Raw genomic sequence first — 465,329 nt, 5'->3', positions numbered from 1 at the left:
CTTTTATCCACTAACACTGATGACATGTTCTATTGAGGATAAATTCAAATCAGCTCATGAATGTGAAGCTTCTGGTTTTATGCAATTTCATTTATTTTAAATAGAATCTTTTCCCATTGCATTTGCTATCAGTTAATCATTTCTTCCCTATCAAACAGATACATTTCCCAGCAAACCCCAACTAAATAACAGGATAGAAATCATGTTAATCATTTGAAAACAGAACAATTGTCTACAGCTAATTAATGATGAATAAAGAGCAATTATTACTTCAAAGCAGAATGTCACTGCCTTGGGCAGTGAAGCCCATGAGATCAATTGTGGCAAAGAATAGCAATTTCCTTAAGGCTGTTTTCTGAGTTCTATAAACCATGAAGGAGAAAGGCAAATGCTCACCAGCACCCCGGTCCCCTTTTCCCAATAATACAAAGGGCTTCAGTAAATAGTTCTCGTCAGTTAAGTTAGGTGTAGGAAATTTTGGAAACTGATAAGGGAACTGAGTAAATCAGTACAAGAGAAAATCTGCAGATTCTGTAAATCCAAGCAACACACACAAAATGCTGGGGGATCTCAGCAGGCCAGGCAGCATCTATGGAAAAGAGTACAATCGACGTTTTGGGCCGAGACCCTTCATCAGCACTCAGAACTTACAGTTACTGAATCTTGTTTCCATAGATAATATTGGGAATTTTCTTTTCTTGTATCACCCTACCCCATGCTTAACCCATTATTTCTCCTCATTCTTTCATTTTCATTCTTTTTAGGTGCTCTGTACATTTCGCAAATTTTACTTATCTCTTCTCTGTTGCTTATTATCTCTTATTTTCCTATAGTATTTTGTTTTATTCTTACTGAAGTTCTATAGACTCGTAGAAAAATACAGCACAAACAGGCCATTCAGCCCATCTGGTCTGTGCCTACTCCCATCGACCTGAACCAGGACCATAGCCCTCCATACTCTTATCACCCAGAACTATGGTACTGTCTTCCTCTCAGTCTTTTTGGGTCTTTTCTGGACCGTGTTAGAACTTAGATTTCATGCTTTTGATTTGATGCACTAAACACATGAATATGTGCTGCTTATTGGCATAGATTTCCAGACAGATCCCTTGCAATATTTTAAGAGATTGAGGGAAAACATTACAAACAGTACATTGAATCATGGACTACAGTAGAAAATGTGCAATCTAGGTGCTGCTTGAGAAGGTTGAAAAGCTTCTACACGACAGTTGTGAAGACTGTCTGACAGTAAGTCTATTCTCCATGGCAACCATGGACCCACTGCATCAGAGGCTACTTTGGAGCTGAGGGAGGTGGTATGGTGATCTCCTTTGTGTGTTGGTGCATCTCAGGAGATGGTCTTTTCTGTCCGAAGCTGCGACTGGCTCCACACTACTTCAGGGTGTAGGATGATGAGGGGGGCAAAGGTCACTGGGTGCCGTCCCGAGATTTACTTAAAAAGACAGTGAATGGTGAAGGGACATACAGTGCTGAGGTTTTCATGATTGTGAGCATTGAAAACAGAGCCAAAAGAGCAATGTTGCAGCACAGACAATTTAGTTGAAGACTTGTTGCTCATCTCTGCAAGGTGTACCTGTTTTTTTATGAATGACCAGTAAAGGTTGTATATTACATGCAAGTGCTTCAATTTCCACCAGTAATGGAAGAATTGTACAGTGCAAGACTTGTGATATCACAGGTGATCAATCTATGCCAGAGAATGAGAGCGTTGCGAGGGGCTGAGCAATGTACCATTTAATTTTTTTTTACATCTACGTGGGCCAACCATTGCTCTGAGAAGGAAATTTTTATATGGCCTGAAAACAGCATGGCACATTGTATAAAATAAACTCCCAGCTGTGGGGCAATAGAGTCTATAAAATGGAAGCATTTCAGTTACTGGGTAGCCATGCACCTATGCAGCTTAGAGGGGACAGTGAGGGTCAGTTACACATGGAGATGCCCAGGCTACTTTTGATGGATAAGATTGCGACAGAAATTAGCACTGGTGAAGTCCAAAGTCTACAAAATTGTTTATACTTGTAATTTGCAAATGAAAGTCAAGCACAAATGAATACAATTTCTGGTGACTTCTCCAAAAGCAATCCCAAAGACATTCAGTGGCGGGATGACCACAGGTAGATAAATGGAAGCACAATGAAAATGTTGATGCATTGCTTTGCATGAAGAAGTTTCGAAAAGCCTGAAATGCTTGATGTTCAAAACAAACAAGTGTATTTTATTACACTGTAATGCTGAACAGTTGAAAAATACTAAAACACTTTCTCAACTGACATATTGCAGAACTAAATGCTTCTGTTCCAGGTTTTGCGGAATTCTATGGACTGATTGTGTTGGTATTATTTACTTTAGAAGGACTCTTGCCCATTGTGGTTCTTTGTAAGCCTTCGTAATTGGTTTTGCCTTACTTCTGAAGAACTTCCTATACAAACATTTCACTTGTTACTTCTTCTTTTATGTACTGCCTTCTTAATAGTGTTTCACTTCTATTTCCTTTTGGAAAGCAATGTGCTCCGACACATGAGTAAATAATCTTAATTTATTAAAACCAAAGTTTTTCATCTTTTTTAACTTGCTGCTTTTGAAAGAAAAATGTCAAGCACAAAATGACTCAAAAATGACTACTTATGCTGCATTCTTCCTCATTCTTCTGGGTAGTAGCTGTGTCCCTTGACAGAATATCACCTTGAATTAAAAGTAAATAGTTTGAATCAAAGTAGTGTCATTTTGACACTGTTACAGATCGGAACTCACGCATCCGATCTGACATGATTGTTTGGCTTGTCAAAAGAATCATGAAATTTTCAAAGTCCATTCTTCTGTCTTTGTCTTCATCAAGATTAGACATTATTTCTTTGTATTTTGTCTTCAGCTCTTGTCCCTGGGGAAAGAAATACAATCAGGCAATTTATAGTTATAGTTATTTGGATTTTCTGTTTGCAGTTTTATTTTGTGACATTCGCTTTAAACACCATCAACTCGGAACATATAGCACATTTAAGAAGTCTGAGGAACTAGGTTTGTGATGGCTGGGGCTGACTCTTATTCTTGTTCCAGGCACCAAGGAGACTGGTTCCTTGGCTATTATTGCAAGTCCAAGTGGCACCACATTGTTTGACACTGGTCAACTGATGAATCCGCTAAAGATGGGCAGATCTCAGCTACAATTTAAAGTGCATTTTGTATAATGTAATAATTCTGCTTCGATAAATCAGCATTGCTTTGCTTTTAAGATTTCACCGAAATAAGTTACATTGACCATACAAAAGAGATGAACATTATTTGGTCTGTGCGCATGTTAATATTCCACCTGAGCTACCTACTTCATCTAGTCTACCTCATCCAAAACTTTCAGGATAATACTTGTTTGTGCTTTTTTAAACCTGTATGTATGAGTGAATTATTCATCTCCTCTATACTTTACTCTCCAAGAGGACCACAACCTTGTGGTGGTTTGAAGGCTTGCATGCCTCAATGATCTGGAGACCTATGTTGGCTGGAGCCAGGCCTTTATGCTATGGTCTTGGTAGGGTCACCCATGCCAACCAGATCAAAGGGTAAAGGCCAGATTAAGAGTGTTCCACATGTCTTCCAGGTTCATGTGTTGAGTTCAGGGCTAACAACCCTAACTGGTAAAACAAAATTGCTGTGGAAATAGCAATGAAAAATCCTTCTACATCTGAGTGCGATAGTATTCCTGAGTCTCCACCTGGGACTTGCATGACTGACAGTTGTGAAAATCCTGAGGGAGGAAGCCATAAACACTGCCACTTCTCCGTGGATTGTCACCTTGTTGTGGTGGAGAAGCTTGTGTGGTCCTGTGATCCCGAGAGCAATGCCATATGGAGCTATGCTCCTGGTAGGGTCACCCTTGGCGGTAAGGTCGAGGGTGAGGTCCCTGACAAAGAACAACCCCAATGGTGGAACAGGTGGACGAAGTTACTTCGAACCCAATGGCTGTGAAGGCGGATGAAGGCTGCAGCAAATCCATCAGCTCCAATCGTGTGGTTTCCATGCCATTGGAATCAGTTGGTTGACTTGTGAAGTATTGTTTGCTTCTTGGAGTGCAACATCAAGTACACGTTAAACAAATACACGCACAGGCGTCTTCATTCTGTGGGCCACTTCTTCAGAATGAAGACCATCATCCTTGACCTCGAGGGATAGCCACGACGAAACACTGCCAGAGATGGAGGACCTTCATTTCCAGTGGCGTAACAGGTAATAATAATAATAATAATAATAATGATAATAATTACAATAATCTATACTTTGAACCATTTATTGCCAGCAACTACTATGTGGTAAAGTCTGAACTGGAACATTAATTATAGCAAATGAAAATCTAGGTGAAGGCTAGTGAAATTTGTCTTTTGAAGTTCATTCAGCAATCTGTCTGAACTTATGAAAGTGAATATGACAAACATCACCTTAGGTTATTTTATATCAATGAATGCACAGTGATTGTTGTGCTCAGACCATCCACTTCTCATTCAGCATTGTGCTGTAAAGTCACTTACATCATATTATTAATGAGTAAAAGCAACTTAAGGCTGTAGTGACTTCTTAAAGGGGAAGCACACTGCACGCAGGAGATTGTGGAACATGGTCTGGAGTGTCACATGGTCCTCCAAAAGTTTTGGATTCCTTCCTCTTCTGAAACAACTGTGCAGGTTGAGAGGATAATCAGCCATAGTAAATTGTCCCTAGTGTATAAGTGTGTTAGAACCTGGGGGAGACGATGACAATTTGGGAGAATAACGTGGAATTAATGAATGCTTTGTGTAAATTGGTGGTTGATGGTTGGCATGAGCTCAGGAGGCTGAAGGGCATGCTTTTGTGTTTTAATTCTCTCTGACTCTATGACTGTATTCTCCAAGGAGATTTGCAATCTTCTCCACCAAAAGTGTACACTTTCCCTGAATCACACTGCATCTATTGTAGGTGCACTGGGAACAGAGACTAAGGGAATGCATGGAACAGACAATAGATTTCAACCGGATCAGAACTCGATGTCCTCCTCAGCTGTGTGATTTGTCATTCAAATCTTCCATCTAAATTTCTAGATGAGGGTTACCGAAATTTGTCTTTTAAAATCCATTCAACTATATGCTTGAATTTATAAATTGAATACAGCAAACATCACCTTAGGTTCTACAATACCAATGGAGATATTTAAGACCAGAAGACACAGGAGCAGAATTAGGCCATTTGTCCCATTAAGTCTGCTCTGCCATTTCATCATGGCTGATCCGTTTCCCTCTCCATCCCATTCTTTTTCCCTTCTCCCTGTAACCTTTCATGCCCTGACAAATCAAGGACCTATCAACCTCTGCCTTAAATGCATCCAATGACCTGGCCTCCACAATCACCCATGGCAATGAATTCCACAGAATTACTGCCCTCAAGCTGAAGAAATTCCTCCTCATCTCTGTTCCAAACGGACATTCCATTACTCTGAGATTGTGCCCTCTGGTTCTAGACTCACCTACTATTGGAAACATCCTCTCCACACCCACTCTGTAATATGTGAATAAATTGAATAGGGCACTGGGAATATGAAGCAAACAGTTCACAGATGTCAGTGTTGTCACTCATGTGATTGCTGTATGCATTTAGCTCTGTTCAACCTGTTCATTGGTCTGGCATCTCAAGGGAAGCCTCATTTATTATACCGACTGGCACAGGTAATGCTAGTGCAACATCAAACCAAGCCATTCTCCTGTGGGAGGAAAATTATGGCTGTAGCAGGTTCTGAAACTCAGTCTGAGCAAGAGTGGTAAATATGAAAACGAATAATTCTCAAGGTTTTTGGATGTGGTCCTTTGATGCTCTCGCTTGCATTGATGTTTTTGTGGCTGGCTATGCAACCATAGGAAATGCCTCCTATGCTCTTATTTTACAATGGCTAGGGTTAAAATAGTAGAATTCAGTTTAAAAATATAGGCTTATAGCTCCTCTGTCATTAAGGATAGGATACAAGTACAGTAACTGGTGTTCTATGCTCAATACTGGAGAGAAGGGCTCCCAGAAATGTGGAAGCCTCCCAGCTGAGGCTTTATAAGGTATTGGTCAGACTGCAATCGGAATATTGTGAGAAGTTTTGGGCCCCTAATCAAAGAAATGACATGCCAGCATTGAAGTGTGTCCAGAGCACACGAGGATGATTCCATGAAGGAAAGGGTTAATAGTTGGAGCATTTGATGGTTCTGGGTCTGTACTCACTGGATTTTAGAAGAATAAGGGGGCCGGGGGGGGATCTCATTAAAACTTATTGAATATTGAAAGACCTAGTATGGATCTCTGATGTAATAGGGATTTGCATTAAGGAGGATACGACAAGACGAGCGCCCTCTTTTTAAAATTTTTCAGGTATTCCCTTTCCCAAGGGTAATTAGGATAATCCATCAACATTTCCATGATGAATTTCCTTCTTGAATCTGATCTTGCAATTGTGTCCTCCAGGAAACAGAGTCCACCTCTGTATTCATGCCACTGCTGTTAGTAAACTGCCCTTCCGTGGAATGGAAATTGACACTAGTGATTAATGATCAGTAATGACGGTAAACTCTCTCCTACACAGGTACTGCTGGAAACATTTTACAAGGCAAACCAGACTCTAGGCATCTCCGTCAATTTGTGTGAAATTTTTCTCTGCAGCAGTAAGGGAAGGCGATGCAAAAGCTAAGGGCCATTTCCTTCCATCACTCATAACATGTGACGTGACTGCACCTATAACATAAGCCGAGGCCTCATACGCAGGCTTCACTGGTTGATGTGGTGACAACGTGTGAGTACAGTGTCTAACATCACCTTTGTCTTTTGGAAAGCAACCCCATACTGCTTTGTCCATTGCCATTTCTTCCCGGTCTGCTGTAATGAGTTCAAGGGGTGGAGCACAGTAGCCAGGTTTGGCAGGAACCTGTAACAATGTAACCCAAATAACAATGAATGCCTGGACACCTTGCAGCACCTGGCCTATTGCTTTCTGCCAGACTGCGGGTGAAGGTGCTACTCCAAAAATAAGCATATTATAGTGATAAGGCCCTTTGTGGGTGCTTATGGCAAGAAATACTTTGAATTCTTTTTCTATCTCCATCTGTACCTGCATCCATTTTGTGGAAGTGTTTTCCTCCAGAAAGGTTTGTGAAGATTTCCTCTATCCTGGGCTGTGGATATTGATCTGCTTTTAGTAATGGGTTGATGGTGACCTTAAAATCACCACAGATCCTGACAGTCCCATTCTTCATGGCTACTGGGACCACTGGCATTGCTCATGGGCTCCACTCAACCTCAGAAAGAATTCCTTCAATGTCCATACTCATTGGCTGCTTTTTCATGGATGGTATAAGGAACCAGATGGGCTTTGTAAAACTTGAGTGTGGCATTTTCATTTGGTGCTATTTTACTCTTGACAACTCGCGCAGAATGCTGGAAGAACTCAGCAAGTCAGGCAGCATCTATGGACCTCCTGTACCTAATAAAATGGCCACAGAGTGTATGCTCATGGTCTTTTGTTGGTGTAGCCTATACACTTCAAGGTTCAGTGTATTGTGTGTTCAGAGATGCTTTTCTGCACACCACTGTTGTAACATGTGGTTATTAGAATTACTGTCACCTTCCTGTCAGCTTGAACCAGTCTGGCCATTCTCCTCTGACCTCTTTCATTAACAAGGCATTTTCACCCACAGAACTGCAATTCACTCGGTGTTGTTTTGTTTTTCGCATCATTCTCTGTAATCTCTAGAGATAGCTGTGTGTGAAAATCCCAGGAGATCAGCAGTTTCTGAGATAAACCTCCCTGTCTAGCGGCAACACAGTCAAGATCACTTAGGTCACATTTCTTCCTCATTCTGATGTTTGATCTGAATAACAAATGAACCTCTTGACCATATCTGCATGTTTTTATGCACTGAGTTGCTATCACATGATTGGCTGATTAGATAGAGCAGGTGTACGGGTGTACTAAAATGGCCACTGAATGTATATTTTAAAGGGGCTAATCAAATAATCAATTATTTGTTGTGACTGAATATAAGTAATTATAGTATGGATAATAACTGATTTCTGCAAAGGTTTTAATGAAGTACTTGAAAAATTATAATTGGATTCATTCCTGATTTTCAATCATGTAAATGCATTGAAAACCTCTGAACTGAAAGACAATTGTGAATGCTTATCGTTCCCAACAAACCTGAAGGTCAATAACAACACTAAATGTTCCTCATTCCCCTATTTCTGAAATAACATCTAAAAATAGGTTAATTATGTAGTACCTTTCACAGCATCAGGTCATCACAAATTACTTTGCTGTACATAAAGTGTATTTTTAGGTGTAGTCACCATTGTAATGCTGGGATTGAAGCTAACAATTTGCACAAGGCAAGCTCCCACAAGCTGCCATTGTTTAAGTCAAAATTTCCATGAAAGGATATATGGCTGTGTTTTCCATGTCATTTCGGATCTCCCCCTCCCCCTCCCACTTTCAAATCTCTTACTAGCTCTTCCTTCAGGTAGTCCTGACGAAGGGTCTGGGCCCGAAACGTAGACTGTACCTCTTCCTAGAGATGCTGCCTGGCCTGCTGCGTTCACCAGCAACTTTGATGTGAGCTGCCATTGTTGTAACTTTGATTGAGGGAATGCATTGGCCAAGGTACAGCAGAAATTCTCCTGCCTGCTGTTCAAAGTAGTGCCAAGAGATCTCTTACATTCACTTGAGAATGAAAATCTGAGTATGATATTTCATCCAAAAATTGCCAAGTTGGCGCTGGTGAACCACAGCGACGTGTTGAGGGTTGCTAATAAAACTTTAAATACACTTCTGAATTACTCTCACTGCAATCTGCAGCTTGTAATTTCCCTGTAAGCAACATGCTTCTGAATCAACTCAATGAACTAACGATTTTACAGTCTTCTGAAGGACTAGGTGGACTTAACTCTCAAGCACGCAGGTATATGGCACCTTTAAGCGTAAGAAGTACATCACTACGGACAAAAGAGAGGGAGGTCTAGAAATGTTCAGCTTAGTTCAGTTCACTCCAGTTTAGTGCTGCGTCATGTGTTGAGCCCGTCCATGTTGAACTTCCCCAATCAAAATCGGGCAAAATAGGAATAAAAAAAGAAACCAGAAACATATGTAACATGAACCACAGAATCCTCTAAAATGAGTCCAGTCCACGGCCATGCTGATCGAACTGTGTCCAACACCCAAGAGTCCTGTACCTTCCTCCAGCAGCACTGAGCAAGAGGGAGAGAGGAAGACCAGGCAAGTACACGAAGATGGTGACGAGCAACCATTCACCTCCCGCCCTCATCCTCGTTGCTTTCAATCTTGCCTTATACTTTAATCAGTGAGTTTGGCGAGTAATGGAGCTGATCATGGGTTTGTGCTCCACCATTATGCAACACACTCAGTTCTCAACCACGTTGAATTCCCCAGGAGACACCAGATCACTCAAAATCAGAAAATCAAAATGTAAATTACAAGGTCCAATTGCATGCAGTTTAGTAGTAGAATCATATTCAAAAGAAGAAGGAGAAGAAGAAGTAGCTTCTTGAACTAATTGCAGGATGTCGCAGATGGTCGCGTTGGTTGCTGGCATCAAAGCATCGATATGTCAATGTGTTTAGTGCTGTGATTAGTCAAACAAGAAACAGCCTATTCTGACACCTTTCAAATTGTTGTTGGGGATTTAAATCAGGCTGGTACCTAGTGAAGTACTAAACACCTGTGCTGATCAACTGGCTGGAGTGTTCACTGAGATCCGGAATCTCTTGCTTCAGCAGTGTGAGGTACCTACCTGCTTTACGCAGGTTTCAATTATCCTGTGCCATGGTAACCTGCCTCAATGACTATTGTCCAGTAGCACATGTTGTACATCCACTGTGATGAAGTGCTTGAGAAGCTGGTGATGAAACAGATCAACTCCTACCTAAGAAGCGAGTCCTGATGAAGGGTCTCGGCCCGATACAGCGACTGTTTACTCTTTTCCATAGATGTTGCCTGGCCTGCTGAGTTCCTCCAGCACTTTGTGTGTGTTACGTGGATCCACTCCATTTTGCCTATTGCCAATACAGGTCAACAGATGCCATTTCATTGGCTCTTCACTCAATCCTGGAACATCTGGACAGCAAAGATGCATACGTCAGGATGCTCTTCCTTGACTACAGCTCTGCATTCAATACTATAGTCCTCTTGAATCCAATCAATAAGCATCAAGTCCCAGGCCTCAATATCTCCTTGTACAATTGGACCCTTGATTTCCTCACTTGCAGACTCCAGTCAGTTTGGATTAGCAACGACATCTCCTCTACAATCTCCCTCAGCACTTTAATCTACTTCACTTATACATATGACTGCGAGGCTAATTGCACCTCCAATGCCATATTTAACTTTGCTGACGACACCACTGTCATTGGCTGAATCAACGGTGGTGAAGAATCAGCACGTAGGAGAGAGATTAAAAATCCGGCTGAGTGGTGCTGCAACAACATCCTCTTATTCAATGTCAGCAAGCCCAAGGAGATGATTATTGACCACAGGAGGAGGAAACTTGAGGTCCATGAGCCAGTCCTTATCAAGGGATCAGAGTTGGAGAGGGTCAGCAACTTTAAATTCCCCAGTGTTATCATTTTGGAGGACCTTCCTGGGCACAGCATGTAAGTGCCATTATGAAGAAAACATGACATTGACTCCAATTTTGCAAAGATTTGGCATGCTATCTGAAACTTTCTGAAAACCTCCTATAGGTGTGTGATGGAGAGTATATTGACTGGTTGCATCATAGCCTTGTATGGAAGCACCAACGCCTTGTACAGGATATCCTACAAAAATTAGTGTACGTTGTCTAGTCCATCATGGGTAAAGCCCTCCCCAATATTGAGTGCCTCTATACGGTGTGCTGTTGCAGGAAAGCAGCATCCAAGATTCACCATCCAGGCTATGCTCTCTTCTCTCTGCTGTCAACAGAGCACACACGAAATGCCTTAGGAACTCAGCCTACCAGGCAGCAACTATGGAAAAGATTAAACCATCAAAGTTTTGGGCCAAGACCTTTCATCAGGACTGAAGAGAAAAGATGAGAAGTCTGAGTAAGAAGGTGGGGGAAGGGAGGAACAAATACAAGATAGTAGGTGATAGGTGAAATGGAAAAAGGGGGAGGGGTGAAGTAAAGAGCTGGGATGTTGATTGGTGAAAGAGACAAAGGGCCAGAGAAGGGGGAATCTGATAGGAGAGGGCAGGAGGCCTTGGAAGAAAGGGAAGGGGAGGAGCACCAGAGGGAGGTGATGGACAGGAAAGGAGATAAGGTGAGAGAGGGAAATTGGAATGGGGGATGGTGAAGTGGGGGGGGGCACAATTAACAGAAGATCAAGAAATTGATGTTCATGCCATCAGGTTGAAGGCTACCAAAAGGTATAGGGGTCTGAGGACCTGCACCATCAGGTTCTGGAACAGTTATTACCTCTCATCCATGAGGCTCTTGAACCAGAGAGTATAGCTTCACTTGCATGCTGAACTGTTCCCACAACCTGTGGACTCACTTTCATGGATTCTTTATCTCATGTTCTTAGTATTTATTGCTTACTTATTCATTGCTATTATTATTATTATTATTTCTCTTTTTGTTTTTGCACAGTTTGTTTTTTTTTGCACAGTGATTGTTGTTTGTGCTGTTGGGTGCAGTTTTTCATTGATTCTGTTGAGTTTCTTGTATGTTCTGTGACTTGTAAGAAAATTAATCTCAGGGATGCATAGTATATGGTGACATATGCATACTTTAATAATACATTTACTTTGAACCTTAAAAAGTGAACAACATCTCGGTAATGCAGGGAAATATCTATACTGAATTCCGTGCTTAAATCGCCAGGCTGTCAAATAGGACTTGAAACTGTGACTTGGAGGCAAAAGCCACAGCTGTCACTGAGCACTTCAGAAAAGATTGAAACTTGAGCTGTTTGCAGACAATAATCACGTTAGAGGGCATGAGGGTGAAACTCCCCAGGGGGTTTCAGGATTAGTCTCTGAATAATTGATTCTAAATTGCAATTTTTAAAATAAGATTATTCAGATTTTATGGGTGGCTTTAACCTTCTGGGTAATAGAATATTTTATGATTTACCTTATTTATTCCTGAATATTTTACGATTTACCTTATTTATTCCTGCTTCAAATTAGTGAATACGAGGATCTTGCATATAAGGATTTCAGGCATGGCATTCATTAAAATTCTTAGTGGTGAATTTTATGATCATTAATTTTTTTTGAAAGATGCATAATGCATATTTACTGTATATGTTTGAGTTCTCTGAGCAGAGCAGGGTCAATGGGCTGAATAGCCTAATCTGTTCCTATGTCTGTTGCAGTTTTCATTCCATCCTGTAGCCAAACAATATTCACTCTGTGACTGTAGCACAAATACTTAATGATCTCATGAAAAACAAACAATTCTTTGAGGCCTCACTGGTATGGAGGACCAGCTCTGATTGAGCAGAGCTTCTTTCCAGGAATGAAGAGTAGCACATGCTATTATGAAGAGTGTAGAGGAGCAGAATCTGTTTTAACATTCTTCACGATGATATGAGAATGCACATTTTCTCAGCACACTGGAGGAAGCAAAATTATAATATTTATTTCAAATATCTTCATACACCATGCATAGATGGTATCTCTTCATGTGGAAATAAAAAGGGAGCTTGAAAGGTTAATACTTCCAAGGACCCCTTGGTTCAAGTGTTGGGAGAGCGTCATTTATCTTTGGTTGGCAGCTGTGAGATTATTGCTGGGAGTGATGTTTGTACTTCTGCATTCTACACACAGGTGTCCCCCTCTTTTCGAACGTTCACTTTACGAAACCTCACTGTTACGAAAGACCTACATTAGTTCCCTGTTTTCGCTAACAGAAGGTGTTTTCACTGTTACGAAAAAAAGCAGCGTGTGAAAAAAAAAATCAGCGTGTGCCCCGAGCAGCTGCTCTCCCCCAGATTCGGAACGGTATTCTAGCCGGCATTGCTTAAACACGTGCCTGTGAGCAGCCGTTTGCAAGATGAGTTCTAAGGTATCGGAAAAGCCTCAAAGAGCTCATAAGGGTGTTACACCTAGCATAAAGCTAGACATAATTAAGTGTTTCGATCGTGGTGAACGAAGTAAGGACAAAGTGAGTTTGGCTTGTGGAAGTTGACGAAGATGATGTTGAAGAGGTTTTGGCATCCCGTGACCAAGAGCTGATGCAATTGGAAGAGGAAAGGATAACAATCGAACCGAATGCAGTACCGAACGGACCAAAAGTGAAGTTGTCCAGGAACTGAACGTGAAGCAACTACATGGGATTTTCGCTGCAATGATAAAGTACGACTTTAATTTTGAAAGGGTACGTTGGTTTAGGGATACAGTATTTGCAAGATGGTTTGAATGCTTACAAAGAACTGTATGATCTAAAAATGCACGAGGCTAAGCAGTCAAGCAAGCCTTCCACATCAGCCACAGCAGACGACGAACCTCGACCTTTGACATCGAGGCAGGCAGTCATAGAAGATGACCTGCCTGCCCTAATCGATGATGAGATGACATCCCAGTGTCCCACCACCCCAACCCCCAGGCCGCGGACAGATATCGATTCGTGGAGAATGCAGCGGTAGCTGGGAGGCACACAGCACATCTTTAAGAAAAAAACTGAAATAAACATGCTAATTAATTAGGTACCGCCGGGCATGTAAATTGCAGCCCAGGTCAGAGGCGACGCAATCGGCAATCGTCTCTGATCTGGGCCGACAATTACGTGCCGGGCAGCACCTAATTAATTAGCATGTTTATTTCGGCTTTTTTCTTAAAGATGTGCTGTGTGCCTCCTGGCTACCACTGCATGCTTCGCGGATCGGTATCGGTTCGCTGCCTGGAGGGTGGGGGCCACTGCACCACCCAGACTCCGACGACTCAGCCTAACACACCATCATCAGTGTGCTCTGCGCTGTCTTCCCGATTCCCGTAAGTGATACTACACTGAACATACATTATTTCTACTTTATATCGGCTGTATATTTTTATGTGTTACTTGGTATGATTTGGCAGCTTCATAGCTTAAAGGTTACTGGAGAGAGTATTTTGCCAAGAGTGCTTGCATGAGATTTTCTGCCGAGAGCGCTTGCGTGAGATTTTCGCTACGGGAACAGTGCAGGCAATCCTTGTAGAGAAGTATTTCTAATTTATATAGGCTGTGTATTTACCATATCATTCCTGTTTTCACTATATGTTACCGTTACTTTAGGTTTTATGTGTTTTTTGGCATGATTTGGTAGGTTATTTTTGGGTCTGCGAACACTCACAAAATTTTCCCATATAAATAAATGGTAATTGCTTCTTCGCTTTACGACATTCCAGCTTACGGATGTTTCATAGGAACACTCTACCTTCGGATGGCGGGGGAACCTGTATTCAATAATATCTTTAGTGGAAGCATTTTATAATAAGGCTGTAAGAACATAAGGCACAGGAGCAGAATTCAACCATTCAACCCATCGAGTCTGCTCCGCCATCCCATCATGGCTGATCCTGGATCCCACTCAACCCCATTCACCTGCCTTCTCGGCACATCCTTGGATGCCCTGGCCAATCAGGAAACAATTAGCTTTTGCCTTAAGTATACCCATGGACTTGGCCTTCACTGCAGTCTGTGGCAGAGTATTCCACAGATTCACTACCCTCTTAAAAATATCTCCTTACTTCTGTTCTAAAAGGTCACCCCTCAGTTTTGAGGCTGTTTCCCCTAGTTCTGGATACCCACACCATAGAAAACATCCTCTCTACATCCACTCTATCTAGCCCTTTCAACATTTGGTGGGTTTCATTTCATTTAAAAATCTTGTTATTCATTATTATTGAAAATCAACAAAAATACATTAAAGTAATCAAGTCAACATATCAATATGTACAATAAGAATTAAATTATCAAATAACTGATTAACAAAGCTAAACAATATATCAATAATAATAAGAAAAAACAAAATATTAAAACTATTTTGTTTTTGGAAAAAATAAAGGAGGAAAAAAGAACCCCTACTAACTAAAACAAAAAAAAACCCCACTAACAAAAAAAACCGGAAAAAAAACCCATTGGGAGCACAACCCCGGAGCTATACGCCATACAAGCTTCCATAAAAGGAAAACATCAATCCGCCAACCAAGTCCATTTACACAAGAATCAGAAGGGAACCATCTTAATTAACTCAAATCAAACGATAGTAGCGGGCAAAAGAACCCCACCTTTTCTCAAAGTCAAATCGAGGATCAAAAGTTCGACTTCTGATTTTCTCCAAACTAAGATATAACGCCACCTGAGAGAACTATTGTATCAAAGTGGGAACAGAGGCATCTTTCCATTTCAATAAAATAGCCCTTCTGGCCAATAATGCAATTACATGTTGGTCTGATATAGAAATACCGCGAATATACTGAGGGATTATACCGAACAAAACTGTCAATTTATTAGGTTGTAAATTAATTTTTAAAGCTTTAGAAATTGTAGAGAAAATAGATTTCCAAAACTGTTTCAATACAGAACATGACCAAAACATATGTATCAATGTAGCTGTCTCAGTTTTACATCTATCACACTGACTATCAACATTAGGAAATATTTTAGACAGTCTCTCCTTTGTCAAATAGTACCGATGTACAATTTTAAATTGAATTAGAAAGTGACTGGCACAAATCGAAGAATAGTTAACCAACTTCAAAATTCGCAATCAATCCTCTGTTATCAAGATCATGTTAAGCTCTCTTTCCCAATCTTGCTTAATCTTAAGTAAAGTTTTTCCCCTTCCATTGCTGGATTCAGAAAGCTGCTTTCCACTTCGTGAAGATTGTGACATAATGACAACTATTCCCCTCTAAGATCTGACAAATAAAAGTTAAAAATTCAAAGTTTAAACTGGAGAAAAGGAGGAATTAAAGGCAGCCACAAAATTCGTGTGTTACTCCATTGAGCTGCAGGCGGAAGTCCCCTTGGTGGGTTTCAATGAGATCCTGCCCTCGCATTCTTCTAAATTCCAGTGAGTACAGGCCCAAAGCTACCAAATGCACCCCATATGTTAAAAACCCTTCATTCCTGGAATCATCCTTGTGAACCTCCTCTGGATTCTCTCCAATGACAACACATCCTTTCTGAGATATGGAGACCAAAACTGTTGTCAATACTCCAAGAGTGGCCTGACTAGTGTCTTATAAAGGCTCAGCCTGCTTTTATAATCTATTCCCCTTGTAATAATTGCCAAAATCGCAGTTGCCTTTACCACTGACTCAACCTGTAAATTAGCCTTCTGGGTGTCTTGCATGAGGACTCCTAAGTCAGGCATGATAATGAATAAGTAACTTATAAAATTAATTTAGTTTCTGATTGCTTCCCATGACTTTCCTCGACAATTACCAAAATATTGTAGATCAGTATTGGTAATCCTTCATTGGATGTAAGATTCCACGATATTATTTTCAGAGAAAATGAGTACATTTCAAACACAGCATGGTAAATAATGAGAAAGGCAGTGCATAAATACCGGTTGCTTAGCCTTCCTATTTTATGCACATCTTCAATCCTCTTCAAAGGCTCCAGCTTACACCTTGCTTTGAAGAAAGTTTAGTACTGAGTTCCCCATAAGAATAACTTGAACCAAGCAGTTACTTATGTCATTATCTAGTAGAGTTTCCATCTCCCAGCTCCAGGGACCTGAGTTCAATACTGATATTTGGTGTTCTCAGTGTCCAGTATGCTTGTTCTCTCTGTGGCTACAATAGTTCCCTCCATGTTCTCGGCTTTCCCTGCACATCCCAAATATTTGCAGGCTTGTGGATGAAGTGCCCACTGTAAATTGTTCATACCATGATACCATAAGGTATAGGAGCAGAATTAGGCCATTTGGCCCATTGAGTCTGCTCCGCCACTTCATCATGGCTCATTCAATTTTCCTCTCAGCCCCAATCTCCTGACTTCTCCTGTATCCCTACATGCCCAGACCAATCAAGATTTTATCCACCTCTGCCTTAAATAAACATAAAGCATTGGCCTCCACAGCTGCCTGTGGCAAGAATTGCACAGATTCACCATTCTCTGGCTAAAGAAATTCCTCCTCATCTCCATTCTAAAAGGACACCTTCTATTCTGAGACTGTGTCCTCTGGTCTTAGACTCTCCCACCATAGGAAACATCCTCTTCACATCAACTCTCTCAAGGCCTTTCACCATTTGATAGGTTTCAATGAAGTCACCTCTTATTCTTCTGAATTCAGAACGAGAGCCATCAAGTGCTCTTCATATGACAAGCCTTTCAATCCAGGAATCATTTTTGTGAACCTCCTTCGAACCTTCTCCAGGTTTAGCACATCCTTTCTAAGATAAGGGGCCCAAAAGTGCTCACAATACTCCAAGTGAGGGCTCACCAGTGTTCTATAAAGTCTCAACATTCATCCTTGCTTTTGTATTCTAGTCCTCTTGAAATGAATGCTAATATCACATTTGCCTTCCTTTCCACAGAATCAACCTGCAAATTAACCTTTAGGGAATCTTGCACAAAGACTCCCAAGTCCCTTTGCACCTCAGGTTTTTGTATTTTCTCTCCCTTTAAAAATAGTCAACCCTTTCATTTCTTCTACCATGACCATACACATTCCAACACTGTATTCCATCTACCATTTCCTTGCCCATTCCCCTAATCTCTCTAAGTCTTTCTGTAGATTCTCTACTTCCTCAAATCTACCTGCCTCTCCATCTATCCTCATATTGTCTTCAAACTTTGGAAAAAAGCCATCAATTTGATCAAACAAATTATTGACAAATAATATAAAAAGAATCAGTCCCAACACAGATGCCTGGGTAACAAATCTAGACACAGGCAGCTAACCAGAAAAGGTTCCCTTTATTCCCACTCTTTGCCACCTGCCGATCAGCCACTGCTTTACTCCTGTAGAATCTTTCCTGTAATACCTTGGGCTCACAGCTTTTAAGCTGCCTCATGTGTGCAACCTTGTCAAAGGCCTTTTAAAAATCCAAGAACACAACATCAACCAATTCTCCTTTGTCTATCCTGCTTATTATTTCCTCAAAGAATTCCAACAGATTTGTCAGGCATATTTTCCCTTGAGGAATCCATGCTGTCTATGGCCTATTTTACCAAGTGCCTCCAAGTACCCTGAGACCTCATTCTTAATAATCCGCTCCAACATCTTCCCAACTACTGAGGTCAGACTAACTGGCCTAGAGTTTCCTTTTTCCTGCCTCTCTCCCTTCTTGATTGGTTGCTCTTCAATGCAGGGAAACTGCTGCAAAACTCTGCCTTTAAAATCTCAATCACTGTCCTGATTAAAAGGTAGCTCGCTTAAGCAATTCCTGCCATGGTTTGTCCAATTGTTCGCAGGGTATGAGTGAATGGTAAAATCTTAGGGCAGTTGATGGGAATGTGAGGAGAAAAAAATAGGATTAGTTAAAATAGGGTTGGCACAGGACTGCAAGATGCTGTGACCTTAAATCCAAATAGATAAACAGCTGAATAAATCACGAAGCACAATTCTGGTCAAGTTACCTGACATTGGTTCTCTCTCAAGTACACTACAGAAAATTAAGCCGTACATTACTATAACAAGATGTCAAGTTAAACAGAGGTGTTACTTCCACTGCTCCCAAAAGTAAATTGCTTCACTAAATAATGTTGTGCACTATTGTAGTTAAAGAATCCAGTACCAACCAGAATGTTACCCAATCATACTTATCTTGTTCACATATCCTTGTATTTAACTGATTACCACATTGGGACAGCATGGTAGCGAAGTGGTTAACCCAACGCTTTACAGTACCAGCAACCCAGGTTCAATTCTTGCTGCTGATTGTAAGGAGTTTGTACGTTCTCCCCGTGACCACATGGGTTTCCTCCGGGTGCTCCAGTTTCCTCCCACAGTTCAAAGACATAACGGTTGGCAGGTTAATTGGTCATTGTAAATTGTCCAGTGATTAAGCTAGGGTTAAATCAGGCTTTGCTGGGTGGTACGTTTCGAAGTGTCAGGGGACCCATTCCACGCTGTACCTCAATGAATAAATAAATACTATATGAATATGAGGATCCAGAGAAAAGACTTCCAGTAATAACATTCAAAAACCAGATTTACAAGTAAACACCTTCTTCAAAACATAATAATTTTATACATGGAATAATTCATGTTATATTAACGTTTTCTTACCTTTATGAAACTCTAAAACTGAGTTGAAATTAAATCCTTAGCCTCGGCTTTACTGAGTTTTCCATCTGGACAGGCGTGATTATTAAAAATTATAGCTATACAGGTTTCTCTAGTCCTGTGCTCCTCCTTAGCGCTGCAAGTAGTCAAGAACAGACACTTTTGAAACATTTTTATACTCTGTTATCGACATTAAATTAGTTACTGAATACAGGGACTCCCCAGTTATGAATGACCTAAATTATGGAAACCTGACTTTATGCAAATTCTCCCATACATTTTAACAATTTTTCTATAGTACCAGCAATAATAATAATAAAATATTCCCAGATTTCATTAATGACTGGATACAGTATATATTTCATTAGTTTAAATCTGGTTGGTTGTGGGGTGAATATATGATGAACTGGAAGAACTACAACAAGTGCATGTAGAGTAATGTGTTTATGGACATTTGGTGTGCTACGTATGTGCATAGAAAACAGACATTTTGTACTTATGGAGAAATCAGCTTTCAGACACTTGTCAGGAAGGGCGCCCTTATATAATCAGGGGAGTCCCTGCATGCTCTTTACTAATATGTTTACTCACAGTGTCCTTGCTAGTTGTTATGAGCTGCATGAGGACAATGGATATTCTATTCTGTTATTACACTAGTTTAGGTAACTTCTGATACATGAGTAGCTTATGACATGAAAATTATGTTGAAGATAATGAAGCAAGGTTTTTTTTCCCTAAAAGTATACAATAGTTTACACTATTTAATTTCATTTCCAAAATTTTCATTTAGCTTTTCCGACACTTGTTTTAGTAAGAGTAATAATACACATCATTTATATATTGATTGAACTGTTCTAAGCCTTGCCCTAGTTGCATCATTAGGCATAGCCATGTTGTGTGTTCGTACAGTGAACCTGATTGGTCAAGGGAGTCATGTGATATACCCACTTAGCAACAGAGTTACAGATATTCATTCTGTAGTGTTTGCAGCAGCAGCAGCACAAAGTCTTATCATGTAAATAATTTGTTCTAACTTGCAAATAAACCATTACCAATGCCTATATGTAAATGTATTTTCTATATATGCTGCACCTTAATTAATTTATGAAGAAATGGCATTATAATTTACCTCAGATACTTCACATTATTCCATTATAATTTATCATAACTTTATTCAGCTCTTGTATTTGATTCAATTGATATTTTTAGCTTCATGTGACCAGATTATGGCTATTCAATTCTTAATATTTAGTAATCTACATTGATTAACTTGTGTAAAGATGTAGCAGTTACAGTGGACAATTACTCCGTGGTAATTAGAACTGATATGGAAGCACATAAAATCTAAGCTGTCTTCTTATTTAAACAATGTTGATGTGCAGTCACTGTCATTGCTTCTTTATGGATTTAATTTTGACCTGGGTGCAGCGCTGGAGCTCATGCTGACCTGGGGCATATTCAGCAATGTAAGTATTCAGCGTAATTACAAGGGCTAAATTAGTTTCATCAGGCTGTCAGCATTGCATTAGGGACCTTGGAGGAAGTGGGGAAAGCAGAGATGTATTCAAGGCAGGTGCACTGGGATGAGATAGCTGTTAGCGTTGTCAAGTCAAGGAGCTACACCTCAATTATGAATAGCTGAGAGGATGTTGTGTACATGGTCAATAACAGTGATGTATGTGCAAATGTAATGTCACATCAAATGCATCAGCAGCCTCAGGTATTGCTGAATGCATCATTTCCTATGATTCACTCACTCAGAACCCCAATCAGCCATAATGGAGAGGAGAGTTGGTGGGACTCCTGATGAATGGAGAATTAGGACTGTACTTATTGACAGTACATCAAGTGAGTTTGTCATGGATCATCAGAGAGTTATCTGTGTTATTTTCTCCTTCCTCTTGCTCCTCCTCCTCCAACGGTCATTCTAAGCCTTTAAACTCTTGCTTGTAGGGAGTTGTGGAGCATACAGAATCATATAGCACATGTCTATACTGACAATCGAGTTAATCCCACTTGTCAGCATTGGGCCCTTAGCCTAATATTCTTTGCCAATTCAAGAGCTCATTCAGATGCTCTCTATATCTTGTGGGAGTACCTGCCTCTACCTCCCTTTTCAGGCAGTGCATACCAGTTTGCAACTACCCTCTGAATGAAAGAAAAAAAACATTCCTCAAGTTTGTTCTAAACCTCTTTCTCCTTGCCTCAAAAGCATGCTCACTTATGCCCTCTTCCATTGGGGGAGAAGTTACTATCTACCCTCTCTGTGCCTTTTATAATATCATGCAGCTCTGTTATGTCTCTCCTCATGAATGAGCCATTCTATCTCAGTCAACATCAGGGTGAATCTCCTCTGCACTCTCTCCTGTACAATCACATTCTTCCTATAGTCTGGTGACCCGAACTGCACACAACATTCCAGCTGGAGTCTACCCAGTTTGTACCAGCACCTCCCTGCTCTGGCTAATGCACATCCGCTCAGCAATCAACCGATGACGGAGCCCTGGTGATGATGAGGCTATGTCTCAAATACCACACCTCATTTCTGAACACTGCAAGCCTTCTTGGGGCTTTGTAGTGGCAGTGGAATAATTGTGGTGTGCGTTAACAGTCTGGTTACTTTGTGTGGCAGCGGGCATGTGTGCTGCCATATGGATGGGCTGTACCCTGGACTCCAGCCATATCACCTTGGCACCTGCTTTGCTTTGTTATAGTCACCCAAATGCAGCTGGCTTTGTACATTGCTGCAAAATGAAAGACTTGTGGCTGCGGCTAGTGTTTAGACAGTAATCTGCAGGATGAGATAAAGGCAGCAAAACAGTGGAGTCACACAGTGGATCAGGCAATGGCTGCAGAAAGAGAAACAGGGTTTTCAGGTTCAAGATCCTTCATCAGAACTGGGGCACAGACCAAGATGCACCTAGATTTTATAAGCCAGCTATTGAAAGCAGGTATCCTGAGTGCCTTTTTTAACCAGCCGCTACACTTCTGCTCCATCTTCAGGGATCTTTAGTTTTGTATATACGAGACCTTTTGTTCCTTGATACTCCCTAGAGCCTAGATCCTATAATTTATACTTTAGTTGTACCCTCACTACATCACTCAAAATGCTTTAACTCTTGAACTCAAGACAAAATTTCTCAGATCTAGATGTACTACTGTCTGCAGTCCTTAACAAGTGTTAAAAAATCTAAAAATACTAAAGACTTGAAAAAAACACTCAATAAAAATTAATCACCTATCTTAAGAATGTGTTGATGCCTTTAAAAAGTGTCATTGGGGTCCAAGCTCATAGACAGCATGGTCTAGAAAGCTCACCAATGTTTCTACTCCTTCAGCAGTTTAAAGAAACTCGGCATATCTCTGTTAACCCTTACCAATTTTTACTGATGCCTCATAGAAATCATCCTCTCTGAATTCATCGCGGCTTGGTATGGCAACTGCTGTGCCTGAGACCACAAAAAACTACAGGGTAGTGGACACGGCTCACCACGTCACAGAAACCAGCCTCTCCTCCATAGCCTCCGTCTACACTTTTTGCTGCCTCAGTAAAACAACCAGCTTAATAAGACCATAAAACATAGTAGAAATACTCACTGATTTGGCCTCTAAAGCTGCCTATGGCAATGAATTTCACAGATTCACTACTCTCTGGCTAAAGAAATTCCTGCTCATCTCTGTTCTAAATGGACTTCACTCTACAGATGCTGGAAATCCGAGCAACACGCGCAAAATGCTGGAGGAACTCAGCAGGCCAGGCAGCATCTATGGAAAACAGTAAAGTCATCATTTTGGGTCTCAGCCTGAAACGTCGACTGTATTTTTTTCCATAGATGATGCCTGGCCTGCTGAGTTCCTCCAGCACTTTGTGTGTGTTGCTCCAATTTGAATGAATAGTATTAGCTGCTTTGTTCAATTGTAATTTGGTAGTGCTGTCATTAGATCATCTTTGGATGTTTATTCACTTTATCATTTGCTTATGTTACATATTTGCAGTAGATGACAGCATCGCACACCAGTGCCCTTTCCAAAACTGAAACCATGCAGCTATGTACCACACACTATAAATGCACGTGTGCACGCCAGATATCAAATTGGAACATTCAAAGGGTCCCACGCAGCTGAACTCAGTGGCTATAATTTAGAATCAATTTCTGACTGAAAAGATACTGCAATACAATTGATTTAAGAAAAACATACTATTTACTGTAACCATATATATCATCATATTAGTTAAAGGTGAAAGAGCATCATTTCCTTGTAAACATGACTCATGTTAAAATTGCACTTAATTCAAGAGACTTAGAAAAGGCATAAATGAAGCAGAAGCACTTTATCCTGTCTCTGTTATTGCTTTTGTTTGCTTCAGAATGTCAGAACCATGCCTCAAGGCAGCACATTTTTAGAAATCCTTATTCTACTGCAGTACACATACAATTTTTCTTGGCTTAATGTCAAAGATCATGGGCTTGTCACTAATATATCCCTGCAAAAGCAATGTATAATTTTGGGATATTGTCTGATGCAGTGCAACTATTGATTACTGACAATATACCCCTTCAGGATCTCTGGGGGTTTGATACAAAAGTGCTGACCTTAGTTAATGACATTATTTGTGAGCTATGGTCTTACATAACAAATCAGATATGGTGTTCTTATTATATACCATTATTATAGATTAATGAAGTAAAGACGGGAAGTTAATAAAAAGCCAATGAAGTGCTTAAAATAATTATTTTCTGTGATCTTCAGTCCATGATGTTTAATAGTTGTGGTGCATTTAGGGGCAGATATTAATTCATGAGTGAATAATATTCATTTAGAATTTTGTATGATGCAGGTTTCTTCAAGTGTATTTTTAAAGGTTAGAGAACGTAAAGAAATTAAGCCAAATTCTAGACTGTTTCACGCAACATGTACTCACCCTTCACAGGAGCAAGCTGCTTCTCAACTGTTGTTCTGCAAATGCAAACATTGAAGAGGTCTGAGTTTTAGTGCCAGCCAGATGCCACTTTGTGCTGTTTAAGTAAAATGAATGCAATTTGATAATGCAGTTCAGTGTTTTGATGAGTGCATGTGCCCAAAACGTCGACTGTACTCTTTTCCATAGATGCTTCCTGGCCTGCCGAGTTCCTCCAGCATTTTGTGTGTGTTGCTTGGAGTTCCAGCATCTGCAGATTTTCTCTTGTTTCCAACCATCTTCTCCTTGGTTATATTGATTCCATATAATTTTATGTACCTGAATTAAGACTTCCCTCACCCTCCTCTATTCCCCGCCCCATATGATCTTTCCCCGAAGTTGCAAGTCCCTATTTCTGCCAAGTAATAGCTCTCAAATCTCTCCCACATATTCTCCAGTGCAATCCCACTTTTCTTATATGGGTTTCCCCCGCCATCTGAAGGTAGAGCATTCCTTTGAAATGGTTCGTAAGCCGGAATGTAGTAAAGTGAAGAAGCAATTACCATTTATTAATACAGGAAAAATCTGTGAGTGTTCGCAGACCCAAAATATAACCTACCAAATCATGCCAAATAACAAACCTAAAATAACAGTAACATATAGTAAAAGCAGGAATGATATGATAAATACACAGCCTATATAAAGTAGAAATAATGTATGTACAGTGTAGTATCACTTACCAGAATCGGGAAGACCGCACCGAGCACACTGATGATGGTGTGTTAGGCTGAGTCATTGGAGGTTGGGATGGTGCAGTGGTCCCCAACCTCCAGGCCGCAGACTGATACCGATCCGCGAAGCATGCAGCAGTACAGCGGTAGCGGGGACGCACCCAGCGCATCTTTAAGAAAAAAGCCGAAATAAACAAGCTAATTAATTACGTGCCGCCTGACACCTAATTAATTAGCTTGTTTATTTCGGCTTTTTTCTTAAAGATGTGCTGGGTGCGTCCCGGCTACTGCTGCCCTGCTATATTCTTCACGGATCGGTATCAGTTTGCGGCCCGGAGGTTGGGGTGGTGGGACACTGGGGTGTCATCTCATCGTCGCCTGTTTCCATCAGGGCAGGCAGGTCATCTTCTTCTATGCCTGCCTGTCTCGATGTCGAAGGTCGAGGTTCGTCGTCTGCTGTGGCTGATGTGGACGGCTTGAAAAATGATAGTATGCTTGACTGCTTAGCCTTATGCATTTTTCTACAATACAGTTCTTTGTAAGGACTCAAACCATCCTGCAAACATGCCCTAAACCGACATACCCTTTCAAAATTAAAGTCATACTTTTCTGCAATCATTGCAGCGAAAATCTCACGCAGTTGCTTCATGATCAGTTCCGGGACGACTTCACTTTTGGTCCGTTTGGTACTGCATTCGGTTTCGATTGTTATCCTTTCCTCTTCCAGTTGCATCAGCTCTTCATCTATCAGTTCTTGGTCATGGGATGCCAAAACCTCTTCAACATCATCTTCGTCAACTTCCACAAGCCAAACTCACTTTGTCCTTACTTCGTTCACCACGATCGAAACGCTTAATTATGTCTAGTTTTACACTAAGTGTAACACCCCTTTAGGCTTTTCCGATACCTTAGAACTCATCTTGCAAACGGATGCTCAAAATAAATCGACATAAAGCACAGATGCTCACAGGCACATGTTTAAGCAATGCCGGCTAGAATGCAGTTCCAGGGGAAGAGCTTGGTTGCTTGGGGGGCGCGCTGCCTTCTTTCGTAACAGTGAAAATACCTTCTGTTAGCGAAAACAGTTACTAATGTAGGTCTTTCATAACAGCAAGGTTTCGTAAAGTGAACACTCGAAAGGCAGGGGACACCTGCAGTGGCCAGAAGAGTACTAGAGATTTCATATCACTCCTCCTAAATGCAGTTCTTGCACAACCACCTTGCTCTAAAAAGTTAATGAAAGAAGGTATTCTGCATGACCTTTTAACTGCTCTATTAATCTCTTCTGCTATCTTCCAACATCTATGGACATTCAGTTCGAAGTTCCTTTTTGCCTCCGTCCCATTAACAACCTGTTATTCACTCTATGTTCCTTTTCCTTTTACACCTCTTCAAAACCTCTCTAACACTTCTCTAGATTAAATTTAATCTGCCAGTGCTCTACTCAGTTGACAAGAACAGTAATATCTTCCGTTGATCTAAAACTTTCCTCTTCACTATCAACCACATAGATAGCTTTTGAGCTATCTTCAATGTCTTTATCATGCCCTTATATCTGTTCTCTTGCTCTGCCATTGGGCTAAACATTGACCCCAGTGGTATTACTTGATCTTGGTGAACTGATTAACTCGATACACCTTGTATCTGGTTAGCTTTATACTATCCAGAGCTACAGGGTTGAGCAAGCATCATTGATACGAATAGGGATAGTAACATTAACTTGGGAGTTTTATTTTTTTAATTTCACTATGCCACCGAGTGAGTACTTTGAAGAAGGCTGGATTATTTCCTCTCTGTCTTGACCAATTTTAATAAGAAACAGATTTTCTAAGCATTATCATATCTGGGATCTCACAGTGCATATTTTGGCAGCTTGACTTCCAATATATAACTCTGAAAGATACCTTGCACACTAAAAGGATCATATTTTCCTTTTTTTCTTTTAAAGTTCTTTTTTACATTGTGAACTTTATTCCATGAATCTGGTGTTTACAAACCCACTCCCATGGTGAAAACTTGGCTCATTTTTGTCAGAGGCAGGCTCAGAGATCCACATGAGAGCCAAGGGAGAGAATGCTTCCAATCGATATATCTAAAATCCATTTCTCTGCTAAATACAGTCATAGGCCCAATAGCTAGGCTTCTCTCTTTGTCATCCCACTATTTCTTTAGCCAGAGGGGGATGTATTCGTGAAATTCATCGCTACAGATGACTATAGAGGCCAAGTCATTGGGTATATTAAAGTCAAAGGTTACAGGAAGGAGACAGAAGAATAGGGTTGAGAAAGGGAAAATGAATCGGCCATGATCAAATAGTGGAGTAAACTTGACGGGCTGAATGGCCTAATCTACTCCTATACTTTATGATGTTTTGGTCTTCTAACCTGTTCATTGTATGGTGACATTTTAATTTGTTTATTTGAGCTAGCTTCCACAGCACAGAGTGATGAATCCAAAGACTCAAACCTGTTTTCAAGCTCAAAGATGCAGGAAAAGCTGTTTTTGAATCTATCATTAAAGGCGTCAGCTTCAGCAGTGTTGCATCTGATTCCTGTATTTAAATTTAAAATTGCAATAGCAATGAATTGGGGCAGCTTTATTCACTTTTGCTGTTTTTAACAAGCCTACAAAACAGATGGATGTGTTTCATTCAAACCATTCATGTATACTTCATTTTGTCAATGACATTATCATGAGGAAAGTCACAAATCTATCCTCTTTCCCCAAAAATGCAAAGTATTCATAAATTACAGTGTGGCTATTAATAAAGACGGACATTCAAATCCAATCACAATATATTAAATAATATATAAACTAACACAAGCATGGAAGTAGAGGTATATATTCAATTCAGGATATCATTATTAAACAGTAAAATGCATTCACGGCAGTTTACCTCTACTTAGTTTTTGAGAATAAAGTAGGCTCTACTTTAAAAAGTTTTATTTTGTTAGCTATATAAACTATGAAAAAATTATGCAAATAAGAAAAATCTGAAATCATACCATTTTAGCATTTTGATTGCAGTTCTCGCTGTTCTGGTCTATAGATTGCAATTCAATTCTTTTATAGTTCCTCAGACTTTACTACAGTGTTTGGTTCTAAGGGCCATAGCTCACAAAATTTCATGTTGCAATGGTCTTATCTACACACTACTTCAATAAATTATTCCAAGACTTTCCCTAAGAAATGAAATGTTTGCACAGTGGTTTGCAGATTTACTTTGAAAGCTGACAGATCATGATTAATGTCCAGGACATTGTTGCTGTGAAGTAATGCACGGTGGTGTTGATTGTCACTGCATGGGAGAAACACATCAATATTGTCATGCCAGGTCAACGAATGAGAAAATCCCATTCACTGTGAGACTGCCAGTATAATTACATCCATCATCATATCTGGGGTAATGTCTTTCATTCAATGATAAGTATTGAAGTGCAATTTCATCCAGTTTCGGGAGCATTAAGGAGCCTCCTAGTTTTACAAAAATGGGTCTTAAATGGAAGTGCTAGCTTAGTCAATGTTTAGTGTATAGTATCACCTTGGTAAAGGACTTTAAGCCTTTCCTGTTTTAAGACACCAGACAAATTTAAGTTATGGTACTTGGCAATTAGGACAAAATCTATTGTATATGATAAATCCAAACTTTCAATCAGACAGGTCTTTCAGACAGAACAGCAAGTTACAAACTTGTGATAATAAGTAGTATATTGTAAAATATAATATTGGTCCAGATACTGTAAGTTTTGTGACACTGAAAACATTCATTGCTGAACAATATAAAACTATTAGATTCCCAGGAGACTGTACAAAGCAAATAATAACAAAGCACATAAAATATTATTCAGTGCTGAGCTGCTGATGGGGACAATATTCCTCTTTAGGAATTCAATGCAACTCTGATTATATTTTACCCCTGTTCCCTGCTCCTATTCAGTCTGCAATACGTGGGGCATGATAGATCCTGCCTTGCATCTCTAACAGTTGATTTCTTCCAGTGTTAACTGGGAAAAGTATGGCACTTCTTGTCTGACTCTCCCTGACAACTCTAGCCTTGAATGGCAGCATTTAATTGAAACTCACCTATCAAAATCTCATTGGCTGTATATATCCGTGGGCAAATGCAAACATGTTTGAGGTCATCCTTAAAGGGATCAATGTCTTTTTTCATTGCAAGCAGCCAGATTGGAACTGTAGTCATGTGTATTTTATACATGAGTTCTTGTGAGATGTTTGTGTATTCTTGCACTTTCCCAGGCTAAGCTTCTATTTCTCCTTGTTTTTCTTTCCTCTTTGACGTAAGTAGATATCAGAAAGATGATTAATTGTTCTTTCCTTCCTTGCTTAGTTGAGGGCTGGCAATGAATCTAATGCCATTTTGCTGGCAGCATTGAATGGACTGTAAGCCCAATACTGGGAGCACCTAAGGCCTCACCATTTATCCACTTGCAACTCTCCCAGCTGTTCAAAACGAGGCATGCCCTAGTTTCCAGGGCAATGTGTTCAAAAGCCCAATTTAAAATAGTCTTGTTTGAGCAGTTAAGCAAATACAATCTCCTAAGAAAGAGTAATAAATGATCAAACATTGTACTTACAAAAGATTAAAAGTCCTGAACATAATTTGTCTTGTTTACTATCCATTCAGCTTTTTATCTTTACATAAAAGCCTTTTTGGGCTTGTTGAATGACAAACGTCGGAGCCATTGACCATTGTAACTGACACATTGGTACATGCATCTTGGCATCTCTCTCTAAAAATGGTTTTAGTGAAATGTTGATGCTTTTTATTGCAAGCAAACAGATTAGAACCAGTCATGTGACTTCCATTGTTAATAATGAATAAAGAATCAATTCCAGTTATGTATTTCTTCAAGCTACTAATATTGTTATGAGTCTACATAAAAAATGACAGATTTAGACTTCAGATATTAAATTTGATAGTGTACATTGTTTTTTAGCTCTAATTGTGCCAATATACCGAACTTACATCACGAATCATGAGGACACAGCTTCTGCATGACATGTAGGTTACATGAAGAGCATGTGTACACCGTGGATATGTGGAATGTGATAGTTGGTGATGCGAAACCTGAGGTAAAACTGACTTGATATCTGGCCTGCCAGACTGAGCCATGATGATCTGACTGTTGTGCTTAGCTGCATCCATTATTTCAATGACTGGCTGGCTTGTTGGTGGTTGAACATTTGTTGGTGGTCAGGACATTTGACAGAGCTTAACTGCATGTGATGAAGGTAATGCCTGCTGCTTGCACACAAGCGGCTGAGGCTGGCAGTTATCCGCAGTCTTCAATGATGCCACTTGCTGGCTAAAGTGGGGACATTCTGCCCATCCTCTATCCTCCATCTCCAGAGACTGGGCTGAGCTACACAAACAAAGGAGGGATGGGTGCTGAAAGGCTCTAATTTTCTCAAATTGGGTGAGAATTTGGAATTACCCTCTGCTGGTGTGTTGTTGTTGGCACCAGGTAAATAGCAACTTATCCAGCGAGAACCAGGAGTAAGTTAGTGAATGTTGTGATATCTATTTTCTTACACTTCCCATAGCTTAAGAGCAGACAGTCTGGACTAACAAAAACTTAAAATGCTGTTGTGACACTTGGAGTATGTGCTTGAATGGAGGGTGTTGATTTTCTGATTGTTAAACACTATTGTTAAGGTTATTAAACGCAAACAACAGGAATTCTGCAGATGCTGGCCTGCTGCGTTCACCAGCAACTTTGATGTGTGTTGTTAAGGTTATTGATCGCATGACACAGGTACATTTATTAAGTTTTTCTGCATCCAGGTTGAAATGCTTACCTCTTATGCTTCTTCTCTCGTTTGCCTTGATGTGTATCTGTCAAACTTGTTGAGCTCATAGAGAACATTTTCTTCTGTTTCATCTGATCAACTCTGGCTTTAAATGCAGTATTGAAAAATTAGCAATTCCATTTCTTCCTGGGTGGAGCCATTTTGTTGGACCAGCTGCAAAAACCTTGCTGAAGGTTTCAAGTTCAAGTTTATTGTCATTCAACTGTACATGTGATACGTACCACAAAATGAGACAACATTCCTCTGACCAAGATGCACAACACAGTACATGTAACTCATGCATATAACACATAAAGTAATATTACCACAAATAAATTAACAACTAATAAAATGTATTGTTGCATGAATGAAGTCATCAGTGAAAAGTATTGGTAGATATGAAGAAGCCTCTTCATTCGACAAAATACAACAGGTATCATATTGAGACCCTATGAAGATTGGTAACTAAATCTCTGCTTTAACTTAAATCCCTCCTCATCTATTTTCCCCAATATCTTTTCAACTCTATAGTATTCGATTAATTAGCTACCTTCAGCAGCCAGCCTTCATTACAGTGTACCGTCACCATCACACTTTAGCATGCTATTCTCGGGTCTCTGTCACACTTTATGTGTCTTCTGCCTTTGCTTTTCCCATGGGTGTGTTCCCACCAACTATGGTCAGGTCTGGTGTGGCCGGCTGGTGTTCATATCTTAGGTTCTCTGTAATTACACGGTTATTGGGTACATTTGATCCGCCACTCTGTCGGTGGGGGCAACAAGAAGGAGAGTCATACAGCTTAACTTGAATCCTGTGTTTCCACCGACTTCCTTGCTGAGTCTTCGCACAAACACAAGCGCCACCTATTAAAAGTACCATCTGTGGTCCTAACCATCTGGGAGCAAACCCTGAACTTTCAGGCATCAACCTCACCATGCGTTGGTCACCTGGCTGTGGGAGGACTATCTCCTTTCCTTCCGGGTCTCTCTGATCAGCAATGTGCTGTTGTTCTTTTGCCTGGTCCTTCAACACTTTCGGTTGGTTACAAAGGTCTTTCACATAATGTGTCATTCTATCTCTGTAAATCCCAGGCTCACCGCAACCCGTAATTACCCCATAAGGAAGTCGTATTGCTCACCCCCATCAATAATTCGTGGTGGCTGAGATACAGTGTGTGCTTTGTAGTTGCTCACAATCTCTTCAGCTTTCCTGGTAATACATCAACCCATGTCTTTCCCATCTCAGTTACAGCTTTGTCCAAGTCATTCTTCATTGTTTGGTTCATCCTTTCTACCATTCCTGAACTCTGAGGGTGGTAGGGTATGTGGAACCATTGTCGAATCCCTAACAGTCAGCACAGTTCCTTCATCACTTTCCCCTGTGAAATGTGCTCCCTGATCTGAGTCCTCCACCTGGACTGGGGTTCCCCACCTTGGGAAGATTTCCTTCACTCCCTTTCTCCTTCTCTTCTGCCTCCACCTCTTCATATATAATTTCACTAAACGGGCTTCAGTCGTTTCTTCCTGCACACTTGCAATTTCAATTGCCTCTTGTTCCTTGGCTGCCTTCTTCACACTCATGTCTACCCATTCATTTCCTTTCAGCTTCTTCCTCTTTCCTTTCTTTGAACTACACACCCCTTTCATATGCCCCTCCTTCACAACCATACTACAGACACACAAATAATAAATTTAAATCAGCATTGTCTATCCATTGTTCAAAGTTGCATTTTAGATTTAATCTTCAATGCATATTCAAATTGAAGGTTAACAACAGGAATTCTGCAGATGCTGGAAATTCAAGCAACTTTTATGTCAGATTGAAGGTTGTCCACTGAAGTCAATATTTGCTTTGTGTCCAAACCCCCAAAAACGCTGTAACAGGTGCACATACAACACCAGTTAAAAAGTAAACAGTATAATGCTATTGGCAGTTGATGAGGCTTGGGTGATGGCAGTGAGTTTAGCAGTCTTACAGCATGTGGGAAGAAGCTCTTTCCCATCCTAACAGTTCTTGTCCTCTGTTATGGTACCTCCTCCCTAGGGGGTCAGATCTGTTGGATGGATCTTTGACAATGCTAAGAGCCCAATCTACACAGTAGTCCTGATAAATATCTCTAATGGGTGGAAGAAAGACCCCATGATCCTCTCAGCTGTCCTCACAATCCTTTTTAGGGACTTGTAGTCAGATGCTTTGTAATTCCCTTACCAGATGGTGATGCAGATGGTCAGGACACACTCAATGGTGTTGTGTATTTAATATTTTAGAAATATTCTTTTACAGATATTGGTTGATAAAGCATTCTTCTTTGTTTAAATAATTCATAACGAGTTATATGTATAAATATGTGAATTGCATACATTATTACACTACCATGTGATACATGTACACCTTGTTTAAAGTAAACACAAAATTAGACTCGCATTTTGAACTCAGGTGTCTTTCTTTGAATTAGTTTAATGTTTTGAAGTCACAAAACATAACATTGGTGATGAGGCATTTTTTAAAGTGAAACTGTAATGGCTACCGATCCATTCAAGCACAGTGTGACGTTCAAGTTAAAAAAAAGCGCAGTGTGGAACAATAAAAAAGAGCAGCACGTGTTCTTCGGAAGGGAAGACACAACTGAGTTTTTAAGAAAAGACAGAAAGCAAAACAGTTCACAAATGAATACCAGGTGATAGTAATCATATAAAAAAAAGAACCAAGTGGGCTGGCTATGTTGGAAAAATTGACACATTTAATTACACAAGAGATAACTGGAATATGTATATTGAGCTAATTCAATGATATTTTGAAGCAAATGAAATAGCCACTGAGAAACGGCTACCAATTTTGCTGAGTTCATTGAGTTTAAATGCGTACTGTTTGCTTTGAAGTTTAACTGCTCCAAACAAACCAGCAGCAGTGAAATTTGCTGATACTGTCAAAGTATTGCAGGAACATTTAGACCTGAAACCATTGTTGATTGAAGAATGCTTTAAAGTTTAAAGTTCAAATTTCAAAGCACAATTTATAATCGGAGTACATATACTACAGGTTACCACACACAACTCTGTTTCATAAGGTTTCAGAAGCTGAATCAAAAAGGAAGGGAAGTCCATTTCTGCTTATGTAGCTGAATTGAAGAAGTTGTCTGATCATTGTCAGATCAGTAAAAGACTTAATGATGCACCGGGAGATTGTTTAGTTTGTCCAATCTTACAAGAAAGCATTCAAAAACAGCTCATAACTGAAGCACAACTTACATTTAAAAGAGAAGTTGAAATTGCTGTATCAATGGAAACAGCAGACAGAGACGCAATTGAGTTGCTGTCAGAAGTGAAAGTGGGTGTGAACAAAATTGTAGCATCTAAGCAGAAACTAGCCCGGCCAAATTAATTGTGTTACTGTTGTGGCAGGGGCTCTCATGCAGCAGACCAAAGCAGACTTAAATGCAAAACTTGCAGAAAATACAACAAGTACAAAGAACATACAAAGGACACATACAAAGAGCATGTCTGGTAGACAACAATAAAGGGATTACACAGGGAAGAGAAAAATCTAAAAAAAATCAAGTTACAGTTTCAAAAAGGGTACTAATCTGCATTCTATTGATGAAAAATCTGATAATGATGAGCAAGACATAGGACTGTGTAGCCTTGAGGTTTAAAGTGTGAAAATTAACAGTAGGCAAACAATATGGCTTCCACCAGAAGTGAATGGCAGATTGATTAAAATGGAATTAGACACTGGTTCAGCTGTTTTAGTCATTCTGCAAAATGAGTTTGAATGGTATTTCAAAGCGACTGAACTAAAGCCTGCAGATATTTAGAACTTAAGACCTCATACTGGAGAGAAGATAACTCCTGTGGGAATGACATTCATAACTGAAATGCAACAACCAACAAGACACGTTGAGCTTGTATGTGGTAAAAACAGAAAGGTGTTATTGGCTGAGACAGCTACAACTTGACTGGAGATCCATCCACCATTTGCATGCCATATCCCCTGCTATGAAGCCACCTGAAAGCGAATTAAGAAAGGCACTGGATGACGCCAAAACTGTCTCCACGCTGTACATCATTAACCATTGTCCAACAGAGGGTAAGCATTTGTTGGTGCCAACCTCTGTGTCTCTGTTTGGAAAGCATATTGGACCAAGGAAGGACCATGCTGCTCAGAAAAGTCACGAAAGTGACAAAAGCAGTGGTCCGACTACAATAGTTTTATAGGCCACATATCTGAGAAAGCTTCTGATATATTATTCAGACAGTTACTTGCAAAATGTGGCTTGATTCCAAGCTGGAAAAGGATTCAAAGAGCTTCAGGAAAGTTGCAAACATTTGGCTTTTGTGAATATAAAGAACCAAAATCTATTCTACATACTGCATGAACTTCAAGTGGGAAGCAAAAAGCTGCTTTTAAGAGTACTGTAAGTGCAAAGATCAAAGCCCAGCTGGAAGAATGGAAGGCCAAAAAGAAAGGAGCCAATAGAGATATGAATGCAGAGGATTTGTTAGATGATGTTGTAGATAGGGAAATGAAGAGGAGATATTAGATTGTAAAGGGAGCAACAGAAAGATTAATAAAAGAATAGTGAACTAAATGCACCTTCCCAAGATCAAGATGTACAAACCAGAAAAAGAAAAAGGAAGGAGAAGCAAGGTGTCCAGAGCTGTCAGAATCACCTCCAGCATGTCGAAATCAATCCCTACAACCACCATGGGGGATGCCCCAGAAGCAGAACCTGAGATTGTTTCACTGCCACATGTGTCACCTGCCAAGCAGAGTGATCCCTGTTGTCAGGAAAGATGTTATCCTACAAGAGGAAGAAATCCTCCACAGTGATTAAATCTTTAGGCCTGAATGGGACAATTTTAAAATTTAAGGTTCAACGATCAAGGTTCAAGGTATATTTTATTGTCAAAGTATGCATGTACAATACAACTCTGATATTTGTCTTCTCCAGATAGCCATGAAATACACATGAAGGAGTAAAAGGAACAAAACTTACAGACCCCAGAATCCCCTACCCCTCCCTGCAGAAAACGAACAATGACAATAGAAATCCCCAACACCCTCCTCCAGGGAAAGAAAATGCAGCAATACAATCCCCGATCCCCTCCCATGCAGAAAGATAAACACTGCTGTGGATGTCTGCATATAGTAATTGTATTATATAGTATATTTTGTATATTGTTGAAATGCGTTCTGTATTGAGTTGGAGTTTATAGCTAAATGTATTTAATATTTCAGAAATATTTGTGTAATTTTGTATGTATATTGGTTGATTAATCGTTGATTGAAATAATTCATTACAAGTTATATGTATAAATAAGTGGATTGCGAATGTCATCACACTGCCACATGATATGTGCTCGCTTTGCTTAAAGGAACCATGAAGTTAGACCCACATTTTAAACTCCCATGTGTTCTTTTGAACTAGTTTAATGTTTTGATGTTACAAAATGTAACAGATGGTACTCCGGTAAAAATCTGTTAAATTGGACGGGTGGGGGTGAAGTCTCTCTTGCCTCAAACTCCTCACGAAGTGGAGACGCTGCTGTGCTTTCTTGACCGAAGAGGTGGTGTTGAGGGACCAGGTGATATCACCTGTTATGTACACCCTCAGAAACTTGTGCTCCTCACTCTCTCCATGGAAGACACATGTCTGTGCCATGAGGAGCGGTCAGCCTGTGCATTCCTAAAGTGCACAATCAACTCTTCGGTCCTGACAAAATTGAGACTCAGGTTGTTGTGCTTGCATAATCCTACCAGCAGCTCTACCTCCCCTCTGTATGCCGTCTTGTCATCATTGCTGATGAATCCAACCACCGTGGTGTCACCAGAGAACTTGATGATTTGGTTTGAGCTGGATCAGCAGTGTAAACAACAGTGGGCTGAGCAGGCAGTTCTAGGATGCACTGGTGCTCAGCGTAATTAGAGCTAAAGATGTTTCTGCTAACACGGATTGACTGTGGCCTTTCTGTTGTGATGTATTGGGTTCACTTACCACAAAGATCTAAACTTAAACGAAGGCCTTAAGTCCTATCAGATATAAATAGCCACGAGCACTCTCACTAAAGTGAGATTATACTGTAACTACCCAATCTTCAAAGACTAATTTACTTCCCTGTTTATTATCCATGGCAAGTTTAACTGCCAACAACCACTATTCAAATGGTGGGTTCCCTCTCCCTACCAAGGCAAAGATACAAAGTAGTTTAAAACACAGTTCAATTATGTATAGTGATGCTCATTTAAATTCACAAAACACTGATAAAACACATCTGAAACTCTCAGAGGATTTCTATCTTATCTTGAATCATTGAATCATTATCTTGAATCTTGAAACATTATAAACCATTTCCAAATTAAAAACCATTTCTATAACTCAAACAATTTGCTAATCCTAAAGCATTACACTTTTGTTAAACACAAAAGATAAAGCATGATGCATAAAGGACAAAGAATTTTCAAAATTCATATGAACTAAAAATACGCTGTCACAATGGTGGGGCATTGGGAGCAAGGGTGGACCCAAATACAAGACACATCTTGTGAGGTTAATTAAATGGAGTTTATTGTTTGATACCAGGAGAGCAAAGCAGAAGCAGGAATAGCGAACTGGACAAGGACTCAGGACGACGACTAGGCTGGGACAAGGGTCTGGGTTAGGACTCGGAATAGGATCCCAGAACTAGAGGCGACATGAAGAGGCTACGGTACGGACTCCGAGCCAGGGACAGGGCAAGGACCCAGTACCTGGGTCTTGCCTTGGGCTCGGTCCCCAGAACCAGGCATGGATATGACATGGGCTAGGGAGAGGAGGAACATGGAAAAACAGAGCCTCGGTCTCAGGAGAGCAGGTACATGGAACCATGGACACATACACGGAACACGGAGTCGGGACCCCTCCTTGGATACAGGACATAGGGCCGGGACTCACACACAGAACAGAGAGCCAGGACCCCTCCTTGGGTACAGGACATAGAGTCGGGACTCATGATCCCCCCCCCCCGCCCACCGGGGCAATGGCAAGACGGCTTGACTTATCCCACGGAGGCAAGGACAAGACAAGACAAGACATGACCCCCTGTGGGGCAACAGCAAGATGGCAAGACTTACCCCACGGAGGCGAGGACCAGACAAGACAAGACATGACCCCTCATGGGGCAACAGCAAGATGACCTGACTTACGCCATGGAGGCAAAGACAAGACAAGACCAACACGAAAGAACACCAGACAATACCTATCTAGCTCCGGCGATAGCCAGGACTTGACTTGGAGCCTCCACGTAGTGGCGAGCTCTCGACTTGGCCCGGGAACAGTAGACAGCGGTTCTTGATTCCCTCCAGCAGGTTAACTGATGGACCCACCTCGGGGAGGAAACTTTACAGGCTCGCTTTGGCTAGGTAACGGAGAGGGTTGCTCCGGTGAAGAAAGGCGAATTACCGGCACTCGCTTCGGGCGGAGACTAGGCTTGTTCCGGCCAGATGACATTGGCACGCCGTACCTTTGGTGACTTTGCAGATGCTCTCGCGCCAAACGGCTGAAAGCCAGAGACTATAAACTACCGGTTCAGTTGAGAGTAAATTGCCTCCAATCACCAAAGCCGAGGGACACGGGAAAGCAGGGAACCAAAGGGAAACAGGGAGTCAACGGTCCGGATCGTAACATAAACAAAGTAAATTGAAAGGGACCCCGATCCGGACCATGACATATGCACTAAAGATGCAGCCAAACAAATTATCTGTTGCAGATACCAAAGCCAGAGGAATGGGTTCTAATTCTTCCATGTTTCTTGATGCTGCTTACCTCATTCCAAATGCATCCTGAACTGAATTTAATACCCTTTCCAGCCACTTGAATGACTTCACAAGCATGTGACATTTCCTCAGATATTCTTTTAACTCAGATGGTCTAAAAGCATTTTTTGGAGACATAGATCTTAGCTAGCTACCATCAATACTATAACGCTAAATTTTGAGTACACAAACCTTTCCAATTATAAACATATCAGTTTTTGACATTCTAGATGATATTATCCATCTGGTTCTGCAAGCTACCTTGAACTAAGCAATGTAAGGGTCAGCTTGTCTGTTTGTAAAAACTCAAATTAAACAACCCATTGTCTTATACTCTACTCTTGAGCAATAATAAAGCAGATAGAGGTGACATTTTACAGACAGAGGCTCTTCAAAACACAAAGCCTATTTGCAAAGCGGTTCTATGAAGATTGCTTTACATTCACATTTTAAGAACTGAAGACTGATTCCTGTTTATGACCAGAAGTTTAACAAGCTGTTAGTTGGAAGATTACTTACAATTGTTTCATCTTACCAAATGCTGTGTTTAGAAAGCAAGGCTGGAAAAAAAAAAGACAAGGAATGAATATCTATCACACTGTTAAGAAATCGAGGATCCAGATACAGAGAGAGGGGTTGAGACCCAATGAGGACAGTTCGCCCACCAGCTTCTGAGGGATGATCATATTGAACGCTGAGTTGAAGGCAACAAACATGGCATGTGAGGCACAATTTTCTATGTGGGACAGGATGGAGTGGAGTGCAGAGGCTATGGCATCATTAATTGATCAATTTAAGTGAAAAGCCAGCCGGAAAGGGTCCAATATAGCAGGAAAATGGGTTTTAGTGCAATGCATAATCAGCCGTTCAAAGCTCTTCATTACTGTTGAGGGCTGCGCCACTGGACGGTAGTTGTTGAGGCAGCTTACTGTTGCCCTCTTGGGCACTGTGATGATGGTAGCCATACATGCTGCAGCCTTAATGTAGCAGTCTTTTATTTTGTTCAGGCTTCCAGCAGTGCAATCCACTGAAACTGACCGGTTACTTATGCAATTGGACTATGTGGTAATTTGTTAATGCAATCAACACTGGGGTTAGCTCCTGCTGGTTACGGAAACTGTGGGAACAAGAATTTCAGTTGCAGCTTACACTGAATAAAATAGGTGAAGGTTAGCAATACATTGTGGCTCCAAATTACCTTATCAATGATATCTAATGTAGCCTTGGAGTCAAAACCAACATAATAATCATGTTTATTATGCTGCTGATTATTAAAGACCATCTGGAAGGACACTGGAAATAAATTGGTTCAAGTAGGTGATAACAAGTCAGCCCATTTGACACTCATCTCTTTTTCTTTCTTATTGGCAATGTTAAAAGTTAAGATATAAGATATTTCTGAAAGTTTTGTAAAGGAAATTTTAATATCTTAGTAAATAGTATATACTGGAGGTCAGTTTCTGGAACGTATTGGCAATTAAATTTTCATTATAAACTTTCATTATTAACAATGAATTATTTGTTGGAAGGTTTAGTCTGAAAATATTTTTGGCCTTCATATAATGGTAAGGTTCTGATAAGCATAAATATCCACCAGCAAGATTATTAGAATAATCTTAATTGTTCATGTAAAAGTGAAATAATTCAACATAGTTTAAAAGCCATTGCTCACTAAAGCCAATTATTTGTGATAATTTATGGAAGATTGTATTAGAATTTCATTGCTCATCTTTATACTGAACTCATTTATAATAAATCAAATCATACTGGATTATTTAGCAGATTCTGTGCAGATTGCATTCCTTGGGGATGTGCCCACACTCTAATGCCATTCTCACTACTGTACTGATGTTTTTTTCCGCTTCTACTGTACTATTGTATAGTTCTTCATAAGCTTTGATCATTAGGTGAAAATTCTAAAATAGAATGATGTTGTTCAACTTGCAGATCAAAGTCACTTGGCTTAGGTCAGACATTTTTGTATCTGATCTACAGTGCTAATACTGGCGTGGGTTTGCTGATGATTCTTCACCAGCTCTTTGGGGACATTTTGCTGAAGGCTGATTTTTTTGGAGTATGGACCTCTTAATTTACCCTGTCCCTTTCTTATTTTCAAAATCTCTGGGAAAGGGAAGAGATAGGTCTGATGTTTGTGGAACAAAGGTTTAAGTTGTTCACAAGGGCAAGTGGCACTAATGGAAATTTAATAGTCTGTTCAGTTACACTAAAGGCAGAGAAACAAATCAGATAAGAACTGGCTGTGACATGCAATATCTTTCAGTCAGTAATATAAAAGAGGGAAGCTGCATCCTGCAGTGAGATGTTGTCGAAACCCCCCCCACCCCACTCAACTCCTGAGTATGAATCTAAGAGATGACAAAAAACAGTGAGAGGAGTAGGAAGAGAAAATCAGGAACCACAGTTGTGTAGCGATTAGTGTGAGGCCATTACAACTTGAGATGTCTAAGTTTGGAGTTCTATTCTGGCATCCTTTGTAAGGAGTTTGCACGTCCTCCCTGTGGAACATTATGATTTCCTCTGGGTACTCTGGCTTCCTCTCACAGTCAAAGACATATAGGTTAGTAGGTTAATTTTTCATTGTAACTTGCCCTGAGATTAGGCTGGGGTTAAATTGGTGGGCTGCTGGCGGTGTGGCTAGAAGGGCCAGAAGGGCCTACTCCGTGCTGTATCTCTAGGGTCACCTCTCCTTCCTGAGGAGATGAGATACCTTGGAGTACACAGGCCTCTCCTTCACTTGTTCTGCCAGTCTGTTGTCACCAGTACAATCTTTTATGCAGAGTTGTGCTGGGGCTATGGCATCAACATGGGTGATGCCAAAAGACTCAGTAAACTAATAAGAAAATTTGGCTCTGTAATTGGAGTCAAACTGGACACACTGGAGGCTGTGGCAGAACAAAGGACCCTAGGGAAAATCCTGGAAATTTTGGACAATGTTTCTCACCCTCTGCATGCCACCTTGGCTGAGCAGAGGAGCATTTTTAGTAATAGACTAAGACAACTGCATTGCTCCAAAGAGCATTATATGAGGCTCTACCCTCGGCCACTAGGCTCTATAATGAGTCAACCTATAGCTGGGGAAGCGATAACCCCCTCCTGTTAGTCTATTTTTTATTCCTGCTTACTTCTCTCTTAATATGTGTAAATTGTATTTCTGTGCACTTGTAATGCTACTGTGACACTGTAATTTCCTTTGGGATCAATAAAGCATCCATCCATCTATCTAAATGAATTAATAAAACAGTTGGCCATGGTTGCCAGCAATGAGGCATCATGGGGGAGAGAATTCTAACTCCTGTGCATCAGGGTCCAGTGAATAGTCAACGTCACCTCACACAATATGTTCAACTGTTGCCTCACCATAAAAAAAAATACATGTGCCTCATATCAGTTCTGTCAGTTGGGCTCTGTGAATCTTCACTCATTGAATCATTTAAAGAAAGGAGAATTAGATGATATAGGAACATGAAGTCATCGAGTCACACACACACACACACACACACACACACACACACACACACAGAAACAAGCCTTTTGATCCACCATGTCCATGAAGACCATCTATAACGAAATCTATTCACCAACACCTGGTCTGTCTTCTTCTTTATTCTTCCAGATGCTCCTTAAATGTTGTGAGAGTCTCCCTTTCCACCACCCACTCAAGCAGTGTATTCTATATTCTCACCACCTTCCAGGTGAAAACAAACTGAAATTCCATCTGAACTTCTTCCTCTTTGCTCTAATCCTATGTCCCCAACTTTTGCATAACTCTGTTGTGGGAAAAATATTTCCAACTCCCTACCGTTTCTATGCCCCTCACTATTTTGTAAACTCTTATCAGGCTCTCCCTCAGCTTCCACTGCTCTAAGGGAAACAAAGCCAACAATACAAACTCACCCCATAACTAAAAACCTCCATGCCAGGCAACATCCTGGTGAATCTCCTTTGCAACTACTGTATATCCTTGCTGTTGTGTGACAAGCAGTTGCAATCTTTTAGCAGCTAAGAAGTGTTAATAAACCTATGCTCTTAACCTTTTGCTCTTACACTCCATGCCATCAGCTAATGAAAACAAATAGCACATATCCCTTCCTCATCACCATTTACATCTTCAGGGAGTCTTGGACTTTTGTACCAAGGCCTTTCCTTCCTAAGCACTCCCTAAGGCCCTATAATTTATTGTGTGGGCAAGTTGGATTAGGATTATTACAGAGGACAGTATCTCTTTTGAATTTGGGATTTCTATCATCTAGAAGGCCGCAGGCAATTACCTTGCAGAAACATCACCAAGCGTAGGTGCTTTTCTAGATCTTGCACATCTGGACACATTGTTCTTGCTGGGTGTTAATCCTGGAGTTTGCTACCCAACAATATTGTGGAAGTACTGTACCTTCAGCGGAAGCACTGCGTCAGTTCAAGGCAGTGGGTCACCACCATGTGCATAAGAGTGGTTAAATATGGGGAACAAATTCTGACCTTTACATTGACCTTCACATTCTTTGAATGAATAATCGAAGAATTAACAAGAAAAACAATATACCAACATGACCAAGTCAGGTTTCCATTTTGTGATTTAATTACTGTTTGAGTATGACATCTTGGTTAAGGCTAGTAAACACTACACAACTGTCCTCAATTGAGCCATCATCTTCTTTCCTTTATCCTCCTCTTAGTCTGCAACTCTTCTTTTTTCTTTACCTCCACATCTTCATCTTTTCTTCTTCTTCTTCCTTTTGCACCTCTTTTTTCCCCTCTTCCCCCTTCTCTTCCTCTCAACAGTAATCCACCATTCACCTGTCTCTGAACTAATCAAGTGTCAGTATCTGAGTGGTGATTATGATGTTAGGACTGTCTTGCTGTGGAGAGACCATGGCTAACTGAAGGGAAGAAAAGCACAGGCAAAGATTACAGTGATTAGAAAGACTGGGGACAAATTAGTGCTTGTACTTATACTGTCTGCAGCCTTCAAACAGTAGAAGGAACAGCAGGATTAACAACCAACAACTCATCGTCAACATGAATTATTGGAGTTCTTTTAAGCATTGTGTGAAGCAAATGATGTATTAATATGAAATATAATTTGATGATATATTTACTGACCTTGTACATAAGTGTAGCTTCATTAAATTGGAACTCTTGTGTCCATTTGCTTAGATCTTGTCTTGTTGAATTCACCTCAGCCTATTCCTTCTACCACTACCACTTCACCTAATTACCCGAGACTTTCTGGCATCTAAGTTAGAGTCATAGTGGACATTGATCAATATCACATTCTAGTATCAAGGAACACGTACCAATCCTCATAGAAGGATCAGAAGTGGAGAGGGTGAGCAGTTTCAAGTTCTTGGGTGTCAAGATCTCTGAGGATCTAACCTGGTCCCAACATATAGATGTAGTTATAAAGAAAGCAAGACATCTATAGTTGTACTGTGGAGAGCATTCTGACAGGCTGCATCACTGTCTGGTATGGAGGGGCACAGGACTGAAAGAAGCTGCAGAAGGTTGTTAATCTAGTCAGCTCCATCTTGGGCACTAGCCTACAAAGTACCCTGGACACCTTCAGGGAGTGGTGTCTCAGAAAGGTAGCGTCCATTATTAAGGACCTCCAGCACCCAGGGCATGCCCTTTTCTCACTGTCACCATCAGGCAGGAGGTATAGAAGCCGAAGGCACATACTCAGTGATTCAGGAACAACTTCTTCCCCTCTGCCATCCAATTCCTAAATGGACATTGAACCCTTGGACACTACCTCACTTATTTTTAATATACAGTATTTCTGATTTTTGCACATTTTTAAATCTATTCAATATACATATACTGTAATTTATTTATTATTATTACTTTTATTTTATTTATTATTTTTTTCTCTCTTCTATTTATGTATTGCATTGAACTGCTGCTTCTCAGTTAACAAATTTCACGTCACATGCCAGTGAAAATAAACCTGATTCTGATTCTGATATTGAAGGTCCCCAAACTCACCTCTTCCAGTAAGTTGTCTAAAATGATTTCCACTACTCAATCCTGCTGCAGTGCTCATTTAAAAAATGCAGGCAAGCAGCTTGAATTTGCCACAATCATGTGCATACTAACAGAGATATGCACAGTAGCATTAGGCACCCTACTTAGTTCTGGCTGGTAGCTGGAACTTTGTTGATGAAATCTTGCATAACATCAGCCTGTGAAATCCATGGGACCAGTCATACATTATAATTCCATCATTCATTTTTCAATACCCCTCTTTTCTTACCATGACTTCCATCCATTCACGCCCTTGTTCCCATTTCCCTTTTCTGCAGGTTCACCATCAGGAAAATTGCAGGAGCAAAACAATTTCCTTGTGTGAAACCATTGCACAAGCACTCTAACTCATTTAAAGCTGCTACCATTTTCAGGTGCAGATTCACACCAGTGAATAATGTTCAGAACACAGTTACATACCTGCAACACCATTCTTTATTTAAGTTGTGTAAAGATGAGCTGGTTATCTACCGGACTTGCCACAATCCAAGCAATCCTCAATGTTCAGCTCAGAGGCTTACAGCAATGTGATTCATGATCCATATGAAGTATTGGGAGAAGGATTTATAGGAAAGCGGGGGATCCAGATTGGGTTTAGAAGTCATACAATGATAGCAAATATACAGTGTAGAAAGAGGCCACTTAGTCCATCATGCCTGCCAAACAGCTACTTAGCCTGATCTCACCTGCTGGCACTACGGCTATAATTATGCAGGTCACTGTACTTCATGCAAACATCCTAGTATTACACATTCTCATTATTTGTACATTATGAGACAATATCATGGGACTGATTACATCTCTGGTAATGTACTACATATATCCTTGTAATTCAATCTGAAGGATAACCAGTAACATCAGTACAATATTAAATGTTATGAATTCAATGTCAAAGGTATGGACATCATCAACATGCACTTAACACAAAATCATACTTAAGATTTCATCACTTCATTATTTTATTTTCTTGGAACATTGTAATAGCTTATTATATTGAGAGGTTTACAATCAAAACAGTTTATGAGAGCTGGAATACCTCTGGCTCTCATTAAAAATCACATAAGTTATCTCACATGGGATTTGGTGGAAAGGTCATGAGAAGCTGAGTTGTTTTGCTGCAGAAGAGCTGTAAAAGTATCTACCAAGATTTGAAACTTAGAACAATTTATTGTATTAATAAACCACTGAAGCAATGTAAAAATACTTTATTTTCATGCCCAATGTATTTCCTTACAAAAATAAACTGAAAAAAGTAAATCATAATATCAAAGTAATCATTTTTCAACAAATTTCATCAGAGTGTGAAACAAGAATCATAATTCCACTTTTCTACAATAAGCCATAATATATTTATGAACTAGTCAACCGAAATGGATGGGAATTTGCATCAGAGCCTTATAGAAATGGATTCTATTAAAACTTGGTGTCACCTCATCAGCAGCTTAATGAAGGTTGAAATTATCAGTTAGAATGAGCAATCAGCAAAACAGCTCAATTCAAGGAAAAAGGAAAGATATCATTGTGTTAAGAATATTGCATTTACAGGTACTTTATGGGATTCGCTGGCTGACAAGAATGACCTATCTTTGCCAGAGACGGAGTTTACAAATGAGATCCTTAATCCTGTTGGTTTGTTAAATAATGAGTGTATGGGGATGAGTGGGATCCAGGATCAGCCGTGATGGAATGGCAGGGCACTCGATGGCCTGAATGGCCTAATTCTGCTCCAATGTCTTATGGTCTTATGGTCTAAGTACCTGTAAGTGCATCTTCTGGTAAAAATTATATAACCGTCAATTTGATACTGGATAGTTTCAAAGACTTGTATTGCTCAGCAACATGGTCATGGTTAGAAAAAGATGCTACAAATATTATGCACGCAGCATGACGAAGAAGCATGATAATATTTCACAACATTGTCTACAAAACATAAATTCTAAATGTGCCCTCAACTATCAATTAGATTGGCAAAGTTTGCAAGGGCCATAGGCAATAAAAGTGTCATTAAATCTGACATAACACAGGTCAAAATGATTTCCATATCTGAATAATTTACTCTATTTACTGCATTGATCATAGCAAGAATTTGGCATATTATCAATTCCAAATAATCTACATGATTTATTAATTTTAGATAATGGCTGTGATGCTTTGGGATAAGGTAACATCAATATGAAACAGTTTTATTGAAAAGCAGTGTTTAATTATCCTGAGTCCACTGTTGCACACTGCAATCAGATATCACCATGAAAGGATAATTTCACTCTGCAGTTGATAGTAACTGCCATTATGGAAGGAATAATTTACCACATAGTAACACAAAAATAAAGGGATGAAAGCAGAATTTCCATCCTATGATACATGGGACTTTGCTACTTTGAGGTTTTTTAACCATGTTTTAAAACATGTAATTAGAATACGGGTTGTGTTTCTTCTGTTAGTGACTGAGGAAGCACATTATTATCATTTGTGATTGACGTGAGATCATTTAAGAGTCAACTGAGTAGTGTGGGACTGGGTTAGAAACATAACACTAGTGTTGCGGGAGAAAGCGATTAGATTCTTACAATCACCTGCAGCTCAGCCACAAAATTCTTGAGCTCAGTATCACAAATTTTGTATTTGAATTAATGACACTAGTTGGGGTATCTAACGCAAGCTCACAAGTGCTTGTTCAGCAGTGATCAAAATGGCGATTTGAGACCAGCTGTCTTGAGATCTCATTATTTGTTTTGTAAATAAGAATATAGAATCTTTGCCCTAACTGCTAATTAAATTAATTATGCCAAAAAATAACTAGCTGCAACCACCCTACTGTATTGTTAATATACTGTACTTTAAATAGTAGTGTGTTCATTAGTTAAATCCAATTATTTCAATGGCAAAACCAATAAAGGCAAATGAATTTGAATCAGAATCAGGCTTAATATCTCTGGCACTAATTGTGAAATTTGTTGTTTTATGGCAGCAGTACAGTGAAATACAAAATATTGACCCCACTTTGAGCATTTATGACTGAGGAAATGTGAAACTGCAACGGGTTGCAGAAGGTGGGAACACAGATGCAGGCAGCAGGACAATGCAGGTGGGCAATTAGCATCAATGCCTCATATGGGCCATCCTGCAATTCCATTGAAACACCTACAGAGGGCAGCCATCTGTATAAACATTCTGACAGTCTCCATCAGCAGTCAGGCCAGGCCAATTAGCAGCTTGGCAATTTCAATAGTGCCAGTGAGATACTGGATACTGGCATAGAGCTCTTGGGATTGAGTATACTATTACAGACCTGCAATCTTCCCTCCAACAATTACTAAGATTTCTGAGGGGCTTTCAGCTGGGAAATGCAACTGGGATTATGAAGCGCTAATCAATGCATTTAGGGCATTTGTGCTCCAACCACTACCAGTCCATCAGTTTTCTGCCTGTAGCCAGACCAGGCTTCAGATGCTGATGATGAGAGTGTAAGGCCTGAGCCTAGATGTGCCTGAAGTCTCCTCCAGGGAGGCTCAGCGGGCTGCCGCAGGGCATGGAGCAGCTGTTGGAAGAGAGCCTTGTGAGAGTACTTGGACAGGCAAAGGAAGCTAGCAGCTGTCAGTGGGAGTCAACATCTGACGTGATTGGTTACAGAAAAATGGTTTGGAGCTTCGATTTGGTTTGGTCTTTGATTCTGTGGTTGCATCATCGTGTCTGCTGAAGAAAGACAGGAATTGGCACCGTGTAGAGAACTGGGAAATTATTTATTGAAAAGGTAGTCAGAGGAGCCAGTTTCAGACTTCTTGGCCAGAAAGAATCTCCTCACATTGTCTGATCCCTTCCACCTCTCCTTCCATTCAGCTTAATGGTAGACCACATCTTTAACACTGTGACCAAAACAGGTTGTATTAAATGCAATATTTAATTTAATACTGCAGAAAAATGTGTAAGAAAATACTATTAAAAGTCAAAGTATATTAAATCTTTTTGTCTAAATGCATGATTCATGCTGTAGTTGTTACACTTTGTTGTGACAGTAACCACAGGAAACCTACTTACACTGAACTTGATGTAAGAGCTAGATTCCATTAGGAATGATACAATCATTTCCATGACAAAAATATTTATGTTTAAACTTTCTAGTTAATACAATCTAAATATTGGCATTAAGTGTATCTTAGTAGGTCAGATTTCTTCTTAGAAAGGTCAGATCACATTTAAATTTGATAATTCCAGATTTATGATTTTAGTTGTTCTATTCTTGTGTGCTTTGTTGGGAATCCTATTTAATCATTAACAATGAAGAACATTATTTTTTTGTAATCTGTCCCAAAAAACTACTGGCTCTCCAGCAATTAAAAAAAAGTGATCAATGCCGTGTTATGATGAGAAACCAAGTTAGCTTCCAAAGTTCAAGGAATGATACAGGAATCAGGAATATCATACCAGGGAATTATGGAGTTATTGCTGTGTGGGAAGGTGCCACTCTGCCTATCAAGTACCTGCTGGCTCCTGGTGGAATAATTAGTCTGATTCTTTTGCTCTTACCCACAAGTGTTTATCCTATTAATTCTGCTTTTTTTCCCCCAAATATTACACTTGCTGAGGTTCGAATCATAACTATCATAACTATCTTCTGCATAAATACTTAATCTCCCACATAGAAAAAAAGTCAAGTATTTTTACAATGTGAGAGATTTTAAAAGTATCAGTGTTTTCTTTTTTTTAATTTTATTTTTATTTGGATAAGGAATTCACAAATATCATGTACTTTTTTCACACATATAACCTTTTCCATTTTTTTATATGTATAAAACTACAATTATTTATACATTCTTAAGTACACAAGGACCTTCTGTGTCCTTGTAATTAATACAGACAATGATGAAGACAAATGATAAATTAGTCTTTTCTGTAAGATAAGTTGGGTTTAGGAACACAGACATCTTGGTCCAATGATACATAACATTCCTGACAGCATATCTAGAAAATTGTCTACTAGTCTGATCTCTCCACTTGAGGAAGGGTATACTGTATAGAGATAGAAGAATTGGAATAAAGGTTCACCAGATTCATTAATATCTTATATATTTCAATCCCTCTGTAAAATCACCAAGAGACAAGTAGAATCAATTAGAAAAACAGAGGGACCTATCCAGGTAAAAAAAAAACTCCTTCTTTTTGCAAATATTAATATTCTAAGACATTGGAGTTGACGTCTAGACCATCTTCATTGAAAACGGCATTGTAGTGGTCACTCCTGACATATCCAAAGGATAGTGGTTGGGATTGGGAAAAAGCAAAGAACATATGGAGGGATATAATTCATTGGGAGGCGGGGTCTAATAATGTTCTGTTACAGGGACCCAGTGCTGATGAGCTCTGAAGAAGGGTCTTATGTTACTATGATCCTTCCCAGTGTGCAATGTGGGTGGTTCACCTGGAAGCAGAGGTGACAGTGGTGAGCTGGTTGCATGCGCTCATTTTGAGCAGAAACCGTTACTGAAGTGTCCTGTAAATAATAAATATGTGCTAGCATTTTTACCCATGCTGTTTGTCTTTATTAAGAACAAATATAACATGCTGTCAGAAGTTGGCATGAGGTCCAAACAGGGAGCGTAAATGAATATCGTTACCGACTAAGAAAGAGATGCTACTTCTGACAGGAAGAAAAAAGAAAAAAAATTGTGGTCAGTGGCCAGAGTGGTGACACACCACAATGTTCCAGAGGTTCACCAAGCGATTAAGGTGTGAGATGCCGAAAATCCCCATAATAGATAACCCAAGTCTTCCCTCACCTATGCAGTTTACTGATAACAGGAAACACTTCAAACAGCAAATCATTACTTAGTTTGCAGTGAGCAGAGCTGGTGGGGCTGATGGACATTTGAAAGCGACTATCTTTCTACATGTAATTGGTGAAGATGCTTTGGACATCCCTAACAGTTTTCAAATTGATGGGACAGACTTTAGATTGGACACACTGAAGACAAAATTTGTTGAGTATTTTGGCCCAAGTAAAAACAACACATTTTAAAGATATGTTAGTTTCTTGTGACCAGAAACAAGATGTTGACCAATATTTAGCTGAGCTTCACACAGTGAGTAAGTCCTATGAGCTTGGAGATCTGAGAGACTCACGAGTTAGAGACAAAATAGTTTGTGGAATCCCAGATAATGGACATAGAGAAAGCCTGCTCCATGAAAAAGATTTAATGCTGCAAAAAGCTGTGGCTATGCGTAGGGCAGTGGAGACCACATGATCACAAGCTAAGGAAATGCACGGGGCAGGAACAACAGTTCATGCTATGAAAACAAAGGAACAGAGCACAAGACATTTCCCAAAGCAACAGCAAAGCAAGGAGATAGGTTCAAACAGCAAATGCAGTAATTATGGAGTTTGGCATGTCCAAAAAATTGTGTCCTGCTTATGGAAAGTCCTGCAATAAGTGTGGGAAGAAGTATCTTTTTGCAAAGCAGGGTCTACCAAGAGAAAGGTACATGCTGTTGCTGAGGAAATGGAGGAAGCCTTTGTAGATACAGACTACTGGTGCTGGTAAAACTGAATGAATGTTCCAGTGACTGTGAATGAGACAGTCATTCCATTCAAGTTTGACACTGATGCCCAGGTGAATCTGTTGTCCGTGGATGATTACAAGACTCTCCAAGTAAAGAGCAAGATTTACCCAGTTAAGTTAAAAGTGACAGGCTATACTGGAGAGAACAATCCAGTAAAAGGGGGTGGTATAGTGATCTTCAAGCACAAGGGGAAGCACCTAAATGCACAGCTATTGATTATAGATAAGACAGTACAGCCGATATTAGTTCTGAGCAATGTTCCCTTTAATTTGTAATGACCAGAGTGTGAAAAAAATCTTGTGCTGTGCAGTTTGTTGCTCAGTGACAACAATATGCGCACATTGAATTTTATATAGAGAGGTATTCATTTTAATAGCTAGCAAAGCACTGTCAATTAGAACTTTGATCTCCTCTGGGTTTGATCATTTTTGCTCTCATTCATCTGCACTCCTCACAGAACATATGCAGCAGGCCTGTAGCGGATAATGAAGGTGTTTTTTGCCAGAGCTTTTACATACTGTCCATATGTGATTCGCTTGCTAAATGATGCCTTAAAAGGTCGAGTTTCCAAATACCGCCCCACTTCTTCCCACTTGAAACTTCTCCAGCAACTTTTGCATTGAGACAATACAGTTTCTGTATTGGACATAAATGTTTCTCATGGCTGCACATTTCTGACCTCATGAGCTTTTAGTGTAGCAGCAGCTTTGCTTCTTTATTTGGAGTTTCACATAGTGAACCAATAATTTCTTCAATGAAAACAGTATAAATAAGCCAATTCTAAAATCTGCAGACAAATCATTGCAAGCTCCACATTGTCAACACCATAAAAGGAAATGTAATTGTGTACCATCATGGCATATACTTAACATGCCAACGAGGTAGAGGGTGACAACCTTTTGTGCACAGCTTAAATTCCTTTGTGCACTAGTAGCAAAAGCTGTATGCGTGCACACACACAATTTAGAGGGAACATTGGCTCTGAGTGCATGTGAAAAGCTGGGTCTGGTGGAAAGAGTGCTTCTAATGGCTTCACAAACCAAAGAGGAGCACACAACACTCAAGGAAGAGTACGCAGATATCTTTGAGAGGCTTGGATATTTACCTGATGCAACTCGAGAAACTTGTAACAACATTCATGAGAAATCCAAAGAGGCTATGCAAGAGAAGCACAAAAATGCCACCTTCCATAGGCATCCGTACCATCTACACCAGCATCATGATGAAGAAGTCACCAGTCTTGCTTCCACAACATGCAGCTTTGGATCAAGATCTGCCTCTCATCGACTTCCAGTTAAAGAGTGGAAATCAAAAATATCTCCACCATCCTCTCTGAAGTTGAAGAGGAAGAACTAAAAGGAAGATGGGTTGACTACAATGACCCCAAGGTCAGAACAACAGCACCAGGTCAACACAAACCAAAAAGAGGAGTTGCTATCTATGATATGCTTCCAACAGAAGGAGCTCTGCGAATTGAGACAGAATCAGTTGGAACTTGTGCACAGACTCACTGATCACATGGATGCATTCCAAGGCTCCATTATGAGGCATGTGGAGTGAATTATGGTCAGTCAGCAAGAACAAGAACAAAGGTGGACAGATAGGAACGTAGTAGAAAGATGTAAAAGAAAGGAACATGTAGATCAGAGTTCTCAGAACGACATTAGTATCAACAATACATCAGTGGAGACAAATAGCAGACCAAAAAGGATCATCAAATCACTTGAGAACCTGATTGAGAGCTGATGAGTGAATAAGGGACGGTATTTGCTCATTACAATTGAAGTTAATGCAAATATCTTTGTTGGAAAGGATTATTATTTCTTGAAAGTTTTTGAGGATATAGTATTGTATTTGTTTTCTTTAAAGGAGGAAGATGTGTCACTATGTGTGTACATAATAAAGAACTGCAGATCCCAATGTGCAATGCGGGCTGTTCACCTGGAACTGGAAGTGACATTAGTGAGCTGGTTGCACATGCTCATGTTGAGCAAAAGCCATTACTGGGATATCCTGTAAATAACAAATATGTTCCAGCATTTTTACCCATGTTGCTTGTCTCTATTAAGAACAAACATAGCAGATCTTTGACCTGAACTGTTAACTGTTTCTACAGATGCTGCTTAACCTACTGAATGTTTCCATCATTTTCTTTTTTTTATTGGAGATTTCCAACATTTGTTGTTTTATTTATTCAGAGATCGAATACCAAACAGGCTGCATTGCCCAGCAACCCACCTATTTAACACTAGCCTAATCACAGGCTAATTTACAATGACCAATTAACTCACTAAATAGTATGCCTTTGGACTGTGGGAGGAAACCGGAGCACCCTCGCACTCACAGGGAGAACGTACAAACTCCTTACAATCAGCACCGGAATTGAACTCCAAACTCCGGAATGCCTGAGCTGTAAAAACATTGCATTAACCACTATGCTACCATGTGCCTTAGTTTTGCTTTAAGTTCACTCTTCACCATAGGCCACCATATTCTGAACACAATTTTCAATTATTTTTCATAGCAGCCAGTGCAAATAACAAGCCAAATACTTTCATTGGAATGCAGTATTGCACTTTAATTTGATATTTTAAAATGGAAATCACAATGTACTGTACTTGTAACAAAGGAATCATATCCAGATACAATGAATATCAAACAATAATATTGTTGCTATACATCGATATTAAGCATTAGACAACTACACAGTTCAGCTTTTTTAAAGAACTGTATCCAAAGGTTTTGATGAGAGCAACACAAAAATTGTCATTTCAATTTAAATTTTTGTATGAAGCTGTAAATTAATGTTTAAAAATCAGCCAAATACTTGTATATTATTGGATTTTTAAAATGTGATTAAAACTAATAATGCAACAATGAAAATTCTGATTTACTTTAGGCGACTTTGGTCTGGGTAGAGTACAACACTCTCCTTTAGAAGAAGGTTCAATATTCTGCTGATGATAAAATAATTAATTTGATATAAAATCAAAACATTAGAATCATGGAAAACCTAAAACACAGGAGGCTGTTCAAACCAATGTGGAGGAACCAGTTGCAAAACGAAATTCTAATCTGAACCCACCTTCTAAACCTTAACCTGTCACCCTGTAGATTTCTGCCTGTATCATTTTTGCAGATGGTGAGAGTGGTAAGCTATATATATATATATATATATATATATATATATATGTATATATATATGTTGTAACTGGGTTAACTGTCTGGACACACCCCTCTGCTGACTGCCCCTGTGGCTCCTCCCACAGTACCCTGAATAAAGGTGATTTCGCCCTGCTCCTCCCTCTCAGTCCAGGGGCAGACACTCAGCATGCTGGAAGTCATATTTTACTGCAAATAAAAGCCTTTCAGTATTTACCCTACCTCAGTCTTTTGGAGTAATTGAAGGTGCATCAGTGAGTGCCACACCCTTCCCTGGCTTTGGAAATGTTTTCCTCGTTATTCCTCTGATCCTTTTGCTCATGCTTCAAGTCCACGCATCCTGATTTTAAGTGCTGTACATAAGGACATTGGTCTTTCTATTTACCATATGTAAGCCTTGCTGTACTTCGCTCTAGAGAGTAGAGTTACTCTTTAAGTCCTTAAGTTTAATGTGTAACAAATTACTGAACGTGTGAGCTGATATGACTGCAAAAAGTGATATAAAGTATCTAGTACCTGACTGAACAGGACAAGAAAGATGCATCTTCTAACTCTGGAGACTTATGACTGAAATGGAAATTAATGCAATTGAATTCAACTAAAGTCAGGTACAAAAAAAAATGCTAAATTATCTTGAAAACAATCAAAACCTGAATAAATTACAGAGGAATGGGAATAGAGGTGATGGGGATGATGGTGAGACTAATTAATACCTTACTGTTAAAAGGGGGCTTAGATTATAGTGGAGATGAAGTGACTTCTGTCAGTATGTTTAGCTTGCATAAATGCAATGCTCTGACCTACAATGCATTTCAAATGTGTACATCTTTCCCCCAGTGTTAACTTTGAAGCATCACATCTCAGTTTGAAATATTTTTGTTTCAAATGTAAATTTGCCCCTCATTTAAAGTTGCTGTAGCATCTTCGTGTAAATAATTTCGAGCACCATTAGTAACTCCACTATTGTTTTGACAGCAAACATGGCCCATTAGAATCTGGCAAGAAACACACTATGTGGGTTGTTATGACATATAGATTATTAAGACTGCACTGTGTAAATCATGCAACTGGTTTCAGAGATATATCTACTGGTTTACATTGCCTGGTCAATAGTTTTGGTCACATATGCTAGAAATTACTTTGAATATATTAACACACATACTTTTCAATCATTAGCACAATACCACAGAGTTAAATGTTAGAAAGACTGGAAGGAACAATAGTTGCTTTGTGCTTTAATATCCGTAGCTAATGCCAAAAGATCTAGCGTAATATATTAGCTGTTTTACACACATATAAATCCAATATTTCTACAACCACTGTTTCATTAGTGTGCGAACATAGTGACACAACATTGCAGGCAGCTACATGACTGACTGTACCATGGATTAACTGGGAGAAATAGCTGTGGCAAGTTGCAAGCTGGTTGTACTTCTATTCATAAAAATTAAGCATTTTCCTTAATAAAGATCTTTCAATACTTTAGGATTGTCTGATGCAGTTTCTTTAACCACTGCAGTGAAGTAGAAGATATTATAAATACACACTTGCATGCTGAAAATAATCACATATACAAATCTTTACGGATAAATAATCAAAATATCTTTTACATTCAAACATATAAAGACTTTTGAACAAAATGCATTCATTAAAAGCAGACTTACAAAGGTAAATTTCATTCTAGTGTAAACATATTTGTTCTACTGACATCACGTAAGGTGCTCTTAAGTATCATCACATCAAAGTAGGCCACAGAGTGGAAAAGGTACAGTAACTCCATGCATAACCTATTTTGAAATACAATGCAGTATTTTAACAGTCAGCAAGGGACACTTACTTCTCACCCAAGTGCAAAAGGATTAAGTCAGTTTTATCTCTGTCTGCTTAGGGAGAATCTACTACAGACTGCAGGAACAAACAGTGTACAAGCAAATCACACTTTGTGCATTTCAACTATTTAACAGATTTTACCATTTCAGTACAACATGAAAAAAAGACAATCACCACAGAGGTATTTTGTAAAGCAGAATTTACTTATGGTAACCATCAATACTTTAATCACCACATTTGAACACGTGGACACCATTATTAACAAACATTTGAAATTACTGCCACTTTCTACTGATATTTCTCATTACCAATATTACAGCAATACTCAATGCCATTTTGTCAATCAACTCTAACTGAAAACGTTGTACTATGAAGATCTCAGACAAGAACACATAAAAGTTACACCTGGAGCAGGTTACATTTGATTGGTAAAAGAAGTTGGAGGATGCTGGCTGTAGCCACCCTGACTGTATCCTCCAATCTGGCCATAGGAGGCTTGTTGGCCAAAACCTGCCTGCTGTCCATAGCTCTGTTGGTTGTATCCACCAGTTTGACCATAGCTTTCTTGATCGCCTGACCCTTGGTTGTAAGATTGGTTGAATCCACTTGAGGCTGGCTGCTTTTCCATGGTGCTTTGAGCGTGCCGCTGACTAGATGTGTGCCAACCAGTCTCCTTGAACACAAACCAAATATTGCCAGCCCACAGAATAAAGTTAAGAAATCCAAACACCTGTGGAAACAATAAAGCATTCAGTTTCTATATGTTTCAGTTTCCATTATGAATATTTTTTGTATCATAATTATCATAGTTGTGAATACAGTTGAAGTAAGTGGGAGGAACAAAGTGGAACATTTTAGAGCTGATGGGGAAGAGCTGCCACTATGTTTGTGATGCAAACAAAACTACAATTATGAAGTAACGGTGACGAACCTGTAAGAAAGTTGTTTTAAAGTGCTCTGGTACTACCTCACTCTGCTAGTCCTGATGAAATCCTCAAAGTGTCAGCGCTGTAAAGGTGAAAGTGGTGAATCTGTAATTTGATAATCAAGCTTATGCTGATTGATGGTGAATTTATTAAGAACTTCAAGCACAGCATGAAGAATTTAAATAGCAGTGTAATTTGGCTTTGAGTGCTGAGGGTAAATAAGCATCAGAGCACTCTTTTGAATTAGTGGTGGAGAGGAGGTCACTAAACAAACCGTTATTCATTATGGACAATCTGGCACATCCTCTCCATGAATAAGCAGAGAAGAACCTTTTCAGAAAGACTCATTCAGCTCCACTGTCACAAGGATCGTTGGAGAAAATCTTTCCTACCAAATGCAATAGGCATATACAACAGTTCATCTCTGTGCGACAGGAGAGCACACATCATAATGCAGTAGTCTCTGCTTTATAATTTTGTACATTATTGTTGCACATTGGTACACTGTGTTTATATTATTACTATTTTAACATGATTATTATTGTGCATTTATTATTTGTTAAGCACACTGCTAAGTGTGTTTTCAAATGTCGCTGCTGTAACAAAAGAATTTCCCACTCGGGATCAATATAGTATTATTATTATTTGTTCTCCCTTCAGTATTTGGTTCCATTACAATGACTTGAATGTTGGGAAGAAATTGCAATGGACAGCCATCACTGCATCATTCATTTTGTATTAGTGTCCAAAAAACTTAAAAAATTCATGTCACCAAAATTTACCCAAACTACAGAATTATGCAACTGCGTTTCAAAACATACTTACATAGAAATAATTCCTCTTTTTTATTATTAATTTAATAAATACTAAATCTTTCTTAGCATTCTAAAACATATTGCTGGGGGAGAAAAAGTCCATAAAGCATAAATAATTATTTGGAGAACCAACCAGTCATCGTTCACAGTGTACATTCGTGATTTCAAGTGAGTCTGAAGAGCCCCACCACCTGTAATTGCTATTATTATGCCATCAACAAAATCAGACCTTGCAAGACAACCAAAAAATGCAGATCAGCAGGAAAACAGTTATGTCTTTAGAAATTACTCCTGGTATGTACATACTGTAGGTGTTATGTGACCTTTAAAACAATTTATCATACTATTTAACAAGTTGAAGTGACAAATATAATTTTAGCTCTCAGCATAATTATCTTTAGGAACTGAACCAACAAGTAATTACTTATTATCATTTTCACCACATCCCAACATTGCATTCTAGTTGTCTTGTTATTCTGTCAAAAATGCAAGCTTAATTTTGGGCACCAAACGTAGAGGCATGGAAATTGTTGAAATGAATGCTTTTTAGAGAAAAATATATACTGTATTCTGTTACTGGTCATCTTTATTCCTTAGCAAAAGAAACATAATTCACAAATCCCATGCTCAGGAGTCTAGCTTTGTCATGTTAAGTAAACCTAGAAATGAATGCTCTATGCTAAGAAGGATTAATTTTATATACATTAATGAATGGAATTAAAACAAAAATATACAGCATTGAGAACGTTATGACCTATTTTTTTTTAAATTCCAAGGATAAGGTCCTGAGATTTTTCTATGAAAATATTGGTGTTCCTTTCCTTGATTTTTTTTTCCTGAGCAAGATATAAATTCGGTTACAGGTTGCTTTGATGGGTCCTGGACCTGAGAGCGTATTGAAGCAGCAGGGCCCAGCACTAACAACAAGGAACAACCTGTTGATTGGCTGATTTAAGCACCGGGCCAGATTGAAAAGGTCAGGGTGTTGGGGCTGGAGGTCAGGGTGCTCATGAGATTTACGAGTCTCTGTGCTGATCTGAGGCTGGGGCCTGCAACTAACGGGCTTCTGGATTGGCTATGACTGGCTTCATGGCTGTGGACTCACTTCTGTGGACTGCCTGAGTCACAAACATGAGAAAATCTGAAGATGCTGGAAAACCAGGCAACACACACAAAATACTGGAGGAACTCAGCTGGCCAAGCAGCATCTATGGAAATGAATAAACAGTTGATGTTTTGGGCCAAGATGTCCAGTCTTTATTAATTTCCATCTGCCCAAGTCAGATGTACATCTTATTAACTGATTAGCAGTTGAAGAAGAGCATAAATTTCTTCCATGTAAGTATTGAGAAGACCAGTATTCTTGTGTGTTTGCTTGGAACTTGGTTCCCTAGCTATCAACTCCATCTGATTCCTTGTTTGCAGCCTGATGCTCTTACAAAGCCTGAAAGGTGTTTCTGATCTGATCCTTCACTGAGACCATCTCCACATTATCATGTCTGAACCACTGCTTCAGTTTATGACCTTCAGCCATAACTGCCTACCCTTGGGGTTGTCTGCTCCTCCAGCTAGCCTAAATTTCAACTGTTTATAATCCTCAGCACCCCCTAACTGGTGTAAATCCTTTTCTCCTATCACCCCAGTTCCTGGGGATCAACTTGAGCCCTGGTCTAGCTACTGCTCAGTTTAAAATTCTCATCTTTGTTTTCCAAACCATCATGATTATTTCTGTGGCCACCCAAGTAAAATCTGCCAGTAATTTGTTTATAAAGCAGCTTTGCCTTCAGCTCCAGACCTGACTACTGAAGGTAAAGTAAAAAATACTGTCTCCATTAACACGGCAGCATTTGGCAGTAAGGCTTCAAAGTGCCTTGGTGGAACCGAAGAAGGGGCTAACACTCCAATAACAGAGTCATACTTTGTATTAAATAACTTGGTTTGTCAGATGGAGGTAACTCACCCCAGCCCAGGAACGAAATTGAAGGAGGTGCTTGGAGCAGTACCTATCCCATCCACCTTCACTGTGTTCATCAGTACCTTCCCTTACTATGTCAGAAGTGGGGATGTTCACCAACGAACAGATCATTTTCAGCTTTATTTTCAAATTCCATCCACTTCTCCATCACTTTAAGCGGCCTGTTTATGTTATCCAAGTCTTTTTTTATGCCAATGTTAATACCTCCTCATATAGCTATCATCAGATCTTGATTTGATGGAGTGCCTTAGAATGCAATATCATGTCAATTGTGCTTCATAAGTGCATTTGTCTGGAGGTGTTACCACTACAGCCAATCAAGACCACTAGGGTTTGTGGAAGCAGGAGGAGCCTGGATGCTTACTGCCCAAGGATTTTCTGCATCAATCCCCACCCACCCACTCCCATTTGCAAATCTCTGTCAAACCCACTCCTCATACGGCATATTTGATTGCCTTTATGCAAGAAGCTGCCCCTTAACTCCAGCAGGGCAGAAAGGAGACTTAGCACTTGTAAGAGCCTGCAGGCTTCCCACACGAAATATCATTCCCCTTGTGCATCTCAGTGGGCCCATCCTGTTCCTTTGACTTCCATAAATTGATACCATAAGTGGTAAAGGAAAGCAGATTTCACACAATTGCACAATGGATCTGAAGTCTATTTCTTACTGAGTGCAAATTCATATAGTCTCCTGTCTTCTTCTTTCTCTGCTTCCTCAACTTGTCATTTTTCCATCAGATTTTCCTTGTGTTCTCTTTCCATTTTCCAGCTTATTATTAATATTGCCTATCATTGCAAACCAATAATGTTATTTATTCCAAAAAATATATAAATTGTACATGATGGGACATTGCAACAGGAAAGAGCTGTTTTTGATTGACTGATATTGAGTTTGTTAGTTTTTTTTGCACAGTAAAGGGATTTCTCAGGTTATTGTACTGGAATTTGAAATATATATTTTGTTGGAGAATATATCAATTTTGACAGCAATTAAAAATCAATTTAACTATAATTTGCAATAATAGACTTTGGGAGCTGTATGAATTTAAAATAATACAATCTGAAATAAAGGCAATGCAGTTGCTGTGCATTAGCTTCTCCCAAAGCCCTTTAAACAAATTCATGTGAATAGTCTTCCTGCTGAACAATGATATCAACAGTATTTAAATGCAGCAAAGACGTGCCTCACAATCACATTAATTCAATATTCTGATCTGTTCTCAGCTTCTGAGCTTGTAAAATATTAGCTCTGTTAATGAGTAGAGAACACAGTGTTATTATTCTAATATCATCCCATAAGATAGTGCTGTTTGAATTTAAGTGAATAAAGTGGTTTCTAATAATTTTTGAAACTGCAGCAGTTTGTGATGTTATGCACTCAGGGTTTCTTGAAATTGCATCTAAGGTTTTCACCAAGACAAATATTTCTCTTTCAAGAAAGCAGTTGTTTGATCAGACTAAACTATCAAGACACAGTGCTTGACGTTTCTGCTCTTGATGGAAGGAGGACTGTGATGGATACTGTATCTACCTACTCTTCAAGGACTAGCTGTCCAGTCTCTGCAACACGGTCCAGCTGCCAATATCCAATGCTTGAGTGGTGAGCTCCCCCTCCCTACCACACAGGAGATATTTCCATCTAACGACATAGTATCTGTAGATACCTATATCGGACAGGACTTAAAAATATTCTTTTGAGTTAAGGGCTTTGTAGACAGTCAGCCCAACACCATCACAGGTGGCAGATTGTTAAACAGCAAGTAAAGTTAGGAAAATTTTACTGATCAGTGTCAGCACTTCAGGAATAAGGAGACAATAGCACACTTCTCACTAGGAAAGGGCATTGGGTGAGTATCCATGACCAGGAAGATTATTGAACTGAACTCACTTGGTCCTTGCTCAAGCAATGCCTTCCCACTGACGATCATGATATTGCTGGTACAACGGGACATCTTTGAACACTATCCTAGAACAAGTCTTGCAGAATTTGGAGTCTTTTCAGTTTATGAACAATCTTATCAGATGAGAAATTATTAATGATTAATTGTAGCTCCATGTTGTAAAAATGTTTTCCATTTAAATGCATTATCCATCCACTTGGGAGTTTATTGTTCTTCTCTTTCCTGACAGCAAACATAAATGCAAGTCCTGTAGATCTTTGACAGACTTCTATAGATACACTGGAGAATATCCTAACTTGTTGCATCACAGTCTGGTATGGAAGCACCAATGCCGTGGAACATAAAAGCTACAGTAAGTGGTGGATACACCCCGTTCTATCAGAGACGTATTTCTGCCCAGCACTGAGTACATTTACGTGGAGTGCTGCCACAAGAAAGCAGCACCCATCAAAGAACCTCACCATACAGGCCGCGCCCCCTTCTCATTACTACTGTAGGGAAGGAGGTACAGAAGCCTTGGGTCCCACCCACCAGGTTAAGGAACAGTTATTATCCTACAACCATCAATCTCCTGAATTGGTCTGGAAACTTCATTCACGTTTACTCTGAAATAATATTATGATCTACAGACTCACTTTCAAGGGCTCTTTACAACTCATGTTATCCGCATTATTTTTATTTGCAATTTGTCTTCTTTTGCACAGCAGTTTGTCAGTATTTGCCTGTTTATGTATAGTTTTTCTTAAAATTGTATTGTATTTAGGTTTTCCTGTAAATGCCTGCAAGAAAATGAATCTCAACGTTGTGTATGGATATGGGAAGTTTTGAGGGGAGGGGACTTCAATCAGATCTACTTCCCGGGTAAAAAAAAAAGCAGCAGTGTGTCGCTACAGCGAAAAAGAGCTTTCACCAGCGGCCAATAAGGACATCGGAAGTTTTCAGTACCTCCCAGTTGAACTCTGTCTTTTTGTGAGTTTCCCCCTAGCTGTCAGGGCAAAATTGCAGTCAACAGAATGAATTGCAACATAAAAGGTGGACAAAATCAAAAAGGGTGAGTACAGGACAGTAAGTGGTGCTCAGTATACAGAATAAGGCAGATGAATTTGCAGCACAGATGCAGACTGGCAGTTATGATGTTGTAGGCTTCATTGATTCATGGCCGAAAGAAGATTATCGCTGGGAGTTTAATGTCCAAGGATACACATTGTATTGAAAGGCCAGGCAGGAAGGAAGAGGGGCAGTGTTACTCTGTTGGTAAAAAATGAAATCAAATCATTAGAAAGAGGTGACATAGGGTCAGAAGGTGTTGAAGGTGGATAGAGCTAAGGAACTGCAAAAGTAAAGAGACCATGATGGAGTTGTATACAGATCATCAAACAGTAGAAAGAACAAGGCCTATAAATTAAAAAAGCAGATAGAAAATCCATACCAAAAGGGCAATGTTAGAATAGTCATGGGGGATTTCAATATGCAAGTAAATTGGGAAAATCAAGTTGGAGCTGGATTCCAAAAGGGGGAATTTCTAGAGTGCCTGCAAGATGGCTTTTTAGAGCAGCTTGTGGTTGAGCCCAGTAAGGGATCAGCTATTCTGGATTGGGAGTTGTGCAATGAATCAGAATTGTTCAGAGAGCTTAAGGTAAAAAAAAACCCTTAGGGGCAAGATATCATAAGATGATTGAACTCACACTGAAATCTGAGAAGGAGAAGCTGAAGTCTTCTTATCAGTATTACAGTGGAGTAAAGGGAATTACAGAGGCATAAGCGAGGAGCTGGCCAGAACTGATTGGAAAAGAACACTGGCAGGGATGACGGCAGAACAGTAATGGCTGGGATTTCTGGAAGCAACTTAGAAGGCAGAGGATATACATCCCAAAGAGGAAGAAGTTTCTAAAGGCATGATGATACATATGTGGCTAACAACAGAAGTCCAAGCCAACATAAAAACCAAAGAGAGGGCATATAATAGAGCAAAAAAAAGTGGGAAGTTAGGGGCTTTTAAAAACCAACAGAAGGCAACTAGAGAAGTCATTAAGAAGTAAGCTAGCCCATAATGTTAAAGATGATACCAAAAGTTTCTTCAGATGAAGAGTAAAAGAGAGGCGAGAGTCGATATTGGACAGTTTGAAAATGATGCTGGAGAGGTAGTAATGCGAGTCAATAAAATGGCAGAGGAACTAAATAAGTATTTTGCATCAGTCCTCATTGTGGAAGACACTAGCAGTACGATGGAAGTTACAGGTGTCAAGTGTGTGAAGTTACCATAACCAGAAAAAATTTCTTGGTAAACTGAAAGGTCTGAAGGTAGATTAGTCACCTGGACCATATGGTGTACATGCCAGGGTTCTGAAAAAGGTGGCTGAAGAGTTTGTGAGACGTAAGTAATGACCTTTCAAGAATCACTAGATTCTGGAATGGCTCCAGAAGACTGGAAATAAGTGTCACTCCACTCATCAAAAAGGGAGAGAGGCAGAAGAAAGGATACTGTAGGCCAGTTAGACTGACTTCAGTGGTTGGGAAGATGTCGGAGTCGATGATTGAGGATGAGGTCTCAGGGTACTTGGAGGCACATGATAAAATAGACCATACTCAGCATGGTTTCCTCAAGGCATTTGTCTTGCCAGACAAACCTGCTGGAATTCTTTGAAGAAATAACAAGCAGAATAGACAAAAGATAATTGGTTGATGCTGTGTTCTTGGATTTTCAGAAAGCCTTTGACAAGGTGCCACACATGAGGCTGCTTGACAAGTTATGACCCCATGCTGTTACAGGATAGAATCTAACATGGATAAACCAGTGACTGATTGGCAGGAGGAAAAGTGGGGGAATAAAGAGAGTCTTTTCTGGTTGCCTGCCAGTGACTAGTGGTGTTCCACAGATGTCTCTGTGGGACCGATTCTTTTTGCATTAGATGTCAATGATTTAGACGATGGAATTGATGACCTTGTTGCAAAGTTTGCGAATGATATGAAGATACGTGGATGGGCAGGTGGTTTTGAGGAAGTAGAGAGGCTACAGAAGGACTTAGACAGATTAGGAGAATGGACAAAGAACTGGCAGATGGAGTACACAGTCGGGAAGTGCCTGGTCATGTACTTTGGTGGAGAATTGAAAGGGTTGACTATTTTCTAAATGGAGAGGAAATACAAAAAAACTGTGGTGCAAAAGGTTTTGGGAGTTCTTGTGCAGGGTTACCCAAAAGTTAATTTGCAGGTTGAGTCTGTGGTGAGGAAGACAAATGAAATGTTAACATTAATCTCAAGAGGATTAGAATATAAAAGCAAGACTGTAAAGCTGGGATTTTATAAAGCACTGATGAGACCTCTCTTGGAATATTGTGAGCAGATTTGGGCCCCTTATCCTAGAAAGAATGTGAAGAAACTCGAGAAGGTTCAAAGGAGGTTCACAAAAATGATTCCAGGATTGAATGGCTTGTCATATGAAGGGCCTTTGGCTCTCTGCCTGTATTCACCAGAATTCTGAAGAATGAGGGGTGACTCCATTGAAACCTATCTAAAGGTGAAAGGCTTTGATAGAGTTGATGTGGCGATGATGCTTTCTATGGTGGGAGAGTCTAAGACCAGAGGACACAGTCTCAGAATAGAGAGGTGTCTATTTAGAATGGAGAGGAGGAGGAATTTCTTTAGTCAAGGAGTGGTGAATCTGAATTTCTTTGTCACAGGCAGCTGTGGAGGCCAAATCTTTATGTATACTTAAGGCAGAGGTTGATAGGTTCTTGATTGGTCAAGGAATGAAGGGATATGGGGAGAAGGCACGAGATTGGGGCTGAGAGGAAAATTGGATTAGCCATGATGCAATGACAGAGCAGAGTCGAAGGTCCAAATAGCCCAATTCTGCTCTTGTATCTTATGGTCATATATGATAATAAATTTACTTTGAAGTTTTGAACTTTCAAATTCTTGACATTTGCTGCCAGAGTTTTGACAGTACAGTTCTCTGCAAAACCACAAACTGTTGTGCAAAATTAACAGCTATTTACATTCTTGTTCTGCTTCTCCTATGGTACACCAGAGATTAGGAGATTACAGGAATAGGTATTCACTTTGCTGTCTGAACATTAAAGACCATTATGTTCCCTCATTAAAGCAGCCTCCTCTTTACATTAAAAACGTTAATAACATTGTTCTACTCACAACAGACGTGTTTAACCCTGACATTGCAGGGTCTCTAACAGGTAAGCATTTATTGCCTTGCTGTTTGCAAGCTGACATTAGCAAAAGCACTTCATCAGGATCCGTAGCAACCTTGACGTCAGAGAGTCCTTTTGCCCAAGCCGATGATCCCACAAGCCACAAGAATGAGAAGACCACAGTCACAATAAAATCCTGTAAGAGATTTTTAAAAAAGTCACATGTAAGTTGCAGTTTTGTTGTAAAGAGACACAATATTTGCACATTGAGGTTCCTTGTATAAAAATCTGTTCATACTAAAGGTGCAAATTCACCTTGCCCCCAGCCAAGGCTATAGCAAACAGTTCAATGAATAACCTCCTTCAGTCATTTGACTCTTGATTATCCTGTATCTTTTTTTTTGTCCATTGGCTAAGGTGAATGTGGAAGGTTGAAATTACACCAAGAAAGCTGTGACTGCAGAACATGTAGATCCGAAAGAGGAAGAAGGTTGGAGCTGGTTGGAGAATACTGAAACAGCACTGACAATCAGTGAGAGAAAACTTAATTCGCTATTCAAGCCTTTAATATAGTGAGAGAACACACATCATGTTTCTCAGAGAACTAAGAGGTTTCACCTTCATTGCCAAATTTCACCCAGCATTCATTTTCACTTGGTAAATCTCTGATCCTTCCCATTACCTGTACTTCTTCATTTCAAAGGGATAGGCTTGTGACCAATATTATTTTAAGGCTTTGGATACCAAAAACAAGCTTAGCTATAATTTCTTCTCTGCTTCCTGAAAGGGCTCGATTTCATGCTGTCAATCTGATAGCATGTATTCTGATGATGTCATTTACCATACCAGTGTTCTTAATTCCCCACAAAGATTCTCAGATTCTACAGCTGAAAAGAACCTCAAACATCTCTACCCTGTTTTCTGCACAGTCCTCTCCCTCAATCTTCTCAAAATAAGGTGAAGATAGTTTCCTCTAGTCACTACACTCCTCCATTTTGCACATTCAGCAGTTCATTGCTGTCATTTCAGACACTTTCATAGTGATGCCACCACCACTCAGGCCTTCCCCTCCCCTTTTTGCATTCTGAATGGATACTTCCCTCCTGAATATTTTGGCTCACTCTGTCATCTCCAAAACCAGTGGCATCTTCCCAAGTGACCACAGAAGAAGAAACACTACCTTTTTACCTCTTCCTTTCTCACATTTCAAGGCTCCAAGCAATTTCAGCAGGCCCAACAGTGATGAACTTGTACTTATTATCAGTGTACTGCACTCAGTGTGTCTCCTTGCCTTTGGGAAAACTAAATGCAGAACTCCACCATTCAGCCTGCAACATTGACCCTCAGCTTCTGGTGTCCTATCACTTTAATTCCCTATTACACTCCAACTTCAACTTCTCTGCTTTCAGCCTTTTATACTGTCCCACTGAAGTTCAAATTATATCATGTTCAGACTCAGCAATGTAAGAGTCCTCAAGGCTCAAAACTGAACTCAACAGTTCCAGATAATCAGCTGTCCCAAAATATATCTCATATTTTATCTGCTTTTCATTATGAAACTTCTGATTTCTTCCTCTGTCTCCCACTTACATCTTTTATCATGCACATTTTTTTTGTAATTCTTTAGCATGTACTAGTTGGTGCCATCACAACTTTGCTTAAAAACAATCAGTCTTAGACTTCATCCTTTCACAAGCCTTCCCTTTTGTTTCCTCTGCTCTCCCCACCCCTACATTCATACTGAGAACTTTTATTTCCAACTGATTCCAGCACTGAGGAAATTGAAATGCTAAATCTGGTTCTTTCTCCTCAGATATAGTCTGATCTGATGAATGTTGGTACTGTGTTTTATTTTATTTGAGCTTTCTTGTTTCCTCAATTTTTCACTTTTGAACCACGCTTGCAGATGATGACACCATATTTGTAGCTATTTTTGGAAGAAAATGACAATGGATCTAAGTATCCATAAACTTTCACTCTAACTTTTTTGTGGAATGTGTAAAGAGCTAAATCTGGAGATTAAAGACTTCACTGAGTAAATAACTTTAAAATTGCACCCATACTTCAATTGTAACTTGTCAGAAAGTGAGAAGAAATACCTTTATTTTAATCACAAACAAAAATTGTTTAGGCTATGAAAGATCAACAGTAAACTAGCAGAATGAATCAGTATTCTCATTCATCATTCAGGTGCCTTGCCGTTCGGCGTGGGTGATCATGTCTCTCCATCCATCACGGTCCCTGACCCTGCGAATTGTAGTTGTTGCCTCTCCTGTTTCTAACCATGATGTTATTCGATCTACCATTTTCATTCTCTGTCTGCCTCTGCTTCTTTTTCCTTCCAGCTTTCCAGTTGTAACTAAGTGTTCTAATGTCTCTCTTCACATGATGTGTCCAAAGAATTTTGATTGCTGTTTTCTGATTTTTTTTTAAAGTAATGTACGTTTAGTTTTCGTTCTCTGTAGAACTTCTTTGTCGGTTATCCTGTCCGTATATGATATGCATAGCATTCTTCTGAGGAACCACATCTATGCTGCGTTAATTCTTTTTTCCACTGCATTTGTGACGGTCCATGACTCGCAGCCGTACATCAACATAGGAAGAATGTAGCAGCTGAGAGTTCTAAGGCTCTTTTCTTGTTCGTTAGGATGTTTCTCATTTCTGTAAATGCTGTTCTTGCCATTGCTATTCTTGATTTTATGTCTGTTTCGCATTTGCCATCAGATATTACCCATGATCCAAGGTACTTGAAGTTGTGAACTTGTTTCAGGATTTCATTTCCCAATACGATCCTACAGTTTGGGATATCAGGTTACTTTGATATTACCATTACTTCAGTTTTCTTTTTGTTTAAGGTTAGGCCAAATTTTTCGCTCTCTGTGTTAATGGTAGATACTAGTTTCTGTAAATTTACTTCACTGTTCGTTATCAGTACTGTATCATCCGCATAGCAGAGGTTGTTGATATTGTATCCTCCTATACTTATTCCAGGTAGGTCTTGTATGGTTCTCATGATGTTTTCACTGTACAGGGAGAACAGGTCTGGTGATAGAAGACAACCCTGTCTGACTCCTCGCTTTATTGGCTGATATTCACCAATCTCGTTGTCTATCCGTATGGCTGCACTTTGTTGCCAGTAGAGATTCCTGATTATTCTTAGATCTTTTCCGTCGATATTAATATCTTTAAGCATTTTCATGATGACTTGGTGTTTCACTGTATCAAAGGCTTTTGTGTAGTCAATGAAACAGAAGTATAGGTTTTGTTGTACTTCTATTGACCTTTCGATAATATTCCTGAGAATATAAGTGGCGTTTGATTTGCCCTTGCCTTCGACAAAGCCGCACTGTTCTTCACTGATCTCTGGTTTAATTTTGTTTCTTATTCTGAGCATGACGATTCTAAGTAGAATTTTTGTGAGGTGGCTCATTAAGCTAATTGTTCTGTGTTGTCCACACTCTGTTGCACCTGGTTTCTTTGGCAGTGCAATGAATACTGTCTTTAAAAGATCTTCTGGCTCTGTTAATTACTGCATATTTCCAACTCTTCTTTCCTTTTCAAAGTTTTTGAATAGGCTTTCTAAAACCATGAATCAACTTTCCCATAGCTCTACATTGAACCCTTTCCAACAGAGTTCTACTTCTGCCACAGCACTAAATGATCAGTATCCTTGTGATAAATTATTTCTTATTAGCCTTTGTGACATGCCTGCAGCATCTTTCTCATTGACACTTATTTAGGTGGCACTGCAGTGATACAAGTCTGAAACAAAAATGGAAAATGGTAAAAACACTTAGCGAGTCAGACAGCACCTTTGAAAAAAGAGACAGTTAATATTTCAGGTTGAAGTTCTGACAAATGGACTCCAACTAGAATTGTTAACTCTGTTCCTCTTTCCACAGATGCTGCTTGCCCTATTATGTATTTCTGGTATTTTTTGTGTTTATTTCTTTTCCTGGTTTATTTTAATCTGTTCATTTTAGGCAGAGAATCACCTCAAATTGTCCCTCTTTCTGGTGCTGTGCCTTTACCTTTATTTACTTGTCCTTGGTTTCTGCCAACTTTTCATTCTCTCCACTGATATCTTTTCACTTTTCACGTGGCTGCTGTTGCCTTCCAGCACTCTTTCTCCACCTTCAAACCCTCAGTCACATACCAACATACCATGTAGTTTGCTTGCCATCCAGAAATCTCTTCCAATTAAGCACTGATAAGACAAATCCTGTGTCTTTGGTGCCTTCCACAAGCTTCAAACTGCATAGGCTACCCAATTCTTCTCCCTGGGCACTCCTTGATGATAACTCAGAGCACTTGACAGATATGTTCCAAGATAAACTTCCTACCCCACATCTCTGCACCACCAAGGCTGCCGTATTCCACACCTGCCTTCTAACATTGCCTTCCTTGGTCCATTTACAACAAGGATCCATCCATGTTTATCCTTTCTTTTGGCTCTTTTGCTTTGACTAGTCCTCTATATTGCAAATCTCCCCAAACAGGAGCCCAATCTTAGCTTAGCTGACTGCTCCATAATATACTTAAAAGTTCACTCACCTATCATTTCTGTTCTCATTGAATTGTACTGGCTTCTGACACAGAAACACCAGAAGATTCTCATATCTTTTCAAATCTTTCTTCGGCTTCTGTACTTCCTTTTATGTATAATCCTCACTGGCTCTACAAATCCCCTAATTCTGTATTCCTAATGCCTTCTGCTGGCTGGAGCCCAGGCTCTGGAATTCATTCTGCCTTCTACTTTTTTCTTCCCCGTTAGGATGTTACTTACATCCTTCCTCTTTGGTGAGGATTTTGGTCACCATTTTTAATTTCCTTAGTGGATCAATGTCAAAATTGATCTGGTAATGCAGCAGTGATGTGCAACAAGACTTTTTTGCCTCATTAAAATTGCATATATACAGTAAGTGCATGGTATAGTTAAAACACCTCAGTTAGCAGATGTGACAATGATGCTGCTAAAATATCACTGCATTTTCAGAGCAAGTGCCATTATCCATCAAATCAATACATATAAAGCTGCTGAGTAATTTAAGAATAGTGATAAATCATATAGATATTGTATATTGATTGTAGTCACTCAGTCAATGTTACTGGTCATTTATACTTACCTCCTGGTTCTTCTCCCAGCTATTAATCCAAATATGTTTTGATGGGAAAATGAATACAATGCAGACTTCTATGTTTAAAAAAGCTTGATAATTACAGCCGCTAATAGTTAAACATGACCATACGCTTAGTCGTAAGGCTAGGTTTATTAATTAGTTCTACACATCAAAATAGGAAAACAAATAAATATAACTCATTTACCTTTTTATTAGACTATAAAAGGAAAACAAAACATCTATGTAACTGAAGGAGAGTTCACTAACAATGTTCACAACTTACCTAGTCAGTATTATTAACGAACTGTTATCCATGTGCTGAATTACTGCCTTCAGAAAAAGACAGCATTATAAAGGCATTGACATTGATAAACAAACAAGAGAAAATCTGCAGATGCTGGAAATCCAAGAAACACATTAAAAATGCTGGAGGAACTCAGCAGACCAGACAGCATCTATGGAAAAGAGTACAGTTGGCATTTCAGCCCGAGACCCTTTATCAGGACTGGAGAAAAATAGATGAAGAGTCAGAGTTAGAAGGTGGGGGGAGGAGGGGAGGAAGAAACACAAGGTGATAGGTGAAACCGGGAGGGGGGAAGGTGAAGTAAAGAGCTGGGAAGTTGATTGGTGAAAGAGGTACTGGGCTGGAGAAACGGGAATATGATAGGAGACGACAGAAGGCCATGGAAGAAACAAAAGGGGTATTCAAGAAATCAGTGTTTAATGGGGAATGGTATCTGACGTGTCCAGTACATGGCACCCTCTACTGTTGCAATGAGGCCACACTCAGGTTGAAGGAGGAACACCTTATATTCCATCTGGCTAGCCTCCAAACTGATGGCATGAACATTGATTTCTCGAACTTCTGGTAATGCCCTCTCCCTCCTTCACCATTCCCCATTCCCATTACCTTCTCTCAGCTTATCGCTTACCTGCCTATCACCTCCCTCTGTGCTCTTCCCCCTTTTCTTTCCTCCATGGCCTTCCGTCCTCTCCTATCAGATTCCTCTTTCTCCAGCCCTACATCACTTTCATCAATCAACTTCCCAGCTCTTTACTTCACCCCTCCCCCTCCCAGTTTCCCCTATCACCTTGTGTTTCTTCCTCCCCTCCCCTCCCCACCTTCTAACTCCGACTCCTCATCTTTTTTTTCTAGTCTTGATGAAGGGTCTCGGCCCAAGACATTGACTGTACTCTTTTCCATAGATGCTAACTGGCCTGCTAAGTTCCTCCAGCATTTTATGTGTGTGACATTGATAAACAGTGACTTTTTACCTATGAAAGATTAATTTATACACATAATATTTCAACACAATCAAACATCATGAAGAATTATCTAACATCGGTTACAGTTGACCAGAATTGGTTTCTAATCAATTTTCTGGATTTAAGTGTACAAATTAAATTCAGTTATATGTAGATGTCGGTCACATAATTTTTCATGAGCCCAAGAACAGAAGGAGATTGAGGGTGGCTGGTAGAAATGGTTTGTTGTCATTTCCTTTTCTTTAATCGCTTTTAATTCTTGAAGATACTGAAATTCTTTTCACTCATATTGACATTACGGGCATTATTGAATTGGAGGAATTACTTTGTTTGGCAGTGAACTCAAGTAACATGCACAGCAGAACAGATAAAACCATTGAACATCCAGAACTAATGACAATATTTACTGAGCAGCACATATAGTGTGCTGGAGGAACTCAGTAAGTCAGGCAGCATCAATGGAAATGAATAAACAGTCAATAGTTTGGTCTTGGCCTGAAACATTGACTATTTATTAATTTCCATATGCTCCCTGACTTGCTGAGTTCCACCAGTATTTTGTGTGTGTTGCTCTGGACTTGCAGCATCTGCAGGATCTCTTGTGTTTGCTGCATTTACTGATACAAGTTCAGCTCCCATGCACAGTAGTATCAATACCTCCCACCACCCACACCGCTCCCATTCAAACATCAAGTTTAAAAAAATTCTCTGATCTAACTGGGAACTAACAATATGCCAGCAGAATAAGGCGAGCAAAATTTTAAAAAATTATCATTACCAATAAATATTAAGATCTTCTAAAGATTAAGGACATATACCCTTAACATTAGAAATTCATGATAGGAATTCAGCTTATTTCTCCACAATACCACACTGCACTTCTTGAGAAAGCATGAGGATAGGTTGACTGGTAGGCACAAAAGTAGAGGTTTAGGGGACGGTTTATCAAAGAGTTTGAGGTTTAGCTGGGCTGTTGGCTCAGCCTATTGTATGTCAAATACTTTAGAAAGGATTCACAGCAAACTAGATAGAAAATAAACATGAGATTTTGTTTGGTTTAAAATATTGCTATCAACTAGGAAGAATAGTCACTTGCTTGCCCATTTTAAATGCTTTCTTTATCTGTCTCTAACTTCACTCCCACATCTTCCACTGCTCCAATAACCCTAGAATCAGATTTTGGATTAAATTTGAAAATCCATCCCCAGCACCTGCTCCACAGCCCTTAGTCCAAAGTTACCAAAGTGATGCTACTATGACAGTTGAATAATATTTCAACTATTATGTCTGTAGATGACTAAGTGGAGGTAGCCAATGTTTAGTCTGATTGACATCGAACACAAAATAGTCACCCTTTTCACACAAGAGAATTATCATCATTTGTCAGTGCTTGTTAATCTACTTTAGATCTGTCTAGTAGATTGCAGAATGTTGCTTCAACAGTGAATTATTGAATTAGGTAGATTTTTACAACATTGAAAAGTCTACCCCGCTTTAACTAACAGTTACTAAAAATGCAACTCTATCAGCAACATTAATTTCAAGGCACTTACTCAATCATATATGGGAGTGGCATTCTGCAATCTTGTAGGCAGATCATAAAGTATTACTAACAGAAGGTACTACTGTCCATCAGAAAAGGATAATTGATTTATAACCAACGTCAATCAGTAACTTGACTAAACATTGACTACATCTACCTAGTCATCCACAGATATATTATATGGAATATTATTCAGCTTCTGATACTGTCAATTTTCATCCATGAGATTCCTGGATCTCAGGCAGCGGAGAAATTTCTAGGGATGATTTTGAATTTTTGTTGAAATTTTAATCCCAGATGTGTAGAGTGAGATGTGTGATGAGCATAAGGTCAGTGTTATGGCTTGGCTGGCAAAATCAGAAAATCTTTGGCAGCATCCCCAAAGTCTGGCAACTGTGCGAAACAATGAGGCATTGCTAATGGCATATGAAGGGTTTATCAAAAATGGAACCATATATGAAGAGGTTCTCAATGGAAAAAGTTAAAAACAACTATCAAGGGAGAATCAATCTATGAAGTGCTCAAAGTGTATATTGAAGGTAAAAGTATTCCAATTAGGAACATGATTTCTGGTGCAACAGAGGGAGCACCATATATGACGGGTCACCATGCTGGATTAGTGGCATTTATGAAAAAAGAAATTTCAAGTCTGTTTGCAATCCATTGCGTAATTCATTGTCAACATCTTGCAGCCAGAAACTTCAGCCAGTAACTTTTTTCAAGCATGACTCTTGAAATATCTGCTATCAACAAAATTAAAGCTCATCCATTAAATAGCAGAATATTTCGCCAGTTATGCCAAGATAACGATGAAGAGTTTGAACACTTGCTTCTTCACATTGAAGTATGTTGGCTGTCAAAAGGCTGCTGCTTGAAACATTTCTTTGATCTTTTTGGCATTGTGGTTGAATTTTTGCTCAATGTTGACAAGAGCTTAGGAAACCAGATTGAAAGAGCTTCAGAAACCAGCAAGGCAGGTGTTTGGGGTTGAGTGGGACCTGAGATCAACCATGATGGAATGGTAGTGCAGAACTGATGGGCTAATTGGCCTAGTTCTCTTCCTATGTCTTATGGTCTTATGGTCTAACTTCTACATGGAGATGTGGCATACCTAGCCATTCTGTATGACAAAATGAACATTCTAAATATGAAGCTGCAGGGTGAGAATTTTAATTTATTGATTTCAGTTGTAGATTTGGATTTGTATTGAGTAATTCAAAATATATCAACAAAAAAACCCCATCCTTCTTGCTGTCAGTCAGTTTTACCCATGATAATTGAGATAATTGGCATTTTAGTTATTGTGTGCTTATCCATTACAGCTGGGTTTAATAGACTGTACAATGCAGATGAGTGGTAATTACAGTTCATGATGTATGTGGTAAATATCCCTCTGACAAATAGCATTGTTTATTGGGTTGTCAGTAACTTCAAAGTATCAGCCTTTTTCTTAAAGTCTTATGCATCATTACTTGTGAAATGACACAGTAGGAATGTGCTATGGTGATCCACAGTGATTCTACCATCTGCAAAACCAACTCATAAGATCCTGAATCTTCTTGATTTACCATCACTTGTTTTTCCGATTTGTTTGTACTATGACTACTGACCAGGTACGTCCTCTCACAGAAAGCAAGACAAATCCAATCTAGCTAATTAATGGACAATCAGTCTTTCTCAATGATCAGCAAAATGATGGAAGCCTTCTTTAACTCAGTCACTATTAATCTATTCAGAAATGCCTAGTTTGGAGTTTGCTCTGGTCACTCAACCCCTGACCTCAAAGATTTTGTCCAAACATGGACCAACAGGTGAAATTCCACAGGGGTGGTGAGAGTGATTGTTTTGACATCAAAGCAGCATTTGACAGGACATGGACAGAATTTGTTACCCTGTCTTTTTATACCTTTTTAACTACTGCCACGAAATTTTGGCTAATTAGGGCAGCCGCTTAATTGGGTCAAATTTACTGGCCATGAGTACGTGTGTACGACCCATAGCTCAGTGATGGGGTGAGTGAAGTTATCCCCTCTGGTTGAAGACCCAGATGGATGAGGGGTAATAACTGTTCCTGAACATGGTGGTGTGAGTCCTGAGGCTCCTGTACCTTCTTCCTGATGGCAGCAGTGAGAAGGGTGAATGGTCTAGGGGGTGGGGGTCCTTGATGATGGATGCTGCATTCCAGTGAAAGCACTCCGTGTAGATGTGCCTAATGGTGGGGAGGGCTTTTCCAATGATGGAGTGGGCCATATGCACTACTTTTTGTAGGATTGTCCATTCTAGGGCATACCTGGCAAGCAGTCAATATATTCTGCACCACACATCTATAGAAGTTTGTCAAAGTTTTAGATGCCACGCTGAATCTTCCCAAACTTTTAAGGAAGCAGAGGTGCTTCCCTGCTTTTTACACAATTGCAGTTATGTGCTGGGCCAAGGACAGAGCTTCGGAAATGATAACACAGAAGAATTTAAAGTTGCTGACTCTCTCCACCTCTAAGGACTGGCTCATGGATATCCTGCTTCCGCCCGCTGAAGTCAATAATTAGCTCCTTGGTCTTGCTGATATTGAGTGAGAGGTTGTTGTGGCACCACTCAGCCAGATTTTCAATCCCCCTCCTATATGCTGATTCATCACCACCTTTGATCGGCCAATGGCAGTGGTGTAGTCAGCAAACTTAAATATAGCGTTAGAGCTGTGCTTAGCCTCACAGTCATAAGAAATAAAGAGGAGATGTTGTGAAACCAAACTGACTAGGATCTGCAAGTGAGGAAATCAAGGATCCAATTTTACAAGGAGGTATTGAGACCAAGGTCTTGATGCTTACCAATTAATTTTAAGGGGATGATAGCATTCAATGCTGAGCTGTATTTGATATAGAGCATCATGATGCATGCAGCTTTGCTGTCCAGATGTTTCAGGGTTGAGTGAAGAACCAGTGAAATGGTATCTGCTGTGGACCTGTTGTGCCGATAGCAAAATGGAATGGATCCAAGTCACTTCTCAGGCAGCATTTGATCTGTTTCATCACCAACCACTCAAAGCACTTCATCACAGTGGATCTACCTGACTTTCAAGAAGCACTTCATATTGTGCAATATTTTGACTTCCTTGAAACCATTTCTTTATAAACATTTGTGTTAATTTACACCATTAATTTGTTTACATTTCTAAAGAAGTTTTTATGAGTGTGATAAAAATTCTCATCGTGTTTACCTGTCTGGACACTTACTGATAGTAAGCAGTTCTTATTATATTCACTGTACCTTCTTGACAGACTCTACTTATCCTTACCCAGGTCAAACAGTTTTCTTTTGCTCTGGAATTACTGTCGGATTTCTATTGGACTTAAATGGATTTCTAATAACTAGTTTATTTCTAAGTAAACTACATAAACTCTGAACATTGCCTATATCATCACCAATCTACCACTTCACACTACTAATAAACCTCCTCTCTAGTATAAAGACTATGGAGGGTCCTAGATACGTGGTTTACCAGGATATTAGTTCCAGGACCATTTAAGAAGAGCTAGTTCCATCAAAATTATTTTATTTCCTTAGAATGGATGTCAATACACCCTGAGGTGAGGTTGCTTTCTACACTGGTCTTTGAGTCACACTTTTAAGTCTGTTATATATACTGCAATGCCAATTTGTTAAAAAGCAACAGAAACAATACAATGGTTATTACCTTTGAATTTCTGGTTTTCAGTTTGATCCCCAACTTCTCAAACTCCCTTAGCAGAACTTTATTCTTTGTAGTACAGTGCAATTGATCATGACAACCTTTCCCTCAATTGAATACAAGGAGAACATATCTCATATTTACTAGGCAGAATATTTACTGCCTGAAGCTCCTTTAGCAAATAAACCCTAATCTCAAGTCTACTTGCCTCAACATTCATCCGCTGCTGTGCTTGATCACTAACTTTGAAACTGTTCTTAACCCAAAGGGTATGATCGCCTCCTGGATCAAACTTTTCAGATCATTTGACTCGTTTCTGAAGTACTACTTTATCTGCAGCTAAGATTCCAGTCCAGAGATCCTGAACCAAAAGATTTGCAAGAGGGGTTAAGTTGGAAAAGTGAATTACCATTAATTTTTATATTAAGAATGCATAGAATGGTACAGGGATGAATAATTTCAGTCAAGATGAGAGACTGATGTTCTTCATGGAATTTTGAGGATGAAGAAAAGATTTGATTGACATTGTTTGCGATTGGTTTAATAAGGCAATTCATTAAAGTAGTTGGTTATTTACTGCAGCACAAGTATGAGCCGCGTGACACACCCAGAAGATGATGACATTCAAGTACACATCAATGCCAATCCCATTTACCAGACCCTAGTTTGAGGCCTTCTATGTCTTGGCAATTCATGTATTTGTCTAGATATTTTTAGATGTGATGTGTCGTTATCTCCACCACTCTCTAGGGTTGGAGCTATGCAGCACAAAAGTGGGCAGTTAGCACATCTTTTCTATGCTGACCTTTTTTACCTACGTTCAATAAACCCATTTGTCTGCATAAGACCACATCCTTCTATGTTTTACCTCTTAAACATAGTAGTTGTGTCTGGTGCTACTATCTCCTCTCTCAGCACACTTAGCATCTAAACCAATCCTTGTGTAAAAATAAAAATCCCTCAGATCCCTTTTAAGCATCTTCTGCTCATCTTAAATTTGCGACTGCCTGTTTTTGAAACCACTAGCACTACAGGAAAAGAGATTCTGACCATCTACAGTATGCCTCTCATAATCTGTTGTCAGGTTATCCCTTTGTCTTCTTTGCTCCAGGAAAAACACGCCCAGCCTATCCAATCTCTTCCAATAACTAGTGTCCTCCAATCTAGGCAACATATTGGTGAATCTCCTCTGCATTCTTTGCAGTGTAACCACATCCTTCCAAATACGTGGAGACCACAACTATCTCAGCAGCATTTTGTGAAGTTACAACATAACATCCCAATGCTTCAATCTATGATGAGAAGACTTCTTCCCTATCTTATTGACTATGTTGCCACGTTCCAGGAACTACAGACTTGGGTTCATAGGTATCTCTATTTGTCAACATTCCTTAGCATCCAGCTATTTACTGTATACATATCCTATCCCTGCTTGACTTCCCGAAGTGCATGACTTTGCACTTGTTAAAATTAATTATATATGCCAAGTATCTGCCCAGTGTTTTATCTGATCTATATCCTTCTGTAGTCTTAGACAATTTTCCTTGACATCACAATATGACCATCTTCCACGACATTCAAAACCTACTAATCATATATCACATATTTACTTGCAAGTTGTTAACATATATTACAAACAGCAAAAGTCCCCACATCAATACCTGCACTACAGCATTAATCACACACTTCTAGTTAGAAAAACATACTTCCACCGCTACCCTCTGCTTGTTATCACAAGTCAAGTTTGGACCCATTTAGTAAGCTCACTTTCTATTTCTTCTGCCTCAATCTTCTGGTCTAAGTGGCAATGCAGGACTTTGTCAAATGCCTTACTAAAGTCTACATACACAGTACCTCCTGCCTGGTCTTCACCAATCTCCTTTGTAAACTTCTCAAAAAATCTGAATCAGATTAGTGAGGCAGGATTTCCTTTAGACAACTCCATGCTGATGATCCCTAGTTAACTTCTGCATTCTCTGCCTTTCCAAATACACATAAATCTTTTTCTTCAGAATTTTCTCCAATACTGATGCAAGGCTCCCCAGCTCACAGTTATGTGGTATTCTTTGCTTTCTAAATTCCATTCATCCTCTGGGAAAAAATATTCTAAATTATATCTTTTCAGAATTACTTTAAACCTATGCCCTCTGGTTATAGCATCTTTGTTATGGGGCGATGTTTACTACCATGCCCTTAAAATTTTGTGCACCTCTATCAGGTTCCTTTTCAGCCTTCTTAACTGAGGTAAAAATATACCAAGCCTATCTAGTCTCTACTCCTAATTGAATTGCTTCAATACTGACAATATCCTGGTGAATCTTTTCTTCATTCTCTCAGTAGTGGCACTTTTTCAATACTCTATCAACTGAAACTGCACACAATTTTCCAGATTCAGCTTTAGAAATGGTTAAAAAGGGGCACTGTAATGTCCCAACTCTAATATTTCATATTCCAGCTAATGAAGGGGAACACCCATATCTTTATTTACCAGCCTATCCTTCCGTGCTGCCACATTCCGGGGTCTTTGGATCTGTCCACCCAAGTCCTTTGCTCCTCAGGACTGCCTTGGGCCCCGCCATTCATTGTAAATGTGCTACCCTTATTTGACCTTCAAGTATGCATCATTTCGTACATACCAAGATTGAATTCTATCTTCCATTGCTATGCCCAATTTACCAGCTGAGTAAGATCTTTATGTAAACTGATATGGTGTCTTGATAGTAGGAGGTAGGGGATTGTGATGGAGGGTTGATTTTCAGATAGGAGGCCTGTGATCTGTGAGGTGCTAGGTCCTCTATTGCTTGTTGATTATGTTGGATGAGAATGTTGGTGGCAGTGTTATAAAGTTTACACATGACACTAAAATTGGTGGTATAGGGGACAATGAAGAAGGTTTCTTGCACAGAATGCTGGAGGAACTCAACAGTTCAGGCAACAGCTACTCTGAAGAAGGGTCATGGCCCAAAACATCAACTGCTTGTTCATTTCCATAGATGCTGCCTGACCTGCTGTGATTCTCTGGCATTTTGCGTGTGTTGCTTTGGATTTCCAGCATCTGTGGAATTTATTATGTTTATAGTGAAGACGGTTATCTAAGATTACAATGAGATGTTAATCGACTGAGCCAATGGGCCAAGGAATGGCAGATTTAGTTTAATTCTGATAACTGTGAGGTATTGCTGTTTGGTAAGACCAACCAGGTAGAACTTACACAGTAAATGGTATTGCTTTAGAATGAGTAATGTAGGGATGCAGGTACCTCGTTCCTTCAATGGCACAAAAAAAACCCCAGAGCAGTGATCAGTCAAATGTCAGGACATCATGTTACAGCTGTACAAAATGCTGGTAAGGCCATACCTGGGAGCATCACGTACAGTTCTGGTTGCCCTTCTACAGAAAAGATGTCATTAAACTGGGAAGAGTGTGTAAAAGATATACAAGGGCTTGGTTTACAGGGAGAGGCTGGATAGGCTAGGACTTTCTTCCTTGGTGTGTGGATGGCTGAAAGGGGATCTTACAAAGCTCTAATAAATCATGAGGAACATGAACAAAATCAGTAGGCAAAATCTTTTGGGAAGGCCAAAACTAGAGGGTTTGGTTTGAAGTGAGAGGAGAGAATTTTGAAAGAGACCCAAGGAACAACTTTTTAATCCAAAGAGTGGGTGATGTGGATATAACGAGCTGCCAGGGGGAATTGTAGAGGTATGCACAATTACAACAATTGAGCAGTTACCTGGATGGGAAAAGCTTGGAGGAGTTTGGGGCCAATGCAGGCAAAGGGGACTAGTCTAGTTAAGCCATGTGGTTGGCATGGATGAGTTTGGCCAGAGGGCCTTTTCCCATATCATATACCTCTATGACTATGATCCTACAACATGATGCCACCAGTTTCTGTGGATATTACAAGGACAAGGGGAAACAGACTTAAGGTGATGTGAAAAAGTTAAGTTAGGGAATGCAAGTAAAGCTTACTTATGCAGAGAGCAGTTGTGATCAGGAGCACACTGACTACAAGAATGGTAGAAACAGAATGAGTCAGGTCCTTCAAGAATGAATGGACTAATACCTGGATAAAGAAACTTACAATGCTAAAGGTGGAAGGCAAATGACCAGAGTGCTTTACAAAGAACTTGTACACTAAGATCCCTTTGTTATTCAAGACTCTTCAGGGCCATTCTGGGCACAACAGGGCTGAATAGAGTCTTGCTGTGCTGTTATGATGTATGATTCTATAGTTTCCAACAACTCTCACACGTTGTGACTACAACAAACCTTACCGATTTTCTGTATCTAATTTGTTGAGTTTTAAGTGGTTTTCAAATTTAATTTGTTTTTGAATAATTGGTTGATTTTCTAAAACTTAAATTGATCTGTATTATTTTTATGCATCTTTTAGTCTGTTGTAAGCATTCAAAAGCACACACTAAAATGAGGTAAGCATGCAACAAAATCTTGTGGTTACTGCTAAGCCTTAAATAAAGCACAGTTGGAGGCACAGTAAGAGTACCTCTTTCAGCTTCTCAACCCTAACAGCAAATTGCCCAACCCTGCAAATGTTAACAATGAGCTGTTTTTCCAGCCCTCCCATTTAAACAGGTCCTTGCAATAAAGCTAACTCCACAGAGCATTGAGAGCAATTATGCAAATTCGCTATCTAAGGAAACTATCTGCAGTCAGCTCACTACATTTCTGGCAAGCTTTGTGCTAACTGTATTTCTCAGGGACCAGGAAATGTACCATTTTGTTCTATTATTAGTAAGAATAATGAAGTAACCTTCCCGTTGTTATGGTCCAAAAAGGAAGCTTAGCCTTTTAGAAGCACATTTTGGGAAGACAAGTGACATGTCCTAAAATATTGCATCCTGAGCAAGTGAAGACGGATTTTAAAGCATAGCGTTAGCTTGTGATGTAGCAGAAAGGCAAGGTTTGTTTAATAACTTAACATCTATAAGTATGCATAAGCATATTTTGATATAAAAATCATGTGTTGAATTCAACAGCCAACAGCAGAACTATTTTTCTCATTTGGATATTAAACTGGCTTTCATTGCACAGATAAAGTAATAAATTTACAACTTAAAATGTATTAAATTTTTCTCCTGATCCCTTGTACAAGACCTTTTTTCTTTGTAATGTGCTGCAGGTAGTACACTGATGGCATACCCATTGTAAGCAAAACTTATTGGGAGGTAGCATTGACTTGGAATGATCAGCAGGAAAGAAGCTCATGGCAGCTTGCAAACAATGTAAGACTTGGCCAAACCATACTGAGAAAACTAATTATGCAGGATAGTAACATTTTCTGTCAATAGTTAAATATTTGGTCTTATCCAATATCGAACCTCCACCAGGCCTGAACCCCAGGAGAAATCTACATTACTCTAACTTAGTGGTCACCAACCTTTTTAAGCCCAGGATCACCTACCTCGACCTCAGTGAAAGCCAAGATCTACCTACTAAATCGTTTAGAGAAAAAAAACAGCTCAGATTGAACTTCCAATTTGAGGCCTTTTATTTGGGCGAATTGTCTTTGAACTACACAAAATACTTTTGTCGAACTTTCAAATTAATTCAAACAAGAAAACACTGTAACTAGCATATCAAACAGGCCATAGCTGTCTTTCTTTAAGAATATTACAATACTTCACACCTTTAATTCTAAGTTTCATTATTTAATTTTATTTCAACACCAAAAATAAATGAATAAAAATTGACTGTTGCACTCAGTGTGATGACTGGGGCTGAATACTTTCTGCTAGTTCCCTGAAATTTGGCTCATAACTACAGACAGCCAGTCTGAGAGTCTGTGAGGTGTAGGGCTGCCAACTGTCCTGTATTTCCTCCGCTAAGGTAGAGTGTTCCTATTAAACCTTTCATGCCGAAATGCTTTACGCCGAAGCAATTATCATTAATTTATATGGAAAAAATTTTGAGCGTTCCCAGACCCAAAAAATAATCTACCAAATCATACCAAATAACACATAAAACCTAAAATAACACTAACATACAGTAAAAGCAGGAATGATATGATAAATACACAGCCTATATAAAGTAGAAATAATGAAAATTAAGCCAAAACCGATTCGTAGGGTAAAAAAAATCGGCACATCACGCATGCGCACACAGGTGCCCGTGCAAGGCTTCATGGTCATGGTAGTCTTTCTTGGGGTAAACACAAACATCCTAGGATTTGACTGCTACTTTTGTCCCTTGTTTGGGAGTGAGAAAGTTGGCAACCCTAGTGATGTGTCTGTCAGTAATTCAGCTCCTGTACTTAGATTTAATAATTTTCATCTGTGAAAATGCAATTTCACACAGATAAGTTGACCCGAAGTAGGCACTGACTTTTATTGCTATAAAACCAACGCGCACACCGCGCATTGCTCGGCCCCATCAGTAGTAATTGCCACCAGTTTATGAATGGGGATGTCATTTTCACAGACATATTTTTTAAACTCATTGTAAATATCCTCACCTCTCGTTCTTTCCTTTAATTGCAAAAGAGTGAGGAAGTCCTCCTTTGTTGTAAAATCCTGGAAAGCCATTCTGACAAATACAACAAGCTGAGCTGTTTGCATTACATCCAGGGATTCATCGAACTGTGGTGAAAAATATTCACAGAGTGACAAGTCGATCCACGTCCTCTGACAGTGATTCTACCCTCCTTGTCACTGTTGCAGGACCAAGCAGTATATTATGTATTGCGGTTGTGATGCTGATTTTGTTTTTAAAGTCATTAAAAGTAGTCTCTGTGGTAATGACCATTGCTTCCTTGAATAAATTGCCATCTGTAAAAGGCTTGTGTTTAGCCAAAAGGTGACTTACACGAAATGATGCTTCAATAGCAGCCTTATTTTGAGCAGCATGTTTTGTGAAAAACGATTGCTGGGCCTTCAACCCCGGTTCCAGCTCCTCAACTTTCCTGGCACGAATTGCGCTTTTGGGGGGTAGGTGTCTTTAAATTCCTGGTGGTTGGTGTTGCGGTGCCGCTCCAGATTCCCTCTTTTAGTCAGTGCTTGTGTTTGGTGGCACAACATACATACACACTTGTCTTTCACCAAGGTAAATAGAAATTCCTCTTCCCATTCTGGATGGAATTTGTATGTTTTTGCCTTCTTTCGTGGAGCCTCCGCCAGGCTATCAGGGTATCACGAGCGAGTGCCCATTGCGTCGCCTCTGATCTGAGCCGACATTCACCTAATTAATTAGCTTGTTTATTTCAGCTTTTTTTCTTAAAAATGTGCTGTGTGCATCCCGACTACCGCTGCATCCCTGTATGCTTCGCAGCCCGGAGGTTGGGGGCACTGCTGTATATTGATGTTTGCGACAGTCTGTACTGTTACCTAATCTAATTAGTCACTTTGATGCAGCACAGGCTACGCTGAAAACGCGGTGCATGGCGGGGGAACTACACACGTGCACACTGGGCAGAAAGAACGGAACTAAACCCCCACAACCCGGAAACAATCTCTCTTTACAAACAGCTTTTTAGTGAAAATATTGCTATATTACCATTATCCTAATTAGTATTACTTACTTTTATAATGCTCACATTACAACAGTATTTGTGTATTTATTTTTGATTTTTCTTCGGGATCTACTGGGAAAGTCTCAAAGATAGACCGGTCGATCGCGATCGACGAGTTAGCGACCCCTACTCTAACTCTTGTCCCTGGTGTACCTCCCTTTGTATTCCTATGGAGGGCAAGAATCATCATTCAGAGCTTTGCAATTCCATCCTCAAGCCTTTTTTGTTTTTTTAAGACTTGTTCGTTGACCATGCATTCTTGTTTGACTTCCATATATTGTGTTGGGAAGATTTTAAATTACAGTAACCATATAAATACTAATTATAGTTGTTTCAAGTTCAGCATTTCACATAGTACCTTTTCCTCAGTGAATTACCTAAAATAGCAATACTTTAGATAAAACTTTAACAATATTAGAATTGTTCTTATTAATTTTGAATCATTATATCCCATTAATCTTTTGAGTCCAAGAAGGTAGATCTTCTAAAATTTACTTTTTTTAATTAGATGTTAAGCCAAATTGTATCAATTTTACATACTTCCTGGCAGCATCAGTGTAACCCTTGAACTAAGCATTTTGGGATAGATTTTCATCTAACCAGCTAGATGAGTTATCTAACTTTTATATCCCTTGATGTCCACGAAAATTAAATTTCTTTGGATTCTATAGAACACAGAAAAGTACAGTATAGGAACAGGGTCTTTTAATCCACCATATTTGCTTCAACCTTAATTAGATCAATCCCACCCATCTGCTGACACGTGGACCATAAGAGCTTTGACCAGCAGAAGATGGGAGAAGAGGGGATTTCAATCAGGTTCACTGCCCGAGGATAAAAGGCAGCAGAGGGTTGTGGCAGCGAATAAAAGTTTTGACCAGCGACCAAACGGCATTTGGAATTGATTAGTAAGAGTACATTAAAGGAATATAGGAGCAAACGCAGCAGCCGTCATCTAAGCGGACATAGACAGAGTCGGTGGCCATTGTCTGAGTGGACAAAGTCAGAGTGGTGATCTTAAGGCTTTAGCTCTTCGAGGCTTCCGCGAGGAGAGGCTTCAGTCAGAGAAAGCAAAGGAAAGAAAAGCTCAAGTTTTTCTTCCCCCTTTTCTTCTTTATATCTGTTCAGCTAGGACAGTAGAGATGCCAGGCAGGATAGTGAATTGCTTCTCTTGTGGGATGTGGGAATGCAGGGAGACCTCTGGTGTCCCTGACGACAACAACTGTGAGAAATGCATCCTGCTGCAGCTTCCAACAAACTACTTTAAGGAGTTGGAGTTGGAACTGGATGAACTCCTGATCATTTGGGAGGCTGAAGGGGTGATAGATAGGACATACAGAGAGGTAGTTACACCCAAGGTGGAGGACACAGGATACTGGGTGACAGGAAGGGGAAAGGGCTAAAGGTGCCAGTGCAGAGTACCCCTGTGACCAACCCCCTCAACAACTGGTATATCATTTTGGATACTGTTGGAGGGTTAACCTAACAGAGGAAAGTCACAGTGGTCAGAGCTCTGGCATTGAGTCTGCTTAGAGGCATACTGTGGTGATAGGGGATTCATTAGTGGGACGGACTGGTGGTTCTGTGGCGAGAACAAGATTCCCAGATGGTATGTTGCCTCCCGGATGCCAGGGTCCAGGATATCTCAGATCGATCCTCAGTATTCTTAAGTAGGAGGGTGAACAGCCAGAAATCATGGTCCATAGATAGATATATCAATACTTTATTGATCCCAAAGGAAGTTACTGTGTCATTAGTAGCATTACAAGTGTTCGGATATACAAATATTCAAATATTAGAAAAGAAGTAAGAAAGAATAAAAAATAAGTTACCTCAAACAGTCTAATAGGAGGGGGTCATCACTTTCCAGGCTGTAGGTTGACTCATTATAGAGCCTAATGGCTGAGGGCAAGAAGGACCTTATATAGCGCTCTTTGGAGCAGCACAGTTGTGTTAATCTACTACTGAAAGTGTTTCTCTGTTCAGCCACGGTAGCATGCAGAGGGTGGGAAACATTGTCCAGAATTGCCAGGATTTTCCGTAAGGTCCTTCGTACTACCACAGCCGCCACTGTGTCCAGTTTGACTCTTATAACAGAGCCAGCCTTTCTAATCAGTTTATTGAGCCTGTTGGCATCACCCGTGTTGATGCCATTGCCCCAGCACACCACTGTATAGAAGATTGTACTGGTGACAACAGACTGGTAGAGCATGTGAAAGAGAGGCCCGCCTACTCCAAAGGATCTCACTTTCATCTGGAAGTAGAGGGGACTCTGGCTCCTCTTGTATTCAGCCTCTGTGTTGGTGCTCCACTCAAGTCTGTCATCCAGGTGCACACCCAGGTACTTTAGGTCCTCACTACATCCATGTCCTCACCATCAATAGTAACAGGGAGCAGTGCAGGCTTAAATTCCATCACTATCTCCTTTGTCTCACTGATGTTCAGCTGCAGATGATTCAGCTTACACCATTTCACAAAGTCCCCCACCAGGGCCCTGTATTCATCCTCCTGTCCTCCCTTTAGACACCCAACTATTGCTAAGTCATCAGGGAATTTATGTCGATGACACGACTTACTGTTGTACCTAAAATCAGAGATATACAGGGTAAACAGGAAAGGAACAAATATATTCCCCTGTGGGGCTTCAGTGCTGCTTATAGCCATGTCTGACACATATCTCTGAAGCTGCACAAGCTGTAGTCTGAGCGTCAGGTAGTCCATTATCTAGGGTACAATGGAAGTACCAGCCTGCACTGAACAGAGCTTCTCCCCCAGCAGTGAGGGCTGTATGATATTGAAGGCACTTGAGAAATCAAAAATCATGACCCTCACAGTGCGGCTCTGCTTATCCAAATGGGAGTAGGCTCTGTTCAGCAGGTAGATGACAGCATTGTTGACTACAATGTGCTCCTGTAGGCAAACTGCAGGAGATCGAAGGCTGATCTGACCAGGACTTGGAGTTGAGTAGGACCAGGCTCTCTAAGGTCAGGGGCCACTTCAAGACTTCCGGTTGGCTCTTCAGGGACCACACATGATGTTTGCCACACAGTCGGGGCCCCTTCCAGGCTGAGACTCAGATTGAAAATGTGCCAGAGAACTCCACACAGCTGCTCAGAACACTCTTTCAGGACCTTGGGGTTCACACCATCTGGTCCCAATGCTTTGCCGTGTCTGAGTTTCCTCAGAGTCCTTCACGGCCGCTCAGTAGTGAGGGTGAGTCCATGATGACTGGAGAGCTGGTGGAAGGTGGGTCTGGGGAAAATGAAGATTGGAACAATAGCAGTTGGTATGTGGAAGTGTGGATGGTAGTTGCACAGCAAAGAGAGGATGTAGACAGCGGTAGCCTGTGTTGTTCATCCATGTGTTGAACTGGAGGGGGGAGGAGGGGAGTTGTAGGTGCTGAGGGATTGTGAACAGGAGTTGTTGGCCTGGTGTGCTGAAGGATTGTGAATTGGAGGGCAATTGTCAAACCTACTGAAGAATTGGTTTAACTCATTAACTCATTTACGGCTACGTTCTGAGGCTGATTGAAGTCAGTGATGTTCTTCATGGCTCTCCACACCTCCCGTGTGCTACTCTGCCCAAACTTGTTCTCCTGCTCTCCCCTGTTTTCCTCTTTAGCCACCTTGATCTTCCTCTTTAGCTCCACTGGCACGTGTTTTAAGCCCTCCCTGTCTCCTGATCTAAAGGCTCTCTTTTTATGGTTGGGAAGAGCCTTTAGATCACTGGTGACCCATGGTTTGTTGTTAAGGAAGCAGCGAACAGACCTTGATGGTATTACAGTGTCCAGACAGAAGTTGATGTAGCCAGTGATGCAATCAGTAATTGCATAAAATGTCCTCCTCATATTGTTCACAAAGCACATTTCAGTCAGTAACCTCAAAGCAGCCCTTCAAGGCCTTCGATGGCCTCTGGAGGCCATTTCTTTACTATCTTAATGGTAGCTAACTGTTGCTGTACTTTGGACTTATACAAGGGCATGAGGTGAACCAGGTTGATCTTCCAAGTGGGGGAGACAGCTGTGGAGCTGTGTGCATCTTCAACATTTGCATACAAGAGATCCAAGGTTTTACTTTGGCATTTGATAAACTGATCAAAGGTGGGTAGGGTTGCTGAGAGAGAAATATGGCTGAAGTCCCCTGATACTGCAATGAATGCATTGGGGTGTTGAGTCTGGAGTCTCACGATGGTAGTGTGTATGACATCACACGCAGCATCGGGACTGCATTGGGAAGGCGGAATGTAGACAATGAGCAATATGGCGTGGCCGAGCTTACGCAGTAGATAAAATGGACACAAGCTTACAGCAAGCAGTTCGATGTCCGGACTGCAGAATCGTTCTTTCACAGAAATGTGACCAGGATTACACCACCTATTGTTCACAAGCACAACAAGCCCTTCTCCTTTCCTGTTACCGCACTGTAGATGAACTCTGTTCGTATCGTTGAAAACCCATTGACAGCAGCGTTGGGATCTGGGATTTGCTCAAATAACCATGTCTCAGTGAAACACGTAACACTGCATTCCCAATATTCATTCTGTATCCTCATGAGTACTGCTAGTTCCTCCATTTTATCTGCCAGCAATCTTGAGTTCTCCATAATAATAGATGCCATTGTACGATGTAGGTACCAGTGACGTGGGTAGGCCGAGTGATGAGGTTCTGCATAAGGAGTTCAGAGAATTAGGTGCTAAGTTAAAAGGCAGGACCTGCAGGGTTGTGATTTCAGGATTGCCACCTGTACCACCTGCTAGTGAGACCAGAACTAGGAAGATTATACAGTTTAATATGTGCCTAAGGAGTTGGTGTAGGAGGGGGGCATAAGATTTTTGGATCATTTGCCTCTCTTCCGGGGAAGGTGGGACCTGTATTGAAGGGACAGTTCGCACCTGAACTGGAGGGGGACTAATATCCTAGTGGGAAGGTTGGCTAATGCTGCATGGTGGGGTTTAAACTAGAGTTGCAGGGGGATGGGAACCAGAATGCCAGAACAGTTAGTGGAGAGGTTGTGGAGACAGATGTTGGTAAGACGTCAGACAAGGTTAGGAATCAAAAAGCTGAGCATAGTGCGACTAGTGTCCTGAGCTGCCTGTATTTCAATGTAAGAGGCATCGTAGGAGCGGATAAGAGTGCTGAAGATGAGGTAGCTGGTTTACAAACAGAGGCAATGTGTAGTGAGGTGAGGCTGTTAACAGGGCAAAATTGCAGTCACCAGAATGAGATGTGAGGTAAAAGGCAGACAAAAATCGAAAAGGGTGAATACAGAACTGAAGGTGTTGTATTTGAATGTGCGCATTATTTGGAATAAGGTATATGAACTTGCAGGAGAGGTGCAGATTGGCAGGCATGATGTTGTAGGCACCACTAAATCATGGCTGGAAGATTATAGCTGGGAGGTTAATGTTCAAGGATACACATTGTATCAAAAAGATAGACTGGAAGGCAGAGGAAGCAGCATCGCTCTGTTGGAAAAAATAAAATCAAATTGATAGAAAGCAATGACACGGGGTCAGAAGCTGTTGAATCATTGTGGACAGAGCTAAAGAACTGCAAGGGTAAAAAGACCCTGATGGGAATTGTGTACAAACCCCCAAACAGTAGTAAGGATATGTGGCCTACAAAGTACAACAGGAGATAGAAAATGCACGCCAAAAGATACAAAAGGTACAATGTTACAATAGTCATGGGGGACTTCAATATGTGGATAAATTGGGAAAATCAGGTTGGTGCTGCGTTACAGGAGGGGAATTTCTAGAATGCCTGCGAGATGGGTTTTTAGACCAGCTCATAGTTTAGCTATTCTGGATTTGGTGCTATGCAACGAACCAGAATTGATTAGAGAGCTTAAGGTAAAAGAACTCTCAGGAGAGAGTGATCATAATCTGTTCAAATTCACACTGAAATCTGAGAGGGAGAAGTTAAAGTCAGATATATCAGTATTACAGTGGAGTAAAGCGAATTACAGAGGCATGAGAGAGGAATTGGCCAGAATTGATTGGAAAAGAACACTGGCAGGGCAGCAATCATTGGAATTTCCAGAAGTAATTTAGAAGGCACGGATATATACATCACAAAGAGGAAAAAGTATTCTAAAGTAAAAACGACACAACCATGGCTAACAAGAGAAATCAAAGCCAACGTAAAAGCCAAAGAGAGGGCATATAATAGAGAAAAAAATTAGTGGGAAGTTAGGGGATTGGGAAGCTTTTAAAAACCAACAGAAGGCAATTAAAAAAGTCATAAAAAAGGTGAAGAAGGAATATGAACGTAAGCTCGGCAATAATATTAAAGAAGATCCCAAAAGTTTCTTCAGATATGTAAAGTGTAAAAGAGAAGTGAGATTGGATATTGGACCACTGGAAACCGATGTAGTAGAGGTAGTAATGGGGGACAGCGGAATGGCGGATGAACTGAATAAGTATTTTGATACAGTCTTCACTGTGCAAGACACTAGCAGTATGATGGAAGTTCCAGGTGTTAAGTGGCATGAAGTGTGTGAAGTTACCATAACTAGAGAGAAGGTTCTTGGGAAATTGAAAGGTCTGAAGATAAATAAGTCACCTTGAACCAGATGGTGTACACCTCAGAGTTCTGAAAGAGGTGGCTGAAGAGATTGTGGAGGCATTAGTAATGATCTTTGAAGAATCACTAAATTATGGATTGGTTCTGGAAGACTGGATAATTTAAAATATCACTCCACTCTTCAAGAAGGGAAAGAGGCACAGAGAGTCTGACCTTAGTGGTTGGGAAGATGTTAGAGTCAATAATTAAGGATGAGGTCTCAGGATACTAGGAAGCACATGATAAAATAGCCATAGTCAGCATGGTTTCCTCAAGGGAAAGTCTTGCCTGACGTATCTATTGGAATTCTTTGAACAAATAACAAGCAGAATAGACAAAGGAGAATTGGTTGATGTTGTGTTCTTAGGATTTTAAAAGGCCTTTGACAAGGTGTCACACATGAGGCTGCTTAGCAAGCTATGAGCCCATGGTATTACAGGAGAGATTCTAGCATGGATAAAGCAGTGGCTGATTGGCAGGTGGCAAAGAGTGTGAATAAAGGGGGCCTTTTCTGGTTGTCTGCCAGTGACTAGTGGTTTTCCACCGGGTCAGTGTTGAGACCAGTTCTTTTCACATTATATGTCAATGATTTGGATGATGGAATTGATGGCTTTGTTGCAAAGTTTGCAGATTATATGAAGATAGGTGGAGGGGCAGGTAGTTTTGAGGAAGTAGAGAAGCTACACAAGGACTGAGAAAGATTAGGAGAATGGGCAAAGAAATGGCAGATGGAATACAGTATTGGGAAGTGTATGCACATGCACTTTTGAAGAAGAAATGAAATGATTGGTCATTTTCTAAATTGAGAGAAAGTACAAAAAAACTGAGTTGTCAAGGGACCTGAGAGTCCTTGTGCTGGATTCCCTAAAAGGTAATTTGCAGGTTGAGTCTGTGGTGAGGAAGGCTCATTTCCAGAGGATGAGAATATAAAAGCAAGGATGTAATGTTGAGACTTTATAAAGCACTGGAGAGCCCTCTCTTGGAGTATTGTGAGCAGGTTTGGGCCCCCATCATAGAAAGGATGTGCTGAAACTGGAGAGGGTTCAAAGGAGGTTCACGATGATTCCAGGATTGAATGGCTTGTCATATGAAGAGTATTTGATGGCTCTGGGCCTTTGATCACTGGAATTCAGAAAAATGAGGGATGACCTCATTGAAACCTATTGAATTGTGAAGGGCCTTGAGAGAGTGGATGTGGAGAGGATGTTTCCTGTTGTGGGAGAGTCTAAGACCAGAGGACACAGCCCCAGAATAGAGGGGTGTCCTTTTAGAATGGAGATAAGGAAGAATTTCTTTAGCCAGAGAGTGGTGAATCAGTGGAATTCTTCGCCACAGGCTGCTGTGGAGGCCAAGTCTGTATGTATATTTAAGGCAGAGGTTAATAGGTTCTTGTTTGGTCAGGGCATGAAGGGACACAAGGAGATGGCAGGAGATTGTGCTGAGCGGAAAATTGGATCAACCATGATGAAATGGCGGAGCAGACTCGATGGGCAAATGTCCCAATTCTGCTCCTATATCTTGTGGCTTTACATCCTTTTCTTCCCTGTCCATTCAACATGCCTGTTTAAATGCCTCTTAAGCATTACTATTGCATCTGCTTCTACACTTCCAGACACTAATTATGTTTGTTCTTGATAAAAGACAAACTTGCCTGGGTAAATATGCTAGAACTGTTTAGTTACAGATTTACAGAACTGCTTCTGCTTGATCACATTTTACGTGGGACACTCTAGTCTACCAACAGAGTGTGTGTGTCCCCGTTCACCAATGTCACTTCCAGTTCCAGGTGAACTGCCTGCATTGCACACTGGGAACTGAAGTTCTTTATTATATACAGACATAACAACACAACACCTACCAACTGCCTGTGTAAAAAAAATCATGATTTGCAAACCTCCTTTAAACATCCCGCTCTCACCTTAAACTTTTGCCCTCTAGTGTTTGACATTTTCTCCCTGAGAAAAAGACATGGACTATCAGACATATCTCTGCTTCCCTTAATTTTATATACTTCTATCCAGTTGTTCCCTGGCCTCCGACATTCCAGAGAAAACTTTCTAAGCTTGTCCTTGTCGCTACTACACTCCCTTCCAGACCCCAACCTGGTAAACCTCCCGTCCCTATCCAAAGCCCCATACCATGAAAAACTTGTCTTGAATACTGCCTTTCAGGTCAATTCATTACACAGTGCACTAACGTAGGACAAGGTATAACAATAGCAATGCAGAATAAAGTCTAACTGCTACAGAGAAAGTGCAGTGCAGGTAAATTCAAGATCATAACGCTATTTTGCGACAAACAGAACTGCACACAATACTTCAAATTTGGCCTCGTCAAAATTTTATACAGCTGTAACAAGGCTTTCCAACTTTTATACTCAATGCCTGACCGGTGAAGGCAAGCATGCCATGTGGCTTTTTTACAACATGTATTGCCACTTCCAGGGAAATATGGGCTTGTACCCTCAGATCCCTTTGTGCATCAGTGCTCCTAAGGGTCCTGTCATTGTATTCTTTCCTCTTGCAAATCACCTCCTAAAAATGCAACATCTTTACCCAAATTTCCAACTGATCAATATCCTGCTGTATATTTTTGACAACCTTCTCACTATCTGTAACTATAGAAACTTTCATGACATCGGCCAAATTTCTAATCAGATCACCTACATTTTTCATCCAAGTTATTACTATCCACTTTACAAACAATGTAGGTCCCAACACTAACCCGCGCGGAACACTACTGATCATGGCTCTCCACTGAGAAAAACACCTCTACCCTCTGTCTTCTACGAGCAGGCCAATCTTGAACCTAATTTACCAACTCACTATGCATCCCATGTGATCGTTTTGACAAACCTACTGTAAATGACCTTGTCAAATGCTTTACTGAAGTCCATATGCACAACACCAACCATCATCAATATTCCTCAAAACTCAAACAAATTTGTGAAACTGGATCTCCTCCACATAAATCAATGATGACTATCCCAAAATAATCCATGCTTTTCCAAATCTAAGTAAATCCTGGCCTTAATAATTTTCTTCAATAGCTTCCCTCTAATGCACCACCAATCCAAAGGTCCAAAGATTCTGCTTTATATCCTAGTGCAAGTTGAGATTGTATCCATTTGCTGCTTGTTCAGGGAGTGAGGTCTTTTATAGAGATAGTGAACTATTCAAAGCAAAGGCATAAACATGGCCTGGAAACTAAATCTGGAGTGAAATAACTAGTTTTATTTTTAAAGCTAACTTATCAGATTATATAAAGCCTAATGGGACTCTACATAGTGAATGTGTAGCCTTACATTAAATCTACACCATCCTGTCTATTTCCCACTTCACTCTGTATAAATTGCACTCTCAATAAACTCCAATACATGCATCATAAATGTCATACCCCAGGACTAAACTACTCTGCAGTACTCATTTATATTGAATGAGGCAGAATCCAAAAAGCATGCAATAAATGAAGGGGAAATATCTTTCTGGAAGGATGCTTTTAACTTATACATTTCTTCTTGGCTTGAAATGAATCGAATTCAAAGTTGAAGCTGAGTCTATTGTCAACTTGAATCCAAAATTCAACATACATTTATTATCCAAGTACTTATGTGTTACCACACACAACCTTGAGATTCATTATTGTGCAGGCAGTTACAAGAAAGATAAAGAAATACAATAGAATCTTTGAAAAACAATACATAAAGACTGAAAAACAACAGATGTGCAAAAGACAAACTTAAAAAAGACAAACTGAAAACAAAAATAATAACACTGAGAACATGAGTTGTAAAGACCATAAGACATAGGAGCAAAATTAGGCCATTTGGCCCATCCAGCCTGCACTGCCAATCGATCAGGGCTGATTTATTATCTCTCTCAGCCCCATTCAGCTGCTATCTCCCCATAACCTTTGACACCCTTACTAATCAAGAGCCTATTAATCTCTGCTTCAAATATACCCAATGACTTGGCCTCCGTAGCCATCTGTGGCAATGAATTCCACAGGTTCACCACCATATGGCTAAAAAAAGGTCCTTTGTATTTATTTTCTAAAGGGACATCCATGTGATCTGAGGCTGTTCACTCTGGTACTAGACTTACCCATTATTGGAAACATCCTCTCTATGTCCACTTATCTAGGTCTGTCAATATTCAATAGGTTTCAATATGATACCCCCTTCATTCTTCTAAACTCCAGCAAGTACACGTCTGGAGCCATCAAACACTGTGTCATGTGTTAACTTTTTTATTCTCAATATCATGCTCATGAGATGAGATTTTTGTAGAGTCCCTTAGAAGTGAGTCTGTAGGTCAGAGTTGTGGTGAAGGAAGTTATCCATGTTGATTCAGGAGTTTAATGGTTGTAGGATAATAACTGATTCTGAACCTAGTGGTGTGCGACCTTAGGTTTCCGAACATCCTGCTCAATGGTAGCAGCAAGAAGAGAGCTTTGCTTGGAGTGTGGGGATCTTTGATGATGGATGTTGCATTTTTGTGGCAGCACTCAATGCAAATGTATTCAGTGGTGTGCACTGTTTTGCCTATGATGAACTGGGCCGTATTCACCACATTTTAAGTCTTTTCCATTTCTGGGCATTGGTTTTTCCCTACCAGACTGTGATGCAACAAGTCAGGGTACACTCCACTCTGCAAATACAGATATTTGTCAAAGTTTCTGGTGGCATGCCAAATCTACGCAAAATTCTAAGAAAGTAGAGGCACTGAAAATGCCTTCTTTGTGATGGCACTTAAATGCTGGTCCCAGAAAAGATCCTCTGATATGATAAACACCAAGGAATTTAAAGCTACTGACCCTGCCCACCTCTGGTCCCCGAATGAGCACTGGCTCATGAACCTCCGTCTTCTTCCTGCTGGAAATAATCAGCTTTTTGGTTTTGCTGACATTGAGTGAGAGGTTGTTGTGGCACCACTCAGCCAGATTTTCAATCTCCCTCCTATATGCCAATTTGTTACCAAGTTTGATTCAGCCAGTAACCGTGGTGTCATCTGCAAACTTAAATATGGCACTGGAGCTGTACTTAGCCTCACAACCATAGGTATAAAGTGAGTAAACCAGGGGACTAAGCACACAGACCTGTGGTGCATCTGTGTTGATGGTGAGTGTGGAGACGATATTGTTGCCAGTCCATACTAACTGGGGTCTGCCAGTGAATAAATCGAGGAACCAATTGCAGAAGGAGCTATAGAGGCCTAGAGCTTAGCTTAGGGAGCTTTGAGGTGATGATAGTATCCAATGCTGAGCTGTAATCTGTGAAGAGTATCCTGATGTAGGTATCCATCTCCACTGTCCAGCTGTTTCAGAGTTGATTGAAGAGTCAATGACATGGCATTTGCTGTTGACCTGTTATGATGATGGGCAATTTGGAGCAGATCCAAGATACTCCTCAGGCAGGAGTTGATATGCTTCATGATCAGCCTCTCAAAGCACTTCATCACATTGGATGGATGTGTTACTGGGCAGCAGTCTGTGAGATATATTACCATGTTCTTCTTGGGCACCAGTATGATTGAAGCCTGCTTGAACTGGATGGGTACCTCAGACTGATGAAGCGAGAGGATGAAGATGTCCATAAACACTATAATCAGTTGATTAGCACAGGTCTTCAATACTCAACATGTATGTCATATGGGCCAGATGTTTTCTGTGGATTCATCCTCCTTAAGGATGCTTTCATGTCAGCCACAGAGGCTGAGATTAAAGGGTGATTGGGGGCTGTGGGAGTTTGTGAAGGAGGCTCCATGTTTTACCACATACAAACCATATGTGGCTTGTTGGTTGGTGGTTTCACTGTTATAAATGCCATTCCTACAGGAGTTATCTTTTCTCCAGTATAAGCTTTTAGTTGGATATCTGCAGGCTTCAGTTCAGTATCTTTGAAAAGCCATTCAAACTTATTTTGTGGAATGACTGAAACAGTTGAGGCAGTGTCCAGTACCATTTTAATTAATTTGCCTTTCACTTTTGGTGTAAGCCATATTGCTTGCCTATTGTTAGTGCCAAGGTGATCCAGTCTTGTGTCACTCTCAACATTATCAGATTTTTCATCAACGGCATGAAGATTTCTTTTTGAAACTGCAACTTGACTATTTATCTTTTTCTCTTCCCTGTGCAAGCCATTTATTTTTGTCTGCCCAAGATGTTCTTTGTATATATCTTACTTTGTTGCATTTTCTGCAAGGTTCACCTTTAAACTTGCATTGGTCTGGTGTAGGTGAACCTCTAGCCCAATGGTAACACAATTTGTTCAGCCTGGCAGGTTTCTGTTTAGGCATTGCAATTTTGTTCACGCTCACTTCCATTCCTGACTGCAACTCAGTTGTGTCTCTGGCTGCTGTTTCCATTGATACAGCAATTTCAACTGCTCTTTTATATGTGAGTTGTGCTTCAGTTGGGTGCTGTTTTTGAATGCTTTCTTGTACGATTCCATGAATGAAACAAGCTTCGGTGAATCATTAAACTGGCAATGCTAAGACAATCTTTTCAATTCAGTGACATACACTGAAATAGATTCCCATTCTTTTTTATTCCAATGATAAAACCTAAATGTTCTGTAATCAATAGCGGTTTTGGTTCTAAATGTTCCTGCATTACTTTCAAGATATCAGCAAAACTCATTTCAGCTGGTTTGGTTGGAGCAGGCAAACTTCTAAGCAAACTATATACCTTTCCACCCAATGCACTCAGCAAATCTCATACTCACTTTACACTGGCTATTTCATTTGCTTCAAGATACTGCTCAATTCATTCAGTATACAATATCAATTTATCTCTTGTGCAATTGAATACACCTTTCCTTTTGTAGCCAGCCACTTCTGTTTTATAAAAAAATATTTATGCTTACTCACTGTTTATGAACCCGTGAATTTCTTCCATTTTCTGCCTCTTATTTTAACTGTCTCTGTCCCTTCCCAAAAGCTGTGCTTTTCTTTTAAAACTTGAACATCCCGCTACACTTCAACAGGTAGCTAGTTGTCTTGAGTTTGTTTAAAACTCCCTCGTCTCCACTGCTATGTTTATGTAACTCCAAAAATAATTGAAAGAAAGTCACGGGGAGCCTGGAGGTAAATGTGTGTACTCTATGATTCGTTTTTACTTTAGTGAGGCATGCACTTATGACATGGTGCTGTAATGATGGATACCATTCACCTATATTTACATACCATCCATAATGAATTATGTAAAGAAACAAAGAATGCTTAATCAAACAATATATTTACAATATTACCGAAATATTGAATGCATATCAGGGAATGTTGTTGGGGAGACCACACTTGGAATACTGTGAGCAGTTCTGGTTACCTAACTATTGGAAGAATGCTATTAAGCTGGAATTAATGCAGATAGGTTGGATATTTTTTCCCCTGGTGCAAAGGTGATTCGGGAGTAAATAGATTGAGGGGCATAGTAAAGGTGGATAGTCACAGATTTTTTCCCAGGATAGAGGAGTCTAAAACTAGGGGACATATCCATGCAGAGGATAGGTATTCTATGGAAGGACCTGCCAGAGGAAGAAGTAGAAGCAGGTACGATTACAATATTTAAATTACTTGCATATATGTACATAGATAGTAAAGCCTACAGGAATATGGGTCGAACTCAGGCAAATGGAATCTAGGCTGGTATGAAAGAGATGGGCCGAAGGGCCTGTTTCTATAATTCTATGTCTTTGACTCTACAATGAACAAAGATGATACACTGCTTGAGCAATTTTGCAGTACAGTACAGAATTTGCTATAATTATAGGGATATTACATATTTAAGATACAAAAAAAATTAAAATAGGAGATAAAAGATTGATAGGTAAAAAGCATAATAGTGACCCAAGCTGATGCATTGCTAAAAGAAAGCCAAATGTACAGTGTGCTTTTGCTAGAGAACTATTAAGGGATCAAGAAGTACAGACAATGAGAGTTTTACAAGGCTTTAAAAATTCTTCAAGAAAGTTGTAAATAGTTTTCTAAGTGCTTTTATGATAGGAGTTGGTATGTAACATCAGAGGACGCTTAAAATTTTCAATGAACTCCACATCATTTGAAATGTCTTTTATTTATAATGTGTTAATCATATTGAACTATAAAAATAATGAAAGAGATAGGATTGTTTTAATGTATAAAAATTATGGGGATCAATAGTGAGACAACAAAATTGCTATGAAATGGTATGACAGAATTAATTAATAGCAATCAGTTGAAGAAAAGGAAACAGTCATCAATGGACCAGCTAGTAATTTGACTGATTCGATGGGGATAATACACTTTTTTTTAAGATCTTATTATAACGCTAAAATAAGTGCATTCAAATTGTTGAATGCCATATAAAGCATTCGTTAGGAATTTTCTCACCAATAAACTTTGCTGTTAAACCTCTAGAAAGTCCCATTAATTAACTTGGACCACGTTTTTCCTAAATATTCATCTCCAAACTCAACTTGTCACATTCTTGCTTCTGAAGGAGAAGATGTGGGTTGAATTTCCACTCAGATGCAAGTGAAATAACCTTGGCTAACACACTACGGCAATATTGAGGAAGTGTTGCATTACTGAAGATGTCTATTTTACATCCAACTCCAAACTAATGCCTGCTTTCTCTGGTGGGCGAAAGCTGTCCAGAAGTTTGACTTCGAAGAAGAGTGGGTGAGTTGATCCACCTTCCTATTCCGGCTTCTTTCCTCTTCCTTTCTAGACCTGATGAAGGGTCTCGGCCTGAAACAACAATTGTCTATTTATTTCTATGGAGGCCGCCTGAACTGCTGAGTTCCTTCAGAATTTTGTGTCCATCGGGCTGCTCAATGTTCATTTTTCAGTCACTGTTACTAAACTTATCATGACAAAATCATGTTCCTGTTTTGGATATTCTTTGTGACAACTTCTCCCCATCTCCCTTCTCAACTTTTTGGCCATACTTTGGTCACCTACTCATTTGTCACTTATCTAGGGAGGGCCCGTAGCTCAATTTTCAACTTGCCTTTGTCTGTGTCTAAATGTTGATGTCCACAGCTTCAGGGCACAGAGGAAATGAATCTCACAAAGGAAAAACAATATTGTGCTTGCCTTGAAACTCATCTTTCAAACAAAGGGACTTACATGCAAATTAGTTATTCGCTCTCAGATGTACTTCAGCACTATTACCAAAACTGCTTATTTCTCCTTTGTTATGTAATCCCCAATTCTTTGCGTTGCCTCCCTTAGATTGATTTTTTTTCCTTCCTATTTGTACGGCTCATGTGATTTCTACAAACACCATATTTCTTTGTTTTCTAACACTGACTTTTCTTGTTTCCCTTTCCCTCTTGACTGCATTTTCTTTCTTCTGCATGTTTCTTATTCTCCCTGTAAAGCTTGTATACTGAATCTTTCATGACAAAGAACTCCTGCTGTTTTAATAACGTTCTTCAGTGGCTAATATTTGGGTGATCTACTTGGACAGCCCAGTGACAAAGCTGAGTAATTTGCCCAACAGTAGAATATATGAACCAGCTGGCACCTTCACTGAAGCAAATACAGAAACGCATTCAGACAACCATAACTGCCTAAGGTTTATGAAGCATAAAGCTACACAATAGAATGTCTCCTTCAGTTACATTGTGAATTTTAGTGCAAAATAATAAAAACTGATTTTGTTTACACAAATTAATTATATCCGTGCCCTTTATTAGACAGTCCTTGAAGTTCAAAGGAGAAGATGACAATATTTACACTACCTCCAGAGAAGGATGAATATCTGAAGCGTTTAATGAAATAAACCTCTTCCTTTGCATTTTGTTCAGTTTACTACACAATTTCTCAGAAGAAATGCAGCTTCTTTTCTCTTGGCCTAATTTATCCTGTCCACTTCATCAGCCTTCTGTGGCAAATTATTATGCAACTCTGTTACCTTCTTAGCAAGAAAATTCTATTGGATTCTTCTTTTCATTCCTATTACACTTTACTGTTTCCTTGAAACTGGATCTATTCCTACTGGACGATATTTCCTCAGTTAGCTTTGTTAACCTCCATTTTAACTAGACCAATGTGAGGATGCTGTTATAAAGAGATCAAGTGCAACTACTCTAACTGGATAGCAAACCATTCTACAAACCTCACATAATTCAATTCACACCCTTTTTCCTCAGTAGTAACAGCTCCAACTCCTGAAGTTCCTACAACTGCTACAATGTTCTGTCTTTGGAATTTTTTTTTTCTTTGTCATTATTTTGCTCCGTTTCATCTTATTTCAGATTCTTAGAATTATTTTCTCTTTAACATCACCTGCTCTCGTCCCTTCCTTATTTAGTGGCAAGTTATAACTTTCTCATTTGGGATATATGACCAATCTTATTCTGATCTGCATTTGTATCTTGAGATTCTTACTGTTAAATATGATTTTTTGATCTTTAGTATGTCTTTGTACGTTATCTTCTGTGAAGTTAATAAGCAGAAGCCAGTAATTTTTTCCCTATTCTTTTCTCCTCCCACCTCCCACCCCCCCCAAATGAAAACTAACCCATTGGGTGAAAAGTCTAAGGAGTACAGTGACAAAGTCAAAGTAGTCAGTCAAAAGAAGTTTATTGTCAAAGTGTGTATATGCTGAGATTCATTCTCCTGCAAGCATTCACTGTAGAACAAGGAAATACAATACAGTCAAAGAAAAACTACATGCAAAGACTGACAAGGTAGTTTTGTGAGCTGCCTGCAAAATATTGCTGCGTATCGCCAGCGCCACCTTGCCTTTCTAGATGTGCCATGTGATGCTACATGATGGAAGCAATGCAAATGTTCAGAAAATGAGGACAAGTTGATCTCACAGTTACTGTTTTCAGTGCTCAGGAAACAATTGGGAATGCATGATATAAAAAAAACTACCATTGCTTTCAATACATATTATATATCCGTATGATGACTTGGCATGATAACCCCGACAGGTGTGAGGTGGTTCATTTTGGTAGGTCAAATATGATGGCAGAATATAGTATTAATGGCAAGACTCTTGGCAGTGTGAAGGATCAGAGGGATCTTGGGGTCTGAGTCCATAGGACACTCAAAGCTGCTGCGCAGGTTGACTCCGTGGTTAAGAAAGCATACGGTGTATTGGCCTTCATCAATCATGGGATTGAGTTTAGGAGCCTAGAGGTAATGTTGCAGCTATATAGGACCCTGGTCAGACCCCACTTGGAGTACTGTGCTCAGTTCTGGTCGCCTCACTATAGGAAGGATGTGGAAACCATAGAAAAGGGTGCAGAGGAGACTTACAAGGGTGTTGCCCAGATTGGGGAGCATGCCTTATGAGAATAGGTTGAGTGAACTCGGCCTTTTTTCCTTGGAGCGACGGAGGACGAGAGGTGACCTGATAGAGGTGTATAAGATGATGACAGGCATTGATCATGTGGATAGCCAGAGGTTTTTTCCCAGGGCTGGAATGGCTATCATGAGAGGGCACAGTTTTAAGGTGCATGGAAGTATGTACAGAGGAGATGTCAGAGGTAAGTTTTTTATGCAGAGAGTGGTGAGTGCGTGGAATGGGCTGCCGGAGATGGTGGTGGAGGTGGATACGATAGGGTCTTTTAAGAGACTCCTGGACAGGTACATGGAGCTCAGAAAAATAGAGGGCTATGAGTAACCCTGGGTAATTTCTAAGGTAAGGACATGTTCGGTACAGCTTTGTGGGTCAAAGGGCCTGTATTGTGCTGTAGGTTTTCTATATTTCTATGATTTCAAACCGCATTGATTATAAGACACCAGTAAGAGTAAGAAGGCTGCTAACAATTTTCAGGGCAATTAATGCATTGCCCATTCTTCACAGAAAAATGTGAGAGGATGTATTTTGGGAGGAAGAAAAAGGAGAAGCTAAATAATGCAACTTCAAGGAACAAGCTGCAAGACAACAGAAGCTGACAAGCCTCGAAGGCTGTTAGAGTAGCAAAAGGGATCATGAGCTTAGAAAAGGATAAGAATACAAAAAAGAGTAAGTTACATTAAACACTTGTTAGACCTCAGCTGGAATATCTTGTCCATTTCTGTGTCTCATGTTTTAGAAATGAAGTGAAGCTTTGGAGAGAGTGCTGGAAAGATCTGCTTGAATGGTACCATGGATATGAGACTAGTTTCACAGAGTGGAGAGACTGCAGTTCCCCTTGCAGCAAAGGAGATTACAGTGAGATTCAAGAGATGTTAACAAAGTCATGAATGCTTTCAATACAACGACAAGAAACTGCTTCAGTTTGTGGAACTTAGAGCACATGGATTTAAGGTGATTAGCTAAAGAATCACAACATGAAGGCATTTTTAAAAAAAATACATTCAGTTATTGTGATTTACAATTCATTCTCACAAAGGGTGATGTAACCCAATTCAAAACAAAATTGAATAAGTCATTAAAGTGAAGTAAGTGGTAGGTTGAGACAAAAAAAATCAATCCAGGAGCTGAATTGAAGTACAGTTCTACAAAGAAGCAGTCTAAAAATAATAATCTGAAAAGATTTTGTCTGAGCCATGTAATTCTATGGTGGTAAGTACCATGCTTCATTTTAGAGGCCAGTTGGATGAGTGCTTTCAGAAGAGTGACTCATGAAAGTAATCAAGCCTTATTCTGATCAAGACTAATACAGTCAAACTCTTCAATTCTTGTGTGAAATATATGTTGAATCACCTTTCAAAATATAGCATTGCCATGCTTTGTTTCACAAAATATTCATCACATAGAAGTTTTTAACTGGAAAATGTCTTAGTATGAACTAATCACAGGATTTTAATTAAATATCTTGTCATCTTTGGACAATAATTATTTTCCTTGAACCACAGGATCAGTTATGGACATGAGGTAAATGAATTGGAGTTAGATGATAATTATAGATTAAGGATTAAAGATCGGCTTGATTTGTCACATGTACATCATAATATGAAAAAGAGTGAAATGAGTTATTGCATCAACTGCCAACACAGTTTGAGGGTGTGCTGGATTCAGCCCGCAAGTGTTGCCATGTGTCCTGTGTCAACATAGCATGCCCACAGCTTACTATCGGAGCCCATGTGTCTTTGGAATATGGGAGGAAACCGGAGCACCAGGAGGAAACCCACAGGGTTATGGGGAGAGCATACAAACTGTCCTGATTGTGGTTTTAACTCTTTGCCTTCAAGGTTCAAACCATTATGGTTTTGCAGTGAATTAAAATCAAGAGATGTGTATTGGGTACTAAGGAGACTATCTACTTTAAGCTCAGTGTTGTGTTCAGGGGATTCAAAGGTAGGGGGAAATGGAAGAGTGTGGTCTAAATCTACCTCTAATTTGCAATCTCAGACTGGGAGACATCTGCTTCAAGCAAACTCAGCCTTTCTATTATCTTTTCAGAACCAGCTCTTTAACAATTTTCACCCCATACATTTTCTAAGCAACCTCCCTTTTCACCGACACTTTTACAACGTCCTTTTTCCTTTGTAAGTACATGTGCAAAGTGCTGCATTGCCCTTAATCTACCATACCCATTCCCTTTCTACTCACTTATTTTTGATATGACTATGGAAGACTTTCATGTTCCCTTCCATGATGGTTACCAATCTAATCTCACATTCTCACCTTGCACTTCTTATTTCCTTTGACTTCACCTCTGGGCTTTCTAATTTCAGCCTGGGCTCATTGTGCTTCTCCTACTCTCGTTTCTGCCATCAACAGGATTCTGGCTTTGGTTGCATCACCTTTTGCCCTCTCAGGAATGTGACATGAAAAGGTAACAATATTGCACCTGAATCATCTTCTTTTCCACAGGGTCTTACACTGATTATTATTTTTGCCTAACAATTTTAAATTTAAGTTCACAATCCACATCTCTTCTGATCTAAGGTCTTCCTCCAGTTAAGGAGTTCTTCTCTGGGTTGCTTCTTGCCCTTTTCCATTCCTAAACTGGATCTTGTGATAGAATGATACATGGTCCACTTGGTGGCTTCTTTCTACAGAACCAGATCCAGCAATGCCAACTTGGCCAAGACCAAAGTGATGCAAGGATACATTCATCTTTCTATCTAAGTATGCTGGTTCGTTGTAGAAATGGATATAATAACACTCACTGTTATACTATCCTTTCCAATGTTAGGATACAAGAGATCCACCTTATAGTAAGATCCACCAGTATCACCACTCTATAATTCATGTACCTCTCTTTCTCTTTTAGCTATTCTGTAGCCAACAGGATACCTACAGCTAGGGTAATGACATACCTACTTCTTCTTAACACAAACAAGTATATTCTCCTTCTCTAGATCTAGAATCTATTCCTTATCAGCACAGCCATCAACAACACTCCTTTTTCACTTACTTCCTTATTTTTCCAGAAATTATATGAATATTGAGTACAAAGATGAGAAAATCTGTTGGTAATTGCCCCCTCCCTTCCACCATTCTCCCTTTCTCATTTCCTTCTCTCACCTTACCTCTTTACCTGTCCATCGCCTCCCTCTGGCGCTCCCCCCCTTCACTTTTTTCTATGATCTTCTACACTCACCTATCATATTCCCCCTCTCCAGCCCTTTAGCTCTTTCACCTATCAACTTCCCAGCTCTTTACTTCACCCCTCCCCCTTCCTGGTTTCACCTATCACCTTGTACTTCTTGCTCTAACTTCTCATCTTTTCTTTCCAATCCTGATGAAGGCTCTCAGCCCAACACTCGACTGTTTACTCTTTTCCATAGATACTGCCTGGCCTGCTGAGTTCCTCCAGCATTTTGCGTGTTGCATGAATATTTAGTACCTTTGTTAAGCCATTTCTTTTAATAGCATGCCATCACAATCCCATGTGAGATTTAGAGTCTTAGACTCATATAGTTATACATAGGCAAAAGGCCATTCAGCCAAATCAACCCACACTGACAGTGGACACACTTCTGGCTATATGATGATGTTGTGGCTGAGATGTTTGAGAGGTTCAAGTTCATAGAAGCAAACGTTACCAATAGCCTTTCCTAGTCCAATCACGTAGATGCCATGGCCAAGAAAAAGCACACTAGCACCTCTACTTCCTCAGGAACCTAAAGGAATTTGGCCCCCTTGACCCTCACCAAGATGCATCATAGAAACCATCGTATCCAGGTTCATGCAACACACATCAAAGTTGCTGGTGAACGCAGCAGGCCAGGCAGCATCTGTAGGAAGCGGTGCAGTCGACGTTTCAGGCCGAGACCCTTCGTCAGGACTAACTGAAGGAAGAGTGAGTAAGGGATTTGAAAGTTGGAGGGGGAGGGGGAGATCCAAAATGATAGGAGAAGACAGGAGGGGGAGGGATAGAGCCAAGTATCCAGGTTCATCATCACTTGGTACAGCAACTTCTTGGCGGAGACCGCAAGAGACTGCAAGGAATTGTGGACACAGCTTACCACATCATAGAATCTCCATGGGCTCTGACTAGACTTTGGTAAGGTAGTCAACATAATCAAAGACTCCTGCTGCTCAGGACATTCTTTGTTCTGCCCCCTCCCATCAGGAAGAAGGTACAAAAGCCTATACTCATTTACTCCTTGGCTCAGGCATCTTCCATCCTACTGTTACAGGACTTTTGAGAGGATCTCTTGTACAATACGATGGACTGACCTCACCATCTACCTCACCATAGCTTTGAAACCAATTGTCTGCTTGCACTGCATTTTCTCTCTAACTAACATTTTATTCAGCACTCTGCTAGTGTTTTTTCCTTGTACTACCTCAGCATATTGATGCAATGAAATTATCTTTCGGGATGGTATGCAATATTTAATGTTTTTCACTTTATCCCTGTACGTGTGACAATAATAAATCAATTTAGCAATTTATCAGTGGCCTCTCTTCTGTATAATTCCCATCTCCTACCATTTGCCCATACCTTTCCAAGCCTAGCTGATTTCAGTGCTCGTCTAGACACTCAAGCATTGTCAACAGTTCAGCTTCACCCACTCTCCCAGGCAGTGCAGTCCAGGTATTTACCACTTAGCAGGTGAGTAGAGTCACCTAAATCCCCTTTAAACCTCCCCCCTTATGCTAAACCTGTATTCTCCAGTTTTATACACCTCAGATACAGGGAACGGTTTCCTGTGGTCTACCCTATATATATTGTACACCTCATAATGTTGTATCCTTCAATCACATCTCCTCTTAATGTCTTCTGCTCAGGTCTAGTTTCTCTTGTTTCTCCAAATGTTTTTACCGCACAAGCTATTAACGCTCATGTACTCTAAACCTATTTTTGACCTTTTTGCCACCTCTCTTAGGTTGCTGTCACCAACACTGTCTTGTTTCTTACTTTAATGCAGGGGATCCCAACCCGTTTTATTCCATGGAGCCCTACTATTCACTGAGGGGGTCCCAACCAGGTTGGGAGATTGCATTTAAAGTTTAATGCAATCTCAACTTCTCAGTCCCTTGTGTATATTTTTCTAATGCAAATGTCCTCCCTGCTACCACATTAAATGCCTCCTGAACGCTCGCCTCAATGGGCACACTGATCCCTGTCCTTTTGAGATCTAACCCATCCATCTTTAAACCTCTATAGATGTACCGTGGAGAGCATCCTGACAGGCTGCATCACTCTCTAGTATTGGGGTGGGGGGGGGGGAGGCTACTGCACAGGACCGAAAGAGGCTGCAGAGGGTTGTAAATCTAGTCAGCTCCACCTTGGGTACTAGCCTACAAAGTACTCAGGACATCTTAGGGAGCAGTATTTCAGAAAGGCAGTGTCCATTATTAAGGACCTCCAACACTCAGGGCATGCACTTTTCTCACTGTTACCATCAGGTAGGAGGTATAGAAGTCTGAAGACACACACTCAGCAATTCAGGAACAGCTTCTTCTCCTATGCCATCCGATTTCGAACAATTTTGAGCGAGGCTGGAGGCGATATCAGATGCACAGCAACTCTGGCAGGATTTGCAAGACATTACTTCCTACAAAGCGCAACCCAATAGCATGAATGGCAGCGATGCTTCACTACCAGATGAACTCAACGCCTTCTATGCACACTTTGAAAGGGAGAATACACTACAGCTGTGAAGATCCCTGCTGCACCTGATGAGCCTGTGATCTCCGTCTCAGAGGCCGACGTCAGACTGTCTTTAAAGAGCCTGAACCCTCGCAAGGCAGAAGGTCCCCATGGAGTAACTGGTATAACTCTGAAAACTCATGCCAACCAACTAGCGGGAGTATTCAAGGACATTTTCAACCTCTCACTGCTACGGGTAGAAGTTCACACTTGCTTTAAAAAGGTAACAATTATACCTGTGCTAAAGAAGAGTAATGTGGGCTGCCTTAACGACTATTGCCTGGTAGCACTCACATCGACAGTGATGAAATGCTTTGAGAGGTTGGTCATGACTAGACTGAACTCCTGCCTCAGCAAGGACCTGGACCCATTGCAATTTGCCTATAGTCACAATAAATCAATGGCAGATGCAATCTCCATGGCTCTTCACACGGCTTTAGACCACCTAGACAACACAAGCACTTACGTCAGGATGCTGTTCATTGACTATAGCTCAGCAATTAATACCATCATTCCCACAATCCTAATTGAGAAGTTGCAGAACCTGGGCCTCTGTACCTCCCTCTGTAATTGGATCCTCGACTTCCTAACCAGAAGACCACAGTCTGTGCGGATTGGTGATAACATATCCTCTTCGCTGACGATCAACACTGGTGCACCTCAGGGGTGTGTGCTTAGCCCACTGCTCTACTCTCTGTATACATATGACTGTGTAGCTAGGCATAGATCAAGCACCATATACAAATTTGCTGATGATACAACCATCGCTGGTAGAATCTCAGGTGGTGACGAGCAGGCATACCGGAGTGAGATATGCCAACTAGTGGAATGGTGCCGCAGCAACAACCTGGCATTTAACGTCAGTAAGACAAAATAGCTGATTGTGAACTTCAGGAAGGGTAAGACGAAGGAACATGTACCAATCCTCATAGAGGGAACAGAAGTGGAGAGAGTGAGCAGCTTCAAGTTCCTGGGTGTCAAGATCTCTGAGGATCTAACTGGTCCCAGCACATTGATATAGTCATAAAGAAGCCAAGACAATGGCTATACTTTATTAGGAGTTTGAAGAGATTTGGCATGTTAACAAATACGTTCAAAAACTTCTATAGTTGTACCGTGGAGAGCATTCTGACAGGCTGCATCACTGTCTGGTTTGGAGGGGCTACTGCGCAGGACCAAAAGAAGCTGCAGAAGGCGGTAAATCTAGTCAACTCCATCTTAGGCACTACCCTACAAAGTATCCAGCACATCTTTAGGAAGCGGTGTCTCAGAAAGGCAGCATCCATTATTAAAGACCTCCAGCACCCAGGACATGCACTTTTCTCACTGTTACCATCAGGTAGGAGATACAGAAACCTGAAGGCACACACTCAGTGATTCAGGAACAGCTTCTTCCCCTCTGCCATCTGATTCCTAAATGGACTTTGATGCTTTGGACACTACCTCACCTTTTTTAAAATATACAGTATTTCTGTTTTTGCACATTTTTTTAAATAATCTATTTTGATTTACTTGTTTATTTATTATGTTTTATTTTATTTATTACTTTTCTTCTCTCTGCTAGATTACGTATTGCATTGAACTGCTGCTGCCAAGTTAACAAATTTCACGTCACATGCCGGTGATAATAAACCTGATTCTGATTCTTAAATGGACATTGAATCTTTGGACACTACCTCACTTTTTTTAAACTATACAATTTTTCTGTTTTTTGCATGTTTTTAAAAATCTATTCAATATATGTATACTGTAATTGATTTACTTATATATCATTTTTATTTTTTTTTCTATATTATGTATTACATTGAACTGCTGCAGCTAAGTTAACAAATTTCACGTCACATGCCAATGATAATAAAGCTGATGCTGATTCTCAGTCTGATTCTGAACGGGTATCCCTGGTACCAGCACAGGTTTCCGTGCCACTCTCTTTTTGCTTCAAGCAATGCATGAACTTAACTTCCTTATCCTCCTGTTTTGGCTCTCCCTGACCCATTGGGAGGGTGGGAGAGGTTATACGATATCTAGGCAAATAGAACAAAAGTACAAATCAATATCAATCCAAATAAATGATGGAATAACCAAATGGAAAGATTTACTCATTTTCCTTTGTCATTAATTCTTCAATAACTTTGAAAACTGATGCCAACCTGATGAATCATGAAATGGGAAATGTAGAGTATTATCATTGACAAAAGATGAAAGCTACCACATCCCATTTCCTCCTGACATGGTGTTAATGTTCTGATAAACACAATTTCTGTTGTAAATTATTAAGATTCTTTGGTTGGTCCTTAATGCTGACTAATGCTTACACACTTTTTAGTGATGTCAATAAGATGCATTAACTCTTCCAAGCAATTGGCTGCCCTGCATAGCAGGGAAAAGGCAAAAAATATTAAAAATTCACTGAATTTTGCAAAGAAGATGAATAATTATAGGACACAAGATGACAGCTGATTGAAATAAGCTCTGCACCCACTTTATATTCTGCAACATTATCTTTTTTATAATTACAACACTTACTGTAGTTTAAGGCAACTGATAAGGAGAGAGAATACCACTCAGAGTTCCCAGTGACAGCAAGTGTAGGCTTGCTCTATATAATTATTTTAATGTCTGTCAGATAATCAAATTATATGTTAATTCTGTGCAATTTAAGTGACACAGATTTGAAGAGAGTGCAACGCTCTGCGTAGAGTCAATGTGAATTTCTTTCAGATGATTCCAAGGTGCTTGCAAACTGTGGCTATACTTTGAGATCATCTCGCTCAGAGACACAGGCAACAGTAAGGTGTGGCTATGTTCCTGCAGCTGGCTATAATCACAGCAATTCCATGCCTGCACTATGAAAGGAGAAGTGGAATAATTTCTGAATCTGTCAAGTTAAAATGGAAATGAAGATCCAAGCATAGGGGACCATAGTGGATAATTTTGAAGTGTCCTGCACTTTCTCTGTCCAGAAGCAGAAGACAGTCTGGCCAAAGGTGAACCCAGAGATAAGACCATAAGATATAGGAGAAGTAGGCCATTTGGCCCATTGAGTCTGCTCTGCCATTCAATCATGGGCTGATCCAATTCTTCCCGTCATCCCCACTCCCTTGCCTTCTCCCCATACCCTTTGATGCCCTGGCTAATCAAGAACCTATCTATCTCTGCATTAAATACACCCAATGACTTGGCCTCCACAGCCACTTGTGGCAACAAATTACACAGATTTACCACCCTCTGACTAAAGTAATTTCTCCGCATCTCTGTTCTAAATGGACGTCCTTCAATCCTGAAGTTGTGCCCTCTTGTCCTAGAATCCTCTACCATGGGAAATGACTTTGCTATATCTAATCTGTTCAGGTCTTTTAACATTCAGAATGTTTCTATGAGATCCCCCCTCATTCTCCTGAACTCCAGGGAATACAGCCCAAGAACTGCCAGATGTTCCTCATATGGTAACCCTTTCATTCCTGGAATCATTCATGTTAATCTTCTCTGAACCCTCTCCAATGTCAGTATATCCTTTCGAAAATAAGGAGCCCAAAACTGCACACAATACTCCAAGTGTGGTTTCAAGAGTGCCTTATAGAGCCTCAACATCACATCCCTGCTCTTATATTCTATACCTCTAGAAACATTGCATTCACCTTCTTCACAACCGAATCAACCTGGAGGTTAACCTTTAGGGTATCTTGCACAAGGTCTCCCAAGTTTCTTTGCATCTCTACATTTTGAATTCTCTCCCCATCTAAACAATAGTCTGCCCATTTATTTCCTCCACCAAAGTGCATGACCATACACTTTCCAACATTGGATGAAGATTTGGAATTCTCTATTCTGTACAGCAGTGCAGATACACATTGAATTCACTCAATCACTGAGGTGGATAGATTTTTTGATTTTGAGGGAATCAAGAGCTATAGATTCAGTGCAGGAAATTGGTGTTAAGGTAGAAGATTAGCCATGATCTTGATGAATGATGGAGCAGGAGTGAAGGGCTAAAGAGACTATTTCTGCTCTTATTTCTTATGTTCTTCACTCAGTCAAGAGTTTGGCAGGATCATTAAGAGGACAAGTTGTGGCCACAATAATGAGATGAGTGGCATGAGGATGTCAGGTTAGATGCACTGGCCCAACATTTCTTTGTTGAAATTATTTTGTCACCTAGTCTGCTAAAATCTAGGGTAAAGCCTCTTAATATTTATTTTCTAGTCAGCACTGCAGGTAAGGACTGTACCTTCGATGTCTGTATCTGCAAAAACATTTCTTTTACCTACTCTTAGGATGCTAATAAACTCCAAAACTTTAGGCATTAGTGTAAGACAGGTGTTCCCAGCCCAGGGTCCATGGACCCCTTGCTTAAAGGTATTGGTCCATTATGTAAAAAAAAGGTTGGGAACCCCTGGTGTAAGACATCTTTTGTATAATAATGACTGAGAGGTAAAGATGTTATCCTGAGGTGGAAATTCCCAGAGTCAGAAATAGATGCCACTTCATCTTAGCTGTGGGATCTAACTTCACTACACATAAAAATGAACCCCTCCTACAGATTTCAGACAAAACCTATAACTTGAATGGTGATCTGAAAGCAAAATAAGAACTACCTGATGACATCTATTGTGTTATAAGCTGTTCAGGCAATCAGGTACAAATAAAAAGGGACATCACATAGGCAGGGAGGAAGCCTGGTCAACAACATGGAGAACCCTGCTTAATGAAAGAGAACCAAGCCTTTGCTTTGGATTTGGAAAGTCAGAAGACCAAATGAACAGGAGAATGGAATAACCAGGATGAACTGATCACTTGCTTCGGTAGGCTCAAATAGACATTTTGCTCACATACAAGTTTTGTTCATGATTACAGGACTGTAATTACTAGGTCTAATAAACCTGAACTCTGAATGTTTGACTCAAATGCACAAAAACAAAAAGGGAAAAAAAAACTTCTTGGTCGTTTGATTTGAACAAAGCAGAACTGTCCCAAGTCTTACCTTCTTATCTTTACCTATAGAACCTAATTCCTGATTTTAGATATGTTGAAAAAAATCTGTCTTCAGTTTAAATGACTTGAATGAGCTAGCTTCCACAACCCTCTGAGGACTCCAGAGATGCACTATCCTCTAAGAGAAGAAATTTCTGTGTTTCAGTTTTAAATGACTCCCTCTTATTTGTACCTGTTTCTTCTAATTTGAGACTGTCTCATGAGGAAGTATTTCCATATCTAAAGATCACCCATCATTCTTCTAAACTTCACAAAATACAGACCCAATTTCTAAAAGCTCTCATGATAAGCCAATCTTCTCATCCGAGGTATTAGCCTAGTGTATATCTTTGGAACTGCTCCATATCCCTTTTTTTAAAATGCATGGTCTCACCAAACACTGTATAATCATAACAATACTTCCCTTTTTCTAAACTCCAGTCTCTTTGCAGTACTTTGACTTATCTATTTTTGTGCCTACCTGCCTGTTAACTTTTTGTGAATCACATACAGGAACACCAAATCCCTACGTACTTAACTCATCTGCTATTTCTCTCCATTTAGATTCCACTTATTGATGCGCATAACCTCATCAGCTTCCAACTTTAAACTTAACTTGCTGAGTTTTTGCCAACTCACCCAAGAGAAACAAAAGTTTGCTGTGAAGTTTCTGAGGGCCTCAGTCCTCTTTGGGTCCAATAGCAAAGTGCCAACATCTTGCCTTGCCCTGTACTTAAAGCTGGGTGATCTGCCTGCTGAACCTAAGTCAGGTCAGGGACAGTGACTTCATTCATTTCAATGTAGAGCAATAGCCATGAGGGACGGAGGGAAGTATACACTAAGGTTTATATCTTTTTTTTTTAAGTAATTGAGTTTATTTAAAGTTTTTAATTGATTTTACATGATTATAAATAGGCTTTTGAATGTATCTCAGTGTCAGATTCATTCACAAATTTTCAAAATAATTTTGACAGCGTTGATAGCCAGAGGTTCTGATTTATTATTTCAAATAGATTGGATAAGGACGTCAACTGACAGAGTGTGGGTGACTTTGAAGCTTTAAAGCCAAGAATACAAGTTTTAGTGAACAACTTTACTCTCCAAGTAAACAACTTTTTCTTGCTCTGGAGTTACAAATACTGAAAGTGGTCAGATAATGCAATTACAGCACGCCAGCAATCAGGTTGTCACGAATCTGCCTGATGAGCCACTGGTCATCACCTGATCATCACATGGCAGCTGGTAGAACCTATAGGCTGATTTATACTTGTGTGTCAACTCCACACTTTAGCCTACGCAAGTGGCCTATGCGCGTTGTGAGCATTTATACTTGTGCGTTGGTGTGTCTGTGTCACTCTGCAATTCAGGCACGTCGCGCATGCACACACATCTGCCCATGCAAGGCTTCATGGTCATGGTAATCTTTCTCGGGGTAAACAAGCTTAAAGCGAGCATCTTTTTTCATCAAAGGGAAATGTGTCCTCCATAATTTCGGAGGTCTGTAAAGCTTTATGGAAAGCATTGCAGCCAGAGTTCTTTCCCTGCCCTTCAGTCGCCCAATGGGAAGCTATTGCAGTATAGGAGGAAATGCAATGTTACCAAGTGGACCAATCACAGTTGTAGCGGTCTGCGTTGCTGCAACGCGTAGTTACATTTTGGGAGAGGTGCGCATCAGGCTACGGTGTAGGGATCCGTGTAGGCTCTGCGTAGGGTTCGCAGCGACGCCGTACCTACAGCATCAAGTTGACGCACAAGTATAAATCAGCCTCGACCCTTAACATTTCACAAAGACAGAAACCATGTATGAAAGAGCATACATATGGTCTCATTAAGTCTGAACTTAATGAGACCCTGACCCCAACAAATTACGGATCTCTTACCTACTCCCTCTAGATACACATATCCAAATGCTGAATCAACTTTCTTGAATAAACGAGACAATAAGGAGCTGCTTGACACAAGCAAGCTACAATGCAATGTACAGAACTTGTAAATGATCATAAATGCGGTAGCATCTACAGGTAAAAGCATAATGATTACACAGGGAACAGAGGATAGTTCCATGCAAATAAAGCCCAGTCACTTTTAACAGCATTGATTCTCAGTATGTTTGATGCAGGAATAACAGAAAAATATATTTTTTAAAACCACAATAGTCTTATAGATAGCCACTTCTATCCAAAGGATTGATTCAACTTTTCTCTAGATCTTCTCTGGATGCCTTTATATATAGATAAATAGTAGCAAAAGTTCTCATTCAATTATATATGGTCAATGTGCAATGTAGAAACACTAGCATGGTGAACCAAAGTTCAATGGCGGGGCTTAATCTGCCCTTGTTATCATTTTGTGCATTTAGCCACGCAACAGAGTAAAATGTCTGTTTCGCGGCATTTTATCTGGACATCCAACCGTCTGCATTGCTGATAGTTTCTGTGTGCAGTATCATGAAAGAGGGGAAATCATTGCGATAATCAAGGATGCTACACAACTTGGATCCCTCCTGCTTCTGAGAGGAACTGTGATCATCAGAAATTCTCCACCAGCAATATCAAGTAACTTCTACTCCAAACCACATTATCTGTGAAGAAAACAAGGCATTTTCAGCCTTTACCATCAGTAGGTGGTAGCAGGAGGTCCAAGTTCATCTACTGGTGCTTTCTTTGATAAAAAGATTACAAACTAGAATATTTTAACATCCTAATAGGCTATTACATTATTCCATATAATAATATCTTAATTAACATTCCATAATACTCTTAGAATTAATTCTCATTTTTAAAAAATAAAATGCATTGATGATTGATCGGTATTTATTGTTGGGGCTTCATGTGATGTCAGAAATTCTTAAAATTTGACATAGGTTTACTATACACAACCTAGAAAATATACAGAGCTATTTAATAATACAGCAAAATATTACTTACAATCAGAGGACCACGGTTGTTTTCACGATATTTATTTTGGAAGAAAATATACACCACTGTAGCTGCCAACGAATAGAGAAACGCAAAGACTGCAATGGTGACAAAGAACTCAGCAGATGAGGAGTAGTCACCTATCAGAAACAGACGCTCCTGCCTTTTGCCTTCACAGGTGGGTGCATCGAAATACACTTGGTGTAACCTGAAAATACATATCATAGTATGACTGAATTACTCTTAGCATTTTTATTAGAATGAATATTGTTTATATGATATTTCATTTACTAAAATATACTTAAGTTAAACCAGAGTGGATAACACAATTTGACATTATTTTGGCCACAATATTATTTGTTGTGTATCTCTCTCCTTGGTTACAGCTAGATTTACAGCAAACAAGTGTACTTTACAGCAAAGTCTATTTAAGCATTTTGTTTTTAAAAAAGAGGTTCTACACATTGCAGTGTACAAAACTTGCAGATGGTCGTCTATAGGCAAAACCACCATAATGACTTCAGCCAAACACTGTGAGCAGAGGACAGTTACATACAAATTATATGCAAAAGATAAATCGCAGTCACTTTTAACAGCATGGGTCCTTGGCATGACTTATGCAGGAATGACACAAATATCTTTTTCCCAGCAATAGTTTTATCATAATAGCTAGCTAGCTTCTCACAGTGCCTTTAATCCCATAGTTGAGAATTGCCAAATTGTCCATTAAGCCTGGCTCTAAATTTAAATTCACTAATAAAACTTTAAACATCACATATCATCTTCTGAGCATGAAATTGTTGAATTCTTTGGAGGTCAAGTTGGAAATCACTTGTCTAGGGTTTGTAGATTTAATGTTACCAAAGGCTACAATTGTGGGAACCTGGAGCAACAAGCAATCTCCTTGTGGACCTCAGCAGGTCATGCAGCATTTGTGGGAGGAAAGGAATTCTTAACATTTTGAGTTGGTACGATCCAACCTGAAAAATCAACAATTCCTTTCCTCCTGCAGATGCTGCATGACCTGCTGAGCTCCGCGAGGAGATTGCTTGTTGCTTTGTGGTTTTGATCTTTCCTGCTACTGAATGGACTGGTCTCTAAATGAGTCCCAAGTTATGGAGGGAGGAGATCATGGCTGACCTTGCTTAAGATTTAAGTCATGCATACCGCCAGGTTCAAGGAAAGCTTCTGCCTTGCTGTTATGTGACATGTTCCTTGTATGATAAGATGGACATTACACTTCATAATCTAACCTGTTATGATCTTAGACCACAAAGCCGTAAGATACAGGAGCAGAATTAGGCCATTTGGCCCATCGAGTCTGCTCTGGCATTCCACCATGGCTGATCCGTTTTCTCTCAGCCCCAATCTCCTACCTTCTCCCTGTATCCCTTCATGCCCTGATCAATCAAAAATCCTTTTAGAATGGAGCCAAGATCTTGGCCTCCACAGCTGCCTATGGCAACGAATTCCACGGATTCACCAATCTCAGGCTTAAGAAATTCCTCCTCATTGCCATTCTAAAAGGACACTCTTCTATTCTGAGGCTGTGTCCTCTGGTCCTAGAGTCTCCCACCATAGGAAACATTCTATCCACATCCATGCTATCGAGGCCTTTCAACACTCGATAGGTTTCAATTCGGTCAGCTCTCATTTTTCTGAACTCCAGTGTACACAGGCCCAGAGCCATCAAGCACTCTTCATATGACACACCGTTCAATCCTGGAATCATTTTGGTGAACCTCCTTTGAACCTTCTCCCAGATCTTGTACTTTACTATCTACCTCCTGCATTTTCTCCATAGCTGTGCACTTTAATCTGCATTCTGTTACTGTTTTACCTTGTACTACCTCAGTGCACTATGTCATAGCTTGATCTGTATGAAGAGTATGCAAGAAAAGCTTTTCACTGTACCTTGGTACAGGTTATAATAATAATTCAATAGACCTGCTCCTATAAAGGACTTCATCACTAAAATGAACTTAGATGTGACAAAAGCCCAGCACATACCAACAGACTGAAAGTTTTTCCATTTTTTTATTTAAAAGTACAGATTTTGCAACACTTTTTTCATAACTTCTTGTAATGATTTGGTCATTGAAACTTGCAAAATGGAAAAGTTTCTCAATTATGGTTGTATATTGATGTTATTCTTTTTAAAATCCAAACAACAAAACTTCGAAGCAAATGTTATTATCAGAGTACACATATGTTACCATATACAACCTTGAGAGTCCTTTTTCCTGCGGGCATACTCAACAGATCTATAGAATTGTAACTTTGACAGGATTAATGAAAGATCAGGCAAAGTCTAGAGTATAACAAACTGTGCAAATGCAAATATGAGTAAAAAATAATAAATAATGAGAACATGAAATAACAAGCTAAAGATTCCTTAAAGTAAGATCATTGGTTGTGGGAACATCTCAATAAATGAGTGTAGTTACCCACTTTTGTTAAAGAGCCTGTTGGTTGGGGGTAGTAACTGTTCTTGAACCTGGTGGTGCAAGTCCTTAGGCTCTTGTAGTGTACCTTCTATCTGATGGCAGCAGTGAGAAAAGAACATGGCCAGGGTGGTGGATAACTTTGATGATGGATGCTGCTTTCTACGGCAGTGTTTCATGTAGCTGTGCTCAATGTTTGGGAGGGTTTTACCCATGATATATTGGGCAGAATCCACTACCTTTTGTCAGATTTTCCGTTCGAAGGCATTGGTGTTCCTATACCAGGCTGTGATGCAGCCAGTCAACACATTCACCACTGTGCATCTTTAGAAGTTTGCCAAAGTTTTTGATGTCATGCTGAATCTCTACAGACTCCTAAGGAAGCAGAGGTGCTGTGGTGCTTCTTTGCAATTACATTAAAAAATAAAGGGTCCAGGACAGGTCCTCTGAGATAGTAACACCCTGGAAGTTAAAGTTACTGACTCTCTTCACCTCTGCTCCTCTGATGAGGTCTGGCTTATAAACTTCTGATTTCCCATTCTTGAAGTTTACAATCAGTTCCCTGGTCTTGCTGACATTGAGTGAGAGGTTGTTGTTATGACACCACTCAGCCAAATTTTCAATCTCCCTCCTGTATGCTGATTCATCACCACCTTTGATACGGCCCACAACAGTGGTGTCATCAGCAAACTTGAATACAGTCATTGGTGTAAAGTGAGTAGAGCAGGGGCTATGCACACAGCCCTGTGGTGCACCTGTGGTGATGGTGATTGTGGAGGAGATATTTTTGACAAGATGTCAGCATAGGTAGAAAAGTGACAAGAAATAATTATGGGATATAAAAATGATCCTATTTAAAACAAGATAATACTGTAAAATTGTGTTTTTGCAGTGCTTTGGGAAAGGTTAGGATTTAGGATATCCTATAAAGGAAACCTACTATACAAACGTGGCCTTTTTTAACATAAGTGCTAAGCAATGTCCATCTCTTTTAAAGGTCCATCCAATTTCCTTTAGCATTCAATGGTATTATCATTGCATAATCTTGCACCATCCCTCAGGCTCCCCATTGAACAAAAACACAATACAATCAGTAACATAAATCCTATAAATTTCTGTGGGAAACAGCTCATCCTGTCACCAGCCAAAGACTTTCAGACCATATGCAAAATGGAAGCAAGGAATGGGAATGAGGGGATAATCTCCATTTGCCTGGGAGAGTGCAGTACTTAAAAACCTCAACACCATCAAAGCAAAGCAATTTACTTGATTAGATCATCCAGCATATTGACTATTCTTTCCCCCTGCTACCACAGTCTATGGCTGCAGTGTTTACAATCTACAAAATGTAACTGCACTCGCTCACCAAGTTTTCTTTGGCAGCTTCTCCAAGTACCAGGATCATTATTAACCAGAAATCCAACAACAGCAAGGTTATGGGGACACTACCACATGTGAGTTCCCCATAAAAGATCTTTAGCATCCTGTCATTGAATTAAAGTTCAATTTTGCTGGATTAAAGTTCTCAAACTTCCCACTTAAGTTTAGGTACTTATCCAGAAGGAGAGCAATTAATCAATAATGTGTCTAACTGCCAGCTTGTCTAGGGCAACTAATTTAATGCCGGCATTGGCCAATGAAGCCCTCACTCAATTCATGGATTTCAAAAACTGCAGTTCCTCATTGTGAAAGTCCCACAATTTAATTCAATACCATTTGTCAGCCTATTAGTCCAATTGACAAAGTGAAGATAATCAGCTTCACTTAGTGGTAACCTAAGCAGTGCAACTTTTAGATGCTGTCTGAGTTTCATCCCATAAAAATAAAAGAAAGTATCCTGTTCTTTGAAAATCTATTAAAATCATGTATTTTGATTGTATGTTTCAGATTCCATCTCTGAATGTTACAGAAATATTCTGTTAAGTCTGGACAAAAATAGATAAATCAACTAGCAGTATTATTTATGACGTGTTTACACACAGACATCATCATTTGCTTTGTATTTATATTGACCCAGTGTGGAGAGGTTGCAGACATTTCACTCATGGAAAGCAGGATCCCAAATTCAATCTTGGTGATAGTTTGCACGTAGGTTTAGCACCAGCTCTGCAGGATCTATCAGAGCTAAGTGGAAGGCATTTCATTTGGGTTTGATAAGGACAATCACACAGCTCTGGTGTTGTCAGGCCAATGTAGCTGAAAAATCTATTGCCCACCCATCAAGTGGAAAACCTTTTTTCCTAGTTTGTCTTGGTCATCAAGTTATTGAATTATTTTATCTTAAAATAGAAACATAGAAAACCTACAGCACAATACAGGCCCTTCAGCCCACAAAGTTGTGCCGAAAATGTCCCTACCTTAGAAATTACTAGGATTAGCTATAGCCCTCTATTTTTCTAAGCTCCATGTATCTATCCAAAAGTCTCTTAAAAGACCCTATTGTATCCGCCTCCACCACTGTTTCCAGCAGCCCATTCCACGCACTCACCACTCTCTGAGTAAAAAACTTACCCCTGACATCTCCTCTGTACCTACTCCCCAGCACCTTAAACCTGTGTCCTCTTGTGGCAACCATTTCAGCTCTGGGAAAAAGCCTCTGACTATCGACACGATCAATGACTCTCATCATCTTATGCACCTCTATCAGGTCACCTCTCATCCACCGTCGCTCCAAGGAGAAAAGGCCAAGTTCACTCAACCTATTTTCATAAGGCATGCTCCCCAATCCAGACAACATCCTTGTAAATCTCCTCTGCAATAGTTCTATGGCTTCCACATCCTTCCTGTAGTGAGGTGACCAGAACTGAGCACAGTACTCCAAGTGGGGTCTGACCAGGGTCCTATATAGCTGCAACATTACCTCTCGGCTCCTAAATACAATTCCATGCTTGATGAAGGCCTTCTTAACCACAGAGTCAACCTGCGCAGCTGCTTTGAGTGTCCTATGGACTCGGATCCCAAGATCTCTCTGATCCTCCACACTGCCAAGAGTCTTACCATTAATACTATATTCTGCCATCATATTTGACCTACCAAAATGAACCATTTCACACTTATCTGGGTTGAACTCCGTCTGCCACTTCTCAGCCCAGTTTTGCATCCTATCAATGTCCCGCTGTAACCTCTGACAGCCCTCCACACTATCCACAACACCTCCAACCTTTGTGTCATCAGAAAACTTACTAACCCATCCCTCAACTTCCTCATCCAGGTCATTTATAAAAATCACGAAGAGTAGGGGTCCCAGAACAGATCCCTGAGGCACTCCACTGGCGACTGACCTCAATGCAGAATATGACCCGTCTACAACCACTCATTGCCTTCTGTGGGCAAGTTCTGGATCCACAAAGCAATGTCCCCTTCGATCCCATACCTTCTTACTTTCTCAATAAGCCTGGCATGGGGTACTTTATCAAAATGTCTTGCTGAAATCCATATACACTACATTTACTGCTCTTCCTTCATCAATGTGTTTGGTCACATCCTCAAAAAATTCAATCAGGCTCGTAAGGCACGACCTGCCCTTGACAAAGCCATGCTGACTATTCTTAATCATATTATACCTCTCCAAATGTTCATAAATCCTGCCTCTCAGGATCTCCTCCATCAACTTACCAACCACTGAGGTAAGACTTACTGGTCTATAGTTTCCTGGGCTATCTCTACTCCCTTTCCTGAATAAAGTAACAACATCCGCAACCCTCCAATCCTCCGGAACCTCTCCCGTCCCCATTGATGATGCAAAGATCATTGCCAGAGGCTCAGCAATCTCCTCCCTCACCTCCGACAGTAGCCTGGGGTACATCTCATCTGGTCCCGGTGATTTATCTAACTTGAAGCTTTCCAAAATCTCCAATACATCCTCTTTCTTAATCTCTACATGCTCAAGCTTTTCAGTCTGCTGCAAGTCACCACTACAATCACCAAGATCCTTTTCCATAGTGAATACTGAAGTAAGGTATTCATTAAGTACCTCTGCTATTTCCTCTGGTTCCATACATACTTTCCCACTGTCACACTTGAAAGGTCCTATTCTTTCACGTTTTATCCTCTTGCTCTTCACATACTTGTAGAATGCCTTTGGTTTTCCTTAATCCTGCCCACCAAGGCCTTCTCATGGCCCCTTCTGGCTCTCCTAATTTCCTTCTTAAGCTCCTTTCTATTAGCCTTATAATCTTCTAGATCTCTAACATTACCTAGCTCTCTAAACCTTTTGTAAGCTTTTCTTTTCTTCTTGACTAGATTTATTACAACCTTTGTACACCACAGTTCCTGTACCCTACCATAACTTCCCTGTCTCATCTCCACACAAATATCCCCTGAACATTTGCCACATTACTTCTGTACTTTTCCGCAAGAACATCTGTTTCCAATTTTAGCTTCCAATTTCCTGCCTGATAGCCTCAAAATTCCCCTTACTCCAATTATACGACTTGTCTGTTCCTATCTCCCTCCAATGCTATTGTAAAGGAGGTAGAATTATGATCACTATTTCCAAAATGCTCTCCCACTGAGAGATCTGACACCTGACCAGGTTCGTTTCCCAATACCAGATCAAGTACAGCCTCTCCTCTTGTAGGCTTATCTACATATTGTGTCAAGAAACCTTCCTGAACACACCTAACAAACTCCACCCCATCCAAACACCTTGCTCTAGGGAGACGCCAATCGATATTTGGGAAATTAAAATCTCCCATCACGACAACTCTATTATTATTACAGCTTTCCAGGATCTGTTTCCCTATCTGCTCCTCAATATCCCTGTTACTATTGGGTGGCCTATAAAGAACACCCAGTAAAGTTATTGATCCCTTCCTTTTCCTAACCTCCATCCACAGAGACTCCGTAGACAATCCCTCCATGTCGTCCACCTTTTCTGCAGCCATGACACTATCTCTGATCAGCAGTGCGATGCCCCCACCTCTTTTGCCTTCCTCCCTGTTCTTTCTGAAACATCTACAACCCAGCACTTGAAGTAGTCATTCCTGTCCCTGAGCCATCCAAGTCTCTGTAATGGCCACCACATCGTATCTCCAAGTACTGATCCACGCTCTAAGCTCATCCACTTTGTTCACAACACTCCTTGCATTAAAATAGACGCATCTCAAACCTTCGGTCTGAGCGCGTCCCTTCTCTATCACCTGCCTATCCTCCCTCTCACACTGTCTACAAGCCTTCTCTATTTGTGAGCCACCCTCCTCGTCCCCAGTCTCTTCAGTTCGGTTCCCACCCCCCAACAATTCTAGTTTAAACTCTCCCCAGTAGCCTTAGCAAACCTCCCCGCCGGGATGTTGGTACCCCTGGTATTCGAGTGCAACCTGTCCTTTTTGCACAGGTCACACCTGCCCCAAAATAGTTTAATGTAAAATAATGTACAGAATGAATAAAGAAAAAGAAATTAAGCTACAGGATTAAGTGAGATAAGAGAGAAAGGAAGCATTTAAGAGTTTAATTTTTTATCCCCTGTGATGATTAAATTCTTCATAAGACTCCTCATTTGTAAAGTTAATTTTCAAAGCCAGGTAGATCGATTAGGATTGAGGCATACTAAGCCATTTAATAATCACTTGTGCTTGGATGGAAAAACCCAAGCAATTTCCAGCAAATGTAGTTGGTATCTATCACTTAGTTATTCTACCCTTAGGGTGTGCAATCTGTTTCATACTAAATCCCTCTACAAGCAATTGTTGTGAGAGTTTCTGGAGGGGTTGGGTAATTCAGGCTTGAAAGTGGTCAATTTCCACGTTTAACTGAACATCTAGGATGTCAGATATCACTGCTCAATTTACTTATTGATAAGAGCGGATTCTGAAAGATCTATTTCTTACATTATTTATTTCTTTGTTGTTTATTGTAGAGACACTGCACAGTAACAGGCTCTTCCTGTGCCACCCAATTACACCCATGTGACCAATTAACCTATCAACTGGTACGTCTTTGGAATGTGGGAGGAAACTAGAGCACCTGGAGGAAACCTACACGGTCACCGGGAGAATGTACAAACTGCTTACAGGAAGCAACGGAAATTACTTCTACTGAAAGAACTCTAATCACCACTGTAGTTATTTATTTAAAATCTCACACTCTTTGTAGATTTCTTACCACGACTACAATCTTTTTAACTGTTAATCTGATTACTACATTACTTGAACTAATTTTAATAGTGAAATTATTTCTCTGTTCTGGAGAGAAAATTAATAATAAAATTTTATAAGAAGGTCACAATAACTGAAGATAATAATCACATGGTAACGTACAAAATATGGCTGGAATTGGCTGGAAATTTATTGAATAACAGTAAATCCTCTCTCATCATCATCAGGGACCTGACCAACCCCTTCTAAATGAGGCAAGAATTCCCATGCATCTCCTCCTACATTGACATCCTTTGCGTCGGAGAAAACAAGTGCAAACCTCTTTGCTGAGCATTTGCACTCCATCTGCCATGGCCAGCTGGAACTCTTGGTTGCAAACCATTTTAATTCCATCTCCCATTTCCTCAATGACATGTTTGCCCATGGCCTCCAACACTGACTGTTTGAGCACCTCATATTCTGCCTGGGTAGTCTGTGACCTAAAGCATGAGCACTCTACATTCCAATTTCAGGCAATCCACTTTCCCTCTGCCCTTTCTTCCCTCTCCTCGCAATCTACCCAATTCCTCCTATGTGCACGGTGGAGGGGGGAGGGTACAGGGGGCATTTGTTATTGTTTCAGATCAAGATGCTCTTATTTGAGTTGTTACTTACCTCAAGGAGATCGGTGATTTTTTTTGTGAGAATGATGTAATGGTCTTTTGGAGGTCACCTGAAGTGAGGTCACGTGATGACATTTTCACCTCGGGTATAAAAGGAGACCCCTGGGGCGACGCAGTTAGTTTTTCCAGTTAGAATGTCAGCTAGATACACTGCTCCGCTGCGTATTTGACGTATGACGCAGTTTTGATTTAAAACGGAGTTTTACGTTCTATTGTAAGGTACAAAAGTGTTGGGCCGGCATTTAACCAATTGCTGCTAGGTTTGTTGATGTATCTTTTCAGTAATATTGGAGAGTGAAGAGGGGAACCTGAAGGAGTTGTTCTGCAGTTTTGGAGAGGATGAACCATTATTGAATTCGTTCAAGAAAGAGTGATCTGCATGAGATAGCCTCTGCTAAAAGCAGCAGAAAAGGCTGTGCAGCATCGAGTATCCAGAGGGAAAGGTCAGTGCCTTTAAACCGTTTTATTTCCGTCATCATGAATCCTGCGGACAAGGCAGGATCTGGCTGGGATTGGCAGTGATGTTGTGTCTTCGAGGAATTCTTTACTTCAGGAAAATCTCTCCTAATCGATTGTATAAATCTCTTGGACTTTCAAATTTACCATTCTAAGAACCGTGTTTGAATTTACCACTTTAAGAACTGTTTTTGTATTTATCGCTTTAAGAACTAGTACCGAGTGGCGGTTTGTTAAGTGGTGGCGTAGCAGTTTACTTCCGGTTAAGATTTTTGTTTGTTTATTTTTTCTATATTGAGCAGAGTTTAATAAATGTTTGATTGTTTTTATAAAACCTAACTCGATTGATATTCAATGTTGCCGATCACGTGACAGAGTCTTGATATTTTGTGGATGGGGGAATCTGTGAAGAGTAAACAATTCCTAGAGGGTGGTAAAAATTTGAAACGATCATTCAGAAATAGCAAAATCCTGCTAGACCAGAGGTTCCCAAACTGGGGTCCATGGACCCCTTGCTTAATGGTATTGGTCCATGGCATAAAAAAGGATGGGAACCCTTGCGTTAAATCATTTTTTAATTTTTATTTTGAGATTAATAAATTTTGGCAACCAAAGCTATTAAATGAGAGAGAATGGGTTTAGATCAGATTTGGTATCATTAAGTAGTACAACTGGCTGGAAGGGGTAAGAAAAGAATATAATTTAAGCATAGAATATTCTTTCCAGTCTTCAACTCTCTTATTTTTGTTTGAATAATTTTAGGCTGAGCAGAAGTTGGCTGTGAAAGAATGTAGAGGAGTTTAAAAAGGATATTGTACGTCCAAAAACCTCTCTGGTGCTATAGTACAGTAGTGAACCCACTTTCCACTTCTTCCAATCAGCCGAGGGTTTCAGCAGTACTGGAAATTCTACTGATTGTGGTCGCCGCCACTCAGATGATTATCATGATCTCCATGCCAACATCAGACCTGCCCAAGTTTAACTAGTCTTATTAGGTCCATTTACTTGTAGTTCATTTGCCACAATTATTTCCCAAGCCAACATGGCAAGAGTGGACACAGATGATATGATGACACGATCACATGCCCTTCTGCCTCCAACAGTCACCAAACACAGCCCTCAGTCTAATGTAACTGAACAGAAAGAATTCAGGCACAGGCCCATGCAGTAGCATCAGCGTCTGTCTCTAGCAGGCTCATCTCAAAACCTGAGTTCAGATGAAAAGACAAGGGCGATGGTAGAAGAAGATACATTAGGGACATTTAAGGAACTCTTAGATTGGCACATAGATGATAGTAAAATTGAGGGTTATATAGGAAGGAAGGGTTAGATTGATCTTAGAGTAGGTTAAAAGGTTGGCAAAACATTGTGGATCAAAGCTTCATACTGTGCTCTAATCTTTTATGTTCTCTAAGACCTTAAGACCATAAGAATATAGGGGCAGAATTAGGCCATTCGTCCCATCAAGTCTGCTCCGCCATTCAATAATGGCTAATTTATTATCCCTCTCAAACCCATTCTCCTGCCTTCTTCCCATAACCTATGAACTCCTAACTAATCAAGAACCTATAAATATAAATATAAATATATCTGCTTTAAATATACCCAATGACTTGAACTCCACATCCATCTGTGGCAATGAATTCCACAGATTCATTACCTTCTGGCTAAAGAAATTCCTCATCCCTGTTACAAAGGGACATCCTTGTATTCTGAGGCCCTCTGTTCTTAGACTCCACACTATTGGAAACATCCACTAAATGGCCTTTCAATATTCGATAGGTTTCAATGAGATCCCCCCCCCACCCCCGGCCCATTCTTCTAAACTCCGGTGAGTAAAAGTCCAGAGCCATCAAACACTTCTCACATGTTAACCCTTTCCTTCCTGGGGTCATTTTTGTGAACATCCTCTGGACCTTCTGCAACACTAGCACATCTCAAGGGTCCCAAAACTGCTCACAATACTCCAAGTGCAGTCTGACCAATGCCCTATAATTTTCAACACGTTAACTCTCTTTTCCAACTGCGCATGCTGTGCATCCAGAGTGAGTACTTGCAAAATTTTCTGCTTTTATTCCAGCTGAATATTGTGCTGTCAGATGCTGAGAATTATCAAAGTCAGAAGAACTTTCTTTTCAGTTCACCAGTCAGCTCCCTTAGTTACTCAAGATGCTCTCTTCAACAGGACTAGCTGGGAGTAAAGAGCTTTTAATTACAGAATGGCAGCAATGGGGAAACACTCTGGCAAGATGCACTGTACAACAATCTAAAATTATTCTGCAATTAGGGTAATTCTGCATGTAACTTCATTTTTGCAACGATCTGCAGAAAAACAGGAAATGGGCTGAAAACAGGGAAACAAGGAGGCCAAATATCGATCGCTAAAACACCTGACCAGATTCTATGGTCAACAGTCCATGGGACATAGTGGGACAAATATCTGCACTTAATGTTGTAGCTCCATGCCCATTCATGCTTTGTTACCAGTTGGTAGCACACCCCACCAGGACCTCTTTATAATAAAGTCCATTACCAGTTTCTGAAGCATTCTGAAGCATTAGCCAATGAAAAAATACATAGAGCCTTAGTTTGAATTATTGTGATGAAAAACTAAATTCTGATTTCTAGAGGTTATGAGCTTCATGAGATCAAAGGAGATTGGATATGGAAAAAAACAAGTTGAAGTTTGTTTCAAACACATCAGACTAACCTTTTCAGTATACAGATCTGCTTTTATTTTTACTTTTACAGTTCAGCAGATGTTCAGAAGAAGACATTGTCTGTAAATTGGAGATACCATTATAATTATTTTTCTGTTTCTATTGTGAAAAATATTTTGGAGGGTAATTTTGCTCATCAGGCTTGAAGTGTCAATAGTGCTGACAGAATGAATTTCCAGTACACACGTATAGTTAAAACATCAGATTCTTGTAAGTCAGAATTTATATAGGTAAATTACAAATTCAAACTTCTGCTTAAGGCACAGTGTTCTGAATTCATAATACTAGCCCAAAGACACCTATTTGCAACTTAGTAAGTCATGGGTGTTTTTATCTATAAATTTCAGCCTAAAATTAACAAACTAATAACTAATAATAAATAATAAATAAAATAATTAACTAGGAATGAGTTAACATTTTCCATCTTTGTGGGTGCACCTTAAAGTAGTTAGTTCCTCGATGTTCAATACAACAAGCTCATTAAAAACCTTCTATAGTAGTTTGCTTGTTTCACTTTCTTTAAATCATACTCCTATTTCTTCAGTAATTCAAATAAAGCTAATTATTATCCAGTTCTGTGTGTTTTGGTCTGATTATTTTTCCACATGTACCTCACATTTCTTTGCAACATAGGAGACCATTCAGTCCATTGAATCTATGACATATCTCAGAGTATTCCCATTATCCCAGTTATTTCCCTGTAACCTATTCCCTCCTATATGCCAATCAACTCGCAACATCACCTCACCCTTCTCCCACCCACCAATTATTTTGTCATCCACGTACACAACGTACATCAGCCAATTAACCTGCCATCATGACATTGGGATGTAGGAGTAAAATGAACCCTCCAGACAAAATCCATGCAGCCCAAGGGAAAACGTATAAACTCCACCTGAGTTCAGGATCAAACCCACACTCCTGGAGCTATGCAATAACAAGGACTAGTGCCATCCACTAATGAGCAGGAATTGAGACAAATATTTCAGTATCAATCTCCATCTACAAAGTTTAATACTTAATTCTGAACAACTCTTCTGTCACAGGGCCAATGTTTGGACATTAGTACCAAACACAAGATCATATAAGGAACTAAAATGGATCATAAAGAAACTTGGTGATGAACTTAAGTTTTTGTTAAATCTAGTTCTTTAACAAGAATGGCAGAGCATATATTATATATAGACTTTCAGCCCATGATGTTGTGCTGACCTTTTAACCTACTCTAAATCAATCTAACCCTTCCCTCCACTTTTTCTATCATTCATGTGCCTATCTAACAGCCTCTTAAATGTTCCTAATGTATCTGCCTCTACCACCACTCCTGGTGTGGCATTCCACGCACTCACCACTCTCTGTGTAAAAAACTTGCCTTTGACATTCTCCCTATACTTCCCCCTAAGCAGTTTAAAATCATGCTTTCTTGTATTAGCTATTTCTGTCCTGGGAAAAGGTCTCTCGTATTAAGTAATCTATTCTGTGCAATAATCTTTATACTGAAATCTTTATACAGAAAATGGATAATTAGAAATGCATTTTTAACCCACAATGGGCTTTGGACAAGTTATAAACAAACCCTGAACTCACTTCTCTAACTGAGGGCAGTGGTGTCATTCAAATAAATGGGTCCAAACAAGATGCATCGCATGAGAAAATCAACATGAGAAAATCTGCAGATGTTGGAAATCCAAAACAGCACACACAAAACACTGGAGGAACTCAGCAGGTCAGGCAGTATCAATGGAAAAAAGGAAAGAGTTTGGGTTGAGACTCTTCTTCAGGACAAGATACACAGCTACATGGCCACATATGAGAGCACCCCACTGTATAGCTCAGCATCTTATGAAATGCCCCGGACATGATAGCGAGTTCAAGAGCAGAGGGAGAGGTCAAACTTGTGTACATCTGATCTCCTCTCTGGGTTCCCAGCTTCTATTTTGAAGCACCCATGGTTGGACATCGGGAACACATTGATATCACACCTCAGGTAGCTAACAGCTTTCTACGAATATCAGTGCCATTGTTCCACCCCATTGACTAGGACATCTATATATTCTTGCAATGTCAGTGGTAATGGTTATTTGTTCATAAATTTATTTAACGGAAATTTTAAAATAACAAAGAAACAAATAAGCAGCATTTGCTTTTTTATTCATTCTGTATCTATATCTATTCTGTAGAACATTTAGCATTGGAAGCCAAAATTAAACAAGTAATGCATCTGCCTGCTGTGAAACTGATGGCATGACCATCTTGTCTTCATACTTTTTGTTCCAAGAATTGGACCAGAGAAATAACACTCATTATACAAATTTACAATGCTTTTTCATGCCCAGTGCCATATAAAATAGTCCCTCAGGGTTGTTTCTCTCTGTGTTTCATGTCTTTTTGTTTTTAAAAAGGCAAGTTATAATGATCCAGAGAAATAAAAGTCTGAAAACTAAAGCTAAGTTATAAAAAATGTTGCTTTACCACTGACATCTTTGGAAATATTTGGAACAATTCAAAGAATGTTGCTTAATTTATATTATCTTTCTTTTTCCAACTTTTTTTTCTGTGTTTTTGGCAATAATTGCATGAACTGGCTGAAATTAGTTCTGAGCATTCAGGGGAAATAGAAGGTATCAGGTGTGATTATTAAACCTGTTCTACTTAAGTCTATAAAGAATGTATCAGTCTTGCTTTGGTTTTACATTTGTCAAGGATAAATTTTACAAAGTATGTGCAAGTATTTGCAGAACAGGGGTGAAAATGCAGAATGATGACTTGTATTACTGCAAGGCATTTTGTCTTTCTTACATGGTGGATCAGGAAACTATCTGTAAATAGATGCTGTCCGATTTGCAGCCTACTGAAATAACTAGGATGAATATTAAGTGATTTCTATAATGACTGGACAAAATAATCCCCCAAATTATATCCTGAGCAATTGAGCTGAAGATAACCCAAAATGTATGCTTACCTATTTCCCCCTCAGATACACAGTACATGCATAAACTGACACAGTGTTAAAAATCTGTTTCTATTTCAAATTTCTCTATTTCATTTCTAGCTATTAATTATTACATTCATATACTAATCATTTAAATACATATTTTAATTTCACTATTTTTGCCTTAGAACAGTACACTATAAGACAAAAATTACCTAAGTTACAAAACATATATATAGTGCTAAAGAAGAATAATAAAGTACTGTTCATGGGTTCATGGACCATTCAGAGATCTGACGGTGGAGAGGAGGAAGCTGTACCTTAATCACTGAGTGTGGGCTTTAGGGTTCTGGACCTTCTGCCTGATGGTAGTAATGAGAAGAGGTCATGTACCAGGTGGTGAGGGTCCTTAATGATGGAACTCACCTTCCTGAGGCACCAGCTCTTGAAGATGTCCACGATGGTGAGGAGAATTGTGCCTGTGATGGAGCTGACCGAGCCTAAAGCCATCTGCAGTCTCTTTTGATCCTGCACATTGGAGCTTTCATACCAGGCAGAGATGCAAACAGTCAGAATGCTCTCTACTAAACGCATCTGGAGAAATTTGCAAGAGTCGTTTGGTGACATATCAAATCTCCTCAAATTCCTAATGAAGTACGGCTGCTGGTGTGCCTTCTTTTTGACTGCATCAATGTGCTGGGCCTGTGTTAGATCCCCTGAAAAGCAGATGAGCAGAAACTTGAAGCTGCTCACCCTTTCCAACACTGACCCATCAATGAGGACTTGAGTGTGTTCTCCTGACTTTCCCTTCCTGAAGTCCACAATCAATTCCTGAGTCTTGTTGAAGTTGAGTGCAAGGTTTGTTATTGTGACACCATCCAACCAACCAATCTAGATCACTCCTGTGCACATCTCATTGGCATCTGAGATTCTGCAAACAACAGTGATGATACCTGTGAATATGTAGATGGTGTTTGAGCCATGCCTAGCTACACAGTCATGAGTGTAGAAAGAGTAAAGCAGTAGATGATGATTGTCAGTGAGGAGTAGATGTTACTATTAATCTGCACTGACTGTGGTCTCCCAATAAGGAAGTCAAGGATCCAGTTGCAGAGGGAGGTACAGAGGCTCAGGTTCTGAAGCTTGTTGAGGGGATGATGGCAAAGCCAAGCTGTAATCGACGTATGTTTTGCTGTTGTCTGTGTGTTCCAGGGAGAATCAGTGAAATTGCATTTGCTGCAAACCTGTTGCATGGCAGGCAGATTGCAGCTGGTCCAGGTGCTTGCTCAGGTAGGAGTTAGTTTTAGGCATGACCAACCTCTCAAAGCACCTCATAACAGTAGGTGTGAGTGCGACCAGGTGATAGTCATTGAGGTAGATCATGCTACTCTTCTTGTCTTCACTGCATTAAAAATAGCTCACATTCTTTATACTCACAAGTATAAAATATAAAGTACAAAGTACATTCTAAGAGGATGCAATTTTCTGCTAAATATAGACTGAATAGCCCAGTCACATATTATTGTTTTAAGCTAATGTTATAATCCAATGATGACAGGACCCAAAACAGTGGGCTCTGATTAATTGGGACATGTCAGAACAAGTACATTTTGGCCCAATTAGCTGAAGTTAATTGGAAATAGTTAAAAAGTTATAAAAAAGACAAACTACCATTTAACTGAGTAACGATTTACATACTTAAATGAAATACAGAACAAATTAGAACATGACCAATACCTCAAGGAAACTATAACATTGTGTATTTACTCCTAATTTTTATCAATGAAGGAATAAATCCAGTGTACCTGTACACTGCTGTGTTCTTTTGATTGACTGTAGATGAATAAAATCAATGCAGACACCTAGTGCAGGTAACGGACAGCCTTCCTAAAAAGCTCTCGGCGATTGCACCCTCCAAATCTTCATTATCATTGTAACATTCATGATGATGGTTGATGCCTTCAAATTCTTCATAGTTTCTAATTTGTTGAATTAGTGAAATCATTTCATTTTCATATCTGACAGTTTTTGGCATCTCCAAGCCCGAATGCCTGAAATGGTGGTGAGTAAAATAATTGCAAATTGTTTTGCTGCTTATTACTCAGCAATTATCAGTGACAAAAATCACTGCTTCTGAATTGAATTGAATTGTCTTTATTACCTACATCCTTCATATACATGAGGAGTAAAAATCTTTGCATTACGTCTCTGTCTAAATGTGCATGTAAAATTTATAATAATTTATACTAAATAGTATGTACAACAGGACAGTCAATATGACATGCAAAGGCAGTTGTGTCAGCATGAATTAAGCAGTCAGGTGGCCTGGTGGAAGAAGCTGTCCCGGAGCTTGTTGGTCCTGGCTTTTATGCTGCAGTACCGTTTCCCAGATGGTATCAGCTGGAGCAGTTTGTGGTTGGGGTGACTTGGGTCTCCAATGATCTTTCGGGCCCTTTTTGCACACCTGTCTTTGTAAATGTCCTGAGCAGTGGGAAGTTCACATCTACAGATGCACTGAGCTGTCGGCACCACTCTTTGCAGAGTTCTGCGATTGAGGGATGTACAGTTCCCATACCAGGCAGGGATGCAGCCAGTCAGGATGCTCTCAATTGTGCCTCTATAGAAAGTTCTTAGGATTTGGGGGCCTAAGCCAAACTTCTTCAAACCTCTGAGGTGAAAGAGGTGCTGTTGTGCCTTTTTCACCACACAACTGGTGTGTACAGACCACGTGAGGTCCTTGGTGATGTGGATGCCAAGGAACTTAGAGCTGTTCACCCTCTCAACCCCAGAACCATTGATGTCAATATGGGCTGGTCTGTCTCCATTCCTCCTGTAGGCCACAACCAGCTCCTTTGTATTGAACACAAATGCATGCAACTGTTGCTGTTTAAAAACTGTTCGCATTAAGTACGGTGTAGTGCCTTACAGCAACACAAGTGCACGCGATTGATGCTAGTTAAAAACCGTTCAGCAACAGTCTCCTGTTTCAGTTAGGCGGCATAGTGTCCCAAATAAAGGAAGGGGATCTTGGCGATTTTATTGATTAGTTTTTGTTCTTTAAGTGTTGTCCCAAATAAGCAGATGCCTCGTTTAACTGATGGCTTCAGGTTGTAGTGAAACTAAGTAAGACTGATGTCTAAAAAGTTATCCACGGTCAGTAGTACTGAAAATGTTCACCATATCATACTCAGCCTCCACAATTCATTCCATTGATCTAACTTCCCGTGACTCCTTTGCAGAAACTATCAATGTAGCTTGAACGCAAAAGCGCACAGTTAAAGCTAGGAAACAGTTGTAAGGAAAGTAATTCTAAAGATGATTTTTTGAGAGCAAATTCTTATTGGCATTATTAGTACTTGAAGGTCTCTAATATTGATTGGTTCAAATGCAGTGGATTTACACAGCAATTCTGCATAACATGGTGTTTCTCATTGGCTAGGGGATTAGATACAGAAGATATACAGTAAATACATAGTGCTTGAAGGTGGCATTCAAAAATAATCTTTGGGAAAAGTAAGCATTTAAGTAGCAAGACAGATGATAATCTGCTTTAAATTTGATTCTCTGCACTGTTCAACAATGGCATTTGTGTTACGGTGGTGGTTGGGACTGATGTGGGTCCCTTTAAGCCCTACCATTGATGGAGACTGATTACCACAAATAGTCAAGATCTCCATTCTCATTACATCATGCAACTACCAAGATATTCGAAACTGATTAAGATTGATTGTGGTCTTTTTCTGCTTATTTTTCTGTAATTTACACAACCATGCAATTATGCTTTAGGCCATCAGATTGTCTCTGCTGTTCAGAAAGAAGAAAATGCATTTGCAATGGCCACATATTATCTGCCCTCCCCTTAAAGCAGTAGAGCTTGAAATTGCATTGTGTTCACTTGACAAGCTCTGGAATAACAGCAGATTTTTAAAATCCCTTATTGATAATTAACACTGTATGAACAACTGATTTGCTTATACTTGACACATGTTATTTACACAATATTAGACCATTGAATCATTTTCACAATACATTAAAAACTGAGACGTTAGTTGCATAAAACTGCTTTTGATCATTATAAAACTGAAAACATGACTTTATCTGGAGTGAAAGGCAATGACAACCATTTCCACTCAAGTTCACCCTGTTATGGCTGAAACAATTTCCATCTCTGTTGTGAGTGGTGTTACATAAATCCCGATGCAATTTTCCTTCTGGGCATAGCAGGGAAACTTATTATAATTATCCTAACCCATTCCTGTAAGGATGTATCTGCACTCTACAATGTTGGATCAGGACCACATTGGTTAAAAACCATTCTTATCTTTGATCCTTCAGGCCTTTGCCCAACACACTATTCATGCAAATGTTGGCAGCATTGCAGATAATGAAAAGGTTGTGTAAGGTTCTGGAAAGTTGGGTGACACAACAGTAAATGAACTTAATCCTGATGTATGTGAGATGATGCATTTTGGGAGGGCAAATGAGGATATGACATACATTCTAAATGGTAGGGCTTTAAGGTGTGAAAATAAACTGAGGGACCATGGCAATATTGGAGACTAAACATAGTGACAAGTGTGAAAATGTATTATTCCTGACAAAGCTCAGGCCAGAGTTACAGAACACAATGACAAGTGTTCTTGCACCACGCAAGCTGAAAGATGTGCCTTCATTGGAAAATTACTACAAAGTCAATTGAAATAGCCGAAAGCTGTAACTTTGTGACAGGAGCCAGAAACAGGGTGAAAGAGTAAATACAGAGACCTGGATCATGCTGCTCCTGCCCAAGGCCCACAGCTGCTCTCAGAGCTACTAACTTCAAGGTCATGCCACTGCAGAATGGTGGCTACAACTCAGGGAGCACAACTGAAGCTCCACTCACAAACAACCCAGTAAAGGTTGTCAGAAGACCCTGTCATTGTATCCAGTTCTCTAATGAACAGAGACATTTATATACCATTACAAAAATGTTATAGAAAAGCTTAGAAAGTAGACAATAAATCCACTTAAAATGTAAATAGAATGTTGGTTTTAAAAATAAGATTAATTAAAATAAGTTTAAAAATTCAAATGCAAATGCTCCTAAGATCAGCTTATTATGGAATGCCTGGCTGGGTGAAGACCATAAAACCATAAGATATAGGAGCAGAATTAGGCTATTTGGCCCATTGAGTATGCTCTGCCATTTTATCATGGCTGATCCATTATTCCTCTCAGCCCCATTCTCCTGCCTTCTCCCCGTATCCCTTCATGCCTTGACCAATTAAGAATCTATCAACCTTAAATATTTGGAAAGACGTGGTTTTCACAGCTGCCTGTGGCAACAAATTCCACAGATTCACCACTCTCCTCATCTCCATTCTAAAAGGATGCTCTTCTATTCTGAGGCTGTGTTCTCTGGTCCTAGACTCTCTCACCATTGGAAACATCCTCTCCACATCCTTTCAATCAAGACCTTTCACCATTTAATAGATTTCAATTAAGCCAGTGCAATGCAATGTGACCTTTTGTTTTATTTAAAAAATACCTTTGCATTGTCCTTTTGATTTCTTCTAGGGTTGTGTTTTTCTTGATGGTTTCAAGCGAAACATGATCGCAGAAGAAAACTGCATGTAAAATTAGTGTATCAATGGAAAGACATTAAAGTATATTTGAGAACTTCATCAAACACAATCCTCTTGTACAGAAGCAATACACAATTAGTGAGCCATGGCAAAACTCGCTCCTATAAAACAGAATCTGAAACACGATGATGAGACCATAGTTCAGTTGTTTTATATCATTCCGTTGGCAATCTGGTCACATTCTGTCAGTTTCGACCAGCCAAGTTATTTCACTAGTCAAATGAAATTTCACATTTCAACAGCTTGCCGATCCAAAGCAAGCAACAACCAAAACAATAATCAACAGTAATTTGAAACAATGGGGGAAGAGAAGATTTCAGTGGAAAGTTGTGCAGACAAAAATGAACTGGGATAGTACAATATCTATCCACAAATAAAAATGGTAGAAAAAGATTACTTTTAGGAAAAATTATTCGATAAATAATTAGTACAATGATGTGAAAATTGAAAAAGCTGCAGAATTTTTGACACAAAGATATTTGAGCAATTTTCAGCATTGAGAAAATGCTATATCAAATGGAAAAATTGTTGATGTTAGGGGATTAGGGAATCTGGGTAACTGGTAAATGTACTTAGTAAGTATATTTAAAACAGAAATTTAGAGCTTTATGATTTAGGGGAATCAAAAGATATATTGTTGGTGTGGGACATTGGGACTGATGTAAAATCTCAGCCACAATCTTATTTAATGATGTAGAAACATAAACCTGCTCTTTCTTCCATTTCTTGTATTCTAACGTTCACAACAGACATTAACTACAGATATTAACAATGTTGCAAACAATCAAAACAGCCCAACTTCAATGGGTAAGAACCAAATGAGATCATTCAAGGAGGTATGGAAGAATGTTTTTCACACTGATTCCTTCAAGGAAAGATATGATGACTTGTCAGAGCAAATAACCTTAGACCTGCCCAGAGTAGAATGCATGCACTTGCGTCAGATCCGATGCAAAGCCAGTCCATTGCAATCTCAATCTCAGTCCTGAGTGCCTTAAAGATTAACGCTGAGAAGGAACTAGATGGACTTGAACAAAACAGTGTTGTTGTGAAAACTGGCCAGACTGAGTGTGCATACCAGTAGTGTCTGTGATAAGGCAAAACAAAACAGTGTAGCTATGTGAGCTTACAAGGTCAGACTAAATTCTTGCATCTTGCACTCTCATCAGGAGTGTCCATAATTACACAAATCAAAAAGAAAGTACTTGGAAAAGTGCTTTATCAACACTTCTAGAGATTATGGAGCAAATCCTTGATACTAACTACAGGGGCATTAAGAATACAAAGATGTCTATTACAGTATAACTGTACAATCAAGTACAATTCCAGACAGAATGCTACAGTCGATACTTATGCTTGAAACTCTGGCATTGGACATCATTTCCAGGTGGTCACTAGGAGCTTCTCTATAACTATGACTGAAAAGGCAAGACCCAGAAAAATCTGGGTCGGTGATCAATAACTGGTGGTACAGTGCTAGCCAGAGTGCACCAGAACGCGTCAGGCACATCTTTAAAAAAAAAGCCAAAATAAACAAGCTAATTAATTACGTGCCGCCCAGGGTGATTTGAGTATCTCAGAAACCGCTGATCTCCTGGGATTTTTACACACAACAGACTCTGGAGTTTACAAAGAATGGTGACGAAAACAAAAACACATCCAGCCAGTGGATTTAACAAGATCTATTCGCTCACAGAACAGCCACTCGCTGGATGTTTTTTTGTTTTTGGCACCATTCTTTGTAAACGCCAGAGTCTGTTGTGCGTAAAAATCCCAGGAGATCAGCATTTTCTGAGATACTCAAATCACCCTGGGCAGCGCCTAATTAATTAGCTTGTTTATTTCGGCTTTTTTCTTAAAGATGTGTCGGATGCGCCCCGGCTAGCACTGCACCCATGTCAATAACTGAAAGCACGAACAAAATTTGACTAGTTTACCATTAACCATAGTGGTGAGCAATCCTCAAAGGAACCGCTGGCAGTCGTTCTTGTTTTTTATTACTTTGTAGGCAGGCGGAGCTAAGATATAGAAATAAAATGAGCAAAATAATGGTGGAACCTGTCAAGACTGATTCGAGGCTACTTTATCTTCTCATTCAAATAGGGATGGAACTGTCTTCCAAGGATAGGTACACTGGGTGGTGTTGCACACTTAAATTATTTCAAATGTTGCAGTTGACTCCACAAACCGATTGGACACAATTGGTTTTGAGGAGGTAAGTAAACAATGTGCCCTTGAGAGAAGGGGAGAACAATAAAAACTATAGTATTTAAGTTTTGGTCTAAATATGCCAACCAATCCAACTTCAAAGCAGGAGGCAAAAGAATTATTTTAGATTATACAACTGAGTAGTGACCCCCTTTTCTTTCTTTTACCAGATTAATTAAAATTATTAACTGTATTAAAATATAACATATTTGATGCAAATTTTGTAGTTCTGTGGAAGAGAGTACTTAGAGATTTCTGTGCACAATTCCAAACCCTCTGGCAGATTCCTCATATTTCATAAATTTACCAGATATTTGCTAGCTAACAATAGGAAATAGAAGCAGATGTTTGTACTTATCACTTTTCTTTGACTCCTGTAGAAAATTGATCAATCTGCAGTTGAAATTCTGGTGGAAGATTCATTGTTCCAGAACCCTTAAGGTTAAGCACAACTAAAAGTTTGAAGACATTAGCTCTATCATTGTGTTAAGGAGTTCGGACACAAGTCAAAATTGCTAAGTCAGCATAGCTTGTGTTTCACATTTGCCTTCTTCAACCTCTAAAAGTATGAATTGCCTAAGAGCCCCCATCTGAAAATACTCACAGTTCACTGTGTAGAAGCAAGAAGGAAGCAGAAATTTGCAGAAATTGTCCACAAATTGCTCACTGAATCTTCCTATCTGATCCTTCAAGTTGATGCATTATATAATTCAGTCCATAGCAATGTCCATTTTGTAGGAACAGGTGAACTAGCCATAAATGCAAAGTATATACAATTTGTAGAGTTTTTCTGTCACTCCCAAAACATATAATTGAAAATACATTTCAATATGGCAATTACGTCCTCAAACACTACTCCCTACCAATTAGTACAAGGGTTACACGTTGTCTGCAGGGTGGACACAATTTTGTCATATTCTATTTTTTGAATATTGGGTATTATAAATAAGAAGATTAAATTTTGCTTGCTAATTACTGAGTGTGTTTTAGATGGTTTGATGATGTGAAAAATAATGACATATATGGATCTGTTTTGAATTTTACAGAATTTTAAAAGCATATTGTCAGGAACGGGTGGGGAATCAGAAAGTGCATCTTATGCTCACTTTAGTTCGTTTAGAAAAAAGATCTCAAATCTTTAAATTAAGATTTTAAATTCAGTTTTGTTGACAGTTGTAAAATTCAAATACATAATCTACTTCTGAAAAACTTTGAGGCACTGGTTTTATTTACAAAGAGGCATTTCTAAAAAGGGACAGAAATCATGGGGTTTGAGGCATGATAGAGAAGCTTAATGAGAGACAGAGATAAGCAGACAGAGAAATTAATACTCCTCTACAGATTACAGTAAATCAAACAGGCTGGGGGGGGGTATTGGAGTGTATGTGAGGGGGGGGGGCATCAGGCAGCGAGAACTGTTACTCTTTTCTACCTGACCACAACTCTGACTTTGTCCTAAAGTGAGGATGATGGCAGCACTCACCACCTGCCAATTATCAATTTGGTTGGGGACTGGGATATGGAAAACCAACTGATTTCTTATCTTCCAATATTATCTGATGGCCTACCACAAACAATTCTGTAATGAGGAAGCACAGATCTCTCTATAGTTGCTCCCAAATTTGCTGAGTATTTGCAGGACTTTCTGTTTTCAGTAAGGTGCATGTAGTAGTGGTGAGCTTCATCAATGCTAGATCAGGCGTTCCCAACCCTTTTATGCCATGGACCCCATTATCCAAGCAGTCTGTGGACCCCAGGTTTGGAAACACCGTGCTAGACAAAGAGAAAGAATCAACCATGCTTTCCCAATATTTGTGAAGATACCAGAAACGTAGCTCAGAATCAGGTTCATGTCATGAAATTGTTGTCTTTGCAACAACAGTACAATGCAATACATAACAATAGAGACAAAAACATAAATTACAGTAAGTATATACAGGATGTATTAAACAGTTAATTTATTAGTGCAAAAATCAAAATTAAAAAAAAGTTGTGAGGTAGTGTTCATGAGTTTAATGTCCATTCAGTAATTGGATGGCAGGGGGAAGAGGCTGTTCTTGATCCATTGAATGTGTGTCTTTAGGCTTCTGTACCTCTTTCTTGATGGTAGCAATGAGAACAAGGCATGTCCTGTGTGATGGATGCTGCCTTTTTGAGGCACTGGTCATTGACAATGTCCTGGATACTATGGAAGCTAGTGCCCATGCTGAGGCTGACTAAGTGTACAACTTTCTACAGCTTATTTCAATCCTGTGCAGTAGCCCCCACCCCCATACTAGACCATGATGTGGCCAGTTAGAATGCTCTCCACAGTACATCTGTAGAAATTTGCGAGTGTCTTGGCTGAAGTCTAGCGTGCATCTTTCCTTTTGAGGCTGTCCATATCTATTCTAATACTACACTTAATACATTGTTAAACAACCATTTCAGTTGTTCCTCTTCATTTTGTCAGCAGGTATCCCTTTGGATGTCTAGCTTCAGCCTTTAATAATAATCAGAAAGCAGACCATGTTGGTAGTTTGGGACAAAGTTAATTCCAGCTCTGAGAACCCTGATGCCCAAAGGAAAATTGAGATCGCTGTGGTCTCTTCATTTTAATTTGATTAATAAGCAGAGAATGAAATAAGCAAGTTGAATTTGGAAGGCAGGGGAACTTTCTGTGAAGAACATGGATATGAGATGCAGGTAAGAAGGAAAAGACAGTGAGGCTCAGAAGATGCGACTGAGGGGATGATGAAATTAATGACCTTTTACAGAGTAAAAGAAAGAGAAAGGTGAAGTTGATGGGATGAAGTCAAAGAGCAGGTAAGCAAGTGATTAGACTGAATGATTAGTAAGAGCTGTGGTAGGTGGGAGCATTGAGAAGGAAAACAGGGAGGGCACATCATGGGAATGAGGACTAAAGGGGAGAGGTGGAAAGTTATCATGAAAATGTAACCTGCAATCCCAGCACATCACCAATAAATTCCCACTGGAATAGAAAGGAGCAAAATAAAGACATGAGAAAAAGATAGCAGGTTAACTATGCTGGTCAAATATGATGGCAGAATATGGTATTAATAGTAAGACTCTTGGCAGTGTGGAGGATCAGAGGGATCTTGGGGTCTGAGTCCATAAGACACTCAAGGCTGCTACGCAGGTTGACTCTGGTTAAGAAGACATATGGTGCATTGGCCTTCATCAATCGTGGGACTGAGTTTAAGATCTGAGAGGTAATGTTGCAGCTATATAGGACCCTGGTCAGACCCCACTTGGAGTACTGTGCTCAATTCTGGTCACCTCACTATAGGAAGGGCGTGAAAAGCATAGAAAGGGTGCAGAGGAGATTTACAAGGATGTTGCCTGGAATGGGGAGCATGCCTTATGAGAATAGGTTGAGTGAACATGACCTTTTCTCCTTGGAGCGACGGAGGATGAGAAGTGACTTGATAGAGGTGCACAAGATAGTGAGAGGCATTGATCATGTGGATAATCAGAGGCTTTTCCCTAGGGCTAAAACGGCTAGCACGAGAGGGCATAGTTTTAAGGTCCTTGGAAGTAGGTACAGAGGAGATGTCAAGGGTAAGTTTCTTATGCAGAGAGTGGTGAGTGCGTGGAATGGGCTGTTGGCGGCAGTGGTGGAGGCAGAAACAATAGACAATAGACAATAGGTGCAGGAGTAGGCCATTCAGCTCTTCGAGCCATCACCGCCATTCACTGTGATCATGGCTGATCATCCACAATCAGTACCCTTTTCCTGCCTTCTCCCCATATCCCTTGAATCTGCTATCTTTAAGAACTCTATCTAACTCTTTCTTGAAAGAATCCAGAGAATTGGCCTCCACTGCCTTCTGAGGCAGAGCATTCCACAGAACCACAACCCTCTGTGTGACGAAGTTTTTCCTCAACTCTGTTCTAAATGGTCTACCCCTTATTCTTAAACTGTGGCCTCTGGTTCTGGACTCCTCCAACATCGGGAACATGTTTCCTGCCTCTAGTCTGTCCAATCCCTTAATAATCTTATATGTTTCAATCAGATCCCCTCTCATCCTTCTAAAAGATAGGGTCTTTTAAGAGACTCCTGGATGGCTACGTGGAGCTTAGAAAAATAGAGGGCTATGGGTAAAGCCTAGGTAGTTCTAAGGTAGGGACATGTTCGGCACAGCTTTGTGAGCCGAAAGGCTTGTATTGTGCTGTAGGTTTTCTATGTTTCTATGTAAGTAGATGGCCAAAAACCAGAGAAACAGAGAGAAAAGACAGACATTAAAAAGGCACTCGAAAAAGATGAAAGAGAATCATTTTTCCACCTATAGTGGATAAAGCATAATGGAAACTACATTAATATTTAAAACAATGTACCACATGTAGGGCAGGAGTAGAATGATTTTACAAAATTAAATGAAAGATCCAAGTAAATTGCGATGTGTTTGATGTTAATCACATTCAGGAAATTGTCATGTAGTGTGAACTGTTAACTAGTAATTAACTATTGTTATTTCTATTTTTACCATGGTTAATTGTCATGTCTCTGGGCTGTGACATCTCACAAACAGCACAAGAATGAATATTTCTCCAATTTTCACCAAACAGTGACAGAAGCAGACGTTAACCCAAATGCAGACTGACAGCTCCTTGGATCTGGTGACCAGCATGGTACTGAAAAATGGAAAAATGATAGAAATTTTTAAACTAAGATGTGAACAACATCTATCAGCCATAAACAAACTTAAAGGCGCTGTTTGAGGCATCACGGTAGCGCAGCAGTTAGTAATCCTATTACAGCTCGAGGCGTCGGATTTGGGATTCAATCCTGGTGTCTTCTGTAAGGAGTCTTGTACACACTCCTTGTGGAATGCATGGGTTTTCACTGGGTACTTCTGTCTCCTCCCACAGTCCAACGATGCACCGGTTAGTAGGTTAATTGTTGTAAATTGCCCCGTGATTAGGGTATGGTTAGATTGTGGGGTTGCTGAGCGGCGCAGGTCAAAGGGCCAGAATGGTCTAGTCCATGCTGCATCTCGAAATAAAATAAAATAAATAAAAACTGGACTGAGGCAAAAATGAACAATCCTTTTCATTGTATTATGTAGTAACTGTAGATCAAATAGAGGACCAGTTAAATAAAACACATTCTAATTCGAGACAAATGCAGATAAACAGGTAACATTTCAATCCTCCCTGGTTCAATAACTGCCCAACTATCACTGTGTATTTAGTGAATAAGTTCATATTTTGTATCTACATGTAGATACATCTATAAAAAAAGGAGGTTGGTGATCAGGAGCATCATTGTCAAAATGAAGTGTAAAATCAATTTTGAGGGAAACCTACTCCTATATTTCTTATCTCAAACACGAGGAAATCTGCAGATGCTGGAATTTCAAGCAACACACATAAAAGTTGCTGGTGAACGCAGCAGGACAAAGGACGAAGGACGAAGGGTCTCAGCCCGAAACGTCGACTGTACCTCTTCCTAGAGATGCTGCCTGGCCTGCTGCGTTCACCAGCAACTTTTATGTGTGTTCCTACATTTCTTAGGTCTGTCCCTAGACTTCTCCAATGTATTCCTCTTCAGCCACACATTTTTGGTAAAGGAATTCGTTCAAATTTTTGCTTCCCATAGCCTCCATGCTATGGAATTCCATCATGCCATTATCATAAGTCTGTAAAACCATAAGATATAGAAGCAGAATTAGGCCACTTGGCCCATCGAGTCTGCTCTGCCATTTCATCATGGCTGATCCAATTTTCCTCTCAGCCCCAATCTCCTGCCCTCTCTTGGTATCCCTTCATGCCCTGACCAAACAAGAATCTATCAACTTCTGCCTTAAATCTATATAAAGACTTGACCTCCACAGCTTGCCTGTAGCAAAAAAGTTCCATGGATTCGCCACTTTCTGGCTAAAGAAATTCACACTTCATCTCACACTCCACTGAGCTACATTAGCACCCAATCTTATTTGGAAATTCTCACCCAACTGTAATACCCCAAGCACATTGACCAGCTACATGTTCCATAGTTGACCAACTCTGGCCATTTATTCATCCCTAGTTTCCTTTCCTCACTAATCAGTATGGGACTGACAATTCCTTAAGCCTTAAATTCTGAAATCCTTTCTCTTACCTCCCTGCCTATCCTTCTTCTTTAAGACAATTTTTAAAGCCTACTCTTTGAGTGAAGTTTCAGTTTGAGAATGCCATACAATCTAATCTGCTGCATTTAGCATTTCACAACATTAAATGTCCTACATAAAATCAGATCGTTACATTTGTACAGAATAGAAATGAAGAATAACTGACATGCCTAAAACCAATTATGCTCAGTGCAATCCCCACTAAATATTATGATCCATCTCTATTTATTGATCTTCATTTTCTCCTTGCACAATAGATGAGCTGAAATGTTCAGCTGTCTGTGAAGCATACGCAGTATGAATAGTTTGTTATGATTATAATCGGCATGTAAATGCCGTGTAAAGATGATAAAACTTAGATAATTAGGAACACTCTTGATCAACATGAATTATGTTGCAAAATCATGCATAGAAAATTCTTTATAACCCAAGAATTTAAGCAACACTATGAAAACAAGAATTACAGTTGCCATGGTTACAACCACCAGAAAACAAATCCACCATAAAATCAGCATGTATAATTTTTTAAGAAAATATTTTATAATACTGATTTAGGGAACAAGTTCACAAATAAATGGCGTGATGCATTTGAAAGCTAATAGTCTCCTTTTGTTGACATACTGTTGGGTTGATAATAACTAACCAATTCAGCAGAAGGTGCCTTAAAATAAGATTTGTAACTTGCCACTGCATTGTTGATTCTGATTAGTCAATTGCAACTTTCACAAGGTATATTAATATGCAGCTGCCAATTTCTGCTTTGAAGGACACTTTTGATATGAAATTAGAATCGTATGATCCACTTTGGATTCTAATAGCCATTTTAGTGTAGATCTGCATGGATTAAAGTTTCTAAGTAGTTTCACTGGAGGTATGGAAGCACATGAAAGCATGTTTTGAAAAAGAGATCAAAGAAGGGGACTATTCGGCTGTTCCATTTTACACATAGTACACACTGTAGTCCTTCTCCCATGATACACAAAACTTTCTTAACATCCACCCGGTGAGTTAACAAAACCCATCCAAAACCACATCATAGGTAAAAAAGCAATGTCAGAATGTTAAAGTTGAAATTTCACTCCATAGAAAGAAGACATCACAAAAAGGCATCCAGAATTCGAACTAATTTTATGTACTGTTTAGTGTAAGTAATTTATGACAATTTTTTTTACATTGTCAGCATCATACAAATACAGACATGCAGTTGGTGCTATTAAAGTGTTGTATGTTATAAATAATGCAAGGCATTAATCTGGCATCTGTGCTTGATGAAATGAGCTATAGTTTTGCAAACCATATTCTGAATATATAATGTCCATTTTAAAGAATATCTGAATTATTAATAGCATTATAATGCTGTTATTGGATTGTTTATATTGATCTAAATATTTTGAACACAGGAAAAAAATCATATTCCTTGCCAAAGCTGTAAATCCACCTTTCAATGCAATGAAAATTTGGCCCAATAATCTGTTTTACTGACTGCCATATAAACAATGAAGACAAAAGTTAATCTAGCTAATGATTCAGTAAAGTTCCTTTCCTGGCTGTGAGTTTGAGTTCAGAAACTACTATTGGCATTTGCCTTTTCTGGTTAAGAGGGAAACTCAACCAGTGTTCAACAGTGTTTAAAAGGTTGCAGCCCCATTTTCTACAAGGAACAACAAAGCAGCAAGAGGCCGAAAGAGCTCACAGGTCCTTGGGCAAATGGAAAACCATCACCTGTTTTCAATATTTCACCTGCATTTTGAGAAGCACATGCATTTTGGAAAACAATATGCAAATTCAGCTGTGTTATTACCCTCCTTGTTGGAGCCATTTGACTAATGTGACTAGTGTTGCTGTGTAGGCTTCAGTTATAAAGGAAAGCAAAGCGATGTTGAGTGTGACAGGTTGCTGCGTTGTTGTATTTCATGGTATTCAGCTATTAATTAATGGTTATATTCCACAGAGGAACAGTAAACTCCTGAGAAAATAATGATGTTAAAAGTCAAACTCAGATCTCCTTCGATCATATTTGATGAGTAATTATAAAGACTTTTTCTGTTATATCTCACCCCCATCTTGATCTTGCTGTGTATCCATTATGCCCCACTTCATAATAAAAAAAATAGGATTTCCACTTGGAAAATTACTTTCTAATTCAAAGTAATTCTTTTAGTATTGGAGAATATTAACTGAATGAGTGCTGAACAAATAATATCATTATGGTTTAGTCCAGAAACAACCTCTGCAGCTGCACACCAAATACCCCCTCAACATCACATCTGCCTTATGTGTGGTGGTGATAATAACTTGGGTTAGCCTTGGGCATACAGATGCAAAAAATTTCAGGGAGACTTACTTCCAAGCTCGACCTAACATAAGAAATTGGGCTCAAGCAGGTCTTAAAGTTGGAGTGGTGGTTTTTTTGGCAGATAATTTGAGTGTAGTTATTTCTGAGGATACTAATAATGAGTGTACTAATAATTAGAAGAATCTAGCATCAGTGATGGAAACATAGAAAAATAAGAGCAGATGTAGGCCATTTGGCCTTCTGAGCAGTCATCACACAATCATGAATGTATTGTTTGCAAGTCAGCAATATATTACCACTCTCTCCTCATATATCCTTTATATGTCTTGGAATTTATCTTTAAAAGTCAATGGTCTGGCCTCTAGTGCCTTGTGATAGCAAATTCCACACGTTCACCACCTCTGTATGAAGAAATTTCTCCTCTACTCAGTTCTAAATCTGTTGATCTGAGATAGTGAAACTTCACTTTAGACATCCTAGCCAAGAGCTAAAATCCTTCCTGCATCCAATCTATCTGGTCCTGTCAGAATATATTAGTTTAATTAAGATTACCTCTCTTTCTTCTAAACCATAATGAAAATAATCTCAACCTAGATTAGTCAACTAAATCTCTTGTCATGCAGCAATCACACTATCAAAGAAATCAGTCTGATAGCATTATAATTATAAAAGTAACATAATTTCCATTCATTTTCACATGTAATTATTTAACCGTTTCACTCTATGGTCCTGATCTTCCTTCATTCTAATGAGTGCTAAAAAAAACTCATCCAAAATCCATCCCTCCCCAAAAGACAAATACTTCTTATCCCCTTCAATTACAAACCAATGTTGTCTTCCTGCAGTATTCCTTTCAGTAACCTCAATCTGAACCTAGACTAGGATACTCAGTATTTACAAATAACCTAACTGAGAAAATCATGTGAGTTTTAGCAGCATATTTTCATTCATTCATTCAGGATTAGTGACAAATCTCACATAATGAATGCCAGAAAAGAGCAGGTAATTCTCTGTTAAATTAAAAGGCTTTTTACAAAGGCCACCAAGTGGATTTTAAATTTTATGAGTGAAGTTTATCAAATGTAACTCCTGTGTTTGAGTGTAGTTACAGTAACATCACTTCTGTCGCACCATCACAGATAACCTGAAAATGGCAGCTGTCTTTGAAAACAATGGAAATAATCAAATAGTGCATTTAAAAGTATGTTTATTAAATCACATTAATGATGGCATTAACTCCACACCTTTGTTGCAATGGATCATTTGTTTATTTTAGAATTTGCAATAACAACTTCAATATGAAGGAGGGGGATTTAAATGATAAGGAATACCAGTAACCAGTTGAATCAGACTAGCTTGTCAACTTGATAAGTTTTGAACTCCATTAGGCTCCAATACATTTAATTATACTCCAAGTCAAAATGCCTTATATGTTTCATTAATTTGGATTATAGTGGGCTAGATTTTATGGTACTGCATGTGTATTCATTGAAACTTATTATCTATTCTTCAAAAATTTTATAGATACCCCTGCTGTGTTTGCGTCCACACCACCCACCACTCGCTGAGTAAAATACTTATCCCACACAATTTACCCCTTTGAACCTACCCTTATCACCTTAAAAACACATTTGAATAATCTATTGGCTAAAGGGGGTGGTGGGGTGGGGTTACACCTCTACCAAGGGAGGTTTTAGGTGTTCCTTCCTTCCATTAGCCTTCAGTTCACCCTTGCTTGGACAAAGTGTAGCACATGCTTAATCCCCCTCCCCCAAATCAGGGCCACATGAAGCCATGGGAGCAGGTGGGGGATGGTGGTATGAGCAGCTGGTGTGTATTCCTAAATCCAATTCCTAAATGGACATTGAACCCACGAACACTACATCACATTTTTTTTATTACTTCTGTTTTTGAACTATTTTTACTTTAACTATTTAATATACATGTACTGTATTTACTTACTGTAATTGATTTACTTATTTTTTTCCTATATTATCATGTATTGCATGGTACTGCTGCTGCTAAGTTAACAAATTTCATGACATATGCTGGTGATTTTAAACCTGATTCTGATATCAAAAGTTATGGTTATGCGATCACTGATGGCAGGCGGACAGTCCCTGAAGAGTACTGATAATGGCTCGGACCACCGGTCTTGTAAAGACACTGCCTGGAAGAAGGCAGTGGTAAACCACTTCTGTAGGAGAATTTGCCAAGCACAATCATGGTCGTGAGACCGTGATAGCCTACGTCATATGACACAGCACATAATGATGACAATGATGCTTGGCGAAAGTCATGGATACCTCAAGAAATAGTGTTTTTTAGTCTGTTAGTCATACTATATCTATAATTTGTGGTTGGTTTGGACCCTGGGGTGCTGAATTTAACACCTATGACATTCCCTCTGCAAACACTCTCCATCACTATATCAAAACAAATTCAGTGAAAGAAACACTGAGGCCTGAACGTTTCAGTTTTAGTTTTGGTTCACTTGGGAATATTACTTTAGCTTCAGCAAAATCAGGTGTTTTTGGGTATTTACATCTTTCACTCAGGGGGTGGATGCATCAATTTTTAGCCCACATAAATTGAAAATTGTAATAACACCAATTACAGATTAGCCTCAGGCTTCCAACAAAATCTTCATTTCCTTTCATGTAATGACAAACTCCTTTTAGTTTCTGGCCATTTTTCACCAGTGTCATGTCAAGCACATTTTACAAACAAGTGGTTTACATCATTAGTTTGTATATACATATTAATGGCTACACACACACACACACACACACACACACACACATACACACATATATATTTCATCAGGATATATTAATGAAACCATAACTTCTACAGGCTTGATATATATTGTTGATACAGAGTGTATTGGCGGAAAAAAGGATGTTCAGGCTTCTTTTTCCCTATTGGCATAGGATTCTTCATTGTCATTTTTATAACAATGTTTTTTGACCAGTCAGCGTTGTTGCCTCTGAACTGAGTCCCTGAACCTGGAGGATTGGTGGACTACTCTTAGTCTTGTCTCTACCCTTTGACCTGTTTGGCATGGGTGACCCTACCAAGAGTCAAAGCACAAGGCCCTGATTCCAGCCAACACAGCTTTTCAGGTCATTGAGGCATGAACGTTTCCAAACCCTATGCAAGGACGTGGTCCTCTCGAAGGAAAAATAATATCTGTAACACCATTTACTGCTGGTGTACCAAGTTTCCTTAAGATACAAAGTAAATGAAATTCCTATCCACAATTACTTAGATAATGCAAGTATCTTTTGATCTATTATTTGTTGTTGAGGTAGTTAAGATGTAAGTATTTTACATATTTGTTTACAACTGCCTTCTTAAGAAATTCCTTAAGGTTTGTAACTGTTCATCAAATAATAAAAAAACATGCAGGGATGACTTCCAAGTTGGGAAAATGACATTTAAAATTCAAGCCATTGAGTTATTGCTTTGTGGATAGTTTAATGTTGATGTTTTATTCAGTGATTCAGCACCTTCCTGATTAAGTCTAAAACCTCATCAGCACACATAACCCAAAGCTCAGTGACTTTGGGTCTTCAGTATAATTTAAACTGTACTCTCTGCTTCGTGTAAGCTGATAGGCATTATGCAGGGGCTCACTAGGTAGATTTAAAGATCTTCTACGTAGAATTAGTGAGTCTGAGGTACTATATCTCAGGTTCTAACTTTTGCCACCTGCTAAGGCTCCTGAGACTTGCCACCTTCCAGCCTGTTGGGTGACATTGGATGTTTTGGGTGACAGTCAGCCAGCTGCAACATGGACCAGATCTAACAATCAAGCCACAATTAGATCAGCTTTTGCTGCTTGCCAGCAAGAATTAAGACCTTTAATATTTTCTCATTTACCTTTAATGATGAATTGTAATCATATGGCATAGGAAGCAGCAATTGGCCCATCTTGCCTGTGACCACTGGTACCACACACTGACTTGTTTCCCAGAGCCCCCTGTAGCCGATTTACTTCTCAAGTATACATGCTATTCCTTTTTGAGAGTTAACTTGCATTCACACTTGAAGTTGTGCATACCCAAAAGCTTGCTGGATTTTGTTTTTGATTCTGCAGAATTGTGTATTGAATATTCCCCCTAGGAAGGTCACCCAGTCTGACCGATCCTGCCTACACTGTCAGAGATCAAACTCTTGAGTATCTGTTTAAAACTTGCTGCAAGCACCAGTCTGCCAAAAACAAAACAAGTGACACCAATACATTACAACTGGTAGTGACCTTATGTGTCATTCATAAATTTGCCACTTAGTTTGCAGAACATTTTGAAAATCCCACAGCAGAATATGGATCAGAATTTTGTGATCGATTTCCTGCACAATCCTGCATGAGCAGTGTGCTTCTCCATGGTCCTTGAACATTTTCTTTCTTGATGTCACCTAATACACAATGCTTTGAAGTTCCATGAGCTTACTTCCCCAGGCTCCAAATAAAAACAGCCTCCCAGATTGTCTCATTTCTTTAGACATGCTGTGTTCAAACACAAAAGAGCAGCTTGGAAACCCAGCTCCCAGTATTGGTTGGAAAAGTGGAATATGGCCTTGAGTTTTTGGATGTTGAAAGGAACAATCTAGAAGAATCGTGAATTTTAAACAGCTATTTTGCTATTTCATAATTGAAAGTATTATTATACTTTTTTTTACCTTTTGTAAATATTACTTACAAAATAATGTTTCGTATTATTGGAGAATGTGAGCTGAATATTATCTTTCAATGCACAGGAACAGGGAAGCATACCCGTGACAGGAGATTTGATTTATTTGGCAGCATAGTCCTTGGAGCAGATTTAACTTAGTCATTCCATTAACATATTGGGCAGCATCAAACAGCAGGGAGAAGTCCACAGCTAACAGGATTACAAAGCTGGAGATAACCATGGAAATCAGCAGTTGGAATGTCAACCCCATTTCTGCACTCAAGATCATAAGCAACTTATTGACCTCGTTACATGTTGAAGAATGGGCACATTGCCACATTCACATTGATTTCATTTAGCGTGTTACCTCACTTACCTTCTTAAGTCCACAGAAAGACCCAGACTCAACGTCTTTCAGAGCAGCTTCTTCTCCTCCACCACTGGATTTCTAAACACTTCATGAACTCATGAACTGCACCTCAATGTTTATCTTCTACACTATTTATTTCTTCTGTAACTCATAGTCATTTTTATGTCTTGTACTTTACTGCTGCCACTAAATGACAAATTTCACGACATGTAGTACGTCAGTGATAGTAAATCTAATTATGAAGCTGAACCTGAAACACATCACTTTTTGCACCAGCTCTGAATGCAGATGTATCTCTCTGTATACACGTAGTGCCCTCCCAATCTTCCCAGTCGCCACCGACACTCAGCGGCGCTCTGTCATTCCTTTTCCTCATCATCACCAATTGCAGAAGTTAGTACAGAATACTGTGAACACTTGAGAAAGGACAGAATTCTCAGTCTCAATACACACAACATTTGCTTATCTGAACTGAAGAATGATCATGCATGTCATGAAAATTGTGAAAAAAAATCTTCCCTTGAAAATTTTAATCCATGCCTTTACTATTTCACCTGATCTGCAGGTTGTACTGCAAAAGGAGAACAACTCCTCCCCAGACAAATGCCTTCCACAGAACTACTCAGACACAGAATGTGTTTGCAGTTAATGCCTCACCCCTCATTAGTCAGCCACAGGTGCAGAGACAAGGGCCACAATCTACAGACATCAGGATATCAGGATCCTCCAATCTCTGCCCAGGTGGGAGCAGATGTCAATCTGGGGATGAAACAGAAATTGTGTGCAGCTCTGTTAGGATTCCCAGCCCCAGAAAGTCCTCTTGCAGGGAGATTAAAGGAATGCATATTGAGCATAAGATTCATGTCACAAACATTTGCAATGATGCCATTGACCCTAAGAAGAATTCCACATGCAAGCATCAAATGTAGCAATCCAACTAATGTAGCTACTGTAGGTCTTTACTAAGGGCTTACAGATTATGAGTGTCACTTTTCAAAAAGTTGAAAGATACCCGAGCATTGGCTGCTCCATGCCTCACTTCCATATTAAAAAAATGCAGTGCCTCACAGAGGGAAATGTCAGAAGACCACAAGAGCACATAGGGTTCTGCTAAAAAGAATCAGAATCATATTTATGATGTGAATTTGTTTTGAAGAGCATTATGTTACTAACTAGCAGTGGAGTGTTGTGCTTCTGCTCGTCTGTATGGTTGAGAATGAGACAACTTGTACATTGAGTTTGTCTCCATGCTGTTCTCATAATGCACTTACCCATTGCACCCATGTGCCTTCAACCTTCAGGCCTTGTTCTGATGACCTTTTTACAGTTTGTGCTGCCAAAGGTTATTTAAATAATTTCTGATCTTTAAGAGGTTAAAATCATGTAAATAGCAAAAATATAAAAATAATACAAATAATGCAAATTAAATATGAATGTCATACCTTTACTTAAATTCACATTTAATTTGCATTTTTATTAGTTTTAGTCTTAATATTACTTTATGTATATAAATAATATACATATAACATCTTACATAAAAGTCTTAAAAGTCTTTATATCACTTTATGTTTGGTTTTAATTATATTGAATACTATTAATTTATTTTAGATAATTAAAACCAAACATAAAGGGATATAAAGAGAAATAAACACCAAAATTGTAATCCCTTTAATGAAGGCAGAAGTATTATTCATATGAGATGGGTGAAGGGATGCAAATCATGCTTTACTCAATATGAGCATTTGACATTTTTTCCACTCCCATACTGTATTGTGCTGACCTATGAGAAGCACCATGTTAGTGGTCCTTTATCAAACATTTTGCAAAAGGTATGCATGGTTTGTACTCAACCTCAAGGCATTTTCTGACATTACTTTCTCACATGCCCGAAAAGTTCCTTTTTAACTTTTGTGGAATAGTGAGACTATGGGCAGCCTTTGAGCAGCAGGGTCAGAGAAGGTGTGTATGGTTGTTTGTTAGACTGGATTGTGTTGAGGCAAAAATTGTCATCCAGATTTCATTGATGGCATAGCTAAAGGCGAACAGAATCCAGGAATTCAATGCAGCAATGTCTTCTGTTTCTAGGGCACTGGCTGAATCTTCTTCCTTCTCTTTTTCTTTAGACATAGAGACTGAGTCCAACACTTGCTGCCCTGAGCAGACCACCACTGTTCTTGATACTATGCCTGGATCATGTTGAAAAGAAATCAAGGAATCTAAAATACAATCTGAAATGTATTTTTGCTTGTGAACATTTCAAATGAACAGATGGCTTTGACTGGAGCACTTCAGATCATTACCACAGTTCCTCACCAGGCTAATCAATCATGTTTTCAATGAGCAGTTGGAAGATGATAGTTGGAAGGTGTAGGATGATTGGATCCTGGCAGCTGTATAAGTATTTATTTTAAAGTGCAATACATTATTATAAATTAATGAACACATACATATATATGTGTTCCAGAGCTAGAGAAAGATCTTGTGGTTGCAGGTCAGATGACCATCAATGATATGAAATCTTTTCTAGTTGGTGAACACTCTAGCAGATCTAGGTATACCTCTACAGTCACATGGTATGTAGTTGCAGTAATGAAAAGCAGGCATGTTGTGGTTGGTGAGGGTCTTTAGCGATGGATGCCACCTTCTTGAGGCACTGCCATTTGACGATGTCCTCAATGATAGGGAGGGCTGGCCCATGACGGAGCTGCCTGAAGCTACAACCCACTGCAGACTCTTATGGTCCTGTGCATCGGAGCCCCCATACCAGGCGGTGATGCAACGAGCCACAATGCTCTCCACCGTACATCTGTAGAAATTCGCAGAAGTGTTTGGTGGCACACCAGATCTCCTCACGTTCCTAATGAAGTAAAGCTACTGGTGCGCCTTCTTTGTGATTCTTTAAGTGTTGACTCAATTCCCACTTGTCAGTGCAGTAGCAATGCAGAAGTTGCAAACTTTACATGTAGGTCCAAACAGGAGCGGGTATCAATACCATATGCAGCTCATGTTTACCATACCAAGAGAGAGTGAACTGTTATACAGCCAATAGTTGGGTCAGATGAACAATTATTAGCCCGAAATGTTAACTCCGCTGCTCTGTCCACAGATACTGCACAAACTGTTGAATATTTTCAGTACTTTGTTTTTATTTGTGATTTGCAGCATCTATAGATTTTTTGCTTCTCTGTGTCATGATCTTGTCGGACTGAGGTCAAGTAACCAGATTCATAGAAAAACATTTCTCTTCTGGAGTGGTAAGTTTGATTTCCTTTTTATAGTATTGTGCACATTCCTTTGGAATAAGATCTACAGGCCATTGCAGGTAATATATGGGGTCCATTTTTACCAACATACATCAGTTGATTATGTCCTTAAGTCACCAAAAATTACTTGCTATAATAATCATACTTCCATGGTATGTGCTTGAATGCACTTGTTCATATGTAGGGATGCCTGTATATTGGAGATTTGTAACTCAGATACATCTGTATCAGTTTAAGAGTATAAGACCATAAGACAGAGAGGCAGAATAAGACCTTTGTGTCTTCTGCACCATTCCATCGTGGCTGATTCATTATCCCTCTCAACTCCATTCTCCTGCCTTCTCCCTGTAACCTGTGGTGCCCTGACTAATCAAGAATCTATCAATCCCTGCTATAAATATACCCAATGACTTGGCTTTCACAACTATCTGTAGCAATAAATTCTACACATTCAGCACTTTCTCATCATCTCTGTTATCTAAGTGGCTGTAGTTCTACTCTGAGGCTATGCCCTCTGGTCCTAAAATCTCCCTCTATCAAAAACATCCACTGAAAGTTAACTCTATCTAGGGCTTCCATTATTCGATAGGTTTCAATGAGACCCCTCCTCATTCTTCTGAACTCGAGGTGAGTACAGGCCCAGGGCCATTAAACGCTCCTCATACAGTAATTCTTTCTTTCCTGGGATCATCCTTGTGTGCATCCTTTGGACCCTCTCCAATGCCAGCACATCTTTTCTTCGAGAAGGAGCCCAAAACTGCTCACAATATTCCAACTGCGGCCTGACTGATGCTTTATAAAGCCTAAGCATTACATCCTTGCTTTTATATTCTAGACCTCTTGAAATGAATGCTAACATTGCACTTGCCTTCCTTATAATTGACTCAACCTTTAGGGAATCCTGCAAGAGGACTCCTAAGCCCCTTTGCACCTATGATTTTTGAAATTTTCTGCCCATTTAGAAAATTGGTTATGCCTTTATTCCTTCCACCTAAGTGCACGACCATACACTTCCAGACACTATATTCCGTCAGCCACTTCTTTGCCCCGTCTCCCAATTTGTTTAAAATTTGAAGTTTAAATCAGCTTGAACCATAAACAAGTGCCAATTCATATAAAAAGAAACCTTAGAACAGAAAAACTGGTTAACTAGTTTCCGAAAGTTATTCAGCAAGCAATCAGTGAAAATTTTATATCATAATGAGATCATATTGTTGAAGTTCAGACACATACTGTAGCTGATTAATGAAAGATTGAATAGTTCCTTCAGTGAATTATCATACTAAACACAATAAGAATATAAAAACATACCTGAAAGGATATGAAAATCCAATCTCTATATTCAGGTTACTTTCAGATTTGTTTGCACAATCCACACTGACTTTCAGTGCTCCTGAGTAACCACCACATGTTGCAAATGCAAAGATTGCAAAAATCTGCCAAGAGAAAAAAAAATGGACATTTGACCTATTGTGGCAAGTTGCTATTGTATTTTAACCATCAAGGCAGAATGAAAAAGCTATTTATAAAATGACTGTTTAATCAAAATCGATTAAATTCATTAAACAGAGATTAACTAGAGATCTGTGCATTTGACCTCCTTTTCTTCAGTTGGACCCAGCAACCACAGCGCATTAATGTGCTGAGCTGTACTTCAGCAGCAGGCCATGACTGGTGAACATTCCACAACATCAGACACTGACCATCAGCAAAATAGTTTACTTTATCTTGTTGCTTGAATTAATTCTTAGTATTGGTTAAAATTAAATTTTTAAAAAGTAATCATTTTACAATGCACATAAGATTTTGAATAGTTTTAAAACATCTCCTATTATCTGTTCAAAAGTCTTCATTTCTCCCATTACCATTCTTGTGCCTATTTTGTATTAAAATAAGTGCAATGGTCCATCAGAGTGAAAGTGGTGGTATTTGCCTCTGACCTTAAGGAAACTGTATCTCGTTTCCCAAATACATTTGCTGTCTGCCATTAGTTACAGGAACACCTGGTGCCCAGCAGCAGTGAAGGCAACAAGCAAGTTGAATTCTTTAAAGAATAAATCAGGAGCTAAAGCCCACAATTTTAAACTAGCATTTAAAATAATTTAGAGTTTGGAACGTGCGCTCAACATTAATGCAGATATTCAAATATCATTGAGTAAAATGGAAAAAAATGTGCAATAATATGAAATATTGAACAGCGAGCATCACAATCCATATGATACTTTTAGTCTAGAGATTATGTTAAGCAATAACTATGGTTTAGAAAATTTAAACTCCCCAGTAAATGATCACATACATTTCCTGTAGTGAGTACAATTTGGAATTAATTTAGTTTCTCACTGATCCACTTATTAACAAAGATTCAATCAATAAGACCTATGAGGGCCCAAGGAATCTAAGAGAGCAACTTCAGATTTTCAGTATTTAATGAACAATTACTTAGTCCTTAACAACGATAAAAAAACAAGCCAAAATATATCATAAATATTATTGATTGCTATAGGAGTGTAATGCAATGGAAAACATAACCTAAAAATTACAAAAATAGAATTTTTTTTGAAATGTTGAAATGCTTGAAACTGCTGCTATCCCAGTTAATATATTGATCACAGTGCAGAATTAGTTAATTATATGGGTGGGGTGGTGTATTGGTTAACAGAACATTATTACAGTGACAGTGACCTGGGTTCAGATCTGCCGTTGTCTGTGAAGAATTTGTATGTTCTTCCTTTGACCATGTGGTTTGCTCCCACATAACAAAGATGTACGGGTTACTAGGTTAATTGGTCACATGGGTGTCATTGAGCCAGGAGGGCCCATTACCATGGCGTGTCTCTAAATAAAAATAAATTAAAGCTCTACATAATAAAATGGATACCAGACTGAGCTGATACTGTGGAATGATAAACCCAGAACAATTATGATTTGGACTTTACCCCATGATCCTATGGTTGGGTTTTTAATAAAAAGTCTGTTATTAAAGCAGAAGTATCTCTACTAATCTAAAATGGATATTGTTCTAAAACAATTAATAATTAATCCTGATATAAAGCACCAGAAAATATATGCTCAGGATATTCTGTTTAAAAGTGAAAAAAAAAAACAACTCAATGTTTGATTTGAACTGCCTGGGAAATAATTATAAGTCTATGATCTTATGATTAGAAATTAAAGTCTGATTTCTTTGGGTGTGCTTCACAAAAAGCACCACCAGCCAGTTGGATTTCCTCTAAATAAAATAGTGACATGAGGTAAGATATGGTCAGCGTATTGCTCTGGTGGTTTTGCACACCAGCGCAAACTGCGCTCTATTACATTTCCTGTTGGACCCTGCAAGCAGAGTTTACAGCTATGAAGCCTTTGCTATACTGACTATTGAGAAGCGAGGAAGATTTCTTAGCACATTGACAAAATATCAGTTCAAGTGAAGATGAATGGGTTAAAAACTGATGAACAGAATGGACTGAGAATAGTACATTGCTTGGCCCAGATGACTCACATTTCAAATTGCTGAAGAAAGTACGAGAGAAGATAAGGGAAATAATCCAATCCTCCCCAGATATGAAGGAAGGTTCTTCTTGGACCAAAAAATAATTGAGGTGAAATATGACAGAAAATTTACAAGAGAATGTTAAGTTTGGATGAGACATAATAAACGCAAGAGATCCTGCAAATGTTGGAAGTCCAGGTTAACACACACAAAATCCTGGAGGAACTCAGCAGGCCAGGCAGCATGGATCTCAGCCTGAAACAACAATGCTACCAGACCAGCTCAGTTCCTCCAGGATTTTGTGTGTGTTACAGAGAGAAATGTTGTTCCTCTTTACCCAAGTTACAGAAACTAGGAGGCCACAGATTTCAGGTTTCTTGGCAAGGGTTATCGGAGGTGGGGTCCGCTGTTATGAGGAGGTATGGTAATGACCTAGCACTCATTGCAATGGATGTGGTGGAACAGAGATGATCAATGATTTCATGGTTAAAGGGATTAAAAACTTGCAGGCTATTGGGCTGAGTGGGAGAGCAGGGGGAGACTGAATGGCTCAGCCGAGATCTAACCTGGTCCCAACATATCAATGCACTTATAAAGAAGGCAAGACAGCGGCTATACTTCATAAGGAGTTTGAAGAGATTTGGCAAGTCAACAAAAACACTCAAAAACTTCTATAGATGTATTGTGGTGAGCATTCAGGCAGGCTGCATCACTGTCTGGTATGGAGGGGCTACTGCACAGGACCAAAAGAAGCTGCAGAGGGTTGTAAATCTAGTCAGCTCCATCTTGGGCACTAGCCTACAAAGTACCCTGGACATCTTCAGGGAGTGGTGTCTCAGAAAGGCAGCATCCATTATTAAGGACCTCCAGCACCCAGGGCATGCCCTTTTCTCACTGTTACCATCAGGCAGGAGGTATAGAAGCCTAAAGGCACACACTCAGCGATTCACGGACAGCTTCTTCCCCTCTGCCATCCGATTCTTAAATGGACATTGAACCCTTGGACACTACCTCACTTTTTTAATGTACAATATTTCTGTTTTTTGCAGAATCTATTCAACATTTGTATACTGTAATTGATTGATTTATTTATTATTATTTTAATTTTTTTTTCTTCTATATTATGTATTGCATTGAACTGCTGCTGCTAAGTTAAGCAATTTCATGTAGCATGCCGGTGATAATAAACCTGATTCTGATTCTGGATCGTGCTGTCACATCTCTATAGGAATCACAGGACGATGGCAGGAAAAGCTCTAACCAACGTCCACCCCCACCACCACCACAAGGCATAAGCTGATTGACTCCTGTGCCACAGGCCCAAGCCAGTTTCCCAAGAGTCCCAGAATGACACAGATTAATGGCAAATAAAACCTCGCGAAATCTCAGCAGCTTTTATGCTGTACTTGCCCTTTAAAAATATGGAAGTGGAGCTATTTCTGAGCACTAATGTTTGCTTAATTGACGAATCTGACAATTGCAATGTGATTTATCTCCAGCACACCCAATGTACCTCCAATCTCTTTACTTGTTACTGCTAACCTCCTACTTCTTCCCCTTGATCACTGGAACAATCAAGTGAGTAAAAGCTGAGAATGAGAAAAATCAACTGCACTTGTATTGATTTTAATAAAAGCTACAATGACCAGGATGAAAGGCATCTTTTCTTAATAGGCACACAGGCTGGCAGACAATTTGGGAAAAGAAGGATCTGATGTAATTGTTTTTAATCTTATTATCTGCATATCAAACAGTTTAACTTGGAGAATCACAATATTTGTGCCTCACATATATATAAAAAGTTCAAAGGGTATTTCTAAAGCAATTCACTTTTTAATTTAGATCATGATTTGCTCCTTGAACATCAGTTAGCCTAGACAGAAATAAAAATATATCCTTATTCATTTATAATAGTGCTGTGTCTAATTTTTCAGGAGCAACATAGCTGGAAAATATCCAGTATAGTACACATTGCAGTATTTCAAAATGGAGGTGTTCCACATACGTCAATGCATTCGACTATTCCAGAACATCTAGATGAAACATTTATAGACACAGCAAATTCAATTTAACAATGCATCCCCGTCATAGGAGCCTTTGCAATCTTGGTCTGACCCCAAAGCCAGACTCGCCTAGCAACTTGCAACACTTAAGGCAGAAAGATAGGAGCAGAAGTGGGCCACTCAATCCCTCAGGCCTATTCACAGTTTAATTAAATAAACGTCTGATCTGTATGTGAACTCACTTACCTGCCCTAGTTCCGTGTGTCTAATGCACTTTTACAAGAAAACTCTGCTGGTCAATCTCAGTTTTATTGAAAAGTATGCCCTGGTAAAGGGTCACTAACCCAAAATGTTAACTCTATATCTATTTCCGAAGATACTGTCTGAACTGCTGAGTGTTTGCCTCATTTTGTGTTCACATTTCAATTTTGTTTTAATTTTCTAGTCTCGTCTCTTTGATTGGAGCACCACTCTGTTTTCAAAATCTAACTTGCGAAATCCTCCTGATGTGTGTTTTCTTCATTTTACCAGATAAAACTGTGTGTGCAGCAAGTGCCATTTATTCTGAGGGAAACTTTGGAGGGAACCAGATGGTTCGATTAGTCTTTTGTCCCTAGACCACTGCCAGAGTTTCCTAGCTTCATCCTCTAGTAGAGGCCACAAATACAAAGTAAGGGTGGAGAGATGTAAAGGGAAACTGAGAGGTACACAGCAGGTAGTAAGTACCTGGAATGCTGGAGGAAGTGTCGAAGTGGACACAACTGCAACATTTAAGAGAGATTTGGTTTGGTACATGGAAGGGAAAGGTCTGGAGGGTTATGGGTGAAATGTGGGCAACTGGGACTAGCAGGGAGGATGTTGTGGTTGGCATGGATCAGTTGGGCTGAAAGGCCTGCTTCTGAGCTGTATTACTTTGTGACTCTGTTATAACTTTAAAAATTAAACTCAGCCTAAGAACCTATTAAATATGAATAGGTTGTTTGAGCCTGTACTGTTTTTCATCAAGATTACAATTGATCCATTACCTCAGTTTACTCCACTATCTCCATATCCTTTGATTCTCTTAATGTCTATAAATCTTACAATCACTGTATTAAGTAAATTAAATGACCAAGCTACCACACATTTCCAATGTAGAGACTGCCAAGTGTGCACCATTCTCTGAGTTAAGGTATTTCTTTTCATCTCAACTCTAAATGGACTATCCCTTATTTTGCTACTCTGATGCTAGTTCTAATCAGCCCAGACAGGAGAAACATCCTCCCTGCATTCACCCTGTTGAGCCTCGTAAAAAATTTGTAAACGTCAGTGATAGTACAGCACATTCTTGTAATGTTCGAGATTAAAGGCCTAGTCTAGTTAATGTCTCCTCTTCTGATAAACCCATCATCCTGGACACCAGTCCGCTGAAGTGCTAAACAACATGGAGTATCAACATACAGCTTCCAAGGGACTGATATACATATAATTTTTCTATTAAAAGAGTTGCCAATTTTGGTAGTCAAATGTCATGTTTATAGGTTTTGGTATATAATAACCGAGTCATCCATAATAATGGTGTTTACCTTTCAGCTCTTAGATACATCAGTGCAGCCATGAGCACTGTTACAATTTGCAAAAGATTCAAATTCATTTATTTATCGTGTGTACATTGAAACATACAGTGAAATGTGTTGTTTGTCTTAACAATCAATACGACCTAAGGATGTGCTGGGGGCAGCTCGCAAGTGTTGCCACACAATCTGGCACCAACATAGGATGCCTGCTATGTCCAGCATCTGGCAGAGGAAGGATAATTTAAGAAAATGCGAGCTTTTCTTCTCCAACGGCAAGAATGGAAAGCACAATGATGTTTAAATGGAGAAAATCAACAAGGTGTTGTGGTAGAAGGAGATCCACGCGTTCTTGTACACGAAATACAAAGTTAGCATGCAGACACAAGTAATCAGAAAAAGCAATTGAAAGCCACATTCTGTGGTTTACAGAGAGGTAGGAGAGGGGAGGGAAGATGATTCATGTTCAGTGATAGGGATTCTGAGCTTTTAATAGAGTTGATTGCCTCCAGAAAAGAGATTCAGTGTCCAAAGTCATGGCAGGTGGTTACTTCTGAGGTCTTTGTTTGGAGTAAACGTTTAGGGAACTGTACTTTGGCAAAACGACAATCTGCTGGAGGAACTCAGCAGGCCAAGCAGCATCTGAGGGAGAAAAGAATGTTGATGACTGAGGTTGAAACCCTGCATTAGGGTGCTGACCCCAGCATCTGCAGTCTCTTGTGTCTTCATTATACTTTGGAAAAGACTGAAATACAAGCAAATCCTCATGCCTGGTCTGCCTCATCATCTGGGCTGAAAGAATAGATTTAGTCTTTTCTTGAATACAGTGGCTAGATTATCTCCTATCTGTAGCAGTGGGACAGCAAACTATTGGGGAGGGAGTGTTGGGAGAAACTAATCAGAGACCATGGTTAGGAAACTGTGAATGATGGTGACCTTACTTTTGATTGCAAGTTTGATCAGAGCATGTGTGCACGTCCCTATCTGTCACTGCAAAAGGTTGCAGATCAGAAAAATAGAGAGCTATGGGTAACCCTAGGTAATTTCTAAAGTAAGTACATGTCCAGCACAGCATTGTGGGCCGAAGGGCCTGTATTGTGCTGTAGGTTTTCTATGTTTCTATGTTCTATCACAGGTTTCAGGCCATTTTGAGCATTGTCTTGGTAAATCAGAGTCTGCAAAGAAAATGTTTATCGTGGAAGTCTAGCTATGCCCATGCTTCCCACTAATGTCTCATTGGATAAGGTCTGTGAGGCTGCATGAGCAGTCTCTGTTTCTGGCATCCAGCAAAGAGATTGGTATTGTTTTGCATAGTAGGGGAATTAAGGGTTATGGGGAAAAGGCAGGCAGGTGGAGATGAGTCCATGGCCAGATGATCCCAATCTTATTGAATGGCAGAGCAGACTCGTCGGGCCAGATGGCCTACTCCTGCTCCTATTTTTTATGTTCTTATGTAAGCGTGGACAGTTACACGACAAAAGTCAGCTTGTGTGTTCAGAAATATAGTTGAAAATGGATGGAAAGCTCAGTATTAAGTATGAGCAGTGTTTAAAGCACACATTAAGCTGCAGATTGCTGGCAAAGAATACAGCCTGAGTTTGATTTTTCCTTTAGAGAGGCATAGCCTCGAGGAAAACAATGTCTGTGAAAGTTGGTTATTCTGGAAATGAATTAGACCGCTGGGTTCTCAGTAGGTAAGGTTGAAAAATCACACTGGGAGGCTAAAACCAGATGCAGTACCACTGCTGAATTTTACACCAGAATGCAGGTTTCTGCATTAGTGAAGATCCCAGCGGAAAGTTATCAGCTGAGTTTCCCACAAGGCATAGAAATTAGTGCATTTTTGCTCTATTCTGCATTCAATCTATTTTTGATGGTGTAGCACTTTTTCAGCATCAGGAAAATTAATTTCTAGATCCATCAAAGGAAATGTTTCACTCAATCAACCCTATTACATACATTCATCAGAATTCAACAGATCAATTATATCAACTCATAATCCTTATACTTGGGAGAAAAAAAAGCCTATAGTACTCAACTTTTCTAATAGGTTAATACTCTAAGACCTGACATTATTTTGGTAAATCTGTGCTGCTCTGAAACCAACACCTTCTTTCTCAGGTGTGCTGCCCTAAACTAAACTCTGATTGGGCTTTTTAATAACTGGGCCTGGGCTTTCTCTTCCAATTGGTGTATTTTTAGATCAATTTATGCAAAATCACCATGACCATCACAAGGTCACGTGGAATTTTAAGCACATCTGCAGTCAGTGCATCTCAAATTTCATAGTTACGAAGTTCATGAAATGCATAAATTTATCAAGAAATGTACAATTGTATCCAAAATCTAACTAGAAAGTATTTTCATGATTTTAGAAGTCATCTTTTTATATTTAAAATTTAATTGCCCAGTGATAGTAGATTGACTGATTAAAAATATGACAATCCCATTCTCAGCAATCAATCACTTAGCTTCTTTGCTCTTAGATGTATTAAGGAATACCGTTCATCTTTTTTTAAAAAGCAAATTAAAAAAACTCTTTAAAAGTCAAACTAATTTCACTGCTTCATGGCAGGTTTGAATATGTTCATTTGATGTTGATCTTTCTTGAAAACATTTTCAAAGCAGGTGCAATTTTGCATCTGAGTAAATATAGTACGACTGAACCTTTGCATCTTTCCCTCTGCAGCTTTGATCCCTGAGAAAAGAGCTAACATTCCATTTGTCTTATTAATTATGCAGATCACCAAGGTGTTGTCTTAAGACGAATTATTGCATCGTTCTCCCTTTGCATAGACTGAAGTAGGGTTTTTGAGTTCTAGTCTTTGGCGGATTATAAATTTCTCCACACAAAAAAAAAATGGGATTGTTTGCACCACTTTTATCACACTTGTCTACCTGTCTATGGAAAAAGATTGCTCTCTGTCAAAAGTTAGGCAAAGTTCATGCCATTCTACAAGGAACTCCTCTCCAACATACCACAGCATTACTAGATATATTTAATATGGTATAAAAACACTTAATATAAAACATATTTAATAAAATATTAAAAAATAAGCTGCTAATTTTATGAAGGCACAACATTCAGAATGCACCAAACAGAACCTGAAAGGAGTACTTTCCTTCCACAGTGATTACAATGAAGAGATGGCAAAAGAAGCAAATGAAAAATATCAAAAATATCTCAAAGGATTGTAGTACAAAGTGATTATATCTGCCATTGTTGGAACCATAATTTGCTGTAACTGAATTATTTCTTATGCTCGATTATACGTAGATGCTGTTGACTACGCTTTCTACCTGTTGACAATGAATGGTCAAATGGATGTCCAGCAATCTAAATGTGTGAGGAAAGTCTGACAGCTCTTGGGCTGTATTCCCTGGAGCTCAGGAGAATGGGGGGGATCTCATAGAAACATTCTGAATGTTAAAAGGCCTGAACAGATTAGATATGGCAAAGTTATTTCCCATGGTAGGGGATCCTAGGACAAGAGGGCACGACTTCAGGATTGAAGGACATCCTTTTAGAACTGAGATGCGGAGAAATTACTTTAGTCAGAGGGTGGTAAATCTGTGGGATTTGTTGCTACAAGTGGCTGTGGAAGCCGCCATTGGGTGTATTTAAGACAGAGATAGATAGGTTCTTGATTAGCTAGGGCATCAAAAGGTATGGGGAGAAAGTAGGGGAGTGGGGATGACTGGAAGAGCTGGATCAGCCCATGGTTGATTGGTGGAGCAGACTCGATGGGCCGAATGGCTTACTTCTGCTCCAATATCTTATGGTCTTCTGGTCTTACAATTTGTAGTCCTGTCATAACAAATCCCCCATTTCTGTTACCAATGGGAGAAATCTTCAAATCCACCTTCAGTGTTTTACTTTTATATATATAATTTTAATATTGCTTATGTTAATTTTATTTACTTTCCTTGCTGTTACAATTGCCTTGAAATGACCATTCAGTACCACCTGTCCAGTCCCTACCAGTGGACAACTGCCCAGACTTTTTGCAGAAGTAAAAAAAATGCCATTGACCCTGGAAGAATGAGATAAGGATGACAAGGTGACAATCAAGGGGAGTAATTTCACTGTTGCTTTTATCAGAACCATTTTTGTCACTAAACTTTGGTACAATCCTGAATGCTGTGTTTAGCTCTAAAATAATCAGATGGAGGTACTTCACTTAAATGCCAGCTGATGCGTGGTTTTAATTTGGGATCTTTAGCTCCCTATACCAGAATCACGATACTGGCATTTGTCGTGATATATACATTCATTCATTTATTTATTTAAATAGGTAGCGCAGAGAGGAAAAGTATTGAGGAAGTGTTTATGGGTTCATTGCTCATTCAGAAAGCTACTGGCAGAGGTGAAGAAGCTGTTCCAGATATGTTGAGTCTGTGTTTTCAGGTTCCTGTACCTGCTCCTTGATGGTAGCAATGAGAACAGGACATGCTCTGGGTGATGGGGGCCCTTTACAATGGATGCTGCCTCCTTGAGGCATCACCTTGTGAAGGTTTACTGGACGCTGGTGAGGCGAGTACCCATGATGGAGCTGACTGCGTTTCTGCAGCTGTTTCCAATCCCGTGCGGTGACCCCTCCATACCAGGTGTTGATGCAAGCAGTTAGAATGCTCTGCATGGTATATCTGTGGAAATTTGCAAGTATCTGGTGATATATCAATTCTCCTCAAACTCCTAATGGAATACGGCCGCTGCTGTGCCTTCTTTGTAATTGTGTCAATATGTTGAGGCCAGGATAGAACCTCAGAAGTGTTGCCATCCAGGAACTTGAAACTGCTCACTCTTTCCACTTCTGATCCCTCGATGTGTGTGTTCCCTCAACATCTACTCCTTGAAGTCCACAGTCAATTCCTTGGTCGTACTGACGTTGAGTGCAAGATTTTTGCTCTATCACCACTCAACTAGCTGATCTATCTTGCTCCTGTATGCCTCATTGTCACCATCTGAAATTCTGCCAACAATAGTTACGTTGTCGGCAAATTTATAGATGGTGTTTGATCTGTGCCTAGCCACACAATTGTGGGTGTAGAGAGTGTAGAGCAGTGGGTAAGTATGTATCCCTGATTTGATTGATGTAAGCCTGTGTTGATTATCAGCAAAAAGGAGATATTATTTCTGATCTACACAGACTGTGGTCTTCTAGTGAGGAAATCAAGGATCCAGTTGCAGAGGGAGGTACAGAGGCCCAGGCTCTCGAGCTTTTTGATTAGAACCGAGGGTATGTTTGTGTTGAACGTGAAGCTGTAGTTAACAAACAGCAGCCTAATGTAGGTAATACTATTGCCCAGGAAGACGGAGGAGAAGATGGCAGCGCGCGCAGCCGTTTCGAATGATATCGTATCTGTGAAGCAGGATGCCGTGCACAATCCTGATTTGATAGAGACAGACGTGAAGAAGCACGGAGGAGCATCTGGAGAAACTTCTGAAATGCCTGCTTCGCTGCCGCTGCTACTGTGTGATCGAGAATCTCCAGAGGGAAGGCACTAAATCCTCAGCCTTGCCTGTTGCCTGTTGCCGGGGCCGGGGTTGAAGCGCTTGGCAGAGATGGTGCTCGTTGCATCGGTGTCCGAGAGCTGGTCGGAGGCTCGGAGTTTTCGGACGGACTCGGAGTCGGATTGTGGTCGGATGCTTCCGGGATGCTGCTTCGGCAAGTTTGCGGCGCTGGAGGTTTACCGTCTGCGTGAGATGATGGGACTTTCGAGAGACTTTGAGATTTTACCATGCCCATGGTCTGTTCTTATCAAATTACAATATTGCTTTGCACTGTTGTAACTATATGTTATAATTATGTGTTTTTTGTCAGTTTTTTCAGTCTTGGTTTGTCATGTGTTTTCTGTGATATCATTCTGGAAAAACATTGTATCATTTCTTAATGCATGCATTGCTAAATGACAATAAAAGAGGACTGTGTGCCCTCATAATCTAATCTAATCTAATAATCTAGTACATGGCCGAATGGAGAGCCAGTGATATTACATCTGTTGCACACCTATTGTGGCAATGGGAGATTGCAGCAAGTCCAGGTCCTTGCCATTGATACTACCAATTACCAACCTCTCAAAGCACCTCATCACAGTAGATGTGAGTGCCACTGAGTGATAGTTGTTGAGGCAGCTCACCTTGTTTTCCTTGGGCACTGGTATGATTGTTGCCCTTTTGAAGCTGGTGGGAACCTCCAGCTGCAGCAGTGCGAGATTGAAGATATCCTTGAGCACTCCTGGCAGCTGGATGCCACATGCCTTCAGAGTCCTACCAGGGACAACATCAGGGCCAAATGCCTTGCGAAGGTTCACCCTCTTGAAAGGCGTTCTGATGTTGGCCTCCAAGACAGAGATCACAGGGCCACCAGATGCTGCAGGCAATTGCACAAGTGTAGTTTTATTCTCCCTTTCAAAGCATTCATAAAAGGCATTGAGCTCGCCTGGGAGTGAAACATCACAGTCATTCCTGATGTTAGGTTTCGCTTTGTAGGAAGTAATGGCCTGCAATCCATGCCATAGCTGACGTGCATCCAATACCATCTCTAACCTCAATTGGAATTGTTTTATCACCGTTACAATAGCCTTCTGTAGATTGTCCATACCTGGACTCCTTGTGTAGCAAGTTCACTTTCTATGTGGCATTACCACCATCATTCTCTGGTTCAGTGGTCTAATATATATGTACCTTAATGGAAATCTCTATCCCTCATTTCTATCATCACTTTTCTTAAGGATCACAAGCAACTGTTTTCCTTCATATTAAATATGAAACTTACTATATGCCAAGAGGAAAAAGGTCAATAACCACCAGAAATGCAAATGCTTGATGTCTAGATAGGTTAGGTAAGGAAACCAAAGTGCCAGTGATGCCTTTTAAAGTATCCTGTACCTCCTAAATATGCCTAACTCTCATTTGCTTAACTAAATCAGTGTTATGTGTTATAAATGGTCGGTACGGTAGGGGAAGGAGGGTCCTATTGATGAACAGGTGCCATGCTGGCATTTCTGGTGGAACAGCAGAGAAAGAAGAATGTGCTATTGTATGCAATATCAAGGGATATTGCTCCATACCAAAGGTTCATTTATTATCAAAGTATGTACACAGAATACAACTCTGAGATTTGTCTTTTCCAGATAGCCATAAAATACCGAAAAATGATGGCAGTTGTTGAGGCTCCACCCCCGCATGATAAAGAAAAAGAAACAAAACTCCCAAACCCCAATCCCCCTGCAATCTCTCCCTCACACAAACACTAACAGATCATCCACCCAGATATGGCAGCTAAAACATCAAACCCCAAACCCCCAAGCTCCTCCCACAAAAAAAAACAGCGACAATAACACTGAACACCCAATCCCGCCCTCACCCAAAAAAGTAACATATCACCCACCTGTCAATCGACAACAAGAAAGAAAACACAGAAAACTGAAGGACCAATATCAACTACAGTCCACACCAATAATAATCACATATGTCTCAGAATTTCAAAAACATCCTCTGTCATCATCGAGGAGAGCTAACAGCTCAAACTCAGTAGTTCCGTGGGGCCCTCATCCACTGAAATGCAGCCTCCCATGCTGAGTGATCTCTGGCCCAACACGGCCTCTCGTGGGGAGCAACCTCCGGTCTGTGGCCTCCCATGGGGAGGAACCCCGGCCCAAGCAGCTGGAAAGAGTTTGCTGAATAGATCAGAATAAAGACATTACAGCCAGAAAACTGTCTGCATGCCAGTAGCTTACTGACCTGACTTTGTCTTCATATGTAATATTCAGTTGCATCTCTCCCAATTTCTCCTAATGCAGCCCTGTACTACATAAACCCCAACCTCTTGCTGGCTTCCTATTACTGCTCTCCATACACAGCGACACACTTCACTAGCAGCTTCTGCTGCTACTTGGTGCCTGCTAATCCCCCCACAATTACTTGTCATCTCTCCATTTTCCACGTAGCATTGCCACCTTCATGACACATGTTCGTCCATTCATAAAATCAGACTGATGTTCTCTTTCTTCTTGCTGCAGATGTTGATATTGTGTTCCAGCCATCAAGAGAAAAGATGATGATTGCTATCTATCCACATCAGAAGAGGCAGAAGAAAAAGATGTGATTTGGGATTGCATCTGCAGAAGAGTAAGTGAAGAGGCTGGAGACAGGTTCTGTGGAAAGTCTGGTTACATAACTCAGCTTACATTCTCAGTGAACATTGTTTCTTATCTTAGTTGCAAACTGATCTTGCTTTGCAATACCTCTTGTCTGTATTTGAAAACCAATGTTACTAACAGCTGATTTTTTAAATTCTCTCTGCTCTCGTCAGGCACATTAGAAGTTGAAGGGTCCCAATGCACAGTCGCAAAGCCATGGTCTAGCAGGCTTTTCTTGCTGGGGAGCTCGGCCTGTAAGCAAGTTTGGCTGGCCTTCCTCTTCCTTTGCTTTCATGACTTCCTTTTGATGCCTAGCTCCTGCATTTCCAATTCTTTCTCCCCAGTTTGCTGTACAAGTTCTTCCTTTGTATGGGACACATGCTGTATAATGCTATTCTTTCAGATCTACATTGCGAAATGCCTTACAACTATAAAAGTATTGCAGACTTCTGTTTGAGATTGCCCAGTGGCTGTTCATTTAGGGCAGTGATCGTGGTATGGTTCCCATTGTGGTTCTCCTCAGCATGTGGACACACACCTGTATGCACAACTGTCTTAACCAGGTATGTTCAGAAGATGATCCTTGTCCTCAAGAACCTACCTTGACATCCCATGAGTTGGGAAGAATAGGGAGAGGATTGGCATGCATAGGATACGTCTGAGAACCACCAGGAGACAACAAAAAGAACCATGTAATCCACTGCTTCTAAATTCACACCAGATGCACTGATTGAATGGAACAGGTACTTGATGTGGGGCATGCAAAGCCATGGGTCAATCTTTGAGAAAGTAAATAAACTTGACTGTTAAATGGAGAACATTCATTAGCTGTTTCATATAGCAGTGGTTTCCCAGTTGATTGATATTGCAGATGCCGTCTGTTGCAACCTGGAATGACTGTGAGGCATAGAAATTCAAGGTCACGGTGAACTGCAAAGCCACCAATTAACATATAACCCAGTGCTGAGTTGCAGTTGGTGTAAAGGAAGGTTATGTGGTTCTGTCATATGTTCCCTGCTGAAGCAAATATATTGTTCCTCAGCTGAATAAAGTTAATTTCATTCTTATGGATATGTCTGATGCAAGATCTCCCTTTGTTCATTTTGCTCTTTCTGCAGGCTGGCATGTTCTTTGTTTTCCACAGTTTGTTCCATCCCAATGGAAAACAAAGTGGCGCTGCTGAGTTGGCAGGGTTTGTGTTTCTAAAGAAGCAGCTCGCCAAAAGATTATGCTGCAGATCCAAAGATAACAAATCCTAAACTGAATTATACTGACTAATAGAACCAAATAAACAGGTTCACTTGAGGTTTAACTGATTACAGCCGAAGATCTATTTAAATAGTGCTAAACAACCACTTCTGAGTCTTGAAACTAAGGATAAAAAACTGGGTAAGAAAAACAACATCCACAATATGCCCTCTGTTCATTTTGGCAAGGGGCTGCTTAATTAGGGCTAGATTCTAATTTTAATCTATTTAAGATGTGCCACTTCACCTGATCCAATTGCTAATCCAACTATTTATTCTGGAGTAACATTGGTGGTGTCGTGGCATCAGCACTGGACTTCAAGGCAGATGGTCCTCTGTTTAAGCCCAGCTGGGTCCCAACCTGGGCAGCAGCAGTATCTGTGTGGAAGAAACTCCTGGCAATCTACTTTTGTATCTTGCCATGAAAACCCTATGGTCCATGAGGTCACGAAGAGTCGGACTCGACTTAATGACTGAACAACAACAGCACGTGCTGGAGGAACCCAGCAGGTCAGGCAGCATCTATGCAGGGAATAAAGACCCTTCAGTCCGGTGCTAGATGGGGTGTAGAATAACATCACTTGAATGTCACTACCTGAAATTCATAGATTCAATTATACCATCATCTGTAACATTCATTCCAACATCTTACTGTTCATTTGGTGCTAGTGACCAGAACATTAAGTTTTCTTTTCACTCAGTTATCAGCACCTATGACCAAATGCTGGAATTATCTTCCTGACCTTTACCAGCTCTCCACAATGCAGAGTCCCTCCGTAGCTGGGAGCATTATGGCTGAACCTTTGATCACAATTTCTCACTTTGCCTTAACACTAGATTACTCATATGCTTCTGCAGAAGCACTTCTAGATTGTTTTGTTTTGTTTAATGTAGTGCATTATTTGCATTGACACAAAGATGCACAACATTGAGTTTAGAATTATGCAAAATTTGGTGGAACCTCCAGTAATAGATTTTGGAGAGTGATAAACTAATTACAGGGAGGTATCGCTTTGCACTGTTGTAACTATATGTTATAATTATGTGGTTTTTGTCAGTTTTTCAGTCGGTTTGTCATGTGTTTCTGTGATATCATTCTGGAAAAACATTGTATCATTTCTTAATACATGCATTACTAAATGACAATAAAAGAGGACTGCGTGTCCTCATAATCTAATCTAATCTAAAAATCCTCTTTACTAAATCAACAGTGTTTTAATCCTTCTGTCCACTGATCAAAAAATTTCCATTTATTATTCAACTTGAGCAAATTAGTGCCTTGCTAAGTATATCAAGCCCTATAAGAAATATTTTCAAATAAAACAATTGTCTACATTATGCAATATTTAAGATTAAAGATCAGCTTTGTTTGTAACATGTCACATCAAAACATCGAAACATACAGTGAAATGCATCATTAGCACCAATGACCAACACAGTCCGAAGATTGTGCTGGGGCCAGCCTGCAAGTGTCGTCGTATTTCTCCCCGCGCAATGCTCCAATGCAAATCTCTAACCCTAACTATACATCTCTGGAATGTGGGAGGAAACTGGTGCTCCTGGAGAAAACCCACACAGTCATGGGGAGGATGTACAAATGCCTTACACCCAGCGGCAGAAATTGAACCCTAATCAGTAATTGCTGGTGCTGTAATGCATTGAGCTAACGACATTCTACCATACTTCTCATATACTTTGACAAAAAAACTTATCATACCAAATATGCTTTGGTAAACTGGAATTCAAATAAATCAGCTGTTATTTCAAAGTGCTTTTTTCTTCGGGTACAGTGTAAGGTGAAAGTGACTACTCCACAGGGGCCAGTCAGAAGTAACAGCTCAATTATTGGCCATCTTGTTGCTACATCTCATAGGTTAAATTGAATGCAATCGACTGTAGAAAATTGAAAAAAAACACAGAAATTCTTCAAGTCAATCAAAAGGCAAAAGAAAGACAGATTAAAATAGCAAGTGTGCCATCTCACAGGAAGCTGTTCCTAATTCTCAGCAATGGATGCTACTAGATGTGCTGAATGTTTAATATTTTATATCTTCATGGTGGTCAGCAGCAATTACAGTTTCTTTCTTTATCAGCAGTCCATAATAGATAGGAAGCAATGTCATCAGAATGACCAGAACTTATACAGGGCAATAAACTGTTACACTTAATCAGATTAAACCAGACAGGGCATGTTTTGGAAGAACACAAAGTATTCCTGTTTCCTATAGTGAGATAATCATATTGGAAAGTATATTTTAACTTCTCATCAATGAATGCTGACCCAAATAAATTAATCTGTGGTTCTGTACAGCTTACGATAAGCATAATGAAATGTTGAGAACTTCACATCAGGATGTAGCTGCGGAGAGTAACCTGTGCAGTGATTAAGAAGAAAAGAAGAAAAGGCTGAATGAATTGCTAACCATGAGAGTCAAAGAAAGGCACAATTGGATGGCAGAGGGTAATTGTTTTTTATTATTGCTTAACACCTTTTCATTTATAGACATGACCTGCAGCCATGTTATCACTTGTTATAACATATTATCCATGTTATCAACTTGATGGCTTTAATGTCAAATGACATTACTCTTTGAGTGAGGAAGGTGGTGTTACTTGGCTGAGAAGAATGGCATCAGGAGCTTGGGGAGAGATTAGAGAACAGCAGGCTGAATTCAAAAGAAAAGTGAAAAGATCAGCAGGTTCCTTGGGAAGTACGTATTTGATTAATGCAATCAAGCTCCACGTGCCCAGTATAGGCAATAATTCTAAGAAGACTCCTCCACTTGACACTCTTGTATCATAGCCTGTTTTACATCTCTCCTGAATGTTACTTCTGTTGACTTCAAACTGGATGCTAATTTATGATCTCCATTTTACAACAGCCAATACATTCTCACTGATGTAGTATCAAACAAGTATATTTGGGACCAAGTGATAACATAACTGCAGGCCATTTCTATGAATGAACAGTTATTAAATAATTGCTTCCCAATCTGCTATTCAAGAGTTAAAGAAATGAAATTTCTCATCTTGTTTACACCGCCAAAGAGATTCAATTTAATTATTTTACTTTGGAGCATTGAGCTTTGCCTCTGGTATGATGCATTAATTGCTCTAGCCATCTTTCATATTCCCAATGACAAAAATCATTGTGATAAGTTATCCTGACTTCAAAGTACAGCAATTAGTCATGGATAATTTCAAATAAAGTTTGAATACAGCACATTATTAAAAGTATCTTTATTTCAATTTCTATTTTGCCACATTTAACTGCACTGGAACATAATAAGAAACTGCATTACTATGCAAACAGCACATCATATCTAACATCACATATTGTTAAGATGTGTTTAGATCCCCTTATAAGAATGTGTATTATTGCAGAGAGATTAATTTAATAGCATTTTTATTTAAAGTCAACATTTCATTGTACACATACTTAAAAATGAAGCATATAAACAACAAAATGACTTTTTTTCACAAAATAGCTATTATTAGATCGACTATTTATTCAGTTTTATAGATGCTGCCTGACCTGCTGAGTTCCTCCAGCGTTTTGTGTGTGCTGCTCTGGATTTCCAGCATCTGCAGAATCTCTTGTGTCTATCATTGGGTGTTCTTGAGTGATATTTCTTTTGTTCAAACATCAAGGTACAAGTCTTTCATAGCTTGTGAAAATTAGAAGGACTTATAAACAATGGCCAGTAGAAGTCTGAGACTCTGTGGATAAGAGTATACATCTCACTCCAGTGCACTTTGTGGAAGGCAACAGCACTTAGCTGGATGGCTGGATGGGTGATACTTCCTAGCCCAGGCAGCCAGAATGTGGGGAAATACTGGAGAGTAAAATAGTACAGTATTCAAGTGAGAACATTGTGCTGGGCACAGTTAAGTCATGTCTATAATGGTGCTCTCACTTAGCTGCTACAATTACAAAGGGGTTGACACCTGTAGTGCTGCAGATGCTCCCAAACATCTAGTTTCTAGATCAAGCAGTTCCTTGTCTTCACCTTGCCAGCTACTTTGAGATGTTTTTGAAGTTTAGCACATGATATGGAGTCACAGTCAGTGCATGGTCTTATCTTGCACTGTTGTCATAGAAGATCCCTTTTGGCTTTCCTTTGACCAGGATGGAAAACTTACCACTGTTTTCTGAGAATTTGTCTTGGAAGCTCCACCTGTGAAAATATTCTTCCAAAGTGCTAAGATCCAGGTTCAGGATGGTGGGATAATCCTTACTGGGAGAGGTCACTTTAGAGATGTTGTGTTTCTTTGTTTTCAACTTTGTCCAGTGGTTAGATAATGGTACAAAATAAACCCTTCCTTCACAGAAGCACGTGTTGAATACTGTTGAACAGCGAGTATTGTTTTTATTCAGTGTTTGCATACATTGAATGGTGTCATAATGGCTATTAACTGTCAGAATGAAAGGCAATTTACCAGGATAGTTATATTTGTGTCTCTTCTCTTTCATTATATTTGGAGTTTTGTCTCTGGAACTGCAGAGCAATAGAACTTACTGAGAACAAGATGAGGTCTTTTTTTTTAACTTTTTTGCAGTTGCATTTGTAATATCACAGAGAAATTAAGGAGTGCAAAACTGGTATTTTACATTCCTTCAAAGGTGCATTTGAATTATAGATTGAATACATGGAAAGATGAAAAACTTTTTGATGGTAAATGACATTGAAGAAGACAAACTTCATTTTCTCCTCTTTTGACAATCTCTTAGGAATAAAAATAATTGCTTCCACTTAGGTTTGGTGGGTTCTGAAGTGACAGAGAAAGCACATGTAGGAATCACAGACTCTTCCACAGATGAGGCAGGAAACGCCTGAGTGAGCAGGTGAATGGGTTGTGAGGTGAGCATTTTTCTACTCCCATTGTATGAACTTGAGGTTCTTAATAGCATCCTGAAAAGTCCTCCATTTTGAGCAGCTGGACTCAGCGCTGGACTTCGGGGCGAGAGGTCCTGAGTTCGAATCCGGCTGACTCCCTTGAATGCTCTCCTTCCGTGCCTGGGTTGACCTCGACCTCGTAAAGAAAAAACCTGGAGAGGGATGGGCTCCGGCAGATTTCAGGTGCCCAAGACAGGCCATACGATGAGCATGCCAAAAAAGCTTGTCATGATATGGCGCCCCGACAACTCCACTAGGATTTAAGCGCGCACACACACATAGGCCAGGAAATCATAGTTCAAAGTTCAAAGTAAATTTATTATCAAAGTACATGTAAGTGACCATATACAACCCTGAGATTCATTTTCTTGCAGGCATACTCGTAAATCTAAGAACCATAATAGAATCAGTGAAAGGCTGCATCCAACAGTGCGGACAAACTTTGCAGGAATGCTGCATTTTTTCCAAGGAAAATTTAAGCACCTCCTTGAATCTTGCTTTTCCAATTCACCTAGTGCCACGCATAAATGCACCCCCTCATAGGCTAACTGCCGTATCTGCCTCCTCCTGCCCCATCTGAGGATGAGTCTGCAGTTCCCACATTGACTTTATCAATAACAAAATCAGGGTGTAAGCAAGTCACCACAATCCCAAGTGACAAGAGAAGGAGAGGAGAAAAAGAAGAACGGTCAAGGCAATAGAGATGTGCAAAGAGTGAGTGAGAAGCAGAGGAAGTGAAGCAACGCTCTCTGTTTTTCATTATCCCAGGGAAATTTCATTGGTTGGAGCAGACCATGAAAGATAAAAGTAGACAAGAGATCAAGATAGATAAGCTACACTTGGCAAAAACGCCAAAGATTTTCAAGATAAACTCAGTATCATTCAAAGTATGAAAGGCAAGTTTCACCTAAAGGTAAATATTATGCCTCTGTTTTTCAAAGTACTGTAACTCACAGTACAAAGGAAAAGGATCAGAAAGATGGTAGGCAGCAAGCAACACTGAACGATTGAGTTTTCCGATTGAACTTCAACCATTACTGTCATGAAGATAGATGGTACCATTTGGATCCGTTAACAAGATAACACTCAGAAGAAGAAAAGCTAAACAACTGTTTTCTACTTATGTTTGCTCAGTAAGGGACTGAGAAATCCCTGACAGTTGATTTGCTTACCAGTGAATCAAGCTGAATTGATTACATAGGAATAAATATTCACCTTTGATTCCTAATGCAACAGTTTTCCATTTCTGACAGCATCAGTTCTGGGCATTTTATAGAAATCTTTCCATCATTTAATCCAGAGCCTATATGGTATCACAAGATACCAAAATTATATCCTGTTGTCTGAAAAGCTAGAGCAGGAACACAAAAAGACTTTAGAAGGTGTACTCTGAAGATATACAATGTAGGATCTTATTTGAAGGATGGGGAAAGACAAATCGGTCATTGTGGCCTTGGATATTTATATATATAAACACGAGAGACTCTACAGATGCTGTAAATCCAAAACAACACACACAAATAGCTAGAAGACCTCAGCAGGTCAGGCAGCATCAATAAACAGTCGACATTTTGGGCTGAGACTCTTCTTCAGGGCTACATAGAAATATACATTGGCTACATGATTAATGTTGAAGGACGTCATTCGGTAAGGACATGTTTAGTGTTTAATGTACTTGATATGACCAGTCTGACAGAGTTGAAGTTCTGTTAACGATGCTTAATTATTATGAATATTTCCTGAATTGTTAAGTGTTATTAAAAGAGCTGCAGATCACAAAACAACTGCGAAAAGGATAATGAAACAAGAAACTGCATTCCAATGGCAAAAGTGCTTGTTGTTTAATTTATAGATTCTTTTCAGTACAATTCCGAGAAGCTGTTGCTGTTGTCTGTTGGAATTGTATAGTTTTGTTACAATGTATGGGGAATGGAGATGAATGACTAATTATTTTGCTTTAAAGTCTCTTTCCAAAGCAGAGAATCAATATTTGGTTTGAGAAAGAATATTTATCTACTATATAAGTTTTATAGACTTCTATAGGTGCTAATATGGTCAGTATGTTGTGATTTTCATGGACAGAACTTCTACAGGATATTTTGCTGAATCTCAAGGAAACCTCCAAAAACCTCTGCAAAAAGCTAGGAATTGTCACTAACATCATCTGGTGCTCTAGGTGTAGTTTTACTCCATACTTTATACTTTATACAAACGGATTGTACTTTATTGTCGCCAAACAGTTGATACTAGAACGTACAATCATCATAGCGATATTTGATTCTGCGCTTCTTGCTCCCTGGATTACAAATCAATAGTAAATATTAAAAATTTAAATTATAAATCATAAATAGAAAATAGAAAAATGGAAAGTAAGGTAGTGCAAAAAAAACGAGATGCAGGTCCAGATATTTGGAGGGTACGGCCCAGATCCAGGTCAGGATCCGTTCAGCAGTCTTATCACAGTTGGAAAGAAGCTGTTCCCATATCTGGCCGTACGAGTCTCCATTCTATGAAGACTACATTCTGAAATACATACAACAGTGTATAGTACAATCAGAAGCCAAGTGCTCAGAGTCAGCCATTAGTTAATGCAGTTCCATGCAATATACCAATAGCCTGGTCAGACTGTGTCATGGCCACTCCCCAACAGCTTGTACCACGATGAGATGTGACTCTGTCATGGTCCGGTCTGTGAAGTCCGCATTCCGGTTCACGGTCCGGTCCATCAACCCTACCTCCAGGTTTTCCTGTCTACCCTGTTTCTGTTCCTGTTGAGCACTAATTGAGGCAGCTGATTCTCATTGGGGCTGGCTGCATAAATACTTTCAGTGACCAGGGCACGACTGCTGGATTGTTCTTGTCCTTACTCCTTGTATCCCTTCCCCTGCCTTCTGTTGTCTCACCTGAAGCCCTGCCTTGTCTTGTCGGTAACTCTCGCCTCGCTTCGCCTGTAGTCCTGTCTTGGAGCCACCCTGTACCTAGCTCCCTTCCTGTCCCTTGCCTCCGCCGGGTAAGTCAGGCCGTCTTGCCATTACCTAAGGTTGGTTCAGTCCTTTCCTGTCCCTTGCCTCCGTCGGGTAAGCCAGGCCATCTTGCTGTTACCTACGGTTGGTTCCGTCCCTTCCTGTCCCTTGCCTCCGCCAGGTAAGTCAGGCCGTTTTGCCGTTACCTACGGTTGGTTCTGTCCCTTCCTGTCTCTTGCCTCCGCCGGTAAGTCAGGCCGTCTTGCCGTTACCCTGCAGTTGGTTCTGACCCTTCCTGCCCCTTGCCTCCGTCGGGTAAGCCAGACCGTATTGCCGTTACCCTGCGGTTGGTTCTGTCCCTTCCTGCCCCTTGCCTCCGTCGGGTGGAGTACCGCGCCCTGCCCAGGAGGAGCTTCAAGATCCCAAGCCTCAAGCCTCGCCCCAAGCCAAGCTTCAAGACCCCAAGCCTCAAGCCTCTAGTCTCTAGCCTCGCCTCAAGTCTCTAGTCTCAAGCCTCTGGTCTCAAGCCTCACCTCAAGTCTCTGGTCTCCAGCCTCGCCTCACGCCTGAAGACTCCAGCCTCGTCCTGCCTGCCAGCCAAGTCACGTCCTTGCCTAGTCCTGGGGTCCGAGCCAGAGGAAAGACCCAGGTTCTAGGTCTTTGTCCAGTCTCTGGCTCGGAGTCCAAGCCCTGGCTCCTAGCTCTCTTGTCCAGTCCTGTTCCGGGTTCCCGGTTTTCGTGTCCATGTCCTAGCCCTCACCCTGTATCGTAGTCTTGTTCCCTAGTACTTCAGTGTCTGTGTTTTGCACTTGGGTCCGTTCCAGCCACCTCCTTATGACAGACTCTGCCTCTTGCAGATAAATAAACACATTCAACATGATAGAAAGAAGAATGTAAAAATTACACAATATTACCTTATGTCCAGAACAAAAAGATATATGTTAAGAATAGAGAATGATGTGATTTTCTCTGTGGTCTGCAGTTGTTTGTTCTATTACAAGAAAGAGCATCTATCCTGAATCAGTTGCATGATGGACATACAGATATATCGAGAAAGTTGTCATAAATTTTATCTGATGGCCTGACATCAATAGCCATCATACATAGCTGCCATTATGAAAGAGATAACCCTGTGTAACATGGAAATAGTGATCACTCAGAATCACCATTGACTGCACGAGACCATTTTCACCTGCAGTTTGTATTTGACTGAAGCAGCAAAATTACATAAATCATTGTATGTTTTCATCGTCAAAAGCACCAGGTGAAGACTTGCTATGACCAGGGGATTCCTCATCTGTTTCTGCAACTCATGTAGTTTATGAGAACAAACCTTGAAACGTGATCTTACCATCAGTGCATTCAGCATGGAAACTACCAGGTAAACTGAATTTGCAAATGTAGAGGTTGTAGTTGCAGCACTGTGTTGCAGTATTGAGATTCTTTAATTGAATTTCATTCACATTAAAGGGAAAGAACTTTGTTTCTTTGGGAGTTTTTGATGATCTGGCTACCATCTTCTGAGTGAACGATCTGGTAGTTTTTGTATGAGGGAGGGGGTGGGAGTTTTGTGGTTTGCGAGTTTTGTTTCTTTTTCTTTCTCGTGTGGCAAGGGGGTTGATGTCTTCTCTTTCAACAACGGGCCCATGTTCTTTTCTGTATTTCATGGCTATCTGGAGAAGACGAATATCAGAGTTGTATTGTACATGCATACTTTGACAATAAAATAAACCTTTTGAACCTTTGGATATGAGAAATATTCATCACATACAGAGATTTAACAGCAAAGTGCTGAAATGAACTGAAGTAATTGAAACGTATTCCAAGTTAGTATATTTCAAAATAAATGCCAGTTTAGCAGCAGAATCCTAGTGAGGATTCTTTTGACATACTGCATATAATACTAAAGAGTGGCCTCAGCTGTGAGACCAAAAACTAATACTTGACAGCTCTCCTATAAATAATGTTCTGGTTCCAATTATACACAATTATTCAAGCCATTAAAATCTGACCTGAGATTTAACCATGCAACTGCAGAACATAGTTTACCAATAATAAGAAGAATTTAACAAGCAGAAAATCCAAACATTTATTCCTCAATATTTGCCTTCTTTTGAAAGCATCATCATATAGGAATCCACAGGGGCGCACAAGAACTATTCCTCACAGATTTGTGGCATCAAGGTAAGATTTTTTTTCAGAAACAGGCTATTAACATTCTGTGAGCTAATCCACGTGGGTGAATGGAGGAGAAAGGAAAGGTCAGCTCGGTCTCTACTCCCTGCATAGTTGCTGAATTGAACTCCTTTCAGAATTTATTTCCCCCACAACAGATATTGGAGAGTCTAAGTTGCCCATGTTGAATTGCAATCTGCCTTACAATCCATATCCCACATAACCCATTCTCTCTTCTGCCTTACAGGATTACATATGCCTTTCTTTCTTACCACCCACCAACCTTGTCCTACATTGAAGATACACCAGAGCTTTTCTCACTTCAGATACTGAAGTGATACCAAAAGCAGAGGCTGCAACTAATCATACTTTGCCATTCAAATTAAAAGTACCTTGTTACTCCATTTGGTAATCACATCCTACTGTTGGCTGTCTACAAGAAGGGTCAGAGCCGTCTCTATTTCCTGAGGAGACAGAGGTCCTTTAACATCTACCAGATGATGTTGAGGATGTTCTACGAGTCTGTGGTGGCCAGTGCTATCATGTTTGCTGTTGTGTGCTGGGGCAGCAGGCTGAGGGTAGCAGACACCAACAGAATCAACAAACTCATTCGTAAGGCCAGTGATGTTGTGGGGATGGAACTGGACTCTCTGACGGTGGTGTCTGAAAAGAGGATGCTGTCCAAGTTGCATGCCATCTTGGACAATGTCTCCCATCCACTACGTAATGTAGTGGTTCGGCACAGGAGTACATTCAGCCAGAGACTCATTCCACCGAGATGCAACACAAAGCGTCATAGGAAGTCATTCTTGCTTGTGGCCATCAAACTTTACAACTCCTCCCCTGAAGCGTCAGACACCCTGAGCCAATAGGCTGGTCCTGGACTTATTTCCTGGCATAATTTACATATTACTATTTAATTATTTATGGTGCAACTGTAACGAAAACCAATTTCCCCCAGGATCAATAAGGTATGACTATGACTATGACTATATTAATATTTCCTGTACAATAGAAGGTAGTTTAGAGATGTGATCTGTACACACATGATAAGACACCAGACTAAACTAGTCTGAAACCAGACCAATAATAAGGCATAGTTTCTGTCTAAGCTCCTTGGAGGGCATGGGATTTTCTCCAACGTGCTTGGTTGAGGTATACATTTGGACCATCTATAGCTAAAGGGTTATAAGCATATAAATATACATTGAGGTATTTGATACGTTGTCTACACAGCCTGAAAGCTTGCATGAATTTCCTTGGAAAATGAGAACATATGGCTTCGGATGGAGATTGAAGTCTATTCTGACCAACTTCATTAAACATCTTTTGAAGGGCATTTATTAATCATAGCTATCCAAGTTTTGTTTAGCCTCATTTTCACAGAACATTGCATTTCATTATCAATGGAAATAGTTAACATTGTTCTATATCTAAGTCACCTCACATGAACTCAAGCACATTGGGCGCAATAAAGGGTGACTTGGATATAAACTGGTGTCTGATGTCTGCCATCTCTGTCAACTCTGCCAAGCAAGCTCAGACAGCTGCCACCTTGGCTCGTTATCCGTGTTCAAAAGGGCTTTAAGGGTGTTGTGACACTCCAACCATCTGTTCTCCAACAAATTACTAGAACTCCTGATGCCCTGGTAATGGATCCATGGAGCCCCTCATTAATGCCATTCAGGTAGTGCCTCTGTACTTGCAAGTCTGCCAACTAGCCCTGAACTTTCCTGAGGCCAAGCCATGTGGCAAGGAACGAGCTTTGAGGAACCACTATCACCCATTTTACATAACTCACATTGTAGTCATTGTAGCAATAATGGACTAGTAACAAGGACTAATTGATGTAATGCAGTGCTTAGCATTGTAATAAATAAAATATAAATCTATTGGTTTTATGGTCTTGTAGTCTTAAATAAGTAAAACTACTTTACTCTCTTTGGAGTGGAAGATGACTTCTCTCAGAATCTCAATGTGCCTAATTGTCCTTTGGCATCTGCTATCACTGATATAAGTTTTCCAAAAGTCTAGCATCTCAGAAACTGTTATACGCCTTGAGGATATAATTATTTCCATTGATTCTTATAATACAAAATGCCATTATTAGCCAGGTGATCACAGTGATTTCTTAAGTCAACAGTTCGTGAGCATTTAAGTGTCTGCACCTCATTGCATTCTGTTGTTGAAAGTTATTTTAAACTGCAAATATTGCACATTCATTTGATATTATGTTCTTAGCTTCTACAGATCTATGATTCACATTTTTTCCACAATCTTAAATAACTTAAAAAATATTTTAATGTCTTCTCTTTTTTTTCCATTATTCCAAAAATGTGCCAAGACCAGGGAATCATTATTTCTTAAAAGCATAAAGTAACCAAGGTGGATGACAGTTGCTAAGTTTTCTTGGAATAATCTGCATAATACTTTTCTACAATGTTGTTCACCAGACCTCAACCAATAATTTTCTAAATTAAAAATAATTGTCAGAAACCCTGACAAATGTACTCTACAGTGTGCCAGATACTGTGATTAATATAGCTGCAAGGCAAATGAATGGACTTTCCCAACAGTTTCCTCCTAATATAAGGCAAAAGCAGACATTTGGAAAGTTGTGACTCTGAAGTGATTAGAAGTGATGTGTGGGCAGCAGTCTGCAGATAACAATATCAGTGTTGAAAAATTTAAAATGGATTTCTGTATAATCACTATTTTACTTTAAGTTAAAGTAGAAGTCATGGTAACAAATAGATTGAATGCATGCAAATTTCGGTTTGCACAGACCTGCTGTTTTAAATGTATATTAAAGTCTATGTATTAATGGTAAAGTTAGAAATGCTGAATTCCATTTGATAAACTATATTAAGAATTTCTACATATTTGCTCTTTAAAGGAACCTGGAATATACATTTAAAAGTGGTGAGTGTTTTAAGACCAAGATGCTGTTATTGATTAAGAACTAAATTCCACCAGAATTACCTCTGCTGAATGTTGAGATAAGGCATGAAAAATACCACCAAGATTATCTTCTTCTACTGTGCAACATTTTTAGTAGTCCAATTCCCAATCGATTTGATAAATGACTAAAAGAGAGTTAAAGGCAGATTTGATTAAATTTATTGGACTAATATCAGCAGTCTTTGCTTTGTGGCTTCTTTCCAAATTAGCTTTTCTTTTCATTGCAGATGTAATTGGCACAGAAGTTATGGACAGTCTGCTGTGCCTGATTGCATCTGCCTGGAGAGAGAAGTCAGCACTAACCTCTGAGGAACATGGGTGAGGATGAGGAATTAACAAAGTGAGAATACAGAAACTGTTAGAAAAAGAAACATGAAACATAAACTTACATAATTGTACAGCATACAATTAAGTGCCTACTTAATTGTGTGGCTAGGCATAGCTCAAATACCATCTACAAATATGCTGATGATACAACCATTGTTGGTAGAATCTCAGGTGGTGACAAGAGGGCGTACAGGAGTGAGATATGCCAACTTGTGGAATGGTGCCACAGCAACAACCTGGTACTCAACGTCAGTAAGACAAAAGAGCTGATTGTGGACTTCAGGAAAGGTAAGATGAAGGAACACATACCAATCCTCATAGAGGGATTAGAAGTGGAGAGAGTGACCAGCTTCAAGTTCCTGGGTGTCAAGATCTCTGAGGATCTAACCTGGTCCCAACATATTGATGTAGTCGTAAAGAAGGCAAGACAGCAGCTATACTTTATTAGGAGTTTGAAGCGATTTGGCATGTCAACAAATACACTCAAAAACCTCTATAAGCATTCTGACAGGTTGCATCACTGTCTGGTATGGAGGGGTACTGCACAGGACTGAAAAAAGCTGCAGAAGGTTGCAAATCTAGTCAGCTCCATCTTGGGCACTAGCTTACAAAGTACCCAGGGCATCTTTAGGGAGTGGTGTCTCAGAAAGGCAGTGTCCATTATTAAAGACCTCCAGCACCCAGGGCATGCACTTCTCTCACTGTTACCATCAGGTAGGAGGTACAGAAGCCTGAAGGCACACTCTCAGCGATTCAGGAACTGCTTCTTCCCCTTTGCCATCCGATTCCTAAATGGACATTGAATACTTGGACACTACCTCACTTTTTTAATGTACAGTATTTCTGTTTTTGCACATTTTTAATAATCTATTCAATATACATAATTGATTTACATGTTTATTTATTATTATGTTTTATTTTATTAATTTTTTCTTCTCTCTCTGCTAGATTACGTATCACATTGAACTGCTGCTGCTAAGTTAACAAATTTCACGTCACATGCTGGTGATAATAAACCTGATTCTGATTCTGATTCTTTCTTTGATGACCAATAATTGAGAAAATTCAAGCTAAATGGAAATAATGTCTTACCTATTAGTTTAAACTTGACCTTATGTAAAACTTACTTTGAGGTGTTAAGCCGACACTTACACAGACCATACAACAAGGTACTTATGCAGAAAGAGATTTTTCATGATTTTTCAAATGAATGCAATGTTCTAATGAAAACCATGCTTAATAGTTATCACACCAGTAAATTAGTACTTGCATATGAAGTGGTAGTTTATACCATTGCTGTTTATGACTCGGAGAGCTTATATCTTTGATGGAACTGGACTAAATTTTGTAGACCTATTTTACCAGCTGATGTTTCCAATACAGTATTTGAATGCCTGCTTGGCATAATCTATTGAAATATGGATGTAATCTCCCAATGTAGCAAAGAGAATATTAGAATGGGAAATAGGGTTCATGGTTTTAGCATGTTCTGAAAACTGCTATGTCTGAAAAGTGATTTGCAGGATTGCAGCACTAATTAAGATCTCTTCCACTGCTTTTTACTTAACTTCAACAGGCTCTACTTTGATTTGTAAGTTTTCAGCTAGTTTAATAGAAAGATCTCCAAGTGGATATGAAGTATTCCACTTAAGGTCAGGAAAAGATAAGTTTTAGTTGGTTAATCAAGGCTTGACACTGAACATGATGAAGGAAATTCTCCCATGTTTCTCCCTAACACTTGGAGGAGGCTATGTCAATCAGTGGGCCCCTTCTGAAGAGAATCGATAAATTATACATTAGAGTCAAGCCTGTAACACTGGTTAAGTAGAAGCTACAATTCATTTCATGTTCCTTACTTATTTGATATACTCTCCATATAATATCTGTAACACAGCTGTCAAGCAGTATTTGTGGAATAAAAACAGAATATCTTGGGGAAGCTCAGCAGATCCAGCAGCATTTATGGAATGAGGAGGACCAAGTATTGAATTTTCCTCTTTCAGACTGACTTACTGAATTGGTCTAGCATCTGCAGTATTTTTTTGATTTTCACTGCAGAAGTGGAGTTGCTATAAAGTAAATGTAATGAAAGTAATTCAAAAATGTCAATGATGCTTAAACTGGTTCATTGAGTTGCTGCATTATGTAAATTGTACATGAATACAATTATCACAAAAGGATAGCTTAACATCTTCTGAGGGATGTAAAGAGTAGATGACAATTGCTTAGCCACCCTGGTTCATTACATGAACCACACAGAGTTAATTCAGTCAGTGAGGTTTGGAATTCTTCCTTTCAACTCCATGCTGTGCGGCATCCACAGTAAGCAACCTCACTGGGAAGCTCGCCAATGCTGGTTCAGCACAGGCATTTAAAACATCTGTAAGAAGTTCTGCATCCATTGTGGCCAATGGATCTGACAAAGATGATCCTTTGTTTTATGGATTAGGTAACATTTTCATCTTAATGAGGAATTCATCCAGGATATATCAGGAAAATGGGAAATCTACCCATGCAGCTTTTGTGCTATGGTTTGGAAAATCAGCTGGGATAACAAAAAAAAGGTTGTGGTAACAGACAGGCATAAATTCAGTAACCTCTGATCCATGGTTAGCCAAATCTATCAGTGTATTTCCATTATTTTTGAACCAGCCAATGATTGTGGTGTTTTTTCAATGGATGCATCAGCAGGTAGCCAGTGTCAGCAGTCCTCAAGCTAAAGTTAATCCTAATCTTATAAAGGGGATGGAGTATCGACAGTCTGTTTTTCTACAATTTAATCAAGCAAAGCAAAACATTAAAAAATGGCACAGTCTGAGAGACAGGGAATTCAGAGGCTTTTGGACATTGTATTTATACATCATTAGGGAAGTGGAATGGAAGAGACATATTCTTTATTTTAAGTGTGTTGAGATGCCCCCCAAACATACAGTATCTGTAGTCAATTACCAAGGATACATACAGAATGCAGTGCCATTAATAGGTTTAATGATATAGTGCATGATCTCGGTCAGTGAACACACCTACAGATGCATTTCCCACCACCTTTATCATTGGTCTTGACAGACTTCGCGTCCCCCAAACTCCTCTCGCACCTACACCTACACCCTAATCATACCAAGCACTCATAAACTCCACTGCACCCTCCCACCCTTGCTCAAACCCATGTCTCATAGTCACTACACAGTGCAAACTGTTCAATTACAACATCCACCTCACCGTTACAGACTGCATGACAACCAACACCTCAGCATCAGGTAACAAGAGAAGTGCAGGTGTGCTTGAATGTTATAAAGTTCATGGAGATGACAGTGGTTACCATTAACTGTGATAAATGTTAATGAGGTCATAGCAACAGCAAATCTAAATCCATTAAATATCATGGTGTCCCCATGGTTAATACACCTTCTTCTCCACAGCTTCCTTCTCAAGCCATAATGATTTATAAGTTGTAGAAGGAATGAGCTTTTCTTTCTCTCCTCTGCTTGTGATGCTTTATTCTTTTGCAATTCAGATGCTCAAGAACTGGAAACTGGCACTGTAAGATGCTGACCATCACTGAGTTTCACTCTCACAGCTACCACATTGCTACTGACAACTGAAGGCATTTTTGGAAGAAAGTACATAGGGAATCCTATCACAAAGCTCTGTAACAATGTCAGGCTGCATATAAGTTCAGCAGAAGACATTAATTTGGTGCAGAATCCATCCTTTCCAAAGTGAAAGTGGAGTCCATCTTTGTGTAAGCAGCACAAACACCATGAATCTTTAATGAACCAACATAAGTCATTGAGGAAACTTTAACACTTTTCCCTCTCCTTCTTTCCCTCTCTATCTCCACCCCCCCCCACACACACACACACACACGCATATTGATACTACCTAATCAGCTGAGTATTTCCACTGTGATCTGAGCAATCAGGTATTGAGGGTTATTTGCTATGCCAAAAATATGTGGGTTTGGTTCAGATGGGTAATTAATTTTGAATTGAAACCTAGGCAAAACCTGCCTCTGCTTTGCGATTTTAACACAGGTAGGATAGGAAACAGGTTATTGACTAACTTCCCAGAGGAATTAAATATCTTCATTCATAAAACCTTGTGCCTAGGGTCGAATCTGGGTTTCAGTTTGAATTGGGGCAGGTAAGTTTCTCAGGTCTCGGGATGACTGGCAGCTGACAAAAAATAAGACCTGTTCATGCACAGTCTGTGAGCCTGAGCACCCCTGTGAATGTAATAGCACCCATTAGAGGGCATTATAGCTTGAGTGAACTTGGCCTTTTCTCCTTGGAGCAACGGAGGATGAGAGGTGACCTGACAGAGGTGTATAAGATGATGAGGGGCATTGATCATGTGGATAGCCAGAGGCTTTTTCCCAGGGCTGAGATGGCTAACACGAGGGGGCATAGTTTCAAGGTGCTTGGAAACAGGTACCAAAGGGATGTCAGGGGTAAGTTTTTCACACAGACAGTGGTGGATGCGTGGAATGCACTGCTGGTGGTGGCAGTGGAAGCGGATACAATAGGGTCTTTTAAGAGCCCCTTAGATAGGCACATGGAGCTTAGAAAAATAGAGGGCTATGCGCTAGGGAAATTCTAGGTAGTTTCTAAAGCAGGTTACATGGTCGACACAACATTGTAGGCCGAAGGGCCTGTAATATGCTGGAGATTTCTATGTTCTATGTATGTTCATTGTAACCTCAATCCTTTCCCTCTCTCTCCAGTTTTTCACTGAACCTCTTATTACCCCAACCCCTCTCTCCAATTCTCACCAATGCATTAAATTAAACGAACAACCCCAGTACCCCCTCTGATTTCTCCTCCACCATACCTCTTCTGCAGTTTCCCCAGCAGCGATCTATCAACCAGAACACTTTCTCTGCATTTATTAGGCATGGAGTCTGTTAATGATACAGTGTATAGGCTGAGCACCCCCCAGTTTCCCCACCGTGATTGGGAAATGCATAAATCATAAACTTTGGACAGTGAAGAGTCATAATGATCAAATGAAGAAAGGTATCGTACACCAAGTTAGATTGTTGAACTTCTAAATGTATATAAATAGTGCTGGGTATTAGACAAAGATGAGCAGCCTGAATGATGTATGATTGTCTGTTCCTTGTAATTTCACCAGCAGCACTGATTAGTGCAGTCTTTACGGGACAAGTAGTACAGTGTGTTATATCACTCAATCTCATAGGCTGGAAATAGACAGGGAAAGCTTTTCTGTTGCATTTTATTAGCAAGACTTTCAAAAGTTTAAAAAAAAGCAATTAGAAGCAAGAGAAAATCTGCAGATGCTGGAAATCCAAGCAATACACACAAAATGCTGGAGGAACTCAGCAGACCAGGCTGATGCTCTATGGAAAAGAGTAAACAGTTAATGTTTTAGGCTGAGACCCTTCATCAGGATTGATAAACAAAAGAGAGATGAGGAGTCAGGGTTAGAAGGTGGTGGGGGTTGGTGGTGCAGGAGGAAGAAGCACAAGGTGATAGGTGAAACCGGCGGGGGTGTGTGTGGTAAAGTGAAGAGTTGGGAAGTTAATTTGTGAAAGAGATACAGGGCTAGAGAAAGGTGAATTGGATAGGAGAGGACATAAGGCCATTGAAGAAAGAAAAAGGGGAGGAGCACCAGAGGGAGATGATTGGCAGGTAAGGAGATAAGGTGAGAGTGGGAAAAAGGAATGGAAAATAGTGAGGGGGGGTGCAATTACCAGAAGTTTGAAAAATTGATGTTTATGCCATCAGGTTGGAGACTACCCAGATGGAATATAAGGTGTTGCTCCTCCAACCTGAGTGTGACCTCATCGTGACAGTAAAGAAGGCCAAGAATTGACATGTCAGAATGGGAATGGGAAGTGGGATTAAAATGGGTGGCCACTGGGAGATCCCACTTTTTCTGGCAGACAAAATGTAAGGGCTCGACGAAGCGGACTCCCAATCTATGTCAGGTCTCACTGATATACAGGAGGCCGCACTGGGAGCACCGGATACCGTAGATGACCCCAACAGACCTACAGGTGACCTCACCTGGAGGTAGTGAAGGAGGAGGTGTAGGGGCAGGTGCGTCACTTGTTCCACTTGCAAGGATAAGTGCCAGGAGGGAGATCAGTGGGGAGGGACAAATGGACAAATGAGTTGGATAGAGAGAGATCCCTGTGGATAGCAGAGAATATTGGGGAGGGGGCGGTAGGGAAAGATCTGCTTGGTGGTGGTAGGTATATCTAGAAGAGAAAAAAAATCTTCTTATTTCAATGATGGTATAAGAATAGACATTCTGTTTCTGCAGACTGCTACTACCCCTCAGACAAATGTGTTTCTCTTCCAGATGGTGCACGCTTGATAGATTGGTTGGGCGTTCCCAGTTTGTCAATTTTAATCTATGATGTGATGATAATACAATAATGAAATGATAAGAAATGGTGTCAATAGTCACTCACCCTTTGGCACCAGGAAGTATGTAAATATTTTATGTTAGTAATAAAATGCTGTAGAATGTGCGCTGAACAGGATGCGTTGTAATAAAAATTTAATCCCAAGTGTAACATCAGCTCAAAAAATGAGCTGAAGTTGTGAAGTAGGCGAATCTATAACAAAGAATTACCTACATGTTAAGCAACAGATGTAGCATGTTTTAAACGGGTCCAACGGTCCCGCTACAAGTGGGTGTGATCAAAACTGCAAAGCTATCCTCTCTCCTCGGTGCTCCCATCGGGCAGGAGGCACAGGAGCCTTAGTCTCACAGCATCAAGTTCAGGAAGAGTTATTACCCTTCAACCATCAGGCTCCCGAACCAACACGAAAAGCTTTACTCACCTCAACTCTGAACTGATTCCACAGTCTATGGACTCACTTTCAAGGACTCTATAGCTCAGGTTCTCAGTATTATCTATCTATGTGTCTGTTTGTTTGTTTATTTATTTATACAGTCTGTCTTCTTTTGCACATTGGTTATTTGCCAGTCTTTGTTTTTCATTGATTCTATTGTATTTCTTAGTTCCACTGTGAATGCCTGCAAGAAAATGAATCTCAAGGTAATATATGATAACATATAGGTACTATGGCTATAAATTTACTTTAAATTTGAACCTGACACCTCTGGCGGTGAACGGTGGTGTATAACTAAATTAGAGGAGGAGCTCCACGAACGTTCCCGTCCTTCGTGACAGTGCTTTAACAGCACTGTTGAAGTAAGTGTAGATCTCCTTACATCTTCATTATCAACAAAACTTATCTTCAGACAGTTCAATTCAAACCACATCATGTCATGAGATGGCTGAATGCACCAGATGCTGTAGGAACAGTGACCACCCTAGCTGGGCAAACTTGTGCAGTTTGTTCTGTGCACAACAAGCAAGACAAATCCGATCTGGCCAATTACCACTTTATTGGTCAACTCTAGTAGTCACAGAAAGCATTCATGAAGCTGTCAAACATTTACTTATCAATAACATACTCAGTTGTGTTCTACCAGGACCACTTGTCCCTCTTCATGATCTCAACTATGTTACTAGAACCGTGAGACATAGCCTCAAGATTCTGAGGAGTAGATTTAGTATGGGATGAGGAGGAACTGCTTTTCCCAGAGAGTGGTGAATCTGTGGAATTCTCTGCCCAATGAAGCAGTGGAGGCAACCTCAGTAAATATATTTAAGACAAAGTTGGATAGATTTTTGCATAGGAGGGGAATTAAGAGTTATGGGGAAAAGGCAGGTAGGTGGCCATGATTTTATTGAGCAGGCTCAACGGGCCAGATGGCTTACTCCTACTCCTATTTCTTACATTCTTATGTAAGAACTAAATTTAGAGTTGAGGTGAGGGTGACTAGTCTTAACACAAGAGTCTATGGGGCTGATTGTGGCGTCAAGAGTTTCGAATAAAATTGGAGTTAAAGAAGAAATCTCTCTGCTCGCGAGGATTAGACCCAGCACGAAGAAGATAGCTGTGACTGTTGGATACCAATTATCTCAACTCAGTCTATCACAGTAGGACCTCAGGAGAATTATCCTCTGGCCTATTATCTTCAATTCCACAGTGAACCTCACTCCCTATATCTTCATTAGTAGTGAAGTTCACTAATCATTGTACAATGTTCAGTTCAACTTGCTCCTGTGCTGAGACTGGTGTAATCTACACCCATACATGCCAATGGCAGATCAACATTGAAATCTAGTTTGATAAATGGAAGGGTCTAGTTGCCGCAGTGTGTAGGGCTTCAATGACATTCAAGAAAGACAAACCCACCTCAGGACAAAGGAGCCAATAGCCCCCTTATCTTTTCCCTGTGCACTCATGACTGCATGCCCAGATTCTGCATCTGTGAGTTTGCAGGTGATATCATCCCAAATAATGATGAGTCAGAGTCCAGGAAGGAGATAGAGGGCTTAGTGACATGATATCATGACAAAAACCTTTCCCTCAATGTCAACAAAACAAAAAGGAGGGTGGTGAATATGCTGACATTTACATTAACAGTGTTGAGTTTGAGAGCGTTGAGGGCTTCACATTCCTAGAAACTAATCTTTAGACTGCCTTGGCCCAACCATGTTGATGTCATGGCTAGGAAAACTCACCAGCACTTCTTCTTCCTCAGGAGGCTAAAAAATTTGGCACTTTTAACAATTTTTATCAGTGCACCATAGAAGGCACTCTGACTGGATGGTAACTACTCTGTATGTGACTGTAAGAAACTGCAGAGAGTTGTGAGCACGGCTCATCACAGGAAACAGCCTCCGCTTTATGAACTTGGTATAGGCCTATAGTTCTCGGTATAGCTAGCATAAGCAAAGACCCCACTCACCCCAGACCTTGTCCCTTCTTCCCTCTTCCATCAGGTAGAAGATAAAAAAGTCTGGAAGCATGTACCACAAGGCTCAAGGACAGCTTCTATCCCATTGTTATCAGACTTCTGAATGGGCCTCTTATACGTTAAGATGGACTCTTGGCCTCACAATCTACCATCTTATGATCTTGCACTAATTGGTAACCTGCATTGCACACTTTTGGTAGCTTTTACACTTAGTTTTGCATCTTATTGTTCTACCTTATTCTGGCTCAATACACTGTGCAATGATTTGATCTGTATAAACAGTATGCAAATCAAGCTTCTCACTCTATCTTGGTATATGTGACGATAGTAAGCCATTACCAATACATCTCCCTCAGATTCCTTGCAACACCATCTCACTGTGATCTGTATATAAGATGTCCTGAAATATTTCATCAAAGTTTCTCCACATCTCTGTCAAATAATTTGGTCTAAATTCTAGAATTCCCTATCCATTATTATTGCAGCAGTACCTTCACCATGAAGCCAGTAAAGGTTCAAGAAGTTTCTGAATATCGCCTTCTGAAGAGGAATTAAATGATGAAGCTCATATTCCATAACTGAGAAAATAATTTCATGTTGGCCAGATCTATGAAATACTTTTTCCTCTATTATTAATTAATTCCATCATAATAAATTATTGGCAACCACAACTTGAAACATGTAGAAAAGTCTCAATTGATATCTTCACTGTGTTTTTAAAATTCATCTTATTCCTTTCTCAATTTCTCACTCAATTTCTTTGATAAAATAGTTCCAAACTGTCAAGCCTTTTGCAAATCTCATTATATAAAGGCAGGATTTCATTAATATGTCAAAAATTGATTGCTATCTGCAATAGTTTTCATACTAAATAAAGGTTGAAATTTCTATTTTACTGAATCTATTTCATTATTTGCTGAAAAAAATCAGTAAATATAATTGTTGTCTATTAATTGCAAAAATGCCTCATTCTAGAGACTTAACGCCATCTAGATACATTTTTAAGCTATGTCAATGTTTCATCAGTGAATTAAAATTCTCCTTTAAATATTTTTGTGGCTTCAGAAATGGGTATCCCCGGTAATGTAGTGGAGGTAAGAAGCAACTATTATCTTTCTTCCCTTTATTGTTTTAAAACTCAGCTTCAAGGGATTCTATAATCTCTTCTGTGTATACAGATCTGTAGAGCAATGTTCACTATAATCAAACAAGCAAATAATTTGCAATGGTATGAAATGTAGCACACATTTTACAGGTTTTCAGTTAAGCTGATAGAAAAATTAACAATCATTAATATACTATATGCAATTTATAAATAGGAAGTGAATGTGGAAACATTTACCAAAGTAAAAAGGAAACAATATAACTTATTCTAATATCCAATAGAACTACATGTGTGCTTCTAAGTGTTAAGTATAAAAGCATTTTTTTACTAATTAGACAGCAAAATCCTTAATTAAACATTCATTGCTTACAATTTCTTTCAGATGCTTAAAAAAAATTATCCTTTACTTACCGGAGCAAATATCACCATACACATTTACAGAAAAAATTATAATCCACAAAGAAACAGAATCTGGCTCATGCTAAAATTTGGAAATCCTTCTTGTGGACAGTATCTCTTAGACTCACTTTAAGAATAGATGTACAGCAAAAGAGAAAATCAACATGAGAGACAGAAATACCAAATCTGGCACTGCCTCAGTTGTATTTGTTGAGGGCAGCACATTCACATTAGAGAAGAAATGCTGCATTCTTACTGGAGGAATCTGAGTCTGCAAAAAAAATGGGCAGACTTTCCAGAAACCACAAAGCTATTGACAGCTTATAAAGGTGGTCAAAAACAGGAAGGTTCTTGATTCATGCCGTTTATAAAACAACAGCTTTTGCATTTGAGAACTTTTCTTGCTTCAAAGCAGAAATAAGTTTAATGTAATGACGGCATATTAAAAATCTCTCTTCAGCAGTACAATATGTTGTGCCTCATTTTATTTTGTAAGTGCCTGATCGTTGACAAATAATTTATTCTGCATGAGATATTCATGTTACTTTCTGAGTGCCTGCTGCACTTATCAAAGTTATCAAAGGAACTGTTGCTATTAAACAATTTTAGACAGCAGAGACAAAAAAAAGAATAGAATATAACAAAAAAGACTGGTGACTGAACTACTTGGAGTAAGAGCTAACGAATAGATATATCAATAGCAATACTTTATACATATATCTCATAACAGGGTTTAATATCAGGATTTCAGGCTTTTTAAATAAATAATGTTGGAATATACGTTTATTTTCAGTAGTATTACACATTTATTTATCATCTGTACCAAGTGATGTATTTTCCTTATTTTAATTTTTGGATCTGAGGATAGATCTCAAAATTCTGTGTATTACATTTGTTGCTGGTACTATTTGTTATTCTCACTGGGGTAGATTAAACAATTAACACAAAACTAGGAGGGGAATATTTAGTTTTACACCGCAGTTACTGCAGAAAATCAGCCAGCCAGTTCAAAATTGGTCTGAATTCATCATCTCCATTCCCATGGACCCTCAATGTAGTGCATCCTTCTTCATTAACCTAGTCCATAAAACATCTCAGATGTCTACTGTGATACTGTTTATGTTTAATACTGACTATGTGATGTACGCCTTTTCAAAAGTTCATATAGTATTCTGAATCACTCATGTGAAACAGCTTATAAATACATTGGATTAATCATGAGTACTGGTAGGATTGCAGGTTGACTGGTTCAGGCTGGCATTTAACTATATCTTCATGCAGAATACACAAATGGGGCACCTCACCCATCTGACAATCAATCATTTGTTTTTAACCCATTAACTATTCTTCTGGTTTGTAAAGAATTGCATAATTTTGCTTTCTTCCAAGCAATGTTTATATACAGTACGTAGGAAAATAATGACTCGGAATGCATTTTAATCAATGAGATAGTATTTGCATAATTTATGCAACCATGGGGACCAGACATACTTTTGTGCCTCCCTTGAACTCAAGATTTACCATAATCTGCTGAAACCACTCATATTTAAATCGCTGTAAAATTAAACTAATTTTAAAATCTAACCTTTATCCTTGTACTGCAAAAGTTTATTTCATATGCTAGTATGTTTTCATTTTACTAATGGTGAATTTCTGGTTGTTCATCTGTCATGTGAATAATTTATTTCATAATTCCAACAGGAATTGACTTCCTGCTTAACTTTCATATTCTGGAGCTGTCCCAAACGTGTCAATTATAGAAAAGAAGCAGCAAGTTTGATACCATTACTGGTGCTCTTTTGATATCTCTGTCATTAATGCTCACTTAAACTGCAGGCTGCACACTTGAATCAAGAGGCTCCTTAAACTTCTGTTAAGCAACAGGAAGGCTCCCTTCTACCATCACTACCAACATATCACATTTTGAGATGTTCATTAACAACTCACAGGTTATGTGTTTTTTCTCTCTATGCGTCTACAACTGTTTATTGTTTTCTTTAGTTGCTTTAGGTATCAAAAGGCTGCAAAGAGTGTTGTGCTTAGTGATGAGGACTTTTGATGACTTCAAAGCTTCAGGACTACTGTTTTTCTCTTGGATTCCCTTGAATTACCTTGAAATACTGGTAGAATTGACACTGGGCATGCAGAGCAGAGCAAACTGTGAGGTGAATAGGGAAGGGGATTAGGACATTGTTTCACTGTATCATATAGAGTTTCATGGAGGAACAATCTGAAAATTGTCAATCTGTAAGATGCCTCTACTTCCTTAGAAGCTGGCGCAGATTTGGCATTTCATCTAAAACTTTGACAAACTTCTATACATGCAAGTGGAGGGTATCCTGACTGGGTGCATCACACCCTGGTATGGGAACGGCAATGCCCAGGAATGGAAAAGGCTACAAAATGTGGTGGGCACAGCCCAGTACATCACAGGCAAAGCCCTCCCCATCATTGAGCACATTTAGAAAGAGCACTGCCACAAGAAAGCAGCACCTGCCATCAAGGACTCTGATCATCATGCTGTCTTCTCACTCCTACCATTGGGCAGGAAGTATAGGAGACTTAGATCCCCCACCACCAGGTGCAGGAACAGTAATTACCCTACAACCGTCAGGCTCCTGAACCAGCGTAGATAACATCATTAACCCCAATGATGAACGATTCCATAACCTATGGACTTTCAAGGACTCTACAACCCAATATAATCTATTTATTTATTTTTATTATTTGCATGCCTTGCCTTATTTTGCACATTGGTTGTTTGTCAGTCTTGGTTATTTATACTTTTCCATAAATTCTATTGTATTTCATTATATTCTTGTAAATACCTGCAAGAAATGAATCTCAAGGTAGTATAAATTGACATACACATAGTTTGATAATGAACTTATTTTGAACTTTGAACTTTCGAAATGAGAAGATCCACACTGGTATCCCATCTCATCCAGGCATAATCACAGTAGAGATGTCCACTTCCAATCACACAAGATCCTACTGAGACTCTATCAGAAATATCATGTAATGTGTCAGAGGTTCCTGCCTTAGAAAATATACACCTGTGACAGTGGGAGTGCAGTGCTTACCAGACTGATTTCTGGGATTGCAGCTTTGTTGCATGAAGAAAGATTAAACAGACAGGGATAAATCACTTGAATTTAAAAGATTAACAATTTTAAAGATTAGCTTTATTTGTCACATGTACACCGAAACAGTGAAATGTACAGTGGAATGCATCATTTATGTAGTGGAATGCATCATTTATGTCAATCCAAATCAACAAGGATTATCTTGAGTAGCCCACAAGTTTTGCCGGACTTCTGGTGCCAACGTAGCATACTCACAACATACTAATATACTAACCTTAACCATATGTCTTTGGAATGGGGAGGAAACCCACGCAATCATGGAGAGAATGGACAAACTCCTCATAGCCAGCAGTGGGAATCATGAATGAGAGGTAACCTCAGTGAAATGTACAAGATTCTTAGCGATTCAGAACAGATTTAGAGATAAGTTTTCCTTGGCTGGCTGGTCCTGAATCATGGGTCACAGTTTCAAAGTAAGGGTCAATCACTGAGGACAGAGATAGCTCTTCAACTTGAAGGCAGTAAATCTTCGTGAATACTTTTAATGCACAGAAAGATCAATTTTTAGATATTAAGGGAAGGGAAGAATATAGGGTTAGGGCAGGAAGTTAACACAGTGTGAATAAACAGATACAATCTAATTGATTGGCAGATCAGGTAGTTGGAGCCACAATACCTATGTTCTTATGTTCTTAATATGAATTCAGAACAGTGCAGAGGCCACATTGCAACTGCCTGTTAAGAACGGGAGCTTCTGTCTGACTAGCTCCTTCCAATTTTAGAGCTTTACAAAGTCTTGTAGTGTGCTTTCCACTAACAAGTTTCTTAAGGCTCTCTATTTAAAGGGCAGTAGCCAACTTTTCATCTTTTGATCTCTCTCGCTAGAGACCAGCCAGCGAAGAAAGCTAGCTACTATATGAGAATTACAGGCTTTCCTATGGAGCATCCAGTCATCGACTACAGGAATAGCATATCCTACTTATTAGTTCCACCAAATTGGACAGTAAAGAGATTCCATTTCTTCAATGTCAAACTAGAAAGTGAACAGAGGCCATGTTTCAGGCAGGTCAATGCCCTGTATTCTAGCGGAACCCTACTTGCATTTAAAGCACCAGAACAAACCAAACAGAGCATTCCAGATGTGATGGAGCATTTGCTGATGACATTGCTGAAACCTTTAGTGCACAACCTACCATGCACAAGTGCATTACCTGAATTCATTGACAGTGGATCAACCATCGGCAATGTACTGTAGACGCTTGAAATTGGAAATAAAAATAGGTCAACCACTATTTTCTCCATGGATGCTGCTTGATTTGTTCAGTAGACCAAGGCTCCTCCTGCCTCTGGATATACCCTAAAGTGTCTGACCAAACTGGTGTCAAGAATCATGGTGGTCTTTTGTATGTTGTACAGTGAACAGCAGAAGGAAAAGATTATGAGGCTCAAGTCATTTGAGGAAAAGGAAGAAGGTGACTTTTGGCACTTTATACTGCTCCTCACACATGGATAAATATAAATATAAAAGTAATCCTCTACAACACAATGTACAAGTAATTGCCTTATACATAGAGTGATTGTATGTACATAAAGTGATGCGAGACAATGTCGATGTAATGGTGGTGGAGTGGGTTAATGCGTGGAGCTGTTGATCAGCCTGACGGCTTGAGTGAAGTAACTGCTTTTGAGTCTAGTGGTCCTGGCATGGATACTGCATAGCCACTTTTCTGATGGAAGTGTGCAAACAGCATTTTTGGGTCCACAATCTGTAAAAGGAAGTGTTTTCAATTTCTGTGTACATAGAAGGCCTTGGACGACAAGATGAGCTTATGAAATAATAACAACTTGCTGCTGGACTCTCTTCTTGCAAAGTAATTGGACTTTCTGACTGAGTCTCATTTTATTATGCTCTCCGATGTAGGCTAGCCCATCAAATTTCTCATCTGAATGATCAGCAGCAAAATGCTGAAGAAATTCTATCCTTCAAAAGCTAGTAGGGAATTGTGAATTATTTGTTCTGTACCTTGGCAGAAAGAGATAGTGGGACAAGCCTACAGATCAGATATCTACAGACAGATAACTTATCAATCATATCTGCCTGTAGCAGAAAGATAAAGGAGGCTCCTACAGGGTTGATACCAAGCAATGGAAGTCTACAACAGTAGTGGAGGGGAAAAAGTAGACAAGAGCAATTAAAACTTTAGATTGTGAAGTATTGATTTTAGGGCAAGTGACTCCCCTGTGGATGTTGGCTTGCAATAAAGAGAAAGCTTGTTCTGAAGGTGAACGCTGGACTCTTTCTGTCTGCATATGCATACAAGACCTGTCACTTTGGTAGTTTGTGAGGATGCGTAGAGTAGATGAATATTATGTCTCAGCCTTCACTGATGTTTTTAATATAAGTGATGGGTGTGATTATTGAACAGTGGCTGACACTATGATAGTAGTTGATTAAATATAGAAATTAAAGTCCTGCCACTGGCCCGGGCTATTGATATGTGTGTGGTCTTTCAGCTTCATGCACAATTGCATGCAGACCTTCAGTCTTTGGTTGCAGGCACTAATGTTATCACATTGCCTTCTGAATATGCTTCTGACAGACTCCCAGCCGTGCATATGTCACTCAAATCCACAGCAGGGGCAGGAAACCTTTCAGAAGCACATTCACTGCTATGGATATGAAACGCCACTTGAACCTCCAATATAGCCTCAGAAAACCATAGCAACTTGTCCTGATGAAGGGTCTCGGCCTTTAATGTTGACTCTTTATTCCTTTCAATTGGTGCCACCTGGCCTGCTGAATTCCTGCAGCATTTTGAGCATGTTACTCTGGGTTTCCAGCAGAATCTCTTGTGTTCATAGCATTGGGTCACACTCTTGTATACTTGGCTACTGGGTCAGGTTTACCTCTAGATTGAAAGCTGGAACCTGCATCACCACAATGAACTTTAAATGGAACTACCTGTGCTATCAACCCTTGTGAATGTTCAAAGTTCAAAGTAAATTTATTATCAAAGCAGAACGCTGACATTCATTCATGCACCGAGCTAATGAACAGATTGGTGAGTATTGACTGATGCCACACTCACAAACGCTGGCCTGCTGCCCGCATTCCACTCAAGGTGCATTGGTTGATTATGATTCCTGCATTGGTTTACATGCAATTTTGGATTTATTCCCAATAGACTTTTAATCTTTAATCATGGCTATTCAGTGTTTGGTCATAATTCCAATTATTTGCCCATCAAATTAAAAAGACAGCTCAGGACAACTAAAGCAATGTTCCGGGCAGATTTACACTGATTCTTATGTTAGAACACAGATGATGACCTCAAGCTTGCATTGGATATATCTTAGTGAGAACGATGGGAAGAACCAATGTAAACTAAATTATATTGTTTTATCATGGGTATAGGAACAGAGGGACCCCGAGTGTTGGTTCACTAAAGTCAAAAATGTACAGGAGTCATGACTTTATTAATGGAGACATAATAAACAGAAATTCCCTCTCGGGCTGATAGTGCTAAACTCCCACTAGGGAAAGCCTTCATATCTGTGGAGAAACTAGAGAATCTGGGGCTATTCTCCATAATGAAGCAAACACTAGGAGGAAGTAATTAAAATCATACACAGATCTGAGCTGTAATAATGAGACTGCTTCCAGTGCCAAATGACAGACTTAACATAACTAGGAAAAGAACAAGGGACAGCATTCATGATTCGAGATTGTTAAATATAATTTCCTACACACAAGTGTAAAGGAGAATGAAATAGTTGTTACTCCTGATCAGATGCAGCACAAAAAAACACCACAATGAATATAAATACATAAGATAGATTATATACATAGATTGATCTATGTACATAAAGTAACACTAGGTACAGGAGTACCTGTACATATGGCGACTGACAGGAGATGAGATGATAAAGTAGTAGGGGTGGGGGGCATTAGTGGGTGGAGGTGTTGATCAGCCTTACTGCTTGGGGAAAATAACTGTTTTTGAGCCTGGTGGACCTGGTGTGGATGCTATGTAGCCTCCTCCCTGATGGAAGTGGGCAAACATTGTTTTGTATAGTAATTTTTAGGAATAGAATGCTTGAAAAATGAAATTTTCTAGTGTATGGGGAAAGAAGAGAGAAGAGGAACTTGATGGGCAGCTCTGTGAAATAACCAGCAGAGGTACCATGGGCCACATTGTCTCCTTCTGTGCTCCGCTTATTGAACAGTTGCACTGAGTTCCCATTTTGTATTTTCAATAGTTAAGTAGGTTAGACTGGAAACTGCTTTGAATCTTCAAAAACTGTTACATTAGAACCAGGGACATACAGGCACCGTCAGCCTAACATTCATTATTAAGAAGGATCTAGAAGGGGTCCCCAGAGAAGTCCTTAAAATCAGTAAGGAAGTTAGGGGCAATGAGAAATTCACATACAAATTGTGCAAAGAAAATAGGTCAGCTGCCAAAAACCATATTTAATGTTGACTTTCTGGTTGTGTATGAGGGAAATAAACAAACTGGAATATTTTTTTCCACATGTTTGATAAAATGTCTCTCAACGCATAATTTAATTCGTAATCAAGATTTGAAACATTAGTTCAGGAATTGGTTAGACTTCCTCCAAGCCAAAGAAATATAATTAAAAGACTTTAATTGGCATGGAGCCATGTTTCTAGTTCAGTAGTTGTTTTCACTGGGAGCAAATCTAAGCTCAGTTGTGCCACAATGAGGCCACTGTCCACTGGCTTTAATGTAAGCTCATAACAGTCAGTAAACTTGAGGTGATGGCAGAATCTGTGCAAGAGTTAAGATAATGAAAGAGTGAATCAAATGCCAGAAGGTTTATATAGGCATGAAAAACAGGCTACACAATGTCCCATTATACAAGTTGATAAGTTTAATATAGACTCCATGCATATTTACAGGCAACAAAACTGGAAGATACTGATATGAGTAATATTACAGTCTTTCCAGATGAGACAACACTTCCCCTGCGAATCTGCTGGGGTTGTCTGTTGTATCCGATGCTCTCAATGCGGCCTGCTATACATTGGTGAGTCCCTTTGTAAATTGGGAGACTGCTTCATCGAGCACCTCCACTCTTTCTGCCAAAAGCGGAACTTCACGGCAGCCAAACATTTAAATTCTGATTCCCTTTACTGTCCAACATGCCGATCCCTGGCATGAATATAGATTTCTCCTTCCCCTTCCCTCTTCTTCTATTCCCCACTCTGGCCCCTTACCTCTTCTCACCTGTCTATCACCTTCCTCTGATGCCCATTCTCCTTTCCTTTCTCCTATGGTCCACTCTCCTCTCCTGTCAGATCCCTTCCTCTCCAGCCTTTTATCTTTTCTACCTACCTGGCTTCACCTATCACCTTCTAGCTTTCCTCCTTTCCCTTCTCACACATTTTTATTCTTCCCCCTTCCTTTCCAGTCCTGAAGAAGGGTCTCGGCCCAAAACATTGACTGTTAATTTCCATGGATGCTGCCTGACCAGATGAGAATTTTGTGTGTGTTGCCTTGGATTTCAGGCATCTGCAGAATTTCTTGTGTTTATGAGTAAAATCGTAGATCACTGAAAGTTCATGAAAATATAGAGCAATTAAAGTTAGTTAGGCCTTATTAAAAATTCATTACAAAGCTCTGTACTTCATTTAATTGTAATACAGGTCACAGGCTGAACAGCAACATGGTATCTGGTTTCAGAATTTCAACAAGATGGTGATAAAAAGGCTTTTGAAACAGCCTCGAGAAAAGTTACAATAATTGTTCCCTTGCTTATAAAATACTTAGATATAATATTCAAGGACTAATTTGTTACCTCAAATGGTGGATTAATGAATGATAGTCTCATATAAAGCTGGGTCATTGCTCCAAAGCATTTTAGTCTTCCTTGACACAATGTTTCAACTTATCTCCAACAAATCCCAAACACCAAGATTGTCCTCTTTGGTACATAGTTCTCAACACTTGCTGAAAAAGTCCATGATGGTGGTGATATACTTATCTAGACTGGTTGCTACGTCTTTGAACATGGGCCAGCCTACCAATTCAACGTGATTATGTAGAAGCTCATCTATTTCCTCAGACCAGTGCTGTACAACTTTCTGTACTAGATCTTCATATTTTAGCTTCTGTTTCTATGTAGGGAGAAGGAGCATAGTCTGGGTTACCAAGGTGTGGAAGGAGGATAACTCATTAGGCATCTTTGATGGTTATGTAGCAATGGTCAAGGGGATTTGGGCTCCTGGTGGCACAGGAGACAGGCTGGTAGTACTTCATAACACCCTCTTTTAGTTGGGCTTGTTTGAAGTCACTAGCAATGATGAAGAGGGCTTCAGGTATCCTATTTCAAGGCTGTTGATCAGAATTGATGAAAGCGTGGTTGGTAGACTTCTCTGTGGATTGTCACCTTGTCGTGGTGGAGAAGCTTGTGTGGTCCTGTGATCCCGAGAGCAATGCCGTCTGGACCTATGCTCCTGGTAGGGTCATCCATGGCGGTAAGGTCAAGGGTGAGGTCCTTGACAAAGAACAATCCAACCAAGACCTCAACGGTGGAACAAGCGGACGAAGTTACTTTGAACTCAACGGCTGTGAAGGCGGATGAAGGCTGCAACAAATCCATCAGCTCCAATCATCGTGGTTTCCATGCCATTGGAATCAGTTGGTTGATTTGTGAAGTATCGTGTGCTTCTTGGAGTGCAACATCAAGTACATTTTAAACAAATACACACACAGGCGTCTTCACTTCTTCAGAATGAAGACCATCATCCTTGACCTCGAGGGACAGCCACGACGTGGTTGGTAGAAAGCCTTCATCTTGTACGTAAGGTCCATTGTCCTGTCTGCTTCGCTGGCTTGGAGTATGACTGCTGAGAGTGCACAAACTGCAAGCATCATCTGTATACCGCAACAAAAGATGAGCTACTGGAGGAAACGAGTGGCTTAGCAGTGTATGTGAAGGGAAATAGACAGTTGACATTGCAGGTTGTGACCCTTATCAGTTCCAAAATGCCAAGTGCCCCTCTCCCTCCACTGGTCCCTTTTGACCCACTGAGTCCCTCCAGCAGGTTGATTTTTCCTGCATTATGCAGATGGCACTTCTAAGAGTTTACCTGCCAATCTGAGGTTTGGAAAAGCCGTGGTGGTTGGGGAGAAAGAGAAGAAGGGAGGAATTGTGCATTATCATTTTCTGCTTCTGATCATTGAGCAAATTCCTTAATTCCTTATCCCTACTTCAAATTTCCTCTATTTCCACAGACATTCATCTTTCTAACCAGTCTCCAGTGTGGCATTTTGTTGCATGCTGTGTGATAGTCTGTACCAGCAGCAATGTTTAGTACATTTTTATTAATATTCTATGTATAACTACCTTCTCTTCTAATATAATCTTGTCTTAATCCATCTTCATGTGAAGACATGAGCAAAGTGTTCACTTAATATGATAAGAATATCTCTGTCAGTATCTATCAATTTTCCATTGAATCTTTAATATGACCGACTTTCTTCTTGTATTAGTTGACCTCTTACACATTTTATATTTTTAACATCTTAGGTTTCAACATAGGGTTGCTGGTTAATCTCTTCTCATAAGCTTTTCATAATTCCTTCATCATTTTTTCACTTTTCTTCTTAGTGAATATTCACACTGTACTTTTACAATTGCCATAAATCATTTTTTTTATAAATTTTATTTCTTCAGTTATCTAATGTGCATTAGCTATTATGTTTTACCTTTGCTCCTTAAATGAGCCAGCCAAAATTTATCTGAGTTCTTTTCCATGGTTTTGAAACTATTGTTAACCAAAAATTTAAATTGGCAAACTGATCTCTCCTGAAGGCAGAGACCCAAGGATTGCTTGAATAATGGTACAAAGTCCACAATGAAACATTCCTGGTTCCATCGCAGATGACATGACTTTGATTGGTCTTATTTCTGGTGGTAATGAGACAGCCTACAGAGGAGAGGTTGCCACCCTGACGCAGTGGTGCCAGGATAACAATCTCTCCCTGAATGTCCAAAAAGCAAAAGAGCTGATTGTTGATTACAGGATTACAGGAGGCCAGTGATGTTGTGGGGATGGAACTGGACTCTCTCACAGTGGTGTCTGAAAAGAGGATGCTGTCTAAGTTGCATGCCATCTTGGTCAATGTCTCCCATCCACTACATAATGTACTGGGTGGGCACAGGAGTACATTCAGCCGGAGACTCGTTCCACCGAGATGCAGCACAAAGCGTCATAGGAAGTCATTCCTGCATGTGGCCATCAAACTTTACAACTCCTCCCTTGGAGGGTCAGACACCCTGAGCCAATAGGCTGGTCCTGGACTTATTTCATAATTTACTGGTATAATTCACATATTACTATTTAACTATTTATGGTTCTATTTTTATTTATTATTTATGGTGCAACTGTAACGAAAACCAATTTCCCCGGAATCAATAAAGTATGACTATGACTATGACTATGACTATGAACGGAGACAGGCTCAGTTCGATCAACATCAATAGGTCTTCAGTTGAGTGGGTGAGTAATTTCAAATTCCTTGGTATACACATCACTGATGATCTCACCTGGAGAGTACACACCAGCTTTGTGGCAAAAAAGGCACAACAGTGTCTCTTCCACCTCAGGAAACTGAAGAAGTTCAGCATAGGCCCCCCAGATCATTAAGACCTTCTACAGGGGCACCATTCAGAGCACGATGACTGGCTGTATCGCCATCTGGTATGGGAACTACACCAACCTTGATCGCTGGGCACTGCAGAGAGTGGTATGGACAGCCCAGCACATCTGTGGATGTGAACTTCCCTCCATTGAGGACATTTGTAGCAGCAGGTGCAGAAAGAAGGTTTGGAAGATCATCGGGGGCACCAGTCACCCCAACCGTAAACTGTTTCAGCTGCTTCCGTCTGGCAAACGCTGCCGCAGCATTAAAGCCAGGACCAACAGCTACAGGCTCCCTCATGTTGTGGGATGGATGTAAGATTTAAATTAATTCTAATTCTAAATAAGAAAGATAGAGAATGTTCTGATGGGTGAACTGAAATGGAGAGATGATCCTGATAAGGAAGCATAAACATTTCCACTGGCCTGTCAGACTAACTTGTTAGGTTCTGCAATACAACATCTTGACAAGTTAAGGTCAATTCCTCCATGACCTTCTTCTGTCCTACCTATACCATCTTCTCCAGTCTAATACCCATTGCCATGAAAGGAAGAACTTGCACATTGTAGTGATTGCTACCACTGAGCTGACAAGAAGATGAATTATGGTTTCATTGAGTTCCTTCATGTTATTTCATGCTCCTGCCTGACGCACAGCATTTTCTTTTGTTTAATGAGCTGTATACAGTGATAGCTCTAAATCAAAAATTAAATTGTATGCAATGAGGTGGAAATGCTCACCGGAAATGTTAGTTATTTTCAGCATTCTATTTGATTTCAGAATTTCAATTCTGATTTAGTATGTTATAACCCCGATGCTGAATTGAAACAGGTCAGTTTTAGATGAAGGGTCATCAACCAGTAACATTTACTCAATTTTTCTCCCTCCACAAATTCTGCTGAATTTGATGGGGTATTTCCTGCATTCTCTTTAATTTCAGGTTTATTGCTAGTGCAGTATTCTGTGTCTCATGGCTCATCTATTTTATTCCACTCTCCCCGTCCTTGTTTTTGTTTCCTTTTGCATCAGCTTCCAGCACTCTCTCACTTGGTCCTAACACCATCTGTAACACATCTATAACAACCACTCTACCTTGCTTCCCATTGTGTCAGAGTCATGTTTTTTCCATGTATCCTGCTCTCTGCAACTTATTAGACCCCTGTTTTGTAACAATGCTCATAGTAAATTTTATAACCAGAGTGCAGATATGTCACCATATACCTCCCTGAGATTCATTTTCCTGTGGGCATACTCAGCAGATCTATAGAATAGTAACTATAATGTTGTTCAGTCGTTTAGTAAAGTTTGACTCTTCATGACCTCGTGGACCATAGGGTCTTCATGGCAAGATACAGAAGTAAATTGCCAGGCCTTTCTTCTGCATGGATATTGCTGCTGCCCAGGTTGGGACCCAGCTGGTTTTGAACTCAAAACCATCTGCCTTGAAGTCCAGTACTGATGCCACGACACCACCAGCCTCTAACAGGATCAATGAAAGATCAACCAGAGTGCAGAAGACAACAAAGTGTGCAAATGCGAATATAAAAAAAGCAATAAATAACAAGAACATGAGATAATGAGATAAAGGAGTCCTTAAGGCGAGGGAGGAGAAGACGGCTGTGTGACGCAGCCCCCGCGGCCATTCCGAAAGATATCGTATCTGTGAAGTAGGATGCCGTGCACAATCCTGATTTGATAGAGACAGACATGTAGAAGCATGGAGGAACATCTGGAGTAACTTCTGAAATGCCTGCTTCGCTGCTGCTGCTACTGTGCGATCGAGAACCTCCGGAGGGGAAGGCCCCAAATCCTCGGCCTTGCCTATTGTCTGTTGCCGAGGCCGGGGTCGAAGCACTCATCAGAGATGGTGCTCGGTGTCGGAGAGCTAGTTGGAGGCTCGGAGTTTTCGGACGGACTCGGAGTCGGACTGTGGTTAGACGCTTCCTGGATGCTGCATCGGCAAGTTTGCAGCGTTGGAGGTTTACCGTCTGCGTGAGATGATGGGACTTCTGAGAGAATTTGAGACTTTTACCATGCCATGGTCTGTTGTTATCAAATTACGGTATTGCTTTGCACTGTTGTAACTATATTAGGAAAAGGGGAGGTGCAACGAGACCTGGGTGTCATCATACACCAGTCATTGAAAGTGCGCATGCAGGTACAGCAGGCGGTGAAAAAGGCGAATGGTATGCTGGCATTTATAGCAAGAGGATTCGAGTACAGGAGCAGGGAGGTACTACTGCAGTTGTACAAGGCCTTGGTGAGACCACACCTGGAGTATTGTGTGCAGTTTTGGTCCCCTAATCTGAGGAAAGACATCCTTGCCATAGAGGGAGTACAAAGAAGGTTCATCAGATTGATTCCTGGGATGGCAGGACTTTCATATGAAGAAAGACTGGATGAACTGGGCTTGTACTCGTTGGAATTTAGAAGATTGAGGGGGGATCTGATTGAAACATATAAAATCCTAAAGGGATTGGACAGGCTAGATGCAGGAAGATTGTTCCCGATGTTGGGGAAGTCCAGTACGAGGGGTCACAGTTTGAGGATAAAGGGGAAGCCTTTTAGGACCGAGATTAGGAAAAACTTCTTCACACAGAGAGTGGTGAATTTGTGGAATTCTCTGCCACAGGAAACAGTTGAGGCCAGTTCATTGGCTATATTTAAGAGGGAGTTAGATATGGCCCTTGTGGCTACGGGGATCAGGGGGTATGGAGGGAAGGCTGGGGCAGGGTTCTGAGTTGGATGATCAGCCATGATCATAATAAATGGTGGTGCAGGCTCGAAGGGCCGAATGGCCTACTCCTGCACCTATTTTCTATGTTTCTATGTTATAATTATGTGGTTTTGTCAGTTTTTCAGTCTTGGTTTGTCATGTGTTTCTGTGATATCATTCTGGAAAAACATTGTATCATTTCTTAATGTATGTATTACTAAATGACAATAAAAGAGGACTGTATGTCCTCATAATCTGATACTCTAATCATCGGGGAGGGAACTTTTCAATGATGGAGCAAGTGAGTACAGTTATCCCCTTTTATTTAAGAGTTTGACGGTTGTGGGGTAGTAACTGTTCTTGAACCTGGTGGTGCAAGCCCTAAGACCTTTGTGCCTTCTACCTGATGGCAGCAGCAATATGAGTGCATGGCCTGGGTCGTGGAGATCTCTGATGATGGATGCTGCTTTCCCACGACAGCGTTTCATATGGATGTGCTAAATGTCTTGTTCTGATAACAGGGAATTGACCTGAAATTTAACCGTTCCCCATTCCACAGGTGCTGGCTGTCTTGTTGAGTATTTTCAATATTTCTGTATTTTATTTTAGTTTTCCAGAGTCTACAATAATTTATTTTTTGTTTGTCATGACTGTAAACTGACCTTCCGTCCTTTCATTTCACTTTTGCCTCGCTATCTATTTCTTCAAAATTATTCACTTTGTTTGAAATTCTGCCTTAAAGTATCATTTTTCAGTCATTTTTCATTCAATCATCTCTCTTCTTCCCTGCTTTGTCTCCTACATGATAACTCTGTAATCATTTCTGTATACCTTATCCAAAATTCTAAAACCTGAAAAACTCCAACATCCTAATTTTTTTTGAGCACGGACGTGACAACACAAGTGGAAAATTCCACAAGTTGCTGGGAGGGTTCTCAGGTGGTGCACCACAGACTTTTCTGAGAAGTGACATTACACATGGAATGAACAGAAGTTAATGAAAAATAGAACACACTGCATGAAGTGAAAAATAGAGATATCGATCGCGTATTGCAAGAATGAATTTATTAGTGGTGGAGTAATGCGTCATGAACTGAAAATTGAAGGCAATTGTGAATATTCAGCAGAAATGTAAAAAAAGGCCCATTAAATTTTTAAAGATTTAAAAATTTTTAACGATAAAGCGTCTACTGATCAGAAAGCAGCAGAGAAATTCATTGATAAGTTTACAAAAATTGTCATGAATGAAAATCAAAGACCAGAATTCTACAATGCTGAATGTTTTTATACCTTACATGAAACCTAAAAGCATGTAAAATACAAATACAGTATACTGTAACCTTTTAATTAAAAAACGGCATCATAGGTGGAGTCCGAAGGCCTGCCATCGTTTGTTGTTGTTCGACAGCTGATTCGATCTTGCTGTGTTGCTTTTGTTACCCTGCACACATTGTATTTTCAATATACAGTATTAATGGTGTGTAATAATTTTCACTGATAATTATATATGTGTGATGAATGTGTAAGACAAAGGCTGCTTACTAGAGTCAGAAATGATGGCGATTCCAGGCTATCTCATTATATATTCCAAAATCTGAAAAAGTACAAAATCCAAAACATTTCCGGCTCAAGCATTTGAGATAAGGGGTACTTAACCTGCAGCAATTAATATTCAGTTTGCCCCTCAACTTCGCTGGTTTTGCAAGAACGTGGATTGCTTGTGTTTCTTGTGACCCATGGCATGAAATAGCAGAGAACAGCAGAGAGTGAAAACAAAATAAAACAGAAAATTGAAAAAAACATCAAATCAGATTTATTCAATAGAAAGTTTATGAAATTACAAAAGCTTTCACTGTGACTTTTCAAAGTCAGCACTTCTACCGTTTTACCTAAAATTAATTTTCTAATTCAGAACTATCACTGCATCCACCTCAATAAACAACAGAAAATGCTCTCTATGGGTCAGAACACAATATAACACAAAGACACTGAATGGGGAAATAAATCACGACCTTCTCTGCTCAGAAATAACATTCAGGTAGGTCAATAGCATAGAAACATAGAAACATAAAAAATAGGTGCAGGAGTAGGCCATTCGGCCCTTCGAGCCTGCACCGCCATTTATTATGATCATGGCTGATCATCCAACTCAGAACACCACCCCAGCCTTCCCTCCATACCCCCTAACCCCCGTAGCCACAAGGGCCATATCTAACTCCCTCTTAAATATAGCCAATGAACTGGCCTCCACTGTTTCCTGTGGCAGAGAATTCCACAGATTCACCACTCTCTGTGTGAAGAAGTTTTTCCTAATCTCAGTCCTAAAAGGCTTCCCCTCTATCCTCAAACTGTGACCCCTCGTTCTGGACTTCCCCAACATCGGGAACAATCTTCCTGCATCTAGCCTGTCCAATCCCTTTAGGATCTTATACATTTCAATCAGATCCCCCCTCAATCTTCTAAATTCCAACGAGTACAAGCCCAGTTCATCCAGTCTTTCTTCATATGAAAGTCCTGCCATCCCAGGAATCAATCTGGTGAACCTTCTCTGCACTCCCTTTATGGCAAGGATGTCTTTCCTCAGATTAGGGGACCAAAACTGCACACAATACTCCAGGTGCGGTCTCACCAAGGCCTTGTACAACTGCAGTAGTACCTCCCTGCTCCTGTACTCAAATCCTCTCGCTATAAATGCCAGCATACCATTCGCCTTTTTCACCGCCTGCTGTACCTGCATGCCCACTTTCAATGACTGGTGTATAATGACACCCAGGTCACATTGCACCTCCCCTTTTCCTAATCGGCCACCATTCAGATAACAATCTGTTTTCCTATTTTTGCCACCAAAGTGGATAACTTCACATTTATCCACATTAAATTGCATCTGCCATGAATTTGCCCACTAACCCAACCTACCCAAGTCACCCTGCATCCTCTTAGCATCCTCCTCACAGCTAACACTGCCACCCAGCTTCGTGTCATCCGCAAACTTGGAGATGCTGCATTTAATTCCCTCATCCAAGTCATTAATATATATTGTAAACAACTGGGGTCCCAGCACTGAGCCTTGCAGTACCCCACTAGTCACCGCCTGCCATTCTGAAAAGGTCCCGTTTATTCCCACTCTTTGCTTCCTGTCTGCTAACCAACTCTCCACCCACACCAATACCTTACCCCCAATACCGTGTGCTTTAAGTTTGCACACTAATCTCCTGTGTGGAACCTTGTCAAAAGCCTTCTGAAAATCCAAATATACCACATCCACTGGTTCTCCCCTATCCACTCTACTAGTTACATCCTCAAAAAATTCTATGAGATTCGTCAGACATGATTTTCCTTTCACAAATCCATGCTGACTTTGTCCGATCATTTCACCACTTTCCAAATGTGCTGTTATCACATCCTTGATAACTGACTCCAGCAGTTTCCCCACCACCGACGTTAGGCTAACCGGTCTATAATTCCCTGGTTTCTCTCTCCCTCCTTTTTTAAAAAGTGGAGTTACATTAGCCACCCTCCAATCCTCAGGAACATATAAATGTAAGTTCATAAACACTAGAAATTCTGCAAATGCTGGAAATCCAGACCAACACACACAATGTACTGGAGGAACTTGGCAGATCAGGCAGCATCAATGGAGAGGAATAAACAGTCAAGACCCTTCATCAGGACTGGAAAGGAAGGGGAAAGAAGTCAGAATAAAAAGGTGGGATGAGGGGAAGGAGCGCAAGCTGACAGGAATGGGTGAAGCCAGGTGAGGGGGCAAGTGGGTGGGTGAGGGGAGGGGGGAATGAAGTGAGAAACTGGGAGGTGATAGATGGAAAAGGTAAAGGGTTGAAGAAGAAGAAACTGATAAGAGAGGAGAGTGGATCATGGGTGAAAGTGAAGGAGGAGGGACACCAGAGGAAGGTGATAGGCAGGTGAGAGAAGAGAGAGGGCAGTTATGGAGCCAGAATGGGGAATAGAAAAAGGGAGAAGGGGAGGTGGAGACTAATTACCAGAAGTTAGAGTAATTGATGTTCATGCCATCAGTTTGGAGGCAACCCAGATAGAATATCTGGTGTTGCTCCTAAACCTGATAGTGGATTCATGGTGTCATGGATCGACATGTCAAAATGGGAATGGGAAATAGAATTATGTGGTGGATGGAGCTAAAGTGCTCAATGAAGCAGTCCCCTAGTCTGTGTCGGGTTTCACCGATGAGGTAGAGGTCGCACCGGGAGCAGCAGATTTAGTAGATGACCCTGGCAGACATGCAGGTGAAGTGTTGCCTCACCTGGAAGGACTGCTTGGGGTCCTGAATGGTGGCATGGGAGGAGATGAAGGGGCGGCTGCAGCACTTGTCCTGCTTGCAGGGCTAAGTGCTGGGGGGAGATTGGTGGGGAGGGAGGCATGGATAAAGGAGTCACAGAGAAACCAATCCTTGTGGAAGGTGGAGAGTGGTAAGAGGAATAGGTGTGTTTAGTGGTAAGACCCCAATGAAGATTGTGGAAACTGTGAAGAATAACATGGAGGCCCGTGGGGTGGACAAGGGGAACTATATTCTTGTTAAGGGTGACAGGAAGATGGGTAAGGGGGGATGTCTGGGAATGAATGCAAGTTCTTTATTTCATTTCAAATGTCAATTCCCACAATGCATGTTTATATCCTTCTATGGTAGGTGAGTTCTACAAGTAACAGTAGAGCTCATCAAACAGTAATTATTCATGAGAAGATGAAGGTTAGCTAGCATCTTCAGCCACATGGTGAAGATTTAATGCAGTTAGTCAGGGAATTCCAGAGTTTTGATCCAGTGATCATTGGTGATCTACAGTCAGTGACCACTTTATTAGGTACACCTGCTCGTTAATGCAATCATCTAATCAGATAATCATGTGGCAGTAATTCAATGCATAAAAGCACCTGGACATGGACAGGAGGTTCAGCTGTTGTTCAGATCAAACATCAGAATAGGAAAGAAATGACATTGACTGTGGAATGATTGTTGGTGCCAGACAGGGTGGCTTGAGTATCTCAGAAACTGCTGACTTCTTGGGATTATCATGCACAATGGTCTCAAGAGTCTACAGACAATAGTGTGAAAAACACAAAAAAGAATACAGTGAGCAGCAGTTCTGTGGGCAAAATCACCTTGTTAATGACAGAAGTCGGAGGAGAATGGTCAGACTGGTTCAAGCTGATAGGAAGATTCAAGCTCACATCACCATACATTACAACAGTGGTGTGCAGAAGAGCATATCTGAATGCACAACACACTGAACCTTAACATTAATGAGCAACAGCAGCAGAAGACCACGAAGTACACTCAGGGGCCAATTTATTAGGTACAAGGGATACCCAGTAAATTGGCCACTGAATTTATTTCTGAGTTAAGGTGGAGTATGGCTTGGAGGACATTTGCAAGTGCTTAAGACCCCATCAATTAATTGTGTTTTCAAGGCATAGAAGTTACAAGCTTTAAAAATGTGGTAAAAAATAGCCTTGGTAAGATCTGTGCTTCCTGATCATTATTACTTAGCTGACAAGAACGTGATTTGTTTTGTAGATGGTACACATTGAAACTACGATGTACAAGTGGTGAAAAAATAATTATTCATGTTGACAGAAGGGGTGTCAATCAAGCCAACTGCTTTATTCTGGATGACGACAACTTCCTAATTGCTGTAAGAGCCACACGTACGCAAGCAAGTGTGAATGTGGTTCTTTAGACAAATGAAATGAGTAATAAACTGCCAAATGAAGTGGTTGAAGTGGGTGCACTTGCATCATCTAAGAGGCATTTTGATAAGTTCATTCAGGAGAGAGGCTTGAAGGGTTATGGGCCAAATGCAGACAATTGGAAATGGTAGGAAAAAATGAGTGCCTCCAAGTACCAATTGGGCCAAAAGGCCAGTTTCCATTCTACACTACCCTAATACTCCACTCTAAGTTTTCCTTATGCACCTGTAGCATCATTCCCAGCCTTTCACATGGACATGTAGACCACTTTTTATGTTACTTTTCCATTAAGTTCCCAGGCCAATGGAAACATCTGGACGTTGATGTGATGGTAATACCACTGAAAGTTAGTCAAGGTGGTTAGGCATTCAATTGAATGTTTGCCATAGAATGCAAGTCAAGCCTTGGCTAGCACTTCCAATTATCAGCCAAGTCTAATATTGTCCAGGTCTTGTTGCAAATAGGGGTGAATGTTTCATATGGTACAATGCTGCAAATGGTACAACGTGCAGTCATCAATGAACATGACCTTCTGACTTAATAAGGAGCAGTTAAAGTTCGTTGGGTTAGATTTTTACTTTGCTCAGATTTTTACAGTGCTATTACAGGGATACAGATGTTTGGATTCCAATGATCACAACCAGTATCATTTTGGTAGAAATACTCTTAGCTTCTGGAGAACTTTCTCCCCATTTCCTATTGATTTTAACTTTACTGAGCTTTCTTGTGATGACAATCAGCCAATTTTATGAGTAACACATACAAAATGCTGGAGAAACTTAGCAGGTCAGGCAGCATCTATGGAGAGCAATAAATAGTCGACAGTTTGGGATAAGACCCTTCATCAGGACTGGAAAGGAAGGGGAAAAAAACTAGAATAAGAAAATGACGGGAGCGGAAGGAGTACAAGCTAGCAGATGATAGGTGAAGACTGGCGAAGGGGAAGGTTGGAGGATGGGGGAAGGCGAATGAAGTGAGAAGATTGGAGGTAATAGGTGGAAAAGGTAAAAGGTCGAAGAAGAAGGAATTTGATTGGAGAAGAGAGTGGACCATGGGAGAAAGGGATGGAAGAGGGGGAGGTGATAGGTAAGGAGAAAAGAGGTAAGAGAGGAGCTAGAATGGGGAATGAAGAAAGAGAAAAACAACATTTTCTGTTTTTATTTCAAATGTTCAGCATCTGCAGATTATTGATTTTCATTGATGAATATATTATTGGTGAATAAGAACTAGTTGATAAGACAAATAGTAATATTTTCTATCACTTGGTATAGAAATAAGAACAGACTGTTGGGACAGCAAACTATAACTGGCCATGTTGGATTTATTGATTTTTGTGTAGAGGATCTAATAAAACAATTTTGTATAATGTCGGGCTAATGCCAATAATTCTCAACCAAGTATTTCTCAATTCCTCAATTAAGTTGTTGGGGCCTACAGACTTTACAATAATCTGTATACCAAGTTGTTTCTTAAATCACTGTAACAACCTGAACTGGCTAAAATAGCTAAGTGAATTTAAGACAGATTTCTACACAGTGGGAGCATTAGAGGAAATTGAAGATAAATTATGTTCTTGGCTGCAAATGCTTCAATCTATGGAACAAAGTTGCTGTTAAATAACTTATTTCATGAATTCTTGTTTTTTTCAGTCTGTGATTCAATATATACATTGTTTTGGTTTTCTTGACTTTTTCATGGCATACATTATTTCTTAGCAAAAAGACTAGGTGATTCAAATGAAAGTAAGCAGCTCCATTATGTAAAAAACAGCAGAAGGAGGTAAGGTCTTTTATAAAAAAGACAATCTGGGAATAAGAGATTGCTATGGAGACATGAAGTGGCACATTAACTTGTAGCTCATGACGGATAACAGACAGAGTAAATCACACAATAAAATCATTGAAATTAGCAACAGTGCCAACCTGCATGCAAAGAGGCTGCAGAGATGTTTTAAGATAGTTCCAACATTTGGGTATTGCACTCTCGTTATTAAAACAAAACACTTAAATTGCAGGATTTAATAATTGTACCAGACTCAATGCATTAACCTTTGCCGGTATGCCATGAAAATCCTAATTGCGTGGAGATTCTGGTCACACTTAATTATTCCAAAATAAACCCTTTAAATAAGTGGCACAATGTTGAGGTAACATTCCAGAGTCACAATCACTACTAACATTCTATGATTAAACAGCATGGCCAGAACAGGTGTAGCTCCTTAATCAGCTTTTTAAAAAACTGGTAAATTCAAACACAGTAGAATCTCATTTTATGGGAAAACATCAACAGGGTTATGCGGACATGCACAAAAGAATACTACATGGCACAAACTGCAAGTAGAACTGCCTGCAGACCTAGTGATTGTCTAGTTGGAGAAACACCTATAGTGGCATTAATTACGTTATTTTTATGTCATTTAATACAAAGGGAAATAGTATTTTTTCTGGCTGTACAACTAGTTTTATCTAATTTCATGTTTTATGCACTTGGGGAATTAAATTAAATATAATCCTATTCATTGACACAACTGATTATTTGTTCTCTATACATTTTTCATGGAAATTATAAATTTTAAGATATTTTTTAATATTAGTAATCAATAGGCAGCTTATTTAACATTTAATTTCAGAGCTCCACTACAGAGCCCTGAATTATAGAAAGCAGTAATAATTTTATTCGATCAGACATTTCTGAGGATCTGTATCAAGGCAAGATCTTGATACCAGTCAGAAAGTGCGTGAGTTGGGAAAAAACATCACTGGTTGGTCACTGCAAATGTGTCCAGATGAGGAGGAGGATTTGTTGCTTAATAATGTCCTTTTTTAAAAACATCATTTGCTATAAAGCAAAGAAAACAAACGTGAGTGCTTAAGACTACGGACGATGATTTAAGATGTATCAAAATGGTCACAAACATGAGAAAGTCTGCAGATGCTGGAAATCCAAAGGAACACACACAAAATGCTGGAGGAACTCAGCAGGCCAGGCAGCATCTATGGAAAAGAGCAAACAGTCGATATTTCGGCCCTTCATCAGATGAAGGGTCTCGGCCCAAAATGTCAACTGTTTACTGTTTTCCATAGATGCTGTCTGGCCTGCGGAGTTCCTCCAGTATTTCTGTGTGTTACATTAAAATGGTACTCTCTTAAGATAGCCCCAGTCTGAGTAAACTACAATTGCTATTCATGTACAGATTATATGGTCCACCATTTCAGCCATTCCCTGAGAAACACTGATGCATATTATCCATTGCTGGCTGACAGAAAATCTACCAGAAGATACTTAATTGCAAAGATAGGCATCACTAAATATAATTTTATTACTGGTTAGTAGGGTTAAACACAGTATATAATGTAAACTCTATTGAATACAATGAAATTTTAGAAGGAGAGTATATTGTATAGATGTTATCTTTAGTGTTTTCAGCTCTACTGTCAATAGGGAATGATTTCCAAGTAGACAAAGCTCACCAAAGCACTGAGCTGCAATTCTCTTTCTATTGCAAGTTCCAGCATGACTTGTATAGTATAAATGGAATGGTTGAATTATAATCAGTTTTACTATGACCTTTCTTCTGGTATGAAAACCTTCTGATGAACAGAGATACCTGGGGTCTGTGGTAAGATGAAACAGTATTAGTGATTTCCTTATTGCAACAGCTATAAAATGACTGAAGATGTTGACAAGATGGTTGACTGAAGTTTAACTTTAGGTGTCAGTTTCTCAGATAGGCCTGTCTGAGTCGGTTTCCTGGAAATCGTGCGGTAGTTTTCAGTAAATTGTGTGTCAAGGCTCTTACTATATATGGAGTTGTTATTCACTTTTCGGGGAGATAAGGGAGATGCAGAACAGTATAATAGTAAGGTTGTTTCAAGGGAAATTTGGAGCTTTTTGATTTGCTGAATTGTGCTGGAGAACTTGATACCCCTTCATGCATCACAGAAGTGTTGGGGCTACCCATGGCTAAAGGTTGAGGTTAAGAATATACAAGCTATATTGTTAATTGTTAATTACTGATAAGTATTACTATAAATTGCATGCAATCTTGAGCTTGATTTATTAGTGAAGAACCAAATAAAGAAGTCTATGCTGGTTCTTGTACTTGAATTAGATTCGATTTGTAGCTGCAGTTAGAAGTTGAATTAGTCAAGTGGTTAAGAGTTAAACAAAATTACTTGGGTTACTAATTTCTTTGTTATTTTAGTTTAGGATTAAATAAAGTTATTTCAATGATTCAAAAATTCGAAGTGCATTTATTATCAAAGTATGCATACAGAATCCAACTCTGAGATTCGGCTTCCCACAGGGAACCACAAAGCAAAGAAACACCATGGAATTCATTCAAGAAAACATCAAACATCAAACTATCTATGATGTTGTGTGGTTCAGTGTTGACTCAGTTGCTCAAGAGGAATCAAAGACCTGTACTCTATTTTGAGACAGGATCCAAGTCCATAGTTCTCTGAAATGGCCTCACAGTTCAATGGAGTGTGAAAATGGCATAATACATATTTGCTTTCAGAGCTCAGGCCACAGAATATAAGTTATTGGGATGTTACATTGCAGTTTTAGAAATAACTGGTTATAGGCCATATTTGGAATATTGTGTGCATTTCTGGCCACCACAGTATAGGATGGATGTGGTTTCATAGGAGACCGCAGAGAAGATTCCATAAGACCATAAGACAAGATATAGAAGCAGAATTAGGCCATTTGGCCCATTGAGCCTGCTTCGCCATTCCTTCATGACTGATCCAATTTTCCTCTCAGCCCCAATCTCCTGCCTTCTCCCTGTATCCCTTCATGCCCTGGCCAATCAAAAATCTATCTACCTCTGCCTTAAATATACAAAAAGGCTTGGTCTTCACAGCTGCCCATGGCAAAGAATCCCACAGATTCACCACTTTCTGGCTAAAGAAATTCCTTCTCATCTCCATTCTAAAAGGACAGCCCTCTATTCTGAGGTGGTGTCCTTTGGTCTTAGAATCTCCCATCATAGGAAACATCCTCTCTGCATCCACTCTATCAAGGCCTTTCACCATTCAATAGGATTCAATGAGGTCACCCCTCATTCTTCTGAATTCTAGTGAATACAGGCCCAGAGCCATCAGACTCTCTTCATATGACAAGGTATTCGATCCTGAAATCATTTTCGTTAACCTCCTTTGAATCCTTCTCCAGTTTCAGTGCAGCATAATACTCATAATACTCCAAGTGAGGCCTCACCAGTGCTTTTTGAAGTTTCAATATTACATCCATGATTTTATATTCTAGTCCAGTTGAAAGGAATGCTAACATTGCATTTGCCTTCCTCACCACAGACTCAACCTGCAAATTAAGCTTTAGTGATTCCTGCACAAGAATTCCCAAGACCCTTTGCGCCTCAGTTTTTGTATTTGCTCTCCATTTAGAAAATAGTAAACCCTTTCATTTCTTCTACCAAAGTGCATGACCATACACTTCCCAACACTGTATTCCAACTGCTACTTTTTTGTCCATTCTCCTTCTGTAGCATCTCTACTTCTTGAAAACAACCTTCCCTTCCACTTATCTTCATATCATCTGTAAAATTTGCAACAAAGCTATTAGTCAGTCCCAACACAGACCCCTGTGGAACACCACTAGTCACTGGCAGCCAACCAGAAAAGGCTCCCTTTATTCCCACTCTTTGCCTCCTGCCGATCAGCTACTGACCTATCCATGCTTGAATCTTTCCTCTAATACCATGGGCTCGTGGCTTGTTAAACAGCCTAATGTGTGGCTCTTGTCAAAGGCCTTCTGAAAATCCAAGTACACAACAAAAAACAATTTTCCTTTGTCTATCCTGCTTGTTATTTCTTCAAAGGATTCCAACAAATTTGTCAGGTAAGATATTCCTTGAGGAAACCACGCTGACTATGGCCTATTTTATCATGTGCCTCCAAGTACCCTGAGACCTCATCCTAAATAATTGACTCCAACATCTTCCCAACTACTGAGATTAGACTAACTGGCCTATTTCTTCTGCTTCTCTCCCTTCTTGAAGGGTGGAGTGACATTTGCAAACTTCCACTCTTCTGGAACCTTTCCAGAATCCAGTGATTCTTGAAAGATCATTACTAATACCTCCATGATCTCTTCAGGCTCCTCGTTTAGAACTCCGGGGTGTACACCATCTGGTCCAAGTGACTTACCTACCTTCAGACCTTTCAGTTTCCCAAGAACTTTCTCTCTATTTATGGTAATTTCAAAGACTTCATGCCCTGACACCTGGAACTTCCACCATACTGCTAATGTCTTCCACAGTGAAGATCGATGCAGAATACTTATTCAGTTTGTCTGCTATTTCATTACCTCCATTACTGCCTCTCCAGCAATGTTTTCCAGTGGTCTAATATCCACTCTCACCTCTCTTTTGCAGTTCATATATCTGAAGAAATTTTTGGTATCCTCTTTAATATTATTGGCTAGCTTACTTTCATATTCCATCTTTACCTTCTTAATGACTTACTTAGTTGGCTTCTGTTAGTTTTTAAAAGCATCCCAGTCCACTAACTTCTCACTAACCTTTGTTCTATTAAATGCCTTCTTTTTGGCTTTTATGTTGGCTTTGACAAGCCATATTTGTGTCATCTTCCCTTTAGAATCTTTCTTCCTCTTGGGATGTATATATCCTATGCCTTCCAAATTGCTTCCAGAGCCATTGCTGCTCTGCCATCATCCCTTCCAGTGCTCTTTTCCACCAATTCTGGCCAACTCCTCTCTCCTTCTTTTTCAATCTTTTTATTAATTTCATAGAATGAAAACATAACAAGGCAAAAATACAAGTAGTAGGAGATACATTGTTACATTTAAAATGAGTAATTGTAAAACCAAATCGTAAAAATTAACAAAGCTCCCAATCGTGCAGACTAGTAGTGAATAATACAAAGCAAAAAAAACTGAAGAAAAATCATGAAAAAGAAAAGAAAAAGAAAAAAAAAACATACCTCATCCCAAAAAAAACTACACTAAACAGAATTAGTCAACTAAACTAAAAGACTTGGGCAATACTAACAACTTGAAAATGGGAAAGAAGAAAACCTTAGTGTCGATGACTCCATTCCTCTCAACCAACAGTACAGAGAAATAAAACAAGTTTGGAGATGGTCAAATTACATCAAATGAAAATGCTGAATGAATGGCCTCCAAGTTTTTTCAAATCTAATGGAAGAGTCATAAACCACACTTCTAATTTTTTCCAAATTCAAACATACCATAGTTTGTAAAAACCAATGAAATACCGTAGGAGAGTTAATCTCTTTCCAATTCAGCAAAATTGATCTTCTAGCCATTAGAGTAAGAAATGCAATCATCCTACGTGCTGAAGAGGTTAGATAATTTGAATCTATCATTGGTAATCCAAAGATAGCAGTAATTGGATGAGGTTGTAAGTCTATATTCAAAACGGTTGAAATAATGTCAAAAATGTCTTTCCAATATTTTTCCAACAAAGGACATGACCAAAACATGTGAGTTAAAGAAGCTATCTCGGAATGACATCTATCACATATAGGATTTATATAAGAATAATAACGAGATAGTTTATCTTTAGACATATGAGCCCTGTGTACTACTTTAAACTGTATCAACACATGTTTAGCACATATAGAGGATAAATTAACCAATTGAAGAATTTTTTCCCATTTTTCAATCGGTATACTAATGTTAAGTTCACTTTCCCAGTCAGCTTTAATTTTATTGGAAACATCAGGACATAAATTCATAATTATATTATATATAATTGCTACAACACTTTTCTGAGAGAGATTTAAATCTAAAAATTTTTCCAAAGTGTCCATTGGATATGGGTGTGGAAAATTAGGAGAAACAGTAATTAAAAAGTTTCTAATCTGTAGGTATCTAAAAAAGTGAGATCTGGGTAAGTTATTTTTAAATGCAAACAACAGGAATTCTGCAGATGCTGGAAATTCAAGCAACACACATCAAGGTTGCTGGTGAACGCAGCAGGCCAGGCAGCAACTTTCATGTGTGTTGTCTGGGTAAGTTATGTTTATTAGAAAGTTGATCAAAAGACATGAAACAATTATCCAGAAATAGATCACGAAAACGTATTATACATTTGGTTTTCCAGTCAAAGTGAGCTTGATCCATAGTGGAAGGTTGAAAAAGGAAATTAGATATAATAGGACTTGCTAAAATAAACTGATTAAACCCAAAAAATCTTCGAAATTGAAACCATATACATAAAGTATGCTTAACTATTGGATTATTCATTTGTTTATACAATTTGGAAGAAGTAAAAGCAAGCGAAGTTCCTAAAACCGAACCCAAGCAAAACTCTTGTAATGAATTACATTAAAGATTTACCCACTGTGGATTTAAAGATACATCCAAATCTCGTAACCAAAATTTTAAATATCGAATATTAATTGTCCAATAATAGAATCTGAAATTCGGGAGGGCAAGCCCCCCCTCCTTTTTAGGTTTCTGTAAATACTTTTACCTAACCTAGGATTTTTATTCTGCCATATATATGAGGAAATTTTTGAATCTACGTTATCGAAAAAAGATTTTGGGATAAAAATTGGAACCGATTGAAATACATATAAAAATTTGGGCAAAATGATCATCTTAATAGCATTAATCTGACCAATCAAAGACAAAGAGATTGGCGACCATTTGGTAAACAAAAGTTTAATCTGATCAATTAAAGGTAAAAAATTAGCTTTAAATAAATCTTTATACTTTTTCGTAATTGTTATCCCTAAATATATAAATGAATCAGTAACCAATTTAAATGGTAAACGTCCATAAATAGGTACCTGCTTATTTAGGGGGAATAATTCACTCTTATTAAGATTCAATTTGTAACCAGAAAAATTACTAAATTGAGCCAACAAACCTAGAATAGCAGGAATTGACTTCTCCGGATTGGAGATGTATAATAACAAATCATCTGCATATAGTAATAATTTATGTGTTTCGTTTCCACGGGTAATACCAAAAATATTGGGCGAGTCACGGATAGCAATTGCTAAAGGTTCAAGGGCGATATTGAAAAGTAAAGGACTAAGAGGACATCCTTGCCTAGTACCACGAAAAGACGAAAAAAAGGAGATCTATGATTATTAGTACAAACCGAGGCTACCGGGGAGTAATATAACAATTTAATCCAAGATATAAATGTCAGACTAAGATTAACTTTCTCAAGAACATTAAATAAATAAGGCCATTCGACTCTGTCAAAGGCTTTCTCAGCATCTAGTAAGATAATACATTCCGGGGTAGTAAGTGAGGGAGTATAAACAATATTCGTTAACCTCCTAATATTAAAGGATGAATAACGAGTTTTAATAAATCCGGTTTGATCCATAGATATAATTTGAGGTAATACCTTCTCTAACCTGGTTGCTAGAATTTTTGAAAAAATTTTTGAATCTACATTCAAAAGAGATATCGGTCTGTATGATGCACAATCAGTAGGATCTTTATTCTTTTTAAGGATTAAGGAAATAGAGGCTTCGTAAAACGATTGTGGTACTTTACCTATACTGATTGCTTCTTTGAATATTCTAGACAACCTTGGAGAGAGAATGGAGGAAAAAATTTTTAAAAATTCCACTGTAAACCCGTCCGGACCGGGTGCTTTACCAGAACTCAATGATGAGATTGCAGTTATTATTTCTTCCTCTGTAATGGGAGTTTCTAATGATAAACATTCGGGTGATAATTTCGGGAAATTTAATTTACCTAAAAAATCATGCATGAAATTGGAATCATGAGGAAAATCCGAATGATATTTATAAAATTCTTGAAAGGTTTTGTTTATCCCAACATGATCAACTGTGAAGGTATCATCGAGTTTATGAATCTTAGTAATTTGACGTCTAACCGAATCAAATTTCAATTGATTAGCCAATAATTTACCCGATATATCACTATGAATATAAAAATCACTTCTAGTTCTCTTGATTAATCCCTTCTGTAGTTGATTGTAATTACGACATTATTGCCATTTCAGATCATGCTCCAATGAAACTTTCTATCAAGTTAACGGATACTTCTTCTACTAATAGACAATGGCGATTTAACCCTATTTTACTTCAAGACTCGGACTTTGTCAAGTTTATAAAGGATCAGATTGGTTTCTTCTTTTCAACTAACACTACGGAAGAAGTTTTCAATGGAACTGTTTGGGACGCTTTTAAAGCTGATATCCGTGGTCAGATTATTTCCTATTCGGCTGGTTTGAAAAGACGTGTTAACAATGAAATACTTTTGTTGGTTGATAAAATTAAAAAAATCGATAAAAAATATGCTATTTCTCCCAGTAAGGAACTATACAAACACACAGTTGAACTTCAATTGGAACATAGCTTATTATTAATATCCTCGATTGAAAATCAATTAATGAGAACTGGCCAACTCCTCTCTCATGTCTCTGTAATTCCCTTCACTCTACTGCAATACTGATACATCTGACTCTAGCTTCTCCTTCTCAAATTTCAGGATGAATTCGATCATATTATGATCACTTGGCCCCTAAGTGTTCTTTTACCTTAAGCTCTCTAATCAATTCTGGTTCATTGCACAACACTCATCCAGAATAGCTGATCCTCTAGCGGGCTCAACCACAATCTGCTCTAAAAAGCCATCTTGTAGGGACTCTAGAAATTCCACCCCCCATAATCCAGCACCAATCTGATTTTCCCAATCTACCTGCATATTGAAGACCCCATGACTATTGTAACATTGCCCTTTTGGCATGTATTTCCTGCCTGTTGTTGTAATTTGTAGGCCACATCCTTACTATCATTTTGGTGGTTGTAAACAACTCCCATCAGGATCTTTTTACCCTTGCAGTTCCTTAGCTCTATCCTCAATGATTCAATTCCTTTCGACCCTATATCACCTCTTCCTAATGATTTGATTTCATTTTTTTACCAACAGAGCAATGCTGTCCCCTCTGCTTTCCTGCCTATCCTTCGATACAATGTATACCCATGGACATTAAGCACCCAGCTGTAATCTTTCAACTATGATTCCATGATGCCTATAACATCATACCTGCCGATCAGTAACTGTGCTTCAAATTCATCTGCCTCATTCCGTGTACTGTGTGCATTCAGATACAACACCTTCAGTCCTGTATTCACCCTTTTCGATTTTGTTGCACCATACTCAACCTTTTGATTCTTAACTTTGTCTTAAGGTCTTACTAGCATCGCCTCCACAACCGCTCCACTAACTGTTCTGGCACTCTGGCTCCCATCCCCCTGCGACTTTAGTTTATGCCCCACCGTGCAGTAGTAACAAACATTCCAGCTAAGATATTTGTCCCCTTGCAGTTCAGGTGCAAACTGTCCCTTCTGCACAGGTCCCACCTTCCCTGGAAGAGAGTCCAATGATCCAAAAATCTTTGGCCTCCCTCCTACACCAACTCCTAAACTATGTATTAAACTGTACACTATTCCTAGTTCTGGCCTCACTAGCATGTGGCACAGGTAGCAATCCTGAGATCACCACCCTGGAGGTCTTGCCCTTTAACTCAGCACCTAAGTCACTAAGCAGAACCTCACCACTCATCCTACCCATGTCATTGGTACCGACATGGACCATGATCTCTGGCTGTTCACCCTCCCACTTAAGAATGCTGAGGACTTGATCTGGATATCCCAGACCCTGGCACCTGGGAGGCAACATACCATGCAGGAATCCCATTCTCACCCACAGAACCTCCTGTCCGTTCCCCTAACGAAGAAATCCCCTATCACCACAGTGTGTCCCTTCTTTCCCACTTCCCTTCTGAGTCACTGAAGCAGACTCAGTGCCAGAGACCCAACCACTGTGACTTTCTTTTGTTAGGTCATTCCACCCCCAACCAGCGAGAGTGTACAAAGTGATATACCTGTTGATGAGGGGGATAGCCACACAGGTACTCTGCACTGGCTCCTTAACCCCTTTTCCCTTTCTGACTGTCACCCAGTTTCCCATGTCCTGCACCTTGGGTGTAACTACCTCTCTATATGTCCGATCTATCACTCCCTCAGCCTCCCGAATGATCTGGAGTTCATCCAGTTCCAACTCCAACTCCTTAATGCAGTTTGTTAAAAGCTGCAGCTGGATGCACTTCTTGCAGTTGTAGTGGTGTGGGACATTGGAGGCCTCCCTGTCTTCCCACATCCTGCAAGAAGAGCATTTCACCATCCTGCCTGGTATCTCTACCGAGCTGGGCAGATATAAAGAAGAGAAGGAAAATACTTGAGCTTTTCTTTCCTTTGCTTTCTCTTAGTGAAGCTTCTTTTCACTGAAGCCTCGAAGTGCCAAAGCCTCAAGATCACCACTCTGACACTGGCCATTCAGACGATGGCCGCTGTACCTGCCCCTGCCTTCCTTTAATTTGCTCTTACTAATTAATCCCAAACGCTGATTGGGGCCTGGTCAAAACTCTATTACGCTGCTGCAAACTGCCCCTGCCTTTTATCTTGGTTGGTGGACTTGATCGAAGTCCCCTCTTCTCCAGACTTCCAATGTCCAGAATGGCTGCTGGCAAAAGCTCTATTCAACAGGATCTTTGAGATTGTGTTTTAGGAGATGACAGAGATGATTAATAAGGGTAGGGTAGTGGATGCTGTACATGTGGACTTCAGTAAAGCTTTCAAAAACGTCCCTCATGGTCGGCTGATCCAGAAAGTTAAGGCAAATGAAATACCAATTCAAAACTGGGTTTCCATAGAAGACAGAGGGTAGTAGTGGAAGAATATTATTCTGACTAGAGGTTAATGGTATTCCAGAAGGATTAGCGCTGGAACCTCTATTTGTGAGGTATATAAAAGATTTGAACAATGATGTTGGTGGATGATTAGTAAGTTTGCAGGCATCACAGCAATTGGCAGTTGTGAATAGTAAGGAAGTCAGAAGATACAGTAGGATATACAGTGTATCATTTGGACAGTAGAAATGGCAGATGGAACTAAACAGTTGTGAGATATTGCACTTTGGGAGATCGAGTGTAAGACGAAGGGATACAGAAACTGGCAGGAGCACTGAAGTACAGAGAGATCTTATGGTTTAATTCAACAGCTCCCTGAAAATGGCAACACAGGTAGATGTAGTAACATGGTGTGTTAGCATTTATTGGCCAGGACACTGAGTATAATAATTAGCAAGTCACATTGCAGCTGTATCAAGAGGACATATGTTCAAGGAAAGAGGTAGGAAAGTTAAAGGAAATTTGAGAAGGAAGTTTTATTTTACACAGACAGTGGTTGATATTTGGAATATGCTGGTGGAATCAAATATAATTACCACATTTAAGATGCATTTAGATAGACAGTGAAATAGGCAAGGCACAGAAAGACATGGTCTTAATGTGGGCAAATGGAATTAGTGTAGATGTCAATAAAGGTCAACATGGATATGGTGGGCTGTATGTCTCTATAACTGTGCAAAAGTTTATACCAAAGAGCAGAAGGCAGTAGAGTCATCTCAGGGGATATGAAACACTTCAGATTCACTGAGGAGCTCAGATAACTCTGCTAACAGATGAGATAAGGTAGCGGTGCTGTTATCGTAACACTATTACAGCACTAGCTGAAAGGTTGGGGTTCGATACCGGCCACTGTCTGTACAGCACATTCTCCCCATGACTCTGTGGGTTTCCTTCGAGTACTTTGGTTTCCTCCCACATTCCAAAGATATATGGCTAGGGTTAGAGAGCTGCGGGTATGCTAGGTTAGTGCTGGAAGCATGGCAACACTCATGGGCCTGCTCAGCACAATCTGCGCTGATTTGATTTGGCACACTTCACTGTAGGTTTTGATGTACATGTGACAAATAAAGCTAATCGTTTAAACTGTTAATCTTTAGACTGGGGACCGTACTTTTGCATAGCAGTTAGTGTGACACCATCAGAGCTTAGGGTGTTCCAGCCTTTAGAATTCAATTCCAGAACTATCTGTAAAGAGTTTGCATGTTCTCCCCGTGAGCTTGTGGGTTTTCTCCACGTGCCCGTTAGTAGGTTAGTTGGACATTGTAAATTGTCCTGTGATTAGGCCCGTGTTAACTGTTGGAAGTCTTCCAACAAACTTGAAGGACAAATTTCGTTCAAAATCATAAGTTAGTCATTCCTTCATGGAATGAGCTCCATCATGGGTACTAGCCTCCACAGTATCCAGGACATCTTCAAGGAGCCATACTTCAAAATGCGGTGTCCATCATTAAGGACCTCATCACCCAGGAAATACCCTCTTCTCATTGTTACCATCAAGAAAGAGGTACAGAAGCTTGACAGCGCACACTCAACGATTCATGAACAGCTTCTTCCCCTCTACCATCCAATTCCTGAGTGGGATATTGAAATCACGAATCCCACCTCACTTTTTACTTCTATTTTTTTGCATTTATTTTTTGCCAGCAATCTTAAACCTGATTCTGATTACCTCACAGCAAGCTGTTCATTATTGAAGCTACAAATGTCAATCTATAGGATATTTAGAAGGGCAAACTGGGGAGAGACAGTCTTGATCAGTTCGAAAGAAAAGACCTTTGCGAGTGATTACTGACCACAGGATGAATCCTTGCATTGAAATGGGTAGACCTAAGCACATTTATTGCTGAAATGAAGGCTAAAATGGACAATGAACTGTGACAATTAAGAGAGAAATGTATCTTTGGTCTTTGGCAATGGACAGACAAACGTGCACTGAGCACTTGTGCTCAACTCTATGCATCAGTTTCACTAATTGCAATGGAATGAAAATCACAGCAGCCAAGTTCACACAGTAGCTAATACTTTCTCATGTATTTAGAACCAGCAAGCAAAAAAGAAAATCCTTCTCTAATGCTCCTATCCAATCTACCTAATGTGGTCTTGAAAGTGACTGATAAATGCATGGGATGATTTTGTTTGTGTCACTCTTACTGGTACTTCCTGAAACACCCATCCTGCTGCTGACTGCCACCACTACCTTTGCAAGAAGTAAAGACAGGTCATGATCTACCTCGTATGGGGACCACACAAGGATTCAATCTAAAAGAGCCCCTGCTGTTCAAATGCATGATTCTATGCCATCATGCATGTTGCAAGTGATGACAAAAGTCCAGACACAGCAATTCAGTATCTCAGTCAGGATGGACTGATCAAAGCTGGCAGCAGTAAACCAGTTATAAGCTATGGATTACTCAAACATAGGCTCGCTCTGAATCATGGGTATTGGATAACCGACTCTATCCCAGCCCTTACAGACAAACTACTGAAGCCCTCACTAATTTTACACATCAAAGTGAGTTGAAAGCACTGATTTGCTGACGTTCAAAGTTCAAAGTCAATTTAATATTAAAGTGCACGTCACCATATACAACCCTGCGATTTGTTTTCTTGTGGAAATTCACAGTAAATAGAAACACAATAGAATCAATAAAAACTAAACAGAAACAAAGATGGACAGATAATCAATGTGAAAATGACAACAAATTGTGCAAATACCAAAAAAACTATTAATAATAAATAAATAAATAATATTGAGAACATGAGTTGTAGAGTTCTTGAAAGTGAGTCCATCCGCTGTGGAATCAGTTCAGTCTTGGGGTCAGTGAAGTTATCCATTCTGGTTCGAGAGCCTAATGGTTGAGGGTAATAATGGCTGCTGAACTTGGTGGTGTGGGACCTAAGGTTCCTGTCCCTCTTTCCCAATAGCAGCAGTGAGAAGAGAGCATGATCTGGGTAGGGGAGATCCATGATGATGCATGCTGCTCTCCTTTGACAGTGCCCCTTTTAGATAAGCTCAATGGTGAGGAGGGCTTTACCTGTGATGGACTCGGCCACATCCACTACATTTTGTCGGCTTTTCCACTCCAGGACATTGGTGTTTTCATACCAGGCCTTGATGCAACCAGTCAGTATACTCTCCACCACACATCTATAGAAGTTTGTCAAAGTTTTAGAATACACCCTGAATCTTTGCAAACTTCTGAGAAAGTAGAGGCTCTGCTCTGCCTTCTTTGACATGGCACTTCCATATTGGATCCAGGACAGATCCTTTGAAATTATAAAACTGAGCGATTTAAAGTGACTGATCCTCTTCACCTCTGATCCCCTGATAAGGATTGGCTCATGGACCTCCGGTTTCCTCCTATGTAGTCAATAATCAGCTCTTTGGTCCTGCTGTCATTGAGTGAGAGTTTGTTGTTGTGGCACCACTCAGCCAGATTTTTAATCTCCCTTTTATATACTGATTCAACACCATCTCTGATTTGGCCTACAACAGTGGTGTCAGCAGCAAACTTAAACATGTCATTGGAGCTGTTCTTAGCTTCACAGTCATAAGTGTAATGCGAGTAGATCAGAGGGATAAGCACACAGCCTTGTGGTGCACCGGTACCAATGGTGATCGTGGAGGAGATGTTGTTGCCTATCCGAATTGACTGGGGCCTGCAAGGGAGGAAATTGAGGATTCAATTGCAGAAGGAGGTATTGAGGCCTAGGTCTTGGAGCTTATTGATTAGTTTTGAGGGGATGATGGTGCTGAATGCCGAGCTGTAGTCAATGAAGAGCTTTGCAAGGCATTTATCTTCACTGTCCAGATGTTCCCGGATTGAGTGAAGAGCCACTGAAATGGCATCTGCTGTTGACCTGTTGTGGCAGTAGGTAAACTGGAGCGGATCCAAGTAGCCCCTCCGGCAGGAGTTGTTATGTTTCATCACCAACTTGTCAAAGCACTTCATCACCGTGGATAAAAGTGCTACTGGATGATCGTCATTGAGGCAGGTTACCATGTTCTTCTTGGGCACCGGTATGATTGAAGCCTGTTAGAAGCAGATGGGCACTTCGGACTTCTGAAGCGAGAGATTAAAGATGTCAGTGAACACTCCAGCCAGGTGATTAGCACAGGTCTTCAGTACTCAGCCTGGTACATCACCTGGGCCAGTTGCTGTCCATGGGTGTACTCTCCCAAAGGATACTCTCACCTTGGCCTTAGAGACTGAACTCACAGGGTGGGAATTTATGATTGTGCGTCCGTGGCCAGTCAATGTCGATAAAAGGCATTGAGCTCATCTGGGAGCAAAACCTTGATGTCACAAGTCGGAAACCTTGGTTTCACTTTGCAGAGATGATGCCATTCAAGCCCTGCCACAACTGTTGAGCATCCTTCTGTGATTCAAGTTTAGTCTAAAATTGCCACTTCACCAATGAAATACTATGAGTACCTTTATAAAGTCCATGACAACCGTGGCAAATTTATTCAGATTCTCTGTTGAATACTTGAACGTGGCCCTACCACTGACTCTAAGTAATCCTGCAGCCGCTCCTCTGCGTCCCGCCACCACCTCTTTGTTGTCCTTACGTCTGGTGCCTTGCTCTTCCGCCTCTGCCTGTAAGCCGAAAGGAGGAAAACAGCCTGATGATCAGATTTCCTGAAATGCGGTCTGGGGATGGAATGGTAAGCATTCCTGATCACAGTGTAATAGTGGTTGAGTATGTTGGACAACAACAACCCCCCCCCCCCCCACCCCGGTGGCTGCAGGTGAAATGTTGATGATAACTGGGCAGAGATTTCTTCAGGCAAGCCTGATTGAAGTCCTCGGCAATTCTGTGAAAGGTGTCAGGATAGGCTGTTTCTTGTTGATGATACTCTGTCAAGTAAAGTTACTCCATGAAATATGGAATAGACTATACATAGGCAATTCTTATTCTGTGGTGCCATATTGTTCTTTATAAATTCAGAGAATAAAACTGTTTTATTGCAAGTAAGGATGGAAAACTTAATCTGTTTATCAAAGTCTTTCCACCTTCAAAATTTAAAGAGCCGGCACTGCTGCATATTTGATTTAGCTTCATAGAGCTGATGTCTCCCTAAAGATTGCAGTGTTTGGAAGGTCGGTAAGATATTCTATCTCCAATTACATTGAATCATCTTTAAGTACAAATCATTCCATAAATTTAGTGGCTGTTTTGCTAGTAGCCATGTCAAGCTTGTACCGATCAGTTTGAATCTGCACTGATGTTAATGGGAAATGTGGGATCAGCAGCAGCACATCAGTTTTTTTAATGGCATGGATATTGGAAGCCTGTGTCACAATGCAATCATTTCCTGGATCCACCTTACCATGTTGAAATCCCATTCCTCTTTACCACCATCACAGACAGCAAAGAACCTCTTCTCAAATTCTTTTCATAACTCCTAGCTCCTGATTAAGGGGCCCAACAAAATTCGTATTAAAATAAAACACCACAAGCTTTCTTCAGAAATATAGGCCTCTTCTGTTGGTCAGATTAACAAGAGCTTTTCAGAGACCATTACAGATCAGTACTGATTAAGTAGTTCCAGTAGATATGTTGTCATGGGGATGAACATCTAAACATACGGTTCTCCATCCAGTTTTTACACTTCAAAGACTGGGTACTGATCACAATGTTAATCACGATGTTTCTTAAATCAGAGTATTGCATGTAACCTGACTTTATCATCTTCCACCATTACTACAGGTGGGAATCCAGGAAAATTGTTGAACAAATTTAGGTTCAGTTGGGTCATGACTTTGTCCAGAAGAGAAACCACTGTCTTTCTCTTTTGTATTTAAGAACTATTTAACTATGGCATGTGACTCTCAAAGAGGATTAGATTACCAACAGAAACTTTCATTGAGTTACTAACTCCACAATTTGTAATTCAAAAACACAGAAAATGCAAGGGCAAGAGAATCCAGCTGTCATTTTCAGATTGTTTTAATTTGTGATTTTTTTTCCTCAGCATATTTCTGAAAGAGAAACATCACAAAGCAATAATCACAGACTGCTACGGATCTCAGATTTGAATTTTCAATTTCTGCACAACTGTTTCATAGGTAAAATTTCAAAATACACAGTCTTGTTATAAAATATTGCATTTCACTTTTTTTAAAAAAATAAATAACTTTTTCTTGACACAATAAGTAGTTCGCTCTTTTAGTGTATCTTATATGCTTGCCATCTTGTATGTACTACATGGGTCTAGTGTTGTGTGTGACTGTTGGCACTGTTTTTCCCCTTGGACCCAGAGTGAAGCTGTTTCATATGTTGTGTTCAGAGTTATTCATGTATGGCTGAATGAACTCAAACAAATAAAAGACACCCTTTTTTCGTAGATATTAATAGTTACCAACCAACATCACAGTTGAGATTATCTTCCCAGTAGGTAGTTTGTGAGTCTGCTTGCTGGAAGGGCAGAAAAAGCAACCATTTATAACTCAAATATTATTCTATTTACACTTTGTCATTAGAAAGTCACTAATAGGTTTAATATTTGAAGCATTTGATAAAGAAAACAGAGAAAATTCTAATTTATCTACAAGGCTCCGTGCTTAGCATTCTGATTATTCATTACATTATTAACTTGATGCAATTTAAAATTCTAGAACACGCTTTACTCTGTGGATAAAAACTAAACTACCAAGGCACAAATAATGTGTGTTTCAGTCTAGTGGATTTAGTTTGTTTACAAGTAGAAACCAAATGTCAAAGTACAAACAAACTACAACTCAAGATGACTGTTTCAACAGTTTAAGACCTGAAACTGGGCTACCATGTTTAGTGACAACACTCTACTGTTTATTGATGTAGCTCTGGATTACGTGAATGTGCAAGCAATACATTTGACTGATTTAGAGCGGCACTTTAAGCAAATACACATACATGTGGACACAAGCGTCCACAATTACTGTGATTACAGGGAGATCATGTGTCTACTGCCCCTTCTCCAACTGCTGATTTTAGGATTTCCTTTCATAAGAAGCCCAAATGCATATATGAGCTTTCTTATTGTTTAATAACAATAGTGTTAGAAGCACACCATTTCTACTTATTTCTTCACAACCATTTCAGCTTGTGAAACTTGGGGTGGCTAATATATGTTTTCTCATTAAATTTTCTCATCAAAATGTATTTTTTCACCTTCAAAGACTCACTCTATCCCTCTATGCAAGGTGAGTATTTCCAATGTTTTCTGTTTTATATCTTGTTTCCTACATCCACTTAGATTTCCTTGCCTGCTTCAGTACAGTACTGAGGCTATGTTGGATTACTATTGGTATTTTTGACTGTGTAGAAATCCAACCTGCCTCTCAACTGAATTCGTAAGTTCCCATGGCATGACTTGAAGTGCCGTTGTGTTGTCCTGATTCCCTGACCAAATTATGTCAAACATATATTCATAATCTAACTTATTGCACCCATTCTGACAATTTTTAATTTAACTACTAAGCTTCCTAACATTGACAGTACATCAAAAAAGTTTGGTAATTAATTTGAATGTTCTGAGTTGCTTATATCTGTTAATTTGTTCATGTACACTCAGTGGCCACTTTATTACAAACCTCTTGTACCTAATAAATTCATGGTCGTCTGCTGCTGTAGCCCATCCACTTCAAGGTTTGAGGTGTTGTGTGCTCAGAGATGCGCTTCTGCCCACAATTGCTGTAACATGCGGTTATTTGAGTTACTGTCGCCCTTCTGTCAGCTTGAACCAGTCCGGCCGTTCTCCTCTGATCTCTCTCAAGGCATTTTCACCCACAGAACTGCCGCTCACTGTATGTTCTTTTAACATTTTTCTCAACATACCCTATAAACTCTAGAGACTGTGAGAATCCCAGGAGATCAGCAGTTTGTGAGATACTCGAACTACCTCATCTAGCACCAACAATCATTTCACAGTTAAAGTAATTTAGTTCATATTTCTTCCCCATTTGGATGTTTGGTCTGTACAACAGCTTGAACCTCTTGACCATGCCTGTATGCATTTATGTATTGAGTTACTGCCTCATGATTGGCTGATTAGATATCTGCATTAATGAGCAGGTGTACTGTACATGTGTACACTCAAAAAGTGGCCACTGAGTGTATTTGCCTTCATAAGAAAGATTCATGATAATAATAATAGAAAAATTGCTCACTTATTTACACACAGCGGCCACTTTATGAGTGTACTACTTTTAAATTTAACTGGGCAATCTGCTAAAAGTCAAACACTGAAATTTTAGAGTATGAATAATAAAATGAACCTGTAAAACTAATTATCAGCAACTTTTAACAAAACTGGGCACCCGCCAACTATAATCACATTGCTTCAGCATGCAAAGGTATCTATTTAGATTTCTTGCTCTCACGAAGCTGATTACGCTTTTTTGAAAGACTTTAGGTTCATGATAAAGTTATACAAATCACTTCATGGAAAAACTAGACAATTAAGTTTTCTTGAGGGCCCTTTTTAGGAGATTTTGCATCCAAAGAATATTTGTTTTCAAACTGAAGAATTATACATTCTGTGAGGTACTGGATTCTATTCAAAATTGTTCTATTAATTTCTGCTGTATTTTTAAAGATGTAGAAACAAGTTCAGGTTCACTTATTTATCACATGTACATTGAAAAATAAAGTGAAGAGGGCCTTCAGCCCTCACTAACCATTAAGCACCCATTTACACTTGTCCCAAACTAATCCCAGTTTTTATTCCCCCCATATCCCATGAGCTCCCCCCAATCCTACCACTCACCTAAACCACTCAGAGCTGATCACAACGGCCAATTAAATGAGCATCTTATGCCTTGAAGAAATGGGAAGACACCAGCCTCAGTGCTGGGACATTGACAGCGGACACATATTGATTTGCTTTACTTTTGTATCTTTCCTCATACAAACTTCTGCATCTTCATATTTGCTTCTATGATTTTTCTGAGATGATGCCTGATTCCCTAGTATAGAACAGCCTCCTCTGTTGTAACCTCAAATGAGCTGCGGTGTGAAATGTGTCAAGCCACCACAGCTTTCTGCTGTCATCTGTCACCTACTGTCAGAATGCCGTGGAGAACATGCTGACTGGCTGCATCACTGTCTGGTATGGAGGTGCCAATGCCCAGGACTGCAAGAGGCTTCAGACAGTTGTGGACTTAGTGGGCACAACCTTCCCTGTCATTGAGGACATCTTCAAAAGATGGTGCCTCAGAAAGGTGTCATACATGATAAAGGACCCTCACCTTTCAGGAAATGCTCTCTTCTCATTTCTACCATCAGCAAGGAAGTACGGGAGGCTGAACACCCACACTCAAAGTTCTAAGATCATTTCGTCCCCCCTGCCATCAGAATTCTGAATGACCCATGAACTCATGAATACTACCTTGCGCTTTCTCTTTTGCACTACTTATTGTACTGCAACTTATAGTCATTATTATGCCTGCACTGAACTGCTTCCACAAAGCAACATTTGTCACAACTTACGTCAGTGTCAATAAACCTGATTCTGATATGGGCTTCATCCTCACTGTCTCACCAACTCTCAGTGGTGCTAGGGCTATTGACATCACTGTTGAGTAGTGGGTCCATCTTGGTTCAGTTTTCCAGGCCAGGCTTCTCTGTTTCTATTGACCTTTGTTGTCGAAAGCTAGTTCTGATTTGTCAACTTGCAAGCTTCTACACTTCTTCTCATAACTTGAGCTGGGGGACAGCAGAGGCTGGGATGTTCAGTAAGGATTTCTCTGTGACAGCATAGTCACTTCCTTGGACACCTTCATAGCATTCTCTGCCTTTCATTGTTCTGTGGAATGTATGGTCATATGTCCAGTGGTCAAACTGCCAACTTAGAATCTCACAATGTGAACTGAGACACATTAACTGTGATCATCAGCACTTGAGGATGTCACAGCTGGCAAACTGTACATTGAACTTGAGAATTTATCATGAATGGGTGATTTGTTTTAAATTCTTTCTCCCAATGACTAACCATTGCTTGGTACCATTAACATTGTTTTCAACTGAAACTGAACCTGACTCTCTCTCTGTTCCTGTACCTCATTCACACCATGGTCTTTCAATATTTTCATTGTGATCTGCTTGTATAATTTTTTTTCCAATGTATATTATGTACTCTTCTTTCCATACACAGGGCAATATTGTTACACATAGAGCAGATGATCATCTGATACATTTCTTAAGATGGTAAAATCCAATAACATTCAAGCTACTTACGTTATTTTACATACCATTCAAAACCAAAATGGCCAGAGTGTCTCTATGCATACTTTCTGCAGAGCAGATATAATTTTATCAGATAAGATTAAAGATTAGCTTAATTTGCCACTCATATATCGAAACATTGAAACATAGAGTGAAATGCATCATTTGCATCAAACCAAATCGGCAAGGATTGTGCTGAGGACAACCTGCAATTGTCACCATGCTTTTGGTGCCAATGTTGCATGCCCACAACTCTCTAACCCTAACCCATCAGTCTTTGGACCGTGGGAGGGAACTGGAGCAAAACAATGTGGTCATGGGGAGATAGGTTGAACCCCAATCGCTGATCGCAGGCGCCGCAAAGCAACTGCACTAACTGCTGCCTTACGGTGTTGTAGGAAGTTAATTACATTTGTTCATTCTTAAAGAGGATGCGCAGCTGAATCAAAGCACTAACGTGGGAAAAATTGTTAGCATTGATGGATAGTGTTTTTTTGCATTTTTAAAGTAATCTACTGATACCAGTAAAACATTTTTCATCTATTTTTAAGATTTACACTTTTGATGATTACCAAAAGGACACACACCATATCTATGGTTAACACCATATGGCTATTCAGGAGCCATAATCACGATAATTAGCCTTGACATCTAATTATCATTCAGCTGTTCTCTCTGCCCTTTCTGAACTATGGCATCTGCAGCTGGACAACCCATTTCATGGTAGAAAACATTATATAATTACATATTAATAACTAATCTGGCTCAGTGACAAGTAGCTTACTGTTATCCCATTATGGTAGATTCTTGAAGGCATTATACTACTATTAACAGGACACCAGTATTCTTGTACAAAGGGGAAAAATGTCTGGAACTCTCAACTGGACTGCACCAACTGTGGACATTTTCAAGATTGTTTAATGTCATTTCCAGTACACAAGTATAAAGGAAAAAAAAATGTTACTCTGGATCCAATGCAGCCCAAGAAAAAACAATAAGATTCCTTCCTGGTGAGGCAACACTTCACCTGCAAATCTACTGGGGCTGTCTATTGTGTCCTCCACATTGGTGAGACTCATTGTAAATTGGAGGACCACTTTGTCGTGCACCACTCCAGCTGCCAAACGTGGAACTTCCCAGCGGCTGAACATTTTCATTCTGAATTCCATTCCTGTTCTGACATGTCAGTCCACGGTCTTCTCTTGTGCCATGGTGAAAACACCCTCAGGGTGGAGGAACAACACCTTATATTCCATCTGGGTAGTCTCCAACCTGATGGCATGAACATCAATTTCTCCATCTGGTAAAAGAAAATCCCTCCCCACTCTCCTCTTCTTCTATTTCCCAATCTGTCCCCTTACCTCTTCCCACCTTCCTTTCTCCTATGGTCCACTCTCCTCTCCTGCCAAATTCCTTCCTCTCCAGCCCTTCACCTTTCCCACCCACATGGCTTTACCTATCACCTCTACCTATTCTCCTTCCCCACCCCAACCTTTTTATTATGGTATCTTTCCCCTTCCTTTCTAGTCCTGAAGAAGATCTCAGCCAGAAATGTCAACTGTGTAAACATTTCCATAGGTGCTGCATGACCTGCTGAGTTCCTCCAGCCTTTTGTGTGTGTTACTTTGAATAAGGTACAGAAGAACACAACAATAAAAGACACACATAAAATGTACTTCAATTCAATTCAAGTTTAATTGTCGTTCAACTATACATGAACATTCAATTATGAATACAGTCAAATGAGACAGCATTGCTCCAGGGCCAAGGTGCAAAACACTGTGCCAACAGTCACACACAAAGCACATATGGCACATACATGATAGCAAGTACATAGAGAAATCAGTAAGGTACAGATGCGCATAAAAAGTAGACCAGACCCGAGGTGTGAATGCCACAGAAATCTGTGGTCACCCACAATACAGCTTGGCTTCTGCTGAATAAACACTAGAGGGAAGCCCTGACTCCAGACTGGATGCCACACCACAATGTCCCCTGTGGAGTGCACCGGTTCTGACAACTCTCTCCCAGTGGCTGTAAACGTGCTGTAATATGTAAGATAGCTTATATACCTACATTAATTGTATGTTCATAAAGTGACGCTAGCTGCAGGAGTGTTTGTACATAAGGTGACTCTGACAGGAGATGATAAATTAGTGGTGATGGTGTGGGGCTGTGTTGTGGGGTAGGTCAGTGGGAGAAGGTGTTGATCAGCCAAACTTGACAATGTGATTACTCAAGTGTTTGGTCATTCAGTTATGTGTGAGCAGAAGGCTCAGGACGCAGCCCTGAGGGGGACTCTGGATTGGGACCTATGTTAAGGATGATGGCGAGTGAGGAGCAGTTGGACATCATGATTATCTGTGGTCTGTTGGTTACGAAGCACCATGGTGTATATTGAAAGAGGAGGAAGAGTCTGTGGGACTATGGGACGATAGTAGTGTATGCCAAATTGAAATTCAGAAACAGTATTCTGACATAAGCGTCCTTGTTTTCTAGGTGTGTCAGGGCCAAGCCTATGACAGATGCTGTGACCTCTGTCATAGTGCGGTTCAGTTAGTAAGCATATCAGTGAGGTTCTTTAAGGTTGTTATAGCCAGGGGTGGTAGTGGGGATAAGCTCCCACTACTTATTAAATGCTCCCAATGGTACGTGTCTCAAATAGCCTCTAACAACCAAGTCCATCTCCTGGCCTTCACATGTGGCTTAGCTACGAAGCCCGGCAGAACCATTTCTACTGACAGGAGACGGAGCAAAGGCGAGTTACTGACATGTTAAAACCTGCCACTTCAGGCAGATGGGGCTTGTCAACTGTGGTTGGCAGCTCATCTAGGAGAAGAAAAATTCTGATCTCGAACTTCAGTGTATCTCCACTCATGGGAAGGGCTTCAGGAGTAAACGCCAAACAGAAACTCGTAGCTAAGTTCAACGCTGATGGGCAAGTCCTGTGACACTGCTGGTGCCAAGCTGCATTACTCTCTGCTGTTCCTTTGGATTGATCAGCTGCGTAGAGAGGGGGAGCCTGCTACTTAGGCAACAGTTTGCTCTCCAGATCATGCTGCCTTGGCTCGTGAATCACGTAGACAGCTGGAACGCAACATCCATGGTCGCCCCCTACCAATGGAGGGCCTCATATTGGTGAATGTCCAGTGTGGCAGGAGTGGAGTTTCTGACATGTGCCATTCCCAGCCGTCCAAAGTACTTCATGATGATTAGCGTCATGGTAGTCATTTAGTTCTTTGGTACAGCGATGGTGGTGGTTGATTTGAAGCATGTGAGGACAGCAGCTGAATGAGTGAAGTGTTGAAGGCGTTCATGAAGATGTCAGTGAGCTGGTGTGCACACTCCCCGAGTACTTGGCCTGGGGTGGGGTGTGGTCTGGCCCGAGAAACTGAACTAACATTTTAAGTCAACAATCCTTCATCAGAACTGGGGAGAAATAGACTGGGCTTAGCAGCGTGGGTGCAGGGTTCAGGAAGTCCGGAAGTCCGTTTTCCCTGGCTGAGGACTCAAGATCCTGGGAATGAGGGGTAGACCATCTACAAATGAAATGAGGGAAAAATTGTTTCATTCAGATGATAATGGATTTTGGAACTCTCTATTCTGGAGGGAACTCTGCAACTGATGGTCCCAAGCCTGGAAGGTTGGGCATAGGGCTAGCAACCCCATCCCATAAAAAACAGAGCTATAGAAAGACCAATAGAAGCTCCAAAGACCTCATCCCTGAGAGAGGAAGGATCTTTGCCTAGAAGATACCTGGGGACAACTTGAAAGACTGGCATAGGGCAGAGAACCTTGGTAAGCTGCCAATGACCTATGCCCCAGTATGGGTAATATGCTTAAGTAAGTATTCTGGAGGGTTGTGAAAGATCTAGACATTAAGGAAATCAAGGTTATAGGGATAATGCTGGAAATTTGGACTGGGATAGATGGTCAGCCATGATCTTGATTAATGAATGCAAGGCAAGATGGGCTACTCTTGCTCCTGATTCTTATGTTTTATATTCTTTGTGCATGAAAACATGTCCAGAAACAAGGATGCAAAGATGGAGAGGAAAAGAATATGACAAAGTGAAAGAAAGGAATGGATATATGATAAAGGGGCAAAGAGAAATAATGGGACGAAGACAAGAAGAGACCGGAGGTACAAAAAACATCAGTAATAGCACCAGAAGCTCTGATGGGAATGCTGAAATAGACTCAAAACAGCATTGAAACAGGCCTCCCAGCCTAACTTATCCATGTTGCCCAGTGAGCCAGTCCCTTCTGCCCACATTTGGTCCTTGAAGCTTCTTTGGAGAGAAGCCGCTGCCTTACTTGATAAACATTTGAAGAACTTCTTTCTCTTTCTATTGTAGATTTTCTGCAGCCAACATGGAAAATAACTATAATCTGAAAACTAAACTCACGGTTGAATCTGGAAGGCTGATCAAACAATCAGTAAGGCCCAACTTTTTTCACAATATCAGTTTATATATTTTTTAAAACTACATATATGTCTGGGGCAGGAAAATGGAATTAGGCTAGGTAGACTTGAATATTTAGCACCAGCAATGATGCATCTTTTTTGAATATCCCCCTTCAGTGTAGACATTTCAGCAGGACCATAATTGCAGGGAGTCCATCACAGTTGCTAGATAATGTATGGGCACTATGGGAGAATGGACAACACTGCTGAAGGCTACCAATGAAAGGGAAGTGACCAAGTGGTCCTAAGGCTGTAGTGAGTACAGTACCAATCATAAGATCTATCCTGGCCCCATTATACATTGACTTCTCTAACTTCCACTAATGCCCTACCTCCCCCTTGTACCCCATCTGTTATTTATTTATATACACACATTCTTTCTCTTTCTTTGTTTTTTCTCCCTCTGTCCCTCTGACTATACCCCTTGCCCATCCTCTGGGTTTTTTCCCCCCCTCCCCTTTTTCCTTCTCCCTGGGCCTCCTGTCCCATGATCCTCTCATATCCCTTTTGCCAATCACCTGTCCAGCTCTTGGCTCCATCCCTCCCCCTCCTGTCTTTTCCTATCATTTTGGATCTCCCCCTCCCCCTCCCATTTTCAAATCTCTTACTAGCTCTTCCTTCAGTTATTCCTGACGAAGGATCTTGGCCCGAGACGTCGACTGTACCTCTTCCTAGAGATGCTGCCTGGCCTGCTGTGTTCACCAGCAACTTTGATGTGTGTTGCTTGAATTTCCAGCATCTGCAGAATTCCTCGAGTTTGCCCATTATACTGATGCCACATTGACATAATTATGAAGAAGGCACGCCAGTAGCAATATTTCATTAGGAGTTTGAGGGGATTTGGTATGTCACTAAAGATTCTAGCAGATTTCTAACTGGTTGAATCACCAGGTGGTATGGAGCGGCTACTGCGCTGGATCGGAGAAAGCTGCAGCGGGTTGCAAACTCTGCCAGATACATCATGGGCAAGGGCGCGAACCTCTGTGGCACTGACGGCATCTTCAAAATGTTATGTCTCAAAAAGAAGGCATCCAGCATTAAGGACCCCCATCAAACAGGACATGGCCTCTTCTTATTATTAGAATCGGAAAGGAGGTTTATGTATATACACGCACACATACAATAATTATTGTAATTTATAGCATTTTTATGTATCGTACTGTACTGCTGCTGCAAAACCACAATTTCACGTTATATGTCAGGAATATTAAACCTAGTTCTGATTCTGATGCTGATAATTAAAACTGAATACATTGACAATCCATCTGCATTTTATAAATCAGAATGTTCAGGTATCATTTATCAGGAAACGTTCATTTTCTCTGTTGCTGCTGTAATTGTTGAAGGCAATTCTGCACGTTATAAATCATTATTTATTTTCTTTCATTAAAATGTTTTGATGGGAAAAACTCATTTGTCTTCACAGAGTGGTCTATATATGAATGTGATATTCGAACTTAAAATGATTGAAACTTGATGGCTGAGGCAATGAACAAAATATCTATTAGAAGGTCAATTTTTTTGCAGTTGCTGAAAGACATTTCTACTGAACAAGTACTTTTACCATTTATCTCTTCAAAATCACATTCTAGTAGAAAGATTATTTTTTTTATTTGTTAATAACAAATTGCATTGTCTCATTGAGTCCTCATTTCTATAAAGTGTCTTGAAAAATTGTCCAGGACCCAATCCTTTGTTCACATTAATGAATATTACAATCAGGGATTTAGATCAATATAACTGAGAATTTTTATTTGTGAATCACATGCTTCTTTTTTTCAACGTACAACCCAAAATTCAGGGAAAATTGTGAAGTACGGAAAACTAAAATTTCTAAAACTGAAGCATAAGCAATTCAAAAAAAATCATCCACAATTGCTCAGTACTTAGTTGAAGCTATTACAGCCAGTAGGTCTTCTTGGATAAGTCTCTTTTTGGATAAGTACATAACATGATGGAGCAAGATTTACCCATTCCTCCTTGCAAAATTGCTCTAGCTCCAGGTTAGATAGGGAGCGTCAATGGACAGCAATCCTGAGGTCTTGCCAGAGATCGTTGATCAGGTTAAACTCAGGACTCTGACTAGGCTACTCAAGGCCATTAATTTTCTTCATTTGAAGCCACTCCATGGTTGCTCTGGCAGTGTGCTTTGGGTCGTTGTCCTGCTGAAAGGCAAACCTTAAACTCTTTGGCAGAGACCAGCAGGATTTTATCCAGGAACTCTCTGTATTTAGCAGCGTTCATCTTCCATTCAATCCTGACCTGACTTTGAGACCCTGCTGTTGAAAAGCCTCCCCATAGCATGATACTTTACAGTACAGATGGTGTTATCTGGCTGATGCCAGGTACCACTTAGTCCGGGCGCACCGAACTTGTGTTGAGACCAAAAAGTTCTACTTTAGTCTCATCTGACCACAAGACCTTCTTACACATCCTCACAGTATCTTCAAAGTGTCACTTTGTGAAGTCTTTTCAGGAAAATATATACTTTTTTTTAGCCGGGGCTTCTTACTTGCCACTTTTCCATAAATACCTTTTTTGTGCAAGCCTTGCAGATTGTGGAGCCATGAAATTCAACTCCAGTTGTAGCCACTGACTTCTGCAGCTCACTCAGAGTGACTGTTGGTGTCACAGTAGCCTCTCTTAAGAGTGCTATTCTTCTCTGCCGACTAAATTTTGAGGGGCGGCCTGACCTAAGCATAATACCTGTGGTTTCATATTGTTTCCTCTTTTTCACGATAGACAGCACTAAGCTCCGAGGTATGTTCAGTAGCTTTGAGATGATCTTGTACTCTTCCCCAGATTTATACTTCCCTATTGTCATTTCCCTGACTTGTCTCGAATGCTCTTTTGACTTCATTTGGTTTGGTCTATTGAAGATCAACCATACTGTTGGACCTTACAGAGGGAGGAGTATTCATTCTTATGAATTCATTGAAAACAGGTGATTCTCCAATTTTGTACATCAACAAATTGGGTGAATTGGTAAGGTGGTACGTATATTGCACCTGAGGAAGGTTAGCATTATAATTACGATGGAGATGAATACCTTTCTAACCTCACAATTTTGCTTTTTAATTTTTAGTAAATTGTTGACAGGTTTTGGAGTTTTTGTTTTGTTTTGACATGATGCACAATGTTTTGTAGCTCAAAAAATCCTACTTCAATATATTTTAAATTTATAAAGTGAGACTGTAAATATTTATGGAAGCTGAATACTTTTTCAAGGCACTGTATATCTTCACCCCAATTTTCAATATAAGCAGCTTATAAATATTAAAGACTGGAGATTACAAGTGTAAATTGTACATACAAGAAATAAAAGAATGAAAGTTGATTTATCACATATAGAAAATGATTGATTAGCATGGCCCTAGCAATAACTTTAGAGTATTAAATGAAAATCAAAGTGCAGCAGAAGAAATAAGATAGAAAGCAATGGGAATTCTCAGCAGGTCAGGCAGCTTGAATGCACGGAGCACACAAAGTTAATATTTCAGGTTGATGATCTTTAATCAAAGCTATTTTAAATTCCAATCATTAGCACTCCTATAAGAATTGGCATAAATATTAAGGAAGCAGATTACCTGAACTGATAGAACTTTAAATTTACTTGTTAGTTACGATGTTGGGAACTTATGCCATGTCCAGAGACTTGCCTACAACATACTGGTTAGGTTGTTATCACCATCCACAGCAGTATATCTTCTGACATACTTAGAACAGACAGGAGAGATGACAGTGCATCTTCATTTTATTGTTCAAAATAACCAGGAAAATGGTCTTAAAAAATCACCTGTTCTCTTCAGGATGTTTAACTTTATAAAAAAGTGTTAATAAAAATCCAGTCAAGTCTAGTCTTAAATTTTCTTTATCTTTTTCTGCGCAGTAAAGTCTTAACCAAATTAACCTATCTGTATAGTTGGGTGGGCTGTATTTAGATCTAATTTGCATGCTCCAGAGTGAGGTGAACATTTTTGTCAATAATCACACCTCTGTCAATGTTATTCCCAGTTTAAATGGCAAGATTTTAAGTGGAAAATATTTTAATCACAAAGTCACCATAATATTAACATGCAAATACTTTGTCTCATTACCATCAAATTGTATTTTATGTTATTAATTGAAAACAGATGGTAAGCATTACCACTCAAGCAGAAAATAAGTAATTAAGTCAATAATTAAAGGGTGGAGCTGGGGCAAGCAATGTAATGATCTTTTACTGAGTTCAACAGCTCTGTGGTAGGTCAGAAATACTTATATACCATCAGCAAATTTAAGGTCTCTTTGGTGTTGTATCATTGAACATTTAGATGAATCATGAAATTGAGGACCTCTCAGGTGAATAGAAAAGATCCTACAGCATCATTTCAATGAAGAGGAGTAAAGTTTGTTTTTGGTGTGCTAGTCAATCTTTACCCTCAAACAACATTACTGAACAAAATAATTATTTACCTATTACCAGATTGTCCGTGGTGTCTTTCAATCCACACACCAACTGCAGTATTTCTACACCATAATAATAGTTTAAATTTGTATCATTGGCCAGTTAACTCAAGGGATCATGCTGACTACATTATGGGTGCTATATTAGCTTCCAGTTTCCAATATGCTACACGTCATTGACAGCATTTCACTCTCTCTTGCCATTCGATTGTATCAAGGTTTTAATGCTTGATCTTCCAGAAAATGATGTTGGACTGGAGCTTAATAGGCAATGTGCCAAATAAAGGAGCCCAAATTATACCGTAGATGATAAGATGAATGACCATTAATTTTTAAAATGGAGTATAAAGAAAATTCTTAAAATTTTGGAGAATCCAAGCCAATTCCATGAAATTTACTATATATAAATACAAAAATAATAAAATAAAAACTTTACTTTTCAATCTGTTCATGAGAAATATAAAATTAACTAATTAATGACAGTTTTTCCAATAATTGAGGTAAGATAATTATCACTCTGATTAAGGTTTCCAATATTTCTATGATTAATTTGTGTGTGGTGCTCTTAAAAGTTTGGCTTTATTTCAGTAATCTTTGGACTATTCATAAAACAATGTTAAAAATGCAATTTAAATCTCTGCCCTCCATCTGAAACTTCTGTAACACACGTGACTGTCACCCTCCATATCAGACTCAAATTTTGAGGAGAAATGCTTGCAAAGTAACAGAACTGGTTGAAACATTTTGAAAGTTATGGTTCATTAAACCCCACCATTCTGTGACACATAAAAATGTATTGCATTTTAATTGGCAGAAGTATAAATGCATCCCTAATTACAGTCCTCAGGGTGAATCATTGCTTAAAAAACAGAGTCTAATTAAATACCCTGCAGATTAAAGTACTTGAGTTTTGTCATTAGTTTAAACTATTTTGATGATTAATTTTAGGCCATCATGAAAGGAGTATCTTTATGCACCACAATCATTTCATCAGATGATGATAGTCAATATTTGAATCTTCAAACTTCACAAAATATTGTAAAAATTGTACTTTCATTTTCTTAAAAATTTTCACTTAAATTTTGAGGGTTCATGAGAGTTAACACCAACTTTTGAAATTTCTGAAAAGCAGTAGCCCTTATGATTCCACGTGTACCTTTCTCTTTTCTATTGTCCTCCTCTTGATCATCCATAGATCTAGTTACTTCTTTGGTCTCAGGAATGACTACAGAAGCTAAGCTCAAAACTATTTCATGAATGCCTAATGGGGAAAGGAATCTGCCATTCCCATCTCTTTATCCTATTCATAACTTTACAGGTATAGCAAAATGAAAACCAAACTGCTGAAGGATCTCAGGTAATGGATGGTAGGCGTTTTGAGTCAGGATTTTACTGCTGTACTCTGCTTCAGCCTCCCACATTGAAATACACTGAAGTCACTATACACAAATTCAGTTCGACTAGTCTATGTCGGTGCTTACTTTTTATTTCAAGAAATAATTCTAAATTGCTCTCTTATTCTGTTTCTCTCTCTGCACCTGAAGTAATGTCACCTGGACTATTTTGTCCTTATCCTCTCTTAGATATCCCTTTTGTTCTGTTCTGATGAAGGGTCATAAACATGAATCACCATTTCTGATTTTCTCTCCCCACAGATGCTATCTAACCAGTTAAATGCTTCTAGCATTTTCTGTTTTTTTTGTTTCAGATTTCCAGTACGTGCAACTTGTGCTTCAAATTCTTTATTGATGGATAATAAAACCCAAGGAGTAACAGCTGTTGAATCATCCGGGCAGCTCAACAGACCCTCATATAGGCAACGCTTAGAAGATGTACTTTGCAATGCGGACAAATACATAGAAACATTCCAAGTGTTAAAAGGCCTGAACAGATTATTTCCCATGGTAGGGGAGTCTAGGACAGGAGGGCATGACTTCCGGATTGAAGGACGTCCATGCAGAACAGAAATGTGGAGAAATTACTTTAGTCAGAGAGTGGTAAATCTGTGGAAATTGTTGTGACAAGCGGCTGTGGAGGCCAGTCACTGGGTGCATTTAAGGCAAAGATATCTAGGTTCTTGATTAGCCAGAGTTCAAAGGATATAGGGAGAAGGCAGAGGAGTGGGGATGACTAGAAGAATTAGTTCAGCCATGATTGAATGATAGAGCAGACTCGATGGACCAAATGGCTTACTTCTGCTCTTATATCTTAAGGTATTATGGTCTAGTGGGATTTCTGTAAGTGGGCAAACAAATTGGTATGGATATGATAGACTGACGAGTCTGTTTCTGTGCTGTGCAACTCTATAACTTTATATCAAAATTCACACCAAATAATACATTGCTTTCCTTTCAAATGAATGTAAAAAGAATGACCATAATAATGACTTCCATATATTAAATTATTCTGTAAACTATTACCAAAAATAAAAACGTTAAAATTATCTTAAAAGTTCTGTCCCCAGGCAGTTGATCTGATCAACCATTCTAGTTAGCCACCCCACCCCCTCTATCTATTAACTCAGTCACTGCACTGTATTGTAAGCATTTTAAACCACTTTTTATAATGCTACTTACATTGTAAGTACATACAGGTATTTATGTATTTATGCACTTCTTATTCCATATCTGGACTGGCAACTTTATTTTTATCTAATTCTTTATTCTGTATAATTGTTGAATGTTGTCATTTTTTTTGTGACCTGCATGGCAAGTTTCTAATACATGTAAATGTATATGGCGAATAAAGCTGATGCCTGATCCTTGATGTAATTAACATTTGTACACAATGTCACCAACTACAAATCAAGCTAAATAGAATTCTACTTCCTTTCACATTGTCCCAACCACATCATTAAAATATAGATTAGACATCATTCAACAGTATGTGCCCCTGATACCAACAAACTCAGTAAATGAATTCTACGGCATTCTTTATATATAACAAATCTCACATTGTATAGTAAAGAACTAAAGATTACATAACAGTTATTGCAGTCTATCATATACATTTTGGAACTTCCAACATGTAATATGGATTAATGCCATCCTATTGACTACCATGATAAGCTGCCATTCTTTCTAAATTATTCCCAAGTATCAATGGCACTTTCTACCAAAAACAGAATGCCTGAAGCACTCAGCAGGTCGAGCAGTGGGGAAGGTAAAATAGTCTACATTTCAAGTCAAAAACTTTTCATCAGCTACTCCTTTTAACTTATTGTTTAAAGCTTCCCTATTCTTGTCTTCATGTACACTCTATTTCATGTTATAGCTTCCGTCATTCCCCCCATGGATACTAGTGCTTTCTTTTCCTCTGTCGTGTTTTACACACTGGCTGGCTCTCAGCGCATGCAACACAGTCCTCAGCCTCTCATGCCACACTTCAGCTTCAGTGTACTGAGCTAACATCACTGAATCCAATTCTGAAGTAAAAAAAAACAAGTGTGATCTTCAGATTTTAAAAATCACCTACATGTAGCAAGAAAACCCATCTCAAGACACCTAATTTAATCAGAGCCTAGTTCAGGCCTTTTGGCAATTCTGTTAACTGCACACATTTTGCAGGCACTATGCCCTTTCCAAATCTTGTGCTGTCTTTTCCACCAGCACCCTATGAGCTTTTTAGTTCCATCATTCCTCTGGATTCCAGTTTAGTTACTGCATTCGGTGTTCATGATGTAGTCACCTCTACCTTGAAAAAAAAAGAACATGGATTGGTTGGCTACTTTACAGTACTTATCTGTCCAGTCCACCAGGGGATCCTGAGGTTCCGATCAACTGTCACTTTAATTCTCCATTCCATTCTCAATCTTAGCTCTCTGCCACCATTCCCACCTCTTTGTAATCAGCTTCCTGTACTGCTCCAGTGATGCCCATTGCAAGCTGAAGAAACAACACCCTGCTTTCTGATGAGGCACATACAAATCCTCAGGTCTTCAACTGAGTTTTTTTTAAGCCACAATTGTGACTGTACCTTGCTGTTTTAATTGTTCAGTTTTAAATTGTCCCTTTTTGTTCCAACTTGTATCTCTTAAAAGTAATTGTTATCTTGACAGCGCTGGTTTGCATCCTATCACACTGTTCTCAATACCTTCTCCTCTGTAACTTAAAACATACTTGTCTTCTCATTTATCAGTTCTGATGATGGCCACATGACCTCAAACATCAATCCTGTTCCTCTTGTCACTGACACCATTTGTCCTGGTGAGAGATTCCTGTCTTAAACCAGTTCCCCTCCACCACCACTTTGCTCCGTCTAGCAGAATTAGTCCTTACTCTTAATAATTTCTTCTTTGGCTCCTCCCACTTCCTCCAAACTAAAGGTGTAGCCATGGCCACCCGTTTGGGTCCCAGCTATGCCCGCCTTTTTGTTGGCTTTGTGGAACAATCCATGTTCCAAGCCTATACTGGTATCTGTCCCCCACTTTTCCTTCGCTACATCGATGACTGATTTGGCGTTGCTTCCTGCACGCATGCTGAGCTCGTTGACTTCATTAACTTTGCCTCCAGCTTTCACCCTACCCTCAAGTTTACCTGGTCCATTTCCGACACCTCCCTCCCCTTTCTGGGTCTTTCTGTCTCTATCTCTTGGGACAGCTTATCTACTGATGTCTACTATAAGCCTACGGACTCTCACAGCTATCTGGACTATTCCTCGTCTCACCCTGTCTCTTACAGAAATGACATCCCCTTCTCGCAATTCCTCTGTCTCCGCCGCATCTGCTCTCAGGATGAGGCTTTTCATTCCAGGATGAAGGAGATGTCCTCCTTTTTTAAAGAAAGGGGCTTCCCTTCCTCCAGCAACAACTCTGCTCTCTAACGTATCTCTCCCATTTCACGCGCATCTGCTCTCACCCCATCCTCCTGCCACCCCACTAGGAATGGGGTTCCCCTTGTCCTTACCTACGACCTCACCAGCCTCCGGGTCCAACATATAATTCTCCGTAACTTCCGCCACCTCCAATGGGATTCCACCACTAAGCACATCTTTCTCTCCCCCCCCCCGCTTTCCGCAGGGATCGCTCCCAACGCGTCTCCCTTGTCCATTCGTCCCACCCATCCCTTCCCACTGATCTCCCTCCTGGCACTTATCCTTGTAAGCGGAACAAGTGCTACACATGTCCTTACACTTCCTCCCTCACCACCATTCAGGGCCCCAGACAGTCCTTCCAGGTGAGGCAACACTTCACCTGTGAGTCAGCTGGGGTGATATACTGCGTCCGGTGCTCCTGATGTGGCCTTCTATATATTGGCGAGACCCCACGCAGACTGGGAGACCATTTCGCTGAACACCTACGCTCTGTCCGCCAGAGAAAGCAGGATCTCCCAGTGGCCACACATTTTAATTCCATGTCCCATTCCTATTCTGGTATGTCTATCCACAGCCTCCTCTACTGTCAAGATGAAGCCACACTCAGGTTGGAGGAACAACACCTTATTTCCGTCTGGGTAGCCTCCAATCTGAAGGCATGAACATTGACTTCTCTAACTTCTGTTAATGCCCCACCTCCCCTTCGTACCCCATCTGTTATTTATTTATTTATTTATTATTATTACTTATTTTTTCTCTCTCTTTTTCTCCCTCTGTCCCTCTCACTATACTCCTTGCTCATCCTCTGGGCTTCCCCCCTCCCCCTTTCTTTCTCCCTAGGCCTCCCATCCCATGATCCTCTCATATCCCTTTTTCCAATCAACTGTCCAGCTCTTGGCTTCATCCCTCCTGCTCCTGTCTTCTCCTATCATTTTGGATCTCCCCTCCCCCTCCCACTTTCAAATCTCTTACTATCTCTTCTTTCAGTTAGTTCTGACGAAGGGTTTCGGCCCGAAACGTCGACAGTACCTCTTCCTATAGATGCTGCCTGGCCTGCTGCATTCACCAGCAATTTTTATGTGTGTTGCTTGAAATTCCAGCATCTGCAGATTTCCTCGTGTTTGCGTTTTTAGATTCCTGACTTTCTGCTTTTGTTTCAGATTGCCAGCATCTGCCACCTTTTGCTTTCTAGCCAATTGGTTTTAGTGTCAATGTACATGCTAATTTTGAAGCCTGCAGCAGGTAAAGAAGCCACAGTTATTATTAGTAACTCCCTCTGAAAGTTTACAGCAAATTCTATTTAACATCCTCAACTATCACCATTGCTGGTCTGGCCTACTTGCATCTCCTGACCCACACTATGCAGCCTAGCTCTTAAATGCTCTCATGTGGTCTAGCAAGCCACTCAGTTAAACTAGTACTGGTTTCTATAAAGAAACAGAGAAGGAATAGAAGGTAATTAGGGAAGCAGAATAAATGGTTCCAGTGCCCAGATCCTGAAAACAAATATAAATAAGATGACTCGAGTTCATCCCATCTCTAGCACTCATGTGATCTATTACTTTCTCAACATTCTGCCACATTACTCAGTCTCAAAGGTCACACTGTCACTATAATCCTTGGGCTTGTTCCCTGCCATCTCCTTCAAGAGGAACTATTTCATGCCTGTCAGTGCTCTTTCTACGCTGCTCCCTTAAGCATCTGATCTGGCAGATTAGACAGCTTTGCCCAAATTTTCTTGTTTGACAGTGCAGAAGTAAATGCACAGCACCTTCATTAAAAATTCTGAAAGTCATGCCTTTTAGTCAATTCCTTTAAACTGATGATATTTTCCACCACCATCATTTCTGGTCCCTGGCCGGACAAATGAAATCTGTAACCTGTGAAAATCTCTAAAGATGCTGAATTAAAATTCCACCATGACCCATTGAAATTCTTACACGAGGGGTGATTGATAGGTTCATGGCCTAAGGTAGAAGGAGTCAATTTTAGAAAACCTAGCACATTTATTTTTCAGCATAGTCCCCTCCTTCATTTACACACTTAGTCTAACGGTCGTGGAACATATGGATCCCTTCTTTGTAGAAGTCAGCATCTTGGACCTCCAGAAAGTGGTCCACAGAAGGGGTGATTGATAAGTTTGTGGCCCAAGGTAGACAGCGTCAATTTTAGAAAATCTAGCACATTTATTTTTCAACATAGTCCCCTCCTACATGTACACACTTACTCCAGTGGTCATGGAGCATATGGATCTCTTCTTTGTAGAAGTGGTCCACAGCAGGGGTAATTGATAAGTTCGTGACCTAAGGTACAAGAAGAGAAGTTATTAATTTCAAATTTTCTGCATAATCACTCAAAGAGTTGAACTGCACGTGCAAGTAACAAGAGCATCTTGGACCTCCAGGTGGTCCACAGCAGGGGTAAATGATAAGTTTGTGGCCTTAGGTAGAAGGAGATGAGTTATACAGCTCTTGTTACATGCACGTGCAGCTCAACTCATCTCCTTCTACCTTAGGCCACGAATTTATTAATCACCCCTGCTGTGGACCACTTTCTGGAGTGCCAAGACGCCGACTTCTACAAAGAAGGGATCCGTATGCTCCACAACTGCTGGACTAAGTGTGTAAATGTAGGAAAAATAAATGTGCTAGGTTTTTTAAAATTGACGCTTTCGACCTTAGGTCACGAACTTATCAATCACCCCTCATAAGATTCACTCAGAAGACCTTATCCACGGTTCATGTCACATACAAACTTACTCACATTTTGTACCACTACTGATCTTCTTGCATCCCGCTTTTCACATAGGATAGCACTGTTCAGTTCACATTTTTCTCCTGAAACCTCAATATTTGCTCTCAGGAATATTGCTACCTGTAAATGGTGGTGACCCATTGTACTTTCTCAGCTCTACTGAGAGAATAATCTCTTTCACACTTGATTATTCCCTTCTGACTTCCTCAACAGAAATACTCTAAACTCATTGTTAGATTCCATTCTACGTTGTTTTCCAGTGCATCAAGTAAAACGAGAGAGAGCTTCAAACCAAATGTCCTTTATTGATAGCTGACACCCAGTTGACAGCAGGAGCTGGCACAATGCTATACCAGATTCAGATTTATTTATCACAGGTACATCAAAACATACAGTGAGTTGCGTCTTTTCCATTAACAGCCAACCCACCCAAGAATGTGCTGGGCGCAGCCCGCAAGTGCAGCCACACATTCTGGCACCAACATAGCACCCATGTAATGTTCAGTGGAACAATGCAGGCAGCAACATCAACAAAACAAGAACAGCAAAGCAACCCCCTTTCCCTTCCTCCCTCACACCCACCTGCAGCTTTCTGAGAAAGACATACACACACACACACACACACACACACACACACACACACACACACACACACACACACATCCTCCTGGTTATCATTTCTTGCATCCAGACTCTCAGGGTCGCAGACATCGGGCCTCCAACTTTGGACTTTCCCCCAGGACTCACCAATCATGGATTTGACCGTCAGTCCTCAACTTCTGGACTTGCACGGACCTCTGCTCCCGGTGTCCTGGGACAGTAGAGTGGATTGGCTCTCAGGTCATGTTGCCCATACAGACCTTCAACCCAGGATCAACACTAGTTGACTTCAGGATCGCTGGTCTCGTTAGCGCCTGCGCGTCCATCACAGGCAAAACCATCTCCATCATTGAGCACATTTACAAGGAACACAGCCACAAGAAAGCAGCATCCAAGAACCCCCACCATCCAATCCATGCTCCCTTCTCGCTACTACCATCTGGCAGGATGAACATGGACCTTAGGTCCTATGTCACCAAGTTCAGGCCGTTATCACCCTACAACCATCAGGCTCCTGAATCGAACTTCACTCACCTCAACTCTGAACTGATTCCACAACCCACAAGCTCACTTTCAAGTGCTCTACAATTCATGTTCTCAATGTTAGCTTTACTTTATCTGCACAATCTGTCTTGATTTACACACTGGTTGTCAGTCTTTAAATATAGTCCTTCATAAATTCTATTGTATTTCTTTACTTTCCTGTAAATGCATGCAGGAAAGTTCACCTCAAGGTAGTATATGGTTGCAAATATGTATATTTACAATAAATTTACTTTGGTTTTGACTTCGATTGGACCTCCTGCATTGGTGATGCTGGACCATGCAGCTTCCCAACCTGGACTCGAAACATTTATTACCCCTCACCTCAATTTTCCCCTCATCCTCGTCCCTATAACATAACCTGAACCCAATGCCCCTGCATTTCCCCTAAAACCATCTCTACAAACCTAAAGAAAACAGCTAAGTCTGAGTCACATCAACAGAAAAACAGCTCAGAGTCATATCAGAAATCATATATTATTAACATTGATATAAAAGTAGCACATGCACAAAAAGTTACTACATCCTCAAAAATTACATGTCTTCCAGGCTTGTAAAGATAACTTTATTGTTGGGGATATGGACAAACAATGTTTCAAATTGTAAATATCAAAATATCGACTGTCCATTTGCTTTCAAAGTTGCTGCTTGACCTGCTGAGTTCTCCAACGCTTTGTGTGTTGTCCAGATTCCAACTAATGGTAGTCCATTTGTATCTCCATAACTTTATTGTTGCTCATTTTAAATTCTTGGAACTCCCTACCCAGCAGTATAACTTCATGCAATAAACACCTCAAAAAAATCTCTTGCAAGATCTGCAGTGAAATTTTTTATTAAAAAATCCACACTCAACAGCCCATAAATCTAAGCATTAATGCTGGCTTTTTCACAGCAGGATCATTAGCATGTCAATCTGATTCCATGAATTTCATGAAGCAAAAAACCTCTTGGTACGGTGCTTCCTTGATGATATGTCAATCTCATTTTTTGTACTGTAATCAGGAAATAAAACAAAGTGCTTGATTTTCTTTTGATAGAGCTGGGGGTGGGGGGATTGGTAGAGGTGAGGAGGACGGGTGATGAATGCAGATGAAAATCTACCACTTCCTACCTATGGAAATCAATAACTATAAAAGTACAAGCATGGAAGTTTTTTCATTATTTGGAAAGAGATTCAGGGATTCAAGAACTCAAACAAAAGCCTCCAAATAGAGAATTGTGTTTCATACCAACTGTATCCCTTTCTCTTCTTCTCCATTACTATCATTGCATTCCAACACACTTTACCATGTTGTTTCAGCTACTTCAAAAGTAGCTCAGGCATTATATGCATATAAAGACTTCTTTTTGTACAAGTATCCAGGCTTCTGCTCAGAATGTCCTCACCTCACATGTTCCTAGAATACAATCACTGTGCATCAATTTTGCTTTCTTATGCTGAATTTCAAATCAAGGTTATATTAATCTGGAGACGTTATCACAGGGACACTAATCAGTTACAGCAGACTACTGCCCAGTCAGCGAGATGAAGATTATAAAATTTACAGCCCAAGAGAAAGAATCCATCTATAAAATCTTACCAGTTCTAAAATTATAAATAGCCGTTCTGCTATGGCTATAGGTCATGGTTCTATTAAATGATGTTAAAACCTTAACCATATATAACCATATAACAAATACAGCACGGAAACAGGCCATCTCATAGTTATAGTCATAGTCATAGTCATACTTTATTGATCCCGGGGGAAATTGGTTTTCGTTACAGTTGCACCATAAATAATTAAATAGTAATATGTAAATTATGCCAGGAAAGAAGTCCAGGACCAGCCTATCGGCTCAGGGTGTCTGACGCTCCAGGGGAGGAGTTGTAAAGTTTGATGGCCACAAGCAGGAATGACTTCCTATGACGCTCTGTGTTGCATCTCGGTGGAATGAGTCTCTGGCTGAATGTACTCCTGTGCCCAACCAGTACATTATGTAGTGGATGGGAGACATTGTCCAGGATGGCATGCAACTTGGACACCATCCTCTTTTCAGACACCACCGTCAGAGAGTCCCATTCCATCCTCACAACACCACTGGCCTTACGAATGAGTTTGTTGATTCTGTTGGTGTCTGCTACCCTCAGCCTGCTGCCCCAGCACACAACAGCAAACATGATCGCACTGGCCACCACGGACTCGTACAACATCCTCAGCATCGTTCGACAGATGCCCTTCTAGTCCATGCCGAACTCTTACTCTCACCTAGTCCCACCGACCTGCACTCAGCCCATAACCCTCCATTGCTTTCCTGTCCATATAGCTATCCAATTTAACTTTAAGCAACAACATCGAACCTGCCTCAACCACTTCTGCTGGAAGCTTGTTCCACACAGCTACTCTTTGAGTAAAGAAGTTCCCCCTCATGTTACCCCTGAACTTTTGCCCTTTAACTGTTAACTCATGTCCTCTTGTTGGAATCTCCCTCACTCTCAATGGAAAAAGTCTATCTACGTCAACTCTATCTATCCCCCTCATAATTTTAAATACCTCTATCAAGTGCCCCCCTCAACCTTCTACATCCCAAAGAATAAAGACCCAACTTGTTCAACCTTTCTCTGTAACTTAGGTGATGAAACCCAGGTATCATTCTCGTAAATCTTCTCTGTACTCCCTCTATCTTGTTGACATCTTTCCGATAATTCGGTGACCAAAACTGTACACAAGACCCCAAATTTGGCCTCATCAATGCCTTGTTCAATTTCAACATTACATCCCAACTCCCATACTTAACGCCTACTACTGTTCCCACGTTTCTATTTTAAACATATTTTTCTGCTTTGCTCATTATTTATTTTTGCTTTTCATTGCATTTGTTTAATATTATGGGAAAGACTTCGGAGGCTATGGAATGATTCCGAAGAAGTTTACCAGTATGTGCCCTGGATTAGACGGCATGTTCTATAATGAAAGGATGGACAAACTGGGGTTCCTTTCTCCGGAGTGCTGGAGGTTGAAGGGAAACCTGATACTTAATAAGATTATGAGAGGCATAGACAGAGTAGACAGCTGGTATCCCTTTCCCAGGGTTTAATTGTCTGATATGAGTTAGCATATATTTAAGGTAAAGGGGAAATGTTTACAGGAGCAACTCACACGATGCTGGAGGAATCAGTAAGTCAGTAAGTCAGACTATGGAGGGAGCAAACAGTCAATGAGTGGGGCCAAGAACCTTCATCACGACTGGAAAGGAAGGGGACAGAAGTCAGAACAAGAGGGTGGAAGGAAAGGAAGCAGTACGAGCTGGGAGTTGGTAGGTGAGACCAGGTGAGGGAAAGATGGGTGGGTGGTAAAGGGGAGGGGGATAAATTAAAAAGCTGGGAGGTTTAGATGGAAGAGGTAAAGACTGAAGAAAGAACCTATCAGGAGAGGACATGACCAGTAAAGAAAGGGAAAGAGGAGGGGAAATGTGGCCTCATCATGGCAGTAGAGGGCAAAGATAAGCCAAGCTCAGCTTGGAGGAACAACAAGGCCAAACTCTGGTTGAAGGAACAAAACCTCATATTCCATATGGGTAGCCTCTAACCTGATGCCATGAACATCAATTTCTCTAACTTCCTATAATTTCCACCCCACCAGACTTCTCTCTTTTTTCCATCCCTCATTCTGATTACACTCTCATCCCTTCTCATCTCCTCACCTGCAAATCACCTCCGTTTGGCTCCCCTCCTCATTTCCTTTCTGTCATGGTCCACTGTGTTCGAAAATGAGGATCAGTAAAGCAATATTTATTCTGCAGATCTTGCTGAGGATAAGTTTCAGAGGAAGAACAGGAGAATAAGACCAATGGGATTGTTCTACTAAGATCCAGAAGTCACTCAATGGGGCAAATGTCCTCATTCTGCGCTGCTCTGATTCTGTGATTCCACGGCTCATACGTAGTCTCAACCCCATCCAAAGTGACAATCATCATCAGGAAAACCAGTACCGTGCAAGTGAAGAGACATTTTCACCAAGCTCAAATACACAAAATAAACTTTGCAGAGAGGACATGCTTACTTAGGTATCAATGGACAAAGTTGTGTCAAGGCCTTACCATTGGTTCAAGAAATTCTTTAAAGATTTAAAAGGTAATTGCTACCACCTTTATACCTACAGGTTTCCTGTCATCCCAACAACACAAAAGAAAGCAACATGTAGTAATAATACATAGGAGCAGCGTAGCAACAAACTCTGATTCCTTGCCAATTCGCAGCAATGATGCGCACAACCTTAACCAGTCAGCGGAGATGAACATTATGCCCAATTCTAGTTTAAGCATGATGGGGTTAATTTTCACACGACAAAACATGGTAACAACTGTTAAGGAAAACAGTCTTGTTAATGTCGTTAATGATTCACAAGCAAATTTCTTCAGCACTTCTGGTAGTGGCTGAAGCATCTGGTTTAATGAGCAAATCTGAATCCTGTGATGTACATAGGAGCCTACTTGCTGTTAAGGATTAGAGCTGCATGAATTACAAGGGCCTTGCCTGTGGGAATTTAAATTGAAACTTAAGGCATATGTGGTCTTCCTGCATCTACCTTATTTCAGCTGCTACCTCCCTTTCTCCACTGAAGACCTAATATTCTTTTTTTATTCTACTCTCATTCTATTTTTATTGGTTTATGACCCTTTGTGTAAAACGGTGTAATCTAGCTTCTTGAACCATTACAGTGCTCATTGTGCAGGGACTTCTACAGTCTTATTAAATAGGGAATTTCAAGCTTTTGACCTAGGCCATCTTAATAATATAAATTTTCCCATGTGATTTTAAAGACCTCATTCCTTCCTGACCTACTTGATTCCAGCAAGATATAATCATTTCGTTTCATTCACAGGTCATTCTAATTTATTTCTACCATTTTTAACTTTCTGGAGCACGTATAAATTATAAAGTGTATTCTTAACTGAGTCTCTGTGTGTTAAATCTTAAATTTGTTATTATCGGAACTACTATACAAATGAGGTGCTGAGCTAGCATCGCTCCTGTAAATATTAAAGCATACCGCTGCTTACACTTAATGTTTCTTTATGACTTATCCAATACAAGTAGAACTTTGGCCTGGATATTGCTGTGAATTGTAGACAAACTCTGTTCACTGTTCAGTTTTCTGGCACTTTCTCACACAATGCCTATGGTTTCTGCAAGTAATTGTAATTTACAGCTAATAAAGAGTCACCTTCAGGGCATCTGTGATTGATGAGATTTTGGCCAAAATCAAGTTATCTCTTAAACTTTGCAGATTAAGGATCCTAACAAAGTCAAACAGATCCTTCTCTCTACAAACTGCTCTCTCTCCAATCAGCTTGTATGTTCTTGCCTTCAAGCCTCTATTTATTCTCCTAGTAATACTGCACACTAATAGAAAGTTCTAAAAGTACATCCAAATCTGAGATTTGTGTAGAAACTTGAAGACAATTTAATTCAGCATGCTGTACACACATGCAAAACTCCACTGTAGGTGTTAGTACCTTTATCATGCACTAAGATCTAGCCAGTAGAAATCAGTGACATGCAACGAGTTGACTATCCCATTAAAAATGTGCGATTAGGATCCTTCCTGCTATACACCTGCATTCTTTTGTTGTAACATGGCACACAAAGTTTGGATCGGTGATGAACAATGTTCCAGTCTGACTAAGCTCTGTGCAAGTGCATTACTAGGACATTTGTTTCAATGCAAATCCTGTTGGAGAGAGATTATTCATATGCGAGTGACTGACTGACTGCGCACCGACGTGTTTGAGTGGTGCAGGTAGTAGGATATGACAACTAGAGTCGCGTTTGTGAACTACTTCACACAGGTAAAGTTAATGAATTCTCTACAGATTCTCACATTGGCAGCTCCAGCTAATGAAAGAGCGCAGGTCCTGTCCTGTTCTTTTTTGCAGTACATCTGGGCTAGCTCTTTGTCCTATAAACATAATACTTCTCACCTAGCACCCAGCACCAGTGCAGAGTCAGAAGTCAATAAAGCCTGGTGCATGAATTGAATGTCTTCCCTTATATGAAAGCGGAAATTAAAAAAAATTATTTTATTTGTTTTATTATTTAGAGATACAGCACAGAAACAGGCCCTTGCGGCCCAAAGAGCCTGTGCTACCCTGTGACCAATTAAACTACTAAGCCATACAGGTGGAAGCTGGAGCTTCTGGAGGAAAGCCACACCATCATGGGGAGAAGGTACAAATTCCTTACGGTCAGCAGCAGGAAGTGAACCTGGGCCACTTACACTGTAATAGTGGTGCACTAGCTGCTACACGACCATGCTGCCCCTTTGAGGGGTATGAGAGAACATCTTTCCTTTAAGGGGTACTATCCAATTGGTCATGCGCACAATGAATCGTCCTCAGTGAACGGTTCAGTTAGTGCTGAGTACACACTATAACAAACGGAACCTGATATGCAGAATTATATTAAACACAAGTTCCTCCAGCTGGGTGCTCATTGCATTAAACAGACTTGGATTAATCTCACGTTGCTCTGCCTGACCACATCTTTAGGGGCTGATTTATGTCCTTTTTTTTTATTTTAACTAATGTCCATGTTATCCATTTAATGACCAATTAGTTCTGTAATTTATTCCGTTCTCATAATTCCTTGGAATCAATGTCAACATTAAATGTGGCATGTTGCATTAATAATAATAGAAAAAACCCTGAGACTCTATTGTAACATTGAACATTGTAATGTAACAGATTCCTCGTATCGCTGGGAAATGAATGAGCAGAGAAAAGAGACAGATGGAGATTAAAAAAATGAACAGCCTATAAATGACAAGATCTGCTAAAACTCTCGTAGAGAAGACTGATTATCCATCACATCTAATCAGTCCAAATATAAAATCCCAGAACCTAACGTTAAAATGTTATTAAGTACTGTACTGTCACATGGTAGCTATAATTATAGTCATTATATTGGTTGAGGAAATATGCTGGTGCCAACTTGTGTCCGAAATGACAGGGATGATCATAATGACACCGATCTTTTCAAAGGAATGGTAGAAATATGAACACTTCTCTTACCGTATTATAACAGATAAATTACACAATTCATCATCATTCAAATGCATTGGACACAACACTATAGTAGCGAACTATGGCAAATAATCTACAACCTTCTCCAAGAACGGATGAGGTCAAAGCTGTCTTTTCTATCTTAGCACTAAAGAACTTGCCGGCCATTTTTCTTCCAACATCAGTTCTTTGTCTGAAAAACCATTATCCAGGGGGAATAGTGAAGGCCCAACACAGTGCACTGCAGTACTGGGCAGGAACTCCAAGTACAAGCCTCTAGGCTTCACTTTCAGAAAGACCTTGGTCACCTGGCTTACACATTGTCAAAGGTGTCACTTAAATTAATAAGCGTGATGACTTGCATTACTTTCAAAACACCTACAAACCTTTAGAACGTGGAAGGAAATTTGAAAACATTACGGGTTTAAAAAATTAATACCTTAAAAATAATGCACATTTAAATATATCTGCACCAACCAAATTAAGACCAATTTGAGTAACTGCTCAGTACTCTTTTTTCTTATTCATTTCAAAGAGATTGCTAATGCCTGTTCAGATGGACGGTTGTGAAACCTGGGGAAGTCAAGTATGTCCTGTTAGATACCATGAGGAGTTCACTAGTGGAGTGCAAGTATCGTGTGGTCATTATTTCCCAGTTAAAGGAGTTCGCAAGTAAATCTAATGGTACTAAGTGGAAATTGTTCTGCATTGACTATCACAAGTTTTGCAAACTAGACTGCTAAAGAAACCACAACTAATTACTAGAACATGAAACATTTTGACACAATTGTCAGTAACACATTTCATCATCAGTCTGTGCATTGTCACCTTCTACTCAACTGGTTTCAACCCGCCCCAATATTTTATCTGTTGTCAATCAGAAGATTTGTGAAAAGATTTTACAGTTCTATTTTTCACACAGAGCATTCACCAATAATGTAGCCGCTTCCACCAAAGGGACAACATGATAAAGGTTTTGAAAAAATATTGGTTTACTGGCAGCTGGAAGAATAAGTGACAGACTTTTATTATACATGCTGTTGCGAGCTGACTCATCTCAAATATTTTATTTAGTTTTATTTATACTTTAGCAATAAAACGCTGAGTGGGACCTTTGAGCCACACCACCCTCGCAACCTCACGACCTTATTTAACGCTAACCTGATCATGGGGCAATTTACAATGACCAATTAACCTACCTGGTATGCCTTTGGACTGTGGGAGGAAACTGGAGCACCCAGGGAAAACCCGGGCGTTTTACAGGGAGGACAGACAGAGACTTCTTACAGAACAGCGCCAGTTTTTTCCCACTTCTCAGGATATTCCACTAAGGAATACAAAGCCCTGTTATTGCCGTTCGTGGTAGGCAAGTTGAGAGCATTGGGATTAGCATTACATCTGAGGATATCACTATTACAGATTCAGGATAGTTCGCATTTTAACAAGGGATTAGCAGATTTTCCTCTGACTTGTACAATTTTAGTGGGGTGGACTGTCCCCTAACACTGTGGCAGGGTTTTTCCATTTGCCATGAATTCAGATGTATAGTAAGTTTAACCAAGAAGAAGACTATAATATATTACAGTAGGAATAAAATGGCAGGAGATATTATTGTCTATTGTACATCTATTGTCCACTTGTACCACTCGTGTGCACGTTGCAGAGTAGCTTACTGCATTAAGCAGTGATTTGAAAAAGATGTCGTGCACTACTTCTGCAAGACCTGGTACACCTAGTTATCTATTATATTATTTTATTATTATTGTCACATGCACTGATTTACAATGAAAAGATTGTTTCCACTGCTGTTCATAGAGATCAAGTCATTACACAGTGTATTGAGCTGGTACAAGGTAAAACAATAACAGAATGCAGAATAAAATACAACAGTTACAGAGCAAGTGCAGTGCAGGTAGATAATAAAGTACAAGATCATAACGAGGTAGGTTGTGAGTTGAAGAGTTCATCATACTGTACTAGGGAACCATTCAATGGCCTTATAACAGCAGAACAGAAGCTATCTGTAAGCTTGATGGGCGTTCTTTCTGGCTTTTGTATCTTCTGCCTGATAGAAGAGGGGAGAGGAGAGAAGAGAGAATGTTTGGGATGGATAGGGTCTTTGATAATGCTGGCTGTTTTACCAAGGCAACGAGAAGTATAGACAGAGTCTATAGAGAGGAGGTGGATTTCTGTGATGTACTTAGCTGGTCCACAACATTCAGCTGTTTATTGTGGTCACAGGCAGAGCAGTTTCCCTATCAAACTGTGAGGAATCTTTCCATGGTGCATCAATAGAAATTGTTAATGATTGCCAGGGACATGTCAAATTTCTTTAGCCAACAGAGGAAGTAGAGGAGTTGGTGAGCTCTCTTGGTCAAGGCACCTATGTGATTGGACCAGGACAGACAAGTGGTGATGTTCATCTGAGATACTTGAGGTTCTCAACCCTCTCAATCTCAGCACCATTGACGTAGACAGCAACAAGTACTTTGTCCCCCTTCCTGGGGTCAATGACCAGCTCCTTTGTTTTACTGACGTCAAGTGGAAGGCTGTTGTCGTGATACCATCTGACATTACTTTGTAGATGGAGTTAGAAAAGAAACTGGCCACACAGTTATGAGTGTACAAGAAGTAGAGTAGGGTGCTGAGGATGCAACTTTGTGGCACACCAGTGTTTAGAATAATCAATAATTGTAGCGGAGGTCTTGCTGCCTATCCTTACTGATTGTGGTCTGTTGATCAAGAAGTTAAGGATCCAGTTGCAGAGAGAGCTGTTGACTCACAGGTCTCAGAGTTTAGCAATGAGCACAGTACTGAAAATGGAGACATAAGTCAATAAACTATAGTCTAACATAGGTGTGTTTACAGTCTGAATGCTCTAGAGATCAGTGCTAAGAGATTACTTTCCTTTCACCATCACTTATTTCTTTGTAATCCATAAGGAAATAAATTCAGGTACCTTTAGAGACACCAATATTTTCAGGACCATCAACCTACCAAGCTTCCTTTAAGCTTCCAGAACACCCCATTGTCCACTTTATTGGTGCATCCCCGGCTTTCTTTCTCTCAACAATGGTGTAAAATAGTTAGAAATTCAAATACACACGTGACATTAAGTGAAGGAAAGCTTATGCTGTTGAATCAGCATTCTTCCTATTAAAACTTTGTCCACAGATGCAGTCAGACTTTATAAAAAGACTCTACACTAAGTTTAAAAATAATTTTTGAAGTGATATTAACCAATAGTAACTATGACAGAAAAGTTAGTGTGCATTTGCAGCTGCTGGACAGAGCTGCTTTCACGACTTTATGAATGGAGATTCAGAGTAAGACACATTTTTCTATTCAGAGGCGTCTGAAGTCCGTTATATACACAATGGCCTTCAGATGTCTCATTCAAAATTTTAAAACTTCAAATGCCTTTATCGTCATTCAAAACTTTAAAAACTGTCAAGATTAGAATCATAGGGTCCATGACATTTTGAGTGCTACTTTTGGACTCCATTGACAGAACTTCTAAACTTCACTTACATTCACTAACAGGTGTATGTAACAAGTAATTTCTGGTTTGCACCGGTGGCTTCCAGGAAAGACTGAATGGCAACCGAGGAAGGTCGGTGACGCTGGAGAGACAGCTGACATCCAGGAAAGACCGGCACAGGCTCACAAGAAGAAAGAGAAAAGGCGAGCGCAGTTTGTGAGAGATCCATTCAGCTTCACCAGGACTCTTCTTGGCCAACAAAAATCTGGTATACCATCCAGCTCAAAGCCAGAGGTAGAGGAGTTCCTGTGGGAGGCACACAGCGACCCACGGAGGGGTCAGGGACTAGGAACCAATCGGGCTGTGAGTAGACTGGAAAATCCATCAATTGAGCTGAATGTGAAGGAGCCTACATGGCAGGAAATCCAGGACATCATCTGGAAAGCTATAGCATCAGCTGCCCCAGGCCCAAGTGGCATACCTTAAAAGGTGTATAAGAAATGCCCAAAGCTTCTTCGGAGGCTGTGGAAGGTCATGAGAAATATCTGGGCCAAAGGTACTATTCCATCAAGTTGGAAATTGGCAGAGGGACGCTTTATTCCAAAGGAAGAGGATTCATCCACAACTGCCCAGTTTAGGACAATTTCTCTCCTGGATATGGAATGTAAGATTTTCTCTTATGTGCTCGCAAGAAGGCTGACTTCTTACATGACGCAGAACCGCTATATCAACATATCCTTCCAGAAAGGCGGTATTCCAGGCTTTTCGGGGTGTCTGGAACACACCTCAATGATTAGCCATTTGATTTGTGAGGCCAAGCATTAAAAAGGTGACCTAACAGTTGTCTGGTTAGATCTTGTGAATGCCTACGGGTCTATTCCACATGAACTCATCCTAGAAGGACTCGACCACTACTACATCCCAGTGGCTATTCGAGACATGATTACCAGATACCTAGGAGGATTCAAACCCAGATTTACATCAGTCCATTTCACAACTAGTTGGCAGGACCTCCAGAAGGGGATTCCAACAGGGTGCACTATCTTCCCCACCTTATTTATTATGGGAATGAACCTCCTATTATCAGCAGCAGAAGATGTAACCCATGGCCCAACACTGGAGTCGGGCATTGTTCAGCCGGCTCTACGATGGTTCATGGCCGACATCATTATAACAACTGTGTCACATGTCCAAGCAAGATGGGTATTGGAAACCCTGGGTAATGCAGCCACTTGGGCGAGGATGTCCTTCAAGGCCAAGAAGTCCAGGTGCATGGTGATCAGAAAGGGCAAAGTTACTAGCAAGTTTAGCCTCCAAGTTCAGGGTGAGGCCATCCCTTCCATCGAAGATAACCCAATAAAATGCTTGGGGAAATGGTTTAATGTGTCACTGACAGATGGGGCCAATGTCACCAATGCTGTGAAGCAGACAGACGAATGGCTGAAGAAGATCGACAAATCCGGACTTCTGGGTAAATTCAAGACCTGGCTGTACCAATACGGCATTCTGCCCGGGCTTCTCTGGCTCTTCACACTTTATGAGTTCCCCATGACTGTCGTAGAGGGCATCGAGAGGAAAACCAACAAGCACCTGTGGAGATGGTTGGGAGTTCCCCGAAGCTTCTCTTCAGTGGGCCTCTAGATTCGTTCTGGGCAATTGCAGCTTCCCCTGTCATCCGTTCTGGAGGAATTCAAGGCGGCAAAATGCAGAGCCTTATTAAGCTTGAAAGATTCCAATGATGCCTTGGTAAAGCAAACAGGCTTTTCAACCAGATCTGGGCGCAAGTGGGCAGCCAACGTGGCTGTGGAGGAGGCAGTGTGTTCTCTGAAGCTGCGAGATATCATCGGCATCCCCTGCGTCGGGCGGCAAGGCCTTGGCTCAATTCAATTCCAGCAGTGGGAAAACGCAAGCATAAGGAACAGGCGAGACATGGTTCAGGCAGAAGTACGGATCCGTGAGGAAGAGAAGCAGATTTCAAGGGCAGTGGAACAAGGGCCCCAGGGTGCCTGGACAAAATGAGATCTGCCTAAGTGCAAGATCTCATGGGCAGAGCTATGGAGACTGGAGCCCTTTCGTATTTCCTTCCTCTTGCGATCCGTGTATGACACCCTTCCTTCACCATTACATCTGTACACATGGGGGATGAGAGAGGACCCGAACTGTAAGCTCTGTGGTCAAAAGGGGACACTGGCTCATATACTACCTGGGTGTAAAACAGCTCTAACTCAAGGACAATATAGGTGGTGCCATGATAAGGTGCTTCTGGCTCTTGCTGACACACTACAGCGGGAGAGAAGCAAGAAGAGGATGGCTGGCATAGGTCTGAGGAAGGTCATCACCTTCATCAAAGAGGGAGCTAGGCCTTTCATAACCAAACAAATAAAGCCCAATCTGCTGCTAATGGCCAGGTCCTGGGAGATGAGGGTCGATGTGGGAAGGAGGTTGCAGTTCCCGGATGTGGTGCACACAACCCGACACCCGGACATTGTACGGTGGTCAACCGCAGACAAGAAAATAATTCTGGTTGAGCTGACTGTGCCGTGGGAGGAGGGATGGGAAGAGGCCCACGAGAGAAAGGCTTTGAAGTACCAGCCCTTAGTGCAGGAGTGTAAAGACAAGGGATGGCAGGCATGGTTGTTCCCTGTGGAGATCGGCTGCAGAGGTTTCCCAGCCAAATCAGCATGGCGGTTGTTGTCAGATCTGGGCCTGGACGAAAGGAGCAAAAACCAAGCAGCTCGTAGGATGGGGGAAGAGGCAGAACGAGCCTCTTGTTGGATTTAGTGTAGGTGAGAGGAGGGAAGCTGGAAGCCAGGGGCAGATGGGCAGTGATTTGGCCACCACTGCCAGCCCACCAACTGGAGAGTGTCGTGGTTAAGGGTCGAAACACTCGGTGAAGGTTGGGAACCACCTGATGACATCTGCTCCTGGCTGAAGGCTACGGTTACCTTATAAGGTAACTGGAGAATGCATCCTAACAGGTGTATGTAACAAGTTTAATTGCTTCTATAAAGGTTCAAAGGTTCATTTTATTATCAAAGTATGCAAGCAGAATACAACTCTGAGATCCGTCTTCTCCAGATAGCCATAAAATATAGAAAAACCATGGAGGTCATTGAGGACCCCCCCCCCCCCCGCACAGAAAAGAAACAAAACTGTAAACCCCAAACCCCGGAACCTCTCCCTCGCACAAAAACTAACAGGTTGCCCAGCCAGACACAGCAGCTAAAACATCAAACCCCAACCCACCCCCCCAAACTCTTCCCACACAAAAAAGCAACAATAACATCAAACACCCAACCCCTCCTTCACCCAAAAAAGTAACATATTGCCCATCCACCAGTCAGCAAGAAGAAAGAAAACACAGAGGAACTGAGCATAGAATTGATTCATTGATACAATTACTGTGATACTTTTTGTACCTCTAAGAAAAGTTGAAGAGAGATACATATGCAGTATCCACAGGAAGACCTAAATACAGCAAGCCTTTGATTATGATCTGACAAAGTCAGTAAGCGATACACATGAAGCAATTACATATCGATGCCGGTAGGGAAATGTACCCTTTGGCATCAGTATGTAATTTTAGATGTCTTGCTTGCAGCCTTATTAAATTAAACAATGCACAACGCGAGCACCTTGTAATGTAAATTGCCTTTAATTCAGCAAAATACCCCAAGGTGTCTCACAAATAATTTGTTGAGCCAAACAATAGATATTAGGTATATTGACCAAAGATTTATCAAAATAAATGGTTTCTTAGAGAAAAAAAAATCGGTAAAGATGAGGGGTAAATAAAATGAAAGGTTTTGGTGACAGAATTCTTAGATGTCAGTTTTAGATGGTTTATGGCATTTCACCATTATTAGAGGGACAGGGAGCTATTGGAGATTATCAAAAGAGAGCAGAAAGCCAAAGGGGGAATTAAACAACAAGAAAAGGGATGGGATTGCAACTATAGATAAATAGAATCATCCAAATATGAAGGTAGATTTAAATTAGCAAGCAAGCTAAACCAGGAGGGAAGATAGACAATGCTACGGCAATAGAGCCTTAAAATTAATTTTGTATTGTACTGAGTTACTTCATAGAAAGGAAAGGAAACAATCTTCTTGAATAGTAATTTCTGGATATGTCTGTTCAAAGCTTAGTATTTTAACGTTATCTGTGGCAGGTGCCGAGCATTGCTACGTTAGTTAACTTTGTGTCATCTGCCTCAAGTATCAAGTGAACATGTTGTGTGAATACTTAAAGCAGAGAGCTTCACTGTTTCTGTAGAAAGCTTTAAAAGAATTTTCAGACAACTGCCAGAGTTCTCTGTAAGAAATGGTAATATTTAACTCCCATCTGTACTTAAAATTAATTATCAGGCAACTGTAACATCAAACAATAATTATGTAATAAATAATATATTTTTCAGATATATAAAAATCTGCACTTAGTATACTGCATTCATTTTAAACATTATAGGAAAACTTTGGTAAACTTTTCTGTGAGGAATTTATGTAAATCAGAGGCAGACTATAATTTGACGCTGATTTAGATTGTGTCAATGACAGGAATCAGAATTAGAATCCGGTTTTGTTTCACTGGCATATGTCATGAAATTCACAGTGTTGTGGTAGCAGTACATTGCAACACATAATAATTTAAAAGAAAATTATAAATTATAATAAGAAATATATTTGTGTATGTATATATATATTTAAAATTGAAAATACACGTGGACTAGGATGTTAACTGTCCTGTGTTATCACCAGTGGGATCATCAGTTTATCTGCCATCTGTCTTCAGGAGTTTCAGTCCGCTTATGATCAAGAATCCCTTGAGGTGGTGGGCCAGCAGTGCAATATATATATAAATTTATATATATGTATATAAATTAGCAGTGCAAAAAGAAGGCAAAGAAAGAAAAAGAAAAAAAAAAGTGAGGTAGTGTATATGGGTTCACCGTCCATTCAGAAATCTGATGCTGGAAGGGAAGAAGCTTTTCCTAAAGCAATGAGTGTGTGTCTTCGAGCTCCTATAATTCCTCCTTGATGGTAACAATGAGAAGAGGCCATGTTCTGGGTGAAGGGGACCCTTATGACGAATGCCACCTTTTTGAGGCAATACCTTTCAAGGATGTTGTCGATGCTGGGAAGGTGAATGCCCAAGGTGGAACTAGCTGAGTTTGCAACTTTCTGCATCTTTTTCCAATTCTGTGCAGTGCCCACCCCCAATACCAGACAGTGATCCAACCAGGAGACAACATTGCAGTCTGTATTAGTCAGCAGAAAATGGATGGTCATAGAGCTGGGTGGAGGGGTGGGAAGGTGCTGTATTATAGGGAGTGGTAAGAATCATGTTTATTATTGAAAGAGGAATGCCCCATTTAACAAATTAACTATGACAGAAATATTAAGATTTCTGCTCATTATCACACTGATTAGAGTGTTCCAGCATTCATAATACTTTCAAAGATAGAGAAAGCAAGTAGACTTTATGGGAAGAAATCAAAGATGATGGCATTAACATAATAGACTTGTTATTAACTGACAATAATGCTTTGTGCAAAAATTAACTTAAATGCAAAGACACCCTCTACTGTGGAGAGCTGGAATTACAATACAGATAGCTTTATTGCATTATTGGACACAAATAGTATTTTAAATCTCCATTAACCAGGGTGCTTTTGGCAAACAATAATTTTAATTCACTTATTTTTTTCACCACACTCATAAAGAGTTTATTCAATGTGTTTTCTTAGAGCAACAGCATTCAGGCCATTACAATTGTGTTGAAGTAAAAGCAACAAAGATTTCACCCTCCCGAAAGGGAATAGTATGCAACTGGAATATACGTTGACGATTTGGACATACCTTTCTAAACCACTGTGGTCAGAAATGTATGCTATACGTACCCAGAATTCTCACACTACTGAACTCCCTGATCTTTGCCTTTGCTCTATCCTGACTTGAGTATTACCATGATCATTATCATGATCATTACCATGACATAGGTAGGAAGAGGGAAGAGGTCCTGAAAGGAGAATATAGGGAGTTAGGAAGGGAGTTGAGAAAAAGGACCGCAAAGGTAGTAATCTCGGGATTACTGCCTGTGCTACGCGACAGTGAGAGTAGGAATGCAATGAGGTGGAGGATAAATGCATGGCTGAGGGATTGGAGCAGGGGGCAGGGATTCAGGTTTTTGGATCATTGGGACCTCTTTTGACACAGGTATGACCTGTTCAAAAAGGACAGGTTACACTTGAATCCTAGGGGGACCAATATCCTGGCGGGGAGATTTGCGAGGGCTACTGAGGTGACTTTAAACTAGAGTGGCTGGGGGGTGGGAATCACATTAAAGAGACTAGGAGAGAGGAGGTTAGTTCACAACAGAGGGATGGGAACAAGTGCAGAGAGACAGAGGGGTGTAAAATGAGGGTAGAAGCAAAAAGTAGTAAGGTGAAAAGTAAAAGTGGCAGGCCGGCAAATCCAGGGCAAAAATCAAAGGGGGCCACTTTTCAACATAATTGTTTAAGGGCTAAGAGTGTTGTAAAAGCGAGCCTGAAGGCTTTGTGTGTCAATGCAAGGAGCATTCGTAACAAGGTGGATGAAATAAAAGTGCAGATTGTTATTAATGAATATGATGTAGTTGGGATCACAGAGACATGGCTTCAGGGTGACCAGGGATGAGAGCTCAACATTCAGGGATATTCAATATTCAGGAGGGATAGACATGAAAGAAAAGGAGGTGGGGTAGCATTGCTGGTTAGAGAGGAGATTAACGCAATAGAAAGGAAGGACATTAGCCGGGAGGATGTGGAATTGATATGGGTAGAGCTGCATAACACTAAGGGGCAGAAAATGCTGGTGGGAGTTGTGTGCAGGCCACCTAACAGTAGTAGTGAGGTTGGGGATGGTGTTAAACAGGAAATTAGAAATGTGTGCAATAAAGGAACAGCAGTTATAATGGGTGACTTCAATCTACATATAGATTGGGTGAACCAAATTGGTAAAGGTGCTGAGGAAGAGGATTTCTTGGAATGTATGCGGGATGGTTTTTTGAACCAACATGTCGAGGAACCAACTAGAGAGCAGGCTATTCTAGGCTGGGTATTGAGCAATGAGGAAGGGTTAATTAGCAATCTTGTCGTGAGGGGCCCCTTGGGTAAGAGTGACCATAATATGGTGGAATTCATTATTAAGATGGAGAGTGATATAGTTAATTCAGAAACAAAGGTTCTGAACTTAAAGAAGGGTAACTTTGAAGGTATGAGATGTGAATTAGCTAAGATAGATTGGCAAATGACACTTAAAGGGTTGACGGTGGATATGCAATGGCAAGCATTTAAAGATCACATGGATGAACTACAACAATTGTTCATCCCAGTTTGGCAAAAGAATAAATCAAGGAAGGTAGTGCACCTGTAGCTGACAAGGGAAATTAGGGATAGTATCAATTCCAAAGAAGAAGCATACAAATTAGCCAGAAAAAGTGGCTCACCTGAGGACTGGGAGAAACTCAGAGTCCAGCAGAGGAGGACAAACGGCTTAATTAGGAAGGGGAAAAAAGATTATGAGAGAAAACTGGCAGGGAACATAAAAACTGACTGTGAAAGCTTTTATAGATATGTGAAAAGAAAAAGATTGGTTAAGACAAATGTAGGTCTCCTACAGACAGAAACAGGTGAATTGATTATGGGGAGCAAGGACATGGCAGACCAATTGAATAATTACTTTGGTTCTGTCTTCACTAAGGAGGACATAAATAATCTTCCAGAAATAGTAGGGGACAGAGGGTCCAGTGAGATGGAGGAACTGAGCGAAATACATGTTAGTTGGGAAGTGGGGTTAGGTAAATTAAAGGGATTAAAGGCAGATAAATCCCCAGGGCCAGATGGTCTGCATCCCAGAGTGCTTAAGGAAGTAGTCCAAGAAATAGTGGATGCATTAGTGATAATTTTTCAAAACTCTTTGGATTCTGGACTAGTTCCTGAGGATTGGAGGGTGGCTAATGTAACCCCACTTTTTAAAAAAGGAGGGAGAGAGAAATCAGGGAATTATAGACCGGTTAGCCTGACATCGGTGGTGGAGAAAATGCTAGAGTCAGTTATCAAAGATGTGATAACAGCACATATGGAAAGCGGTGAAATCATCAGACAAAGTTAGTATGGATTTGTGAAGGGAAAATCATGTCTGACGAATCTCACAGAATTTTTTGAGGATGTAACTAGTAGAGTGGATAGGGGAGAACCAGTGGATGGGGTATATTTGGATTTTCAAAAGGCTTTTGACAAAGTCCCACACAGGAGATTAGTGTGCAAACTTAAAGCAAACAGTATTGGGGGTAAGGTATTGATGTGGATAGAGAATTGGTTGGCAGACAGGAAGCAAAGAGTGGGAATAAACGGGACCTTTTCAGAATGGCAGGCAGTGACTAGTGGGGTACCGCAAGGCTCAGTGCTGGGACCCCAGTTGTTTACAATATATATTAATGACTTAGATGAGGGAATTAAATGCAGCATCTCCAAGTTTGCGGATGACACGAAGCTGGGCGGCAGTGTTAGCTGTGAGGAGGATGTTAAGAGGATGCAGGGTGACTTGGATAGGTTAGGTGAGTGGGCAAATTCATGGCAGATGCAATTTAATGTGGATAAATGTGAGGTTATCCACTTTGGTGGCAAATACAGGAAAACAGATCATTATCTGAATGGTGGCCGATTAGGAAAAGGGGAGGTGCAACGAGACCTGGGTGTCATTATACACCAGTCATTGAAAGTGGGCATGCAGGTACAGCAGGCGGTGAAAAAGGCAAATGGTATGCTGGCATTCATAGCAAGAGGATTCAAGTACAGGAGCAGGGAGGTACTACTGCAGTTGTACAAGGCCTTGGTGAGACCACACCTGGAGTATTGTGTGCAGTTTTGGTTCCCTAATCTGAGGAAAGACATCCTTGCCATAGAGGGAGTACAAAGAAGGTTCACCAGATTGATTCCTGGGATGGCAGGACTTTCATATGATGAAAGACTGGATCGACTAGGCTTATACTCATTGGAATTTAGAAGATTGAGGGGGGATCTTATTGAAACATATAAAATCCTAAAGGGATTGGACAGGCTAGATGCAGGAAGATTGTTCCTGATGTTGGGGAAGTCCAGAACGAGGGGTCACAGTTTGAGGATAAAGGGGAAGCCTTTTAGGACCGAGATTAGGAAAAAAATCTTCACACAGAGAGTGATGAATCTGTGGAATTCTCTGCCACAGGAAACAGTTGAGGCCAGTTCATTGGCTATATTTAAGAGGGAGTTAGATATGGCCCTTGTGGCTAAAGGGATCAGGGGGTATGGGGGGAAGGCTGGTACAGGGTTCGAAATTGGATGATCAGCCATGATCATACTGAATGGCGGTGCAGGCTCGAAGGGCCGAATGGCCTACTCCTGCACCTATTTTCTATGTTTCTATCTTCCAATCAGACCTCCATGTACATTCATTAAACTTAACCTTATTCAAAGCTATATGGTCCATGCCTACAGCTGGATATTGCACACGGCAGAAGTTAATATTTATGGTGATTTCAGATGTTAAAAATGACAGTAGTAACCGAACAATGGGCCCCAATTCAAATCTATACATATCGTTACAACACGAGACATATTAACACCAATTAGTTCCCAGAATTCATTCTTCCACAGTGACATGCTGTACCTAACCTATTTGAAATATATAAAAACTGGAGCTTATCAAAATTATGGAACATTTAAAGTTCAAAGTAAGTTTATTATTAAAGTATGTATGTGTCACCATTTACTACCTTGTGATTTATGTTCTTGTGGGCATTGCAGAAGAACGAAGAAATACAATAGAATCAATGAAAGACTACATGCAAACAAAGACTGACAAACAACCAACATTCAAAAGAAGATAGAGTGCAAATAGAAAAAATTAAAAATAATAAATAAATAGATAGATAAACAAATAAATAAACAGTTAGAGATTTGTAGAGTCCCTGAAGTGAGTCCATAGGCTGTGGAATCGGTTCAGTGCTGAGATGAGTGAAGTTATCCATGTTGGTTCAGGAGCCTGATAGTTGAGGAGTAATAACTATTTCTGAACCTGGTGGCATTGGACCTAAGGCTTCTGTACCTCTTTACTGAGGAGTGAAGAGTGTAAGAAGAGAGCATGGCCTGAATTGTGGGGCCCTTGATGATGGTTACTGTTCTCTTGCGGCAGCGCTCCTTTTATATGTGCTCAGTGGTGGGGAGAGTTTTGCATGTGATGGACTGGGCTGCATTCACCACTTTATGTAGGCTTTTCCGTTCTTGGGCATTGGTGTTTTCATACCAGGTTGTGATGCAACCAGTCAGGATACTCTACACTGTGTATCTAAGGGAGTTCGTCAAACTATTAGATGACTTAGGCATGTGTCAAAGTATTAAATTTTAGTCAAGATGGCCAACAGCGACATTTTGCAGACAGCTCACAAAACAAGCAGATACTTCAGTAGATGCACTTTTTCAGAATTGTGATCACTGCAGTCTGCAGCCTGTAATTGCTCTTTTAATGATGTTCTTTTGGACTAACTAAACACTCTGGTGCTTTTGTGACCGCTTGGGAGATTTGGCAAACTAGACTCTTGACAGTACAGGTGCGGCCAGGGCAGCCATTAATGGGGACAGATGCTGCGTCGAGGCCTGCTGGCGAATGCAAACCCATAGTCGGCCCCGTTACTCCACACTGATTAAAACGCCAAGCAAGTTTAAAATCGTTGAGGATGAGAGTGGAAAGCAAACAGGTGTTACGTGCCATCTGCCTGTGTTTGACCAGTCTGCCTCTCTTCTCGCTGCTCCTTCGCGTGGGAGGTGCGGGAGTATTGGGTCCCGTGCTGCCAGGTTTGGGAGCAGTTATTGCCCAGCAGCCATCAACATTGATGGGCTCGGCAGCTGTGGGCTCATTTTGGGGACTCTGCAGTTTCTTCCCCTCCCACTTTTAAATCTCTTACTAGCTTTTTCTCCAGTTAGTCCTGACGAAGGGTCTCGGCCTGAAACGTCGGCTGTACCTCTTCCTAGAGATGCTGCCTGGCCTGCTGCGTTCACCAGCAACTTTGATGTGTGTTCCATGTTCCATGTACTTTTTTTGGTTTTTTGTTTGCTATTTGCACAATTTGACACGGCTGAGGGTGAGGGACGAACCAATATTCAGTTTACTACTCTATGAGGTTTACTTGTTTCTGCACTAAACTAACTCTGCAGTTATGACTTCCAACCGTTGGCACTCGCCTCAGCGCTGAACTGGTTCCGTGGCAGTGGACTCTGTGGTTAATGTTCTGTGCGTTATTTGATTACTTCTTCATTGTTTTGCTTGATTTGTTTCATTTTGCACATGTGGTATTTGACGGCCTTTGTTGCGTGTTTTTATTAAATAAGTTCTATTGTGTTTCTTTTGTATTGTGGCTGCCTGCGAATCAACGAATCTCAAGATTGTGTACAGAACACACTTTGATACTTTGAACTTTGACATGCTGAATCTGTGCAAACTTCTGAGAAAGTACAGACACTTTTGTTGTTCTTTGTAATGGCATTTATATGCTGGTCCCAGGACAAATCCTCTAGTATGATAACGCCAAGGAATTTAAAGTTACTGACTCACTCCACCTCCAATCCCTAATGATAAATGGATCAAGTACCTCCAGCTTCTTCTTCCTGGGTCATATAGTAATAGACAAACACAGCAGAGAAACAGACCCTTCGGCCCATCTAGTCCATGTCAAAATACTTAAACCTCCTTCTCCCATCGACCTGCACCTGGACCATTGCCTTCCATACCCCTACCATATGTATCTGTCCAAACTTCGTTTATATGTTGAAATTGAGCTTGAATGCACCGCTTGTGCTGGCAGCTCGTTCCACACTTTCACGACCCTCTGAGTGAAGAAGTTTTCCCTCATGTTCCCCTTAAACTTTCCAGCTCTCACACTTAACTCATGACCTCTGGTCGTAGTCCCACCCAACCTCAGTGGAAAAAGCCTGCTTGCATTTACCTTATCTATACTCCTCATAATTTTTTTATACATCTATCAAATCTTCCCTCAATCTTCTACATTTTTTTTGTCATTTATTCTAAGGATAAAGTCGCACTTATTCAATCTTTCCTTATAACTCAGATCCTCTCCTCCAAACAACATCATTGTAAACTTTCTCTGTACTCTTTCAACCTCATTTACATCTTTCCTGTAGGTAGGTGACCAAAACTGCACAGAGTATTCCAAATTAGGCCTCACTAACTTCTTACCCAACTTCAACGTAACACCCCATCTCCTGTACTCAATGCATTGATTTATGAAGGCCAATATGCCAAAAGCTTTCTTTACGACCCTATCTACCTATGCCGTCACTTTCAATGAATTGTGGACTTGTATTCCCAGATCCCTTTGTTCTATCACACTCTTCAGTGCCCTACCGTTCACTGTGTAAGAACTTCTCTAGATGGTCCTACCGAAGTGCAACACCTCACACTTTTCTGCATTAAATTCCACCTGCTATTTTTCAGCCCTGTTTTCCAACTGGTCCAGATCCCAGCTTTTCCTAGCTCTCCACCAGACAATAATCAGCTCTTTGGTTTTGCTGATGTTGAGTGAGAGGTTATTGTTGAAGCACCATTCAACCAGATTTTCATTCTCCTTCCTATAAGCCAATGCATAACCACCTTTGACATAGCCAACAGCAGTGGTCTCATCAGCAAACTTAAGTATGGCACTGGAGCTGTACTTAGCCTCATGTCACAGGTATAAAATGAGTACAGCAGGGGGCTAAGCTCACAGCCTTGTAGTACACCTGTGCTGGTGGTGATTGTGGAGGAGATGTTGTTGTCAATCGGAACTGACTGGGGTCTGCAAGTGAGGAAATCAAGGATCCAGTTACACAAGGAGGTACTGGGACCTAGGTCTTGGAGCTTATGGATTAGTTTTGAGGGAATGATCGTGTTGAATGCTGAGCTGACACTTACCGTCCACTTTACAAATGACATTATTCAAATATCAGCCTTAATGTTCCACAATAATTTGCAGGAGGGAGGAGAAGATGGCGACGCGACGCAGCATGCACGGTCATTCCGAATGAATATCGATTATGTGTAAATAGGGGCCGTGCACAATCCAGACTTGACGGAGACAGCCGTGAGAAGTGCAGAGGAACATCTGGAGTAACTTCTGAAATGCCTGCTTTGCTGCCGCTGCTACTGTGCAATCAAGAGCCTCCAGAGACGAAGGCCCCAAATCCTCAGCTTTGCATATCACCTGTTGCCGGGGCCGGGGTCGAAGCGCTCGGCAGAGATGGTGCTGGGTGCTCAGTGTCGAAGAGGTGGTCGGAGGCTCGGAGTTTTCGGACGGACTCGGAGGCTGACTATGGTCGGATGCTTCCAGGATGCTGCATCGGCAAGTTGGCGGCGCTGGAGGTTTATTGTCTGCGTGAGATGATGGGACTTTTGAGAGACTCTGAGACATTTACTGTGCCATGGTCTGTTCTTATCAAATTACGTATTGCTTTGCACTATTGTAACTATATATTATAATTATGTGGTTTTTGTTAGTTTTTAAGTCGGTTTGTCATGTGTTTTCGTGTTATCATTCTGGAAAAACATTGTATCATTTCTTAATGCATGCATTACTAAATGACAATAAAAGGGGACTGCGTGTCCTCATAATCATAATATCCAGGTCTGTAAGATATTTCACTCTTAAAGTGCGTCCCAAACATTAAATCCTTCAATTATATTTTAAAACAAATTTTGTCAATATTTTAATTTTTAAGCTGCAAATTCAAACTCTCCCAAATTTCTACTACGTGAGGGCTAAGTCTCATTAATTTGTAAAATGTTAAAGGATACTATTTCCATGATTAGTAGTTTAATTACTGACTTGGAAAATGCAGCAAAGGTGTAGGCCATGAATCCTAAATGAGTTACTATGGGCAAAATCAGTTAGAATTTAATAGAATTCTAAGGATTGGCACAAGGACTGACTTTTGATTTATGCATGAGAATCACGTGGACTGGCAATGCTACAGCTCAGGCTTCCTGTGATAAATGGTCAGTGAACATAACACAAAAGCACACTTAAAGGGAAAAAAAAGATAATTTGCCATTTCAAACAGAGTGTGAATATTTTGTTTCAAGTAAAGCCCTGTGCAAGGTAACAGGAACTTCACCAGGAAGTATCTGCAACATATTGATGATAGTCGAGCTTAATTATCCTGTGCCATCTGGTGATCCGTATCTTTTGTGTAAATCTGACAATCCATTGGCATGGAATCTAAATATTGCATGAATTGTTCCACTATTATCCACACAGTCAATATTGTTTGTAATACAGGGAGTAGAGATGAGCCTACAACCAAAACAGTTGCAAATAAATTGAACTAAGATAATACTCCACTAGAATGGGAAAATATTTTTCAGAAATGAAGCTGCGTATTTTATTTTATTCCCTTGTATATATATAAAAATGGTAGAACAGCTGCTCCTCCCTCCCTATCATCCTCAACATGGGTGCCCCCCCAGGGCTGAGTACTGACCCCACTGCTGTACACTGCCCCCACATATGAGCGCATGGCCAAGGACCCAAGTAAAGACGTTCTCAAGTCCGGCAATAATACGACAGTGGCGAGGCTCATCACCAGCAACGAGAGGAAGTGGAAGTGGAAGAGCCTGAGGCCTGGTGCCAGGCAGATAACTTCTTTCTCAATGTTAATAAGACAAAGAAAATGGTTATTGACCTCAGGAGAACTCACACCACACAAACACACCCCTCTTTATGTCGTTGGCACAGCAGCAGAAACAGCAAGCAATTCCACACTCCTGGGGGAGCACATCTCACACAACCTTTCATGGCTCCAGAACACATACTGCAGAATCAAGAAAGCTCACCAATTCCTCTACTCTCTGATGAGGCTGAAGAGAGATAGACTATGGACATCAATACTCAAGACCTTCTACAGATGCGTAGTACAGAGTATCCTATCATGTTGCATCACTGCATAGTAAGGAAACTGCACCCCGGTGGACAAGAAGGCTCTACAATGGGTAGTCAAAACAGCGCAACACATCACTAGCAGCAGCTTACCCATCACCAAGGACATATTGATGATCAAAAAGGCGCAACAGCGCCTTTATTTCCCGCGGAGCATGAAGAAAGCTCACCTCTGTCCCAGGATACTGACGGACTTTTACCGCTGTACCATTGAGAGCATAGTCACCAACTGCATCTCAGTGTGGTATGGCAATTGTCCCGTATCGGACCGCAAAGCACTCCAGCGCGTGGTGAAAACTGCCCAGCGGATTATCAGCACCCAATTGCCCAGCAGATTATTGGCACCCAATTGCCCACCATTGAGAATATCTACCATAAAAGCATTTTCGGGGATGCATCTCGCCCTAACCATGGACTTTTTACTCTCATCCCATCTGGTAGGCGCTACAGGAGCCTCCGCTCCCGCACCAGCAGGCACAGGAAGAGCTTCTTCCCTGAGGCTGTGACACTGCTGAACCTCTCATCACAGCGCTAAGCAGTATTGCATCTGTATTGTACAGTCTCAGTACTTTTATATTTGTGTGCTGTAGCACTTCTTTTATTTGCAGTTATTTTGTAAATAACACTATTCTTTGCATTTCTGGTCAGATGCTAAATGCATTTAATCGGCTTTGTATCTGTACTTGGCACAATGACAATAAAGTTGAATCTAATCTGATCTAATCTAATCTAATATGTACAGAAATGTGCCAGAAAGAGGCCAGCATGAAGATAATGGACTGTTTGTCCCATTTCTATCAGGGCAGAGGCTACATAGCATCCACACCAGGACCGCCAGTTCAGAAATAGTTACTTTCCAAGCAGTAAGGCTAATCAATCCACTAACCCACCCCACCATACCCCCTCCCATCACCACTACTTTACATGAGAAAGTCTGAGGATGTTGGAAATCCAAAGCAATGCACAGACAATGCTGGAGGAATACAGCAAGTCAGGCAGCATCCATGGAAATGAACAAACAGTTGACGTTTTGGGCCGAGACCCTTCTTCATGACTGAAAAGGAAGACCAGAAGATCATAAGATACAGGTGCAGAGTAAGCCACTTGGCCCATCAAGTCTGCTCCGCCATTACGTCAAGGCTGATCCATTTCCCTCTCAACCCCAATCTCCTGCCTTCTCAGCCATATCCCTTCAGGTCCTGACCAATCAAGAATCTATCTCTAATCTGTCTCAATACACCCAATGACTTGGCCTCCACAGCCACCTGTGACAACGAATTCCACAGATTCACCACTCTCTTGCTAAATAAATTCCTCTCATCTCCGTTCTAAATGGACTTTCCTCTATACTGAGGCTGTGTCCTCTAGTTTTAGACTGCCCACCATGGGAAACACCCTCCCCACATCTACTGTATCAAGGTCTTTCTGTCATGAACCCTGTGGCTTGCCATAGAGATTGAGCTTTTAGGGTTTTTGAGTACCCGTACTTACTAATCAATATCTTAATTAGAGTTGTTAAGCCCTTGTGTTTTCCATTTAATCTTGTCAAGTTAATTGCAGCTGCCACATGTTTCCCCATATTCTACGACTATTTGCACAGGTCTCCCATTCAGTGCATTTGTGGGATCATTGTGTCGGAGAAAATCAATTGTCTTGTGGTGTCACTCAGTTGTTCCCCTGTAGCTCTGTTGGTATTCCAATGTCTAAGCTCTTCCTGGGGATCCTGCCATTCCTCTGCTCCTGGTTCAAGTCGTGAGACTGCCGTCCACAGCTCTGGGTTAAGTAGGCGCCAGTGACCTCCATGGCAGAGAAAGCCTCCCGTTCCTCTGAACCTGGGCCCAGTCCTTCGAGAGTGCACCGTATCACTTTCAACATTGGATAGGGTTCAATGAAATCCACCCCCCCCCTCTTCAGAATTCCAGAGTGTCTGATGGCCCAGAGCCATTAAACACTCCTCATATAATAAGTCTTTCAATATTATAACCATTTTCATGAACCCCTTTGAATCCCCTCCAATGTCAGTATATCCTTTCTTATATAAGGTACCCAAAACTGCTCATGATACTTCAAGTGAGGCCTCACCAGTGCCTTAATAAGCCTTAACAGTATGTCCTTGCATCCAATCTAGTTTTATTTCAGTGGTGTCCTTTACCAGGCAATCCCATAAGCCACTGGCTCGGCACAGTGGCATTCAAAATGACTACAGGATTGACTTTGACGGCACAAAATTATTATGCCGCACCAATAGATTTTGGGACCGCCTGATAAGGGAAACCATTGAAATAAAACTACCAGGAAAATAATTTTAACAAAGACAAAGGTCTTGCTCTAAGTAAGAACTGGAATTTGATTGTAAACAAGGTGAGAGAACGGAAACCTGTTTGGATGAGGACTAACTAATCAGGACAGATGGACTACAGGGGTATAAATACCACAGGGTTAGACTTGCCCAGGTATCATCCCCGATAAAGATGGCAGAGTTTGTCATCAAAACGTCAGTTATAATCGATGCCTGTACCCGACTGGAAACCTGAGAAGAGTTTATTCGACACTGATACTGATACAGATTTTGAACCCTTTATATCAAGACAGCCTCATCTGATAACTCAGTCTGAGTTAATTGACCTGGTCAGAGACTTGGGTTTATCAAAGGCAAAAGTGGGATTACTGGGTTCAAGACTGAAAGGATGGAATCTGCTGTCACTAGGCAAACATTTCCTTAAAGGATTTTGATATTTGGAACTGATGTTTCCCAGAATAACTGGCACTAAGATTAAGGGGGGCATTTTTGTCAGTCCACAAATCAAACAGATCATCAGTGACAGGCAGTTCGAAGGACATCTAGTGAGACTGGAGACTGAAGTGCAACTTGTCACTAAAGATTCATTATCTGATTTCCCATTTAAACTTCTTCCCTGCAAGACTTGGTGCTGTCAGTGACGAGCATGGTGAAAGGTTTTGCCAGGGCATTGTGGTCATAGAGAAATGGTATCAGGGCAACTAGAATCCATCAATGCTGGCTGATTATTGTTGCACACTTAAGCAAGAAGCCTTAGACACTGAGTACAAATGAAAATCATCAACAAAACATCTTTAGCTTAGCTGAACTATTGCAAAGCGTCAGCACTGTTATGCAATTAAACACATTATATTCAATAAAATATTAATTTCATTTTTCTTCAAATTCCTATGAGACACAAATAGTCTGAGATTATATTTGTGTTCAGCTTCAGATGCTCTATCAGAACCAGAAGAGATTTCTGAAGAAACAACACATTTGAAAAAAATTGTTAAGCAGTGTCAAAGGCCTTCTGAAATCCAAGTACACAATTTTCTTTTGTCTATCCTGCTTGTTACTTCCTCAGTGAATTCCAACATATTTGTCAGACAAGATTTTCCCATGAGGAAATTATGCAGACTACAGTCTATTTTATTATATGCCTCCAAGTACCCTGCAACCACATCATTAACAATCAACTCCAACATCTTCTCAACCACTGCGGTCACAGTGACTGAACTATAATTTCCTTTCTTGTGTTTCTCTCCCTCCTTAATCTGTTGGGTGACATTTGCAATTTTCCAGTCCTCTGGAACCATGCCAGAATCCATAGATTCTTGAAAAATCATTACTAATGCCTCCACAATCTCTTTCGCCACCTCCTTCAGAACCACGAGGTGTAGACCATCTGGTCCAGGTGATTTATCTACCTTCATACCATTCTGTTTCCCAAGCACATTCTCCCTAGTAATGGCAACTTCACTAACTACTGCCCCCTGACACACTCAAACTTTCGGCTTACTGCTAGTGTCTTCTACAGTGTAGACTGATGCACAATACTTATTCAATTAATCCACTATTTCCTTGCGCCCCCCCCCAATTACTACCTCTCCAGCATCATTTTCCAGTGGCCCTATATCTACTCTTGCCTCTCTTTTACACTTTATATATATCTGAAGAGACTTCTGGTATCCTCTTTAATATTGTTGGCTAGCTCACCTTCGCATTTCAACTTTTCCTTCTTATGACATTTTCTTACTTGACTTCTGTGGTATTTAATAGCTTCCCAATCCTCTAACTTCCCACTAATTTTTATTCTATTATATGCCCTCTCTTTTTTTTTTACTTATTTTAATTCAATTTTCAAATTTGGTTACATAGAATAATATCTACCCTCCCCCATCCCCTTAACCCTTCCCCCGTAACACACTCCTACCTAAAAAAAAAGAAAAAAAAACAGAAAAAAAAGAAAGAAAGAAAGAAACACTGCCTGGATATTGGAAGGTCTCCACATGCTCCATGGGATTTGAAATAAATTTAATATATGTATTTGTTTCTTTCCTCAGAGGGCCAACATCTTTATCATCGGAGCAGCTATATATACAATCTTATCTTTTGTAAATAAGGGTGCTAAATACTCAAAAATGTATCATATTTATTCCTTAAATTATAAGTAATTTTTTTTCAAGTGGAATACAGCTAAAGATTTTATTCTTCCAACAATCCATACTTAAATATGAATCTTAAATATGAATTTCCAAGTAACTGCAATAGTCTTTCTGGCTACTGCCAATGCAATTTTTATAAATTCTTTCTGATATTTATTCAATTTAAGTTTCGGTTTTATCCCTTCAATGTCACCTAATAAAAATAATATTGGGTTATGTGGAAGTTGTGTTCCAATATGCCCTCTCTTTGACTTTATGTTAGCTTTGATTTCTCTTGTCAGCCACTGTTGTATCAACCTGCCTTTAGAATATTTCTTCTTCTTTGGAAGGTATCTATCCTGCACCTTCCAATTTGCTCCCAGAAACTCCAGCCATTGCTGCAATGCCATCGTCCCTACTAGTATTCCCTTCCAATCAATTTTGGCCAGCTCCTCTCTCATGCCTCTGCAATTTCCTTGACTCCATTGTAATACTGATATATCTGACTTTAGCTTCTCCTTCTCAAACTACAGGGTGAATTCTATCATATTATGATCACTGCTTCCTAATGGTTCCTTTAATTTAAAGCCATCTCGTAGGCATTCTACAAATTCATCCTCTTGGGATCTAGCACCAACCTGATTTTCCCAATCCATCTGCATATTGGAATCCCCCATAATAATCAAAACATTGCCCTTTTAACATACATTTTCTATCATCCATTGTAATTTGTAAATCAAATCTTTGCTACTGTTTGGAGACCTGTATGTAATTCCCATCAGCGTCTTTTTACCCTTGCATTTTCTTAGATCAACCCACAACGATTCTACACCTTCCAATTCTTTTTTTGCCACCCCACTCCTTCTGCCTACCTGCCTGTCCTTTCAATACAATGCATATCCTTGGACGTTAAGCTTCTTTCTGCCACAATTCAGTGATGCTCACAATGTCATATGTGCCAATCTGTAACTGTGCTACAAATTCATTTACCTTATTCCAAATATGTGTGCATTCAGATGTAATAATTCAGTCCTGTACTCATCACCCTTTTTGAATTTGTTCTTCTTTTACATTGCATCTCATCCTGTTGACTGCTATTTTGCCCTATCATCAGCCCCTCCTTAGTATAGTCTCACTATACATTGCCTCTGTTTGTAAACCAGCTGCCCTTTCCTCAGCCCTATCACTCCAATTCCCAACCCACTGCCTAATTAGTTTAAACCCTCCCAAACAGCTCTAGCAAACCTACCCGTAAGGATATTGGTCACCCTTGGGTTCAGGTGCAGCCCATCTCTTTTGTACCTTCCCTGAAGAGATCCCAGTGGTCCAGAAGTCTGAACCACATCCCCTGCACCAATTTCTCAGTCACACATTCATCTGCCAAACCATCCTATTCTTACCCTCACTAGTGCATGACACAGGCAGCAATCCAGAGATTACTAACCCGGAGGTCCTGCTTTTCAGCTTTTTTGCTAGGCCCTAAAATCTCTCCACAGGGCCTCCTCACCTTTCCTACGTATGTCATTAATGCCAATATGTACCAGCTGCTTACCCTCCCCCTTTAGAATGCCACGGACCCAGTTCAAGACATCCCTGACCCTGGCACCTGAGAGGAAAGGACCAAAGATAATTTAAGAGCAGGGTGGAAGCTGGAGACAAAGTTGATGAAATTGATGAACTCAGCATAGGCGTATGAAGCAGTACCAATGCAGTCATCAATGTAGCGTTGGAAGAGTTGGAGAGCACTTCCAGGGAAAGTTTGGAATATGCAGTGTTCTACATAGCCAATGAAGAGGCAGGCATAGCCGGAGTCCATGTGGATGCCCTTGGTGACCCCTGAAGTCTGGAGAAATTGGGAGGAAGCAAAGCAAAAATTGTTGAGGGTGAGGACCAGTTGTGCCAGTTGGAGGAGGGTGGTGGTGGAGGGGAACTGCTTGGTTCTTTTAATTGAGAAAGAAGCGGAGAGCTTTAAGGCCTTCTTGATGGGCGTTTGAAGTGTATAGGGACTGGACATCCGTGTGAAAATGAGGCAGTCAGGGCCAGGAAATTGAAAGCTACTGAGGAGATCAAGAGCATGAGAAGTGTCACGGATGTATGTGGGAAGGGACTGAGCCAAGGGGGATCAAATGGAGTTAAGGTATGGTATGAGGACATGAGTTCAGTGGGGCAGGTGCAGGCAGAGACAATAGGCCCATCTGAACAGTCAGGTTTGTGGATCTTGAGTAGGAGGTAGTAGCAAGCTGTGCAGGGTAAGGGAGCTATGAGATTGGTGGCAGTGGATGTGAGTTCACTGGAAGTTACTTTATCATCTCCTGTCAGAGTCACCTTATATAAAGACACTCCTGTACCTAGCATCACTTTATGTGCGTACAATTAATTATAGAAGTTATCTTACGTACTGTGTTTATATTTCTTGTCTTATTTCTATATTTGTGTTAGTTATCTTCTTGTGTTTTTTATGCTGCATCCAGAACCAGAGTAACTTTTATTTTATTCTCCTTTACACTTGTGTACTGGAAATGACATTAAATAATACTGAATTGAAAACCAATCTAAATGAGCGAACAAGCTGAGATCAAAAACAATAACTTACAATGAGAAGCAAAATGGCAAACAGCAGTTGTCTGACTGGTAGGATCTCATCCAAACTGCAGCTCATTTGGGCCAGGCTCTCGCCTGCCTCTACTATCCACGGCCTCCTCTACTGTAAAATGGGTAGCCTCCAACCTGATGGCATGAACATCGACTTCTCTAACTTCCGCTAATGCCCCACCTCCCCCTCGTACCCCATCTGTTACTTATTTTTATACACACATTCTTTCTCTCACTCTCCTTTTTCTCCCTCTGTCCCTCTGAATATACCTCTTGCCCATCCTCTGGGTCCCCCCCCCCCTTGTCTTTCTTCCTGGACCTCCTGTCCCATGATCCTCTGGTATCCCTTTTGCCTATCACCTGTCCAGCTCTTGGCTCTATCCCTCCCTCTCCTGTCTTCTCCTATCATTTTGGATCTCCCCCTCCCCCTCCAACTTTCAAATCCCTTACTCACTCTTCCTTCAGTTAGTCCTGACGAAGGGTCTCGGCCTGAAACGTCGACTGCACCTCTTCCTAGAGATGCTGCCTGGCCTGCTGCATTCACCAGCAACTTTGATGTGTGTTGCTCTCGCCTGCCTCGCTGACCCAGCAATCCAAGCAAGCTCCATTACTTGGTGTGGGGCCAGGGAAGGAGATGGCTTGAGTTGTTAACTTCAATTGAGGAAACCTAACAGAATGAAATTTCTTCAACAACGCTTCATCACCTATTTCACCATATCCAAATGATGACTGGTTGCTTTTGGACAGGCTGTTTGATAAGCCAAACACATGCTGTTTTATTTATCAGGTACATGTCAGTTCATACCTCGGTACGCAATGTTATTTCTTCATAGAGAGTAACCACACATGGTATCTTCTTTATTTCAAGAACTGTTCTCCAGATAAATGAATTGATCTGTATGGATGGTATTCAAGCCAATTTTTTTTCACTGTACCTCGGATCATGTAAAAATAATAAGCCAATATGAATTATTCTGTCACTGTGGAAATAATGTCAATACCGTTTCAAGTCACCAGAGGGTGCTGCCCAATTTGCTTTTTAGTATTAAAAACGTAAAGCTATAAATCGGTCATGTTTAGGAGCACTCTCTAAGGGAAGTTTCTAAAAATAAACAATCTACCTTATTCGAACTGTTAAACGTTGCTTTGAATTGGACTTACTGCTCGTTCACGTAATTTTAAGAAGAGCATCCTTAAGAAGTCGGAAGATGAAGACAAAAACAACAGAGATGAAGGCCACAGTCCTGAGTTAATAGCACTTTTGCCAAGGGAAACAGGGTGACAGTTCACGGTGGATGAATTTCCTCACTGCTTTTTATCACAGTTATAAGGGCAGCAGAGTAGCGTAGCAGTTCACACAACGCTTGACAGTACCAGCGATCTGTGTTCATTTCCTGCCGCCCATGGCCATGTGAGTTTCCTCCAGGTGCTCAGGTTCCCTCCCACAGTCCAAAGACACACAGATTGGTAGGTTAATTGGCTGTTGTAAATTGTCCTGTGATTAGGCTAGGCTTAAATCGGGGTTGCTAGGTGGCGCGGTTTGAAGGGCCGGAAGGGCCGATTCCACACGGCATCTCAACAAACAAATAAATAATTTCCCCCATGTGGCACAGACTGCGCATGCTTCCTTATCCTGAGGTAGCACACTGCATGACTTATTGCATGTGCAGAGACTTCTGGGTAAATGGTGGCCAGTTTTGGTAATAAGGCTGAACAGTCATATTGGATTAAAATGAAGGAGCATGGTGATAGTAAAGGTGGATAGTGCTGCCAGTTCACTGGTGCCTTACAGTGCACCTCAGTTCTATCAAGGTGCAAGATTCAAGACTGTTAATGTCACATTTCAGTACACGAATGAAAAGGAGAACAAAATGATTGGACTCCAGATCCAATGCAGCAAACAAAAAAACACATAATAACTTTATAGAACCCAATAAAAACACAATAAATATATATATTAAAGCAATACTATAAAACACACTGTAAGAGTAACAGAATTGTGTTTTGCTGGGAAGACCCGATGGGCCAAATGGCCTAATAAGATTGCTTTTATGTTTATATTTGTTGTGATGGTTGTTTTTCAGTGTGTCAACATTTTTAGCAAATTTCAAGACCTCTAACACTCAGATCTTGTGGGTTACTGAACTGGAAATGCACTTAATGTATTGAGTGCAGAGTATTTGAAAGAAAGTGTAGTCTCAGGCACAGCAGCTACTGATGGGTGCCTAGGGGATCCCTGTTTGTCACTGGTTGATTAGGGAACTGAGGTAAGTAGGACAGTGGTTGAACAAGGAGAATAAGCCAATTCCTAGAAATGGGACGTTTAACTTCATGCACAGTGGTAAAGGTCAGAAAATTGATGGAACCTTCAGAATGGTCTTGGCTGGACAAGATGCACTGGGAGAGATGTAGACCATGAGAAAGTATCATAGAATTATAACATCGAGCTGCACAGAAGATTGAATGCCGAACGTCAATCAGAAGTGAAGAACTGAGATCTGCAAGTCTGTGAGGCACAGGGGAAGTCAAAGGCCCAATATCTGAATCCATGAGCCCTCTGGCAGTGGCCTGCCATAGGGTTGGAAGACTGCTTGTGTGCGTTGCTGGTGGGTGAGCAGGAGGGAGGAAAGGGAGTTATTTTGCTGTTGTTGTTTTGTTGCTCTTGTTCTGTTGTTGTTGATGTGTGTTAGATATTCATTTCTTGGTTTTTTGCGAACATTGCTGTCCAAACATAGTTGCCACTTGTACAATCACAAACAAATGTAAGTAAACTTCCAACAGACCGTTTGATTAACTTTTGGTTGTAAATGGAAGGTAGTCTTCTGTTCTTAAAATGTAAATGACAAGCAGTAATCAGCTTGAAGTTAAAACAAAGTATTGTCAACAGAACAGCTTTGCAAGCAAGTTCAGCAGATAAAAGACACTGTCTGTGCAGAAGCAGATGCTAGCTAACTACACCTGCTTTATTATTGCTCAAGGTGTAGTATAAGACAATGGGTTGTTTAATTTGGTTGTTTCAAACAGATAAGCTGACTTTAAGTTGCTTAGTTCAAGGAAGCTTGCAGAACAGATGGATAATATCATTTAACATATTAATAACTGATGTGTTTGTAGTTAAGGGTTCATCTACTCAGAAAAGTTAGCTTCACAATATTACTGATGGAAGCTGAGCTCAATGTCTTCTAAAATGCTCTTAGACCAGTTGTGTTAAAAGGATATCTGAAGAAATATTATATGTGTGTGAAGTCACCCGGGGGGTGGGGGTGTTAAAAATGTATAAATGTAGAGAGCTGTTCAGATTTTTAGGAATGGGATAAAGAACATCAAGAAACCATGAAAGGAACATGGGGTGAATGAGAATCCATTCCTCCAGCTTAGGTTTTTGTGACAGATGATTCATTTGTCTGATACATTATTGGTATTTCTTTTTAGTTTATACTTTATAGGAATTGTACCAGTATTTTGGAAATCCTTTGAATTTCAGAAATCCTTACTGCATTATGTTTAAGGAATGCTTTGTACTTAGGAAATAGTTTATGGTTTAGAATATGTGGCGATATATTGTGGACTGCTTGCGGTACGTCCTTGGGTTGGGTTGGTTGTTAATGCAAATGACACATTTCATTGTATGTTTCAATGTACACGTGATAAATAAATGAATCTGAACTTGAATCCGAATCTGAATCTGGAGGCGGCTGAAAGGATTGGATATTGGAGAGTCAATTGGGATCAAGGAGGTCATGTCAATTATCAGAGGATCAGAGTGTAGGATGCAGAATCAGTGGCAAGTGGGGGCAATGGAAGGAGCACAGGGCATGATGAGGTAAATGACAGAAGGTAAATTATCCTACTTACCACAGCGGCAATTTAACCTGTCACTGTGTTTTGCAAGCTTGGTTACCAATAGACTGCCTAACGTAGTTCACAAGACAAAGTCTTCAATCACTCTTAGAACACTTCAAAAGTTATGCTAAAGGAACATAATAAATTTAAACAATTATTTGGAACGTAATAAAGAGGATCAACATAATTTAGGTAAAATTGTAAATTATTGTGGAGGCGTATTGTTTCTCTATGTCACGCCATGTTTGATACGGTTTTCCACTTAATGAAAAGGGATCTGGGATTGCTGAAGCTAAATATCACTGAATCTCACACAACTAGGAAGGCAGACTACAACACCATGGACACTGATGCGACTGAGGCCTGCGTGTAGGGCGGGGAGGACACGGAAGGAAAAGGTCAATATATAAACACAGTTCAGGAGAACAGATCTTACGTAATTTTTTTTTCAGATTTTATTTTACAGGATAGAAACAGAATCTAAGAATAGAAATGGACTTTGCAGTTCAATTGGCACTGAGGAGGATGAATTTGCCCATTTCACACAAACGTGAGCATCAACATGTTCACTAGCGACTAGCACCACGCGTTACAGTGCCAGCGATTGGGAGATCAGGATATATCCCCCTGCTGCTGCCTGTAAGGAGCTTGTACATTCTCATTGTGACTGCGCAGGCTTCTCCCAGATGGTCCATCAGGGTCAGTAAGCTGTGGACATGCTACGTTGGTGCTGGAAGAATGGTAATACTTGTGGGCTGGCCCGAGCACACCTTTGGGTTGTGTTGCTCATTGACACAAGTGATGCATTTCACTATATGATTCGATGTTTCAATGTCTTGATGTACATGTGACAAATAAAACTAAAGCTAACCTAAAAGATCTTCAGTCTTTCAATGCTCTCAGAAGTTTTCATACTCCTTAAATCCCAGTCCACATTCTTTCAGCCTATGGTTTTTAATATTGTGTTCATTGACACTCACTGCAAGGCAACAACTAATAGCATAGATTATATATTTTAGACTATTTACTCATCAGTCATTCTCTGCACTGTGGTTTTGCTAGTTAAATAAGACTGGATGACTTAATAGAGGTATATAGGAGGCAAGGAGATTGCACACGATATTTGCCAGGTGGGTCTTATTTCAGGCTTTCGAGCTCATTTAAGTGTTTTTGGGGAAGGCAAGAGGACAGCTATAACTAGGAGCAGATGCTTCAGGAGTCATATTTAGTCCACACAATAGGAATAGGTCAGAGGTACAGTGGGTCCCTGAGAGGAGAATGTATTCTTGCCAACAATGGTAACTGATTCAACAAACAGTGGTCGAAAGGGAAGAGAAGTCGCCTTCAGGCTGTCCCTTACCTGCGAATGTCCTCATTTAAAAACTGAAAGTTCACCTCAGCATTTCTCAACTCCCTCAGCTAACACAGAAGATGTCTGGAAAATTAATTAATCTAAAAATGCATCAATTCTCTAAATAGAGGCAGTAAATCTGAAACAATAACAGAAAACGCAGAAAGTAACATCCGAGTGGGGAGAAACATTTTGATTATCCAGATCAATTACCTTCCATCAAAAGTGGGCACTGATTGAGATAAAACAAATTTTTAAATGAAAAGAGAGATCAAAGGGGAGATTTCTGATTGGGAAGAAGGCAGGAAATATAAAGTGACAAAAGGAGTGGTAATGCAAGATGAAAGAAAATGAAATTGGTGTACAAAAGGTAAGCATGTAAAAGAGGAATTCAAAGTGAATATTGGGCATTTGACATAAAAATGCCAGAAATACTAATTACCTTTATTGTTAAGTCCAAAAGCCTGTACTTAGTTGGAAGGCTAATTCAAATGGCTAGTTCAAATGGCTGCAGATTTGCAGTTAATGAAGCACCCCGGCTGAAAAGGCTGAAATGAAAAACCATCAATCAACTGGAAACACAGGAGATTCTGCAGATGGTGGAGATCCAGAGTAACGCACATAAAATGCTGGAGGAACTCAGCAGGTTAGGTAGCATCAATGGAGAGGAAAATGAGTCGATGTTTCAGGCTGTGACCCTTCATCGGAACAAAAACAGGAGATTCAGCTTCTCCAGTCTCTGGTTCTGCAGCCACACACAGGCTTGCTCTACATAAGTAATCATGGTATAGAGCTCCTGAGTTTACTGTAAACTGTATGAGTGCATCACTAGATACCATGTTCATGGTGATAGTGTTTGCCTTGGAAAATCCAATTCCACTCTCCAGCCTCTTTATTGATTCTGTGGGAAAATTTCTGTCTTGTGTTAAAGGTAGGAAGACCAACCAACTTTCCTTCTAATCTCACACAGTGACGATTGGCAACCCTATCAAGGGCAGTCAGGTCAGTGTGGGACTAGAAAATCAAATTGAACAGAAGCTCAGTGGATGAAGATGATCTGTAAACCAATTACCTAATCTGTATCTGGTCTCCATGCAGAAGATATCACATCAAGATCAACAGATACAGTGTACTAATTTGAAATATATGCAAGTATATGACTGGTTCTAATGATTCATAGTCTTTGGCGATGGTTGGCTAAAATAATTCTTTTAAAAATGAACTAAAGAAAGTAAGCCATAATTCAACAATCACTGTAGTTCGCCAGGCTGGAGACACCAGCGACAGGAGTAATACTGAAACATCCTACAGCAATGGATCCCACAGCTGTAGAAGTTACAACAAAGGTTAGAATAGAAAATAGATTACTTTAAATTATTGTAAGAGTGTGAAATATATAAAAAAAACTTTTAGATTTGATTTATATATTTCATACACTTTTAAAAAGAGCTATAAGTGCAATGAAGTACTTTTGTAGAGCAGTCACTGTTGGAATACAGAAAACTTAAGCCAATTTATGTCCAGCAAGATCAGCTTTTACATGCTTGTTGAGGATTATGTATTGATTGGTTACTTGAAGTTATTAATGCCAGTGGACCTCGGAATCTCTGTTTAACTTCATTTCTGATGCTACTTCTGCCAGTGCTGCACTGGTGCTTACTGAGATCCTGGTGCTCAAATCTCTGTGGGGAATAGACTGCAGAACCTCAGAGAAATGAATGTGCTCTGGTTCTTTTCATTGATGAAGTTCTAGAACAATAAATGTGTACCACTGTAATGTCAGCATTTTACCCTATCAATACAGTGTACGTCAGTCTAGTTCAGCTGAAGATTACAATCTGAGTTGCTCTTTTCAAAGCTAGTATGACCTTACAGCTCATCAATATAAATTAAAAATCACATTGTAAATAGCAAGTATAATTTCTAAAATTTAATTTAATGATTTATGTTCCTCCCTTTAGCAGTTTGGTTATGTAGATTAATTCTTGCCACACTATATTTCAATTAAAAGATTTTGCAGCACAGAAAAATATATATGAATCCATAAAAACTATTATCGGAGTACATATGGAACAGTTTAAAGACATAAAATGAATTAATTTAGATGCATCAAAAACTGACACATTCCAGCAGGTCATGGGTTTTTCAGTCTCTGAGGCTGAAGTGAGAGCACCTTTCAGGAGAGTGAACCACAGAAAGCATCTGGCCCAGAAGGGGTCGCTGGCCGAGTACTAAATGCCTGCACCTGATCAAATGGCTGAAGTGTCAACTAAAATCTGGAACCTCTCCCTTTGGCAGTCTCAGATACCCACCTGCTTCAAGCAGGCTTCAATTATACCGGTGCCTAAGAAAACGTGGTAACCTGCTTCAACGGCTATCGCCCAGTAGCATTTACATTCACGGTGATGAAGGGCTTTGTTAGGTTTAAGGTGAAACATATCAACTCCTGCCTGAGAAGTAAGTTGGATCCATTCCAATTTGCCTACGGTCACAGCAGGTCCACAGCAGATGCCATTTCTTTGGCTCATCGCTCAACTCTGGAACACCTGGACAGTGAAGGTGCATGCATCAGGATGCTCTTTATCGATTACAGCTCAGCTTTTAGTACCATCGTCTCCTCAAAACTAATGAATACGCTTCAAAACCTAGTCCTCAATACCACCTTGTGCAATTCGATGCTCAGTTTCCTCACTTGCAGAGCCCAGTCAGTTCAGATTGGCAAATCATCTCCATCAGCACAAAACTGTGTGCTTAGCTCCCTGCTCTATTCACTTTACACTTATGACTTGAAGCTAAGTACAGCTCACATGCCACATTCAAGTTTGCTGTTGACACCACTGTCATTGGCTGAATCAAAGGTGGTGAGGGAGCATATAGGAGGGAGATTGGAAATCTGGCTGAGTGGAGCCACAACATCAACCTCTCACTCAATGTCGACAAGACCAAGGAGCTGATTATCGACTTCAGGAGGAGGAAACCAGAGGTCCATGATCATTGGAGAGTCAGAGGTGGATTGGGTCAGCAACTTTAAATTCCTCAGTGTTATCATTTTAGAGGATCTGTCCTGGGCCCAGCACGTAAGTGCAATTACAAAGAAATCACAGCACTGCCTCTACTTCTAAAGCAGTGTGAGAAGATTTGGCATGACATCTAAAACTTTGACAAACTTCTATAGATGTGTGGTGGAGAGTATATTTACTGTTTGCATCATTGCCTGGTATGCAAACAACAATGCCCTTGAATGGAAAATCCTGCAAAAAGTAATAGTTACAGCTCAGTACATCACGGGTAAAGCCCTCCCCGCCATTGAGCACATCTACGTGGAGCACTTTCACAGGAATGCAGCATCTATCAACAAGGACCCCCACCACACAGGACATGCTCTCTTCTCGCTGCTGCCATCAGGAAGAAGGTATAGAAGCTTCAGGGCTCACACCACCAGTTTCAGAAACAGTTATTTCCCCCAAACATCAGGATCTTGAACCAGATGGGTTAGCTTCACTCACTCCATCACTAAACTGTTACCAGAACCTATGGACTCACTTTCAAGGACTTTTCATCTCATGTTCTTAATATTTATTACTTACTATTATTTTCTTTTGTATTAGTAGTTTGTTGTCTTTTGCACGTTGGTTGTTTGCTTGTCCTGTTGGGTGCAGTCTTCCATTAATTCTATTTTTTTCCTTTGGATTTACTGTGTATGCCCACAAGAAAAGGAATCTCAGGGTTGTATATGGTGACATATAGGTATGGACTTTGATAATAAATTTCCTTTGAACTTTGAACTTGCATTGTCCAGTCTAACATACTCCATCTTAAGTAATGTCAAAAGGTAGTGCATGGAAAAAAAACTCCTTCATTACATGAGTCTGATAATTTTTACAGATAATTACATGAAAGACAAAATATATAATTTTTTACATATGAAAGGGCTGATTGGGATACAGAACTCCAATAGTTGGTAAAATAATCTGGACTCAAGAAATGGGTTCAGTGGATCAGTGTCTTTACAGAATGAAAACATAGAAGTACAGCTATGTGAAGAGGGCTATCCTTGGTGATACATTTCGGCAGCCTATCCCTCAAAGAGGCAAGAGAGGAGGGAGGCAGAAAATCTGAGAGGTGAGATGGCTTTGACATTTACTTGCTTTACAGATTGATTATTATTTGAAGGTGCCGCTAAAAAAGTCTACCCATTATTCCCCCTACCAAAGTATATGACAATACACTTCCCTACACTATATTCCATCTCCCACTTCTTTGCCTATTCTCTTAATCTGTCCAAGTCCTCCAGACTCTCTGCTTCCTCAACACTAACTTCTCCACCACCTATCTTTGTATCAACCACAAACTTGGCCACAAAACTATCACTTATGTCATCCAAATCATTGAAATAAAACGTGAAAAGCAATCTGGACACGGACCACTACAGAACACCACTAGTCACTGGCAGCCAATCAGAAAAGGCTTCCTTTATTCCCACACTTTGCCTCCTGCCAATCAGCCACTGCTTTATCCATGCTAGTATCTTTCCTGTAATACCATGGGCTCGTAGCTTGTTAAGCAGCCTCAGGTGTGGTACCTTGTTAAAGGCCTTCTGAAAATCCAAATACACAACACCTACTGATCCTGCCTGTTATTTTCTCGAAGAATTTCACCAGATAAGGAAACCATACTGATTTCACTCTAAATTATCATCTTCATCCAAGTATCTCGAAACATTCTCCTTAGTAATAATAAGTACACTCACTTCTACCCCACTGACACACTCAAATTTCTGGCATAAGGATGGCAAATGCAATGTTAGCATTCATTTTGAAAAGATAGAACATAAAAGCAGGCAGATAATGCTGAAGCTTTATAAGGCATTGGTCAGACCACACTTGGAGTATCATGTGCAATTTTGGGTCCCATATCTAATGAAGAATGTGCTGGCATTGGGAGAGGATCCAAAGGAGGTTTACAGGAATGATCTTGTGGTTAACATATGGAATCATCCATTGTGTCCACTGCTCCCAATGCAGTCTCCTCTACAGTGGTGAGATTCATCATAAATAGGGGGAACCACTTCATCGGGCACCTCCGCTCCATTTGCCGAATGCAGAACTTCCTGGTGGCCAAACATTTTAATTCTGATTTCCATTACCATTCCGACATGTCGGTCCATGGCCTGCTCTTATGCCAAGATGAGGCCACCCTCAGGGTGGAGGAACAACATGTTATATTCCATCTGTGTAGCCTTTAGCATGATGGCATGAATACCAATTTCTCCTTCTGGTAAAAAATATTTCCCTCCTCCTCCCCTCTTTCTCTATTGCCCACTCTGGCCTTATACCTCTTCTCTCCTGCCTAGTCTCCTACAGTCCTCTCTCCTCTCCTATGATCCCTTCTTCTCCTGCCCATTACCTTTCTCACCCACTTGGCTTCACCTATCACCTTCCAGCTAGCCTCCTTCCCCTCCCCCCCACCCCCACTTTTTTTATTCTGTCGTCTTTCCTTTAGTCCTGAAGAGAGGTTTCAGTCCAAAACATTGACTGTTTATTCAGTTCCATAGAGGCTGCATTACTGGCTGAGTTCTCCCAGCAATTTGTGTGTGTTGCTTGACATATAAGAACATATGAAATAGGAGCAGGAGTAGGCATCTGGTCCGTCGAGCCTGCTCCGCCATTGAATAAGATGATGGCTGATCTGGACATGGACTCATCTGCACCTACCTGCCTTTTTCCCATAACCCTTAATTCCCCTACCATGCACAAATTTATCCAATCTTGTCTTACATATATTTACTGAGGTAGCCTCCACTGCTTCATTGGGCAGAGAATTCCACAGATTCACCACTCTCTGGGAACAGCAGTTCCTCCTCATCTCCATCCTAAATCTACTCCCCCAAACCTTGAGGCAATGTCCCTTAGTTCTAGACTCACCTACCAGTGGAAACAACTTTCCTGCCTCTATCATAATGTTATATGTTTCTATAAGATCTCCTCTCATCCTTCTGAGTTCCAGCTAGTCCCAGGCAACTCAATTTCTCCTCATAGTCTAACCCCCTCATCTCTGGAATCAACCAGGTGAACCTCCTCTGCATCACCTCCAAAGTCAGTATATCCTTCCTCAAGTAAGGAGACCAGAACTGCACACAGTACTCCAGGTGCGGCCTCACCAGTACTCCATACAGTTGCAGCATAATCTCCCTGCTCTTAAATTCAATCCCTCTAGTAATGAAGGCCAACATTTCATTTGCCTTCTTGATAGCCTGTTGAACCTGCCAGTCAACCTTTTGTGATTCATGCACAAGCACTCTGAAGTCCCTCTGCACAGCAGAATGCTGCAATATCTTACCATTTAAATAATAATCTGTTCTTTCATTTTTCCTTCCAAAGTGGATGACCTTGCATTTACCAACATTGTATTCCATCTGCCAGACCCTTGCCCACTCACTTAACCTACCTATACCTCTCCACAGACTCTCCACATCTTCTGCATAATTTCCTTTTCCACTCAATTTAGTATCGTCAGCAAACTTAAAATACACTACACTCAGTCCCTTCTTCCAGATCATTAATGTGGGGAGCATTCGATGGCTCTGGGCCAGTACTTGTTGGAGTTTAGAAGGATAAGAGGCAATTTCAATAAACATATGGAATATTGAAAGGCCTGGATGGAGTAGATGTGGAAAGGATTTTTCCATTAGTGGGAAAGTCTAGTGCCAAAGGGTAGATCTTCGGAATAGAAGTCATCCCTTGAAAATCAGGATGAGGAGGAACTTCTCTCATCAGGGGATGGTGAATTTGTGGAATTCATTGTCACAAATGGCTGTGGAGGCCACATAACTGGAGATATTTAAAGCAAAGGCTGATAGTTTCTTGAATAGTGGATTTGGCCCAGTACATCATGGGTAAATCCCTCCCACCATGTGAGCACAACTACATGAAATGCTGTCTAGGAAAGCAGCATCCATCATCAGAGATCCTCACCCAGGCCATGCTCTTTTCTCATTGCTGCCATCAGGTAGAAGGTACCAGTGCGTCAGGACTTGCACCACCAGATTCAAGAACAGTTACTACCCCTCAACCATCAGGCTTTTGAACAAAACGGGATAACTACATTCCCTTGCCCATCCATTGAGATGTTACCACAACCAATTATCTCACTTTAAGGATCCTATCTTGCTATTTCATGTTCTTGTTATTTATTGCTATTTTTTTTCTATTTGCATTTGCACAGTGTGTTGTCTTCGACACTACGTGATCTTTAATCGATCCTGTTATAGTTATAATTCTTTTGATTTGCTGAGTATAACCTCAGGAAAATGAATCTCAGAGTTGTATGTGGTGATATATATGTATGTACTCTGATAATAAAAATTACTTTGAACTTTGATTAGTAAAGGTATCAACGGTTATAGGGAGAAAGCAGGAGAATGAGATTGAGAAGGGATAATAGAAAGCCATGATCAAATGGTGGATCAGACTCGATGGGCTGAATGGCCTAATTTTGCCCTTTATAATTATATGGTCATATGATCCAATACTTCCGGTTTTGTGGGAACAAATTCTAAAGAAGCTCAATTAACCTTGAAAGCTGAAACAGAGATGCCTCATTAATCTTGTGAGCACTTTTACTAATCATCTCATTTCTCAAATTTGCTAGCAATTAGCCAGTTTCTTTGAGATTTTCTGCAGCATATGGATTACAGAAATGTTAATATGATAATTAATGCAAACGCAAAATCCTTATACACCTAATATTAGCATTATCTATAATCTCTGAAACAGTTTTAATAATAGGACTTCTTAATTTAAATAGTTTTGACTGGTTGAATTCAATGAGACAGATTTAGAAGACAAATTAATGCAAAAGCCCTTAAGTTACTTACTGAGATTTATTAAATAAATGCAAACTTAGATTTTTACAGCCTAGCCTTATCTTACCACTGAGGCCAACAATACTCCAAACCCTTTAACCTAAAAATTGTACATACAAAAAACAATGAATCAGAATCACATATATTGTCACTGATATATGTTATGAAATTTGTTGTTTTGCAACAGCACTATAAGTGCATAGAAAATTATTAGAAGTTACAATAAGAAATTTTATAGGCATCTGTTAATCTCATGAGACCATGGATTTGCGCCTTGGAAGGCTTCCAGGGTGCAGGCCTGGGCAAGGTTGTATGGAAGACCAGCAGTTGCCCATGCTGCAAGTCTCCCCTCTCCACGCCACTGATGTTGTCCAAGGGAAGGGCATTAGGACCCATACAGCTTGGCACCGGTGCCGTCGCAGAGCAATGTGTGGTTAAGTGTCTTGCTCAAGGACACAACACGCTGCCTCAGCTAAGGCTTGAACTAGCGACCTTCAAATCACTAGACAAACGCCTTAACCACTGGGCCACGCGCCATAATAATATAAGAAATACATTATTAAAAATAAATAAACAGTGAAATATAAGAAATAAGTAAACAATGCAAAAAAAGAGATAAATAAAATAAATAAATAGTGCCTCACTTCATGTGGCAGCTTCTTAAGATGTTCTCGAAGGCGGGGAGTCTAGTGCTTCTGACGGAGCTAGCTAAGTCTAAAATCCTCTGCAACTTTTCTTTTGATTCTGTGCATTGATGCCTCCAGTCAGAATGCTCTCCATGGAGAAATTTGCTAGAGTTTTTGATGATATATCAAATCTCAAATTCCTAATGAAGTACAGCTGCTAGAGTGCCTTCTTGGTCATCAATATGTTGGGCTCAGAGAAGATCCTCGGAGATGTTGACTCCCAGCAGCTTGAAACCGTTCACCCTTTCTGACACTGATTCCCTGATGAAGACTGGTGTGTGTACTCCTCATTTCTCCTTCCACATTCAATTCCTCGGTCTTGCTGACATTGAGTGCAATGTTGTTGCTGTGACACCACTCAGCCAGCTGATCTATCTCATTCCTGTACACCTGCTCATCACCGTCTTGAGATTCTGCCAACAACACTTCTGTCATCAGCAAATTTATAGATGGCATTTATCTGTGCCTAGCCACACAGTCAGGAGTTTAGATTGAGTGGAGCAGTGGGCTTAGTATGCATCCTAAAGGTGTCCCTCTGTTGATTTTCAGTAGGATGAGATGTTATTGAACCAGAAACATCCCTTCTTAATTCACCCCAATTCCAGTATAAGTTCCCTGTCAAATTTTCCTCATTTGAAGGCATCATCAATAGGTGGGACACACAGTATTTACTTAATGACAGAAATTGAATTGAGGTGTCATGATTTACAATTGTTGTCATCAATTCAGTCCAACAGCAGTATATCAGAATGAAAGTGGCGAAACTGGTGTGATTTAAAGTGTTCCCTGACATATCATCCCAGTAGCCTTCAGTGCAGGTCTAGTCTGTTGTTCACTGGTCCTTTGATTCAAGCATCATTGCTTCATGCCTGAGACTACCAATAAATGATCTCCCATTTGCAATGAGTCAGCATGGAAATTCCATTACTGCCGGCTGTTTATCCAGTTAGAGAAGTACCGTACCCTCAAATGTACAATTGCTGAGACACTTTACTGAATTCAGGCAAGAAGTATCATCAGTATTTTAGCCTCAGTAAAAAGGTGACAAGTGCTATGCTTTGAAATATGGCTACCAAGGGCAGTCTGTATATAGTAACTGCTGCTCTGCAGCATAAAAGTGAAATAGTGCAGACTATTGACTAATTATGCTGTCCTCAGTGGTCTACTTGGTATATTAGGTTCAGAGATTTGTTATAGTCACTGCATGCAACACAAACTAATTATAATAGGGCTCAGCCCTCAACACAAGCTTAATGCAAACAACTATGGTATAAAAGGTGAAACTGGAGGTCAAAGAGCAGGAAAAAATGGAAAATTAACTGACATTAGTTAGATATCAACTTTGTGTCCCACTTGACAATGATGTCAAATGGAGAAACACAAATTAGCATATTGAGTGGCACAGCAGTCTCAATGGGCCAAATGGTCTACTCTTGCTCCTGTTCTAAACTAAGTGACACCACAAAATGGCATCAAGCTATGCAAAGATAATAGATAAAACAAACCTAATACATTAAAACAAAGCAAAAAAAAATCAATGACTCAACTTCAGAGCTTGCCTTCATGACTTTATTTTGCATGTCTTTGCCTGACCTAGTGTTCTCCCGGTGGTCAGCTTAAATGGGCTGGCTCTCCGAAAATAGTGTTCCTTGCTCGGTTCCTAATAAACTTTGTAGTCCGGTTTGTGTCTGCGATACATTACAGACATGATATTGAGCATGGAGCACTAAGTTTGCTGGCTTCCTGTATTGGTCCATTCAGGCAGGTCTGCCTATTCTAGTTTGAACAAACATCAGATCCTATTTTCCAATATCATGCATATTATCTATTTTCTCATGCACCTTGCCTACTTGCAAAAATCTCTGACTTCCTCCATCACTTGGAAAAGTGTCTCATGACAGAGTACATCATTGCATGGAGTTCACTCCTTAAACTCCTTTAACCATTCAAATAAAATTTCACCTCACTAATCAACAACTGCACCTTTGAAGTTTGTCATTCTGATTATATATATTTGAGAATAACTTTGGGAGAAAAATATATATAAAAGTTCCAAAGCAACAGAATTGGAAGCAATTGTTGTATTTAATCCTTGCTCTTGTCAGTAGTGCACAAAGGAAGACGAAGCACAATTTATTCTAAGTTCCCAGTTTGGGTATCTTAGTTGAATATAAAGATGAATGGTAAATCCACATATATCCAGCAGGGGGCACATTCTTGTGAATGCTGCCCATCACAATGTGTTTGCTGCTTCATGATAACGCAATATAGAAAAATACTAACACATACTCCAGCTGGCCAACATGAAGAAATATATGTACCTCAATATAGAGGCAAAAAGAAAGTACAATAATTTACTGGCTAAAGTGGTCGGTGGAAGATGCATTTCAGTAATGGACATTCATAAAAGATACCATGTTCGTTTGGAAATGCAGGATTGTAAAAATGCTGAAATGAGATTATAATTTCCACTGAAAGTGCAGCAAGATTTCTGCTTCTCAAGTAGGCACCTACTTGATGTAGGCTGCATTCCTGTCTCCAAATTCTTTAACGTGCAGGTCAAACTCACCAACTTCTGCTGGGCTATGACAATTCCATAATTACTTATAACGCTTTTCTAAGATTTCTTTCATCTATTATGTTTTGCTGGAGTTCAAGGAGGAAAGTGGACCTTGTTATATATAAAAAAGAAAATGCTAGAGGCATCTACCACGCAACAGGTCGGACAACACGTATCAGATGAACGGTCATGGACTTGAAGCATTAATGGTCTTCTTTCATCAGATATTGCATAATCTCGGGTCTTGGGCAGAAACATTGCCTGCTTTTTTTTTCATAGGTGCTGCCTGACCATCTGAGTTCCTCCAACATGTTATATGCATTGCTCAAGGCTTCCAGCATCCCTAGAATCTCTTGTGTCTCCAATTTTCTGTTTTTGGTTCTGATTCAGCACCTACTGTTTTTTCTTAGATAGATAGATATACTATATTGATCCTGGGGAAAATTGGGTTTACAGGTGTAAACCATTAGTTTTACAAGTACAAATTAGTTTTACAGGTGCACTTGTACTTAATGTCAATGTGAAGTACATTTTAAAAAAAACAAACTGAAGCATTTTAAATGCAACACATGCTTAGACAGACACATTTTACAGGACTAGATATTAAGGTAAGATTTCAAACATGAAAATAAAAGTTAATTAAGGTTAACTTTTAAATAAATTGGTGTTGAGCTGATGCTTAAAAATGTCAACTGAGTCTGCATCCCTTGTAGCTTTAGGTATTGAATTCCACAGTTTAGGAGTGTAGCATAAAAAAAGTTGACCTGCCAATTATCTTTTGAGGAAGATTGTTTAAATTAGATTAGATTAGATTAGATTATGAGGACACTCAGTCCTCGTTTATTGTCATTTAGAAATGCATGCATGCATTAAGAAATGATACAATGTTCCTCCGGAGTGATATCACAATGAAAACAGGACAAACCAAAGACTAACACTGACAGAACCACATAATTATAACATATAGTTACAGCAGTGCAAAACAATACCATAATTTGATAAAGAGCAGACCATGGGAACGGTAAAAAAAAGTCTCAAAGTTCCAATCAACTCCTGATAGTCCCGATAGTGGGTGGCAGAGGGGAGAAACTGGCGGAAGAAGACCTGAGAGCTTCAGCAGGATTATAAAATGAAAATGATCCTGTGATGTGCTCTGATCCTAAATCATTAAAAGTTTTAAAAGCAAGTAAGAAAACATCAAAATTAATTCAAAAAGATACAGGAAGCCAGTGCAGAGTAGCTAGTATGGGAGTGATATGTTCCCTCAACCTGGTTTTGATTAAAAGTCTAGCAGCAGCTGTAACATATGGTCCTATCTCTCTTAGAACATTGCCCCCCCCCTTAGAACTATGCATTGATCTGTTGTCTGCACATGTACTGTTGTCTACACATGCGCAATGTTTTCTAGCTCTCTCTGGCTGTAATGTGAATACACCAGTTAAAGCCACCTCCTGCATACATGCTTTTATTTAATTGATACATAGTTTCAAAGACACAACAAATTGGCGATGAGTATGGACCTGAATGTCAGATAATATCACCATCTGCTATGGGACGAAACAGCGAGGGTTAAACTGCACGAGAAGGCCGTCACAGACGCTAACAAATGCATGAGCACAGCATCATACAGTGAAAGACATGCTGAATTTAAAGTAAAAATAACATGGCTTCAGTTGGAAAAGTTGACAAATTTGATAGTGCTAATGCAGGCTGGAAATCATATATTGAGAGGATTGTATTGTACTGTAATGCGAACAATGTGGAGGAGCAAAAGAAAGCCCCTGCATTTCTTAGCTTAATAGGTGTAAAAATGTACAGTCTCTAACACTACATAGTAACTCCTGCAAAGCCAACAAGCAAGACATTTGATGAAATTGTTACAACTTACAAAATCACTTGAACCCTAAACTGCTGGGAATAGCTGAGAGATTTAGATTTTACAAAAGGAACCAGTCAAAAGATGAAAGCCTTTCTGAGTACATTGCAGAACTTCATAAACTTTCCCAGTACTGTGACTTTAGAGATGGGACTTTTCTGATGCATTAAGGGACAGGCTTGTATGTGGCATGCATAGTCAAAGCAATCAAATGAGGCTACTGGCAGAAAGAGACCTAAGCTTTGGAAAGTCATTGACCGTTGTAACATTGTTAGACTGCAGCAGAACTACAGAAAAAAAAATGTTAGAATTTGAAATGCACAAAATGTTCCTTAATGGTGCTAAAAGCCAAAAATATTATCGATGTTGTAAATGTTTGTTGATTCAAAGAAAAGGCTTGCAGAAAGTGTCACAAACAAGGTCACATAGAGAGAATGTGTAAGGCAGACAAAAAGCTCAACCAAGTGAAAAGTCTCAAGGACAAAACTAAGCAAATGCATAAAGTTACCGAATGTAAATTGAACTGTCATGCCTAGAACTGCAGAGTACAACTGAAGCAGATCACAAAATCATTTGGATTACAATAGATGTGTCCAGTGTAAAACTGAAAATGGAGCTGGATACAGGGTCACCTTTGTCCATAATTCCAGAGGCTGACTACAACAGATTATTTTCTAAGATACAATTCGAGAGGACCTCAGTAATCCTAAAGACGTACACAGGTGAAAAAGTGTCTCTCAAAGGCAAACTGAAAGTAAATGTGATGGATAGAGGCTAAACACAACAGTTAAGAGTTTTATGTATTGAAAAGTGGAGGGCCAGCACTTTTCAGATGTGAATGGTTGAGAAAAATCCAACTAGACTGGCATTCAATCAAAGCTCTCAGTATGACATCAACAAATAACAACAGCCCAATTGGTAGCACTAACCAGACACTGGCACAGCTGCTTAATGCTAATGAGAAGGAGACGGGTAAACTCAAAGGCAAGAAGGCTAGAATTGAACTGGATGAGGCAGCAACACCAAGATTCCATAAAGCGCTTACAGTGCCCTACGCACTATGTCCTAAACTGCAGAGTTTGGAGGCGTCAGGAATTCTCTCCAAGTTTAAGTAGAGCGAATTGGCCATGCCCATTGTCCTGGTGATCAAGAAAGGGAAGGCCGGAGCCATCTGCATATGTGGAGATTTCAAGGTGAGCATCAGCCTGATGCTGCATACTGTGCAGTATCTCCTGACATGAATAGAAGACATTTTTGCATCTTTGGCAGGCAGGGAGTGGTTTTCAAAGATTGACTTGTCAAAGTCTATAAAGTCACCATGCAACAATGGCCAGCTCATGGTAACCCTATGTTTCCAGACTTCTCAGTGAGACAAGACCAATTGTTGGCATGTCAAAAAACACTGATGTATGGGTCTCATGTTAGATATCCCTCTAAACAGTGCTCCAGAGGGCTAGGAAATCTGCATGAAGGACACCTGGGTACAGTCAAGATGAAGAGTCTTGCCCGGAGCTACATGTGGTGGCCTGGAATAGATAAACAGATTGAAGTCTTGGCCAAAAGCTGTTCGAGATGCCAGTAAGTTCAAAATGGACACCCACAGGGTCCATTACACCCATGGGAGTGGCCTCTGACACCATGGCTAAGAGTACATATTGACTTTGCTGGGCCGTTCATGGACTCCATGTTCCTGATTACTGTGGATACTCATTCGAAATGGCCGGAGGATAGACCAGTGAAGTCAACCACATCAACAAAGACTGTCTCTGCCTTGAGGACTACCTTTGCCAGAAATTGTTTACCAGAACAAATTGTGAGTGACAACAGACCAGAATACACGTCAGAATAATTTTGACTGTACAGGAAGAAAAATGGCATCAGACATTTCAAGTCAGCTCCTCACCATCCAGCAATGAATGGGTTAGCTGAAAGTCCAGTAAAGCGATGGACAAGGAGGACATTTCTCTACAGTGGACAACTTTCTTTTTGTGTATCAGAACTCTGTTCATGCGATGACATATCAAACATCTGCAATGCTGTTCATGAACAGGGATCTGAGATCTCACCTAGACCTCCTGAAGCCAGATCTATGGAGGGAAGTGCAGAATAAACAGTTCAGCCAGTTGCTAAGTGAAGGAGCAAGGAGGTTTGAGATTGAACAGGAAGTCCTAGTGCGTGATTACCAAGAAGATAAGTGGACACCTGGTAGGATAGCTACAAGAGCTGGACCACTGATGTACACGGTGGATGTTGGAGATCAGACATGGAGACATCATGTGGACCAGATACTGGATGCTCAACCAAAGAACACACCTGAGTTGACTGCATCCAACAAGGCAAAAACATCACAGCCACCGCACTTACCTCTCAGTGATGGTGTCACTCATAACATGACACCAGAAATCAAGAATGTTTTCTTATACAAGACATCTGCCAAACCTGATGCCACACCACAGGTCCAGAGGCTCAACAAGAACATAATCGTGATAGGACACCTGCCAAACCTGATGGCACTCTACAGGTCCAGATGCACCATTCTGAAAGAAACATAGAGCCACCCAAAAGACTGAACCTTTAGAACTGTGAAGTTAGTTATGGACTGTTATTGTGAAAGCATGTTTATTTGGAATATGGGTTTATGAAAGGGAAATTGAATGTTTTGTACATACACAGTTTTGTGTTACATTAATCTAAAGGGGGAGGAAGCGTAATGTATGGATCTACCTCTTTTAGAGTAACGTCCCCACCCCCTTAGCACTTCGTTTTGATCTGTTTTCTGTGCATGCACTTCTGTCTACACATGCATATTGTTCTCTCTCTCTCACTGCATTGTGATTTCCCCAGTTAAAGCCATCTCCTGTGTGTGTGCTTTTATTTAATTGATATGTATTTGTGCACAAACACAACAGTAGCATTCTGAATGAGTAGAAGCTTGTCAATTGATTGCTTTGGAAGGCCAGTAAAAAGTACTTTGCAGTAATCTTGTCTATTGGGTATAAATGTGTGAATTAGTGTTCCAGCATCATTACGCAACAGAAATGAACAGACCTCAGCCAATTTCCCAAGCTTATCAAGAAGTTTATCTCTTTTGACTTTGGGACCAACCAAAATTGCTTCAGTTTTATCTACACAAACAAGAGAAAATCTACGGATGCTGGAAATCCAAGCAACACACACAAAGTGCTGGAGGAATGCTGCCAGGCAACATGTAGGAAAAGAGATACTGCCTGGCCTGCTGAGTTCCTCCAGCATTTTGTGTGTGTTGCTCAGTTTTATCTTCAGTTGGTTTTTGGAAATTATCACTCATCCATTCGTTCATTGCAGCCATACCAGAAATCAGAGAAGATAGGTGTTATTATCATTGAATGGAATTGAATTGAATTAAATTGATTTTATTTAATCCTTTATTTTTCTTTTATCAATAATAATAATAATAATAATAATAAAAAGCAAAATATTAAAACTTTTTTTATGGAAAAAAGGAAGAAAGAAAAAAAGAACCCCTACTAACTAAAACAGAAAAAAAAACCCTAATAACAAAAAAAAGCGGGAAAAAAACCCATTTGGAACACAAACCCGGAGATATACGCCATACAAACTTCCATTAAAAAAAAGACATCAATCCGCCAACCAAATCCATATACCCAAGCATCAGAAAAGGACCATTTTTATTAACTCAAATCAAATGATAATAACGGGCAAAAGAACCCCACCTTTTCTCAAGGTCAAATCTAGGATCAAAAGTTCGACTTCTAATTTTTTCCAAACTAAGACATAACATCACCTGAGAGAACCACTGTATCAAAGTGGGAGCAGAAGCATCTTTCCATTTTAATAAAATAGCCCTTCTAGCCAATAATGTGACAAATGCAATTACGTATTGGTCTGATATAGAAATACCGTGAATATATTGAGGAATTATACCCAACAAAACTGTCAATTTATTAGGTTGTAAATTGATTTTTAAAGCTTTAGAAATTGTAGAAAAAATAGATTTCCAAAATTGTTTCAATACAGAACACGACCAAAACATATGTGTCAATGTAGCTATCTCAGTTTTGCATCTATCACACTGACTATTTACATTAGGAAATATTTTAGACAATTTCTCCCTTGTCAAATAATAATGATGTACAATTTTAAATTGAATTAGAGAATGACTAGCACAAATCGAAGAAGAGTTAACCAGCTTCAAAATTCGCAACCAATCCTCTGTTATCAAGGTCATGTTAAGCTCTCTTTCCCAATCTTGCTTAATCTTAAGTAAAGGTTAGTTATCCTATTGTAATAGTAAATTTTAGTGATCAGAGTGATTTTATTTATTACATCCTTCACATACATGAGGACTAAAAACCTTTATGTTACGTCTCCATCTAAATATGCCATGTGCAATCATAATAATTTATAGTAAATAGAACAGTCAATGTTATATAGGGTACACTCAAATCAGCAGTCCGATGGCCTGGTGGAAGAAGCTGTCCCGGAGCCTGTTGGTCCTGACTTTTATGCTGCAGTACAGCTTCCTGGATGGTAGCAGCTGAAATAGATTGTGGTTGGGATGACTTGGGTCCCTACTGATCCTACAGGCCCTTTTTACACACCTGTCCTTGTAAACATCTTGAATAGTGGGAAGTTCACAACTACAGATGCGCTGGGCTGTCTGCACCACTCTCTCCAGAGTCCTGCAATTAAGAGAGGTACAGTTCCCATACCAGGCAGTGCTGCAGCTAGTCAGGATGCTCTCAATTGTGCCCATATAGAAAATTCTTAGGATTTGGGGGCCCCATACCAAACTTCCTCAACCGTCTGAGGTGAAAGAGGCACTGACTCAACCGAGATCTGCAATTGTGTGTGATCTGCCTAACTGTGGAAATCAAGCTTATAATCTCTAACAACGTCCTGTAAGGGGAGCATGTATAAAGCGAAGAGTAGGAGAGGAAGACAACATCAAAATATACAGTACATTGTGGTCTCCAAGACAGAATAGATAATTTTAAGTCCTGGAGAGAGAATGTAGGGAGTTAGGTAGAAAGCTAAAAAGCAGGACCTCAAAAGGGAATACACACAAAATGGTGGAGCAACTCAGCAGGCCAGACAGCATCTATGAAAAAGAGTACAGTCAACATTTCGGGCCGAGACCCTTTGGCAGGACTAGTCGAAGGGTCTGATGAGTTCCTCCACCATTTAGTGTGCATTGCTTGGATTTCCAACATCTGCAGATTATCTCTTGTTTGTGACCTCAAAGGTAATCTCTGTATTGCTGCTTGTGCCACACACCAGTGAGAGTAACAGTAGTATGATTTATCAGATGAATGTGTGGCTGAGGAATTGATGCAGGGGGCAGGGTTTCAGATTCCTGAATCATTGATATCTCTTCTGGGGAAGATATGATCTGTGCACAAAGGATGGGTTACACTTGAACTCGAGGGGGACTGATATCCTTGCAGACAGGTTCACTAGAGCCATTTGGGAGGGTTTGAACTAATTTGACAGGGGGACAGGAACAGGAGTGATAGGGCTGAGGGGGAGATATATGGAATACCAGCAGATTCAGAGTGGGAGAGGCCGGCACACGATAGGGTAAAATTGCAGTCAGCAGAATGAGTTTAAGTGTAACATGGGGAAAACTCGAAAAGGGTAATGAATACAGGTCTGAAGGTGTTTTATTTGAAGGCATGCAGTATACGATCGAGGTGGATAATCTTGTAGCGCAGTTAGAAATTGGCAAGTATGACATTGTGGGCATCACTGAATCATGGCTGAAGGAAGATGGGAGTTGGCAACTTAACATTCAAGGATATACATTGTATCGAAAGGACAGTCAGGTAGGCAAAGGGGGTGGAGTGGCTCTGTTGGTAAAGAATTGAAATTTTAAATCCTTAGAAAGAGGTAACAGAGGATGGGAAGATGTAGAATTCTTGTGGATAGCATTAAGGGTAACTGCAAGGGTAAAAAGACCTTTTTGGGAGTTATATTCAGGCCTCTGAACAGTAGCCCAGATGTGGGATCCAAATTACAACAGGAGATAGAAAAGGAATGTGAAAAAGGACAATGTTACAATAGTCAGGGATTTCAATATGCTGGTAGATTGTGAAAATAAGGTTGGTGCTGGATCCCAAGAGAAGAAATTTAAAGAGTGCCTATGAGATGGCCTTTTAGAGCAGCTTGTCTTGTCTTGTCCATGCTGCACCAACCGCCACTGCTGGGCTATAAATGTGCAGGAGCAACGTGTGGTTAAGTGCCTTGCTCAAGGACACAACACACTGCCTCATCTGAGGCTCGAACTCACAACATTCAAATCACTAGTCCAACGCCTTAACCACTTGGCCACATGCCACTTGTGATTGAGGCTACTAGGGAAAAGGCAATTCTGGATTGTGTATTGTGTAATGAACCAGATCACATTAGGGACCAAAGTAAGCTAGCCAATAATATAAAAAGATACCAAAAGTTTTTGCAGATATATAATAGTAAAAGAAAGGCGAGAGTGGATATTGGACTGCTGGAAAATTACACTGGACAGGTAGGAATGGAGTCAAAGAAATGGCAGACAAACTTACTAAGTATTTTGTATCGGTTTTCACTGTGGTAGACACCATGAAAATGCTAGAAATTTAAGAACATCAGGGGGCATAAGTGAGTGTCATTACTATTACTAAGGAGAAGGTGCTTGGGAAGTTGGAAGTCTGAAGTCCTGGACCAGTTGAACTACAACCCAGGGTTCTGAAGGAGGTAGTTGAAGAGGTCGTGGAGGCATTAGCAGTGATCTTTCAAGGATGACTAAATTCTGGAGTGGTTCTGGAGGACAGAAAAATTGTAAATGTCACTCCAAGAAGGGAGGGAGGCTGTACACAGAAAATTATAGGGGAGTTAGCCTGGTTGGGAAGATGTTGAAGTCCATTATTAAGGATGAGATTTCAGGATACTTAGAGGCACAGGATAAAATAGGCCAATGTCAGCAAGGTTTTCTTAAAGGAAAATCTTGTCTGACAAACCTGTTGAAATTCTTTGAGGAACTAACAAACAGGATAGACAAAGGAGAGTCAGTAGATTTTGTTTAGTTGGATTTTCAGAAGGCGTCTGACAAGGTAACATACATGAGGCTCCTAAGCAAGATAAGAGCCCATCACAGGTAGGAAAGGGTGGGATAAGAGCTTGTCAGAAAGGCTGAGAATAAAAGGGGTCTTTTCTGTTTGGCTGCCGGTAACTAGGTGTGTTCCAAACGTGTCAATTTTAGGATTGCTTCTTTTTATGTTATAGGATTTGAAAAATAAAATTGATGGCTTTGCGGCCAAGTTTGTGGGTGATACGAAGATAGGTGGAGGATTAGGCAATGTTGAAGAAGCAGGGAGACTGCAGAGAGACTTATAGACAGATTAGAAGAATGGACAAAAAAGTGGCAGATGGAGTACAGTGTAGAGAAATCTGTGGTCATGCACTATGGTAGAAAGAATAAAGGTGTAGACTATTTTCTAAATAGGGAGAAAATTCAAAAATCTGAGGTGCAAAGGGACTTGGGAATCCTAATGCAGTTAACTTGCAAGTTTAATCAGTGGTAAGTAAATCAAATGCAATGCTAGCATTCATTTTCGCAATAACTAGAATAAAAAAAACAAGGATGTAATACTAAGGCTTTAAAAGGGATTGGTCAGACTGCACATGGAATATTGCGAGCAGTTTTAGGTCCCTTATGTGATGGCATTGAAGAGGGTTGAGGAAGTACACAAGAATTATCCTGGGAATTAAGGGGTTAATGTATGTGAAGCATTTGATGTCCCTGGGTCTGTACTCCCTGGAGCTTAGAAGAATGAGGCGAGGAACCTCACTGAAACCTATCAAATATTGTAACACCTAGATAGAGTGGATGTGGAGAGGACATTTCTTATAGTGGGGGAGTCTATGACCAGAGGGCATAGCCTCAGAATACAAGGACATCCCTTTAGGACAGAGATGAGAAGCAATTCCTTTAGCCAGAGGGTGGTAACTCTGTGGAATTCATTGCCACAGATGGCTGTGATAGCAAAGTCAATGAGTATATTTAAAGTGGAGGTTGATAGGTTCTTGATTAGAAAGAGTGCCAAAGGTTACGGAGAGAAGGCAGGAGAATGGGTTTGAGGGGGATAATAAATCAGCCATGATGGAATGATGGAGCAACTCAGTCAGCTGACTGGCCTAGTTCTCTTCCTATATCTTATGGTATTGGCTACACAATCATGTAATATCTTATTCCAGTCACCTTCTATTTCCCTAAAGTCTATAATTTTCCAAATGAGCTTGATCTCATTCATTTTCTTTGTTCTTCAGCAGCAATACTTAGATTTATCCAGAAAACAAAGAATTCTTTAATTTGACAGAATGGATTTTTGGGGCAGAAGGGCCCTGCACTAGAAGATAATAGTAGATTTCAGTGGATTTCAATCACTGGCTAAAGATACACTGTGTCTCAGGAATTTTGGGGTTAAATCTTCACCAACACGCAGACACGAGCAGCAGCTTTTTTTACACACACCAAGTGTGCTTTACTCAGTGTGGAAGCCATAGTGGAGGAACCCTGCAGACAATCTTCAACTGAAATAGGAGGGACAGTAGACTACAATGATGATCTATATATGAACACAATCTGAGTCAGCTAGTAAAAATAAATCTTAGCTACGCTCAGTTAGATTTAATGGAATATCTTTATCAAATTTAATTTAAATTTCGTACAAGAATTTCAACACAATTAAGAGGTTGTCCTCTGCTGTCAGGCAAATGAACAGAGAAGAATGGAAGGCAAAGAATGTAATCAAAAATCAACACTTTTCACAATAAACCAATTGCCAAGGCTTGATTTTCTTTATCTGAACACAACCCAGCAATGATTGTCTCTGTGGGTTTTCACTTCTCAGCCTGTACAACATTTCCATTGATTTTTCTACCTTCCACCTTCTTTAAATGTTTTTCTTACTCCAATGAAAGATTCAATCTTTAACATTGACTTTGTTCCTCTCTCTACAGATGCTGTCTGACCTGCTGAGGAACTCCAGCAGTTTATTTCAAGTTTCTTTGAAATGACACATTCTCAATGGTCAAAGTTTTTGAACATTTGAGATCAATGCATACATGACAAATGCACAAGAATCTGTTGCACTCCTGATCAGGAATACGTAACTGAATATGTGTTACATATCTGAGGAGATATTGAAGTTGTAGTAGATATACACAACCCAATGGATAGGAGCATGACACATCAACAAATGTAACAGGGATTCAATATCACCATAGTCATAATAGTATCTAAAGATGAAGTAAGCACTGAATAATTTTTATTAAGAGAATGGTGAATTGTTGGCAATAACAAAAGCTGTTTGAATGTATGTATCTGCTTTGATTTCAGAACAGGAAAAAAACAATGCAAGCTACTTATCTAAAATATATTTTTGAACGGCATAGGGAAAATTAAAAAACTCCAACTTCAGTCTAATTACGTGAAGGAAGGTTCCCATTATTAATGGTAAATCACTATTAGTTATAGTCTATGGAAGAATATTATATTGGGTTTCTTCACACCAATACAAATTTCACTGTATGCAAAATGAGACTTATAACACTTAAGTCATTATTTTGCCTTATTTAATTGAGAGTCTGCATCATTAGAACACAGAATATATAATAGCTCTATGACTAAGAAGTAAAAGTTAACCTTGATGTGCTGGGAATGAGGCATTAAGGGTACTTAGGCCCAAACTGATGGGAGACCTGATTTTATCAACAACACTTTTATTGGATGCAAACAACAGGAATTCTGCAGATGCTGGAAATTCAAGCAACACACATCAAAGTTGCTGGTGAACGCAGCAGGCCAAGCAGCATCTGTAGGAAGAGGTGCAGTCGACGTTTCAGGCCGAGACCCTTCGTCAGGACTAACTGAAGGAAGAGTGAGTAAGGGATTTGAAAGTTGGAGGGGGAGGGGGAGATCCAAAATGATAGGAGAAGACAGGAGGGGGAGGGATAGAGCCAAGAGCTGGACAGGTGATTGGCAAAAGGGGATACGAAAGGATCATGGGACAGGAGGTCCGGGAAGAAAGACAAGGGGGGGGACCCAGAGGATGGGCAAGAGGTATATTCAGAGGGACAGAGGGAGAAAAAGGAGAGTGAGAGAAAGAAAGTGTGCATAAAAATAAGTAACAGATGGGGTACGAGGGGGAGGTGGGACCTAGCGGAAGTTAGAGAAGTCGATGTTCATGCCATCAGGTTGGAGGCTACCCAGACGGAATATAAGGTGTTGTTCCTCCAACCTGAGTGTGGCTTCATCTTTATAGTAGAGGAGGCCGTGGATAGACATGTCAGAATTGGAATGGGATGTGGAATTAAAATGTGTGGCCACTGGGAGATCCTGCTTTCTCTGGTGGACAGAGCGTAGATGTTCAGCAAAGCGGTCTTCCAGTCTGCGTCGGGTTTCGCCAATATATAAAAGGCCACATTGGGAGCACTGGACGCAGTATATCACCCCAATCGACTCACAGGTGAAGTGTTGCCTCACCTGGAAGGACTGTTTGGGGCTCTGAATGGTGGTAAGTGAGGAAGTGTAAGGGCATGTGTAGCACTTGTTCCACTTACACGGATAAGTGCCTTTCTTACTTCTATCGTATCTATCCCTTTCAAAATTTTGTATGTTTCTATAAGATCCCCTCTCATTCTTCTGAATTCCAGAGAACATAGTCCCAGTCGACTCAATCTCTCCTCATAGGTTAACCCCTTCAACCCTGGAATCAACCTGGTGAACCTCCTCTGCACTGCCTCCAAAGCCAGTATATTCTTCCTCAAGTATGGAGACCAGAACTGCACACAGTACTCCAGGTGCGGCCTCACCAGTAACCTGTATAGTTGCAGCATGACCTTCCTGCTCTTGAATTCAATCCCTCTAGCAACGAAGGCCAACATTCTGTTTGCCTTCTTAATAACCTGTTGTACCTGCAAGCCAACTTTTTGCGATTCATGAACAAGCACTCCCAAGTCCCTCTGCACAACAGCATGCTGCAATCTTTCACCATTTAAATAATAATCTGCTTTTCTATTATTCCTTCCAAAGTGGATGATCTCACATTTACCAACATTGTATTCCATCTGCCAGACCTTGGCCCACTCACTTAACCTATCTATATCCCTCTGCAGACTCTCCACATCATCTGTACAATTTGCTTTTCCACTCAGTTTAGTGTCATCAGCAAATTTTGCTATGCTACACTCAGTCCCCTCTTCCAAATCATCAATGTAAATGGTAAACAGCTGCAGGCCCAGCACCAACCCCTGCGTTACCCCACTCACCACTGACTGCCAACCGGAGAAACACCCATTTATACCAACTCTCTGCCTTCTATTGGTTAATCAATCCACTATCCATGCCAATACACTTCCTCCGACTCCATGCATCTGTATCTTATTTATAAGTCTCTTGTGTGGCAACTTATTGAATGCCTTCTGGAAATCCCAAGTATACAATATCCACCTGTTCCCCTCTATCCACTGCACTCATTATGTCCTCAAAGAACTCCAGTAAGTTTGTCAAACAGGACCTGCCCTTTCTGAATCCATGCTGCATCTGACTAATGGAACCACTCCTTTCTAAATGTTTTGCTATTTCTTCCTCAATGACAGCTTCAAACATTTTCCCGACTACGGATGTTAAGCTAACTGGCCTATAGTTGCCCGTCTTTTGCCTACATCCTTTTTTAAAAAGTGGTGTGACATTTGCTGTCTTCCAATCTGCTGGGACCTACCCAGAGTCTAGAGAGTTTTGATAAATGATTACCAATGCATGTACTATAACCTCTGCCAATTCCCTCAGCACCCTGGGATGCATCCCATCAGGACCAGGGGACTTATCTACCTTCAGGCCCTCTAGTTTGCTCATCACTATCTCTTTAGTGACAGTGAATTTATTGAGGTCCCCACTTCCCATTTCATCTATATCATCCTTCTTTGGCATATTAGGTGTGTCCTCCACCGTGAAGATCGACACAAAATAGTCATTCAGTGCCTCAGCCATTTCCTTATCACCCAATATCAATTTCCCCTTCTTGTCTTCCAAGGAACCTACGTTGACTTTAGCCACCCTCTTCCGCTTTATATATTTATTAAAACTTTTGCTATCTGTTTTTATATTTTGTGCTAATTTCCTTTCATACTCTATCTTCCCTTTCTTTATTTCTTGTTTAGTTGTTCTTTGTTGCTTTTTAAAGTTTTCCCAATCCTCCAGTCTCCCACTACTCTTTGCGACTCTGTACACATGAGCTTTTAGTTTGATACTATCTTTATTTCCTTAGTTACCCAAGGCTGGCTCTCCTCACACTTACTGTCCTTACTTTTGACTGGAATAGACTTTTGTTGAGCACTGTGAAAAATCTCTTTGAAAGTATTCCACTGATCCTCAACTGTCCTACCAATTAGCCTGTGCTCCCAGTCCATCTTAGCCAACTCCTCCTTCATCCCGTTGTAGTCTCCCTTGTACAAGCATAACACACTACTTTTAGATCTAACAATTTCATCCTCCATCTGTATGCGAAATTCAATCATACTATGACCTCTCTTTCCAAGAGGATCCCTGACTACAAGATCATTAATCTTACCTGTCTCATTGCACAGGACTAGATCCAAGATAGCATTTTCCCTTGTAGGTTCACTAACATGCTGTTCAAGAAAACCATCACAGATGCATTCTATGAAGTCCTCCCAAGACTTTTGACCAACCCGATTCACCCAATCTATGTGGAGGTTAAAATCCCCCATGACAACTGCCATTCCGTTCTTACAAGCCTCAGTTATTTCTTGGTTAATTGCCTCTGCCACTGCAATATTTTTATTAGGTGGTCTATAGACAACACCCACCGTGATTTTTTTCCCTTTACTACTCTTAATCTCTACCCAGATGGACTCAACATTCTGCTCCGTAGATCTTATATCATCTCTCACAATCGCCCTGATCTCATCCCTAATCAAGAGTGCCACCCCACCTCCTCTGCCTTCCTGCCTATCTTTCTGTATTACCCGATACCCTTGGATATTTAATTCCCAGTCATCTCCACCTTGCAACCACATTTCTGTAATGGCCACTAAATCATATGCCTTGGTACTGATCTGTGCCACAAATTCACTAACCTTGTTTCTAATACTACAGGCATTTAGATAAAGTGCGCTTTTACTCATTGTCCTTTTAGAATCTAGTGACCTATGCGATTTTTGCTTTTTACTTTTATGCACTCTACTCTTACTTTTTTCTTCACTAACTCTAGCTTTGGTCTCTGCATCACTTCCCTCTTCTTTTCTGTGTGGGTTCCCATGCCCCTGCCATATTAGTTTAAAACCTCCCCTACAGCACTAGCAAACAATCTCCCTGGGACATTGGTCCCGGCCCTGCCCAGATGTAGACTGTCCGGATGGTACTGGTCCCACCTCCCCCGGAAGCGGGACCAGTACTCCCCCAATGCCCCAAGAATCTGAAACCCTCCCTCTTGCACCACTGCTCGATGGGCCGGATGGCCTACTCCTGTCCCTACTCCTTATGTTCTTATGTTCTTATCTCAACACACTGTGCAGTGAGCTGATCTGTATGAACAGTATGCAAGAGAAGCTTTTCACTGTAATTCAGTACATATGTCAATAATAAACTAAAGATTTGTTATGGTCAAAAATATATTATTTTTAACACAATGAGTTTGGATTTTCCCATAATTTTGCACATTAAAATACATTTCTGATACCTTTGGGTTTGCAGCATATTTGTTGAATGGCAAAGAGAATCAAACATGTGACTGGTGTTCCCGGTGTGGCCTCCTATATAATCGGTGAGACCCAACATAGATTGGGAAACTGTTTCGCCAAGCACCTACACTCCATCCAGCAGAAGAAGTGGGATCTCCCAGTGGCCACCCATTTTAATTCCACTTACCTTTCCCACTCCGATATGTCTATCCATGGCCTCTTCTACTGTTGTGATGAGGCCATATTCAGGTAGGAGCAGCAACACCTTATAATCCATCCAGGTAGCCTCCAACCTGATGGCATGAGCGTCGATTTCTCGAACTTCCAGTAATGGCACATTCCCCCGCTGCTTCACCATTCCCCATCCCTTTTTTTTCCTCTCTCACCTTGCCTGCCCATCGCCTCCCTCTGGCCTTCCATGTCCTTTTGTTCTCTCCTATCGGACTCTCCCTTCTCCAGCCTTGTATCTCTTCCAATCAACTTCCCTGCTCTTTACTTCATCCCTTCCTCTCTGGGTTTCACCTATCACTTTCTGTTTCTCGCTCCCTTCCTCTACCTTTTAAATCTACTCCTCATCTTCTTTTCCTCCAGTCCTGCCATAGGGTCTCGGCCCAAAATGTCATCTGTACTTTTTTCCATAGATGCTGCCTGGCCTACTGAGTTCCTCCAGTATGTTGTGTGTGTTGCTTGGATTTCCAGCATCTGCAAATTTTCCCATTTGTTTTTCCAAATATGAATTTTGTGGTTCTGTTAGTGGAAGGAGAGAAAGCACTGAGGATGGCATCTGGGTTTCTGAACTGACAAGCTGCTGTACTTTATTGCCAGATTACATAGCAACTCCACAGCCTTATCCAATGCCACCTCCACATTGTACACAGAGGCAAATTTCCAGCATCTTAGAAAGCCTATTCTCCAAGAGTTAAATTCAAAATCTAGAATTAAATAGATTTGGCATATTGAACTCAAGATTCAAAAGTTCAAAGTTCAAAGTAAATTTATTATCAAGGTACATATATATCACCATAAACAACCCTGAGATTCATTTTCTTGCAGGCATAACCAATCAATCTGTAATTCAATAATGATCATAATAGGATCAACGAAAGAATGCACCAACATGAGTGTTCAACTAGTGTACAAAAGACAATAAACTGTGAAAATACAAAAAGTAAGAAACAATAATAATAACTAAGCAATGAGTATTGAGAAACTGAGATGAAGAATCCTTGAAAGTGAGTCCATAGGTTGTGAGAACATTTCAATGATGGAGCAAGTGAAGTTGAGTGAAATTACCTCCTTTGGTTCAAGAACCTGATAGTTGAGGGGTAATAACTGTTCTGGAACCTCATGGTGTAAGGCCTGAGGCTCCTGTACCTTCTTCCTGGTGGCAATGACGAGAAGAAAGCATGATATTGGTGGTGGGAATCCATGGTGATGCCACAATATCTTGTATAGATACACTTAATGCTAGGGAGGGCTTTACCCATGATGGGCTGAGCCACATCCACTACCTTTGCAGGATTTTCCATTCAAGGGCATTGGCATTTCCATACCAGGCTATGATGTAGCCTATGAAAATACTCTCTACTTCACACCTATAGAAGTTTGTCAAAGTTTCAGATGTCATGCCAAATCTCCGCAAACTTCTAAGAAAGCAGGGGCGCTGCTGTGCTTTCTTCATGATTGCACTTACTCGTTGGGCTCAGGACAGGTCATCTGAAAGGATAACATCAAGAAATTTAAAGTTGCTGATCCTCTCCACCTCTGATCCTCTATGAGTACTGGCTCATGGACCTCTAGTTTCCCTCTCCTGAAGTCTACAATGAGTTCCTTGGTCTTATTGACATTGAGTGAGAGGTTGTGGTTATGACACCACTCAGCCAAATTTTCAATCTCCCTCCTGTATGCTGATTCATCACCACCTTTGATACGGCCCACAACAGTGGTGTCATCAGCAAACCTGTATATGGTTTTGGAGATGTACTTAGCCACACAGTGTAAAGTGAGAAGTGCAGAGGCTAACCACACAACCTTGAGCTGTTCCTGTGATGATGGCAATTGTGGAGGAGAAGCTTTTGTCAATCCAAACTGACTGGATTCTGTAAGTGAGGAAATCCCTGATCCAATTGCACAAGGTCCAGGTCTTGGAATATACTGCTTAGTTTTGAGGGTATGATGGTATTAAATGCTGAGCTGTAGTCGATAAGGAGCATCCTGATGTATGTGCCTTTGTTGTCCAGATGTTCCAGGGTTGAGTGAAGAGCCAATAAGATGGCATCTGCTGTGGACCTGTTGCTGCAGGGTACAAATTGGAGTGAATGCAAGACACTTCTCAGGCAGGAGTTGATATCAAGATTCAAGATTGTTTAATGTTATTTCCTGTACACAAGTGTAGAGGAGAACAAAATAATTGTTTCTCCGGATCAGATGCAGACAAAACAAAACACATTAAATACAGATACATAAGATAGCTTACATACATCAATTGATTGTATGGTCCATAAAGTGACAGTAAGCTGTATATAAGGTGACTGACGGGAAATAATAACATAGTGATGGAGTTAGTAAGCGGAGGAGCTGATCAGCCTTACTGCTTGGGGAAAGTAACTTTTTGAGTCTCGGTGGTTCTGCTGTGACTTCCTTCCTGATGGAAATGGGACTAACAGTCCATGAGCAGGGTGGGTGTTATCCTTCATGATGTGACTGGCCCTTTTCCAGCACCTTTCTGCATACGTGTCCTTGATTGTGGGTAGGCTGTTGCTGGTGATGCTTTGGGAAATTATGAATACCCTTTGTAGAGCCTTTCTGTCCACTGCAGTGCAGTTTCTGTACTGTGCAGTGATGCAGCTTGTTACGATGCTCTCTACTGCACATCTGTAGAAGGTTGTGAGTATTGATATCCATAGCCTCATCAGAAAGAGGTGTGGGTGAGCTTTCTTGATCGTGTAGGATGTATTCTGGGACCATAAGAGGTCGTATGTGTTGTGTACTCCCAGAATTTTTAAAACTGCTTGCAGTTTCCACAGCTGTGCCACCAATTTTAAAAAGGTGTGAGTGGTACGTGTGAAGACTCTCAAATTGGGTTAAACACAGGGTGAGCAGAGTCCTCAAAGTTGCTGGTGATCGCAGCAGGCCAGGCAGCATCTCTAGGAAGAGGGACAGTCGACGTTTCAGGCCAAGACCCTCAGTCCTGACGAAGGGTCTCGGCCTGAAACGTCGACTGTCCCTCTTCCTAGAGATGCTGCCTGGCCTGCTGCGATCACCAGCAACTTTGATGTGTGTTGCTTGAACTTCCAGCATCTGCAGAATTCCTCGTGTTTGTGTGAGCAGAGTCATGTAGAGTTCCCAACCCATCAGTCCTCTTTAGTGCCCTGCAAAACAACGTGAACTCAGGTGTTAAAATGCAACCCCCCACACTGTTCTGAGAAAGCAATTTAGACTGAATTGTCATTTCATTCATAATTCAAGAGATTTAATATCGCATAAAGCATCATTTTGTTATTAATGGATACTCTTACTGCAATTCCACCTGATCTGAAAGAAGACAGGCAAATTTCCAGCCAAATATTTTCAGTTCGCCATTCAGGCACACTATGGGGGCAGCTGTGACTTCAATGAGTGCTTTCCAAGGAATCTGTTCCCACACTTACTGATATTCCATTCATTCATTCTTTCAAATAAATGGTAGATTAAGGTTTGAAGGATCAAAGAATGCTTGCACTGTAATTATGCTTACGCGAGTGTAATTATTCTTACACAGTATATGAAACTGTGGGATTTTATATGTGCCCTTTGTTTCAACTGCACATTAATTCTACTCAAGGTACACAATAAAGATGAGCAAATTTCCCATCTGTGACATTTAGGAAGTTAACATTTATGGAAAAGGTTTCCTTAATCACATGATAGAATCAGAATCAGGTTTATTATCACGGGCACGTGACGTGAAATTTGTTAACTTAGCAGCAGCAGTTCAATACAATACATAATCTAGCAGAGAAAAAAATAATAATAATACATAAACAAGTAAATCAATTACGTATAATGAATAGATTTTTTAAAAAACATGCAAAAACAGAAATACTGTATATTAAAAAAAGTGAAGTAGTGTCCAAAGCTTCAATGTCTATTTAGGAATCGGATGGCAGAGGGGAAGAAGCTGTTCCTGAATCGCTGAGTGTGTGCCTTCAGGCTTCTGTACCTCCTACCTGATGGTAACAGTGAGAAAAGGGCATGCCCTGGGTGCTGGAGGTCCTTCTAACACCAATCTTAAATCTATCATCATGTTATATATTTATATTGTCCTATCCAATCCTAAAAAACTATGAGAATATCATAGAAATAAAAGATAAAGCATAACTTTTCTCATATACTTGCTGCTTTCTAAATTCTATTAATGCTGAATTTCAGTTCATTCGACTTTGCTTTTCTTGCTTTCCGAACAGTATTAATATAGAATATTGCAAGTAAAAAGATGTGACAGCAGTAGTATTTTTAGCAATGAATTATTTTTGATGTTAAGTTTAAGTGTAGCACTCCTCCTTAGATTCAGGTGCAGCTCAGTGGTAGCATGTATACTTCAAATTCACAAGTTTAAATTCATTCAAGTCCCACACCGCAGACATACATAAAAATTCGGTTGACGTTCCAGGGCAATAATATTGAATGCCTCAATGTGACAGGGATGGTCTTTTGATTGAAATGTTAAACTAAGCCCCTCTGGCCCTTACAGATAAACTTAAGAAAATCTGTGGCACTATTTTCAAAGGAGTATATAGAACATTACCAAATTTTCTGGCCAATATTTATTGTCCAATTAATATCATAACAAAATAGATGATCTGTTCATTTCTGCTGTTGTGAGATCTGTGTTTCTACAAACAATGAGCACACTTAGCAAGTAGTGTACTGGCTGCAACCTCCAAGAGGACTACAACCTTGTCATGGTTTGGAGGCTTGCATGGCTATGTTGGCTGGAGTTAAGATTTTTTATGTTTTGGCTCTTGGTAGGGTCACCCATGCCAAACAGGTCAAAGGAAGAGGTCAGACTAAGAGTGGTCCACCGGTCCTCCAGATTCGTGGGTTCAGCTCAGGGCTAACAACCCTAACTGGTAAAACAAATTTGTTACTGAAACAGCAATGAAGAATCCTTCTACATCTGAGTGCAGTGGTATTCCTGAGTTCCCACCCAGAACTTGAATGACTGACACTAGTGAAAATCAAGCTACTGACATGAAGAAGGAAGCCTTGGGCACACCAGAGACAGAGGAACTTCATTGCTGTCGTAAACACCAGCGGTGTAATGGACAGTAGACAGATAGATGGCCGTAAAGTGGTTTGGAACATGCTAAGCTTGTGAAAGTTGTAACAAGTTCTCCCTTTCATCAATTTTTTAAAGTAATTATTAACACTAACTTTTAATGAGTTCAGAAATGACTTTTTTCATTATCATTGTATACAGCTTTATTAAATCAGAAGTAAATTATTACATTAAAATTCATTGCCAACAACCTAGCACATATGTAAACATACTTAGCTAAAATGATCCTCCTATCTTTAAATAGTAATTAAGGCCTCTATAAATGATTTGAATCTAAGAAAGAGGAGCAGCTGTTTATTCATACAGATTTAGCAAATTGTCCAAGTGTTTGCAAGGCCATTGATTTCCTTGGCATTAAGTGGGGCTTTGTCATCATTGCTTACACATAGATATAAACACATTCTAAGGTAACCTATTTTGACCAAGAAATGCTGGAATATCTGAAAATGCATAATGTACAGTCAGTCCAATGACAAATTTAATCAATTGCTGGAAAATAAATACTCAGTGCCAAAGATACAATCACTTCTTCAACCAAGGTCTTTCATTTTAATTATGCATTAGTGCTGAATAGAAAACTCCAATAAGTTTGATTGGTTTATTCATAGACGGGAGAGTTCGTAACTTTGTTAGTGGCCTAGCAAAAACCAAGATATGTTTGCCAAACAATGCCAGCAAAAATGGAAAGCAACATGCACTCAATATAAAGCCTACAGAACAGGATTTTGCACATGTGGAACTACATTGATTATTGATAACCTTTATGCTAAGACCTGGTATGTCATTCTAATATACGTTAAAACTGTGATCCATCGAATTTATGTCATAACCTGGATTTCCACAGAGAAATAAACTCTTTTTGTACATATTAAAAGCACAGGTGTACCTGTCCCTCTTTCCTCTAAAAGAGTCAGCAATTTGACAAAAAATAATGACCAGCAGTACAGTTTGCAGACTTCTTCAGCAGGTGGATAGCTCATGTGGAACAGTGTCAACAAAGCCATCCTGTGTGTGTACAGTGTATCCTCTTACTTAAGAGGAAGAAACCTTTCCTAAAACCATAACTGAAAACTAGTCAAAATAATGTGTTTATGCCACTGGCATCTGGAATCATTCCCTTGAACTGTGCATAGGCTTTGATTAGAGAAAACAAAAATCCTTGAATTATTTAAACAATTTAATTATTTCTTCAGATTTGAAAAGAGAGCAATCACCCTATGCTTCATGTGATAGAAAAGCACGATGGATGTTACCTTCTACAGAAGGTTGATGAGGCAGTGTTTACTTTCATTTCATTTGCTAAAAATAAAGAGGTTCTGAGGTAAAATAATGCAGCTAGACAGCAAGAATTTCTTGCTCTCATTTCCTGAGGCATGGACCTGATTTTTTTAAGTTCCTTGAAACTGAGAAAAACTGAAATCATTGAACAACCCTGCCAACATTTAAATCCAGGACCCTTTTTTTTTTAGCAATTTCCTATTGCTCATCCAACTGAGCTAACTTGCTACATACTAAAGCATATATAAAAAAGATAAAAGGCTTAATCTTTCTAACTATTGACCATTAGCAATAAAAGGAATCCCACAAAGTGTTCAGCCTCAAACAATAAACAAACTCAACTTTAAAATATTGGTGAAAGGGCACCCAGATTTGAATGCATTCTAAAAATTTAACTAGAAGCCATAATAAGCTTTCAAAATGGCAGAGAAAAGGAGAAAGCAAAGCACTGAGGCCTGCAAAACATATTTAGTTACAGTCTGTATTTGGTGACAGAAGGCCAATGTAAACGCTGAAGTTGTCAACATATCCAAACAGGTTAACCCTCCGATATGCTTCAATATTCTCATTTGGCTCCTCTAACAAAGGAGTGTTATTCCACACTGTCTCCACACCTAGCACACCTCTGCCCGCATCCCCCACTCCCCGAGACAATTCTTGTTATGCAGGGATATTCTTCTGCTCTGGATAAACTTCTGGAATGCATAATTTTGTAAAAAAGAATAAGAAAATAAATAAGACAGCCTCCTGATAGGAATAAACATAAATCAGGAATGCAAGCTTCATAAAATGATGGACAAATGAGGTACTGCAGAAGCGGGAAATCTCGAACAATATACGCAATGAGCTGGAGGAGCTCAGCAAGTCAGACAGCATCTCTGGACATTTCCGGCTGAGACCCTTCATTGGGTCATAAGATGACTTGTTTTGCGAAGGCTAGAGCAGGGTTTATAAAGAGTAGTACAGTGATTTTCAGTGATTCTGTTTTTACTAACAAAATGGCTTTATTACAACTTTAGTTGCATTATTAGTAATCAGATCCATATTCTAATTCTAATTTTCATCATGGTGTAGTATCCTGTCTCTAAAAGAAAACTTGTCAATGGATTGAAAACTCTACAATATTTATTATTTTTTTATAGTATTGTTAATCAGTTGATAGTGCAAAAGGTGTTAAATTAAATTCCAGGACGAAGGAGATGTCTTCCTTTTTTAAAGAAAGGGGCTTCCCTTCCTCCACCATCAACCCTGCTCTCAAACGCATCTCTCCCATTTCACGCACATCTGATCTCACCACATCCTCCCGCCACCCCACTAGGGATAGGGTTCCCCTTGTCCTCACCTACCACCTCACCAGCCTCTGGGTCCAACATATAATTCTCCATAACTTCCACCACCTCCAACAGGATCCCACCACCAAGCATATCTTTCCCTCCCCCCTGTTTCTGCTTTCCGCAGGGATTGCTTGCTACGCGACTTCCTTGTCCATTCATCCCCCCCATCCCTTCCCACCGATCTCCCTCCCAGCACTTATCCTTGTAAGGGGAACAAGAGCTACACATGCCCTTACACCTCCTCCCTCACCACCATTCAGGGCCCCAGACAGTCCTTCCAGGTGAGGCGACACTTCACCTGTGAGTCAGCTGGGGTGTTATACTGCGTCTGGTGCTCCCAGTGCAGCATTCTATATATTGGCGAGACCCGACGCAGGCTGGGAGACAGTTTTGCTGAACACCTACATTCTGCCCACCAGAGAAAGCAGGATCTCCCAGTGGCCACACATTTTAATTCCACGTTTCATTCCCATTCTGATATGTCTATACACGGCCTCCTCTATTGTCAAGATGAAGCCACGCTCAGGTTGGAGGAACAACACCTTATATTCCGTCTGGGTAGCCTCCAACCTGACAGCATGAACATTGACTTCTCTAACTTCCGTTAATGCCCTTCCTCCCCTTCTTACCCCATCCCTTATGTATTTATTTATTTATTTGTTTGTCTGTTTGTTATTTTTCCCCTTTTTTTCTCTCTTTCTTTTCTCTCCCTCTGTCCCTCTCACTATAATTCCTTGCCTGCTCTCCATCTTCCTCTGGTGCTCCCCCCCCTGCTTTCTTTCTCCCTAGGCCTCCCATCCCATGATCCTCACCCTTCTCCAGCCTCGCATCCTTTTTGCCAATCAACTTTCCAGCTCTTAGCTCCATCCCTCCCCCTCCTGTCTTCTCCTATCATTTTGGCTCTCCCCCTCCCCCTCCCACTTTCAAATCTCTTACTATCTCTTCTTTCAGTTAGTCCTGATGAAAGGTCTCGGCCTGAAATGTCAACTGTACTTCTTCCAATAAATCTTGCCTGGCCTGCTGCATTCCACCAACATTTTGGGTGTGTTGCTTGAATTTCCAGCATCTGCAGATTTCCTCGTGTTTGCGAAATTAAATGTTCAACAAATTTCATTATTGGTAAGTGATATCTCCAACAATGTCACAAAATGTCTAGCAAAAACTGACAAAGAAAGTCAAAACACTACAGCTGCTAGAATCTGCAGTGAAAGGTCCCAAAATGTTAATTACTTCTCCTTCCCATGATGCTCATTGGCTTGCTAAGTATTTCCAGCATTTTGCAACTAAAACTGATGGTGTGGAACTCACTGAGAAAGTGCAGGAAGACTCAATCCTGTGCTCATTTGTCTAATATAGCAAAGAAAGTCACTCTCACCGCTCTTTATTCTCAGTGTATCTCAGTGAGAGAAAGACTGGATCTGACTATAACCTCCTGGTAGTGGAGTGACTCAGTTAACATCTATTGTCCAAGTCTTTACATAAAGAATTTACATTTAACCATGGCACCCTAAGTTCGCTAACTGCAGGTGTGGAGCTAACTCAGACAGTGCTTCTTCCAGACCTCCAGAGCCTCTCATTAGCTCATTAAGCTCCTCATCACAACTTCTTGCCTACCAATTCTCAAATCCAGGCTGCAGAAACTCAAACATATATCAGACTATATATCAGAAACAGAATCAGACTATCCCCGCTACGAGCTGCACACCTTCTGTCTGCTCCGTCAGTCAATAAAATCATGGTGATCTTTTACTTCAGCACCACTTTCCCCACACTAAACATCTCTCTCCATTGCCTCAATATCTAACTTTAAAATGCTGCACTAAAAACTGTCACAATAAAATTTGTAATCTCGAGTCAGCAGTGTAGTGAGTCTTCAAACATGGTGTGCTGGCTGTTTCTGTGAATGTGTATTGTGATCAAATGGGTGAGTCACATCCTGCTTCTCAGCAAAGTAACATTATCACAGTCATATATTTAGCAGCAAGTCTTAGTCTCAATATATGAAGAGTTTTCAGATGGTGTCTTGCAGATAAACCCATATCTCTTTTGGATAAAAGATAAAAATAAAATGGCTGATCTGTGTCAGTGTAATTTTCTGGTACTAACTCCATATCCTAAATACCTAAAACCTGTTGATCTCCAGACAAGCAACACACACAAAGCATCTATGGAAGAGAGTACATTTGCTGTTTCGGGCTGAGACCCTTCAGCAGGAATTGGCCCAAAACGTCGACTGTACTCTTTTCCATAGATGCTGCCTGGCCTGCTGAGTTCCTCCAGCATTCTGTGTGTGTTGCTTGGATTTCCAGCATCTGCAGATTTCCTCTTGTTTGATCTCCAGCTAAATATGTACTCCTTGATTGAGCTTCCATGGCCTTCTTAGGTGGAGAATTCCAAAAATTTACTACAGTGATTAAAGAAACTATTTCTCATCTCTTTCCTGAATGGGTGACCAGTGACTTGGAGAATATGATCCCTGGTTTTAGGCGCTGAAGCCAGCAAGTCTATTCCATCAAGTAACTTTGCGCACATCAGTGAGTCATCACTTATTTCTGCAAACTCAAGAGTACAGACCCAGTCTGTTTAATCTATCCTCATGCAACAAACCCACCACTGGAGGAATTAAGCTGGTGAACTTCTGCTGGACTCTCTTGCAAACATACCATTCTTTATTTAGGAAGATCTGACCTCTGTACAGTAATCTAATGCAGCTTCACCAGGGTCTACATAACAGAGCAAGACATTTCTACTCTTGCACTAATGGCCAACATACCATCTACAGTCCTAATTGCTTGCAGTACCTACATAATAATAAGTATTTAGATTTCTTTGTATCCGCACAGCTATAATAGTATCCACTTCTGAAGTGCTACTCAGCAAAGGAGGATGATGACAAAAATGATGTGAGATTTAAGGAGATGACACTCTAGTTCGGTTGTCCCATACAATATTGGCACACTTATTCCTCCAGTCAATATCATTCCCTTCCCTACATATTCTATCCTACACACTCCATGAGGGCAATATCCTCAGCCTTGCACCTGATTGTTTACCTTCATTGCACTTTCTCTGTACTGAAATACTTCACTTTTGCCCCCTATTAATCATTTTACCTTGTACCACCTCAATGTACCGTTGTAATGAAATGATCCGTGTAGGCAGTATGCAAGACAAGATTTTCACTGTACCTTGGTTCAGGTGACAGCCATAAACCAGTTTAGCTATTTATTGTGCTACCCAAGTAATCCAGTGCAAATGAGTAACGGCCAAGGAAACTTTCCCTTCCTTTTGTAAATGAAGAAAGTCACAATATTTGTAAATTGAATGAAACCTTCAGACATAATTTGGGTAGACAGCTAGCATGGGATCGTGAGTGCATTCATAGAGTTCATCCTGATTTAATCATAATGTGATTGGGATGAAGGCAGTTGTTTTATTTCATCCTCCATAAAGACGCAAGACCAGCATCCTTATACAGTATTACATCTGGAGCTAATTCTTAAATTAGAAGGAAGAGGAAACCAGAGGTGTATGGGCCAGTCCTCAGAGGTGGAGAGGGTTAGCAATCTTAAATTTCTCGGTGTAAATTTTTTGGATGACCTGTCATGGGCCCCCCAGTACTTAAGAGCAATTATGAAGAAATCATGGCAGTGCCTCTACTTCCTTAGGAGTTTGCAAAGATTTGACATGACATCTAAAAATTGACAAACTGCTATAGATGTGTAGTGGAGAATATATTTACTGGCTGCATCATAACCTGGCATGGAAACACCAATGCCCTTGAGTGGAAAATCCTACAAAAGGTAGTGAATACAGCCCAGTCAATCACGGGTAAAGAACCTCCCCACCATTGAGCACACCTACACAAAGCATTGTCGCAGGAAAGCAGCATCCATCATCAGGGACCCCCATCACCCAGGTCAGGCTCTCCTCTCACTGCTGCCATCAGGAAGGTGGTACAGTAACCTCAGGACTCACACGTCAAGGTTCAGGAATAGTTATTACCCGTCAACAATCAGGCTCTTGAACCAGAGGGGATAACCGCACTTCATTTCACTTGCCCATCACTGAAATGTCCCCACAACCTATGGACTCATTTTCAAGGACTCTTCACCTCATGTTCTCACTTTATTATTATTATTATTATTTATTTATTGCTTATTTATTTATTATTATTATTTCTTTTTGTATTTGCAGTTGTTTTCTGTTGCACACTGGTTGAGGTCTCAAAGTTGGTGCAGTCTTTCATTGATTCTGATATGTTTATTATTCTTTGATGTTATTGAGTATGCTCGCAAGAAAATGAATCTCAGGGTTGTACATGGTGACTTTGATAATAAATTTACTTTGAACTTTGAACTTAGATCATTCTCAGGTCTCAGTTATACTGCCTTATGCTTCTCCACAAATAATATTTTACGTCAATTTTGGCCTTTATGGCATTACAAATTATTTCAAAGCACTTATTCTGGAGGAAAACAGCATTTCAAGTTATTCTTTACAGCTCTTGCCTCTGGCACCAATGATTACTGGTCTCCTCAGCGTCACTTGCAGGATTTGAATGGTGCTTTTATGTTATTGTGACCAGAACTATAAGCAATCCCTCAGATCCAAACTGATCTAGACACTGAAGATTTGGCAGGTCTCCAAGGATTCAGCTGTCGCAACACGGCCTTCAGATCATCAATTAAAATGTTAATCCCGTTCCTCCTGCTACAAATGATGTCTGCTCTGCTGAGTGTTTCCAGCATTTTCTGGTTTTGTTTCAGATTTCCAATCTTTAAGATGCTTTAGGATCTTATCTGCTTTGTTTTCCTTCTGAGTTTTCATGTATGTCAAATGCTATTTGTGTAAGGCAGCTAGAGAAGAGAAAAAAGCAATGAACTTTGTGAACAGTTCTGTTTTCCTGCATCTTGTTCAGGAGATGAATTGAGCGTTGGCAGGCAGGTGAAGCTGTTACTTTTTTTAAAACAGAACTTTATACTTTGATCTGTGTCTTCAATACTATTTCTGGAAGAAGAGAGCAAATTGGGCAAGACTGACATGCAGCTGTTAGCTACAGAGACTATTTTTATTTTGAGAGAGGGGAGAATCTGAAATAAAGATGTACATAGTATAATGGGTGAATCAAAATAATATATATTTTAATATGCAGATATGCCTTATAATTTCTTAATTTCTGCCGATTATTAGTTCCCAATATGTTAATATATCGTATTTGCGCTATTATCTTGCAGTAATTAATAAAACATGAAAATACAATTCTCACATTTTTTTGTTTCCTCTTTGTGTTTGTGAATTTGATTCTTGAGTGACTAAATGATGCTTTTCATCATCAAGCTTAGCAGCAACCAACATCACCACAAGCTTCACAAATCATCAGATGGTAGAAGCATCAATTTATTTTGATATTCGAGATTGTAGCCTTGGGGGTTGCTATGGTTACTTGGTCAGGTGACACAATGTAGTCTTCCCTGTCCTGTAGTCATTGTCACCATGGTTCTTTAGCCAGGGCACCAAATAGGATTTGATTGGATAAAAACATTGGCAATATATTTCATATGATACAATAATAAGATTTGCAATTATCTGAACTGAAGAACACAATTAATTTAAACCAGCCGCATGATTTAAAGTAAAATAAAAACCCGAACAAATCTTCAGATGAAATGAAATTGGTACAAGCATTTCACTTCATAACATTAGCAAAATAAAATCTATTTTGGTCTTTTAAAATGATTACCTGTATCTGACTCTGGAAATAAACCAATGTGCATTCGTGTAGAGGCTTCAATAAAAATAATACTCAAGAACGTGTTGTTTACATCAGAGACAGACCAGGCATTCACAAAGTCCTTCAATAATTATACAGGAAATACATTCACAGCAGGCTTGGACAGGTCAAAACAGCTAATGATGCAAGAAAACATTAGAAACTTGCATTTTATTGAAGCAGAAAAAAAATAAATTCTGAATCTACTACAAAGGTGGCAATTTATTTGAGTCTTAAAAATGGATAAATACATCAGCATTGAGTTTTAATCAAGATTTCTGTCCTAATATTAGGTTAATATCAGTTGGATTAAATTAAATTTCACAGACTTAAATAGTATTTTAGGTTGAAGTGAGTTATATTCATAACCATAATTACAATGGAATATCCATGATAATATAACAGTTCAAAAGTTTGCTCACCTTAAGCTGCACTTGTTTTATAAACCTGCCACAAAATTCAGTCCATGTGTTTCACCTTTTGGAAAATGAATATGACCTCATCAGATACGGAGAGTCCACAAGATCTGATAAAGCTGACATTCACAATACCATATTGATAGGAAACAGAGGATAATTTGGCCCATCTCACCTGTTTTAGGTGGGCAATCACTACAAGGCCCTTTTAAAGAGTCAAGTTGTTTTTTGATTTACACTGGACAACAAAGACGTTGCTTCCTGAATACTTTTTGGTGCATCTTATGGATTTCAGGTTGTTGATCATGAAAATCATCATTTTTTAAAAATTGCCCATATTTGTTATTTCAATTCATAATTTAACTCAGAATAACTGAGGCCAAGATTAAGGAAGGCATTTTTGTTGATCAAACAGATCATTGATAATAGGCAATTCAAAGAAATCCTAGTGGGACCGGAGGAAATTGCATGGAAGGCATTCAACGATGTTGTTAGAAATTTTCTTGGCAACTACAGAGCACCAAACTACATGCAGCTGGTTGAAAAAATGCTTCAAGCATACAAAACCATGAAGTGCAACATGTCACTAAAGTTCATTTTCTGCATTCCCATTTAGACTTCTTCCCTGAAAATCATAGCAGTGTTCGTGACGAGCGTGGTGAAAGGTCATGGAGAAATGGTATCAGGGCATCTGGAATCCATTAATGCTGGCTGATTATTGTTGGACACTTAAGTGAGAAGCTTCAGACACTGAATATAAATGAAAATCATCAACAAAACATTTTTAGCTTGGTTGAATTACTACAAAGCATCAGTACCATTATGCGATTAAATGCATTATATTCAGTAAAAGTTAATTTCTTGTTTCTCCAAATTCCTACATAATACAAGTAGTTTTAATTGTGTTCAGCTTCAAGCAGTCTATCATAAACAAAAAAAAATTCTGAGGAAGCAACACTTTCAAAAAAAATCTGTTGTCTGGTGTTATTCTAGGACAAGCAAAACAATCTTGTTCAACACCCCAGAATTAGCCAGTTATTTAAGGGCAGGGATATATTGGGAGCCTCAGCTAATGATGCATTTGTAGAGAGCTTCAACAAATATAACTCCCCTCAAGTAGAGGATGCAGCTGAACAGAGATTCTGTTCTTTTAATAAACAGGAACAGAGGGTACTGCTCTCTAGCTTTATAAAGATGCCGAAAATAACCTACTACTACTTCATATCCTATAATTCTCCCAACCACAAAGTGACAACTAGGCAGTTAGACAACTAGGAGCTGCTTTAAGTTTTGGTAATGGAAGATGAGGAGCAAGGAGGAATGTCTGAGGGAAAAACATCGTCACAGAAATAGATGTATAAATTATTGGGTGACAGAAGCTTCAATTTCAAGCTCATTGTGATTCAACCATATTCAAGTATACCACCAAATAAAACAGCATTCCTCTGGACCAAGGTGTACAACACAGTTTGTATAACTTAGACACAACACATAAAGTAATATTATCACAAATAAATTAACAAATATAAGATACATATATGACACAAATTATAGGCATCCGTTAGTCTCATGAGACCATGGATTTGTGCCTTGGAAGGTTTCCGGGGCGCAGGCCTGGGCAAAGTTGTATGGAAGACCAGCAGTTGCCCATGCTGCAAGCCTCCCCTCTCCACGCCACCGATGTTGTTCAAGGGAAGGGCACTAAGCCTGATACAGCTTGGCACCAGTGTCGTTGCAGAGCAACGTGTGGTTAAGCGTCTTGCTCAAGGACACAACACACTGCCTCAGCTGAGGCTCGAACTAGTGGCCTTCAGATCACTAGACGGACACCTTAACCACTTGGCCATGCGCCACATGACACAAATTAGAAAGTAAGTAATATAATGCTTGGAGTACTGTGTTCAGTTCTGGTCACAACATTACAGGAAGGATGTGGATACTGTAGAGAGAGTGCAGAGATTTACAAGGATGTTGCCTGGGTTGGAGGGTGTACCTTATGAGAATAGGTTGGGTGCACTTGGCCTTTTCTCCTTGGAGCAATGGAGGATGAGAGGTGACCTGATAGAGGTGTATAAGATGATGAGAGGCATTGATTGTCCAGATAACCTGAGGTTTTTGTTTCCCTTGGCTGAAATGGCTAACATGAGGGGGCATAGTTTTAAGGTGCTTCGAAGTAGGTACAAGGGGATGTCAGAGGTAAGTTTTTCACACACAGAGTGGTGGGTGCATGGAATGCACTGCCTTTGAAGGTGGTAGAGGTGGATACAATAAGGTCTTTTAAGATAGGTGCATGGCACTTAGAAAAATACAGGGCTATGTGGTAGGGAAATTCTAGGCAGCTTCTAGAATAGGTTACATGATTGGCACAACATTGTGGGCCGAAGGGCCTGTATTGTGCTGTAGATTTTCTATGTTTCTATGTTTCTGGTGCTTCATGCTTAATGAGACCTGAGTGGTGGCAGGGAGTTCATTAGTCTCACACCCTGGGGGAAGAAGTTGTTTCGCATCCTAGAGGTCCTTGTCCAAAAGCTGTGGTACCTCCTGCTGGGGGGGTGGGCGTCAAAGAGATTCTTGGATGGAGGGGAGGGATCATTGACAATAATAAGGGCCCTGCATGCGTAGTACTTCTAATAAATATCTCTGAAGTGTGAAAGTGAGACCCAAATGATCCTCTCAGCAGTTCTTGCAATCATTTGTAGGGACGTGGTCAGACACTGTGTAATTCCTGTACCAGACAGTGATAAAGCTGGCCAGGACACTCTTAATGGTGCTCCTGTAAAAATTGGTTAGAATGAGGGTAATCTCCGCAGGAAGTGGAGATACAGCTGTGCTCTCTTGTCTAAAGGGGTGGTGTTGAGGGACCAGGTTACAGAATTTAGTCGATAACCTCCTGTCTAATTTATTTGCTCCATCTAATAAGAACAAGCTCTTTGACTGTATGTAACAACTGGCCCAATTCTCCTAATAGCTTCCTACAAAATCACTTGCCAAACCACTTTCCAAAGCAGTTGCACCCTATGTAGTGCCCTATTCCTCGAAGTCCCGTTAATAAAAATAGTATATTCCTGTCTGGAAATGATGAAAAACATTTTAGATATTTAGATGTTAGATGTTTAGAACAAAACATTTTGGATATAAACCGAAAAGCCAAACAAATGTGAATTTATTAACCAGGAATATGATGCCACAAAAGTGAAATACATTCAGGTATTGTTCACAGATAGCACACAGCATTGCTGCTGTGGAGCACTACGCTCTGATGTAGGGCACACTTGTGAGTAGTGGATGCTGTCTGCATCAGTGAAACCTAACAGCCATGTGTTGTATTTGAAATCCTTGCTTTTACCTGAAGTGAACATGCAAGTTGAGCACTTTCCCTCAACAAATCCATGATGTACAAGGAAGAATAAAAAGGATAATCACTTCTGCTGGTTTTGGAACCTATTTATACAAAACTTAAACACATATATGGCTTGTAGCAAGGTTTCATATGATGTGTAAAAATATATGAAGGTGACACGCAGAGAGATAGTCATGTGTAATTATTATTTCAGTCCATCAGCTTATTCAATGTGATAGATATAATTATTTTTAAATCTTTAATGTTTTCACATTGAGAAAAAAAGGAATTTTACAGTCATGCAGAATATATTCAAAAACCTCAACATTTGCCATTACAGTTAGGAATATAACTGGCTCTTGTTAATAGCCACACAATGTCACAAGGAAATGGATGAGTTACTGTACTCAATTGATTTGGTCAACATACAGGTGCAACAAGCAACTAAGAAGTAAAAGGTATATTACCTCCTTTACAAATAGATTTGAGTGCAGGAAGAAAGAAAATAGAAAATAGCCACTAAGGAAATAATAGTAGAATTTGGCAGGGTCATCATGGATTTTTGCAAGGCAGAGCATGTTAAAAAACTTCTGGTGGGTCTTTCGAGGTTTTCATTTGCTGAAATGGTAGGGGAACAGTGGTCTACTTGGTTGTTCCTTTGATAAGGGTAGAAAATGAAATTAGCATACATGAGATTGTGGATTGGATACAAGGTATAAAATGGAAGTGGTAAATGGTGCTCATTTTCACTTGAATGATATGTGACTGGTGGGGTAGCACAGGGATTGATGCTGAGGCTAGCTGTTCACCATCAACCACCTATACCTAAGTCTACTGTTGATACAAATCTGAGTGGTGGCATTGTTTATGAGGAGGATGCAGAGGGATTTCAGGTGGATATAAATGGAAAGGACATGGCAGAGGAAATATTTAGTAATATGGAAAAATATGAAGCCATTCACTTTGAAATAGAGAAATACATTTTTAAAAATAGAATTACAAATAAAATAAAATAGGAAAGCAGAGTTATTTCTAAATGCCAATCGCTTATTATACTGTTGGCATCACAGCACCGTAGCAGTTAGTGCAACACTACTACAGCTCGGGGGTGTTGGAGTTCAGAGTTTGACCCCAGCATCATTTGTAAGAGTTTTCTACATGTCCCCCCCACCCCCAGTGGAATATGTGGATTTTCTCCGGGTGCTCCCATTTTCTCCCACAGTCTAAAGGTGTACTAGTTAGTAGGTTAACTGGTCATTTTAAATTGTCCCGTGATTAGGCTAGGGTTAATTCAGGAGTTGCTGGGTGGTGGAGCTTGGAGGGCCGGGAGGGCCTACTCCACACTGTATCTCTAAATAAAATAAAACTAAATGACCTCGGTATTCAGGGGCACCTGGATGTCCTTGAAGCTGGTTGGTAGTTATAGCAGTAATTAGAAAGACAGCTGTATGTTGAACCCAATTGTAAAGGAGAATTGAGTACAAGAGTAGAGATATCAGTCCTGGAGAGCACCTGCAAAACCATGCGGATTTCTACTTATACCCTAAGGTTAAATTTGTAAAGGAGGAGTGGAGTGAAATTTTACTACATTGTGATATTAATGGGGAAGTGTGGAGGGGTTGGTAGATTAGTCTGAGGATGAAGGGGAAAGATTGTGCTATGAGGAGAGGTTCTGTAAATTGAAAGGTGATCACATTGAAACAATTTCTTACAGGACTTGAGAGGCTAAATGCAAGGATAATGTTTCCCACAGCTGAGGTACCCAGAATGGGTGTTGTCTCAAAACCTATTACATCAGGATGGAAGCTGTCCTTAAGATGGTGATACCTATTTTTAGGCTTTTGCATTTTCTGTCCGATGAGAGTGGGGAGAAATGAGAATGTCTAGGTTTTTGATTACGCTGGCTGTTTTACTGAGGCAGTGACTCAGATAAATGATAACATATGTAGTTACAGCTAAATCCTTGTATTCTCTAGGCCACGTATAGCTGAGGCAAACATTGCAGCTAACAGCCATCTCTATCACAGTCATGGTGAGAAGTGAAGTTGGGACAGATAGGAGAAACGTTTCAAGGTGAGGCATTCTAAAGTCAGCAAATACATATTAAGTCTGTGCAAAGTGTAGAGGTTGAATTCCCAGAATGTTACAGCACCTACTTTGAGATGTATACATCGCTTTCATAACCCTTCATGGTTTGTACAACCAGTATTTCAAACATGAAATGATTTATTTTGTACTTCAAAAAATGAATCTGATAGGAGAGAAGAGTAGATCATGGGAGAAAGAGGGGCACCAGATGGAGGTAATTTCTCCTTCTCTGCATTCTCTCTTTTTCCGTTCTCTATTCTGGCTCCCCTCTTACCTCTTCTCTTCTCTTCACCTGCCCATCACCTCTCTCTGGTGCTACCTACCCTCCCCTCACCTTCATATTCTGGCTTCTTCCCACTCCCTTTCCAATTCTGTTAAAGGGTCTCGACTCAAAACATTGACTATTTCTGCCCCTCTATAGATGCTGCCTCCTGACATGTTGAATTCGTGTGTGTCGCTAAGGAAATTGATAATTTTATTTGCACTCAGCAAGGCCCCTCAAAGAGCAGTGAACTAAATAACTAAATCATTTATATCTATTGAATGTCAGCCAGGATGTTAAGTGGTCTCCTCTGGCTGTGAAGAGTATTTTAACTGCCCTTGAGAAGGCTGTTGGGGACTTAGTTTGACACATTATTCGAAAGATTCTGGACACCAGAAGATGGCAACTAAGTAGGCCATCTCTCCTGTATTATGCCAAGCCCACTCAAAATTATATACTTCTGTCTCTTGAATAGGATTCAACTTGTGAACTTCAGGTCGCGAGGTCAGTTTACCTCAAAAAGACGTATCTGAAATGGAACAGAATTTCTGAAATGACAAACTATCGTGCTTGCAGCTTGCAAGTCTACCAGACTCTTACTGCCTTCTGCAGATCGTCAATGGCAGCTTGGTCCTTTAGCTTGATAAAGAAGTTAGCAATAGAGGCTTGCAAGTGAAACAGATGTCACAGTTTGTAGTGAGATTTAACCAATCCCCTCCCATGGAAATAACTTTAAAGGCTAATGAAGTCCCATTCCCAAGGTAAATTTTCAGTCAAAACATCAGAATGTTTTAAATGTACAAAAATCTGAAAAGCATTGAAAACACTGAAAAGCCACATATTTTAATTTATTAAAAATGGCCAATTACTGAAATCTACCCCTTTCCCTCACAACCAAACATCTCCATTCTAAAATTGCACAAGTTTAATTGGAGAACTTTACAGCAGCAAGTTTGGCGCTTCCTAGTATATCTGCAATTTCAAGGAAGTCCTGAGCTTCAAAAAAAAATTGAGCTCATGTCTTACTGAGATCTGTTCTTCTTAATGCCTGGAAATAAATTAAGTTTTGCCTATTTTTTAAAAAATTATTATTTAAAAAAAAATTTTGCTTATATATTATTTCCCACTAAGTTCTGTAGAATATACAATATTTGAAATAAATTTGAATTTATTCCTCCATAGTAATAGATAATATCTATTACAAATAAGTTAATTTGATACTGTAGTACAAAGTTTAGTGTGTTGTGCAAGTACATTTTATTCTTGAGTAATAAACATTTACATAACTGGGTTTTCATATGCCCTGTAACAACATTTTAATTGAAGGACAACCTCCAGCCAGCTCATTAGCTGACAGAATAACAAAATTGGCCTGTGCCCATCTCACGGAGATCAACACAAGTGCCAGCTATGATTACCATGTCACCCCACTGAATGACACCGCTTCCTCAAGCTCCACTGCTCTGAACGTTAGAGTTCAAAACAATAAAATCCAAGATCCTCCTTCCCACAATTACCTCCAATTATTGTGCAGACAAGTTTGGATGTTAAAAGCAGGCCTCCACTAGAGATTTTACTGTATTGCCAAATACAGTATACTGTGATAGTGTGAAAGCAATCATTCCTCAAGTCAGCCCATAAATTGGATACTGGAGTCATCAAAAATACCCAGATCACTTTTAAAAAAGTACAAATAGTTCACTCTACTATCAGATTTTCTAGAATAAGACATAATAAACCATTGCTGTTTCCAAAATGACTGGTTAATTAAATCATAGTTATGCATTTAATAAGTAAATAAAACACCAGAGTCACTATAATTCCAGTCTCTCACCCAGCAGCTTCTGTAATACTTGATAATTAACACCAGGACATGTGCAGCAAACAGCATGAAAGAGCAGCCCTTCTGTCACTTTGTATACATGTCTCACTGGACCAATTTTTTTCAGCAGGATTGGGCGGTGGCAGGTCCAAATATAAACTTACCACTGGCACCTTTCTGGAGGCCTGCCTATTGCTATTGACAGGCAGGCAGTTATTTAGGGAGCTGCCACTCCCATCAGAAACAGGCACATTATTCCATGCAAACTGAGGTCACCTGGCATTTTGGTATCCATGGTGCACGGTGAATGATAATTCTGCATCTACACACAGTGAAAAATGGCCAGAACCAGAATCTCTTAAAGGGACCACGCATTAGTTGTGTAAACAAAAGCAGATCATGTCTTTGGCATTATTGAGGTTTCAGAATAAGCAGAACTGTTCTTCCCATACCTCACTAATGATCATTTTCTTATTGCAACAAAGGTTCTTACTATCCACTTCTTCTGTCATTACTATAATTTACACTTAATCTCTGCTCCTCTCTGGGATTGCTTACTAATGGATCAGCTGCTTTTGTCAGTTGCATCGAATGATTTCAGTAAATCTACAATAGCAATAAGGAAAAAGGGTCTGAATAGTCTACTTCTACTTCCTATCCCCTTGCAGTCATGAAATTATTGAGCAGGCACCGTGCACCGTGCCAGTGCAGAAATCACTACATAACCACTCAAGATAAATTTCAACTTTGATGATTTTAAGACTTTTCTGAGTTATATTTCAACTAAAGTTGCATGATAAGAATGAAATTAGCTCAGGCTGGCTGCTAATTATAAACATATATGTTAGGAGTAGGAATGAACCAAATGGCACCTTAAACATGCTCTTACATCTGACTGTCTTTTCAACTTTGCATTTTCAGTAACCTTTCACACCCTTACTTAGCAATTATATACTTACACCTTTTTAAAAATATTCAAAGAGCCTGCCACTGATTGAGAAAGAGAATTCCCAAGTCTCATGACTGTCAGAATGAAATAAATGTGTTTTTCCTCTCTCTGCCTTAAATGGGTAACCCCTGAGAGTAAACAGTGACTCCTGGATCTGGATTCCCCTACAAGAGGAAACATTCTCTCCATATCCACCCCTTCGGATATGTTCAGGCAGATGGATAGAAAGGTGAAACAGATATACCCCAACTGCTGCAGGAATCTGAATATCAAAATATATTAACTCCTGGGTCTTCTGCTTCTCTCCCACATTCAGTACGAAACAACTGTCAGTCTCTGAAAATACTGCACAGCCTATATGGCTCCTTGGTAGCATTCAACCAGGTGTAGTTGTGTCAATGGACCCGGAAGTGCATATTTTAAGGAGTACACTGCTGGACAAAGCAACATAAAAATTACAGTCCGCAAGATCTGTAGGTCTTAAAAGGTGGGATTTAACTGCTTGCTCAGTTTGCTTTCTTAACATTATTAAAAGACTACAATGAAATACATCATGGAATAATTACATATGTGTGTGAAAACTTGCAACGTAATTCAGTGCAACAGTTATTTCATTGATTATTGCATTTTTTTACCAAATAATTAAAATGAATAGTTAAGAATAAGGATTGCTGTGATTCAAGGCCAACAATGAAAGGAAATACAGCTTTACCCACTTCTACTCAAATTTTACATATTAAAAATTGCCTACTAGTAAATACTGAGAAAGGAACACAATATTAACATCCAGATCTAACTAATTCCAGATATAACAAGTTAACCTTTACACAAACGAGAACATAGAATTATTATGATTAAGAGCGTGTGTTTCCTTGGTGATAAGTCTTTCATTTGCTAGGCAACACTTGAAATAGAATGTGCATGTCTGAGATTTCCCCTGGGTGTAATGCTGCACATTAAATTTCTTGCATTTTGTTTCAGTAATTAGTCTTAAAGGGCAATTTTATTTGTACTTTAGAATCTTTCGTTATCAGTAAAGATATTACAAAAGTTTCTTAAATAATGATGCAACATTTGATTCAAAACAGATAAAAATTACTGACTTTCCAGAATACTAATCTACTTTAAGCAATTTCTCACTGTAAAACACAGTCATAGAGTCATTTAGCATGGAGACTAGCCCTTCAGCCCAACTCATCCATCCTAACTGTGTTGTCCAGCAACCTATTCCCATCTGCCCTGATATTGCATTTAAATCTATGCACTTAATTTGCTCATGTTTCAATAATTTTGCCTTTCTTGATTTTAACAAAATTGACTTTAATAGACATTTAATACATGCTAAAAGTGAAAGACACAAATTTCTGGTGGTGAAAGCAGAAACTATGTTTTCTCTTGCTCAGACTGAAAAAAAAGTTCAGTTTCACTTCAGGCCATATATTCTGAACCTCTAATTATGTCAAAATATAAAGCAAATCCTTGATGTTGCTTTGAATGCTCAGGTATGTGAGGTGCTGCAAAACCTCCCTTCCTTTCAACCCAAGCTTGTCTAGCATAAATCAGTCTGGGCCTTGTGAAGTTCATGTGAAGTTTGATGAATTGCTTCAGTGTTTCTTTCAGCAGTGGACTAATGGCATCTATCTCTTCTCCAAGTATGGATGGCCATTGGATTACAAAAAGAGTAGATACCTTTTGGTGTATCTTAAATTAGAAAATGGTTAGTTAAGAAAAAAAACTTTGAATTTGTTTCTATAGGAAAATCACCCTTATAAAGATTTATTTAAATGTTCAAAAATGGTTTCACACATTTCCTGGCCGTACCATTTGCACAATGTCATGACACGTGCTTAACTTACTGACCAAAATTAGATCCAACAAAACTCATGACCTTTGTTTTCACACTTATGGTGAAACAGGGAAGAAAACACAGAAAAACTAATCTATTCCAATTGAACGACGCCACATTCGTATAAAATCTCTCCAAGTTGTACCACTCAATTATAGACATCAATTTTATTCTCACCAACTACTCCATATTGATTTAGTGCTCCCTTATATATATGGGCTGAGCTGAGAAAAACTGCAGTGTCTGTGCTCTGTGCACTTCAGTGCAGGATGTTGTGGTTTGTGATTCACGATGCTTATAGCGATAGAAACCCGATTCCAGTATAGGTGCTCCAAAATGGCTTCCCCACCCGATTAATAAGAAAGAGCAAATTGTTGGGAAAGTAGGGAATATTGGAAAAAAAAGTTAATGGAAGTGGGTCGTTGATGTTTATTGCAGACGGTGCACTGAAAGACTACTTTCCACACCGTATCTCTCTATGGCCCTCTAGATGTGCACCCTCCAGTTCACCTCCCTCTGAATTTCAAACCCTCCCTCCCTCCCCAATTCCATGGCTGCCATGGATTGAGCAGACAGCGTTGTAGTTCAGTGGATCAGAGAATGTGATGAGGAGGAGAATGGACTTACTTTGCAGAGTTGAACAGAAAGTTGTTTGTCAGTTATTGTTGGTCGCATAGTGATTAGTTGTCGGCAGCCACATCTCCCAACTAGATTCCACGAATCAAATTCTACTTACTGATTGTTGCGAACCTTCAGAACACCTACTTACATAGAACACGCCTCAGAGATGCCAGTACAGCAATTCCATTCTTCATCCCTTTTTACTTGAGGTTTGAAAAGGGGAAGTGAAGTTTGTGCAGTGAAAACTACGACTGAGAAGGTGCTCAGGAAGCCTTATGGTCTGAAAGTGGATAAATCTCCTGGACCTGATGGTATGCACCCTCGGGTTCTGAAGGAAATAGTTGGAGAGATTGTGGAGGCATTAACAATGATCTTTCAAGAATCGATAGATTCTGGCATTGTAGTGGATGACTGGAAAATTGCAAATGTTACTCTGTTACTTAAGAAGGGTGGGAGGCAGCAGAAAGGAAACTATAGACCTGTTAGCCTGACATCAGTGGTTGGGAAGTTGTTGGAATCGATTGTTAGGGATGAGATTACGCAATACCTGGAGGCACATGACAAGACAGGTCAAAGCCAGCATGGTTTCCTTAAAAGAAAATCCTGCCTGACAAACCTACTGCAATTCTTTGAAGAAATTACAAGCAGAGCAGACAAAGGAGATGCAGTAGACGTGGTGTACTTGGATTTTCAGAAGGCCTTTGACAAGGTGCCGCACATGAGGCTGCTTAGCAAAATAAGAGCCCATGGAATTACAGGGAAGTTACTAGCGTGGGTGGAGCATTGGCTGATTGGCAGAAAACAGAGAGTGGAAATAAAGGGATCCTATTCTACCTGGCTGCCGGTTGCCAGTGGAGTTCCACAGGAGTCAGTGTTGGGACCACTACTTTTTATGATGTATGTCAATGACTTGGACTACAGGATTAATGAATTTGTGGCTAAATTTGCCAGTGATACAAAGATAGGTGGAGGAGTGGGTAGTGTTGAGGAAACAGAGAGCCTGCAGAGAGACTTAGATAGTTTAGGGGAATGGGCAAAGAAGTGGCAAATGAAGTACAATGTTGGAAAGTGTATGGTCATGCACTTTGGTGGAAGAAATAAATGAGCAGACTATTACTTAGATGGGGACAGAATTCAAAATGAAGGGATGCAAAGGGACTTGGGAGTCCTTGTGCAGGATACGCTAAAGGTTAACCTCCAGGTTGAGTCAGTTGTGAAGAAGGCAAATGCAATGTTGGCATTCATTTCTAGAGGTATAGAATTTAAGAGAGGGATGTGATGTTGAGGCTCTATATGGCACTTGTGAGACCACATTTGGAGTATTGTGTTCAGTTTTGGGCTCCTTATTTTAGAAAAGGTATACTGACATTGGAAAGGGTTCAGAAAAGATTCACAAGAATGATTCCAGGAATGAAAGGGATACCATATGAGGAACATCTGGCCGCTCTTGGGCTGTATTCCCTGGAGTTCAGGAGAATGAGGGGGGATCTCATAGAAACATTCTGAATGTTAAAAGGCCTGAACAGATTAGATATGGCAAAGTGATTTCCCGTGGTAGGGGAATCTCAAACAAGAGGGCATGATTTTAGGATTGAAGGATGTCCATTTAGAACTGAGATGCAGAGAAATTACTTTAATCAGAGGTTGGTAAATCTCTGAAATTTGTTGCCATGAGCAGCTGTGGAGGCCAAATCATTGGGTGAATTTAAGGCAGAGATAGACAGGTTCTTGATTAGTCAGGGCATCAAAGGTATAGGGTGAAGGCAGGGGAGTGGGGATGACTGGAAGAATTGGAGCAGCTCATGATTGAATGACAGAGCAGACTCGATGGGCCAAATGGCCTACTTCTGCTACTATATCTTATTGTCTTATAGGAACTGACCACTTCCAGAGATAATGAACAAAATCTGCTCTAAAAGTAGTATGTGATGAAATGACTGCCACATTGTGAAATCCCTTTAAAACATGATCTACGATACCTGGGGACGAAAAATTATTTATGACAAGATTGTTCATCAAATTTACTTAAAATCATTTTAATCCATAATGAAAGATAAAGGTAAGCAACATAAATAAGATGTGCTGATTTTATGACCTATGATATAAAGTCAAAGTGATAGAGGGATATTGAAGAGCATAAGGCTCATTGGCCAGTTAAATTTAAGCTGACCATTAATATCTATGTACTCCAGGGTTCTCAACCTTTTTTATGCCATGGACCAATACCATAAAGCGAGGGGTCTGTGGACACCAGTATGGGAACCCCTGATGTACACTAATCCTACCGCAAACCATTTTATTTTCCCCACATTCCCACAACTCCCCCATAAATTCTACTTGTACACTTGGAGCAGTTTATTGTTGCCAATAAACCCACCACCCTGCACATTTTTGGGATATAGGAGCACACCACAGCACCCAGAGGAATCCCATACATCACAGGGGGAAAGCACAAACCCCACACAGCCGGCACCCAAGATCGCCGGAGCTACAAGGCAACAGCTTTAGTAGGTGCGCCATTGTGTTCCCAAAACACGTAGCAAAGTCATTCAGCTTCATGCAAATAATAATTTAAATTAAGTTAAAAATATGTACCAGTAAGATTGAAATTAGGCTACAACGTTCATGGTATAAGGCTGAGGAGGTTATGGATAGGCTGAAGTCACTCAATCAACTAACAAAACTTTGGGATCAGAGTATGGGAGCATTTGTTATACTGAAACCTGAAATTAAGCTGATTTAAAAAAAAAAAGAACAATTTTTACTCTATAATTTCCAGCAGCTGCTTGGACATCATCTATTATTTTAAAGTAATCACAACTATAAATTATTAGTGTGAAAATTGCCTACTGGAGCTACCTATTAAACTGTAATTGTACAACAGCTGCTTAGATTTTAGTTATTAGTTTAAGTACCACATTAGGTATTAGCTTAAGCACCATATTGTATATCATTGCAGCTTTGAGCTGTCAATCAGCAGTCACTCTTGATACCTCTCAGTTATTTTAATAGTTTGAGAATCGATAATAGAAATCTACTTTGGGATAACAAGGCAATACAAATCCAGTAAGGTGTGGTAAAATATGGGGAAAGAACTCAAGTAAAAATAGCAATGGACTTCAAGGGAATTCATTTTTATAACTGTATGAACTACCTTTCTTCTTGGGCGTTTCATGAAACGGCTCGTTAGCTCTTGCTGGCAGACTCCCAACTCAGCACCAAAAAGACACAACTTTCTCCCACTTCTAGGATGCATACAACTTTGGTCCTGCCAAACCCGCGAGGTTGGAACGTCTCGTCCACCCAAACCCCAGTTTTTTGTGAATGCTGTGTGATTTACTGCCCCCAGCAAGAAATAACAGATCGCGTAGTGCATACAATTTATACAGAAGTGTATTTAAGAATGTTAATTTAAGCAAAGTTATTAAATGAGAGAAAGAGAAAAAACAAAAAGGGCCCTTTATTCTTAAACAGTCAAATGTGCACTTAGTTGGAGTTCATCTTGAACTTGTCCGTCACTCACGCACTGGACCCTCGGCCTGTGTGAAACCACTCTCCATCTTCCGAACATCGCTCCATATCCATCTCAGACATGCAGGTCTCTCATAGGAGTATTGGTTCTTCCTTCTTGAAGCCATTCAGCTGCACAAAACACCTTGTGCAACAGGGATGGTATCCTCAGCCATCTTTTCCCCTGTCTTCTTCCAGCACCCGCCAACCAAGACCCTCAGCCCAGCGTTCTCCAGAAACGTCTCCCAACTCCACTGTCCTGATTGGCTGACAGCACATTCCTAAGTTGAATAACAAACCTCCTACCTTAGCTCAAACCCAAACAAGCTGAAAGCAAAACAGACTGCTCTTACAGAACTGCAAAAATGAAATACCTGCAGCATAGCAGTAAAAATCTTAACCAGGGCGTTACATGTATAAAGTTTCATTTTAACAGTTGGATTTTATTTGGAAGGACCATTTGAGGAAGAAGATACACTGCAGTAATGAAACATTTTCAGTCCTTCGGGAACAATATGTCTCTTCAAGGTAAAGTGTCACTGACTGATGCAGAGTAGTTCCAGATGTGTGCAACTTGATGAAGCCATAATCCAGGTGTGACAAAGGCAGTTCTCATTCATTTATAAGTCTAATGTACCCCTCCTTCACAAAGTTCCTGCCACTTTCTTCGCAGAAAGTGTAGCAGACAGGATGCATTGGTCATACCCTACAGTAAATATTAGGACAAAATGCTTTATCTCCTGTACCTAATAAATGGCCACTGAGTGTATGCTCATGGTCTTCTGAAGTTGTAGCCCATCCACTTCAAGGTTTGACGTGTTGTACGATCAGAAATGCTCTTCTGCACAGTACTGTTGTAACGTGAGGTTATTTGAGTTACTGTTGCCTTCCTGTTAACTTGAACCAGTCTGGCCACTTTCCCCTGACCTCTTTCATTAACGAGGCATTCTCACCCACAGAACTGCCACTCACTGGATTTTTTTTTCTGTTTTTCACAGCATTCTCTTAAAACTCTAGAGACTGTTCTCAATGAAAATCCCAGGAGGTCAGCAGTTTCTGAGATACACAGATCATCCCATCTGGCACTAACAATTATTCGAAGGTCAGAGTCACTTAGATCATACTTCTTCCCCATTTTGATGTTTGGTCTGAACAACAATTGAACCTCTTTACCATGCCTGCATGCTTTTATGCACTGAGGTGCTACCACATGATGAACTGATTAGATATTTTCATTAACAAGCAGGTGTACAAGTGCACTTAATAAAGTGACCATTGCGTGTATATGAAGCTCTTCAGAACCTCTCAAGATAGGGTTCCCAACCTTTTTTATGCCATGGACCTCTACCATTAACTGAGTGGTCTGTGGACCCCATGTTGGATAGTTGTAATATTTTATACGTTGCTTATGTGACAAGAATGACAAGAATGTGAAAGAATCTGTCAGCCAATAAAACAGCTACCTAGTTAACCAACTCATATTGGTTAATCTTAGTTAAATAGAATTATTGGCCAAGAGACTTAATGTTGCACAAAGAATATGGTATAAATGCTGAAAAAATAATTTTATTGGTCAATGTTTTGTGCATATACAACCTAACTTTCAACCTAAATGTGAAGATATTATGGACACAGAACTGCTGCTCTAGGTATGAGGTAAGTTCACCTATTATCCTTTTTGTTCTGCTTGCAGGCCAAGAATGAATGTAGGTACCGGGAAAAAGATATGCTATTTACTTATCTGGACACAATCAAAACTTTAAGTACCTCCAAGGAAAATATTCTCATTTTGCAGAATACTGTGTGAGCATTCATCCAAAATGTGCTAGTGACACAGACTGAACATTAATGCAATAGAGCATGAGAATTGAGAGTTCCCAAGAGCAAGTAATTTTTTCATGACGACTTAGAAAGGAGTGAAGAACCAAGCACAAACTGTTCTTTTCTCACCTTCACTGCAACAGCTGCCATTAGGATTAGTAGAAACTCAGCTACTGAAGACTGTATCTGCCATACTGGCCTGCCGGTTGACATGATAGGGATTGTGACTAATACTCCAGGGTAAAAAGATAACACTGTAAATTGTGCATGTGCAGCTAGAGATAAACATGTTAACAAAATACATCCCTCTACCAACCTGATCATCGAGAAATGGTTCAGAGTGCTTTGTTCTATGAGGGAACAACTGCTCTGGCAATGATGTCCACAGATTCACCACCCCTTGTCTCTGTTCTAAATAGATGCTCCTCTATTCGGAGGCTGTGCCCTCTAGTCCTAGACTCCGCTCCTAATCATCCTGTCCACATCTACTCTATTTGGGCCTTTGAGGTTTCAATGAGATCTCCCCACATTCTTCTAAACTCCAGCGAGTGCAGGCGAGCACAGCACCTGTTTACTTAAGCATTTCTCACTGCTGTCACTCACAATGTCCTGCACAACTTTCCCATCCAAATAGTCAGGAACATGAACATCCTTGCTAGGTAGGCATAAATGTCTGGAACCAGCATAAGGAAGAACCAGAGGTAGAGGAAACCATCATTCAGAGATCTGTTCAGTCATCAAGACATAACTTATCAAATGGATAAAGACCTAACATTTCAACCCCCAACTCAGAACATCACTTTAGACTACAGAATGAGCATGCACAAAATAAGTAGTTATCATATGAATGAATATCAGATCATAATAGTAACAATACAAGCAAGTTAAAGCCCAGGTACTCTTTTCATACTTTCTCATCCTTGGGAGACTATACATACAGTACCTTTTAAAAACGGAAGCACGAGGAAATCTGCAGATGCCGGAAATTCAAGCAACACACACAAAAAATGCTGGTGGAACGCAGCAGACCAGGCAGCATCTATACCTCTTCCTATAGATGCTGCCTGGCCTGCTGCGTTCCACCAGGATGTTTTGTGTGTGTTGTATAGAATACCTTATTGGTTCTAGTGCTTTCCCTGCATGCAAACCACGCAGAATTGCATGTGGCAGTTCATTCCTGCTGCGCAAGAAGAGCAATCAGTCTGAAGTGACTCCTATTTTATGACAGCTTATTCTTGAGAGAAAGCTGCACTTCAGAAGCTTTTTGTTCTGGCAGCTTGGTACTACCTCCTATTTGCCACTTTAGGTAAACAATAGGAAGGCAGGTGTGTGATGCTACTCTGAGATAAAACAGATTTTCTATTGTGAAATCTAAGAAAGACAACAGACTGTGTCCAAGCCCCCTGAGGCTGAATGCTGGTAAGCAGGGCATTTTCTAAGCTGTCCGTGACTGTCACCTGAACTGAAGCGTGTGTTTTCACAGTGTAGGAGGTACTGATTAATGCCTGTAGACTCCTAATGCTTTCTTTGTTCCATTTCTCCTGGCACTGTCTGAAGGTCATGTCCACAAGTTGAAACATGTTTTAACAGACTACAGATTACATGACAGCCATGCATCACAGACATATCAATATAACAGCCACTCCGACGTTCCTTGATGTCCTTGTATATTGCTGCGGAACTCTGTCACACTTTAATGTCTCTGTTCCTCATTTTTCAAATCTCTCCTGATGTAGAATTATTTATGGACAGCTCACCACAGGACAGCAAGTCCTGGTTTGGGCGACAACAAATGAAATCCAAGGTTAATATCTTTACCAGATCTTTCCACTCAATCCAACTAATTTTAAACTCAGGATTCTGATCTAAAAATATAATTGTTTAGATATCCTGTGGAACTCTATCCATGATAAAATGTATTTATTTCCATGCATTTCTGAATATATCCAGTTAATAGCTGAAAATCAGAATCAGATTGATTATGATGTGAAATTTATTGTTTTGCAGCAGCAGTACAGAGCAGAGACATAAAAGTCTATAAAGGACAGAAATAAACGGTGCAAAACAAAAGAAAAATCAAGGTAGAGTTTATGGTTCATGAAATGGTCAGAAATCTGATAGCAGAGGGAAGAAGCTGTTCCGGAATAGTTGAGTGTGGGTCTTCAGTCTCCTGTACCTCCTCCCTGAAGGTAGTCATGAGGAAAGGTCAGGCCCGGATGGTAAGGGTCCTTAAAGATGGATGCTACCTTATTATGCCACTGCCTCTTGAATTCATCCTTGATGGTACTGAGGGTTGTGCATCTGATGCAGCGGCGGAGTCTACAAACCTCTGCAGCATCTTATGAAGGCTACATTCCAGACTGTAATTCAATCAATCAGAATGCTCTCCGATGTACATCTACGGAAATTAGTAAGAGCCTCTAATGGCAAACAAAATCTACTCAAACTCCCAACAAAGTAGAGTCACAGATGTGCACTGCATCACTGTGTTGGGACCAGGATAATTCCTCCCTGATGCTGACGCCAAGAAACTTGAAACTGCTTACCCTTTCCACCACCGACCCTCTCAATAAAAATTGCTGTGTGTTCTCCCGATTTCTCCTACCTGAATTCACAATCAATTCAAAGTTCTAAGTTAATTTATTATCAAAGTACATATATGCCACCATATAGAACTCTGAGATTCTTTCTCTTGTGAGCATACTCCAAACATCCATAGAATAATAACTATAACAGAATCAAAGAAAGACTGCCCAACTTGGGCACTCAATCAGATTACAGAACACAACAAACTGTGCAAATAAATAATAATAAACAAATAATAAATGCAGAACATGAGATGAAGAGCCCTTGAAAGTGAGTCCATTGGTTGTGGGAACATTTCAATGAGTGGGCAAGTGGAGTTATCCCCTTTAGTTCAAGAATCTGGTTGTGTGAGTCCTGAGGCTCCTGTAGCTTCTTCTTGATGGCAGCAGTGAGGAGAGAGCATGACCTGGGTGGTGGGGGTCCTTGATGATGTATGCTGCCTTCCTGCAACAGCGCTTCATGTTGATGTGTTCAATGGTGGGGAGGGCTTTACCTGTGATGGACTGGGTCATATCCACTACCTTTTGTAGGATTTTCTGCTCAAGGGCATTGGTTTTCAATACCAGGCTTTGATGCAGCCAGTCAATATACTCTCCACTACACACCTACAGAAGTTAGTCAAAGTTTTAGATGTCATGCCGAATCTCCACAAACTCCGAAGGAAGTAGATGTGCTGCCTTGATCTAGCTGACGTTGAGAGCAAGGTTGCAACATGGTGATCTATTGCACTCCCGCAAGCCTCCTCATCACCATCTCAGATTCTACTAACAACAGTGGTGTCAATAATCGCTAAACTATCAACACGTCATTCTCCTCATAATACATAGAAAATACAGAAATAAACCAGTGATACCCAACTCCCCTGAATTGTATGCTGCTATAGTCTTGAACACAAAACCAGTGATATGATGTGTTCTTTTTATACTCTATTTTTGAATTGGAATTGCAATTGGTTTATCATTGTCATCAGATGTCCTGAGATAACAGTGAAAAGCTTTTCTTGCTCACTGTCCATACAGTTCAATTCATCACACAGTGCATTGAGATAGTACAAGGTAAAACAATTAAGGTCTTCAGATTAAATTGTAACAGCTACAGAGAAAGAGCAGTGCAGGTACACATTAAGATACAAGATCATAACAAGGTAGAATGTAAGGTCAGAAGTCCACCTTATTGTATGAGGGAACCATTCAATTGTGACATGCTGAGCTGCATCCATTACTGTCTGCAGTTTCACGTGATAATGGACAGAGCAGTTGCTATGCCAAAAGGAAATGCATCTCAATAGAATGCTTTCTATGGCACATTGATAAGAATTGGCAAGGGTAAAATCTGGTAAATTTTTCACGGTAAAATCCAAAATGTTAAGTGTATATTATTAAACAGAATATGAGTTTCTAATTAGTGTATTCATACATAATCTTTGCAGAAACCCTTCCCTGGACATGAGTAACTCGGTTGATATGTAGATTGTTATTCCCTTGGAATGACATTCATAAATCTACAATGTTAAAAATATAATTTTTCAAAATTTGTTTTCACTTTGTATCCTTCCATAAATCTCACATATGTTAAAACTTAAGACTTAGATAAGTTTCTTGACTTTTTATTTCATACTGAGTTTTGTGAGATTCATCACTCATGGTTCAGCCTGTTTGATGGCATCACTGGTGCGGGATTCCAAACAAAAGCCAACTGATTACAACTCACCAGAAACGGGAAAACATGCCCAGAGCACATTTTATCTTAGTGGCAGGTTTCATCAAAGAAAGCAGCAAATGACACTGTTCCTTGCTACCTGATCTGATGAATATTTCCAGCATTTTCTATCCTTATTTTCGATAAAGTGTTTCTGCTTTTTTTTTGCATTATATTACCATTCCTTTTTTTTTGCTGACTAGGCCAACCCAGATAGAATGTTATTTACATTAACATTGGATTCAAGAATCCAAGGAATTACTTCCCAAAACCGTGAAGAGTCTATATTGCGAATAAAATTATTGAAATTGTAACATATTTGCAATGAAAACAAAATCAAGAGAAATACAAGTCATATGCTATCACCAATTTTAACATTTTGCACATTACCAAAATTATTCCTACCATGCTTGTAGCAAATTCCCTTCCTACGATATTAGGGCAGCATAGCCATAGGTCATAACCCTTGGATTGCAGATTCTAGTCATTTAACAATTGATTTTTTGGTTAAATATATTGTGGACTAGTACAAGATTTGGAAAACTACTTTCAGTAAAATAATGGTGAGAAACATAATTTTTCTTCAGTTTATGTTTCCTCTTACATTATTTTCATGATTTTTTTCCAATGTGATAATATCATAACTCATAGAAGGAACCTAACGGAAAAGTGTATCAATGTGGGATCCAGGTTTGATCCTGACCTTGAGCGTTATCTGTGTGACTCTGTTTCCTTTGTTGCTTCAGTTCCCTCCAACATCCAAAAGATGCACTATAATAGGTTTATTAGCCACAGAAATCTTCCTCTTCCTGTAGTCAGTGGCAAAAAGAATAAAAGGAGCTTTTGTTGAGCATGTAGAAGACAGAACAAGCTGCAGCACTACGTGGCAATAAAGAGCGAGGGAATGGGACAAGGAGGATGCTCACATTTGGTCTTACTTACCAATGACTTACTTCTACGTCATTGGAAGAAATATTTTTTTCAACTAACAGCATTCAAAGTAATATCTATCAAACTGAAGCAGGTTCAAAATTAGACTAGAACTGCCAGAATTTGTTAATCTTTCTGACCATATGGAGAAGGATTTACAGTGATCTGTTCAAGGGTGAGTTTGTTTGCAGAGAAAATATTCCTTTTCCACCTGTTGGTTGACATTTCCAAACTACTATGAGATAATTTTGCAGAAAATCTATCAGTAGGTGGCATGATGAGTTTGAAACTCACCAGCTGCACCAAAATACAGGCCAGAGTTACTTTAATTTAGAATTGCAAGCGTAAAATGTCCCACTGATTTCATTCACACACAAGAATCTCAACCAATTTCTGTAAAGCTTCTTTAAACCATAATACAATCTTGTAGATGGGTTGTGCCACCTCTTGCTTGTGTCCTTGAAATCCTACTTTGGCATTGCTGGGTCAAGATCTTGTCCACTGGCAGATTTTCAATCTACCTCAAATTACAGTGATGATGTATCAAGGGGAGACACAGCACTCTTTGTCTACATGCTCGAATAAACTATTATGATAGAGTAGTAGTGCAGAATGAAGCAAAGGAAAATTTGGCAACATTTTAAGAGGAAGCAATCTGCCACATATCATCATCCCCACAATGCATGGAGCAAACCTGTCAAATCTAATTCCTGCTGGAGGGATGTCAGTGCAAAAGGGTATTTGCTTCACTAAGGACATTCAAAAGCATCTGTCATGCTGGTCTACAACAATGGTCAATATTTCCTCCCCACCATTAAGCACATCCACAAGGAGCACTGCCACAGAAAGCAACATCCATCATCAAGAACCACCACCCACCCCCCCACCACCACAACTCTCTTCATGCTGCTGCCATGGAAAGGAGGTTCAGGAGCCTTAGGTCCCACACCACCAGGTTCAGGAACCATTGTTACCATCAGGCTCCTGAACCAGTGTGGATAACTTCACTGACCTCAACTCTGAACTGATTTCACAAGCTATGGATTCACCTTCAAGGACTCTACAACTCATGTTCTCAGTTTTATTTATTTACTTATTTTTTTTTATTATTTTCACAGTTTGTCTTTTTTCATGTTGGGTGTTTGTCAATCTTTATAGTTTTTCATTGATTCTATTGCATTTCTCTGTTCTACTGTGAATGCCTGCAGGAAATGAATCTCAAGGTAGTATATAGTGGCATATGTACTTTGAACTTTGAACTTTTTATGTGACATTGTATATTACAAGTTTAAGAGCAAGACAGACTTTGCAGGAGAGCCAGTGAATTCAATATCTGAGGCATTACAGCATTTTGAGGTATGTTCTGAGTAACTGTTGGTTAGGCAAAGCCTGATTACTTGGCCACTATTTTGTCCTGATTAACGCTGTCCAGATACCTCCAAAATGAACCACAGAAGGAAATGTTCTGAGAAGGATTAGTTGGAAGCTGCAGAGCATCAAGAGACTTGTACATGGGTGGGTTTGAGTCAAATTTAAATTGTCTTAACTTTAGAAAGCAGCGTGCAGCAAGTTACCATGCCCTTGTACAATTAGTTAAATGCATAGAAACAATAAGTATTCATCTCCTCAATTTTACCATCATTTACTTAGATTATGGCTATTCACCAGGTTATGATTCTGGTTGTCTAGTAGACCCAGGAGTATTTTTTTCTGCATCTTCCCTGCCTGGAAGCCTCAACATTTGATGTGATATATTTGCAGGAAGAGAAGCTAGGTGCTAACAATAAGTGTTAATTGTTCAGTACAAGTTAACAGTGAAACTTTTATCCAATATGTTGTACTTTACTGAGGTGCCAAGATAATTCCATCACTAAATCTGCACTGCCAGCATGGCAGACATTTTTACCATTTTACAACAAGAACAAAGTAGCACTTTGTGAATACAGCTTTGGTCTTGAACTGATTCATTTGTTTTAAGGTCTCCACGATATTTCCAGTGATTTCTTCAGAAAAGTGGAACAGGCTGACACTTGCTAGGAGTTCCAATACGAAACACATTTATTATTAGAAACAATGCAAAATGTGCAAAATGTGAGCAGAGAACATATCAACTGATTCAAACTATCACCACGGTCCACTACTGGATCCCCTGGAGTCCCATAATGTCATCAGACACTACAGCATAGAAACAGGCTCTTCAGACCAGCTGGTCCAAGACAAACCATTAGTATCTCTAGTCCCCTCAACCTGCACTTGGAGCATAGCCCTCCATATTCCTCCCACTCTTGCACCTACCCAAATTTCTCTTAAATGCTTAAATTGCGCTAGCAGTTCATTCCACACTCTCACCACCCTATCAGTGAAGAAGTTCCCTCTCATATTCCCCTTAAACATTTCACCATTCACCCTTAACCTATAACCTCTAGTTATAGTCTCAACCAACCTCAGTGGAAAAAGCCTGCTTGCATTTATCCTATCTGTACCTCTCTTACAGCTCTGCTGGGGGAGAAGCTGACAGCGATGCAGGTGGATGCTTTCCTGGTGTCATGGATTCTTGATTTCCTGACTGGCAGACCACAGTACGTGTGCTTGCAACACTGTGTGTCCGACAGAGTGACCAGCAGCACTGGGGCTCCACAGGGGACTGTCTTGTCTCCCTTTCTCTTCACCATTTACACCTCGGACTTCAACTACTGCACAGAGTCTTGTCATCTTCAGAAGTTTTCTGATGACTCTGCCATAGTTGGATGCATCAGCAAGGGAAACGAGGCTGAGTACAGGGCTACGTTAGGAAACTTTGTCACATGGTGTGAGCAGAATTATCTGCAGCTTAATGTGAAAAAGACTAAGGAGCTGGTGGTAGACCTGAGGAGGGCTAAGGTACCGGTGACCCCTGTTTCCGTCCAGGGGGTCAGGGTGGACATGGTGGAGGATTACAAATACCTGGGGATATGAATTGACAATAAACTGGACTGGTCAAAGAACACTGAGGCTGTCTACAAGAAGGGTCAGAGCCGCCTCTATTTCCTGAGGAGACTGAGGTCCTTTAACATCTGCCGGATGATGCTGAAGATGTTCTATGAGTCTGTGGTGGCCAGTGCTATCATGTTTGCTGTTGTGTGCTGGGGCAGCAGGCTGAGGGTAGCAGACACCAACAGAAACAACACTCATTCGTAAGGCCAGTGATGTTGTGGGGATGGAACTGGACTCTCTCACGGTGGTGTCTGAAAAGAGGATGTTGTCCAAGTTGCATGCCACCTTGGACAATGTCTCCCATCCACTACATAATGTACTGGTTGGGCACAGGAGTACATTCAGCCAGAGACTCATTCCACCGAGATGCAACACAGAGCGTCATAGGAAGTCATTCCTGCCTGTGGTCATCAAACTTTACAACTCCTCCCTTGGAGGGTCAGACACCCTGAGCCAATAGGCTGGTCCTGGACTTATTTCCTGGCATAATTTACATATTACTATTTAACTATTTATGGTTTTATTACTATTTATTATTTATGGTGCAACTGTAACGAAAACCAATTTCTCCCGGGATCAATAAAGTATGACTATGACTATGACTATGGTTTAAATTTGCATCAGCACCTCCTGTGGAGCATCAAGAAAACTCACCTCTGTCCCAGGTACTGACGGACTTTTACTGCTGTACCATCGACAGCATACTCACCAACCGCATCTCAATGTGGTATGTCCCGTATCAGACCCCAAAGCACTCCAGCGTGTGGTGAAAATTGCCCAACGGATTATCAGCATCCAATTGCCCAGCATTGAGAACATCCACCATAAATGCCGCCTGGGCAGGGCAAAAAGCATTATCAAGGATGCATCTCACCCTAACCATGGACTGTTTACTCTCCTCCCATCCGGTAGGCGCTACAGGAGCCTCCACTCCTGCACCAGCAGGCACAGGAAGAGCTTCTTCCCTGAGGCTGTGACCCTGCTGAACCTCACATCACAGCACTAAGCAGTATTGTACCCATATTTTACTGTCTCAGTACTTTTATATTTGTGTGCTGTAGCACTTACTTTTTATTCGCAGTTATTTTGTAAATAACACTATTCTTTGCATTTCTGGTCAGATGCTAACTGCATTTCATTGGCTTTGTATCTGTACTCAGCACAATGATGATAACGTTGAATCCTGAATCTAATATTCTCGGATCCCTCTGTTATACTGCATTCCTCAGTGTCCTGCCACTCAGTGTGTAAGATATACTCTGGTTGGTACAGCACCTCAAACTGATCTACATTAACTCCGTCTGCCATTTTTCAATCCATTTTTCCAGCTGCTCCAATTCCTGCTAAAAGCGTTGATAGTTTTTCTCACTGTCTACTATACCTCAATCTTCGTGTCATCTGTAAATTCGCTGATTCAGTTTTCCACACTATCATCCCCATTGTTTATATAGGAGACAAACAACAACAGATTCAGCACCTATCCATGCAGTGCACCACTAGTCACAGGCCTCCTTTGCAGTGTCTGTAGATTCTCTCCTGTTTGTACATCTGTTACCACTCTCTGGCTTCTCCCATGAAGCCAATGTCGAATCGAATTTACTACCTTATCTTGAATGCCAAGCAACTGAACCTTCCTCTCCAACCTCCCATGCAGTACCTTATCAAATGCCTTGCTGAAGTCCATGTAGACCACATCTACTGCCTTTCCTTCATCAATATTCCTGGTAACGTCCTTGGAAAGTTCTTCCAGGTTGGTTAGACATGTCCTACCCACACAAAGCCAGTATCCTTAATGAGTCCCTGTCTATACAAATACTTATAAATCCAATCCCTTAGAATACCTTCCAGTAACCTTCACACTACTGGTCAGGCTCAACAGCCTATAATTTCCTGTTTTATTCTTTGAGCCTTTCTTAAATAGCGGAACAACACTGGCTATCTTCCAATCCTCTGGTACTTCACCTGTCACTAAGGATGATTTAAATATCTCTGTTGGGGCCCTGTAATTTCTGCACTTGCCTCCCACATGGTCTGAGGGAACACCGTGTCAGGCTCTGGCAATTTATTCACCCTAATTTGCCTCAAAACAGCATACACCTCCTCCACTATAATCTGTATAGGGCTCATGACCTTGCTGCTTTTCACTTCTATAGACTCTGTGTCCATCTCTCAAGTAAATACAGATGCAAAAAAGTCCATTTATGATCTCCTCCGTCTCTTTTGGCTCCACACATAGATTACCATTCTAATCTTCCAGATGTTCAATTTTGTCCATTTGCTGTTAATGTACTTGTGGAAGCCCTTAGGATTCTTCTTCACATTGTCTGCTAGAGCAACCTCATGCCTTCTTTTAACCCTCCTGATTTTTTCTTCAGTGTTCTCTTGCATTCTTATACTCCTCAAGTACCCTATTTGTTCCTACCTACCTACCCATACCCGATATACACTTGTTCTTTTTCTTAACCAGAGCTTCAAAATCTCTCAAAAACCAAGGTTCCCTAAACCTATTATCCTCGCCTTTTATTCTGACAGGAACATACAAACTCTGTACTCTCAAAATTTCACTTTTGAAGGCCTTCCAATTACTAAGTACACCTTTGCCAGAAAATAATCTGTCCTAGTCCACATTTGCCAGGTCCTTTCTGATACAATGAAAATTGGCCTTTCTCCAATTTAGAATCTCAACCTGAGGACCAAACCTACTCTTTTCCATAATTACCTTGAAACTAATGGTATTATGATCACTAGACGCAAAGTATTCCCCTACACAAACTTCTGTTGCCTGCCCGTCTCATTCCCTTATAGGGGATTGGTATCGCAATGTCTCTAGTTGGTACCTCCATGTACTGATTAAGGAAACTTTCCCGAACACATTTGACAAACTCATTCCCATCCAGCCATTTTACAGTATGGGAGTCCCAGTCAATGCAGAAAGTTAAAATCACCTTGCATAATAACCTTATGTTTCTTGCAATATTCTGCGAGCTATCTACAAAGTTGCTCTCTAGATCCTGCAGACTATTTGGTGGTCTACAATATAATCCTATTAATGTGGCTATATTTTTCTTATTCCTCAGTTCTACCCATAAAGCCTCACTCCAGTATGTCCTGTTTGAGTACTGTTGTGACAATTTCCCTGACTAGTAATGCCAAACCCTCCCCCCTTTAATCCCTCTCACTCTATCACATCTAAAACAATGGATCGCTGGACCATTGAGCTGCTAGTCCTGCCCATCCTGCAACCAAGTCTCACTAATGGCTACAATGTCATAATTCCATCTGCTGAACAATGTTTTAAACTCATCTGCCTTTCCTGCAATATGCCTTGCATTGATATATACACAGTTCAGAATATTAGTCCCACCATACTCAACCTTTTGATTCCCAACTTTGCATGTAGGCTTAACAACATCTTTCTCCATTACCACTCCACTATCTGCTCTAGTGCTTTAGTTTCCATTCCCCTGCAACTCGAGTTTAAACCCCACCACCCATCCCTAGCAAACATTCACACTAGGATATTAGTTGCCCCTCCAGTTCAGGTGCAAACTGTCCCTTCTGTACAGGTCCCACCTTCCCTGGAAGAGAGTCCAACGATCCAAAAAGCTGAAATTCTCTCTCCTGCACCATCTCCTTAGCCACCTGTTAAACTGTATGACCTTGCTACTTCTGGCCTCACTAGCACGTGGCACAGGTAGCAATCTTGTGATTACAACCCTCGAGGCTTTGTCCTTTAACTTAGCACCAAAGTCATTGAACTCACTTTTGAGTGGCAAGTCACCTCTGCTTCCAAATGTCATTGGTACTGAAGTGAAGCACAATCTTGAGCTGCATACCCTCCCGCTTAAGAATGCTGTGAACTCGATCCAGTCTGTCCCTGACCCTGGCATCTGGGAGGCAACATACCACCCAGGAATCTCGTTCTCGTCCACAGAACCTCCTTTCTGTTCCCCTAAAATTCCCTATCACGACAGCTCCCCTTTTCTCTCCCTGTCTGTCTTGAGCCACAAAGCCAGACCCAATGCAAGAGAGAGACCTGACCACTGTGGCTTTCCTCTGCTAGGCCATCCCCCTCACCGTATCCAAAGTGGTATACCTATTGTTGAGGGGAATGGCCACAGAGTGCTCTGCACTGACTGCCTATCTCCTTTCCCCCACCTAACGGTCACCCAGTTATCTGTGTCTTGCACACTGGGTACCTCTTACTGTAAGTTCTTGTATGAGAGTCACTTTTGTTGGGATTTCTGATATTAAGGTGGAGCATTGACAGTCAGATTCTGGACTGCTGAGACAGCATACAAGTTGAATTGAATTGAATTGACTTTATTACTTACATCCTTCATAGACACGAGGAGTAAAGATCTTTACATTACGTCTCCATCTAAATGTGCAATGTGCAATTTATGGTAATTTATAATAAATAGTATGTACTATAATATAACATAGAAGTACAGTTGTGTCAGCATGAATTAATTAGTCGGATGTCCCGGGCCTGTTGGCCCTGGCTTTTATGCTGCAGCACCATTTTCTGGATGGTAGCAGCTGGAACAGTTTGCGGTTGGGGTGACTCGGGTCCCCAATGATCCCTCGTGCCCTTTTTACACATCTGTCTTTGTAAATGTCCTGAATAGTGGGAAATTCACATCTACAGATGCGCTGGGCTGTCCACACCACTCTCTGCAGGGTCCTGCAATTGAGGGAAGTACAGTTCCCATACCAGGCAGTGATGCAGCCAGTCAGGATGCTCTCATTCGTGCCCCTGTAGAAAGTTCTTAGGATTTAGGGGCCCATACCACCTTCTTCAACCATCTGGGGTGAAAGAGGCGCTGTTCTGCCTTTTTCACCACACAGCCGGTATGTCAGACCACATGAGATCCTCGGTGATATGTATGTCGAGGAACTTAAAGCTGTTCACCTTCTCAACCTTGGATCCATTGCTGTCAATAGGGGTTAGCATGTCTCCATTTCTCCTGTAGTCCACAATCAGCTCCTTTGTTTTTTACAAGTTTGAGGGAGAGGTTGTTTTCTTGACACCACTGTGTCAGAGAGATGACTTCTTCTCCATAGGCTGCCTCATTATTATTTGAGTTTAGGCCAATTAGTGTAGTATCGTCAGCAAATTAACTTAGCAGCTTGGAGCTGTGGGTGGCAATACATTCATGGGTATACAGAGGGTAAAGGAGGGGCTTAGGACACAGCCCTGAGGGGCACCTGTGTTCAGGTCAGTAGGGCAGAGGTGAGGGAGCCCATTCAGCTGGTGACCTGACAGGAAGTCCGGGATCCAGCAAAACAAGGCAGGGTGAAGGCTGAGTTCTCTGTGATCCTTGTCGAGCCTGGAGAGAATTATGGTGTTGAAAGCTGAACTGTAGTCCAAGGACAGCATTCTCAAAGCATCCTTCTTCTCCAGATATGTAAGAACGGTGTGTAGAGCAGCAGCTATTGCATCATCTGTCGATCAGTTGTGTCAGTAGGCAAATTGTAGAGGGTCCATTGTGGGTGGTAGCATGCTGCAGACGTAGTCCTTGACCAGCCTCTCAAAGCATTTGCTTATTAATGAGGTGAGTGCAACAGGACGCCAGTCGTTCAGGCATGTTACCTTGGTCTTTTTAGATACAACAATAGTGGATGCTTTGAAGCAGGAGGGCACTCTGCACTGGGCAAGGGAGAGGTTAAAAATGTCTGTAAACACACCTGCATTTGTGCTGTGCACACTCTGAGTACAAAGGAGATTGTAAGCCTGAAGGTTTGGTTTTAATAATTTTGCTTCAGTTTTTTTTTAAATTCTAAATGCTTGGACTTTTTTTCTTTTAAAAATATTTTACTGCATTTTTAGCAATGGTTAGAATTGAAGTATGTGTGTCTTAATTTAAAAGCAGTTGAAATTCAAGCCCATCATGGTATTCTAGGTTGGACCAGCCAAAACATAATCATCATTAAAATCTCACTGCTAAATGAAAGGATACAGAGGGATAATAGGATCAGTTTAGTTCTTCCATTTGAGGCAAATTCAGGGACCATAGGTAGCATTGCAAGATCAGTCCCATAGTAAATGGAGAAGCTAGTACTTGAGATGTGTGTTGGAGAAACAAAGTGAGAGTCCTGTAGGTACTGTATTAGGGAATAGCAAGTGAACATGCACAACTCTACACTGAAGGATCTGTAGTGAAAAGAGTAAGCAGCTTCAAGTTTCTGAGGGCCAACATCTTGGATGGTCTAAACTGAGCCCAGCACACAAATGCAGCTATGAAAAAGATGCACCAGTATCTCTACTCTCCTAGAAGTGTTAGAAGATTCAGCATATTATTAATGACTGACAAACCTCTACAGACATACCATAGAGAGCATTCATGATGGCCTGGTATGGGAACTCCAATGCACAGGAACCAAGAGACTACAGAGAATAGTGGATTCAGCCAATTTCCTCACGGGTACAGCACTTCCCACCATTGCGGACTTTACAAGAGATGATATCTCAGGAAGGTGACATATAGGATCCCCATCATTTGGACCATGACCTCTTCTCATTGCTGCCATCAGCCAGAAGGTATAGGAGCCTGAAGACTCACACCTCAAGATTCTAGGACATTCTTCCCCACTGCCATCAGATTCTTGAACCAACCTTAACAACCCTAGGTCTACCTCAGAAAACTGGGTATTTCCTTCAACTTGCACTAATGTTGTTGATATGTTTGTTTATTCTGTCATACAAGTCATCTATAATTTATGTTAATTTATGTAATTTATGTTATGTTTGTAACGTGCTGTCCTACTGCTGTGAAAAAGCTCATTTTAACGGCATTTGTATTCTGGGTATGTATGCCCATAATGATGAACTTGAAACTAGTATAGAACCTTAAAAACATTTAACTTTTTATTGATTTCTTCTTGTGGATGGTTAGATCAATATTTATAAAATGAGCTTGAGATTTGTTGACCATTCTATAGCTTTTCAGGAATTATTTTTAGGATACAATGTGACAATATGTTTGTTTATTCCAAGTCATCATATTATCTCAAAGCCCACATCTTTGGAAGCTTTGATATAAATGTTATCTTTAGTCCTGCACCTTGACCCATGTACCACAATATCCAAAGATATTTGTACTTATCTAGAAACAAATTTCATATGATCATAGGGTAGCAGGGTGGAGATACATCTTTACCAAAGGACGTACGAGGTGCTCCTTCCTTCTGCTAGCCTGCAGGTGTAGCACCTGCTTAGCCCCCCCAATCGAGGTCACGTGAAGCCATGCGAGCAGATGCTCAATGGTCATATGAGCAGCTGGTGCATATTACAGGTTTCAGTTATGCGACCATTGACACCAGGCAGACAATCTCAGAAGAATATTGATAATGGCTGAGGTTACCAGTCTCGTAAGGACACTGCTCAGAAGAAGGGAAAGGCAAACCACTTCTGTGGAAAAATTTGCTAAGAACAATTATGGTCAAGACCATGATTGCCCATGTCATATGGCACTGTACACAATGATGATGATAATTATCCATGTATCTGGAAACATATGAACTTCTCTGCCTACCCACAGACAAAAATGACAGACGAGCTATCCTTCAAATGGAGCATGCTCATTGTAAGACAGTCTCAAATATTTTACTTTATGATTTAAAATAGTTTAGCTCAGACACAAATCCATTTTTCATCATAGAAAGGTATTAACTACCCTTTGCATCCAATTAAGCATGTTTCCTGACATCTTATTTTGGAGATTTTTCCCCCTAATCAGCAATATTTATTTTGATGGAAAAGAATCATTTGTAAAAGTTTCATAAAATTCACAAAGACCTTCACAAATCTTTGACTACTTACCTGAATGCATAGTGAGTTCTAAACATTCAAAAATCATATATAGGTCTCTTTTCTTAATTTTTATAGCAACATTTGTGTTCTGTCATCATAATTTATGCCCCAAAACACAGCACATTTTTGAAATGAGGCTATGTAATCAAACCAAAATATCTTCCCCAATGTCAACTCTGGAGTATAAATAGGGACAAGTAAAAGCTAATGTTCCTGATTGAGGAGTCTTTTCATTTGTTAGTGAAACATAAACATAATTTATTTAATTCAAATAAATTTACTTGATTACATTGAGACCCTTGTACTGCATTTGGATTTCTAGATTCTTGATTGAAATAGACTGAAAGAATCTGAAAAGATGAAGGTATAGAAGAATGTGAAAACCTTAGAATGCATAAGGAGGTGCTGGAATTTTCAGGCATTGAATGCTAACAATCAATTTATGACTGATGCAAATTGACTCTGCTCAATTCCATCATTGCACAAGCAAAGACGTTACCAATAAACAAGGTTCAACAAATATATTAATGTTTATCAACAATTTTGTTTTTAAAAATGATATCTTACATTTTTCACAATACATGCATCAGCATAAATCCAGTGGAATCTAGCAGCATTTCTTTGAACATTCTTTGCCAGACAAATTCTGGCTCTCGAGGGATGTCAATACCATTATGGTCACTGTCCTCCCCTATCAGATTCCAGGTTCTTCAGCTCTTTGTCAATTCTACCTATCACCTCCTAGCTTCTAACATCATTCTTCTATCATCCCCCTATCACCTAGATATGCCTATCACTCACCAACTTTTGCTTCACCTCTTCCCCAGCTTTTTATATTGGTATCTGTCTTCTTTCTTTCCAGCCCTGATGAAAGATCTTGGCTGAAACATCAATGTCCATTTCCCTACATAGACGTTGTCTGACCCACTGAGTTGCCCTAGCATGTTCTGTATTGCCCCAGTTCCACATCTTGCATAGGATGACATACAGTGTGTAATACTTACAAGTGAGTGTATTATAATTTGAAACCGATAAGTAAGCATAGTGGTTAGTGTGAGTGTCGGAATGAGTTTGTACATTCTCCCCGTGACCCCACAAGTTTTCTCTGGGTGCTCCATGTTCCAAGACATACAAATTAGGTTTAGTAAATTGAGTGCATGTTATGTTAGTGCCTGAGACATGGTGACACTTGTGGGCTCTCCCCAGCATATCTCAAACTGTGCTCATTGTTGACACAAACAATGCATTTCACTGTACGTTTTGATGTACATATGGCAAAAAGCTTATCTTTATATTTATATGTTCATCAAATGATGCATTTCCGGGCATTTGTGCCAGTTATAGCATGTAAAGTACAAAGAGCATGTTTGGTCATTTGTATTTGTGTCAGGTCTGCAGCAATGCAGTTGAATCCCACTACACTATTCTCACTCCTCAGCCTTATCTTCGGCTTCAAATAATCTTCAACTTTAAATGAATAAATACAATGGTTTCTGCTTCAATTATTCCTTGTGACAAAAGTTTCTACGAATCTGTGCCTCAAAACATTTCCTGTTAAGTTCTTGTGCCTGAATTCTGCTTAGATCTTGTTGCCTTCTGACGTAGACTGCTTCTCACTTTATTACTAATTATAGTTAAATAGATGACCTCTCATTAACCAATAAAATACCTTAATCTTCAATCTACCTTGTTGGCTTCATCAAAATCTGGCAATTGTAATAACATTTTGAAATCTTTTATCCTTCTCCGCAACAAAATAAGTCCCAGTTTTTCCAGATGGACATTTTAAACAGTGAGAGAGAGCTATACATGTTTAATTAAGCTTGTGTGTTACCATAACAACATGTTCTTCCAGTAGAAGCCAACCACCAACTTTATAAGCTCAATGCTATTATTCAGCTTTGAACTTTAAAAAAAAAGGCAAGACTTTGAAGGGAAAATAATTGAATAATCATCAAAATGCTTTGCTGCTTAAAAATGAGAAATACCCATTGAAAATTTCACAATAATGGGTAACTTTTTCTATCATGTACTAGAACAAAGCCCCCTGGTATTACACTTACACCAAGAACCTCCATGCTAGGTTACTGTGTGATGTACTAAAATTCAATTTCTTAAGAATCACGATATTACAGGTTATCTTTCATATCTTGGTAGGGAAGTAATGCAATTAGATCATCTATTTTAAAATATAGCCTGTGAATTTCTGTTTAATATAGGAACAGTGGGATAACTCTCTGCAAAGCTGTTACATCAACCTCATTTGCGACTCATTAGTAGTCCTCAGCCACCCACTCAAATCCACTTCTTAATCACTGGGAACAGTTTCTGATAGGTGACAACCATTACAGGCTAAAAGATGACAAGTAACAATCACATCGCCAAAGTACAGGTATTGACCATTTCTAAAAGGCAGTCAGCCTATATCTGATACTCAAAGGTAGCTGTCCATTATGAACATCGTGGTAACTGTACCGATCGCAGAAATAGCGTGGCTACAAGAGCAAGACAAATGCTGGGAAGCCTGCTGTGAATATTGCACCTTTTGACACCCAAAAGGCTTTTCAATGTCTGCCGGCAGAGATGGATGTGAATGTTTAGGATGGTTAATGGGGTTGCTAATCAAGAGGTCGAATGGTGTAAAGCTTCTTGAAAACTGTTGTTCTTGCCCTTATTGAGAGTACTGCATCATGTCGACAGAGGAAAGTTCTTGTGGCATCAGTAAATGAGTTCTTCATTACAGGCTCCTCAGACTAGGACCTGTCCTTGTACTCACAGTATTCATGTGGCTGATCCAGTTTCTGGATTATATGCTGAGGTACTTGATGATAGTATTTCTATTAAATGTCAGTGATAGGTGATTAACCTCATTGTTGTTGAAGGTGGTTATTTCCTGACTGGTTTTGGCACAAATATTACTTGCCACTCTGCAGACTTGTGCATGCATCTTGTTGCCTTCTGATGAAGACTGCTTCATTTGACGAGGAGTTGCAAAGGGAAATGAACATAATACAATCATTAGTGAATGTAAATACTTTGGACTAAGCAATAGAAAGAAGTTCAATGGTGAATAATTCAAAGTGTTTGAGCCTGGGACAGCCTTGAGGAACCTCTGTGGTGATGTCCTGGGTTTGGAAGGTTGAGCTTGACAACCACAATCATTTCTTTAATTGCGAGATACAACTACAACCACTACAAGGTGTTGCATTTTGGGAGGTAAAATGCAAAAGGAAAATATACAGTAAATAGCAGGGCCATGAGTATTGATTACTGGAGGATCTTGTTGTACAAGTTCAGAACATGCTGAAAGTGGCCATACAAGCATATGACGAGCTTGCATTTACTTGTTGGAATTTTGAGGATAAAAGTTGGAAAGTCATGTTACAATCGTGAAAAAAAAACTTTGGTTAAGTCAGATTTGCAGTATTGTATGCAGTTCTGGTTATTGTAGAAGCATATATGATAAAGCTATTAGACAGAAATGTGAACAAGCAGGGAGTGAAGGATATGGATCATGTGCAGGCAGATTAGATTAGTTTAAACTAGCATCATGGTTGACACAAACTAGGCTGGCCAAAGGCCTTATATTGCCAATGATTCTACCAAGGTAATAATGCCACACATGCTTAAATGCTATCTTGATATCAATGATAGCAATTCTCACCTCACCTCTGAATTTAGCTCTTTAAATCCACATTTGGACCAAGGCTGTGATGAGACCTGGAGCCAAATGGTTCTGGCAAAACTAACAGTGAACCTCATTGAATAGTCCATTTGCGAGTATGTGCCGGTTGAGAGCGCTGTGTATTATAGTTTCCATCACTTTGCTGATAATTGTTAGTATACCAACAGGGCAGTAGATTGTTTTTGACCTGATTTAGTCCTGCTTTTTATTAGGAAAATGCCAGTGTTACAACTGTACCAGAACAGCATGTCTAGAGGTGCAGCTGGTCCCAGAGTGCAAGTTCTTAGCACAGTTATCTGGTTCCTTGGTTACTGCTGTATCCAATGTCTCAGCCATTTCAGCTATTATACAGTGTGAATCATACAGCCTTGAACCTGGCTTTCTTGATGGTGGGGACCTCAGGAGCATGTCTCAGCAGGATTCTTGTTAAGTTTCATGACGCACTCAATATTGGTTTAATGTTCTTTTGATAATGAATTCCCAGGCTGTATACGTTAGTTTTATTTTGAACCAGATAATGTTTCATATGAATTAACTTTTCTCTGTTTATTTTTGCACTTTATGCTACATTTTCAAAACATGAAATGCAGTTAACACTGTTTTTATATTGTTTTAAAATTTAGATCTAGATTGTTAAGTAATTTGCGTACTTGAACATCTAGTTTACTCTCTATGCGTATTCATTGAAAATAAACTCAGTGGCTACACCTGTATACCCACTCGTTAATGCAAGTATCTGATCAACTAATCATGTGACAGTAACTCAATGCATAAGAGCATGCAGGCATGGTGTTCAGTTGTTGTTCAGACCAAACATCACAATGAGGAAGAAATGTGATCGAAGTGACTTTGACCGTGGAATAATTGTTGGAGCCAGACAGGGTGGCTTGAGTATCTCATAAACTGCTGATCTCCTGGAATTTTCTCACACAACTGTCTCTATAGTTTATAGAGAACACTGTGAAAAACAAAAAAACAACCAGTGAGCAGCAGTTCTGTGGGCAAATGCATCTTCATAATGAGATAGGTTAGAGGAGAATGACCAAGCTGACAAGAAGGTGGAAGTAACTCAGATAAGCACACATGATAACAATGGTGTGCATCTCAGCGCATACAACACATCGAACCTTAAAGTGGATGGGTGGCAGCAGCAGAACTCAGTTACAGGAAGTACCTAATAAACTGGCCACTGAATGTATATTCCCATTCACTGTGTTTCATTCCAATGCCCATCCACATTAAATAGAATCAGCAAACATCACTTCTGGTGATCAATGCTGACTGGTGCCTCAGTCATTCTCATAGTTCTAGAGGACTGCAATTCTAAAAGGAGTTGGACTAAACAATATTTTTTAGTTCTGTTTTATACCAGGTGTCCCAGAGATCATCAACATTATCCTCCTATGGTAGGATTCTATCACAGCTTGTACCCAAAAGCCTAAAGAAAAACTGACTAATACCATTTTCAAGTATCAATGCTGCAAATATATGCTTACATTATAAATTCTATTTATATCTTTGATACTAAATGGTTTTCACTGCAACAAATTAAGCTGAAGAACAATAGCTCAGTGAAGTTTCATGTGTCACATGCATTGTTATCTTGAAGAAACTATCGGTCTATGGCAACATAACTATGTATCATAATGATATTAATTACTGAACCATGAATAATATTGAAAACTAAAACCCATTGTTCAGTGATGTAATATGTGCTTTCACAAAGAAAATTTCTGTCCACTATTTTAACACAGATGTTAACTTGTATATTTTAAATAAGTTAACATATACGTACAAATGGCAGTCAGATATATGTCATCCATGTAGGTCAATTATGTATGCATGTCTCGTACTATAGGTCAATTATGAATGCATGTCATGCATTCATTTCCTGACATGTAAAATAATACTAATTATGCTATTGATTATAACAATGACTCATCCACTAACAATGGGTTCTAGCCTGCATGATATTTATGGTTCTGTAATTAATACATTTACATATCTTTTAAAAATGATACGTATCAATATTGTCATGGACGTATCTTAACCCATTGTAAATCTACAAATCATGAACTGATGCATTTTTCTTCTTTTAATACTCCACAGGCATTTCATAGATCTGGTTACATTTGTTTTATTCTTAATTTATTTTAGCATTAGAATTATTATTTTGCATTTTATGAAATATTAAGCATACATGAATAATACAAACAGTAACTCAGTAAAGTTATCTCATGCAAAAGGAAGTCTAGTTAGTGATTATTTCATTAACACTTCAATTCAAGTATGTGTAGAACATCATAATATCAGATAAACCTGCTGAGCAGATATGTGAAAATGGCTCAATTGTAACAAGTAAAAGAACTACATGATCCATTACAGTTTAGGGTCTATTAATCATAATTGAATGAGAACAAGCCATGAACTAAAACTAGCCAATTAATTTCAACTAATCAGATTTTTATCTGTTTTTACCAAACTTAAAGACTTATGCTATACATATTTTATCTTAATGCTTGCTCATTACTTGGAAAATAGTGCTAAAGAATACATTCCATATAATATATGTACATGATAATGTTGGTGGAAAACAGCAAAATTTCTGGAGATTTTGGATTTACTTTTCTGATATGGCAAAATACTCCTCCTTCAACTAAATGCACAGAGGAACCTGGCTCAATTCCGGTGCATGATTAGCTTGGGTAGGTATACTTTGAGTGGAGCAAAGTGCAATATTATCAATTTTTCCTGCCTCCAAGGCTCCAACTAGCAATGTAAGTGAACATTGAAAGGAGGGAGCCAACTCAAGCAAGCTCATGTTCCAGAGAGACATGCAGCTTAAACTTCAACTAAGAGTTAAACAAGCAAATTTCTTCATTTGTTAACAAATTTCTTCTGTAAGTCAAAGCAAAATTGACATCTTCAATTCCGGTCCTAGCAAAATTCCAAAAGTTCTACCTCTTCAAAGTTCAAAGTAAATTTATTATCAAAGTACCTACTGTATATGCCACCATCTGCAACCCTGAGATTCATTTTCTTGCAGGCATACTCAGTAAATCCAAGACCCATTATAGAATCAATGGAAGGCCACACAAAACAGGACACCCAAATGACAAATGTGCAAAATACAACAACTGTGCAATACAAAAGAAAGAATTAATAAGTAGCTGTATAGATAGATAAACAAGCAATAAATATTGAGAATGTGAGATGAAGAGCCCTTGAAAGAGAGTCCATAGGTTGTGGGAACAGTTCAGTGATGGGCCGTGTGAAGTAGAGTGAAGTTATCCCCATTGGGTCAGTCAGATGATGCATTACAAATGTTTACACTTTAATTTTCAAAAGTACACTCCATGGCCATTTTATTAGGTACCTCCTGTAACTAATAAAGTGGCCACTGAGTGTATGTTTGTAGTCTTCTACTTCTGTAGCCCGTCCATTTCAAGGTCGATATGTTGTATTTTCAGAGGTGCTCCTCTCCACGCCACTGCCGTGCTGGTTATTTGATTTACTGTAACCTCTCTGCCAGCTGAGCCAGTCTGGCCATTCTCCTCTGACCTCTCTCATTAACTGAACCTGTCAAACATGTCTGCGAGTTTTTATCCATTGAGGTGCTGCCACATGATTGGCTGATTTGATATGTATATTGACAAGCAGGTGTACAGGTGTATCTAATAAGGTTGTCACTGAGCATATGTACTAGGTGAAGAATGAGTCAGCAATGTATTATTAAATTGTATCATTCAGAGAATTGTATCATTCTTTAATATATAAATGCAATGAAGCATATTGCAGTATAATTCTCTACTGTATGACTGTTCCTTTAGCAATCTGAAACATAGAAACATAGAAAACTTACAGCACGATACAGGCCCTTTGGCCCACAAACCTGTGCCAAACATGTCATTTAATCTGCCCAATTCCTATGATTAAGATGAAAATTTCATTTGCAATCATAAATAATAAACTACTTTGATGACAGTAAGTTATTTCCTAATCAGGAATCTAAGTATAAAAAGTAAGGTGAATGAGTCTTAAATCCTAACATTTTATTTTCTCTTGAGTAAATTAGAATCCAATTTTTAAATACATTGATATATATTATTTATGAAAAAATATTGTTTTTTGGATGAAGTGATAATGTATACTTTCCAATATTATACTTTCATTGCACATTCATTATCCATTTTTAAAAACAAAGTATTAATAACAGAACACACTCTTCATTTTATGTGGTAAAAAATAAATTTAAGAGCTAGTAAATAAATTAGCAAGTTAAATGTCTGAATTATTAATCCTACAAGTTTGCTTATGGAACGTCCCACATGACCAAGAAGTCCTATCACAAATTATACCTTCCCACGATTCATAAAGCAATAAGAACATTGACAAGCTTATTTTTCCGAATAACCGACAATAGTAATTTTGATAGAGTTTTCAAAGTTGCAATATTGTTCTGAATGTTGAAGTTTTGATATGCATGTTGTGTTTGTTTCAACAAAATAATTCAACGAAAGGATTCTCATTACTACAGCATTTTAACCGTTTTTCTGTATAAACCAGAGCTCCAAAGCTTGTTAAACATTCTGCAAAAAAATCAGTCCTCTAAGCATATATCATTCCCTCCGGGATTCTTCAGAAGCAATCACACATACCATCTGTAAACGAATATTATTAATGTACTAAAATTATGTCCTTTAAAATTCAGTCATATCTGAAATTACAACGTTTTATAGACAATGAAATAATTCACAGATTTAATGTCATGAACAAAAACATTCCAAGTTCTTCCCCATACGATTGGATCATACGTTTTCTGACGAAGTGAAACAAAGAGAAAAGAAACCTCTCAAAAATGTCTGCTTATAAAGTCAGTATTTTTAACACATATAATTACTTAACGTCACACAATAAACATAAATAACAAATCGGTTAATAAGTGCCTCAATTTTTGAATACTAGAACTGCATTTACGCAATCCTTCCTATTGCCGAATTCTAGCGCCAAAATCTTTCTCTTTATCAAATATTGCCACTCAAACACGTAAACTGGACTTGAAAAAATTAATATCTGGCTAAAAATATTTCATATGTACTAGTTTGCGCAACCATTCATAATAAACCCTCGCCTAAAGGTATAAACAACTGGTGAGGGGAAGGGGCGGTACCACGTTCTCAGCAGAAATGCTTTGTATTAGACCTTTTATGCTGAAAACCAAATACGTGCTTCGAACCAACAGTATAGACATCTACTCTATGTGTTAATATTGCTAGCAAATTCAGTATTACATTCCACTTAATCAAGCTAGTGATAATTAAGTCAAACAAACCAAAGAAACATTATAATCTCATTATATACCAACATCCTCCTTAAATGTCACAAGTGTGTTTTCTCAGAAACTTACCCATTCCAGAAGGCGCAGAAACCCCAAAGGCTCCTTCGCGACACGAAATGTACCCGATGCCATAAACTAAAGGGCAGGATGAAGTGTGAAGAACATTTTAGAGAAATTACTCGTAGGAATCTTACCATTATATTATTTCATCAAATGTAACTTAAATTGAATGGACGTGCATCCCTTACGTGATTAATTATATCCATCTCTGAATGTTGTGATGATGTTGATTGGTCTGAAGGATACAATAAGCTACCGAAGTCCAGCCGCTGTTGACAGTTCCCAATGTAACTCTCTCAAGGTTCGGATTTGCCGGAAATTGCCGACGACTGACGGAGATGGAATGACAGGCGGGTGCCACTCGCCGGAATATTCAAGAGCTTCTCCGATTGGTCAATCGGGCTTTACCCCACCTCCAGTGACGGGAGAGGCTTGTTCTTATTGGCCAACAGCTCCGAGCACCAACCCCATTTCTATTGGACAATCGCAGCCAATGCCCATGTTGCCTAGCAATAGCAGGTGTGCGTGAATCGGAGCAAGTGTAAGAGTATTAAAGTTCGAGGACTTGCAATATTTCTCATGTGGCCAAATAGTTCGCATAAGTTAAAATAAAGTCATATATTAAATATTTGTACCTGGCATTCTTTCCACATTTTTGTTGTCACGACCAACAGCGTTGCTTCAGCGCACTCGGCTGATGTCCTTGGACTAAAACTGAATCAGTTTAGAACTGGCTCTGGTATGGCAGCAGCCTCAGAAAGAGATCGGGAATTATTCTCCACTTTCTACCTTCAAGGTAAGTTAACATTTGTTTGCAAAAATCTGATGTATTCGATGGCGATATGCAGGAAGTCTCTTGTTAATTACTTAATTTGCCTCTCTTAACATCTGGAAATACGAGTACGGGGGGGGGCTGATTTTTGGGATCCTTTAGTACTTTTTAAAGTATATTCAATGCAAATGGTGACGCATTGGTTATCATTGGGTTACATGTATTTTCAGTTATGATAGTTGCATTTCCTGACATTTACATTAGAGTTCCCCCTCCCTTACTACCGTCTTTAAGTAATACAGATGTGATGACGATGGCAGAGTCGTATCATATTCAGATTTTAATACAATTAAGTTTGGTACATCCGTATAATATCCTCCTTTCTTCACAATTCAAAGCTTATTCTTTTTGCAATTTGATTGATGCAAACTGTCCATCCTCATCCTGTTGTCTGCTGCAAAATCATGAATTGTTCAATATAGGACTCTTTGATATTTAACTATAGCACCATAAAATTGAGGAATAGATCTTTGTTACTATGTTACTATTGATGGTGTGGACGTGGATGTGTTGAGGATCTACAAGTACCTGTGGGGTACACCTGGATGACAGACTTGAGTGGAGCACCAACACAGAGGCTGCGTACAAGAAGGGCCAGAGTTGCCTCTACTTCCTGAGGAGACTGAGGTCCTTCGGAGTAAGTAGGCCTCTCCTTCACATCTTCTACCGGTCTGTTGTCGCCAGTACAATCTTATATGGCGTGGTGTGCTGGGGCAATGGCATCAACACAAATGATGCCAACAGGCTCAGTGAACTGATTAGAAAGGCTGGCTTTGTTTTAGGAGTCAAACTGGACATACTAGAAGCTGTGGTAGAACAAAGGACTCTAAGGAAAATCCTGGCAAATTTGGACAATGTTTCTCACCTTCTGCATGCTATCTTGGCTGAACAGAGGAGCACTTTTTGTAACAGACTAAAACAACAGCGCTGCTCCAAAGAGCGATATATGAGACTCTATAATGAGTCGACCTATAGTTGGGGAAGTGTTAACCCCCTCCTGTTAGACTGTCTGAGGAAACTTATTTTTTATTCTTTCTTACTTCTCTTCTAATGTTTGTATATTTGTGTATCTGTGCACTTGTAATGCCACTGTGACATTGTAATTTCCTTTGGGATCAATATCTATCTAACATACACACACAAAATATCTGGCTTGCTGAGCACCTCCAACATTTTGTGTGTGTTGCTGGGCTTTCCACCATCTACAGATTTTCTCTTGTTTGTGGTCTATCTAACATATCAGCCTTTAATGAGGAACAGATCAAAACATATAAGCAATCAAATGTTGCCAGCAGTTCTGATGTTTTATACATTCAAGCTGCATTTATAGATATTGTAAAAGAAACACCCCCAGCAATATTCATTTACATGGGTGTTCTATGTGGAACCAAGGCTGTACTCTTTCACTCGCAGACAATTTGAAAAGTCCAGCAAAGATCCACTGGGTCCTCGTGCATGCTGGGAAAGAGTTTTCCATCAATTTTGTCAACTTTTTTCACAATGAGTTTATTGGTGGTATTTGCATTAAATTAGGGCACTTAAGAGAACGATTAAAAGATGGCAACATTAGTATAGGCCTGAAGTCATAAGAAATAGAAATATTAAAAAACAGAAAATGCAGAAGATACTCAGCAAATTAGTGGAGAGAGAAACAAGATCAACATTTCCGTTGATGACTTCTCATCACAACATCATCGGTACCATTGTGCTGTTGAAATGTGCTGCCAGACTGACTGAATGTTTCCAGTCTTTTCTGTTTTTATTACAATGCTGTCATTTGATTTTCTTTCCTTGCTGCATAGGTGACACAGTTGAAGTTTCCCAGCATCTCAGCCTTGTGGAAAATGAACCGCTAGATTTAGTCTGATCCTGCAGAAGTGGAAACCCAACCTGTTTTCCAAGGATTATTCTCCGTGGACATCTTGATTCACTGGTGATTTCCAAACTGAGCATTATGAAACAGGATCATATCATGTTGCTAGAGGGAATGCTGCGACAGTAGCCAGTCCGCTATGCACAGATGTGAGAAGCTAGTCACAGTTAAATTGTTTGCTTCAGCAGCTCAGCTCATTGTGCCCATGGGAAATTAAAAGCAGCATTAGAATTCTCCATGATGTTACAGACCGGCCAGGTCCCTAAAGGTGTGGGAGTTTTGAATTTCTCAATCTTAGCATGTTGGCAGCATGTTTTTCAAGTGATCACAAGAAATTGTGCTATTGCTTTTCATTTTAACTAGTGCAGAGTTTCATCCATATCAGCCCTGGATAAACAAGTCCCAAAGCAACTCACTGGGGGTGAAAAGCTAGCTTACTTAATAATAAGCATTACTGGATTGCAAAACAAAATACAAGTGTGAGCTGACTGCTGAAGCTTGAATCAATATCTTGGTATCCTGCACTTCCAACATATTTCTTGGATTATTGATGGACACCATGTGCCTGTCTGAGTTGCAGAAGAGAAACTTTGGCTGGAATTTGTGAGTAGTGGGGAAGTGATTTCACTCATTATTGAATGTTTTCTTTTTCTCATTCTTGGGAGATCTCTAACCCAAGAAGTTTCTTTTCCCTGATATATGCCACTCTCAGATGGCTGTATAAAGTGGCTGAGTAGCCAGTTCCATTAAAGAATTCACATGGATAGGCCATCTGGAAACAAAATACCCCTGCCTTAGTTACCTTTTTAAACATTGTACAGGATGCTAAATAAAGAACATACAGCATATGTATAATATAAACTAGTTGAAACATCATATACTATTTGAAAACAATTTTATATATTCTTTATATCTTGAATTGTTCTTGAGAAAATTACAGTGCACATTTATAAAACAAGTTTTTTTTTGAGCATGATAGTTTTTAAAGCAGTATTTGTCATTTAAAAAACCATTCAAATCTTACATACTTTTTCTGACTAAATAGAAGATTTATTGGATATTTTACACCAAGATTAGTTAATATATTACTAGAAATTCATGATCATTCAGATGATTCCATGAAAGAAGACAGGAAACAACATATTGTGCTGAGGCATGCTGAATCACAGGCAACAATTTTGGTTTTCCCACAGCAATTTACACATACATGCATATCTCCAAATTAGTCTTAGTTACCTGGAATAATATCAATTTGTGTTTGTCCATCGCCGACATCGATGAGGACCTCGACACGATTATGATGGTGTCGAGGCTAGCAAGTGATTTGGATTTAAGTGAGGGAGAGTTGTGTAGTGTCAGCCTCACTCTCTCTCCCCATCTGGATCCAGTGGCAAGCCAGAGTTGAGACGGCTGGAGATGGGACTAGGCGCAGTGGATGACCAGGACGTCTTCTGTGTCTTGTCCTGCTCTACACGTTCCACGACACTTGCAGAGACCGCCTTCTTGACCGTTGGACCTTCCACTGGTCTCGTCTGCTTAATTGGCCGGAGTCTGTCTTCATATACTGGGATAGACAAGCAAGCCTGGCAGAATCCGTGGCCGAAATGTAGACTGTTTATTCATTTCCATTGATGCTGCTTGACCTGCTGAGATCCTCCAGCATTTTGTGTGTGTTTGTTCTAAGGATGCAGTGTTGTTCCAAACTATAGATCAGGCTCACATGTAATCAGAAAAGAACTCCATTCTTGGGTGGGCACCCAAGTCAATCTTTTGTAAATTTGCTCCTCTTATAACTAATTGTTGCATGAATTTTTGCCTGCTGCATATCAACGGCTGGCTGGTATGGTGGTTCTAGAAGTTAGCTTATTTCATCAAAGACTATTTTCATCAGGGAAATTTTTTTATCTAAACAAATTGATAACAATCAAAAATGCAAAGTATGAAAGGGTTTGTTGTGACATTCAATTATACTTATTACAGGGAGAAAGCAGAAGAATGGAGTTGAGAGAGAAAATATATCAGCCACGATTGAATGGCAGAGTCAACCCAATGGGCCGAAATGGCCAATTCTGCACCTATATCTTATGGTCTGCAAGCTGTTGACATAACAGCTATTATCGTGGCTTTACATTTAGCACCAAATTATACAAATATACCAAAATATATTAGTTTATTTTAAACTGATTCATAAACTACTTTATATAAAAATATTATCACTTAATATTTAAAATCATTTATTTGTTTATAACCTTTTCTCGATGTTGGGTCTTGGTTTTTCTTTTATATTAAATGCAACAAAATGCATAAGGTATTGGTGAGATTTTTTCTAAAAATCAGGATTGGACATTCATCACTTGGAAAGGTCACAAGCTGAACTGTGGAGTGAATGACTGATGTTCATTCTCTATCCCTTACAACTGTTTCTCTTAAACGTTTTACAAAGGTAGACACTGAACTTATCCATTTGCTGATATGTCAGAGAGTGAATAGTGAAATTTTGCTTTGTTTTTGACTTGTGAAAAAGCATATTTTAAAAACAAAGAAAATCCATTCCAGATAGATAGTTCTCAATTAATACAAAGCAAGATACCTTGGATGTTGGAAGTCTGAAATGGAAAGAGAATATATTGGAAGTAGTTCACAGTTTAAGCATGCCAATTAAATAACATTAGAAATAGGAGCAGGAGTAGGCCATCTGGCCCATCGAGCCTGCTCTGCCATTCAATAAGATCATGGTTGATCTGACCATGAATCATCTCCACCTACCTGCTTTTCCCCCATAACCTTATTTCTCCATACCCTTAATTCCCCTACTATGCAAAAATCTATCCAATCTTGTCTTAAATATATTTACTGAGGTAGCCTCATTTCACAAAGAATTCCACAGATTCACCACTCTTTGCGAAAAGCAATTTCTCCTCATCTCCATCCTAAATTTACTCCTCCTATTCTTGAGGCTATGTCCTTTAGTTCTCGTCTCACCTACCAGTGGAAACAGCTTTCCTACTTCTATCTTATCTATTCCTTTCATAATTTTAAATGGTTCTATAAGATCTCCTCTCATCCTTCTGAATTCCAGCGAGTACAGTCCCAGGTGACTCAATCTCTCCTCGTAGTCTAACCCCCTCATCTCTGGAATCAATTTGATGAACCTCCTCCACACTGCCTCCAAAGCTAGTATATCCTTCCTCAAGAAAGGAGACCAGAACTGTATGCAGTACACCAGATGTGGCCTCTCCAGTACCCTGTACAGTTGCAGCATATCCTTGCTGCTCTTAAATTCAATCCCTCCAGCAATGAAGGCCAGCATTCCATTTGCCTTCTTGATAGCTTGTTGCACTTGCAAACCAACCATTTGCGAGTCATGCACAAGCACTCCCAAGAATTTTGCACAGCAGCATTCTGCAACCTTTTACCTTTTAAACTATAATATGATCTTCCATTTTTCCTTCCAACATGGATGATGTCACATTTACCAACATTGTACTCCATCTGCCAGATGCTTACCCACTCACTTATCCTATCTATATCTCTCTGCAGACTCGCCATATCCTCTGCATAATTTGCTTTTCCACTCAATTTAATGTCATCAGCAAACTTAGATACATTACACTCGGTCCCTTCTTCCAAATGTATTTTGTGAACATTTGCCAGCCCCAACACCCACCCCTGCAGCACACTACTCACCACTGATTGCCAGAGAAACACCCACGTATCCCAACTCTCTGCTTTCTATTGGTTAACCAATCCCCTATCTATGCTAATACATGACCCTCAACTTTATGCATCCTCAGCTTACGGATAAGTCTTTTATGTGACACCTTATCGAACGCCTCCTGCAAATCCAAGTAAATAACGTCGATCTGCTCCCCTCTATCCACTGCACTTGTTATATCCTCAAAGAAGATCCAGTAAGTTTGTCAATTGTCAGAGTGAATAACCCAGCTCATGTCCTTTCAATAGAACTCCTTGATATATACTGTATGTTGTGGAAATGCACTTCGCTTTAATAAAATGTAATGTGAGTAATGACCTTTATGGAGTGAAAGATATCATTTTGTTTAATAGTTATTACAGCTACCTAAAATTATGTAATATTAAATATACAAATGTTTATTCTAGAGATCCTAAAGTAAATATATACTATTGTGAAACATTAATTTTTGCTTTGCAATCCCTTATATATTCCGGTGGTATCATTTGTATTTTACTATTCATAGGAAATGTTTATCATTAATGACAGAGGCCATCATATCAATTGAATTCTTCATGCTATATATTTCTTTATATATTTAAATGACTGACATGTACTGTATGTCATCATTGGCCAAAATAGTACTTGCTCCATCAAAATGGCCCCCAGATGTCCCAAAAGGAAAATACCATGGATACCAAAAATTATAAACACACAGAAATTGTGGAAATTTTCAGCAGGTCAGGTGAATTCCATGGGGCGAATGAAAGGGGAAAAATTTTCACTTTTAAAAACATTTTATCAGAACTGGGAATTTCTGGAGATAAAGATTTAAAATAGGAACAGGGCAGGAGAAGACAATATTGACAATATTGAGGATAAGAGAGATTAAATCACAGAATAAGTGATAATACAATGTGAAGGAATGAGGTTATACACCAATGAGAGGAAAATGGGAATATTCAGGAGAAGTGTGAATGCAATATATTTATCTTACATTACCAGAGAACGATAAAATAACACTGGACATCTGTATTAGAAATTCTGATTTAGCTGAAATTATTGAACTTAATGTCAAGTCAAAATGATTAATGTGCATAACTGGAAAATGCTCTTCTGTAAGCTTATTCTGAGCACCACTGAAATGTTATGATGGACAGTTAAAATGACAGATATTAGGAAGCACTCATTCTATGTGGAATCTAAAAGAAGCCATTCTGGAAAGCAATGACCCTTCCCGATGTAGAAATGATCACAACATGAACTGCGAGTAAGAAGAATACCAAGCTGAAAGTACAATGCCATCAATTCATGTGATATGTTTATTTTGGGTCCTCAAGGCTGCGAAACTAATGAGTACCCTGCCACCACCAAGGACAACGAGATGTTGGCTGTACACCTGTCCTGTACCTTGAATGAATCTTATTAACTTATTTGAGGTAATATTTTGTTTTATGTTTAGTGTGCAATTTATGCTTTGTGGGTGTACGTGGTCCAGAGGAATGTTATTTTGTTTGGTTGCAGTATGTATGTACAGTCAGAAGACAATAAATGTGAACTTGAATTTGAACTTGTACTTAAAAAGTGGGAAAGGAGAAGACTTATTTAGTGATACAGTGAGGAATTTGGCCCTTCAAGCCATGATGCCCCAGCAAACCCTTAACAACCCCTATTAACCCTAACCTAAACACAGGACAATTTATAATGACCAATTAACCAACCCAGTATGTCTTTGGATTGTGGGAGAAAACCAGAAGACCTAGAGAACACCCATGCAGTCCACAGGGAGGACGTACAAGGACTCCTAATATAACAGTGCTGGAATTGAGCTCTGAACGCCTGCATGCCCCGAACTGTAATAGCATCGCGCTTACTATGCCACCATCAAATGGGTGTAATGATATGACCAAGGGTCAAATAATGTAATGATATTACATCATGTATGGCTCTGCCACCACTCATGGCCTGGAAGTTTAGGATCACGAGATCTTTGAGGACCAAGAACATTGGCAGATCAAGACGAGGTAATTCTGCATATGGTGCATATTTGTATGTGATTACTTGAGTATATTCTCCTAAGGGGTTATTCCCTTAATGGGGAATGCCTGCGCATGATTATATTTAATGTAGGAAGACTGATGCACGGGCAGCTGTTTTGAAGAGATCAGGGGCACCGTCCAGTGACATGGCATCCAAGACATCTGGGAATCCTTCACTGCTGCGGCCTTCTTCCACCTTCACTGTTGTTGTGATGTGTCATCATCTTCCACCAGCTCCAGCACTGAGGTCTTGGTCGGATCGCTTTAATCTGGAACCTCCCCCTTGACCATACTACCATGGATAGACATTAGACAATAGGTGCAAGAGTAGGCCATTCGGCCCTTCGAGCAAGTACCGCCATTCACTGTGATCAGGGCTGATCATCCACAATCAGTAACCCATTCTTGCCTTCTCTCCATATCCCTTGACTCCGCTATCATTAAGAGCTCTGTCTAACTCTTTCTTGAGAGCATCCAGAGAATTGGCCTCCACTGCCTTCTGAGGCAGAACATTCCACAGATCCACAACTCTCTGGGTGAAAAAGGAGCTAAGCTCCAAGCGGTATCATTCTTGGGATCTCGGGAACCCAAAAGCCTCTTCACCACAACAGGGTGACAATCCTTGGAGAAGTGGTGCAAATGTCAGCTGTATGTTTGTGTGGTTCATTGCTGACAGCAGTTTCTGGTACAAAGTTTGAAGGCAATGAATTCTAATCAGAGCTGAAAGATGGTAGAGACTAACATTATTTAAACAAGTATTTACACTGAGAAAGGTGATGTAGTTGGGGCATAAGTGGGGGAAGAGCTTGGAAAAAGCGACGCAACAGACTTTTAATATTATAAATCAGAGTTGTTTGTTATGTCATCCCTCTTGTTGTGAAACAGGTTCACCTCTTTTTCCCTTATTAGGGAGAGAGAGAGAACCTATGGTATGTGGAATACCAGACGAACGAGTAGTCTTTGGGGTACTGCAAGTCTGTGGCTTTGTTGATGCTTTGCTGCACACTTGAGCGCTCGGTGGAAGGAGCCGATGCCTTTTTTTGCTGGTGGGGTGGGGAGGGGTCGTTGCCTTGCTGCTGCTTGTGCATGGGTGGGGGGAGCTGGGTGGGTGCTTTGGGGTTCTAACGTTTAACTGTCATTCATTCTTTGGGGTATTCCTCTGCTTTCATGGATGGGTGTGAAGAAAAAGAATTTCAGGATGTATATTGTATACATTTCTCTGACATTTAAAGTACCAATTGAACCGATTGAATCTCAATGGATGGGAAAAGAATGGGGAAGGCATATATTGGGAAAGTCCTGGCCAATGATGTGATTGTGATATTCATTACATGTACTGCTGCAAAGGATAAAGCGAGTATTAGATGTGTTAGGAGACTCCTGTATAATGTTCCATTCCACTTTGTTGCCGAATTGTACAACGGAAGCAGAATAGTAAATAATCTACCACATGCCTGACTTTAATATTATGAGAGTACTTGAGGCAAATCATTTATGACAGGGGATCCAGCTTCTGCATTGTTCTTGTAAACATGATGTTGAAATGGTTAATCCAGTTTCGGTCATCGCTGGCTTTCTGGCCACCCCAGGCCCACTGACAAAATTCAAAAAGTTAAATGTGTTATGAGATCTATTCCAAAAATTGAATAATGAATCAATATTATAAAAGCATTTGTCCAAATTAATCAAATGAGCTCTCCACAATTTGAGCCCAAATTTTTAAAAATCACAGAAAGCACCAGTTATTCATTCCAATTATATTTTCATCAACAACTTTGAATGATTAGTTGATTTCCAAGTGTTTCCATTTTGGTTTATGTTAATTTGTTGAATAAGAACCTATTAAATATTGAAAATACATAATTTATTTCTTAGCACAAACTTGTTCTTACATTTCCTGCACATATTTCCTGTATTTTCAATAATGCTCTGTAATTTTGCATTAAGCCTATAATCTACCATCTGGCCTACTGATTATTACACTGATGGTTCAGCTTTATCCTCTATGCAGGAGCATTTGAACTACTGGTTTGTGATTCAGAATCTGGGTCTTCATTTCAAAATCTGGACATATTAGACATTGGACATAAAATAGTATAACACAGAAACAAGCCCTTCAGCCCATAATATCTGTGCCAACCATAAAGTCAATTAAATTAATTCCAGTGACTTGCACATGATCCAAATTCCTCCATTCCCTGCATGTTAAATGCTTCTTAAATATCATGGTTGTATCTGCTTCCACTACCCACCCTGGTCGTGCATTTAATCAACACATACACACAATGCTGACTGAAACCAGTCCTGAGGAAGGATCTTGACTTGAAATGTCGACTGTTCATTTTCCACCACAGATGCTGCCTGATCCACTGATCCTCTCTAGCATTCTGTGTATAATCCAGATTTCCAATATCTGCAGTCTCTTTTGTGAATATTTTAAGGACATGTTATGTTAAAGTAAAATAAATAAATCAGTATTCAATAAAGCACTTAAAAATTAACCTTCAGTGCTATATTACAACGTGGATAAAAAGTGTCATTTGACTACAAGAAAAGTATTAAAGGCATCAAGACTAAATTCTACACACAAATCAAACACTTTCTTACTGGTTACTGAGTTTTATTTTGGTCTCTATTTCCTTGTCATCTTATGAGTGCCTTTCAATTAAATTGCATCTGTTTTTGGTGCATTAAAATACGGCTGCATTTAATACTGGAGAAGTTGTGAAATAGGTGAAAAAGGAATTTACAAAACTTTTCTTCAAAGTTCAAAGTACATTTATGATCCAAGTATGTATAAATTATACAATCTTGAGATTCATCTGTTTACAGGTAGCCACAAAACAAGAAACCTGAAAAAAAAAATTTAAAAAACCCAGTGTGCAGAGAAAGAAAAAAAAACACATATCATGTCAACAATAAAAGCAAGAAACAGCTTTTAGAATGAAAGTGAGTTCATAGCCCCAAAGCCCAGAGCAGGCCCATTGCCTCAGCCTCAGTTCATCACACAGTGGGGCCTATCGTAGCGAAGCTCACAGATATGAAGCCCGTAGAATGACAGCCTCAGCTTCAGCGCCATGGAGAGTGGAGTAAAAGTCACAGAGCAGCGAACGGAGTTGGCCCGACACTCGCCTCATGTCTGATACTCTACCCTTTGAATCCATCTGCCCCAATGTTTAAATATCCAAACATCTCCTGCACTAGGACCTGGGCCCCGCTGTATCAATACGCTCTGGGCGTAGGCCCCATTGCCACATTCCGGCCTGTACACAACCTTTCCAAATTGGCGCTTAGATTGATCGAACCCCTGTCTCGACCTCGCTCCAACTTTGCATTGCACTCACATGCCTTGACCCTCGAGTTAGCCTAGCCTTTGCTTGCCTCTTCATTGTTTGCAGTGATAGTTTACCACAATTTTCCACAGAAAACAGTGTTATTAATGAAGTCAAACTTATGAACCACCAGTAAACTGTTGCCCTTCTTCAGTAGTACCATCTGTGCAAGACTCAAAAATATTACAAATTACATTAAACTTATAAAATAAATAGTGTAAAAGAGGAACAGTGAGGTAGTGTTCATTGACTGTTGAGAACTCTGATGGCAGAAGGGAAGAAGCTGTTCCTAAAATGTTGGGTATGAGTCTTCAGGCTCCTGTACCTCCTCCCTAATGAAAGTAATGAGAAGAGAGCAGGTCCCAAATGGTGAAGCTGCTGCCTTCTTGAGGTACCACCATTTGAAGATGTCCTTAAGACTTGGCTCCCCCCCACCTTCTTACTCTGACTTCTCATCTTTTTCTCTCCCATCCTGATGAAGGGTGTCAGCCTGAAACATCGACTGTACTCTTTTCTATAGATGATGCCTGACCTGCTGAGATCCTCCAGCATTTTGTGTGTGTTACTCCGTTTACGTTATTCACTTTGATTTTGTAGGTTCCTTAGGAGATTTTTTTTTACACTTTTCTTCGGCACAATGCTTCTCTCCTCCACTCAGCTGGGAGATAAGGCTGTAGATGCTGAACAAGGAACATCTTTCTAGTAGTCACCTTCTTTCTTCTTGCCTTCTTGCTTCTGCTGGTCTTTAGGCTCTGCATCATGTCCCTCAATTACTCTTTCTCTGGTATTGTCTGGTATCATCATGCAGCTTGACAATGTCATTATATTTGCTTCACCTCTACTGCTGGATGTTCCTCAACTCATGAAGGTAACACAATCACATTTTGAGATGAACAATGGCATTGCCACTATGATCCAGAAATTGCATGGCTCTGCTGTATCAACACTCAACTACTGTAGTTGTAGAGCTCACAGGTGTAAAGAGCTGAGGAGGAAGAGGGTGGCCCTTGTTTCTTGTGATCCATCCCTCCAATCAATGGGCAACCACTGAATATAATAACCAGTGAGACTCCTTCATGCTGAGGACATGAGGAATCATCTTAGAAATGTGCAATCACCATTTTGATAATCCAAAACAAACTAGCCATTGAGAAAGTGGAAACATTTCCATCTGATGAAGAAGTCTGAGTCATTAAGGAGAATCTTCATGGCTGCATGAATGCAGTCAATGTCAATCCTAGCAAATTCCATTGTCCAAGATCCCACTTGATCCTCATGAGAAAATAAGCAGGTGAAATTATTTTGTTGTGAATACAGAGCCTGATTGCCCTTTCTGAGGTAGCAGTGAGGAATAACTAGAGAGATAATTATGATCTGCTGCAGCTACTTGTGAGGTACTATAGAAATGGAATTGACAGTCAACATGACCTTCTCTTCCACAGAAAGAACAGTACAAGCATGAGAATGCAGCCAAGTCTTTCTGCAGAATGTCATTTACACTCAGTGGTCACTTTGTTAGGATACCTTCTAATTTGTGGTCTTTTACTGCTGTAGCCCATCCACTTCAAGGTTTGATGTGATGTGCTTTCAGAGATGCTCTTCTCCAAGCCACCGTTGTAACTCATGGTTATTTGAGTTACTGTCACTTTCCTGTTAGCTTAGACCAATTTGGCCATTCTCCTTTGGCCCCTCTCATTAACAAGGCATTTTTGCCCACAGAACTGCCACTTATTGGATTTTTTCTTTTGCTTGGCACGCCATTCTCTGTAAACTCTAGAGTCTGGTGTGCATGAAAATGCTAGGAGATCAGCAGCTTCTGAGATACTCAAACTACCCCATCTGGCACCAACAAATCATTCCACAGTCAAAGTCATTTAGATCAAATTTCTTCCCCATTCTGATGCTTTGTCTGAACAACAACTGAACCTCTTAACCATGTCTGCACGCTTTTATGCATTGAGTTGCTGTCACATGATTGGCTAATTAGATTAACGAGCAGGTGTACACATTCTGCAGACTTGCCAGGTGTTTACCTATCTTTCATAACTTCTTAAATTGCACCTTCAATAGATTATCTTGTTAAGTAGTAAGGAAAGCAACAAATCAACAGGATTTACTCCTAGTTCTGCTGAGACTGATTCAGGATAATTGTATTTCAGCTCTGATTTATGTTGGACAGGAAGAAATAAGCAAATAATGATGCCATTAGATGGATGTCTGATGCTGGAAAACTCCAATTTTCCAATTTTGTGACTACATTGATATAATCTAGAAATGTCCCCTTCTGAGTATATTTCAATTAGCACCTGAAGAAGACTGTTATGCAATCCAATTTCTCAGCTAAAATTTGCCTCATAATCTCTAAGTGTATACTTTTCAACAATTATAATAAATGGACTGGAAAACTATGGAAGCAAATTCAAATATTGCAAATTCCCAACGAGAAAAACAAATATTAAACTAATGTCAGCTGCAGATATTTGTCATTTCTGCACCTTAAATATACTGTATATTGTTTAATTTTCGCTCAAAAAGATTTAAAGTTCAAAGTCCAAAGTAAGTTTTTTATCAAGGTAACATACATGCCATTATTTTCTTTCAGGCATTCACCGTAGAACAGAGAAGCACAGTAGAATTAATGAAAAACTACGTACAAAGGAAGGATAACAAACAACCAATGTGCAAAAGAAGACAAACTGCACAAATAAGATAAATAAATAAATAATACAGAGAATGAGCTGCATTAATTAGTTTGAAATAGAAGCCCTTATTAATAATGTCACTATAAGGAATGCATACAGTATATGCAACAAGACATTCAGTAATTGCTGTGCAAATTATTCAATAATACAAAATTGAAAGGTATTGATTGAATAAGCTCTGAATTTGTTTTTTATTTGGAAATGCTTGAATTCAAGGTTTGCCCTGAAGAAATTCACACAATAATCTTTGAATCATGAAAAATAGTTACCACTTTTAGAAATACTTTCTTGTCTCCATGTGAAGCATTCAAAATCTGATCGAAGTCATAGCTATTGGGATCTGCAAATTCTAACCCTCACATATACATCCAAAGTGACTGAAAACGGGGGAAATTTACATTTCTTCTTTCTTCTAAAATATGGAAATAACAGCTAAATAAACACTAGAGGGCTTACTTACCCTGTTACAGTGAAGACATGCCACACTACTTCAAAAGCTAAGTCAATGATGGTGAAGCAAATAGTTTGTCACAGATGCAAAGACCACAGTGTGGAAATTCTGCAAGGTATAATTTAAAACTGATTTAGAATGTTTATTAGTATATTTACTGCAAAGCTATTGAAGAAAATGGCTAGCTTAAAGTACAGCTTGTATAATAGCAAATATTCTAAATGTTGTGTTAAATGAATGTAATATATTTCTATTCTTCAAGTGTTCATCAGGGTAGTTCTAATAGAATCGTGAGATCTTTTCATAACGGTAAACTAATGAACAGCATATTTCACAGTTATTTTTTAAGTTATTTTTTCCTTTTATTATAACTAGATTTTTGAATGTTACATATGAGATTAGTGGCTGAATAAAAACAATGCTCAATATATTGCCAGGAGGCTAAAGAATTAATGTACTACAGACAAGAGTTATGATCACAAGTGTCCTTCTGTCCTGTCAGTTTGAATTCAGTATTATTCTCCTGCTTTCTTTCTCTAGAAGAATATACCATTGCATTTGTTAGAGGAGGGTCTGGAATGACTTCTCCCTTGCACGGGCAAGTATTACCTGTGTCTATGTGTATGCACACTGTGTGTTAAGTCTATGCACTGAAGTCTGATTTCCAGTCATCTGATATCTCTTAGCTATTAAACCAAGATCAGGAATCTGGGTTGTTTGTACATCTGTGCAGTAGTTGATCACCCCACGCTCAAAGAATTCACACGACGGCATCTTTCTCAGAGCTGAAGCACAAGAAATCTGAAGGAGTACTGAAGAAGAAAGAGCATAAATCCCAGTGATAGAAACTTATAAATAATTAACGTTTGTTTGAAAATACTCTGTGCAATATTTGAATATCACCCAGAAATGGTTTATTGTTGTGATCTGTCTGCCAGTCATAGTACTTTAGTAATTTAACTTTTATTAAGTTTGATATCTTTTGATTTTATTTGCTTCAAATAAATCTGGCTGCTACATCTGCCTCTTTGACATAGTAAATTTTTAAGGCGAGATAAATTGTGCATTCTGTATCTGTCTGAGCATATACCAATGCAGAAGTAGAGTTCTCTCTCTATTATTTTTCTAATTCCTTCCCAAGGTGTGAAATGTGAATTATAAGCTAACCAGGTTCATCTGTTGACATAATGTTGATTCTCTTTATTGGAACATACAGCAGAGGAACAAACCTTCAGCCTGTAGCCTGCACATGAACCATATCCCTCACTTCCCTGTACGGTGTATTGCTTGCCTAAATGCCTTTTGAACATCATTATCATAATTGCTTCCATCACCGCTCTGCCTCCTACCTTACAAATTCTCTTTATAGCTAACACTCTCTAAACCAGGCAACATCTTGGTGAACCTCTTCTGCACCCTCTCCAAAGCCTCCACATCCTCCCTGTAATGCAGTGCTAGAGATGCACACAATGTGCCTTCCAATTCCAGATGAGCGGTGTGTTTGATTCCAGCAGCTTCTACTGGGCCAACAAAAGGTGCTAGTGTCTTTTTAAAACATTTTTTTATGATCGCCAGATCCTGCTAGACATTAAACACTTAAAGTACTGTGGGTCTGCTCCATCAGTGAGTTGCTTGCTGGTGAAGAAAATGTAGAAGCTGTGCATTGTACTGCTGCCTGCGTTGAAGGAGCCATACAATCTAACAGCGGGTGACTGTCTTGGTCACTTTTCTTGTGATTGTAAGACCCTTCTGGACATTGTTGATGTGGAATGCTGCAAGTTCGATTCACTGAATTATTAGCCGGGAGCAGGGGTGGATGGCGAGGGAGCTGCGTGGACAGTCGTAGGGAGGACTAGGCCTCAAGCTGCAGTGTCGTCTGTTTACAGCTGCCAGGAGAGAGGCGTTGGAGCCGGTGCACTCCACTGGGGGCAGTGTGGCACAGCATCCAGACTGGAGTCGGTGCTGCCCCCCCCCCCCCCCCCCCCCAGTGTTCACTCAGCAGAAGACAAGCTGTACCTTGGTCGACTGCAGATTTCTGTGGCATCATGGCTTGGGTCTGGACTATTTTTTTCCATGGTTTTACTTTATGTACTTGCTATCATGTATGTGCTGTGTGAGTATTGGTACTGTGTTTGGCACCGTGGCCCCAGAGTAACATTGTCACATTTGGCTGTATTCATGTAAGGTTGAATGACAATTACATTGAATTGAATTGAATACTTAAAATATAGCCCAATCAAAAATTTACACATCTACAATATGACGTCCCAACTTCTATACTCAGTGCCTGGACCAAGGAAAGGAAGCATGCTGTATACCTTCTAATACTCTTGCCATGTTCAGGGAGTTAAGGACTTGACCCCCCCCCCAAGATCTTTCTGGAGCTCTGTCATTTACCATATACTTTCCCTTACATGTGATTTCCCACATGCAATATCTCACATTTGTCTGGATTAAACTGCCATTTTCCCACCCATATTTCCAATTAATCTACATCATTCTGTATCTTTTGACAACCTTCTTCACGATCCACAGCTCCACCGATTTTTGTGTCGTCTGCAAACTTAATAATCAGCCTGTCCACACTTTTGTCCAAATTCCTTATATATGCTGGGACCTTTGTTGTATGGGACACAGGGGCTTTTTATAGGATATGACGGATAAGCAGGAATAGGGTACCAGGATGGCCGAAGAGGGGAGGATAAAGTGAAGGTTAGGGTATGTGTGTGTATGTGTGATTGGGTGAAGGGATTTAGAATGTAAGTCTATTGCACACTCCGGAGCAGAAGGTGGCGGTAATGCACCATTAAACTGGGTGCCAACCGCCATAAAACAAGGTGGGGAGAGAGAGAGAGAGAGAGAGAGACCTTTGTTGTAAAATCACTGAAAACGGGTACAGCACTGACCCTTGCAGAACATGGCTAGTTACAGAATTTCAGTCAAAGAATCATCTCTCCACCATTACACACTGTCTTCTCTAGCCAAGAATTTTGAATCTAGTCTACCAAATCATGCTATGCATCCTACGTGTCTTAATCTTCTGGATCAGTTTACCTTGAGGGACCTTGTCAAGTTCCTTTCTAAAGTCCATGTAGACAACAGCCATTGCCTCATCAACCAACTTCATCAGCTCTCCAAAAAAACTCAAGTTCAATCACCCAAATTCCTCAGACATGGCCTACCTTGCTCAAAGCCATGCTGACTAACCCCAATAAACCCAAAGGTGAGTAGATCATATCCCAAGGGTACTATTGGAGTCTTGTTTTAAGGCTCGCGATGAACCGTAGTTCACTAGTAACTCAGAAGGTTCTCTCGTGCTACTCAGTAGAGTTTAAACTAGGTTGGAAGGACTGTGAGAACCAGAGCACCAGATCAGAAAGTGGAAGGATGGAGAAGAAGATTGATGTCAGGGCCAATAAAAATGGGCAGGACCAAAATAATAGATATGATGAGACAGATAGTTTGAAGTTTGTTTTAATGCTAGGAATATTATCAGTAAATGTGATGAACTTAAAGCATGGATCAGTACATAGAACTATGGTGTTATGCATATTACAAAGACTTGGTTGAGAGAGGGACAGAAATGTGTGCTTAATGACCCATAACTTCAATGCTTTAGCAAAGATAGAGAGGGAGCTAAAAGAGGTTGGGGAATTGTACTACTAATCAAAAACAATATCATAGCTGTACTCAGAGGGGACAAACTGGTGGGTTAGAGAGTCTAAGTAGGTAGAATTTTTAAAAAGACAGGAACAGATATGCAGGCAGATTAAGGAAAGGTGTAAAATCTATAGGGTTGTTGTCATGGGGGACTTCAGCTTCCCTAATATAAACTGGGGCCTACTGAGTGCAAGAGGTCTGGACAGGGCAGAATTTGTTAGGTGCATCCATGAAGGTTTCTTAAATAAATATGCAGATAGTCTAACAAGAGGAGAAGCTGTACTGATTCTGGTGTTAGTAAATTAAGCTGGCCAACTGTTATTTTAAGGAACAGTGAACACAACTCCTGAAGTTCTATGATAGCTAGAGATAAGGATAAGTATGGACCTTGCAGGAGACTATTAAATGGAGCAGGGCAAATTATGAGTATTAGGCAGGAACTAGGGAGAGTTAATTGGGAACAGCTCTTTTTTGAAAAACTCACATCTGACATGTAGAGGGTGTTTAAAGACCAACTACAGAGAATACAGGACAGGATGGTCCAGTAAGAAGGAAAGATAAGGATGGCAAGGTAAGAGAACCTTGGTTGTCGAGGGAGGTGATGAGTTTAGTCAAGAAGAAAAAGAAGAAGTTTGTAAAGCTTAGGGAGCCAGAATCAAACAGAACCCTGGAGGATTATAAAGAAGACAAAAAAGAAATCAAAAAGGGAATTAGGAAAGCCAGGAGAGGCCATGATAAATCCTTGGCAAGTAGGATTAAAGAGAATTCTAATGGAGGAACATTTGCTTAGATGCAGAGGATGTGGGTGCAGTCCTTAAGGAGTTCCTTACATCAGTATTTACCAACAAGAAAGACATGGAGGATAGGGCGATCAGTGCTGAGCATATTGATATGTTAAGGCATTTTGAGGTAAAGGAAGAGATTGTGTTATGTCTCTTACAGAGCATTAAGGTGAATAAGTCCCCAGGGTCTGATGGGATATACCTCAGGTTATTGAGAGAGGCAAGAGAAAAGATTTCTGGTGCCTTGACCAATATCTAGCCACAGATGAGCTCCCGAAGGACTGGTGAGTAGCTAATGTTGTTCCATTATTCAAGAAGGGAACAGGGGATAATCCTTGAAACTACAGACTGGTGAGTCTCACATCAATGGTAGAGAAGTTTCTGTAGAGAATTCTTTTAATGTATTTATGAACATTTGGAAAAACATCGCCTAATTAGGGAGAGTGAGTGTGGGCAAATCGTGTCTTACCAACTTGATTGAGTTTTTTAATGAGGTCTCGAGGGTGATTGATGAAGGTAAATCTGTGGATGCTGTCTACACGAATTTTAGTAAGGCATTTGATAAAGTTCCTCATGGAAAGCTTATCCAAAGTTTAAGGTGCATGAGATCAATGGTGAATTGGCCGTTTGGATTCAGAACTGTCTGTCCATAGATGACAGAGGGTTGTGGTCGAAGGGGCTTATTCTAGCTGAAGGTCTGTGATTGTGGTGTTCCAGAGGGACCCGTAGATGAGTAGTGTTTCAGAGGGGTCAGTACTGGGACCTCTTTTGTTTTTGATGTATATAACTGACCTAGAATAAATGTCAATGGGTGGATTAGTAAGTATGCAAATATATAAAGATTGTGAATGTTGTGGCTAGCTTAGAAGACTGCTAAAGAATACAATGGGATATACAGTAGATCAGTTGTAGATCTGGGTGGAGAAGTAGCACTCTGACTTCATTTCTTTGCGGGAATGGGACCTGCTCTCGGGACCTCACGACCGGCCGCTTTTTGATGTGCCAAGGATGTGGCCTGGAAGACTAGTGTGCCTTCAGGATGCCAGGTTTTTGTGGCTCTAGAGACAGGCTGACTTAAGGTCAGTGCCCCTGACTGAGGCATCGCGGGAGAACACGGAACGTCGGGAGCAGAGGGCTAGCTGCTGGCTCTGTGCTCAGAGACCTGAGCTTTTCCGGGGCCAATTCTCTGGGTGCAGGGCTCAGAGAAAGCAACGCAACAGATTTTTAACATCAGAAATCAATGAGTTGTTTGTTATGTCTTCCCTCTCACTGTAAAATGGGGACAACTCTTTTTCCCTTATTAGGGAGAGAGAGAGAGCCTATGGTACGTTGAATTACTGGGTGAACAAGTAGTCTTTGGGGTACTGCAAATCTGTGTATTGATACTTTGCTGCATGCTTGAGTGCTCGATGGAAAGTGCTGATGCTCTTTTGCTGGTGGGGAGTGGGGAATCGTTGCCTTGCTGCTGCTTGAGTGTGGGAGAGGGGAGCTGGGGGGGCACTTTGGGGTTTGAACGTTTAACTGTCATTCATTCTTTGGGGCACTCCTCTGTTTTTGTAGATGTTTGCAAAGAAAAAGAATTTCAGGATGTATATTGTATGCATTTCTCTGACATTAAATGTACGTATTGAACGTATTGAGATGGAGTTTAACCCGGCCAAATGTGAAGTGTTGCACTTTGGTAGGTCAAATGCAAAGAAAATATACACAGTTAAAGGCGAGATTCTTAACAGTGTTGACGAGCCTAGGGACCTAAGGGGTCCAAGTTCATAACTCCCAGAAAATGGCTACACAGGTTGATAGAATGGTCGAGAAAGCATACGGTATGCTTGCCTTTGTTAGTTGAGGCATTAAGTTCAAAATCCAGGGAGTTATGTTACAGCTTGATAAAACTCTAGTTGGGTTGTATCTGGAGTATTCTAAATAGTTCTGGTCACCCCATTATAGGAAGGATGACGAGGCTCTGGAGAGGGTGGCGATGAGGTTTACCACAATGTGGCCTGCATTGAAGGGCATGTGCTAAAATGAGAGGTTGGATAAACTTGGGTTGTTTTCTCTGCAGTGCCAGAGGTTGAGGTTTATAAGATTACGAGAGGTATAGGTAGAGTAAACAGACAATATCTTTCTCCCAGGGTAGAAATGTCTAATACCCCCCTCTCACACAGTTAAGGTGAGAGCGGGTAATTGCAAAGGAGATGAGATGAGCAGGTTTTTTTACACGGAGAGTGGTGTGTGCCTGGAATGCACTGCCCGAGGTGGTGTAGAGGCAGAAACATTAGAGAATTTTGAATTTTTAGATAGGCACATGAATGTGAATGTGAAGAACATGGAAGTTACGGGCATTGTGTAGGCAGAAGAGATTAGCTAGCATTTGATCATTAATTTAATTGCTTTGCCACAACTTGTGGGCTGAATGATTTGTTCGTGTGCTGTACTCTTCTATGTTCTGTGGCACTTTCTTAAACAAAAGGACAACATTGGCTGCTGTGCAGTATTCAGGAACATCACCTTTGGCTAGAAAATATCTAACATTTCTGTCATGGCTCCAGCAGTCTCCTCTCATGCATTTTTCACCTTACAATTCTTCAAAAGACCTGACACCACATCCTTCTTCATATCAACATGTCCTAGAATATTAACATATCTCACACTGATTCTTCTCCTTGGTGAATACTGATGCAAAGAGCTGATTTAATAACTTGTCTACTCACTCTGACTCCAAGCAAAGATTCTCTGTTTTATCCTGTATGGTCCTATCCTTTCCCTGGCTACCCTCTTGTTCTTAAATGTATATATAAAATGCCCTTGGATTTTCCCTAATCCTACTTGCCCTTTTGGCCCACCTGATTTCCCATTTCAGTCTTCGCCTGCTTCCTTTATTTTTCCATGAAGGCACTAAGTAATTTCAGCTTCTCACCCTTGAATATACTTCTTTTTTCTTTTTGACTAAATATATTACATCTCTCATCATCCATGGTTCCTGAACCTTGCAATCTTTATCTTTCTTCCTCAAGGGAACATGCTGGCACTGAATTCTGATCATCTGGTCTTTAAATGACTCCCACATGTCAGAGGTGGACTTGCCCAATAACATCTGCTCTCAGTCTACTCTCCCTGGCTCCTGCCTAGTAATATTGTGACATGCTTTCCCCCAACTATTTTCCTCAAATTGAGCATCTTACCCCATAATTATTCTAAAACCCAATTGTTGTAATCATTGTTTCCAACATGCTCTACCATGAAAGGCCCAATTATCTTGTCAGGCTCATTTCCCATCACAAGGTTTAATATTGTCCCTTCCTGGTTTAACCTACATAATGTTTCAAGAAACCTTCTCGGACGCACCTAACAAATTTTGCTCTATCTAAGCCTGTTGGACAATGGAACTCTCAGTCAATATTGGGGAAAATAAAGTCACTCATTACCACTACCCTGTCGTTTTTACATCCTTTCATAATCTATCTATTGATAAGTTTATGGCCTAAGGTAGAAGGAGTCAATTTTAGAAAACCTAGCACATTTATTTTTCAACATAGTCCCCTCCTACATTTATACACTTAGTCCAGCGGTCCTGGAGCATACGGATCCCTTCTTTGTAGAAGTTGGCATCTTGGACCTCCAGAAAGTGGTCCACAGCAGGGGTGATTGATGAGTTCGTGGCCTAAGGTAGAAGAAGATAAGTTATTAACTTCAAACTTTCTGCATAATCACTCAAAGAGTTGAACTGCATGTGCAAGTAACAAGAGCTGTATAACTCATCTCCTTCTACCTTAGGCCACGAACCTATCAATTACCCCTGCTGTGGACCACTTTCTGGAGGTCCAAGATGCCAACTTCTACAAAGAAGGGATCCGTATGTAGGAGGGGACTATGTTGAACAATAAATGTGCTAGGTTTTCTAAAATTGACTCCTTCTACCTTAGGCCACGAACTTATCAATCACTCCTTGTATTTATTCCTTCATCTCCTGCTGGCTATTGGTAGGCTTATAGTAGAACCCTATCATAGTGATAGCACCTTTCTTATTTCTGAGCTCTATTTATAACGGTCAGTGGATGAGTACTCCAGTATACCTTCTGAGTGCAGCTGTGACATTCTTCCTGAGCAGTATAACCTCCCCCCACCCCAATCTCTTTTACATCCCTCTCCATCCTGCAGCTCTCTCAACCATATTTCTGTAAAGCCTGCAACGTCATACTTTCATGCATGAAGCCAGGCCATAAGTTCATCTGCTTTCCCCATGATACCCCTTGAACTGAAATAAGCACACTTCAGCCCATCAGTTCCACCTTGTTCATTAACCTATCCCTAGCTGTCCTTTCTATCAGACTGACGTGACCGTATCTTCCACCCAATCCCTTTGCTTGCTGGCGTGCTCTGATTCCCTCTCCCTGCCATCCTACTTTAAACCATCCTGAGCAGCACTAGCAAACCTCCTTGGAAGATTTGCGAATGCTACTCAGCTCTAGCCCCTCCAGTTTAGATTCAACCCTTCCTTGAACAGCACTCACCAGTCCTGGAAGAGAGCCCATTCATTCTTGTCACTGAAGCCCAACCCACCTGCACCAGCCATACCTTCAACTGTACTAACTTCCTATTTGTTTGCTTCAAGGGTGGAAATAAATAGTAGGAATACAAATCTCAGTTGAACTAAGCCTGATGTTCCCTCATTGAAATTATAACAAAACAAGGTAAAGAAGGGATACTCCCAGCTCATTGAGCCTGCTCCATAATTCAATAGGACTATGACCAATCCATTCTGTCTTTGACATTCCCACTTGATCCTCACATGCTTTAATTCCTTTGGTTTCTAAAATTTTGTTCACCTTGGCATTAAAAGTAATCATATAACCTATGGGATAAAGGATTCCCAAGGTTAAGAAATTTCTCCTTATCTCTGTTCTAAGTGACCGTTCATTTGTCATGAAACAATTGGCTGAATCATGCTCCAACACACTGCCTGAATTTGCTACAGGTCCTATCCAGACTTGATATTTCCACATTTGGGGTCTGGTTAGTTGCCTCTCTGTGCCCATGTAATAACCTGTAAAGTCAATTGAGCACGGACTGTTGACTAACCTTAGGCAGCACACAATTCTGTCTGCCAGCTTATCCTGGACTTCATAATTTGCCAAGCATACTGAAATCCAAGTTGACATGAGCTAAGAATTGCTGGCAGCTAGAAGTTCCCTACTGATTTGAAAATCAGTTTAATGTTGTCTTGTGCTTCCTATTTTAGATTCTTGAGTCAGAGAAAATAGCTTCTAAATATCTCCCCCCTCAGTCCTTTTCAAAATATTATACATTTCAATAAGACCCTGCTGATTTTTCAAGACTCCAGTGAGTATTGACATAACCTACTCAATTTCTTCTCAAGAGACATTTCACTCATATCAAGAATCAAGTTGGTGTGCCTGTACTATAATAACTCCCAGACAAGTCTATTCTTCCTTGGGTTTGGAGGCCAAACTCCACGCCAAAGACATATACAATTGCAGCATCTTCATTGCTCTTGTACTCTATCCCCATACTCAATCTTGTAATAAAGACTAAATTGCTCCGCTTTCAAAAATCATTTCTCTGTTGCCTGCTAACTTGTTATGATTGTTTTGGAACATGCTAGCTGCTCATTATGAAGAGTCTCGGCCCAAAATGTTAACTGTTTATTCCCTTGCCTAGATACTGCCTGACCTGCTGAGTTCTTCCACGTATTTGTGTGTGTTGCTCAAGATTCCCCGCATCTTCAGAAACTCTTGTGTTCACTATTTAAATTTTCTGTTTACTAAAGAGTGACTTGGATCCCCAGAAATTTGCCTACCATGCCAAAAGGTCAACATCAAATACCTTTTCAGTCCTGGAACATCTTGACAGTTAAGTTTCATATATTGGGATGCTTTTGATTGATGACAGTTCAGCATTCATCAGCATCATCCCCCTCAAAATTAATCAATAAACTTCAAGACCTAGGCCTCAATACCTCCTCCTACAACTGGATCCTCGATTTTCTCACTTGCAGACCCCAGTCAGTTTAGATTGGCAACAACATCTCCTCCACAATCATCATGAACAAAGGAGCACCACAAGGCTGTGTGCTCAGACCCCTACTTGACTGTCAGAGTAGGTACAGCTATTACCACTTACAAATGAAACCAAGCATCATAGGTGACAACAAGGCTTCACTCCCAGATGAGCTCAATGCCTTTTATGCATGCTTGGACCATCAAAATATGGAGACACCCTCACAAGCTCCTACAGTCCAAGATGACCCTGTGATTCCATTCTCTGAGGCCAATGTGAGAGTATCCTTCAGGAGTGTGAATCCATAGAAAGCATTTGGCCCAGACAAGGTTTCTGGTCAAGTACTGAAGACCAATGCTAAACAACTGGCTGGAGTGTTCACCAATATCTTTAACCTCTCGCTTTGGCAGTCTGAAGTACCTAACTGCTTCAAATAGGCTTCATTTGTAATAGTGCTTAAGAAAGTGGTAATCTGCCTCAATGACTATCATCCAGTAGCACTTACATCCACTGTGATGAAGTGCTTTGAGAGGTTGGTGATGAAGCATATCAACTCATGTCTGAGAAGCAACTTGGATCTACTCCAATTTGCCTACAAGTCAACACAGATGCCATTTTATGGGCTCTTCACTCAGTCCTAGAACATTTGGACAGCGAAGATACATACAGCAAGATGCTCTTCATTGACTACAACTCAGCATTCAGTACTATCATTCCCTCAGTTGGATGATTATGAGTTCTTGTTAGTTAAAATAATTATGAAACCCCTTTTATACGAGCATCTCTAGAGGTGCGGCTTGTTAGCCCCTTGCTAACAGCCACCGGTCTCAGCGGTGAGAAAAGTACCTTTCCCAGACTCCTTACATCTCGGGTCGATATGACATGGGTCCCACCAAACCCGGGAAGCTGGGATGTCTCGCTCACCCGAACCCTGATCCATGTGAATACTGTGTAAATACTGTTTCCATGCAATTGCCCTTTGGCAAGAAATAACAGACCGTATACTGCGTACAATTATAAAGAAAGAATATTTATCAAACAGTACAAAAAAGAAAAGGAAAAAAATAAAAAGGCCTATTACAGTCAACCCAGTCCAAATGAGTACATAAGTTGGAACTCATCTTGAAGTTTTCTTTAACTCACGCACTGGACCCACAGTCTGTGTCAAAGCACACACCACCTTCCAAAAATCGCCTGAAATCCATCTCGAACAAATGGGCTCCCCCACGGGAGTATTGGTCCTTCCTCCTTGAGGCCATTCATCTGCACCAAATATCTTTGCAACAGGGCCAGCATCCTCAGCCATCTTCCCTCTTGTCTTCTCCCAGCTCCTGCCAAAAAGACCTCGACCCATACCAGTATCTGTCAGAAAAGTTTCTCTGCTGAGCACACTCTAGAACCTTCTCCCAATTCCACCAACCTGATTGGCTGACACAACATTCCTAAGTTGAAGAACATAGCTCCTTACCTTTAGCTAAAACCCAAACATGCTAAAAGCAGAACAGACTGCTCTTACAGAACTGCTAAAATGAAATGCCTGCAGCATAGCAGTAAAAAATCTTAACTAGGGTGTTACAATTAACTGTGGAGTATATGTAAAAATACATTAATTGCATACATCAATACGCTACCATACGATACGTGTATGCCTCGCTTAAAGTAAACTCAAAGTTACACTTTAGACCCTGTGTTATCATTTGAATTAATTTAATGGTTTGAAGTTACAAACTTAATACTTAGCCCACTGCTCTACTCACTTAATGCTATGAATGTGAGGCCAAGCACAGCTCCAATGCCATATTTAAGTTTGCCGACAACACCACTGTCACTGGCCGAACTAAGGACGGTGACGAATCAAAATCTGGCTGAGTGGTGCTTCAACAACAACCTCTCACTCAGTGTCAGCTAGACCAAGGACATGATTATTGACTTCAGGAGGAGGAAGCAGGAGGTTTGTGAACCAGAGGTCATCGAGGATCAGAGATGGAGAGTGTCAGCAACTTTAAATTCCTTAGAGCATCTGCCCTGGGTTCAGCATACATTGTAAGTGGTATTACAAAGAAAGCAGTGCAGCACCTCGACTTATTTGGAAGTTTGCGAAGATTCGGCATGTCACCCAAAACTTTGACAAACTTCTATAATGCATGGTGGAACATACAAACGGTATATTGACTGGTTGTGCGTTGGCTTGGTATGGAAACACCAATGTTCTTGTACAGAAAAACCTACAAAAAGTAGTGGATATGGTCCAGTCTATCACGGATAAAGCCACCCTCCCACCATTGTGCAGGAAAGCAGCATCTATCATCAAGGACCCTTCAATCCATGTCATGCTCTCTTCTCACTGTTGCCATCAAAAAGATAGTAAAGAGCTCCAGAACCTACACTACTCTGTTCAGGAGCAGTTATTACCTCTCAGCCATCAGGCTCTTGAAACAGAGGGGATATTCCTGCTGCTGTCCATAAGGAGTTTATACATTCACCCTGTGACCATGTAGGTTTCCTCCAGTGCCCCTGTTTCCTCCCACAGTCCAAAGCCGTGCTGGAAAGTATATTAATTGGTCATTGTATGTTGTCCCATGAGTAGGCTAGGGTTAAGTCAGGGGTTGCTGGGCCTATTCTGAGCTGTATCTCAATAAAATTAAATAAAAAATAAAACTTCGCTCGTCCCATCACTGAACTGTTCACACAACCTATGGACTCACTTTCAAGGATTCTTCATCACATGTTCTCAATATTTATTGCTTACTTTTTTATTTACTCTTTCTTTTTATATTTGCAATTTTTTTGCACATTTCTTGATGTCCGTCCTGGCGGTCTTTCATTGATTCTATTGTGTTTCTTGTACTTACTGTGATTGCCTGTAAGAAAATGAATCTCATGTTTTGAAATGGTGACAAATAAGTACTTTGATAATGAATCTACTTTGAACTTTGAATGCCTGCAAGAAAGTGAATCTGAGGTGAGTATATCATGACATATACGCAAAGTACTTTGATGACACTCTTACTTTGAACTTTTTAAATTTTACTTTAATATGAAGAACCACACATTTTACTGCCTTAACCTAAGTTTGATATTTTCTCACTCATTTATTTTAACCTATTTTATATTTTAATGCAAAATTATTGTGTCTCCTGATCATTACTCTTTGCACTGAGTTCTGCCTGGTTAGCAAACTAAAATGCATTACACTTTGTTCTTATTATCGGTCATTAATCATAACTGTACATAGTCCATGTACTAATATTTGTTGTGCCCACTCATGACAGCATGGCAACTTAAAAATGCATATTTATTAGAGGTTCTCTGTTGTAGCTTTTTATCGATCCTTGACCCATTCCAGTATATTACCCTTTAAAGTCGTAAATTCAAAAATTCTGCTACTCTCTGTTTTCATTTAACTTAAAGATCGCTCAGGATAGAAAATATTTATTTTTCCTGAATATTATTATGGTGCAATGGTGGAACAAGAGTTATGAGTAATGTAGCTTGTTGCTAAAATACAGACGCTATAAACAGAGTTGCTATTTTTCTTTTTAATGCTTTGTATTTGATATAAGGTCTTTACATAAATAATGTAGGTTGATTCTAGATGATTTCTGCCTGAAATTATCAAATTTTATCTGTTTCTGCCGTTCCTTTGGATTCATCAGCTGCATGGAGAGAAGGCGCCTTCTGCATGGGCAAAAGCTTGCTCTCCATATCACACTGCCCTGGCCTATGCATCGACTGTACATAGATAACTAGGCCCCAACATCCATGCATAACACTGATTAACAGAGGCCTCATCTGAGATTAGTTTTCTTGTGGGCATATTCAGTAAATCCAAGAACCATAATAGAATCGGAATAAATTCGGAGTGGTTGAGAACAGGGTGTGGGGCCTAATGGTGGAGTGTGAACCCATGATCGGCTCCAATTCTTGACCAACTCACCCAATTAAAGCGTCAAGCAAGATTGAAATCAATGAGGACGAGCACTGATGGTGAGCGGATGTTCAGCGCCATCTGCTTGCGTTTAGCCAGTCTCCCTCTCCCTCTTGCGCATTGCTGCCAGAGGAAGGTGCAGGAGTCTTGGAATTTGGGCAAGGTTTGATCGGTATGGTTTATGGATTGGACTCATTTTTAGAGGACTCTGCAATTCATGTTTTATGTCTTTCTGGTTTCTCCTTTTCTTATTGGTATTTTGAGCAATTATAATTGGAGCGTACTGGCTCTGGGGCCAGCAGTCAATGAACGACACAGCATTAAATTGAACTGAATTGAAGTAAACTGAACATTCTTAGACTACTTTAAGGACTCTGCAGTTTGGCATTTAATTTTCTGTGTGTTATTCGCTTGCTTTTTGCCATTTGTGCAATTTGATCTTTTTGTTTGCGCGCTGGGTGTTTATATTTCTGTGAATGGATTCCATGATGTTTCTTTGTTTCATGACTGTCTGAGGGAAGACAAATCTTAGGGTTGTATACCACATATGTACTTTGATAATAAATGAACTTCGAACTTTGAACTCGGAATCAATGAAAGACCACACACAGCAGGGCAGACAAACAACTATTTCAGGAACTTCACAAAAATATTTATTGTTATTGCAATGAAATGAAGAATTTTGGTCTTTAATTCATTATCTTTTGAAGATGGAAACAGTGGGGGGTCCACATTCCACTACTTTGCCAAGGGGGAATCTCTGAAACAGTCTTTCAGTCCCCTGACTTCCATTTTGCTTGTCATCCCCATTTCGCTCGGCCTTCCATTTTCAAACTCACCAACTGAAGGACATGCTAGTGCTACTGCAAGATGCAGTACAAGTGATTTTCCCTAGATATTCCAACTACCAAACAACCTATGAAATGGCAAAGGCAGGGTCCAAATAAAAAATGCTGATTTAGCTGAGATTAAGAACAAGATATCTTATTGATAAGGGCCTGAAGTCTGCAAAAGGAATGGCTACTTGGAGAATCAATTGCACCTTATGGCTTGTCCTAAGAGCCCCTCCTAACACAACCAGCTGAATAGAAATAAACTATTTTTAAGTTCATTTTCATTCAGCCACTCAGGAAGGAGATGCCGGAGCTAGCTTTTTGTTGCTGAATTTTGCACCGGGTTGGTGCTGCTCTCCATTGTTGGCTTGCTAAGAGACAAGCTGAATTGCTTTTGTCTGCAACTGCACTTCACGATATGAGGAACTGCTGTGGTCTTGTTCTTGTAGAAACATGGCTCTAGGTCAACATCCATGCACCATCAGCCTGCAGACCATGATGCTCAGGGACTTGAGCGATATATACCTTTGTAACTATGTTTTGCTGCTATCATTATTATGTGTGCTATTTGTGACTGTTGGTTCCATGTGTTTGCACCCTGGGCTCAGAGGAACACTGTATGTGAATGGTTGGATGACAATTAAACTTGAACTATAGTCTGTATATTAATTTGATCATTACTGAAAGCTTATTTGAAGCAATTCACTTGCTGCTGAAAGTTTAAAATATCAGTTTTTCCATAACAGCTCACCAAATTCAGCAAAACTATTACTATTGTATTTCTGCTGGAAATTCCATGAGGATTTTATTTTATTCTTTTCCTCTATTTATTCATTTACGGGATGTGGGCGTCACCAGCTAAGCCAGCATTTATTGCCCATCCCTAGTTGCCCTTGAGAAGGTGGTGATGAGCTGCCTCCTTGAACCACTGTAGACCCTGAGGTGTAGGTGCACCCACAGTGCTGTTACGGAGGGAATTCCATGATGTGGACCCAGCGACAATGAATGAACGGCGATAAGTTTCCAAGTTAGGATGGTGAGTGACTTGGAGGGGGATTCACGTCAGCAGACTAAATGCTTTGGTACTCTATTCTTGGACACCTCTTGAGAGTTGCCAGGAGGAAGATCATGCTTGGGGATTCCTCGACAGATGGAAAGGAGGAAGACATGACGTAAGGCAAAACCAGACTGGCTGCCGCAGTATTGAGGGACAACAGGGAAATATGGAGAATACGTAATACTTAACATCAGTCCTCCTCTGTTTCTCTTCCATCAGGGCATGCAGTGCTTTATCAGTGCTTGCCTGCTTCTTCATGAACATTTTGTCTTATCATGGCTAGTTCTCTGTCATACAGGGTTCTCTGTATTAGCATCTCCAAGACAGTAAAACTCATTCAAATTATCAATTAGGACTAAGCTAAATAAAACAAACTTTCAAAACAAGTCTATCTTATTACATTTTATCACTCAGTCTGACCCTTTTATTAAAATAACTCCCCCTATCTTGTGACAGGAAGATATATTAACGCTTTGGATATGCTGTAAAACCAAAGACATGCAGTAAAAAAAAAACATCTTTAGAAGCAAGGGACATCCCAAAGCACTTCAGAAATGTAGGATGCACAGCAGACAATCATACTATACTGAAAAGAATGATGTGCAGTGGACACTTGTACACAGACAATAATAAACAATACTGAGGTAATGACCAGAATATTGGTTGGGGAATAAGTAATACCCAGAATTAGCCAAGGGCTATTTTCTCAGTTTAGGCTGGCTCCAGGTATGGTGGTCTCCACATCCATTGTTGATGAATGAGCAGCCTTTTCCTGAAAGAACAAACCAGACATTCAGCTGATAAAATTTGTCAGACCAGCCATGCAGCCAGCAATCACATATCTTTTGTTGTGTGAGTGTAATTCAGTTCAGTCTTCCTAGCAGCAGCAGAGGATAAATCATTCAGCTTTTAGACATCATTTGCTAATTGCAATGATTATGTGAGTGAGCATTTTTTAGGTTCTGCAGAGAAGGAAAAGGTCATTTGGATTCTTTGCAAAGGATCGCTTAGTGATTTCTGCAATCTTTATTATTAAAATATGCAACCATGATGGATGTTCACTATCAAGGGTCAGGAGGCTTTTAGCTAAACTCAGCTTTTTTAAACACTGCGGAATTAGAAACAGTTTGAGGTTCAAGATATTTATTGTTCATTTTTGACTCTTATTATTTAACCATTCTTTTCAGGAACAATAATCTCCAGGATCAGGAAGTTTAACTGAGACTGCAATCTAATCAGAAGAAACACATTGTCTATGTTAACCTATGTTCCTGTCACCTGACTTGATCGATAGGGTGGTGAAAACATCACCTGCTGATGAGATCATTACTAGATGACTGACAAAATAAGATGTCAATATTAAAAGGCAGTAAGGGTGAGGAGGACTTACAGAGATGAATATGTAAAGTACACCCTTCAGCCTCGACTAAAGAAGGATCTCTTCCCAGGACCTTCTTTTTGTGACAGATTGTTATGTTTTGTAACTCCAGAAATTAATTAAAAGAAAAATATGGGATCCCAAGAAAACGTATCTACTTCGCTTTTACTTTTAGTGAGGTAGTGAGGCACGTACGTATGACATGGTGGCATAATAACGTATGCCATTTATGTACTTTTACATATCAGAATCAGAATCAGTTTTATTATCACCGACATGTATCATGAAACTTGTTAACTTAGCAGCAGCAGTTCAATGCAATACATAATATAGAAGAAAAAAATAAAATAATAATAATAATAAATAAATAAGTAAATCAATTGCACTATGCTGAACCCATAATGAAATATATAAACACCAAAGAGTGCTTAATCAACCAATATATTTATAATATTACTGAAATAAGTACAGAACACATGATATATTCATCTGCAATTCATTAGTTTGGTTTATTAGTTTAAAAGAATTGTACATCTTGGTTGGGAGCGAGGACTCAAAATAGTCAGTTGTGACAACAATAATTAGAGCAGTGAGGTAGAGTAGTATTAGCACAGTGCTTTACAGCAGCAGCTGTATAAGATCGGGGCTAGTTTCCCAGTGCTGTCTGTAAGGAGTTTGTTTGCTTCATAACTGCGGGGGTTTCCTCCAGGTTTCGCCAATTTCCTCCCACATTCCAAAGTCTTAAGGTTAGGATTAGTGAGTTGTGAGCATCCTATGTTGGTGCCGTAACTGTCACGACACTTGGCACAATCCTTGCTAGTTGGATTTGATGCAGATCAATGCATTTCTCTGTGTATTTCAATGTATATGTGATACTTAACATAAAGCTAATCTTGATCTTCTCATCTTCTAACCCCATCAGGAGAGCGACTGAAGTAGTTAAGTAAATTAATCTTGGAATTATTGGTTGATATAGTATAATCTCATTAAAGTGATGGCTTTGCAGCCAGGTTGCGGACAAAATAAAGATTGGTGGAGGGGTGTGTAGTGTTGGGGCATCTGAGTCTGCAAAAGGGCTTCGACAGATTAGAATAGACAAAGAAGTAGCAGATGGAATATTGTGTAGGGAGGTGTATGGTCATTCACTTTGGTAGAAGGAATAATGGTGTAGATATTTTCTAAATGATGAGGAAAAATAGGAGGTGTAAAGGGACTTGGGAGTCTTAGTGCAGGATTCTCTAAAGGTTAACTCACAGATTGAGTTGGTAGTAAGGAAGGCAAATGCAATGTTAGCATTTGTTTCAAAGGGATTAGAATATAAAAGCAAGGATATAATGCTGAGGCATTATCGGGCGTTTGTCAGACTACACTTGGAGTATAGGAGCACTTCCCGTTTCTACCTCCTACCCAAGATCTACAAACCTGCCTGTCCTGGCAGACCTATTGTCTGAGCTTGCTCCTGCCCCACCGAACTCCTTTCTGCATACCTCAACACTGTTTTATCCCCTCTTGTTCAATCCCTTCCTACCTATGTTCGTGACACTCCTCACGCTCTTAAATTTTTCGATGATTTTAAGTTCCCTGGTCCCCACTGCTTTATTTTCACCATGGATGTCCAGACCCTATATACTTCCATCCCCCATCAGGAAGGTCTCAAAGCTCTCCACTTCTTTTTGGATTCCAGACCTAATCAGTTCCCCTCTACCACCACTCTGCTCCGTCTAGTGGAATTAGTCCTTACTCTTAATAATTTCTCCTTTGGCTCCTCCCACTTCCTCCAAACTAAAGGTGTAGCTATGGGCACCCGTATGGGTCCTAACTATGCTTGTCTTTTTGTTGGCTTTGTGGAACAATCTATGTTCCAAACCTATTCTGATATCTGTCCCCCGCTTTTCCTTCGCTACATCGATGACTGCATTGGCGCTGCTTCCTGCACGCATGCTGAGCTCGTTGACTTCATTAACTTTGCCTCCAACTTTCACCCTGCCCTCAAGTTTACCTGGTCCATTTCTGACACCTCCCTCCCCTTTCTAGATCTTTCTGTCTCTATCTCTGGAGACAGCTTATCTATTGATGTCTACTATAAGCCTACTGACTCTCACAGCTATCTGGACTATTCCTCTTCTCACCCTGTCTCTTGCAAAAATGCCATCCCCTTCTGGCAATTCCTCCACCTCCACTGCATCTGCTCTCAGGATGAGGCTTTTCATTCCAGGACGAGGGAGTTGTCCTCCTTTTTTAAAGAAAGGGGCTTCCCTTCCTCCACCATCAACTCTGCTCTCAAACGCATCTCCCCCATTTAACATTCTGACGGAATCTGCTCTCAATCCATCCTCCCGTCACCCCACTTGGAATAGGGTTCCCCTTGTCCTCACCTACCACCCCACCAGCCTCCAGGTCCAATGTATTATTCTCCGTAACTTCCACCACCTCCAACGGAATCCCACCAGTAAGCACAACTTTCCCTCCCCCGCCTCTGCTTTCCGCAGGGATCTCTCCCTACGCAACTCCCTTGTCCATTCGTTCCCCCCCATCCCTCCCCACTGATCTCCCTCCTGGCACTTATCCTTGTAAGCGGAACAAGTGCTACACATGCCCTTACACTTCCTCCCTTACCACCATTCAGGGCCCCAGACAGTCCTTCCATGTGAGGCGACACTTCACCTGTGAGTTGACTGGGGTGATATACTGCGTCTGGTGCCCCCAATGTGGCCTTCTATATATTGGTGAGACCCGACGCAGACTGGGAGATCATTTTGCTGAACACCTACGCTCTGTCCGCCAGAGAAAGCAGGATCTCCCAGTGGCCACACATTTTAATTCCACATCCCATTCCCATTCTGACATGTCTATCCACAGCCTCCTCTACCATAAAGATGAAGCCACACTCAGGTTGGAGGAACAACACCTTATATTCCGTCTGGGTAGCCTCCAACCTGATGGCATGAACACTGACTTCTCTAACTTCCGCTAATGCCCCACCTCCCCCTCGTACCCCATCCGTTATTTATTTATATACACACATTCTTTCTCTCTCTCTCCTTTTTCTCCCTCTGTCCCTCTGACTATACCCCTTGCCCGTCCTCTGGGTTTTCCCCCCCTCCCCCTTTCCTTCTTCCCGGGCCTCCTGTCCCATGATCCTCTTATATCCCCTTTGCCAATCACCTGTCCAGCTCTTGGCTCCATCCCTCCCCCTCCTGTCTTCTCCTATCATTTTGGATCTCCCCCACCCCCTCCCACTTTCAAATCTCTTACTAGCTCTTTCTTCAGTTAGTCCTGACGAAGGGTCTCAGCCCGAAATGTCGACTGTACCTCTTCCTAGAGATGCTGCCTGGCCTGCTGCGTTCACCAGCAAGTTTGATGTGTGTTGCTTGAATTTCCAGCATCTGCAGAATTCCTCGTGTTGGAGTATTGTGATCAGTCTTGGGCCACTATCAAAGAAAACTATCAAAGAAAAGATGTGCTGTCATTGGAGAGGGGTCCCAAGGAAGTTCAATAGAATGATTCTGGGAATGCAGGTTTTAACATATGAGGAGGATTAGATGGGCAGGTACTTGGAATTTAAAAGAATGAGGAAGGTGTTAATTGAAACCCATCAAAACAATGAACAGCCCAGATAGAGTAGATGTGGAGAGGATGTTTCCTATAGTGGACAAGTCTAGGACCAGGGGGCACAGCTTCAGAATAGAGGGACATTTCTTTAGAACAAAGATGAAGAGGAATTTCTTTCACTAGAGGATGGTGAATCTGTGGAATTAATTACCACAGAAGGCTGTGGAGGCCAAGTCATTGGGTATATTTGAAGTGGAGGCTGATAGGTTCTTGGTTAGTAAGGGCATCAAAGATTACGGGTAGAAAGTAGGAGAATCGAGTTGAGAGGGACAATAAATCAGCCATGGTCGAATGGCGGAGCAAACTCGATGGGATGAATAGCTTAATTCTGCTCCTATATCTTGTGGTAGTATGATATGGTCTTATAAACACTCACAAGATTTAAGGTCTGTTAGTTCAGCTCTTTTAGAATGGGCACACAGTATCATCACATGCTGTTCCTTAATGTTAATAAATTATGCTGAGTAGGTATACCATGGCATTCCTTCACGTTCCAATAGACTTTTTTCCTCATTTGAATCCAGTCTGGATCCTGCTGTTTTGCCTTTTTATTTATCACTATGTTCTCTCTCCATTCTAGCAGCTTATACAGTTTTATTTCACCATTACCATTGTGTGCATTTTTGTTTTGAGAAAGAGAATTTTCTTTTGTTATAAAGATCCTGCAATAAAACCTCACTGTCCATTAGTTTGATCTCAATTACCCTTTTCATCAATGAACCTTTCACAAAATATTAGAAAGGGCCACAATACTTTAAGAGCTGTCGCCCCATCTCATCGCCCATTTGGTTTGTTTTGAGAAGCTGTTGCCTTCACAACATGTGCCTTTTACTTTTAGGACTCAGAAATAGTGTCATAATTCCTGGTGTGACCAAATGCACACAGATGCTGGAAGAAATTCCTCTATTGGTGGGCCTAGAAATCCATAAAAACAAATGTGGGTGACCACCAAGTACTTGATAATTCTTTTAATTAGCACAGACCTGGGCATTTATCTGCTTTTAAGATTTGTTTTCCTTTGCCTGTTATCTGCATTACCTTGATGTAAAAGTGCAGGTCAACAGCCTGCTGAATTTTGCATTAGGATTGCCACTGCCTATGTGTGTCCTACAAGTGGTTAATTTCTGAGGTAAAATGTTTTGTTTTCCTGTAGAGTACACAGGGCTTCTGTACACCCTGATACGTCAATCCCATTCTAAATACCCCTTCTCCACTTTGAATGGTTGTGAGCTTAGGATTTCCAGGTGTCCATGCGGATGTTAGCATATCCCGGAATATTTTTAATTGCCTACCTGGTTACCTTTTTCTTTGACAGAGGGCAGAATACAGTATTTGTGTCAGCATTCCAGTATCAGCTTTGTAACAAGTTTCCCTATAGGGACAACTGAGCATAATTAGGACCTCACTGCTGTGGATGTTGCGTGAAAGTAGACACCAATATTGAATCAATTAAAATAGATTGGCACAGATATCATGGGCCAAAGAGCCTGTTCCTGTAAGTACTGTTCTATGTCACCTATTGCTTCATGGATTTTACTGAGACAACATTAGTACAAAGTCCTCAGTGTTTGAAGTGCCTGTGGTATTTACTGCAGAACTTAGAAGTATGTAGGAGGACAAAGATCATTGCTGTCCAGACCATGACTTACATGCTAGGTATGAAGTCTCTCTCTTCAAGCATCTTTTTCCTCAGTTGAGCACAAGACTGTGATGGAATATTGAAGGCGAAGGTGTATTTCATCACCGGTCTTCATCATCAGCCTTTTCTGATGGATGGTTCTTGAGATGTGAAAAGTGGACCATGTTTTCCAGGGTCTTAACCATATAACCATATAACAATTACAGCACGGAATCAGGCCATCTCGGCCCTTCTAGTCCGTGCCAAACTCTTACCTTATCCTAGTCTCACCGACCTGCACTCAGCCCATAACCCTCCATTCCTTTCCTGTCCATATATCTATCCAATTTAACTTCAAACGACAACATAGAACCTGCCTCAACCACTTCTGCTGGAAGCTCATTCCACACAGCTACCACTCTCTGAGTAAAGAAGTTCCCTCTCACGTTACCCCTAAACTTTTGTCCTCTAACTCTCAATCCATGTTCTCGTGTTTGAATCTTCCCCACTCTCAATGGAAAAAGTCTAACCACGTCAACTCTATCAATCCCCCTCAGAATTTTAAACACCTCTATCAAGTCCCCCCTCAACCTTCTATGCTCCAAAGAATAAAGACCTAACTTGTTCAACCTTTCTCTGTAACTTAGGAGATGAAACCCAGGCAACATTTTAGTAAATCTCCTCTGTACTCTCTCAATTTTATTGACATCTTTCCTATAATTCAGTGACCAGAACTGTACACAATACTCCAGATTTGGCTTTACTCCAATGCCTTATACAAATTCAACATTACATCCCAACTCCTATACTCAATGCTCTGATTAATAAAGGCCAGCAAACCAAAAGCTTTCTTCACCACCCTATCCACATGAACCTGTGTTTTTTTAGTGCACAGTATTGTACAGCAAGGGCAAGTAGGTAGAAGACCCTAGTTCTGAAGATTTTGTGTGTATGTTCCATCCTGTTTGTATTTCAGTGAATGACTTGACTGAAGACATAGGGCTCAGACGTGAATTGAATTGACTTTATTTCTTACATCCTTCACTTATATGAGAGTATAAATCTTTATGTTATGTCTCCATCTAAATGTGCAATGTGCAATCATAGTAATTTATGATAAATAGAACAGTCAATGTAATATAGAGTACACTGAAATCAGCGTGAGCTAATCAGTCTGATGGCCTGGTGGAAGAAGCTGTCCCAGAGCCTGTTGATCCTGGCTTTTATGCTGCAGTTCTGTTTTCCGGATGGCAGCAGCTGGAATAGATTGTGGTTGGGATGGCTTGGGTCCCCAATGATCCTTCAGGCCCTTTTTTCACACCTGTCTTTGTAAACGTCCTGAATCATGGGAAGTTCACGACTACAGATGCGCTGGACTGTCCGCACCACTCTCTGCAGAATCCTGCGATTAAGAGAGGTACATTTCCCATACCAGGCAGTGATGCAGTCAGTGAGGATGCTCTCAGTTGTGCCCCTGTAGAAAGTTCTTAGGATTTGGGGGCCTATATCAAACTTCCTCAACTGTCTGAGGTAAAAGAGGCGCTGTTGTGCCTTTTTCACCACAGAACTGATGTGTACAGACCACATGAGGTCCTCGGTGATGTGGATGCTGAGGAACTTAAAACTGTTTACCCTCTCAACCCCAGATCCATTAATGTCATTAGGGGTTAGCCCATCCTCCTGTAATCCACAACCAGCTCCTTTGTTTTTACGACGTATGACTTCAATCATATTCAAAGGCATTTGTTATCTGAGTACTGCAGCTCTGCATCTGAGATTGGGATGGCTTTGATTCTGGAGTGTATCCATCTTAGCTTGCACATTTCCCATTTCATTGGATTATTAGCACCACTCCTCCAGGAGGTCTGTTGGAGGTGAGATGCAGAACTACAGCAAGAAAAATTAAGGAAAGCATTGGAACAATGACACATCTTTATTCCCTACTGATTGTCACTGAGGTGGCCTTTGTGTAGACCTGTTGGTTAGGAATCATGGCTTACATTCCATCATGAAGCAAACTTAAAATGAAAGTGAATATCTGTGGGCAGCCACATTTGAGGGAAGTACTGCACAATCTCTTCCAGTTGATGGAATCAAAGACTTTGAGGTCAAGAAGGATCATACATGATTGGCACTCTCTGCATTTCCCTTGAAGGCTTCTATGGTGTAAGTCTTATCTTCTGTGCCTTCAGGTGTACAGAATCCACACTGTAAATTGAGGAACTGTTTTTGGCTTTTGGAAGGAGGTGGGTGAGTGGGGTACTGATGATGACTGTGACAGACAGCAGGGATGTTTGTCTTCCTTCTTGAATATGGCCTGAATTACAGTATCCCTGAAGTCCCTTGGAATATACCTCTTTCTTCTCAGATGTGAACAATGAGTTTATGAGTTCATGACTGAAGCTTTTCATTGTTGAGTAGAACCTGAGTAGCGATACCATCTGATCTTGTCGTCTTGGTTCTGGGTCAGGAGATGATCATTTCCACTTCTTGCCAGTCAGTCAAAAGTGAGAGCAAGACTTGATCAGTTCAGTTGTTGGAAGATGCAGTCAAAGGTACACAGATGAAGTTCAGAGCTGAGTTGAGAAGATCATTGAACTGTTCTTTCTTGTAGTGTTATCTTACCTTTACATCTTTGAGAAGTTCATCTCTGTTCTGAGTTTTCAGGAATGCAAGGCTTTGGATGTTTCAGCCATTGATGGTCTTCTCATCACTAAAGGGCTATGGAAACCATGGCTGTCAATTCTTTTGGTCTGAGGCTTTCTGCTAGATCACTTCCTTCAGCCTCTTGTAAGGCAGTTTCTTTTCCCTGAAGGAGCAACTTCCAATTTAAGAATGTCTTAGATTTTGTGGTTAATTAATTCTTCAATCTTCTGGTCATTCTCATCACATCATTCTGTGACTTCTAAAAAAGAACATAGAAATAGAGCCATACTGCAAAGGACAGGCCCTTTGGCCAGTGATGTCTGTGTTGACCATAAAAAAAACATGATGTCAATTGAAACTGCATATTGATTATATTCCTCTATTTTTGGAGCGAAAACAAGAGTCTCTTTACAGGTGCCAAATAATTGAATTCAGGATTAAGATAATAGATACACATTGGAAAGATTTTTGCACTAATTATTTTATATATATACCGTTTGTATATTCTTACTGTAATTTGTAGGTTTTCTTATTATGTATTGCACTGTATTGCAGCTAACTGAAAAATTTCATGACATATGCCAGTGATATTAAACCCGATTCTGATTTGGATTACAGTATATCAGGACAAATCTATTTTCCCTTGTGGGTAAAGCTTACTTTCCTATTGTAACCAATAATGAAAGGCAATTATTCTTTAGCTCAGCCAAAATGAGGAGTTTCTCATGTATTGTTTTTAATGTAAGATCACATTTGCTCAGGACTTTTAGCAACTTGCTGCCAAGAAACACAAATTTGATCGAAAACTTGTCCAAATGCCTATGTGTAGCCATGCAACATGCCAATACCAAATGAATGTTTGGTAGTTACCATGAACGCAGCTCTTGTATCAACCAATCCAACTTCATTTGCATTTAAATTGGAAGAGCTTTTTAAATGTTAATAACAGATTTCAAATGAATAAATAATAACATTTCACAATATTACTGAGCTTTACTAACATCCCTGTATTTGTGCTTACTCAGTATATGATGTAAGCGATACTAAAAATGGAGCGTCTTGTAAATAATTGCCAGTGATGCCTCTTCCTGTGTCTTGGGGTCATATCTCCATGAACAAGCGTGCAAACTGTAAAATCACATCAGGGACAAAGCTTTAAAAATACTTCATATTTTGCAAAGCACATTGGAGTACTTGGAGATCAAGAAAGATGCTATAGAGATACAATTCTTTATACAAAGATCTTTCAGAAGACACCACAAGGAAAAAATGCTAAAGAATATCCATAAAAATACAAACACAACAGACTGCTCCTCTCTCTTTAACAATCTCAACAAGGGTGCTTGCGTAGAGCTAAGTGCCAAGCCCATCGCTGTACACTCTGCTCACACATGGCTGCATGGCCAAACACCTGAGCAATCACATCGTTAAGTTCACCAGTGGCATGGCAGTTGTGGTGCTCATTACCAGCAATGATGAGATGGCCTAAAGAGAGGAGATGGAAGAACTTGAGGCCTGGTGCCAGGCAAATAACCTCTTCCTTACTGTCAACAAGACAAAGGAGATGGTTGTTGACTTCAGAATCTCACACCACTCACACCACCCTTCAGATCAGTGGCACAGCAGTGGAAGCTGCAAGCAGTTTCAAACTCCTTAGAGTGCACAACACACACAACCTCTCGTAGTCCTAGAACACATCCTACACAGTCAAGAATCTTCACCAATGCCTCTACTTTCTGCGGAAGCTGAAGTGAGCTGGACTTTGCACATCCATATTCACATGATTTTTCAGATGCATTGTAGAGAGGATCCTAACAGCCTGTATCACTACCTGGTGTGGAAACTGCTCTGCAGCAGACCTGAAGGCTCTACAGTGCATAGTCAAAACTGCCCAGCACACCACTGGCACCGGCTTACCCACCATCAAGGATATATGTACACACACAGTATATACAGAAAGGTACGCCGGAAAAGGACAGTAATATCATGAATGATTCCACACACTCTTATCATGTGCTGTTTGTCCCATTCCCATTAGGGAGGAAGCTAAGTAGCATCCACACCAGAACTACCAGCTTCAGAAACAGTTACTTTCCCCAAGCAGTAAGGCCGATCAACTTCTCCACCCACTAACTCCACCACTACTTTATTATTTCCCATCAGTCGCCTTATATACAACCTAGTGTCACTTTATGGGTATACAATCAATTTATACACATAAGCTATCTTATGTATTTATATTTAGCATGTGTGTTTTTTGATATTATTATCATGTTCTTTATCTTTTCTGTTTGTTTTGTGCTGCATCAGATCCAGAGAAAATTTTATTTCGTTCTCCTTATGCTTGAGTACAGGAGACGACATCAGACAATCTTGAATCTTGAATCTTGAAATCAATAAACTCCAATACAACTATCAAAAACACGAAGAAAAATTGTTCAATACAAATATTCCTAGCTTTATTGAATTGTGTTGTCACCATAGAATATTGGCTTATTTTGTAATTTGTCTTGGTTTTTAACATTACTCAATGGTTATTTATGTTTAAAAACTATTTTATTAACGTATTATTCTCCACTGACCTGGAGAGGTCAGTGGCTCACTGATAAGTTGCCTGGCTCTAGTCATCTCTTTTCTTATGTGCCTCAGTATCAAATTTGGTTTGATAATGTTCCTCTGAAGTCTTTTGGGACATCTGCTATTTAAAATGACACGGCACATAATGACTGAATGCTATGCAAAGTGAAAGATTCACTGATTCATAGAAGGAGGCCAGTCAACACAATGAGCCAGAGTCAGCCGTTTATAAAAATACCTCTTCAAGGCTGTACTCTCTTGATTCTCCTGCGAATCTTTTAGAATGAATGAATGAATGTTTATCCAGTTCCCTTTTGAAAGCCACAATCCACCATACTTCCGAGCAGTACATGCTTGATCATATACTCAGGATCTTCCAGGAAGCTGAGGGCTTCATGGATAACAGTTTTACTGAGATGCTTCACCCAAGGTACAGGCTTCAGCTAGGCGAGTGACCACATGGAGAGACAAAGCAAGTAAGCAGTCAGTGCAGGATTCCTAGTGACAAGTATAAACCTTTGGATATTGCTGGGGGGATGGGGGGAAATTACCTATCGGGACGTATCAGCAATAGCCAGGTCAATGACAATGTAGCCAATTCTGAGTGTCAGCAGGGAAGGGTAAATCAGGAAGAGCGATGGTGATTAAAAAAAACTCGATAGTTAGGGAGAACCACTAGACAGGAGAATCTTTTGGCCACGAAGAGATGTCAGGATGGAGTGTTACTCCCAGGAGCCATGGTCAAAGATGTCTCTGAATGGCTGCAAGAAATTCTTGATGGGGAAGATGAAATGGCCAGGGTTCATTGTAAAAATATGGGCAAAAGAACGGATGAGATCTTGCAGAATTAGTATTGGGAATTAGGTAATACATTAAAAAGCAGGATCTTGAGGAGTGTGAATGTCTGGATCACTGCCAGTGCCATGTGCTAGTGAGTCCAGGAATAGAAAGATAGGCCAGGTGAATGCATAACTGAAAAGCTAGTGCAGGGGACATTGGAACATTGTGATGTCTTCTGGGGTAGAAGTGACCTGTACAAGAGGGTTGGGTTGCATTTGAATTAGAGGAGGACCAATATCCAGCGGGAAATATGCTTCTCCCACCAGGGAAGACTTAAACTGGATCGGAAGTGGGGTGGGACTCTAGAGAACAAAGTCAGTGAGAAGATAGGGTACAGGTAGCAACCAAAGTGTGTTATCCTAGTGGTCAGGATAGCCATGTATGCAGTAAGATAGCAGAGAGGACCTCCATTTCAATGCACATTGCTTATTAGGTAAGGCGAATGAACTGGGGGCATGGTTTGCCTCCAGTGGCCATGAGAAGACTGGCAGCTCCGTATTCCAGTGTACTGATGCCTTAGAAATAGGAGGGAGAGGAGGGGGTGTTGCTTTTTTAATAAGGGAGGATATTACAGCAGTGCTTATGGAGGATCATCTAACAAGGTCACTTGGGTACAACTTAGAAATACTGGAGTGCAAGACTGTAGGAGAATGCGTGGAGATCTTATAGAGGTATACAAAACAACAAGGTGTATAGACAGGGTGAATACTCACAGGCTTTTTCCCATCAGGTTGGGTCATAGGTTTAGTGTGAAAGGTGGAATATTTAAGGGGGCTCTGAGGGGGAACTTCACTTGGAGGGTAGAGTAAGTCTGGAATAAGCTACCTGTGGAATTGGTAGATGGGAGTTCAAAGAGGTGTTAGGATAGGTAAATGAATAAAAGAGGTATGGAGAACTCTGGTGCAGGTACATGGGTCAAGGCAGTAGACCAGCCCAGCACGGACTAGATAAGCCAAAGGTCCTGTGTTGGTATTGTAGTGCTCTGTAAAACTATGACTCTAAGAAAGAGACTGTCACCTTGGTAGTGCTATATTACAGTAACGCTAATAGTCAACAGAAACAGATGTTTAAAGTCAAAGTTCACAGTAAATTTATTATTGAAGTACATATATGTCACCATATACTAGCCTGAAATACAAATGTTTGTAAATTTTGTTGAAGGCATTCGCAGTAAATACAAGGAAACACAATAAAATCAATGAAAAATGCACTGAACAAGACAAACAACTAACGTGCAGAAGACAACAAACTGCGTAAACACAAAAATAAAATAAATAAGTAAATATCAAGAACATGAGATGAAGAATCCTTGAAAGTGAGTCCATAGGTTGTGGGAACAGTTCAGTGTTGGGGTGAGTGAAGTTCTCCCTTCTGGTTCAAGAGCCTCATGGTTGAGGGGTAATAATTGTTCCTGAACTTGGTGGTGTGGGTCCTGAGGCACTTGTACCTTCTTCCTGATAGCAACAGTGAGAAGAGAGCATGTCCTGGATGTGGAGGTTCTTGATGATTGGTACTGCTTCCTGTAAAAGTGCTCCTTCTAGATGTGCTCAATGGTAGGGAGGGTTTTATCCATGATGCACTAGACTGTATCCATTACTTTTTGTAGGACTTCCTGATCAAGGGAATTAGTGTTTCCACACCAGGCCAAGTATGTGTCGAGTTGAGAGAAGAGTGGGACAATGCCGGTGGGAAATTTCATTCTTTCCAGTATCAGCTGGGCCATCCAGAGTGCAAACACCCAGAAGGGGTGGAATTTGTGCAGTGCGTACATTTAACACAGTTTCCTCATGCAGTATATAGAGGAACCTGCTTAGGAAGGAGCAATAATGGACTTCTTAGAGAACGAGGTTGGCCAAGTAGGTCAAGTTGCAGCTGGAGAGCAACTTGGGTCCTTAAACTCAATTTTATTAGTTTTGAAATAGTTATGGAAACAGATACAACAAGTCCATGGGTTAAGGTCCTGAACTGGAGCAGGGCCACTTTTAAAGGCAACTCTAGTTAAAGGCAAGAGAAGAGTTAGCAAATGTAAGGCTTTTAAAAGAGTCGTAAGAAAAAAGTCTTGGAGCAACATGTTCCTGTTAGGGTGAAGGGTAGGCATACGAAGTTGAAGGAATCTTGATGAGATATTTTGAGGTTCTTCTCAGGAAAAAGAAGGAAGCCTACAATACTTTAAGCAGCTGAGTACAAATATGTCCCTTGCCAAATATGAAATGTTTAAGAGTAGGCTTAAAAGGGAAATCAGGAGGCCAAAATAGAGTGTGAGATAGATTTAACCAGCAAATTTGAAGCTCCAAGAAGTTCTTCAAGTTGTATTAACTGCAAAAGGGTGACTAGGGAGAGACTAGGTCCCCTTAAAGACCATCAGGGCTGCCAATGTGTGGAGCACAGGAGAAAGCCAAAATTTTTAATGTCTATTTCTCCTTAGTGTTTACTAAGTAGAATATTATGGATACCAAAGAAATTAGGCTAATAACATGCCTTTCAAGGAAAGATTGAGCAAGCTAGCACTTTGAAGTGATGGTGAATGAGAGGTAATCTACTACTAGAGGTGTAGAAGGCTGAGAGGCACAGACACCAGCACACTTTTCTTGAAGCAGCAATGACCAATACCAGAGGACATCCATTTAAGGTGAATGGAGGAAAGTTTGGAAGTTGTTGTATGACACAGTTTTTTTTTACACAGAGTGGTGAGTGTCTGGAACCAATTATTGAGGGTAGTAGTAGAAGCTGATGCAGCTGAACTGTCACAACCACGGCTGTTTTTAAAAGAAAAAGAAGAGATTTTGTTCAGTTAGTATGTGGATTGTATTTTCTCTGTGTCATCTCATGGGTATGCAGTGTTCCTCAGGCTGTTGACCTTTTAGGTCTTTGGATTAGCTCTGGTTTTCCACTTTGTTTTGTCTTATTTGGATCATGGGGCTTTTTAAGCTCTCTTCGTATTTGTCACTTTTACTGAATTTGGGACCATTTAATTAGCATGGTATTTTCTAAGTCCTGTATTGCAGTAGTTGTCTTTGGGGATTATTGCTTCGTCTGGACACCTATGTTGTCTGATTGGTCCCGAATTCCTACGTGCTCCGGGGTATATTTCAGGCGCACTTGCCAACCCCTCTTTGCTCAATCGTTGTGGATCCTTGTCTGGTGAAACTTAGACCAAATTCTTCAGTCTCTTGTGAGTGATTTCAATTCGACAGGATTGTGTACAGTTTGTCTGAGCTCTGGTTAGTTTAGCTGGTTAATTTCTGTAATAAATCTTATGTTTCATTTGAGATGCTGAAGTCTCTGTGACTCCTGCACTTGAGTTCACTAGGGAACTCTTAAGGGAACATTTAAAGGATTGGTTGGGTAGGCATATGAATATAGGAAAAAATGGGCCACGTAGGAGAGAAGGGTTGGATTGATTGTGGAGTAGGTTTATATAGGTAGGCACAACATCATGGACTGAAGAGCCCAGACCATGCTGTACTGTTCTGTGTTCCATGTTCTACATTCTAGTTAAGTGTGAGGTGATGCATTTTGGGTATTCAGATCAGGATAGGACCAATACAGTGAATAAGTGTTGTGGAACAGAAGAACCTGGAATACAAGAGCACATTTTGTTGAAAATGACTGTGCAGTTTGAGAGAGTCATGAAGAAAATGTTTAGCATGCTGGTCTTTACGTGTCAGGGCACTCACTGAGTTTATCAATAGGGATCTTACGTTGCAGTTGTACAAGTCATTGGTGAGACTACACTTGGGGCATTGAGTATTGTTTTGTTCACCCTTTTGCAGGAAAGACATTGTCAAGCTGGAGAAGATGCAGAAGAGATTTACAAGGATGCTGTCTGCACTAGAGTGCCTGAGTTATAGGGAGAAGTTGGCCAAGCTGGATCTTTATTCCTTGCAGTGGAGAAGAATGAGGGATGGCGTCACAGAAGTTTGAAAAATCATGAGGAGTGTGGATAAGGCGGACGGTCATAGTGTTTTACCCAGGTTTGGGGAGTACAAAGCTAGAGGGGTGGGGCCATGGTGAACACAGTGAACCAGTGTTGGATTGGTTCTCCAAGGTGGCCCACTTCATTGCTCTCTCAGGCTTTTGTCAGCGGCTGAGATGGCAAACCTGGTTCTCCAACGTGTATTTCTCCAGGGCACTGTGTCGAACCGGGGCTCGCATTCATCTCCCACTTCTGTTGAGCCTTCTGCTCCCTCCTCCACATCCCAGTGAGTTTGTTCTCTGGCCATCATTTACGAACAAGCGGACAGTCAGAAAGAGCAAATCAGCAAAGGGAGAAGTCTCTGAGAGGCTTTGCCGCCTCTAACCCTTCCACATGGAGGAAGTATCTGTTCCTGGCCAATCTGATCCACAATCTGCACACCTCCTCTGCCACAGGAATGTCACCTTTTGAAGTTTTCCACGGCTACCAATCCACATTGATCGATGCAGAGGAGCCAACTCTGGAGGCACTGTCTGCCAGGGCCCTGGTTCACCATTGCTGGAATACTTGGCAGAGGACACAGAAGGACATCCTAGCTGCCAACTTCACCCACTGGTGTCAGAGTAACTGCTGCTGATGCCCAGCTAGATTACTCCGGACTGAGGACCTACGTCATGCTGTCCAACTGAAATCTGCCATTCTCACCAACTCCTTCAAGCTCTCACCACAGTTCATTGGCCCTTTCAGGATTATCCATAACATCAATCCAGTCACTTACCATCTCTAGCTGCTTTTATCCCTCAGGATCACATCTACCTTCCACGTGTCCTGCATCAAGCCCATTGTCCATGGAGCACTCAACGCACCTGAGTCTGCACCTCCAGAACCTAGGATGGTGGAAGGTGTTCCAGTGTACACGGTTCGCCATTTGGTGGATTCATATCGTTTTGTACAGGGTATGCAGTACCTGGACAACTGGTAAGGGTCCAGCTTGGAGGAGAGATCTTGAATGCTGTCCAGTTATATCTGGGATCCATCACTCATCGAGAAATTTCACCGGACCTACCTAGGTCATCCTGGGCCACTGGGGGCGGTCTTGGGGGAGGGGTATCCTGTCAGGCATGCACGTGCAGGCTCCTCTCAGTCTCCACCCAGCTAACAGGACTCAGCTGCTGCTTGCTTCCATCTCATCACCTGCAGCCTATTTAAACCCCAGGTCTCATACACAATCCATGTTTACCCATGCAAACCAGCCAGCCTCAGCCAGTTGCTCCCAGTCTTCAGTTAACTTGTTGCCTTATCGTGTTATCTGTTCTGTCGTGTTTTGTCGCACCATGTGGCTTGTTATTTTGCAGTTTATTATTAAAGTTATTACTCACCACTAAATCATTGCTGCTGCTCTGTTTGGGTCAAGCCTCCTATTCATTTTCTGACACATATTATCTTTATTGATTTTCAAATTAAGCTTAGTAATATTACAGCTTTTTTTCCTTATTGATCTTTTCTTCATGTTAATTATTGTCATTGTTCCATTATTCAAAACCACATCTAATGTTAAATCCTTTGTTAGATTACATTATTTTGCAAACAGAGTAAAGCAATACAATTTTTTAAATTTAGAGATACAGCACTGCAACAGGTCCTTCCAGTCCAATGAGCCTGAACTACCTAGTTACACCAATGTAACCAATTAACCATCTCTGGAATGTGGGAGGAATCTGGAGCACCTGGAGGATACCATGTGGTCACAGAGAGAACATACAACCTCCTTACAGACAGCAGTGGGAATTGAACCTGCGTCAGGTGCTGTAATAGTGTTACGCTAACTGCCAGTCTACTGTGCTGCCCCATGCTACCGTGCCATCCCTATGCAATATTCAAACTAGACAATATTCAGCAAAGTAATCAGCAACTAAAAAAATAATTTGAGAGACATCCTAGTACCTAGATGTCTCCTTTTGCTCATGAAAGTAAAAAGCAAATATCGTCATTGGGTTTTAATGTTCCTTTAACTTCAGCAAATCCTGTACATCATGCTAAGCTAATCACTTTGCTGGGAAAGTGACAGGGGCAGCAGGCTCTTAAGACGAGTGCCATTTCTATTTCTGAATTGTAATTTATAAGGAAACCTTTTTTTCAATGTCGTATTAATCTTCAGCTTCTCCTTGAATTTGTTCCATCACTCATTTGGGTAGTTTCTTTCATTACTGCTTACCATCTCAAGTGCATATTTATAGGCTGGATTTTGAATATCAAGTTTACATTATTAGCATATCTTAGTTGAATTTTCCCTTGTGGTCAAATTAGCATGAACAAAAATTACTGAATACATTTTTCATATATTACATTGTGACCTACTTACACCTTCAAAATCCAACATGCTCCCAAATCTACACAAGTACGGAAAAAGGAGCTTGAGCCTAAACCGATCATGATTTAACATCCAAGATATCAGAATTGTCAAATAGGAATATTTTCCTGGAGAGAGAAATATAATTTGTGTTTATTACAGGTGTCTGCCTTGCAATTTTGGAGAATAATATTTGCGAAGTATGTTAAATATACATCAGCCATTATCTTTGATCCTCTTTATGATGTATATTCCTTGGACACAGAGTCTATTCCCTGTTCAGGCAACCTCCTGCTCATTACCTTCTTGCTATATGGAATTCTGACTCCACACTCTGACTAAGATTCCCTATTTTTTCCTCCATAGCATTCCTCTTCCTACTCTCCAGTACATTACTGTTTGTGCCCTACACCGAATCCCAATCGCCCACCTTGGGCTGACTTATTTTATTTCATTTAGAGATACAGTACAGAACGAACCCTCCCACCATGCAGCTCCACCTGGTAAGCCACTATTTAACCCTAGCACAATCACAGGACAAATTACATTAACCAATTAACCTACTAACCAGTATGTCTTTGGAATGTGGGAGGAAATCAGAAACTCACGTGCTCATGAGAGGAGTGTACAAACTTCCTATAGAGGACACCGGAAATGAACTCTGAACCCCAACTCCCGAAGCTGTAAAAGCATCACACTAACCGCTACTAACCATTCAATTTTGCTACCATCAGCTGCCAACGCCCTAAATTCAGAAGTTCCCTTCCTAAAGTTCGACTTCTTTGGCCAAGCGCATGTCACTTTTTGTAATATGTGGATGAATGGCGTTCCTTATGTTTCAAAGGCCTTACTCAAGTCTATATAGCCCACATCTACTACCCTACCCTCATTGTACTTCTTGGTCATTTCATCATAAGAATCATTCAAAGTTCAAAGTAAGTTTTATTATCAAAATACCTATATGTCACCGTATACAACTCTGAGATTTATTTTCTTGTGGGTATACTCAACAAACCTATAGAATAATAACTATAACAGAATACATGAAGCCTGCTCAACTAGGGTGTTCAACCAGAGTGCAGAAGACAACAAACTGTGCCAACGCGAAAAGAAGAAACAGTAATAATAAATAAGCAAAAAGAAATGAAGAGCATGAGATGAGGAGTCCTTGAAAGTGTGTCCATTGGTTATGGGAACATTTCAATGATGGGGAAAGTGAAGTTATACCCTTTGGTTCAAGTAGCTGTTCCTGAACCTGGTGTTGTGAGTCCTGAGGCTCTTGTACCTTCTTCCTGATGGCAGCAATGAGAAGAGAGCATGTCCTGGGTGGTGGTTGCCATGTCTGTGCACAACTACATATTAGTTAAATAAAAACACTCATGCGGGAGATGGCCTTAACTGGTGTATTCACATTGCAGTGAGAGAGAGAGAGAGAACAATGCCCATGTGTAGACAACAGCGCATGCACAGACAACAGATCAATACATAACGCTGGGGGGGAGGGGGGGAGTCATTGCTCTAAAAGAAATAGGAGCATACATTACACTTCTTCCTCCTTTAGATTAATGCAACATGAAACTGCATATGTACACAACATTCAATTTCCCTTTCATAGACCCATTTTCCAAATAAACATGCTTTTACAATAACAGTTCATAACTAACTTCACAGTTCTAAAGGTTCAACCTTTTGGGTGCTGCTCTGTTTCTTTCAGTATAAGTGCCTCTGGACCTGTGGAGTGGCATCAGGTTTGGCCAGTGTCTTGTCCACGATGATGTTCTCACTATGTCTCTGGATCTGTGGAGTGGCGTCAGGTTTGGCCAGTGTCTTGTCCACGATAATGTTCTCATTATGTCTCTGGACACCTGGAGTGGTATCAGGTTTGATATGTGTCTTGCCTAAAACAACGTTCTCAGTTTCTGGTGTCACCCTGTTGTCAGTGACATCATCACTGAGCTGTAAGTCCGTTGGCTGTAATGTGTCTGTCTTGCTGGATGCAATGGACTCAGGTGTGTTCTTCAGTTGAGCATCCAGTATCTGGTCCACATGATGTCTCCATGTCTGATCTCCAACATCCACTGTGTACATCAGTGGTCCAGCTCTTGTAGCTATCCTACCGGGTGTCCACTTGTCTTCTCAGTAATCACGCGCTAGGACTTCCTGTCCAATCTTGAAGCTTCTTGCTACTTCACTTGGCAACCAGGTGAACTGTTTATTCTGCACTTCCCTCTGCACATCTGGTTTCAGGAGATCTATGTGAGATCTCAGATTCCTGCTCACGAACAGCATTGCAGGTGTTTAATTTGTTGTCACATGAACAGAATTGTAATACACAAAAAGGGAGTTGTCCACCTTATGCTATAGAGAAATGTCCTCCTTGTCCATCACTTTAATAGACCTCTTGAAGGTTTGGATAAACCTTTCAGAAAACCCATTCATTGCTGGGTGGTGAGGAGCTGACTTGAAATGTCTGATGCCATTTTCCTTCATGAACAGATGGAATTCTTCTGACATGTATTGTGGCCCTTTGTTACCCATAGTTTGTTCTGGTAAACCATTTCTGGCGAAGATAGTCCTCGAGGCAGAGGCAATCTTTGTTGATGTGGTTGACTTCATTAGTATGACCTCCGGCCACCTTGAATGAACATCTGCAGCAATCAGAAACATGGAGTTCATGAATGGCCCAGCAAAGTCAATTTGTACTCTGTGCCTTGATGAAGACGGCCACTCTCACAGGCGTAATAGTGCCTGTAGGGGTGCATTTTGAACTTCTTAGCATCCTAATCAGCTTTTGGCCAAGTATTCAATCTGTTTATCTCTTCCCATCTCAAACACCTTCTCATTAGCATTAAGCAGTTGTGACAGCCTCTAGTTAGTGCTACCATTTGGGCTGCCATTGCCTGTTGATGTCACACTGAGAGCTTTGATTGTATGCCAGGCTAATTGGATTTTTCTCAACCATTCACAGCTGAAAAGTGCTGGCCCTCCACTAAAAGCTCTAACTGGTGTGTTTGGCCTCCATACATCACATTTTCTTTCAGTTTGTCTTTGAGAGACACTTTTTCACCTGAGTAGTGCTTTAGCATATTCTAATAGTATCTTAGACTGTTGTAGTCAGCTTCTGAAATTATAGACGAAGCTGACCCTGTATCCAGTTCCACTTTCAGTTTTACACCAGACACATCCAGATGATTTTGTGATCTGCTTCAGTTATACTCTGCAGTTCTAGGCATAAGAGTTCACCTTTGTCAGACTCTATGTTGTTTGATTCTGTTTTACATTCAGTAACTTAAACACTTGCTTAGTTTTGTGTTTGAGACTATTCACTTGGTTGTGCTTTTTATCTGCCTTGCATATTTTCTCTATGTCTGTGACACTTTCTGCAGTCACTTTCTTTGAACCAAAAGACACTTACATCATGGGAGGAATTGCCATATCTTTGCACTATTCAGGGACATTTTGTGCATTTCACATTCTAACCTCCTTTTCTGTAGTTCTGCTGCATCTTTTGCTGCAGTCTCTAACAATATTGCAATGGTCAATGCCCGTTCTAAGACTAGGTCTCTTTAGGATAGTAGCCTCTTTTGAGTGCTTTGACTATGCATGCCACATACAAGCCTGTCCCTTAATGCATCAGAAAGTCCATTTCTGAAGTCACCGTGTTGGGAAAGTCTGTGCAGTTCTGCAATGTATTCAGAAAGGCTTTCATCTTTTGACTAGTCCCTTTGGTAAAATCTAAATCTCTCAGCTATTGCCAGCGGTTTAGGGCTCAAGTGATTTTGTAATATTGTAACTATTTCATCAAACATCTTGCTTGCTGGCTTTTCACGGGTTACTAGGTTGCGTAAGAGACTGTATGTCCTACACCCATTAAGTTAAGAAGTATAAGGGCCTTCTTTTCCTCCTCTATGTTGATCATGTTACAATACAGTTCAACCGTCTCGATATACGACTCTCAGTCTCCATTAGCACTATGAAATTTGTCAACTTTCCTGACTGAAACCATCGCCATGTTATTTTCACTTAAAATTCATCTTTCACTGTAACTCACGGTTTCTTCGACTTTCTCGCGCTGCTTAACTCTCGTTGGTTCATCTCATGATTCTTGGTGCATCTGGTGATATTTCCTGACATTCAAATCCATACTCGTGCACAACTACATATCAATTAAGTAACAGCACTCATGTGGGAGATGGCTTTAACTGGTGTATTCACATTGCAGAGAGAGAACAATGTGCATGCGTAGACAACAGCGCATGTGCAAACAACAGGTCAACACATAGTGCTAAGGGGGGGGGGGGTCATTGCTCTAAAAGAAATAGATCCATACATTACCGTGGTGGTCCCTGATGGTGGATGCTGCTTTCCTGTGACAGTGTTTCATGTCGATGCACTCAGTGGTTGGGAGGGCTTTACCCATGGTGGACTGGGCCATATCCACTACTTTTTGTAGGATTTTCCATTCAAGGGCATTAGTGTCTCCATGCCAGGCTGTGATGCAGCCAGTCAATATACTACCACTATACACCTATAAAAGTTTGTCAAAGTTTTAGATGTCTCGCCAAATCTCCGCAAACTCCCAAGGAAGCAGAGGCTCTGCAATGCTTTCTACGTAATCGCTCAGGGCAGGACCTCCGAAATAATTACACCTAGGAGTTTTAAGTTGTTAATCCTCACCTTCTCCTCAAGTCTATGATCAGCTCCTTTGTCTTGCTGACATTGAGTAAGAGGTTGTTGTTTTGACACCACTCAACCAAATTTTCAATCTCCCTCCTAAATGCTTACTCATTGTCCCTTTTGCTTCGGCTAATGACAGTGGTGTTGTCAGTAAACTTAAATATGGCATTGGAGCTGTGCTTAGCCGCACAGCTGCAAGTATAACGTGAGTAGCGCAGTGGGCTAAGCACATAGCCTTGTGGTGCATCATACTAATCCAAACTGACTGGGATCTGCAAATTGGGAAATCGAGGATCCAGTTGCACAAGGAGGTATTGAGGCCAAGGTCTTGGAGCTTATTGATTAGTTTTGAGGGGATGATGGTATTGAATGCTGAGCTGTAGTTGATAAAAAGCATCCTGAAGTATGCATCTCTGCTGTCCAGATGCTAGAAAAACAGAATCTCCCACACGCCAAGCCATGCTAACTACCCTTAAAAATCCCCCATCTTCCCAGATGCACAGTATTTATATCTTATCCCTCGGAATTCTGTCCAATAACTTACCTACCACAAATATAAGGCTTACTGGTCTATAGTTTCCAGGCAACACACACAAAATGCTGGATGAACTCAGCAGGCCAGGCAGCATCTATGGAAAAAAGTACAGTTGACGTTTCAGGCTGAAACCGTTTGGCAGGACTGAAGAAAAAAAGCTGAGGAGTAGATTTAAAAAGTTGGGGGAAGGGGAGAGAGAAACACCAGATGATAACTGAAACTTGGAGGGGAAGGGATGAAGTAAAGAGCCGGGAAGTTGATTGGTGAAAGAGACAGAAGGCCATGCAAGAAAGAAAAAGTGGGGTTGGAGCACCAGAGGGAGGTGATGGGTGGGCAAGGAGATAAGGTGTGGGAAGGAAAAGGGGATGGGGAATGGTGAAGGAGGGGAGGGGGGTGGAAGGCATTTCCGGAAGTTTGAGAAATTGATGTTCATGTCATCAGGTTGGAGGCTACCCAGACGGAACATAAGGTGTTGTTCCTCCAACCTGTGGCCTCATCACGATAGTGGAGGAGGCAATAGATGGATGTATTGGAATGGGACTGGGAAGTGGAATTAAAATGGGCGGCCACTGAGAGATCCCACTTTTTCTGGCAGATGGAGTGTAGATACTCGGCAAAGCAGTCTCCAAATCTAAGTCGGATCACACCAATGTACAATAGGCCACACTGGGAGCACCGAACACAGTATATGACCCCAACAGATTCACAGGTGAAATGCCGCCTCACCTGGAAGGACTGTTTAGGGCTCTGAATGGTAGTAAAGGAGGAGGAGTAGGGGCAGGTGTAGCACTTGTTCTGCTTGCAAGGGAGGGAGATCAGTGGGGAACGATGAATGGACAAGAGAGTCACATAGGGAGTGATCCCTGCAGAAAGCAGAAAATGGGGTGAAGGGGAGGATGTGCTTGGTGGTGGGATCCTGTTGGAGGTGGCGGAAGTTTCGGAGAATTATGTGCTGGACAGAGAGGCTGGTGGAGTAGTAGGTGAGGAGAAGAGGACCCTATCCCTGGTAGGGTGGTGGGAAGATGGGGTAAAAGCAGACGTTCATGAAACAGAAGAGATGCAGTTGAGGGCAACGTTGGTGGAGGAAGGGAAGCCCCTATCTTTGAAGAAGGAGGACATCTTCGTTCTAGAATGAAAAGCCTCAGCCTGAGAGCAGGTGCGTTGGAGACGGAGGAATTAGGAGATGAGGATGGTGTTTTCACAAGTAGCAGGGTGGGACGAGGTATAGTCCAGGTAGCTGTGAGAGTTTGTAATGGACATCAGTGGATAAGCTGTCTCCAGTGATGGAAACAGTGAGATCGAGAAAGGGAAGGAAGGTGTTGGAATGGATCAGGTGAATTTGAGGGCAGGGTGGAAGTTGGAGGCAAAGTGGATGAAACCAACGAGTTCAGGACGGCTACGGGAAGCAGCACCAATGCAGTCATTGATGTAGCATAGGAAAAGTGCGGGACGGTCACCAGTTTAGGCTTGGAACATAGACTGCTCCACGCAGCCGACAAACAAGCAGGCATAGCTGGGACCCATGCAAGTGTCCATGGCTACCCCTTCTGTTTGAAGGAAGTGGGAGGAGCCAAAGGAGAAATTATTTAGAGTGAGGACAAGTTCCGCTCAGCAGTGGAGAGTGGTGGTGGAGGGGAGCTGGTTAGGTCTGGTGTCCAGAAAAAAATGAGGCCTTCCTGGGGGTGGGGGAAGGAATGGAGGTATATGGGGACTGGATATCCATAGTGAAAATAAGATGATCAGGGGCCAGGGAACCCGAAGATCAAGAGCATGTGAGGTGTCACAGATGTAAGTAGGAAGGGACTGAATTGGGGGAATAAAACAGAGTCGAGGTATGCCGATATGAGTTCAGTAGGGCAGGAACAAGCTGAGACAATGGGTCTACCTGGACAAGCTGGTTTGTGGATTTTGGGCAGGAAGCAGAAACGGGAGGTGCAGGATGCAGGAATTATGAGGTTGGTGACGGTGGATGGGAGATCCCCAGAGTCAATAAGGTTGGTGATGGTGTGGGAGACAATGGCCTGGTGTTCCTTAGTGGAGTGCTGTTCAAGGGATAAGTAAGGTGAGGTGTCTGAGAGTTGGTGCTGGGTCTCAGCAAGATAGAGATCGGGACGCCAGACTACAACAGCACCTAAGTTTCCAGGTCTTTCTTCATAGCTGTTATTAAACAAGGGCATAATATTTGCTATCCTCCAGTTTGTGGCATCACACACATGGCTAACTATGATGCAAATATCTCTGCCAGGGCTCATACAATTTCTTCTCTAGCCACCCACAGTGTTCTTGGTTATACCTGGTTAGAACCAAGAGAGATGCCAACCTTCCTATGTTATAAGATGCCCAGTATTTCTTATATTGTAACGTGGATGATATTCGAGACATCCTCATTAACTTTGCCGTGTTTCCATGTCTTTGTTTCTTTCTCAATGATAGAAGCACAACAGAAGTAGTCATTGAGAACCATAGCCAGCTCCTGAAGCTCCACAGATAGATGACAACTTTGGTCTTTGAGGGACCCTATTCCAGTTACTCTATTTCCCTTAATAGAAAATGTATTAGCATTCTCCTTAATCTTCTCTGCCAATGCTATCTCATGCTTCCTTTCTGAGTATTTCCTTCCTGAGTATACTCATGCATTCCCTATTGTTTGAGCAATACACTTAATCCCAGCTGGGTGCACCTGTGCCTCCTTTTTTCTGGCCAGATTCTCAATACCCCTAGTCATCTATAATCTTACCAATTTTGCCCATCTAACAGGAACAGGTAAACCTAAATGATGAATCATTGTTCTTTTGAATGAGGCAGAGTCTCTTTGGCACTTTTGGCATAATTCATCAGGAACACGTTTTTAGACAAAATATCAGTGAAAGAAAAGTTCTAGATGATTGTGAGTATATCCAAATGGAAGTACTGTATACATTGGGTGAAAATCTTAAGTGATCAAATACTAAAAATACCTTGTGCTGTTCACGTCCATAAATGTGTTCTCTATTAATCCGCATTTTTATTCAGTAGAATATGGAATGAGGGACCCTGGTTTAATTCCAGCTTCAGCTGTCATTCATACTTAAGCTTCCTCCGAGTTGTTGATCTCAGCAAGCGACTTTCCTCTTCTAAAATGAGAAGAGGAAAGTCGCTTGCTGGCAAGAGGTAAAAGTCAGTGGGGTGCAACCTTGGATTATGCTTCAACATCCCCACTGGCTAGTTACTGAGTAGCTTTGGCAGATGTCATGTAAATGACAGGAGATGCCTATGATCTCTTCAAAGAAGCCTACATGAATGTCTGTGGAGCCATAGAAGGGAATTAAATCATGTGTAAGTAGAAGTAAGTATTTGATGTTCAGGAATAATTCATGACACTTAATTTTGGCACAAATAACCTCTGAGGAATTTTCACCCATTACCGTGTTTATCTGTTCAGAGGCAGAGCTGTTTTGCAAGTCATTTTATGTGTCATTCATATCTATTACACAATGCAAACACTGGAGGCTGGTTTTACCCCTGCTTGGTCTCCAGGCCGACAGATAAATTGGTAAAAGTGCTTTGATGCCAGTGCTTCTTAACCACTTCTCAGCAAATGAGTGAGACATCCACCAGAATGCAATGGAATTTTTAAAAATGTAAGTTAGTGTCTAGTAAAGTAACTGTCATCTGACATCATTTTAAATTAGAGCCCTACATGGAAATGCTGCTATGTTTTTAAAATAACGTCAGTTTTTTTTGTTTACTTTGCTGGTACAGACAGGAAAAGAAGGACTCTCTGGGATGTGCTGTACTGAACTTCCTCTTCTTTCCAAAAAATGTTCGCAGTTTCCCAATAAGACTCTTATCCCAATGGCAGGTACCATTCCTTTGAATTGCCCTCACCACCCAGGTCATGGTCTCTTCTCGCTGATGTCATCAGGAAGAAGTACAGGAGCCTCAAGACTCATACCACCAGTCTCAGGAACAGTTACTACTCCTCAACCATCAAGCTCTTGAACCAACTTCACTCAACTTCATTTGCCCCATTATTGAAATGTTCCCACAACTGATGGACTCACTTTCAAGGACTCTTCATCTCATGTTCGCACTATTTATTATGTATCTATTTATTATTATTATTATTATTATATCTATTTGTATTTGAGCAGTTTGTTGCCTTCTGCACAATGGTTGAACACTCAAGTTGGATGGGCTTTCATTGATTCTGTTAAGGTTACTATTCTAGAAAATTTTTGAGTATGCCCACAAGAAAATGAAAAATGACTCTCAGGGTTGTATGTGGTGCCATATATGTACTTTGATAATGAATTCACTTTGAACATTGACCTTTGAATTGCGAGAAATAGATTCTACTTCCTGAAATTCTGCTTCCTAACATACTCATCTGAAGTTATTCATCCACTAGGCCCTTTGCAGATGTGGCCCAAGACTCAAATCTCTGTGTAGGCCAAACTAACTCAATGACCACACCTGTCCCAAGTTAAAAACAGTGTCTGAAGTTTTACATTCTGATGCAGAGTTTTGTTGCAAGGTTGAGCTTATGCCAAAATGCATTTGCTTGAACAACTCATCCAGAAGGTGGTGCCACAGGCTTTTTGCAGAATTAGGGCGGTATCATTGATGGAAGCTACTACATCATTTCCAATCAATGCACAGAATGAACCACAACTACCATGGATTTTCCAGAGAGCATGCCCCAGCAAATGTAACCTTTTTCTTTAACAATGGATAATGACAGCACAAGAGCTTGTATTCCATCTAAAAAAAGTAAAAAAAATTGTAAATGTGTTATTCTAACTTAGTAATATTTGTATTGTATTTTGTTGTTAATATCCTGTCAGAAACACTGATGCTGCTATCTTTTTATAATCGATTTACTGCTATACAGTATTTCAGACTACTGTGTCCTCATGAGTGATGTCGTTGATGAGTTTTATTTCATTGTGGCATCTGGAATCCAATTCAAAGAACACAGAAACATATGTTTTGAAATCCAAAGCAGAAATTCATTAAATTCAGTTTATTCTTTTATCTTTTTCTTTGTCTGTTTTTCTCCTTCAGTTTCTGTCAGCAGCCCTCTTGCTGATCAACTGAACACATGCTTGAGTAATTTGTTGTTAATTAGCCCAATGAAGCACAAAGAAGTGAGCGGGACTGCAAAATTCTCTTCAGACATAAAGACAAAAATTGCAAATAGAACAGCTTCCTGTGTCTGCCAGAGTGATGACACTCTGAATGCAAATCAGTATAAGCTGTGCTGACAGCTGAGCTATTTCAGTGTCCTTGTTATGGCTGCTAGGCACCCCAGCTCCAAGATGTCTACAGCTGTACCATGAAGATCAGATATTTGTCCAAAAGTAGTAAGGGAATGTAATGGAGCATCCAGGGTGAAAAACATTCTGAAGTGAAAGACCAGCTGATAAAAGTATGTATGTTTACTATTACAAATATAATATCATCAGCACATGAAACAAGAAGTTTTTTTAATCAATGTCCTCAATAGTAATCAATAAATTGCTAATTGACTGAATTATATACCTTTTCATACAAATAAAAGAGCCATGAAATACACTGACCCAGTTCAGTCACACTGTCATTTACATAATTGTTAAGCTTTTTCAAATACCCATACTCTGGCAATCATCAGAATAGCATCTCTTTACTCAGACGGGTTAGCCTGGATGCCTTGCACACCATTATCCTCATCTGTTTTCCACTTACCCCTGTGATGTACACTCGTTGCATCATCTGTCATGCTGCAAGTTTGATGCCCTCTGACTATTTGCAAGGCAATATACTTGGCATACATACTGCCCCCAGTGCCAGAGAAAATAACCTTCTTGTTGCCAGCACTGTCTGCCACACTTTTCTCTGGGGCTTTTCCCTGAGTAGTCAAAATTAGGAGTTTGTGATTTTCAGAATCAGATTTAATATCATATATGGTGAAATTTGTTGTTTTGCAGCAGCAGTATATTGCAATACTTAATTTTTGAAAACTATAAATTACAATAAGAATTATATATAAAGCATTAAATTAAGTAAGTAGTGCAAAAAGAGAGCAAAAAAGATAGTAAGACCATGTTCATGGGTTCATTATCCATTCAGAAATCTAATGGTGGAGGGGAATAAGCTGCTCCTGAAATGTTGAGTGTGTGTCTTCAGGCTCCTGTACTTCCTCCTTGGTGATAGCAATGAGAAGAAGGCATGTTCTGGGTGATGCGGGTCCTTAATGATGGACTGTATTCTGAGGCATCACCTTTTGAAGGTGTCCTCGATGCAGGGGAGGCTAGTGCCCATGATGGAGCTGACTGAATTTACAACTTTCTGCAGCGTTATCCAATCCTGTACAGTGGCCCTTCCACACCAAACAGTGATGCAACCAGCTAGAATGTTCTCCACTAGAAATATGCGAGTCTTTGGTGATAAACCAACTCTCCACAAACTCCTAATGGTATATAGCGGCTTCTTTGTAATTGTACCAATTTCTTAAGTTCTGATGTTTTAGTATTTTTGTATGTAAACATATTTTGCATGTAATAATGGAGCTCTTTCCTCTGACAGTTTCTACTTATACAGACATTCAATATAAAATACTTGCATGATTTTCTAAGGTTCTTATATATAAATAATATTTACATAGTTTTTAATGGTAATAGTATCAACCAAGCACAATGTAGAAGGCAAGCGCCACACTAGGCTAATTCAGTTGATTAAATTAATACCTGTGATAACTCTTCCATCAGCATTAGCCTAAAACAGGGTTTATCCCAACCTTTTTTAAGCCATGGATCCTTACCGTTAACTGAGGGGTCTGTGGACCCCAGTCTGGGAACCTCTGGCCTAAGAGAATGATTACTCCTTGTTTGTGTAACTGGTTCCTTACACTTTGAGGTTGTTCCTAACATTTCTCAATCAAATCACTGCAGAAGTTAACTTCTAGAGGTGTTCTCTATAATTAACATCTGCATCTTGTGTAGCTACTATATGGAATTAATGCCAAGAAAGTAGATTTCCATAGACATCTGGTGTGATAAACATATGCCCATGTAGATCACCCTAAAAATTCAAAAAAAAACAGGCAGGCTGAATTTAGTTCTTTAACATTCATCTTTTCAAGACATGCATAAAGACACTGGCTCCTCACTTTCTGAGGAGTTCCAAATGAAATTGAACATTACCTACATTACTGAAGGTCAAATAAGTTTGTCCCTCATGTTGGCTTACTCACTACCTGACACAGACTTAATCTGGAACTTATGTCCTTTGTGTTTTGACCAGCTTGGTCAGTGGTGGTGATGGACAGAAGCCCATCACCACCTTCCGTGCTCTTGCTGCTTTCAGCGTGTTGTTCAACACGGTGAAGCATCCTTTCATTAGCTGATGGAAGAACTACATGGGAAAGTTGCAGAAAAGTGGGAGGAGGGGACAAAGCAATGGTCTGGATTGAATGATGGAGTGACCCCAAGGCCTGAGATGATTAGAGGGGAAATGATTGTAGCAGACAGCTCACAGTCAGTTTGAGAGGCAATGATTGGTTAAAGGAGCTCCATATTTTCCATATTGCTGACCATGGGACACTGTGACTGGGAGAAGTCATATGTAAAATGTCAATATAACATTGTAAACCCTTCACACAATGGACTGTTTATAGATTCCCAGTGAGTGAGCAGCAGTTGTCCTCTAAAGCTCTAGTTTCCACGAGCAGTGAAGGAAATGTCTGCAGCTGGGTTGGGTAATAATTAACACACTAAACAGTAATCACATATGGTAATATCTGGATCAATTTTCTGATGGATGATATTTGACCCAGAGTTACTATTGGCCTGATCTAATCCATGGAAGATAGCCTTCATTGCCCAGATAAAGTCTAAATTTACATAAAAAATATAAAGTATATGTAAACATGTTCAACTTCTAGGCATGTTTGTTGACTTGTTACCAGAATTTAACTTGTAGTTTTTCACAGAATAGATAAGAAGCATTCAAACTTCTTTTGATAACAGGCTACGCTACTAAACTAGTTCCATGTTTACATTAATGTTGTTACTAATAGAAGCAAGCAACTGCAAACCTAAATATTTCCTTAATAGCATACCCTTAATGGAATGATACCAACTGCAACATCTTGCCAACAACACTGCCACAATCTCCACCACCTAGAGCACCACAAGAGCAGCAAACACACAGAAGTATCATCTCTCCAGCGATCTCTTCTAAGCCATGTCACTTCCTGGAAGGTAAACCGAACAGAACTCTTGTAGCAATTTCATGACACAAGTTATTAAAAGAAAGATACCATTATTTTCTGAAGAATTTTCAGCACAATCAGTTACGCTAGCTTACCCAAATTTTGGGGATTAATTTAAAATAGAAATTCAATTCAAATTTTATTCAAAAATACAGCCAGGAGCCAGTACTGAAAGAGCAAATCAGATAAAGCAGCCCAATAAGATTCTTAAAAATCCTCTTACAAACTTTTGATAGAATATTTATCGCACAGAAAGGAACGGTATAATTCTTCAATGAAACAGAATCCTATCTTTGCAGAAATTACATTTGATTATGATTTCTGAGTCACATCCCATTCTCCATGCTTTAACTGTTAGTCCTGTAATGCATCAGTTCAGAATTTTCCTTTCATCTAACATCAATTTCCTCACTGATAATTCTCAGTAGTTTGTCCTAATATGGCACATAGGTTGATTGCATTACCTACAACAAAAAATGCTATAGCCCAGCTCATCCACATGAAGCACAATTGTGCAATTTGATAACAGGAAATGTTCCTTGAGACATCAGGTTTAACAAATTAGCATTCAAAATATTAAGCTGACAGTACTTTTGGTCATTTACATGATGTTTGGTCACTTACAGGACGCCTGAAGAAGAGTCTCAGTCTGAAACATCAACTGTTTACTCTTCTCCATAGGTGCTGCCTGACCTGCTGAGTTCCTCCAGCATTTTGTCTGTGTTGCTTTGGATTCTCAGCATCTGCAGGTTTTCTTGTGTTTGGATATCTGTGAATATGGTATTGTACTTCTCAAAATAACATTGATCTGAGTTACGAATATTTTCTATTGTTGGTTCATTCCTGTGATTATCTATAGCTCTTTGCATGGAATCAGTCTGAGGCAGAGATTGAGAATAAAATGTAGTGGTTTAGGAAATCAGGATTATGGAGCCCTTAAAAAGCTGCAGTTCTTGCTCAACTTTAAACAGGAGGTCTCTGACTGAAAAGAAACACCTCAGCTGATGGAGTATGGGATGTCCATCAGCTTATTTTACTTTCATACTTCTTTCCATTTGGGAGTTCAGTTGCATTCTGATAAACTGGACATGCAACAAGCTAATGCTGAAAAGCTATAATTCACAAAGCCAATTGATTTAATTCATCATATACTCCAAGTATGGCGCTTGTTTCTGATTATTAAGACACAAGGCACACATTCCTTATTGGAAGTAGTTCACAGAATGGAGAAGCAATCATTCTGAGCTGAGGGATCTTGATGGCCAGATCTGTGGAGGAGTGATTTCCAAAGAATGATAATTTCACTAAATGGATGCCTGATGTTCTGCTGCATTGCTACTGTCAGAGGAGCTACATCCCACACGTGCAACATTACATGACCTGCAGAACATCTTGGAAAGGGTGAGAATATGCTGTGGCATGGGGAATAATATTGGTTTCTGGAGTGGCATTTGATGGCACTGAGAAGACAGCAGACTTCAGGGGATCTGAAATAAAAGACTCATGGTCTGCATGCAAAATATATCAGCCGGATCACCTGGAGATTGCATGTCACAAATGTTTAACTGCCAACCTGTTTCACGCTAATGAGTCGTTGAGGTCACTCTTCACATTGCAGTGCATTTCCATTATCCAGCTCATTCAGACCCACGGTTCCAAGGGTAAATGTTCAATTGCAACATAAAATTAAAAATGTTCACAGTCTCATACCATTTAAGTACTTCACGCAGCAATCTTGCAGCAGAACATGTAGTCATTACTGACAATTAGGAAGCATTTATTTGTAACTATGCTTGTATTTCTTCAAGTTATAACATGGGACAAATACTTAGCTGCACAATAAAGTATGTATTGTTAAACATGTGAAGCAGATCTCAGAAATCGTAAACTCTACAACTCTCCTGAAGGCAGGTTGTGATGTAAGAGGGCATTGTATAGCGCAGGTCAGATTTTACACAAACTTGGATTGTAACATCCTATCCTACTCTCACTGAGCTCCACCATTCACTCCCACAAAAGCACATTCACATCATGTACCTCATACAGTACTGGATTTTAGTATCTCTTCATGGAATCAAAGAATCATTATCCTGCAGAACGAGATCATTCTGCTCTACGCCAAATCTTGTAGAGTAAACCAGTCAGCCCCATTCTTCACTTCTTTCCTGTAGCTCTACAAATTATATGCCTTAAGTGCTTATCGAATTTTCTTTTAAGACTTGACTGATTCAAGTTCCGCTACCTAATTGAGTATGAATTCCAGAACATAAACTTTCTCGGAATAATTTTGTTTCACTTACACCCCCAACGAAACTATTGCCCATCATTTTGATTAGTCTCCCATGTCCTTGAATTAAATTACGCTGTCTAAATCATTCTCAATTTTTTGTACATCTGTGAAATCTCCTTTCAACTACTCCGAGGAGAACAGCAACAGCATCTCCAGTTTCAACTTAGTGTCCAGGTTCCTGGAGAGTTTCCGTTAGATTGCTTGCATCATTTTTAGGACATTTAGATACTTCCTAGAATGTGGAGACCAGAATTTGAGTAGTAATGTTCAGGATTGCCATTGCCAATGATAACAAGCAACAGCAGTGTTGCCCACATCCTAAATAGTAATGCTTGTAATTCTAAGAATGTCACTAAATCCATTAGAAAGAGTAAAAGTGCAGATTTTATAGGAAGAAGTATAGTATTTCAGAGTGACAGGTCATATTACTACAGTAGGAATATTGAGGTGAGTAGAGAGAGCATACTTTGGTAACATCATGCCAGAAAAAGATGGAGGAACTCAGCAGGTCAGACAGGAAAATGAATGGTGGATATTTTAGCCTAAGACCCTTCATCGGGACTGGAAAAAAAGGAGAGCAGAAGCTAAATCAAAAAGCGCGTGAGCTGGCAGGTGATAGGTGAATCGAGGTAAAAGGGAAAAGGTGGAAGGCGGGGGATGTGAGAGAAGTGGGAACGTTGTGAGAAATTGGGAGGTGATAAGTGAAAGAGACAAAGGGCGGAATAAAAAGATACAAAGGGCAGTTTCTGTGAGTCTGATAGAAGAGGACAGAGGGCCATGGAATAAAGAGAAGGAGGTGGGGAACCAGAGAAGGATGTTGTGAGTGATGGACAGGTCATGAGGGAAGGGGAGGGGAAAGAGAAAGGGTAAAGGGGCCTCGGGGATAAGGGAAAACAAAACAGGGGAGTGGTTGCCAGAAGTTGGAGAAAACATTATTGACATTGTTGAACCATTTTTATTCTTCTTCCCATTCCTACATGGAGGGAGGAGAAGATGGCGGCGTGCGCGGCCATTCCGAATTGATATCGTATCTGTGAAGTAGGATGCTGTGCACAATCCTGATTTGATAGAGACAGACATGAAGAAGCATGGAGAAACTTATGAAATGCCGGCTTCGCTGCCGCTGCTACTGTGCGATCGAGAATCTCCGGAGGGAAGGACCCAAATCCTTAGCCTTGCCTGTTGCCTGTTGCTGGGGTCGGGGTCGAAGCGTTAGGCGGAGATGGTGCTCAGTGCATTGGTGTCGGGGAGCTGGTTGGAGGCTCAGAGTTTTCGGACGGACTCGGAGTCGGACTGTGGTTGGATGCTTCCGGGATGCTGCATCGGCAAGTTTGCAGTGCTGGAGGTTTACCGTCTGTGTGGGATGATGGGACTTTCAAGAGACTTTGAGACTGTACCATGCCCATGGCCTGTTCTTATCAAATTACGACATTGCTTTGCATTGTTGTAACTATATGTTACAATTATGTGGTTTTTGTCAGTTTATCAGTCTTGGTTTGTCATGTGTTTCTGTGATAGCATTCTGGAAAAACATTGTATCATTTCTTAATGCATGCATTACTAAATGCCAATAAAAGAGGACTGCATATCCTCATAGTCTAATCTAATCTATATTACATGCTTGTCCATGGTCTCCTCTACTGCCAATGGAATATGACCTGTTGATTCTCTAATCTGCTTCTAGTATCAACTTGGCAGTAGAGGAGGCCGTGGATAGATGTGCAGTGTGAGAATGGGAAGTCGGATTAAAAGACTGGCTGTTACAGAGAGCCTGCTGTTACAGTGGACTGATCAAAGGTGCTTAATGGAGCAACGCCCAAATCTGTGTAAGGTCTCACCAGTGTAATGTAGGACACACAGGGAGAACTGGATGCAGTAAATGACACTGATGGATTTACATGCTGCCTCACGTGCAAGGAAGGATCATTTAGGGCCCTGAATGGTGGTGAGGGGGGAGGTGCAGGTATAGGTGTAACATTTGGAACGGGTGCAGAGATAAGAACCTGGAAGGGGATCGCTGGGGAGGAATGAGTGGACAAGAAGGTCACAGAGAGCGTGATCCATGTAGAAGGTGGAGGAGAGGGGATGATGTGCCTGATGATTGGATCCTGTTGTAGATGGTGAAAGTTGTGGAGAATGATGTGTTGGATATGGAGGCTAGTGAGATGGTCGATGAGGACTCTACCACAGTTATGTTAGGGGCAGATGGGGTAAGAGCAGATGTACGGGAAATGGACAAGATGCAGGTGAGGGCTCCATTTCTGGCATTTTTGGGGTTTTGGTATTACTGGCATTGTTCTTTTCTGTGAGTAAGGGGGTCAGGGATTGTTATTGTGGCTGTTTTTTGCAGCAGGGGAGGAGGGATTTTGGGGCCTGCAAGTTCTGTTTCTTTTCTTTTTTGTACCAGGTGTCGGAGGAGGAATTGATGTCTTTTCTTTCATCAATACCCATGGTCTTTCTGTATTTAATGTCTATCTGGAGTAGACAAATATCAGAGTTGTATTCCATGTGCATACTTTGACAAGAAAATGAAACTTTGAACCTTTGAACCTTTGAAAAATGAGGACAACTCAGATGTCATAGATAATCTGTCCCCAGAGGGGAGAAAGAGGGGAGAGGTGTCAGAGATGCATGCTTCGGTAACTTGGCCTAGATAGAATTGTCATAACAGGGGCGGCAATGGTGGACCTAAATGCAAGACACAGACACTGAAGTACTAGGAACAGGACTATGTGTGACAAGAAAGCAAGGGAAGTGGGGAAGAAACAAGGCTGGACAAGACACAGGCCCTGGACAAGACTAGGATACAGGGCCTGGGCTAGGGCTAGACTAGGAAAGCGGGACCTGGACAAGGAACAAGGATCTTGGAACCTGGACAAGGACTCCAAGCTAGAGACTGGTCCAGGACCTGGAACCTGGGTCTTGACTCAGGCTCGGACCCTGGACCTAGGAGAGGACAAGACATGGCTACAGGACTGGATGTGGAACTCCTGCACAGGACGACAACACAAAGCCTTGGCTTGGACTAGATGAGGTACTTGGACGTGGCTTGGACTAGTCAAGCTACTCCTGGGCTGGGCAAGGCACAAGGACAGGATGAGACCCCAAAGCCTTGACTTGGTCTTGAGAGACAGGAATGCAGAACACAGAGCCTTGGTCTTGGGAGACAGGAATGCAGAACACAGAGCCTTGGTCTTGGGAGACAGGAATGCAGAACACAGAGCCTAGGTCTTGGGAGACAGGAATGCAGAACACAGAGCCTAGGTCTTGGGAGACAGGAATGCAGAACACAGAGCCTTGGTCTTGGAAGACAGGAATGCAGAACACTGAGCCTTGGTCTTGGGAGACAGGAATGCAGAACACAGAGCCTTGGTCTTGAGAGACAGGAACGCAGAACCCAGAGCCAGGACCCCTCCTTGGGAACAGGACGTAGGGCCAGGACTCATACACAGAATGCTGAACACGACGAGATGGTTTCCAACACAAGGTAGCGGTAAACGGCGGACCTACCTAGCGAAGGTGTGGGCACAGAGACGGTTCCCAACTCGAGGTAGCGGCAAACGGCCAGACCTACCTAGCGAAGGCATGGACACAAAGAGACAGTTCCAAACAACGAAAGACAGTTCCTTATCTAGGCAGAGCAAGGCTCTGGTCTTGCTCCGGCGGTAGAACTTGACAGCGATACAGGCGAGGACGCAGGCGAGGTTGCAGGCAAGGCTTCAGGCTAAGGTTGCAGGCAAGGCTTCAGAAGGAAGGGGAAGGGAACAGTCCAGCAGATGAAGCTGAACCCAGGAGCTATTTATGTAGTCAGCCCAAAATGAGAATTATGTGCCTCAATTAAGGCACACAACAGTACAAGGGAAAACCGGAAAACCTGGAATACGGATCGATGGACTGGACCATGAACCGGAATGCAGATTTCACGGACCGGACCATGACAAGAGTTGCCTAAATTGAGGGTTGAGACAGAATCCAACAATGTAGGAAAATAACTAGAAATCCATTCAACATGCCCCCTTCATTAACCGTACCTTCTCTTGTCAAGAAGCTTGGAATTCCATAGTGAATTCTATTGCTCATGTAAGAGTTGATACTGAACAAATTTGTTCTTGTGAATCTAATCCTTTCCTACTTACCTGTTCTGTAATGCTATGAATACTTCACAGATGCTTTTATTTCTTGGAAAAAATAAACCATAACTTTGGAGCATTTAAATTGTTGCCTCACTTTATAATAAGAAAATTAGAGACATTAAAAATGTCAAATTAAGATAATACTGTATCAAAGAGTCATTGTGAAACTGGATTAGAGCAGATATAGACTCGATGGCCAATAGGAACACCATCAAAAATGAGCTCCTTTTAATCTTTTTTCTAACTGAGATTTGAGAACAAATAATGTAAACTTGAAGTAAAAGCCAGACAATCGCGGCATTTAAATATATTTGTATTAATTGTAGGACCTTAATGAGACAAAAAAATGGTAATACTCTGGCAAACAAATCCAGCTGTCTAGTAAATTGCAGGCTTTCAAAATGACATGCAAATTGTGCCTAAGATCCACTTGTCTAAAATTGCTATTCCCCAATGTCCATTCCAAATCTGCATAACTGCAGAGTAAATATATTCTCTTGTATCTAAGCTGCCAGCTGATGTTTAATCAAATGTATGACTTACATTTTGAGTGTGATATTTTTCTTACACTTATTCGATTAAAAGATAAAAGGGAAGGAAAAGGTAAGAAATAATTGGTATCATAGAATTCTATTTTTGCCACCTCTTTATGATGCTAGGAACAGGAAATGGAAGACCATGCTAGCTAAAATGTCTCTATCTCCTTGGTATGCTTGGATGGAGACCAAGGCATTATTCCTTCATGTCTGAGAAGATTTACTTGTAAGATTATCCTATGTGGGAAAAAATTGATAAGTGACAAAGGACCTAGTGCTTCCCCAGCATACAGTGGTGTTAGAAAGTTTGAGAAACCCTGTAGAACTTTCTCTATTTCTACATAAATATGACCTAAACTGTGATGATATCTTCACATATGTCCTAAAACTAGATAAAGGGAGCCCAATTAAATAAATAACCAAATTAATAGCATCCATAAACCCATAAGGAAGCACAAATCCCAGTTTACACAGGTCAAAGATGACCTAGGACTCGGGATGGCTGGTGTTTACAGGACTCCCTGTGAATGTGGAGCAGTGTATAGTGACCAGACGGTGGAAAACTGCTTCAAGTCAGCAAAAGCAGAACATTGCATTCACAGTGGCCAGGGGATTGACTTCAATGGCAATAAACTGCTGTGCCATGCCAATGGCTTTCGGTGTGATGGGGAAGCCATTGAAATAACACTAGAGGAAAAGAATTCTAACAAAGATGAAGGTAAGAACTGGAATTCAATTGTAAACAAGGGGGGACAGCTCAAACCTGATTGCTTGAGTACTAACCAATCAGGAAGGATGGATGATGGGGTTATATATACCACTAGATTAGACATGCCCAGGCATCATCCCTGATGACGATGGCAGAGTTTGTCATCAAAACATCAATTAAAGTGGATACCTGTACCCAACATGGAAGCCCAAGAGAATTTATTTGTTCAAAAGTTGATAAGGTTTTGGAATTTCTGTATCCAGCTCTTGAAAACATACTAAGGTGATGGACAGCTGTCATTGGAGGTCAGAGTGAAAACTGCATTGCATTTGATGCCTAAATATTATTCTAAGCATCAATACAAGATACATGATGAATCTCCAAAGCTATAGTGTACATTTAGTCTGTTCACCCAAAGAATTTCTTGTTTCAAGCATGAATCTATACTAGGTTCATTGATTTGTGACTCATTAGACACAAAGTGCAGGAAGTGATTCAGAATTCCATGAAGCAAAAGTAACTATCAGAGAACTTAGTGTATTAGATGCTTCAGCAAAGCTCCAAGTGTCCTGATAACTTCAGATAAAATGTCTCAGTTATTTTAGCGAACCTTGCTTAATAAAATCATGTCCACAAAGGTCTGATTACCATGTATCATGACCAAGAGAGCCAACACCAAATAGTGGAAGAATGAGATTCCACAAAGAGCAGGGATATTGTTATTCTGCTACTGTTTATCCAGAAGTGTACTTAAAGCAGGATAGAATAAGCATCTGTACTTATGAGCCAGTATGGTGAAATGCAGGATTGTAATTTGCACAAATGCACAATACACTGATCGAAAGGAAAAACAAAGGACCATTACTGTTATTCCTATTTCGAGACCAGCAAGTGGCTCTCTTTTACTCCATCAATACATTTTGTGGCATCTCCAGAATTAATTTCAGCCCAGTCTTTATTTGCCATAACCATATTACTCTAGGCTAGAAGCAATATATAGTATATTCTTCTTATTTCCTAATCCTATATTACCCCAGTCAGAGTCCTGATTTTGATGTATCAGATCTTGCTTCAAGAAAGTCAATGAAACTCATTTGGCAACTTTTTCCGAGTCCTTCCACCTTTGCCCAAAAGGAGCAGAGAGTATTATATGAGATTATCCTGCGCTGAAGAAATCAATGTTTATTCCCTGCTCCAAAAGACCTTGAGAATTTGGGGAGAACATCTTTTTCTTTTACTGAAATAATCCTCCAACCTCTGTGGGGAGCTGTGGGAGAGGTAATTCTGAGAAAGTGCAACTACTACCCTTGCCTTTCCATGTGATAAAGTTCATGAATCTAGAAGATGCTGTCGAAGAAGCCTTTGTCAATTTTTTTTGGTGCATTTTATAGATGTTACACAGTATTACCTTGCAGGCAGATGGATACTGGATGTTGTTCCAATGAAATAAGTTGCATCACCCCGGAAATTGCCAAACTTCATGAATATTTTTGGAGTTAAACACGTCTGGGCTATAGGACAGTATTCTAACATACTCATGACATATAGCTCATTGATGATAGAAACGCTTCGCAGTGTCATGCTGTCAATCATTCCCCACAAGATATACAATCCTTGACCTACTCTGTAACAGTAGTATTGATGTAACTAAGCCAGTTGTCTTTTTTATTTTGATCCCCAGAATATTGATGGTGATAGATGTGATAGTGGGAATTTCATTCAGAGTCAATGGGAGTGCTTGGCTGCCTCTTGTTGGAAATGGTCAATTGATTTACTTATTTATTCATTATTATTATTATTTTTCTTTCCTCTACACTATGTAATACATTAAACTGCTGTTGCTAAGTTAACAAATTTCACGACACAAGACAGTGACAATAAACCTGATTCTGATTTTGATATGACACTTGTCATTTGTATGCTACTTTTCACTAATCAGTTCATGCTTGGATGGTCATCTGATGGTCAATTGGATGGGTTGGGGGAGGAGAGGAAATGTGCACTTAATGGGTTTGTCCCTTACACTGAGCAGATCCACTCCAGGAATCCTGGGTGTTTGCAAAACAAAAGGAAAGAAAAGGGAACGATGGGTGACTCAGAATGAAGGCTTTTAAAGTCATAGCAAAATATATAGCACAGAAACAAGCCCTTCAGCATCAAGTCTGCCCCAACCACCAAGATTATTAACACCAATCTGACTATTTTGTTCTCCCCACACTCTGAATTCTAATACTCACTTACTTACATACAATGGCTATTAATCTACCAATAGTTATTAACCAAACTAGTTATTAAATTAATAATCCACCAACCTAGAGAGAGTCCACTTGTTCATAAGGAGAACTTTCTTAGAGTGGTCATATATATTAATGTGGTGGAATCCATTACAGTTAAGGCTACTAGTTTAATCTGGTGCTTTTACAGTAGCTACTTGAGTGCAACCTATTATTAGATTAGATTAGATTAGATTATGAGGACACTCAGTCTTCGTTTATTGTCATTTAGAAATGCATACATTAAGATATGATACAATGTTCTTCCAGAGTGATATCACAAAAAAAAGGACAAACCAAAGACTAACACTGACGAGACCACATAATTATAACAAATAGTTACAGCAGTGCAAAGCAATACCATAATTTGATAAAGAGCAGACCATGGACACGGTAAAAAAATCTCAAAGTTCTGATCGACTCCTGATAGTCCTGATAGCAGGCGGCAAAAGGGAGAAACTCTTCCTGCCATAAACCTCCAGGCGCCGACAACTGCCGATGCATTGGAAGCACCCGACCACAGCCGAATCTGAGTCCATCCGAAAACATCGAGCCTCCAACCAGCCCCTCCGATACAGCCTCCCGAGCACCATCCTCTGCCGAGTGCTTCGACCCCGGCCCTGGCCGCCGAGCAACAAGCGAAGCCGAAGACTCGGGGCCTTCTGCTCCGGAGATTCTGGATCACACAGTAGCAGCGGCAGCGAAGAAGGCATTTCAGAAGTTTCTCCAGATGTTCCTCCGTGCTCTCACGTCCATCTCCATCAAATCAGGATTGTGCACGGCACCCTACTTGACAGATAACAGATATCATTCACCAGAGTGACCGCTGCGCACTGCATCGTGCCGCCATCTTCATCTTCATTATTTCAAGATTCAAGATTGTTTAATGTCATTTCCTTTTTTTTTGGCATGTGCTTGTGTGCGTGTGAGTCTGTGCGTGTGCGTCTGCTTGTCCGTGTGTGCGTCTATGGTGACATCTTTTTCATGGCTTTTTACAAGGCACGGAGCGAGAGAGAGACTATGTGGCGCACCACTCCTCACACAGACATTTTCTCAGTATTTTCCTTTTATTTTACGAGGTCAAGTTGCGATCTCGACACTCAACCCGGCACAGACGAAAAGCATACTCGGGGGCAGACCTGACTAGTTTCGAACCCGGGAACCTCCGCTCCCGGGTCCGGCGCCGATGTTCTTGCGCCACCAGTCGGCCCGTTTAATGTCATTTCTAATACACAAGTGTAAAGGAGAATGAAATTATTGTTACTCCTGATCCCATGCAGCATATAAAAAGCACACTAAGATAGAGAACGTAATAATTTAAATATACAATAAATATAAATACATAAAAAGCTTATCAACATAAATTGATTATACATGCATAAAATGATATTAGGTACAGACCTGTCTGTACATAGTGTGACTTTCAGGAAATGATAAAGTCATAATGGTGGTTTCCTGTAGCAAGCAAATGTTTGCAGAAAATTTTCAGCACTTCTCACTTGCTCTGTGCCATATGGATGATCCAAAATACTAATTTTAAATTTCTCTAGTTTAATCAGGGAAGTCTTTGTGTACCGGATAAATGGTCTGCTGAGCTCCATATAAAAAAGTATGACGTACTCACAAGAGCTTTAATAACACACTGCAAAGGTCAATTCAATAGTCCATTCAGACATGAAAGCTAAAAGGAAAGGTTATAATATCTGTGTTCATCCAGTAACAGAGTATGAAAGTGCTTCTATTTTCCACTCTATATAATAAAAAGAATAATATCAAGTTTTAGAATTACAAATATATTTAAATAAATTTAAAGGAACACACACAAAGACTAGAAGAACTCAGCAGGTCAACTCAGCTGACCTGGTGAGTTCCTCCGGATTTCCAGCATCTGCAGAAAATCTGGTGTTGATAAGAGGTTCATGTGCATTGCAAGGTATCCTGAGGTAGTTCTTGGATACTGCTGAACTTCTGATAAACTCTACATTTAATCATAGTTGCAGGATGCAGAACCTTCAGAGAAAGGTGCTAATTCAAGTTTTAGTAGGAAGGAACTCACAATGCGTTGTGCTTACATTTTTGTATCACTACATCCTCAGTCCATGTAATTTATTTCTATAACTGCACACAGATACATCGCACTACTTACCCTCCAAAGAAAAGTGTACACTCTTTTCATGGATACGAGCAGACATTGCAAATTCAGGCTATTGAGTGATTTTATTACCGTGATTCTTGAACAGAAGTTGACTTTTTGGTAAACACATCATCATGTCATTTGTGTTGATGTAATCTTCCACCTGGACATTTAGAGTCATAGAGTCTTGCATCACAGAAAAAAAGGCTTGTTGGCCCAACTTGTCTGCTCCTGAAATGATTTGCAATACAAACCTAGTATCCTTACAAACTACAATTCTGGACAGCTTCACCAGGCCTGATTACTCACCCTGTCTGATAACTCCTGACTTTCTCAGTCAGCTACACCCTTCCTCAAAACACTCATTCTGCTTCTGTTGCAGCCTCTCCTTTCTTCTAAGTTAGGCTGTACAAAGCTTAATCAAGTGTAAAGAAGATGCATGAACAGCTCTGACAGTAGTAGAGTCTGGAGTCATATGGAATTTAAATAAGAGGTTAGCCAATAAATGATTCACCATGAAGCTAGGATAACCTGGAAATATTTGCTAAATCAAAACATTTAAGAAAATGTGGACTACTTTTTAGAATTTGGAAGAATGATAGAAGATATCATCAAAATTCCAAAGTTATTATAGAACTTCACTGTCGTGATGAGGCTTGACCCAGACAGAGCAGTGGAGACAATTCAATGCTGACCAATAACTTAAATAATAAACTGCAAAATTACAAGCTATTAGGAGCCACAAAACAAGAGAGAATGGATACTTAACACAACAAGGCAACAAGGCAATTGAAGGCTAGGAACAACTGATGTAGACTGGCTGACTTCTTTGAGTGAACAAGGATTGTGAATAAGAGCAGGGTTTAAATAGGGTGCAGGTGGTGAGTTGGAAACAAGTGGCAGAAGACCCCTGTTTGCTGGGTGGAGACTGCATGTGCAGGCCTGACATTGACAGGCAATACACTGTTTGGTTGTTATTCCTGACTGAAGAGTCGAATACCTGAGGTCACTCTTCTTCATTTCAAAGTGAGTTTATATATCCATTTTAGTAAACAAAATGTTAAATGCAGGAGCAATCTCCGTGCTGTTACCAGGAATATTCCCCTACAGGCTGCTGTGTGAAAATTTAATTTTCACAGCCAGTATCTGAGACATCATGTGGTAACAACTGGAGTAGTAACAGTTTCTATCCAACCAATTTCTGCTCTTTCTGACAAATCTTTGCCTAGTCATCCTGTTTAATCCACCACAGCCAAATATAACACAAGGCACTCGCCATTGTAGTGTACTTTGAATTGCATCAGTACTAGACTTTCAAAATATGTTCTGAATGAGTCTTAAGACTGACCCCACTTCTTAATAAGGATAGTTAGTGGAACTGCTTGTCACAAGTATCTTTCCCCATAATGGAACAGCCTGCCACTGTGCCTATCTGCATTTCAACCACAAGCTTGAAATGTGGTTGTCTCACAGTTTACAACATGCTTGTCATACAAAATAAACTCCTAATACTGTAGCTCTTTTCTGAAGCTCAGAACAATGATTTTTTAAAATCATGAATGTTTTTATCCCCGAAGGTGAACTATGTATACAGCTGGAGTTCTGGTAAATTCCTGTTACAATAACAGCTGCAGGACACAAAAAGCTTTGAACATGAGTAATTATCATAACAGAGACCTGATCCAAAAAATGAATTTAATAAAGCATGGAACTGACAACATTGGAACTGAGGAAAGACATCCTTGCCATAGAGGGAGTACAAAGAAGGTTCACCAGATTGATTCCTGGGATGGCAGGACTTTCATATGAAGAAAGACTGGATGAACTGGGCTTGTACTCGTTGGAATTTAGAAGATTGAGGGGGGATCTGATTGAAACGTATAAGATCCTAAAGGGATTGGACAGGCTAGATGCAGGAAGATTGTTCCCGATGTTGGGGAAGTCCAGAACGAGGGGCCACAGTTTGAGGATAGAGGGGAAGCCTTTTAGGACCGAGATTAGGAAAAACTTCTTCACACAGGGAGTGGTGAATCTGTGGAATTCTCTGCCACAGGAAACAGTTGAGGCCAGTTCATTGGCTATATTTAAGAGGGAGTTAGATATGGCCCTTGTGGTTACGGGGGTCAGGGGGTATGGAGGGAAGGCTGGGGCGGGGTTCTGAGTTGGATGATCAGCCATGATCATAATAAATGGCGGTGCAGGCTCGAAGGGCCGAATGACCTACTCCTGCACCTATTTTCTATGTTTCTATGTTTCTATGTTTATCATACTTTTATTGATAGCAACATGGGCAAACTTGACGTCCTTTTCAACATGGCATATTTACAAAACTTACCATGACACAAGCAGGCCATTCCATCCATCTGTTCTCACCTGTTCTCAGTAGAACAACTCTATTGGTGCCATTCTTCCCATCCTATTTCTCTGTAAACTTGCAAATTACTCCCTCTCAAACGAACATCGACTCTCCGGATTCTTTTGCCTTGTAACTACACTAAGGTATAATTTACAGTGACCATTTACTCAACCAGTGCATCTCTAGGCAGTGAGGTAGTGGGGGGGCATCTGAGCATCCAGGAAAAAAGGGATACTGGAGATATACAAACTCTTCACAAGCAGCACCCAAGGTCAGGATGCAATGTAGATCACTGGAGCAATGAGGATGCAGTAGTTACTGACTGCTGTACCTCTGTACTGCTCCATATACAACTGTATACAAATACATCAGACGTGCCCATGCTGTGACTCCTATCAACTGGCATTCTATATTGCTTTTGGTTAACACTAACTTGAGATCATATTTGCCTAATTGGAAGCAAAGTGTCCAAATACTGCAAACTACTCCAAACAGAAGAAGGGACAGAAGGCTTCTCCATTAGATATATTTAAAGGGAGCATCGAGTACTCATAAGTTGGTTACTAACTGATTCCTGTTCACAATTGCCACAGACTTCCATTTTTTGTATCAAAAAATCTCTCTTAAATTGCTTTCTGTAACTTAAGAAAAATTTCTGACACAAAAAAAATTGCATTGTGTAATTGGTGTTGCAAGTATCAAAATACTCTGTCCTGCTATTAAGAACTCTGCACAAAAGAGTTTGTACATTCTCCCCTTGACCATATGAGGTTCCTCCGGTTTCCTCCCACAGCCCAAAGGCATACCGATTGGTAGGTCGATTGGTCACTGTAAATTGTCCCGTGGTTAGGCTGGGATTAAATTGGGGGATTGCTGGACAGCGTGACTCTAAGGGTCAAAAGGGCCTAATACACACTGAATCTCAATAAATAAATAAAAATCTTATTATTAGTTGGCATTCATCTTGGACTGCAGCACTACTGTGATGGTTAGCAAAAGGCATACAGAAAGCGGTGAGTTGATAGAAGAGTAAGCAGGATCAAGGATTTGCTCTCAATAGGAAGCCTTCGATGTCCAGATGTTCATGAAGCAATTTTCCAAAGCGAATCTCAACGAGAAATAATGTGTGGTATGTACACTTTATTATGGATACCCTACCACAGTTTGCAGCGATATTGACGAACCTGGAGCAGGGTAATGACTACATTGCCAGCGACTGTCAAGGGCACTCTGCCCAAGTGGCTGAACATCAGCATTTGATTAAGCTGCAGCAATTAGTTTTCACAACATCCACTCGTGCGTAAAGGAAATTAATAGTGTACTTCATCGGAATCACCGACATTATCATGACATTTCTTGTTTTGCAGCAGTAATACAGTGTAAAACATAAAATATTCTGTAATTAAATAAGCAGTGCAAGAAGAGAGCAGAAAATAATGGGTGGTGTTAATGGGTTCATCGTCCATTCAGAAATCTGATGGAGGGGAAGAAGCTGTTTCTGGAATATTGAGTGTATGTTGTCTGGTTGCTGTACTTCCTCTCTGATGGTAGCAATGAGAAGAGGGCATGTCCTAAATGGTGGAGGTTCTTGTTTGAGGCATCTTTCTGAGGCATCGCCTTTTGAAGATAAGACCATAAGTTATAGGAGCAGAATTAAGCCATTTGGCCCACCGAGTCTGCTCTGCAATTCCATCATGACTGATCCAATGTTCCTCTCAGCCCCAGCTTTCTCCCCCGTATCCCTTCATGCTCTGACCAATCAAGAATCTATCAACCTCTGCCTTAAATATGCATAAAGATGTCCTCGACACTGGGGAAGCTAATGCCCATGATGAAACTGGCTGATTCTACAAACCTCTTTAACCTTTTTTCTGATCTTGTGCTGTGGCCCCTCTATACCAGATGCTGATACAACAAGTTAGACTGCCCTCCATGGCACCTCTGAGCTAGAGGTTCCGGTGATATATCAGATCTCCACAAATTCCTAAGGAAATATAGCCGCTATTGCGCCCTCTTCATAATTGCATTAATATTTTGGGCCCAGAATAGACCTTCTGAGATGTTGACGCTGAGGAACATGAAACTGCTCACCTTTTCCACTGCTAACCTATCGACATGGATTAGAAACCATAGAAACCATAGAAAAACTACAGCACAGAAACAGGCCTTTTGGCCCTTCTTGGCTGTGCCGAACTATTTTCTGCCTAGCCCCACTGACCTGCACACGGACCATATCCCTCCAGACACCTCCCATCCATGTATCTGTCCAATTTATTCTTAAATATTAAAAAAGAACCCGCATTTACCACCTCGTCTGGCAGCTCATTCCATACTCCCACCACTCTCTGTGTGAAGAAGCCCCCCCCTAATGTTCCCTTTAAACTTTTCCCCCGTCACCCTTAACCCATGTCCTCTGGTTTTTTTCTCCCCTTGCCTCAGTGGAAAAAGCCTGTTTGTATTCACTCTATCTATACCCATCATAATTTTATATACCTCTATCAAATCCCCCCTCATTCTTCTACGCTCCAGGGAATAAAGTTCTAACCTATTCAACCTTTCTCTGCAACTGAGTTTCTCAAGTCCCGGCAACATCCTTGTAAACCTTCTCTGCACTCTTTCAACCTTATTAATATCCTTCCTGTAATTTGGTGACCAAAACTGAACACAATACTCCAGATTCGGCCTCCCCAATGCCTTATACAACCTCATCATAACATTCCAGCTCTTATACTCAATACTTTGATTAATAAAGGCCAATGTACCAAAAGCTCTCTTTACGACCCTATCTACCTGTGACGCCACTTTTAGGGAATTTTGTATCTGTATTCCCAGATCCCTCTGTTCTACTGCACTCCTCAGTGCCTTACCATTTACCCTGAATGTTCTACCTTGGTTTGTCCTTCCAAAGTGAAATACCTCACACTTGTCTGTATTAAATTCCATCTGCCATTTTTCAGCCCATTTTTCCAGCTGGTCCAAGTCCCTCTGCAGGCTCTGAAAACCTTCCTCACTGTCCACTACACCAGAATTGTTGTGTGTTCCCTCAACTTCCCTTCCTGAAGTTCACAATCAATTCCTTGGGCTTACTGACACTAAGCGCAAGATTGTTGTTATGACATTACCCGACCAGCCGATCTGTTTCACTCTCATACATCTACTTGTCACCCAACTAAGATTCTGCTAAATGTGCTGAAACATATCTGACATACATATTGCTGTTGTAGAGAGCCAACGGGATTGCATCAACTGTAGACCTATTGTGGTCCAAGACATCCCAAGATGTTTTTTATTCGCTCTTAGTATAAGATCTAAGTAGAGTTTGCATGCTCCTTCACAAGGCCGCAGACTTCCCCATGGAGTATTGACTGTAGACGTGGCTTGTCAACTGTGATATGCCACAAACTGAAAGGATTCCATTTCCACAATGATCATTTGGTGTGTGGCCATACACAGCGAACCAAGCTGTTTGCACAATGTTTGCTCTCTTTCTTGTCTGTTATCATGGCACATTTGTTCTGTGGTTTTCCAATGCACCAAGGATTTCAATTATCCCTTGCCTGAGGGCTACTATACTAATTGCCATAATCACCAAGAAGAAAACCTTAGAGTATTAGATATGTTCAGGCAGACAAAATGAACACAGTGTAAGGCTTAAAGTAATGAATCATACTGAATGGCAGCAGTGGCATAACTAAGTGTTATGCTATATTTTTACCAGATCTAACAACGCTACTACTGACATATCACTTACTGAAGGAAGACAATTAAAAAAAAGGAATTTAAAAACAGCTTATGTAAGAAATCTTGGAAATGAATCTTTGTTGGTTTATTGTGATACAATATGTGTATTGAAATTGGTTCAAAGTTCAAAGTAAAATTTATTATCAGAATACATACATGTCACCACATACAAGATTCTTTTTCTACAGGTGTGCTATGCAAATCTAGAGAACGGTAACTGTAAACTATAAACAAATACCAATGGACAACAAACTGTGCAAATACAGATATAAATAAATAACAATAAATAACAAGCATGAAATAACAAGGTAAAGAGTCCTTAAAGTGAGATCATCGGTTGTAGGAACACCGAAAGTTGAATGAGTGTAGTTATCCCCTTTTGTTCAAGAACCTGACGGTTGAGGGTTAGTAACTGTTCTTGAACCTGGTGGTGCAAGTCCTGAGGTTCTTGTACCTTCTACCTGATGCATGATACTTCAAATTATGGAGTTGGAGCAGCAAGATATCATGTAATGAATATTATCCTAGAAAAACGATTGCATATTCATCACCAAGATTTATTAAGAGTGAGAGAAATTATGATTATATTAAGGAGGAAAAACCAGGAATTATCTTTGGAGTGAAAAAGTTTCCTCAGTTTTTATCTAAGTTGCCCATACTAACAATGGCTAAATTGCAAATCAAAACTGATCTATTTTGTATAGAATATAAAAGCTTAAGATACAACTTGATAGCAAATACATTGTCACATGAGCTGTACATTAATATATAGTAGCAGGTACTTTTCTGGTTAAAACAGTGGAGATGCTTGAGAAAACAGCACTAAAAAGTTCTTAGATGAAAATACTGTAATAAAAACTTGAACAGGAAAAACTAAATCAGCCATTTGTCCAGGTCATAACATTGTTGCCAATCAGGAATGTGGCTTGATGATGGAACAAGGTCATGTTACCAAGTTATCACACCAAATGTACTGAGAAGAGATACCCTTGAAGAGCTATACACTGGACGCTCTAACATTGTGTACAGGAAGGCAATTGCCAGATGTTTGGCTTATAAAGAGATTATTTAAAGAACTAGAAATGCTAGTGGATAACCATACAATCTGTCAAGTCTGCAGATTCAGGTCACTGAAGATTTCTTTACAGAGCTGGAAATGACCAATCAAACTTAACTGAGGAGTAAATTTGATCATTGTGAAAAGTCGATTGACAACTCATATATAATACTCGAAGTGGGAGACTTGTAATCTAACAGAAAATACTGTCCATGAATTGAGATTAATTTTCTCATTTCAGGGGTTACTAGAAAAATTGGCAATAGTCCCATCTTCATTCAGTGAGAGAAGATAGTGCAGATGCTGGAATCTGAAGCAATTAAAACAAAGTTGATCAGCATCTGTAGGGAGAGATCCTACATCAGGACTGAGAATGGGGAGAAAAGATGGACAATATAAAAAGGAAGGGGTTAGAAGGCAGCCAGTAGATGATTGTTGGACTGAGGAGGGATGAAGGAAGATGATCAGGTGGAATCAGGTAAGAGTATGGAGAGAAGTGGAATTGAGAGGCTAATATCTTACACCTACCTGTCTCTGTGAAGATAGGAAACAGAATTAGAGATAATATATATGTATTTATTTAATTCTTCATGGGGATAGAAAAGAAGTGCTTTGAAAAATTATGAATTCATGAGTGTATTCCAATCCATTTTGTGGAGAGTGGAAGAAATGGCATAAAATTCCTCTGAATTGAATTAAGACATGATGCCTTCTTCATTTCAAAGAGTGGATATAATATCAGCACAATTTACTTTCAGATCAACAAACTCAGAATATCTGTGAATGAATTAAATGTGTAAATCATATGACTACATGAATTGCTTTCTCTTTACAAAAAGGAGCAAGTAGTGTAGTATAGATAAGTATATGCATATTGCACAAATGTAGGTCGAGAAAGTGAAATAATCAAGGTACATCTGCATCAACAGCACTCTTTTTTGATAATTTAATAAATTCTAATACAGTTACGATAAGAACCCATACATATATTTCAAAAGTCCAGTCAAAATCCTCTGCACCCTAACTCTCAAGAATGCTCAATCTAACCTCATCCTTTTCCCTGAGGCTAGCCACAGACCGCTTGCATCTCACCATATATAGGTTCCACCTTTAATTTCTAAATTTTGCATACTGTCATTTTCTAAGCTGCTGGATGGCAGTGCTGAGTAAAATTGCTGCGTATCTTCATGTTAATCCTCTTCCTGCTGTTCTAAGCCATGAGGTAAGTTAATCTTCAAGTCAAAATGGCTGGGTTTTTTATCAAGATATCAGTGTTATTCATTAACCGGTGTTATGGCACAGCATGCACTACTGCTCTTCATAGAAGAATTTCCATCCCAACCACTGTTTGTATTACTGGATTTGTTCATATAAACAATACCATGGAAAGTCCTATCATGGTTTATTCATGAGGAATCAGCAGAGTTTTTACTTGTGTAATTAAGTAGTGATTTACATCACTGCCTTTGAATAATTGATCTGGATTTATAAATTGCACCACATGCTTTAATCTGAGAAGCTGATTGAATCTCTGTAAAGTTGAATTTTGGTCTTTGAAAGAAGTAGGCTTGCTATCCAAAGTACAAAGGAATGAATGGATGGATATTTTTGGGTAGATGTCTTTGATTTCCAGCCGACAGATGAGACTTCCTATGGGGAGAGGCATGTTCAGAAAGTAGGCCTTTACTATTCATGTTCCAAAAAAGACAGAAGTATTAATGCTGATTGGAACATTTTCCTTGCCTTTTCAGACCTTCCACAGCAGGTATCCACATCAGAAGGTAACAATAATAGATGCAAACTCTGGAATAAAAGTGAGGATGATCAAGAAGTACAATTTGTATTTTTCAGTAGCAATGTATAATGTGCTCTCAGTCTAGTCTCCTTCATAACTTGATTGATGCCGTATTCAAAAGGGTGAAGAATCTGCTGGGGTCTAGACTTAGTCTGAGAAAGAGACAATAAATTGTCTAAAAACATTAAGTTTTAATCAACACAGAATCCGTTCAATGAATAATATATTTCTCATAAGATGGTGATACCCCAGTAAAAACAATATTTAGTTCATTGACGCGAGGTTCATCGTGAAATATTAAAAAATGTCTTGGTAGTGCAATAGAGTAATACTACCAAGAGGTTTTACTGCAAGTTAATTATCTATTGGAGCTTTTGATATCAACTATAATTCTGAAAGTTTCAGAATAAGCATGCACTACGCAAAACAATTCATTTCAAAGTTAAGTAATCTGAATTATCCAGTTACTGGCTTGATTACAATTGGCATTGATTAAAAATAAATCACAAATGTTAATTTATTCAATGAAACATATTATCATTGAAGAGGCATGAAGAGTACCTAACGGCTGTCACTGTGTAAAAATTCCTCGTAGAAAGTGCTGGAAACTGGATATGTAATTGGCAATTATAATCATGTGACTTGATTTTAATAAAGAAATCAATTGTAAAGAAAATTGAGGATTTGTTGTAGGTCCCACAATGTCCACAATTTTATTTGGGATACAAAGTTGAGAGTGCAGAGCAGAAGTAGGCCACTAGGCCTGTCAAAGATGATTCATAATTCAGTAAAATTGCAGTTATCTAATTGTAACCTCAACCCTGCAATCCTGTTAATGCCTTGCTTAGCAAGAACCAAGCTACCTTTGCCTGAAAAAAAAATTCAAATATTCCATCATCTTTTGAGGAAGAGAATTCCAAAGACTCACAATTTTCTGAGAGAAAAAAAGAACCTCATTACTACTGGACTCTTCATTTTCATTAGTGACTTCCTAATTAGAGATTATCCAAAAAGAGTAATCATAAATTTCTTTCAAGATCCCACAGGTAATATATTTTTCTATGGTCTAACAGATACAGTTAAACTTTTCCTCTAATGCCAACCCATCCATTCCTTGTTATCCCCGATGTGTTACACACAAAGAAGCTCATATGTAGGTCATATGATAATACAATTGCTGTGATTTTAGCCCACAGCCTGTACCAGTCACATATGCAGAAGAAAGCCTTCAGAATCAGAATCAGGCTCATAATCACTAACACTTATTGTTGGTTTATTATCACTGCAGGCTTTTTCCACTGAGGTTGGGTGAGACTGGAGCTAGAGGTCATGGGTTAAGAGTGAAAGGTGAAATATTTAAGGGGAACATGAGGGGGAAGTTCTTCACTCAGGAAGTAGTGCTGTCAGCAGAAGTGGTTGATGCGGGTTTAATTTCAACATTTAAGAGAAATTCAAACAGGGAGGGGTATGAAGGCCAATGGTCCAGGTTCAGGTCAATGGGACTAGGCAAATTAACAGCATGGACTAGATGGGTTGAACAGCCTGTTTCTGTGCTGTAGTGTTCTATAACTCTATTACATATATTATGAAAATTGTAGTTTTGTGGTGGCCATAGGGTGCAAGCCATAAAAAATACGACGTTACAATAATGAAGAAAAAGACAGTGTGAAAGAGCTTGAGCTTCACTGAACTCGCATGGTCTCCATTGTTAATTAGCAGGTACCTGCTTGAACAGATCTCAGGCTGTAGTGGCTGGCACTGGGAACCCACGGCGGCAATATTTGCCAGGCCAACTGTTCTTCTGCCCACTAATCTTCATCCCAACCCTTAACCACAAATCCCCATTGACAGCGAGGCCTGGAAAGCATCCCATTGACTTTCAGGGCAGCACTCACAACCCCCGTGATTAAAAGCATAAAATTTGACTGGAATAAATTATTCCCCACAAATCAATGACTAACTATATTTCACCCCCGCCCCCACCACCACCACACCCCCACACCTCACAATGGCTTCTGCCTGGATCTGCAGCTTGCTTGTTTTCAGAACAGCCATGTATTCAACATGGAACCATCAAACCAGCCATTTTTGGCCCACTGTATTTAACCATCTATGATGGCTTGCCAGTATAGTGAGGAAGTCTTATGATTCTCTGAATCTCATGATGCTGTGGCACAGTGGAGAGGCAGAATGTGCTGCCCTGGGTCCAGCAAACCGGGCTTGATTCTGACCCCAGAGCTGAACTTGTGGAGTGTGCACAATATCCCTGTAACTGCGGCTGGCTTCACTGACAGCTCCTCTTTCCCCTCATGTCGCGCAGAAGTACTGAAGGCTACTTTCAACGGCCACCGTAAGTTACTGCCAGTCTACAGTGGACGGGTGGGAAATTAATGGGCAAGAGAAAGGACATCGGTAACAGGGAAGTAAGTGGTGGAATGGAATTGATGAGGCCAAAATGGCACTGAGCTGTGGTCTCCGCTGAGGTAGTGGCTGAGATTTAGCTCTTTTTCAAGTTCATGGGGACAGTTTGGGGACAAAGAAGGGAGCTAGGAGTCATGTGTGAGCACGTGGCCAAGTGGTTAAGACCTGAAGGTTGTGAGTTCGAGCTCCAGCCGAGGGAACATGTTGTGTCCTTGAGCAAGGCACTTAATCACACATTGCTCTGCGATGACACTGGTGCTAAACTGTATGGGTCCTAATGCCCTTCCCTTGGATAACATTGGTGTCGTGGAGAGGGGAGACTTGCAGCATGGGCAACTGCTGGTCTTCCATACAACCCCCCAGGCCTGCGCCCTGGAGAGTGAAGACTTTCCAGGCGCAGATCCATGGTCTCGCAAGACTAACAGATGCCTTTATTTAGGAGCCATGTTAGGGTTTAGGGAGAGGGATGTGGAAAGTTCAGACCAGAGTCAAGGCCTCCGCTCCATGCTCCATATTCAAAGGCCAGCGATGTGGACAGGCAAAGGAGGATATCCAGAGTCTAGGCCTGCACTCTGCACTCTGTGCTCAAAGGTCAGGAATCTGGACATGGGGCAAAGGACATCCAGCATCTAGGACTCCACTCAGTCCTCAGTTAAAGGCCAACAATGTGGACATGTGACAAAGTATACCCATGGATATCAGGCTGGCAAGGTCTGTGAATGAGCACCAGTATGGACGACGGCTGGTGGCCCACTGGATCAGCAGGTACCCCACATTGGTGGTTCCTGGGATCAGATGTTCAAATGAGCAGGAGGCTGGAACACTGCTAATTCCCAAGGTATGTGAATCAGTGAGGCCTGAAGTTCAGGGTTCCCTCATCAGCCTGTCCTGGACTTGATTCTGAAAATCAAAGCCTGAAGGTTGATCAAGAGTCCAGAAGTCAAAGCCTGATGGCTGAAGCCCCGTATTTACAAGTCTGAGCATGCACTGGGAAAGTCAGACTCTTGTTGATTGCAAGTATTCGAGTCCACCGGAGAATGAAGACCCGGAGGCCTGTACTCAGGTTGGACCACTGTCTATGTGTCTGTGTGCGTGAGGGAGGAAAGGGGCTGGTTTTGCTGTTGTTGTTTTGTTTTTTTGTTGTCTTCTGTGTTGTTCTCCCAAGCAATGTGGACTTGCTATGTTGGTGCTGGAACTTGTGACGACACTTCATGGTTGGTAACGGAACGGTATGTTTCAATGTACAT

The 465,329-nt window shown here is 40.2% G+C and overlaps 1 protein-coding gene and 1 long non-coding RNA gene across 2 annotated transcripts; one reads left to right on the top strand and one right to left on the bottom strand.

Annotated features, from left to right (window-relative positions):
- Positions 1 to 56,470: 56,470 nt before the first annotated feature.
- On the bottom strand, positions 56,471 to 377,319 carry synpra (synaptoporin a). The gene is made up of 6 exons (XM_072280118.1): positions 377,243 to 377,319; positions 377,064 to 377,129; positions 157,583 to 157,707; positions 116,419 to 116,617; positions 65,825 to 66,016; positions 56,471 to 56,785 (listed from the first exon to the last, which is right to left on the bottom strand). The coding sequence occupies exons 1-6, from the start codon at positions 377,258 to 377,260 to the stop codon at positions 56,471 to 56,473; spliced, it is 915 nt and encodes a 304-aa protein (XP_072136219.1). The 5' UTR covers positions 377,261 to 377,319.
- A 281-nt stretch (positions 377,320 to 377,600) lies between these two features.
- Positions 377,601 to 391,582, top strand: LOC140210857 (uncharacterized). The gene is made up of 3 exons (XR_011889313.1): positions 377,601 to 377,850; positions 384,794 to 384,892; positions 391,427 to 391,582. It is a non-coding gene; the product is annotated as an uncharacterized lncRNA (long non-coding RNA).
- Positions 391,583 to 465,329: the final 73,747 nt, after the last annotated feature.

The sequence above is a fragment of the Mobula birostris genome, chromosome 16 (assembly GCF_030028105.1).
Source record: "Mobula birostris isolate sMobBir1 chromosome 16, sMobBir1.hap1, whole genome shotgun sequence".
Lineage (NCBI taxonomy): Eukaryota > Metazoa > Chordata > Chondrichthyes > Myliobatiformes > Myliobatidae > Mobula > Mobula birostris.
Note: the sequence above shows the minus strand (reverse complement) of the source record. Positions and strands in the feature narration are given on the sequence as shown.

Coding starts and splice junctions, on each gene's coding strand:
- synpra (XM_072280118.1), bottom strand. Junction 66,017..116,418: donor ACAACCGTGGTCCTCTGATT/GTAAGTAATATT, acceptor AATCTCTTACAG/GATTTTATTGTGACTGTGGT. Junction 56,786..65,824: donor CAGGGTTAAACACGTCTGTT/GTGAGTAGAACA, acceptor TTGTTTCCACAG/GTGTTTGGATTTCTTAACTT.